Here is a 531,589-nt window from a genome sequence, read left to right as displayed (position 1 = left end):
CACGCTATACCCAGACACTCAATGGCAAGGCTGAAAGATAAGAAAAGGAAATGAAGTATAAATAGAAGGAGTCAAAACTACTCTTACTGCAGGTCCTGTAATTATTAATTCAGACTATTCAGGATAGTTAACATCATAGCTCTTAGAATGATAATGGAGCTCAGGGGCATTTGAAGAGGCTCACCCACTTCCTGTTCCTTGCTAAGCCAGAGCCTGCTTCTCCCTCTGCCACTCCACCTGCTTGTGCTCTCCCGCTCTCTCTCTGACAAATACATAAATAAAATCTTAAAAATATATATGTACTGTTTCTTTGACACCTTAATAAACTTTTTATTTTTAATAATTTTAGATGTACAAAAAATTTCCCATATTCTCTTCACCTAATTTTCCCTAATGTGAACATTTTATATAAACATAGTATATTTGTCAAAACTGAGAAACTAATATTGGCACATCACTATTACCTGAACGCCAGGCTTTATTTGGATTTCACTAGTTTTTTTTTTTTGTCACTAGCGTCCTCTTTCTGTCCCAGGATCTAATCTAAAATACCACATCACATTTAGATGTCATGTCTCCTAGTTTCTTCTAATTTATAATAGCTTCTCAGTCTTGCTTTGATTTTCAGGACCTTGATAGTTTGAAAGAGTGCATCAGGTGTTCTGTGGACTACTCAATTGTTTGATGTTTTTCTCATGGTTAGACTGGGATTTGGTCTTGGGGGGAGAATACTACAGAGGTGAAGTGCCTTCCTCATCATATCATATCATATCATATAACTCAACACAGATGACATTAATCTTGCCACGTGGTTAAGGAAATGCCTGCCAGACTTCTACCCAGTAAAGTCACTATTTTTCTGTTTCCACCTTCATTCTTTGGAGACATGTCACTAAATCTAGCTCATGCTCAGGGAGAAGGAATTAAGCTCCTAATCCTAGTGTATTAAGAACACATCTGACGTTGCCCGGCTAGCTCAGTCGGTAGAGCATGAGACTCTTAAGAACACATCTGAGAGGGGCACCTGGGTGGCTCAGTGGGTTAAAGCCTCTGCCTTCAGCTCAGGTCATGATCTCAGGGTCCTGGGATCAAGCCCTACATCGGGCTCTCTGCTCATCAGGGAGCCTGCTTCCCCCACTCTCTCTGCCTGCTTCTCTGCTTACTTGTAATCTCTGTCAAATAAATAAATAAAGTCTTTTAAAAAAAGAAGAAGAAGACATCTGAGAGCAGTGTTGCTGCCCTATTCAATTTTAAAAATTGCTACAATAGTCATTGATTTCTTCTATAAATATTTATTGAGCCCCTGCTATGTGGACTGCTAGCCCCTGATGTAGACACTGGATACAGCAAATTCCTACCCTTCTGGAGCACACATTCTAGACAAATAACTGAATGTACAGTGGGTTAAAAAAACAAATAACAGACAAAAGCCTCCAGGATCCAAGGAACTAAGATATGGAACCAAAAGTGGAGGTGGGGGGCGCCTGGGTGGCTCAGTGGGTTAAGCCTCTGCCCTCGGCTCAGGTCATGATCCCAGAGTCCTGGGATCGAGCCCCACATCGGGCTCTCTGTTCAGCCGGGAGCCTGCTTCCTCCTTTCTCTCTCTGCCTGCCTCTCTGCCTACTTGTGATCTCTGCCTGTCAAATAAATAAATAATCTTAAAAAAAAAAAAAAAAGTGGAGGTGGGACATGGGCAAGACACAGTCTCCAAAGGAGGAAGGGGAAGTAGGAGAAAGGGAGAAAGAGGAACAAGCCTGGAGATGTGGCCAATGTACATGGCGGCGCACAGTAGCATGTGGGGAAGCCTGTCATAAACTGGAACAGGCAAGCTGGACTTAGTGGAAGGGGCTAAGCCAGCTGGAAGGAGTATGAGGGGCTATTATAAGCAATTCTGGACACATAATAGGCACTCTATAGATATTTACTAAATAAATAATTGAAGGAATAACAACATTAAGTAGGCACATTCACCCTTGCTTGCTTCATCATTAAAAACTCCTGTAAGGGGGCGCCTGGGTGGCTCAGTGGGTTAAGCCTCTGCCTTTGGCTCAGGTCATGGTCTTAGGGTCCTGGGATTGAGCCCCACATCGGGCTCTCTGCTCAGCGGAGAGCCTGCTTCCCTTCCTCTCTCTCTCTGCCTGCCTCTCTGCCTACTTGTGATTTCTGTCTGTCAAATAACTAAATAAAATCTTTAAAAAAAAAAAAAAAAAACTCCTGTAAAGGGCGGCTGGGTGGTTCAGTGGGTTAAGCCTCTGCCTTTGGCTCAGGTCATGATCTCAGGGTCCTGGGATCGAGGCCCACATCTGGCTCTCTGCTCAGCAGAGAGTCTGCTTTCCCTCTCTGTGTCTGCCTGCCTCTCTGCCTACTTGTGACCTCTCTATCAAGTAAATAAATAAAATCTTTAAAAAAAAAAAAAAAACCACTCCAGTAAGACTTCCCAAGGGAATCAGGGGAGGGAGAATCCAACATTCTGGAGTGCAGCTGCTTCCCACAGCCCCAGTTCCTGCCCAGGGTTCCTTTCTTAGGTATGCCCAAGTCTACTCCCCTTTACTCTTTACCTTTCCACCCAGGCAGGAGTACAGACTTCTGCCCTAATTCCACTGGGGGCCAAGTGGGCAGAGTTGTTCTGAAACCAGTTCCAATGTTTACAGAGGCAGAGAACAAAGTGAAAGGAACTTCCCCCATGAGATATCAGGCAACCTGATTCCTGAGGTGATAGCAATGTACTCAGCCGAGTAACGCTGTGATAACAGCTAATATGGAGAAGTCTGGGACAGTAACTCACATCTGTGCCCATATTTACTTCATCTTCCAAGGTCTTTCTAGTGTTTCTGCTTCCTGAGTTTGGTGGAAAAAAACACAAGTTTTTTTGCTTTTATTTACCACTTCCCCTTTGTCCTGAGGGGAGAGCGCCAAAGGGAAGCCTTGAAAAATGGTGCCCGCTCCTGTTCTGGTTTTACCCATTCTTAAAGTGCTACGAGAGACAGCATTTTCAACAGTGGCCTGCGTTAAAATGACAAAGCTGCGAAGAACTCTTCTTCTAGAGTCTAATTGTAAATTAGCTGTTGAGCAGATCTGAACACCTCAACAGCCAAAACCAGCATTCAGTTTCTGCCACTATCTTGCCACGTGACCTGAAAACCTCTTCTACCTGGAAATAAGATAAGGATGTTCACCTCACCACTTTTATTCAACATAGTACTGGAAGTCCTAGCCACAGCAATCAGATAAGGAAAAGGAATAAAAGCATTGGAATTGTTAAGGAAGTAAAACTTTCACTACTTACAGTGATCTGATGCCATATACAGAAAATCCTAAAGACTCCACACACAAAAAACTACTAGAATTGGGGTGCCTGGGTGGCTCAATCAGTTAAGCATCTGCCTTCAGCTTAGGTAATGATCTCGGGGTCTGGGATCGAGCCCCACATTAGGCTCCCTGCTCAGCAGAAAGTCTGCTTCTCCCTCTCCCGCTGCTCCTCTCCCTGCTCTTGTTCTCTCTTTCAAATAAATAAATAAAATCTTCTAAAAAAATTATAGAACTGATAAATGAATTTGGTAAGGTTGTGGGATATAAAATCAATGTGCAGAAACCCCACTGCACTTTTATACACTAATCAGAAAGCATCAGAAAGATATTAATAGGGGTGCCTGGGTGGCTCAGAGGGTTAAACCTCTGCCTTCGGCTCAGGTCATGATCTCAGGGTCCTGGGATGGAGCCCCACATCGGGCTCTCTGCTTGGCAGGGAGCCTGCTTCCCTTTCTCTCTCTGCCTGCCTCTCTGCCTACTTGTGATCTCTCTCTGTGTCAAATAAATAAATAAAATCTTAAAAAAAGAAGAAAGAAATTAATAAAGTGATCCCATTTATAATTACACAAAAAAATAATAAAATACCTAAGAATAACTTAACCAAGGAGGTAAAAGACCTTTACTATGAAAACTATAAAACCCTGATGAAAGAAGTTGAAGACAGCATGAACCAATAGAAAGATATTCCATGCTCACAGATTGGAAGAACAAACACTATTAAAATAGCCATACTTCCCAAAGCAATCTACAGATTTAATACAATCTCTATCAAAATACCAACAGCATTTTTCACAGAACTAGAACAAATAATCCTAAATTTTATATGCAACCCCAAATAGCCAAGGCAACCTTGAAAAAGAAAAACAGAACTGGAGGTATCAAAATTACAGATTTTAAGTTATATTACAAAGTTGTAGTAATCAAAACAGTATGGTGATGACAAACAGACACATAGATCTGCAAATACAGACCCACAATTATATGGTTAATTAATCTTTGACAAAAGAGGCAAAAATATGCAGTGGGAAAGATAGTCTACTCAATAAATGGTGTTGAGAAAACTGGACAGCTACTTGCAAAAGAATGAAACTGGACCACTTTCTTTCACCATCCACATCATACACCATACACAAAAATAAACTCAAAATGGATTAAAGGGGCGCTTGGGTGACTCAGTCAGTTAAGCACCTGACTTTTGATCTCAGCTCAGGTCGTGATCTCAGGGTCCCGAGATGGCCTGTGCTGGGCTCAGCGTTCAGCATGGAGTCTGCTTATCTCTCTGGCTCTGCTCCTCCTACTCACATTCTCCCTCCCTCCCCACCTCTCTCAAATAAATAAATAAATAAATAAATAAATAAATAAATAAATAAGATCTTTTTTTAAAAAAATGGATTAAAGACCTAAATGTGAGACCTGAAACCATAAAAATCCTAGAAGAGAGCATAATCAGTAATTTCTCTGATACCGGTAGTAGCAACATTTGTTCTAGTTGTGTCTCCTGAGGCAAAGGAAACAAAAATAAAAATAAACTACAGGACTACATCAACATAAAAATCTCTGCATAGCAAAAGAAACAATAAAAAAAACTAAAAGGCAACCTACAGAATGGGAGAAGATATTTACAAATGACATATCTGATAAAGAATTAGTATCCAAGGGGCGCCTGGGTGGTTCAGTGGTTTAAGTCTCTACCTTTGGCTCAGGTCATGATCTCAGGGTCCTGAGATCGAGCCCCACATCGGGCTCTCTGGTCAGTAGGGAGCCTGTTTCCCCCTCTCTCTCTCTGCCTGCCTCTCTGCCTACTTGTGATCCCTCTCTGTCCAAGAAATAAATCTTAAAAAAAAAAAGAATTAGTATCCAAAATGTATAAAGAACCGATACAACTCAACACCCAAAAACCAAATAATCCAATTTTAAAAAACGGACAGAAGACATGAACAGACATTTCTCCAAAGAAGACATCCGGATGGCCAACAGACACATGAAAAGATGCTCAACATCACTCGCCATCAGGGAAATGTAAATCAAAACCACAGTGAGGGGCGCCTGAGTGGCTCAGTGGGTTAAGCCGCTGCCTTTGGCTCAGGTCATGATCTCAGGGTCCTGGGATCAAGTCCCACATCGGGCTCTCTGCTCAGCAGGGAGCCTGCTTCCCTCTCTCTTTCTCTCTGCCTGCCTCTCCACCTACTTATGATCTCTCTCTGTCAAATAAATAAATAAAATCTTTAAAAAAAAAAAAAACCACAGTGAGATACCACTTTGCACCTGTCAAAATGGCTAAAATCAAAAACTCAAGAAACAGCAAGTGTTGTTAAGGATGTGGAGGAAAAAGAACCTTCACACACTGTTGGAGGGAATGCAAACTGGTGCAGCCACTGTGGAAAACAGTATGGAGCTTCCTCGAAACGTTAAAAATAGAACTACCATAGGATCCAGTAATTTCATTACTGGGTACCTACCCAAAAAAATACAAAACACTAATTCAGAGAGATACATGCTCTTCTATGTTTATTGCAGCACTATTTATAAGGGCCAAATCATGGAAGCAGCCCAAGTGTCCATCAATGGATGAATGGATAAAGAAGATGTGGGATAGATAGATAGATAGATAGATAGATAGTTGGATATATATAATGGAATATTCTCAGCCATAAAAACAATGAAATCTTGCCATTTGCAATGAGATGGATGGAGGTAGAAGGCATAATGCTAAGTAAAATAAGTCAGAGAAAGACAAATACCATTATGATTTCACTCATATGTGGAATTTAAGAAACAAAAACAAATGAACAAAGGGGGGAAATAAAGAGAGGAAAAAACAAGAAACAGACTCTTAACTACAGGGAACGAACTAATGGTTACCAGAGGGGAGGTGGGTGGGGAATGGGTAAAACAGGTGATGGGGATTAAAGAGTACACTTATCATGACGAGCACGGAGTAATGTATAGAATTGTTGAATCACTATATTGTACATCTGAAACTAATATAACATTGGATGTTAACTATACCCAAATTAAAATATAAACCTTAAGGAAAAAAAAAAAAAAACTCGCCTGGGGCGCCTGGGTGGCTCAGTCCCTTAAGCTTCTGTCTTCAGCTCAGGTCATGATCCAAGTGGCAGCCTGCTCAGCAGGAGTCTGCTTCTCCCTCTCCCTCTGATCCTCCCCCCTGCATGTGCATCAAGCTCGAGCATGCGCGCTGTCTCTCCCTCTTCTCTCTGTCAAACAAACAACAATAACAACAACGGGGAAAAAAAAAAAAAAAAACAGACCACTCCTGCCTGAATGTCCATCCCTGTGTACATAGAACGACAAGGTAGGCTTGGGTAACACAGGATTGCTTCGAGTTCTGAGGTTCCATTATTTTTATCCCGTGTGATGTCCTCCTGACGCCCCATAAACTTCTCTGTCCTTTCAAGTTCAGAGCTGTGATCCAGGGTATTCAAGCAGGAGACAAGGTAGAGAGCCAGAAAAGAGCCCAGCACCCCTCCCCAGCATGGGTTCCAGTACTTGGGAGAAACCCCAATTGGCCAGAGGTGGAGCTCTCCATTTAGTAGAGAAAGAATTCGGTTGTATGTTGACTTAATGGTCTAATTAAATATTATCATTCAACAGTGTATTACTGGCTGTGTTAGGTAAATAACAGTCCTTCAAATATCAAGAGCTTTTACTAGTGATGAGTGACTCGCCATGTGTACAATCATAATTGCCTGCTTCTCCTCTAAGAGAAATTAATCTGAGTGTGACAACTTAATTTAGGCCAGAAACACTCAGAAATTCAATGTAATGGGCTTAAAATAATTAAAATAAGCCTTTGGAAGATGCCTCTCAAATCTGGGGTTGAGCAAATTTTTTCACAACCATGAAGTTACAGCATAGTCCCTTAATAAAACTAGCATTTAAAAAATGCATCATTTTGGTCCCCAATGCTCAGTGGCATTGAAAGCAGCAGCAACCTCAACCCTTACAGGGTGTTTAGAAACTTGCTCTCCTGACTATTGCTCTATCTCTCAAGTCCTTTGGATACTTCCAGCTGGATACAGGGCTTTGAGACAGCCCTGGAAAGGCAGTGACACTGTCAAAGCTCAGTCAGCTGATAATAGGTCCTTGGTGGCAGGCACAACTGGCAGGAGATTTAGACCTTAGGAGCTCCATCTGCAAGGTGCACCTGTGCTTCCTGCCACCACTAGCACCCCCCACCCGGCCCCTGAACCATACAGCTCATACCACTCACTGCTGAGCCTGGAGAACTCTTGTATATTCATGGTGTCTGTCCAGAGCCCTGAATCTTGATCCATCTCCAAGTCTACTCTGACCTGTTCTAGACTTCCCTGCTGTGGCTTATTTCCCTGGCTTTGGACTAATCTTACCTACCCTTTCAATCCAGTGCTCTTATCTTTGCTTCCATTCTACCTCCCCTCTTTCTAGGCATTTGGTGGTCCCCTAGGGCTAGCAAGTGTCCTAGAACATTACTGGGGAACACGGGTTTCTTATCATGGAAGAAGTCTCTGAAGCAGATGGGACTTTAGGGACACTGCTCAGAAGCAAAGCATCCTTCCACAGGGAGGTACCTTAGAAATGAAGGTGCAGAAATGGGCCCTCACACCTGCTCCTGCTTCTGGTCATCTGCCCCATAGAGGACATCCATATTCTATTGGTTCCGTACTTCCAGACCAAACCCCTGCATGGGAGTGTTGTTGTCACAAGGATGTAGGCTTTGGGCTCCTGGTGAACACAGAGCCACCTGTCTTCTCTGTTCCTCCTACCTCTCTCCTCCTCCCAGGGTCCTGCTGCCTTTATTTTGGAGTCTAGAAAGACAAATTATCTTATTCCATTCCCTCACTCCAAAAGTAGACATTCCTCCATTCAACAAAAATTTATTGAGTACTTACTATTTGCTTTAGGTGCTAGGGATATACTTAGAAACAAAACAGGATATTAAAATCCCCACACTTGTGGAGCTAAAATCTAGCGAGGGACAGAGAAAATAAGATAAATATTAGTATTGTCAATGGTGATGCATGCTTCAAATATATATAAAGTAGGAAAAGAGGATAGGAAGTTGCCAGAAATAAAAGGATAGTGGTACAATTAAAATGGTTTTATGCTGGGGTGCCTGGGTGGCTCAATTGGTTAAACATCTGCCTTCAGCTCAGGTCATGATCTCGGGGACCTGGAATGGAGCCCCACCTCAGGCTCCCTGATCAGCAGGGAGTCCCCTTGTCCCTCTGCCTCTCTCCCTGCTCCTGCTCTCTCTCTCTGTCAAATAAATAAATAAAATAAAATAGTTTCATGCCAAAGGTGATATTTTTTAAAAAGGTTTTTATTTTATTTATTTAAGATTTTATTTATTTATTTGACAGACAGAGATTACAAGTAGGCAGAGAAGCAGGCAGAGAGAGGGGGGGCGGTAAGCAGGCTCCATGCTGAGCAGAGAACCCAATGCAGGGCTTGATCCCAGGTCCCTGAGATCATGACCTGAGCCGATGGCAGAGGCTTTAACCCACTGAGCCACCCAGGCGCCCTAAAAAGGGTTTTTATTTTTTTTTATTTTTTTTTTTAGATTTTTTATTTATTTATTTGACAGACAGAGATCACAAGTAGGCAGAGAAGCAGGCAGAGAGAGAGAGGGAGAAGCAGGCTTCCGGCTGAGCAGAGAGCCCGATGCGGGGCTCGATCCCAGGACCTGGGATCACGACCTGAGCCGAAGGCAGAGGCTTTAACCCACTGAGCCACCCAGGCGCCCCGGGTTTTTATTTTTTAAGCAAGCTCTGGGCCCAAGGTGAAGCTTGAACTTACTAACCCAGGATCAAGAGTCCCATGTTCTACCGACACAGCCGGCCAGGCATATCTGAAGGTAATATTTGAACAAAGACATGAAGGAGGTGGAGTAGCGCACCATGCAGATATCTGGAGAACAGGAGTAGATCTAAGATTTGTGGGATCAGATCTTTAAACAATTTTCTTAAAGACCCTCTTTAAGAAAAGGAATATAAAATTAGGTGCAAGAGCTTAAAGAGGTGCATGCAAATGACGGGCCTGGAGCTTATGCCCCATTAGCATGGGAATAACTTCGCCTTCCTCAGGGACCAGCATCCATGCACCCACCCACCTGGAATGGCAGGTGTGAAAGGAGGCATGAGCATGCGCAGTGAGTTAGGAACGCATAAAGAGGCCAGGGTAGCTGGAACAGAGCCAAGGAGAGGAAAGGCAGTGTGGTCTGAGGGAGCCAGAGCCAGATTACTGGGATTTGGACTTTATTGGTTGTAATGGGACCCAGTAGAGGGTTTTGAGAAGAGGAGTGAGAGCACTGGACTTCGATTTTGAAACAATTTCTCGGGAGTGCTATTTTGAGAATAGACAATATTTGAAGTAGGTCAAAAATGGAAGCAGGGATCAAATTAGGAGCCAGTTAGAATAATTTAGGAGAGAGACTATGGTGCCTCAGACTGGCTACCTCTAACAGCAGAGGTGTGATAAGTGGCTGATCTTAAGCATGCTTTGAAGATAAAGTCCCCAGGACTTGCTACCAGACTTAGACGGAAGGGTGACAGAGAGAGAGGGACTGTCACGTAGCTCCATTAACTGAGACCGGGGTGGGGGGGGGCAGTGTTTTGAGAGCAGATTTGAGGTGCAAGGTTAGAGTTTGATTTCAAACATGTTAATTTTGAGATGCTTACACACCCAGAGGGAGAGATAGAATCTGGAATCCAATCTGGAAGACATCTGGGCTGGACCTAACAACTTCTTGAACCTGGATTACACATGAAAGGAGGTGATAGGTATAGACAAAAGAAGTGGCCCTAGATTTCAACCCTGAGGCCCTCTGATACTTCGGAGTCAGAGAGGAAAGGAGGAACTGGCAAATGAGACAGAGAAGGGACAGGCAGGGGGCAGGAGAAGAGCCTAGAAAGAGCTATTCCCTGGAAGCCACGTAAACAAAGTAAGTCAAAGATGTTGAAGTGATCAGGCACTTCAAAGGCTGCTGATAGGTCGAAACTGAGGACTGAGAATTGATCGCTGATTGTATTTTTTTTTAAGAATTTTTATTTATTTATTTGACAGAGAGAGAGAGAGAAAGCACAAGCAGGCAGAGGGAGAAGCAGGCTCTCCACTGAGCAGGGAGCCAGATGTGGGGCTTGATCCCAGGACCCCGGGAACATGACCTGAGCCAAAGGCAGACGCTTAACCTACTGAGCCACCCATGCACCCCTGATCACTGATTTTAACAACCTGTGGAAATCACTGGTGATCTCAACAAGAGCAGGAGGCATAGCCGTGTGGATTGAGACCTCAGCAGAGTGAAAAATCCACCACGGTGAAACCTTCAGCCTGGTGTGTCTGGCTACAGTGGGCAGTTCATCTGGTCCAGCCTCCAGGACCGTCCTCCCTCACCCAGCCCTTGTGGGCTGTACTTGGCTCCAGGTTCTTTCCAACTCTAGACCAACACTTCACCTACTGGCAGCGCTGGGATTCTGGAATCCCCTGTGTGGGAGAAGGGGACAGACAAAACAAGAGAGATAAAGAAAGAAAAAGAAGGAAAGGCGCTAATGGAAACTTTGGGGTGGGAGGATGCCTAGGAGCCGGTGCTTGGCCCTGTGGGTGGGCACTAAGGCACCTCCAGCCCTCCCCACTGTGGTTTCCATGGTGACAGGACAGGCCCCATAATAGTCAGCGGGTGTCCTTTGTAAATAAAGTGGTTTGTGCCCCCACCAAATTGTTTAAGAGTGAGAGAGTGAGAGAGCTTTTAGAAAAACATGTAAATCACATGTAAACAACAGCCATGAAAAAGAGAGAGAAAAGAAAATTTTAAAAAGTAGAAAAATGATAGATAAATATGAAAGAAGAAAATGTTTAAACACTGGCAAAAAAATAAACAAAATCAAAAAATGAATGACAAAAAGGGAGAAAACATATGCAGCACATACAGCAAGGGGCTAATTAGCTTACTACACAAGAGAACATTTACAAATAATAAAATTAAGAAAGACAAGAAGAAAGAAGTAAAGAAAGAAGCCAAGAAACAAAGGATATAAAAAAAGTAGTACACAGAATAAATAAATAAATAAATGGTTAAGAAACTTGTAAATGTGTTCAGATAATTTTAAAGACATGCCCATCACAGTCACATGTAGCATTTTTTTACCAGCAGATTGGCAGAGATTAAAAACTTGATAATGACCCACCATTAATGTTTGCAGGATTAAGGGCACAATACAAATTTACACCCATATATCAGATAAATACTTAAGATTATAAACCAAGCAAACTCTTAAATATATTCCTTTCTCTCCCCTTAATAAATACATCTCAATCACAATCTGAAAAGCCAGGTTCAAGTTTAGAGTTGTCATACTCCTCAGACTTAGACTTCTGCCCCAGATACAGCTCTCAGCCCCTAGTCTATCGCTTGCCCCTCCTTTTCCCATCCCTGGCTCCATCCTCCACATGTGGCCTTAGACCTATGTGTGTGCCCCTGCCCACACATCTAAGCCCCTCTACACTCCATATATGGTTACCCCTTGGCCACCTTAGGGTCTGGGATGAGTGGACCAAGAGTATATACTCTGAAAGATCGATCTGGAAAGAGCCTATGCAGACCCTAGAAGGGCTTAGGACTCTTCAAGAAAGAAATTATGGGGTCTCAGATACACAGAGCATGGTTAATATGGGGAGGGTTACAGGCTCTAGGTGGCATATCCCCTTGACTCCATAGGACACATGCCCTATAGGAAGGACACAGCCAGAAGAGAGCCAGAATGGAACTTCCTACAGCTTAGACCCATGGCAGAAACCCCCAGGCCCTCATCCCAGGGAGGTATTAGATGAAGGGAAATAGGCAGGTTCATACACTAGTTGGGTTTTTTTTTATATAAAAATTTTTTTAAATGATTTTATTTATTTATTTGACAGGCAGAGATCACAAGCAGGCAGAGAGACAGGAGGAAGCAGGCTCCCCGCTGAGCAGAGAGCCCAATGCGGGGCTCCATCCCAGGACCCTGGGATCATGACCTGGGCCGAAGGCAGAGGCTTTAACCCATTGAGCCACCCAGGCGCCCCCACTAGTTGTTTCAAATAAATCTGGGGCAAGGGGAGAGCAATTTGGTAGTATCTTCCAGAATACAACCTGGCAGTTCCACTTCTAGAAATATGTCATCTAGATTTACGTGTAGAAGTGCCCAGTGGTGTATGCATTAGTATGTTCACTGTAACACTATAAAATCAAAAAACTGCAAACAATATATCAACCACATAGTAAATGGGTAACTAAATATGGTACACTTGTGCACTGAAATACATTTTGCAGCCATTTAATAGGATAGGCTGGTGTGAAAAGAGCTTCAATGCATATTTTTAAGTGAGAAAAGCAAATTAAGGATCCGATGGGTAGTATGACCCACTGTGTGTGCATGCACATTATGCTTATATTTGATAAAAATTATTCTAGAAGGAATTACAAGAAACTATGAAGTTACTACTCTGGTTAGTAAAAGCATGGATGGATGGGAGCAGTTTTTACTTTACACCACTGTCCGAATTTATGGTTGTAGTCATTACTTTCATAATTAAAACAATAACCAAAAAAGCATTGAGTAGAACTTTCCAGGTGCATCCAATAACAACCTAGTCTCAATCAGTGACAGCAGCTGAGATCCTACCAAGTGTGGGCAGGGTGCTAGGCCCAGGATGAGGCAATCATGGGTCTGAGAGTCTCCTTTACAGTCCAGTGGAATTCTGTTCAGCCATTTGCCGCGAGCTAGCTCTCCTCCTTCATCCCCAAGGTGACAGGAAACCCAGGAGAAAGTATATGCCCCACTGAAGTGTTTTCTCAGGGATCTCCCTGGTGGGCTGCCAGTGTGGACAGTGGGTCAGCAGCCCCTGGTCCCCACACAGCTGGCACAGGTCCCCTCATACTCAGGGAGCAACTCTGGCCTTGACCTGGCCTGGGCAGTGCATCAGAGGATTTTTCATTTAGTAGAAAAACAACTCCAAGTCAACCCTTCCCAGCAGTGTGTAGATATCAACATCTCCAATTCTGAGAGAGGCCCAAGGAGATGATCTCTACCCAGTCATGAGGTGCTCCATAGCTAGTTCTTGATTATTGGTCTGGGAGCTTCTGGATCTCAGGAACCAGACTGGATTCATCTTTGTATCCCATACCGCCATGTCTGGCACAGTGCCTAACACACAGGGGATGCTGCCCGGATCATTCCTGAATTAGCTGCAGGGCCTGTCCCCTCCCCTCTGCTCCTCACCCAGCCATATCACACCTCCTCTGCAAAGAGCTGACTGTCCCTGGCCCTCACTCCTTTGGATTTGGAACACTCACCTCCCTGAAGCTAGTCTACCCTCTGGCAGAATCAGCAATACGCCTCCATGAAAACTCAGCAAATGAGAACTCTTGATGACTTGTTTGCTTCACTACTGAGAGCTTCTAGAAAATTTAGAAAATATAGTATACTAGGCAAGTAAGATCAAAATTCTATTTCTCTCCACCTTCTTGCCCCAATGGAACCCCCTGGGGAAGCTACCCCCCCCCCTCGCCCAGTGGATCTTCCCGCATCTCATTAGAGATTGGTTCCCACGTGCCCCACTTTCTCAGCCTTCTTATCCCTTTGCAACCATCTGCCAGGGCAACCCAGGCCTTTCCACTTCAGCACTCGGCACTGGCTGTCGCTTTCTCTGGGCTTCTAGAGTTTGCCTCCACCCCTGGGGTCCTTGCCAGGGTCTGACATCCATCATCCTGAGAGGGTGCCCATGTCAGTTCTTACTCAGTCTTACCCAGACTTCTTTCCCAGCCCCAGGACCAACTCCCGGTTGCCTGAGCAACCAGCTCTGCTGAAGATGCTATGGCCACTGTGGTCAGGAGCTGCCTTGTATTCCCTTTACCTCCTCACTTGCTTTCCCCCCTCACTCTTACTTTCCCAAAACCCATCTCTCCCCACAGTAAACATTTAGCATGCAGGCTTTGCCTGAGCTCCATTCTCAGGGGAAACTGGGCTAAGGCAGGGATCTTGATTTACCCTGCCCTGAGAAGAGGAGAGACTTTCTTCCCAGCCTTTGAACTGGGGAGTGCCCAGAATAAGTCTTTCTAGCCTATGGCTGGAAAGGGAAAGCCCAGCTTTCATGGAAAGTGGTAAAAGGGTAGGAAGCATAAAGCCCAAATAGACATTTAACAGGCTCTAAATATAGTCCCTTCCTGAAATGACACAGCATGTTTTTGTTTTGTTTTGTTTTGTTTTTTCATTGACAACAAGTTGGGGATAGTGCTTAGCTGAGGCACCCCCAGGACACAGAGGGGGGTGAAGGAGAAGGGCCAGAGTGTGTCCCGTATTCTACGTTGGTTCACAGCCTATAGTGTATTTCTGCTGTTGTCATGGTCCGTGATGCCCTAGTTCCTGCCAAGAGTATGGTGAACTGGGGAGAGAGGAGGGAGTAGGGGAACCTGTTTCAGAATCTTTAAAAGGCTGTAGTGCTTGGAAGGGCTGCATGGGAAGGAAGCAGGAGGGGAGTGCTCGTTAGGCTTGTGACCATCACACCGAAGTTCCTCGAGACTTCAAAATCACAGCCTTGCTTGTACATCTGTTCAACTCAAGCCCTCTTCCAAGAAGGGCTTTGTAGTCAGTAGGAGAGGAAGAGCCTTGCTCAGGAGACAAGAACTCAGCATGCCCTGTAACAGAGAAAAAGATCCTGGGGTCTTAAGTTGGCAAACTTTAAAATGACTGTTTGGAAGAGGCCCTGATGATATACTTTTGACAGGGGTCACCACAGTTGTCCAGTAAAACATTGAGTCTATCCTATTTCTGAGACTCTACTTTTCTTTGACCACTATCAGGAGGCAGTCGCATTATGGAGAGGCTCATTTGTTCATCATCCTCAACCAGAAGTGACTAAGAAGTTCAAAGTCAAATGATAGGTCTGACTTTATATCTCCTTATTGAATAATAAACCCAGTTACTTCTTCTGGGACTCCAACTCAATGTTTGATAAAGATACTAGATCCCAAGGGAAATCAAGGATCAGGAGCTAAACAAGTTCAGATAGTGTAAGATGCCCCTGATTCTAGGTCATGGTCATCAAAGGCCAGAAGAACAAAGAAAATATAAGCTAAGACAAATGAGAAGGGGCCATGCCCTGAGACATGGCGCTTCTGAAAGAAGGCAGGAGAATGACAGTTGCTGGAGGAAGTGAATGTTGGAAAGATGGTTCTCAATCCTGGCTGCACACTGGAAAGGCCCAGGGAGCTTTAAAATAAACAAAAATGCGGGGCGCCTGGGTGGCTCAGTGGGTTAAAGCCTCTGCCTTCAGTTCAAGTCATGATCCCAGGGGCCTGGGATCGAGCCCCCCCCCCCCATTGGGCTCTCTGCTCAGTGGGAAGCCTGCTTCCTCCTCTCTCTCTGCCTGCCTCTCTACCTACTTGTGATCTCTGTCTGTCAATAAAGAAATAAAATCTTAAAAAAAAAAACGTTTAAAAAAATAATAAAATAAAATAAACAAAAATGCTGATGCTGGGTACCACTCCCAGAGATTCCGACTTAATTGGTCTAGTGGACGTCCTGGTCATTAGACATTTTAAAACCTCCCCAGGTGAGGGACGCCTGCGTGGCTCTGTTGGTTGACCTCCAGCTCAGGTCTTGAACTCAGGGTTATGAGTTCAAACCCCGTGTTGGGCTCCATGCTCTATGTGGTGCGTGCTTAAAACAAAACAAAAAAATCTAAAACAACAACAACTAGATGCTCCCCAGGTGATTCAAATGCGCAGCTCAAGGCTAAGAACCCTATGCTATGGGAAAGACACTTTTTTTTAAATATTTTTTTTTTTTTTTTAAGATTTTATTTATTTATTTGACAGAGAGAAATCACAAGTAAGCAGAGAGGCAGGCAGAGAGAGAGGAGGAAGCAGGCTCCCTGCTGAGCAGAAAGCCCGATGTGGGGCTTGAACCCAGGACCCGGGATCATGACCTGAGCCAAAGGCAGCGGCTTAACCCACTGAGCCACCCAGGTGCCCCTTTTTTAAATATTTTATTTATTTATTTAAGATAGAAAGAGAGAGAGAGCACGAGCAGGTGGCAGAGGGAGAGAGAGAAGCGGACTCCGAAGAGCAGGAAGCCAAGGTGGGACTCCATCCCAGGACCCTGAGATCATGACCTGAGCCAAAGGCAGAGGCTTAACTGACTGAGCGACCCAAGTGCCCCCAGAAAGACACTTCTGTTCTTGATTCTCCTTGTCTCCAGCTGTTACTTTTCTCCTCATTTTTAAACCTTTCCCCCTTTGCTTTTAGCCAAGGCAGCTTGCTTCAGAGCTCGCGGGTCGTGCTGGGGGGCGGTCACATCCGGGAGTGGAAGCCAGCTCTCGGCGTGTTTTCCTACTCACCGGTATAGGAATTCAGCCATGGCCTCCCAAGTCCCAGATTCTGCTTTGCCATGCTGAGTAGAATAAATTTCCACTCTTCTACCAGCGCGTTGCATACAAAACAATGCTTGGAGAAGAGTGCCTTGCGAAGTCCAGAAAGTTCCACTGGGAAGAAAGACAGAAAAGGGCAAGTTGAGGTCCATGCAGCCAGAATTCTCATTTCCTGTTTAGTTTACATCTCGGTCAAGAAATCCCCCAGCAGGGAGGGTTGAGGGCTCCTTCCCCATTGATAAGCCTGCGCCCACAACACTGGTCTGTGGCAAGGCCAGGCTGAGGAGCTGAAGCCATTAGGCCTATTGTGCTTTGAAGAGCAAATCAGTATTCTTTTAGGCACAGATAAACTATTTCAAAGGAGACCCACTCGGAAAGGTGAAAACTCCTTATAGAAAGGCATAGCAGTTTCTACAGAGTTCTATATTCTGGATTGCTATGGCTTTTACTTCCTGGAGAACCGATCACCTTTAAAAAAAATTGATGGGATCCTTTTTAGTTTATTCCAACTGAAAATGAGGCACAGACCTCAGAGGCTGAAGACATAAGTGTTTTTTTCTTTAAAACAAAACTCATTTGGGCCATTGGATTGCAGGGCTCTTGAATCTGGTGTACATGAAATGCAGGTGAAGGTAGTTTTTACTCTCCAGGGTGGTACTGGTGGGTAAACCATCATACAAAGGCCATGTTACCTCTTCCTTTTTGAGCAAGTCCCCCATGATGGTGACACCTAAAAAGGCCATGGTTATTGGGAGTTCGGAAAGGACAACCCACCTAGCAGGTGGAGGGATTGCCAAGGGGGAGGACAGCTGTGGGTCTGCTTCTCTTCTTTCTTTGAACCCTCACAGGCCTTAAGAACAGCCTAGAGCGGTGGTTCTCACACCTTCCTTCTCATGCACTGGAATCAGCCCTTTTCTGATTCTGCGGGTCTGAGATGTGGCCCGAGATATGGAGATCTGTATACCTAACACATTTCTGGGTGACGCTAGGCTGCTGGTCCCAGACCACATTTTGAGACCCTGTGGAATGGAGAAGTGAAGCTGCAAAGAAGATTTTACTCTAATGCTGGAAAACCCCACTGCTGGCACCAGCTCCTCCTCCCCCAAGGGCTGTGTCACCGGAGGAGGCCAGAAGGAGAACAGGCTCTTCTTAACTGACAAAAACCAGATGCCTTGTTCTTTTTAGGCAAAAGTAATTCAGACAAACAACACCAGATACTTTTGATTTTGTTGTAAGAAAATCATGTTAGTAACATCTTCTTATGGTGATGACTTAAAACACCATTTCTAGCTTCTGGTTTTGGGTCACTACACCCACCATGGTCCAAGACCTCCAAATGCCTTTCTGGTTCTCCCCCACACCCTGCCCCACAGCACCTCCCGCTGGTGGCCTGACAGAATCACAGTAACATCCTGGCAAACAGCAATATGTTTTAGTAACATTTAAAGAGGAGGCTTAACCCCAGTTTTGCCACTAACTAGCTACATGTCTTCCTCCCCCTGTGGTCCTTGGCTTCCCCATAAATAAAAGGAGAATTTTGGACAAGATAATAAGAGTGAAAATGATAAAAGTTTTTATTTGTCTAGTTTCCATGGCACTTGCACATATATTATTTTGTTAATACCTGTGAAATAATTTTTATTCCCTCCCCCTTTTTCACGGAGAAAAAGATTTGGAAAACCACATTCATTCTGAGGACCCATATAAAACATAGCCACATAGAAACTTTGTGAAAACTACCATGGAAGACACAGTCTCTTATGTTACTCAGTGTCCCTTATATAATAATTTATGTTGAAAATTCCTCCTAAAGTTTAGTGCTTAATAAACATGACCCTTCAGAAGACATAATATGCATTGTTTTACAAGACAGAATCAACTTCCTAGCCCTTTATGTTTTTCTTTTTTTTTTTTAAGATTTTATTTATTTATTTGACAGAGTGAGATCACAAGTAGACGGAGAGGCAGGCAGAGAGAGAGAGAGGGAAGCAGGCTCCCTGCTGAGCAGAAAGCCCGATGCGGGACTCGATCCCAGGACCCTGAGATCATGACCTGAGCCGAAGGCAGCGGCTTAACCCACTGAGCCACCCAGGCGCCCCCCTTTATGTTTTTCTTTGGTCCAGCTGCCAAGAAGCGGAAAGCTAATTATGCCAAGACTGTAATAACCAATTTAAATCTCAAATTCGGAGTAACCTTATCTCTCACATCCTCTATATCCTCATGCCTTAATGTTTTCTTACAGGGATGACCTGTGATTAGGGTGACAGTGTAATTTACCATCTCAATGAGGGGTTTTTCAGAGTGAAAAGGCACAATGTTAATAATTATGCCAGGGAGACAGATATAAACCAGGACAATCCCATGCAAGGTGGAAGAAGTGGTCACCCTACTTATGATTCAAAATAGAATGGGCAAAAATTATACACAAAGACCACTCAATTTGACCTTGTAGGTGCAGGAGTTTTGGGTCTCATCAAACTCAGTGAAGTCACACAGTGAAGATAGATTATCGTTCATAGGAAACAATGGCAAGAAAAAAAGGCTCTGAATGTATTTCAGATGAAGGAGGGAAAGGGTGTAGAACTGAAAGCTTTCTCCCTTCAAGCATGCATACACCACTTCATTTCCAGAAGCCCCTGCCTCCTAGGCACAGGGAACCCATGTCCTGGGCAGGTGGTAGCTTTCAAAAACTCCTTAGAGGAGGGGGTTAGGCAAGACAATCTGTTTAGAAGGAGGGGGAGGCTTTAATCTGAACTGTGGAGCTCTTCACTGAAGATTGGAAAAAATGTGGATTGTCCCTCTAAAAGAATGGAGTGAGGATGGAAAAGTCACCAGGCAATCCTGCCCTGTCGCAGAGCTTGCCACCCAACACTGGCCCGCGTGCGCACATTGATAAGCTCCCTCTACCCACTCACCCCTGCTGAAGACAGGACTGACTGACTGATTGGTCCTTGTGGGTCCATGGAGGCCTAGATGGAGACCACTTGAGGGTTGGTGCTTTCGACAGACAACCAGGAGCCCTCTTTCATACCGACACACTGCCTGATGCCTTTCCCACCCTCCCCTTCTTCAGTCACTGAGGCTGGGAAGCTTTTTGCCTCCAGGGCAGTCAGGGGTGAGGGGTGGGCTGCTCCAACACCCGAGTCTTGGGTGTTACAAGAGAATCAGAGATAGATGAGCTCCTGTCCAAGAGTAGGCCGGACAAACCGGCTGCGCAAAGTCCAGCTTCCTGGAGTTCAGGGGTCCACACGGGCCGCCCTCTCCACCTCGCTCAGCCGCACCCACTCAGGCTCCGCCCTCTCACGCCCCTGCCCACAAAAGGTGGTGGGAGGGGCCTTACTCAGGCTGGAGGAAGCGGCGGCGTCGCTTCCCAAAACTACCACTAGAAGCCACTCTTCTCCAACGTCGGACAAGGGAAGGGACCAGCTCCCGCTCCGGCTTAAATCGCTCTGGGAGGCGGGCCAACTAGCCCTGATGCGAGAGGGGCAGCCCCTGGCTGGCCCTCGTCCCACGTGGGAAGGCCCTGCTCGGAGACCAAGGAAGCTCTAAGGCTGGCCTAGGGCTGCTGAGGAGAGGCAGCACTGTGCTGAATGCAGGGGTGACCTGTGGGTGGATGAAGGGGAACGGCCCATCTCCACAGCCTTTCCCCTTGTCCAGTCCAGTTCCCAATGGAGAGAATGCTGTGATTTGTGGGGATCTGCGGCACTGCCCGGTGGCAGGGCCGGGACTCACCAGATCCAGGTAGAAAGACTTTCTGCAAGAGACGGAACTTACGGGAGCAAGAAAAGCCCGTGCTGTCCGCAGAGCACGCGGGCTGATGTGTGTCTAGTGCGTGGTGCCGGGCACGCAGGGGTACCCACGCCCATTTGTAATGGGCCTGTTATTCTGTGCAGATCCGCGCACTGTGAAAGGGAGGCGCCGGCATCCCGTATCCTGTAAGAGCCTCGTTGGGCCAGGGCTCCCAGGAAGGCCCCTCACCTGGCTTGCTTGTGGTTTCCTCTCCCTGTGCTCCTCTTTTCCAAGGGTTTTTCTCAGAGGCCCGGTTTTCTGTGTGATAGCGGTGGCTTCCAAAAGGCCATTCGACCATGGTTCGTTTTCTGGTCACAACCCATTTTCAGGGGAAGCCAGAAGGGCTTACCCTGCGTACAGATGGAAACACTGAGGTTTGAGGAGATGACATACCTTGCTGAAGTTACGGGAAGAGATGAAGCTAGACCCCAGGCCACAGGCCCACACTGTGCCTGGCTGCTCCTTCTCATAGGAAAGCTACTTACCTTTCTCAGCAAAAGACACAGTGCTGATGAGAAAACTGCCAGGGCTGGAAAGTTTCAAACTTGGCAGGGACCTCAAAACAAAAAACAAACAGAAGCAAGCATTACCTCCAAGCCCCATAAGCAGTCCCTGAGTCGCTAGGCAGAGCCAAACTAACCACCATCCCTGAGCCCCCTGACTTAGTCTTCAGAGGGTGAACAGCTCAAGGGCTTGCCTCTATCAACCCCAGCTCCTTCTTTCAACACATGGATTGTTTTATTTTCAGGATTTATTTTTCTAACTCAACATTGCCCTTTGACTTGATTTTAGACTTCAATTTCATGGTCCAAGTACACAACCTGAAGGCATAGTTAACTTGTCTTTACTTAAAATAAGGACAACAGTATTATAGCTGATTCTTGTATTTTTTTTAAAATTTTATTTATTTATTTATTTGACAGAGAGAGAGATCACAAGCAGGCGGAGAGGCAGGCAGAGAGAGAGAGAGAGAGGAAGAAGCAGGCTCCCCGCTGAGCAGAGAGCCCGACACGGGGCTCGATCCCAGGACCCTGGGATCACAACCCGAGCCGAAGGCAGAGGCTTTAACCCACTGAGCCACCCAGGCGCCCCTGATTCTTGTATTTTTAAAAGCATATTAAAAATGTATCCCCAAAGCCAAGATGCATATCACCTTCAGAAAAATGTGTATCCATCATGGATATTGCTTAATACTGGATAATATCGAACAGTATCTGTGATGGATACACATCTGTGTGTCAATATTAGTAAATGTTGTCCATTCTGGAATGTCTGGTTTTTTGTTTTTTGGTTTTTTTTAATTTAAAAAGTAACCTGGGTGGCTCAGTCAGTTGAGCCACTGTCTTAGGCTCAGGTCATGATCCCAGAGTCCTGGGATTGAGCCCCACATCAGGCTCCCTGCTCAGCGGAAAGCCTGCTTCTCCCTCTCCCTCTGCCTGCTGCTCCCCTGTTTGTGCTCTCTATCTCTCTGTCAAATAAATAAATAAAATCTTTAAATAAATAAATAAATAAATAAAATTAAAAGTGACCTAAATTTAGCTTAATTAAATCTACATGTAACACCCAGATATGAACCTGGGTTGTTATTTGTATAGAACATTTTTCAAATATTTACATCTATATGTAAATATAGATTTAAAGAATGTGATTCAATTTTACCTTCTATTTTTTAAATCTATTTTTATTATTTTTAAAGTTCTTTTTCTTTTTGACCCCCCTTTACCCATTTTCCCACCCCTCTAACCTCCCACCTCTGACAACCACCAAACTGTTCTCTGTATCTGTAGCTTGGTTTATTTTTTCAGATTCCACATTTAAGACAGATCATTCAGTATTTGTCTTTCTCTGCCGGACTTATTTCACTTAGCATAATGCTCTTGAGACCCATCTATGTTGTCTCAAATGGCAAGATTTCATTCTTTTTTATGGCTGAATTATATATATATATATATATATATATATATATATATATATATATATCTCACAATTTCTTTATCCATTTATCCATCAATGGAAACTTAGGTTGTTTCCATATCTTGGTTATTCTAAATAATGCTACAAAGGACAAGGGGTACATATATCTTCCACGGTTTACTGTTTTTGTTTTCTTTGAATAAATACCCAGAACTGGGCTCACTGGATCATAGGGTAGTTCTATTTGTAATTTTTTGAGGAAACTCCATACTGTTTCCACAGTGGCTACACCAGTTTGCATTCCCACCAACAGTACACGAGGGTTCCCTTTTCTCCACATACTCCCCAACACTTGTTATCTCCTGTCTTTTCGATGCTAGCCTTTCTGACAGGTGAGAAGTGTTATCTCACTGTGGTTTTAGATTTGATTTCCCTGCTGATTCATGATGTTGAGAATTTTTCATGTGCCTGTTGGCCATCTGGATGTCTTCTTTGAGAAATGTCTCTTCAGGTGTTAGAATCAGCTGCAGAGTGATTTTGAAAATCCCGAAGCCCCGGCTGCACCCAGACCCAGAAGGTCAGCCCCTCTGGCCCCAGGATTTGGAGGGTGGTGGAAAGCTCCCAGATTCATTCCAACATTTACAACATGAAAGTGGTGGGCCACAGGAAGTCTTCCTAGTTTTCGGTGAAAATGATAACTGAAGATGTGGAGGAAAAACAGCAAACAACACCAGCATCGCCCAGTCAAAGGCAAGCGTAGGGTGGTTCCGAATGGGAGCCTCCACTGAGAGGGTAAAAGTTTCACAGGTGTCCTGCTGGGAGAAGCACACCAGGAGCGACCCCCTGTGGAAAGGGACACCAACCTCACAAGCCTCTTTCAAGGATAAAAACCCTTCATCATCTTACAGAGGGACAGTGAAACAACTCCTCGCCTCTTCTCAACAGGGCAAATTATGAACAGCTCCTTGGAAGAAGTTTACCTTCAGCTTATTTGGTAACCACTGCTAATAACGAGAATACTCTAACTTGAAGGGCACCTGGGTGGCTCAGTCATTAAGCATCTGCCTTTGGCTTTAAAAAAAAAAATCTTTAAAAAGTAAAATAATATCGGGCGCCTGGGTGGCTCAGTGGGTTAAGCCGCTGCCTTCGGCTCAGGTCATGATCTCAGGGTCCTGGGATCGAGTCCCACATCGGGTTCTCTGCTCAGCAAGAAGCCTGCTTCCCTCTCTCTCTCTCTCTGCCTGCCTCTCCGTCTACTTGTGATCTCTCTCTCTGTCAAATAAATAAATAAAAAATCTTTAAAAAAAAAAAAAGTAAAATAATATAAAATACTCTAACTTGGGTGGGGGGATGGAAAATGTCTCTTCAGATCCTCTGCCCAGTTTTTTTGTTTTAAGATTTTATTTATTTATTTCACAGAGAGACACAGCAAGAGAGGGAACACAAGCAAGGGGAGTGGGAGAAGGAGAAGCAGCTCCCCACTGAGCAAAGAGCCGGAAGCCGATGCCGGATCTTGATCTCAGGAGTCAGGGATCATGACCTGAGCCGAGGGCAGATGCTTAACTGACTGAGCCACCTAGGCAGCCTGAGTTTGTTATATATTTGGACATTAGGCCTTTATTAGATTTATGATTCGCAAAAATTTCCACCGCTCAGTAAGTTGCCTCTTCATTTTGTTCATGGTTCCCTGGGTTTTGCAGAAGCTCTTTAGTTTCATATAGTCCCACCGTTTAACATTGCTTTGGGTGCTTTTGCTTTTGGTGTCAGATTTTTAAAAAATCATCACCAACTCCATGTCAAAGAGATGATTGTCTGTGTTTTCTATTGGGAGTTTTATGGCTTTGGGTCCTATGTTCAAGGCTCTCATTCATTTTGAGTTAATTTTGTGTACAGTGGTCCAGTTTCATTCTTTTGTACGTAGCAGTCCAATTTTCCCAATATCATTTATTGATAAGACTGTCCTTGCCAAACTGTATATTCTTAGCTCCTTGGTCATAAATTAATTGACTATATATATACACATGGGTTTATTTCTGGGCTCCCAATTCTGTTACACTGTTTTATGTGTCTGTTTTTATGCCAGTACTGCACTATATTATAGTGACTTTGTAAAAGAGCTTGAAATCCGGGAGGGTGATGTCTCCAGCTTTGTTTTTCTTTCTCAAGATTATGATGGCTGTTCAGGTCTTTTGGTTCTATAAAAATTTTAGGATTGTTTGTCCTATTTCTGTGAAAAAATGCAATTGGAATTCAATAGGGATTGCACTAAATCTGTAGATTGCTTTGGGTAGTATGGTCGTTTTGCCAATATTAATTCTTTCAATCCACAAACCTGGAATATCTTTTGTGTCTTCTTCAATTTCTTTCCTTAGTGTCTTATAGTTTTCAGAGTATAGGTCTTTTACCTCTTTGGTTAAATTTATTCTTGGTACTTTACTCTTTTTTTTTTTTTTGATAGACAGGGATCACAAGCAGGCAGAGAGGCAGGCAGAGAGAGGAAGGGAAGCAGGCTCCTCGCTGAGCAGAGAGCCAGATGTGGGGCTTGATCCCAGGACCCTGGGATCATGACCTGAGCCGAAGGCAGAGGCTTTAACCCACTGAGCCACCCAGGTGCCCCAAGTACTTTACTCTTTTTGATGCAATTATAAGTGGAGTTGTTTTCTTTCTGATAGTTCATTGTTAATATATAGAAATGCAACAGATTTTTACATATTGATTTTATATCCTGCAACATTACTGAATTAATTTATTCTAAGTTTTTTTTTGTCAAAGCTTTAGGGTCTTCTGTACATAATATCATGTCATCTGCAAATAATGAGAATTTTACTTCTTCCTTCCCAATTTAGATGCCTTTTAATTAATTAATTAATTAATTAATTTTTCAACATAGGACTTTCAGTAGTGCGTTGAATAAAAGTGGCAAGAGCAGGCATTCTGTCTTGTTCCTGATCTTAGAAGAAAGGCTTTTAGCTTTTCACTGTTGAGTATGGTGTTAGCTGTGGGCTTGTCATATATGGCCTTTGTTATTTTGAGATACATTCCCTCTATACCCATTCTGTTGAGTTTTTTTATCCTAAAGAGATGAGTTTTGTAAAATGCTTTCTCTGCATTTATTGAGATGATCATATGGTTTTTGTCCTTCATTTTGTTAATGTGGTATATCACATTGATTGATTTGATTTGAACCTGCCTTCCATTTGTGTAATAAATCCCACTTGATCATGGTATGTGATCCTTTTAATATATTGTTGAATTTGGTTTGCTAATATTTTGAGGATTTTTTTTAAGATTTTTTATTTATTTATTTGACAGAGAGAGATCACAAGTAGACAGAGAGGCAAGCAGAGAGAGAGAGGAGGAAGCAGGCTCCCTGCTGAGCAGAGAGCCCGATGCGGGACTCGATCCTAGGACCCTGAGATCATGACCTGAGCCGAAGGCAGCGGCTTAACCCACTGAGCCACCCAGGCGCCCTATTTTGAGGATTTTTGCATAAACGTTCATCAGGAATATTGACATCCTTGTCCAGTCCCCTGGCCTCATAAAATGAATTTGGAAGAGTTCCCTCCTCTTACGTTTTCTAGAAGAAATGAAGAGGTTGGTATTGATTCTTTAAATGTTTGATAGACTTCACCAGTGAAGTTGTCTGATCCTGGGCTTTTGTTTGTTGGAAGATTTCTTTTTTTAATCACTGATTCAATTTCATTGCTACTAATCAGTCAGTTCAGACCAACTTACGTAAACCAGTTCATGTAGGAGATGAATCTTGTAGTTAATTAAACCTGCCCTCACTCTTGGTTGCCTCTCAAGCCTGTGTGCTCATCTCAGCACCCTATTACGTTTTTAATAGCTCCCAGTAGTTAGGTATCTCCCAAGACTGGTCAGTGTCCCAAAGGGGAGGATCTCAGCACTTCGCTTCAAGCTGATCAAGCTGATCAAAACTAGACCCTCAGGCAGCAGTTCTTAAAAGTGTGCAAATACACAGAGTCCTGGGGAGACCACAAGCAGAAGCCCTGCTGCTACCAGAGCCAGGTAATCGGAAGCATCCACCAGAAGGCAGTCACAAAAATCAGGGCACCAGATAAGTGTTCGAGCTCTTGTCTAGGAGAAAACAGTGACTGGAGCAAGGCAGAAGGAGAGTGCCAAGATGGCGTCTATAGCCTGTATTCCTTGAGAGCAGCTCTGTAGGCCACTAAATATGTATCAGACCTGAAGCCTATCCCTCAGGCCCAAGCTCCAGGTCAGGCAAAGAGCCTCCTTCACAGAAAGAATGGGTGTGTACCCCAGGCTGCTGTCTGGGCAGTGTCGCGCAGGCGGTAGCCTGCCAACTGTCTCTCTGATTGCCACAGTACTATGTAACCCAGGAATGTAAGTCCCCTGGCCACCAGAGCCAGGAAACCAAGGGCCATCCCCTGGACAGCATCCATAAAAATGGAGGAAGCAAGCCTAAAAACCAAGGAAATATAAAAACCAGCTTTTAAAACTATGTAAATATATAGAATCCTATAGGATCCATTAGCATAAGCTTCACCGGCCATCAGACCCAGACAATGTAGAGGTGTCTCCTGCCAGCAGCTACAAAAATGAGAGTACAAGGCAAGTGTACAAGCTCCCTTTTGGGTGACTCTGATTATTATAGTCTTATAAGACCAGGGATGCAAGCTCCTTTAGCTTCCAGGGCCAGACATCCCCCTGGTCAGCAGCTGCAAAAATTGAAACACCAGAAACATGTTTCTAAAAAGTCCCTTCCAGGTGATGCTGGTTCTCTGGTGTGTGGTGGAGGGAAAACTCAAAGATGGCTGTCGTACATGGCGCAGACCCAGGGAATGGCAGAACCAAAGTGTCTAAGGTAAACGTTCCATTTCCTCCCCCAGCTGAGCCCTAGCTCTCTCTGCAGCTTGACTATGAGCTTCCTGAGAGCAGGGACCATGGCGAGTCATCTAGATCTATCCCCCCCAGCCCAAAACCAGATGCTACACCTACAATGGGGGTTTCTGAACCAACCAGCTTCTTAACCTCACCACTGACTTGGATTAAACCTCAGCTACTTCTCTTGGGAGACATTGTTTTTCTGGAACACAGGGAGGACCCTCAGATATAACAAGTCAACATTTTGAAACACAATTTTTTTTTTTTAGTTAACTCCCAAAGAAAACACTTTGCACAAGCCCTGCGCAGTGTCTACCAAAAGCATATGTCGTGATCCTATTTCCTCTCTGTTTCTCTCTCAAGAACCAACATTTCTTCCCCCAGAGAGTGCATTCCTCAACGTCTTTCACTACCCTTGGGAAGCTGGCTTGTGCCAGAAAGGAAGGTAAGCCCTGAGAACAGGCTCCTATAACACTCCTCTTGACCTTGAAGATCTTCTTTAAAATATGAGGGACTAAGACAAATATTCCTGAAGTTTTGATATATTTTTCTTGCTAGTGGATAAGAAGGAAGATTCCAGGCATCTGAGTGGCTCAGTTAGTTAAGCAGCTGCCTTCAGCTCAGATCATGATCCTGGAATCCCGGGATCAAGTCCCACATCAGGCTCCCTGCTTGATGGGGAGTCTGTTTCTCCCTCTGATCTCTCCCCTCTCATACTTTTTCTCTCTCTGTCTCTCAAATAAATAAATAAAGTCTTTTTTTTTTTTTTAAGGAAGATTCCATCTATTGGCAAGGTGCCCAAACCCCAACCTGTGGCAACGACAACAACAACAAAAAAAGAATGTAGCTGTACATTTTTATTTTCCATCACTCCATAGCCACCTGACTCAGGACCTCAGCCCACTGCACCCAGAGTTTCCCTCCACCCAGCGGGCTTGGACATGCTCAGCATCCTCACCCTCAGACTTTTCTCCAGTCACCATTCACGCACCTGCCAGCCAAACCTTGTGCAAAGCCCCATCAGCCAGCATCCTCCCTATACACCCAAAGTGGCGACCCTGTGGGGTGCCCGTGTGTTTGGGGTTCCCTCCCAGCTGCCAGCACATTGGGGGTTCAGACTCTGAAGCCAGACCAGGCTGGGCCTGACCACACTGCTCTTCCTGTCTTTCTCTCTCCTCCATATCCCCCCACCCCAAGGCCCCGCAAACCTACTTCCTCGGGCTTCTTTTAGCATTCATTCATTCATTCATGTGTTCAGCACACCCCACCAGGGAATTCTGGAGAAGTACTCAGCAGTTCTACAACAGAATCAGCAAAACCCCTCAATGGCCCCTTGCCCTGGACTACACCTGGAAGAAAGGTGTTAAAAAGTTGACCTTGGCGACCCCAGCTTTTTATGGGCAAGGGCAAAAGGACTTTGAAAGTAATTGCTGTATGCACTTTAATTCCTGAAGTGTTCTGCTTTTACATTACTAAATTTAAACGTTACTCAATATCACACCTCCCAATAGAGAATGTTAATCAGTGCTAAGTAAGCAAAAGCTAAAAAATATATCTATATGCTAAAAGCTGAATTGAGTAAGATTATATTTGGGAAACCCAGAGAAGGAGTTGAATTTGGAAAGGACAGAGTCTAGGGTGAATTTTTTTCTTCTTTACTTCTGCTTTCCATTAAAGTTGATTGAATTTTTCATTTTTTTTCTGTTAAGATCTGTTAAGATGAGAGGAATATTGATGGTTAAGTGGTTAACCCAGATAAGTGACCACATAGATCATATCGGCATGATAGCCAAGCCCTATTTCCTTACAACTGTCTTCCCTGAGAAGAGGATCCTTTTCTCGGGCCACCCTAGGGCTCCTTGAACCATTTGACATAGACTTACAACCTGCTAAGTGCTACTTTTCAAAACTCTCATTCTGGCCACAGTTATTATTTTTAAAACACATTGATCAAGTTGAAGGTTAGATGGCAATTAAGCCTGGAAAGGATATTTAGACTTGGTGCAGTTGCTGGGAGAAAAATGTACATCTCTCTCCTGATTCTTCCCCCTTTTGTGCTCAAAATAGGACTTGGATGTCTCTGTGGGTAGCTTGTGGCAAGTACTAATCTAATAATTTCTTCCCCTTCTCAGAAATATTTATCTTTTGCCATGTACGTTTTTTAAAAACAGATTTTATTTATTTGAATGAGAGAAAGAACACAAAGAGGGGGAACAGCAGGCAGAGGGAGAAGCAGGCTCCCACTGAGCAGGGATTCCCCACTCAGTCCCAGGACCCTGGGTTCATGACCTGAGCTGAAGGTAGGTGCTTACCTGACTTAGCCACCCAGGTGCCCCTTGCCATGTACCTTTCAAAGACAATGTTGTCACTGGCAGTGAGTTTCTTTTCCCCATCAGCAGGAAAGACATGAGTGGTATCTCACCTGCCAGTTTCAGAGTTCCCCCTGTGTGTCTCTCTTCTCTTCCTTAGTTCTCAGATTGACCAAGCCACTCGACCGGAGGAGTGCAGAGAGCTTTTGGGGGCAGTGACAGGTGTGCCACTGGATTGGAGACATTGGCCTGGGGGGAACACAAAGACCCCTCTCTTATTAGGTATACTTCTCCCAACCTTTCTTTATACCACCAAAGGGAACAATCTGGACCAGCCATTTCTGAGTATAATGTAATAATCTTCCCCCCATTCCAGATCTAGTCCCATGCCCCAATAATAGAAGTATTAATCTCTGTTAGTCACTTGCTACATACCAGGTGCTGTGCTAAATATTGTACATATATTATTTCATTGAATCCTCCCAGTGGCCCCATGAGGTGGGTACTCAATCCTGCCCCTCTCTAGAATGGTGACCCCAGTACCCTCCATCCCCAACAGTTCTCGAGGTTTCCTATAACCCACAGCCCCCCACACACACTTGGCAGCCAGTCAGCTTTGTAACATCTGTCAATCTAAGAGGTGTAAAGTGATATCTCTTTGTTATTGTAATTTGTATTGCTCTGATGACTGGTTAAAGTAAGTGTGCCTTTTATCGACAGGACTCTCAGTTGATCCCCGCCCCCCCATCCTCAACTGAAAGTGTTTCCCAGGCCCTTTTCAGAGCTTCCCACAAGTATCATGTGGTCTTTCTGCCTTGTTTATTGTCATCACTGATGACAATCAGATGTAATCAGAGGCTAACTAATTATTTCCTCCAGTCATGGGCTTACACAGCTAGTGGTATTAAAACATGCAGGTGCCTGAATTTCAGACCAAAGTTCTTATCAGCAAGACTTCTGCTACATTGTGTTTTATGTTTAATTGCAAGAAGTAATTCAACAGCAAGACTTTTAATCACCAGAGTTGGGGCTCTGCACTCAAGGATGGAAACCTATTCCTTTCTCCTGGTGTTTGCTGCTTACTAGCAATGCTTAAAAGTCATCATTCTGTCTTTCCCCTCCTGGGGAAAGGAGGGGAAAAAATTCATGCAACTGCATGAATTTTCTATTTTAGAGTCCCAGGCTGAGTCTTGAACATGTGAGCAGTTCTATGAGCGGGGTCTGGCCTATGCCATGGAAACAGTTGGCTCACCAGAAAACAAATATTCTCTGAGTAACAAACCAAGTACAAAATGATAGAAAATCCCTCTAACTATGTTACCATTTCTGAGCATTTTGAGTTTCATACGAAGATGCCAGTCTCCCAGCGCTCTAGGCTGAATGGCCCAGTTCAGCAGGAGCGGGATCAAGCTACATGAACCCTCTAGGGGTGGATTCTTCTAAGGTCAGATGTGTAGTCAGATTTCCCTTTGCCAGTCCCCAGACTCCGGTCACACAAGTGCCGGAAACTGTTGTTGTAAGAGTGGGTCGTTCGTTTCTCTGGGTCATCTGTATTTCCATCCCGGGTATGTTCTGAGTTCTAACTGGATCTTCCTGATAGAATCTCCTTCTCCTTTTAGTCTAGCCTGATCTGCATGGGTAGCCAGATTTTGCTACTAGATGAGTGACATTTAGCAAGAGGCAGTCTGATGATTCAAGAAGCAAAACATGTTCCTCTCCACACCTCACCCCTGCTGATGCTCATTACCTCAGCTGTGGCTGTATTAGAGAAGAATAGAGCTGTCATGGTTTTAGAAGAGGAATTCATTGGCAGAAGCCCCTGTGTTTGGTAGCAGAAGGGAAGAAGGGTTGTGCCTGGAGCCGCAGTTATACAGTTGTGCTGTTTGTACACATGAAGGCCCAGTAGAGCTGGTGAATGAGGTCTAAAATCCAAGCTGTGTGTCCAAACTTAGAGCTGGGACTTCTAGAAGAGGTAGCACAAAGGTGCCCCGCAAGCTACCAGAGGCCCACAGGGTCCATGTTAGACCCAATAAGACCAGATCCAAGACTCAGGGAAGGTTGAGGACAGGCTGCGGTTGTCATAAACCCAGCCACTGTATTCTTTGTTGCACCCTCTAGAAATCATATCCTTGGGAGGCTGCCTGAAAAACTGCAGATGAGTACCTTCAGATCCTGGGAGAAAAAGGTTGTATCAGCAGGTCTCAGTGGAGGCAGTGGGAATTTTTCCCCCGAGGGACATTTGGCAATGTCTAGAGATTTTTTGATTATCACGACTGGAGCTGCTATTGGTTGTTAGAGGTTAGAGATGCTACTAAACCCCCTATAATACACAGGACATTCTCCCACAATAGAGTTATCTGATCCAAAGTATCAGTAATGCCCCCATTGAGAAACCCTGGGCTACATGACGTAAGAGGAGTGAGTGTCCTTCATTGATGTGCGGTATAATGCAGTTATTATAATCTAATATTTAAGAAGAGCCAGCTGTACACTTTAGATTTGTCCTTTAAAGTTTTCTCCCCTACCCCAAGCCTACCTCACCCCTCATTTCCTTGAACCCGTCCCCCTCCTGTCTCAGAAGACAAAAGGCTCAAAAGAAAATACTATATGTGAGTCTGTGCCCATGTGTCTGTGTGTATGAGAAACAGAAACAGACTATGAAAGAGAAAAAAGTGCCTAGAGATGTAGAGAGAGAGAGATGTGCAGAGAAAAACAGATAGTAAGGGAGTCAGCTAAGGAGTAGATGGAATGAGAGAGAAAATACACACACACACACACACACACACACACACATAGAGGAGTGACACCTAATTAAATCTCTCTTCAACAGATACCATCTAGAACATGCCAGTCTGGAAATTCCATGACAACAGGGGAAGGAGCCTGCATTCTATAAGCCCACAATCTCCAAAAGACAGAGGCAGCCAGTGGCAATACCTGTGGAGAGTGGAAAGCTCACCATAAAACCATGAAGCTGGAGGGAAGGCAGAGGAGAGACTGACATTCTGCGGGGTGGGGGGAGTGTGTCTAGGGGTGACTATTGAGGGAAACCAAGAAGAAGCATTTTGTCAGGTGAACAGAATGAGAAGTGAGGATTCTTTGGAAATGGGTTTAGGGAAGGAACAGTAGAGGGTCAGCGCAGACTCCAACAGTGGAGGGTAGAAGTGGGGAATGAGGTTGCAAAGAGCAGCTATGACCCACCCCCCCAATCATCCTCCAGAACAGGGCCAGACCTTGATTTCATGCTTGAAGCGGTCTGCATGGGGGATGCTCAGAGCTTCTTGTACAGTATTTCCTCACCTCTTTCAACTTTTACTGAGGTATTACTTTATCAGAGAGGTCTACCCTGAAACATTTCACCCACCTTCCTAGTATTCACAGCCCCCTCATCTATCTTTTTCTATAGTTCTCATTATTGAAGAACATACTATATAATTAGCTTAGAAATTTCATGTCTGTATTCCTTGATTAGACTGTGAGCTTCGTGAGAGCAGGGGTTTTCTTTTGTTTACTAATGTTTCTAGAACAGTGCCATGTGACTACTAAGCACTTGATAAATATTTGTTGCATGAATGAGTGAGCCTGGGGGTTGGAGGCATGCGGCTCTTTCCCAGAACTTTACATTTCTGACGGCTGCTCCTCGGGGGCGTGTAATTGTCCTCTAATGTTGTATAACAAATTACCGCAAACTTAGGGGTTTGAAACAACACACCTGTTTTATGTCACAGTTTCTGAGGGTCAGGTGTCCAGGCACAGCCTAACTGGGTCCCCTGTTTAGGAGCTCACAACGCTGCAATCTGAGTGGTTCAAAGTGGCTTTCCTGGGGAAAGGCTGCTTCCAAGCTCCCTGATGGTTGGCAGAACTCCGTTCCTATGGCTGTGTGACTGAGGGCTTTGGTGTCCTGCTGGCTGTTGGCTGGGGGCTTCCCTCAGCACCTGGAGCCCATGTGTTCCTCGCCGCATGTGGTTCCCCAGCATGGCCGCTTGCTTCCTCAGAGCCAGCAAGGGAGTGTAGACTCTAGCAAGATGGGCACTATAATTTTATGTAACATAGTAATGTAATCACACGGAATTACCCACATCCTATCTCCTTTGCCATTTTCTACAGATTAGAAGCAAGTCACAGATCCCACCCATGCTCAGGAGGGGGTCACACAAGGATGTGAACACCAGGAGGTGGGATCATAGGGGGCATTTTTTTTTTATTTTTTTTTAAAGATTTTATTTATTCATTTAACAGAGAGAGATCACAAGCAGGCAGAGAGGCAGGTAGAGAGAGAGGAGGAAGCAGGCTCCCCGCTGAGCAGAGAGCCCGATGCGGGGCTCGATCCCAGGACCCTGAGATCATGACCTGAGCCGAAGGCAGCGGCTCAACCCACTGAACCACCCAGGCGCCCCCATAGGGGTCATTTAAAGAGAAAGTCCACCACAGGAAGTGACAGCTGGAGGGGATGCTTCTCCTTTGAACACAGTCCCTTGGTGTTTTGTTTTGTTTTTTAAAGATTTTATTTATTTATTTGACAGACAGAGATCACAAGTAGGCAGAGAGGCAGGTAGAGAGAGAGAGAGGGGAAAGCAGGCTCCCTGTTGAGCAGAGAGCCAGACGTGGGGCTCGATCCCAGGACCCTGGGATCATGACCTGAGTCGAATGCAGAGGCTTTAAACCACTGAGCCACCCAGGCGCCCCCACAGTCCCTTGATTTTATGCACAACTCAAATTCTGCACCGTCTTAGAGTTATTTATATATGTGTCGGCCTCTTCCACAGGGTTGGGGACAGGAACTGTTCTTGCTCATCTTTACAGTCAGTTTCTAAGACAGAGTGTAGCATATAAGTCATCAGTTTTGGATGAATGGGTGGAAGGAAGGATGGATGGATGGATGGATGGGTGGATGGATGGGTGGATGGTGGATGGATGGATAGATGAGTGGGTGGGTAGGTGGATGGATGGATAGATAGATGGATAGATGGATGGTGAATGGATTTATGGATGGGTAAATGGAAAGAAGGCAGAAAAGAAGGAGATGTAACAAAACAAGGGTGAAAGCAAAGCACCTGGACAGAAGGAGTGTGCCCCTCACCAGACAGAGGGGCCACCCACTGTGCAGTAAGATGTAAGCACTAAGCTATGGACCTGCTCACAGTCCCAGCCTTGTTCCTGCAGCTGTCCCCTGGAGACTCTCTGTCAGGGCTGCCAAGAGATCAGAGGCAAGCAGTTCCCCTCTCCCAAATCTCCTGTTTTCTCCTCAGGAAATAGGAGTGCAAGAAGTCATGAGGGAATGTCCAAATGTTCCGCGTTTGAAGGCACCAATGGCATCCTGCCGCTCTTTGTGACTTTGGCAGGTCCGGAGGTAATTTCCTAAGAAATAAGCAGAGCAAAGAAACATTCCTTTGTAATCCTCTCCAAGGCTCTGGGCAAAGGCTTTGGATAACAAAGTGCTTTGTGCAATAAACACTGAGTTTTGACCTGAGCTTCTCGGAGCCCTTGCTACAGCGTGGAATAGTGGATGCAGGCTGTTCCAGGCCTTGGACTCTGAGGCCAAGATGGAAGCCAGGGCATGGGCGCTCCTGGTGTGGGATGAAGGATCTCAGGGTATCCTTTCTCCGTGGGCACTGTGGGAGGGAAACAGCTGGGCAGACTTGACTGATGAGGCCTAGTGTGTGATCCACCCAGTAATGCCTCATGGGCAGAAAGATTCTGACATTTTTTTCGGGCTCAGTGCTTTAGATGGGGTGACCTTGGGTTAAACCCTCCCTTGGGCATCATTTCCACCCCCCACCCCTTTTGCTTGAATTTTTATGATCTATTTTGCTCACCTGTTCTATGACAGGTAATTTGCTTTCCGGCAGATGAAAGCCATTAGTAGTCAAGGTGAGTGAATAGTGACAAGGTCACAATGCAGACCATGATATTTATGTCTTCGCTAATTAGGGCCAGACTCTAAGCCCAAGGAACTCTCTTGTTCTTAACAGTGACAACTGAGCTTCTGCATGGGTCCATGTTTGGAAAAACCTTTGTCTTTTGTGAATCTGTAAGATGTTTAGTACTTAGTCTCCTGAGGGGTAGCTGAGCTAAAAAAATAAATTTTTTAAAAAATTTTTATTTACAACTTCCTTTCAAATAAAAATTTTACTTTGGATTGCTCTTCCTGAATTTTCTTTATAATTTATCAGCATGCCAGCACCAAGCTAAAGCAGTTTAAAACAAACCTGGAGGGCACCTGGGTGGCTCAGTGGGTTAAAGCCTCTGCCTTCAGCTCAGGTCATGATCCCAAGGTCCTGGGATCAAGGCCCGTATTGGGCTCTCTGCTCAGCGGGGAGCCTGCTTCCCCCTCTCTCTCTGCCTGCCTCTCTGCCTACTTGTGATCTCTGTCTGTCAGATAAAAAAAAAAAAAAAAAAAAAAAAACTGGAGAAGCCGATGAATAACAATGGAATTTTAGCTACTGAAATTGCCCACTCACCCCCCGTACAGAGAGTAAAACAGTAAGAAGAACTTGGAATGTCCAAAACACAGAATTCATCCTTGTTTTGACAGCAATATCCTTGTTTGACAAGAAAGAGGCTTTACTCCGCTCCTTACCATAGTGACTTGTCTCCTAGGTTTTTGCTGGAGCTCTTCCTCTAATCTGTAGAATTCCAAACAGAAGGAACATGGTTGCTCTGGATCCCAAGCCAGTGACTAGACCTGGAACCAACCTGAGAAACATGAAAAGAATACCCACTAGTTCCCTGCTGGGGCTTCTGTGTCCTGAGTCCACACGTCAGGCTCCAAGCTTTAAAAGCTGCCTTTGCTCAGGGGGAAAGCTTTTGCAAAAAGGGCATCCGTGAGTCTCGGACATCCTTCTGGGCACGCAGCACGTCACTTGGCGCCATGAGGGAAAACAGAAGGAGTAAAGTCCTCATCCTTACACTCTGGTGACAGATAGCAATTGTTCCAGGGCCACCAGGATCCCTTGACCAGGGAGCTGACTCTTGCTGGGAGCAGTTCCAACTTAGGTAGTATAGTGCTCACGGCCCATCTGAGCCATCATCTCAGGTTCCCAGGCAATATCAGAGAAAACGCAGTCATTGCCTTGCTCATTGCCCCCGCACAGGCTGGCCTAGCGGGTTTTCTTTTCTTTTTTTAAGATTTTATTTATTTATTAGAGAGAGAGAGAGAACACAAGCAGGGGAGGGACCGAGGGAGAGGGAGGAGCAGGCTCCTTGCTCAGCAAGGCTTGATCCCAGGACCCTGGGATCATGACCTGAGCCGGAGGCAGCTGTTTAACAGCATGACTCACCCAGGCGCCCCTCTAGCAGGTGTTCTGTGCAGGGGGAGGGTGTGTGCATGTGTGTGCATGTGTGTGCGCGTGTGCGCGTGCACACACACACCCCCACCCCAGGGGTTGGTCCTGAGCATGTCCTGCATGTTCTCAGGGTTCACCTTTATCCCAACACTTCACCCGACTCGTATCTTAAGTAAGGTTTGATGGCTCACTCTCAATAAATCATTCTCAATAGTGTCTGTTAGTCTAAAAGACTTGCCTTCCATGTATTTTCCCCTTTCAACATCAGAACAAAAGGAAAGAAAAAGATAAACTAAACATCTCCCATGCTCCCATGGAATCTTTTTATGATTGTCTCTTTCCTCTCGAACAGGGGTCTCTCAGGCTGCAAGCTTTCCATCTCTATTCATATTTCCTCTTAAGAAATTTCACCTCTCGGGCACCTGGGTGGCTCAGTGGGTTGGGCCGCTGCCTTCGGCTCAGGTCATGATCTCAGGGTCCTGGAATCGAGTCCCGCATCGGGCTCTCTGCTCCGGAGGGAGCCTGCTTCCCTCTCTCTCTCTCTCTGCCTGCCTCTCTGTCTACTTGTGATCTCTCTCTGTCAAATAAATAAATAAAATCTTAAAAAAAAAAAAAAAGAAATTTCGCCTCTACGGAGTATTTTTCAAATGCATGAAAACATCTAACAAAAACTGCTTTCTCAATGGGTCCATATCCTTTTGACTTTCTAATATTTAAGAATGCATTTGGATACAAAGGCTTTTCCATCTGTCTTGTCTGGAATAGGTCCTACTCTCCTGTCCACTCTGGCCCATTCTTCTCTGCTTACAGAGTCCACTCCACCCCACCCCACCCCCAGCTTCATTTATTTATTTGACTTATTGGTTTGTCTTCCCCTGTAGGGCTGTAAAGCTCTCTGTAAGCAGGGATCGCCTTTGTTCTGCTCTTCCCTGTAGCACCAGTGACTAGCAGAGCACCTGCCACTTAGGAGAATCTCATTAAAATATTTGCTGGATGGAGGAAGGAAGAAAGAAAAGAAAGGAGGAAGGGAAGAAAGGAGGAAGGGAGGAAGGGAGGAGGAGAAGGAGAAGGGAAGGAAGGAAGGAAGGAAGGAGAAAGGAAAGGAAAGGGGAAGGAAAGAAAGGAAGGTGAGAGGAAGGGAGGGAGGGAGGAAGGAAGGAAAGGAAAGGAAAGAAAAGGAAAGGAAAGGAAAGGAAAGGAAAGGAAAGGAAAGGAAAGGAAAGGAAAGGTGGAAGGGAGGAAGGAAAGGAAAGGAAAGGAAAGGAAAAAGAGGACGAGAAAGAAGGAAGGAGGTAAAAAGAAAGTTCACAGAAAGTGATGCAGCACGGTTTCCTTAGCTAATTAAAAGTGAAAGGGCGCAGCAGAGCAGGGTAAGCAAGAGCAGCTCTCAGAATGGGATCTTTGGAGAGCGGAGAGAGTGCAAAGGAAGGAGGACCCAGGGGAGGGTGCCGGCTTCATGCCAACGAGGTGGGCCACTGCATAAACGCTTGAGGTGTGTGAGTTACAAAATGGCCGCTGCTTCATTTTCACCCTCCAGACCTCACGCAAGAATCCCTCTTGTGTTCTCCCCTAACCAACAACGTCCCGGGAAAGGAAACTGATTCAGCCCAGCCACGCGGAGACGGCGCGGAGGCGCTCTCGCCGGCGCCCAGCGTGTGTCGCCCGAGCGAACTACTCGCGCGGCAGCCGCCGGCCTCGCGGGAATGAGAGCCCCGTGAGGGAGGGGATTTGTGTGTTCCCTTCGCTTCGGGATTCCCGACAGCGGCAGTGGCACCTGGCCTGGGTACACGCTTGTTCCATCTGCGCGACGAATATCGAATGGATCTGGCCCAGAGTCGAAGGGACCTGGGTGGAGTCTTTAGAACACGACAAATGCGAGCTTTTCTGTCCTGCGGGGTGTAGGGAGGGCTCGAGGAGCCCCTCGATGCATTCAAGCATAAAGGAGCGTAACGCGAAGCAGAGGAGGCAAGCGTATTCGTAGTAAGTTCACCGCAGAGGAGCCTGGCTCCCGAGTGCTCCCGATCCTGGCTAAGGGGGAAAGAAGAGAGGGGAGACGTTAAACGCTTCTCCTTCACAGCCTTGTTCAAGGTCCCTGTGGGGTGCGACCCGCAGTACGTCCTCCGGGGGCCTCGCCCGGGCCGGGCGCAGGTACCCCAGGAGCAGCGCCCTCAGTTCCAGCCAGAGACACCCTGGGGTGATGCGGAAGGCCGGCCCGGGGGAGGACTTCGTGAGCGCAAACATTCCGCTCCTCTCCAGAAGCTCTTGCGTGAATTCTGATGTTGTCTCCCCGCGCCTGCAGAGCTCTCGGCTGTGTTTCAGGAGAGGTGTGCCTGTCTACCTGTGCGCTCTGCCCCTGTGGGTCGGAGATCCTGGGCGCCAGCCAGGCTCCTGTCTCACTGCGGGGATTCCTGGCTCCCGTGTGGGCTTCTCTTCTCGGGGCTCGCCTGTTTTCCACATGTTTTGCACCGAACGTGAATGACCCCTGTAATCACACACACGAAAAATACTTACAAGAGTGCTTTAAAGTCCTCTAACTAAGGGTGGGCGGGGCAATGAAAAAGAGAACTATTTTTGCTATGTTTTTAAAACAAATATTAACAGCATCTTGGGGCGCCTGGGTGGCTCAGTTGGTTAAGGGCCCAACCCTTGATCTCACCTCAGGTGTTGAGTTCAGGGTCATGAATTCAAGCCCCGTGTTGGGCTCTATGATGAGCAGGGAATATATATATATATATATATGGAGCCTACGTATGTATATGTATATATGTGTGTACGTACATACATATACATAGGTAGGCTCCACGTTATGCTAATATATATTAGCATAATTAGCATATGTGTATATGTGCAGCATCTTACAACTCAACATGAGCAACTTGAGGTAGATGTTCCTTTAAGCCACGATATCATGGGTGAGATACCTACGCTATATCCACAATACGGTACTTGTACTTCCTCTAGGCATAGCATCCTGGGGAAGTTAATCATCTGCCAAATGTTGTTGGTTATCAACTTGAATTGGACTTTCTTTGATCTTTACGCCTTATATAAACTAAAAGACTATATACTCTGTGTGCAAAAATTCAACAAGAAATTAAAAGGGGTTAACTTTCCATTTATTATGTATGGTATCTGTAGAATTGCATGGCCAGGAATTAAAGATGTCAAGACATGAGGATGTGAAAAATGCAATTATCACTGTGTCCTGGATCTAATAAGCAGTACAAAGTAAAAGAATAAAAACAGAACCGAATATTGGGGGCATATTTGAGGACAAAGCTTTATAATTCGACCATGTTTTCATGACTGTGATAAAAGGGATCCAAGTTTCTTCACGCAAATTTCCCTAAACAAAGTACTAGAGGTGGCCTCAGTAGAGTGGATACAGAAGATTAAGGTCATTCTAGACCTGGGAGAGCTAGGTTTTATAAGTTTCCTTCTATCCGAATTTTTGGTAGGGATGAGTCAACAAGAGGCGCTACTGTCCCCAAGTCACAGTCCTGGTCTTCCTCTGCTTCTCTCTCATGTTTCCTCCTGATTTTATCATCGAGTTCAGCTGGTTTGGTTGAACAAGGTCCAAGGTCCTCCTGAGGAGTAAAGGCTAGTGCGGGGATGAGCTCCCTGCCCTCTTCCATCATTTGTCTCCAGGCAGAAGTGGATAAAATGAGCACCTTGAGAAGGGCACGAGGAGCAGAGATAAGGAGAGAATCAGAAAAGGGACCCTTGCTGCCAGAGAAGCGTGTGGACAGGGAAGGTCCAGACCGTGTATAAGGGGAAAATCATGAAAGCATTGTATGTATGTGTCTGAATTCCAGGTTTGGTTTGTAGTAGATGAGAGAATGACCCTCCCCCCCCACCACCCAATAACAAGCCTGGCTAAAATCATCCTGGCACTTCTCTCTACCTTCTCCAGATTGGCTCAGGGCTTTCACTGAAATTCCCAGGCTGCTTGTGATCTGACCACTAGAGGCTTACCATTAAAAAGCTGCCTTTCTTCTGGAGTCCAAGGGCCCAAACTCTTAGCCACAATGCTTACTTGTATGTGTCTAATAAATCCTTCCTCTCAAATAATCAGTTCTGCAGTTTGGGAGAAGAACCAACCAGACAATTTGGATCCTGTAAATAAACTAACCTATGGCATCATGGAATGTTCCCATCCATTCTTGACCATTTATTTTGCACTGGAGAAACAGACCTTTGTATTCACCAGGTGTCTACTAGATTGAATGCTAAACAAGCTCATGGGGGTGAGACCCTGAGAATGACACAGAAACGAAATTCTCCTGGTGCCATACAAACTCTGTGCGGACAAGATGCACTTGGAGTTTGACTCCATCTTCTGCCTTGTGGTGGGTTACTACAGTTCACTGGGGAAACTGTTTGGAATTTGCAAAATCTCCAAATCCTGCCTGGGGGAATCTGTGCCTCTTGGCTTCCTTACAGAGTTCCTTTGTGCCCATAAGATAGGTTTAATAATCACACTCTGCATTGCACAACTGGTATTGCTCCCATCAGAGTAACACAGAGCAGAAAAACAGAACCACTGTTTTGCATTTCCTTTTCAGATAAACAGTTTCATCTGAAGAGAAGAGCAGATGCTATTTAGCCATGACTCTAGTCCTGTCCTGGTGTTGGGGCTGAAATTGCAGCAAAAGATTTCAAAATAGAAGCATCGTCCCCTACTGTTCTCTCCAAATGCCCTCCTTCCTCACTCTCTAGCCTATCTCTCTGGCTTTCCTCCCCCATGGTGACTGCATATAGAAAAGAAACAGCTTCTTTTCTTGGAAGCTCGGTGCTTCCAAGGGGGCCCACGGGCCCTGGTTGGGGGGTCAAAAGCAGCCAGTGGATTTTAAACATTTAAAGACGCAGGCAGGTTATGCAGGGATCTAAGGATTTTTAATGGTTCTCAAGCTAATATGACCTTCTTCTAACTTCACTTTCTGATTTCCCTAACGTGCTAGGAGTCCTGTCTTCTTCCCATGAACAAATCACAGTCATAGAATGTTAAAATAGCAAGAAAGAGGATGAAACCTTGATCTAGGCAGAAAAGGTGCCTTACCGAGGTCAGCTGCAACTTCGTGACAAAGCTGGGTTTAGAACCCTCTCGTCTTTTTTTTTTTAAGATTTTATTTATTTATTTGACAGAGCGAGATCACAAGTAGGCAGAGAGGCAGGCAGAGAGAGAGGAGGAAGCAGGCTCCCTGCTAAGCAGAGAGCCCGATGCGGGACTCGATCCCAGGACCCCAAGATCATGACCTGAGCCGAAGGCAGAGGCTTAACCCACTGAGCCACCCAGGCGCCCCTAGAACCCTCCCGTCTTGATTCACAGACCTATGCTCTTTCCAGAAGCACTTACATGAAAAGGGTTCTTTACACAAGAAACAACAGGTGTTGGCAAGGATGTGGAGAAGAAGGAAACTTGCACTACTATTGGTGGGAATGCAGACTGGTGCAGGCTCTGTGGAAAACAGTGTGGGATTTCCTCAAGAAATTAAAACTAGGGGCGCCTGGGTGGCTCAGTGGGTTAAGCCGCTGCCTTCAGCTCAGGTCATGATCCCAGGTCCTGGGTTCGAGCCCCACATCGGGCTTTCTGCTCAGCAGGGAGCCTGCTTCCTCCTTTCTCTCTGCCTGCCTCTCTGCTTACTTGTGATTTCTCTCTGTCAAATAAATAAATAAAAATCTTTAAAAAAAAAATTAAAACTAGAACTACTCTGTGATCCAACAATCACACTACTGGACATTTACCCCAAAATACAAAAACACTAATTCAAAGGGATACATGAACCCCTATGTTTATAGCAGCATTAGTAGCCAAGACACAGAATAAGCCCAAGTATCCATCAACTGATGAATAGATAAAGAAGATGTGGTATACATACAATGGAATATTATTCAGCCATAAAAAAGAATGAAATCTTGCCATTTGCAACAACATGGATGGAGCTAAGGAATATAATGCTAAGCCAAATAAGTCAGTCAGAGAAAGACAAATACTGTGATTTTACTCCTATGTGGAATTTAAGAAACAAAACCTGGGTGCCTGGGTGGCACCATTGGTTAAGTGACTGACTTTTGGTTTCAGCTCTGGTTATGATCTCAGGGTCATGAGATTGAGCCCCATGTGGGGCTCTGCACTCGGTGCAGAGTCTGCTTGAGATTCTTTCCTCCTGCATCTGCCCTTCCCACTCGTGCTCTCTTTCTCTCTCTAATAAATAAGTAAAAGTCTTAAAAAAAAAAAAAAAGGGTGAGGGGACTCCTGGATGGCTCAGTTGGTTAAACATCTGACTTCGGTTCAGGTAATGATCTTGGGGTCTTGGGATCGAGCCCTCATCATGCTCCATACTCAGTGGGGAGTCTGCTTGTCCCTTTTCCTCTCCCTCTGCCCCTCCTCCTGCTCATGCTCTCTCTCTCAAATAAATAAAATATTTTTTAAAAATAAAAGAAAAGTAACAAAACAAACAAGCAAAGGGGAAAAAAAGAGAGGGGAAAACCAAAAAACCAACACTTAACTACAGAGAATAAACTGATTTGGGTCATCAGCGGGGAGTGGTTGGGGGGATGGGTGAAATAGGTGAGGGGGATTATGGAGGACACTTGTGATGGGCACAGGGTGATGTATGGAATTGTAGAATCACTATATTGTACACCTGAAACTAATATAACACTGTATGTTAACTAATTAGAATTAAAATTAAAACTTAAAAGAAAGAGGATTCTGAGATTCTCACAGATTCAATCCCTAGGTATAAATATTAACGGCCTGTCAAGATACCAAAATTGAAGTAAAACAAACTAGAATAAACTTAGTTGTATATAGCATCATAGAAAGAAGACTACAAACTCTTTCAAGCCTAAGAGTCTCAGGGGTTCCAAGTAGGGTCTAGGAACACAGTGGCCATGTTCAGTCACACAAATTCTTCCTTCCCTCTTCTGTCCACCCAGGGACCACCTGGATTCATCCTTAACCCCATTTAGCTCCAGGTCTCTGGGGGAAAGAAGGGGACTGACTTGTAGAGCGTGCAGATTAACCCACAGTCTAGGTGCATAGGAGGTCACAGGCATGAGAAGCTGCCGCAGGTCCAAAGGCAGCCTCGTGGTATCCAAACCAAGCTTTTGTCCATAGATACTGCTGAAGTCTGAAGATTTGGCAGTGATCTGGTTATCTGTTTAGTTAATCACAATGGGTGGCAGGGAAGCTGCATATTTCAAGTTGGAATGTTCACTTTGCTTCTCGAGTTATTCTATTTGGCAGTCTACACTGCAGGATTCCTAATGTAGAAGTGAAAAGTCCCCTCCACTTGCCATTTGTATGTGATTTTCAAGTCCAAAGTCTTGTGTGTATCCCTCTGGTGTGCAAGACATCTTAATGTAGCCGTTTATCTCCTGGACCAGAGCTGTGCTTCCTCCCAGCCCAACACGGATGTCGTGGGAGGCCTGGCACAGCGACCTGGGCTGGGCTGACCCCACCACTCCATCTGCTCATGGGGACAGTGCTCTCTTTGTACCATTGTTTGATTTTTTTTGTTTTTTGTGTTTTTTTGACTCTTCCTTCTCCCCTGTTTCAAACCACGTCCCTCAGGACCTCTGTCGAAGCCAGTCCTACCCAAGTACATCCTTGCTCCAGAACTCATAATTATTCCCTAAAGCAGGCCATGACATCTTTTCAAATGATCTTCCTGAAGTGGGCGGGTCCCAGGAAATTCAGTCGCTTCCCCTCACATGGAGGCATCAGCCTCTGGAAAATTCCACAGCCCGGGGCCCTGGTTAGCAGGGGTAAAGGGGTGAGTTAGGGTGGTGCCTAAATCTTTAGGCCATCAGTGGGGTTCTTTTGAGTGTTAGGGTGGGTCTCTGGAAAGTGAAATTCTCGACCTGGAATAGTTACTATGACAACAGGCTAAATTATAGAGAAAAAGGCAAAGTGTATGTGTTCATCACTTAGGGTTGTGAAGTGGGACCCTCCTTCAGGCCCCAGAGTCTGTCTTTAGATGGGGCCCTTGAGTCTCAGGATCACAGTCAACAGAGAAATCCCTTCAATCAAGACTCAGGTCCGAACGCAGCTCTCACTAAGGTTTGGACATAAAGTGTGAGCTCGGTGACACTTGAGCCTTCTCATGGCAATTTAGATGGTGATCCGCGCTAAGGCATTGCCACTGGGGAGAGAAGGGGTGAGAGAGAAGTATAGGAGGCTGGCTGGAGAGAATGAGGGGCCTGAAGATATGGGTGAGAAGAGTGGCTCAAAGGTGAGAATATCAAGACAATATCTACTTCACGGGTTGCCCAAGGAGTAGAATTAATGCACAGTCCCCACAGTGGTGTCCAAGTACCATCGGGTAGGTTCCTAGGAGAAGCCACTTCCCTCCTCCTCGTCATCCCTCTCTGTTTTCACTAACAGTAGGACTCTCCCACCTGGAAACCTCAGAGTGCCCACCCCGAGGAGACTTTGCCACTGCTCTATGAATCTGAATCTCACCACAGGCGGCCACGGACATACCCCTGCCTCTTCTGGTCCCCACAGAACAGATAGAAATAAAAGTGTCTTCTCTCCAGAGCTGCACCAGGAAAACCCTGAAAGCCATTCTCTCACAGCCAGAATGTTCCCTTTGTTTCTCTGAGACAGAACCAACATCTCGGGGAGGGACAAAGGGGCAGTCTGACTCATGAGCCGAGTGAAGGGGGCACGTGGTAGCTCACTATGGGATTGCAATGGTCACTGTGGTCTACATTAGGACAACCTACAGGACACTTTCTTCAAAACAACACAATTATTTCTGAATGTCAGGTGCATATTTGGCCTCAGACCTCCCTAAACATATTCATACTGAGCTCCCCTGGGATGTCTTCCGGGCCCTTGGGGGACTAGACCCGAGCCTAACCACATTTCTGATTCTTTTCCCCCACAAACGTGTACATCCCCTCATCTATGCAACAAGCATGTGCCAAATTCCCCCCTTTTGGCAGCCGCTGTGATGGAAGCTGGGCCTTCAAAGACATGAGGCCACGTCTCTTCCACGTACAGCCTTGTAGGAAAGGGAGACAAACCAAAGACTGGGATGCCATGAGATATGTGACGGTGACAGTGAGCAGTCGGGGAGCACAGAGGAAGGCCACAGAGCCCTGCCAGATTTCGAAGATTTCCTGGAGGACAAGCAAGAGTTGGCCAGGCTGTTTAGGTAAGGGAGCACCAGCAAGAAGGCTCAAGGCGAGTAAGACTATGGCTCAGGGGTTCTTACCTTGGCTGTACACTGAAGTCATTGGTAGAGCCGTTAACACTGATACCCAGATGCTCACACAGATTTAAGTGTGACTCTTGGGCGGGAGGAGGGGGCCACCCAGGAATCAGCCTTGTCGAAAGCATCCCAGGTGTATGCCAGAGTTAAGGACCAGTGGGTTAAGGAAGAGTCATTAACACAACACCTCTGGAAAAGAAAAGCACAGAGTGTACCATAATATAATAGCTCACTCTGGCCAAGACTTCGAAAACACTGGCTCTTAGACCCAATGCAAAGCACACAAGGCCAAGGGACGGATTGATATATTCCTGGGTCTATAACAGATCTGCTATGCACCACCCTCCAGGAGATACAGCCCATGAAAAACTGTTTGCCGTGCTTTTTTTTTTTTTTTTAAGATTTTATTTATTTATTTGACAGGCAGAGATCACAAGCTGGCAGAGAGGCAGGCAGAGAGAAAGGCGGGGAAGCAGGCTCCCTGCTGAGCAGAGAGCCGGATGCCTGGGCTTGATCCCAGAACCCTGGGATCATGACCTGAGCCAAAGGCAGAGGCTTTAACCCACTGAATCACCCAGGCGTCCCTGTGCTATGGATCTCAAATCCAATAATATTCTTCTCATAGCTCTCATAAGGACCTACTTGTAAATAACAGTTGCAGAAAACTCAAAAGAAGGCTTTCCATCAAACACAGATTCTAGACACAGTACAACACTGCTTTTGACAAAGTAAAGAGTAAGTCAATAAATCAAGCTTGGCCATCTTCTTAGAGGCTTGGATAAGACACTGAAGTCCTGTTCTTCTAACTGGGGCGTGTGCCAGTCTGAGGTGGAGAGGGACTATCTTGAGCCAAGAGACTGGCCAATAGCTCCCATTCACGGGAAGGCGAACGTGGAAAATGGGTATGAATCCCAGTCCAGCCACTTGCTGCACCATATTGGGCACATTTAATTTCTGGGAGGCTGTTCTCTTCTCCATGACATGGCTATAATTATATGTACCTTACATGGTTGCTCTTGGCTTAAAGGAGCTAATGGACATAGAGCACCAGCATAATAAATGTCCAACATCTAATAGGTGGCTTATGGGTCAGTGATGACTCTTTTACCCAGGATCGTGTCTAGCATCATACTTTATTATCAGAAATGGTATTACAGGAGTGGAAATAGCATGGGAGGTAGAAGGCCGGGCCAGGGCCTGGTTCTTCTCCTGCTGCCATTCTTTACCCTCTCCTTCCTCTCTCAAGGCAGCACCTGGTTCCCAAGACACCTCAGTCTGCAGGCTGCTCCAGCCTCTCAGGGGGGTCCCCAAATGCACATGTGGGTGTGTGGCTGGTGCCGCCCCTCTACTCAGACGATGACAGCGTGTGAGAGCCAAGAACCTGGGTTTGTCTGCCTGCTAGCAGGGGTCCCAGCCTAGATATAATCCTCCACTCATTTCCTGTTTATTGACCCCTCTGCCCAGTGTTGGGAAACTATCCACACTCTTCCACGCTCAGCTGGACTTTGTTAAAAGAAATTAGTTCCCAGAAGGTACGCCAATGAAACTTAATGTCAAACTAAACAGGAACCACAGAGATCCGCCGGCTGGTTCCTACCCTTTTTGTGCGTAGATCCCTTTGGCAGTTTGACAGAAATGCCCATGAACGATGCAGTGAAAGACACAAGACCACAAAGGAATTCAATTTTACTGAAATACAATTATACCAATTTCCCATGGGGTTCCACCCATTCTATACTGATAGCCAGAGCCCTCACCGACAGCTTGGGAAACTCTCCAAGGTTACCCAGCTGGGAAGTGAGACAGGTGATAAGGGGCCCGTCTCCCTACTCCCAGACCTGGGCTCTTTCCACCAATTCACTTATTATTTTAGAAAATTAGGAAAAGGAAAACGGAGATCATACTGCTCTGCATGGAAAAATCCTGAATTTTCTGCAAGTTGGAAGGTATGGATGAGGCCCCACTGCCCGGTTTATTTTCCTAAGAACTGATCTTATTTTATAGAAGATTGCAAAACCGGGCAAAGACGGTTTCCCGGCAAACATCTGGAAAAACCTAGGGCCAGAATCATTTGAAGATTTACCTAATGCGCTGGTAACTGGCAACAGATGTCCCAGCCGCACAGATGACAGTGTTGGATTATGGATTTAAATGGGTGTGTTCAATCCCTCTGCCTTCACATGGCCTTTGTCAAGGAGTCTGGAACATTAATCCCCAAGCCTGCTCCAGAAAACTCAGCTCACCTGCCTCCCTCAGCACTTCGTAGGAATAAGCGAGAAATTACTGTCATCTCTCTTGGAGGAGAAGGCCGGAACATATTTAAGCTGAAGAACCCCCAACCCTCCTAGCTGAGCCCTTTCACCCCTTTCTATGCAGGGGCAATAGAACACACTGGTCAAAAGTAGGGATACAGAGTCACACATCAGGGTTTAAATTCTCCCTGCATCATTTTAGAAAAGTTTGCTTGACCAACCCTTCCTACCTACCTCAGTTTCCTTTTCTCTTTTTTTAAAGATCTTATTTATTTATTTATTTGTCAGAGAGAGATAGAGCACAAGCAGAGGAACGGCAGGCAGAGGAAGAACCAGACTCCCCACCTAGCAGGGAGCCTGACCCAGGACTCGATCCCAGGACCCAGAGACCATGACCTGAGCTAAAGGCAGACGCTTAACTGCCTGAGCCACCCAGGCAACCCCAGCTTTGGTTTCTTTTTCTTTTTTAAAAGATTTTATTTATTTATTTATTTGACAGAGAGAGAGACAGTGAGAGAGGGAATACAAGCCGGGGGAGTGGGAGAGGGAGATCCAGGCTTCCCGCCAAGTAGGGAGCCCGAAGCTGGGCTAAATTCCAGGACCCTGGGATCATAACCTGAGCCAAAGGCAGACTCTTAACAACTAAGCCACCCATTACTCTCATGGTAATAGTACTAAAGCCTGCCTTGCAGGGTGTGGGGACAATGAGAGTGAATTTATGGAAAGCCTCCCTTTGGGACCTGATGAATAGTGTTCAATAGTTAGGAGCTATTATTATAATTAGTTCTGGGTTGAACCTTGCACCTTCCCCACTAAGCCCCTCACTGAATGAAGCAGATGTTAAGGCAGGTGTCATTAGTGGAGTGTCTGTGTTTGAAGATGCACGTTCATCATGGCTGGAGCAGGCCTGTTTAGTTTCTCCAACACATCTCAGCAAGATAAGTGACTCAACCACAGTCACACAAAGGGGAAACCCTGCATCTTCTTTCCACCAAATCTATGTGCCTCCTTGTGTGTGTCTGCCTACCTGCTGCCTTCCTTCTGGTTTCTGTAAACCCAGAACCCTTGCCCCTCTCAAAACCAGCTTCTCTACCTGGGCTCTGGGTTCCGTCCCCTCTCTCCTCAGCGGTGCTCCTGCACTCTCCACTCCCACCCCCCCCAGTGTCAAGACTTCTCCTCTCCTGAATCATCCCCATGTGCATGCTCTTAGTATCTTCCTTAATCCCTATGTCTCCTTTCAGCTACTAACTAATTTCTCCATTTTCCTTCCAAGAAAGCTGCTTTCTCCATGTCCCCTCATCAATGCACTAAAATTGGGCTTCTGTTCCCACTATCCAAAGAGACTGTTATTGTCAAGGTGACCAATGACTTCCATGTTGCTAAATCCAGAGGCTACTTCTTTGCTCCCACCTTCTTCGACCTTTCAGCAGAAGTTGATTATTTCCTTCTTCTTAAAATGTTTTCTCTCTTGGCTCTGTGATCCCCTGCTTCCTCTTTTCCTTCTGTCTCCTGTTCCTTCTGTCTTCTTTTTTGGCTCCTTCTCCTCTTCTCTCCTCTACTACTATCTCTGGTATCCCCATCCAGTCCTAGGGCTTAAGAGACATCTATGTGCTTATGATCCCCAAATATCTACATCCAGCCCTGACTTTTCCCCAAAGTTTGACTTGGATATCCAACTGCCTTCTCAACATTTCCACACACGTCTAATATCCAACTCAGACATAATTTATCCATGAAGAACTCGAGTTTTCTTACTCAACTTGCTCCTCCCTCAGTATTCCTACTTTTAACCATTAGCACGAACATCTACCCTGTTGTTCAACCTATAAATCTAGGATTCCGTCTTGACTCCTCTCTTTCCTCATCTTCCATATTTAATCTGTCAGTAAGTCTTGTCCACTTTATCTACAAAGCATATCCAAATTCATCCACTTCTCTCCATTTTCATTTCAATCGCCTTATCTCAAGTCCACACCGCCTGAATCACTGCAACGCTCTCAGCTGATCCCTCTGTAACCATCCTGTAATCTATTCTTGGAAGGAGAGCCTGAATGATCTTCTCACACCCTCCACTAGCTTCCCATTGTACTTGAAATAAAATACAAATTCCTCAAAGCAGGGTATTATATGGCTTCCGCCCACTTCTTCAAACTCATTTTCAGTCATGTTCCTCCTAGCTCTCTCTGCTCCAGCCACACTGTCCTTTCTGCCCCTTGACAACACAAAGTCTGTTTCCACCTTAGGACCTTTGCACTGGCTCTCATTCCTGGAATGCTCACCCCCATGGTCCTTGAGTGACTGGCTTCTTTTCCTCCTTCACATCTCAGCTGAAGTGTCCATTCTCAGAGAGGTCCTTCCTGATCACAAAACTGAAGCGGCCACCAGACACTCCCCATCACATCACCTTTTACTGTCTGTGTTCAGGACTCTCCTCTGGAAGACAAGAGTTAGGACCTTGTCTTTCTTCTTCACCACTACATCTGCAGGACTTAGAACTGAGTGCCAGACATATATTGCTGAAAGAGTGAGTGAATGGGTAAATGAATTAGTATCCGAGGTGGGACGAGAACCCAGGTCTCCTGCCTCCCAGTTCAGTGTTCTTCCCCAGGGTCATGGCAAGCTGCAGCTTTACCAGTTGTTTTTTGTTTTGTTTTAAATAAGCTCTAGGCCCAGTATGGGGCTTGAACTCATGAGCCCAAGATCAAGAGTTGCATGCTCTCCTGACTGAGCCAGCCAGGGGCCCTGCCACTTTAACAGTTTGATTATTTTCTTGCTGTTCACCAGATGCTTGGCACCATTCAGCTCTCAACTGGTTCCAGCTCCTAGTGATAAAGGAAATGGCTCTAAGGGAACAGGAAGGAGAGGAAAGAGAGCATCTGAATAAATCATGAAGTACACAATCATCCCCACAAATAATGAGGATGGAACGTTCTAGTATTCATTCAACCATCTAATAATATTTAGTAAACATTTATTATGTACCTGGTGTTACACAACTGGACAGGAATAGAAACACAACCCTACTCTGAGGGACGTGATGGTCTCCAGAAGGAGCCAGCGGGCCTGCAGCGATGCCCACCTAAGGCGCTGAGGTTCTCCTGAGAACACGCACGGTGTGCAGAGAGCAAGGATGGCTGAACAGAGAGGGCAAGAGTGAGGAAGTTTTCCCTGAGAGTGAAACTCATGAGCTGAGTCTCAGAGCTTGTAGAATGTGTTAATGGAAACCTTTAGTCTGGGTTTTCATATGAAAAATCCAGTTGTAGTTTCCATTTAACAGACAAAAGAAAACTCACTTCAGCAGGGCAGGCAGGGGCGTCTGGGTGGCTCAGTTGTCAAGCATCTGCCTTCTGCTCAGGTCATGATCACAGGGTCCTGGGATTGAGCCCCGCATCAGGCTCCCTGCTCAGAGGGGAGCCTGCTCCTCCTTCTCCCACTCTCCCTGCTTGTGTTCCCTCTCTCACTGTCAAATAAATAAATAAAATCTTAAAATAAATAAAACCTTAAAAAAAAACTTTTAAAAATTCTAAAAAAAAAAGAAAAAAAGAACAGCAGGCAGGATGACTCTGGTATTTGAGAGAACCACTGATTGATGAAGATATTTTCACCAGGGAAACTTTAAAAAAAAAAAAAAGGAATCGTTTTTCTATTTCTTGCACAAAAAGTCCACCTAAACAAATTCATCTTCCCTGAGGGTCTTAGAGCGAAACCCCTGAAGCAGGCCCCTGTATGAGGAAAGATCACCCACCCAAGAAGTTACTTCCCTGTGAAATCACAGGTTGGGTCCTTGAAGAAATACACCTTTAGGTAAAAGCAATGTTTGGCAGCAGGTGAAAGAAGGACAGAGATCTATGTATACAGATAGACAAAGAAAGACGTTATTACATGACAACAAATGAGTTTCAGGACACTGAATAGCGTGGCTACTGTTGTTACTGTGTTAGGATCTGTGTAAGAATTTCCAGAAGAATAAATGCAAACATAACAATGGTCATCTCTGATCCGTGAGATGAGGCACTTAGAGTTTCTGAGTCCTACATTTTGGTACTATTTTAATTGTGTACAATAAATGTGTACTATTTTGGAATTTAAAAATAAAATTAAAAAATGAACATAAAGATTTATTTAGAATATAGGTCTGATTTGTTGTATGAAGCATAAAACCTCGTGCTTGGCTCTACATTCCAGAGACATGCAAAGAGAGGATTTCCCTAAATTTTCTCATTTGCCAACATTTATAGGAAAAAATAAACTGAGGTTCAGAAATATAACGTGATTTTTCTCATGCTGTGACCCCTAGACCAGAGTGGTCCGCTGAGTCAAGCTGAGGAATAAAAGATAAAATATATCGGGGTGCCTGGCTCAGTCAGTTACAGGACCAACTCTTGGTTTTGGCTCCGGTTCGGATGACAGGGTTGTGAGACTGAGCCCCACCTTGGGTTCTGCACTCTATGCAGAGTCGGCTTGGGACTCTATTTCCCGCTCCCTCTACTCCTCCCCCTTGCACTCTCTCTCCCTCAAATAAATAAATAAAATCTTTGATTTTTTAAAAGATTGTATTTATTTGAGAGAGAGAGAGAGAGAGAGAGAGAGCTCAAGCACAAGCAAGGGGAGCAGCAGAGGGAGAAGCACACTCCCCGCTGAGCAGGGAGCCCATGTGGGGCTTCACCGCAGGAATCTGTGATCATGACCTGAGTGGGAGGCAGACGTTTAACCAACTGAGCCACCCTGGAGTCACATAAATAAATCTTTAAAAAAAGGAAAGATAAAAGATATCAATCTCCAACTCAAAAATTTGGCAGCTTTACCAACATTGCTTTGTGGAGAACTGTGTGGCTATTTAGAGTAAAGGAAATGTTCTTTTTATGAGGTCAACGAGAGATTAACTGTGTATTTCTTCAGTGACAAGCAATTCCTGGTAACAAATGGGATGCAAGTAAAGAAGACACAGGAATTTACAAGTTAATAGTTTCCCAGAAAAACAATTTAAATAAAAGTCTCTTAAATAATTACCTCCTGTTCCTTTTGCAGATCTTAGAATACTCAGTAAATTCTTTTTTATTTATTTACTTTTAAGTAAGCTCCTTGCCCAAGTGGGGCTTAAACTAACAAACCAGAGATTAAGAGTCACAGGCTTTACAGACCGAGCCAGCCAGCAGCCAGGCACACCCCAGCCCCAATTTTTTTTAAAGTAATCTCTACATCCAACATAGGGCTGGAATTCACAACCCCCAGATCAAGAGTTGCACACTCGAGGCGCCTGGGTGGCTCAGTGGGTTAAGCATCTGTCTTTGGCTGGGGTCATGATCTCAGGGTCATGGGGTCGAGCCCCACATCGGGCTCTCTGCTCAGCAGGAAGCCTGCTTCCCCCTCTCTCTGCCTCTCTGCCTACTTGTGATCTGTCAAATAAAAAAATAAATGAAATCTTAAAAAAAAAAAAAAAAGAGTTGCACGCTCTACCGACCTAGCCAGCAAGGCGCCCCTCAGTAAATTCTTTGACTAGGTAGATCCCTTCCATTCAGTTTATTTAATGAGGGCTTACAAGGTCCTTGCACTGGGGGGGTACGGCAGGGAGTCAATGAGACAAATTCTCTGCACTTGTATTGCTCATATACGAGTGGGGAAACATAAGAAGCAAAAAATACATCAAATCAGGGCTATAATTTCAGGTAAAGCTCTAACAAGGATACGATAAAGCAGGCAAAGTGGTAGTGGGAAGAGTACTGTTTTTCAAAGGTCAGGAAGGCCTTTTAAAGGAAGTGACATTTGAGCAAGGGCACGGGAAGAGAGAGGGCAAGAGACAGCGTGAATGGAAATCAGCACTTCTGATCCTGAAAAGGTAAAGAACGTCCTGAAGAACATGCCATCAGGGTCTGGTATGTCAAGGATTCGCTTTTGTTGTTCTTGTGTTATTTTCATGTTTATACGGCCTAGTGCTATAAATTTCTCTCTCTTGCTTAGAAATTGGAGAATGCATTTCATCTGGGAATTGACGTCTCCTACAAAGATATTGTGTTATCTATGTGCCCCTAAAAATACCTCCTGCCTTATCACAGAGGCATAGAATCCAAGTCCTAAGATTCAAAGTTGCTAATTCCACTGAGAGAGGAGGCTCAGCCCCATCTCTGTGCAATGAGTGTCTGAAATCCACTTCCACCCCAGGCAGTAAGAGGCCACGGAGAACATGCAGCTGGGAGGGGCAGGAATGGTCCAGAGTGAGCAGCTGTGCAAGAAACCTTTGGCATTCTCAGCTCTCAGCCCCAGCTCTTTCCCAGCTGGGAACTCCCCTGCACCCCCAGCTCTGGCAGACACAGAAATGACGGTCTCTCCTTCACAGTGGGGAGACTGAGACTCAGAGAAGTGGGTGGCTTCCCCAGGATCACACAAAAAACCATCTCTAATTCTTAACCTTCGTCCCGTTGCCCCAACCACAGTCCAGACCGCGGACCTCATGGGGTGGAATTCATGCTCTGTGTGGGGAAATGAGATTGTTGATTTTTCATTTACACAAAAATGAAAAATAAATACCAATGCTCATCTGTTGCAACTCATCTTCCTGGAACTTAAAAGTGCATTTCTGACTGAGAAAATTAAATTAGAAAATCCACACAGCAAAAAAGATGTTTTGAATGAAATGCACTTTGTCTTTCCCTCGCTCTCACATACATGCACACACACAGTATCTCATTGTTTCTTTTGCAGAGAGCAGCTGTGAAGGAAACTGGGGGAGGGAGATGGACAAAACATCCCATTTTTGTGTTTGGTACAGAGCTAAGCTTTTAGGCCAGCCTTCCAGAACTGGGCGGGGTGTGGCATGCATTAAAATGAAACATCAATGACCCTGTGAAGCTTATAAAACAGCTTGAGAGAAGCCTGTCAACAAGAGAAGGCATCCTAAACTGGGTGAGTTTGCATGTGGAAACTGCCTTCATCTTGACCAAAAAGGTATGTATTGTGGTTTTAATTTTCATTTATGATGAATGATGCTTACCCTAGAGACAGTCTTGGCTTTCTATGGCCCCTTTTCAGCTAACAATAGTAACTAACACGATGGAGGGTTTGTGCCTGCTGCTTTGCAAATTTGGTCTCATTTTTCCTCAAGCTCCCTTCCAAGGTAGATACTAACTATCCCATTTTCAGACGATGAAACAGAGGTTCAGCTATCCCAAACAACAAGTTAAGAAAAGACTTTGACAACAGATGCCAAACTGGGCTGCCAAACCCATGTTGACTCCTCTCCGAGTCTTCTGCTTGCACTGGGCACCCTCTTCTATGCTAGATAGACAATAGGAAAATTTTCCCTACACCAGTACTGCCCTGGATGGGTTCTCGGGGACTTGTCATCCACTGGTGTGCTACAGTAAAATTAACTGAAAAGTGAACTGGAATTCATCCTGTGAATAGAAAATGCGGTACAGAACTATTTTCCTGAGAAGACATGGTTTCTTGTTGAATTCAGCAGCTAAATGGGTTTTTTAGACCCATTGACTTGGGGAAATGTATTTTGTTTTATCACGTGAAATCTCAGAAGCCAGTCCTCTTTGGATCTGCAGATCTTTAAAATCAGGGACCAGGTCCTCGGTAATACGCAGGCATCAAGAAAACAGGCTCCTAGGAGACCTGGTCTAAGGAAGTTCTGGCTTCAGAGCTTAGCAGGAACAAACCTGGGCTCATTAACACCATTGGGTACAAAGAGAATGTCAGTGCAGGACCCTAACAGGTAGGGTATTGTGGCTGTACGAGGTGGGGCCCATTCAACATACTGAGGCCCGGGCTTCTCCATGGGGAAGTTCAATGACTGTGAGTTTCAGTTCACAGAGTCAGTGCTGGCAAAGGGTGGGGGCACCATAACCTTAGTAGAATTCTTACTAAATAATTGAATATTCAGTTAAAAGAGCATTTAAGTTTTATTTATTTATTTATTTGGGGCGCCTGGGTGGCTCAGTGGGTTAGGCCGCTGCCTTCGGCTCAGGTCATGATCCCAGGTCCTGGGTTCAAGCCCCACATCGGGCTTTCTGCTCAGCAGGGAGCCTGCTTCCTCCTCTCTTTCTGCCTGCCTCTCTGCCTACTTGTGATTTCTCTCTGTCAAATAAATAAATAAATAAATCTTTAAAAAAAAAAAAAAAAAACCTTCGGGCACCTGGGTGGCTCAGTGGATTAAAGCCTCTGCCTTCGGCTCAGGTCATGGTCCCAGGGTCCTGGGATCGAGCCCCACATCAGGCTCTCTGCTCGATGGGGAGCCTGCTTCCTCCTCTCTCTCTGCCTATCTCCTCTGCCTACTTGTAATCTCTGTCTGTCAAATAAATAAATAAAAATCTTTAAAAAAAAAAAACCTTTATTTATTTATTTAAATATTTTATTTATTTATTTGACAGAGAGAGAGAGAGATCACAAGTAGGCAAAGAGGCAGGCAGAGGTGGGGGGAGGCAGGCTCCCTACTGAACAGAGAGCCCAATGCAGGGCTCCATCCCAGGACCCTGAGACCATGACCTGAGCCGAAGGCAGAGGCTTAAACCACTTAGCCACCCAGGCGCCCCTAAATTATATTTATTTTTAAAATATGCAAACTCCCCTCATTAAGACATCTTCCCATTAGTATTTAGAAGATGATGCAAAAATATAGGTCACACATACCCAGGTTCACAGGTCTATGTTAATAATGCGATTTACCTTTGATCCAGAGGGAGGGCCTCAGGCCCATCGCTGAGAGGGTTCTTGGCCTTGCAAGGGCAAGAATTTGAGAGTAGGCTGTGTAGAGAAAGGGACAAAGATGTATTAAGTATAGAAGAAAGGAGCTACCTCACAAAATAGTAGTTCCCCCTTCCAGCTGACAAAAAGGACACCCCTTTGCCTCTAATAAAGGGTCTTATAAGTTTTTTTAATTAACTAACCATATAGGGAGGGGCTCACTCTTTAACTTTGGGTTTTTCATTCACATTGGGTGGTGAGTTTTTCCTTTGTTTTAGGATTGTGAAATTACCTGCAGGGAGCAATTTTAAGAATGTCTGACCTTTACCGCTTTTATTACCTGAAGGAATGGGGTCTTGCGGCTTCTGTGAGTCAGATCTTGTAACCCTTTTTGTGACCTGCCGACTCTTGGTTAAGCATTAGCCTAAAACCAAAATGGCTTCACTTTGTTCACCTTGTCTCACAAGTCCTCTCCTCACTGCCTCCCCTTCAGAAGGTGCTGAAGAAGTGTGGAGTGAGTTAGAATGGGAGGGGCCTGGAAAAGAAATTATGGATGCCATCAACCCTTACTCTCACAAAAAGTTTTAACCAGAGGAGTAAAAAGGAAGAGGCATCTTTGGAAGAGATGTGAGCAACGCTAAGAATTAGCCTTGCTCTGAAATCCTCCTACAGAGCTAAAACACATGCTTCAGCCCACAAGAGTACATTTTGTAATAAGAGATTTGTCAGAGTAAGACAGGGAACTGACTTTTGTTGTAGTTGTCAAATGGTGAAATGAGGCTCATCAAGGTTACAGAGGTAGGTGTTTACTGAAAGTCACCAAAGCTGGCGTGAAGAAGGAAGCCTGTCTGAGGGTCGCTGCAGGATGGACAGCTGGCGATGGCCCCTGAGTCCCAGCTCTCTGCCCCTTCTGGCATTCAGCTTCCATCTGTACACCCAGGGGTTTGGGGAATGGGTAAAGGACCTCTCAAGTCCCGCCAGTTTGGGGGGCCCTGTAGAATGTGCGTAATGTATGACCAGCCTTTGAGTTTGGATCTTCTGGCCAAGGCACAGAGAACTTGGAGCCTACTGAGGGCCAAGAGTAGAGCTCCACAGTTCTAAGAAATTCTCAGAGATGGATGCAAATTTTTGTAAGTTCAGGCGATTTCCATCATCTCCCCAAAGGTTAAAATACAGATGTTGTTTACATGGTGGAAGGAGCCAATGGGAGGTGGATTCTCAGAGAAGGTGGGGTCCTACCCCAGACTTGGCTTGCTCAAGGGAGACTCAGCCACCACCCCGCCACCACCATCCCTGGCTGGCAGCTTTACTCATTATGTAACTGTTCCTTTGGAAATGGAGCAGTGAAACCTCCAGAAGAAAAGCTATTGATTATTAAAGGTTATTTAGAGGTTTAACCATAATAAAGTGGTTATAATTATTCCTGTTATGACACATCTTTTTAAATCCTCAGATCTGAGAACTTTTGGCTTGCATGGATTCAGTCCTCTTCATTGCAGGGAGAAAGGCAAAGAGCTAGAAATAGCTCTTGTGCAGCCACAGGCAAGGAGTCACATGGAAGAGGTCAGGGCAAGAAGCAGAGAAGGGAGCTTGGGCTGAAATGCCTGTTGCTAGCTACTGGTCCACCTCTAGTTAAATGCACATCGGTTTCCCTGTCTATGCAACTAAAAGAATAAATAAAAATAAAAATAAATGCACATCTATGAAAAATATCCCCATGAGGCATCTGGGTGGCTCAGTTGTTAAGCATCTGCTTTTAGCTCAGGTCATGATCCCAGAGTCCTGAGATCAAATCCCTCATCGGGCTCCCTGCTCTGCAGGGAGACTGCTTCTCCCTCTCCCACCCCTTTGCTTGTGTTCCCTCTCTCGCTGTCTCTCTGTCAAATAAATAAAATTTTTAAAAAAGAAAGAAAGAAAGAAAAATATTCCCAACAGAAGTCCAAAGAGAAATTCAGGAAACATTGTGTTTGCTTTTCATGGTAACAATAACTAGTGTTTATGAAGCATTTTCTCTATATCAGACACCACCCGAAATGCTCTCTCTATACATCTCATTTAATTCTTGCAAAACTTCCTGGAGTTGGTATGATTATTATTTCCACGTAATAGCCCGGGAAGCTCAATTGTGAACTGGACACAGTTATACTTAGTATGTGGCAAAGCCTGCATTCGAACCCAGCTGGGGTGCCTTGGGGTCCCCAATACGCAGCTGCCTGTCAGGTCTCAGGCATACTTCTGGTTGGTGAACAGCCCAGCAAGGCGGGGGTGGGGGGGCGGGAGGTGGGCTGTGGATCAGGGAGGCATCTCTCTTATGAGTCTCCTAAGACACCAAATGTCGTGCTCTGTTTATGTTCATCTTTTTTCTCTCGCGCGGTTCCCTCGACAACTTCAACCTTTTCCTACCCCCACCCCACATCGTTTCTCTTCATTAACAAGTCTGGACTGTGCCTGACACTGCCGGGTCCTGGGGGTGCCTGTCCTTGAAAAATGCATAATTAGGAGGGAGCAGTTGCAAAATAAATCCAAGGAGCTCCAACACCAGGCAGAGTGTGCTCTCCCAGGGGGTACAAAGTGTCTGGAGAGGCTCCTGGAGGTGGAATGCCTCCCAGGGCCATTGAAGATGATGACCCAGGTGGCCTGCAGGGCAATTGCCAAAGGGTTCAGAGGGAGGTCTCCAGAGAGGTCCCCAGAAATCCCCCCCCGACCCTGTGTGACTGCATGTCCTCGGAAGCCCAGAACGACTCAAGCAGCTTTGTTTCTCCTAACTCCGGGTTCCCTCCACAGCCCCAAGATGGTGACCGCGCTGCTGCTGCTCTCCGCGCTGGCCGGCCTCTTCAGTGCGGCATCCGGACAAGCCTTCCATCTTGGGAAATGCCCGACTCCTCCAGTGCAAGAGAACTTTGATGTGAATAAGGTGTGGTAAAAGGCTAACCTCCTATCTGTTTTGCCTCCTGTTTGAATAAACATCTACCAGGCTTCAGTGTTAGTATTCTGCTTTGAGTCCCACAGCTAGCCTTGGGGTGTAGGTACTTATCCTCTTGGGGGATCCCCCAAAAGCAGACTCAGGCAAGAACTGGGGAGCAGAGAGTTTGGGGAGGATGATCCCAGGAAGCAATGTGGGCCTGTGGGGAAGCAGACAGAGAAGCAGAAGAGCAACTAAGGGTGCGTTCCTCAACAGTAACACTGTTAACAATAGGGTTCCGTCCTGCTGGGGATCCTCTCAGGAAATGTGTAGAATGCTCCTCAGATTGTCCCATGGAGGGGTATGAGCCTCCATGCTGTGGGCACTCCGGGGTGCTGGCAAGGCCTTCCGGCCAAGGAGGAGACATGGGTTCAAGGTGGACAGCTGGCAGCGTGTGCGTGGGAATTGTCCACGGTGGCAGAGGTGAACCCAGCTAGGCTGAGAGGACATGGGGCAGTTGACGGACAGGCAGCAGCTCCAGGGCTATTCTCCGCATTCTACGGATGAAGAAGCTCAGTGTCAGACAGCTCATCACCCACCCAGGTCACCCTGCTAATCCATGCAGAGGGGGATTCAAGACCAGCCTTCGCCAAGTGCTGGGCACCCAGGAGTTCCTCCTGCAGGGCCTAGAAGAGGACAGAACTCCCCCAAGAGGCTTTCTTGTTACTGCACTAAAAAGATTCCAATATAACCGGGTCTCCATATGTCGTTTTTCTTCCTAGGATCAGGCTCAGCCTTCCTGTGTATATGTGTGCATATCTACACGGAGGGAATAGGGGAAAGAGGCAGCTAGTAGAAACAGGAAAGTTTTCCATTGCTATGAACTCATGCCTAGAATCTTGCTCTTAAGACATTTTCTCCTTAACAGAAAGTTTGGATCTTTTTTAAGAGACAGTACTCATGATGGGTAATATTAAAATTGTTATCAGTCACTCACTCCTCAGTATGAATAAGTGTTGGGACCTCTTGGGGGTGGTTAGGTAGAGGAGTGAGGGACGAGAGCTCAGAGCCTGCAGGCTGTGGGGAAGGAGCACCGTCTACAGAGTCACACAGGGGAGGTAGGAAAGACACATACAGTACAGTTTACACCGCTCACTCTGTAACTGTTACAGGCTGGTCCCTTTATCCAGGCACCCTGCTAAGCTACGGGAGACTTTCCAGAAAAAAATCCAGGGAATTTGAATTATATTTCTATTTGGGGGTAAAAATCCAAAGACACTTTGAAAATTATAATTGAACCATATTTATAAAAGTCCCTTGGGGTGTGAAACAGGATGTTTAAGAAAGTTTTGCTGAAATATAATTCATATAACACATAAATTACATGTTTAAAGTTCACTTTCTATTTTTTTGTATAATCAGAGTTATGAAACCATCACCACAATCAATTTTAGAATATTTTCATCATTCCTACCCATAAATAGTCACTCTCCATTTCCACCCCACCCAGCCCCAGGCAATCAACTCTCCCTATGAATTTGCCTACTCTGGACATTTCATAGGGACAGAATCATACAGTATGTGGTTTTTTTAGACTGATTCCTTTCACACAGCATAATATTTTCAAAGTTCATCCATATTGTACTATGTATCTATACTTCAGCCCTTTTCCTTGGCAAATAATATTCTCCTGCATGAATAATACCACATGTTGTTTACCTGTTCATTATTTGGGTTGTTTACACTTTTAAACTATTAGGAATAATGCTGCTACAAGCATTCATGTGTAAGATTTTTGTGTGTTTGTCTTTATGGGAGTTTTTTTGGTGGACATACATTTTCAGTTCTCCTGGGCGTATAGCTGGGAAGAGAATTGCTAGGTCATATGGTAACTTCCACGTTAATCTTTTGAGAAACTGCCAGACTGTTTCCCAAAAGAGCTGCATCACCATTTTACATTCCCACCAGCAGTGTCTCACACCGATTTCTCCGTATCTTCGCTCACACTTGTTGTTGTCATCTTTTGGATTATAGTCCTTAAAATTTTAGAGGGCACAAAGTGGTATCTCACTGGGGTTTTGATTTGCATTTCTCTGATGGTTAATGATGACGAGCATTTTTTCATGTGTTTATTGTCCATTTGTATTTCTTCTTTGGAGAAATGTCTCAGTCCTTTGCCCGTCTTTTACTTGGGTTATTTATCTTTTAATTATTGAGCTCTGAGAATTCTTTATACGTTTTAGATACAAGTCTCTTATCAGATATAGGATTTGCAAATATTTACCCCATCTGTGGATTCTCTTTTCACTTTATCAATGTGTCCTTTGAAGCACAAAAGATTTTAATATTAAGGAGGTCCAATTTATCTATTCTCTTCTTTTGTGGCTTGTGCTTTTGATCTCTAAAAAACTCATTGCCTGGGGCGCCTGGGTGGCTCAGTGGGTTAAGCCTCTGCCTTCAGCTCGGGTCATGATCCCAGGGTCCTGGGATCGAGCCCCGCATCGGGCTCTCTGCTCAGCAGGGAGCCTGCCTCCTCCTCTCTCTCTGCCTGCCTCTCTGCCTACTTGTGATCTTTGTCTGTCAAATAAATAAAATCTTAAAAAAAAAAAAACCTCATTGCCTAATGCAAGGTAAAAAACTCATTGCCTAATGCAAGGTTATGAAAATTAATTTCTATATTTTCTTAAAAGAGTTTTTTTAGTTTTAATCATTACATTGAAGTTTGCGGTCCCTTATAAGTTAAACTTTGTATATAGGATGATATAGAAGTCCAACTTTATTATTTTGGATATTCAGTTGTCACAGAACTTTTTGTTGACAAGACTATTCTTTCATTGAATAATCTTGGCATCCTTGTTGAAAATCAATTGGCCATATGTGTAAGAGTTTATTTTTTGGACTCTCAATTCTATTGTATTGTTATATATATCTATCCTTATGCTAGTGCTATATAGTACTGATTACTATAGCTTTGTAGTAAGTTTTGAAATTAGAATATATGAGGCCTCCAACTTTGTTCTTCTGGCTAGTCTGAGTCCTTTGCATTTCCATATGAATTTCAGGATCTGGTTGTCAATTTCTGAAAAAAGCAGAGTTGTTGTTTTTTGTTTTGTTTTGTTTTTATGGGCCCAACATGTTTCCACTGTGCTTCTCTGCTTGTTTTGTTTCTATAAAGACTGCACTGAATCTAAATCAATCTGGAGAACATTGTCATCTTAACAATTTTAAGCCTTCCAGTCCCTGAACATAGATTATCTTTCCATTTACTTAGGTCTTCTTTCATTTCTTTCAACAACGTTTTATATTTTTCAGAGTATAAGTTTTGTGTTTCTTTGGTTAAATTTATTCCTAAGTATTTTATTTGTTTGATACTATTGTAAGTGGAATTTTCATAACTTACAGAGGGTTCATTGTAAGTGTAGAAACCCATTTGCTTTCTATATATTGATCTCGTATCCTTTAACCTTGCTGATTTCATTTATCAGTTTCTATAGTTCTTGTGTGTGTGGATTCCTTGGGATTTTCTATTACAAAATCATGCTATCTGCAAATACAGATAGTTTTACTTCTATCTTTTCCAGGATTCTTTTTTCTTTTCTTTCCTTTTTTTTTTTTTTTTTTTTGAAAGTGAGAGTGAGAGAGAGAGAGAGCAGGGGGTGGAGGGGCAGTGGGGCTGCGCAGGAGCAGGGAGGGGCAGAGGGACAGGGAGAGAGAGGATCCCAAGCAGGCTCCCCAATCAGTGTGGAGCCCAATGCAGGGCTCAATCTCTCAACCCCAAGATCATGATCTGAGCCAAAATCAAGAGCTGGAAGCGGAACGGACTGAGCCTCGCAGGATCCCCTCCAGGATTCTTTTTAAACATTGCTCTATCCTTATGTGGTTAGAGAAGCAGACCCAAAACCATGAAACGGCTTTCACAAAAATACTATGAAATTATAAAGGAGCATGACATGAAAAGCAATCTTCAACCTCCGAGTTGGTTTTAATTGTGGAGCCCTGAACTCACCTTAACAATAATAGAACTCTTTTAAATGCTCTGTATAAAATGGAGCATTTTTTGAGGATGCCGAGGAAACCAAATGATCTTTCACCTTATTTTTCGGTGCTTTAAGTGAATGTTGATTTCAGTGGTTTAATGGAAAGATGTGCTTTCATAAATGAGTGGAACATTTAGGTCATAAACAGGAGTATAGATTTGAGCAAAGAGCCATGTGACTGGCGTAATACTGCCCCCTGTTGGCAGGACGCTCTCAGTTCAAAACCTGACTCTATTGAAGGTGAGTGCATCTCCAATTTTTCCCTTGTTGGGTAATAAATTTCTAAAATCTTTTGAATTAGTATTTTGACTAAGTAAATATATTCATATGGTTCAAAATTCTAAATGTACCAAAGAACATTCAATGAAAAGCTTTATTCCTTCCCGTTTCCTTCCTACCTCAGTTTCCCTCTCTAGTAGCAACCAGTAAAAACAGTTCACTGTGTATCTTTTGGGAGATAATGTTTACGTCCACAAATACATACATAACTGCAGTAGGCAGAACAATGTCCACACCCCGATCACTGGAACCTGTGGATATGCTACTTTCCATGGAAGGGGGAATTGTGCTGATGTGATTAAAGTTCTAGACTTGGGGGCACTTGGGTGGCTCAGTTGGTTGAGTGACTGCCTTCAGCTCAGGTCATGACTCTGGAGTCCCAGGATCAAGTGCCACATCAGGCTCCCTGCTCGGCAGGGAGTCTGCTTCTCCCTCTGACCTCTCCCCTCTCATGGTCTCTCTCTCTCTCTCTCAAATAAATAAATAAAATCTTTTTTAAAAATAAATAAATAAAGTTCTAGACTTGGAGATGGCAAGAGTGGCCTGGATTATCCAGTGGGCCCAGTCTAATCACTGAAAGCAGAGAACCTTCCCCAGCTGTGGTCAGAAAGATGCAGTGTGATAAGAATCTCCCCTGCTTTTGCTGGCCCTGAAGACGGAGGAAGGGGTTCATCAACCAAGGAATGTGGGTGGCCTCTAGAACTTGGACAAGGCAAGAAGACAACAGTTCTCTAGAGCCTCTAGAAAGGAACACAGCCTTGCCAACACCTTGATATTAACCAAGCTCACTTGATGTACAAAACTGTGATGTACAGAACTGTGAGACCACAAATTCATGTTGTGAGCTTGTGGTAATTTGTTTGTTATAGCGGGGACAGAAAAGGAATTTAATTGGGACCCGGGGGGGCTCAGTTGGTTGAGATCTGCTTCGGCTCAGGTCCTGATCCCAGGGTCCTGGGATGGAGCCCCACATCAGGATCCCTGCTCAGCGGGGAGTCTGCTTCTCCCTCTCCCTCTGCCCCCCATTCATGCTTGCTCTCTGTCTCTCTCTCTCTAGTGCTCTATCTCTCTAAAAATAAATAAACAAAATCTTTTAAAAAATGAATATAATAACCTTTCCCCCCATTTTTCCATGTGCTCTATTTTCACCCAGCTCTTTTTCCATTGAATGTATCTGGGAGGTAATTACATAGGACTCCTTCAAGAAAAGGAGTATAACATTCCATTGTATGGATGTGCCATCATTTATGGACCCCATCCCCTACTAATGCTCACTTAGACTCTAGTTTCCTGTGTTTCGTTCTTAAAAACAGTACTGCAGCAAATAACCTCATATATGCACCGTATGTATTTTCAGCTTTGCTAGATAATTCCACATTGCCCCCCATGAAGGTTGTAAATTGGAGCAGTCTCCATGCAAGACGGTGCATGGACACACGAAAACACCTGTCTCCCTTCACCCACAGTCACACACTTCCTTTAATGCTGACTCTGTACGTGAAGTTATAAACTGAGACCAAGCCTCCACGGGAAGAATGGTATCAGTCTCCTAAATCCTGATCACCTGCCAAAAGCCTTTGTGACCAGTTCCCTCTCCAGGGTCAAATGAGGAGAATTCTACCAACCCTGGAGTCCCAGTTCCCCACAGTGAACATATCTGACTTTGCACACAATTCAGAGATGCCTCGTAGAATCACAAAATATTTGAGATGGCACCTTACATCATCTGGACTGCTTCCTCTTTTTTTTTTTTTAAAGATTTTATTTATTTATTTGACAGAGAGAAATCACAAGTAGGCAGAGAGGCAGGCAGAGAGAGAGGAGGAAGCAGGTTCCCCGCTGAGCAGAAAGCCCGATGTGGGGCTTGAACCCAGGACCTGGGATCATGACCTGAGCCGAAGGCAGCGGCCCAACCCACTGAGCCACCCAGGCGCCCCTGCTTCCTCTCTTTTACAGAGTCTAGAATTTCACATAGATTTTGGCTGGAGGGGCCACTGACAGCATATCTAAATAAAGAGCACTTGAGGAATAAAATGTGGCATTCGACAAATGCCTGCACATCTGATTCACTTACTCTCCTTTGAATCAGTATCTTGCTCAGTTGCTGTTGGGAACAATGCAGCCCATTTTGCTTGGTTTCCCAGGAAAGGGCTCTGCTCTAAAGGACAACAATAGGGAAGAGTTTGCAGGTCCCCAGAGAACTGCAGAGTTTTCTCTGTTTGTTGTTATCTCTGCAGTATCTTGGACGATGGTATGAAATTGAGAAGATCCCGGTGAGCTTTGAGAAGGGAAGTTGCATCCAGGCCAACTATTCGTTAATGGAAAACGGAAACATCAAAGTGATAAACCAGGAGTTGAGGTGAGTGGCTGTGGTTTCAAAAGCAGCACAGTCCTGGAGCAGCCACAAGAGAGCTGTCCTGGGGTGACTGGGTGTCCTTGAAGTCTAGTTCAAGGGGGATGCCAATGCGGCTGGGTATCCACTGCCTGTTCACAGCAGGTCCTGAGATGATGACTCTTGGCAAGCGGAATGGTGGGGTGTGGTGGTGGGGAGCGAGGAACTACTCATTTATTTGTAAGACCACTGGCCTAGCATCTTACTGTATTGTGTACTTAACTCTATTGTGTACTCCCTGTATTATGTACCTGTTGTATATGTACTTCCCGGGAAAGGCACTCGGGACTCAACGGGAACCTAAACTGTAGGGTTCCCACTTTCATTGTGAAATAGATACTCAGGTAGCAGAGGACAAGGAGAGGAACCTTCTCATCTGATCTCCCAAACCAAGGGAGAAGCCCTTGTACATTATCTACTGACAGAGGACATTCAGCTCTGCTTGAATCCTTCCAGGAATGGGTAGCTCATTGCTTTCCATGACAGTTTATTCCATCTCCAGACAACTTTGACTATTAGATACAGACATAGTCGCCCTCTGGGTTATGTGACAGGAAAGCTTAGAAAAGTATACTTTTTTTTTTATTACTGGGAGCTTCTAACGGATTTCTATTTGATACAGAAATTCATACTTTAGAAAGCAAATGTAAACTTTAAAAGAGCCCCAGAAAAAGTTCCTACCTACCTTCCACAACAAAAGTAAGAGCAACAATAAACAATAGTGACAGATATTAAGCACTTCCTCTGTTCAAGGCACTATTTTGTACACACCTATACACATGTGGACCTATATGTGTGTATATGTAAATGAGTGTGCATATTCATTTCATCCCCATAGCGACCCTGAGGTAGGTGCTGTTATTAACCTCATTTTTCTAGAAGAGGAAACTGAGGTACAGAGAGGTCAAGTCATTTCCCAAGGGCCACACAGCTTGGAGTAACAACACGGAAATTTAAGAAGTGAAATGAGGAAGAGGACAGACGACACGTGAAAGGAAGGCTGGAGATGAAGGGTTGAACTTCCTGTTCCCTACAGGATCTGAGAATAGTGTCAACTCCCAGAAAACAACCACAACCCAGCCTGGAAGTTACTAGGGCTTCGTGTGGCCATCCTACTATCCACTAAGCTTCCTGTGAGCCAAGATACCGGGGGGTGACTCTTGGCCCTGCGTACATACAAGAGTGAGAGTCTTACTCTTACGGGCCTAAAAGAGAAAGCCAGCTTATTTCAGAGAAAGGCTCCAGGAATTGGGAGGCGGGCAGCCATCTAAAGTTGCAGTGATTTCATTTCAAATATTTTGTCCCATTCTGTGACCAAGAGTCAGGCAATGACACAGATCCCAAACCTCTTTCACCTCTCCTTTGGAGCTGGCGGGGAGTCGTCTGGAACCGTATCCTGAGTATTAGGTTGCTCAGCCTGCAGGGTCATGTCTGTTTAAGATTCAAAGGCACACGGAGAAGGGTTTGTTAGTTCAGGAGAGGGGAACGGCTTTCCTCTCAGGAGTACTGTCGAATGGGCAGAGAGGCACAGCATGGAGTCTGAGCAAAGTACTCTTAGCCAGGGTCGGAGAATCTGAGGGCCAGAGCAGCTGGCACAGGGCTGGGAGCTGAAGGGTTCAGGCTGGGGAGTTAGGCTGCCCAGTTTCAAATCCTGGTCCTGCCAGATACTGACGATGGGATCTTCAGTGATGTATGCTCATTCTCTAAGCCTCCGTTTCCTCTCTGTAAAATGGCGATAATCATAGAACCTCCCTCCATAGGGCTTTGTGAGCTTTGGGTGAGATAACATGTGCAAATCACTTAGAACAGTGTTTGGTGTGGTCTAATCATTTAATAAATACTGCTGCCTCCCTTGAAAAATACATGTGTGTTTTTCCCATGAACAAACTGTGAGCTTATGATCAGAGACTGTTTTTTGGAAACTGTTCTGGACAAAGCATTAATGATGAAGGAAAGGGGAGGAGTCTGTTGAGAAGAGGCTGGTTTGTTGCTAAGCAACCGTATGCAGATGGAAATGGACCTTCTTTTTGTCTTCCCAGTGGAGTTCCAGGTGATAGCTCAGGGTCTGGTCTCCAGCCCTACTTGAGGACAGACAGACATCCAGCAGCATATCCAACAGCATCAGAGTACCTCTGCCATCTTTCCTTACCTGTTTCTTGTCTGGTTTCTGGACATCAACACTAAACATAGCCTACTGCCTTTCTTTCTTTATTTGACAGAGAGGGAGAGAGATCACAAGTAGGCAGAACAGCACACAGAGAGAGGGTGGGGGAGGGGGGTAAGCAGGCTCCCTGCTGAGCAGAGAGCCCGACGCAGGGCTCGATCCCAGGACCCTGAGATCATGACCTGAGCCAAAGGCAGAGTCTTAAACCACTGAGCCACCCAGGTGCCTCTCCTACTGACTTTCTAACACACGCTACTCCTCTAGTTTGTTTGCCCCTTGAGGAGTGACAAATGGGCTGCTCATCCTTCAGTGTCCTCGAAGAGCCCTGTGATATGTGAGACCTTCAGTCTATCCCCAGGCCTTTTCCCGTTCCCCCAGGTCCCCGAGGTCATGGCCAGTTACCCAGAAATGGAGCCAGCTCCCTTAAAAAGAGTGAAAGTACTTCATCCAATCTGAGACCATCACTTCAGACACACCACCATTTTATAAACCACTAAGAAAGAAATGACACCGCCAATTTTAAGTGGAAGGTGGCACTCGTTGTGAGATGGGCATTTCTTCTCATTCAACATCTCTGAGAATCACAAATGTTTTCTCTTTGCCTGCTGTACCTGGCCGGGGTCAAAATCTCCCACACTCAGTCAGAAGCCTGCTGGGCTGGATAGGGGTCCTGGAGCTCAAGGCGAATGAATGCCTTTATGGGACAGATGTCACTGAGACCCCAAGAGCAGGGAAAGCTTGCAGATCTCCAGACTTCCAGCAGTCCTCGTTTTTTTTGTTTGTTTGTTTGTTTGTTTTTTCCTTTGGCTCTTTATTGTTTTTAAAGAAGCCAATCTTCTTAGTGTATTGGGTTGTTTCATTTGTTTGTTTTTCCCTTCTCTTTTACTCCCTCCCTCTGGAGCCTGAGAATGGGAAATGGCCTTGCAAGACCCAAAAAATAGCCCTAAAGGGCAAAGGCCTAACATGTTATCCAGTCCTGGAGCATTTCAGTTCTTGCTTCTTATCACTCCAAGGCCATTTGCTTCCGCCTGGTGTGAGACAGTGACAAAGGAGAGGAGACAGAGCCTTCCTAACTAGCCGCCCTGGTCCTTAGTGTCACACATCTTGCCTTTCACTGATTTTTGGCCTCCCATGAATTAATGCTTTTCATTGTTTTTGTTTTTTTGTTTTAACTCATTGCAGATCTGATGGAACTGTGAATCAAATCGAAGGTGAAGCCACCCAGGGCAACCTTACAGAGCCTGCCAAGCTGGGAGTTAAGTTTTTCTGGTGTAAGTACTCACTTCCCTTGGAGGTTTCAGGGATAAGAGATACACAAACTGAAAGCTAGAGCCTTTTCTACCTCAAATGAGAAGTCAGAGCCCTGGGTGGGAACACTCCTGTCACATCTGGGTGTCACCTGTCATGACTTAATACATAATTATTTGTTGAGCACCGGCTACATGCAGCTCAGGGCTAGGCACCAAAGATACAATGATGAGCCAGGCAGAGCTGGGTTTGTCCCCGAGGGACTTAAACCCCAGTGTGGATACTGACAAGTACATAGGCGATTTACTATTAAAAACTACCACGTTTCCATAGAGGAAGCACAGATAGCAGCACACAGGGCCTGAGCAGTAGGATAACCAATCCCGCCTTTCCCACCCCCCAGGAAACGGAGGCTGGAAACATTAGTGGTTAGTAATAGTTAATAGTGGTGTTCTTAGCAGAACAATTGATATGCACAGAAGCTTGACAGCAAGAGATAACGAGTGAAGGTAAATCTGAGCCCCAGCTCTGTCTGCCACTTTCTCGCCACACTGTGGGTTTCTCTGAAGGATATTTTTTTTTTTTAAGATTTTATTTATTTGACAGAGAGAGAGAGACATCACAAGTAGGCAGAGAGGCAGGCAGAGAAAGAGGGGGGAGGAAGCAGGCTTCCTGCAGAGCAGAGAGCCCGACGCGGGGCTCGATCCCAGGACCCTGGGATCACGACCTGAGCCGAAGGCAGAGGCTTTAACCCACTGAGCTACCCAGGCGCCCCTCTCTGAAGGATATTTGATCATGGGCATGTGCCCGCTGAGCTCTGGGCTCATGGAGGAATGGACACGGGCAACAGAGAAAACACCAAATATTAGTTTTACTGTTGATAGAGACACACGGGAGAAGGCAAGTCAGAAATGTGAGATTTCTTAATTCCCAGTGTGCTCGAGGGTCCCTCTCCCCACCCAAGTGGCGGATACTGAAGTCACAGCTGCAAGAGAAATCACTACCTCCCACCGCCCATCAAGCCCCTAGAGGGGGGCAGAGAGGACACTCTTATTTCATACACCAAGATAGGAATGCTGGGAGATGAAAACAGTTCTTCCTGCACATGTGACCATGGGCAAATATCTTCACCTCTGTGCCCAGTGTCATAAAGGTAAATGAGATGGCACATGCTCCGTAAACTGGAAGGGGCTTTGTACATGTCAGTTTCTCTTGTTTATATCACAAATAAGAAAGTCCAAGTGCAGAAAAGCTAGATGACGGAGGCAAGGTCACTGGACTAATTAGAGGCCCACTTGGGACCAAAACATAGGACCCCAAACTCTCAGCTGAGGGGTGGGGATAGGAGGCAAGGCCAAATATTATGGGCACGACCTTCCAAAAGAAGTCTGGAACAGGAGCTGGAAGAGGCAGGATCTCCTGGCCGGGCAAGCAGAGGAGAAGGAGATTTATTCTGGTGGAGGATCAGACGTTTGCACTGGGTCTTCCAGGGTGTGGGGGGGATTATGGGAAAGGCTGTCCCAAGTGCAAGAATGGCAAGAGGAAAGGCCTGCAGAGAGAAGCCCAGAGGATGGGCAGGTACGTGGAGCACAAGACAACTGGGTAGAGCCTCAAAATCCATGTTCCTGTGTTGAAGTGCCTCCCAGAAGCAGTAGGAGGCTGTTAGAGTTTTCTAATACAGAAATATGGAAATTTTCTTTGCTGAGAAGAAACATCTGGGTAAATGGGTCTTGAGATCTAGACCCTGTGGAGGAAGACAGCATGTGAACTCCTGGCTATGTGCAGGTGGGGCATGAGGCCATCACCAAAAGAGGTTGGAAGAATTTTCCTCCAGACAACTCAGGGCTGCAGAGTTCTCGGTCCAGCTGGGAACACGCAAAGCAGTGGAAAGTCACAGATAGCAGATATATGATGAATACGAGCTCTCATGGTGAGCCCAGCAGGCAGGCACCAACAGGGCTAGAAAGGTAAGTCAGAAACAGCACTCAGTGTGGGCCCCGTAGCCTTGTACAGGCTTCTGTCCATCAGGCATCCTCCAAGTGTCCTTCCTTTTTCATATTTATAAACAGGTAGAAAGTCAGAGAGAGGAGGGACCTGGTTGGGTTGTCATCTGGACTGGCCCTCTTGTATTATACTGATGACCAGCTGGGTCTTTGACGCCCAGCTGAGCTCTAACCTCTCACACACTCCCGCCTCTGTCCAGCTTCTCATGGTCATTCACAAGTGTTGAGATATGGTTTGGCTTGGCAAACAGGGATTATTTTGGAGTGGAGGAGGTGGGATGCTTGAAACCCAGGAAAGCAAACCACCCATGACGGGATATGTGTCAAAATCTTTTGTTCTTATGGGGTCAGCTCACAGCTTTCTGCCATTTGGGTTCATGTTCCGCTTAACTTTAACAAGGTAGGCTATGACTTTTCCTTGCCTTGGACTGCGGTGTGGAGGTAGGTTAATAGAGGAAGTTTCTGGATTCAGATGGAGAAGGTAAATCTTCCCTCTTTTTCCATAAGGACCCTTTAATGCTGAAATTTTGATACTAGGCAGATGTCATTCAATGAATCTTTATAGGCCCTTTGTGAGGAAGAGTTTTTAACCTGTTACCACCTGATTTACCATATTCTTTTTTTTTTTAAAGATTTTGTTTATTTATTTATTTGACACAGAGAGAGAGAGAGAGTGATCACAAGTAGGCAGAGAGGCAGGCAAAGGGAGAGGGGGAAGCAGGCTCCCAGCGGAGCAGAGAGCCCAATGTGGGGCTCGATCCCAGGACCCTGAGATCATGATCTGAGCCAAAGGCAGAGGCTCAACCCACTGAGCCACCCAGACGCCCCTGATTTACCATATTCTTTTTTTTTTTAAATAATTGGAAAGGTTTTTTTGTTTGTATTTATTTATTTATTTGACACACAGAGAGAGAGATCACAAGTAGGCAGAGAGGCAGGGGGAAACAGGCTCTCTGCTGAGCAGAGAGCCCGATGCGGGGCTTGATCCCAGGACCCTGAGATCATGACCTGAGCCGAAGGCAGAGGCCCAACCCACTGAGCCACCCAGGCGCCCCTGATTTACCATATTCTTAAGAACAGAGGAACTTTTGAAGATCACACAAAAAGAAAAACAAACAAATCAACATTAGTCCTTAATTCCTTCCCCAGGCAGTTTCTAAAGGAAGCAGGGAAGTACAGACCTGGAAAGCCTGGGGCCCCTGACTTCACATTCTCTTTTCTTCTAAAGATTTTTAAAATTTATTTGTCAGAGAGAGGGGGTGGGGGAGAGAGCACACATAAGCAGAGGGAGCTGCAGAGGGACAAGCAGACTCCCCGCTGAGCAGGGAGCCTGATGTAGGACTCGATCCCAGGACCCGGAAATTGTGAACTGAGCCACCCGGGCGTCCCGACTTCACATTCTTGACTCCACTTATCTAAGTGGTGCCTCCATTTGTACTAGTGCTAAGTGCAGCCTATTAGTCTAGGGGGTCCAACAAAATTCCCTGTTAACCGTCACCTTCTGTAGACCAATCTACTGCCAGGGAGGGAGGATCCAGAATGATGGCTCTGAGCTCGGGCTGCAGACTGGAATCACTGGGGGAGACTTCAGGAGTTCCAGTCACCTCCACATCAGGATCTGGGCAGGCCTGGAGGGTGGTGGCCTAGGATTTTTTAAAGCTCCCATAAGATTCCCACATGAATTCAGAGTTAAGAAGCACTCATGTAGAAGAACTAGGACCCTGGCTTCCTGGGTCCTGGAGATGAAGGTTCCTCTTGCCCTGTTCCCTCTGTTAACACTGCCCTCCTCTGGTTCTCAGTGATGCCGTCAGCTCCATACTGGGTTCTGGCCACGGACTACGAGAACTACGCCCTCGTGTACTCCTGCACCACAATCGTCTGGCTTTTTCACATGGATCATGTTTGGATCTTGGGAAGAAACCCTTATCTCCCTCCAGAAACCGTGACCTATCTAAAAGATATCCTGATCTCTAATGACATTGACATTGAGAAAATGACTATCACAGATCAGGTGAATTGCCCCGAGTCACTGTGAGAGGCTCTAGAGGGAACCTGCATTACTTCTCTGTTACTTCTTTTGCTTTGCTCCCATAAAGACAAACCCACCACCGCAAACCATTGCAAACACCAGAAGGGAAATTTGACAGCAGAAACCCATGCAGAGAAAGTCAAGGAGAGTTGGCCCAAACACTTAGCCATCCACCAGTCTGTGACCTTGCCAGTCTAATAATAAACTTGTTGCTGACCTGCTGTGCTCACAGTAGATTCTGAATTGGTTATTGTGGGGTTTTCATTATAAGCTTATGTTTGGAGATCCCTGAACAGTTCTGCTGAAAGAAACGAAGCAGTGCACAGTTTAAAGGTAACAATCCTGTTTCTGGAAGGGGACAGCTGATGGCAAAGGCCGGTGGTGGGTGGCCTGAATCCAGGTGTCCCCATCTTGCAGTGGGCATTCCCTTAGGGGGGAATCACTTCTGTTTTTTGAGTCTCTGACAGGCAGTCTCTTTGAAGTATTTATTTTCTCATCAGGAAGTCCTCAGAGTCAGGCTAAATCAAGGGGCCATCTTGGAGTCCATGCAGGGGAGAATCAATAAGGGAGAAGACTATGGGGATTTTTTTTTTTTTAAGAAAATACTTTTTGGGTGTCTTTCATTCAACTGATATTTATTGAGGCCCAACTGTATTCCAGGCATTGAACCCTTGTCATCCCATAGAAACTCCCAAACTAGCGAGGGAGACTGACAAGTATAGATGCATGTATAGTCCAAGCTGGGGTGTGCAAAGGTAGCAGCACATGGAGGGAACCGTGGGAAGCTCCGGGAGAGTCTCAGTCCCTGCAAGACATAGGCACCCATGGGGTCTCACAGTCACAGCTCTGGGTGTCCCAACTTCAGAGAATTGGGAACCACCTTGAGGTTTTGTTTTTTGGGTTTTTGTTTCTTTGTTTGTTTTTATATCATGACTTTTAAAATCAGAAAGATCTCAGAATTCTCCCCCTGCAATTTCACTTAGTTCACATAGCATTTGTAATCTACTAATGCTTTGGGAAATGAAGACAAAATTAAGCCATCTGATGAGAGTTTTGCTTTTTCAGCATGAACATAAGGTACGGATTGCCTTGAGCACTGGAAACTCTTAATGCTTTCTATTTCTTTTTTTTAAGATTTTATTTATTTATTTGACAGAGGTCACAAGTAGGCAGAGAGGCAGGCAGAGAGAGAGGAAGGGAAGCAGGCTCCCTGCTGAGCAGAGAGCCCGATGCGGGGCTCCATCCCAGGACTCTGGGATCATGACCCGAGCCGAAGGCAGAGGCTTTAACCCACTGAGCCACCCAGGCGCCCTTAATGCTTTCTATTAAATGTCACAAGAATCCCAAGCATCTTAAAGGTACAATTTTTTCTCTTTCTAAATAAATAGGACCTCAGATTGCAGGTTCCAGTTTGACATTCCTAAGGTCTGAAAACTACCAGGCAAGAAGGTGGTAAGCGGGAGGAGGTACTGAAGGAGAAGACCCTCTCCCCAACTCTGCCTGCCATTGTGCCCTGCGCTTTATCCTGGCGACCAGAGAGCTCTTGGCTCCTCTTCTCAAATACTATTATCCCTGAGAGTGTTACCGACCTATTAACTCACGGCACAAGATAAGGTGTGACTGCATTCCTCTTTACACCTATTTGTCAACATCAAAGACCATGAAGGTGACTAAAGTTAGTATCTTTTACAGTGTCTGGCCTGATACAGAACCTCAAAGTGCGTTGGGAATGAGTACTGGCTGCGTGTGTAGATGGATGGACTGGGACTGCAGTTTCCTAGTAAAGGAAAGGGGACCTGTGAAGCAGATATCAGGGGTGATGAAGCCACAGAAAAACTTTCTCGGGAAATCCAGAGGGAGGCATGTGGCCATCAAGTAGCAAAAGGATACATGGGGAAAAGAACAGAAAAATCCAGAAGGGAGAGGAAAAGAAGGGAAGTGGGGAAAAGAGCAAAATAGAGACAGTAGTAGAGAATAAATCCCCACGAACTATGATGGGCTCTAACAGTCATCAACATCTCACCAGTCTGGTTTCGGCTACCTCCCCAGGACCCTCAATATTTTTCCTAGAGGATTTGAAGCAAATCCCAGATATCACATCCTCTTATTTTGGCCTATAACTGCCAATGTACAAATCTCTAGCAAATATAGGTACTTCTTAAACAAAAAAATATAAGGTTATGTCTTATATCCTGAGGGTACTCAGAGAAAGCCATTTCAATGGGATTGGAAGATTATATAATCCAGATGAAAAGGAAGAAGGATGCACAAAAATGTCCATCGGTTTTAGTGGTAGCAGCCCCCAAATCAAAAGGAGCTAACCCTACCAGCAGCGGTATGGGATCGTAAATGGTAGACCCTGACTTCACATGCATTCATGAAAGTTCCTAGTTACGAAGACAAGGCAGCCACCAGAGAGCCGGGGCCTGCCCTAACACACAGTGCTTGGGGTGGGGGTCGGCGTCCCTGCATGTGGCCTTGCTCCCTGCAGAGCTGGTGTCTGGAACCGAGATGTATCCGCCTGGGCTAGTGATGGCCAGGCCACAGGCTGAGGAGAAACCTCTGAGCCTTGTGGTCTAACTGGACAGAAAAGATAAATGAGGTCCATCACATCAGGATTTGGCTTTAAGAGATCTGGAGAGAGGATGATTGAAAACTCTAGAACCGTGAGGTCACATTGTTGGTGTTGCACAACTGAAGTTTACGAGGAACGGAAACGCGGGGATGAGCCGAGACCCTACTCAAGACAGAGATGAGCAGAGACCCCACCCAAACAAAGCAGCTCCCTAGCTGATGGCTTACCGTGTCCTGGCTCCAATTCCCATGGAGCTTAACTGTCTTAGTTTCCCATCCTAGAATTTGTGCAAGGTTAGCCACACACACACACACACACACACGCCTTCCTTTTTTTTTTTTTTTTGAGGTAATTTAACTTAACTGAGTGTTCCTTGCAACCAAAATAGCACTAAGACAAAAGTGTTCACATTATAATGTTGAGTGAAAAAAAGAAGGTACCATTGTATCTATGCTATACTTATAGTTACATGGAATGAAGGCATAAAATCAAGGACTAAAAGTGAACAGAGAAACTGAAAGCAATTAATGTGTTAGAGTGCTGGCATTACAAGGTGATCTTCCCCTTTGCTAATTTTTGCTATAGATATTTGTAGTGTAGGCCCTAAAACTTTAGACCCTAAGACTTCCTTCTAGTTCAACCCGACCCTCTGGAAAGTTGAGCACCAAGTAAGAAATAAGCTTTTTCTTCTAGTAACTACCTCAGAATTGCAGGCCTTTATGGATTGTTCTCCCATCCCACCATAATCCCAATATGTTTGAGATGATGATTTATTGTGTGAATATAGAATGTGTTATTAAAGCAATCTTTATTTACTACCAACAAGGTCCTCTGCATGCTTCTAGGAGACACGAAGGAGGCTCTCAAGTAATTTAGAAAGTTTTTATTTGATTGTTGTCTAAATATTATGTAAATTTATAAAGATTTCCCCCAAAAAACAATCACTTTCACCTTGATAATTATGACAAACTTTTAAAATTTTTAAATATTTGAGGGGTTTTGTTTAAGATTTATTTTATCTTCGAGAGAGAGAGAGAGTGTTGTGGTGGGTGGGGGGCAGCAGAGGGAGAGGGAGAGAGAGAATCCCAAAGCAGACTCCCCACTGAGTGCAGAACCTCTCAGTCTCACAACTCTGGGGCTCAGTCTCACGACTCTGAGATTATGACCTGAGCCAAAATCAAGAGTCAGATGCTTAAGTGACTGAGCCACCCAGGTGCCCCATGTTTTGTTTTGTTTTGTTTTTTTAAGCAGGCTCCACACCCAGCATGGAGCCCAACACAGGGCTTGAACTCATGACCCTGAGATTAAGACCTGAGCCAAAATCAAGAGTCAGACAACCAACTGAGCTAACCAGGCACCCCTAAATATTTGTTAAATATGATCAACTTCTAAAAAATGTTTATTTAAATTCAATTAATTAACATATAGTATTAGTTTCAGATGTAGAGTTTATGATTCATCAGTTGCATGTAACACCCAGTACTCATTACATCACGTGCCCTCCTTAATGCCCATCACCCACTTACCCCATCCCCCCACCCACTTCCCCTCCAGCAATCCTCAGTTTGTTTCCTATGATTACGAGCCTCCGGAAACAATAGATGTTGGCGAGGATGCGGAGAAAGGGGAACCCTCCTACACTGTTGGTGGGAACACAAGCTGGTGCAGTCACTCTGGAAAACAGCATGGAGGTTCCTCAAAAGGTTGAAAATAGAGCTACCCTACGACCCAGCAATTGCACTACTGGGTATTTACACCAAAGATAAAATGTAGAAATTTGAAGTGGCTTCTTGACCCCACTGTTTTTCACAGCAATGTCCACAAGAGCCAAACTATGGAAAGAGCCCAGATGTCCATTAACTAATTAATGGATAAAGAAGATGTGGTGTATATATACAATGGAATGTTACTCAGCCACCAAAAAAAAAAAAAAAATCTTGCCATTTGCAATGACATGGATGGAACTAGAGGGCCTTATGCTAAGTGAAATAAGTCAATCAGAGAAAGACAATTATCGTATGATCTCTCTGATATGAAGAATTTGAGAGGCAGGGCAGGGGGTCGTGGAAGGTAGGGAGGGGAAAAATGAAAGAAGATATGACCGAGGAGGGAGACAAACCATGAGACTCTTAATCTCACAAAACAAACTGAGGGGGGGGAGGGGGCTTAGGGAGAGGGTGGTTGGGTTATGGATCTGGGGAGGGTATGTGCTATGGTGAGTGCTGTGAAATGTGTAAGCCTGATGATTCACAGACCTGTACCCCTGAAACCAATAATATATTATATGCTGATTTTTTAAAAATAGTGTCTTTTGGTTTGTCTTCCTTCTGATTTTTGTCTTATTTTTATTTTTCCCTCCCTTCTCCTATGATCTTCTGTTTTGTTTCTTAAATTCCACATATGAGTAAAATCGTATGATAATTGTCTCTCTCTGATTGACTTATTTCACTTAGCATAATACCTTCTAGTTCCATCCACGTCATTGTAGATGGTAAGATTTCTCTTTTGTGATGGCTGCATAACATTCTGTTGTCTACATATATCACACCTTTTTTATCTATTCATCTGTTAACGGACATCTGGGCTCTTTCCACAGTTAAGCTGTTGTGGACACTGATGCTACAAACACTGGAGTGCAGGTGCCTCTTTGAATCACTATGTTTGTATCCTTTGGGTAAATAAAATATGGTCAACTCATATGCTAAAATTACTACCTTGAATAAATACCAAATATGAAATTTAAAATGGACTCATAAAGAGTTATCTAACATTTCTCAGCAATGCTGAACGAGCTGGAAATGCTGAGGTGCCTTGGTGGAAAGTGCTCTGGGATGGGATCTAGCACTACTCTCAGCCCCAGGCAAGTCAGCAGCTCACCCCAGCAGCCCCCTCCCCTGGCAGCCTAGCCTCCTCCCCTGCACATCACTCCAATGACCCTTCCAGATCAGACATTTATCGTTCTATAGTTTTGTACGAGATGAATGAAGTGCTGCTTTTCCTAAAAAGGAGAAAGTACCTGTACCTTTACAGGGAAAATGAATCATAAACTTTAAAGACCAACTTTTTGCATTGTTTTGTGTCCCCTTCTAATCCTTATCAATGTACACACATGCATACACTTACACACTTCATTTTTTTAATCAATATACATGGCTTTTTCAAACTATACATTATTTGGATGTATACATTTTTTCAGAGGGATACTCACATTTTATTCATATAACTTGTTACATTCTGCAAAGGCATGGGATGGATTACATTGTTCCTGGACTGCCAGTTATAATTAAAATACAGTATGCCAATCTTCACTCAACATGTTCAGTGCATCCAGATGTGGGGGGAAGCAACATCAAGCTGAATTATTAAGTCACTCTCGGTGAGCATGGTGCAAAGGGGACTTGAGAGAAAAAAGGGTTTTTAGAGGCCAAATGCCAACCTTTATTCCAAATCTCTTACCCTAACGTGCCAGAGCCTTCCTGATGCCTCCAGATACCTGCAGAGGGGCCAGTGCCCGCTTCTGCTGGAGACTTTCGGTGCCACCTGCTTGCGTCCTCCTGGGTGACATCTCAGCTCTCCCGGTGGCCCTCCCAGCCCAGTTTACCTGCCCCCTCTCCCTTTGCTCCTTCTCAGGCACCCAGTCCACTGGTCTCAACCAAGGCATGCCACAATTACTTGAGAGAATGTATCTGTTTCTTGAGAAGATGTCCCAGAATGGGGAGACGGTGGGTAAAAGAGAGCAAAGATTGCAAAAAGACACCCCCCTCCCCGCCGGCCCGCCCCGCCGCAATGCAGATTTGCTTTCAGGCTTCAAATGGGAACTGCTGCTTTGTGAAACAGAACTGACTACTTACCGCCGCCTGTGTTTCCCATGCCTGCACCTTTGGTACACATCATTCCCCTTCCTGAAATCTACTGATGTCAGAATCCAGCCCACCAAGCGTACATTGGTATTTTATCAGAGCCATTTGGCAGCGTCTAGCCAAATTGAGGATGACATAAGCTTTGATCTAGTAACTGCATCCTCTGGTAAATACTTTACAAACACTCCACACGTGGGCACAAGAAGACATGTGCAAAAATCTTCGTTGCGTTGCTGTCTGAAAGACTGAAAAACTCTAAACAACCTAAATAAATATCCATCGGCAGAAAAACTGATTTTAAAATTGGAGTATGCGCGCGTGCACACACACACACACACACACACACACACACACACACACTGGAATACTATGCAACAGTAAAAGTGAACTAGAGTGACATGTTTCACCATATATAATATGGTCATCTATCTATGTTATATATAAATATATATATGACATGTATATATTTATATATATAAACAAAAATATGCAGAAGCATAAAAGGAAAAACGAAAATGTGGAACGATACAGTAGAATACATAAAATGACATTATTTTGGAATACACACAGGTCATCAAAGTAGAATGAAACTCAGAATTATTAATGCCAAATTCAAGGTCTTAGTTACCTCCTGAGGTAGAAGGAGTGGGTTGCAGTTGGGTAGGGAAACAGCAGTGGCTTTCACTGCATTGGTAATTGTATTAATTTCCTACGCCTGCTGTAAGAAATTATCACAAATTTGGTGGCTTCAAACAACCAACATTTATTTTCTCATAGTTCTGTAGGCCTAAAGTCCCAAAGTCAAGGTCACTAAGTCAGAATGAGAGTACAGGCAAGGCCATGCTCCTTCTGGAGCCCCTAGGGGAAAGTCTCTTCTTTACCTTTTCCAGCTTCTGGTGGTTGCTGGCATTCCTCAGTTTGTGGTCCCACCTCTCCCACCTTCAAATCTCTTCCTGCTCTGTCTTCACAGGGCCTTCGTGTGTGTGTGTGTGTGTGTGTGTGTGTGTGTGTGTGTGTGTGTGTGAAATCTCCTTCTACCACCTCCCTTATAAGGATACTTGTGATGATATTTAGAACCCATCTGGACAGTCCAGGATAATCTCATCTCAAGGCCCTTAATTTAATCACATCAGCAAAGACCCTTTTTCCAAATTTAACATTTACATGTTTTAGAGATTAAGGCCTGATATCTTTGGGAGGGAGGGAATTTTTAGTCTACCATAGTAATGTTTGATTTCTTTTTTATTTTTTTAATATTTATTTGACACACACACACACACACACACACACACACACACAGAGGACAAGCAGGGGAAGTTTCAGGCCAGGGAGAGAGGGAGCAGCAAGCTCCTCGCTAAGCAAGGAGCCCAACGCAGGGCTTGGTCCCAGGACCCCAGGATCATGACCTGAGCTGAAGGCAGATGCTTAACAGACTGAGCCACCCAGGTGCCCCATAATGTCTTGTTTCTTAGGTTGAATGGTGGGAAATAGTAGACATAAACTCACAGAAGTCTACCTTGAGTTGCAGCTGTGTGTGTCTTATGTCAGACACACTGTGAACCAGTCATGGCAAGAGAGGTCTCCAGGAGTCTGAAGAGCAAGGTAAATGAGAGTAACCCAGGGGGCAGGTCAGAGAACTCGGAGTTATGTTCCAAGAGTAGAGTGTATGAAATTGTCATTTCAGAAATGGGGTAATTCTGGGTAAGTCACTTATAAACAGACTCTTGTCATTTTTAGAATTTTTTGCGAGTCCCTTTTAAGATGTTTAATTATCATATTTAAAGAGTGGCCCCTCCTCCAAAACTTGAGAGAACTGAAGACCAAAAACAAACAAAACCTTCCAAAACTGAATGGTGGATTGGATGCTAACTTCTGGCAGTCAAATTTCAAGCACTGAGGACAGGTCAGGGGAGAAAAATTCAAGCCATATTACATAGGCAGCCACCAGCTCCACCTGCTTCTCATCCAAGCTGTTGGCTGCCAACCGCTCCCAGGTCAAACAGGAAGCCAATGCACTGAGTCAGCTCTATTCCCAGGAGATGATAAACGGGCTCAGGAGCTCCTTGGCCAGCAAGAGCAGAGCTGGAAGCAGCAGCAGGTGGGCACTCTTTCCTCAGCACGGTTCAGTTATGACTAAGCAGGTGTTTGTTTTTTGCCTGCAGCCTGGCGGGAGCAGAACTGATGAAGCCAAGTACCCCAGAGTCAGAGGACTCCCTGCATCCCGTCCCCAGATGAGGGAGCAGCGGATGTGAAAATTAGTACCAGGAAACCTCATTTAGAGTGGAGCTGAAGGTCAGCAGGTGGAGCTCTGCGGACCCTACCAGTCCGAGGCAGACCCAACAGGAAGAGCCAGACCTTGCACATGGATACTACCTTACTATGCCAGTAAAAAGAAGGAAGTTTTTACTCCTCCCCTGGCAACAGCCCAGCCAATGAAAGACCGGCACAACTCAGCCAATGAAAAGCCACTCTACTGCGAATTCCCAGTTTATTCCAGTGGACTTTTGATTTATAACAGCCCCACCCCAACTTCCTCCTTTCCTCTATAAAAGAGTATTCCTCTCCTTTGTTCACAGGACTTGTCTATAGTTTTGCAGTAGATGGCTTGTTCTGGATTGTGATTCTCTGTCATTTAATAATAAATCCAGTTTTGTTGGTAAAATAAATGGCAGTTTTATTTTTAAGGTTCACATTGGTCATGGCCAGAACCAACCCTATTGGAGGATGTCAAGGAAATCTAAAACATTGAGGCTGACATCTGTGTTATTCTACCTGAGGGCATTCTGTTCATTTTGTACAGTGTTACTGTGCACGGGAAACAGTCTAGATGGGTCATTTTTGCACTTACGGATTACTAATGTGAATAACCTCTCTACTTTTTCAGGCTGAGAGGTTCAAGTTCGACATGTCATTTGTCAAGTCTCAGCTCAGATGGCATTTCTAGAATCATCTACATGCAAGTGATTGGCTCCATGATCTTAATCCTAGAACCCCTTTTCTTTCTTAACCTCTTTTTTACTCTCTGCGATTATCTTATATACTTACTTGCTTATGTAGTTATTGTCCACCTTTCCCACTAGAATGTAGGATTTCTGAAGTCAGGATCCTCGCTTTTCTACTTATATCTTGTATCCTCAGAGATTAGCATAGTCCCTGACATTTAGACAATAAATGTTTACTGAATGAATGAATGAGTGAATGAACAAATGAATGGATGAATGCAGAGGCTGAATCAATGCCCCAGAACTCAAAAAGAATCAGTCATGGAAGTGAGAACAGAACCTAAATTAATGTAAATATCCTATATTCATGTGCTTCAACATATTCAGCACAGATTGTGTCCCAATTTACTATTTCTGCTTTGTTCCCACATATACCTCTGTGTGCATATTCATAGATACACATCTGCACATTTGTTTCCCAGATGGAGAAACCGAAACACAGCAAAGTGAAATGATTTGAATAAAAGTATGGGTCTAGTTATGGTTGACTTGGACCCTATTTCCTATCAGAGAAGTCATTTACTCATAATATGATTTGGGATTTTTGCCTCATTTTGCTCCTTCCCCCACAAATAAAACAACAAAACACCTCCTATGAGAAAAGGGTACCACAAAGACATGGTCTAAAGTCAGGGTTACATTCGGTAAATCAATAACCACTACACAGGAGGTTATATACAAGGCATGGTTATCAAGAAAGCAACTTTGGTGGGACACCTGAGTGGTTCCGTCAATTAAATGTCTGCCTTTGGCTCAGGTTGTGATCCCAGGGTTCTGGGATTGAGTCCCACATTGGGCTCCTTGCTCAACAGGGAGCCTGATTCTCCCTCTGCCTGCTGCTCCACCTGCTTTTGTTCTTTCTCTTTCTCTCCAATAAATAAATAAAATATTTTAAAAAAGGAAAGCAACTTTGGCTAGGCTTGCTGATACTCGATGTCATTAGAGATTAGTGAGAAGAGGACTCCCCAGGGCCACTAGGTACACAAGATGACCATCATGGAAGTCTTGGACTCAGATGCTGGTTATTTTTAGCCTTAGGGATATTGTTTCACATAGTTAAGAGGCAATTCTACTAGGAAGCAAGGCAATGATTTTGTGAGAGCCTCCCAACATCTGGGTCTGTCTAGTCAAGGACAGAACAGGAACCATGAAAATAGGAGCTTCTAATACCCACTTCCCCTCTTCCCATGAGACTAGGCTGCCTCCTTTTGACTTGAGGGACAAAAACTGATTGCATGTACTTGATACATTGACTGAGAAACATTGGTAATTTTTAAATAAGCTTGAATATTTTATTTGTGTCCAGTTCTCATTTTCCATTTGTATGTTATTGAAAATGCACCCCAATTCATTCATTCATCCATTCTTCTTGCTCCTTGAAAACGTTGGCCATTCCTAAATCTGTTTTGAATTATAATAGAAAAGTATACCTGTCATTGAAAGGAGAAGGCATTTCAAATAATTTCAATTCTAATAACTTCCAACAAACAAAACCCTGAGGTGCCATATCTTCCCATAAGTAAGTTTACCGCTAACCAACAGCAAAAGTATTACCACAGTAAGGGGAGACTGCGAAGATGAGAGATTTACCAAAGAATAGCCTATGTCTGAGAATCTTTCTTAGGTCCCAAAGAAACCTCATAATTAACTGATAATATTCATTGTAGTTAATAATATTGTAGCAACCACTTCTATCACCATCTTAAAGAAAGGCATTACTTTTAAAGCCCAAGAGTAACCAATAGGTGGTTTCCTAAGAGATTATTTTTAATACAGCATGATGGTACCCTAAGTGTTAAACACAAATCTCAAAAAAAAAAAAATCACAAAGCAAAGCGATTTAAAACTAAGCATAATTCTTATTTCAGAATAACAAAATAAACTATTTAGGTGGTAGAACAAATTTCTAAAAACAGAATCCACAGAACATGTCAGAAAACATCACCTGAAGCCACCAGATTCAATACTGGACAAGAAATAGTACGGTAGTTTTCCACCCAAGGGACAAAGATTGGTAACCTGGGCAATGTTTTCAGTTACCTGCTCTGAGGACTGGTTTGATTCATTATTTGAATCATCCATAAGAACTCCAATGGCTCACATATTAGCTGTGGCGGGAAGGCAGTTATTCTTCTTCTTAGAATTACCTCTTCCAAAGATAAATCCAATGTGTCCACACTAAATAATAAACCTAAATTATCTCCTTGACTCTTTGCTGTTGGTGGGCTGGCATACCTCTCCTACTAGATGTGAGGACCTGCAGGGCAAGAACTCTGTCATTCACATTTGTATCCCTCACTTCTAGCACAGAGAAACGAAGTTAACACACATGACGGAGTGTGGAGCCTGGTTCGAAAGTCAACCCTCTTTTGAGTACCTTTTTCTTTTATCTGTTCTATTCTTTGTTCCTTTATTTTTGGCACTTTAAAGCCTTTTTTAAAAACTTGGATCAAAAGCAACTCAAACTTTGTATTTCAAATTAGCTCATGACAGATTTGCAACATCTTATGATTGATGGTATTGCTACTTCCCTTATAACTGTTATTTTTCTTTTATTTACTATGAATCAAGATCTCAAAACCACCATAAAATATACTGAATTCTGAAATATTAGTTGTAAGTGCTATTTTTACCAAATATTGTGGGAGACAGAAAGCAAGTTCTCTCACGCCTTTATACTTGGGATCCACCCACAAACAACAGTCTTCAGAGTCTCCATAGCTCAATGTCTCATCCACAACAATGCTTCCAGATGCCTGCTAATTGCTCCATTTCAGGCTTTGCAGTTCAACCTCCACCACAGGTAACCACAAACACTACCTCTTTGAAGAGGAGTGCCCTAGAGCCACATTTAATGTCTGTGGGAAGCCAGCAATTCCATCCAGAAAAAGCAAACTGAATTGCAAAAATAAAATTTCATTTAAAAAAATAATAAAATAAAATAAAATTTCAACACGAGAAAACAAAATAAAAATGCCAAAAATTGGGGGGGGGGGAGGAAAGGCTACCCCCACAAATACTAAAAAGGGGCAGTATGTTAGGCACACTGCCTTTAGGAGAATTGACCTGAGTGTACTTGAGTTGCCCAGAGTCTAGAGGGAGAGATAAACAAAAAAAATCAATCATCGCATCGCAACGTAGGATTCAGAGACCACATAGAATAAGGAGGCTCTAATCGAGGTTAGAATGGGGCATTATGGGACAGAGGAGGGTTCACTTAACCCTGGCCTGAAAGAGTCAAAGAAGGTTTCACTCAGGAGCAAATCCTGAGTTTCATTCAGGACAAACCAGCGCAAGCCCAAACTAGAAGAAGGAAGAGATGGCATCCCAGGCAGAGGAAAGACTCTCACACAAGAGAACTCACTTCATTCAGTATCATCTAGGGACTAGTGGCTGTGGAGGAGCCATGGTCAAGGGTCCGCTCCCCATGAAAACCATGACAAAGAGTATGGGTCACAATGCTACTGTTGAGGGGAGTGATCTAGGAAGTAATTTAACTTGCATTTTAAAAATAAAATCAGAATAGCAACTTGTTAATTTGCAGTGAAAATGAGGGAAAATGAACCAAAGTTCTTGATGAAACGTGAAGATTGCCAAGAGCTTATGAGATGGCCCCGACTGAGAGGAGCAGACAGGGATGCGAAGTAGCTCAGGAGGGAGTTTTTACCTGCAGAGGGGACTGGGGTAGAGGAGCGATGAGGAAGGAAGCAGCTTGGAGAGTCAAGGGAAAGCCCCACTCCTTCTGGGCCCTGGGCTCCATGGCACGCAGTGAACATCTAGCTGTGATTTGTAAGAGCTGTATGGGAGAGAAAAACCAGAATTCTGTCATGGCGAGGAAGGTAGGCAACTTTCTGGGAAGTCATTTGGGGTCCCAGGAGGGCTGATACTCAGTGGGTATGTTCCAGCACAACGGGACCAGGATAAGCCACTCTTCTGAGTTTCCAGAGTGTTCCCCATAACCTGACCACCCCGGTACAAACCACAACCCCCTCAGTGAGCCCACAAACTAAAGGGGTAGGTAGGACTTGGTACAGCAGAAGCCTTGAATTATATGAACCCACACCTGCATGGTGGCCACTTTCCTTTCTGCATGATTGGGGCCAGCCTGCACCATTTTGGTTATCAAATACTCTGATTATTACCCAGAGTATAAGCAATTTGTTTGTGAAGAATGGAGGCTGGGTTGTCCAGAAGACAGAGTTGAGGAGAAGCAACACTGAGATGCTTGAAGATGACAGTGGGGAAAGAGGCTGCATATCCAGGGTGACAGGAGTGGGAGACCTGGTGAGCGGAGCTGGCCTTGGGTGTGAGAGAGCAAGCCACTATGCCCTTTGAACTCTCTGAGAGCTGGCTGAGCTGGGAGAGAAGCACTGCTAGCCTAATTGGCTCCTAGTTGACTTCTCAAGAAGGAAGAGCCTGCCCAGGTCCCAGAGCCTGGCAAAACTGAAAGCAGAGTTCAATGCCTGGGGAGCGGGAAGGGGTAATATTTATGCTAAATTCTGCTTAGGGTTATTTTAGCATTGACCTAATTTCATTATATCCTAATCCTTCAAATGTATTTTCACACTTAGTAAGTATGTTAACTTGCTTAACCAGAGGATTTTATTCCTACTCATTCCATACAAATTTTCTTTGTTTCTATTTCCCCTCACGCAGAGAGACAAAAGATGAAACAAAAGCAGTTAACATTTTTGTGCATTTGCTTCAACTCTAAAAAAGTTGTAGGGGCAGGGGCACCTGGGTGGCTCAGTGGGTTAAAGCCTCTGCCTTCAGCTCAGGTCATGATCCCAGGGTCCTGAGATCGGGCTCTCTGCTCGGCAGGGAGTCTGCTTCCCCCTCCCCCTCTGCCTGCCTCTCTACTTGTGATCTCTCTCTCTCTGTGAAATAAATAAATAAAATCTTAAAAAAAAAAAAAAAAGGAATACCAGAATACTAGGGGTAGGGTAGATCTTCATAAAACTAAGACAAAATTAATGTGAACTTATTATTTTGGACAGAGTTGGGTTTCCAAGTAGGTAAACTATTAATGGCAGGCAGTTAGAAATAACATTCTAGTTAGTTACCTACAATACAACAATATAGGTGCCACAGTTAAAAAAAAAAAAAATCCTGGGGCGCCTGGGTGGCTCAGTGGGTTAAAGCCTCTGCCTTTGGCTCAGGTCATGTTCCCGGGGTCCTGGAATCGAGCCCCACATCAGGCTCTCTGCTTAGCAGGGAGCCTGCTTCCTCCTCTCTTTCTCTCTGCCTGCCTCTCTGCCTACTTGTGATCTCTGTCTGGCAAAAAAATAATAAAATCTTAAAAAAAAAAAAAAACCCTAGGGACAAAACTAGTTTTCACTTTGGCTTCCTTTTTCATTCAGTTTCATTCAAGATGCTGGCTAGAAAACCCCATATGAGAAATGGTGAGAAGCAAATTCTTTTGCACCCTAGCATGTTATGGATAAGATATATTTAAAAAGGTTACTGGAAACCTTCATCATTTCCTGCTTTATGTTTCATAGATGAGAACGTCTGCACAAAAACCACCAGCCCACGTGGCTCCTGCTGCTGGTTTCCCCAATGTGAGCTTCTCCCCACAGCGTCCCTTGTTTTGCTTTCTCCTGACTTTCCTATCTATGGGGGAGAAAGCTAGACACCAGGTGCTCTTGTGAGAGCTCTGTGTGTCCTTACTGAGGGTTTTTCCCCACCTGCATTGGCCCCAGGAGAGCACAGAGGGTCTGGAATCCTATGCAGAGCACATGCCCACGTGGTACAATACCTGAAGAACACATTATAGGAAGATACACCCTCACAAACACAGAAACTTTATTCTTATGGAACATAAGACCAAAGCTTGGAGAGACCTAATTAAAGGTAGATGTGCAAAAAAACCCAAGTAGGTGCGCGGTGTGCATGTGGGCATGCACACACATGTGCAAGTGTGTTTCTCATTGCTTTAATTTCCTTTCCTGCATTACAGCTCTTCATACCACAACTGGCCCATAGAACAAGATATATAATCAGCTTGTCTTCCATCTTTTTTTTTTTAAGATTTTTATTTATTTGACAGACAGATCACAAGTAGGCAGAGAGGCAGGCAGAGAGAGAGAGGAGGAGGAGGCAGGCTCCCTGCTGAGCAGAGAGCCCGATGTGAGGCTCGATCCCAGGACCCTGGGATCATGACCTGAGCCGAAGGCAGAGGCTTTAACCACTGAGCCACCCAGGCGCCCCGTCTTCCATGTTTTTAAGGGCACCATCATTTGGATGGGAGACTTTCAGAGCGGTTTGTTCACTGCTTTGATCAACATTTGTCGAGGGCTTCTTATGGACAGACACCAAATTCATTGAGCTGTGCTGTTGGCAAGTGAAGGGAGAAACCTACCTGCCCCCAAGAGGCCACCATGCGACAGACAGACACTTAGAAATTTATGACCCTATGAGATAGAGGAATGCAAACTGTTCCCAGGGATCTTGGTGGAGGCAAATACTAACTCTACCTAAGTGGAGTGGGAAAGGAGATGGCCTTTGAGCTGGGGTAATCCCAGGGCAAGAAAGGAGGGTGGCATTTTGCAGATTGGGAAAGGCATGAAAAAGTGAAGGCACATGGGGCGCTCTGGCATCCTGAGAAAGGTTGTATGACTGGTGTGAAGAACACAGGGAGAAAGGAAGGGGATGTGAAAAGAGAAACAGATGGGGCCAGATTGTGAAGGCCCAAGGAATTTGAACTTTATCTTATGCAAAGAGCAGTCACTGAAGACTGAGCTGCTTGAGCAAAGGACGGAAGCAGAGAAAGGTCTACTGGCTCTGTGCTCCATGCCACAGCTGGCAAAGCAGAATTTAATTTATAAATTCAGACTCACGATGTAACCCAATTTTTGTTTTAGCAGGAGAGCAGAGTGAAGATGAGCAGACATCAAGGAAAACGGAGACTGGCCCCTAGACCAATCTGGAGACAGTAACAACAGTCAGATACAAATAAGAAGATTACATTGTTGAGCAATTTCAAAGTAGAACAAGTGTAAGTGAGCATAAGCATAGTTATTAAAGGAAAAAGCCTTCCTAGTGTAAACAATAACTATCCAGTCTTCAAAATACATTTCAGGTTTTCCAGGAAGTGTTTGTACAAACACCGCATGTACTCTGAATCAAAATCTGTACTCCTGATTCCATTATGAGTCCACAGAATATTAAAATGCAATAGAGTCTGGCAACATTAGCATAATGAAATTACAGTGTATGGCAATGTTGCTTACTTCTTGCAATAATTTACAAACCAGACCAGTTGACATGTATGAAAAATTTATAGTCACAAAAAACTGAGTGATTTCTGGCAGGCACAAGATAAACTGGTGGCTTAGCCGAGAAAATAATTCATATTTCCTACTTACTGATCCAAGCCCTTCATACTAAAGATTTTGAAAAAAGGAAGTGCTTCCTGAGATTCCCTCAATTTAACTAGTTCTTAAAGGGTCAGGAAACATTTGGAAACTAACTAACGAAATCTTTGTATACCTGACAGGTCTGTCTATGTTCTGTGAGTCTTTTCGGAAAAGTATTTTGGCACACTGGGAGCTTTTGTGGTAAGGTTAAGAAAACTTTTGGGAGATATCTTTGAAGGGAACAGTGTTGCAAATCAAAGTCATTTTTTTTTAAAGCAGAAAATGATTCATCTTTGTCCTTGGCTTTCTCTCTTTTTGAATATTTTTTGTATTTGGTTTAAATAACCTTGCCCCTGCTACCATGAATTTCTACCACGTGTACTGCAAAGTCTGTGATTTTCTTGTCTTGTAGGGCAATTACTTGAAACTGGAACTAACGATGTGCTATTCCTGGCAGGGAAAGAACTACTGCTGACTAGTGGTCATTAAGTCACAACCTTTGGGTACTGTTCCAGAGGTTGGAAGGCAGGTACTGTCATTTCTCTGCTCAGGGAACCCTGGTTGATGACTTAGGCAGGCTTGGTAGAGCCAGCTACTGAAGCCCTTGCTAGGTCTGAAATCCTCTTCTTGGGGAGAAACCAAGTGGCATTGGCCTCGTTAGCCAATTTCAATGAGCAGAGAGCCGAGTGGCTCAGCCCCATAAGGCGGTACCTTAAAAGGATCTTCTGTCCTCCTCTCTATACGTGGCATTGAATTAGCAACCATATGCAGTCTTCAAAAAGAAAGCAGGAATAATTGTGAGAAAATCCTTAAATATGAATATATTTTGAAATATATGATTTGCCTTGAGCTTAATAGCTACCTCCAGAAACCTGGATCCACAATGGAAGATTCCATCTACAATCCATCTCTTGGCGGCCAAACCCTCAACACTCAGGAAATAATACCAATACAGCCAAATGTAGTGTTTGGGCTGTTTTGTCCAGATGACTTCCTATAAGAGTGGATCTTAGCAAGGTGTAGAAGGAGAGCTCTATTTAGAAGCATTTGGAAAACTTCTTTGGGCCATGCTGAGGAATCAAGTGGTTCAATTATTCTAAAATATAAGGAAAATCTACACTGGCACTCACACTCTTACAAACTAGCATTTTATTATTTTTTTGAATATTAAGAAAGTCCTCTTTGCACTCACTTTTAGTGGGGTTGGGGGTGAAAGAAATAATACACGAGGCAGAGTTTGAATTTGGATAAGGGAAACATTTTTTCAAGGTTCTTCAGAGAACTCTTCATTACTTCCTGTTCCAACGTATTTTATTTTATTAATTATAATAAAACACATTAGGTCATACTCTGGAAGGCCTTTTTATTAAAGGGTCTCAAAGCATGACAGTGCTTAATTAGGGGCCCAGTCACAGGTTCAGGGAGGTGACTGTGGGCCCAAGCAGGAACAAAGCAAATCTGCCCAATAATTTAGAATATGATGGGAAGTTTTTTGTATTCCCTTGAAACAGGATTAGCACTGCTGATCTGGGCTCTTGCTGACAGGGCAAGAGTGGCAACGCAGGTGTGAGAAAATGTGGTGGCAGGGACTCAGGAAGGGAGGTGGCCATCCTGCTTCCCCTTTAATGAGAACCTTCTCTCTGCCCCAGGGGCTGGGCAGCGCTGTCTGGGTGTGAGGTCAGATCTAATGGTGGTGAAGGAGGAGGGCAGCTGGGAACCTGTGGCTTGGAACAGAAGTGGGGCCTGGAGAGGAAGATGCCAAGAGTGACTGTGGAGCTCACACCTGGGGAAATCCCTGAGGAACACAGGGGACCCTGACAGGCAAAGCTGTTGCCTTTCTGCCCTTCCTGCTCACTTCCCCTCTGTTATCTTCATTCAGCAGTCATTCCTTTACTGTTCCATGCTAGAACCTCATGAGGTTACATGCAGGGATGGGGGGTAGGGGGAGGCAGACAATAGAAGCAGAATAATTTTCAGGAACCCTGAAGTCATTTCTGAGGAGCATACTTCTAAGGACATGAACTGTGTTGCTCCTTAAAGCGCAGAGCCTGTGTTAAGGGAGATGAGATGTTGGGCCCAGAGATAGATGAGAGAGCCGGCTGCCATTGGGTTAAGGTAGAGTACAGCCCTTATTCCCTGACACATTCTCTCACCTCACTTCCTATCCCAGGGGACTCATATCAGCTCAACCGGAGGAAGAACTTTCTGAGTCAAAACTGTCCAAAGATAAACTGAGCTGCGTTGGGTGGTGGCAAGCTCCTGGCCACTGGGGTTATTGGAGGAGAGGCTGGCTAGCTACTGATGGGACTGACAAGATTCCTTCCAGATCTGTGGTCTATGAATCCCCCAAGGGCTGATCTCCTGGAGATGGCAGTTCTAGGTGAACTAGTCTGCTCTGCTCTAGCTGATCATGAGGATGATGAGGCCTGATCTGGAAAGGGTGCTAGGATAAAGCCTGGTGAGGAGGGAGTTGGGAACTGGGGGAAGGAGTAGGCAGGAGAGGGGTGTACAGGGCTGCCATAACAAAGTACCACAAAGTGGGTACCTTTGAACTATTTAGAAATTTAAATTCTCACAGTTCTGAAGCTTGAAGTCCAAAATCAAGGTGTCAGCAGGGCTGGTTCCTTCTGAAAGCCCAAAAAGAGAATCTGTTCCATCTTTCTCCCAGCTTTGGATAACCCCTGCTTTTCCCTGGCTTATGGATGCATCACTCCAATCTTGTGTCATCACATGGTGCCCTCCTTAACACGACCAGCTTCTTACAGAGACAAGAGTCATACTGGAGTCACACCACCCCCAACTCCAGGTTGGCCTTGTGTTAACTAATTAGATCTGCACTTACCCTATTTCCAAATAAGTTTACACTTGGAGGTACTTAAACTTATCTTATTTTTAGGGGGGATACAATTCAATCCATAAGAGGGAGAACTTGCTTAATTTCTGAGACCTCATCTTTTCCCATCTGTACAAACTCCTGGCAGTGGGCCTTCATGGAGAGAGGCTGGATGGCTGGAAGAGACGCCATGCCCTCTGCTAGCTTGACTTTATATACAGCATGATTCTGAGATTGTTCCTAGGGCTTCAAATTTCTGCCCTTCCCTGTACTTCACAACATCCACTGCACCCCACAACATGGACACCCACTTTTTCTGATACCCTAGAGGCTCAAGCTCTCTCCTCTCATCAAAGTTCTTTCTGGGATCTCTCCCTCACACCCAGGCACAGAACAACACGGACTTGGGGAAGGGGTGTGTGTGTGTGTGTGTGTGTGTGTGTGTGTATGGTTTTTGGTTTTTGTTTTTCTCCTTTGGGATTCATCTTACAACTACCTAAACAGCAGCATCCCAGGTTTTTGGCCTATTTCATCCAGTGTTGGACAACTTAAGTGAATTTCCTGGATTTTTTAGGGAAACAGATTATAAATCACAATTCTAGAAATTTATGCCAGCAATTCCTTTCATAGGATTACAAACGCATAGGGAGAGCGTGGTAAAATGGGGAAAGACAAGACTCAGAGACACCAGAGGTCAGAAGTCCCAAGTTCTATGACCACACACTATGGAAATGTGATAGTGGTGGTCTGGTCTCCCTTCTCTGTACTTTAGCTACTCCCGTGGTTAAATAAGTTAGACTATTTCAGTTAGACTATTTCTATGATTTCATAAAAGTATTCTGTGATTTCATAATAGGTCTCTAAGGGCCATTGTAATGCTGATATTCCATGAATTTATAAAAGCTAAAACTTTTTATACGGTTAAATGGAAGGCAAGAGGTGACACATATATCATTTCTCTGAAAATCAGCTAACATCTTTGTGGAATGATGTCACCGTAAGCCTCAGTTTTCTGATCTATAAAACACAAAAATAACAATATAGACCTTATGAGGTGGTGGGAGGGTGGGTGGGTGCCTGGAGCAATCTGTAACTTTATACGGAGGCAAACCAGGAACCTTCCCGGACGTTCCCTGAAACAGCTCCCGGACTCGGCGTCTGAGCCTGGGTAGGGGCCTGATGACTGAAGAGCCGGAAGGGGGCGGGGCGAGGAGGTTGGCTTTGTTCTCGCCCCGCCCCGGCCCCTCCCTAGATATCGCGAGAGGGCGGGTCCGCTTGGCTTCGGCGTCGGCGTCGCTCCCGCGCTGGGGAGCTAGGCCGGCTTTTCTCCGCAGGCCGCGGTTAAGCGTCGGTGGCGAAGGGCGCGCGAAGGGCCGTCAGCCACGCGGCGTTAGCCGTGGCGTCGGGGTCGTTGTGTCGTGACAACGACTCCGGTAGCCGTGTCCGCGACAGCTGGTGCGGCCGCTTTAGCCCCAGGCGGGCTCAGCGGCTGCCTGGCGAGTCTGTGCTCGCGCCCAGCCCTTTCCTTCCTGGACCCAGCGCCAAGCAGCGACGCTGAGCCGACCGCCGGAGCGGCGGGCAATGGCGGCCTCGACGGCCTCGCATCGGCCCATCAAGGGGATCCTGAAGAACAAGAGTTCTACGACTTCCTCTGTGGTGGCCTCGGCCGAGCAGCCCGGCAGGAGTGTCGACGAAGAGCTGAGGTGAGAGCCGGGAGCGACGACCGCGGGTGGGCCTAGGAAGCTCTTCCTGCCCGGGCGGCCTCGCCTTCCCCCGCGCCGCCGTTACCGGCCCCGAACCCTGTCCCGAACCCTATTCCGACCCCAGTTTAGACCCCGAGCGCTGACCGGCAGCTCGGGCGGCTGCGTGGATGCGGCTCCCGCGCCGCTCGGGTCTCCCTCCTCCAGCCAGGCTGCCGATTCTAGTGATTCTAAAGAAGGCAGGAGCTATGACGTTAATCGTTTTTTTCCCTTCTTTAAAAAGTACACGCGCATATGTAATATTTTTTAAGCAAACATCTGTTCTTTGAACTTTGGGAAATTGGGAACATGAAAGAATCATATAGAAGTTTCAGAGATTCACCTGTTCGTTATTTCTTAACCTCGTATCTGAAGTATCTAAAATTCCTCAATAATAAAAATCTTTTCTTGGCTTAGGAACCCTTTAAGATCCAGTCTCAAGCCAATACGAGACGTTTTCCACATTTTTCTAATCGAGTTTCCACAGTCGTTCCTTTTTAGGTGAATATTATCAGAGACCTCATGCCACCCTCACTCTTAGATCCTGATCTGTCATTATCTCTACACTAAGAGAAACCAAAATTTTCCGAGTCTTGGTCTATATTTAATGAAAATCTAGTACTAATTATTTATGCATCTGCAACAAGAATTTGAAGTGCTTTGTAGTCTTTGTGGCTCTTGAAAGACCTAAGCTCGGAACAGTTCAGAGAGTAGCAACTAAAACTAAAATGATCCAGTGATATTTTAGTTGTTTATACTCATAGGTACACGTGTAAGAAGATGTTTCCCGTAGCATTGTGTGTAATAGTAAATAATTGGAAACAAGCCAGGGTTTATTAGTAAGGACTGGTGAAATACCAATTATGGTACATTTGTGTAATGAAACAACATACCACCCCTTTTAAAAGAACGAGAAAGATGTTTATGCACAGAGGAAGCTATCCAAGGTGCAGTGCTCAACTAAAAGAAAATAATACCATACACATAGTGTAAAATATACCACTGGATTAGAAGTGCTAGGGGTCTTGGGTGTTACAAGATACTAAAAATATAAAGACTTTATATTCCAGAAATAAGGCTTAAGTTATCATTGAAATCGGTAAAGTCAAAAAACTAAAATGGGGACATTTGTAAAAACTTAGAATATTACAACTAGAGCACACCTGTTTAAATACCAGTTTAGGACTATAAAAGGAACTACTACTTAGTAGTGGTAAATTTATAGAAATTTGTGTTACCTTGAAGAAAACATTGAAGTAGAATGACAGCTTAGAATCATGGCCTTTTGGGATTGGAAAGGACCTTAATTTGTCTCATAACTCCTACACTCCCACTCTTTTTGGATGCTTGACTTACATTCTCTAACAGGAAATTTTCCAACCTCTATTTTGGGTAAGCTGCTTCAAATGGGAATTGGTGGGGAATGATGGTTGTAGGTTACTGAATTAAGAAAACAGTCTCACTGGAACATAGCTATAGCAGGAAGACTAAGGACAGAACAAACTGTAGAGAGCTCTTATGCAGTTTCAGGGTATTTAACAGCAAGAGTATCTTTCTCACTGGCATTTATGTTATTTAGTTATTCTTAGTGTGAGCTTCTCTTTGTTTGGCTACCAAGTGGCTTATTGTTCTCCCCTATCTTTCTCTGCTTCCTTATCTTCTTCTTATTCTCAGCTTGGATCTGCCATAATTTCCTGTGGTCTTAGTCTTTCAGCCTCTTTCTGTAATTGGCTGGGGTTTACTTCCAGGTATCTGTCTTGAAAGCTACTATTCTAGGCTGCTAGCAGGACAGATTCACTTAAAAGGGGCCGTTTACAAGGTTCCAAGATGGATGATTTTGATTGACTTGTCTAGAGGGTTAGACAGCACTTAAGTCTTTAAAGGGAACTACCAAGCTCTAATTCATTGAGGTTCATGATGTTTATAGTAAACAAATAAACAAGTAGTAAAAGGAGATGGACTTTTTCATTATTAGTGTTATAGGACTATAAAGCAAAGCAAATTCTGTTGGTAATACAATATACATTATTTATGTAACAGCTTATGCAAACATTAGCAACTTTATAAGAGCCTCTTTGAACAGAAACAATAAAAGTGTAGTTGATCTCTCTTTGTAATGTTTAATTGTCATTTAATTACAACCAGTATTCCCCTTTTGCTATAAAAAGGACTGAAAATAATTGTTTTATTTTATTTATTTATTTTTAAAGATTTTATTTATTTATTTGACAGAGATCACAAGCAGGCAGAGAGGCAGGCAGAGAGACAGGAGGAAGCAGGCTCCCTGCTGAGCAGAGAGCCCGATGCGGGACTCGATCCCAGGACTCCGAGATCACGACCTGAGCCGAAGGCAGCGGCTTAACCCACTGAGCCACCCAGGCGCCCCAATTGTTTTATTTAATACCCTTTATTAATACACTTAAAATTCAGAAACTAGTAAGTGTAGTGTAATGGTTTAACTTTAAATGTTGGAACAGAATATAAGGCAACAGAATTTCATATTAATATGAAAATGACCCGGGATCTAAGTCGATTCTTGTTATTTTAGGTAGTTCTGTTCTTTATAATCATCACAGATTCTCAATTAGTGAATAGTGAACCATTGCTTCTAGGGGAAATACAGAGTTAGGTTCCTGCAAGTTTCTCTCTTGTGTTTCAAAAACTCAGCAGCACTTGAGCACTACACTTGGGAGCCATTTAAAACAATGGATTCAACAAAAGTACAAAAAAGTAAAAAACTCTGTTACTCAATGGACACAAAAGAGACACTTATTTACAGTTTGAGAGCTGAAACAACAAGGTAAAGTATCAATCACCTTGTTTAACAGCTGGGAAGATGTGCATGGAGCATCTCAGAATTGTCCCTGTTCTGTGCATGTCTGGGAGAGACAGAATGCACCTCTCTCATGTAAGATTTTAGAGTTACAAATAAATCTTATCAAGTGGGCAAGGTCGTAAATATAGAATCTGCAAATTACTTACCTTTTATTGGTGCCTTTATCAAGTTAAATGCAGTGGTAGTTTCCTTTTTCTGTACACCACTTCACCCCCTCCTCATAAGTTGTGTGGATATCTTAACATAATATTTTATTTAACATGAAGAGATGTTACCAAGGGATTTTTTTTCTTTTAAGACCAGAAGTTGAGTTGTCTTACTTCAAGTGTCTATCTTTTTAGTAGGTAAAAATTCAAATATGCTTCAGATATCTTTGTGATTTATCTCATATATTACTATCATTAGATAATATTTCAAGGCTCAGTATACACTTAAAGTGAGATTCATATAATGCCAAATTTCACATAGTCTTAGAATTTTTTGTACACAATTCTTGTGAGACTTTTCTTTTTATCTCAGTACTGTTACTTTCTTACTTTATGCTTTGCATTGATACTGTTATCTTCAATGAATTGTTTCTTCAGTTACCACTTGTCAGATACCAATTTTTTGAGGGTTCGTTTTCAACTGGATAAAATCTGTAGATCCACACTATCAGGCAAAAATAAATCTCAGTATATGGTATTACACTATTCAACTAGTTAGAACATCACTGTTGTCTCCTATGATTTTGAAGTTCTCATTCTGTCAGGATACCTTGAATATAGTGTACATCTTGTAAAGGTCTGAACAGATCTAGTGAGTAGCTAATGTGCATTTCATCAAAAACAAGAAACCATTGATTCTAAGAAGTATCATGATTTTATGTACCACCAAAAAAGAAGAAAATTATGCAGCCGTCAATTATAAGATCCATTTTAAGATACACTGTTTTCAGAGAGATTAAAATGAGAATGCATTTTGAATTGGTGAAAATAAATGTTACTAAAACTTATGAGAAGTGTTACAGGTTAGTGATTAATCTGGGGCTAGATTGCCTGGGTTTGGGTCCTGTCTACCACTTATTAGCTCTGTGACTTCCTGTGACTTATTCATTATATCCATGTGTAGTTTAATTATATTAAATGAGTTAATAAGGGGCGTCTGGGTGGCTCAGTCTGTTAAGTGTCTGCCTTGGGCTCAGGTCGTGATCCATGGGTCCTGAGATGGAGCTGTTTGTCCCTCTCCCTCTACCCCCCACCCCTGGTTTTACAAAAATTAAATAAATAAAATAAATCAGTTAATAAATGTAAAGTTAGTTTAGCTCAGTATCTCATCCTCAAATACTAGTCTTACTCAAATAGAAATGAACTATAGGAATCTAATTTTTCCACATCTTAGTAGATCGTTCTATACAATATGCTTTGAAGTCGCCATGTTCCATTCAATAGTACTCTTAGATAGTGTAGGAAAATTCTGCTTAAAAACATTGTGCTTGAATTAATTTCCTTTAATATAATTTTATATAAACATGCTTCAGCTTCATCTTTTTCTGCCTGTAAAGGGATACGGACTGTAAAGCCTCACTGAGTCAAGTTTTATGAAAGTGACTTTTTGATTACTGATTGCTTTTACTGTCAGCTCTTACTTTAATTGTTCGATAATTGTGTCTAGCGTCATAGTCTTGTACGTTGTCAACCTATATACGTTGAATCTTTATTTAAAGAAAGAACCATTTCTTGTAGTGTGCAATTAAAATTTAATACATTGAGGCAAAATTCCGCTTCTTACTCCAAACCTGGCTAAAACTTACCAAATGAGCAAATCACAAGCAACGAGATGTACGGGTAGGTCTTTGAGGCAGTATCAAATGAGCTATCAAAGTGAAAGTGAGAAGGGGTGACTTTTTCTGGACCAGATTTAGGCTGCATGAAAACCAATCTTCCAAGAGGGGAGGGGTAAAATGAAACCAGCGGGTGCTTTCATCCTCCCAGCAGATTGCAATGTAAGTGGTGATGCCCATATTTTTTTTAGGTAGAGATAATGAACTATTAGAAGGTAATACAGACAGCTTGGAATTAAACTCACTTTTGCTTTTTGGATTTTATTACTCCGTAACGAATGTTAATTCTGCCAAAACTTTGGAGATCCTAATTTCCATATTTAGTGTCTTTGCTGACAGTTCCTTCTACTTCACTACTTTCCACCTAAGAATTCCTGGTATGCTTTGTAACCTATTTTTTTATGCCCTTATTTAAATTGATGTTTTTGCAAGATATTGTTCTCTTCTTTGGAGCCAAAAAATTCTAAGAATTTCTTTTGTTTTGTTTTGTTTTTTTTAAAAGATTTTATTTATTTATTTGACAGAGAGATCACAAGCAGGCAGAGAGGCAGGCAGAGAGAGAGGAGGAAGCAGGCTCCCCGCCAAGCAGAGAGCCCGATGCAGGGCTCGATCCCAGGACTCTGAGATCATGACCCGAGCCGAAGGCAGCGGCTTAACCCACTGAGCCACCCAGGCGCCCCTCTTTTGTTCTTAATATTGTGTTGAGGAAGTGGAGTAAAGCTTTGAATATATAAAATTTTAGTTCTTTTGATAGTGGAAAGTAAACTAAAAGACAGACAAACCAGGAAGAATTTGGGTTACATATAATGTGGTTATATATATGTGGTTTATACCTTGTGTGTATCTTTTGTTTATATATACATAACATGGTTTAAATCTTTACATTTAAATTTGAGTTATGTTTTTCTACATCATTGTAAGTCTATATATATAGATGTACAAGAACTTGCTCATATTTAAATGTAAAGAACTTAGACTTAGAAGGTTTCCAATAGAAAGCCAAAGGATATAAACATAATTCATAAAAGGAAAGTAAAATGTAGCATTTATAAGGTAATGAGCAAAGAAACATAAAATAGCTTTTAAGTAATGATTCCTACTGCTCAGGTGGAGAGAACACATACATAAATAACCAATCTTGGCAAAGTTTTGGTAATTACTGGGGACATTACATATTGATCTCTCTCTTTTTTTTTTAAGATTTTTATTTATTTGACAGAGATCACAAGTAGGCAGAGAGGCATGCAGAGAGAGAGAGAGGGGGGAAGCAGGCTCCTGCCGAGCAGAGAGCCTGATGCGGGGCTCGATCCCAGCACCCCAGGACCATGACCTGAGCCGAAGGCAGAGGCTTTAACCCACTGAGACACCCAGGCGCCCCTTGATCTCTTTTTTGAAACTGTATGGCAACATGGAGTGAACTATAAAGCCCTTGATGCATTTTAACCCAGATAAGCCTATCTTAGCAAGTTATCCTTAAAAATATCATTGAACAGAATATGCACAAGTGTTTCTGCTTTATTCTAAATAGGAAAAACTTGGATTCAATATAAATATCTAACCTTGGGTGAATAGTTATTATTGAGTATTGAGACTAGGAGTACCTGGGTGGCTCAGTGGGCTAAGCCTCTGCCTTCAGCTCAGGTCATGATCTCAGGGTCCTGGGATCAAGCCCCACATCGGGCTCTCTGCTCAGCAGGGAGCCTGCTTTCCTGCCCCCCACCCCATCCCCGCCGCCTGCCTCTCTGCCTTCTTGTGATCTCTGTCTTCCAAATAAATAAATATTTAATAAATATTTAAAAAAAAACTAAAGACTAGAAAATACAAGTGGCTTATTATAATAAAATATATATACTAATAACTTCCATATCAGTAGATATATTTTTTGTATACGGTATCTACTGCTTTATAAATAAAATATATATACTAAGGCTTCCATATCAGTATATGTATTTTTATGTACTGTATCTACTGTTTTATATATGTATGTACACAGTATATGTATTCTTGTATATACTGATCGTTTATATACTTTTCTGTAATATATTATTTTATATGGTAATGGAGTTTGCAGAAATCAAAACTGTTAGTGGGTTAGGGTGCTGGTATTATCATTATTAAATTTTACCCTTCATTTTAAGTAAACATTATTTCTGCTTTATCCCACAGTTCTCTCTCTCCACCCCCCCACCCCGTTATCTCACCAAATAGATATATAGGGTGTTTGGGATTCCACCCATTGGAGAAGCCTTTTAAACTCCTCTAAGGGTCTGTCATTCTTCTAAGCAGTAAAGATGATAAGTTATCATTTTTAATTTGATACTGTTAACATCATTTAAGAAGTAACTTGTTTTACTTTGAAGTTAGGAAGTACCTAACATGGTCATTAATATGTATTTATTTTAAAGTATTTTATTGTAATACAAATATGGAAAGTTGTGTTGAATGTAATTTTAAAGTTTAAGAAATCACAAAATTATAAATTGTTATATTTATATTATAAAATTATTATATGTATTATAAAACACCTCTTAACCACCATCCTGGTCAAGAAAAAGAATGTTTCCATCACCTCAGGAATGTCCCCTGTCCTTTCCAGTCACACTCTTTCTTCCCCTGGCTCCCAATGTAACCACTTTTCAGACTTCTGTGGTAATCATGTAAATATACATTCCAACACAGTTCAGTTTGCCAGCTTTCGAACTTTATGTAGAGATGTGCTAGCTTTCTTTCACAATATCTTTAACAGGAAATCTTAATAGGACTACCTGTTAATACAGGTTTTATGAAATTTCACCTGTGATTTTGTTTCTGCCTGGCACTTAACCTCAGCTGTAACTTCAGAGGCATTTGTTCTCTCAGCAGGGAACATTAGTTATGGTATCCTGAGACTCCCTTTGCTTATTAATTGGATTGCTTTCTTCACAAACTTTATCTAATTCCCTTAAAGCTTGTGTACGTTTCTTTCATGATTCTTCTAATCAGAGCTGCTTGATCATGTTTGCTATCTAAAATCTTTAGAAATACATCTCTTCACTGTGATTATTTTCTTTATATATTATGAGTAAACCTAGGCATTTGCTTTCTAAATTCAGAGTAATTTGTAGATAGGAACTATTTAACAAAATATCTGAAACTGTGGACTTAGTCGAATACAAAACTGATTGCTTTTTAGAAAAATTCATTCTGGGACACAAAGAAGTTTTTCAAAATCATGTAAATGTTGAGTCTTGCAAGGCAAGGTGGAAGGGATCCAGTTCAAAAGCAGTTTTAAACATTTCTTCAGAATAACCTCCTCAACCCATTTTCTACAGCTCTAAGTGAGATATGGCGCCTGGATTTTTAACCCCCAATGGTAGTGGTTTGTTTTTTTTTTAAGATTTTATTTATTTATTAGATGGAGAGAGACCATAAGTAGGCATAGCACCAGGCAGAGGGAGAAGCAGGCTGTCTGCTGAGCAGGGAGCCCGAGCTGGGCCTCGATCCCAGGACCCTGGGATCATGACCTGAGCCAAAGGCAACCACTTAACCGACTGAGCCACCCAGGGGCCCCCAAACTGTAGATTTTAAAGTCATAAAAACCCTTTATGTTTGTCTGGTACTTTTATAATTTGATTTCACAGATATTATTTCAGTTGATTCTCTCAACAACTTATATTAAAAGAAAGACTGTTAATAAAACTCCCATTTTGTTACAATTTCCATATAGAGTAAATGTAGCCCAAAAGAGGGTGTTTGTTGGACTTGCCTGTAGTTAGAGGACTAGTTGAAAGGTAACTGGAACTTGAACCTTAAACATTGGTGCTAGTGGGGTTTGTTTGTTCGTTTGTTTTTCTGCCATAAGACCAATTATGTACTAATCAGCAGCTAGACATATGAAGAAATCAATATTATAAAGCAGGTTCTATTTTTCTAGTTTAGTTCACTCAAGTGTTTTTAATATTAGTGAGATTTAAGTTTGGTTAGTTTCAAAGTTCAGATACATTCCATGCTGAATTTAAAAAAGAAAAGTGCAGTATGTCTGGACCAACCTTTGCCTCTTGATAAAACAAAGGATAAGCAACTTGAAGTTGTAGTGGAAGTACTTAGTCTGTAGTGGAACATTAATCAGCTTTAAAAAGGGAGAAAAATTTTTTTTTATTTTTTATTAACATATAATGTATTATTAGCCCCAGGTCTGTGAATCGCCAGGTTTATACACTTCACAGCACTCACCATAGCACATACCCTCCCCGATGTCCATAACCTAATCTCCCTCTCCCTAGCCCCCTCCCCGCCTGCCCCCCCCCCCCCCCCCGCAACCCTCAGTTTGGTTTGTGAGATTAAGAGTCTCTTATACTTTGTCTCCTTCCTGATCCTATCTTGTTTAATTTTTTTCCTTCCCTACCCGCCAAACTCCCCACGTTACCTCTCAAATTCTTCATATCGGGGAGATCATAAGATAATTATCTTTCTCTGATTGACTTATTTCACTCAGCATAATACCCTCTAGTTCCATCCACGTTGTTGCAAAAGGCAAGATTTCATTTCTTTTGATGGCTACATAGTATTCCATTGTTTATGTATACCACATCTTCTTTATCCATCTGTTGATGGACGTCTAGGTTCTTTCCAGAGTTTGGCTATTGTGGGCATTGCTGCTATAAACATTCAGGTGCATGTGCCAAAAAAGGGAGAAAATTTTGACACATGCCACCACACAGATGAGCTTTGAAGACATTAAGTGAAATAAGCCAGTCACAAAAGAACAAATACTGTATGAGTCTATTTATATGAGGTGCCCAGAGTAGTTAAATTCATAGAGACAAAATGGAATGGTGGTTGCCTGGGGCTGGGAGAGGAGAGGATGGGGAGTTAGTGTTCACCGGGTAGAGTTTCAACTGGGGAAGATAAAAAAGTCCTGAAGATGGTTGTTGGTGGTGGTTTCACAACAATGTTATTATACATAATGCTGTACAACTACTGTACACTTAAAAATGTTTAAATGGTGAATTTTATGTTATACACATTTTACTACATTAAAATATGAAGAAGAAAAAAGTGCTTCGTCTGAAATAGGGACACTGGGTGCTTTGGAGAAGAAAGCAAGAGAACATAAAAGTCAGGCTCACCTGCCGAGCCGGTATGTATAATTTTAAGGTGACTCAGGGCATGGTAAAGGGAATATGATATTAAAGTTTGAGTATATCATTTTTCAAGAACATTTCAGAATCTGGGTGTTGGTAGATTTAGGAAAATTAAAAATACTTACGCTAAAACCTTACCAACGTGTGCAAGTACAGAAAAGATTTGAATCTGTGTAAAATCTACATTTAATTTTATAGTAGTTTTATTTTCCAGTATGTAACCAAGGCACAAATTGTATATGTAACAAATAATGTTGGGTGGCAGAGAGGTCTTTGATGTCCTTTATATAATGAGTAGATCCAAAGAGTTTGTAATTAAGGCAACTAATTATTTAGCACCTTAAATATTTTGTTGACTAGATATTAATACAGATGTTCATAAAACAGTTATTCTTATCTCTTAAGTAGATTTATCTCAGGTATCCTGAATATACCATTTCTTAGCAAACTCTTATTTTTCTAGATAAAAAAAGAGCTTAACTGTTATTTTTTTGCAACCTAAATATTAATGGTATTTAAGTTTAGTGAGGTATTCCCTGTAGTTTTTATGTTCTAATTCTTGTGATTGTTTTGGATATCTCTGAAAAAATTAGGCCAAGGAGGTATTCATTTTTTTTAAATTTTAATTTTAATTTATTTTTTTGTATGTCCCAGGCTGCTTTATTTAAGAATAAATGATGAGTAATGGGATTAAAAACAAGAGTAAACTTGAACTTCTCCTTCCCTCCAACTAATTCCCCCCAAATTCCCTGCCCCACGCATACCCTTTGTATTCCCAAATTCTTTCTTAATGAAGAACTTAATCCCAAAACCCTGGAACAAACCCCAGGTTCTCTTTCCCTAGCTCTCCCTCTGGCCCCCATTCCTGGGAAGGGCTGGCATCTCAGTTTGAGTGCAAGGGAGAGCCCAGAGTGGTGATAGACAGTGGAAGTCTTCACCCTCTGAGGGACTGAGAGTACAACGTAGTGAAGTGAGGGCCCACGTAGCCTGGGGTACCAAATTGGGGTCCTGGTGCCAGAGGAAAGGATACTCGTGCCCTGAGAAAGGGGACCCAACAGTCTCAGAATCCTCTCATTTTAATAGTCAGTGCCCCAAGCCAGGGGTCTGGAAATTTTCATTGTTTTTTATTAAACTGTTAACGACATATAATAGGTGAAAAATCCTCAACTACTGAGATTATGCAATGTGTATATTTCAGTTTTTTGCTATTATTACTTCTATAGGCTAGATGAAGACTAAGCATGTCATAATATAGTGTCTTGACTATCTGATGAAGATTCTGAATAGTGTGTTTTTAATATGTGGGCACTAAGTATACTATAAAATATTTATTTAATTTTAATTACTTATGGTTTTTACCCTACATTAGTTTCTATTCCAAGAAAGTATATGTAAAAATAGAAGCTGGCAGTCAGATAGAAGTTGAAACGTGGGATTTGGATGTTTATCAATTTTAGATGTGTAACTTTTTTATCTTTTACTTCACTGAGGAAATTTTTTTTCTTTTTAATTTTAGTAAAAAATCCCAGAAGTGGGATGAAATGAACATCCTGGCAACATATCATCCAGCAGACAAAGACTATGGTTTGATGAAAATAGATGAACCTAGCACTCCTTACCATAGGTAATGTTTTGTTGATTCATTCCTTTTTTACTTCCTTTTTGCATTCTATACGAGCTTCTGGATAACAGCTGATTTAAGTTTCTGTTTGATTTTAGAGTTGTTACTAGAGCACGAGTCAATAACCCAACTGCATATTTGTGTATAATAGTATAAGTAATATATCACTTTATTTTATTTTTTTAAAGATTTTATTTATTTGTGAGAGAGAGATCGAGCATGCATACACACAGGCAGGGGGAGCAGCAGGCAGAGGGAGAAGCAGGCTCCTCGCTGAGCCAGGAGCCTGATGCAGAACTCGATCTCCTATCCCTGGGATCATGATCTGTGCCAAAGGCAAATCCTTAACTACTGAGCCACCCAGGCGTCCCAGTAACAAGTAACTTTTAAAACTTGGGGATCTAGGGGTACCTGGGTAGCTCTGTTGGTTAAGCGTCTCTTGATTTAGGCTCAGGTCGTGATCTCAGGGTCGTGAGATCAGTCTCCACACTGGGCATGGAACCTGCTTAAGAGTCTCTCTTCCTCACTCTGCCCCTCCCCACCGGCACCTTAAGGAAAAATTGAGAATCCATTTTTTTTTCTTTTTAAGATTTTATTTATTTATTTTTGGACAGATAGAGATCACAAGTAGAGAGGCAGGCAGAGAGAGAGAGGAAGGGAAGCAGGCTCCCCGCTGAGCAGAGAGCCCGATGCGGGGCTCCATCCTAGGACCCCGAGATCATGACCTGAGCCGAAGGCAGAGGCTTAACCCACTGAGCCACCCAGGTGCCCCGAGAATCCATTTTGTACATTATAATTTTAGTAACTTTATTTGCTGTAACTCAGTGGTCCCTAGCCACTAATGATACACACAGATTAATGACTTTTGCCTTCCTTAAAATAATCTATTTATAAAAGGAAGATGAGGGTTGGGCTTATTTCCTTTCTAAGTAGAAACTGGGAGCTTATTCAATCTCTGCAGAAAGGGATAACTTCAGCTTTTTTAAACCCATTCAAAGACAAGTGGTCATTATTATTGTTACATGTCCTTATTTTTAAACTTATGTAATATTATAGTTAAGATAATTACATTGTGAATATTGGCAGTTTTTGCCTTCCAGAATTTTTTTAATGAATTATAAAATTATAGTGTGTGGCAGTAATTAGTATGAAGACAAAAATGATGTACCAGGAAGCATTATGAGAAGATAGAGATTCTATGTAATAGAAATACCTAATTCAGACTGTGCCTTAATTTGTTTTTGTTTTTGTTTTTTTTAAAGATTTTTTATTTGTTTATTTGACAGAGAGAGATCACAAGTAGACAGGCAGGCGCAGAGAGAGAGAGAGAGAGAGAGGGAAGCAGGCTCCCTGCTGAGCAGAGAGCCTGATGCGGGACTCGATCCCAGGACCTGAGCTGAAGGCAGCGGCTTAACCCACTGAGCCACCCAGGCGCCCCAAGACTGTGCCTTAATTTGTATTGAAAAAGATTTCCAGGGGCGCCTGGGTGGCTCAGTGGGTTAAGCCGCTGCCTTCGGCTCAGGTCATGATCCCAGAGTCCTGGGATCGAGTCCCGCATTGGGCTCGCTGCTCAGCGGGAAGCCTGCTTCCCTTCCTCTCTCTCTGCCTGCCTCTCTGCCTACTTGTGATCTCTCTCTGTCAAATAAATAAATAAAATCTTTAAAAAAAAAAAAAAGAAAGAAAAAGAAAAAGATTTCCAGGAATGAAATATTTTTTCTATGAAGGAAGGTAACATAAATCCAGGAGTTACTGTTAGAGTTAAGGAAGTCTGTATTTTGAATTAGTGGATGAAAACTTTGGAAGGTAAGTTGAGATAACTTATACCTTGTTGATAGCAAAAACAGTAAAAACAAGGATAAGTATGAAGATTTTGACAAAGGTAGAAATAATGAAATAGGTACAGGTGCCAAAACTCAGAACACTAATAAGGCTTGAGGGAAGAAATGGACATAACATTTATGAAAAGCGTATACCCTTATTTTTCTCCTAATTACAAGAATGGTTTTTTTAATTGTTTTTTTTTTTTAATTTATTTATTTGTCAGACAGGCACAGCGAGAGAGGGAACACAAGCAGTGGTAGGGAGAGAGGGAGAAGCAGGCTTCCTGCAGAGCAAGCAGCCCAGTGTGGGGCTCGATCCCAGGACGCCAGGACCATGACCTGACTAAAGGCAGACGCTTACCAGGCCCCCCAAGGATATATTTTAAAACATACCTTAAACCTTTTATTGTGCCAGAAGCCACAGTCAGGGCTTTTTCCCTTTTCAGTAATGGTGGTAGATAGACATTCCTTCCTTATCTGTTGGTTGGAAATATCTATCTGACAAGAACTAAAATTGAACATAACTCAAAAAGTTGTAGGCATTATTTTTAGATTGTTTTAAGAGTTTTGTTTAGTAGAAGAGGGTGCTTTTTATAGAAAGATCGTGTTATACTATCTAAGAATTTCACACTGTTAATGTATAGAAGTTATTAATGCTTTTATATATATATATGTATGTATATACACACACATAAATATAATTTGCCTATAAATTTTATATATAGAGTTGTCTATAAGAGTTCTACAAATTGATAACCTCCCATGGAAGAAAATGCATCATCAAAACTATAGCACTTTTTTAACTTGTCTCTTCAACTAACCAGGAAAGATATAAATCAGTATTTTTTTTAATATAGGTGACTTCTGCTTTTATATACCTTTCAGTGGCCTGAGAATTAAATATGCTCATGTTTGCAATTAAGTGGGGAGAAAAATTTATATTAGAGGATAGATTGGGAAAGCTAATAGCTTTTAAATGCCCTGAATTAGATCTTTAGGATCTAATTATGGTATTTTACCTAGCCTTATGTCTGCATGGATCATTCGTTTCTGTCTTCTTCTAAAACCAGACAGTGGTTTTGGTTTTGTTTTTGTTTTCCTACATATTTGTTCCCTCTCACTGGATGGAATAATTGAAGTTTTTAAATTTTTTACAAATGATTCAAGTTCTTAATATTTATTTTCATGGTCACAGTAGTGGTTTTTTTAAATCATTTGGAGGTTTTTCTTGATTGGTGCTGTATTTTCAAATACTTGCATGGAATAGAAACAATTTGAAATTAAGCTTCTGGGCACTTGGATGGCTCAGTTGGTTAAGCGTCTGCCTTTGGCTCAGGTCAGGATCCTGGGGTCCTGGGATCAAGCCCTGTATCAGGCTTTCTGCTCAGAAGGAAGCCTGCTTCTCCCTTTCCCTCTGCTTCTCCCCCTGCTTGTGCTCTCTGTGTCAAATAAATAAAATCTTTTAAAAAATAAAATTAAATTAAACCTCAGATAGAACAAGAGAGCTATAAATATGTTGATACTATAACTTAATCAATAGAATTATGGTTCTCTACTTTATTTTTCTACTTGAAAAATTATGGTTTAGGTATTAATTATAATGTGCTTTTCGTTCTAGTATGGTAGGTGATGATGAAGATGCACTGAGTGATTCAGAAACCAATGAAGCCCTGACCCCAGATATCTTAGCTAAGAAGTAAGTACTGATGACTATGAAGTATTTTCACTTACACATTTTCACTTGTTTTTAATTGTGCAGAGTTAAAGGCATTCTGCTGTACTTGTACAAATGTAAAAAAGCATGAGCTAAGTTTATTTGGATTTCTCATAGCAACTTTTGTAGTCTTGTTTCTAGATTAAAATCAAAGTGTACTGGTAGCAGAAAGAGTACTAGAGCCTGGTACACAGATTCCTTGTGTCAATCCCCTATGCTTTTGTATTTTTGTTGTTGGTGTTGTTTTTAATTAGTATCCTATGTTTTAAAGTAAGATGGTACATCTGGCTGGCTCAGTCAGAAAAGCATGCGACTCTTGGTGTTGTGAGTTTGAGCCCCCACATTGGGTCTACACCTAGAGATTACACAAAAATAACTGGGTTCATAAACAAAAACTCTATTTCTTTGCTATTCATTGATTTCTTTCACCTTCCACTGTTCTTACTGCTTACTGGTTTCTATGCTCATTCCCACTTTTTTGCTTTTTATTTTCCTCATCAGGTTATAGCTGGCATAGTAATGACCTTTAAATGTTTTTATAAGACTCAAGAGTTGAATGAATGAGACACTCAATAAAAGAATATCACAGTGTTGATTTCTTTGTAAATGATTGTTGTATAGATTAGCTGCTGCTGAAGGCTCAGAGCCGAAGTATCGGGTTCATGAACAAGCAAGCAGTGAAGATGAGGATAGTGACCTCTCACCTGAAGAACAAGGTAGTTGATTTCCTTTACTGCTTTCAGCACTGTGCTAATAATTTTTGCTTAAATAAATTCATTATTCGAAGGTTTTCAAGTGGTTTTCCTTTTGGGGAAATGGATGGTGGGAGGTTAGGTAGCAACATATTTATAATTCAGCTTCTACTTACATGGGATTAGTGGATAACAGTTTCCTTCTCCCTGCAAACACATACCACTTTCCTTGATTTCAAGAATTTGGGAAAGTATTACCATCTTTTAAGTAATTATAGTTTCTTTCTTTGTACTTTTTTCTTCTTTTTTACTGTTTGATACAGGGTAGATGCTCAGTAAATAGTAATGCTTTTGGTGTCAGTGAGTGGATGACCTTAAAATGGGTAGCAGTAAGAGCTAATTTACCAATTGCTTGTGCTTTTTCTGTTTTAAAACAGTAGTGAAACTTACTGGATGAACCAAGATGGTCAGATGTAGAGTGATCTTTTTTAGGTCCCACTGAATAAAAAAAGAACAGTAACGTCATATGCAAGAAGATAAAAGAGCCTTCTCAGCAGGGTTGGAAGAGGCTCTTGTAGTCCATACAGTACACACAGTTAAGGCATTGCTACTTACTCATGGTTTTTGTTATTTCAAGTAACAGTGGTTATCTGTGGAGGTAAGAGGAAAAGGAAGATATATTATCTTGTCGCTTTTTACACTCTTTGAACCATGTGAATGTACAGTCTTTTCAAGAATTAAAATTGTTGGGGCGCCTGGGTGGCTCATTGGGTTAGGGCCTCTGCCTTCGGCTCAGGTTGTGATCCCAGGGTCCTGGGATAGGGCCCCGCATCGGGCTCTCTGCTCCACGGGGAGCCTGCTTCCTCCCGTCTCTCTCTCTGCCTGCCTCTCTGCCTACCTGTGATCTCTGTCTGTTAAATAGATAAAGTCTTTAAAAAAAAAAAAAAAGAATTAAAATTGTTTATATAGTTTTTTTTTTAACTAGTTTTAAAAGGAAAAACCAAGCGTATGTATAGGAAAAAAGATGCAAGAGAAACAAACACACCTTCACAAAAAAGAAGTGTTAGTGGTGTACTTGAAGCCTTGAAATCTGGATGTTCTTTTTTTTTTGTTTTTTGGTTTGTTTTTTTTTTTTTAATTTTATTTATTTATTTGACAGAAGGAGATCACAAGTAGGCAGAGAAGCAGGCAGAGAGAGGGGGGAAGCAGGCTCCCTGCTGAGCAGAGAGTCCGATGTGGGGCTCTATCCCAGGACCCTGAGATCATGACCTGAGCCGAAGGCAGAGGCTTAAACCACTGAGCCACCCAGGTACCCCTGAAATGTGGATGTTAAGAAGTTCAGAAACTTCGGAACTGCGATTCTGAATATTTGCTAGTTAATGGTCAGAATCTTCGTCAGGTGTAGCTCCTGAGGTATAATTTGCTACTCCTGTCATCTTCAGAATATAGCTTATTCAACAAATTGTGATAGTCTGAGCCTAATTGTTGTATAAAAGACAAAAAAAATGTACATGTAGCCTAATCCCAAGTTATATTGTAGGTCTTGTCTCCACAGTGACTTCCTAACTTATCCAAAAATAAATTCCAAAGACCCTTGAAAACTGTTTCAAATATAAGTTGTTTCTGGAGCTGGTTTCCTCATTATTCTCTTAAAAACATGATCTATTGAGAACAGGAATTTGTTATTAGCCTATATATAGTCAGTTTTCATTAAAGGATTCCCCCCCCCCCTCAGATTGTAGTTCCAGGAATTAGCCAGCAGGGGGAACAATTTGGTTACAAGTTCAAAAGTTTAAGTCCTAGTAGAGTTACTGACTCTTATGGGTGTTTATTGCTTTTATTTATTTTATTTTTAAATATTTTTATTTATTTATTTGATAGACAAAGATCACAAGTAGGCAGAGAGGCAGGCAGAGAGAGAAGGGGAAGCAGGCTCCCTGCTGAGCAGAGAGTCCCATGTGGGACTCGATCCCAGGACCTTGGGATCATGACCTGAGCTGAAGGCAGAGGCTTTAACCCACTGAGCCACCCAGCCGTCCCTGTTTATTGCTTTTAAACAAAAAAAAAAAAAACACATCTGAAAGTCCTTGTTTAGTGATAGAAATTCTTGGAAAAAATTATATCTTGTAACTTACAGTATAACAATTAAGATATTGGCTGTGAAGTCAGGCAAATCAGTTTGTACTCCACGTATGTCAGGTGTCTAATTTGTAATTTCTCTGACCCTCAGTTTTTTCATTTCAAATTGGGATCTATAAAAATACTCAGAGGTATTGTGAGTACTAAATGATATAAAGAATTTAAAGCACTCTGATTCTATCATATTGTATGTGTTCAGTAAATAATAACTTTTAATGACTTAAATAATTGGTGTATTCTCCATTATTTTATAGAATAGTTTTTAAAAAAAGTGTAAAAAAGGGAATTCGCTTGTGAAGTTCACATGGAGAGTTCATTATTGTTAGAACCAGGCCTAAAATCTTAACATCCTTGTGCTCTTTGTAGTATGTTGCTCTACCATACAAGGATTACAGGTAAAATGAACATAAATAGTTAAAGAAGATTGAGAACACTTGTATTAGCCTCTTTCTACAAAATGAAATATTGATATATTGTATATTTTAAACTTAAAGCATTTTGAGTATTCTAAAATTAGAAAGTATCTATAACAAAACCAAGTTCAGCATCTCTTAGGATTAAAAAGAAATAATTTTCTTAGACTCTAAATATTATTCACCAGAGAGAAATACTATAATGTCAACTTCTAGGAATAAAAAACTAAAATAAGGGCGCCTGGGTGGCTCAGTGGGTTAAGCCGCTGCCTTCGGCTCGGGTCGTGGTCTTGGGGTCCTGGGATCGAGTCCCGCGTCGGGCTCTCTGCTCAGCAGGGAGCCTGCTTCCCTTCCTCTCTCTCTGCCTGCCTCTCTGCCTACTTGTGATCTCTGTCTGTCAAATAAATAAATAAAATCTTAAAAAAAAAAAAAAAAACTAAATTAAAACAGCATGATGGGGGCACCTTGGTGATTCAGTTGGTTTAGCAGCTGACTCTTGATCTCAGCTCAGGTCTTGATCTTAGGGTTGTGAGTTCAACCCCTGCCTTGGGCTCCAGACTCAGGGTGGAGCCTACATACATACATACATACATAGTACCTACATAGTACATAAATAAACACATAGCATCATGGTCTCTTTCCTTTCAGATCAACAAAGGTCAAAAAGAATGAGTTTCTTTGGGTGTGAATGTGGAGAAATAAGTTATGTACTATTGGTGGGCATAAAAATGGTTTGGCTTTTCTGGAGGGCAGTATGGCAAAATATGAGCCAGAAGTTTTAAAAGAAAATGATACCCTTTGATCTAGCAATTCAGTTTCCCAGAGTGTATTCCAATGTTTTGTAAACATTATTGACTAAGTCCTACATGTTATATATGTATGCATAAATTATAAAAACAAAAATTTCACAAAACAGTACTCACCTTTATTATGTGTAATGCATTCCAGTTTATTCTGTTTTATTTCATTTTTTAAAAAATACCCATTAAAGGGGGCACCTGGGTGGCTCAGTGGGTTAAAGCCTCTGCCTTCGACTCAGGTCATGGTCCTGGGGTCCTGGGATGGAGCCTTGCATCAAGCTCTCTGCTCAGTGGGGAGCCTGCCTCCCCCTCTTTACCTGCTTGTGATCTCTCTCTCTCTGTCAAATAAATAAATAAAATATTTTTTAAAAATACCCATTAAAGGGACGCCTGGGTGGCTCAGTTGGTTAAGCGGCTGCCTTCGGCTCAGGTCATGATCCCAGGGTCCTGGGATCGAGTCCCACATCAGTCTCCTTGCGCAGCAGGGAGCCTGCTTCTCCCTCTGCCTCTGCCTGCCTCTCTGCCTGTGCTCGCTCGCTCTCTCTCCCTCTGTCCCTGACAAATAAATAAATAAAATCTTTAAAAAAAAAATACCCATTAAAGAATCCTGATACACAGTTTGAAAAAACACTGATTTATATTAAGAAAATAATAGAAACAAAGCACAGAATGTGTGTGTGTAAAAACATGAAAATACATAGAGGGAGATTAGAAATTTTTCCCCAAGAATAGAGGATTAAATAGTCACTCAATACCTTATAACCATTTAAAAATTATAGAAATCTGCTATGTACATGGCGAAATTTTTTACTATATCTTCATATACCTAATTGTCTAAACTCTGAATCATTTTAACATGAAAGAAAGCGTCATACTGTATTTCCTCAGATGGTGGGCATAAACTGAACCTTGCCTGGGTGAACAGGGACATAGTAATTGTAACTATATAGTAAGTGAAAAAACATCCTATAGAAAAATATAGGAGTTATTTTTAGAAAAATTTCTAGAAAAAATTATAAAATCATAAAATATTAATGGTTAATTTCTGAGTAAGTATTGCCATACTGGAGGCAATCAGAACCATTTTTAAAAATTCATTATTGAGGGGCGCCTGGGTGGCTCAGTGGGTTAAAGCCTCTGCCTTCTGCTCAGGTCATGATCCCAGGGTCCTGGGATCGAGCCCCGCGTCGGGCTCTCTGCTCGGCAGGGAGCCTGCTTCCTCCTCTCTCTCTGCTTGTCTCTCTGCCTACTTGTGATCTCTCTCTGTCAAATGAATAAAAAAAAAAAAAAAAAAAAAAAAATCTTTAAAATTCATTATTGAAATGTGATTGATGTTACATTGGTTTTCAGATGTACAATGTATTGATCAAACAATTTTGTACATTATTCAGTGTTTATCATATGTATAGTCACCATCTGTCACCATGTAATAAACAGTGTTATTACAATATTATTGACTATCCTCCCTAAGTTGTACTTTACATCTCCATGACATTTATTTGGTCACTGGAAGTTTGTAAAACCATTTTTTTGTTTGTTTTTTAACATTGGTTTTTACATCATTTGAATACTTGAAAGGCATCACTAAAAATTAAATCATGAGGATTTGGTCTTTTTATTGGCCTCTTTTTTCAGTTTTACTTCCCTCTACCATATGGTATTCTCAAACAGTAAGACAAATCACAAAAGTAATTCATAAGTAGAGAAGAAAAAAGATGCCTGGCAAGACTTGGTCATCTGAAACAAATGTTTATGGAATACTGAGTTGGTGGTCTCAGAACTTTCCTTTTCCCAACCCAAATAGAGGCTGAAAAGAACGATAAATGCCTGCTTTTGAAACAAATTTAAGTGTAAGTCATCTGTGAGTATAGATGGTTATAAAAACTGAGAGGGAATTAAAGGAGAATGAGGAAGTACTTTGAATAGCCTTATGCAGAGATTTCTCTATGCTTTTTGGCATTAAAATACTTTCATGAATATAATAAAACTATGATAAATGAATTTTAATGCTCTTGTTTGACAAAATAAACAGGTGGCAATTTTATGTCATCCCCCCTTTTATTTACCAGTCTAAGAAATTTTAAAATCTTAGAACTATTTCTACAGAAATAGTCAGTCTTTAAATGCTGTTAATAAAATGATCAGTTATGTTGATTTGCTGCTAACCTATGTTTCTGTGGTGAACACTATAAATGAAAGAATAGTCTAGGATTACTTCACTGTGCCTTATAACAGCTTTTTCTTTTTTTCTTTTTTAAAAGATTTTATTTATTTATTTGACAGAGAGAGATCACAAGTAGGCAGAGAGGCAGGCAGAGAGAGAGGGAAATGCAGGCTCCCTGACGAGCAGAGAGCCCGATGTGGGGCTCGATCCCAGGACCCTGAGACCATGACCTGAGCTGAAGGCAGAGGCCCAACCCACTGAGCCACCCAGGCATCCCTATAACAGCTTTTTCTTAAAATTACTCTGGGAATGATGTTATGTTTTAACTAGCAGTGTTTTAAATCACTGCAGTTTCTTCATGGATAATGAGAATTTTTATTTATTTACTTATTTATTTGCTAATAAGAATTCTTTTTTTGAAGACTTTATTATTTATTTGAGAGAGAGAGTACGAGTAGTGGGGAGAGGTAGGGGGAGTGCAGGCTCCTGGCTGAGCATGGAGCCCCGTGAGGGACTTAATCCCAAGATCCTGGGATCATGACCTGGGCCAAAGACAGAGATATTCAAGTGCCTGAGCCACCCAGGCACCCTGCTAAAAAGAATTTTTCAGGGAATTTGTAATTAATTATAAAACTGGAAGACTTGAAAATACTAAGGTTACCCCACAGTTCCTTGAACCGAAGTTAAGCATTCTAATTGTTGAGTCTTATTTTCTGTGCGTATGTATACACGTGCATGCAGACTTTTTAAATGACATATACATGGTGTATGTAGCTTGTTTTTCTCCCTTGTTTTAAAAAAAAAAAAAAAAGCTTTTTTACACTTTTTAACCAAGTGTAGCTCGTTTTTCTTTCTGGAGATTTTTCTTATGTCTTTAAATTTTCTTCACAAATTTAACTACCGGTGGTTTTTAGTCCTATTTTCCTAGTAAGATGTACTTGAACCATCTAAAAGCAGAGGTGTGCAGACTTTCTGTAAAGGGCCAGATTTAGGTTTTTCTGTAAAAAAAAAAAAAATTAAATATTTTAGGTTTTAAGAACCATGTGGTCTTGATTGTACCTACTCAACTCTGCTATAAGCATTATAGAACCAAATGAGCACAATCATGTTCCAATAAGGTGTTTTTTTTTTTTTCTTTCTTTCTTTTTTTTTTAATTTATTTGGCAGACAGAGATCACAAGTAGAGAGGCAGGCAGAGAGGGGGGGGGGGAAGCAGACTCCCTGCCGAGCAGAGAGCCTGATCTGGGTTTGATCCCAGGACCCTGAGATCATGACCTGAGCCGAAGGCAGAGGCTTAACCCACTGAGCCACCCAGATCCCCCAAAGTTTTTTTTTTTTAAGATTTTATTTATTTAAGAGCTTGCACACGAGGAGAGGGGAGGGGCAGAGGGAAAGGGAGAAGCAAACTTCCCACTGAGCAGAGAGCCCTACCCTGGATCCCAGGACCTGAGCTGAAGCAGATGCTTAACCGCTTAACTGATTGAGCCCCCCAGGACACCCCCAATAATAGTTTATTTACCAAACAGAGCAGGCTGTGTTTCCCTAATCTTTGAGTTAAAGGCTTACTAAGCCTACTTCTTGTATCTTACAGAAAAAAAGCGACAGTTTGAAATGAAAAGGAAGCTTCACTACAATGAAGGACTGAATATTAAATTAGCTAGACAATTAATTTCAAAAGACCTACATGATGATGAGGAAGATGAAGAAATGTCAGAGACTGCAGCTGAAGAGAGCATGAACACAGAAGAGTTAAATCAAGGTTAGATGTTTCTGAAATTTTCATGGAGACTCTTGTAGTTCTTGTGCCTAAATAACATAATTTATTTTGCTTTACATGTTTGGAGAAGCTCAGAAAATTTTTTTGAAATTCACTTAAATTTATTATGCCAAACTTTCTAAAATCTCAGCCCCTGTGGCCAATATCAAAATAAAGTTTTTATGCCCAGAGTTGTTTTGATTTAAGACCATATGTATATGGGGGCTTTGTTTACTTAGCTTAAGCAGTGATGTTTGTCTTCACATTAAGCTGTATTTTGTTTTTGATGTTTCAGATTATATTCTGTCATACCAATCTAAATTAAGGTTTAAACTTTCTAAAAGAAGCACGCTTTTAATTTGGAAGATTTGTTCTTAGCATCCTTTCAAGTAGAGTATGTCATATCTTTCCGATGTTGACTCTTTTGACTACTGGATTGACAAAAATATTTGTCTGATTTTTGTTTTTAAGTCTTGGACAGTCAGCTCTTGCAACCTGCCAACTGTTAATCCATCATAGTTAATAGAGTTTATTTTTTTAATTAAATTCTGGTATTTAATGAAGATGAATCTTCTGTACTGCTAATGCAAATTTTGTGCCCATTTACCTACTCTTTGTACTTGAAAACTAATGCTTTGTACTTGAAAACTGGAGATGTAACTTTATTTGTTGTGCCTCAGATGGTTAAGTCTTAAGAAAGTAAATCACTATATATATATTATTGTTTTGGTGCGCATATATGAAGTATGAATGATTCTGTGATAGAACCTAATGACTATCTCATTTAATACCCTAATTATAATATTTTTTATTCACCATGGTTTTTTTTTTTTTAGCTTATATTTAACTGAACAAACTTCATTTTAAGTAATTAGTGTTACATGTCTCCCTCTTCCTCTTTTAAAGTTTATTATCCATTTTTAGGTGACATACCCTAATCAGTCTCTGTTTCCCATTTACCTATATCTTGGTGATTTATTTTAATGTATTCAAAGTGAATGTTTCTTTGGTTATAACTTTTCATCAGTTTCTCCTCAGACTTTTTTTTTTTAAGGTTTTATTCACTTGACAGAGACACCACGAGAGAGGGAACACAAGCAGGGGGAGTGGGAGAAGAAGAAGCAGGCTTCCCACTGAGCAGGGAGCCTGATGCAGGGCTTGATCCCAGGACCCTGGAATCACAACCTGAGCCGGAGGCAGACGCTTAACAACTGAGCCACCCTGGCGCTCCTGCTCAGACTTTTAATATCAGTTCTTGGTGACTCTGGCAGAGCACAAGGAATGTCCTTCATTTGCGGGAAATTTGCATCAGTAACACTGTGTCAGAGATTAAAAGGATTTTTTTTTAAGATTTATTTGTTTACTGAGGGGATGGGGAGAGGCAGAGGAGGAGAGTCTTTTTTTTTTTTTTCCCCAGTGTTCCAAGATTCATTATTTATGCACCACACCCAGTGCTCCATGCAATACATGCCCTCCTTAGTACCCACCACCAGGCTCACCTAACCCCTATCCCCCTCCCCTCCAAAACCCTATTTGTTTCTCAGAGTCCACAGTCTCTCACAGTTTGTCTCCCCCTCCGATTTCCCCCAATTCACTTTTCCTTTTCTTTTCTGTGTTATTCGTTAGGCTCCACAAGTAAGCGAAACCATATGATAATTGACTCTCTCTGCTTGACTTATTTCACTCAGTATAATCTCCTCCACTCCCATTCATGTTGATACAAAAGTTGGGTATTCATCCTTTCTCATGGAGGCATAATATTCCATTGTATATGTAGACCATATCTTCTTTATCCATTCATCTGTTGAAGGGCATCATGGCTCTTTCCACAGTTTGTCAATTGTGGCCATTGCTGCTTTGAAGATTGGGGTACAGATGGCCCTTCTTCTCACTACCTCTGTATCTTTGGGGTAAATACCCAGTAGTGCAATTGCAGGGTCATAGGGTAGCTCTAATTTTAATCTCTTAAGGAATCTCCACACTGTTTTCCAAAGTGGTTGCACCAACTTGCATTCCCACCAACAGTGTAAGAGGGTTTGATGGGGAGAGAGTCTTAAGCAGACTCTGCTCTGAGGGTGGACTCAATGTGGGACTTGATCTCATGACCCTAAGGTCATGGCCTGAGCTAAAACCAAGAGTTGGACACCTAACTAATTGTACCACCCAGGTGCCATGGAGTTCTTTTTCTTTAAGTCATGGCTTTTGAAAAATAATTCTGGCCTTTTGTCTGTAATTGCTGGTAAGATATTAGATTTCACACATTTAGTACATAAATAAATTTTTCCTTTTAAATATAATAAATGAGGGGCGCCTAGGTGGCTCAGTGGGTTAAAACCTCTGCCTTCGGCTCAGGTCATGATCTCAGGGTCCTGGGATCATCAAGCCCCGCATCGGGCTCTCTGCTTGGTGGAGAGTCTGCTTCCCCCTACCCCTGTTTCTCTGCCTACTTATGATCTCTGTCAAATAAATAAATAAAATATTTTAAAATAAATAAATAAATATAATAAATGATTAAAATTTGTGTTAGCTCAGTGCCTATTGGAGAGTACTTTTTACGCAGGAGTATATCTTATTTATCATCAATTCCACAAGGATAGAAAAAACTCTGTAATCAGGCTTAGGGAAGTCAGTTCCTTATTTGTACTCTACTCTTTTTGAGCCCTGAAAAAAAAAAAAGGGGCACCTGGGTGGCTCAGTGGGTTAAGCCTCTGCCTTCAGCTCAGGTCATGATCTCAGGATCCTGGGATCGAGCCCCGTATTGGGCTCTCTGCTCAGCAGGGAGTCTGCTTCCTCCTCTCTCTCTGCCTGCCTCTCTGCCTACTTGTGATCTCTCTCTGTCAAATAAATAAATAAAATCTTAAAAAAAAAAAAAAAAAAACTTACCAGCTTTTAAAATTTCCAGGTTCTCTGTAGCCCATTACTTCATGAACATTGTCATTCTCCTCCTCTCCCCAACCTCTGCTGATCCTCATCTGTTTTATTGCTGTTTTTGTAAAAAGAAAAGTAGCGTGTTTAGACACTAAGGAAATATTTTCTTGTTTTGAGATCTTTTAATAACTTTGGATATTTGAGTTGTCTTAACTGCTACTTGTGATTTATTCACAGAAATGTTTAATCTGAAACATTTGTCCCAATACCAAGTAGATACTCTTGTTTTGGTCTTTAGAATATTTAGGAGGTATACTAATTCTTTAATGTCGGACTAATCAGCCTACATCATATATACCTTATTTGTTTTTTAGGTTTTTATATTTATTATCCATGGCAGTAAAAGGGGAATTTAGCTCAGGTAGTTCCAAGGTTGGCAATACACAATAAATTATATTGACTTGTTTTCCTTTTATTTTTGCAGGATCTACTACAAGTGACCAACTGCAAAACAAATCACAGAGTTCATAGAAAAGATTTGTTCAGCACTGTAATTGTCAGATACAGACCCTGTTCCTATAATACTCTGCTTCTTGTTCTCAATAATTCATGACTTAAGTACCAAAATGCGTACCAGTTATTATATATTGCCAAGAATTAAATGACTTTTAAGACTAATTAGACTGCAAATGCCTAATTGATACATATATTCTTGTGCCTAGTACTTCACCACAAATATAATGTCATCAGTCCAAAACTACATTACTTTTGTAAGAACACTGGTTAATTTGTATATTATATAGCTTTTTATGCTTTAGAGGTTAAAATAATATCTTTTGGGGGGATCTAATTTATTTTCTTCACTTCTAGATGTGATAGCTCTTATAAAAAGTGGGGTTTTTTAAAAATCATAATCCAGTTGGAATAGCAGATTATATAAACTGGTAATAGTCAGTCTGAGCAGTATTTTAACATGTGTCTTCAACTTGATTTGTCTGTTTAATTGAAAAGGATCATAAGAGTAACTTGGCATTTTCTGGCCTACTATCTCTAAAATTCCCCTTGAGTTTCTTTATGTTTACAAGGACAGGATTGACTTTTTCCTCATCAAAACTAGCTTTTTTCACAAATAAATTACCGGGTTAAACTCGCAGTAACATCTGCTCTGTTTTTTGTACACTCGATGGGCAGACTTTCAGATCAGTTTTTTAAATAAATACAGTTCTGATACAGTCTCAACATTCCCTTTATATACCTGTCTTAACCTCCTGCCTTTGTTTACTTCTTTCCACATATACACACACAGCTCTTTACCTTTATAAAGGGTAATAAAGATGGTCATGGAATTAGGAACTCTTCTTTCTCTCACATATTCTATCATTTGCTGCTACAATGAAATGTTTCTTTGACTATCAATGCCTATTAGTTCTTCTAATGTATGGGGAAAGTTGAACAGCAGCCATACTATAGACAGAAAATACAATTCAGCTGTAGAATTTCTACACCTCTCTGATTTACAGCTTGCTAATTAAATCGCTATAATTAGTTTATTGTTTGACTTGATTAGACCTTAGAAAACAGCTAGCAGGTTTTTTGCATGATGAGAGAATTGTGTGTAACCGGTGATATGATAGTTCCTGAATGTACAGACAGAATAATCTTGAACACTTCTTAATTTAAAAACTTTAAATAGTTCCTGCTTTAAGGGAATATGATAATGTATACTACAAATGTGCTTTATTCTTCTAACACAGAAAGATCTGGATTTTTTCCCTGAAATAAAGTACAGTTCCTGTGTTAGTTTAGTGATAGTTTCATTTCTAGTCAATTATTTGTATCTTAATTTTTTTGTCAGTACCAAAAGAATTCATTATATGAACAGACTTTTAAAATAATTTCTGTATATTGTATATATGAAATGGCTTTTAATGAACAGGTTATCTTCCACTTGCAAGTTTATGAAAATACCAATATGTCAAAATAAATAAAAAGTGGGAGAATTCTTTGCTGTTAGAAGAATGTGCTTTTTATTTTGAATGACTTTTTTTTTTTTATGGGATCCAGTCAGAGTACTTCTAAACTGTATAGTATTCTGACTGAAACTTACTAGCTCAATATGCCTCTGATTTATAAACAAAATAGTGTTTGTGTCTGCTTTTTGCTTTCTGAATTTAGAATGTTGAAGTATTCTTGCTGGTTTAAATCCACTTTGGGGAATTTAAGTTGATACATATGTGTATACATATGTTCATGCACATTAACTTCTGTTCTTGGTGTTCTCATTTTGAGCTCTAAGAAAGTATGCATGTACTCTGTAGAAATAGCTGCTATATTGAAGAAAAGGTAAGACCTTTAACAACTGATTTGTTTTGCTGTTTTCTACAAACTCAAAGGCAAACACTCATTTCTGGTTTCAGGAAGTACATAATTATATCAGAGGAGTAAGATGTAAAAAATGACATGCTCAGTAGAATTTTAGGTAGTCTTATGTAATTGAGTAAAACCATTTTCGTGTCATGAGTTCCTCACTGACATGTTATTGGACTATATAAAAAAATGAATATAATTCAAGTTAGATCTTCCTTTGGAGAAAGTTGTCTGTCAGTGTTCAGTTCTAGCCAAGGCGGGTTTTTAGTTAGCATCACTTCTGCTTCGTTTTTTTAGTATCTTCTTTTTGTTTGTTCATTTTTCAGTCTGAAATCGAGCAATGATGCTCTTTAAAATCTGAGACACATAATGGTATGAAAGATTGTTAAAATATTAATAACTTTAAATTGAATATTGAAGGAAAGTGCCATTTTCTCCAAATGTTCATAATTTTTTCCCCTCTAGGTTAGTAAACACATTATAAAAAACTATAGCAGTATGACAGTTTTCTTCCTGTGGGTTTTATTTTCTTGTTACCCACCTGTCTTAGGCCCATGTTCTGTTTACCACGTGTTCTGGATACCATGAGAGGTTCTTGGACTATATTGTGGCAAACTAATTGTTTTGTTATAGAAATAGTAACAAGAACCACCATTTCTTGAAAACTATTATTTGTTCTTGCCCATCATTGTGCTCAGTCTTTATTATCTGATCCTCAGAACAATCACACAAAGCAAATATTCTTAATAATACTTTGCAGGGAGGAAAAAGCTCTTGGCCAAGTTATTCAGTCTCTCATAAATATTCAGTCTCTCATAAAGGCTAAATGACAGGATTCAAATCCAGACCAACTAACTATGTTTTTTATCCATGCTTTTTTAGATACATAAAATTCCTTAGAAGTTGCACCTTACAAATAAACTTTATTTGGATTTTTGATAAACATTGTGTGCTTGTAGGAATATTTTTCATGTGTTTGAGTTTTTATTTCTTGTTTTAAACTGAAAACTTGGTGGGACACCTGGGTGGCTCAGTCGGTTAAGCATCTGCCTTCGATTTGGCTCAGGTCATGATCCTAGGGTTCTGGGATCCAGCCCCACATCTGGCTTGCTGCTCTGCAGGGTGCCTGCTTCTCCCTCTCCTACTCCCTCTGCTGTGTTCCTTCTCTTGCTCTCTATCAAATAAATAAATAAAAATCTTAAAAAAAAAAAAAAAGAAAGAAAGAAAAAGGGAGGCTTGGGGCACCTGGGTGGCCCAGTGGGTTAAGCCTCTGCCTTCGGTTCAGGTCATGATCCCCGAGTCCTGGGATTCAGCCCTGCATCAGGCTCCCTGCTGAGCGGGAAGCATGGTTCTCCCTTTGCCCCCTCACTCTGCTCATGTTCTCTCTCTCTCTCAAATAAATAAAATCTTTTAAGAAACAATAATTGTTGGGGCGCCTGGGTGGCTCAGTGGGTTAAAGCCTCTGCCTTCCGCTCGGTCCGAAGGATCTCAGGGTCCTGGGATCGAGCCCCACATGGGCTCTCTGCTCAGCGGGGAGCCTGTTTCCCCCCTCTATCTGCCTGCTGCTCTGCCTACTTGTGATCTCTCTCTCAAATAAATAAAATCTTTAAAAAAAAAAAAAAAGAGGTAAGGCTTGGTAGCTGTAAGTGCACAGTATCTGTAGGTGGTATATAATTTGTTAAAATAAGACTTCAATTTTTTGCTGACTTATGGGATGCCTGGATGGCCCAGTGGTTAAGCATCTGTCTTTGGCTCAGGTCATGATCTCAGGGTCTTGGGATTGAGTCCTGCATCAGGCTTCTTGTTCAACAGGAAGCCTACTTCTCCCTCTGCCCACCACTCACCCTGCTTGTGTGCTCCCCCTCCCTCAACAAATAAGTAAATAAATAATTTTTTGGCTAACTTAACAAGAAATGGTAAATCACATATCTGGGACAGGTAAAGATGTGGTTGATGTGGTTGCTGTATTTTAATATTTTATATATTTATATTATATATATACTTTAATATTTTTAAAATTGAAATATAGTTGACATACGGTATTCTATTAGTTTTAGCTATACAACATAGTGATTTGTTATGTGTACATTACAAAGTGATCACTGCCATAAGTCTAGTTACAGTCTGTCACCATACGTTGTTATTACAATATTATTGTCTGTATTCCCTGTTGCTATACTTTACATCCCTGTGATTTACTATTTTATAACTGGAAATTTGTATCTCTTAATCCACTTCATCTCTTTTGCCCATCCATCTGTTCTCCCTGCTGGCAACCACCAATTCTCCATATTTATGAGTCTGTTTTTGTTTTGTTTGTTCATTTGTTTTGTTTTTCAGATTCTACATATGAAATCACATTTGTCGTTGGCTTATTTCACTTAGCACAATACCCTCTAGGTCCATTCATGTCTCAGATGGCATGATTTCTTTTTTTTTTTTTATGGCTGATTAATACTCCATTGTGTATATATACTGTATCTTTATCAGTTTATCTATTGATGGACACATAGGTTGTTTCCCATATGTTGGCTATTGTAAGTAATGCTGAAGTAAACATAGGAATACATATATATTTTTGAATTCATGTTTCCATTTTCTTAGGTAAGTACCCAGAAGTGAAACATCTGGTGGTAACGTTTTTAACATTTTGAGGAACCTCCATACTATCCATAGTTATTCATAGTGGCAGTACCAGTTTGCCTTCCCACCAACAGTGCATAAGGGTTCCATTTTTCTACATCCTCATCAATGCTTGTTCTTCTCTTTTTTTTTTTCCCATTTCATTTTTTTAAGTTTTTATTTTAATTCCCATTAGTTATCATACAGTGTTATATTAGTTTCAGGTGTAAAATACAGTTACTCAACAGTTCGATATATCACCCTGTACTCAACAGAACAAGTTGTTCTTGTCTTTTTGATCCTAGCCATTCTGACTTGTGTGAGTTGATTTCTTACTGTGTTTCTGATTTATATTTTCCTGATAATTATTGATACTGAGGATCCCTTCTTGTGACTGTTGGCCATATGTATGTCTTCTTTGGATAAATGCTTATTTAGGTTCTCTACTTATTTTTTCTTTGGCTTGATTTGTTTTTTTGGTGTTGATTTGTATGAGTTCTTTGTATATTTTGGATATTAAACCCTTATCAGATACATGATTTATAAATATCTTCTTTAATTCCATAGGTTACCTTTACATTTTGGTGATGGTTTCTTTCACTATATAAAAAATTGTTTATCTTTGCTTTTGTTGCCCTTGCCTGAGGAGATAAATAAAATATATATTATCTGTCGCTAAGACCAATGTCCAGGAGTTTACTGCCTTTGTTTTTTTTTTTCAGGAGTCTTACAGTTTCAAGTCTTACATTTAGTTCCCTAGTCCATTTTGAGTTTTTTTTTTTAAACACAGTATAAATAGTGATATAGTTTCATTGAATATTCCCCACTGTATATTTTTGCCTCCTTTTTCATAGATTAATTAACTCTGTAAGTGTGGGTTTATTTCTGGGTTCTCTATTCTGTTCTTTTGAACTGTGTGGATTTTTCTTTTTTGTGTGTGCCACTATTTGTAAGTGTGTTGACATCCTACTGTTCTGGTTACTAAAGCTTTATAATATAATTAGAAATCTGGAAGTGTGATTTGGTTGCATTGTTCTTCTAGCCTCCAGCTTTGTTCTTTTTTTTTTTTTTTTTTTTTTTTTCCCCCAGCATTGCTTTGGCTATTTGGGGTGTCTTGTGGTTCCACACAAATGTTAGAATTCTTCATTTTAGTTCTGTGAAAAATGCTACTGATATTTTGATAGGGATTGCACTGAATCTATAGATTGTTTTGGGTAATATGGACATTTTAGTAGTATGCCAATTCATGAGTGTGGTGTACCTATTTATTTATGTCATCTTCAGTTTCTTTTATCAGCATCTCACAGTTTTCAGAGTGTAGGGCTTCCACCTCCTGATTAAATTTATTTCTGTGGGGACGCCTGGGTGGCTCAGTTGGTTAAGCAGCTGCCTTCGGCTCAGGTCGTGATCCCGGCGTCCTGGGATCGAGTCCCACATCGGGCTCCTTGCTCAGCAGGGAGCCTGCTTCTCCCTCTGCCTCTGCCTGCCACTCTGTCTGCCTGTGCTCGCTCTCTCTCCCTCTCTCTCTCTGACAAATAAATAAATAAAATCTTAAAAAAAAAATAAAAATTTATTTCTGTGTATTATATTCTTCATGCAATTGTCAATGGAATTGTTTCTTAATTCCTCTTTTTTTTTTTAAAGATTTTATTTATTTATTTGACAGATGGAGATCACAAGTAGGCAGAGAGGCAGGCAGAGAGAGAGAGGAGGAAGTAGGCTCCCTGAGGAGCAGAGCCCCCCCCCCCCGATGTGGGGCTCGATCCCAGGACCCTGGGATCATGACCTGAGCCGAAGGCAGAGGCTTTAACCCACTGAGCCACCCAGGCGCCCCTTAATTCCTCTTTCTGATAGTTAATAGTGTATTTATTTTTTTTATTTATTTTTTTTTAAGATTTTATTTATTTATTTGACAGAGAGAGATCACAAGTAGACGGAGAGGCAGGCAGAGAGAGAGAGAGAGGGAAGCAGGCTTCTCGCCGAGCAGAGAGCCCGATGCGGGACTCGATCCCAGGACCCCGGGATCACGACCTGAGCCGAAGGCAGCGGCTTAACCAACTGAGCCAGCCAGGCGTCCCTTAATAGTGTATTTAAATGCAGCATTTTTGTGTATATTTTGTATTTTGAAACTTTACTGAATTCATTTATTCTCATATTTTTGTTGTGTGGAATCTTTAGGGTTTTCCATACATAGTATCATGGCATCTACAAATTGTGGCAGTTCTACTTTTTCCTTACCAATGTGGATGCTTTTATATCTTTACTTGTCTAATTGCTTTGGCTAGCACTGCTAGTATTATGTTGAATAAAAGTGGTAGGAGTGGACATTCTTGTTTTGTTCTTTATTTTAGAGGAAAAGCTTTCAACTTTTTACTGTTGAGTGTGATGTTAACTTTGGGTTTGTTATAAATGACTATTATTATGTTGAGGTATGTTTCCTCTATATCTACTTTTTTGAGAATTTTTATCATAAATATTGAATTTTGTCTGATGCTTTTTCTGCATCTGTTGAAATGATCATGATATTCATCCTTCATTTTGTTAATGTTTTACATCACATTGATTTGCAGATATTAAACCATCTTTGCATCCCTGAAATAAATGATCATGCTATATGAATCTTTGAATGTATTGTTGAATTTTCTTTGCTAATATTTTGTTGAAGATTTTTGCATCAGTATTCATCATGGACATTGGCATCATAGACATCATGGACAGTATTCATCATGAACATTTCACTTTTATAGTATCTTTCTAGTTTTGGTATTAGGGCAATGTTAGCCTCATAGAACAAATCTGAAAGCATTCCTTCCTCTTGAGTTTTTTAAAATAGTTTGAGTAGGATAGGTATTACTAATTATTTTTGAAATGTTTGGTAGAATTCACCTATGAAACCATCTGGTTCAGGACTTTTGTTTGTGGGGAGTTTTTTTGTTGTTACTGACTTAGTTTCATGGTTAGCGATCAGTTTAGATTTTCTATTTCTTCCTGATTCATTCTTGGAAGAATTGTATGTTGGAATTCTTGGAAGATTGTATGTTTCTAGGAATTTATCCATTTCTTTTGTTAAATTTGTTGACATCTAATTGTAGTAGTCTCTTATAATCTTTTGTATTTCTGTGGTGTTGGTTATAACTTCATTTTTTACTTTGAGCTGTTTTTTTTTTTTTTTTTTTTTTTTCCCTTGATGAGTCTGGCTAAAGTTTATCAGTTTTGTTTGTTGTTTCAAAGAACTGGCGCTTATTTTCACTGATCTTTTATAATGCTTTTTCAGTTTTTCTTTCACTTATGTCCACCCTGATCTTTATTATTTCCTTCCTTCTACTAACTTTGGGCTTTGTTCTTTTTCTAGTTCCTTTAGGTGTTAAGGTTAGATTGTTTATTTTTCTTGTTTCTTGAGGTAGGTCTGTAAGCTATGAACTTCCCTGGTAGAACTGCTTTTGCTACATCCCACAGATTTTAGAATGCTATGTTTCTATTTTTACTTGCCTCTGGTATTTTTTTATTTCCTCCTTGATTTCTTTATTGACCCATTGGTTGTTTATTAGCATGTTGTTTAGCCTCCATGTGTTTCGTTTTTTCCATTTTTTATTCTTGCAATTGATTTCTAGTTTCATACTGTTGTGGTTAGAAAAGATGCTTGATATGATTTAGATCTTAAAGTTATTGAGATTTATTTTGTAGCCTAGTACGATCTATCATGGAGAATGTTCCATGTGTACTTGAATGTGTATTCAGCTGTTTGGGATGGACTGCTCTGTATATTATCTGTTAAGTCCTCATCTGGTCTAATGTGCCATTCAAGACCACTATATCCTTACTGATTTTTTTTTGTCTTTTTAAGAAGAGTTTATTATTTATTTATTTATTAGAATGAGCATGAGCAGGAAGCGGGGTAGAGGGAAAGGCAGGGAGCCCCAACATGGGACTCAATCTCAAGAACCTGGGATCATGACCTGAGCCGAAGGCAGACACTTAATTGACTGAGCCATCCAGGCATCCCTCCTTACTGATTTTCTGTCTGCATGATCTAACCACTGATTAAGTGGAGTGTTAAAGTCCCCTGCTATTACAGTTTACCCTGTATGTCTGTTAATATTTGCTTTCTACATTTAGGCGCTCCTTTTTGGGTGCATAGATACTGAAAATTGTTCTTTTTAGATCGATATCTTTATCATCATGTAATGCCCTTCTTTGTCTCTTGTTACAATCTTTGTTTTAAAGTCTGTTTTGGGGGTGCCTAGGTGGCTCAGTGGGTTAAGCCTCTGCCTTCGGCTCAGGTCATGATCTCAGGGTCCTGGGATCAAGCCCCACTTCGGGCTCTCTGCTCAGCAGGGAGCCTGCTTCTCTCTCTCTGCTTGCCTCTCTGTCTACTTGTGATCTCTGTCAAATAAATAAATAAAATCTTAAAAAAATAAAGTCTATTTTGTCTGATAAAAGTATTGCTGTCCCAGCTTTATTTTTATTTCCATTTGTATGTAATATACATCTTTTTTTATCCCTTCACATTCAGTTTGTATGTGTCTTTAGGTCTGAAGTGAGTCTCTTGTAGGCAACATATAGATAGGTCTTGGTTTTTTTTGTTCAGTCAATTATCCTATGTTTGGGTTTTTTTTTTTTCTTTTTTTAATTGATTTTATAGCTACTGATTTAATGAACTGGCTGGGGTTAGGTTCTCTAACTTTCTGCCAAGAATGCTAACAGCTCCAACAAGTGTTGGGAAATGGGCCAGTGAGTAGAGAGTCCATTTTTTAGGCATAGCACACTGTATCACTGACAATCACTTGTTGATTTTTCCTCAGGGGTGCTGACATGTTGCACAAAGTTCTTGAACATCTAGTTATACACCAGAGACATACATCAGATTGGGTGTGTTTTGCCTATGGAGGAGCTGACATCTCAAGTCCACTTATGTTTAAAGTAATTATTGATAGGTGTGTGCTTTTTTAAAATAATTTATATATATATTTATATATTTAGGTGTGTGCTTTTGTTGCCATTTTATTAATTGTGTTTTGGTTGTTTTTGTAATTCTCTGTTCCTCTCTTCTTGCTGTCTTCCCTTCTGACTTGGTGACTTTCTTTCAGTGTTATATTTGGATTCCTTTCTTTTTATTTTTTGTATATATATTACAGGTTTTTGGTTTGTGGTTACTGAAGTTCATATATTACACCCTGTGTATATAGCAGTCTATTTTAAGTTGGCGGTCACTCAAGTTCAAACGCATTCTAAAAGCACTACATTTTTACTCCTCCCCAGTCAGGTCTTATGTAATTGATGTCAAATTGTCCATAGTTTATCTTATGTATCCTGTAACTAATTATTGTAGATATAGTTGGTCTTACTACTTTTGTCTTTTAATCTTTATACCAGCTTTATAAGTGGTTGATCCACTTACCTTTACTGTATGTTTGCTTTAACCAGTGAGATTTTTTTCTCATTTTCTTCTAGCTTTGACCTTTTCTTTTCCGCTTAAACAGGTCCCTTCAACATTTCTTGTAAGGGCAGTTTAGGAGTGATGAACTCCTTGAACTTTTGTTTGTTGGGGAATCTCTATCTCTCCTCCTTCAATTAATTGCCATTGATAACCTTGCCAGCTGGAGTACTGTTGGTTGTAGTACATATCAAGCCACTCCCTACTGGCCTGCAAACTTCCCGGGGACAAGTCAGCTGATAATCTTATAGGACTTCCCTTATACATAACTAGTTGCTTTTCTCTTGCGGTTTTTAAGATTCTCTATTTTTAGTTTTTGGCATTGTAATTAGTATGTGTCTTTGTATGGACCTCTTTGGATTCATCTTGTTTGGGCTCTCTGCGTTTCCTGGACCTTGATGTCTGTTTCCCTCTCCAGGTTAGGAGAGCTTTCACATACTGTTTTTTCAAATAAGTTTTCTGCTCCTTTCTCTTCTAGGATTCCTATAATGGGAATGTTAGTGTGATTGATGTTAGCCCAGAGGTCTATCCTCATTTTTTTTTTAATTCTTTTTTTCTCTTTATTGTTCAGCTTGGGTGATTGCCAGTACACGGTCTTCCAGATCACTGATCCATTCTTCTGGAGCTTCTAAGCTGCTGTTGATACCCTCTATCATATTTTTCGTTTTAGTTATTATTCAGCTCTGATTAGTTCTTTATATTTTCTATCCCTTTTTTGAAGTTTTGTTTTCATGTGTGTTCTTCTCAGTGCAGTATCATTATGACTTTTACTTTTGATTCCTTATCAGACAGATTGCTTATCTCTGTTGTATTTAGTTCTTTTTCTGAGGTTTTGTTTTGTTCTTTTATTAGGAACATATTCCTCTGTCTTCTCATTTTGCCCACCTCTCTGCATTTGTTTCTATGTATTAGGTAAATCAGCGGGGTGCCTGGGTGGCTCAGTGGGTTAAAGCCTCTGCCTTCGGCTCAGGTCATGTTTCCAGGGTCCTGGAATCGAGCCCTACATCGGGCTCTCTGCTCAGCAGGGAGCCTGCTTCCTTCCTCCTCTCTCTCTGCCTGCCTGCCTCTCTGCCTACTTGTGATCTGTGTCAAATAAATAAAATCTTTAAAAAAAATGTAAATCAGCTATGTTTCCTAGTTTTGAAGGATTGACCTTCTGTAGGAGTCCTGTGGAGCCCAGAAGCACAGTCAGCCCTGGTGACCAGAATCAAGAGCTCCCCTTTGTGGGCTGCATGTGCCCTCCTGTTGTGACTGGCTCACTACCACAGTGGGTGCACTGTTGGTCGGGGCTGGTCCCCGTGCTCCCTGGGCAGGAAGCATTTTAGATGAGCCGTGGTCCCAACCAAGCCTGCCTAGCACATGTGACAGGGAAGGAACTGTTTTGTGCTGTGGCTTACTATTGATACAACAGTTGCTCAAAGACTTGCTGCTCTAAGCAATTTTCCAAAATGCCTTCTCCTCCCCATCAGCTCATCTGCTACACATTAGGAAAATAAAAGAGCCTACAGCAAGTGTCTCTGGTCTGTGGCTTACACCCCCAAGCCTTGGTTAGCTGCCCCAGCAAAGTGTTTGGGGGGTTCTGGTTGGGGGGTTGACTCATCTAGTTTTTTATTTGAGGAATTATTTGGGGGAGGTAATGCTGAAAGTAGGTAGGTGAGGGTGGATTTGGCAAGTGTTTTAGTCATGATTTTATCTCAACTGCCCAACCTGAAGTTTTTTTCAGTAAGTCTGCCAAGTGAGTGTTCAGCATTTCAGTTCTATTACCAATAGGATTATTGGAATGGAAGAGGACTTCTATAAATTTTTGTTCTCATCTGTTTAGTTCTTTTTGAATTGATAACAGCGTGTTTGACTAGAAATAGAAGAAGATTGTGCAGGCTGATCTTTTTTATCTTAATATCATATGACCTCACTTTTTAAGCAAAAAGGAATTATAAGCAGTATGCTTTGCAGTATGAATTGTTCTAAGAAAATGGTTCAACCTGAAAAAGTCTTACCAGTAATAGAACTAACAAAACACAGGAAGAAGACAGTTTAGTTATACTCTTGGTTAGTTATACTCTCTGCTACCTGAAGTATCTCTTACATGAGCAGCTACTTAAAAGAAGGTATAACTGACCCTTGAATAATGGAATGGTTAGGGGTGTCTACTCCCCACACAGTTGAAAATCCACGTGTAACTTTTGACTCTCCCAAAACTTAACAGTTTTCTGTTGACCTGAAGCCTACCAATAATATAAACAAATTGCTTAACACATATTTTATATGTTATATGCATGATATACTATATTTTTACAATAAAGTAAGCAGAGAAAATGTTTTAAAGGAAATCTTAAGAGAAACTACATTTATAGTACTCTGATGGATCTATCCAAAAAAATATTTGCATGTAAGTGGGCCCATGCAGTTCAAACTGTTGTTCGAGGGTCAGCTCTATTTCCTTTTATCTTCCTATGTAAAAGAGAGACCTAACTGAAAATTAAGCACTTAATTGTAGGTCACCATGTCAAGCTAATTGGGAGCTATGGACATAAAGGAATTTCCCTGCCTTTATAGAGATTTTTAATTTATGTGTGCAAATGGAGCAGAAACCATTGCTTTGGGGAAAAAGGAAGGAGTAAGCAGTACACTCACCCTCTAGCCATTCTAAGGAGGCCTTTCTGGTAGGAAAGGCTGGGCTAATCAGCAAGACTTTGCTGCTAACCAGATTTGTATGCAGTGCTCCTGAAAACCAAAGTACAATCTCTTTAGTCACCTACCACAAAACTGTTATCAAGCAAGTTAGATCCCACAGAAATCAGAAATTTCAATTTTTTTTTTGAAAGTCTATTCCAGAATGTTGGATTTCAGAAATTGAACTTGAAACAGATTACGGCTTGTTGGGGCGCCTGGGTGGCTCAGTGGGTTAAAGCCTCTGCCTTCAGCTCAGGTCATGATCCTGGAATAGAGCCCTGCATTGGGCTCTCTGCTCAGTGGGGAGCCTGCTTCCTCCTCTATCTCTGCCTGCCTCTCTGCCTACTTGTGATCTCTGTCTGTCAAATGAATAAAAAAAGAAAAAAAATTATGGTTTGTTGCAATTAAACCCTATTAGTAATCCCTGAGTCAGTTTATTGGGAGTAAGGGGGGATGGGTAAGAAGGTCTGAGTCAAGACCATAAGTTATGGGAGTCCCACTCTAGCTTGAGACTATCAGGAAGTGTGCCCTGATCCAGTGCTAACTTTGGGAAGCAAATTATTCTCCATTAACCTACTGGGAGCATTATGAATTTTTCATGTTAAATCACAAAATATAGAATCTAATCTAGGAGTCTTGAAGGCAGTCCTAGGGGGAGAAATGGACCAGATTGCAAAATGAATTGGACCCAGAATACTATGCTATGTTGTTCTAAGCCCAAGCATTGTTCTGTAGACCTAGACTAGAGTTACCCAGAATTTTGTGGTTTGAATGAGAACACATTGATGAATATAGAGTTGATTGAAGATGTTTATTTTTGAGAACATTAGTAAACATTTATTAGGCACTACCTATATGCCTAGGAATTTACTGAGCAATGTGCATAAAAAAGTAAAAGATGGTTTTAGAAAAAAGATACGCAATTGCTGTGACCAAAATCAAAACATAAGATGTAAGAAGTAGAACAGAGGGTTCAGAATGTCTGTTGCTTACATAAGATGTCTCCCACACCAAACAGCATGTCCAAAACTGAGCTTTTTATTTGTCCTCCAGACTATTCTTAATTACTGTTCCCCATACTAAGCATTCTTCCACTGTCATTTCTCAGTGTTGATTTTGTTCATTCTCTCAAGTATATAAAGCCAGTCCTTTTAGTAAACATTTTTGACTACTCCATGATGTATCTTATATCCCTTGCCTTCTCCAATCCTTACTGCAGTATCCTAGTCAAGCTCCATCATAATTTGCCTTTACTCCCGTCACAACTTCCTGATTTCCCTGCTTTCATTCTATCCCTTTCCAATGCATTTCCTATAACAGCAAGTGTTGCTGCCCTACTTAAAGCCCTTCGTTGATTTCTCTACCACCCTCTCTGCGTGTACTGGTCTCCACCTACCTCTTCAAATCTTGTACCACTCTCCTGCACTGTGGTTGCAAACTAGTGACCCCAGACATCATCTTTACTTATTGACCACAGTTTGTTTTATGAGCATTGATCATTGTGTTGTCTGGAAGTCTTGCCCTCAAGAGCCCATTGAAGGGATTTTTCCAAAGTCTAACAAGCTGGTCTTTTTCTTTTTTTTTTTTTTTTTTATATATTTTTTAGATGTTCATTATTTAAAATAAATGAAAAGCCATCATATTTATACTCGCTTGTATTTTTAGAACTAAACCAGAAAAATAAAAGAATAAGGTAAAGTAAGCTCTTCCAGTTTAAATCTTCACAAGAATCTCATGAACATATAATCTTCCAGAATCTGGGCAAAAGAGAAAGTTAAATGCTTAAAGTATTTAAACTGCGGTTCTCAAAATTTGTAGAACTTTTTGAACTCACGTTCTAGTTGGACTACAGAGCTTGGCAACTGGTATTTTTTCAAAAGTGTAAACACCTTACTGAGACAGGTAAGGCTGGGCACAGTTCAAGGAGTATTACATTACAGTAATTCACCCTGGCATGAAATTTTGGCAGTTGTAGCCAGAAACAAAGACAATAAACCAGAAATGAAATGCCTCTTGGCATCAAGGAAAACAGTCACAAAGCCCCATACCCAGAAGCTGGTAGCTACCCTCACATATTTTGCTTTTGATAAAGACCAGCAAAGGAGTGTCTGGGTGGCTAAGTTGGTTGAGTATCTGCCTTTGGCTTGGGTTATGAGATGGAACCCTGCATCAGGCTCCTTGCTCAGCATGGAGTCTGTTTTTCCCTCTGCTCCTCCCCTATCCTTCCCCCACCCTCGCTCATGCTCTCTCTCCCTCGCTCTCTCAAATAGAATCTTTAAAAATAATGAAGATCCACTTGCTGGAATACCTATAGAAGGTATGGATAGACCAATGAAAGATACATTTGAAACATATTTTTAACATTTCAGACACTTAGTACTAAATATAGAATTAACTTACTCAGTCCCCAAAGCAAGAGGGCTAACCCCACAAAGTCTTCATTAGATTAAGCATCACCTAGATCCTGCTGATCTTGGGGAGAACTGACTTCATTGGGTTTGTGAAGGTGGAAGGGGCTGTTGCAGGGGGCTGAGGAGTGAGTGGAAGGTGTGGACACAGAGACTAGTATGTGGGTAGCTTGTTCCAAGAATTTAGTTGTGAACGGGAAGATGGAGATAGTAGACAGGGTAGAACAGATTTGTATGTTTATATTTTACAAATTAGTATAGACTTAGAAGATAGAAAGAGAAGGGTCACCTTTTGTATATAGGTATGAATGTACACACTACTAGATAAAGTTTACAAATTAATCACCAGCAATAACAGTGTGAACAGAGACCTATGGAAATACCTAATTAGTAACTGTGACTTAACAGTTCTTTGAAGTAGCTCCCTCTTTATCTGTGTACATTACAATGTACACATACTCTTTATTAAGCATCTCATTGTGACATCGTCTCATCCTGTTCTCTTAAAGCAACGCCCAAAACACACCATTGTTTTCTGTAGTGTAGGTTTATGAGAGCTATATTAATATTTTCTATTATTTTCATGTCATTTGCCTTCAAAAGATCATCTATTTTTAAACCATTAGTTTCTAAACAGATGGCACAACAGCTAAAAGATACGTTCTAGAGTCAGAGGCTTTGGTATAAGGTTAGAACCCCAAACTTTATGGTTCTTTGTTCACCCATCTTACTAACAAAATATATTGCATCCGGAATTTTATTATAGTAAAAATTAAGATACCTACTGATGGCAGAGAGGGGAAAGACTATTGAGAAAAACATTTAAAATTACCATGTCCTCTTTTTTTTTTTTTAAATGAAATTTTTGGACAGTAAAAGTGGCAGGTCTTAGAGAAAGGGGATATTCTAACGCCCCTCCAAAAAGCATTTGAGTATGGAGCTGGACAGCTCAGAGCTAATTTTGGAACTCAGCAGTCAAAGCAAAATTTTTCAAAATAGCTGAAAAATTTAAGTTTGAATCCTTTTGTTTCAACTCAATGTGTACAAAACTAAACTCATAAAATTTCCCTACCAAAAAATGCCGTAATTGTGAAGCAGTGTCTCCTGTTACCCATGCCATGCACGGTCATCTTTGATGCCCTTCTTGCCCTCATCCTTACATCTTCTAAATTACTGAACTGTGACTATTACCTTCAAAGTACCGCTTTCATCTGTCCTTTACTAGCTTCTCTGTAACTGTTCTCACTCTGACCTATTATTACCCACCTTCCAGTTAGTCTACTGCCTTCAGTACCTCTTCTGTCACCCTCAGTAATCTACATTCGATTCCTGGAAGTTAATTTCCTTTTAAAATGGATGTAATCAGGGGCACCTGGGTGGCTCAGTGGGTTAAAGCCTCTGCTTTCGGCTCAGGCCATGATCCCAGGGTCCTGGGATCGAGCCCCGCATCGGGCTTGCTGCTCGGAGGAGAGCCTGCTTCCTCCTCTCTCTCTCTCTCTGCCTGCCTCTCTGCCTACTTGTGATCTCTATTTGTCAAATAAATAAATAAAATCTAAAAATAAAATAAAATGGATGTAATCATACATTAAAATATTCCCAGTTTGGAGACCCCAGGCTCCCTCTAGACTGCAGAATAAAATTGAAACTGAGTATCCTCAGGTCCTTTGTGCTCTGACCCTCATCTACCTTCCCAGGCATATTTCTCTCTACTCGCTGTATCTCCCCTGGCTTTGGGGCAGGCTGACAGCTCTTTTTTCTCTAACATAACTCTTGCTTTCTTTTCTTCTTTTTCTTTTCTCTGTCAACACTCTATCATTCTGATCATTTCTGTTATTTAGGTTGTTTATTAACCTTTTTTCCATATGATTTCCCCCCTTTGAATCCCTATTACATTATGCTTATTTCTCCCTAATCGTGTTCTCTTCTGTGTTACAATTATTTGCGTACCTATCTTCTCTTTTCTTGGACCAATCACTTATGTTCTAACAGGTAGGAAAATGCATGACAAATGTTTAATGATTCTTGAGTCTTGAGACATATTAACTAGTAAAGCATTAGTCTGTGTGATTTTTAAAAAATTTTTTTAAAAGATTTCTTATTTATTTCACAGAGAGAGAGAGATCACAAGTAGGCAGAGAGGCAGGCAGAGAGAGAGAGGGGGAAGCAGGCTCCCCGCTGAGCAGAGAGCCCGATGCGGGGTTCGATCTCAGGACCCTGGGATCATGACCTGAGCCAAAGGCAGTGAGCCACCCAGGCGCCCCAGTCTGTGTGATTCTAATCTCTAATGATGGAGCCCATGATAAAATGATTTGTAATAAATGTAGATGTGGTCATTCAGATGACCAAAATATTATTTCTCAGACATATTTGGTTTTCATCCACTGTTCCTGAAAATGCTTCAGAGACAAAAAGGTGAAACGGGTGTCTTGTTATTAATGAAGGTGACTTTTAGGTCCTACCCCCCAAGAGTGAGCCTGGTTGCCAGGAGAACCAACCATGTAATTAGAGGGTTGGTACTTTCAGTCCTGACCCCCACCCACCTCCGGAGGTCAGAGCTGGAAGTTGAATCGGCCAATGGCTAATGACTTGGTCTATCATGCCTATGCAATGAAGCCTCCATAAAAACCTGAAAGGGCTGGGTTTGGAGCGTTTCTGGGTTGGTGAACACATGGCACACATGGAGAGGATATGGAAGCTTCCATGTCTTTTCCCCATGCCTTGTCCCGATAGCTCTTCCTCTGGTTGTTGGTTCCTATCCTTTATCCTATCTTTTAACAAATTGGTAAACATGTTTCCCAGACTTCTGTGAGCTGTGCTAACATTAATCCAACCCAATAGGAGGCTGGAGACTCCACAACCTGTAGCTGTTGGTCAGCAGTACGGGTAACAGCATGAGGATTGTGGCTGGTGTCTGAAATGGTGGGGTGCAGAGCAGTCTTCTAGGACTGAACCCTTAACCAATGGAATCTAACGTCCTGAGTAGATAGTGCCAGAATTTTTTTTTTTTAAGATTTTATTTATTTATTTGACAGAGAGAGATCACAAGTAGAGAGGCAGGCAGAGAGAGAGAGAGAGAGAGAGAGAGAAGCAGGCTCCCCGCTGAGCAGAGAGCCCGACGTGGGACTCGATCCCAGGACCCTGAGATCATGACCCGAGCCGAAGGCAGCGGCTCAACCCACTGAGCCACCCAGGCACCCCGATAGTGCCAGAATTTAGTTGAGTTGTAGGACACTGAGCTGATACCCAGTGCATTGATTGGATGTGTGGGGAAGCCCTCCACTTCCACACATTGGAAGTTGGGTCCAGGAGCCCAAGAGAGCCCTAGTGGCAATGTATAGCTGGATAGTGGTGAAGGGACCAAGAAGAAAGATTCCAGCGCCTTGGGTTTCCTTACTGGATGTAAGAAAAACATTACAGCTGTGTTGCTCTTCCTTCTTCTTTAGCTCTAGGCACCAAACAAACTTGCTGGATTGCCAACGCATTATCTATATGCAGATTCCAACAGATGGGATTTGGGCTGCCACAGACACATCTATCTAGTTTAGTTAGTTTGAGATGAGTTTACCCACCCTGTTCAAGGCCTTACAGTATTCACAGGGGATAGGAAATTCATGATAACGTAGTCCCTCTCTCTGGGGACTGGAGTAGGTTTGGCTTAACAGCTGCTTCTAAATGCTGGTTAGCACAAAACATGGTATTTTGTATTTTTCAGAAACATGTGGATCCATGGAGATAAAAATGTTAATTTCAGCAGCTGTGTCAATTTTACTTAGAGGAAAGGTGTCAGAACGCTGTACCATCACCAGAAATAGCTTCTTAAAGGCACTGGGTGCTTGGACTTAGAGAAGTTAAAAATAAAAACAAAAACATGTTTACTTTTCAAATGGTGGTAAAATATGCTATGCTTTACACCAAGACTTTTTCAGTGTGCTCATTTATCAGGGTAGTTTCCTGCATGACCCAAATGATAGACATCTCTGCCAAGTTTTTATAAATTCCTAGTGATTTTTCACCTGCCTCTTTCAAGCTATTTACTGGTATCAGAAGCCTTGTTTCACAGCATTTTGTTATGCACATGCATCTTAAACAAGTTTTGAAGAGAATTTGTTTTTGGCTGCTCTTCGATTCCAAGAGAGCAAATGAAGTAAGGTGGGTGATTGAGTAGCTGGTTGGCAACTGGGTTTCAGAATAGCTATGTTCTCGGGCACCTGGGTGGCTCAGTGGGTTCAAGCCTCTGCCTTCAGCTCAGGTCATGATCCCGGGGTCCTGGGATTGAGCCCCGCATCGGGCTCTCTCTCAGCATCGGGCTCTCTCAGTGAGGAGCCTGCTTCCTCCTCTCTCTGCCTGCCTCTCTGCCTACTTGTGATCTCTGTCTGTCAAATAAATAAAATCTTAAAAAAAAAAAAGAATAGCTTTGTTCTTAATCTGGTTTGCTTCCGTTACACATCACTCTAATTTCCTTCTTACATTCAGACAGCAAAACCAAGGTTTTTCTAAATATTGTGAAAGTAAGGGGAAAGTTATAAAAATACAAAATAGGGTGAATTTGTGGATATGGAATCATATTCCACTATTGAAAACAGATATTGCCTTTTTTATTATTACACAAAGATGCAAAAATGGCATCACCATGGTACACGTATTAGCTTTTACTGAGACTGAAATCACTTTCTCTGAAAAGTAGTAAATACAATGAAAGCTTGATATGACACAGGTCATTCCTAAGGTGCCTCTACTAGCATGAGGTCCTCTGTAGATCTGAAAACAGGGTTACCAACAATATTGACAAAGTCTGTGCTTGGGTTTATCAGTTAAGCGGACATTGATTTCTAACCTTCATCCTTATCCATTCTGTAACATTCGTACTGAATTTTTAAATGTAGTGGATTCTTGAAGCATTGTATAAAGAATGTTATACAGACACAAGCTATTACAGATTTTGGCAAATCAGAGTGTCTTTCATGGAAGGTATGTATATCGAGAATCTTCTGGTATGAGTGACAAACGAAATCCTTAAGCAGAACAGGAATTTATGGTTCACATAACTGTCAAGTGCAGAGGTAGATCTGACTTTAGACATGAATGAATTCCCAGCAGGGCTCTGATTCCATTTTTTTTTTTTAAGATTTTATTTATTTGACAGACAGAGATCACAAGTAGGCAGAGAGGCAGGCAGAGAGAGAGGAAGAAGCAGACTCCCCGCTGAGCAGAGAGCCCGATGCGGGGCTCGATCCCAGGACTCTGGGATCATGACCTGAGCCGAAAGCAGAGGCTTTAACCCACTGAGCCACCCAGGTGCCCCCTGATTCCACTTTTTGATGCTTCTGTGTTGGTTTCCTTCTGTCCACCTGGTGGTAGGTAGTGTTGGCTGCTGGAGGCTTGAGATGTCAGAGAGAGAGCATCTTTCTCCTATGGTTTGGCAAAAACCTCAAGGAGGACTCTGATTTGTCTCAGTTTGGGTCTTGTCCTGTTCATTCTTAGAACAATCACTATGGATATACAGTGCAGAGAGTGGATGGGGATGGTGATGGCAGAGTGCAGATGGAGGACTCCGGGCAGACCTGGATCTTATTTCCCTCCTCACCATTATTACATGGATCAAGAAAAATCATGGGAAGAGGGAGGGCTGGTCCCTTGAAGAAGAGAACAATGGGCAATAAAGCCCTTCGGTGTGTTTAACACCCTTTATATTTAAAAGAACTTTGATATTATCCAGAATTGGGGCTCAGTCAGTTAAGCTTCTGCCTTTGGCTCAGGTCATGTGTTCAGGGCCATGGGATTGAGTTCTGTCTTGGTCTTCCTGCTCAGCAGGGCGTCTGCTTCTCCCTCTCCTCTTCCCTTTGCCCCTCCCCCATTTGTGCACACTCACTCGCTCTCTCTGTCACTCTCTCTCCAAATAAATACATAAAATCTTTTAAAAAAAATATTATCCAGTACTTTGTAGGAGGTTAATTTCATTTATTGCCTGAATTCTTAACACTTTATATATTTAAAAATATGCAATTAATTTTTCTGTCTAAAAGGTTTTTTCTTTATGTGTAAATTTTTTGTTTAAAAAATAAATTGTAGGAGCACCTGGGTGGCTCAGTTGGTTCCACGTCTGCCTTTGGCTTGGGTCATGATCCCGGGGTCTCAGGATTGAGTCCCACGTCCAGATCCTTGCTCAGCGGGGAGTCTGCTTCTCCTGCTGCTGCTGCTCCCCTTGCTGGTGCTCTCTCTTGCTATCTCTCTCTCTCTTTCAAATAAAATCTTTTAAAAAATAAATGGTAGATTCTTAATTAGAGAACTCTGTATTAGTGAACTCAGGCTGTCACAGACTTTGGTAGTTAATAGTAATAACAGTTAACATTTACTGAGCAGTTGTGTTATAGAAATTATTCTAAGGGTTATATATGTAATATCTCATTTAATTGTCAACACCACTCTAACATGGTAGGTACTATTACTCCTGTTTTACAAGTGGGAAAATTGAGGTGCTGAGAAATTAACGTATCCAAGGCTACACAGAGCGGTGCATCCAAGATTCCAACTCGGGCATATCAGAGCCCATGCGCTCCACCTCCTTTGCCTATTGTCTCTGTTGCTCGACACGTGTTTTTGCATCCAACTTTTTCCTCTCCTGAGCATGATAACATGCATCCTTTCTGCCCCACCTGCAAGGCTGCATGCGCCGGCCTCTGCCTACCTCCAGCATCATCCACCGTTGTCCCTGCTTATTCCTTGCTGTGCCTCAGATATGAACCCCAAGTTCATTCTGACTTCAGGAACTTCACAAATTCTGTTCCTTCTCTCTCCAGACCGCCCTTTCCTCACATCATTGTCTAGCTTGATCTCTCTTTATTCAATCTCTGTCCAATGTTATTTCCTCCCTGGAGCACTCTCTTAAGCCCTGTCCTGTGTTGTTTTCTTTATAGCACTTGTCACTTTATAGCATTTATCTACTATTGTCTATTCTGGTTTTTATCAGTCTCCCTTCCACCTAGAATGCAAACTCCACGAGGGTGTGGATTTTGTCTGTTTCACTCATGACACATCGCTGGTTGTCTACAGCAGGGCCAGGCACACGCAGGGCTCTGTGTTTATTAAATGAATAAGCTTAGTTTCTCCCAAGAGGCTATGAAGTAGATAAGGTAGAAAATATTTCCTTTTTATAGTCGAGATGGTCTCAGAAAGATGACATCAAGTACCTCAAAATATATTGGCTAATAAGTGGTTGGGACTAAAGTGAGAATACTCTTAGGTCTGGGCATTTTTCGTTGTACCGCCCTGGTCTGCCTGATGTCATCTGTTTTTCTCCTCTTTGCCTTCAGAGTACTACAAAACATTTCTGGAATTACCATCTGCGTCACTCATCGCCATAACCAAACCACAGCTAAACTGACTAGGCTTGAGAATTCCTATGTTAGTCGAGCTAACTTTTGCTGTTTCTTGACATGATTGGTCTATGGTTGTAACCAAAATAGAAACCTGATTTTTTTTCTCCCATCTCCCATTCCACGTGTGGTCAGACTATTTAGCTAATCCCCAAATTTGATTAATTTGAATTCATGTATTAACTCAGTGCGGATTTAAATCCTGGCTCTTCTGTTGACTTATATAAGTTATTTAATCTCCCTGGCCTTCAGTTTCCTCATTTAGTAAATAATGCTAGTCATAGAGGCCATTCCCATGATTCAGTGAGATAAAGCACCTGACGCCTGGAAATAGTTCAATAAGCAGTAATTACGAACTGCATTGCTATGTTCTATACACTCAGCGATATGAGTGAACAAGCCAGTTTGAGCCCCTTTCTCTTAGAACTCTCAGTCTAGGGGCGCCTGGGTGGCTCAGTGGGTTGGGCCGCTGCCTTCGGCTCAGGTCATGATCCCAGGTCCTGGGATCGAGCCCCGCATCGGGCTCTCTGCTCAGCAGGGAGCCTACTTCCTCCTCTCTCTCTGCCTGCCTCTCTGCCTACTTGTGATTTCTCTCTGTCAAATAAATAAATAAAATCTTAAAAAAAAAAAAAAGAACTCTCAGTCTAAAAGGGAAGTAGTTAAACAACTAAACAGGGGAGATAGTTTAACCAATAACAACATAGGTTCATTACCTAGGTTAAATATTGTTCATAAATATTGTTCATTACCTAAGTTAAATAAGCAGGGGAGAGAGAATCAACCTTGGAAATATCTTTGACTTCTCTCTCCTCACATCCCACATCCAGTCCATTAGCAAATCATGTCACCTCTACCTTCACAGAACATCCAGAATTTGACCCCATCTCCTCACTTGCACTGTTGGCACTCTGGCCCAGGCCTCCATCCATCTCACCTGTATTACTAATGGCTTCCTACCAGGTCTCCTTGCATCCACCCCAGAATGATCGATCATGTTAAAACTGAAGCAAGGTCATGTTATTTGTTGTAGGCAGAATGATGCCCCCTTCAAAGGATGTTCATGTCCTAATCCCTGGAACCTAGACATATGCTACCAAAGGACTTTGCAGATGTGATTAAGGACCTTGGGATGCGGAGACTCTACTGGATTATTCAGGCGGGCCCAACCTACATCACACAAATCCTTAAAAGTGGCTGTGATCAGAGGCAGATGTGACCACAGAAAAATGGTCACCGAAATGCACATTGCTGGCTTTGAAGATGAAGAGTCTCTGGGAGCTAGAAAATGAAACGAACAGATTCTTCCCTAGAACCCCCAGAAGACACAAGGCCCTGCCAACACCTTGATTTTACCCCAGAGAAACCTGTGTCCAACTTTTGACCTCCAGAACTGCAAGATAATAAATTTGTGCTGTTTTAAGCCACTAAATTTGTGGTGATTTGTTATAGCAGGAATAGAACACTCACATATTACTCAGCTCAGAGCCTTCTAGTGGCTCACACAGGGAAACAGACAAAGTGACCTGCAAGGCCCTGAGCCATCTGGCCCCCTACCTCTCTGACCCACTTTCTTCTAGTCTCACTCTGTTCCAGCCACACTGGCCTCCTTACTCTTCTTGAACCCTCCACGCACTCTCTCCATTCCAGGCGCCCACTTGCACTACTGGTTCTCTCTTTATGGACTCTTCGTCCCCCGGAAAGCCCCATGGTTGTCTCTTTCTTTCTTTCATCTCTGCTGAAAGGTCACCTCTTCAGTGAGCCCCTCCTTACCGTCCCAACATAAAATAAGCACCTGCCGCTTGCCCTGCGCACGCCCTATCCGTTCTACTCTGCTTTATTTGTCCCATTAACACTGTCATCACCTGACAATCTATTTAATCATGTATTATAGCCTCCCCTTGCCCCCTTTTGGGAACTACGAGCTCATGAGGGCAAGGACTGGGTCAATTTTGCTACTGTATCTCCTTGCATGGAGTAAGTGCTAAGTATCAGAATCCGGGGGGGGGGGGGTACTGAGTACTGCGGGAACACACAGGGTACATGGAAGGCAGTGTAAAGGAATGAGGAAGATCCAAAGGGAAGCTCAAATCCAGAAAGTGACCCGTGGGAGACATAGGGAATAGCATGTGGGAGGTCACGGCCCTGGTCAGGAGGCAGAAGCACACAGGGTAGCATGATGAGGCTTGGAAAGAATTTTAAGCCATTGGATGTACTGCTGTCTGCCAAGGGGAGCAAGGCCCAATGGCCAAGAATGTGAACTCCAGAGCTGGACAGCTGCTCGGGTCCAAATCCTAGTTTGCCTCGGACTCACTGTGGGTCTGTCTTTGTGTGGGTTACTCATCATCGTCGTTAAGATGGGTCTGATGCTAACCTGAACTTTTAGAGCTACTGTGAGAAGCAAATGAGTGAAAGGTGTAAAATGTTTAGAAGAGGGCCTGGCATGTGGTAAGCATATTTGAATGTTAGCTATTATTATTACTGGCAACCAGGGGCCCACTGAAGAGTTTCCTGCAAAGACTGACATGATAGAACTTACATTGTAACAGCTTCGCAGTAGCTATGTATACAGAAGTAGAGAGTGAGGGGCCGGGAAGGAGGGTGAGGGGGTGGGGGGTGGGGGGGTAATTGTTTTCTTGAAAAGGGCTTTACATGAAATCTGAGACCTTTTGAACTAAGAGTGGTGATTACACTTATTTTCAGAAAATTGTACTACATAATTAAAAGTGAGTTAGATGGTTCAGTATGAGAGAGCACAAGGAGTTTTTGCTTATGTGTATGGCACTTTTCAAATTACAGGTTGAGTCTTTAGTGGGTCATAGACCAATTTAGTGGGTCTAAAACAGCTTTAACAAAACAACAGAAAGGAAAACACAGCATTTGGAAAGGGTAACATTGCATCATGACAGTCCCGTTTCAATGACGCGTGTATTTATTAACCTTGTGTATGTTATGCTCACACTCACGGGTCACCAGGTAAAATGTATGAACATTTGAGAAACACTGTTCAGGGGGCCCGTTTTAATCTTGTTCTGTAAGCTAGCTGTGACATCCTGGGGGAGTTCTTTCCGGGATCTTCATGGTTCTAATGGCTTTGTAAACTTAGGACTCTGAAGGCAGGAAATCCTCTCTGTCTGGGTGTGTGGCCAAATGTCTTGCTGTGACCTATAGTGAGATCGAAGGCAAAACCCAACCACTCCTTGAGGACAGTCCCAAGGAAGCAGTTGGCAAAGCATAAGCTGTAGCAGAACAGCTGCGGGAGGCTGATTCCAGATCCCAAAGTACCTTGTGTTTCCAAGTTAGGGAGTGGGAGGAAGCCCGGGGAGGTGTGAATTGCCTATCTCCATAGTGCCACCCACCTCTGCGGCCTTCCAGAGTCACTTCCACAAGCTGCCGACAGCTCAGTGACAATGCCCCTGCCCACCCTTGGCCCCTGTCCGCTGCCAATTATGGAATCCGCTGAGAACAGAGAAGGTTGGTCCGCTCCTCGGTCCCCACATGCCGATGGTCCCCTCTGTGGAACTTTGCCAGAAGCTGCCTGGCAGGTTGGCGGCTCCATGGGTGGAGGGGAGGGCTGAGCTAGCTAATTACCCAATGCCAGGGGTGCTCCATACTCTCTCACCAGCGACAGCATGGCACCGGCAGTAGCCCACCTATTAGTTTTGCTCTAACGAATCTGCTAATTGAGAGGTAAGAAAGCTGGGAGTCAGGACTGTGAGGGCTTGGGAAGTGGTGGCTGGGACCCGGGGAGTGGACAGTTTCTGCTCTTTGAACATAACTATGCTGTGACCAACTATGTAGAAATCACAGTACACTGAACAACATCACACTTTGAGGCACCGAGGCCCCTCCGTTGGGAGTGGGGAGTGTTTAACTCCTTGTACTCCTTATTCGTTGTTCTGGCTCTTTTTTACTAAATTGAAACATCATCTTTCCCCTTGTCTTCACAGAGCACACAAATCTGGTGTTTTGAATGTGTAGTTTGGGATTTTTAACACTTTGGCGAGTGTTTGTTTTGGTGCAAAGGCTATTAGTAATGCCAACATTACAACATTTTAGAAACGACTACTTCAACTATATTCCAATAAAAATAAAATATAAAAATGTATACTTCCCTCTGGTGGAACTAAGCCTCTTAATTTTTAGAAGACTTTTTTGAAGTCACCATTGTAATGTAGATCTGTACCTTGCGGTAGGATAGTATGTTCAAATGAACTAACAAATACGTAAAATTCGTCCTCTCCTTTCCCAGCCCTGCTTTTTTTTTTTTTTTTTTTTTTTAAAGAAGAAGAAACCACTTTGTCATTAGGAGAGATGCAGTTGCCTGGGTCAGTTGCTTAAGTTACTGCCTTCGGCTCAGGTCATGATCCCAGAGTCCTTGGATCTAGCGCTGTGCTTGGCTCCCTGCCCAGAGTTTGGGCTCCCGGGACTTTGCTTCTCACTTTGCCCCTTCTTCTCCCCCTGCTTGTACTCTCTCAAATAAATAAAATCTTTAAAAAAAAAAAAAAAGGAGAGATGCAGGAAGGATGTATCTATAAACCATGTTTGGCAGATAGTGTGGTATAGGTAGCTTTTTTTTTTTTTTTATATTTTATTTATTTACTTGACAGACAGAGATCACAAGGAGGCAGAGAGGCAGGCAGAGAGAGAGGAGGAAGCCGGCTCCCCGCTAATGCAGGGCTCTATCCCAGGACCCTGGGATCATGACCTAGGCCGAAGGCAGAGGCTTTACCCCACTGAGCCACCCAAGCGCCCCTGTAGGTAGCTTCTTAGCTTTCCTATTAAGGGACATATTTAGTTCTATTTGTATGTTGATAAAAACTGAAGAACTGTTTTAAATTTCAACCACAGAAGTCATTAGTTCGGTTTACCTATCAATACCAATTTTATCACATGAAAGTAGAAGATAAATTTTTTTCTATTGGCTAATACTTCCCCCAGCACCTTCACCTAGAATCTAGAGGCAGTTAAAAGGAAAAGAAAGACATTCAGAAGAAAAGCAGTTAAGGGTTCATGCCGAAGGTTGTGAGTGGTTTGGCATTTAAGGAAAGAAACGGTGAAGTCCAAGACCTGAGTGCCCCCAACTTCTTCAGCAGCAGGGGAGAGAGACCTACTCCTTACTCCTGCGCAAATGTTTAAAGTATTCAAATCATAAGCAATAGCAACAAAACTGAAGTCCCTGAATATTTGAATCCAACGTTCATTTCCATGTTTGGCAACACCAAGTTTTCTTAAAAATAATAAAAGCAAAAAACATAGGGTACGTGTTTTTTTTTTTTTTTTAAGATTTTATTTATTTATTTGACAGACAGAGACCACAAGTATGCAGAGAGGCAGGCAGAGAGAGAGAGGAGGAAGCAGGCTCCCTGCTGAGCAGAGAGCCCGATGTGGGGCTTGATCCCAGGACCCTGAGATCACGACCTGAGCCGAAGGCAGAGGCTTAACCCACTGAGCCACCCAGGCGCCCCCAGGGTACGTGTTTTGATGCCCGCCAAATGAAAGTACCAGAATATCCTGTGATAATACCACATCCTCACGTATAAGCCCTTCCAAAGCTGCGGATTCAGCATTTGAGGTTTCAGTGGAAGTGCATGTTAGCTGGCTAACAGGTAATAGGAACAGAAATTAAGCTTGTACAAATTCCTCTCGGAATTCTGGATAATGTCTTTCTTAATGTGCTGGTTTGAATTCCTTCTTTCTTTTCTTATTTATTTATTTATTTATTTAAGATTTTATTTATTTATTTGACAGACAGAGATCACAGTAGCCAGGGGGTGGGGTGGGGGGGGAAGCAGGCTCCCTGCTGAGCAGAGATTTCCCCGGTGCAGGCTTGATCCCAGGACCCTGGGATCATGACCTGAGCCGAAGGCAGAGGTTTTAACCGACTGAGCCACCCAGGCGCTCCCCCGCCCCTTTTTTAAAAGATTTTATTTATTTATTTGTCAGAGAGAGGGAGCGTGCACAAGCAGGCAGAGTGGCAGGCAGAGGCAGAGAGAGAAGCAGGCTCCCCACTGAGCAAGGAGCCCGATGATGGATGCCGGACTCAATCCCAGGACCCTAGGATCATGACCTGAGCTGAAGGCAGCGGCTCAACCCACTGAGTCATTCAGGCGTCCCATCTTTCTTTAGTTAACTAGAACAACATTAACGGTGTATTTCATTTTTACCCTTGTCAAAAAAAAAAAGAAAAAGAAAAAGCTAGGTTTTTAGCATAACTTTTTACTCTTTTCCCTATAAGGTGTTAGTTTTTTTCAACTTTCATTTTTAACTAATAATTAATAACTTTACTTAATAATTATTATTTAATATCTTTTAATTCAAGAAATATGCATGATATAATTAAAGTAAGTAGATAAAATTTGAAATTCTTCAGGATCCACTGTTCTTGGGAAAATGGATCTGAAAAAAATTTTTCTGATTGTAATAGTAATATAAGGGACGCCTGGCTGGCTCAGTCAGAAGAACATGGGACCCATGATCTCTGGGTTGTGAGTTTGAGCCCAACATGGTATGTAGAGATTACTTAAAAATAAAATCTTTAAGGGGCCCCTGGGTGCCTCAGTCGGTTGAGCGAATGACTCTTGGTTTTGGCTCAGGTCCTGATCTCAGTGCTTGAGATCAAGCCTGCCACGGCTCCATGCTCAGTGCAAAGTCTGCTTAGGGTTTCTCTCTCCCTCTTCCTCTGCCCTCCTCCCTGCCCCCACCAAACATAATTAATAAATCTTAAAAAAAAAAAAAACAAAATATTAAAAAATATATATATAACTGTCTACAACAAAAAAAGATACTGCATAAAGGAATGAAGCAAAACATATACTCATTGGTAGCACTGAATTTATTTCCTCCCCCCACCCCCAAACGAGTAACTTAGAACGAATAACTTACATGGTATTCTATTGTATGGATATATAGTGATTTATTCAACCAATGTACTAGTGAAAAACTTAGATTATATCCTTTCTTCCTCTAGGAACAGCACTGCAGCAAACATGCATATTTGTATGTGTCCTGTCTTTTTCAGATAAATTGAAAAGATACACCTATTTAGCATTTTGATACGTATTGCCAAAATGTCCAGAAAAGTTCTATGCTCCTACTAACAGCTTGCGTAAACCTCTGTCTGCACAGTCTCACCAATATTTACTTAATTTTCCCTTTATACATGTTTCCTGTTTCCGTTTTGAAAGTAGATTATCTTCTCATGAGCCAGAGCTCTCAGAACCTGAAGCACAGCCAGCCACGCTTCTTTTGAAGAAAGAGCATTTGATCCTGTGTTGTGTGTGGCAGAGGGAAGGCTGTGGGACTGGGATCTGCTTGCCAGCCTCCTCCTGCAATAATGAAAGCCCCGGGGCGCCTGGATGGCTCAGTGGTTAAAGCCTCTGCCTTCAGCTCAGGTCATGATCTCAGGGTCCTGGGATCGAGTCCCGCATCAGGCTCTCTGCTCAGCAGGGAGCCTGCCTCCTCCTCTTGTCTCTCTCTGCCTGCCTCTCTGCCTACTTGTGATCTGTCAAATAAATTAAAAAAATCTTAAAAAAAAAATAAGGAAAGCCCCTATCTTGTAAGTGCACACAAGTGTTAGTCATTTATATAATATTAAATAGTGGAGTGCCTGGGTGGCATCTGCCTTTGGGTCAGGTCATGGGTCCTGGGGTAGGGCCCCGCATCAGGCTCCCTGCTCCATGGGAAGCCTGCTTCTCCCTCTCCCACTTCCCCTGCTTGTGTTCCCTCTCTCACTGTTTCTCTCTTTCTGTCAAATAAATAAATAAATAAAATATTTTTAAAAAATTAAAAAATAATATTAAATAGTAATTGAGCTCCAACTATCTGCCAGGCCCTGTGCCACATGATAGGAATATAGTGGTGAGCAAAACAGACAGCCCCTGCTCTCAGGAAGTTTATAATCCTAATGGACCATTTCCTAAGGCGTTCTTTTCGCTCTTTACCCGCTGAGAGGGGAGGAAATGTATGCCTTTCTACCTTGTGTGTGTTCGATTTCTGAATTCAGTAATTTTTTACCCATTTGTATTTCTTCCACTTTTTATTATGACCATTCTTGGTCTTTTCTTTTTCTTTCTGATTTGTCAGGATTAATTACATTAATCCTTGTCCATGGTGGTAGACACCAGTGCCCCTCTTTGTCCTTGCCAGCTGGCCCCTTAGTTCAGGTGCTGGATGGCCACCGTAAGTGGAACTGGACTTGATGCCTGGGCTTTTAGGAGAAACAGGAAACAGTGTGCAGAGCCCTGGCTCGGGCACTGGAACCCATGTGATCTCCTAAGTACACAGATCACTCACTCACTGGGCCTCCATTTCCTCACCTGTAAAATAAAGGGGCAGGACAGGACAATGTTTTTAGGTTCCTCCTAGCTCAGACAATCTATAATGTTATGGATTTAAGAGTACATTTGCAAACTCAATAATATGTATTGAACGTTAATGCAAGGAACTATGCTAGACAGTGAATATACACAGAAAAGGATAAAGGATCCATGGGCTAGTAAGGGGACATAGATGTGTAACCAAACAAGGAGTAATCTATTAGGATGGAGTTTTCCTCCACAGCATAGCATATGCACAGCACTGAGACAGGAGCTATCTATCTATCTAAAAAAAAAAAAATATATATATATATAAAGATTTTATTTATTTATTTGACAGAGATCACAAGTAGGCAGAGAGACAGGCAGAGAGAAGGGAGGAAGCAGGCTCCCCTCTGAGCAGGGAGCCTGATGCAGGGCTCAATCCCAGGACCCTGAGATCATGACCTGAGCTGAAGGCAGAGGCTTTAACCCACTGAGCCACCCAGGCGTCTCTCTCTCTCTCTCTCTCTATATATATATATATTTATATATATATTTAATATATATATATTTTTTAAGGTAGCTATCTTGCACTACTCATAAATATTAAGTCTACATGTTAATTTTTTTCTAAGATTTTATTTATTTATTTGACAGAGAGAGCTCACAAGTAGACAGAGAGGCAGGCAGAGAGAGATAGGAGGAAAGCAGGCTCCCTGCTGAGCAGAGAGCCCGATGTGGGGCTTGATCCCAAGACCCTGGGATCATGACCCGAGCCGAAAGCAGAGGCTTAACCCACTGAGCCACCCAGGCGCCACTAAGTCTACATGTTATTAAAGATTTACATGAGAGGAACAAAATTTTTGAAGATCATATGAAGAATGTATTCATAATCCCAGGGTATGGAAGAATTCCTTCAAACACAAGAAGCACAAATCATAAACAAAAAGATAGATTTGGCTACACTAAAAATAATTACTTCTATTAATTAAAAGTCACCATACAACAAAATAGAGCATCCACAACTGAGAGAAGATAGTTGCAATACAAAATTGACCAGAGATATAAAGATGTTCTGCAAGTAAAGGAAAAATACCTCTCGGGGCTGGGTGGTGGGTACAAGGCATGTCTTGGAAGTTATTTCTTATGTGAAGGAAGCAGCATGAAGTAGCTGGGGCCCAGGAATCTGGGACAGCACAGTACACCTGGGGAACTATAAACACAGTTTGTCATTACTTGAGCTTAAAGTGTGAGAAGAGCATTAGAGACAAACAGCTTCAACACACATTTGTAGTGCATCTACTAAGAGCTGGGCACCGTACTGTATACCAGGACACAGAAATAACAGGGTCCGTTCCTGCCTGTGAGCTATGGAAGGACAGTATGGTAAGTGTTTTGATGGGAAGTACACACTGGGTGTATTGGGAGTACAAATAAGAGGCCCAAATCTGGAAGGAAGGCTTTCTGGAGAATCTGACATCTGAAATGGATTTTGAAGGATGAGTATGAGTAGCAATAATCCTGCCTTAGACCTGAGGAAGGCTGGTCTAACACAGGGAATGCTGTGTGTTAGTAAGCAAGAGATACTGAAGGCTTGAGCCAAAGCAGTGGCACTGAGGTCTGGAAGGTGGGCACAGTGTGGTGGTTATGAGAGAGGAAGACTTTCAGGACAGCCCTCAGAGGCAGGCCACAGCCAAATCAGAAGATTACAAAACTGCTTAGAAACATTAGGTTTTTGGGATCCCCGGGGATGACAGTTGGACAGAGAATGAGTCTTCCAACTAATTAAAAATGGCAGGAAGGTGGGAAGGGGTGGAATGTGGGAAGAGCAGGAGAGAGCTCACTGTATACAAACCCAGCAATAAGAGACTGAGAAGTTGTCATCTGAGCCCCTTTAACCTAAATCTACCTTTTGCCTTAAACCCGTGGCTTGTTAGATATAAAAAATGTAACATTCTACACGTTGAAAACATTATATATTTGAATTCAATCTACTATATTTAGTGAGCTCCTACTACATGGCTCGTCTCTGTGCCAGATTCTGGAGTTACAAAATGAACATCAGCATTTATTGAGTTCCAGTGAAGGCTGTGCCTCAGAATCATCTGCGTGACAGCTGCCCAGCACCCCCTCTGGAAAATATGATTTAGTAAGTATGGCCTATGAATCAATATTAAAACAAACACAGAAAAACTCTATAGGGGATTCTATTATATAGCCAGGAGGAAAAACTACAGGCTTTGTTAGGCACTGTTCTGTGTATCTTAAACACAGTATAAGTATCATTCTCTGAGCTCCTAATCTGTTGGAGAAATACATACATGTGCAAAGTAATCATGGGGATTTGAATAAGGAAGAGATCCCTGTGGATAAGAAATATATCCATTTACTCAACCCTTATCAGACACTAAGTGCCCATCACTGGGCTAGGTTCTAGAGCTACAAAGACGAAAATAATGTCACTACTCAGAAGCTCCAGGTCCGAAGAGAAGATGGGTATAAAAATCTCAAATTGTAATACTGAACTCTATTCTAATAGTTACATACAGTAACAAAAGGACCACAGCACAAAAGAGAAGTCAGGTCACTGGGAGGGAGGAGATCCTGAGATGCCCGTGAAGCCAAGTTTTCAATAATGAACAGGAGCTCCGCAGGCACACAGGGAAGAGGCCCATTCGGGCAGAGGAGACATGGTGCATGAGACGGGACTGAGAAAGCAGCACACAGAAGCAGCTGAGAATTACTTTGTGGATGGATGAACCCATTTGGAGTAGACAGATTGGCAGCAACGAAGATAGGAAAGGTTGGTGGGTGCTGGATACTAAAGGAACCTTACATTTAAAAATTAAGAAATTGGGAATTTATCCGACAGATCTGTGGTTTCCAAATTATGTATTTCTCAGTGGAGCTCTAACACCCCTTGAAGCCTACCAGTGAGTCATCTGGGGTGGGGAGTGGAGCAAAGTGGGCAGGGCTCTGCCTCTCCCATCCATTTCAACCCTATCAGCTTCACTATTATCCATTTAATGGTGAGCAAGGGTGAAAGACTTTTTCTTTTCAACAAAGGATTCCGTGATTAAGGAAAGTTTAAAAACCATAGCTGTAGGCAATGATAAACCAGATAAGAATTATAAGCATGAGTTTTCAAGATGAAAAGGCTGCAAACAGTGTCAGGTGCTAAAGTGATATCAGGAAAAACAAGTACTGAAAAGCATCCTTTTGTTTGTCAAATGGAGAGTGGCCTTACTGAAAACAGTTGGTGGGGGTGGGTAGGGAATGAAGAAGAGAATGCGGTGCATAGTGGAATGAATAGAAGGAGAAAACGGGGAGGCTGTGCTCCTAAGTGTCTTAGAAAGCAGTGGAAGGAGATTTGGCATTAGCCAAAGGGGGATTTGTTCATTTCATATGTCTCCCTTCTTTGCTAACTGATCCCCTAACACAGGTTATAGGGGTGGGCTTCTGGAAGCCATGTATGTACGTACTGCCCACTTGCTGTAGTTGATTGACCCTTGATGGGGTACATCACCCCAGCTAGGCTATTACTTACCTAAGAAATTGATAATTTGGGCCAAGAGAGAAGATACTTTCTCTCTAATTTTTTGGTTAATCTTGAGAGCCGGACCTAGAGAATCAGGTGAAAATGTCAGAAGGGCGAAGTATGTGTGGAAAGGATGGAAAGGAAGCAGCGTCCAGGTTTTACAGGTCCTGGTTCCAAATCCTTCCCGAGGTCCATAGAGAGCCTATCATGGGCTTAGGGTAAAACCATCCTATCTAATAATGAACTCTTTATTTTTGCCTCACTCAAATAGTGTCTCTTATACACACACACACACACACACACAAGTACATGTGCACACACAGATCCTTTCTGATACAGAGGGTGTATGCTGTTCTTTCTCTTGTCTTCAAAGAGAAAAGAAAGGTCATTTGAGAGAAAGGCTGAGCATGCAGAGAAAGAGGATAATTGATAGAGCCATTCTCAGAGGATAATGGAAGATAGGAGATCTGGAGCACAAGGAAGAGGGGCACTTTCCTTTGAGATAGATGGATAAGAAGTAAAGAAGATGGGAATGTGCTTGAGAATGTGGGTCAAGGCTAGGAGACTGTTCCCACCCAATGATTCCTATTTTCTTTGTGAAGAGTCAAAATTATCTACAGTTTATGAGAGAGGTGGGCAACAGCTTGGATAGCAAGTTTCAGAATAGCCATTGCACCAGCAGGCCAGGGATCAGACCACAGATAAATAATACAAAGACAGTTGAAAACCCTAAGTATGTTGTGTCCAGGACTTGCGTTAAAAGCTTTCACCTTTTGCCTACCCAGCTCCCTTTAAAATACAAATCAGATCACATCACACTCCCTGGCTTAAAATTTTTCCAATGGCTTCCACTGCTTTGAGATATAAATTGTGACTAGTATTGCTCAGAAACTAGGAGGGGGAAACACAAAGGAAATGCTTGTTTTGATCTAGGGCTGGGTATGTGACATGGTCATGGCAGGACCTGAGAAGAGGTTTGGGGGCATTGCAATGGAGTTGTTGAGGTGGTGGAGGAAGGCAAGACCCGTGTGATACCAACAGCCTAGGAGATAAAGAGAGTCCTGGGGCAGGGTTGGGGTGTCTGAAATGAATGTATTTGAGTGAGACGGCAGGAGACATTTGAGACTGAGCTTGTGAATGGAATGGGTGAGATGAGGTTTAAGGTGGGAATATTTAAGGATTGTCCAAAGTGACATATTTTGAGACAAAGAGACAAATTTTCTCCTCTCTATAGATGACAGCACCATGTCCTACCAATCATTCTCTAACTTGAAACCTGGAGTCACCCTGGGAGTTTAGTCTTTTTTTCCTCCCTCACATTTAGTTTATCATCAGATCCTTTTGATTTTGTTGCCCAAACATCTTCTGATTGCAATGGCCTTGGTTGAAAACCTCTTGACTGCTATGTGTTTGGTCTCAGTCCTGATAGCCCCAGCCGCTTGAGGTACTCTCCTTGAATAGTCAAACTGTTTTGTGTCACTGCAGGCTTAAATTCTTCCAATGGCTTCCCATTGCCTTAAAATACGAATTCTTTAGGGTGGCAAAATCCTTTGAATCTGGTCACTGTTTACTTCTACTAGCCACACAGTTCCCTGTGACTAAAGGTCCTTGGAAAAACCTTCCTCACCTTTCCTTTCCTCTTACTTTTTCAAGATTCCGTATGGCTGCAAGATATAAGAACACTTATTTCCTTCTCCAGGAGAAATGGCTGTCTTGAGTATGAGCAGCTCTCAGAGCTCTAGAGGGGAAACACTGTTTTATCTCACGTGTAAACCTGCCATGGTGTCTGGCCAGCATACCTGCTTAATCGATACTACTGAATGAAGAAAGGATGAGTGAATGTTGAAATCACCTTAGCTGGTGGCAGGAGTTGGGGTGGAGGACTGTGAGTCAGAGGCCAAACATGAGAGTTTACCAGCTGTGTTTTATGGGACTAGTACTCTCTTTTGGGGAAATTGTCTTGTCCATTAGGCAACTGTTCTGTGGCCTCCATCCTGACCCACCTTCCTGTAGGAATGATTAAATTGGGTAATCCGACCCTCCTATTTGCTGGCCAGGGACCTGTGTGACCTCTGATGAAAAGATGAGCTGGGTTAATCTGTTTTCTCCTGGGATCTGGGAATTAGGAAACAGATTAAAGCGATAAGCTCCAGGAGCAAAGGTTGAAAGGATACATCAAGAATTGAAAAAAAAAAAAATACATAGCAGTTGCAGAGTGGCCCTGAAATTTATTTTTGTGACCTGCGCAATGTTTTCTAATATTCTGAAAGTGTTGCCAACATTTGAAAATTGGGGAGGTTCCACACTGAAATCTGGCTATTTGGCTTCTCTTCTAGAATCTGAAGGTCTGATATGGCAAAAACATCCTGGAGCTGAGCAGTTACACAGGACACATGCTTCCCTATTCACCTGAGCCACTGCCCCTCTAGGCTGCTTACACCTGGCCAGCTTCATTCACTTACATCATCTGCTTGGGCCCCCATAGCCATCCGACACCCAGCTTGTTGAAGGAACCAGTAGCAATGAGGGATTATATGCCAGCTAGTCTCTCAGGGGACTAGAACCCACACAGAGCAGAGAGGCCACCTGCTGAGAGTTGGGCAGTAGGTGAGAAAGATTGAGGATACAGCCACCAGGAGAAGGGAACCAGTTCCCACAGGTGTCTGGGTTCTTCAGTTACCCAGTTCCAGTAGCTGCCCATAGTTACCTTCATCATAACTCCAGGCTCTTGACGTAATTTGCAAGGCAGTGAGCCAGGCTAAGGCAGGAAGTGAGTGAGAAGTAGAGAACAGCAACGAGGTCAATAAGACAGTGGTGTAGCTAGATGACATTAGGCCCCCAAAAGAAATTCTTGTATGAAGGTGGAGTGTTAAGTTGTAAGTTGTCAAGAGTTAGATTCTTGCTGTCTATGTATCCTGGCCAAGGGGATCAGGGAAAGGGTAATGAAAAACTTCTACTCAAGAGGATATACAGTTAAAAGTATCTTCAGAGTGCGGGTGGCTGGGTGGCTCAGTCATTTGAGTGTGTCACTCCTTTTTTTTTTTTTAAAGATTTTATTTATTTGACAGACAGAGATCACAAGTAGGCAGAGAGACAGGCAGAGACAGAGGAGGAAGCAGGCTCCCCGCTGAGCAGAAAGCCCGATGCGGGGCCTGAACCCAGGACCTGGGATCATGACCTGAGCCGAAGGCAGCGGCTTAACCCACTGAGCCACCCAGGCGCCCCTAAAGGCCAAATTCTAAAGGGGACAGCAGGTGGTTTGCCTTTGAGAGTCTGGTGACATGGGGGCGCCTGGGTGGCTCAGTGGGTTAAAGCCTCTCCCTTTGGCTCAGGTTGTGATCCCAGGGTCCTGGGATCGAGCCCCGCATTGGGCTCTCTGCTCAGCGGGGAGCCTGCTTCCTCCTCTCTCTCTCTCTGCTTGCCTCTCTGCCTACTTGTGATCTCTGTCTGTCAAATAAATAAATAAAAAATCTTTAAAAAAAAGAGTCTGGTGACATGGGACCTGTATTTAGCTTGTCACCCAGCCAGTTATTTCTATACCTTGGGGCCTTGGTTTTCATTACTCTAAGAATAATGGTATTATACTTCTAGGACTCACTATTCCCACCCTAACCCACTTCTAGTATTTTCAAATTTAGGACATACCCTACGGTTGACAACCCCAAATGCTTGCTTTACCACAGGGCAGAAAAAATTTTTTTCTAAAAATTTTTTATTTTATTATTTATTTGACAGAGTTCATAAGTAGGCAGAGAGGCAGGCAGAGAGAAAGAGGAGGAAGCAGGATCCCTGCCGAGCAGAGAGCCCAATGCGGCGCTCCATCCCAGGACTCTGGGGGCCTGATCCCAAGACTCTGGGATCATGACCTGAGCTGAAGGCAGAGGCTTTAACCCACTGAGCCACCCAGGCGCCGCAGAAAAAAATTTTTTTGATAGCATTATCACTAACTGGATGTACGTAAATTTAGCTGTCTGCAGAAAGAAAATGTTCATTATTAACGATTAGCTTAGTTGAGTTATTTTCATTGATGGTGTCAGGCAGCTGAATTTTAATTTTGAATCCCAAAGTGTCAAGTTAGGCCTCTTCCAAAAGGTTACACTATGTTGAAACATTGAAACAAGTTATTGTATATACAGGTTAGCTGTCATGCATCAGGAATACAATTAAATGTAGAAATGGCCAACTCTCCAAGTCTGACACAGAAGCTATAAATCTAGAAGAGGTTGGCTTGACCAACTGAACTGTCTGAGGACACTTAAGTCTTAACTGCCAATAGTTTCCAGTTATCAAAAGAAGGTGGGTAGATTCCAGGGATATGCAATTCAATTTAAAAAAGAAACCAATTACCGGGGCGCCTGGGTGGCTCAGTGGGTTAAGCCTCTGCCTTTGGCTCAGGTCATGATCCCAGAGTCCTAAGATCGAGCCCTGCATTGGGCTCTCTGCTCAGCAGGGAGCCTGTTTCCCCCTCTCTCTCTCACCGCCTGCCTCTCTGCCTACTTGTGATCTCTGTCAAATTAATAAATAAAAATATCTTAAAAAAAAAAGAAACCAACTACCATATGAGTTCACTCATAAGTGGAATTTAAGAAACAAAAAGAAATAAGCAAAGGGAAAAAAATGAGAGAGAGAGAGAGAGAGAGATCAGGAAACAGCTTCTTAATTATAGAGAACAAACTGATCATTTTTTTGGGGGGATGGGTGAAATAGGTGATGGGGATTAAGGAGGGCACTTGTCCCGATGAGCACAGTGACATATGGAAGTGCTGAATCACCATTTTGTACACCTGAAACCGATATAAGACCTGTATGTTAACTAATTAAAATTAAAAAAAAAAAAACTTAAAAAAAAAATAAAAGAAACCAAGTTTATAACAAAGAAGAAACCTATATAATGCTTGTATATTCTTTGAAATGTCTCAAAATTATATTGTTAACTTCTAAAAGGTGCTAAAGAGATCAAGATACAACCATTGGTTATGTAAAACATCCCACCATCAAGCTACACTTAGCCAGATGGTCAAAATGCTTATATAAGACTTTAGGCAGTAGAAGTGAGAAGGCTTACATTTAAACTTTGATTAAAGCACTGAAGAATAAAGTGGTACAATTATGATAATAGCCAGCATTTACTGAATGGTTACTATGTGGCACTGTGTTGTGTTCAACAGAGTTCTTACTTCAGCTTCAGGGCAACTCTATCAGCTTCATTTTACAGTAAGAAAAGATAGGAGGCAAAACCAGAAAGTTTGCCTTCAGGCTCTCGCTCAGAGCCACTATACTGTTACAACATTTCCTTCCATTTTATGGATATTCTTATGCTTTTTAGGTTGGGTTCCATTTAAATAAAATGGATCTATTGTTGTTGTTGTTGTTTTACAGTCGATGTTATATTAAAATCAGAAGTATGGTAAATACCTGCCTTGTTGGATCAGGTGATGCATATCTTGGAGCGCTCCTAGAACAACGTGGACCAGGGGGCTGGTGTTGCAAATAAGGAAGTGAGGCTGATTTTTCACAACCCTATCCTCTTTGAACCGGTGAAAGCTACTGAGAGAAAAGTTATCAGTAAGGAGGACTGTCTTCTGCGGGTTTGAAAGCGTTTCCTCCGCACCAAACGCCCTACTTCGGAACCTGCCTGTCGGAATCCTGATCTTTCCATGCTCGCCCCAAATACCAGCTCCTTCAGGAAGTAGTCTCTTAGTTATATGAGAAGATAAACGTGGGAGAGATTTCCAAGTTATTAAGAGATGAAGTCAGTAAGTGAAGGAAGGGATTTTATCATTAAGGCTACCCTCACTTCTCTCCCGACCTCATTTTCTTTAAACGGAAAGGAAGCGGTGGATCAGTTTATCTCCTCCTTTGATAATTTCTACTCCTCAGATTTCTGCCAAAGCTGTAGGAGTCTTCAGACCTGCAGGCGGCGGCTCCTCCGCGTTGGCAGCTCGGCAGGGCGGGGCTGAGAAGAGGCGGGGGCTCCGAGGGAAGCGCGGCGCTCAGCCACGTGACTTCCTTCCCAAGGAGCCTCAGCTGCCGGCCTCCCAGCAACGGGCGCGTCCCGCCTAACGACTCCTGCGCATTCCGGTTGGCCTTCGGGGACGGCGGCGGCAAGGCGGCACCCACGGTCGCGCTGCTCATTGGCTTGAACTACCGTCGCTCAGGTGCGTTGCCGGAGCGGTGCTGCCGGAAGCCCCTCCCACCGGCCGCCGGGTTCGTGGCTGGCTGGCGGAGGCTGTCACTCCCCAGCGGTTTCCCTGTGGCCGGCGCTCGGCTGGGGGCGGGAGGAAGAGGGGCCGGACTGGGGCCTGACGAGCCGCCGCTGCTGCCACCGTCTTCGCGGCTGCTATGACCAGCGGGCAAGGCGCCCTCCACAGCTCCGCGCAGCGCTAGTCGCGGCCGTGCGCCCGCCGTCGCTGTCTGGGTCCACAGCGTAGCCGCTCCCGCGGCTCTTTCGGCTCTTCCAGCACCGCCTTCGAGGCGAGGCGGAGGCAGGATGAAGATGACGGTGGATTTCGAAGAGTGTCTGAAGGACTCGCCCCGCTTCAGGTAACCGGCGAGGCCGCCGGGCGCCGGGCTGCCGTCACCCCGGAGCGGCCCCCCCCGGGGGTGGGGGCGTGAAAGCCGGCCCTCTGAGCGCGCGGAGGGCCCCCAGGTCCGCGTCTTCCGACGAGGCCGGCGGCCGTTGTCGCATCTTCGGACCGGCCAGGCACTGCAGCCCTGACCGACCCTTGCTGAGGGCTGAGGCTGGGCCGAGGAGGTCCTCTTATTGCTTCCTCGCCCTCTGCCCGGGGAGGAGCGCTCGGGAGGCCGGGAGCACCCGTCCACTTCGAGGAACCAGGGTGCATTCCCGTCCCCGGAGAGTCGTGCCCTTTGCGGGCGCGCGCTCTCGTCCCCTTCCTCTGGCTGCTCCTTGCCCCTTCCTTCCGCTCCTTCCCATTTCCACTCGCACCCCACCCCCTCCTTGAGGAGCTTGCAGGGCACCCTCTTGCAGTTCACTTAGTTCCTCTTTGCGCTTTTCCGCTCCCCTTACCCCGGGGAGGAAGGAGTGGGGCGACCTGGGGCTGCTGCTGCCTGCGTGTCCCCTGCCCCCGGGAGGCGCTGGCGGTTGGTTTGCCCCCGGAGTCGCGGGGGGGGAGTGCTTTGACCAAGCGCGTTCTATCCACCCTGGTCAGAGACTGTCTGCTTTTCTTTCCACTTGAGCTCTCCCCGCTGAGAGGCACGGGGCTGAGCGGTGAGGACTAGGAGAAACTGTGCATTTCTGTTTTGAGAACGGAAGTAGGAGGGCCCTGAAGATTGCATGTCTGTTCCTCTTGCTGCAGCGTCCGCCCGAGAGGGCGCCGATCACGGTCGGATGCTCCCAGTGGATCTGTCACCGAAACTGACGTGGTGGCCCTCGGATTCGCAGGAGTTGGCCTCCCTCCCCTCTGAGAGGAGGCGGTCCTGCGGGTGTCTAGAGGACTTGCTCTTTACGTTTGGGGCATCTTGGGAAACTCCTGAATTGTTTTTGGAGAATAGTTTTGATAGGTTGTGTTGTACGGTGCACGTATAGGGCTGTCCTTAGGCCTTAAAAAAATAAGGCCTTATGACTGGCGTTAGATAATGACATTTCTCGAAAGCTTTTCCCTGAGCATTGGTGTGTATTTTGCCTGCTGATCTCCAGGCCAAGCCTGAGTTGTAAATTCTTGCATCCTTCTCTTGGGGACTAACTGTTCTCATTCTTATCACTGATTTCCCATTCTCTTTCCAATGACAAGAAAAAAATTGTAGAACCGAGGAACTCCTACTTCTAAGAGAAAGTTTAAGAACTTTTTTTTTGGTTTTATTTTGACTTTTTCTTTTTCTTTTTCTTTTTTTTTTTTTTTTGAGGAGAGTGTTAATTTTATTTGGAGCTTAGGACTGTTGGTTGTAAAAGGCTGCGTCTGGTTTAATTGCTGTTGTTGGTATTAGTTTTTGAAAGTTTTGTGTTGGGTGTGAATTAAAAGGACCCCGAGGGGACACACATGACTTGCTTAGGACAGCTTTGCACGTTAGAATCCAGACTATGTGGCAAATGAAGTAATTTTTAAAGTGTACCTCAGAAAATTCTGCTTTTTGTGAATTTTTATTTATATGACTTAGCTGGTTTTTTTTTTTTTTTTTTTATTCATTTATTTGACAGAGAGAGATCACAAGCAGGCAGAGAGGCAGGCAGAGAGAGAGGAGGAAGCAGGCTCCCTGCTGAGCAGAGAGCCGGATGCGGGGCTCGATCCTAGGACCCTGAGATCATGACCTGAGCCGATCCTAGGACCCTGAGATCATGACCTGAGCCGAAGGCAGAGGCTTAACCCACTGAGCCACCCAGGCGCCCCTGTTTGTTTTTTTTTTAATGAAGTAACACAGCATTTTCCCCTCTAGAGAATGTGGCTTCTGTTAATTTGCTTCATTTTAAGTTTGATTAAAAAAAAAATCAAGTTGAGGGAAGTGATAAGGAAATACTTGTAACACTGGTGTTGTTCATAAACCATGTGATGTCTTTGTTTTTGAAAGAAAGGAATCATTGAATGTAAAATAAGAGGGAAAGATACTGATTAAGTTGTATGGAATATTATAGTGAACTTTGTTAAACTTGAATATAATATCTATTCTATTTTAATTCAATATTAGAGATTTTTTTTTAAAGAGTTGCTTCCAGTTATTCCAGTTGCTTCCAATTATTGTTGGCTGCAAGTTGGGAGGAGAAATCAAGATTCAAAGAACTCCCAATATCTGGTATACATTTTTGGAGTTAGATAAGATTTGTAATAGATGGAAGTATGCCAAGAAATAAAAGTCTCATCGCTCACATTCCTAATTTTTCTAGTCTTTCTATAACCCCATTACTGTGTAAGTTTGTATAGCATTTGAAAAGAATATTTTAGAATTCTTTTATCCATATGCTTTATGTATAAGAGAAACTTGGCTTTTAAAAGAGTATCTGCATTTTGTGAGTGATATATTGAAACTTTCATATTAGAAGAGAAAATTTGTGAGGGGTGAGCTTGTTTTTGGTTTTGCTTTTTTAAAAATCTTTTAAAAAAAGATTTTACTTATTTGAGAGAGAGAAAATGAGTGGGGGGTGAGGGAGAAGCTCCCTGCTGAGCAGGGGGAACTTCCCCCACCCCCAAGCCTGCTGCAGACACTTAACTGACTGAGACACCCAGGTTCCCTGTTTTTGCTTTTTGATAGCAAGGCAGCTGCACTATTTTTGTAGTGTTCTGATCTGTTGTGCTGTTTTAATACTAATTCTTACTTTTATTTTCCTCTATAAATGATTCTTAAGGCATTTTAAGTCTGGCATGGGGGTATAACTGCCTTGGGTGCTGTAGAATTGATGCAGAAAGGTAGATCTTGCTGAAGAAAAATTTCAGCAATGTTCAAGTTCTAAACATTAATTTGCCTGCTAAGTTGATAAGGAATATAGGAGAGGGATTGGTTGAAATAGGGAGAGAAGGATGTTGCTTATTGCAACATTGTCTTTAGTAATTTGAATAAAACCAATGGTTACTCTTACATTCCAATGAACATTTTTTTGTTTGTTTTGTCTTTAGATTGGAAGGCACATTTCATTGTGTAATTTTGTGTAACCAAAAATTCCCTTTATAGTTTTTTAAAAACCAGTCTAAAGGTCAAAATCTTATTCATCTAAAAATCTACAAGAAAGTACATGTGTCTAAGCATACTTTATTTTTAAGTGGGAATTTTCCGTTTTGACCAACATATTTTGGAGAACTTTGAATTTGTTTGAACTCTGTAAATTAATTATGTAGTTGGTCTTCAGAATTTTATAAAAATTTTTTAAAAATTGTGCTTTTCCTTTATTTAATCATACCATGGTTCATGCAGGAAGTGAATATTTTGTTTGAAACAAAAAGTTGAATTAATTTGCACTTTCTGAATTGTGAAACAGTTTTGCTCTAAGCAGTTTTCAAAAATAAAAATTTTGGCATTAACAAGTCTTGAAAACTTCAGTCTTTACCTGATATACATTTATGTTTTATCCTTAACAGTGTTTACTGTGTACCATTCTGAAGGTTTTTCATTTGTAGATTCTGTTTCAGTTATGATACTTATTGGAGAACTTAGGAAAAAAATCTTAGATATTTTGGGGAGAAAGGTTTTATTTTTTATTTTTATTTTTTTTAAAGATTTTATTTATTTATTTGACAGAGAGATAGATCACAAGTAGGCAGAGAGGCAGGCAGAGAGAGAGGAGGAAGCAGGCTCCCCACCGAGCAGAGAGCCCGATGCGGGCCTCGATCCCAGGACCCTGAGATCATGACCTGAGCCGAAGGCAGAGGCCTTAACCCACTGAGCCACCCAGGCGCCCTGGGGAGAAAGGTTTTAATGGATGAAAGACATGACATAAGATGTAGCTATCTAACTATATCTGTATTGATTATGTTTTGCTCTTAAACGGGTGCCGGTCCTGGCTGTATTGCCACTTTATCTTCCGTTTTTACATGGCAAACATAGTGGGCGAGGGATGTGGGGAAATGTGTTTTCACTTATTATGAAGTAGTTTTTATAATTATAAAAGTATTATTATAATTATATAGTAGTTTTATCATGAACCAAAATACAGGAATCCTGCTATTCCTGATTGTAACTTGTAATTCCTCATTTAATGTAATAATGTAATGTAGTACCAACTTAAGTTGAAATAAGAACAAGCTTCTATAATGTGGCAAACAGATTTCATACTAGATGCTTTTATAGCTATCCTCATTTAACATTAAAAATATATTATGAGGTAGGAATTATCTTCATTTTTAAAATTAAAATCTCAAGCCTGATATTTTGAGAAGTCAAGTTCACTTAAAAAAATTTTTTGTTTATTTATTTGAGGAGAGAGTGACTGAGAGAGCTAGCACAGGCAGGGGGTGGGGGATGGGAGGTGGGAGGTGGGAGGACACAGAGGGAGAAGCGGACTCCTTGCTGAGCAGGGAACCCTGTTATGACCTGATCCAAAGGCAGACCCGTTAAGCCACCCAGGTGCCCCTAAATTTCACTTTTTAAATGGGGGACTTTCAAATGGTGGACCTGGAAGTGAATTCACTTTTTAATGCTATCTCTCAAGCCACAGGCTTTAGTTGCAGTAATTAAATTTGCATTAAATCTGTTTATGGTGCTTTTTTTTTTTTTTTTTTGATCCTACAGAAATTTAAAAATGGGTTTTTGTGTATTACCTAGAAAAGTTCCTCTATCCCATTATTACTTATAGGATATTTTTCTATCATTTCATAGTAATTTTTAGTTTCATGTAGTGTGACTAGATTTTAGTTTTGAGAATCTAATTTTGTTTTCTTCCTAATGGAAGTCACTTATCCTAACACCTTTTATTGAATAATTAATCTTCTCCCCATTGATTTAATATACATCTATACATATGTGGATATTTTTCTGTATTATACTCTTTTTCACTAATGTATTTATCTTTTTGTCAAATGCCATTAATATTAATTATAATAATTTTCATAATGAGTCTGTCTTGGTATCTGGTGGGATAAGTTTTCCCTTATTTTTTTTTCCAAAATTTAATGTCTATTCTTATATATTTTGTCTTTGTAATACTTTCTTCAATTTCAGAAAAGGGTATGCCTTTTTGATGTATTTTCCCCTTATTTCTTGAAAACTTTTCTTACAAAATTTCAGTGATGATCCAGCTATACACTGTTTACAAGAAACATACTTTACTTTTATTTTTTTAAATGACCATTTATTTTTATTTATTTTTAAATAATCTCCACACCAAGTATGGGGTTTGAACTCCTGCAGGAAACATACTTTAGATTCAAAGACACAAATAGGTTGAAAGTAAAAGGATAAAAAGGATAAATCATGTGAACAGTACCTAGAAGAGTGCTGCAATGACTGTACTAATAGCAGCTGAAATAGACCTTAAGACAAAAATTACTAGAGACAAAGGACATTTTATAATGATAAATAGGTCAATCCATCAGGAAGATATAATACCTACAAATACGCAGTTAGGAGAGGCACAAAATACATATGGCAAAACTGACAGAATTGAAGGAAGAGATAGGCAGTTCAGTAATAAGAATCGAAGACATAAATACTTTCAGTAATGGGTAGAACAACTAGGCAGAAGCTCAGCAAGGAAATAGATATGAACAACACTATAAACCACAGAATAGGGCACCTGAGTGGCTCAGTCAGTTAAGCATCTGCCTTTGGCTCAGATCAGGAGCCCAGGGTCCTGAGGTAGAGCCCCATATTGGGATCCCTCCTTAGTGGGGAGCCTGCTTCTCCCTCTCCCTGTTTGTGCTCTCTCTTCTCTCTTTCTCAAAAAACAAAACAAGGAAAAAAATCAGACAAAACAAACATTACAAACCCAACAAGATAATGATAGATACATAATAAATAATAGGTAATAGGTATAATCATAACAGATATAATCTATAGAACATGTCACACAACAAAAGTGAATTCACATTCTTCTCAAGTGCATGTGAAACATATAGGGTAGACTATATGTTAGGCTACTAAAAAAGTTTCAGTAAATTTGGAAGGCTTTAAACCATGCAACTTATCTTCTTTGACCACCATGAAATGAAATTAGAAATGAGTAACAGAAGAAAAACCTAAAAAATTCACAAATATGTGGAAATTAAGTAACATACATACTGTAAAATAACCAGTGGATCCAAGAAGAAATCATAAAGGAAATTAGGAAATACTTTCAGACCAATGAAAACAAAATCACATACCAAAATTTATGGGATGCAGCTAAAGCAGTGCCTAGAGGGACATTTATATCGGCAAAGACCTATGTTAAAATCATCTCAAATCATGATCAAACCCATCTATCTTAAACTAGGAAAAGGAACTAGCAAACTGATTGTAAAACAGGAAGAGGGGGGAAATAAAAAAGACTGGAGCAGAAATAAAATAGAGAATGATACAGTAGGAAAAGTCATGAAGCCAAAAGTTAGTTTTTCAAAAAGATCCATAAAATTGGCAAGGCTTTAGGTAGTCTGACCAAGAAAAAAAGAAAACTCAAGAATGAAAGGGAGAACACTGCTATTGTCCTACAGAAATACAAAGGGTTATAAGAGAATACTGTGAATAATTCTATGACAATAAGCTAGATGAAATGGATATATTCCTAGAAAGATACAATCTATTTATTGAAACCAACTGAAGAAGAAATAGAAAATTTGAATAGACCTTAAAAAAAAAAAAGACGAAATCAGAGAATGAACAAACCATAGAAAACCCTTAATCATAGGAAACAAACTGAGGGTTGCAGGAGGGGAGGAGAGTGGGAGGATGGGGTAGTGGGATGATGGACATTGAGGAGGGAATGTGATGTAATGAGCACTGGCTATTGTATGAGACTTGATGAATCACTGAATTCTACCCTGCAACTAATAATACACTATATGTTAATTGAGTTTAAATTAAAAAAATGTTTTTTAAATGGAAAAAGAAAAAAAAAAGGAATGTTGTCAGGGGCCAGCCTCACATTGGCCTACCAGATAAAAGATAGTTTTGATCTCTTCCAGACTCCAGATTTCTACTTCAATTGCAGTCAGCCACAGGTGACAAAAGTAAAAGGACAAATTGACACAAACCTAGTAATGCTACAGGGGAAAAAATGTGTGCTGGTTATAGTGGGTAATCAGCATATATAATGTTTCTATAGAGTGATCAAAATGCCATCATCACTGTTTGGGGATTATGAGATATATTGAGTAACAAAATGGGTTTCATACACTGAGGAGGAGTATGAATTCTGCTTACAGAAGAAAATATCAATTTCCACAATTATAACCCATTATTCTTGATAGCCTATTCTCTAGTTAGAGGGGAGTCTCTCTGATTGTGATAATTCATTGCGAAATCAGTAGTCTCTTTATATTTTGAAGGAAAAGTAGTAAAAGATTGCATTAAATAGCATTAAGGACCTATTTAGTCTTGAAAAAATATGACCTCATATAAAAGTGGATACTTGGCTAATATGGAAACAAATACTGAATTAATAATCAAAAAACTTCCTCTGGGGTGCCTGGGTGGCTCATTCCATTCAGTGTCTGACTCTTGGTGTTAGCTCAGGTCTTGATCTTGGGGGTGTGGGTTCAGGTCTCACGTTAGATTCACAGTGGGTGTGGAGCCTACTTAAAAAAAAAAAAAAAGTTTCCCCAAAGGGAAAACCCAGGGCAAGATGGCTTTATCAGTGAATTCTTCCAGGTGTTTAAAGATGAATAACAATAATCCTTTACAAATTTTTCCATGAATAGAAGAGGTATCACTGAGTCATTCTGTGAGGCTAGTATTATCCTTCTACCAAAGCCAAAGATATCACAAGGAAACAACAGACTGATATCCCTTATAAATACATGAAAATCCTTAACAAAATATTAGCAAACCAAATATAGCAACATATAAAAAGGATTGTACGTCATGACCAAGTGGGATTTATCCAGGAATGCAAAAGTCAATGGATATAGAATAAAGGACAAAAATTACATACTCATCTTAATAGATACAGAAAAAAAACATTTAGCAATACACCACACTTTTGTGGTGAAAATACTCAATAAAGTAGGAATATGGTACTTAATGTGGTAAAGAGCATCTATGAAACATTCCTAGCTAACATCATCCTTAAAGGTGAAAGACTAAAAGTTTTCCCTTATGACCATGAATAAAAGTTCACTCTCTCCACTTCTATTCCATGATGTAGAGGGGGTATAGCCAGAGTATTTGGCAGGAAAGAAAAATAAAAGGCATCCATATAAAAAAAAGTGGTAGTATAACTATCTCTGCTTTCAGATTATATTATCTTGTATATAGAAAATCTTAAGGAATCCACCAAAATCAGCTGGAACTAAGTTAAGCAAGCCAGCAGGATGTAAGGTCAGTATACAACAATCACTTTTATTTCTATGTACTGGCAATGAAAATCATTCCATTGAACAGTGGCATTAAGAAAGAATAAAATACATGGGCATAAATTTAGCCACAGAAGTACAAGACTGTAGGGACGCCTGGGTGGCTCAGTTGGTTGGACGACTGCCTTCGGCTCAGGTCATGATCCTGGAGTCCTCGGATCGAGTCCCGCATCGGGCTCCCGGCTCCGCGGGGAGTCCGCTTCTCTCTCTGACCTCCTCGCTCATGTTCTCTCTCACTGTGTCTCTCTCAAATAAATAAAAAATCTTAAAAAAAAAAAAAGAAGTACAAGACTGTACACTGAAAACTATGTAACATTACTTGAAAGAAATTAAATACCTAAATTAATGGAAAGATATTCCATGTTCATGGTTCAGAAGACTTAAGGTTACAATATTCCCCAAATCCTGTTCTCTTATAGACCAAAGACAACTCGTATCAAAATTTCCACCTAATTTCTTTGAGGACTCCAAGCCAATCCTAAAATTCATACGAAAATACAAGTGACCCAGAATAGCCAAAACAATCTGGAAAAAGAAGAACAAATTTGGAGGGTACACTTTTCCAATTTAAAAATATTACAAAGTTGGGGCGCCTGGGTGGCTCAGTGGATTAAGCCGCTGCCTTCGGCTCAGGTCATGATCTCGGGGTCCTGGGATCGAGTCCCGCATTGGGCTCTCTGCTCAGCAGGGTGCCTGCTTCCCTCTCTCTCTCTCTCTCTCTCTCTGCCTGCCTCTCCGTCTACTTGTGATCTCTCTCTGTCAAATAAATAAATAAAATCTTTAAAAAAAAATATTACAAAGCTATGTAATCAAGACAGTGTGGTATTGGCACTAAAGCAGGATGTATAGATCAATGGAATAGAGAATCCAGAAACCCTTACATTTATGATAGATGAGGTTTTGACGAGGGTTCCAGTACAATCAATGTAGAAGGAATAGCCTTTTTTTTTTTTAAAGATTTTTAATTTTATTTTATTTGACAGATAAAGATCACAAGTAGGCAGAGAGGCAGGCAGAGAGAGAGAGAGAGGAGGAAGCAGGCTCCCTGCCGAGCAGAGAGCCCGATGCGGGGCTCGATCCCAGGACCCTGGGATCATGACCTGAGCCGAAGGCAGAGGCTTTAATCCACTGAGCCACCCAGGCGCCCCAAGGAATAGCCTTTTAACAAATGGTGCTGAAACAACAGGACATCCACATGTAAAAGAATGAAGATATAGACTCCTGTATCACATCCTTTGCAAACATTAGGTCAAAATGGGTCATAGACCTAAATATAAGAGCGAAAACTGTACAGTTCTTAGGAGAAAACATAAATCTCTGTACTCAAAGGATTTACCTTGTATCCAAAAGATTTACCTTGAATTAGGCAGTGATTTTTAATTTTATTTATTTATTTTTAAAAGACTTTATTTATTTATTTGTTTGTCAATGAGAGAGAGCGAGACAGAGGGAGAACACAAGCAGGTAGAGCCTACTTGTGATCTGTCTCTCTTGTGTCAAATAAATCAATAAAATCTTAAAAAAAAAGACTTAGGTTTTAGCTTTTTCTGGTCTAAGTGAGTTCCTGTTCTTTTACCTTTCAGTTTCCAGAGTTGTGTTGCTACTCTTACCTCTTCTCTTCTTTGTCTTTGTGGATTAGTGCTTTAAAAAATTTTTTTTCTGTCATTTTAATTGGGTTTTTGGAGAAAATGGAGGTAAAGGGGTACAGCTAACTGTACTGTGGCAGTGTTTAACTGGAATTTCTGGTGATGTTGGTAGGCAAAGCATAATTTATACTGGAGAACATTCTTTTAGGGTAGTGAATGTGGACCAAGTATCCAACCTCTGGAGGCAGATGACCTGTTTGACTTCTCTCTTTTTCACTTATTGGTAGTCAAACCTTTGGGCAGATTTCTGAATTTTTCCCAGGCTCAGTGAATGAGAACAATACTACCTTTCATGGAAGTAGATAGGGAGCAACTCAGTCAGTTAAGCGGCTGCCTTCAGCTCAGGTCATGATCCCCGGGGTCCTGGGATTGAGGCGTGCATCGGGCTCCCTGCTCAGCGGGGAGTCTGCTTCTCCTTCTCCCTCTGCCTGCTGCTCTGCCTACTTGTTGTCTCTATCTGTTAAATAAATAAATTTAAAAAAATAATGCTAATTCCCTTTCCTCTTTCTCTTGTATCCTTGAAGAGAAGTTTGGATGATTTAGTTAAAGAAGCTGGCTTTCCCATGTGGAAGTAAACCAATAGTTTAGAATGCATGAAGGAGGGGCGCCTGGGTGGCTCAGTGGGTTAGGCCTCTGCCTTCTGCTCAGGTCATGATCCCGGGGTGCTGGGATTGAGCCCCACATCGGGCTCTCTGCTCAGCAGGGAGCCTGCTTCCCTTCCTCTCTCTCTGCCTGCCTCTCTGCCTACTTGTGATCTCTCTGTCCAATAAATAAATAAAATCTTAATAAAAAAAAAAAGAATGCATGAAGGATTAGGCATGTTACTTGTATATATGAAAATCTTCTATGTTGTGGTTAAAGAATATAAACAGATGGGTAAACTTCACTTAACTTTATAGAAGGAGAGCAGTAAAGATCTTGAAAAAGAGCCAATTACAGGTTTTATGTTTAGAGTATTTAAGAAGGTAGAGTGAGCAAAAGAAGAGGAGGAAAAAAAACAAAATGGAGGACACAATGCCTTAAAGATTTATATCTGAAGTGATGTCAGAGCAAAGGATAAGTAAACTGAGAGGCCATGGAAGAAAACTTGTGTGAGGAAATATATATGTTTATTTGGGATTACATGAAGTCTCTTTCCTTTGAATTATATCTCTAGAAGGATCTGGAAGTTAGATGAGAAGAAATGTGAGTTAAATGAGTATATCGTTATGTCTGTTCCAGAGATGAAGAAATTCTCTTAGAAAGAGTTGACTTGATTGTAGTCTTGTAGTAATTTGTATCTTAAGTAAGTCAAGGGGGTGCCTGGCTGGCTCAGTCCCTGGAGCGTGTGACTTGTGATCTCAGGGTTGTAAGTTCCAACCCCACACTGGGTGTAGAGATTACTTAAAAAAACTTTAGGGGCACCTGAGTGGCTTGGTTGAGTGTGCCTTCTGCTTAGGTCATGATCTTGGGTCCTGGGATTGAGTCCTGCATTGGGGTCCCTGCTCAGCAGAGAGCCTGCTTCACCCTCTCCCTCTGCCTGGTGTTCCCCTTGCTTGTGTTCCCTCTTTTTCTAATAAATAAGTCTTAAAAAAATTTTAAATCAGAATTCTTTAATGAAATGTAGTCAATTTTCCTTTTACAATTTTTATATTTTCTGTGATGCCCTGACATACTCAAATTTAAATATTAAAATTTTCACTGCTAAAAAGTACAGTGCAGTACTGAAGTATAAAACATGTTTAATGTTTTAATTAAACATGTTTAATCCAAGGCAAGCAGTGGAAAGGGTCACTCAGATGATTAATATCAAGGATTTAGCTTTGTATGTATTTAAAGTCACTTTTAGATAAGATGTGTGCAAAGCATGTATACTTTTTAAATTGACTTATGCAAAATTAAAGTTGATGGAACTAACCATTTTTTGGAGGGAGTGGGGACTGTTTTAATTAGTCCCCACCTGGTTCTAGCCAGAAATATATTCATTTTTGGATGTCTGGGTGGCTTAGTCAGTTGAGCATCTGCCTTTGGTTCAGGTCATGATTCTAGGACCCTGGAATTGAGTCCCATGTCAGGCTCCTTGCTCACTGGGGAGCCTGCTTCTCCTCTGCCTGCCACTCCCCCTGCTTGTGCTCTTTATCTCTGACAAATAAATAAATAAAATATTTAAAAAGAAATCTTAAAGAAATATGGGGGCGCCTGGGTGGCTCAGTGGGTTAAAGCCTCTGCCTTTGGCTCAGATCATGATCTCAGGGTCCTGGGATTGAGCCCCGCATGGGGCTGTCTGCTCAGCAGGGAGCCTGCTCCCCGCTCTCTCTCTGCCTGCCTCTCTGCCTACTTGTGATCTCTGTCTGTCAAATAAATAAATAAAATCTTAAAAAAAAAGAAAGAAATATGTTCATTTTTAAATAAACAAAACTTAACCTATTGATCTTTAAAAAAAAAAAGATTCTTGTTACTGTGTTGTTTTATTTGATTCCCCATTTTTTGCTCATTGAGAAGCTTTATAGTAAGTTAAAAATCCATCTCTTTGGACTTTTCCCCTCCTTTGGATTTGGTGTATTACACTAATATAATAATAAAGAGACTAGGTTTTATTGGTTATTGTCAGGTAATTGTTTTATATGGATAAAAAGATACTTCCTAATACATTTATCATTTAATCTGAAGATGTCCTTTGGTATTTCTTTTCGGGTTTATCTGCTGCCTAAGAGGCATCTCAGTTTTTGTCCGAAAATACCTTTGTTTTCTTTGATGTTGGAAGGCTCTTTTCCCAAAGCATGGCATAGTAGGTTATCTTTTTTTTCTTTTTTTTAAAGCACAATGTCATTTCATTGTCTTTTGTTTGCTTTTTATGTCTTTATCATTTGTTACAGTTTTATTAGTCTTATTGTTGCTTTTTTGAGGATAATGTATCTTCTTTCTCTGCTTTTTTTTTTTTTTAATTGGTGAGGGAGAGAGGGAGGAAGCGTTGGGCAAAAGGAAAGGGAGAAAGAGAATCTCAAGCAGGCTCCACTCCCAGTGCAGAGCCCAATGTGGGGCTTGATCCATGACCCTGAGATCATGACTGGGGCTGAAATCAAGAGTCAGATGGTTAACCAACTGAGCCACCCAGGCACACTTCCTCTGCTTTTTTTTTTAAAGATTTTTTTTTTTTTGGACTGTTTTTTAGCAGTTTTACTATTCTATGTGTAAGTGTGATTTCTGTTTTATTCATCCTGCCTGGGGACTGCAGAGTTTCTTCGGTACGTGGGGTTTGTAGGGCATGTCTTTCATCCATTTGTAAAATTCCTGGCTGTTATCTCTTTGAATATTGCCTGCCTCTGCTTTGCTTTTTTATCTCCTTCTGGCACTCATTACACATATATTAGAATCTTTTGTTGTGTCCTATATGTCTCTCATTCTTTTTTGAAATGATAAACTTCACAGAAAAGTAGAATATTATCTATTGATCTGTATTCCCACTTATTAAGCTCATTTTCTACTGTGTATAATCTCCTGTGAAACCTATCCATGGAGTTCCTCAATTGTGTTTTTCTCTTTGGAACTTTTATTTATTTATTTATTTTTTAAAAAAGATTTTATTTATTTATTTGAGAGAGACACAGAGAGAGAATGCACACAAGCAGGAGGGAGGGCAGAGGGAGAGGCAGGCTCCCTATTGAGCAGGGAGCCCGATGTGGGATTCGATCCCCGAGCCCTGAGATCATGACCTGAGCTGAAGGCAGACGCTTAATGACTGAGCCACCCAGGTGTCCCTTTGGTTTTGTTTTTTATAGATTCTATTTATTTGATGAAAATTGCTGCCTTTGTATTTGTTTCTTCCATATTTTTCTCTAGTTTCATGAACATGTTATTACCACTTTTAAGTCTGTATTTAATGAAACCAATATTTAGATCATCTGTGTGTCTATTTGTCTTTTATTCATTCATTCTCCTCTGTTCCTTCCCTTCTTCACTTCTTTTAGTGGGCAAGAACTTTTTATTTAATGCTATACACTGTGTATGAAAAATTATAGATGCTCCAGATGATGTTATCTTTCTCTCAAGAGGATTCACTCTTTCCTTTGTTAAGTAGATAGAGTTGCAGATGATCATTTTAGTCCAATCATAGAATAAGCTTTATTGGTTTTCTATTGCTGCTATAACAAATTATTCCAAACTTAGTGGCCTAGAACAACACAAATTCATAATCTTACAGTTTGTTTCAACACAGGTCTCACTTGGCTGAAATCAAGTTGTTGGCAGGACTGCATGCCTTTCTAGAAGATCTAGAAGAGAATATTATTTTTACCTCTTTCAGTATCAAGAGGCTGCCCACATTACATGGCTCATGACACCCTTCTGGCTTCAGAGTCAGCAGTTACTGGGGCACTTTCTGTTCTGCCTCCCTCTTTCACTTATAAAGACCCTTGTGGTAATACTGGCCTACTTAGATATTTCCGGCATAATCTCCCCATCCTAAGTTAGATGATGATCAACCCTAATTCTATGTGCTGCCTGAATTCACCTTTGTAGTGTAACCTAACATATTTGTAGGTTCGGGGATTAGGATATTGACATCCTTAGGGGACCATTATTCCATCTCTCACAGTTCCTCCCTCTGGCTCCCAAAGATTCACTTCTGTCCTACATGCAAAATATATTCACCCCATCCCAGCATTCCCGAAAGTCTCAACCCATGTTGCAATTTATATCATCTTCTTATAATCATATTGCAAATTTTTGTCAGTTTTGGTAGTTTTTTATTTAGTGGTATGTTGTAAATTTTCTGTATTATAGGAAGATTTTATGATTAAAAAATGGTTGTATCATGTTTAATCAAGATATTATAGCATAATACTTATTGCTTATACCTGTTTTGAATGTTGGTCCCCTCCTTTTCTGGGTTATAGATAATATGATAGCTAATAATCTCATGTTACTTTCTTTTTTGATGAGTGTAGGCAGATTATCTTATAGAATATCCCACATTCTGAGTTTGTCTAATTGTTTACTCTGAGAAGATTCCATTTAAACAGTTTTGGCAAGAATACTCACAGGTGATGTATTATTTTCATCAGGAGGCCAGTGATATTCACTTGTCTTCTTGTTGGCTTTGCTAATTTGGGTCACTGGTGCCAGGGGTGGGGGACCAAAGGGAGCAGGAGGATTATAGATCAAAGAGCTTGAGGTGGGAAAGAACTTGGTCTCCAAGGAGCAAAAAGGCCAGTGTGGGTTGGAGCCAAGTGAGCAGGGGGAATAATGGTAGGAGCTAAGTTTAGAGAGATAGCAGGGACCAGATCAGTTAGGCCTTGTAAGTCATCCATGGAAAGAAGTTTGGATTTTATGATTAGTGCAATAGGAAGTTATTAGAAAGCTTTTAGCAATGGTGAGCAATTATAAGGCTTAAAATTTAAAAAACATTTTGTCTACTATTTAGAAAATGAGTTGTAGAGGGGCAAAAGTGAATACAAAGAGACCAGTTAAGGAAGCCTTGAAGGAAACTAGTTAACAGGCTAGGCCAGGCAAGAGATGCTTTGGTAGAGAATGGACAATTTTTGTGATAGAATCAGTAAGAATTGCTGTTGAGGGCATCTGGGTGGCTCAGTTGGTCAAACGACTGCCTTTGGCTCAGGTCATGATCCTGGGTTCCTGTGATGGAGTCCCACATCATGCTTTCCCTGCTCTGCAGGAAGCTTGCTTCTCCCTTTCTGTCTGCCTGCCAGTCCCCCTGCTTGTGTGTGTGTGCTCTCTCTCTGTGTCAAGTAAATAAATAAAAATCTTAAAAAAAAAAATTGCTATTGAATTGTTTGTAGGCAATGCGAAGAATAAAAATAACATTTTTGGCTTTAGTGATTAGGTGGGTTGAGGTATTGCTTACTGATAAGGGGAAGGCAAGGGAAGAGCAGGTTTTGTGTAAAAAAAAAAAAAATCAAGAATTTAATTTTTGTACTTGATGAGTTTGAGATAGACACCCAAGTGGAGCTGTTAAGTAGAAATGGCACTTCTGCATAGCCTTTTGTGATTTTACTTTACAAACTGATATGGTCACATCTCACAGTCCTTTATAGGCTGCACGTAAACTCTCTGGTGATAGAGCCTACTAGTGTCATTGTATATCCTCTCGCTCAGCATAATTCCTTGCACACAATAGTTAGGCTACAGACTTTTATTGTCAAAAATTAGTTTCATAAAATAATCATAGAGTCTTCATTTTTACATAACATACTCCAGTTTTTATTTTAGGACTTTTTCTGTTATTGTACTATTGATGAATTGCAAAACTATGAGTAATATATGAATTATTGAAAATTTTTTTTCCAGTGTTGTAATTAAGTCAAACCAAAATCTTTAGGTTCTCTTGGGTAGTTGTCATAGTACTTGAGAGACTCTGACTAGTAGTCTCTTTCTAGGCTACTGACATATTTATATGTGGGATTTCTAGGGAGATATTATATTTAATTTAACGAACTGAACTTTTCAGAGAATTAAGGCTTGTTGCACTTGTATACAAGATTTAGTAAGTGTCTTATCCTGTCACATTGATAAACTCTTAATTTTTCAGTTGACTGTCTACTTATAGAATCTGTCTTTTTGAAACTGTTGTCCCTGGATCACATGAATCAGAATGAGATACTTGAAAAAAAAAATGTAACTAAAGCTCCTTAAAAGTTGTAAAAGACTATAAAAAAGTTATTATTAAGCTTATAGCAATTGAGAAATCACTGGAGTAAGTGTATCCTTCTAAGGTAGCTTTTGAAGTGCATGCTTATTTGGAGATAAATGATCTTAACATTTTTATCAGTGGTTACTTTATTTTCACAAAATTTTCATGAGGAAAGAACCTGTTCAGATGCCATCACACTCTGCAGCATCCTGGGGAGGCACGTATGACAAGCAGGGTGGTGTGGGAGAGTGCCTCAATCTGTCTCAAATATTTAAAATTTAGCCATTAATCATAACAGCTGCATTCCTGCTTCAAGTGATCAGCTACTAGTTTTGACATTCTGAGTTTTAAAAATTCCTATTAATTGTCCTTAAAAAAGGGCAAGAATGAATAATCTTGATTTCATTTTATGTTTTTTAAAAATTTATTTCAAAAAACATTTACTTTAGAGAGTTGAGGGGGCAGAGAGAGAGGCGGGGAGAGAGAATTTCAAGCAGACCTCCCACTGAGTGAGGAGACTGGTGAGGGGCTTGATCCCACAACTAGGAGATCATGACATGACCTGAAACTTAGAGTTGGATGCTCAACCGACTGAGCTATCCAGGCTTCCCTTAGAAGTTACTTTAAATTGTGTTTATCTGTTGTTCTGTAACGAATCAACCTAAAACTTAGTTGCTTGAAACAACAATAAAAAAAAATAAAACGGGTGCCTGGGTGGCTCAGTGGGTTAAAGCCTCTGTCTTCGTCTCAGGTCATGATCCCAGGGTCCTGGGATTGAGCCCTGCATTGGGCTTTCTGCTCAGCAGGGAGCCTGCTCCCTGCCCCCACCTCCAGCCTGCCTCTCTGCCTGCTTGTGATCTCTGTCTGTCAAATAAGTAAAAATAAAATCTTTAAGAAAAAAAATAAAACAACCATTTTATTTTGCTCTAGGTTTGTAGGTCAGTAGTTTGCAATGGATTTTGCTGGATGGTTCATCTGTGATCCATGTTCTGATAGCTGTGTGGCTGAGGCTGCAAGATCCACTTTCACATCTGATGCCCTGGCTCTTCTTGGTCTGTCTTCTTTTCACATGGCATTTCATCCTTCAGAGCTTTTCCTTCTGGTCAGGCTTTTCACAGCATGTTAGTATTAGGGTAATTGCACTTACATGATGGCTTATTTAATTTATTTATGTACGTATGTCTGTATGTGTGTAATCTGTACACCCAATGTGGGGCTGGAACTCATCACCTCGCAAGAGTAACATGCTCTTCCTACCGAACCAGGCAGGTACCCCTTCGCAGCTTATTTTTAAAAGATAAGAAGTTGAAGCTAGGAGGCCAATTTAAGGTTAAGTTTGGAAGAGACACATCATTTCTACCATATTCTTTTAGAGCAGTCACAGGGGCTACTCGGATTTAAGAGAGTAGGTAAATAGACTCCATATCTTGCTGGGGGAATGGCAACGTCCTGTTGCAGATGATCCAGTGTGGCCATCTTTGGAAAATATAGTCTACTGTACATTGTGTCCAAAGGTGTCTTTGGAAATCATTATGAGGAAAATTAAGATGCAGTAAGATTTTGTATGTAAAGCAAAAGCAAACAGGTTTTTCTCTAGGGCTTCAGTTTTAAAAGTTCCCACCACTGGGAAAGTTTTCCAACAGTCCTCATGCTGTTGGAAAGAGTATAGTTTGGTAGAGCTTTTTTTTTTTTTTAAAGATTTTATTTATTTATTTGACAGAGATCACAAGTAGGCAGAGAGGCAGGCAGAGAGAGAGAGAGAGAGAGAGGAAGAGAAGCAGGCCTCCTGCTGAGCAGAGAGCCCGATGCGGGGCTCGATCCCAGGACCCTGGGATCATGACCCAAGCAGAAAGCAGTGGCTTTAACCTACTGAGCCATCCAGGCGCCCCTGGTAGAGCTTTTTCAAAGGACAAAGTAAAATATCGTAGAACTTAAAAATACATACTTTGCTTCAGAGGTTTTATATCTAGGAATTTCTACTAAGGAATGGTAGGTAAAATGTGTGCAATTATATGAACAAAGATACATTTATATATAGAGATATAAAAATACATATATAAACTATATATAGTTTATATATAGAAAAAATTGTGCAAGTAGAATGTTTGCATCCCCATTAACAGTACACAAAGGTTCCTTTCTCTTCCACATCCTCACCAACACTTCTTGTGTTTTTTGATTTTAGCCATTCTGACAGGGGTGAGGTGATTTCTCACTGTGGTGTTGATCTGCATTTCCATGATGATGAGTGATACTGAGCATCTTTTCAGGTGTCTGTTGGCCATCTGTATGTCCTCTTTGGAGAAAAGTCTGTTCGTGTCTTCTACCCATTTTTAATTGGATTATTTGGGTTTTCCGACGTTGAGTTGTATAAGTTCTTTATATATTTGCAATACTAACCCTTTATCAGATATGTCATTTGCAAAAATCTTCTCCCATTCTGTAGGTTTTGTGGGTTGTTTCCTTTGCTGCGCAGAAGCTTTTTACATTGATGTAGTCCCAATAGTTTATTTTGGCTTTTGTTTCCCTTGCTTCAGGAGACATGTCTAGAAGAATGCTGTTATGGCCAATATCAGAGAAATTACTGCCTGTGCTCTCTAGGATTTTTATGGTTTCAGGGTCAACATTTAGGTCCTTAATCCACTCTGAGCTTATTTTTGTTTGTGGGATAAGAAAGTGGTCCAGTTTCATTCTTTTGCGTGTAGCTGTCCCGTTTTCCCAGCACCATTTGTTGAGGAGACTGTCTTTTTCCCATTGCATCTTTTTGCCTCCTTTGTCAAGATTAATTGACCATATGCTTGTGGGTTTACTTCTGGGCTTTCTATTCTGTTCCACTGATCTCTAGGTTTATTTTTGTGTCAGTACCATGCTGTTTTGATTACTACTGCTTTGTAATATAACTTGAAATCTGGGACTGTGATACCTTCAGTTTTGTTTTTCTTTTTCAAGATTTTTTTGGTTATTTGAGGTCTTCTTTGGTTCCATAAAAATTTTAAGATTGTTGTTTTAGTTGTGTGAAAATGCTCTTGGTACTTTGATAGAGATGCCATGGAATCTGTAGATTGTTTTGGGTCGTATGGATATTTTAACAATATTTGTTCTTTTTTAATCCATGAGCATGGGATATCTTTCTGTTTTTTGGTTTTTTTTTGTGTGATCTTTAATTTCTTTCATCAATGTCTATTACAGTTTTCAGAGTACAAGTCTTTCACCTCGTTGGTTAAGTTTATTCCTAGGTATTTTATTACTTTTGGTGCAATTGTACGTGGGATTATTTTCTTAATTTCTGTTTCTCCTGCTTCATTATTAAGTGTATAGAAATTGGACTGATTTCTGTACATTGATTTTTGTATCCTGCAACCTTACTGAATACATTTATTCTTGTAATTTTTTTGGTGGTGTTCAGGCTTTTCTATATACACTATCATGTCCCTTGCACATAGTGAAAATTTTACTTCTTCCTTACAATTTGGATGCCTTTATTTATTTATTAATTAATTTATCTATGAGAGAACAAAGAGCAAGTGTTGGGGGGCAGAAGGAGAAGGAGAGAGAGAATCTTAAGCATGCTCCATCCCCTAGTTTGGAGCCTTGTGCAGGATTTAGTCTCATGCTCTGAGATCATTACTTGAGCCAAAATCAAGAATTGGACAGTTAACCAACTGAGCCACCCACGTGCTCTTATTTCTTGTCTGATTGCTGTGGCCAGGACTTCCAGTACCATGTTGAAAAAAGTGGTGAGAGTGGACATTCTTGTCTTTTTCCTGATCTTGGGGAAAATCAGTTTTTCCCCATTGAGTATGATGTTAGCTATGGGTTTGTTATATATGGGCTTTATTATATTGAGATATGTTCCTTCTAAATCTGCTTTGTTGAGGGTTTTTATCATGAGTGGATATTGTATTTTGTCAATTGCTTTTTCTGCATCTATTGAAATGATCATATAGTTTTTATCATTTCTCTTGTTGATGTGATATATCATGTTGATCGATTTATGAATATCAAACACCCCCACAGCTTTTTACTTAAAAATTATTCAAACTTAAGAGTTGAAGATACCATACAATGAACACCTATCTAACCTTCATCTAAATTCATCAGTTGTTAATATTTTGGCATATTTGTTTGCTCTGTGTGTCTTACACACGCACATGCATGTGTATATATATATATATAGCATGTACATTTTTAAAAATCATTTCAAAGTTTGGCATGCATCTCCTAAAAATAAGGACATTCTTTCTCATAGCCACATTTATAACACTAATAGTAATTATATATTCAGATTTTTGCAAGTGTGCCAGTAATGCCTTGTATAAGTAACTTTTTTTCCCCTAGCATCTAATCAAATTTTATGCAGTGGCTTGGTTTTCATAACCTGTAGCTCACTATACATTTTTGATTCTTTTAATCCATCATCTCTCACTGGGATGAATAAACCATTAAGAAAATACTGGATTATTTTGGAGCTAGGAGAGGTCTTAGTCATCTCTGAGGCCTTGATTTAGGTGAGGGCCAAATCATGCGAGATTTTCTATCATGTTAAATACTTTGGTGGATCATCATAGGAACACATCTCTTAAAGGAGATGTGACATGTTCAGATTTGGATAGTATATGTAACATTAACTTTTGAAGCAAAGCATTTTAGTTTTATCACAATTTGGTACAAAATGAGAAAGCCTTGAACAAAACTGTAAAAAATACATTTTTGAGACGATCTGGGAAAGTCAAGCATGAAATTGGTATGAGATATTTGAAGGAATTATTGTTATGTGTAATAATGGTGAAGAGATCCCATTAAAAATTCCTTATCTGTTAAAGATCAATAAAATACAGCATTTGGGATTTGCTTTAAAGTACTTCAACAGGAAAGGGATAGGACCATATGAAAAAAGAATAGACTGTTGCCAGTTGTTGAAACTAGGTGATGGGAATGTGTGTTTTGTTTCATAAGAGGTTAAAAAGTCATAACCACCAGCACTTCATTTTTTGACTTGAAAAATTAACTAGAAGGGTTAATTTGCATGTAAAAGTTGTCTGCTATTGAAAACTTCTTTTACTTTACAGAGGAGTTCTTTATATATAGTGTCAAAATCTATATCAAAGAAACTTCTTTTTTTCTTAAGAAACGTATTTCTAAATATTTGCCTAGAAAAAGAATTAGCAAAAATCATGTTTCTGAATCTCTTGAGAAGAATCCAACATTTTAGGATATTAGATAATATCCTAAACAAGAAATAATCTTGTTCTTTACAGTATTTATTTTAAAACTGCCATCTTTTAAGTATGGCAGAAAGCTAGCTATGACAATAGAAAAATTCTGTACAAATTACAAAACTTTAATTCAAACCACCACTTGCAGTTGTAGAATGCTTTTGTGGAGATTTCTTGCTTATCAATCAGCTATTGTGTAAATTATGTGTAATCTTCCCTATGAATACAGCATTAATGCATTACTAGTACTGCTTTACTATGATTCCAAGAGATGTAAACAATGGCATCTCTTTTGATTTGAATCCAGCAGCTGCATTCTGGTCACAGGTGCTGGTAGTAGTCATTGAAGTAAAAAGATGACAATGTTAGAAGGTAGCGTTTGATTCTAAGAAAGTAAGTTAACATATGACTTAGTGTCAAGGCCTTTGACCTCTGTATTAAGAATGTTTTCTTTTTATTTTAATGTTCCATTGATAATTTGGGAAGCCATCCATGTAGTCAGATAAGCAATTTTTAACCAGAGGTGCACATCAGAATGACCTGGGAAGGTTTTTCCACAATACCTTTGCTTGGGCTCACATCCAGACCCACTGAATCAGAGCTTTGGGGGCAGAGATAGTTTGAAAAGCCTTTTTAGGTGATTGTGATCTGAACCTTTACTTAAGGATTACTGCTCTAACTGTCAGAATTCTTCTTTAATGTATGTAAATAGATAAAGATAAAGCATAGTGATTGTTAGTCTTCTCCTTATTTTTTATTTTATTTATTTAAGATTTTATTTTTAATTAGTTTCTATACCCACCATGGTGCTCTATCTTACAACTTGAAGGTCAGGATTTCCATGCTCTGCTGACAGCCTCTCCTTGGTTTTTTAAACCTAATGCTTTTAGGCAAGGCAGTTTTCCACTGACTATCTCTAACAGAATTCCTCCTTATTCTGTTTCTCTGGAACAAGTAAATCATGTACAGTTGCAATGGATAGCCACTAAAGTGTTTTTTACCAGGCAAGTGATGTTATAACATTTGTATCCCCCTTATTAGTAACAAAAGTATTATGTCATACTTCAGATCCATATCAATTACTCCCATCTAGGCAGCCTCATTATTGGACTTTGCTAGATAACCTGTTTCTGTTAGATAAACTGTTCCTGCCCACTCCTGCCCAAGTACTACCAGGTATTGTTATTATAGTGTATTAATACAATTTCCTAAGATACCCATTTTATCAGTTTTACTTTTATACACAAAAATTGAATGTCTTTACATTGCTTTTGAGGTATACTTTGCTAAGGCCTTTTTATTTCCTCCTTTGTCTTCTTTCTAATTTTGTTTTTTGTGTGTGTCAACCTAAACATTGCCATAGTGTTTTAAACTTTTGCATGTAATGCTCTTTTCATTCTTCTGTCTTAAAACAAATTAGGAAGCTTTATTTTTTTGTACAAGTTTAGTTTTTTGTACAGTTTATATATATATATATGTATGTATATATTTATTTTATTTATGTATATATGTATATTGTTTGTGTATATATATGCATATATATGCATATATATGTGTGTGTATATATATATATGTGTGTGTGTGTGTGTGTGTGTGTGTGATTTTATTTATTTATTTGACAGAGAGAGACACAGTGAGAGAGGGACCACAGGCAAGGGAAGTGGGAGTGGGATAAGTGGGCTTCCCACCAAGTAGGGAGCCTGATGCGGGGCTCAATCCCAGGACCCTGGGATCATGACCTGAGACGAAGGCAGACGCTTATCCAACTGAGCCACCCAGGTACCCCTATGCATTTTATATTAGAAAAATAATACAAATATTTAAAACAAACTCATACTGCTAGCAGCTTAGTGTTTGTTTTCAGACATTTTGCTTTGTTTATGCTAACATATATATTTTTTTTGCATGAGTGACCTCAGATCCTATTCAGCCCACTGCACCTTGCCTTTTTTCACTTAGCAATGATATCCTTATTTCTTTGTCAGAACATAGAGATCTGCCTTACTCTTTAAGTGGCTACATAATCTTTAAATGATAGTATACTAATTATTGAATAATAATTTTTTTTTTAAAGATTTTTATTTATTTATTTGACAGGCAGAGATCACAAGCAGGCAGAGAGGCAGACAGAGAGAGAGAGGAGGAAGCAGGCTCCCCGCTTGAGCAGAGAGCCCGATGCGGGGCTTGATCCCAGGACCCTGAGATCATGACCCAAGCCGAAGGCAGAGGCTTTAACCCACTGAGCCACCGAGGCGCCCCTAATTATTGAATAATAATTTGAATAACTAGTTGCCGGATGGGTTTTTCATTTTTTAAGTTGTTTTTATTTATTTTTTAACAGCTTCCCTGTGCACTTCTGGTATATATGCCTTGTTGTATCTGTAGCATAAATATCTACAAAGTATCATAATTGGGTCAAAGAGAATATACACCTAAAATTTTAGAAAATTTTAGAAATTTTAGAAATTTTACTCCCTAAAATTTTAGAAAATTTTAGAAAATTTTAGAAAATTTTGTTTTCTAAAATTTTAGAAAATATTGTTAAATTTTGTTTTAATAAGAGAAGAAAAAGGAGGGAGGACTAGTCCCACCTAATAGTGCTTTCTTGCTTTTCTGTATGTTTATGTGTATCATCTTAAAAAAGTAACTTTTTATTTTTAAATAAATAGGGTTTTAGATCAGGAATGGATGTTTAATTTTGTCTAATGCCTTTTTTATAATTTAAGACTGGCTTAGTCAGTTTGGGCTGCCATATCAGAATATCATAGACTGAGTACCTTAAACAGCAAATATTTATTTCTCAAAGTTCTGGAGACTGCAAGTCCAAGATCAGAGTATCAGCATGGTTGGGTTCTTGATGAGGGCTTTCATCCCAGTGTACAGAGAGAACTGTGGTCCCTTCATCTCCTTATAAGGGAACTAACTCTGTCATGGGAGCTGCATTCTTGTGACATACTATAACTCTTAATTACCTCCCAAAGGTCCTACTTCCAAATATGATCACTTTGGAGATTAGAGTTTGAGCATATGAATTTTGGGGGAATACAAATGTTCAGTCTACAGTAGTATCGTTTTGCTTTTCTTTGACTTATTACCATAGTAAATTAAATTAATGGATTTCTTAATACTTAAATATTATTACAGTCACAAATAATCTTTATTTGGTTATAATTTTTAAAAACATAGGATCTTATTTGTTAATATTTTATTTATAATTTTGCATTAATATTCATAAGTTATAATGAGCAATTGTTCTGTTTTAGGTTTTGGTAATAATGTTATACTGATACTGACTTTTAAGATTTTGTTTATTGATTTAAATTTTTTTTTTTAAATATTTTTTTTTTTAATTTTTATTTATTTGACAGAGATCACAAGTAGGCAGAGAGAGGCAGAGAGAGAGGCAGAGAGAGAGGAAGGGAAGCAGGCTCCCTGCCGAGCAGAGAGCCCGATGCGGGGCTCGATCCCAGGACCCCGGGACCATGACCCGAGCCGAAGGCAGAGGCTTTAACCCACTGAGCCACCCAGGCGCCCCTAAATTTTTTTTTTTAAAAGGATTTTATCTATTTGTTTGACACAGAGAGTACAAGAAGGGGGAGTGGCAGGGAGAGGGAGTAGATTCCCTGCTGAGCAAGGAGCCTGATGCACACTCAAACCCAAGACCATGGGATCATGACCTGAGGCAAAGGCAGATGCTGAACCGACTGAACTATCCCTGTGTCTATTTATTTACTTTAGAGGGAGAGAGAGAGCGAGGAGGGGAGGGGCAGAGGGAGAGGGCTAGAGAGATCCCAAGCAGACTCTGTGCTGATCATGGAGCCCAACACAGGGCTCAATCCCATGACTCCCAAGATCACGACCTGAGCTGAAACCAAGAGTGAGCCACTAACCTAGTGAGCCACCAGATGCCCCTTTGCTGGCCTTTTAAAATGGACAGACCTGAAAAACCAAATGCCTGCTTCTTTCTTCATGCTGTGGTGTAATTTGATTTTGAAATTATTTGTTCTTGAAGTTGCTACATAATTCACCTATTTAAGACCTTTCTGACTGCCACTTTTTGGTAATTTGTCTAAACAAAAAGTATCTATGATGGGTTGAATTGTGGTCTCCTAAAAGATACGTTGAAGTACTAATCTCCAGTATCTCAGAATGTGACCTTATTTGGAATCAAAACCAGGATTAGCTGTATCACCCCACACCTCTCAGAATGGCTAAAATAAAAAAACACAAGAAACTACTGTTGGTGAAGATGTGGAAGGAAAAGGAACCTTTGTGTACTCTTAGTGGGGATGCGAACATTCTACTTGCACAATTTTTCTATATATAAACACTGATAAATGTCCTTGTTCATATAACAAGATAGAAGATAATGCGAATATAGACACATAGGGAGAAGACAGCCATGTGATGACTGAGGCAGAGGTTAGTGTGATGTAGCTACAAACCAAGAACCAAGCTAGAAAGAGGCAAGGAAGGATCCTCCCCTACAAGTTTCAGAGGGAGCATGGCCCTACCAACACCTTTTTTCAGACTCTAGAACTGTAAGAAAATAAATTGGTTGTTTTAAGCCACATAGTTCATGGTAATTTGTTTTGGGAACCCTAGGGAAACTAAAACAGTATGTGTTTCATGCTTTCAAATTTGTATAGTATAGGGTCATGTAAAATATTGTGGATATTTGGTCTTCTTCACTATTTTTTCTTTTTTAAAGATTTTATTTAGGGGTGCCTGGGTGGCTCAGTGGGTTAAGCCGCTGCCTTCGGCTCAGGTCATGATCCCAGGTCCTGGGTTCGAGCCCCGAGTCGGGCTTTCTGCTCAGCAGGGAGCCTGCTTCCTCCTCTCTCTCTGCCTGCCTCTCTGCCTACTTGTGATTTCTCTCTGTCAAATAAATAAATAAAATCTTAAAAAAAAAAAAAGATTTTATTTATTTATTTGACAGAGAGAGAGAGATCACAAGTAGGCAGCAGGCAGAGAGAGAAGGGGGGAGGCAGGCTCCCTGCTGAGCAGAGAGCCCGATGCGGGGCTCAATCTCAGGACCCTGAGATCATGACCTAAGCCGAAGGTAGAGGCTTAACCCACTGAGCCACCCAGGTGCCTCTCACTCTTTATTTTTTAACTGATGCTTTTTTTTTTTTTATCTTGTTAAGGTCGTGTCCCATGATATTTATTTTTTTATCTGTCTCCCCAAATTAGTTCATGAGTTGTTCAGTTTCATTTTTATTGATATCTGCCTTAGTCTTCATAATTCTACTTTTCTTGGAAACAAAATAAATCTAACTTTGTCTAATATTTAGTATAACTTCTTCAAGAGTGTACATTTTTCCTTGAGTTTAGCTTTTGTTGGATTTCACCATTTTGATGTGAAATATTTTTATATTACTGTATTACTCTTTACCATATTACTGTGTTTACTGCATTACTGTGTTTCTGTGTAATTTTGATTTTCTCTTTAACTCATTACTATTTGAGAGAAAATTTTAAAATTCCTAAGTGATTGGGATTTTTAAATTTACTTATGCTATTTTTCTTTACATTGTGGTCAGTGTGGTTCATTGTATTTCTATTTTATGAAAGTTATGCATTATTTTTGTGGGTTAACAATACAGTTTTCTAAAGTGGTCCGTGAAATGTTTAAATAGAATCTGTATACTCTGTTTGCAGAGTACAAATCTTAGTTGATGGCTATATGTTTATTGGATCAACTGTATTGATAATCTTGTTTTGTTGCAGAGGATACAGACTGGTTAGCATGGTCTTATTTGGTCCATAGACATATTTTGTTTGCCATGTACTGTGTCGGCTTTTGTAATGTAGAAGTTAACATTGATTAAAAAAGTTGCTAACGTTTAAAAATTTGAAGATTTTATACACACGTGGGTTTTTAGTTCCTTGGAAGACATTATTTCAGCTTCTCAAGCAGTTCATACTTGGGAACAGGAGAGTCTTTCTGAGCATGATAACAAAGACAAAACCTTAAAATACATTTGACAATATAAGAATATTACCCCTCCCCCCATAAAGACATATGGGAAAATATTTGGAATATGTGAAAGAAATTAAAAATCCTATGTGTTTAGAGACCTCTTAAAAATGTCTTGCAGGAACTCCTGGGTTGGTGAACATGTATGTGGGGATTAGCGGAGAGTAGCAATCTCAGAGCATGGACTTCTGTGTCCCTTCCCACTTACCTTGCCCTGAGTATCTCTTCTCTCTGGCTGTCCTGAGTTACATATACTACTAGATCATGGGTATGCCCCTGCTGATCTTTATTCTTTCTAGATAAGACCTGATAAAATTGTGTATAACTGGATTCAAGAATATGTTTGGTTAAGAAGTCTCCATCTAAAATAAAAGTCAGAGGCTTAACCCCTAGTTCAGGTATCTGAAAATATCTATATCAACTTCTGTATTATATCTCTATATCTATAGAGATATAGGTATATCTCTATAGAAAATATATCTATAGAGATATACCTATATCTCTATATCTATAGAGATATAGGTATATCTCTATAGAAAATATATCTATAGAGATATATCTATATCTCTATAGAAAATGTCTATATCAACTTCTGAGCTGCAAAAATACACTCTGATATAAGAATTCTTCCCCATCCTCTCATCAAAAGAGCATACTCTTTGGCTATTTAAATAAATTCAGAATAATGTACTGGAAAAAAAAAAGTCTTGCAGTTCCATTTGTATGAAATGTCCAGAACTGTCCAGTCTACTAAGACTGAAAGTAGATTAGTGGTTACCTAGCCCTGAGAATAGGCGGATGGGGAATGGGAAGTGACTTCTCATGGGTATGGAGGTTCTTTTTGGGGTGATATGAATATTCTTTTTTTTTTTTTAGATTTTTTTTTAAAAATTTATTTATTTGCAGACAGAAATCACAAGTAGGCAGAGAGGCAGGCAGAGAGAGAGGAGGAAGCAGTCTCCCCGCTGAGCAGAGAGTCCGATGCGGGGCTCGATCCCAGGACCCTGGGATCATGACCTGAGCCGAAGGCAGAAACTTTAACCCACTGAGCCACCCAGGTGCCCCATGGGGTGATATGAATATTCTAAAAGTAGATTGTGATGGTGGTTGCAGAACTCTGAATATACTAAAAACTCTCAAATTTTGTACTTTATATGAGTATTGTATTTGAATTCTATCTCAGTAAAGCTGTTAAAAAATTTTTTTAATTGCAAACCTATCTTAGAAAATAGGCTAATATCATAAATAGGCATTTGAAAAAGAAACATGGATGGCCTATATATCTAATTTTTTTCATATTTACTTTTTAAAAATTTTTGTTGTTTATTTATTTGAGAGGGAACAGGAGCAGGGGGAGGGGCAAGAGGAGAGGGACAAGCAGTCTCCTGAGAGGTACAAACTCAGACTGAGTGGGAAGCCTGACCAGGGACTTGATCCTAGGACTCTGAGATCATGGCCTGAGCCAAAGTCAGATGTTTAACCAACTGAGCCACCCAGGCATTCCTTTCATATTTTCTGTTAATTAAGTGGGAACATAAATGAACATGGAGATGCCATTAATTTAAATCATTCAGTTGATAAAGATTAAGATGGTTAATCCCCAGAATATAAAGAGATGGGTACTCATATGTAGCTGGTGGGAGTGTAATTTGATACAGCCTTGGTGGGGGTCTAGGAGAGTAGATAATATGACATTGTATAACAACAACAAAAAAACCCTTAAAATATTTATACTTATAAAATATTTGTTTCAGCAATTCCATTTTTAGAAATTTACCCAACGCTTTTTTCACTTAATAATCTATTTGCAAGTATCTCTGTTATATAATGTCTCGTTAATTTGAATAGTTCCATACTTGTGCATATTTAGGGGTAATATTCTCTACAAAACACTTTTATAATAATTAATGCTTTTATATGGATTTCTTATTTATCCCTTTGATCAGATTATTATTAAAAAAAAAAACAATTTTCAGGATGGGTTTTAGGCAGACTGAGAAACCACTGAAGAACAAGTTAATTGCAAATTGGAAGATATTGTAACTTCTCACTTTTTGAAGACAGTTCAACCTGTTAATCCTTTAAGCTATGTTTTGGAGTTTGTTGGTGAGCAAGACCCAGTCTCTGCTTCATGGAGCAAATGGACACTTAAATTGCAGTTTACTAAGTGATACAATTGAAGTTAATCTTGGGAGCATATAAAAAAGTTCTCTGTCTTGCCTGTGCAAGTAAGGCTTCCCAAAGGGAGTGATGTTTAAGCTGACAGGTTAAGGACAACTTGCGAATTACCAAGGTGAAGAGGAGTTTTAAGAAAAGGGCTCTGGCACGGAGCTGCATGTGCAAAGGCCCAAATGTAGGTGAGAATGTAGAATGAGCAGGGATCCTGACATGGGGCTCGATCCCAGGACCCCGGTATCATGACCTGAGCCAAAGGTAGACGTTTAACTGACTGAGCCACCAAGGTGCTCCCACATAAAGGATTTTTAAACTGAGGATAGTAGAAAGCCATCAAAAGATGTTAATCAGGGGGCGCCTGGGTGGCTCAGTGGGTTAAGCCGCTGCCTTTGGCTCAGGTCATGATCCCAGGTCCTGGGTTCGAGCCCAGCATCGGGCTTTCTGCTCAGCAGGGAGCCTGCTTCCTCCTCTCTCTCTGCCTGCCTCTCTGCTTACTTGTGATTTCTCTCTGTCAAATAAATAAATAAAATCTTTAAAAAAAAAAAGATGTTAATCAGGAAGTTAGTGTAACTTGATCATATTTTTGCTTATTAAAAAACATTTATTGCACTGTGTTAATGCAATTAACTTCATTGGCGCAGGATAGTCTTTTAGAAGGTGGTTACTGCAACTCAGGTGAGAGGAAATGGTCAGAAGAAGGATAGCATCAAGGTATTTAAGTGGTAGAATGTTAGGACATTGTGTTTGCTTAGATATGAGGGATAAGGAAGGAGTACAAGATGTCTAGATTTATGTCTTGATCAGGTGTGGAAATATTGTTGCTACTCACTGAGATAGAGAAGGGCAGATTTGATGGGGAAGATAATGCCCAATTTTTTAAGTTACTCATGGTCCATTCAGGCAGAGGTGTTCAGTAGGTAGTCTGAATCTTTGAGAGATATGGGTTGGAGATGAAGATTTGAAATCTTGGTATTTATTTCTTTAAGGGTAAGTTGATTTTATAAGTTGGGATAAGTTCCTTTTATATTTTATGACAGATATATACTCAGCTTGTGCTGAAAGAGCTGCTTGCCAAATAACAGGCATTCTGAAAGTGTTTTTGTTGAATATGTTTATACTTCCAGCTTTATAATTGTGAGATTCAGCCTAATGGATACTTGTTCTTTTAGTTTCTTTTCCGATTTTTCATAGCATTTGGGAATCCATTTTAAGAAAATTCTTTACTCAATTTGTCCCTTCTGTGGATAGACTTTCAAATTGTTTCCTTTTTTTCCTCAGTGCTACTATGTTCGTATTGTCATTCTGAAATTTCCTGTGCGTGTCTGCACAAGTATGAGGGTTAGGGAGTGGAACTACCAGGTGGAAGGGATACGCATCTTCAGTGTTATCAGATATTGCCAAATTGATTTATATAAAGGGGTTATATATATATTTTTTTCTATGTGCAAACTTTATTTATTTATTCATTCATTCATTCATTCATTCATTCATTCCCCAGTAGAGCCCTCCTAAGAGGCTCCTGTCTCCCATCCCCTATCAGGACTGGTGGCTCTCCAGGACTGCTACGTGTTTAAAGGGGTTATATTGATGTATACTCCCACTAGCTGTGTGTGAGACTGTATGTATTATGTCTTCTCTTATGTTTGGTATTGTCAGACTTTAATATTTTTCCAATTTGATGGGTATGAAATGGTATATTGTGATTTTTAAATCTGTTTCTTAATTGTTAATGAAGTTGGGCATCTTTTCATGTTGATTGTTCACTGATGTTTCTATAAGTTACCTATTTATGTTCCCCACTTCACTTTCTGTTGATGCATTTGCTCTTTTCTTTTTGATTTGCAGAATTTTTGTACAAATGAACTGATCTTTGTCAGTGAAAATCTCACTGCTCAACATGTATTTTGTCTTCACTTTTTTTTCATCTTGAAACTTGGCCTTCTGTGACTTGAATTTTAAAATTTACTACTTCATAAAATACACTTATTTTGCATATATATATGTAGGTCTTTAAAAAAAAGATTTTATTTATTTGAGAGAGAGAGAGAGTGAGCGAGCAGGAACAGGAGGAGTGGGAGAAGGAGAAGCAGACTCCCTGCTGAGCAGGGAGCCCCATTCGGGGCTTGATCCCAGGACCCTGGGATCATGACCTGAGCTGAAGGCAGATGCTTAACCTACCGAAGCCACTCAGGCGCCCCATGTATGTCTTTTTTATTTTTATTTATTTATTTATTTATTTATTTATTTATTTTTTTAAGATTTTATTTATTATTTATTTGACAGAGAGAAATCACAAGTAGGCAGAGAGGCAGGCAGAGAGAGAGGAGGAAGCAGGCTCCCTGCTGAGCAGAAAGCCCGATGTGGGGCTCGAACCCAGGACCTGGGATCATGACCTGAGCCGAAGGCAGCGGCTTAACCCACTGAGCCACCCAGGCGCCCATGTATGTCTTTTTTAAAAGATTTTTTTTATTTTTAAGTAATCTCTGCACCCAAAATGGAGCTTAAAGCTCACAACCCCAAGATCAAGAGTCTTATGCTCTATTGCCTGAGCCAGCCAGGTGCCCCACATCTATCTATCTATCTTAATTTTAAAAAAGTTACTTTTGTCTTTCATACGTGGAAAAAATCTGATCAGTCAATGGTATTGAATGATCATACAGTCGAAAACATTTAACAGTTATAAATGATGATAAAAACATCAGCAAATGTGTGTGTGTTCTTGTTAGTAGGCTGTATTTTTTAGAGCAGTTTTAGGTTTACAGCCAACCTGAGTGGAAAGTACATAGAATTCCCATGTTATCCCTACCCTGTATCCTTACACTCTCCTTTTATGTCTGTATCAGGCTTCCAAGTATGGTATTTTCGTTGCAGTTGAAGAACCTGCATTGACACATCATTATCACCAAAAGTCTATGGCTTTCATTAGGGTTCACTCTTGGTATTGTACATTCTATGGGTTTGGACTATTGTATGACATGCACCCACCATCGTAGTAACCTGCAGAATAGTTTAACTGCCCTCAAAATAGTTTGTGCTCTGATTCATCCCTCTCTTCCCCTTAATCCCTGATCATCTCAATGTCTCCATAGTTTTGCCTTTTCCAGAATGTCCTATAGTTGAAATCATGCAATGTGTAACCTTTTCAGATTGGCTTCTTTCACTTAGTATGCATTTAAGTTTCTTCCATATCCTTTCATGACTTCATAGCTCATTCCTTTTTACCTTTTTGAATATCCCAATGTCTAGATGTTCCACAGTAAGTAAGTAAGTAAATCAATCAGTCAATCAATCCATTCACCTACTGAAGGACATCTTGAATGCTTCAAAGTTTTGGCAATTAAGAATAAAGCTGCTATACCATTCCTGTGTAAATATTTGTGTAGACATAAGTTTTTTTTTCTTTCCCTTTTTTTTTTTTTAAAGATTTTATTTATTTATTTGACAGAGATCACAAGTAGGCCGAGAAGCAGGCAGAGAGAGAGAGAGGGGAAGCAGGCTCCTCGCTGAGCAGAGAGCCTGATGCGGGACTCCATCCCAGGACCCTGAGATCATGACCTGAGCTGAAGGCAGAGGCTTAACCCACTGAGCCACCCAGGCGCCCCTAGACATAAGTTTTTAACTCATTTGGGTAAATTCCAAAGAGCACAGTTGCTGTATTATATGTCAAGAGTATGTTTAGTTTGGTAAGAAACCCCCAAATTGTCTTCCAAAGTGGCCATTTTGTATTCCTACTGGCAATGAATGAGAGTTCCTATTGATCCACATTCTTACCAGCACTTGTTAGTATTTTGGATTTTGGCCATTCTAATAGGTATATAGTGGTGTCTCATTGTTTTAATTTGCAATTCCATGATGATCTGATGATATTCATTAATGATGTGATGTGGAGCATCTTTTCATGTGGTTTTTGCCATCTGTATGTCTAATTTGGTGTAGCATTCAGATTTTAGGTCCCATTTCTTTTTTTTTTTTTTTTTAAGATTTTATTTATTTATTTGACAGAGAGAGACAGCGAGAGAGGGAACGCAAGCAGGGGGAGTGGGAGAGGGAGAAGCAGGCTTCCCATCAAGCAAGGAGCCTGATATGGGGCTCGATCCCAGGACTCTGGGATCATGACCCCAGCTAAAGGCAGACGCTTAATGATTGAGCCACCCAGGTCAATCTAGGTCCCATTTTTTAAATTGGATTTTTTCTTTTTTATTGTTGAGGTTCCCCCCACCCGAAGATATTATTTGTTTACTTATTTATTTGAGAGAGAGATAGAGAGTGAATGGGGGAGGAGCAGAAGGAGAGAGGGACAAGCACACCCCACATTGAGCACAGAGCTGTATGGGGGCTTAATCCCACGACCCTTATTGTTGAGTTTTAGGAATTCTTTGTATATTTTGATAACAGTCCTTTATCAGATACGTTTTGCAAATATTTCCTCCCAGTCTGTGGCTTGTCTTTTCATTCTCTTAAACAACATTTAGTTCTTTATTTTACTTATTTATTTTTTAATTTAACTTATTTATTTGAGAGAGAGAGTGTGTGTGCGAGCAGAGGGAAGGGCAGAGGGAGAGAATCTTTAAGCCGGCCTTCTGCTGAGCATGGAGCCCAGCTTGGGGCTGGATCTCACCATCCATGAGATGTTGATCTGAGCAGAAAGCAGGAGTCTGATGCTTAATCAACTGAGCCACCCAGATGCCCCAAGCAACATTTACTTTTAAATAAATGTCAGGCATTTTTGTTTGTGGATTGTAATTATCTAATTAACTGGTTAGTGTCTAACATAAGAAATCAAGATTGTGCTATATCCCACCAAATAAAATAAGACAGAATCAATAAAATTTTAAACAACAAACACTTCCAACCAAAAATAGTTATAAGAACAAATTTTAAATGCTTTAAGGTCTAAATTTAAAAAAATGTATGTGTGTGTATGAAACTTCCCTCTCTGGAACATTTATCAATTATTTTCTTCATGATTTACATTGTTCAAGGAATTTCTTTCCATTCCTTAGTATATTTCAGTGATAAATATTTTTTCTTAAATATGAATATTTGAATCCCCTTTCATCAGTTTGTATCCTTATATCCTACTTTTAAAAAAGGGCTTAGACCACCTAATACAACATGTATATATATTTTATATCAGCTTATTAATTGTTTTAACCCCATACAGATTCATGATACTATACATGATAGTAGAAACTTATTTATGTTGTTTGCTACTATATCCTAAGTCTCTTATACAGTGCCTGGCATTCAATAAATGTTAAATATTTATTGAATGAATAGAAAACATTACTTATATCTTAGTAAATAGGCTGGTCTTAAAAAAAAAAATTGCTGATTTCAGTGGAACACAATAGAGAGCCCAGAAGTAAACCCACAAGCATATGGTCAATTAATCTTGACAAAGGAGGCAAAAAGATGCAATGGGAAAAAGACAGTCTCCTCAACAAATGGTGCTGGGAAAACGGGACAGCTACACGCAAAAGAATGAAACTGGACCACTTTCTTATCCCACAAACAAAAATAAGCTCAGAGTGGATTAAGGACCTAAATGTTGACCCTGAAACCATAAAAATCCTAGAGAGCACAGGCAGTAATTTCTCTGATATTGGCCATAGCAGCATTCTTCTAGACATGTCTCCTGAAGCAAGGGAAACAAAAGCCAAAATAAACTATTGGGACTACATCAATGTAAAAAGCTTCTGCGCAGCAAAGGAAACAACCCACAAAACCTACAGAATGGGAGAAGATTTTTGCAAATGACATATCTGATAAAGGGTTAGTATTGCAAATATATAAAGAACTTATACAACTCAACATCGGAAAACCCAAATAATCCAATAAAAATGGGTAGAAGACACGAACAGACTTTTCTCCAAAGAGGACATACAGATGGCCAACAGACACCTGAAAAGATGCTCAGTACCACTCATCATCATGGAAATGCAGATCAACACCACAGTGAGAAATCACCTCACCCCTGTCAGAATGGCTAAAATCAAAAAACACAAGAAGTAAGTGTTTTGAGGATGTGGAAGAGAAAGGAACCATTGTGTGCTTTTGGTGGGGATGCAAACAGGTTCAGTCACTCTGGGAAACAGTATGGAGTTTCCTCAAAAATTAAAAAATAAATCTGCCATCTGACCCTGTAATACCACTAGTGGGTATTTACCCAAAGAATACAAAAACACTAAATTGAAAAGATATATGCACCCTTATGTTTATTGCAGTATTATTTACAATGGCCAAATTATGGACGTAGCCCAAGTTTCTATTGCTAGATGAATGGAAAAAAAAGATGAGGTATATATTTATGCAATAGAATATTATTCAGCCGTAAAAAAGAATGAAATCTTGCCATTTGCAACACCATGGGTGGATCTAGAGGGTATAATGCTAAGTGAAATAGGCCAGTCACAGAAAGACAAATACCATATGATTTTACTCATATGTGGAATTTAAGAAACAAAACAAAGAGGGAAAAAAGAGACAAACCAAAAAACAGTCTCTCAGCTGTAGAGGATGAACTGATGGTTATCACAGTCCATGGGTGTGGAGATGGATGAAATTGGTGAAGAAAATTAAAGAGTACACTTATCTTCATGAGCACTGAGTAGTGTATAGAATTGCTGAATCACTATATTGTACACCTGAAACTAATAAAACATTATATGCTAAGTATACTGGAATTAAGAACACAGTATTTGTGACATGAAAATTATATGAAATTCAAATTGTTTCCATAAGTAAAATTTATTGGAACATAAAAAAAAATGTGATTTCAAAAGCAGTTGTTACAGTCTTATTTTTGTTATTATCTCTGAGATTGATTTTACAATTACCACTGATTTCAGACAATTATTATGGTCTTAATTTGTTGTTCTTGTCAAGATTAATTTTACAAAAACTTTGTACATCTGAGAAGGGCTTAACTTTCTGCTCATTACTGTTCAGACTTTCAAATTTTATATTCTGAGCAGAAAGTTACACTACCTTACTTAATAGAGTATGCTGATTTTTATTTTTAAGTTAAAGCATAGATTTTTAAGTAGTTGACCCACAGGTTTATGTAGTGTAAGATGTAATCCTTTACCATCAGGACCTAGCTTTAAAACAAATTTTGACATGCACTGTGAGTTTTAATGCCGCATAATTATTATGTTAATTATCTGTAAATCCCTCAGCAGTTTGACTTAGAAAATTCTATGAAATTGGGCTGTACTAAGAATATGGCTGTCACAGGCAAAAGACTGAAGATTAGAGATTATTAAGGAAATAGCTAAATGTGTATGCTTCTTTTAATGTGTAGATATTCATACTTTTATTTTCCATTTTTTATGGTGGTTAAAGTATGTATAACATAAAATGTACTGTCTTAACTATTTTTGAGTGCATACTTTAGTGGTATTAAAATACACTTGTTATATACCTATTAGGAGTATCCATCTTCAGAACCTTTTTCTATCTTGCAAAAGTGAAACTCTGTACCAATTAACAATAACTCCCCATTCCCACCTTATGTGTTTGCTTTTCTTTTTGGGGGGAGGGGCGGGGCAGAGGGAGTGGGAGAGAAAGAATCTTAAGCAGTCTCCATGCCTAGCAGGGAGCCCAACATGGGGCACAGACTCAGGACTCCAAGATTGTCACTTGAGCAGAAATCCAAGAGTTGCTTAGATGCTTAATCGGCTGAGCCACCCAGGCTTGGCGTTTGTTTTTCAGTGGACACTGCTGTTTTTGTTACTGGTTTTGTCCTAATGATGGAGGCTACCTTAACACTTGCCACTGAGAATGACTTTACCCTTCAGGAATGTGGATTTATTCCTGTGGTTTTAAATAATATAGCCTCATCAAAACCTACACAACTCAATATTCATAAAGTAAATACATCTATTTAGTGTTGGGCTGTTTCTTTAAGAAACATGCTTTTTACTTTTCTTTAGCATTGTTGGACATAGTAATAATAGTTTAAGATAGAATTTTAAAAACTAGGTAATTTCTGCTTCCAACTTACTAACATATGTATGATATCATCTTGTTTAAAATGCTATGTGTTTAGGGTGCCTGGGTGGCTCAGATTGTTAAGCATCTGTCTTCAGCTCAGGTTATGATCCCGGGGTCATTGGGCTCCTGGCTCAGCATGGAGTCTGCTTTTCCCTCTCCCTCTGCCTCTCCCCCTGCTTGTGCTCTATCTCTCTCTGTGTCTCAAATGAATAAATAAAATATTTTTTAAAAAATAAAATGCTATATGTTTTATAAGAAAAAGTTGATGTGTTTCAGTGTATTTTCATTTTTGACCTTGAGGGTAGTGACGTTCCCTGTGTCTGACTGCCTTCTAGATTTATGTTGGAGCTTAGTGAAGATTAAAGTATGTCAGAGTGAGTGGGATAGGGATCTAGGAGTCTGTATTTTGACATGCTCATTATTTGGTCAGGGATAGGTGTGGTTACCACTTAACCAGGAGACTTTCTTATTATTGGCATCTTGATATAGTCTAGATTTTAGTGTGCATCACATACATGTGTATTTCCATTCCTATGGCATTAAACTCAAAATAGATGTGTCAGCAGGTATTTTGAGACTCCAGTAGAAATCCTTTTTTTTTTTTTTTAAAGATTTTATTTATTTATTTGATAGACAGAGATCACAAGTAGGCAGAGAGGCAGAGGGAGGAGGAAACAGGCTCCCCGCTGAGCAGAGAGCCAATGCTGAGCAGAGAGCCAGAGCCCGATTCAGAACTTGATCCCAGGACCCTGGGATCATGACCTGAGCCAAAGGCAGAGGCTTTAATCCACTGAGCCACCCACGTGCCCCCAGTAGAAATCCTTTTATGAGATGGTTGTTAGACACAGATTTAGATATGCTGTATGTCATCACAAAGGACAACTGAGATTTAAGCCAGTTTCTAAGTTTGTGAAGTTTAAGTAGTAGTTTGTGTTTCTTTCCCCTTGAATGGTGTTAAACACAAAATATTTTGAACTTTTAGGGTGTCTCAGTTTATGCCACCTTGGAAGTGTCACATTAGCAGTTCTCTGAAGGTAAATACATCATCATTGTACATAATTGGCTTATTTAGTTCTCTTAGTTAAGTCATCTGATGTCTTTGAATATTTTTCTGTTATTTAGTTGGTAACAGTAGGTATCACCAAGAATGTGCAGCTAAGATGCTATAGGTCCACAGGTGTTTAATGGGCATCCATTGTATCTGTAATCCTTTCTTAGACATTGTAAATGAGTGGATTCTAGATCTCTTGATGAACTATGGAATATGAATAAATGCTCAGCTTAAACATACATATTATTGAAGTTGTACAATCTCTTACGTAAGTTGTACAATCTCCTTTAGAATATAAGGATAGTTAAACACAAGGATGATGACTTGCTGATAGAAAATAAATTTGAGGGGCGCCTGGGTGGCTCAGTGGGTTGGGCCGCTGCCTTCGGCTCGGGTCATGATCTCAGGGTCCTGGGATCGAGCCCCGCGTCGGGCTCTCTGCTCGGCGGGGAGCCTGCTTCCTCCTCTCTCTCTGCCTGCCTCTCTGCCTGCTTGTGATCTCTGTCTGTCAAATAAATAAATAAATAAAATCTTTAAAAAAAAAATAAATTTGAAGCACAAAGATTCTTGATTTTTTAGCAATATAGGTAATATGATTGTATTGATGTTACCGTAGCTAGATTATTTACCCGATGGTAACCCAGACTTCTAGTTTTGTTTACGGCTGAATTTGTGGGACGGAATTATAACTTATGTCTAAAGAGGTAATGAAATTAGTGTGAAGTGATTGGTCTTATATATATGTGTTTTTAATTTTGAAACTTTCTATCAGCAAAGGATAACAAAGCTGTAGCTATACAAAATGAGTCATAGAGTTAGAATGAAATCAATCCCAATTTTATAGAAAGACAAGCACAGATTTTGATATGTGTATCGTCTCATGAGGAGTTAAAGGTGGATTAGCTGTCCTTGTATTTGAGGAGTTAGATTGTGTTTAATATTATGAGTGGCAGTAGAAGTTTTGCCCTAGACTTCCTAAGAAAGAATGTGAAGATTTCTTTTTTGTCTAATTAATTACCTTTATTTTCCAGGGAGGGCTTGAGAATGAAAAGGGGAAGAGAGGATCTTATCTACTTGTCGTCCTTGTTGATTGTTAAAATGCATTTTCAGTTTCTATTTGGGATTTTGTTTTTTCATTTTAGTTTCATGTGCCTTATATTCCTAGAAAATTTTCCAAACTTCTATTTAAAGTATTAAATTAACTTTTCCATAGGAGCACACTCTTGGTTCAGGCCAGAAGTGTTTTTCAACATTTAAAAATTGTTTTCCTAACCATTTTGACTTGACTTAAAATTAATGTTTATTTTCAGCCCTTATTTGATCTGTCAGCAGCTTTTGACGTAGTTGATCACTTCTTTCTCCTTGTTATATTTTTTTCACTTCCCTTCTATACCATACTCTCTTAGTTTTCCTCTTATCTTCTGTTCCTTTTTCTATTTCTCCTTGTTTTGCCTGACCTTTAATACTGGACTTTCCCAAGACCTCAGTCCTTAAATTATTTATCTTTACTTTTTTCAACAATATCCAGTCTCACAGCTGTAAATACTGTATGTTCATGATTCCTAAACTTACATCCCCAGCTCAGACTCCTAAACTCTAGACTTACATTTATCCACCTACTTGATGTCACCACTTGTATATCTAATAAATATTTCAGATCAAGTCCAAACCTGAACTACAGTTCTTTTCTCCCCAGACCTGTTCTACTCATGGTCTTCTCCATCTTAGTTGGTTGCAATGCTATCTTTTTGATTGTTGCTGCTCAAAACTTGGAATTCATCCTTAATTTCACACTTACCTGCTCACTGGCATATGTGTGCATGTGCTCACATACCACATCCAGTTCATGAGGAAATCCTCTTAGCTCTACCTTCAAAATATATCCAGATTAGCTTTTTTTTTTCTTCTTTTACTTTTATCAGTGACTAGTGTTTAGTTGAAGCTACCTTCACCACTTACTTGGATGATCTGTAGCTTCCTAATTGATCTCTCTGCCATTTTTTTTTTTTTGTTTGTTTCCTTACCATCTTCTCCATACAGTAGCCAGAGTGATTCTTACAAAAATAAGTCATATTGTGTCTCTTCCCTGCTTTAGACCCTTCGGTGGTTCCCATTTCACTTAGAATCTTTATCATTGGCTTACTATGCCATAGACTCTTTTTTTTTTTTTAAGGTTTTATTGATTTATTTGACAGAGATCACAAATAGGCAGAGAATCAGGCAGAGAAAGAGGGGGAAGCGGGCTCCCTGCTGAACAGAGAGCTTGATGCAGGGCTAGATCCCAGGACCCTGAGATCATGACTTGAGCTGACGGCAGAGGCTTAGCCCATTGAGCCACCCAGGCGCCCTGAACCTTTTTTTTTTTTTTTTAAATAACATTTAACACCTTTTAGAGTACTATCTAAATGACTTATTTATTATGTTTGTTGTTTATGGACTGTCCTCCTCTTCCAGTGTAAGATCTAGGAGGGCAAGGTTCTTTATTTATTTCATCTGTGTATCCCAAGCAATAGATATTTGCTCCTATTTGTTGGTAGAGAAAAGGAAGGGAAATCTCATTTCTTCATTTGTCTAAATTTTTCTAGTAGTGTTTTTTAAAAAGTTGCTTAAAAAAATTTCCTCCCACTTTATTGTAACTATTCTGATTCTTCTCTTGGAAGGTCCAAGGATTCTATTTGATTTATAAATTGAATGTAGTTATGGAATCACAGTAGTGTTATTTTGTGATGGTGTTACATGAATTCTTCCTTAGATCCTTTGAGGTTTCTTTCAAAGCCTGTTTTAGAAATCCAGATCTTATTAGTGTATATTCTATCTAGAGTGTTATAAGAATTTCCTGTTTCTGTCTCTAAAAGAAATTATAGGTATTATAATAATGGCTAGGTAAAGGTATATAGGCTCATCCTTGTATGTGGAAAGACCTGACTTTTTCTTCTTTCATTGTAAATCTAATTTTGACATTTTTGCAATTATTTGTGTATTCTTTTTTATTTTCTTTAAAGGGTTTTATGGTAACATCTATATGAGGCTGTAGAGGCAGATTAGAATAACTAAAACCTGAAGCAAGAGGGAACTGGAAAGTTACATATAAATACATGTGCACTGAGATGCAGGCGTAACTATCATGAGCGGTCTTGGGCCCCCAAAATTATGTAATTTTTCTTAATGCTGCATCTGTCCGTCTAGTAAACAAATATTTACTTGGTAACTCAATAAACTAGGGATAGATAGCTAACTAGATCATAGTCTCTGATCACGTTTCTCAGTTTAGGCAACAGGACCAAAAGCTGAATTGTCATATTGAGTGCCACGTGGTCTATTTGATGTGAACATAGGGTGCTTTGTGGAGGTGGTGATGGGAAGGTGCTCATTCCACTGAGAAGAAGGCACTTCAGTGTCACAAATTTATTGTGTGAACAGTGTCTTTAAAACCCTGAGCCTCTTTATTAGGCTCTTAAATTTGTATTCTTCTGCATCCTGTTTACAGATCTTATAAAATTGCAAGGTTTTAATGGACATGAAATACTACATGAAATACTTTCTAAACACAGCTGCTCTACTTTCATTAAACAGTTCTGACATTCAGCAGTTTGCTAAGGTTTCTGGGGTTATAGCTCATTTCCTGTTAATGGTTTTTCTCTTTATTAGTTCATATTACTACTCTGTGTTCTTAATATAACAACTGCTGTATCATACATTCAGGTGCCCCAGGCAGATTGTAAAATACAGTGAACATACGTGGCAAAATTACTTTCATTATGTACTAAGATTCTTTTGTTAATGGGGAAGCCTGGAAAAGTTACAGATGGGATTTGTTCAGCAGATATGTCATAGACAGAACGCTGAAAGACCCAATATGCAGTTATTTACCTGCTGTGATTTGCAGGGAATCCCGTTGCTTAAGTACCATTTCCAGTTCTGAAAAGGATGAAGGTGAATACCCATGAAAGGGGGAATATGGTCTCTGATGATAATTTTTGGCAATTTTGTCTGGGCTTGGACCTAGATGTCCCTACCATCTTGCTCCTTTCTTCCATTATGAGTCTGCTGACAGTCCCATCTTATTTGAAATACTTGGTCATCCTGACAGAATTATCAGTCACAGTATTCTTTCCTCATAGATATCTACTCTCTCCCTGTTATAAACCATGAAATTTACAGTGCTCTCTTCTCCATAAAGGTGTGGACCATGACATACCACTGATTCAATAAGCACTGCAGTTTAACGGCTTTGGTTCAACATTTTAATTCTTTAAACAGTGATGGTAACTGTTTTATTTTCCTAGCATGTCTAAATCTACTGCAGTGATAAGATTCTTGGGAATGGACAGACTTTGTAGAAAGTCAATGTAAAAATTTTTTTTGAGGGGGGATAGCTTCCTAAGTTTATTGTGATTTCAAGACAGAAATACCTTTTTTTTTTTTAAAGATTTTATTTATTTATTTGACAGAGATCACAAATAGGCAGAGAGAGAGGGAGGAAGCAGGCTCCCCACTGAGAAGAGAGCCCAATGTGGGGCTTAATCCCAGGACCCTGGGATCATGACTTGAGCCGAAGGCAGAGGCTTAACCCACTGAGCCACCCAGGCGCCCCAAGACAGAAATACCTTTTCTTCAGCTTTTATTTTTATTGGGCCTGGTTGACGGCAACATTATGTAGTGATCTCTAAGTTCGTAGTTTTTTTCCTTAGCCCTCTTTTTTTCCACATTAAAGTGACCTGATGCCTCTTTAGATGACTAGTATCTTCATTTTAGCTTTACACCTCCTACTGTGAAAACTGAGACTGTCACCCAGTCACCCATCAGTGTTGGCTTACTGATTCCCAGAACAATAGATAGGCCATCTCTTCTTCCACCACCTTCTTTTATGGCACAGTAGGATGATATTAATTGCTGCTGCGGTTATAGTGGCATTTCACCTGCTTGACTATGCTAACTGCCTGGTCAAGAAGTTAGGCTGTTGGAGGAGGAGGGTGAAATGGAAACATAGCTTTCTAACATAGTACTGATTTTTTTCTGAGGAAAAAAATATAATTTCCTATCTGAATAAAATAAAACATTATTAGTATTTCTTTACATAAATTTTCTGTAAATAGTGAATATTTGCTACTGCACATGATTAAAAAAAAAAACACTTTGTATATAGATCCACGTGACCCCTGTTAAGGAAGAAAATCTGGAGCCCAAGGAACAGATGCTTCTGTATGTCCCCCTTCTTCCATCCACACTTCTCTACACAATATGACCTCGCTAATATTTTAAGAGTGTTACTTTTTTTTTTATGAGCTTGGACTCATAGGGTAATTGACACCTGAGTTATAACTTGAGTGTGTGCTATTCATTCACTGGAACCATACTGCTTGCATCTCTACCTTAGGCTGTAGTTTGGTTTTTTTTCAATTACATGCTGGCTTGAATGGTTTTATTTTGGATGCTGTATTGGCAGGTGAGAACATGAGGGGAGAAGAGTACATTTTTTTAACTACTTTAAAAAAAAATTTCTTTTCTTGGCAGGAAAATGGCAGAATAATGTTTACAATCTTTAGAAAAGAAATATGGAGCTCACTCAGAAAGATAATGTGTGGGGGCGCCTGGGTGGCTCAGTCTGGTAAGCGTCTGCCTCTTGATCTCAGGTCAAGTCCTGAACTTGGGATCATGAGTTCAAGCCCTGCCCTGGGCTCCATGCTGGGTGTGGAGGGTACTTTAAAAAAATTGAGAAAGATGGGGCGCCTGGGTGGCTCAGTGGGTTAAGCCGCTGCCTTCGGCTCAGGTCATGATCTCAGAGTCCTGGGATCGAGCCCCCGCATCGGGCTCTCTGCTCAGCGGGGAGCCTGCTTCCTCCTCTCTCTCTGCCTGCCTCTCTGCCTGCTTGTGATCTCTCTGTCAAATAAATAAATAAAATCTTTAAAAAAATAAAATAAAAAAATTGAGGAAGATACATGTGTGGACAGAAGATAAAATCTTTTTTTCCCCTAAAATGTTAAGCTGAATGAGAAATTTTACAAAAAACCCCCACCGTTTTCCCTGATATTTATTATCTTTTAAGAAGTACCTAAAGGAGGCTTTTGAAAAGGATGAATGAAACTTAACAATATAAATTTTGGTGAGGGTTTTTCATGGTTTATAAGTTTCATTTTTTTCTAACTCTTTTGAAAGCACGAATGGGGACGAGGAGGAATTCTTGCTTGGGAGAAGATAATCAAATCCAGGTTCTCATTTTCCTTTGAATGCTTATTCTTTTTTTTTTTTTTAAGATTTTATTTATTCATTTGACAGACAGATCACAAGTAGACAGAGAAGCAGGCAGAGAGAGAGAGAGGAGGAAGCAGGCTCCCTGCTGAGCAGAGAGCCCAATGTGGGGCTCAATCCCAGGACCCTGGGATCATGACCTGAGCCGAAGGCAGAGGCTTTAACCCACTGAGCCACCCAGGCTCCCCTTGGCTTACTCTGGGATAATTGATAAAATTTTAAGATCTGGAGTTGATATTAAAGATGATCCAGTCCATTCCTTACTTTTTATGGAGGAGAAAACTGAGGTTTGGAGAGATTAAATTATGTTCTCAGGAACTCATGTTAGTTGGAAGAGAGACTAAACTTTTGGTTTCCATTTCTAGTCTGGAGAGATTAAATTATGTTCTCAGGAACTCATGTTAGTTGGAAGAGAGACTAAACTTTTGGTTTCCATTTCTAGTTCTCTTACCCATCAAAGGATAGAATTTCTCATGGATCTTGCCAGTGTCGCTTAGTAAACCATTCTGAGTACATAGGAGCAGTTAAAACATTTCTAACACAGTATTTGAGCAAGAAAGACCTTTTAATTTCATTGAGACTAATCTCAAAAATAAAAGTCAGTCTTTTAAAAAAGGTTGACTTAATATTTTTATGTAATAAGCATACATTCAGAGCCTTGATACTTTTTTTTTTTAATATTTATTCATTGGACAGACAGAGATCACAAGTAGGCAGAGAGGCAGGCAGAGAGAGAGGATGAAGCAGGCTCCCCGCTGAGCAGAGAGCCAGATGTGGGGCTCGATCCCAGGACCCTGGGATCATGACCTGAGCCAAGGCAGAGGCTTTAACCCACTGAGCCACCCAGGTGCCCCAGAGCCTTGATACTTTTTTGTATTGATTGCATAGTTGGCTCTCTTTGTTCTTAGAAGAGTGAGAACTGACCTTGACGACCTTTAAAACAAAGTGGATTTTCAAAAATATCCTACCCTATTGTGTAGTACTGAGGCTCAGACTGAAGTAATGAAGAAGTTAGGAAAAGTGTATTTGACATAAAAGTTTTGGAAAAGGGCAAGAGTATTGAAGTGCTAGAATTTGGATTTGCTGTTTTACTTTTATTTGTTGATCATAGGCCTGTTTTAACTTTTTTTGCTCCTTTTTCAAGCCATTTCAAATTCATGTTTGAGATATGTGATAACTTAATCTCATTACTGTTTCCTTCCCTTTTGTTCCCATAAAATGAAAATGAAAAGAGATTGTGTATTTTCTTTAACATTATAGATTATTATAGATGGCATTTATTGGTTACTTACTGAGTGTCAGTCATTGTGCTAAAATTTTTATATGTACTTTGAAATTTGTCATATAGCTTTTTAAAATAATTATTTTTATTAACATACAATGTATTATTTGCCCAAGGGGTACAGGTCTGTGAATCATCAGGCTTACAAATATCACGGCACTCACTATAGCACTTGCCCCTCCCCAGTGTTCATAACCTTGTCATATAGCTTTATGGGAGAATTGTTATTATCTGTATTTTGTAAGTGAAATTGAAATACAAAAGAACTTCTTTGATGTTACATAGCTAGTGTAAGTAGTAAAATATAGAATTAAAATATGGCAGTTAAAAAAATCTCATTCCATTGCCTCTTAGCACATGACAGAGACCCAATTCTTTTTTTTTTTTTTTTAAAGATTTTATTTATTTATTTGAGAGAGAGACAGTGAGAGAGAGCATGAGCTAGGAGAAGGTCAGAGAGAGAAGCAGACTCCCCGCGGAGCTGGGAGCCCGATGCGGGACTCGATCCCGGGACTCCAGGATCATGACCCGAGCCGAAGGCAGTCGTCCAACCAACTGAGCCACCCAGGCGTCCCCAGAGCCCCAATTCTAAAGGACACAGAACTTACTAACAAAGTAAGGGGTGACCATTCACATTACAAAATGATTTTTAAAAATTATTTATTTATTTGACAGAGGGAAAAAATCACAAGTATGCAGAGAGGCAGGCAGAGATAGAGGGGGAAGCAGGCTCCCTGCTGAGCAGAGAGCCCAATGCAGGGCTTGATCCTGGGACCCTGAGATCATGACCTGAGCTGAAGACAGAGGCTTAACTCACTGAGCCACCCAGGTCCCCTACAAAATGATTTAATGAGAGATTTATTTTAAAAATCTTTTCAAGATTTTTTATTTATTTATCAGAGAGGGGGGGAGAGAGAGAGAGAGAAGAGAGCACAAGCAGGGGGAGGGCAGAGGGAGAGGGAGAAGCAGACTCCCCACTAAACAGGGAGTCGGACATGGGGCTTGATCCAAAAACCCCCACAATCATGACCTAAGCTGAAGGCGGATGCTTAACTGACTAAGCTGCCCAGGCACCCTGAGAGATTTATTTAAAATATTTTATTTATTTATTTGTCAGAGAGAGAGAGAGAATGCAAGCAGGGAGAGGGGCAGAGGCAGAGGGAGAAATAGGCTCCCTGCCGAGCAAGGAACCTTGATGTGGAACTTGATCCCAGGACCCTGGAATTAGGACCTGAGCAGAAGGCAGACACTTAACAGACTGATCAACCCAGCATCCCAGCCCGAGAGATTTATTTTAAAAAGTAGTTTTCCAGGGTATGTACTCTGTTTTCTGGTCAAAAATGCAGAGGGAGCCATCTCATCTTAGACCCACCTCTAGAAGTTCTGGTTACCTAGTTTTGTCATTTATTGAGTTACAGGACTGCCCTTCAGTCAGCGGGCTACTCCTGATCCAGGCTTTGTACTTTGCACAGAATAGCCAAGTGTTGCCCACAGTGGTTAAAGCTGTTGATCTGGAAGAGAAAGTTGCCTGGGGATGGTAGGTGCCATGATGGACATATAGGCAACCCCTCCTGTTATCTAAGTGGTTATTTAATCTATATGCAAACTTTAGAAAAACATCTTTTATATAAAACAAGGAATATAGATGTTAGTTTCAAAATCTCTATATTATAGTTTATCTTTGTTAATTATTTAGAAGGTATAAATGATTTAGAGCCTCAAATCATTTTCAATTGCTTAAATATTTAATCTTTAATATTTCTGTGCTTATTAGTGATCTGAAATATCCTGTTGTTACATTTTATTTTATTTTATTTATTTACTTATTTTTTTCTAAAAGATTTTATTTATTTATTTGACAGAGACAGACACAGTGAGAGAGGGAACACAAGCAGGGGGAGAATACAAGTGGGAGAGGGAGAAGCAGGCTTCCCACCTAGCAGGGAGCCAGATGTGGGACTCCATCCCAGGACCCTGAGCTGAAGACAGCCATTTAATGACTGAGCCATGTAGGCACCCACTACTGTTACATTTTAGATTGTATTGTCATGTGACCTAGTCTTACTATTAATTCCATTTTTAAGGAAATTGCTGAGGTTTGAGTGGAGGTTAGCTTTTCTTTTCTTTTCTTTTTTTTTTTTTTTAAGATTTTGTTTATTTATTTGACAGACAGAGATCACAAGTAGGCAGAGAGGCAGGCAGAGAGAGAGAGGGGGAAACAGGCTCCTTGTTGAGCAGAGAGCCCGATGTGGGGCTCGAATCCAGGACCCTGAGATCACGACCTGAGCCGAAGGCAGAGGCTTAACCCACCGGGCCACCCAGGTGCTCCAGCTTTTTTTTTTTTTTAAAGATCTCCAATGGATGGCTACAACAGTTCTTCATCACACTTCCTGTTTCAAATAATTTGCTTTTATAAAGAAAATACAGTGCTCATATTATTCATATTATTTAGTTATTTTTATAGATCATTTTATAAAAACAGTGGCTTAATGGCACCTGGGTGGCTCAGTTGGTTCAGCATCTGCCTTCAGCTCTGGTCATGATCCCAGGGTTCTGGGATCAAGTCCCACATTGGGCTCCCTGCTCAGCAGAGAGTTTTCTTCTCCCTCTCCCTCTGCCCCTCCTCTCTGCTTGTGCTCTCTCACTCATTCACTCTCTCTCTCTCAAATAAATAAAATCTTAAAAAAAAAAAAACTCTGACTTTAAAAACAAAACAGTGGTTTAAAAAAGATTTTTCTACATCAGGGGTATGCAATTATCTGGGTAGGGAGAATTCTATTTTTATGCTTCTCATAGAGCTTCATTTAATTCACAGCTGAAAGTGATCACCATGTGATTAGAAATGTCTCAGTGTTGGGGTGCTTCGGTGGCTCAGTCAGTTGAGCGTCCAACTCTTGATCTTGGCTTAGGTCTTGATCTCGTGGTCATGATTTCCATTCCCTCACTGGACTCCATGCTAGGTGTGGAGCCTACTTAAAAAAAAAAAAAAAAAAAAGTAGGGGCGCCTGGGTGGCTCAGTGGGTTGAGCTGCTGCCTTCAGCTCAGGTCATGATCCCAGGGTTCGAGCCCCACATCGGGCTTTCTGCTCAGCAGGGAGCCTGCTTCCTCCTCTCTCTCTGCCTGCCTCTCTGCTTACTTGTGATTTCTCTCTGTCAAATAAATAAATAAAATCTTTAAAAAAAAAAGTCTCAGTGTTTATAATTGTTGCTAGAATTTTTTCTATTCTAGTTTTATGTTTTTTTGTTAACTTTCTGAGTTGATCATAAACTGTGATAGACTAAAGAATGAAGATGTTATTAAAAGTAAGGTGACATTTTTCTGAATTATAGGCTTATTCAGCTTCTTAGAAGGTACAGTGAACCAGAACTAAGTTTTAAAAATTATTTCCCTGGGACGCCTGGGTGGCTCAGTTGGTTAAGCAGCTGCCTTCGGCTGAGGTCATGATCCCGGCGTCCTGGGATCGAGTCCCACATCGGGCTCTTTGCTTGGCAGGGAGCCTGCTTCTCCCTCTGCCTCTGCCTGCCACTCTGTCTGCCTGTGCTCACTCTCGCTTCTCTCTCTATGACAAATAAATAAATAAAATCTTTAAAAAAAAATAAATAAAAATTATTTCCCTGAATGTATCTTGTATTTGAGAAAGGATTTTTATTTATGTTTTTGTATTTAATATTCATTACAAGGAGTCAGTAAACCTTTCCTGTAAAGTGCCAGATAATAGTAAATATTTTAGGCTTTATAGGTTATACGGTCTCTCTTTTTAAACTATTCAGCTCTTTCATGCCATTATTGCATGGAAGCTGCTATAGAAAATATTTAAATGAATGAACTTGGCTGTGATTCCACAAAACTTTATTTATGGCTGCTGAATTTGGATTTAATAGCAGTTTTCTTGTGTCATTAAATATGTGGCTGCTTTTGTTTTTTTCCAACCATTAAATAATGTAAAAACCATTTTTAGCTCACGGGCTGTATAAAAAGAGGTTGCGGTCCCGACTTGCCTGACAGGCTGTAGTTTGCTGAACTCTGTTCAAAATAATCCTGTGAGACTTTGTTGACTGTTTTCTGTTTTTCCCCCCTTTGTTAGAACATTATTTTATGTTTTACTACTTAATCATATGTTTTCGGACATTTTTAATGTGTATGTAACTTTTAAATTTTAATAATTCAAAAAAATTTAATGATTTTTATTGTTTTAAGCTATGGAGGATAGGGTTTCTATAATATTGGCCTCTAATACCTTGCAAATTTATAAACGTTATACATACTCAATTGTTATTTGGGAGAGTTGAAAAGGAATAGTATCTTTCTTGCAATATTTGAAGGACCCTTGTGTAGATTGTTTCATTTCGCTTACTCATTTATTAAACATGTTCCAGGATGGTTCTCTTGCATTGCTGAACAGAAGTAATAGGGAGGCAAAACTCACCTCAGGATGTAGGGATAAGAGAAAGGAGAGAAAGAGACTCTTATTGATAGTATTCTTTGTGGTGTGGTATGTACTGTGGTCAGTGCTACGGAACAGCCCCTGATTTAACCTTTACAGCTTATTTAAGTAGGCATTTCTTCACTCATTTTACAGATGAAGAAACTTAGATAAAATACTAAATAAGTGAGTGGTGGAGGAGAGTTTGAACTGAGATCAAAATCTTTCCATATACTCTTCTTTTTATACTAAGGAATATTCAGTTAACTAGTTTACCTTATACATTAGCTACTTAGCTATTACTGCAAGTTGTGTGTGTGTGTGTATGTATGTGTTTTGCTATTGCTAGGAGTTTTCACACACATCTTAGATGACCAACAGATTTTTTTTAGAAAAGGTGAAATGTTGAAGAACATCTAAGATAAAGTTTCAGATTCTTTGAATATAAGATTACAGAGGGCTTTACTTTTAAATGCAGGTGAAACACATTTTTCCTTTTGTGTTTGTACCTCTCTTTTAAAATGTTGTTTGGGCACCTGGGTGGCTCAGTAGATTTAAGCAACTGCCTTCAGCTCAGGTCATGATCCCAGAGTCCTGGGATTGAGCCCCACATTGGACTCCTTGCTCAGCGAGGATCCTGTTTCTCCCTCTACCTGCTACTCCGTCTTCTTGTACTCTCTCTGTCAAATAAATAAATAAAATCTTTTTAAAAAAATTGTTTTACGGGACACCTGGCTGATTCAGTTGGTGGAACATGTGGCTCTTGATCTCAGGGTTGTGAGATCGAGCCCCACATTGGGTGTAGAGATTACTTAAAAAAAAAAAAAAAAACTTTATAAAAAAATGTTGTTTTACAAAAGTAAATTAGGACAATTGCACAATAAAATAATAGAGGAATCTGGGGCACCTGGGTGGCTCAGTGGATTAAGCCGCTGCCTTCGGCTCAGGTCATGATCTCAGGGTCCTGGGATTGAGTCCCGCATCGGGCTCCCTGCTCAGCAGGGTGCCTGCTTCCCTCTCTCTCTCTCTCTCTCTCTCTCTGCCTGCCTCTCTGTCTACTTGTGATCTCTCTCTGTCAAATAAATAAATAAAATCTTTAAAAAAAATAATAGAGGAATCTACATAAAGTTTCTATCAAATTGTATGCTTAGTAGAAATCAATGGTTAAATCAAATCTTAAGCTGGTCATTTCAACTAATATGCTTGAAAGTAATTGAAGATTGGGTAAAGCTAGGTTAAATAAATGTTACAAGTAAATGAAGAATGTTTCTGACAGAGTAAAAAATTGTGGAGTTTATTTCTTGACCCAACAAACATTTTGAGTGTCTGTACTGTTATGGGGAGCTTCGATAAGTGAGAGAAATGGACAGTGGTAGAGACATGCATGAGGTATTGTGGGGGCACAGGATGGATGTGTAATTAAGTTGGTGTGGGTGGAGGAAGAGGTTCCTAGACCCTATCTCCTGGGAAGATGATGTCTGAACTTTTTTCTTTTCCCCTTTATTGGCTTTAAAATTATTTAAAAATTTGTAGTTCTTGCAAATACTAAATAAGTCAGAAGTATAAGTAGTAAACAGTATAAAATCTTATTTACACTTTCTGTTCTCCAGTCCTCATTTTATGGGTAATATACTGGTAAATATGCTTCCAGATTTTTCCCTGGGCATTTACCAACAGTTTCTTTTCCCCCTCCATGAAATTGGGTTCACACTATATATAATTTTGTAACTTGCTTTTCCCCCTCCCGCATGTAATAGTTTATCACATGTATGCTTCTATTCCAGTAGATGTAGATCAGTTGTATTTAAAAACCTGCTGCCTCAAATATTGGGATGGATGTACTTTCATTTATTTACATTATTTCCTATTGTTGGACATGTAGGTTTTCAACCTGTTACAAAGAGTGAATATTCTTATGCAGATATATTTGTTTTCTTTTATGAATTAAGTTTAAAATGACAAGTAGTATATATAGTCAGGTGAACAGGAGTTAAGATTAATGTGAAGGGAAAATGTTTTCTAGGTTAAGGGAACAAATGTAATTCAAAAAACTGCTAAAGAAAATGATACTTTTAGTTAGGGGAGAAGCATTTCTGTTTCTGTGCTTTGGAAGTATATCACCTCTTGTTTTCTTGAACTTTGAACTGTATGCTATAGTATCTTGTTTTATGGAATAGGCATCTCTTTGCTGAATAATTTGTAGTTTATAATTTTCTTGTTTGGGAGATTAAAAACTTTTTTCAGTAATTGTGACCAGATAGAGAAATAGAATTACAAGCTGATAAAAATGATTATTTGGACATTATTACATAGAGGTTAAGTGGGTAGTTCTGGGAATAGAGGCTATATTTTAGCCATGTTTTTCTTAGTTTTGTTATCTAATTGAGAATTTCTTACTCAGGTTTCAAAATAAATGTTTGGGTGGTTAGTCCCCTACTGTTGTCCATTTGAAACAAATTTGGTTAATTCGTAAAATAACTACTGGGAAGTTGCTAGTTTATCAAGTAGGTATCTGAAAATGGGATAGATGACTTAAAGTAATTGAATTGTGTTTTGTTCTATCTTAACTCTTAAGTGTAAAATCTTATTATTCTTAAAAAGTTTTAGTTGCTGCTGTTTTGTTCCAAATTTCCAATTTTGGAATGTTACCTGTAGTGTGATATCAAGTACTAATAAATATTATAATTTTATAATTCTCCTGACAATTAAGAGTATCTAGTGATTTCTTAAAAATACATGGGAAACAGGGACGCCTGGGTGGCTCAGTTGGTTGGGTGGCTGCCTTCGGCTCGGGTCATGGTCCCGTCGTCCTGGGATCGAGTCCCGCATCGGGCTCCTTGTTCAGTGGGGAGCCTGCTTCTCCCTCTGCCTCTGCTGCTCCTCTGCCTGCCTGTGCGCTCGCGCTTTCTCTCTCTCTCTCTGACAAACAAATAAATAAATAAATAAAATCTTAAAAAAAAAATGGGAAACAAAATGGTTCATTAAACAAGGCTGACATTTTTCTGAACTATTTATAAAAAGTAAAACCCTTTCCTTTTTGATTCCCAAGGATGCTCTGTTATTGGGTTAGATTTGTTGTACTGAATAGAAATCCAAGTCTTTGTTAAGGCTCAACTTCAAAAAATTTTCCTCATTAAAAAAAAAACAAAACCATGCTAAATACTTCTTATTAGTGTTATTAATTTGAATAACATGAATGCTTTGAATCAGTCAGCCTAATCTCTCATTACCTTAAATAATAATTGTATTATCTGTTACATTTCATGTTTATGAAGTACTTATACTTCATCCTAAGGTAATTATTACATAACGTGAAGTGTAATTTTTAAGCATTCATATCTTTTTTCATTTAGAGTTATTTTCCAAGAGTAAAGTAACATTTAAACATATCTGATAACTTAGGGGGCAAAGGGGAGGCTGGAGGGTGGATGTGGGGAGGGACTGGGGGGAGGTGGGCATTTAAAAAAATAATAAACACATGATAACTTATTTTATATATGATTTTTCTAGGGCTGCTTTGGAAGAAGTAGAAGGAGATGTGGCAGAATTGGAACTAAAACTTGATAAGGTGAATTTTACTTTAAAAGTTTTTTAAACATTAATTCTTATTTTCCATTAACAATGATTTAGGCCTTTCATACCTGGTGGTTCATGTTACTTTTTTTTTTTTTTTTAATCTCTATGATGGTAAATGTTACTATTATCCCAATTTTACATGTGAGGAAATTGAGGCCATAGACATGAAATAGCTTATTGAAAATCTAAGCGCCAGAGCAAGAATTTGAACAGCATTTGACTTCAGAGCTAACTAGATATCCTTTATATTGTTGGAACTGTGTTTTCTTCTTTTCCATCAAAAAGATTGCATGTATCTTTTCACTGCTTAGTGGTTTTCATACATAACCTGACCATTCTTGTTTATAAATGTAGGTGTGGACACATTAAATATAAATAAAATTTAAAATACTGATTGCATTTTTTTTTAAAGCTGATGCCAGAAATGCTTAGTATATAGTTAATAATTGATATTAAGTGGCCATATTGTATTTGAGGGTAAATGGGCATTAATTCCTATCATCTATATTAATTATTGATCATCTTTTTTTTTCCTCTACCCAAGAAATACTGTATAAAGCAGGAAGAAATATGAGAATGAGTAAGACATGGCTTCTGGTTTCACGTAATCAGTAACTGTTTAGTGAAATATCTTTTCTTAAAATTTATGGAGATAAATCAGATGCACATATTTGAAATACCTTTTCTGAAAATAACTTCCTACTCACTTAATTATTTTTTTAAATGATATTGCTACATAAAGCAGTGCTTCTCAAACTGTACTGTGCGTAGGAATCACCTAGGGATCTTGTAAAAATACAGATTCTGATTCAGTAAGTCTGGGGTACCTGAGATTCTGTGTTTCTTTTTCTTTCTTTGTTTTATTAACATACAATGTATTATTTGCTTCAGGGGTACAGGTGTGTGAATCATCAGGCTTACACATTTCACAGCACTCACCATAGCACATACCCTCCCCAATGTCCTTAACCCAGCCACCCCCCAGCAACCCTCAGTTTATTTCATGAGATTAAGAGTCTCCCATGGTTTGTCTCCCTCCCAATCCCATCTTGTTTCATTTTTTCCTTCCCTACCCCCCACAACCTCCTACCCTGCCTCTCAAATTCCTCATATCAGAGAGATCATATGATAATTGTGTTTCTCTGATTGACTTATTTTGCTCAGCATAATACCCTCTAGTTCCATCCACATCATTGCAAATGGCAAGATTTCATTTCTTTTGATGGCTGCATAGTGTTCCAGTGTGTGTGTGTGTGTGTGTGTGTGTGTGTATCACATCTTCTTTATCCATTCATCTGTTGATGGACATCTAGGTTCCTTCCATAGTTTGACTGTTGTGGACATTGCTGCTATAAACATTCGGGTGCACATGCCCCTTCAGATCAGTACTACATTTGTATCTTTAGGGTAAAAACCCAGTAGTGCGATTTCTGGGCCATAGGGTAGCTCTATTTTCAACTTTTTGAGGAACCTCCATACTGTTTTCCAGAGTGGCCATACCAGCTTGCATTCCCATCAACAGTGTAGGAGGGTTCCCCTTTCTCCTCATCCTTGCCAACATATGTTGTTTCCTGACTTGTTAATTTTAGCCGTTCTGACTGGTGTGAGGTGGTATCTCATTGTGGTTTTGATTTCTATTTCCCTGATGCTGAGTGATGCGGAGCACTTTTTTGTGTGTTTGTTGGCCATTTGCATGTTTTCTGTGACGAAATGTCTGTTCATGTCTTCTGCCCATTTCTTGATTGTATTATTCTTTGGGTGTTCAGTTTGATAAGTTCTTTATGGATTTTGTATACTAGTCCTTTATGAGATTCCATGTTTCTAATCAGATTCCAGGTGACACCAATGCTGTTGTTCCATGGACCACACTTTGAATAGCCAGGATATAAAATAAGCTGAAGGTTTTCAAATGTTTTGAAATCATGAAACATATGTATGTATATGATGTAAATGGTATAAATATAAAGTAGTAGTAATTATGTATGTAAAACCAATATTTTATGAGACTGACGTGCTACCTACTGTGCTAACGAGGCACAAATTTCTAAAACCAAAATTTTAGAAAATATTTAGTAATAAGTTATTTTTGTGTTGTACTCTATGGTTTCCAAAACACTTTGATATATAGTATGCTTTTTGATTTTTATAATAATTCTGTGAGGTAGGTAAGACAAGTGCTATTATTCCCATTTTATAGTTGAGGATACCAAAGCCCAGAAAGTGAAGGGAACTGGCTTCAAGTCAGAGGTAGAAGAGGCAAACCAGGGTCAAGACTCATGTTTTTATTCTTAGTTCAGTTCTCTTTTTGTGCACCACTGTGCTTCTGCATCCATACTAGGGGAGCACTTTGCTGCTTGGAAATTTTTTGAGGAAAGCTAAGAAGCTTCTAGGCAAATGTTTTTTAAATTAATGTTGTAATTTTTTTAAAAATTAGTGTTGTAATTTTTGTAAGGATATTTTCAAAAGGATTTTCAAATATTTTCTCTTTAAAATTACACATATAGGTTTATTATTATTATTATTTTACCCAGAGGTAGTATTTTAAACACTCTGAAACAAAGTTTTTAAATCTTAAGGTAGGCAACAGAACTGTAGTCTTGATTTTCTGGTAGATTTATGAGAGAGTATGTAGAAAGACAAGGATTTTTTTGTTTGTTTTATTTATTTATTTGAGAGAGAGCAAGAGATAGAGTATGCATGAGCTGGGAAGAGAGGGAGAAGCAGGGGAGCCTGATGTGGGGCTCCATCCCAAGGCCCTGGGATCATTACCTGAGGCAAAGGCAGATGCTTAACTGACTGAGCCACCTGGGCACCCCTGAAAGACAAGGCTTTTTAAAGAATCATTGAGTAGTCTAATCAGATTATCTCTTCTTCATGGGGAGAACTGCATGTAAATCATATGAAACATTTTTTGGGTTCGTTGGGGAGGTCCTCAAAATTTGAAGTATCTCATCTGATAGAATCCACTAACAGCATTTTTGTTACTGATTTTGCTTTAATGAGCATCCCCCTCCCCCTGCCCCCGTGTCATATTTGGTTGGAATTGGGAGACTGGTAGAATCTTAAAACTAAATATTCAAGTTTAAAACAAGTTATTAAAATGTTGGCAATCAGTACTAAGATCTCTAAGCTTTTTCTAGAGTGTTTATTACCCAAAGGACTAAAAAGGGCATCATGGAAATTTTGACATTTAAAAAAAATATTATCTTCCACCTGAATAGAAGGTCTATAGTTTTACATTTCTCCAGTTTAAGATCTTGATTTCTTATAAAATGTACCTCTCTCAAATTCTTAAATTAGTATCTATCATTCCACTTGAGAATTTTGAGGAGTTAGCGCAGAGAGGAGAACCAGAGAGGAGGAAGAAATGGTTGTTATTGAAGGTGGTGACACTGAAGGACTAGTGGAGGGGAGGGGTTGCCCAGGATTAGTTTAGTGATTTCATAACTTTGTGCAAGGCCTGTAATATCATTGTAAGTCATGCCACCAACAGGTTAAACTAGCTTGATGACCTAGCTATTATTTATTTTGCTTATAATATGTTACCAATAGTTACACTCCTTGTGGAGAATAATGCTTCATGAGTGGCATTGTTTTGCTGGGTCCAAAGATTTATCCATTCTGCCAGGTATTCTGGCACTGACAGCACCGTAGAGCAATGTAGTGGCCATCTAGATGTAATTTTTGTATCTGTTGCATCCTCTCACTGGAATGCTTGTTCTCTCTCTGTTAAGCAGATACTCTTTAAATCACAGCTCAAGTACTACCAAACTTAGGTTCTTTTTCTGGTATTGCATTCTTTCTTGCACACACTTCCATTTAAATTATTATAATATTATTGTAGTCTTTGGCTTGTAGCATGGTGTAATAGTTAAGAACACAAAGCCTGGGAGTAAGGCTGCGTGCATTTGAATCTGGCTCTACCACTTACTAAGCTATTTGGCGTTGGGCAAGTTTCTCAACCTTCCTATGCCTCAGTTTCTTCATCTTCAAAAACAGTAAAGGTTGAGTACCTATCTCATAGGGTTATTAATGAGAATAAGGTGTTTTAGTGTATGTTAGTGCTTAGGGTGGTTCTTAGCACATGTTACATTCTAAATAAATGCTAATGATGATGTCTCTTCAACAAATTATTAGCTCCTTGAAGACAGTCTTTGAAGGAAGAAAAACAACCTTCATTTAATGCACACTTACTGTGCATCAGATGCTAAGTTTTACTTATATTATCTCCAACTGTCACAAAAGTGTTGCAAAGTTGGCATTACACCCAATTTGCCCGTGAGAAAAATGAGACTTGGAGAGGTTGTTACTTACTAAAGGACAGTCAATGGATAAGTTGTTTATATTCTCATCACCTGGAAAAGTGCCTATGACACACACATCTCTTAGTAAAAAGAACTTTTGAATGAATTGGGGCTACCAGCTTGATAATTTTGACTAACTTGACATATACTCTTAGGTTCTCTCTTGTAGGCTTATACTATTCAGTTATGCCTGTCATCAGTGTCATTTACTAAGGATTTTGCTAGCTGGCAAAGTTTCTTTCACCAAGTCAGTTCTTCTTCCTGCATAGCTGCAGTGTATGTGTGGCTCAGCTGTATGACAATTCCATTATCTCTCCAACTTCCGTGTTAGTGACCTCTATTCTAATTCTGATACCTGTTTTCATGGTCATAGCTATGCCTTACCATTCAAAGTTCTCCTCTCAGAAATATGGAATGCTGATCTCTTACTTTCTTACCTGAGACTCTAGTCTTTCCAGTTCTCATTTCTTTCACTCCTGCCTCTGTTCTTCAAGCTTAGCTAGCCCTCTAGTCTTCAGTCTATAAACTTCTGATATTTTAAACCCCCTTTAAAATCCCCTTTCAGTGCATTTTGGGGAGGGGTAATTTTTGGAGATAAAATTCACCTGACATAAAATTCATCATTTTAAATCGTACAATTCAGTGTTTCCAGTGTATTCATAGTATTGTGCAACCCTCACCACTATCTAATTCCAGAGCATTTCCATTACTTGAAAGAGAAATCTTGTACCTATTAGCAGTCACACCCAATTATCTTCTCCCTACATCCTCTGGTGACCACTAATTTTCTTTCTGTCTGTATGGATTTGCCTCTTTTGAATATTTCATATAAATGGAGCCATAATTTGGCTTTTTGTGACTAGCTTCTTTCACTTAGCATAATGTTTTTAAGGTTCATCTGTACAAGTTGTAACATTTTCCAGTATTTACTTTTTATGGCTGAGTAATACCCCTTTATGAATATACCACATTTTGTTTATCCCTTTATCACTTGATGGACATTTGGGTTATTTCCACTTTTTGGCTAGTATGAATAATACTGCTATTATCCCTTTCAGTCTACTCTTAATTTTATTCCATCATATTTTTCTCCTGGAGGCCTTCATTTCCCTTCCATAATACCTACTCTGTAGAATTCTCACTATATTTGTCTAATCATCTGTATTCTCTGTGTCATATCTATAAAGCCCTGTAGGAGAAGTTACACAATTGTTTGGTGAAATCAACTGGTGGAGTTAACACATTCCTGCAAATTTTGATGTAAAACAAATTTCCCAAGATTTATTCAGGTTATCTAGTTATCTTTAACAGCTTTACTTCTATTTTCTCATGATTTATCATTTTGTTCTTCTTCCTTAATAGAGGACTTTGACTCTGTCTTCCTTTTGGTGGGAACACTTTTATTCCTTGTTCCTAATCTAGAAATTTAGAATATGTCCTTTTCTTTTTCCACTTTTCCTCCCATTTGAGTGATAAAAGTATCCCTTTTCCTATGTAATTCCAACCTCTAACTTCTCAGAACTTTGCTTTAGTCATCTTTCTCCTTTTCTTTCTCTGCCACCTCTTCATTTTAAGTAGAAAGTGTTCAAGTTTCTTTGGAACAAAAACAAAATAAGAGAGAAAACCAAAAGCAAATAACAAAACTCTGATAAGGAAACATACATCTTTAGTAATTACCGTGTGCCAGTAATGGTTTGTGCTAAGATCTTTATGTGCATTACCTTAACTCTTTTATAGTAACCGTGTATGGTTTGGTACCGTTGTGATCATTTCAGACAGAAAAAAACTTAAGGTTACTGAGGTTAAGGTCACTCAGGATCATTTAGGTGGTTAAGTAGGGCAGCACAATTTGAATCTAAGCTGACTAAACCCATAACTCTGTGTTTTTAACCATAATGTTATACTACCAACCTCTCTCTCTCCTTTAGTTACTATGGGACCTTTTAATTATTTTTAAATTATTTAATTTGTTGAATAAGTAATACCTCCTACATGATATAAACTTTAAAGATACGAAAGTGTGTATCCAGTGAAAAATTAGTCATCCTCTAGTCTCTTTCCTAAAGGAGTACACTTGAGTCCTTCCAGAAATTATCTAGGCATGTAAAAGATTATAAATATTTGTCTTCTCTCCCACTACAACAAAAATATTAAAACTGTTCTACATTTTTCTTTTTTTAAGATTGTATGTATTTATTTGACACAGAGAGAGAGATCACTGGTAGGCGGAGAGAGAAGGGGAAGCAGGCTCCCCACTGAGCAGATAGCCCCATGTGGGGCTCGATCCCAGGACCCTGAGATCATGACCTGAGCTGAAGGCAGAGGCTTTAACCCACTGAGCCACCCAGGCGCCCCTGTATTTTGTTTTTTGAAAAAATACATCTTGGATTTTGTTTTTTGTTATTAATTATTGAGCTGCCATATTGTTTTTGACGGCTGAATTGTATTTCATTGTATGGATATATCATAATTTATTTATTCAGTTGCCTACTGATGGACTCAGATTGCTACCTATATTTTACTGTGACTGCAGTGTATGATTTCACATGTGTGTCATGTGGTTTATGTGAAAAAATAACTTCATAATACTTTCCTAAATGTGAAATTGTTAGGTTAGAGGGTATGTATTTAAAATATTGATAGCTTTTGCTAAATTGCCCTACACAGAAATTGTACCAGTTTACATTTCCCATAAATGTATGAGTGTCTGGTTCTTCATATCCTCTCTAAAATAGCAAGTTAACAAACTTTTCGATCTTTGCTATTCTGTAAAAAAAAAAACACAGTAATTTACTCTTTGTAAAATACTCTTTTACTATGAGTGAGATTGAATTTTTTTTCATAGGTGTAGGATGTATTTGAATTTTCTTTACTGGGAATTATCTGTACATAATCGGTTGGCCATTATTTTTCTAGTGGCTGGTTTGATTTTCAAAAATGATTTATATCCTCTTCTTAGAGCAGGGAAATTAGTCCCTTATGATTTGTCCCTAATACTGTTTTTCCATATTGTTGTCTTTTGACTAAATTTATTGTTTTTTATCCCCCTGATAAAAATGTTTCATATATATACGTGTGTGTGTGTGTGTGTGTGTGTATAAATATACACATATATACATACATAGCCAGGGTGGAGCCTAGTGTGGGGCTTGAACTCATTGTCCTGAGATCAAGACCTGAGCTGAGGTCAAGAGTTGGACACTCAACCAACAGCCATCAGGCGCCATAATATTTTTATTTTTTTGTAGTTGAATTGATTTGTTTTTTCTGTGACTTGAGTTTTGCAACTTTCTCAAAAAGACTTTTCTTACTTTGAGATTATAAAAAATATTACTTCCTGTTTTAATTTTCTGATTTAGTATTTCATGTTTAAATCTTTATTCCATCTGAAATTAATTGGAGGGTTTGGAATTGAATTTGGTTTCTTTTTTTCTTTTTCTCCCATTAGATTCTAGTGTCCCTATGTCATTTATTGGATCACTTTTTCCCCCACTGGCTGGAAAGTACTGCATATTTGTATTGGTTTCTTGACTCTGTATTCTTTCCATTTGTCTGTTCACGGCCATTACCAGAATTGTAATTACTATACTTGTACCTTTTTTTTTTTTTTTTTTGGGTATAATACATTTTAATAATATATAAAGCTATGGGCACCTGGGAGGCTCAGTGGGTTAAGCTGCTGCCTTCGGCTCAGGTCATGATCTCAGGGTCCCGGAATCGAGTCCTGCATCAGGCTCTCTGCTCAGCAGGGAGCCTGCTTCCTGCCTCTCTGCCTACTTGTGATCTCTCTCTCAAATAAATAAATAAAATCTTAAAAAAAAAAAAAAAATATATATATATATATAAAGCTAATGTTCCCATCTCATCACTCATTTTCAATTTTTTTCCCTCTTCTTGTATGTTGGTTACTCCTATGAATTTTATAATTAGTTTTTCTGGTTTTTAAGACATTATTTCTTGTAATTTTCTATTTATTTGTAATTTTCAAACTAAAAGACTGATCTCTACCTGCAGTTCTCATAGTGAGTTTTTTGGAATTTTGTTTCTATGAACATGGTTCCTCTGAGAAAGAATTCCATGTCAAATATTTTTGAGAACTGCTACATATTTTATACTCTTCTAGGATTCACAACACATATGAATATATCAAAAGCTCTTTAAAATTCAGCAATAAAGAAATCTGTTTAGTTCTTCAAATGCAGAGTTTGCCAGATTTATTTTGTCACAAGATCCTTATTTTGGTGTAGGATATTCCTGTAGGATATTTTGTAGAGTACATATTGGGAAATACTGATCTATCATCATGTCTTCTACATCTGCAGTTCATAACTCACTGTAATCTGGCTAACAGCTCCCCAGTCAGTTTCTCTTACAATTATTCTTGCCAGGGATACTGGGTGACAACCTCAACAGACATTTATTTATTTATTTATTTTAAAGATTTTATTTATTTATTTCACACAGAGAGATCACAAATAGGCAGAGAGGCAGGCAGAGAGAGAGAGAGAGAGAGGAGGAAGCAGGTTCTCCGCTGAGCAGAGAGCCCGATGCGGGACTCGATCCCAGGACCCTGAGATCATGACCCGAGCCGAAGGCAGCGGCCCAACCCACTGAGCCACCCAGGCGCCCCTCAACAGACATTTAAAAAATCTTTTTAAAATTGGACTTTTATGGATTTTCAACCTGTTCATCTATTTTTTGATCCTTAGTTCTTTTTTTACCTTTGTGAAATTATTCTCTTGCTTTTCCTCCTACTTTTCCTCTTCCTCTTTTGTTTTCTTCGTGAGGTTTTCACTCTGCAAGCTCTGTCCTCTGTCTCCTGTGTGGGATATAGCATTGTAGCACTGTAACTGTATATATGCTGGTGATTCCTCTGTATCTACAGCATGCACCTCTTTTTTGAATTTCATATGTCTGTTTTCACGTGTTTGGTCCAGCTTTCCACTTGACTTATATCACAGGCCCATCTAATTCAGGGCCATGTCACAGGCCTAATACAATGAAAACAGGAGTCTTTTGCTGTCCAGTTTAATGTGTCTTTGTGTGAATTAGCAGATGTAGCCCGTGGCAAGCAGAGCTGAGGCTGGATTTCAGCTCCAATTTTTTTCCCCTTGGTGGAACACAGTCTCTATAACTGTATTACAGAAGGGTACTTGACTATAATTCTCGAGTTTTTCTCCTCATTTCTCTCCTGCTTACTGCCTTAATTCAGTCTGTCATGGTTTTTGGTCTAATCCCCTTATCTTTAGTCTTTCTTTTCCCTGTCTTTGCTTTTTCTCCATTTAGGTCATCATTCTGAAATGGAACTCTGGTGAACTCACCAATTAGTGTATTCACTTGTTCTCTGTTTCCTTTCATACAAAATGTGAACATCTTAGAATTGCACACAAAAGCTTGTCCTGATCTGGCCCTTGCATACATTTTCAACATCACACTTTTAATGTCCCACATTTTCACACCACACTAAGCTACTAAGTGTCTCTGGTTTTCTCTGCCCATGTCGCTTCTGGGCCTTACCTTAAAACATGCTCTTCCTAGAGTAGTATCTTCCCATTACTCTTGTCTGATTGGCTAATTTTTGTTGGTCTTCAGGGCTTTTCTTAATTGTTATCTTTTCCAGCAATCCTTCCCTGATGCCCTTAGTCCTGGCTAGATGTTCTTCCTTTGTTCGATCATGTATGGTTTAGTCATGCGTAGCCGTTGTGTTTGTGCTGTACAGAATTTATCTGCTTGTCTACTGGTTCAATTTAAAGCTTCTGAGAGCAGACAGTGTATTTTTAATTTCTGTTCTTCTGGGCACTAGGGTAACAGTTTTAAATTCTACTCCTGAGATCCTTTAGATGTTTTCTAAAGGTTTGTTGTTGTTGTTTTGGCTCTTTACCCTCTTCTTGGTGCTCCCACCATTACCCCCTCAGTATCCTTCCCTTCTCTACCTTTTTAAAAAATATATGTATTCGCCCAGGATTTTATTTGTTTAAAGGAAATGTTATGCATTTGAGTGAAAGGAGAAAAATAAGGAACAGAAAAAAGAAAAGGGGAAGGAGAAGAATTTTAGAGAAAGAAAGGTGAAAGAAAGTCTAAATTTTAAGGCTAGCTCAAAGCCTAAAATAGTAGGCATTGAAGAAATAATGGTTGATTAATCAATTCAGATGTTTGTGTTGATAGGTTGACACTGAAATGCCTAGCATGACTAATCCAACGTACCAGTTTACTCCCTTTTCCTCCAACATAGCACAGGTTTTTTTTTTTTTAAATTTAATTTTTTTTTTTTTAAGCAGACTGCTTGTTCTGCCTGAAATTCCCTATTCTTCCTTCTAAGTGGTGTTTAATAAATTTTTATGAGGTTATGGGATTGAATATGACTTGGTAAAAGTATTTATTGTTGTTACCATTACAGCCTCTGGGTCCTAAGGGTCGACTTTTTTGGGTACAGTTCTACCATGAATTTACTTTGTAAGTCAGAGTTAAAAAGAACAATTTCAGTTAGTCTATTTTGGCTTTACTGATGAACCATAATTTATCTTAGCTAGGCTAACTCATGTAGCTGTTGCTAACACTTGTTTAACTAGGTAATTTGTGTAATTATCTTCAACCTGATGTAATGTTTTTCTTTTTCAGCTTGTGAAACTTTGTATTGTGATGATTGATACCGGAAAGGCCTTTTGTGTTGCAAATAAACAGTTCATGAATGGGATTCGAGACCTGGCACAGTATTCTAGTAATGATGCTGTAGTTGAGGTTAGTATTATTAAAATTAGTTAATATGATAAATTCAACAAAATATTAAAGAACTATGTATCCATTTACCTTATTAGAAGTTATAGTGGTCCTTAAAATTAGGAATAGAAAAGCTGTCACCTACTGGTGTTGTATAATTCTGTTTTCTAATATTGTTAGAAGTTGATGGTTGATTTGCATTGTGAATATAAGTTTACTTCTGCTAGGTGAGCTGGATCATCTACAAGAGGACCCGAGCAGGGAGAGGAGGACTACGCTTACTAGTAGGAGCTTTTAGGGCAAGCAGAGAGCATTTAAATCTTAAGAATAGTATCTAACTATGTATGGGTTTGCATAGCAAAGCTCTTGTCAGCTAGCTATGCTGGGTTAACTTAGGCCCCTTGCTATACTGTGTGGTGTTATGATAGTTCTTCCATGAGGAATAATACCTGGTTAGGTAATGGGCATGCTTTGATGATTGTTTGATTCATGGATGTCTAAATGGGCACAGTCTTGATACACTCAATTTTACCTTTAGGCTTATATGTGCCATTATTATTTGTTCGCCTACTCCTGTTGATATGGCAGTGCTAATTCTTTGACTGTTCTTGGGTTTTATGTTACCTACCATATGTACATTTGTCCTCTTTGCAGAGCATGCCCATGAGGCAATACCATGAAATCATCCTCAGAAGTAAATGTTACTGTTCACAGTGTAACTAGATCTTTCTGTCAGAAATGCAGAAGTAACATTTTTGTGACCTATTTTCGTGGCTCTTAAATGACTTAGTTTTTCTTTTGGTTTCTTTCTCCATAGACAAGCTTGACCAAGTTTTCTGACAGTCTTCAAGAAATGATAAATTTTCACACAGTAAGTGTCAGTAAGTAGGTGTTACTATGACCATGTAAATATTTAGTACTTTCTTTGAATGGCGGTATTTTATAAAATTACTTGTTATAATTCAGTAACTTTGATTAACCAGCTTCTTAGTTCATGGATCTAAAATGTATGTATGTACGTGAGTGTGTGTGTGTGTGTGTGTGTATGTGTATGAGAGAGAGACATTTATTTCTTTTTTAAAGGATTTTATTCATTTATTTGACAGAGACACATCGAAGAGAGGGAACATAAGCAGGGGGAGTGGGAGAGGGAGAAGCAGGCTTCCTGCTGAGCAGGGAGCCCAATGTGGGACTCAGTCCCAGGACCCTGGGATCATGACCCGAGTCAAAGGCAGATGCTTAACAACTGAGCCACCCAGGCGCTCCTATTTCTCATTCTAATATAGTGAACTTAATATGAGTGACATATATACGCATAAAAGTTATCTTTTTTGTTTCAATTGTGCCTTTGTGAGTTTTTAAGGAATTATTTTAAGAATGAAGAAGTAAAAGCCATTTTTCTAAATTTAGTTGTTTCTTTTAAGATGCTTCAAGTATATCCCCTTTGTCTAGTCAGTTGCCAGTATTAAAGACCGCTGTATTCTTTGAGCTATTTATATGTGCATTTAAGATTTGAGGACTTTTATTCTAGTTATTCATGAGGGCAAAAGATTTTTTTTTCCTGTTTAACTTTGTTAAGAACATTATTTATTTATTTTAAAAATTATGTCACCATACAGTACATCATTAGTTTTTGATGTAGTGTTCCATGATTCATTGTTTGCATATAACATCCAGTGCTCCATGCAGTACGTGCCCTCCTTCATGCCCATGAGTGAGCTCACTCATCCCCCCCACCCCCCTCCCCTCTAAAACCCTCAGCTGGATTCCCGGAGTCCATAGTCTCTCATGGTTCGTCTCCCACTCTGATCCTCCCCCTTCATTTTTCCCTTCCTTCTCCTAATGTCCTCCATGCTATTCCTTATGTTCCACAAATAAGTGAAACCATATGATAATTGTTTTTCTCTGTTTGACTTATTTCACTTAGCATAATCTTCTCCAGTTCCATCCATGTTAATGCAAATGTTGGGTATGCATCCTTTCTGATGGCTGAAGAATATTCCATTATATATATGGACCACATCTTCTTTATCCATTCGTCTGTTGAAGTGCGTCTCAGCTCCTTCAATAGAATAGAACATTTATTTTTATGATTATCACCAGTGCAATAAAACCTAAAGTCAAAATTAAAAAAACTGAAAGATTTAAGGGCTTTTATCCCTCAAGAATGAGGGATATATACTATTTTTAGAATGTCAGGCAATTCCTTTATAAATTTTGGAAAAGTTTACTGAAAATGTAGTAGCTTGTAAGTTATGTACTTCTTTTAAAAACAATTTTTATTGAGGCATAATTGACATTATGTTGATTTCATATGTACAAAGATTCCATGTAACAATTCTATATTTGCATATATTGCAAAATGATTACCATAGTAAACTCCAATTAACGTTTCACCACATATAGTTAAAATTTTTTTTTCTTGTGATGAGAACTTTCAAGACTTACTCTCTTACCTAATTTCAAATATGCAGTATAGTATTATTATTATTTTTTAAAAGATTTTATTCATTTATTTGAGGGCAGGGGGAGCAGAGGGAGAGGGACAGGAAAACTCTGCACTGAGCTCAGAGCCAGATGTGAGATCACCACCTGAGCTGTAATCAAGAGTCGGCTGCTTAACTGACTAAGCCACCCAGGCACCTGTGCAGTATGGTATTATTAACTATAGTCATCATGCTGTTTGTTACATTCCAACAACATACTCCTTTTATAACTAGAAATGATCCCCATTACCCTCTACCCAATGCCTCAGGCAGCCACCAGACCCGTCTGTTCTCCATAGCCTTAAACTTGTTTTTTGTTGTTATTTAAAAAATTTTACATCTGAGTGCAATCATACAGTATTTATCTTTTTCTCTCTGACTTATTTCACTTAGCATAATGACTGAAAGTTCCATCCATTTTGTTGCAAATGGCAGAGGTTCATTATTTTTTATGGCTAAGTAGTATTGCATTGTATGTGTATCTATCTATCTATCTATCTATCTATCTATACACACATATTTATCTATATATCTATATCTTCTTTATCTGTTCATCCATTGATGGACATTTAGGTTGTTTTCATATCGTGGTTATTGTAAATAGTTCGTGTTTTCACTTTCTTCTCCTAATACCCAGAAATAGAATTGCTGGATCATATAGTAGTTCTAATTTTAATTTTTTGAGGAGCCTCAGTACTGTTTTCTGTAGTGGCTGTACCAATTTGCATTGCCACCAACAGTGCATAAGGGTTCCCTTTTCTCTGTAACCTCATCAACATTTGTTACTTCTTGTCTTTTTTTTTTTTTCTTGTCGTTTTGATAATGGCCATTCTAACAGGGATGAAGTGGTGTCTCATTGAAATTTGATTTACATTTCCTTGATGATTAGTGATGTAGAACATCTTTTCATGTATCAGCCATCTGCATGTTTGTTTTTGGAAACATGTCTATTCAGACCCTCTGCCCATTTTTTTTAATCAGATTTTTTTTTGCTATTGTATGAGTTTTTAATATTAATCCCTTATCAGATATATGGTTTGCAAATATCTTCTGCCATTAAGTAAGTTGCTTTTTCACTTTGTTGTTGGTTTCCTTTGTAGTGCAGAAGCTTTTCAGTTTGATGTAGTACCATTTGTTTATTTTTGTTTTTGTTGCCTTTGCTTTGGTGTCAAATCAAAAAAAAATTATTGCCAAGACTTACGTCAAGGAGCTTTACTGCCTGTGTTTTCTTCTAGGAGTTTTATGGGTTCTGGTCTTCCATTCAAGTTTTTAATCTATTTTGAGTTAATTTTGTTTTATATGCTTCTTACAGTTTTTTAAAGAGCATAAAGTGTATGGCTGTTAGATAATTATTTGGTGCTTCAAAGTTTATTAGCAGCTGTTTATAACAAGAATATCAACACTTAACATTCTTTAAATTCTGCTAAGGTTTGGTTCTTAATTTGATTTGCCTTTTTGGTCAACAAATTAAGGATAAAGTTATCTGATAATATTTTAATTGTACTTCAAATTTTATCTGTATAAAAATTATCATGTACAAGTATTTGCTTCATTTTCTGATTTTAGGTCTTTTGGGTATATATCCAAGTATGGAATTACTGGTTCATATGGTTCTTCTATACTACTTCCTTCTTGAGGAACCACTAAATTGTTTTTCACAGAACCTGTACCATTCACATTCCCACCAGCAATGTATGAATATTCCAGTTTTTCACATCCTTGTCAACATTTACTATTTTCCATTCTTTTGATCATAGCTGTCCTAGTAGGTATGACGTATTATCTCACTGAGTTTTGATTTGCATTCCTCTAATGCTTAATATAGTTGAGCATGTTTTCATGTGCTTATTGGCCATTTGTAGATATTCTGTCATCCTTACCATTGAGCCCATTCAACTTTGACCATTTTAAAATTGGAATTTTTAAGATCGAATTTTTTGTATATTTTGGATATTAAACTCTTATCAGATAAGTGATATATCAATATTTTCTCCCATTCTGTAAGTTGTCTTTTCACTTTCTTGATAATGTCCTTTGCACAAAAGTTAATTTTGATGAAATTCAATTTATCTATTTTTTCTTATGTTGTTTTGCTTTTGGGGTCATATCCAAAAATCCATAACAAATCCCAGATGATGAAGATTTATTCCTTCAGTTTCTTCTAAGAGGTTTATGGTTTTAGCTCTAATATTTTGACCAATTTGTTTCTTTTCTTTTTTCTTTTTTTTTAAGATTTTATTTATTTATTTGACAGAGATCACAAGTAGGCAGAGAGGCAGGCAGGGGTGGGGGGAAGCAGGCTCCCTGCTGATCAGAGAGCCGGATACAGGGCTCTATCCCAGGACCCTGGGATCAAGACCTGAGCTGAAGGGAAGGCAGAGGCTTTAACCCACTGAGCCACCCAGGCGCCCCTGACCAATTTGTTCCTTTTGATGACCTCTTATTAGTTCTTTTTTTGCTTTCTGTTGGATTTAGATGTCAAAATATAGTATGTTTGATTTCTTTTTAAATCAAGTGATCGTTTGTGTTTAAACTTCAAACTATTACATTAAACTTTACATTTACATTAAACTTCAAACTATAGTGAGAATTAATTTTGGGGGGGATAAAAGCTATTGATTTGAAATTAACATGAAAGGTTAAATGTTGGGGCGCCTGGGTGGCTCAGTGGGTTAAAGCCTCTGCCTTCGGCTCAGGTCATGATCCCAGGGTCCTGGGATCGAGTCCTGCATCGGGCTCTCTGCTCAGCAGGGAGCCTGCTTCCCTTCCCCCCGCCCCTCTGCCTGCTTCTCTGCCTACTTGTGTTCTCTGTCAAATAAATAAAAAATCTTTTTTTTTTTTTTTAAAGATTTTATTTATTTATTTGACAGAGAGAAATCACAAGTAGGCAGAGAGGCAGGCAGAGAGAGAGGAGGAAGCAGGCTCCCTGCTGAGCAGAAAGCCCGATGTGGGGCTCGAACCCAGGACCTGGGATCATGACCTGAGCCGAAGGCAGCGGCCCAACCCACTGAGCCACCCAGGAGCCCCAAATAAATAAAAAATCTTAAAAAAAAAAAAAAAAAGAAGTTAAGATGATTCCACCTAGAGATTAGTAAATATGGGAAGCAGCTGTTGCCCCTGAAGCTGGAGAAATAAAAAGGGAAAATGATGTTTCCCAGAGCCCCTCAGTACTGCACTGTTGAGAATACGGCCATTGCTACCTGGCCAGGAAGCCAGGAGCTTGCTTTCTTGGGACTTCTTCCAGAGTCAAGGAGCCTGTAGTCCCCTTGAAACTTACCTGATTGGTCAGCAGTACTGCTGGCAGTTGGTGTGGCTCACAGTTGCTCACTGGTGGCGGTGTCAAACAGAAGCAGAAAAAAACTGGCCTCCTCTATGTCTTGCCTCTTAATCTAACATTGGCTTCCATTGGCAGAACCTAACCTCTTTGTATGCAAGGAGGCCTAGGAAATATACTTTGCAGACTTCTAGTACCTGGCAGTATAGAGGAGGAGCCCATGGAAGGGTGATATAATGGTGAAGACCAACAATTAACCGGCATACCAAACATAAAGGCTATAATTTGAAAATAGTTTTGGCGGGGATGAGCATTTCTGAGTCTTTTCCAGACAAATCTAGTTTTCACCTTCACAGGACATAACAGGATGAATCTGGAGGTTGGTGGGAGGGTCGTAGCAAGGTGGGGAATAGCCATTTTCCAGTCTTTTCTTTAATAATAAAAACCAATTGCACTGAGGAAAAAAATTATTTTTGGCAGGCAAATTATTATGCAGCTTAATGATTTTTATCCTTAAAACCTCTTATATGATTTTTCTTTTTTCCGTATTCTCCATATCTAGTGTATTAGCAAAATATACCCCAAATTCATCTAGCAGTAGCACCTCCAAGTCCAAACTACTACCACCTCTTGTTTAGGATTATAGCTCCCAACTTGTGTTTCTGCTTCTTTTCTTGTCTTTCTACAATGGGTTCTTCTTTTTTTTTTTTTTAAGATTTTATTTATTCATTTGATAGGAAGAGAGAGATCACAAGTAGGCAGAGAGGCAAGCAGAGAGAGAGGCGGAAGCAAGCTCCCCATTGAGCAGAGAGCCCAAAGCCTGGGGCTTGATCCCAGGACCCTGAGATCATGACCTGAGCCAAAGGCAGAGGCTTAACCCACTGAGCCACTCAGGTGCCCTTCTACAATGAGTTCTGTACACAGCAGCCAGGAAGAGATTTTTAAAAATTTTATATTCATTATATATTATATTTTTGCTTTTATTTTCTATTTTTATTTTATTATATTTATTTTTGAGAGAGCGAGAGTGAGTGCGGTGGGGGACAGAGGGAGAGAGAGCTCTTAAGCAGGCTCCACATTCAGCATGGAGCCCAATGTGAGGGTCGACCCTGAGATCATGACCCAGCCAAAACCAAGAGTTGGATGCTTAACCGACTGAGCCACCCAGGCATCCTGTCAGGAAGAACTATAAAAATATAAATTAACAGGGGCGCCTGGGTGGCTCGGTGGGTTAAAGCCTCTGCCTTCCGCTCGGGTTGTGATCTCAGGGTGCTGAGATCGAGCCCCGCATCGGGCTCTCTGCTTGGTGGAGAGCCTGCTTCCCCCCCGCCCTCTGCCTGCCTCTCTGCCTGCTTGTGATTTCTCTCTCTGTGTGTCAGATAAATAAAGGGAATCTTTAAAAAAAAAAAATATATATATATATATATATACACACACACATATATATATATAAAAATTAACAGCATTCCACTGTTCTAGATTCCCATCACACTCAAAGTAAAATCCATTATAACCATGGTCTACCAAGCCCTATGACCAGCCTTTTGCTGATAACTCCCTGATCTCTTCTCAACTCTGTGCTTGGCTGAAGCTGCTTGGACTCTGTTCTTTAACATCAAAGTAGCTCTCACCTTAGGCCCTTTGCATTTGCTATCTATTCTGTGCGGAATGTTCCTTCTTCATATCTATCTGTGGCTGTTTTCCTTATAATATTCCTTCTCTTCCTATGGATCTTCTTCACCTTTTTTAGGTCACAACCTCTCAGAGAAACCTTCCTTGACCACGTTATGGTCACTTTTATGTCATTTTACTCTGTTTTTTATACACATACGCACATACCTGAGTGTGCACACCACACACACAGAGATGATGTACAGATATGTGGTCTGGTTCTTAAGTATATGTATGTGCCTAATTTATTGTCTGTTCTAAGTTCCATGACTGCAGACACTTTGTTATATTAATCTCTGCTACTACCACCTTGAAGATTCATAGTAGAAAGTAGTTACTCACGACAGAGTTAAGGAGACCGAGGTTATGAAGTTATTAAAACTCTTAAGTGTTTTTTTAATAGTCATTAAATGAGTAAAAATTTTTTAAATCAGTGACAGCACACACTAGGTAGATAATTAAAAGTGATGTTTAAAAATTTTTCTTTTATTATTTCTGGCACTTGAAAAACTTCAGGACCTCTGTTTTGACTGTAAAATTTATGTTGCTTTAAAAATAATTAGCAAAATGGGACACCTGAGTGGCTGGTTAAATTTCTGCCTTTAGCTCAGGTCCTGATCTCACAGTCCTGGGATCAAGCTCTGCAGGGAGTCTGCTTCTCCCTCTCCCTCTGCCCCTACCCACTGTTTGTGCTCTCTCTCTCTCTCCCCCTTTCTCAAATAAATAAAATCTTTAAAAAAATAATTTGTAAACCAACAGATTACTTTCTGTCTGCCTATCTGCTCAGAGGTCTTAAGGCTGTAGTTTGGTGAGCTTGTGTGTGTTTGTGTATGTACTGTATAAGTATATATAGAAAACTTGGAAAGTACACTGAGGTGTCCAATGCTTTTCTAATTTTATCTGCATATTTTTTATAACATCTCAGAAATTTTCCTATTGATAGATAAAAGTATGAAATTGTAAAACCTTAGTTTAATTTAATATCCTTTCCTTTTATAGTTGCCATGCTGTCTGCTTTACCTGGCCTTTTTGTTTCTTGTTACAAGTACTTCTAATTTTTCCCAGGAGAAGTGACTTGTGTGTACTTGAATCAGAGTTCTTATATATGAGGCAAAGATTCTTCCTCGATCATAATATTGCATACTTCACTTTAACTAGAATATAGACAGGGATAACTTATCTCTTGTTTACTATAATATCCCTAGTACTTGCATAATTCTTTTTTTTTTTTAAGATTTTATTTATTTGACAGAGAGAGAGAGAGAGAGAGAGAGATCACAAGTAGGCAGAGAGGCAGGCAGAGAGAGAGGGGGAAGCAGGCTCCACCCTGAGTGGAGAACCTGATGCGGGGCTCGATCCCAGGACCCTGGGACCATAACCTGAGTCAAAGGCAGAGGCTTAACCCACTGAGCCACTCAGGTGGCCTATATGCATAATTCTTATCCTGGGGAGGTCATTTAATTTTTCTGAGCTTTATGCTCTTCCTCTGTAAAATGAATGGGCTTTACTAGATGACTTTTAGTTATAAATATTACAAAGATTACAAAGCATTATTAATTATAAGATTTAAATATGATCTCAGAGCCATTTGTTAAAATGTGGGAAAAGCGGGCGCCTGGGTGGCTCAGTGGGTTAAGCCGCTGCCTTCGGCTCAGGTCATGATCTCAGGGTCCTGGGATCGAGGCCCGCATCGGGCTCTCTGCTCAGCAGGGAGCCTGCTTCCCTCTCTCTCTCTCTCTCTCTCTGCCTGCCTCTCTGTCTACTTGTGATCTCTCTCTGTCAAATAAATAAATAAAATCTTTAAAAAAAAAAAAAAAAAAAAAAAAAAAAATGTGGGAAAAGCCTAGCTACATAAAATGCTTTATTTTAGTAGCATTCTCTACAATGAATTTTAATTACATAGCATTACAGGGTGAAGGAGGCTTTATAGGATATGACAAAACTGCTTTCTAAAATGTAATAAACGTTGGAATCTGCTCACAGTCTATAGCAGACTTTTAACACTTAGGTTTTGGTGTATCAATTTGTGTCAGGATAAAAAGCTGGATATTTTACAGATGTCATTTATGAATAACTTTATGTGTTTAAATAAATGTTTGAAATAATAGAGCCATTTGGGTTTTTAGCCAAGTAAGATTAAATATAGATTGGGATTAGATCATTTGGTTGTTTAAAAAATTTATTTGGATTTTTTTGTGGTTTCTGTAAAAGTGGATGTTATTGTTCCTTTTTCCTTACAGAATGAAAATTCCCTAGGGTTGCTCTTTAACTCATGTCTTTATAAGATGCAACTCATGACTTTTCCAGAGCAGGTCATGTGTGCTACATTCTATTATGTATTGGAGTTGACTTGAATTTTGACTTGTTTTTCTGGAAATTAGAGATTTCTGTAACTTTACTGATGACTCTCTTGGATTCTAATTTGCTATTGGTGTAAGGAATTTGAATATTTATTTGATTATTACCTTTGCTGAATGAAGCTTTAAGGTTGAATTGCTACATAAATTCTATAAAATGTGTAACCCTTTGCTTAGTTTTTTGGTAAGTTTGAGTTTCCATATTATAGCTCTCTACTCATTCACTCAATAGATGGTTTCATGAAAGTGTCATGTCCTATCTGGGAGTTGGTGAAAAATGTTTAGATTTTTAAAATGGAATTATGTTAAAGTAATTAGTAAATATTTAATAAATAAAAATTTCTTTTTAATAGAATTATGTTAAAATAAAACACATAGTATTAGGGACAATATTACATATTGAATGTATATAACACTTATAAATATTTAATATATATATTTTTAAAGATTTTATTCATTAGAGAGAGAGAGAGCGAGTACACCCTTGCACAAGGTGGGGGGGTGGTGGGAGGAGAGGAAGAGGAAGAGGGAGAAGTGGACTCCTGGCTAAGTAGAGAGCCTGGTGTTGGATTTGATCCCAGGACCCTGGGATCATGACCTGAGCGGAGGGCAGACGCTTAACTGCTTAACTGATTGAGTACCCTAAGTGGCCCCCAATAATAGTTTGTTTTCCACCCAGGCACCTTAAAAAATATTTTAATGAGAATCTTGAGCTAGCTTCCATGAGCATAACTTTTTAACAAAAATAAGTCTTGTGCATGAAATAGTTTCAGGCAATTCCTGATTAAGATTTTGAAATTGATGATCTTTTCAAATTCTTGGTCATTGTCACTGATGAGAATGTTGTCTGCATAAGTAGGAATATTTGTGAAAGGCAGGTGAGTGTTCATTTCCCTTTGCTCCTGATTGACAGGAGTTTATTTATTGCCCCTTCCTCCTGATTGATAGGACCTTCTTTATCCCATGTAATTAGAATTTAAGTAATTCTTTCTCTCTAAGTTGTCCTTTAAAGGAGTAATCATTCATTAAGTTGAAGTGCTCTTTTTTTTTTTTTTTTTCCTTTCATTGACATATGTAATGCTCGAATTTTCCTGGCTAAACTGAATAGATTTTGAATAAAGTAATGATGAACCTTTTTCGGAGGTATATACAGAAGTTGGTTTACCTACTTTTTTCTTCCTTTAATCCTTAATTAACTTTGAATAATTCTCTTTGTGGATGTAGATTATAGCACTGACTCCCCAGTGATTCATTCTCAGCCCCTTCCTTCCAACATACTGAATCCATACAGTTTGTTTTAGTGTATGTTAATTGTCAAAAATATCAAGGATTGCTTGAAAGAAGTTAATCAGATTGCAGAATTCTACTTAAGCCATATTTTAAAGTCAATAATTAGCATTAGTCAAATCTGTAAGTTGAGATTTATTCTTACTAAACTTTTTGAATTCTACTTTTAACTTATAAACTGAGGTACAGTTCCTCCTTTGGACAGCCAATATGTTTTGTTTGAAACAGCAGAGAGTGATATTCTCATATCCTTTCTTTCTTTTTTTTTTTTTAAGATTTTATTTATTTATTTGACAGAGATCACAAGTAGGCAGAGAGGCAGGCAGAGAGACAGGAGGAAGCAGGCTCCCTGCTGAGCAGAGAGTCCAATCCAGGGCTGGATCCCAGGATCCTGGGATCACGACCTGAGCCGAAGGCAGAGGCTTAACCCACTGAGCTACCCAGGCGCCCCTCTCATATCCTTTCTTTCTTTCTTTTTTTTTTTTAAAGATTTTATTTATTTATTTGACAGAGATCACAAGTAGGCAGAGAGGCAGGCAGAGAGACAGGAGGAAGCAGGCTCCCTGCTGAGCAGAGAGTCCAATCCCGGGCTGGATCCCAGGATCCTGGGATCATGACCTGAGCCGAAGGCAGAGGCTTAATCAACACTGAGCCACCCAGGTGCCCCTCTCATATCCTTTCTTTACCAAAAAGCTAAAAATGGATAAACCAAAGGTTTTTAGTATTTTGTTTAGATTCATACATTATTTTGATAACATTTAGCTTAGAATTTATATCTGCATACAAACTTTTACTTTATGAAAGGATGTTTTGTGAAATAATGTCTTACTAGATCTTCAGAGTTTTCCAAATGAATTTTTAGCAGAAATTTACCTCTTGTTGTCATTGTGACAGCAGTATCAGTATGGAATATTAGAATGTCTCCATAATATAATCTTTTTTGTTTTAGAGTTTTCTTCTAGCATTTTGAGTATTTCATCCCTAGGAGTTTGTTTTGGTACTTTGCAAAAACAATCAATGGCTTTGCAAGAAAATCTTCTATGCAGACATTTCAACCATTGCTGTTAATTTCAGCACAGTTCTTAACATGTAGAATCCTCACTCAGCAATAAACACTTCTGAAAAAGTTTTCTTCTGGATTAGTGATTGTTGTTGTGTTTATTTAGCATGCTGTCAAGTGCATCTGTTCTGTTACTCAAATGTGGTACCTTTTTTATTTCCTTTGCCTATTTGGAAATTGTAAAGTTTTGACATTGTCATTGCAAGCTAATATATTGTGCAATTTTGCAATTGTATGAGGCACTCTGGCTCTAGCTCTTATTTGGGTAGTCTTGTAACTAACTGCTTTTTTTTTTCTTTGTAACTGGTTTCTTAATCTGATATTGTTGTGACTGATCTCATAAAAGAACTTTGTCTCTTATTTTGTGTTTGCAGAACTTTAGAGTACAAATCTTTCTGTATGAAATGGATATTTTGTGTTGAAATCCTGTATGGTTTGCTTCTACCATGATTCATTTAATGACTTTGATATATGACTTTGATAAATGACTTTATCAAAGAAGATAATTTGGACCATTGTGTTTGTATTCTGAATGTGATCACTTTCCAGCACTATTTATTGAAAAGTTTTTCCATCATGGTGGGAAAACAACAATGAGTAAAAAATCTACTTAAGTATGAAAATGAAACAATATATGTCTTAAGGTTCAGAAATTGATATGTATATATGTATTTTTCTGCATTCTTAAAATGCTTTAAAATTATGTTGAAAGATAAAATGAACATTTAATAAATAAAATAGAAAATAATAATTCATTTTAGTTAATGCAATAAATGTTACTCTTATGTAAGATCAGAAAATCAGATTTTCAAAGTGTTTTAGATCTGCAAATGCCTACAATCCCATTTAAATGTTTATGTGCATTTGTTTATTTCAAGTTTTTATTTAAATTCTAGTTAACATATAGTGTAATATTAGTTTCAGGGGTGGAATTTAGTGATTCATCATTTATGTGTAACCCTCAGTGCTCATCACAACAGATTATGTGCATTTAATTTCACTTCAGAAATAAATGTTTTTTAATAATTAAAAGTAAAGCAATGAAATTTCATCAAGAGTCAGAGTTTGGCTAATTAATATCAAAAGCCAATAATAAATATCAAGAAGTAATAGTCAAAAAAATAATCGATTGTATTCTAATAGAAATACCTCATATAAATGATGATAAGGAAATAGCCATACATACCTTATAAGTAGGAGAAATATGAAAAATAAGAGCACATTAATAGCAAAAATTTATGATGAGGCAAAGAAAGATGAAATATTTTAACAGTGAGCACAAAGCCAAGAAGTGATGACAAACAAATTGTGACTAAAATAGTTTTGGGTGATTCAAATGGTAACACCAGGGGGAAGGTTACATAATTTTGTTTAAGTAATAATTACTGCACTTAAATACTTCACAGAGCAAGTCAGACAAATAAAATATAATTTTAGCAAAAATGTAATTTTAGCAGTTGGTAATTTTTGAATGGTTGTACCAAATAGAACAACTTCTTAAATCACCATGAGAATTTATAAACACGGGGGTGCCTGTGTGGCTCCGTTGGTTAAGTGTCTGACTCTTGATTTCAGTTCAGGTCATGATCTCACAGTTGTGAAATTAGGCCTGGCATTGGGTTCTATGCTGAGCATGGAGCCTGTTTTTAAGATTCTGTCTCCCTCTCCCTCTCCCTCTCTTAAAAAAACAAGAACAAAACCCAAAACCCTTATAAACACTAATATCTTAGGTAAGACTATTGACATCTTACTTATTTCTGGCTGTTTAAACACCCCAACATTTGGTGACTTAAAACAACTATTGTCATGTGTTTGGTAGGGGTTGGAGGGGACAACTTGTCTGTACATCTGTTGGTTTTGGTTGAGTGGCTTGTGTGTGGCTGGAGGATCGAGCACGTCTGGTGCCTCACCTGGGGTGGCTAGAATGGCTGGCACTGGCCTGGCTTCTCCTGCCCTTTGGAGTCTTTCATTCTTTAGGGCTTTTCTCTTACAATGTGGGTCTCTCTCCAGCAGGGTAGTCAGACTTCTTAATGTGATAACTGGTTTTTCTTAAGGCCTAGGCCTGGAAATGACACAAAATCATTTCTGCTACATTCTTTTGGTCAAAGCAAGACACAAGGGTACCCCAGATTCATTGTAAAGGGAAATTAACTCTACCTTTTGGTGGGAGAGTACCATGCACATGGAGGGATGAGAGGACTTCTTGGTGTTCATCTATATATACAGTCCATTGTATCTTTCAATACACCAGTAGGGTGTGCCATGACCCAAGTGTTTGGAACCTTTAGAAAAAATTTGTCCCCATCCCTAAAACTCAAACAGGGAATCTGCTTGAGACTCTCCCTCTCCCTCTGCCCTTCCCCTCTGCTCGCTTACGATCTTTCTCTCAAATAAATAAATAAAATCTGAAAAACAAAAAAAGATTCAGTGAGTCCACAGCCATACTCCTATACTCTTCTATAGATTTTGGAAAGGACAGGATGATTATGTCCTGTAGAATTATAGAAGAAAGTGCTGTGGTAGTTGAGTAATATTTAAATGGAAGACAACCACTATGAACAAAAGACTGTAAGTTTATAAAATTTATAAATTTACAAAATTTATACTTCGAACCAATGGGACCTAAATGGTAAGAACTGGGAACTTTTCAGTGCCAACTATGAATGTGTAACATGTCTTCAGCTAACCTTCCTAGAGTACTGTTTGCCATGTGTGAAGTGCATCTCAGCTTTCATCCTTTCCTGAAAGCAGATGAGCTAGTGTTGCTTTAACCAGGTCCAAGCATGAATGGGGAGTAAACCTGAGTGTAAGCCGTTAGTTTTAAAGACTGATTGATTGATTTTAGAGAGGGCGAGTGGTGGGAAGCTAAGGGAGAGAGAGAGAGAGATTCCTTAAGCAGACTCTCCACGTGGAGCCCAACATGGGGCTCGATCCCACAATATTGAGATCATGATCTGAGCTTGAAAATCGAGAGTCTGCCACTTAACCAACTGAGCCACCCAGGCACCCAAAGCCATTGGCGTTAAACAGCCATATGTTATCTTTGCACTCAAGTCAGATCCTTTTATAATTAGCAGCTAGGTCAAATGATTCATTGTTGATTATTTGCTACATATATATGTCACTAGAAATAATACTGTTAATGTCCAGAAATAGAATTGAACCTTAGCTTTCGTGTTGGTAGCTACCCTCACCCACCAAATGTCTCACTGTGGCTTTATTATACCCTTCCAGGTTTTGTGGTATAGAAACAGAAGACAAGACCTGAGATGTACTCAATTCTGTGGATAAAACCATTTTTTGGGTCTAAAACCTAGGTATAGTTTTTGGGTGGTCACCAAGCACGTTGGATAAGATCTGGATCAGAATCCGCAACTAGTGAAGATAGTAGAACACAACACAAGGAAAATGGGGAAATCAGATAAAGGGAGAAAACTTAGGAGTTTTACAAACTTCATTTGGTACCTGGCTTCCAGGAACATTGACAAGGCTGCTTTTATTTCAGCCTCTGATTCTTTCAAGTTGTTGTTTTTTTTTTTTTTTAGATTTTATTTATTTATTTGACAGAGAGAAATCACAAGCAGGCAGAGAGGCAGGCAGAGAGAGAGGAGGAAGCAGGCTCCCCGCTGAGCAGAAAGCCCGATGTGGGGCTTGAACCCAGGACCCGGGATCATGACCTGAGCCGAAGGCAGCGGCTCAACCCACTGAGCCACCCAGGCGCCCCTGATTCTTTCAAGTTTTGACGAGCTTCTTATTTTTAGCATATGAAAAGGAACGCTGTGAGTTCTGCCTCAGGCAGAGTGTAGATTAGTGATTTAGGAAGTGGAACTAACTGGAGGCAACTCTGTGGAGCAGTTCCGCACAGGAAGAGCAGTAGTTAGCTGGTAGGTTGGCCCAGTGGCATGCAGTTGGCAAGTATGAGACAACTCTTTACTCAGTTGCTTTTGCATTAACAACATACTTGTCACTGTAGTGAGGTGTTGAAGATATGTTGCCTAGATAATTGTCAGTTTCCTAAAATACTTCTTACTCCTCTTCAAGCATATATAAAATTTAGTTCAGGTAATGCTCTATCTTGGAGAATGTAGATAGTAATGTTTTTATAGTTTTGAAACAATGACAGTGCTACACAGGAAAACGTTGTGTTTTTTTTCTCCCTGGAATATATGGATTTTTTAAAACAGCACTACTGAGGAATTATATAACCAGCATATGAAAGCATATAATTTCATGTTGACATATATAAATCTCCGTGTAAACTGTCACCTGAGTGAGCATAATAACAGTTACACCCCAAAAGTTTTCCTATGCCACTTTAGAATTCTGTTTGTGGTCTCCTTATTTCTAGACATTCACTGATCTGCTTTCTATCATTATTGGTTAGTTTGGATTTTCTAAATGAAATTAGTGTAATTATTTTGAAACACAGTAGTTTTATGGTTATCAATAATCCTTTTTTTATTGCTTAGTACTATTACACTGTATGGATATATCATAATTTATTTATCCATTAACCTGTTGATGGATGTATTAGTTACCTATTACTATACAGTGGATTACCCCAAAATTTAGTGGCTTAAAACAATAAACACTTACTATCATGGTTTCTGGGCCAGGAATTTTTAAAGAGCTGGGTTGCTCTGGCTCAGAGTCTTCTGTGAGATTGCTGTTAAGGTGTTGGTTGGGCCACAGTCAGTTGAAAACTTTACTGGGGCTGGAGGATCTACTTCCAAGACAGGGCCATGTACATGGCTGTTGGATCCAGGCCTCAGTTCCTCCCAAGGATCCTCCTCCCTGGGCAGGAATTCTTCAATGTCCTTACTACATGGAATGCAGTTACTACCTAAACAAGTGATCCAAGAGCAAGAGCAAAGAGAAAGCTGCATTACTTTTCATGACTTAGTCTTAGAAGTCATACATTGTCACTTCCTCCAAATTACCATTTGTTAGAAGTAAGGTACTATAACCAGCCTTTTCTCAAGGAGAGAAGCATCAGACTCCACTTTTGAAGGGAGGAGTGTTAAAGAATTTGTGGACACCACAATGAACATTTGAGTTGTTTCTGGGTTTTGGATATTACAAATAAAGCTGCCTATAAAAATTTATGTAAAAGTTTACATAGGTATATGCATTTATTTCTTTTGTGTAAATAGGAGTAGAATGGCTAATTCATAAGGTAGGATTATGTTTAACTTTTTACAAAACTATTTGTGAAGACTACAAAACATTGCTAAGAAAAATTAAGGGAAGAGAAAAGAACTTATTTTATTATTGTTTATAATAATGTTAATATTCTTTCCTATGTTAAATTTAAAAAAATTTTTAACTTCTTCAAAGAAATTAAAGAAAACCTCACAAAATTTGGAAATTGTTTTCCAAAGTTGACTATATATTTTACAGCAGCCATGTCTGAGAGTTCTGGTTGTTTCACACAATCAAAACACTTGGTATGGTCATTCTTTTTAAATGAATCATGGTTTTAATTTGCATATTCTTAATAACTAATGATGCTGAGCATCTTTTTTTTGTGTGTTTATTTTCCATAAGTGTATCTTCTTTGGTAAAATGTCAGATCTTTTGCCCATTAAAAATTTCTGGAGTTTTAAAATCTTACTATTATTTAGTTGAAAGAATTCTTTCTGTATTCCAGATATGTTTTTTGTCAGATAAATGTTTTGCAGATATTTCCTCTCAGGCTTTTACTTGTCTTTTTCACTTTTATAACCATATCTTTTGAAGAGCAGTACTTTTTAATTTTGATTGTCAATTTATTGATTGTCTTTTTTTTTTATAGTTTTCTTTTTGTGTCCTACCAAGAAATGTTTACCGATTTATTCTGTGTTTAGATTTGTGATCCATTCTGAGTTAAATTTTCTATATGTTTGCATGGTAAGGGTCAAGGTTTATTTTTTTCAGCATATGACTCTTCAGTTGTTTGTTCTAACACCATTTGCTCAAAAAATTATCTTTCCCATATTGGCACCTTTTGGAAGGCAGCTGTTCTCACCAGTGTACCACCAGTGCCACATTGTTGGCACCTTTTGTCTAAAAAAATGTGTGTATCATTTTGGGGCTCTCTTTAGTTTCACTGATCTTTTTGCTTATCTTTATTCTAATAGCATAATAGCCTAATTACTGTAGCTTTCATAGTAAGCCTTGAAGTCAGGTAGTGTAGCTATTCCAGCTTTGTTCCTTTTTTTCGAAATTGGCTTGCTATTCTAGTTCTTTTACGTTCTCACATAAATTTTAGAATCAGAGTTTCAGAAAATCTTAAGAAAATCTTACTGGGATTTTGAGTGGTGTTGCATTGAATGTATAGATCAGTTTGGTGAGAATTGACATCATACTAGTATTGAGTCTTCCAATCCATGAACACAATTTATCTCTCCGTTTATTTAAGTTTTCTTTAATTTCTCTTAGTAATGTTTTGTAGTCTTCACTGTACAAGTCTTACATATCTTTTGTCAGATATATCCCCAAGTATTTCCTATTTTTTGATGCTACTGTAAATATTTTTTTTTAAAGATTTTATTTATTTGACAGAGATCACAGGTAGGCAGAGAGAGGGGAAGGGAAGCAGGCTCCCTGCTGAGCAGAGAGCCCGGTGCTGGGCTCCATCCCAGGACCCTGGGATCCTGACCTGAGCCGATGGCAGAGGCTTTAACCCACTGGGCCACCCAGGCGCCCTTACTATAAATATTTTTTAAAGTTTGGTTTCTAATTAGTTGTTGCTGGTATATAGAAGTTGGTTTATGTATATTGACTTTGTTCCTGTAGCCCTGCTAAATACACTTACTGGTTCTAGTAGACTTTTCTGTAAATTCCATATTATCTGTATTGCCAATCATATCACCTGTGGATAGTTTTATATTCTTCCTTTCTAATATTTTCCCCCTTTTTTCATTTTTCTTGCTTACTTGCATTGCTAGGATTTCTAGTACGATGTTGAATAGAGGTGATGAGAGCAGACATTCTTTCCTTGTTCTTGATCATTGCCATTAAGAAGCCTTTCACCACTAAATATGTTAGCTGTAGGTTTTTCATATGTGCCTTTTATTAATTTGAGGAAGTCCCCTTCTCTTCCTGGATTCTTGAGAAATTTTGTCCGGAATGGATGTCGTATTTGGTTAAATGCTTTTTTGTATCTGTTGAGATAGTCATATAGTTTCTGTTTTAGTTTGTTAACATGGTAATTTATAGTCATTGTCTTTAAGTGTTAAATCAATCTTGCAATTCCAAAATAAATCCCAATTAGTTATGATATGTTGTCCTTTTTATATGTTGTTATTATATATCAGTTACATACTAAGAATTTTTGCATCTGTATTCATGATGGATATTGAGGGTTCCCTTATTTCCATATGCTTACCAACACTTGTTCTTATCTTTTTGATATTAGCCATTCTGACTTGTGTCAGGTGATAGCTCATTATGATTTTGATTTGCATTTCCCTGATGATGAGTGATGTTGAGCATCTTTCTATGTGCTTGTTGGCCATCTGTGTATTATCTTTGGAAAAATGTCAACCCAGGTTGTCTGCCAATTTTAAACCAGATTGTTTATTTTATGTATGAATTCTTTTTTTTTTTTTTAAGTTTTTTTTTTTTTTTAATTTATTTGAGAGAGAATGAGAGCGAGAGCAAGAGACATCACAAAGGGAGAGAGAAAGGGAGACGCAGACTTCCCACTGAGTGGGGAGCCTGATGTGGGGCTTGATCCCAGAACCCTGAGATCGTCACTTGAGTGGAAGGCAGATGCTTAACCAACTAAACCGTCTAGGTGCCCTGTGTATGATATCTTTATGTATTTTGGGTATTAACCCCTTATCAGATATATCATTTGCAAATATCTTCTTCTAGTCAGTATGTTGCCTTTTCATTTTATTGATGGTTTCCTTCACCATGCAAAAGCTTTTTAATTTCATGTAGTCACAATTGTTTATTTTTCTTTTATTTCCCTTGCCTGGGGAGGTAGACTCAGAAAAACACTAAGGCCAATGTCCAAGAGTTTATTGTCTGTGTATTCTTTTAGGATATTTATGGTTTCAGGTGTCACATTTAGGTCTTTAATCTATTTTGAATTTGTTTTTGTGTATGGTGTAGGAAAGTGGTCCCATTTAATTCTTTGCATGTAGCTAGCCAGTTTCCCCAACAGTATGTATTGAAGAGACTGTGTTTTTCTCTGCTGTATATTCTTATAGATTAATGGAACATGAGTTTGTTTCTGGGTTCTTTATTCTGTTCCATTGATCTGTGTGTATGTTTTTCTGCTAGCACCATAATATTTGATTATTATAGCTTGGTAGTATAGTTTGAAATCTGGGATTGTGATGCCTCCAATTTTGTTCTTTTGCAAGATTGCTTTGGATCTTTGGGGACTTTTGTAGTTCCACACAAATTTTAGGATTGTTTGTCCTAATTCTGTGATAAATGCTATTAATTAGTTTTATGAATTTTTACAAACACATACAGTTGGATCTTATACCACAGTCTATACTCATGACAGTTCTAGTAACCCTAAGAATACCCTTATTTTACTCCTTTGTTATTACCCTTCCATCTATCCCTGACCACTAGAAATTTCTGATTTATTTTTTTATCCCTTTAGTTTTATCTTTCTTGATATAAATGGAATCATATAGCTTGTAGCCTTTTGAATATGATTTATTTTACTTAGGTAAATCTATTGAGATTCATCTATGTTGTTGTATGTATTAATTGTTGTTCCTTTTTATTATTGAGTAGTATTCAATTGCGTGGATGTACAATAGTTTATTTCTTCAAGGATGTTTGGATTGTTTCCAGGTTTTGGCAGTTAATAATGGAGTTGCTATAAATGTTTGGATACAGAGTTTGGCGTAAATCTAAGTTTTTTTTTTTTTCTTGGGCAAGTGCCTAGGAATGGGATTGCTAAGTTTTATGTAAGTATAGCTTTAACTTTTTAGTATATGGGAGGTTTTTAACTGTAGATTCTATTTCTTTTATTCTGTTTAGGTTATTGATTTCTTACTGAGTGAGTTTTGGTAGTTTTTGTGTTTCAAAGAATTAACCCATCTTGCTTGTTGAATGTATAGGCATAAAATTATTCCTCAGTTCCCCTGATTATTCTTTTTAATATTTGTAGAATCTGTGGTTTTGTCATCTCTCTCCTTCTTGGTAATTAAAGGTTTTTTGTTTGTTTGTTTGTTTGTTTTTGTTTTTTTTTTAGAGTTGGGAGGAGGGACAGAGGGAGAGAGAGAGAAAGAGAGAGAGAGAGAACCTCAGGTAGGCCCCACACCCAGCATGGAACCCAATGTGATACTTGATTTCACAACCCTGAGCCAAAATCAAGAGTCAGACACTTAACTGATTGAGCCACCCAGGTGCCCCTGAAGTTTGTGTTTTAAAATTTTTTCTTGATCATTTTGGCAGGAGGTTTATCAACTTTATTGATCTTCTGAAAGAACTGGCTTATGGTTTCGTTGAGTTTTGGTTACTGATTTTCTGTTTTCTGTTTAGCTGACTTCCGAGCATCTTTATTATTTCCTCTCTTATGCTTAATTTGAATTTAATACTTTGGATTTAACATATTACAGAAAATGATTTTTTTCTCTCGAAGTAAATTGTCATATTTTTAAATCCTGTAGTACTCAACTCAGGTGTGGTGTGTGTGTGTGTGTGTAGGTGTGTGTGGTGTTGGTGTTTAGTATTTAGTAGCAAGATTTCAGAGAAAATGAAACTGATACTGTTTTTAATGAGAAGGATACAGGATTTTTTTTGTTTTGTTTTGAATATTGAGATATATATATATATATATATATATATATATATTTAAGGATTTCACTTATTTATTTGACAGAGAGAAATAGTAAGAGCAGGAACACAAGCAGGGGGAGTGGGAGAAGGAGAAGCAGGCTTCCTGAAGTGCAGGGAGCCCGACACGGGGCTCAATCCCAGGACACTGGGATCATGACCTGAGCCGCGGCAGTTAACAACTGAGCTACCCAGGTGCCCCTAAATACTGATTTTTGTGCCTGTTCATCTGACATCTGTTTCAAAGTTTAAATGTAGAGTATCTATAAATTATCGCAGTACTCAGAATTTCCCTGACAAGCCCAGTGAAATTTCCCACACATAGAACTAATAAAGTTTAATATGTGGCATTATTTAAGTGGGGCAAAATATTGTCATAAGGAATAAAATTTTGTTCTTTTCTCCAGTCTTAATGGTCATTGAACCTAAAGGACTATATAATGTTTACTCGAATTAATAATATAAAACATTTAAATCCCTATGTCTTCCCAAATGAGAAACCTCTAACTAAGATATAAGGCAGTTCTGGAGTTGTTTTTACTTGAGGTGTTTTGATACATTAAAGTAAGAAATTCCTGTAGTAAATGAAGTAGAATTTGTGTTACTCTTTCAGGTTGTTTTTCAAAGCTTGAATTAAAATCAAGGAAATAAATTGCTCTATTGTTTGAGCACTCTATTTAAATGGTAATGCAGATTTGATTTTTCTCTGTAATTAGAAATAATTTTAATTTTTAGACAGATGAAATTAACTTGAAAGTTTCAGTTTCTTTTTAAATGCTTATTTTTTATGTAGTCTTCAGTAAGAAGTATAGGTGTTTTTAGAATTGAGTACTGGTAGAAGGATGTGTTACTTATCAACCTATATATAATTTTTTGTTTACTTTTCTAGTTGTTTAATGTTACATTTTATCTTTCAGATCCTATTTGACCAAACTCAGAGATCAATTAAAGCACAGCTTCAGAACTTTGTTAAAGAGTAAGTCAATAGCAGTAAAGAGAAAGAAAAGCAACCCATTAATGATCACATCTGGGAGTTGGTGGTATCTTTTGGGAGGAATTTTATGGACTGTGATTTACTGAAAATACTAGAGTTTTTGGTTTTTTGCTTTGTAAAATGTATATTGCTTTTCCTCATGAATACTCCATAAGGGAATCAGACTTCATGCCTTTCAGTGAATCATTTATACTGTGAAATTTGTATTCAGGATACATACCTAGGATTGTTATAGATTAAAAAATAAAATAAATAATGACCATTCAAAATCAAAGCAGGCCTCAAAAGTGGTTGAAATACTATTAGTTAGTATAGTTGAGGCTAAATTTTCCATTGTCTCAATATGGTATTTTCTTTGAAAAGAAGATAATGGAATATATGAGAATGAATCATGAAAGTGCATGTTTTTTGCTACATGTGAGTCTTTTGTGTCACATTCATCCCATTTTATATGCGAAATAAAATTAAACTAGAAATAAAAATGTGAACTTTCCAGATTGGAACAGTTTCTTTCCCACATGAATAATTCAGTTTTTCTCTTTTAATTATTGACAGAATATAGAAAATTACAGATAAAGTTGTTTATGCTACAGTATTCAGGATAAATTATAGATGTTAAAAGCTATAAAAAAGTGGCACGTCTCATGAATATAATGCACTGCCATTTAGTGGTTTAGAATTCATTGTCCTGTTAGTGATGTCTCACAGATTCTTTTCAAATAATAGACTAATGTTCAGAATGTCCTTATAGAATGTATGCATGAAAATTTATGGCTTCTTACAAAGACTTTAAATAAAGTCTTTCTCGGGTCTACTTTGTTATTATTTTAAAATCAGTTGTCTTCAAATCATTTTGCCTAGTTCTCTGATATAATAAAGTGCTTATCTAAGCTCATTAATGGAGTCAAGTGTTTCAGATTTTCAAACTACTGAAATGGAAACCATTACCCTTTATGGGTATACAGTTCTTTTTACCAAAGATTGTATATGTGTGTGTTAGAAGGATATATTCATGTCCTTTGGCATAGTAATTTCCCTCAACAAGAAACGAGTGATATTTCTTTCTTTTTTTTTTTTTTTTTAAGATTTTATTTATTTATTTGACAGAGATCACAGGTAGGCAGAGAGGCAGGCGGAGAGAGGAGGAAGCAGACTCCCTGCTGAGCAGAGAGCCCGATGTGGGGCTCGATCCCAGGACCCTGAGATCATGACCTGAGCCAAAGGCAGAGGCTTTAACCCACTGAGCCACCCAGGCGCCCCATGAGTGATATTTCTTAAAAGTGTGGTTTGTATTTCACCCATAGTAGGATTTATGGAAGTTTTACTCTTTTTATTTTTTAGAGATCTTAGAAAATTTAAAGATGCCAAGAAGCAATTTGAAAAAGTCAGTGAAGAAAAAGAAAATGCACTAGTAAAAAATGCTCAAGTACAAAGAAACAAACAGCATGAAGTTGAAGAAGCCACGAACATTCTGACAGCAACGAGAAAATGTTTTCGACACATAGCCCTCGACTACGTACTTCAGGTATATTTGTTATATGTTTTCAGAAAATGCTAACTAAACATGTCATTACTTTTGAATGATTGCACTGTAAAGAACTAATACTGTTTTCTTGAATCTAAAATTAAACAATGTTGTTGTGAAGACTTTTCACTTGAGTGTGTATCTGTGTATGCACATAAATATACGTGTATACCTTTGGTTTTGATTCCTTCCCCTTTTCACTTAACGTGATACTTTCCCCCATTTTTAAATGTTGTAAAAAACATTTTTAATTGCTTTATTTTATTCTGTGGAGTTGCTGTGTTAATTAATACTACTTAACAGACAGTGTTGCTATTTTTTACTGGCAATAGTGAAAATACAGTATTCAGTAATGCTAAATGATAACAACATCTTTGTATATAAATCTTTTGCCATATTTCTGATTATTTCTTTAGAGTAGATTCTTAGCTGTATTAAGGCATACCATGTTACCAAATGAAGAATATTTCTAGAAGCGGTGTTCTTATATTTGCATTACATTCTCTTTTTTAAAATAGAGATCAGTATTTGGTAAGTTGCCTGGTGATCTTCTGGTTCTATGTGTAATTGAAATCAGTTTGAATGTGCTATGTCTCCAGAGGGACTCGAGAGACATGAAAAGTGAAGGCAAAGCTACTTGATGTATTCCTACATATCATTAGTTGAAAGCTTTAAAGCTTAAGAAATTAGTTTGCCTGAATCTCCTTTTATAAAACAGCAGTGAAGTCCCCAGAGATTGCTGACTAGCAATCACAGATCATTTCTTCAGAAAAATGCACAAGTAACCGTGTACAAGTTAGTGATTAAAAACTACTTAGATAACTTTGCACAACAGTAGGAAGTGACTTTTTTTTTAAAAGTTTCTATTCACTAAGTGGGAAGTTAGAAAATGAAGTGCATTCCACTTATTAGTGAGAATCTTCTAGAATGGAATTGTCTGTAGTTCCTATCTTCTATTAGCTATCTCCCATTTACTGTACTTCCTGTGGTGGTACGAGTATTATCTTCCTATCCCATTCCACTGAAATGGCTCATGCTAAGGCTTACTCATTAGATACAGTTTAATTCTTAACCAACTTGACTATTGTCTTTCATTGAGACGGTGGACCACAACTGTCTTTTTTTGAAATATACTTTTGTCTTGATTTATCTTAAACCACTTTTACATTGCATTAACTTCTATTTAGCTTCTATTTATTAACTCTATTACTTTGTATTTCTTTTCACTTTTCACCTTGGGCTTCTTTCCTTTATCCAAAATCTTTTCAACCTCTTTTTCAGGGTTACCTCTTTGGTCCTATTCTTTTCCAACCTTTTGATTTCCCTGACAGTCTAATGCCTCTTGCTTGAATAACCATAATGTATAGATGACAAAATCTGTTTTTCTCAGATATCCCTCTTTCTTTTTGATCTACAATTGAGAACTGTCTTCTTCCAAATGGCTTTTTTCTTTCTTTTTTTTTTTTTTTTTTGCTCTTACCTAACTGAATGCCGACATCCTCTTACCCAATCCTAGAGATTCATATAGACAGTTACATCAGATATTCTCATTCTCAGCTGCTGTAGCTAAAAACCAAATTAAAAAATTCTGTGTGTTGGGGTACCTGGTGGCAGTTGATTGAGCATCTGTCTCTTGATTTTGGCTCAGGTCATGATCTCAGGGTCATGAGATCAAGCCCTGTCAGGCCCCATGCTGGGTGTGGTGCTTGCTTGGGATTCTCCCTCTCCCTTTCCCTCTGTGACCCACTTCCCTATCCCCTGCTGGTGCATACTCTCTCACTCTTAGAGAAAAAAAGTTCTCTGTACCTCTTAAGTCTGCTTTTCTTACCTTTGATGCAGCCCTAACACCAGTCTTAATTGTTTCTTGTTTTGAATTTTAAGATTTTCTCACAAAATTGGTCTTCTCAATTTTACCTGCCCTGTTACCACTTTGTTCTCTGTTCTGTGGTCAGTTATACAAGTTTTTCCAGGCAAAGTGAATCATTCTTGCCCCTGCCTTTGCTGTGCTGTCATAATAGTATCATACACATTGCTGTTAGAGCACTTAATCTCATTTATTATAATTATTTGTATCTCTTTTCTACTTCTAGGTTATATTCTCTCTAGTGGTTGGAAAATAAATTATCCATTTCCTTTAGTGTTCATCGAATAGTTTTAAGTTAGGCCCTCATGTCCCCCATAAGTATTACCTTATTTAATAAATTTTTCTGATGAGAACTCTTGTGTCATTTCATTATATGGCTAAAATGGCTATTTTAGGGCATAGTAAGTAATAAATACCCAAATTTATAAAATTTGTCATGTTTTAGCTTCTGTACATATTTGAATTTACTTTTTTATTCAAGTAAATGCTATTTTTCATTACCAAACATAAAACAATAGATAAAACAGAAACACTTTTGGCATTTTCCAAAGTCTGAATAATAGGTTATCTATCGCCTCTGCTTTACTTAGAGCATTTGAAAGTTAATATTTTAGTTCTCAAAACTGAAGAGGCCTTGAAACAGACATACAATACAAAGGAAATTAGTGCTTGTTTGAGCATAGTTATTTGGATTTTTCGTGGTGTGTTTTTAGTATTCTGATCAGTGCTTTAAAATTATAAAACAACAGGCAGAATATTTAGTGGGAAGAACATATCAAAAAGAGATATTCTGTAATCTTTTGACGATATTAGCAAAAAGTGAATGATTCTTTTTTTGTATAAACATTTAATTTCATTAAGCTGATATATAGTAGACAAAATACTTGTTAAGAATTTCTAGAGTTGGGACAGATACCATAAAAGCAACTTTCATAATTTACTGATCTTTCGGTAAGTTTAGTCTAATTAAAATATTGTTTAAAGTCTGTTAATTTAGTTAACAAATATTTATTGAGTCCTCACTATGTACCACTTGGAGAATGCAGCTGGGAATAAGGAAGACCTTGATCTTATGGAGCTCACACTTTAACTGGGGAAAAGACATAAGTAAATAAGAAAATATGAGGTGGTTATGAATGCTATGAGGGAAATAAATAGAGTTGTACTAGAGAGTACATAGGGCCTACATAGACCTTTCAGAGGAGCTAGTATTTCAGCTGGGACATGATTGGTAACAGGTAGCGTTATGCCTGTCTGGGCAGACAATTATGACATGAAGACAGAACAACTAGTTTGAAAGTGTTGAGATGGGAGTAGTTTGGGATTGGGGTTGGAGCACAGAAAGGGAAAGTAGAAGAAAACTGGGTTAGAGAGGTGAACATCACAAAGGGCCATGAAGGCTACACAAGGAAGTTGGAAGGTTTTAAGTTGGGCATAGCATAATCTTATTTATATTTTGAAAAGATCACTCTGTTGACTGTGTGGAGAATGGATTGCAGAGAGTCATGAGTATAGAGGCTAGTTCATAGGCTATTGCAACAGTCTAGAAAAGATACGGTGGTTGGTAGTAGTGGTAAAAGTGATGAGAGTTTGCATTAAGGATCTGTGTTGAAGGGTCTAGATGAACAGTTAGATAAGGAGGATGGGGAAAAGATGAAATTCTGAGAAATTAAAATGTCTATCAAGGTTATAGTTTTATCACTCAGTATTTATGACTTATGCATGGCCAGTTTTTCTTTGAGTTGAAAATAGATGAGAATTTCATTGGCATGTTTGTCTTAACTGTTTTTGCAAAACATGTGTCAAAGGGTGAAAAACTTGAGATTTGATTTTATTTACTTTTCTGGAAAAGTATCAAACTATCAGAATAAGCAAATTTTATAATATTGCATTGTAGATTAGTTTTTAAAATAAATGTTTGGGTGATTAACCAAGTGTATTTTCCCTCAGATTAATGTCCTTCAATCAAAAAGGAGATCAGAAATCCTAAAATCAGTAAGATATTTATTGAAATGATGTTTTCAACATTCTAATATGATCTAAGTGTACATATATAAGTGTTTAAAGCAGCATCATATGTGTGTATATGTATGTTTGTATATACATGTAAATATATTTATTCCAGGTTCAGAATTAATCTTAGAGATCTTTTCATACTTCTCCTATGTCACTTAACCAGTTTTTTTGTCTCCTTCATGTTATAGTTACTTATGTCTTTCTCCTCTATTAACATGCATTTAAATACTTGAGATTGAGGGCATGTATAAATCGTATCATTAAAAATAAAACAACCTTGAAAAAAAAAATAAATCGTATCATTTAGAGAATTTTTCCTTGGCATTATTGATGATTTTATTAGCCTGTTGGTTTGTTCTTTAGAGTGCTGTTTGAAAATAAAAGGTGATGAAATTTGAGGATAATGTTTTTCCCTGAGCCTCTATGCCCATTTTTTTTTGGATCTCCTTTAAAAAAAAAAAAAAAAAACAAAGCTAACGAGGAAGCAGACAGGGGATGATAGTTGTATGGCATTGCATTCTTTCATATTTTGAGAACCTTAGAAATAATTTTTGCTCTCTGTTAACTGAAGTGTTTTGTTTTTCATCCTGAAAGGGTGTACATAAATTGCTTTTGTATCTTGTACTCACCTAGCTTTTTCCTAAATTCTATATTTATGTTATTTCTTATCAGGTAAGTACCTTGTACTTGCTCTTTACTGCCATTTCCCTTTCTAGATTGAGATTAATGTATGTTAATTATAGAAAATTGAAAAGTAAAATGTATGAAGAAAGAAGTTAAAATACTTACAAATCTTACTACCAAGGGAGAACTACTCTTAATATCTTGGCATATATCCACCTTTTCCCCTCTCTTTCTGTGAGCATGTATGTATGTGAATGTGTATATGTGTGTTTTAAAATTGCACATAATTTTTAAAAAATGAAATAGGAATCATTGCTACATATGTTTTATAACTTTGTTCTTTTGATAGTAACTACAAAATCATCACGTCTTTAAATATTTTTTATTTTTAAAAATTTTTAATTAGTTTATTTTAAAAAGATTTTATTTATTTGAGAGAGAGAGAGAGTGAGAGAGAGCATGAGAGGGGAGAAGGTCGGAGAGAGAAGCAGACTCCTGGTGGAGCTGGGAGCCTGATGCGGGACTCTATCTTGGGACTCCAGGATCATGACTTGAGCCAAAGGCAGTCACTTAACCAACTCAACCACCCAGGAGCCCTAAATATTTTTTATTTAACGATGGGTTTCCTGCTCATATAGAATTCTACCATGTGAATATACTAGGTGTAGGCAACATTTTTTTGTGAAGGGCCAGGTAGTGAATATGTTAGGTTTTGTGGACCATGTAGTTTCTGTTGTAATTATTTAACTGTGATGTTGTAATGAGAAAGCAGCCATAGACAATATATAAATGAATAGCATTACTACGTGTTAATAAGAATTTTTCTTATGGATGTGGAAATTTGAATTTCATACAGTCTTCACATGTCATGAGTTTCATGTTTTTTCATTGTCTTTCAACCATTTAAAAAATGTAAAAACCACTTTAGCTCATAGGCCATCCAAAAATAGGTGATATGGCTGGATATAGTTTGCAGGTCAATTAAATATGCCATAAATTAGGTTTATCCATTAATGGATTTCTAAGTAATTTCCATGTTTTTGATATTAAAGAATACCACTATAGTGATCATTCTAATAAATAATATGATTATTTCCTTAGGATAGATTAAGATAAGAGATTATGTAGTCAGAGGGTTTAATTTTAAGAGTTATACAACATTTCCACTAGTAGTATGTGAAAGTGAACCATATTATGAACCCTGGGTACCAATTTCTCCCACTCTACCTATAATTTGGTAGATAGAAAATGTCATGTCATGTCATTGTTCAATTTTGCATATCTTTAATACAATGAGTTTGTATTAAATATGTGTGAGTTTGGATTTTTTTTCCTGTATATTTTGGCCTCTGTGTTTCCTGTATTTTTGTTAGTCCTCTTTTTCATACTGATTTGTAACATCTTTTTATATTTTAAGACCATTAACCCTTTGTCATGTGTGTTTTCCTAGTTTATCATTCATCTTTTAATATGTTTATTATGTGTTTTGATGTACAGCATGTTTTACATTTTTATGTAGTTGTAGCTATTAAACTTTCACCCTCTTTTTTATATCTGTTTTTTATTATATTCATGAAGTTGCACAACTACTGTTAATCTAATTCCAGAATAATCTTTTATTGAGCTTTGTCCTTTTGTGTTTGTGTTTTATTTAATTGGTTTTCTCTTCAAAAAATTTTCTTTTGAAGCATTCTTGAATATTAAATTTTAAACTTCAGAATTTTAAACAGATGCCTCATCTTGCTAAAAATAAACATGGGTGTTTGGAGGATTCTTTTTACTAATATTGAATTAAATTCCTAACCATGTAAAAACAAATAAAAATAAGGGTGATTTTTTTCTCATGAACAGGTAAAATATAGGAAAACTTAGAAAAAAATCTTAACCTGTTAGCAGCATTTTTGGATACTGGGAATGAATATGAATATGCATAAACCTCCATATTGGCAAAGTCTGTTGACTCATTTTATTTCAGTGACTTGAGAAGGAAAATAATCACTCCCCTACTTTGGGCTGTGCTTAGTGATCCTAGTCAGTTGTAAGGTGTAATTTTTAATTTATATATATATATTTTTTATATTTTTAATTTATATTTCCCCTTCTAATTTTCTTTTCTTTTCTTTTCTTTTTTTTTTTTTTTTTGCAATTTAAAATTTTGCCAGGGAGTTTGGTTGAAAGGCATATAGATATTTTATAATGTACGTGGGAAGATGGTGAAAGTATTGAAAACATGATTTTTTCTTTCAATTATTACCATATGAAGTTTGATTGTCTGGATATAGTCTAAACAACTAAAATTTGTTTTTTTTTTAATGTTAAACCACTTGGAGATTTCTTTAAATATAACTTATTCTTGCTTCACAAATATTTCTGAAATACTCTTAAGAAAAATGACTTAATTTTAATTTTAAATAGGTTTGATATTTTGGGTTCTAATGGAAAAATTTTTAAACATTAGATAAGATTAAGATTTTTAAAAATTTTGGAATATTTAAGAATTGATTTTAAAATGCTAAACTTTTTTTTTTCTCTTATCAGATGTTATCTTTTATGTATGCCCATTTGGCCTTCTTCCATCAAGGGTATGATCTATTTAGTGAACTTGGGCCCTACATGAAGGATCTTGGTGCACAGGTAATATTGTCCTGTATTGCTTGATTCTGTGTTATACATTGATATCTGTATCTTTTTTTCATTGAGATATAATACTGCATTAATTTAGGTGTATAAAATAATTTGAGATATATGTGTGTGTTTTTTTTAAGATTTTATTTATTTATTTGTCAGAGAGAGATAGCATAAGCAGGCAGAATGGCAGGCAGACGCAGAGGGAGAAGCAGGAACCCCGTGAACAAGGAGCCCGATGTGGGCCCTGGGATCATGACCTACGCCAAAGGCAGCTGCTTAACCAACTGAGCCACTCAGGCATCCCGAGATATATGTAAATGTATATGTGGCTGTCCAATTTTCCCAACACCATTTATTGAAGAGGCTGTCTTTTTTCCATTGGACATTCTTTCCTGCTTTGTCGAAGATGAGTTGACCATAGAGTTGAGGGTCTATTTCTGGGCTCTCTATTCTGTTCCATTGATCTATGTGTCTGTTTTTGTGCCAGTACCATGCTGTCTTGATGATGACAGCTTTGTAATAGAGCTTGAAGTCCGGAATTGTGATGCCACCGACTTTGGCTTTCTTTTTCAATATTCCTTTGGCTATTCGAGGTCTTTTCTGGTTCCATATAAATTTTAGGATTATTTGTTCCATTTCTTTGAAAAAAATGGATGGTACTTTGATAGGAATTGCATTAAATGTGTAGATTGCTTTAGGTAGCATAGACATTTTCACAATATTTATTCTTCCAATCCAGGAGCATGGAACATTTTTCCATTTCTTTGTGTCTTCCTCAATTTCTTTCATGAGTACTTTATAGTTTTCTGTGTATAGATTCTTAGCCTCTTTGGTTAGGTTTATTCCTAGGTATCTTATAGTTTTGGGTGCAATTGTAAATGGGATGGACTCCTTAATTTCTCTTTCTTCTGTCTTGTTGTTGGTGTAGAGAAATGCAACTGATTTCTGTGCATTGATTTTATATCCTGACACTTTACTGAATTCCTGTACAAGTTCTAGCAGTTTTGGAGTGGAGTCTTTTGGGTTTTCCACATATAGTATCATATCATCTGCGAAGAGTGATAATTTGACTTCTTTGCCGATTTGGATGCCTTTAATTTCCTTTTGTTGTCTGATTTGCTGAGGCTAGGACTTCTAGTACTATGTTGAATAGCAGTGGTGATAACGGACATCCCTGCCGTGTTCCTGACCTTAGCGGAAAAGCTTTCAGTTTTTCTCCATTGAGAATGATATTTGCGGTGGGTTTTTCATAGATGGCTTTGATAATATTGAGGTATGTGCCCTCTATCCCTACACTTTGAAGAGTTTTGATCAGGAAGGGATGCTGTACTTTGTCAAATGCTTTTTCAGCATCTATGGAGAGTATCATATGATTCTTGTTCTTTCTTTTATTAATGTGTTGTATCACATTGATTGATTTGCGGATGTTGAACCAACCTTGCAGCCCTGGAATAAATCCCATTTGCGGGGGCGCTTGGGTGGCTCAGTGGGTTGAGGCCTCTGCCTTCGGCTCGGGTCGTGGTCTCGGGGTCCTGGGATCGGGCCCCGCGTCAGGCTCTCTGCTTGGCGGGGAGCCTGCTTCCCCCTCTGTCTCTCTGCCTGTCTCTCTACTTACTTGTGATCTTTCTCTCTGTCAAATAAATAAATAAAATCTTTAAAAAAAATGTCCCACTTGGTCGTGGTGAATAATCCTTTTAATGTACTGTTGAATCCTATTGGCTAGTATTTTGGTGAGAATTTTTGCATCTGTGTTCATCAAGGATATTGGTCTGTAGTTCTCTTTTTTTTTTTTTAATTTATTTATTTGACAGATCACAAGCAGGCAGAGAGGCAGGCAGAGAGAGAGGAGGAAGCAGGCTCCCTGCTGAGCAGAGAGCCCGATGCGGGGCTCGATCCCAGGACTCTGAGATCATGACCCGAGCGAAGGCAGCGGCTTAACCCACTGAGCCACCCAGGTGCCCCTGTAGTTCTCTTTTTTGATGGGATCCTTATCTGGTTTTGGGATCAAGGTGATGCTGGCCTCATAAAATGAGCTTGGAAGTTTCCCTTCCATTTCTTTTTTTTGGAACAGTTTCAGGAGAATAGGAATTAGTTCTTCTTTAAATGTTTGGTAGAATTCCCCCGGGAAGCCATCTGGCCTCCCAGGAGTTATTTATTTTATAACTGGAAATTTGACCTTGTGATGACCCCCTTTACCCATTTTGTCTCACTCATCCCCCACCTCTGGCAAATTCTAGTCTGTTCTCTATATCTATGAATTTGATTTTTCATTTTTTTTTTTTTTTTTTAGATTCCACATGTGAGTGAAATCATGTGGTATTTGTCCTTCTCTGCTTGACTTATTTCACTTAGCATAATGCCTTCAGGGTCCATCTGTGTTGTTGCAAATGGCAAGATTTCCTTTGCTTTTTTTTTTTTTTTTAAGATTTTATTTTTATTTATTTGACAGACAGAGATCACAAGTAGGCAGAGAGGCAGGCGGAAACAGGCTTCCTGTGGAGCAGAGAGCCTGATGTGGGGCTTGATCTCAGGACCCTGAATTCATGACCTGAGCTGAAGGCAGAGGCTTAATCCACTGAGCCACCCAGGCGCCCTCCTTTGCTTTTTAAATGGCTGAATAATAGTTCCTTATGTATATATACACCATATTTTCTTATCTGTTCATTTATTGACGCTTAGGTTGTTTCTGTATCTTGGCTATTATAAATAATGCAGTTAACATGGGGATGTGGATATCTTTTCAAATTAGTGTCCTTGTTTATGTTGAACATATGTAGAAGGGGCATTGCTGGAACATATGGTAGTTCTGTTTTTAGTTTTTTGAGGAATCTCCATATTGTTTTCCATTGTGGCTGCACCAATTTATATTCCCACCACTCGTGCACTTTTCTCCACATCCTCGCCAACACTTGTGATTTCTTATCTTTTTGATGACAGGCATTCTGACAGGTAATATCTTGTTGTGGGTTTTAATTTGCATTTTCTTGAGGATTAGTGATGTTGAGCACCTTTTCATGTACCTTTTTGCTACCCGTTTTTCACATTTGGAGAAATGTCTCTTCAGATCCTCTGCCCATTTTTAAAACAGAATGTTTGGGTGTTTTGTTTTGTTTTGTTTTGTTTTAAGATTTTATTTATTTATTTGACAGACAGAGATCACAAGTAGGCAGAGAGGCAGGCAGAGGCGGAGCAGGGGGAAGCAGCCTCCCCGCTAAGCAGAAAGCCCAATGAGGGGCTTGATCCCAGGACTCCGAGATCATGACCTGAGCCGAAGGCAGAGGCTTTAACCCACTGAGCCACCCAGGCACCCCCTAAAGTTGTATGAGTTCTTTATATGGTATCTGATACATGATTTGCAAATATTTTCTGCCATTTGGTGGGTTGCCTTTTCATTTTGTTGATTGTTTCCATTGCAGAAGTTTTTTGGTCCCACTTGTTTATTTTTGGTTTTGTTGCCTTTGTTCTGATATCTGTACTTTTTTTTTTTAATAAAGATTTTATTTATTTATTTGACAGAGAGAGATCACAAGCAGGCAGAGAGGCAGGTAGAGAGAGAGGAGGAAGCAGGCTCCCTGCTGAGCAGAGAGCCCGATGCGGGGCTTGAGCCCAGGACCCTGAGATCATGACCTGAGCCGAAGGCAGCGGCTTAACCCACTGAGCCACCCAGGCGCCCCTGATATCTGTACTTTTAAAGAAGTTTAGCATGTTGGGAAAAAGAAAGAGATTTAGCATATTGGGGAATTTGAGATTTCATTTATTTAATGAAGAAGTTTGATGCTGTGGAATATTTATGTGTAGGTTAAATGTGTAACCAAAAAGAAGATTGAAGTTAAAAATATGTTATAGACAGTATATGAGGGTGTTGAAAGGAAAAATTAAAAACAAAGGGTCTGTTTTGTAGTACACATAGCTGGATTTATTTTTTCATTTCTTACATTTGGATAAAGGAAAGTCTATTGATTTTTCATTTGAGTTATACTCTTTTTTTATTTTCTAAAAACTGTATATTTTGCTATTTTGAATAATAAAACTTTAGAATCTTAAGCTTATGGAACTCTTGGTATCTTTTTTATTTTTTATATATATGCACATACGTGAATTATACATATATCACAGTCTTATATAGAAAGTTCATTATATTCAAATTATTTTTGATAACTAAGCAGAACTATATATTTGATTTATTCTGGGACATTCTTTTTTGTTGATTGGTGAGCTTTCTGGATTTAATAATACCAATTTTTAAGTGATTTTTTCCCCCCCCTGTATAGGTTCATATTACCTTTTGAGGACAGAGGATTAAGGTTGAAAAATAGAGTTTAGGGAAATGAGGAAAAGGGTAAGACTGTAAGAGAAGTGCATTCGTTGACCAAAAGTAAATATGGTGCATACACATGTGTGTACATGTGTGTGTTTGTTGGGATGGTTTGCAGGGCATATGCCATGAGTTACAGAGATACTGTTCCCTGACTCTGGAGAACCTAATCTATTAGAGGAGACCAACAAGTCACCAGACTAATACTCTGTGTGACCAGTGTTCTGTCTGGGTATATAAAATGAGAACTTTCTTGTTGGTGTGCGATACAAGGAAACCTTGAAATATTAGTAGCTTCAACAAGATGGAATTTTATTTCTCTACATAAAGTCAAAGGCATGGTATTATGGTCACTTGGTTTGCAGGGATGCAGGCTTACATTTTTTTTATTCTACTTCATGGTTCAAAGTGGCTGATCAAGCTTTAGTCACCATACCCACATTCTAGCTGACAGGAAAGAGGAAAGGGAGAAAGGTGCATTCTCTTTATGGGCGTATCCTGGAATTTATAGAGTCCACTTCTGTGTACATCCCAGTGTCATACTGGCTGCAAGGAAAGCTGGGAATTAAAAACTTAATGCCAGATAAGCATGTGACCTACTAGAATTTGAGTACCGTCTTGTTAAGAAAGAAAGAGAGAATGTTTATTGGGGGATAGCTGGCTGTCTTTACCATATAGCAGAGTTTCAAAGAGTTATAGGAACATACAGCTAGGACCTATAACCCAGACTTGGGAGGAAGGCAAGATCTTCCTAGGCTCTAGGCACTCCACACATTCTGTGAAGCATTATGTTGCACCCTCATCCTACATTAAATGTAATTTATAAACAAATGAATTGGATTGTAGTTGAGTAGTTTAAATAATTTCATACTTTAGACATTTATTAATTTTGGTTTTACAGTTTTCCCCTCTCAATTCTCACATAATTTTTCAGGTCCTTGAAAAGCATCTAAGCTCTGGTGCCTTTTGGAAAATATAGCCTGATTGGAGGTGGCCAGTTCAGACATCCTTTCAATAATTCAGTTATGAGATAACTGGATCTGGAACTAGGAACATGGCAATAGAGATAGAAACAAATAGACTTGAGGGATATTTAAGGAATAGCCAATTTGAAGGTAGAGGGACATGATGAGTTGAAGTTTAAATATGTTAAATTTTGATGATAGGACATCTAAATGGGTGTATCTGGAGCCTCCCCCCCCCAAAATGAGGTTAAAGGAGTCAATAGCATATAATTATTTATTGTAACCACAAGAATGGGTGAATTGACTCAGGAGAGTTAATAGGTATCCAAAATCATTTTAGTGTTTCCAAAGCTATTTTTGAAAAATGTGAGTGCTGGAATGGTATGCTTAAAGATTTTGATTTTGTAAGTTAATATCAAAGGCCACTAGTATAGAGTAAAAAGAGAGTCTGGCTTCAAACAGGGCCCTAAGAATGACATAGTTTTAAGAGGTGGTTAGGTAAGAGGATCTTCATTAAAACACAGATGAGAGAGGAGGTGGAAAACTGGGAAATGGTGTTCCCATGGGCCAAGGAGAGTGTTTCAAAAAGGAGAGGATAATTATCAATACAAATATTGGAAAGAGGGTCCAGTAAACCTAGGACTGAGAACTATGCATTGGGTTTAGCAGCAAGGAGATTATTTACCTTTGTGAGAGCAGAGGGTCTGAGTGGCAGAAGCTAAACTATAATGGGTAGATAAATACGAAATAGACCAGTGAAGAACAGGGAAGATTTATCCAGAAGTTGTGTTACAAAGGAAAGAGAGGGCTAGAAAGGAGTATGAGTTGGAGGAAGGTTTTATTTAAGGTAGTAGGATTTGCACAAATATATAAGCAGATGGAAATGGGAGAAATTAAAAAGTGGAGAGAGAAGTGATGATGTCTGATATGGTAGGAGTAGAGAGGATTCCAAACACAGGGGACTAGGGCACCTGGCTGGTTATAGGTGACTGTGAAACTCCTAATGTCCAGCACTAATAGAAGCATGGGCCATATTGTGCTATGCTCCATATTCTTCCTGATACAGTCCCAGTATGTAGGAGACAAGACTGTCAGTCTTCACATCTCCTCGGTTTGTACCTTCTCCAACCCTCCACCATCTTGAGACATTTTTTTCTTTATACTTCTGCCCCAACAGAGAGAAGTGAATTTTCACTCTTTTCTGCTGTAATAGTAGTGAGGTGGGATGTAGCAGAGGAATTTACTACCAGTCCAGCAGGCAGAAAACCATCACTTGCATTGCAGTACTAGTGTAGAAGGTACCTGCACACAAGTTTATAAATATTAGTTGAATCTTGGGGTCTGCCTGTACCTTACTTCAATCTGAATGGATAAAAAATACTTATATGCCATTCAATTAAAGGATATAAACTCATGGTATAATGGTTATTGACTCATTCAGTATAAGAAAATATTGAGGGCATTTTCCTAGTGCAGCATGTATGAGCATTACCCATTAAGTCAATGTTACATGTCACTAAGGCATGTATGCTTTGGATCTTCAAGGGTAGTAGTATAGTTGCCATCTAAATCAAATATTTATAATAGTGCTACATTTGTTTCAGGCTGTTTTCTTTTGGTTCTTTATTAATATTCAATGATAACTAAGATTCTGTGGCCAATTGTATACCTGCAACTAATATTATACTACGTGCTAACTATCTAGGATTTAAATAAAACCTTAAAAAAAATTTTTTTTTAAATTTATTTACTTGGGGGAGAGAGAGAGAGCACAAGCAGGGGGAGAGGAGAGAGAGAAGCAGATTCCCTGCTGAGCAGGGAGCCTGATGTGGGATTTGATCCCAGGACCCTGGGATCATGACCTGAGCCTTAACCAACTGAGCCACACAGGTGCCCCTAAAAAATTTTTTTTAATTAAGAAAAAAAAAAAAATTCTGTGGCCCAAATTATTCTCTGGTAGGGGAAAAAAAAACCCATCATTTGTAATAGAGAGTAAATAAAGGACCAAATGTTTTTTTTACAAAGGCTTTTTAAAATTTTGTTTTGTAAAGAATAGCAATGAAAACATTTATTCATTTAATACTTTATCTTTCTCCTTATTCCTATTGATATTTACATTTAAAATTTTTTTTTCATTTATCCCACATTAATCAGATAAAATGACATGCATCATAGTCTAGAAGAGTAGACTCATATAATTTATAACTAATTGTTTGTTATTCCAGCAAAGAGTAGTTCAAGGAGCCAGGGCATTTGTCATAGTATTGGGAAATCATCTTTTCTGTTAGAAAGGAACAAGAAAGAAATGAGAGTTACGATTTCATAAGTTTTTTGAGCTTTTAAAACAGAAGCTTAAACAATGGCAATTTTATACCCTGGCCTTACAAATGATTACTATTATTACTTTTAAAAATTTTTTATTTTATTTTTTAAAGATTTTGTTTATTTATTTGACAGACAGAGATCACAAGTAGGCAGAGAGGCAGGCAGAGAGGGGGCAGCAGGCTCCCTGCTGAGCAGAGAGCCCGATGTGGGGCTCCATCCCAGGACCCTGGGATCATGACCTGAGCCGAAGGCAGAGGCTTTAACCCACTGAGCCACCCAGGCGCCCCTAGAAAATTTTATTATTTAGCTCTCTCTTATCTGGTGAGTTGTTGTTTTTGTTTTTTGCCTTTTAGATTTGATTATAACATTAAGAAGCCAACTTGAAAACATGAAGCATTTTGAGTGATTGATTGGAAGTGTCTGTTCTGTTGAACTTAGGAGAGCTGGCCCCACACTACTGTAGCTGCTACTTTTTGCTAGTTGGGGAAAAAGTCACCAGGGTATATTCTTTCTGCCTTTGATTCTGACTACTGAAATTGCAGGAGTCAGCAGGCAACTTACGCTAGAGTTCTCTTCCTTATTCTAGGAGTTCATTTTATTACTGTTGTGCCCTTGACAAGGCCTCCTGTCATGTTTGTTTGGCACCACAACTGTTCTTAGAAATGTTTTTCCTGGAGGAGTTACAGACCTTCTTAAAAAGGATTTCATAGCAGAGGAAAAAGAGCTTCCATTTTAAAGTTGTAGTCAAAATGCCTTTTTAAGTAAACTTACATTGGCTGACTTACTGAGAGTATGTTTTAAAAAATGATCATACCTTTAATTTTTAAGTTGGCTAATTTTCTCCCTTATTGCCTTTATAGCTGGATCGACTGGTTGTGGATGCAGCAAAGGAGAAAAGAGAGATGGAGCAAAAACATTCTACCATTCAGCAAAAGGTACTTGACAAGAAAAGTTAAAGGAGAGTAATTCCCATTTTATAGAATTGTTCAATTACTGGTTTTAGCAAGATACTATTGTGTTGGAACAAATCCTTTAAGTTGCTATAGTAATTGAACTTGGTAGATAAATTCCTCCTTTTTTTGTGAAAAGTAAAGTATTTTTTAGATGATCAGGCAGTATTTGAAAGCCATTTTTTTTTTAAAGATTTTATTTATTTATTTGATAGAGATCACAAGTAGATAGAGAGGCAGGCAGAGAGAGGGGGGCGGGAGGCAGGCTCCATGCTGAGCACAGAGGCCGATGCGGGACTCAATCCCAGGACCCTGAGATCAGGACCTGAGCTGAAGGCAGAGGCTTTAACCCACTGAGCCACCCAGGTGCCTGAAAGCCATGTTTTTGAACCACTTTGCAAAAACATTAATCTCAAAAGATATTCTTTTAAAAGATTATTTATTATTTTTTTGAGAGAGAGAGGGAGAGAAAGGACATGAGCAGAGGGGAGGAACAAAGAGAGATGGAGAAGCAGACTCCCTACTGAGCAGGGCTCCATCCCAGGACTATAAGATTATGACTTGAGCCAAAGGCAGATGCTTAACCAACTGAGCCACACAGGCACCCCAATCTCATAGGATCTTAGCTAATTAAAAAATGACCCTTATACCCTAAACTGTTACTTAGAGTTTCAGTTAGGATATCACCAAACCCTGTAAAGCATGTGAGTAAGAGGGGGTAGGGTTTGGGTTGGGGGGGGCAAGCAGAGGGGGTGGTGGAGAACATCTTTGCATCAATGTGGTTGTGTAGTATAGTGGACTTAACAGCTATAGTTACTCTAAGGCAGCCCTTGCCCTCTCTCATGTGATAATGGCATTTCACATGCATTTCTTGTTAATATGCCCAAGCTTAGCTAAACAATTTGAAAAATGTATTTTTATTTTTTATTTTTTTTTATTTTTTATTTTTTTTTAAAGATTTTATTTATTTATTTGACAGAGAGAAATCACAAGTAGGCAGAGAGGTAGGCAGAGAGAGGAGGAAGCAGGCTCCCTGCTGAGCAGAAAGCCCGATGTGGGGCTTGAACCCAGGACCTGGGATCATGACCTGAGCCGAAGGCAGCGGCTTAACCTACTGAGCCACCCAGGCGCCCGAAAAATGTATTTTTAAAATAAAAATTTAATCTGACACATTTTTATTTTTGTGTGTGAAGAGCTTTGAATACAACTAACGTGGAACTCAACCTAATAATATATTGTTTTACATAGTGATATTTTTGGGTGGTAATCTGAAAATAAAAGGAGAGAATTGGAGGTTGAATCTAATAAAAGTATGTGACAAGATGTCTTCTGTACTTACCTGTCAGGGGAGGAGATATCATGATCACAAAAGTGGTTTTCCCAGGGTGAGGCTTATCCATTGACTCCAAATGTGCTGACTCTTAGAATTTCCCCAAATGTGGGAAACGTGACTGCATAATTTGTAATAGTGGGGCACCTTATTCATGTGTTCCCCTAAAAAAAAAAATGCCTTCTAGCATTGCATTAAGAAATCTGTTCCTGTGGTACTAACCAGTCAGATCAACTTTCATTATGGTTTTGTTAGAATTTAAAATACCTGTGAACTAGCCTGGCATAAAAGATGTCAGTAGAAAAAAAATTCAAGTGAAGTCAGTAATACAAGTAAGGAAAATTTTATTGATGGTGGGCTATTAATATCCAAAGAGAAACATTATTTATTAAGGGAAAGATTTTCTACTGGATCATCTTTAATTTAGTTATTTCCAGTTATAGTTAGGTAAGACTAACTCCCTGTTTTGTTTAAAGTTAAAGTTAGACTCATTTTTGGTTGGGTAACTCATGTTAATGACATTACCATGGAAAGACTTAAAAATTGGGACCAGTCATTTCTAATTAAAATGAGAGATTGTGTTATTTTTAGAAACTTGTGACTGTTTGCTTAAACTGAATTAATGAATATTAGGTATCTTTTAATATCTTTCCCTGTTGTATATACAGCTCAGTGTTTTACTGAAGATCCAAAAGTAGTAGATTATTAAATCTAAGATTAACTTACTTGATTTTAAATAAGTCAGTTACTGCTGTATAGAAAGTAATGCTATTTTTTGCTTTTTTTTTTTGCCCTTAAATGCTGACATAAGGCTGCATTACAGGTAAAAAAAAAAATAAATAAATAAATAAATAAGAAAAAAAAAGAAAAGAAAATGTTTTGGTCACATAAAAATTAAGGGAAAGTATGTCTAATGTGCCTAATGTAATTATTTACATTTTTCATGAATTGAAATTGATCAACTAAAGAAACAATGATGCTATGCACACTCATGTACATGCCTTTTGGATATGTGTATATATTTTTGGGTAGATTTATATCTAGGAGTAAAACTGCTGGTTCAGAGGGTATATATATGTTCAGTATTAGTAGATAATGCTATATTACGTTTCAGAATGATACTACCATTCCTGATAGACAGCACTGTGTGTGAGTTCTCAGTGTTCCTTGCCACCTGAGGGTATTGTGAGAGTTTTTAATTTTTGCTAATTTTGGTGGGTAGGTACTGATATCTCTTTGTGGTTTTAATTTATGCTTTAGTTACTAATTAGCTCTAGTACCTTTTCTTCTGCCTTTTGGTCATTTGGATATTCTGTTTGTCAAATGTCTGCTAGTTTTTCTTCCATTTTTCCATCAGGTTGCCTAACTGTTGATAAGATTCTTCATATCATCTGCGTATAAGCCTTTTTGGGGGGATATATGTGTTTTTAATTTTCACATAGTTTTTTATTTATTTATTTATTTACTTATTTATTTGACAGAGAGAAATCACAAGTAGGCAGAGAGGCAGGCAGAGAGAGAGGAGGAAGCAGGCTCCCTGCCAAGCAGAAAGCCCGATGTGGGGCTCGAACCCAGGACCTGGGATCATGACCTGAGCCGAAGGCAGCGGCCCAACCCACTGAGCCACCCAGGCGCCCCCCCCCTTTTTTTTTTTAAAGATTTTATTTACTTATTTGATAGATAGAGATCACAAGTAGGCAAAGAGGAGAGAGGAGGAAGCAGGCTCCCTGCTGATCAGAGAGCCCGATGTGGGGAGAGATCCAGGACCCTGAGATCAGGACCTGAGCTGAAGGCAGAGGCTTTAACCCACTGAGCCACCCAGGCGCCCCATTTTTTTCTTTTTTTAAATGTCTTATGTGTTTGGTACTTTTTGTGTCTTATTTAGTAAGTCCTTCTTATCCCAAGATCATGAAGATGTATCTCTTGTATAATCTTCTGAGTATTTATAGATTTACCTTTTTATGTTTAGACCTTAAATCCATCTGTAATTGGGTGATTGTGTATGGTGTGAGGTAGAGATTCAGTTTCCTTGTACTCTTTTTTTTTTGTTGGATAAGATCATTTTTTTTTAATTTAAATTTTATTTTTTATAAACATATATTTTTATCCCCAGGGGTACAGGTCTGCGAATCGCCAGGTTTACACACTTCACAGCACTCACCATAGCACATACCCTCCCCAATATCCATAACCCCACCCCCCCTCTCCCAACCCCCTCCCCCCATCAACCCTCAGTTTGTTTTGTGAGATTAAGAGTCACTTATGGTTTGTCTCCCTCCCAATCCCATCTTGTTACATTTATTCTTCTCCTACCCCCTTAACCCCCCATGTTGCATCTCCTCTCCCTCATATCAGGGAGATCATATGATAGTTGTCTTTCTCCGATTGACTTATTTCGCTAAGCATGATACCCTCTAGTTCCATCCACGTCGTCGCAAATGGCAAGATTTCATTTCTTTTGATGGCTGCATAGTATTCCATTGTGTATATATACCACATCTTCTTTATCCATTCGTCTGATGATGGACATCTAGGTTCTTTCCATAGTTTGGCTATTGTAGACATTGCTGCTATAAACATTCGGGTGCACGTGCCCCTTCGGATCACTACGTTTGTATCTTTAGGGTAAATACCCAGCAGTGCAATTGCTGGGTCATAGGGTAGTTCTATTTTCAACATTTTGAGGAACCTCCATGCTGTTTTCCAGAGTGGTTGCACCAACTTGCATTCCCACCAACAGTGTAGGAGGGTTCCCCTTTCTCCGCATCCTCGCCAGCATCTGTCATTTCCTGACTTGTTAATTTTAGCCATTCTGACTGGTGTGAGGTGATATCTCATTGTGGTTTTGATTTGTATTTCCCTGATGCCGAGTGATATGGAGCACTTTTTCATGTGTCTGTTGGCCATCTGGATGTCTTCTTTGCAGAAATGTCTGTTCGTGTCCTCTGCCCATTTCTTGATTGGATTATTTGTTCTTTGGGTGTTGAGTTTGCTAAGTTCTTTATAGATTTTGGACACTAGCCCTTTATCTGATATGTCATTTGCAAATATCTTCTCCCATTCTGTCAGTTGTCTTTTGGTTTTGTTAACTGTTTCCTTTGCTGTGCAAAAGCTTTTGATCTTGATAAAATCCCAATAGTTCATTTTTGCCCTTGCTTCCCTTGCCTTTGGTGATGTTCCTAGGAAGATGTTGCTGCGGCTGAGGTCGAAGAGGTTGCTGCCTGTGTTCTCCTCAAGGATTTTGATGGATTCCTTTCTCACATTGAGATCCTTCATCCATTTTGAGTCTATTTTCGTGTGTGGTGTAAGGAAATGATCCAATTTCATTTTTCTGCATGTGGCTGTCCAATTTTCCCAACACCATTTATTGAAGAGGCTGTCTTTTTTCCATTGGACATTCTTTCCTGCTTTGTCAAAGATGAGTTGACCATAGAGTTGAGGGTCTATTTCTGGGCTCTCTATTCTGTTCCATTGATCTATGTGTCTGTTTTTGTGCCAGTACCATGCTGTCTTGATGATGACAGCTTTGTAATAGAGCTTGAAGTCCGGAATTGTGATGCCACCGACTTTGGCTTTCTTTTTCAATATTCCTTTGGCTATTCGAGGTCTTTTCTGGTTCCATATAAATTTTAGGATTATTTGTTCCATTTCTTTGAAAAAAATGGATGGTACTTTGATAGGAATTGCATTAAATGTGTAGATTGCTTTAGGTAGCATAGACATTTTCACAATATTTATTCTTCCAATCCAGGAGCATGGAACATTTTTCCATTTCTTTGTGTCTTCCTCAATTTCTTTCATGAGTACTTTATAGTTTTCTGTGTATAGATTCTTAGCCTCTTTGGTTAGGTTTATTCCTAGGTATCTTATAGTTTGGGTGCAATTGTAAATGGGATGGACTCCTTAATTTCTCTTTCTTCTGTCTTGTTGTTGGTGTAGAGAAATGCAACTGATTTCTGTGCATTGATTTTATATCCTGACACTTTACTGAATTCCTGTACAAGTTCTAGCAGTTTTGGAGTGGAGCCTTTTGGGTTTTCCACATATAGTATCATATAATCTGCGAAGAGTGATAGTTTGACTTCTTCTTTGCTGATTTGGATGCCTTTAATTTCCTTTTGTTGTCTGATTGCTGAGGCTAGGACTTCTAGTACTATGTTGAATAGCAGTGGTGATAACGGACATCCCTGCTGTGTTCCTGACCTTAGCGGAAAAGCTTTCAGTTTTTCTCCATTGAGAATGATATTTGCGGTGGGTTTTTCATAGATGGCTTTGATAATATTGAGGTATGTGCCCTCTATCCCTACACTTTGAAGAGTTTTGATCAGGAAGGGATGCTGTACTTTGTCAAATGCTTTTTCAGCATCTATGGAGAGTATCATATGATTCTTGTTCTTTCTTTTATATTAATGTGTTGTATCACATTGATTGATTTGCGGATGTTGAACCAACCTTGCAGCCCTGGAATAAATTCCACTTGGTCGTGGTGAATAATCCTTTTAATGTACTGTTGAATCCTATTGGCTAGTATTTTGGCGAGAATTTTTGCATCTGTGTTCATCAAGGATATTGGTCTGTAGTTCTCTTTTTTGATGGGATCCTTGTCTGGTTTTGGGATCAAGGTGATGCTGGCCTCATAAAATGAGTTTGGAAGTTTTCCTTCTATTTCTATTTTTTGGAACAGTTTCAGGAGAATAGGAATTAGTTCTTCTTTAAATGTTTGGTAGAATTCCCCCGGGAAGCCATCTGGCCCTGGGCTTTTGTTTGTTTGGAGATTTTTGATGACTGTTTCAATCTCCTTACTGGTTATGGGTCTGTTCAGGCTTTCCATTTCTTCCTGGTTCAGTTCTGGTAGTTTATATGTCTCTAGGAATGCATCCATTTCTTCCAGATTGTCAAATTTGTTGGCGTAGAGTTGCTCTAGTATGTTCTTATAATTGTCTGTATTTCTTTGGTGTTCGTTGTGATCTCTCTTCTTTCATTCATGATTTTATTTATTTGGGTCCTCTCTCTTTTCTTTTTGATAAGTCTGGCCAGGGGTTTATCAATCTTATTAATTCTTTCAAAGAACCAGCTCCTAGTTTCGTTGATTTGTTCTATTGTTTTTTTGGTTTCTATTTCATTGATTTCTGCTCTGATCTTTATGATTTCTCTTCTCCTGCTGTGTTTAGGGTTTCTTTCTTGTTCTTTCTCCAGCTCCTTTAGGTGTAGGGTTAGGTTGTGTACCTGAGACCTTTCTTGTTTCTTGAGAAAGGCTTGTACCGCTATATATTTTCCTCTCAGGACTGCCTTTGTTGTGTCCCACAGATTCTGAACCGTTGTGTTTTCATTATCATTTATTTCCATAAATTTTTTCAATTCTTCTTTAATTTCCTGGTTGACCCATTCATTCTTTAGAAGGATGCTGTTTAGTCTCCATGTATTTGGGTTCTTTCCAAATTTCCTCTTGTGATTGAGTTCTAGCTTTAGAGCCTTGTGGTCTGAAAATATGCAGGGAATGATCCCAATCTTTTGATACCGGTTGAAGTTAAAAAAATTTAGCAGAAGAAGAGAAAAAAAATTGAAAAAGAAAAAAAAATTAAATTAACTGCAAGGCTAAAGAATCATGGGGAGAAAGCCATGAGTTCCGTGCTTTGCTTTCTTCTCCTCTGGAATTCCACCGCTCTCCTTGGTATTGAAACTGCACTCCTTGGTAGGTGAACTTGTTCCTGGCTGGGTTTCTCGTTGATCTTCTGGGGGAGGGGCCTGTTGTAGTGATTCTCAATTGTGTTTGCCCCAGGCGGAGTTGCACCGCCCTTACCCGGGGCCGGGCTGAGTAATCTGCTCGGGTTTGCTGGGTTTGCTTTCTGGAGCTTTTGTTCCCTGAGCGCTTTCCGTAGAGTTCTGGAAGACGGGAATGAAGATGGCGGCCTCCCGGTGTCCGGCCGGGAGGAGCCAAGAGCCCGGGGCCCCACTCCTCAGTGCGCCCTCAGAGAACGGCGCCCAATTACTCCCGTCACCCTGTCCTCTGGCCACGCTCCGAGCTGACCGAGCCTGCGACCGGTTCAAGGTAACCCCGAGTTTAGAGCTTACTCCTCGGCTCTGTCTCTGTAGCCGGCTTCCCTGTTCTAATACCGGTAAGCTCTGCGACACTCAGACACCCCCCATCCTTCTGTGACCCTGTGGGACCTGAGGCCACGCTGACCCCGCCTGGGCTTCACCCCAGTTAAGCCTCTGGAGCGATGTCCCTCAGCGGAACAGACTTTTAAAAGTCCTGATTTTGTGCTCCGTTGCTCCGCTGCTCGCCGGGAGCCGGCCCCTCCCCCCGCGGTCTATCTTCCCTTCGCTTTGGATTCACTTCTCCGCCAGTCCTACCTTTCAGATAGTGGTTGATTTTCTGTTTCTAGAATTGCTGTTGTTCTCTTCAATCTCCCCTTGGATTTGGAGGTGTTTGCAATCTTTAGATAAGCTATTTAGCTGATCTCCCGCTACCTGAAGTAGTCTCAGCCTGCTACTTCTCCGCCATCTTGACTCCTCCCCCGCTCCTTGTATTCTTATACTGGTATCTAGATGACTCAGAATCAGTTACTAAAAATGTGTTCTTTCCTACTACTCTGTTATACCTTCTGATTTACATCATGTTTGCATAAATGTGAAGTCTGTTTCAGACTTTCAGTTCTTTTCATTGGCCTTTTGTCTTAATTGTGCCAATACTATGCTGCTTTAATTATTTTAGCTTTATAGTGTATCTTGATATATGACAAAGCAAAGCCTCTTAGGTTCTCTGCTTCAAAAGTGAATTGCCTAAATTTTCCATTCTGATATAAATTTCAGGAGCAGACTTTCAGGTTGCATACAAATAGCTTTTGGGATTTTGATTGATTTCATTGGATCTGCGAATCAATATGGGGAATAATTCTTATCTTTATTTTACAATGTCTTCTAATCTAAGAGCTTGAAATATTTATTTCTTTAAATTTTCTTTAAGGTACTTTATAAGCTTGATATTTTCTTCTACATATTTTGTTAAACTTATTCCTAGATAGCTATATTGCAAATGCTATTGTAAATGTTGTCTTTTAAAATTTTCTTCTCTCGGGGCGCCTGGGTGGCTCAGTGGGTTAAGCCGCTGCCTTTGGCTCAGGTCATGATCTCAGAGTACTGGGATCGAGCCCCGCATCGGGCTCTCTGCTCAGCAGGGATCCTGCTTCCTCCTCTCTCTCTGCCTGCCTCTGCCTGCTTGTGATCTCTGTTTGTCAAATAAATAAATAAAATCTTTAAAAAAAAATAAAATTTTCTTCTCTCACTGTTTACTTTTATTTTTTTAAGATTTTATTTATTTATTTGACAGAGAGAGACAGGAAGAGAGGAACACAAGCAGGGGGAGTGGGAGAGGGAGAAGCAGGCTTCCTGTTGAGCAGGGAGCCTATGCAGGGCTCGATCTCAGGACCCTGGGATCATGACCTGAGCCGAAGGCAGATGCTTAACCAACTGTGCCACCCAGACCCCCTTCACTGTTTACTTTTATTACATATTAGAGTAAAATTGATTTTTCTGTATTAACTTTGAAACCAGTTTTCTTGTTGTGCTCTCTTTAATGCTAATTTATCTCTGGGTTCTTTTGGATTTTTTTTTTTTAAGATTTTATTTATTTATTTGACAGACAGAAATCACAAGTAGGCAGAGAGGCAGGCAGAGAAAGAGGAGGAAGCAGGCTTCCTGCCAAGCAGAGATCCCTATGTGGGGCTTGATCCCAGGACCTTGGGATCATGACCTGAGCTGAAGGCAGAGGCTTTAACCCGCTGAGCCACCCAGGCGCCCCTTTTTGGATGTTTTTTGTACAAACTCATAACATCTGCAAATAATAGTTTCTTCCTTTCTGATCCCAATTCTTTCCTTCTTGTTTATTTTGTTGGCTAGGACTTCTTCTTCTTCTTCTTCTTCTTTTTTTTAAAAGATTTTATTTATTTATTTGACGGAGAGATAGCATAAGTAGGCAGAGCAGCAGGGAGAGGGAGAAGCAGGCTCTCTGCTGAGTAGGGCTTGGAACATGACCTGAGCCAAAGGCAGCTGCTTAACTGACTGAGCCACTCAGGTGCCCCTAGAACTTCTAACATAATCTTGAAGTGATAATGGTCGTTCTTGTCTTGGTTACAATTTCAGAAGGGAAAGCTTCTGTTAAATTCTCTTTATTGGCTATCTTAGTCTTGCTTTCTCTTCCCTGGGCCTCCCACCAAAAAGCTTCAAATTCTGATGAGGGAAATGCCCTTAAGGTGAAATCTGGCTTCCTTATCTGCTTACCTGTTCAAGCCTCCTCCTTTCACTTAACCTTTGGCCTTTGGCCTTTGAGTATTCCTTCCTGATTTGTCAGGTATCAATATATTTAAATTATAATATTATATATTTTAGGCATTGTTACTACTTTCATTATAAAATCATATAATCTGTCACATTTTAAATACTATATTAATTGATACTAACAATAAATTAAAGACTTAACCTATCTCAGGAAATGTAGTTGAAAATTAGAAAAATACTTATAAATGCACTGTATTTCAAGGAGGTTATATTTTAATGTTTTAAGTAGCATCAGAATAATTAAAAAACTTCCAGTGTTATAAATGAAACCTTTAGAATTTTGCAAATTCAGTTAAATCAATTGGTTACATAATCCTGTGTGCATAATTAAATAAATTACAGCTTCAAATAAATTTTAATTGAGGGAATTAAAGTTTTCATGATTTTTTTTTTTTAAAGAAAAAGCAGGATAAAGTGTAGCAATTCATTTCTGTTTCATTTGATTATTTTGGATTAGCATGTTTTTTATGGTTGAATTTTGAGAGCTGTCGGCAGAGTTTTTGTTTTTAATAAATTTTGTTTTTGTGAATTTAGTCTGTTTCCATATTCCATCTTTGTAGACTCTTAGATTTGGAAGGCCCCTAGGTGGATTCTCACTCTGCCTCCCCTCTAGGGGAGGACCCTCACATCCCAGCATTCTTGGCAGATGGTCATGTAGCTTCTGCCAAAATCTTTCTCAAGACAGAGTTTGCTATTCTCTAAAAGGATAATATTCTAACGTTGATTATTGGCCCAGAAGTAATTTTGAAAGTTCTAAGACTGATTTTTAGAGTTTTAAAATTGGTAATAGCCGCAGTCTTTCAGTTTGTATAAATTATTTTGTAAGTTCATCAAGAAATATTTTATTTTTTATTTTTTTAATTTATTTATTTGAGAGAGAGACAGCATGAGAGAGAGTATGAGTTGTCGGGGAGGCCCAGAGGGAGGGGGAGAAGCAGAAGCAGACTCCCTGTTGAGCTGGGAGCCCAATGTGGGCTCCATCCCAGGACCCTAGGATCATGACCTGAGCTGAAGGCAGAAGCTTAACCAACTGAGTTATCCAGGTGCCCCAAGATTTTTTATTTTTTATTTTTTATTTTTAAAATTATTTTGTTATTTTTTTAAAGATTTTATTTATTTATTTGACAGATAGAAAGAGAGACCCCAAGTAGGCAGAGAAGCAAGCAGAAGAGGAGGGGGAAGCAGGCTCCCTGCTGAGCAGAGAGCCCAATGCGGGGCTCGATCCCACGATCCTGGGATCATGACCTGAGCTGAAGGCAGAGGCTTAACCCACTGAACCACCCAGGCACCCCAGATTTTTATTTTTAAATGCTCTCTCCACCCAACATGGGGTTCTAACTCACTACCTTGAGATCAAGAGTTGCATGCTCTACCAACTTAAAAAACTACCACAATAGTAATATACTCAGAGAATAGTAGTAGATTTAAGTAATCCCAATTTAAATATATCTATATTCCTTGTTTTTGTTAGCACACACATCATAATATAATATTAGGGTGAAATGGAAACATTTTAGACATAACATGCATAGTATTTATTTGCTCCTTTTGTCTATTTGTATACATAATATTTTGTGCCTTTAATCACTGGGCATATAACATTGTTTTCTCTTTCAGAATATATTCTGTGTAATCATCTGTGCTTTAATATTGTCATTATAATAATTATTGCATAACAAGCCATTGAATTGAAATACCTTAATATGTTGAAGCATTCTTCTATTATCTAACATTTAGGTCTCCTCTTTTCTTATGATACTGTTAATACAGCTGTTTTAATACAAAGCTTTTCTGTTTAATACAAAGCTTCTTCTGGCTTGAGCTGTTTCTCTACAATAAATTATTTGTGTAGGAGACTTAATCAAATCATATGAACTTTTTTATTTCGTTTAGGATTTCTCCAGTGATGATTCTAAGTTAGAATATAATGTAGATGCTGCAAATGGCATTGTTATGGAAGGATATCTGTTCAAACGAGCCAGCAATGCCTTCAAAACTTGGAACAGGTAATATATTTCAAATACTAGTCTTGATCTTGCCATGTTGTTTCTGACCTTCGCTGTGATTTGACAGCTCTTTCATAATTCTTTAAATTCACAGTCCATAATAACTTTCTTGAACCCAGTCCATTGAAGATAAGTTGCCCTTTAGGAAAGGGGATCCTAAGAAGCCAGTAAAAAGTGATAGCACTAATTCTAAAGGGTAAAATTAAGCAAAATATAAACCAGGAGGCAAGATTTTTTTTCCCCCCCTTGGGGTTCCTTCTCTGTGTGATGTTTATGTACATTTAATTTAGCGTTTGCTTATGAACTTTTAAGCTAGGTGATCCTGATCTTTGATCTTTGCAATAACTTTAACCAGGACTTTTAGGAAGTGAGATTGTTTTTATATATGAAGTATCTGTAGCAGTTGGTGCTCCTTTATTCTAAACTTGATGGCTACCAAAAATGTTGCTTTTTGTTGTTGTTAAACTGATTTTTATAAAGTATTAATCATATAAACGTCTTTTTATATAAATATAAAAAGTATTTTATTATGCTTTTCTGTGTATTAATACAATAAAGTAAAATAATTTCAGACATTACAGCATAAAAAAAGATTGTGTTGGCTCAGGATCATCTTTCCAAATAGTAGTGATTAGTCTTTTATTTAAGGATGCCTCTGTTTTTGCAAAAAAAAAAAAAAAAGTAGAATAATTTTGTAATAATTGAGAGTGACATTGGGTTCTGGTGAATTGATTTACAGTTTTGGTTGAATGTGTATGTTTCATTTGCTTCTTGAACAAGACATGAATTCACTTAATGATAGAGAAGATTGGTTTTTTTTTTTAATGGACATTAGCAAAATAAATAGAATTTTCTTGGTAAATTTAATTTAGTATACGTTTTTGTTAATTTAAATGGAAACTGTATGCTTGAATATTTAATGTATTAAAATGGATTTCTAGTGCACTTATTTTGATTTCTTGGTGATGAGATTATATGGAGCAAACATTCACTAGTATTTTCAAATGTCAGTGATTTATGAGCATTTCCCTAGCATTTGATATTGCCAGATACTTAAGTCTATGAGGTGTTTTTTATTTGAAATAATTTTTCTTTACATGAGGATGAATATAAATCGAAAGTGATTATATTTGATATTAAGCCTCTTTGAATTATGTAGAACTTATAAAATAATGAAGGAATACAGAAGGACCAATTAATGTGGTCTGGGTAGAATAGTGTTTTTTACCATTGTAAAATGAAAATGAAAAATGAAAATTCTATTTTCTAAGCTGTTTAAGACAGTTTTAACTTTTTCCTGGCAAATTTCCACGGCCAGAATAGGAAATTAAAAGAAAACAATAGTGTGTCACTTTTTATAATAAATAAAGATTTGTCAACCAGTACAGTTTCATGAGGTAATGTTAGAATTGAATTTTAACCTTCAGATTTCAAAACAACCTACTTAAAGTTTAACACAGTGAAAATACAGTAAATCCATAGAAACTATACCATTATGTTAAGAAGAAATGAATCATCTTCCCTGGACTACTCCAATGAGAAATGATCTCAGACTTCAAAATGAAGCACAGTAAGTGTTAGTGGAAAATTGCATTGCCACTTAGGGCAATAGGAGAAAATTAATTCTGATTTAAGCGTGGACCTTTTGTTTTTTATTACTTGTTTCATGAATTCTATTAATTGGCATAGATAATAAAATGTAACTAAAAGCACGTAGGGAACAACTATTAAATTCTCATTTGTAGATATGTTACCTTCCCTTTTTTTTTTTTAAAGATTTTATTTATTTGTTAGAAAGAGCACGCACAAGCGGGGGGGGGGGCGGGGAGCAGCAAAAGGAGGGAGAGAAGCAGACTCCCCGCTGAGCAGGGAGCTCTATGTGGGGCTCCATCCCAGGACCCTGGGATCATGACTTGAGCTGAAGGCAGATGCTTAACAACTGAGCCACCCAGGCGCCTCTCTTACCTTCCATTTGTAAAGTAGAAAGACAATGTCTTTGGAAATGTGGCTGCTTTTTAAAGGAGATGCCATCTAATTGTAGTGGATGACAGTTACTCATTAGAATCTTGGATCATATTTCAACACCCTAATTTTTAGTAAAGAAATGAAGGTGCAGAGAGATGGTTGCTCTTTGAAGGTCACACAGCTGGTCTGTGACAATACCGAGGCCTAGAATCTGTTATCTTTTTTTTTTTTTTAACTTGCTATGGAAATTCCATATAAAGTAGAATATGTCAAATATTTTTTAAAAACTTAAGAACTATTAAAAAAATAGTTCTCCTAGACTGTTTACATTATTAGGAAAATTATGAACAGATTATTTCATTTTCATATGCCTTTAAAAAGAATGTTTTCATGAAAATACCAGTAAAAAGCAGACTTCTAAGGAATATAGTATATAAACATTGTATAGAAGTCTTTTCACAGAAAACAAAAGTCAAAAGCTTATAACAAAAGTTTTAGATATTTTCTAGGTTATAGGTCTGTAATGGTGAAAGGGAGAAGAAAAATCTGTTAAATGTTATTTAGAATTTTTTTCTGCTTTTCAACTTCAGAATGTATCTTAAAATTCTTATATGAAGTTTATAAAAAATCTAATCTCAGGAAATACTTGCAAATACCTTCCCTTTACCTATATATGACTGTAGAATCTGCCCTTCTTCTCTAATTAGTTTTCTATCCAGCTTGAGTTCATATGTTTAATTAGACTTCAAATAAAAGATATATTTGTAATATTTGTACCTCAGCTTTAAAAATATAGGATCCCAACTCTGCAAGCATAAAGATTTTTCTGCCTACTGTTTAAGTATCTTCTTTAGATTGTCCGTAGATTAGTTTTAGGGTACACTTTTTCTTGTCACTATAAGGTACCAATCCTATGATGACAAATTTTGCCATTATCTATAGTTGATGGAATGGTGGCATGTAATATTTTCAAAGCCATTTATTTATTTGTTTGTTTTATGTTCATTTCCAATTAACATAGAGTGTAATACTAGTTCAGGTGTAGAATTTAGTGATCCAGCACTTAAAAATGCTGGGCTCACCACAAGTGCCCTCCTTAATCCCCATCACCTGTTTAAACCAACTTTTAGAAAAGACTTACTTCCTGAGAGAAATGTGATTTTTTTTTTTTTAAAGATTTTATTTATTTATTTGACAGAGATCACAAGTAGGCAGAGAAGAGCCAGGCAGAGAGAGAGGAGGAAGCAGGCTCCCTGCTGAGCAGAGAGCCTGATGCAATGTGGGACTCCATCCCAGGACCTTGAGATCATGACCTGAGCCGAAGGCAGAGGCTTTAACCCACTGAGCCACCCAAGTGCCCCAGAAATGTGAATTTGATTAGGAATTCCCAGGTAGTTTAAAAACCTGTCCCTGTGCTTCATAAAATTTAAGCATCATTCTCTAATTTGAATTTTAATAGAAGAGATCATATTTTGTGTGATGTGATTGAAAGAATGTAAGGAGTGAGACACTTTATGTCTTATGTGAATTGTTGAATTTGTCTCTTGGTTTCAGATTTCTAGTTTGTAGTGTCTCAGGATTTTTATATGTCTGTAATACATGTTTTTCTGAAAACACGTGAGATCTACCAGAATTATCTTTCCATATCAGGCCATTTTCTCAATGTGGCAACTTCACCTCAGGCTCAAATCAAGGCCAGATGGATTATTCATACCTATATATATATATATTTGTACCTATATACATATATATGAATGAATAAGGAAAATAATTAAGTGCTTAGATTATTTAGTAGTAAACTGGTTAAATGAATAAACAATTATTACATGCTATAGTCAGATTGTGTTGAAGTAGAAAATATAAAAGCCTAAAATGTATTGTACAGTTTCTTAAAGTATTATATGCTGCTAGCTCAGATATAAATTTTGTTTTTATTGGCTTTTTGTTTTAAAATAAGTGTATGATAGATTAAAGATACTCTGCTTATGTGTGGCCTTTGTCTGCTGTCATGATGAAAAAGGGGGAGAGCAGGTGGGAGGTAGGTTTATTTGCCTAATAATATTTTATAAATCTTTGAAATTCTTAATTAGTGATCCTACTTTTCTTATGAAGAGTTTCATTTGTTTCAGGTTTATGACGATATATCTATAGTGTTATTTCCCTTAATTTTTTAGGAGCAACTTATTAAAATGAGGAGAAGTACTTTATTTTATAGCTATCACTATAGAGGGAGAAAATAATAGTAGAGGTATACCCAAGTGTGCCAAGTCCTACCAGAACTTTTTATAGCATAATAATTGAAGAACATTTTTGAATATTTCTAAAATATTAGCATTTCAGATTCCTAAGAGTTAGAGTTGTGTAAATGCATACATGTATATATTTGAGAGCAAAATACAACAGATATTTTGACTCTTTTGTTAGGTTTGAGCTTAAGCTTGTTTCTTTAATTCTTGCTTTATTTTCATATCATGCTAGTCCTTTGCTTATTTTGCACATTTGCGTTTTCATTCTTTTACCACCTTTCCTTTATGTTTTAATCCTGCCCCATTTTTTCACATGACAGGAAAAAGCCCGATCATATCAGGTACCAAATGGCTTCCTTCCCCCTCATTTCTGCCTACTCCAGTTTCCTCTTTGGCACGAGAAAGCTCATAATTAACCTGCATTTCATTTGGATTACTTGCAATGGATATAATGTCTCATGTTTTAAATTGGAAAGAAAATATACATATTTCATTTGAAGAATGGAATTATCTTTTCATTGCCAATTGCCTCAATATGTTTTAATTGATATATTTTAATATATCAATTTTTTTAAAAAGATTTTTTATTTATTTATTTGACAGAGAGAGATCACAAGTAGACGGAGAGGCAGGCAGAGAGAGAGAGAGAGAGAGAGAGGGGGAAGCAGGCTCCCCGCTGAGCAGAGAGCCCGATGCGGGACTCGATCCCAGGACCCCGAGATCATGACCCGAGCCGAAGGTAGCGGCCTAACCCACTGAGCCACCCAGGCGCCCCCTTTAATATATCAATTTAATTGATATATTTAATTTGATACATTTATAGTAACTCAAAGATGTAGATGAGTAAGTAATATGAATGCCTTTGTATCTTTTTTTTTTTTTTTTGAGGAAAATAAGCCAGTAAACACTTTTCAAAAATTTAAACAGTAACTAGGAATTAGTGCCTTGCTAATAATCATGTTAGTTTTATTGAAATAAAAATTGTCAATTCCTAGAGGTGTTTTTTTTTTAATATTTTGGTCTTTTTTCTTGGGACAAATTTAATTGAATTTGAAAGATAGTAGTGTACATGCTGAAGCTTTTAATTTTATTAAATGTTCACCTACTTGGCACATATATGAATTTCATTTTTATAGTCTTAGTGCGAAATCTAAGATTTAGAAGTTTGACTTTTACATTTTATTTTTGGTTTCAAGTGCAGTTCTAGGACTAATGATTATAAAATGGAAAAAGACACTTGATTTATTTTTTTAATACATTTTTTTCCTTTACTCCCGCCATGTTTTGTTATCCTGAAGCTCTCATAGGTATTTAAATATCAATAATATCTAACTGTTTATGAATTTAGTATTTTGGCCTAAAATCTTTATTGAGTTATTTCACTTTGGGATAGATCTAAAGTGGTGTATTATTTTTCTTAATGAACCAAGAAATTTTGCTGTTTAAAAAACAGTCTTATATTTTGGCTTTGTGGTCAGTTTCTGAATTTTGTAGGATATAGTGTAGTAATCAGCTCAGTGCTTTCTAAAGTTGGTCTTTTTGATTATTTAATTATCTTAAAAAATGTTTTTTAAAGTTCATTTAAGTAATCTCTACACCTTACGTGGGACTTGAATTCATGACCCCAAGATGGATAGCTGCACACTCCTCCTCTGGCTCCCCTGAGCCAGCCAGGTGCCCTTATTGTTTGTTAAAGTAGCTCCAAAATACAGGTAGCATGAGCGTGAAATAAGTAACTTATCCTATACATCATAGGCTATGAACTGTCTTATTTTTTCCTTTTATTAGAAACGTTAATAATACCTAGTATTATCCCATAGGAGCAGTTTAAAAATTACTTTCCATCTTACCCAGTTAAAGTTTTGATCAATGTAAATGAGTGTAGTTGACTCTTTTTTCTTTTCTTTTTTTTTTTAATGGCAGAGGAGGGGAGACAGTGTCATACAATATATAGATTCTAGTAATCGAAAAATTTTTTTCTGTATAGGATTTATTATGATTTTCTTCCTTAGGAAATGTTGTCAAAATTAAGATGAATTTATAGTGTCTTCCCTGAGTGTACAAAAAAGTGATGATGTGAGAGAGTCACCCAGAAGCAGATAGATGGTAGGGAAACTGGGTTTCAGAAACGTATATGATCTATAAAGTTAATAATCAGAGGAAATGCTCTCTGACCAAAAAAAAAAAAAAAAATTTTTTTTTAATGTGGTGTTTTGTTATTTTTCGAGGTTATTATCCTAAGATGCAGCAATTCAATAGAAATTTATTTTTTAAAGATCTTGGAAGCACAAATTTTACATGGTTATGTGGGTGTTTTCTATTGTGCAATAAAACTATAGTTTTTCATAGAATTATGTATGATTACTATACTGTAAAACATAAGAGTTGTTATTCGTATAGTTCACTCTACTTCAGATGATTTTAAAAAAACCATTTCGATCAATAGCAGAGATTATTTCCATTGCATGTCATCCCATGTGGCAGGGCTGCACCATTTTGTTTGTTCATAGGTATTTCCTTTAACATTTCTAACCAACTATGTATCCCAAAGCAAAGAAACCCGGAAGTTCTTCCTTTTCTAGCCTTCCTCTTGATGATTTGTATTAGAGGCAAGTCACTTGGTTTTATCTAGATGCTTATTTAACAGATCTTCATTTTAATGGTAAAGGTGATACCTTTTGAAGTAGCAAGAAAACCTAACAGTCTGTCTAGCTTAAAACAGAAAAGCATCTAATCATTTTCGCAGCTTTGGAGAATTAACTTAATTTTTTAAAATAGAAATATAAGTATGTCTAAATACATTTTCTAGTGCTTTTTATCAGTATCAATGAAAAGGTAGAATCTCTATCTGCTAATAGATTAATAACTAATGTTTACAATAGAATCATCTCACATGAAACTAATTTTAAAATAACGACTGAAATAGTTTTACCTTTCATGCTTGATGAGATTTTTGCTTCTTTTTATGAATGGCTTGTTGGCTGTTAATTTTTTTTGTAAGTCTTTAGCTTCTTTTACTGTTTTAATAAATAAGAATTAGTAAATAGCCATACATAGGTTAGCTTTTCTTCTAAAACAGATTGCAAGTAAAATTGTTTGCCTAATAATTTACAAGAACAAGCAGAACAATATAGTTAGGTGAATCATTTTTAGTAATAACTTTTATTCTGCTTAGAAGTATTTTATATTAAAGTGAAGTCAAGTGAATTGGCGATTATCTCTTATTTGATATCAGTTCTAAAATGATTTAATTTCCTGTTTTGCTTAACAAATCAAACACTTGCTGAATTAGCTGTGGAAAGGTTGTAGACAAAGCACCATTTAGTTCAGTGTTTTGCTGTATACAAATGGATCGTCTTTTAAAACATAAGTTTATTTCTACTTTATAATAGAAGCAATTATTTTGGGGGAAAGATTTTTAGTTATTTTTGAATAACCTCAAAAAACTAATTTTTACTTTTTTATAATTATTTGGTGATAGTGTAAAGGATAACAGCTGTTGTTAGGATATAAATTTCTGACTGAAAATGAATCAAAATACAATAACTTTATTTTCCTAGTCTGTGGTTTTAAAACTGTTTAAAATTATTGTTTACTTTCAGTAGTTATCTCATTGACATTAGTCCATATAAAATGAAACAAAACAGTGCACTTCTCAAAACATAATTATTATGAACTGAGTTTCTAGTGCTTTCCCCAAATATTTCATTTCTAACAACTGACCTAAATTATGTCTATGAAAACTTAATCTGTTTTTATTTATTTAGACGCTGGTTTTCAATACAGAACAATCAGTTGGTTTACCAGAAAAAGTTTAAGGTAGGTATTTTGTTAATTAAGTGAAAACCCAGTGAGTCCCCCATTTCAGTTCTCTGTTCATACTTGATAAAGCACTGAAGTCTTTAAATGCTCATGTATGCAAAATTATTTTATTAATTTATGTTTAGGCATGTATAAGAGGACTCAAAAGTGGAAAGTATTAACTTTTGATTCTTAAAATAAGCAGAGTGATTTGAATCCTGAATTCTTAACTCCTGGTTTTAAGACCGTGTTTCTGTGTCCCAGGATTATTACTTTCATTTCTTTATTTTCTTTGACCAGTGTGTGACAGGAACAATACTACCATTCCACAGTAGTTTTTTTTGTTTTTTTTTTCCACAGTATATTTTGAGACTGAAGGAAAGGGTGCCTTTTGAGAAACATCATGTAGGGCAAAGGTGATAATATGGAAATGTGAAATAAGACAGTAAGATTTAAGCTTGAAGTAATTTAAATAGAAACCTCTAAATTTGTTAATGCTGTTTTTATACATCTCTTCTCCTCAACCTTATTTTAAGGTTGAGGAATTTTTATTTATCGGAAAGACGTACCATGATTACATGGCACCTGAGAATGTTAAAAATAATTAGGGAAAAAAACCCTTAGTCAATAGATGATTTTTACTTAGTTAGTCTTTGTGAATGACGTAGTCAACTGTACATTTATTATTTATTTATTTTTAAAAGATTTTATTTATTTGAGGGAGAGACAAAGATAGTGACAGAGATAGTAAGAGAGAGCAGGAGGTAGGAGGTAGAGGGAGAAGCAGGGGCTTCGCTGAGCCTGATCAGACCCTCAGTCAATCTGAAAACAGATGCTTAACCCACTGAGCCACCCATGTGCCCCTCAGCTGTTCATTTCAAATGCTTACTTGCTCTTGAGATAAATCTGAAGTTTTATTTGCTTGTTTCTGTGCTAACAGGCTTATTCCACACAAATCCTTTGATCTAACTCAGTTCATCGTTTCTTCTGCTCTGATAAACTTGGTTTTGAGTTTATATTTTTATTAATTACTAGAAAAATGATAGAAGCTTCCTCATTTTTTAGGTATTTTAAGAAGAATAGATAAGCTTTTTGTTGTTGTTGTTGTTGTTATTTAAAACTTGACTATTAAAGGTTTCTTTTTTAGAGGAAAGTAGCTTTTATTATATATGTGTATGTGTGTGTGGGGTAACCAGGAGAATAATGGATGTGAAAGAAATGGAAGAAAATTAAAGTTAGTAGGAAGCTAATGTTTATTGAGCACCTATAATTAATTGCCAAGTGTTAGACTAAGCTCTTTACATATACTTCCATTTAATCCTTGTACAGCCATTTTATGAGACAGATAAAATTATGAACAGGACACAGTTACCTTTATTATATCTATATAAGAGTTGATAACTCCTATCTCTAATCCTAAATAAGATAAATATCAATCTTTAAAATTAGACCATTTATTCCAAGTGATATTTTAAAGTATGTTATTCTTGGTATTGGCAGTAGTATTTAAAAACTAAGTTGATAAACATGAGAGTTTTGTTTCCTTATTGTAGGATAACCCCACTGTGGTAGTAGAAGATCTCAGGCTCTGCACAGTGAAACACTGTGAAGATATAGAACGACGCTTCTGCTTTGAAGTAGTCTCTCCAACAAAGTAAGTGGTTTTAAAGAATGAGAGTTGCTTTTAAGTTTCTATCATTTATTTTAAAGAACTTTTCAGGATATCGAAACATTTGTGTTTTACTTGTGATTATGGTAGAGAGGGAAAAAAGTGCTTTAAAAGTAAATTTAATAATTAATGATTGTAAGTATTACAGTGAGATATTTATGTAACTTCTACCCAGTATCCTTTTCTTTAAATTCTATAAAGATTATTGATGTGGCCATATGAAAACTTTTTAGCTGTCTTGATTATGAACTGATGTCATATATCAGATCAATTTCTCTGATAACTATCATTTTGTATTTCTACCCAATAGAAAAAATTAGTGTTATATTTGGTAAATTAAAAAAAAATTTTAATGGTCAGGGACTTGTGATTTTTTTCCTAATAGGCAATTTATTTCATTTCTATTGACTTCTTCATGAACATACTATGTCCTAAAGATAGTTGAAATAAAACATTTCAAAAGAAATTGCTTTTTATTAGAAAATTATTAAATAGCAAAGTAAACCTTGTTATTATTTGGAGGGGGGTTAACTTAGTGTCTGAGAAAACAATGTTATTTCCTTTTAGAAGTTGTATGCTTCAGGCAGATTCTGAAAAGCTGCGCCAGGCATGGATTAAGGCTGTTCAGACCAGTATTGCTACTGCTTATAGAGAGAAGGGTGATGAATCAGAGGTTAGTAAACAATATTGCAATACAAAATGATACATTGCCGAAAGTTCTTAATTTTAATTTCAACATTATGTGATCATACCATTTTTTAATGAATGATGAATTTTGAAATGAAAGAGGTTTTACTATGAAAATCTAGATTCAATTTATTTCTCTTTATTATTTTAATATATGTTTAATTCAGTATTTGAATATATATCCTAGACTATCATTAGGTATTCTAATGTAAGTATTTTTCCCAAAATATGTTATGTATTCTCATTAATAAAAATCAGTAAAAAAAAATAAAAGACTAGTAATTAGTAAAAATCAAAAAAAGGAAAGCTCAAATTGTGTCTGGTTGAAATCTCCCTGGATAGGATAAGATGAATTGAATGTGGACTCTTGCGTCATAGCCTGGGTTCAGCTTCCCAGTGATTTTACAGACTTTTGAGCAAGGCCATTAGTAAGCTTTGAGAAATGGAACTTAATAATTCCTCTAGTAACTTCCGGAAAATGAGGCATTTGTGAGTCTGTGCATGTTTGAAAATGTCTTTATCCTCACATTTGTTTGGTAGTTTGGTTGGGTTGGAGTTTTCTAGATTGGAAATAATAATTCTTAAGAATTTAACAGCATTGTTTGGTTTCATCATTGCTGTTGGAGTCTTTCTTATTACTGACCTTTTTTGTATTGCTCCTCTCCAATTTCCTGTTTTCTTTTTCTGGAATTTCTGGACTGATTTTATGATTTTTAAATTTTTATGTGTTTTTGCTCTGCTTTCTCTGAGATTTTCTCAGTTAATCTCCCAAACCTTCTATTGAGTACTTAGTTTTGTTAACATATATTAAATTTCCAGGAGTTTCTTTTTTTGCTGAATGTTTATACATGTAAACCTGTTCTTTCTTCATGGATACAGCGTTAGATCTATGGTTTTTAAACTTGGCTGCCTGTGACGATAACACAGGGATTAAAAAAAAAATCCTAATACATAGGTCCTACCCTAGGTAATTAATGCAGTTGGGATCCAGGAATATATATATATATATAATATATATATATATATATATTTTTTTTTTTTTTTAAGATTTTATTTATTTATCTGACAGAGATCACAAGTAGGCAGAGAGGCAGAGAGAGAGGGGAAGCAGGCTCCCTGCTGAGCAGAGAGTCCAATGTGGGGCTCGATCCCAGGACTCTGAGATCATGACCCAAGCCGAAGGCAGAGGCTTAACCCATTGAGCCACCTAGGCATCCAAATAGGAATCAATATTTGAAAAGCTTCCTGGGTGATTTCCATTTACAGGCAATGTTGAGAACTGTTTGAGTCAAGAGGTTTTTCCTTGGCTATCTGGTAATCTGTTCTGATTACAAGTTAAGGACTAAAAAGCCTGTTTGGACACTCTCAAGAACATAGTTAGGACTTTGTTGACTATGTGCCTCTCTGAAGTCTGGATGATTTGTTGAGGAACAACCAGAGAGTTAGGTTCTTTGGAATCTTTTTAGCTGGTATGATTTCCAGAGAAGTCTCGACATCAGTCTCCTGCAGAGGGGTAAGGGTCTGCTGGGAACTAGTTGCCAGGGATCTCAGTATTCATTGTGTATATGTTCATTTAATCTTCTGCCTTCTACTTTCAGGTAAATCCTATCCACAGACCCTGTTTTACTTCCTCAGAGTATAAAATAAAATTCTAGTTATTTGTGTTTATGTGTGGAAGCAGTCCCAAAATGGCATGGAATTGGGGAAGGCACTTTGGGATCTACCTGTTCTTTCCACAGTCATTTCTCCCACTTTGGTTCCCACTTCTACGGCTAACTGGTATAAATCCTTGAGACCTTTGAGTATCATGTAATGTAAATTCATGAACTCAGATTTTTACTTACTTCCATAGTAAGATTTGGCCTTGGTATACTTACTTACTATTCATCGAACCATCTTCCAGCTTTCAAAATTTTGTTGCTGTTATTTGCTTTTCTGTTTTCCCTATTTTTGTGGGTAAATGCCTTAAAAAAAAAAAAAAAAAACTAAAAATCCCCACAAGAGCTTTCTAAGTAGACTATAGTCATCATCTCATTTCATGCTAATATTAATTTTTTAATATCATCTATTACCCCGTCTATATTCAGGAGTCCAGTTGTCCTAAAATGTCTTCTGCCACCTATTTATAAAGTAGCATCTTGTGTATGACTGGGCATTGCATCTGCTTGTTATGTCTCTCAGGTTCTTTCAGTCTAGAGCAAGGCCTTCTTTTAATGACAATGACTTACTGAAGAGATAAAGTTAGTTATCCTATAGAATTTCAACTGATACAATTCCATCATAGGTGGTATGTATACTTCACGTTGCAACAGGAGACACCAAGTACTTGTTATCCAGTCATTCATTGCTAATGCTGTAAGGCTTCTGTGTGAAGATGAGGTAGCCACATTGGATTAGAAAGATGACAATATGATTCCTCCACTGTAAAGTTACATTTTCCTCCCATTTTCCCAGTCTACTTTGTTACTTTGTATAGTGACTCTATTTTGTGTTATTTTGATCCCGTAAGATCTAATCCCCCTCCAACCATTCATCTAATGGTTTTACAGATGAATTTGTGATTTCATTAGGAATTGCGAAATGCTGGTTCTCTAATTCTGTCATCCCATCTATATTGATTAACTTGAATCTTACATTAATATAGCTTTTGTTTATCAGCTGGAGCTAGTTACTGTAATAAAGTGCTTGATTTTTTTCTTTTAATTACCACATTTGGTTACCTTATTAGCTACCTCAAGGAGGACAGATATCTAATTTTTTGGTTATTGTTATAAACTCATGGATTTTTGTAGGTACAATAGGTCCCAATTAATTACAGTAATTACTCATTTTTACAAAATTATTTGAGTATGGTTGACACACAGTGTTGTATTAGTTTAGATATAGAACATAGTGATTCAACAACTCTATCCATTACCCTGTGCTCACCATATTCACCATACAGTGTTACTACAATACCATTAACTGTATTATCTGTGCTATACCTTTTATCTCTGTGACTTACTCATTCCATAACTGGAAGCCTTTATCTACCACTCCCTTTCCCATTTTGCCTATTTCCCCCTCTCACTCCTCTCTGGCAACCATTAGTTTGTTCTCTATAGGTCTATTTCTGCTTTTTGTTTGTATTTTTATTCATTTATTTTGTTCTTAGATTCTACATATATGTGAAATCATACAGTATTTGTCTTTCTTCATCTGATTGATTTCACCCTAGTATAATACCTTTTGGGTTCATGCATGCTGTTACAAATGGTACGATCTCATCCCTTTTTGTGGCCTCATAATATTCCTCTGTGTGTGTGTGTGTGTGTGTGTGTGTGTACACATACATATCTTCTTTATCCATTCATCTATTGATAGATCCTTGGATTGCTTCCATATCTTGGCTGTTGTAAATAATACTGCAGTAAACAGGGCTGCATATATCTTCTTGAATTAACATTTTTATTTCTTTGGGGTAAATAGCCAGTAGTGGAATTATTAGGTCATGTAGTATTTCTATTTTTAATTTTTTGAGGAACCTCCATACTGTTTTTCTGAGTGGCTACACCAGTTTACATTCCCACCAACCATATACAAGCAGTCTTTTTTCTCCACGTCCTTACCAACACTTGTTATTTCTTGTCTTTTTTATTTTAGCCATTCTCACAGGTGTAAGGTGATACCTCATTGTGGTTTTGATTTTCATTTCCCTGATGAGGCATCCGTATTGGTAAGGAAAAAGTTAAACTGTTACTCTTTGCAGATGATGTGATACTATACATAGAAAGCCCTAAATATGTCACCAAAAAACTACTAGAAGTAATAGATGAATTTAGTAAAATTGGAGGATAAAAAGTACCCAGAAATTAGTTGTATTTCTATACACTAACAATGAAGTAGCAGAAAGAAATTGAGAAAACAATTCCATTTACAATTATACCAAAAAAAATAAAATACTCAGGAATAAACTTAATCAAGAAGGCCCTATACTCTGAAAGCTATAAAATACTGATGAAAGAAATTGAAGAGAAGTTAGATAAATGGAAAGCTATTTCATGCTCATGGATTAGAAGAATTAATATTGATAAAATGTTCATAATACCCAAAGCAATCTACAAATTTAGTACAATCCTTGTCAAAATGCCAACAGCATTTTCATGGAACTAGAACAAATAGTGCTAAAATTGTATGGAACCATAAAAGATCCTGAATAGCCAAAGCAATCTTGTGAAAGAAGAACAACGCTGCGGGTATCACAATTCCACATTTGAAGATACACTACAAAGTTGAATGGTACTGGCACAAAAATAGACACATCAATGGAACGGAATATAGAGCCCCAGAGATAAACCTACACTTCTGTGGTCAGTTAATCTATGACAAAGGAGGCAAACATATACAATGGGGAAAAGGCAGTCTCTTCAATAAATGGTATTGGGAAAACTGGACAGCACATGCAAAAAGAAACTGGACCACTTTCTAACACCACACACATAAACAAACTCAAAATGGATTAAAGATCTAAATGTAATACCTGAAATCATTAAACTCCTAAGAGAACATAAGCAACAATATCTTTGACATTGGCCACAATAACATTTTTCTAGATATATCTCCTAAGGCAAGGAGAAGAAAAGCAGTAACTACTGGGAATACATCAAAATGAAAAGCTTTTGCACAGTGAAGGAAATCATCAATAAAATGGAAAAGCAACCTGCTGAATGAGAGAAGCTATTTGTAAAAGATATGTCCAATAAGGGGTGAAGATCTAAAAGATACAAAGAACTTATACAACCCAACACTAAAACCCCCACAAATAATCTGATTAAAAATGGGCAGAGGACCTGAATAGACATTTTTCCAAAGAAGACATACAGATGGCCAACATATACATGAAAAGACGTTCAATATCAGTATTTTTTTTTTTAATGTTCAGATTATTTATCACAGCTTTGTCCAATCAAAGCTCAGGATAATGCCTTCTAATAATTTTTTTCTGGTTTTTAACAAGGTTTTGTGAGGCAACAAAATTACGTTTGCATCCAGATCATCTTGATGAAGAAGCTGGTAGCATTGCTGAAATACCGGTTATGAAAAATCATACACTAGAAATAATAGGGATTACAGAAAAAATAGGGATAGGGCTGTCCTGAAAAACCGTGTGAGTTTGTAACTAGAATACTTGCAGGAATTTTAGAGTCTCAGTAAAAATACTAGAAGAGTTAAATTAGTAATAAATGAATACTATAGCATAATAGGACTTAACTTTAAAAATTGATGAAGATAGGGCACCTGGGTGGCTCAGTGGGTTAAGCCTCTGCCTTCGGCTCAGGTCATGATCTCAGGGTCCTGGGATCGAGTCCCGCGTCGGGCTCTCTGCTCAGCGGAGAACCTGCTTCCTCCTCTCTCTCTCTCTGCCTGCCTCTCTGCCTACTTGTGATCTCTCTCTGTGAAATAAATAATAAAATCTTTAAAAAAATAAAAAAAATTGATGAAGATAGCATAATGGAAGGGTATGGAAGGGTTGAGCCTACTCAGTTATGGTGACAAAGGCAAAACACGTAAAGATCAGAGAGAATGAATGCAGCACACACTTTTGAGTCCAAGCACATAGCCAAAATGAACCAAAAAGAATGGAAGGAATGAGTGTCATATTTATTCCTTCGTTCCTGGAGGCAGCTAGCCCAGGTTCTGCTGTGTAGTAGTATACTTTGCTTTCAGCTTCTTTAATTTGGTGCAAAAACATTAGTTTCTATAAACTGGGAATGACCCAACAAGATTTCTGTATTATATTGACATCTTTTTCCTATCTGATAATTGCTTATGGGGTAATTCACATTATTGAACATATTCTAGTAAAACAGTTTTAAAAAATTTTGAATCGTATTAAATTTACAGACAAGTTCCAAGTATTGTACAAATAACTGCCCCCGCCACCACAAACTGTTTCAGGGTAAGTTTCTAGCATAATGCCCAACTTGTTTAAGTGTTAACTTACCACACTCTAGGACATTTCTCTCATAAAACCACAGTGCTGCCATCATAATCAGGAAATGAGCATTGATACATGGCTACAGTTTAGTTCCCAAACATCTTTAAGTTTCACAGTTGTCCCAGTAATATGCTTTAGAGCTGTAAGATCCAGTCCAGAAGCACAGGTAACATTAGATGCCACGGCTCCTTAGTTTCCTTCCCTCAGGAATAGTCCCTCAGTCTTACTTTGACCTTCTTGACCTTGATAGTTTTGAAGCTAATGAGTTATTTTATGAAATGTCCTTCATTGTGAGTTTGATCTTTACTCTCAAGGTTATGCATCTTTGGCAGGTATGTTGTATAAATGATGTTGTGTTCTTCTAAGTGCATACTCAGGCGGCACATAACTTTGATTTGTCTCATTATTGGTGATGTTAACTTTGATTGCTTGATGAAGGTGGTGTTTGCTAGACTTTTGTACTATAATAGTTCCTTTGTAGATAATAAGTATTTTGTAAGAGAGGTACTTTGAGACTATGTGAATATTCTGTTCCTCATCAGGCTTTAAGTGTTATTTAATTATGTCAATATAGACCACTGTTTTATTCAATATGTTATAATCCATTACTATCATTGTTTGTTTTGCTGTTCAAATTGACCCAGGTTTGGGCGCCTGGGTGGCTTAGTCAATTAAGCATCTGCCTCTAGCTCAGGTCATGATCCCTGGATCCCAGGGTCCTGGGATCGAGTGCCACATTGGGCTTCTCCCTCTCCCTCTGCCTCCCCCCAACCCCCGCCATGCTTGTGTGCTCCCTCTCTCTCAAATAAATAAATTCTTTAAAAAATTGACCCAAATGTGTCCAGTGGAACCCTGGCTTCTGTATCCTTTTGACATGTTCCCATCAATCTGAGTTCCTCCTTACTTTCTAGCATGATGAGATATTCTGGGTTCATCTTGCACTTTCTCTGCCTCAGTGCTAAGATCAGCAGTTTTTCCAAAGAGCCCTAGTTCCTTTTGCTGGTGAATGGCTTTTAGAAACCAATGAAGGAATATATGTATGCATTTACACATAGACATGTTTACATATGTTTATCTTTATGTTTATATTGAAAACCATTAGTGTGTCTCTTGTATCTCTAGTTATAAGCACACACAACAGGGTTTTAATTCTCTCCCTTCCCATATAAATAAATGGCTCCCTTTCATTATTAACATGTTTACTTATATGATCAGTCCCCCTGTATGTAACGAACATCCTTTTTTCCTACCTACTGCCCCTCCTCGGGCTCTGGCACCTCACACTAGTGCTTTCTTCTCCTTTCTTAGTCTCTCACTTGTCTTGCTGGGAATATAATTGTAATTACGTAATTGATTTATTCTTTAGTAAAGCCATACCATTTCTAGTTATTCACTGCAGTAATCAAAACAATTTGCTTGCAGTTCATTGAATACTTCGGAAAAACTTGGTATCAAATAATAATATTAATTTGATTCTTGAGTCTTAATAGTTTAAATGTCTTAATAGTTTAAATGTCTTAATAAACATTTATGAAATGTTTATTTCATCTGTCTTGATATTGCTTGTTAAATAAGTGTTTCCCTTTCTCTCCACCCTCATATCTTATACATGTATTCATTATGCATTTATTATATGTATACATATTTGTATTAAATATAAATTAAATGTAAATATATATTTATTTACATAAATATAGATATCATTTCCAACATTTATGTTTCTTCTGACAAGACTAAATGCCATTTGATGGAGGAATCTATACCTTTTTATCCTTATTTGTAATGCCTACAACAGTGCCTGGCTTAGACCCATCATAAGCCTTCAGTTTATTGATTGGAAGTTTTTGTTTGGAGCAGGTAATGTGTAGCATAGTATTGCAGTCTTTTTTTTTTTTTTCTTTTAAACAAATAATTCTTTATTCTTTTAGAAGCTGGATAAGAAATCATCTCCATCCACAGGAAGCCTAGATTCTGGAAATGAGTCAAAAGATAAATTATTGAAAGGAGAAAGTGCACTGCAGCGAGTCCAGTGTATTCCTGGCAATGCCAGCTGTTGTGACTGTGGTCTGGCAGATCCACGGTGGGCCAGCATCAACCTGGGCATCACCCTGTGTATCGAGTGTTCTGGAATTCACCGGTAGGTAGGCCTGTATAGGGTGACAGACTTCTTTGGGATAAATACACATAGTAAATTATCATGTCCCATTGGTTACAGGAACTTTTCCACTTGTCTTAATGTGACTGCCATTTGTATCTTCGTAACTTTTGTACAGTGAATAAAATTCTGCTTTGTGGAATGCCTGAGAGGACTTTGTTTTACTATTTATTATTAGTCAGAAGAGCCCTCCTTATTTCCATACACGTTGAGGGCTGTGTTAGCAACTATGTTCCATTAAAAGAGAAATAATTTGAATAATATGCAAATGGAGACTTGATAGCTTTATATATTAATACAGTCTTTTTTCCCTTCTAGGAGTCTTGGAGTTCATTTTTCAAAAGTACGATCTTTAACTTTAGACACATGGGAGCCTGAGCTTTTAAAGGTAAAATACATATTTGTTTAAAAATAGTTCAGATTTCCACATAAACGATCAGGATTTTAGAATCTTGATTTATAAAATGTATGAGTGTCTCAATGCTAACAATAAACTAAATTTATTGGAACACATCTGAGGCTATTTGGTAAATCTGGTGTTTTCATTATTGGGTTTTTAAATTGCTAAGTTTATGTAGCACTTTTAATTGCAAGTCACTTCACCTTTTAAGGAAAACTGTTTTCCTACATTTTTATGTTTTCTCAAAAAAACCTTCAATTCTGTGTCTTAATTTTAATCTTTTATTTGTTAAAAGTATAACAGAGATATGAGTGTGCTCCAGAGTGGATTGGTATAGCATGTTGTTATCATTGGGCCCTTTTAGCATAGGACCATTTGCAGATTTAGATTTCTGAAGGTAGTAGGCATCAAACTAAGACATCCTTTCATCTTGTGTAAGGATGAAGCCTTGTGCACAAATTCATATCTATGAAAATGTCATAAATCATTTAGACCACAATTAGGTTTCTGATAAATAAAACTCATATTGTTTAATAATATATTCTTTTTAATTCCCACCATTTAGTTTACCATATTGTAAAAAAAAATATATATATATATAGAAGTTTAAATATTATAATATACTCTGCATTTATTTCTGTGTGAAATTGTGTTCTTAATGTACTTATATTTTTATTTCAATCCATAGATAAACTGGTAATCCTCTCAATTATGTAAAGTAAAACATTTGCTTTGTGGAATTACTGTGTAAACATCTGGATGAAAATGATAAATTGGCTCCTATGGTAGAGCCCTATTAAGATAGTTTCTATGAACTGTTATGAATTCAAAAGAAGAAAGTGGGGGATGAGAGGTAGAAACCTAATTTTTTGGCATCAGTTTTATAGCTATAAACTTAATAGATTCAATTTTAAAAATTTGGTTGAAACGCAGTCTGGTACATTATATATAACCACAAGTTTTAAACAAAATATTTTGAAATTCTTATATGTAAGGAGAAAATAGTTTATTTGTATTTTAACACTTAACCTGTTTGGCCTTTTTTCATTTGATTTACCAAGCATTGTGAATAATATGCAGCATTGTACTAGCCATAGTTGAGGGAAGGTGAGTCAGGAGAAACCCTTTCTTGTAAGAGTGGTGGTCTTCCAGGGGGAGAAATTCTGTTAATGGCAAAATGAGGATATTGCTCTTAGTCCTTGTCTTAATTTGTTTTAACTTTAAATGTCTTTGTGGGATGAACATTGGCGGGATATGCAAAAGGAATGAGTTAATTGTACTTGTTTTAAGGACTTTTATAGTATTTTTAGGAATTTGTAGCTTATTTTTCTATTTTCCTGCCAAAACAGCTTATGTGTGAGTTGGGAAATGATGTTATAAATCGAGTTTATGAAGCTAAGGTGGAAAAAATGGGAATAAAGAAACCACAACCGGGGCAAAGGTACTATTTCAGTTGTCTCCATGCTTTTTTTTCATAAGCAGGAATATAGCTATGATTTTATTTCACTATAATCGATATGTAATATTGAGACAGACTGTTTAGAAGAGACTGTTAAAATATGGCTTTCTCTTTCTTGGGTACATCTTAGATAATTATTTTTTATTGATTAGATAATCAACTGTGGGCTTCAGATGAGAATCTTAAATATTGAAAGTCTCTACATAGAATATAAAAGCCCTTAGCAGTTAAAGTATATCAATTCTGTTATTGGCCTTTATAAAGAGAAATCTGTTTATTTTTTTTTTAATTTTTTTTTTAAAGATTTTATTTATTTATTTGACAGAGAGAAATCACAAGTAGGCAGAGAGGCAGGCAGAGAGAGAGGAGGAAGCAGGCTCCCCGCTGAACAGAAAGCCCGATGTGGGGCTCGAACCCAGGACCTGGGATCATGACCTGAGCCGAAGGCAGCGGCTTAACCCACTGAGCCACCCAGGCGCCCCAAGAGAAATCTGTTTATTAATGTTTCTCAGGATCAACTTTCTATTATCAACAATGAATGAATAGTTTCACATTGTTTGACTTTGTTCAATAAATATCTGTTAAGGGGTGCCTGGGTGGCTTAGTCGGTTGAGTGTCCAGCTCTTGATTTCAGCTCAGGTCGTGGTCTCGGGGGTCAGGGATCTAGCCCTGCTTATGGCTCTGCACTGGTCATGGAGTTTGCTTGAGATTCTCTTCCTCTTACTTGGCGCCCCTCCCCACCAAGGTCATGCTCTCTCTCTCTCATTAAAAAAAAATAATATATGTATCTATATCTATATATGTATACATATCTATTAATCATATACTCGGTACATGGCATTATGATGTTAAAGAATTAAAGGTGAAAGGGTAACTTCAGGTAGGGGAGAATACTTAATTGTGTGTTTGAAATTAATACTTCCAATTCTATATATTGAGGCTCATAGAATGAAGCGGCTAGGAGTGCCCTCAAGGTACATAACTTGTTTTTATTGTTGATGTTGCTTTTAGTCTTTATGATTCTTTATTTTTAACATTAAATTTTTTTTTGCCATAATCCTATGTGCCATAATCCTATTTAAAGATTTATTCATTTGAGAGAGAGCGCATGCAGAAGCAGGGAAGAAGGGCAGAGGGAGAGGGAAATGCAGGCTCCCTGCTGAACAGGAAGCCTGACAGTGGCCTGAATCTCAGAACCCCAGGATCATGACCTGAGCCAAAGGCAGATGTTTAACTGACTGAGCCACCCAGGTGCCCCTATGTATAATCAATATTATTTTAAAGTTATTGCTGTCTGAACTGTTATCACTTGAGATTTGCTAACGCATGGCCAAATTATTTCAGACCTTGAAATATTTTTCGATTTTAACCAAAGATTTAACTATTTTGAAAGGATATAAATAGGAAAAAGTATAGAATAGACTTGGCATTTTCTGATTGTATCAGAAAAGTTTAAAATGTGAAATTTTTTCTTTCCCTTTAATTAGAACTGCTATGTTGCTTTAAAGTAGTTGTCTTAGGGAAAATTATGACTGACAATAGTGATAGTAGATCTGTTGATGTTGTCTATTGAAGTAAAATGAAATTAAAGTTAATTTCTATAAATTTTTATAGTTTTCTTGGTAATGTTTTCCATTTTGTAATAAACACAAGGGAATATGTGTGGAAATGAATGAGCCCAGAAATTAAGAGAGTAAGAGAGTGCCATGTTAATACTTGTGATTTTTCAATTAGTTTATTACTTGTATTTTATTTGAGCATGAGATCCTAGTTTATTAAATATTTAGAAGGGAAATATGTTGCATAATATCACAAATTTAGTTTTAACCAGTAATACATTTAGTGACTTTTTGGGAAATATTTGGTATGTAATGGCTTCTTTTCAGTATTAGCCATACTAAGAGATGAAGCAGAACATCATGACATTTTTATATATACCAGACAGGAGAAAGAGGCATATATCAAAGCAAAATACGTGGAGAGGAAATTTGTGGATAAATATTCTATGTCATCATCACCTCCTGAGCAGGAAAAAAAGACTGTCTCCAAAAGTTCTGAAGAGAAGAGGCTGAGCATTTCTAAACTTGGGCCCAGTGACCAAGTCAGAGTACCTCCCCAAAGTTCAGGTATTATAGTTTACCTGTTATGAGTAGAAATATTTTCTTAAACTGAAGTCACTTTCTTAATTTCTGAATTAGTAGCCATTGTAGATTATTTGAATGCCAAAAACTTGTTTCCTTCTACATAGTCTACGGAAAAATTGGATTTCTATCGCTTTAAAACAGTTAAAATTAAATAACATCTGGTAGTTCACATTTTTAGGTAATGTGTATATTCTAAGGAGTAAAACTGCTTAAAAGGCAAGGGGAGATGGGAATTATAAATCTATCCTGGCAACAAGCCCTAAATACCTGATTAACCACCTAATCTCCTTCCTATTTTTTCCTCCTAAATCTTTCCCAGTAACGTTTTTTCCTGCCCTTTCCCCTTCTTATGGCCTGCTTTGTGCTTTGCTAACTTGCATGTCCCCAGTGGTTGCTGTAAATAGCGACGAGGCCAGGCGGGAGTCTCTGTTCTGTCCTGATGAGCTAGATTCACTCTTCTCCTACTTTGATACTTCTTCAAAACTACGTAGTAGTAAGTACTACTCTTGTGGGGCATTCCAAGTCTGTGCCAGTGGTCATTGTGCGGTGTGGCCATTTCTCTAGATGTTACCCATTGTCTCAGAATTACACATTACTTGCATCATATAATAAATTAAGTTCTTCACCATGCCTGTCATATTATGGGGTAATGCGATGTGTTGTGACCTGAAGAGTTTATTTTCAGGCTTTGTGATTGATTCATATTTTGATAAGCTAAATGTTCAAAAGGATTAAAATTGTGTTAAATGTATTGTGATGGTGGTTAAGTTCATGTTGACGTATCAGAGCTCATTTTAAAACCTTGTTGTTTGTGGTAGATTGTTTTCTGAATGGCTTGAAGTTTAATCACTAGCTGATTTTTCTTTAAAACAGTCAAAAGTAATGATAGTGGAATCCAGCAGAGCTCTGATGATGGAAGAGAATCTTTACCCTCCACAGTGTCTGCCAATAGTTTATATGAGACTGGTGAGTTTTGGTGAAATTCAATGTCAGTTGGTATTGCTTGCTGAAAAATGCATGTGTTTTGTGTTTAGTCTTGATTAAATAATTTCTAAAGAAAGTGGTTAGCCTTTTAGAAGGTGCTGTTAAATGAGAAAGCAGCTATTTCTTTTCATATTTGGAAGTTCTCTTCTAGGTATATATTCTTCTAAGCCTCATTATACATCCTAAAAATGCTTAGTCAGTCACTAAGGATACTTTTTAATCCACATGAACTATGTCTTATTACTGTTTATCTTTTTTATGGCTGCTTTATTGGGAGAAAGAGATTAGCAACTCTCTCTGCATTATATTTTTCTCTGACCTGTGCTTTCTTCCTATATTCTCTCCTTCTTGATTTCCATGATTTTGATCTTGCAGAATACCCAGGGTAGTAAGCATTTTTTTGAATTACTTGAATTGCTTGTACTGTAAATTGTGGTGGTGCTGGATCATCCTAGGAATAAAGTAAGGCTTGGTCTAGTAGTAAAATTCTTTAGGAATTTTTTTACCAGCTCTTGTGAGTGCATAAATCCAGTCATATAGGAATATACCTAATTTTAATCTAGTACAGAGTAATTAACCTCCCATTGAATCCTGGCAGGACCACAAATGTCTAGCATACCTATTGACATCTTTTTTGTTTTTTTTTAAAGATTTTATTTATTTACTTGAGAGAGAGAGATCACAAGTAGGCAGAGAGGCAGGCAGAGAGAGAGGAAGGGAAGCAGGCTCCCTGCCGAGCAGAGAGCCCGACGCGGGACTCGATCCCAATACCCTGAGATCATGACCTGAGCCGAAGGCAGTGGCCCAACCCACTGAGCCACTCAGGCACCCCTTATCGACATCTTTATAAGAGAAGATGTTTGACTGTTTGAGGAGTGATCAGTCTGTTGGAAATAACATAGTTTTGTGAAACTCTCCCATTCACTCATTTTGTTGAATTAGTGGTTTCTTTTTCTTTTTTTAAGATTTTATTTATTTATTTGACAGATCACAAGTAGGCAGAGAGGCAGGCAGAGAGAGAGGAGGAAGCAGGCTCCCTGGCAAGCGGAGAGCCCAATGCGGGGCTCGATCCCAGGACTCTGGGATCACGACCTGAGCTGAAGGCAGAGGCTTTAACCCACTGAGCCACCCAGGCGCCCTAAATTAGTGGTTTCTTTTACATCTTTTACATTGTGGCACGTTGTAAGAGTTCATTTTTATTTTTTAAATTGTGATAAGATATACATAACATAAAATTTACCATCTTTTTTTTTTTTTAAAGATTTTATTTATTTATTTGACAGAGATCACAAGTAGGCAGAGAGGCAGGCAGAGAGAGGAGGAAGCAGGCTCCCTGCTGAGCAGAGAGCCAGATGCGGGGTCGATGCGGGGCTTGATGTGGGGCTTGATGCGGGGCTCAATCCCAGGACCCTGAGATCATGACCTGAGCCGAAGGCAGAGGCTTAACCCACTGAGCCACCCAGGCGCCCCAGAATTTACCATCTTCAAATGGAGAGTTGTGTGCCATTGACTCTCGTGCTGCTGTCACCACCATCCAGCCACAGAGCTCTCTTCCTCTTACACAACTGAAACCCTGTACTTCAGAAATGAGAAATCATTCTCGCCCGCCCTGCCCATTTTTATTGATGTATTTGTGTTTGCTTTTCAGAGGGTGAAAGGCAAGATTCTTCTGTGTTTCTCGACTCTAAACATTTTAACCCCGGACTCCAGCTTTATAGGGCTTCATATGAAAAAAATCTTCCTAAAATGGCTGAGGCTCTGGCTCATGGTGCAGATGTGAACTGGGCTAATTCAGAGGAAAATAAAGCAACACCACTTATTCAGGCCGTATTAGGGGTATGAATTAATGCATTGTAAAAACATAAAAAATTATAATTCATTGTGAACATAGCTTTAACATTATTCTTTGCTTTAAGAGATGGGTTGGAAAGTAGAAGGAAAAGCTGGTAGTGATTTCTGAGCATCACTTTGGTTATGTAAATTCATTTTTTTCTCAATGGAAGAGAATTCTGGTGATGAACGTAGCATCTTTTGCTAGATCACAAACTGCAAGTTGAATTCCTGTTGAAGTCCTTCTTGGGAAGAAAATAATATAATTGATCATTTTTCTGCTTTTCCTGGGGAGTATTTTTTCTTTGGGGGAAAAGAACAGAAAGGCTATCAGAGTAAATACCTGTTTTTAATAGAAACATACAATTATTTGCTTTTTGTACATTGTTATCTTCTGTTTTCCTTCAAGGGTTCTTTGGTGACCTGCGAGTTTCTCCTACAGAATGGTGCTAATGTGAACCAGAGAGATGTGCAGGGGCGGGGCCCACTGCACCATGCCACTGTCTTGGGACACACAGGGTAAACTGTCGTGCTTACATATTTAAGTAGATTTTACTTGAAAAATTATTTTGAATAATATATTGCTTGTTATATATGATATATGTATATATTCATATATAAATATATTTTATAAATAAATATATATAAAATATATTTTGTTTGTTCTCAGGGGAAGCCCATTGGATAGAATTTATAAAATGATACTTTCCTATGACTTCTGTTGTCATGATGGAATTTCAGATTTTAAAAATCTCATGCAGAAAAAAGCTACGGTTACTTTTCAGATAAGACAGTTGCAAAGCCTTTTTTGAACTTTACTTGCCATTTATATAGATCAGTTTTAGTATTTAGAACTGTTACTAAACTTATGGTGCTTTTGTCAGCAGCTAACTCTGTATTTGTATAAATGCATGTTCACATACATTTTGTGCAAAGACATGCATTTGGGGAGAGTTTTGTAATTTTGTACATTTGAGTTTTCCCACAGGGTAGCTAAAGTCTAATTTTAAAGTAAATTCTTAGTCTGTGCTATTGCTATTGAGGTGTCTGAAGCAATATTTAGACTCATAGAACAATAAAGGCATGAAAATGGATTTTCTAATAGAAGGTACAAATGAAGTAGAAATGTTGACCTTAAATGAAAAGTTTGTGTCATACGTGATTGTTTTTAAATAAAATATCTTGGGGCACCTGGGTGGCTCAGGCAGTTGAGTGTCTGCCTTCAGCTTGGGTCATGATCTCGGGTTCCTGGGATTGAGTCCCACATCAGGCTCCCTGCTCAGCGGGAAATCTGCTTCTCCCTCTCCCTGTGTGATCTCTCTCGCTCTCACTCTGTCTCTAATAAATAAAAATAAATAAATTTAAAAAATAAAATAAAATATCTCAGATATCCTATTCTTGGTACCCAAAAATCAAGATGCTGTTCTTTTTTGACTTTATTTAAAACATCTATTTTTTAAAAAATTTTATTTATTTATTTGAGAGAGAGAGAGAGAAAGATCACAGTAGGCAGGGAGGCAGGCAGAGAGAGAGGGGGAAGCAGGCTCCCTGCTGAGCAGAGAGTCTGATGCGGGGCTCGATCCCAGGACCCTGAGATCATGACCTGGGCCGAAGGCAGAGGCTTAACCCACTGAGCCACCCAGGCACCCCAAAACATCTATTTTTTTAAAGCATTTTGTATTTTTATCATAACTTAGCCAGCAGAGACTGAGTTCAATAACTTAATCATAAAAACTTTTGTATACTTAAAAATGTTCGTATTTATTTTTGTATTTTTTTTTTAAAGATTTTATTTATCTATTTGTCAGAGAGAGAGAGAGAGAGTACACACAAGCAGGCAGAGTGTCAGGCAGAGTGTCAGGCAGAGGCAACGAGAGAAGCAGGCTCCCCACTGAGCAAGGAGCCTGATGTGGGACTCCATCCCAGGACCCTGGGATCATGATCTGAGCCAAAGGCAGATGCTTAACCAACTGAGCCACCCAGGTGTCCCTATTTTTGTATTTTTTTTTTCAAGATTTTATTTATTCATTAGAGAGAGAGAAAATGAGAGAGAGAATACAAGCAGGGGGAGTGGGAGAGGGAGAAGCAGGCTTCCCCACTGAGCAGGGAGCCCAATGCGGGACTTGATCCCGGGACCTTGGGATCATGACTCGAGCTGAAGGCAGACATGTAACGACTGAGCCACCCAAGCGCCCCATATTTTTATATTTTTTTCTGAAACAGCCACTCTTCCCATTTTACTTAATAGACTCATTTACTCATCCTATCATATTTTTTTTCATTTTTGTTAATTTCTTCAAGTTATGAATATTTGTGGAGTCCAGTGGGAGGATTACCTTCCACTCTTTGCTGTTGAATTATCATTGGTATGATGTTAACATTGCCTTGACTGATTTGACCTTGAATGATTTCTGTTTTAAGTTTATGGATATATGTGTACATCTTTTTCTGATATTATTTGAGGGTAGGGACCATAATTTATACATCCCATTGTGCTACAAGTTAAATGTAAAAACATCTAGAGATTTGTAAAATGCTGATGATGGTAAATTTATATTATTAGAGCCAGTGTTCAATTAATAGGTGTAGAATAAGAATTTCCTAATGAAAATGTTATTTCTTTAGGTAGTGTTTTTTATTAAGGTGAATACTATTTTTTTTTCTTATTGGCAATGTCTCAAAAATGCTCTTTCCTTAAACAGGCAGGTATGTTTATTTCTAAAACGAGGTGCCAATCAGCATGCCACCGATGAAGAAGGGAAAGACCCTTTAACTATTGCTGTGGAAGCAGCCAATGCTGATATAGTGACTTTGTAAGTGTTTTCTTTCTACTTGATTATTTCCCATACAATGTGTTACTTGTACAGGGTTTTAACATAGTTTCATGCATAGGTGTGAACTATAAACTTGATTGTTTACTGTGTGCCATGAACTTCTCTAGACACATATAAACATATTAAGCACTTTACACACATGAACTTATTTGGTTCTCACAACGACCCTATGAGGAAGATACTATTGTTATTAGCCTCATTTTATAAGGAAGCCATGCCACAGATGATTTAAGAAACTGATGACAGGTGGAGTGGGGATTTGGAATTAAGAATTTTGGCTCCAAAACCCATGTTCTTAACCACTTCTTTTATACTGCCTGACCAGTAAGAACACAAAACCAGTGGCTTCTCTAAAATGGATCTTTAATTCTCACTACAAGTACTAGGATGGGGGTTGGATTGGTAGTAACAGGCAGTTACTCTACTCAGGAATCTACATTTATTCTACCTCAGAAGTTCGAGGATTGTAAGTATGGGGGACAGCTGTGTTGATGTCAGTCACTTTTGCAGCTGCATTGCCTTTGGGCAGTGATACTTAGGATCTGTTTGTGCTTATTTTTTCAAGGAACTATTCACACGAATATTCTATTTTAAGATAAAAATACTTGTTTTTTTTTAAATCATTTTTTTTAAATTTACTTTCATCACAACAGTATTCATTGTTTTTGTACCACACCCAGTGCTCCATGCATTCCGTGCCCTCTCTAATACCCACCACCTTGTTCCCCCAACCTCCCACCCCCCCACCTCTTCAAACCCTTCAGATTGTTTTTCAGAGTCCATAGTCTCTCATGGTTCACCTCCCCTTCCAATTTCCCCCAACTCCCTTCTCCTAACTCCCCATGTCCTCCATGCTATTTGTTATGCTCCACAAATAAGTGAAACCATATGATAATTGACTCTCTCTGCTTGACTTATTTCATTCAGCATAATCTCTTCCAGTCCCATCCATGTTGCTACAAAAGTTGGGTATTCATCCTTTCTGATGGAGGCATAATACTCCATAGTGTATATGGACCACATCTTCCTTATCCATTCGTCCATTGTAGGGCATCTTGGTTCTTTCCACAGTTTGGCAACCGTGGCCATTGCTGCTATAAACGTTGGGGTACAGATGGCCCTTCTTTTCACTACATCTGTATCTTTGGGGTAAATACCCAGTAGTGCAATTGCACGGTCATAGGGAAGTTCTGTTTTTAATTTCTTGAGGAATCTCCACACTGTTCTCCAAAGAGGCTGCACCAACTTGCATTCCCACCAACAGTGTAAGAGGGTTCCCCTTTCTCTACATCCTCTCCAACACATGTTGTTTCCTGTCTTGCTAATTTTGGCCATTCTAACTGGTGTAAGGTGATACCTCAATGTGGTTTTAATTTGAATCTCCCTGATGGCTAGTGATGATGAACATTTTTTCATGTGTCTGATAGCCATTTGTATGTCTTCATTGGAGAAGTGTCTGTTCATATCTTCTGCCCATTTTTTGATATGATTATCTGTTTTGTGTGTGTTGAGTTTGAGGAGTTCTTTATAGATCCTGGATATCAATCTTTTGTACTGTCATTTGCAAATATCTTCTCCCATTCCATGGGTTGCCTCTTTGTTTTCTTGACTGTTTCCTTTGCTGTGCAGAAGCTTTTGATTTTGATGAAGTCCCAAAAGTTTGTTTTGGCTTTTGTTTCCTTTGCCTTTGGAGACATATTTTGAAAGAAGTTGCTGTGGCTGATATCGAAGAGATTACTGCCTATGTTCTCCTCTAGGATTCTGATGGATTCCTGTCTCACGTTGAGGTCTTTTATCCATTTTGAGATTATCTTTGTGTACGGTGTAAGAGAATGGTTGACTTTCATTCTTCTACATATAGCAGTCCAGTTTTCCCAGCACCATTTATTGAAGAGACTGTCTTTTTTCCACTGTATATTTTTTCCTGTTTTGTTGAAGATTATTTGACTGTAGAGTAGAGGGTCCATATCTGGGCTCTCTACTCTGTTCCACAGGTCTATGTGTCTGTTTTTATGCCAGTACCATGCTGTCTTGGTGATCACAGCTTTGTAGTAAAGCTTGAAATCAGGTAACGTGATGCCCCCAGTTTTATTTTTGTTTTTCAACATTTCCTTAGTGATTCGGGGTCTCTTCTGGTTCCATACAAAGTTTTGGATTATTTGCTCATTAAAAAGATTATCCACCATGACCAGGTGGGATTCATTCCTGGGCTACAAGATGGTTCAACATTCGCAAATCAATCAATGTGATAGAACAAATTAATAAGAAAAGAGAGAAGAACCACATGGTCCTCCAGTTGATGCAGAAAAAGCATTTGACAAAATTCAGCATCCATTCCTGATTAAAACGCTTCAAAGTATAGGGATAGAGGGAACATTCCTGAACTTCATCAAATCTATCTATGAAAAACCCACAGCAAATATCATCCTCAATGGGAAAAAGCTTGCAGCCTTCCCGTTGAGATCAGGAACACGACAAGGATGCCCACTCTCACCACTCTTGTTCAACATAGTATTAGAAGTCCTAGCAACAGCAATCAGGCAACAAAGAGAAATAAAAGGTATCCAGATTGGCAATGAAGAAGTCAATCTCTCTCTTCGCAGATAACATGATTCTTTTTATGGAAAACCCAAAAGACTCCACCCCCAAACTACTAGAACTCATACAGCAATTCAGTAATGTGGCAGGATACAAAGTCAATGTACAGAAATCAGTGGCTTTCTTATACACTAACAATGAAAATACAGAAAGGGAAATTAGAGAATTGATTCCATTTACTATAGCACCAAGAACCATAAGATACCTAGGAATAAACCTAACCAAAGAGGTAAAGGATCTGTACTCGAGGAACTACAGAACACTCATGAAAGAAATTAAAGAAGACACAAAAAGATGGAAGACCATTCCATGCTCTTGGATTGGAATAATAAACATTGTTAAAATGTCTATACTGCCTAGAGCAATCTATACTTCTAATGCCATTCCCATCAAAATTCCACTGGTATTCTTCAAAGAGCTGGAGTAAATAAGCCAAAAATACTTGTTTTTAATGTTTGAATATGATCGAATATGATCTGTTAAAGAGTTTTGAGACCTTAATTTGATTTGCATTCTTAGATCAAAGTTGTTTGTTTACACTGAACCTAGAAATGTGGTTGTCACCTGCACTTTATTATTAATGTAGGAAATATGTTGTATGAAGTCACTTACTCATTCTGTTCTGAGTTGAGTGAATTGTTGATCCCGTTATATGGGTAGAGGTAGTTTCATTCACATTACGGAATCTCAGTCACTTATAAAGAGAGACTCCCCCGACTGCCTTAAACAACTGAGCTGCCACTGAGAATTCTTGAGTTATCATATATCGCTCCTCCTGGCCCCCGCCAAATTAAGACACACAGTAAAACAGTAAAACATGCTTTCTCTGCACTCTTTCCTCACTGGAGAGGTTATTGTAATTTTGGAGGCTATTGTAGGAAAATTTAGAACTTTTAAAACATTATAGATTCTGGGGCACCTGGGTGGCTCAGTGGATTCAAGCCTCTCTGCCTTCAGCTCAGGTCATGATCTCAGGGTCCTGGGATCTAGCCCCACATCAGGCTCTCTGCTCAGGGGGTGCCTGCTTCCTCCTCTCTCTGCCTGCCTCACTGCCTACTTGTGATCTCTGTCAGATAAATAAAATTTAAAAAATTATAGATTCGCCATTAGATAAAGATAAGTTATTATATAAAGAAAAGATAGAGGGGCGCCTGGGTGGCTCAGTGGGTTAAAGCCTCTGCTTTCAGCTCGGGTCATGGTCTCAGGGTCCTGGGATCGAGCCCCGCATCGGGCTCTCTGCTCAGCGGGGAGCCTGCTTCCTCCTCTCTCTCTCTCTCTGCCTGCCTCTCTGCCTACTTGTGATCTCTGTCAAATAAATAAAATATTAAAAAAAAATAAAGAAAAGATAGAGATAGTATAGAGAAAGAAATTCTTTTAATAATAGCCCCTTTTGGGGCCCCTAGGTGGCTCAGTTGGTTAAGCATCTGACCCTTGTTTTTGGCCCAGGTCATGATCTCAGGGTCATGAGATCAAGCCCCACACTTGCTCTCTTTCTCCAATAAATAAATTTAAAAAAAAAAAAAAAGTCCCTTTTCAAAAATCTCTCTTCCCAAATTGTCTAAATTTTCTCATTTTACTTTGTGTGAGAACTTCAGTTTCACTTAATTTTTGAAAATAAGAGTCCTCTCTGAAAAGTCCAAATATCAAAGAGGACTTGCAGCGCTATTAACTCACACAATGGTTGTGAAGCGATGGAAGAGAATGGAATGGTAGTATTCTGAAGAGAGGGAAAGCTCACGGCAGATGCCGCAGATGCCAGAGAGTGCATGTCAGTAGACAGTGATAGAGCTTTCATTGGGCAGTGAGTATTTTGTGGTCCAAAGCACAGACAAATAGTATAAATAGTACAAAGGGGGAGAGGTACACCAAAGGCAACATTTGCCTCTCTCAAAATGTTGCTTGAAGTTAGTAAGAAAATGGGAGGAAATTCGTGTCTTCTTAATCCAATGCTGTATGTCTTCCTGCTGCCAGGATGAATAACCCAAAAAAGAATGTATAACCAAATAGAAACCTTGGGAAAATCTTGGCAGTATTTCACTATTTTTTTTTTTTAAAGATTTTATTTATTTATTTGTTAGAGAGAGAGAGAGCATGAGCACAGGCAGACAGAGTGGTAGGCAGAGGCAGAGGGAGAAGCAGGCTCCCCGCTGAGCAAGGAGCCCAATGTGGGACTCGATCCCAGGATGCTGGGATCATGACCTGAGCCGAAGGCAGCCGCTTAACCAACTGAGCCACCCAGGTGTCCCGTATTTCCACTATTTAGACATAACACATGCTATTTATATGTCTTGAACTACCTCAGCTCAGGATGAACCAGAATGAACTTATATGGTATAATATAACATTCCATACCATAGAAGCAACACTTCCAGCAGTTGGCAATGTAAGTGTGGCAGGTTGCTGTGGAAGCCAGGGAGTCTCCGGAGTCTGGAGGAAGTAAGCTACTGGCGGAGCTGCAAGAATCCGCTTAAACAGAGCTGAAATGTACTAGTTAGGAAGCTGTTATTGTCAGGGCGCCTAGCTAACTCAGTCAGTAGAGCATGCAACTCTTGATCTTGGGGTTGTGAAAAATCTTTTCTTGTCTTCTATCATGAGAATTGTATGAAGAAAGCTAAAACTAAAACTCCATCTATTTTAGTGGCAAATACTGGGGAATGGAAGAAAAAATGATATCAGTATATGTTTTTATCTGCTTATATAATTTACTAGTTTATGAATATCTATATTATGTAACTTCATCTAAAAATCCTTTCCTTTAATTTTAGGTTACGTTTAGCAAGAATGAATGAAGAGATGCGGGAATCAGAAGGACTTTATGGACAGCCAGGTCAATATTCTACTAATAACCATACTGAAATGCAGTATAAGAAATGCATTCAGGAATTTATTAGTTTACAATTGGAAGATTCGTAGTTCTTTAGCAAACTGACTTAATACCCTAGAGTATTTTGTATAACTTACTTGTAAATTGTGAGTTGTTATGTATTGTACCTACTGAATTCTTGGGAGTGGCTAACTCCTGAGCCTTTAAAACTCCGTAACTATTCCTACTACAGTACACATTTACTTGCCGTGTTCAACTTTGGCTGCTGACTTCTTTACTGCTGTACAGATGTCTTCCATATACATTCCAGTGACGTGAATGGAATGATAACCTTTCTTTGTACCTTTACAGCAGCACAATAGTCCTTTTCATTTTGGAATTCTCTTTAGCTGTCAAATGAATATAACAGAGTTGTTTTCTTTTTGTTATTCAGGGAATTTCTATAAATTGTGTTCAGGGAAAAAACCAAATCACCATGTGTTTGGCATATAAAAAGGCAGTATGGCAAATACCTAGAAAAAGTTTACTGAATGAGGAGTTCCGTAATCTGATCTAAAAATAAGTTGTAGGTTTAAAAATAAAATTTAGGAGTGGTTTAATAAGTCCATAAAGAGAATGGAGTTAGTTTAAAAGGTATAAAGAAAAGGTTTCACTTTATCGTAGCTTTGCCCCCAGCCATCATACAGTATCTTTTGGATAAATGTAAGTATTTAGAACAGTATTTCATGAACCTGACGGCAGAGTAGCTTGTTAGAGAAACCTCAACTCAGGATCAACTCACGTCTCATTTTGAGTAATTTTCACCTTTGCGTCAAGAAGTCAGGAAAAGGACAAGTGTTGCTAATCAGATTCCTTTTTTTGATGAACACATCCTAATTAGACATTCTTCACAAAGAAAAGATTAATAATTGGATCTCCAGTCTCATGAATTTGAGTATATGAATTACTAATTTGTTTGTTTGAAATTCATATACATATTAGTAAAAATTCCAGGAATTCATGACCAAAATAATTGAGAATATTAGTTTCAATAAGTATATTTGATTTTTAAAAAATGAATATTAATATATTATTTTTAAAGGGGCTTAGTAATGTCATCTATTCTTCCTGTTTAAATATGTTTTGAAATTTCAGTATTTTATGCTAGCTTTAGCCATTAACTTTTACTTTAACTGGATTAATATACAATTAATATAAATACGGGGCCATTCTTTTCTCAGAGGACTATATCTACTGCTTATTGTTGGTCTAGTTTAAGAGGAAACAAGTAAGAACTTTGAGACTAGAGGCACTTCAGCTAGTAGCTTCTAATCTAGGGTGTCTCATTTTAATCCTATGGATCAAACAATACTACTGACTCACGGTATACCAAGATGTAAGAGTGCTGATTAAGGGTGAAGTGTCAGCGTTAATTCTGAATTTCACCCATTTGTTTTAAACTTGAATGTTAGATTTTAAATAAGTTATAATTTTCTAACAGAATATACTTAAGTGAGAGTATTACTAGGCCATTTTTGAGGCCTTTGTGTTTAAGCACTTTAAAAATAAAAATTATTCAAAGAATATGACCTGATATTTGTGAGGTTAAGAGTGAACTTCAGGATTTTAAGTTAAATAATTCTTATTCCTGAACTTTTAAACTTAAATGTTTGGTCAGCTGTTCTTTCCTTAAGCTATTTGCTAATGAAGTTACACCCAACTGATTAGTCTTAAGGTCAGTGGTCGATTTTCCTTTGGAGTTGGGAAGCTTGAAAGGACAGGGCCTCCATATTCTTGTGACTTCTAGTTCCACCCAGATTGCTTCTGCTGCCACCGTTTAGGAGTGCTCAAATGTCTCTCTCACTGTCATTTTATGTATAAGTTTATGAGTAAACACTTTCCTTTCCTCAGTAGAAAAATGAATTTTTAGCAATTTATTTGACTGAAAATTTGAACAAAAAAGCCTCACTTAAAAAAAAAATTTTTTTTTTCTGTCACTCTCAAATTTTAGTTTAGAGGTTAAAAACAGATCAGAATTCTGGAGATGGTGTATCAGCAGAATAAAATGAGAGGATAATCTTGATAATAGATTTTTAATGCATTTATGGGGTCTCATGTAAAGCAGATCAATTTTATATAGTTATACAGATGTTGTGGTGAAATGGCACAGCAGTTGCTCTTTGGCTACTTTTCTTTTTCTTCATGAGTCTTTGGAGAGCAGAAAAATTTGCTCAGGCAGTAGGTCTTTCTTCCCCTCTACTTGTCACTGCTCTTTTTCTCTCATTAATTTTGGTTGATTGTTTTATCTAGATCCTTTTTTTTGTTGTTGTTCCCTAGCAATACCTCAGAATTGTGGGTAATTTTAAAATGCAGGTATTTTCAATCTTTGATAATGAAGAGCCCTATCACTTAAAAGTCTCAGATACAATCTTTGGAAATCATGGACTTATTTCTGAGAAACCCCACTTCTGAACCTTTTATCTACAACCCTGAAACTCCCTGCCTTTTTGCCAGGCGCTAGAGTAGCACACATTTCCTGAAGGGAGGATGTATCCCTCTTTATCAGTTCCTACAACTCTAAAGAGGACTGGGTGAGCGAGTGAAATACCACGCCCTGCTCTCAGTTGTTGGAAACCACTTTGGCGGTTCCCACAGTGTCCAGCTCTATGACTCCTCTTGATTGTTGGCAGAGTTTCTCAGCCAGCTGAAAGTTCTTGCTTTACAGAACCACTACTGGTTATGTGACTAGGTTGCTGGCAATGGTTGATCACTGATCAGTTTCCAAAGGAAGCTGTAATCAACCCAGAAAGGGTGGGATCATATACTTGATCACCTGAAGGTGGGGTGTGTCACATGCTGCCATCTCTTTGAGGGGAGTGCATTTTAAGGGCAAAATTAACAAAACCTTGGATCATCATAATTGCTGTTGCAATGGATATTCTGAATACCAAAAATCAAAAACTATTTTAAACTATCAGTGGACATATAGCAGTGCACATTTTAAAAACCCAGAACTGTCTGGGCATATAGAAAAGTTAACTATTGGAAGAGAAATACAATGTGATTAAGTAAAGGATATAATGTAGCGTTACAAATACTGGGTGATTAGTTGCTTACCATTTATAATAAACTGTTAAATGTACTTCTGTGAACTTTCCAGGGCAGCATATTCTGGGTTATTGTTTATGTATTGTAGTGTAGACAAGTTATATTTGCCTTGGGAAAAATTCTTAATGATTAAAATTATACTTAAATTTTAAAGAATCACATTGAAGTTCAATTTATGTTAATGATATTAAATATCTTAGTCACTATTGTTATTGTAATGTTTGCTTTTTGATAATACATTTTGAGACCTAAGAAAGGTATTTTATTGATAGTCCATTAATTAATGTTTTGTTAGAAACTGAACGTTAACAGGAAGTTTTGTGTGTGTGTGAAGGTGAGACTTCCTTTTGTATTGTATTAACTCTTAAAATGTATTCGTGAAACCAATGATTAGTGTAGCACCAACACTTTCCTTCAAGGAAGCATTTAATTCAGTGAATAAAAGATCTTATAATTTGTTTTGCATGGTACAATGGTTCTACTAAAACGTACTTGTATAATAGGTACTAGGTGATTTAAGAACAAAAGCTGGAAAACCACAAAAAGAAAAAAAAACCCTACAGTTTGTTATACAGAATATGCATTGCTAATAGTAGAAGCCATATATTGCCATTGTACTGTTGTAATACTTAAGAATGCTCATCTGGTGCTATCTGTAAACTATTTGGCATTAGCGTCTGCTAGATTTCTTCTATTTCTTCTTGAATGTATAATGTGTGCCTTTTAAGTTACTTCTGGTGTTGAACGGTAAAATCAGTGTGTTATTTTTGTATTATAATCTGCACTTTACACTTCCTTGGAAAGTAAAATTCCAGACTCTCAAGTTTAAATAGTATTTTAAAAATATTTCTAATGTTTACAATAAATATTTTAAATATTTTAATTCAACATCTAAGATAAGAATTTTTAAATATTTTGTATGGTTTGTTAATTGATTTTTAATGTTGGTCTCTTCTCAGTTTATTTTATATCTTTTAGAATGGCTAAAAATGGGAATAGATTTGTAGTTTGTCTTTTAATGTGAGAGTTTAACTTTTAAGAAATCATGGGTGTAGTTGGATTGTCCTAACAGTTGTTCTAGTATATCAAATTTTATTTTTATTGTTTTAATAATATAACATGAGTTAGATGCTACTCTTAGCCAACCTATTAAGATTTTCTTCTTACTGTATTTTTTCTTTTTAAAGTAGACTGACTGATTCAGGTCATGAGAACATTTCCAGGACTAAATGGAAACTATATAGAGATTTTAATAACTTGCTTTTTACATAGACCAAATAATAAATGTGACTAAATATTAAAAGTATTAAAAATTTTTTATTGAAAATTTTTGGGTTATGCTGTTAGACCTTTTTACTAGATCTTTATTCCCCCCCCCCAACTTTTTTCCGATTCTCTAGCTTTTGGTATGACACCTATTACCTCAAAAATCTCGCTTATTAAAAGCTGACAAAACTTACTGCACTATTAACAGCTGTAGCAATGAGTTTGTACTAAGATGGATGCAAGATATCTTAGGGGAAATAATTATAAAACCCTGTTGCAGCAGTAATCATTTAAAGCAGTATTTGATGGTTTAAATTTTGAAAACAGAACTATGCTAAGCTCTGTAAAGCTAATGTTTGACAGGAAGTATTCATGATGAAAGATTCATCTTTAAAATAAGATTTTACTTTATACATATGCTTTATCTGAGGAATTAATCTTTACGTATTCATATATTTAGTTTCTTATGAGGGCAAGAAAAACAGTATTCAGTCTGATCTAGTATCAGTATCTATAATCTTCTCTACAAGCATATTTGTATGTATATACATATGTGCATTTCTCTAATTTAACAGACTTCTTTTGTATCTGTTCCTATTTTGTCATAGCATTTTTGCTCATATGACCTACAGTAAACAAAAAACGTCTGACTAAATGTGAAACTGACTTTATATAGTAATTTTCTAGGCTTTATTATTTTATAAGCTCAGTAAGCAGTGGATTAGGTGCATTAATTTTAGTTCAGCATTCAAGTTTGAGTAAAGAATTTCTTTTTCACATGCTATTTAAATTAAAATGCCTTTTAACTAAAAGATAATATTAAAATAGACTTTTTCCTCACCTGATTATCAGTTTGTCTTATTAGTAACTTGCATCCATCAGAAGCATTAGTATTTGTTATTGATCTTTTCTTTTGGCCTTGATCAAGGGAAATACTTATTTAAAGAATGCCTTGTTTACTATACCTCATTTAGAATGACTTTAATTTCTGTGTAAATAAATGTATTTCTTTACATTGCTTTAAAATACTTGCATCTTTGCTCTTTTCTAACTCTGAGCTTTCCTCTGTGGCTGCATCTGAGGTGCTTTTTTCAGGTATAGCTTTTTTTTCTTTCACTATATGCTTTTTCAGCATTTATATATGTTAGTCTTTTTTCTTCCAAAAGTGTTCATCTGAGCAAAATTTGAATATGACTAATTATAATTGCTAGCCATAAAAGTGAATGTTTATTAATACTTTCATTATATACAATTTAAAAGTGTCCTTATTTTACTTTCATGCAGGTGATGAAACCTACCAGGATATTTTTCGTGATTTTTCCCAAATGGCATCCAATAATCCAGAGAAATTAAATCGTTTCCAGCAAGATTCGCAGAAATTCTGAGTTTTTTTAAGGGGAAAATATTAAATTGAATGATCCCCTAATGTGTACATCTGAAATCTTACAAGTTTTTACTGCTTTAACTCTACTTAATTTTAGTAGGTATTGAGTGGTTTGGAAAAAAGGTACCCCATTCATTGATTTTTTTTAATAAATTAAAACGTAGGTCTCTAGTAGTTGGGAGAGGAACCTACTTTAGGACTTTTATTAAAAAAAAAAAAGTCTGTTAAAAGGGCTATTTTTAGACAAAATCTAGACTTAGGCCATCTCTAGGTTACAAGATGCTAATAGTTTGGATGAAATCTCTGTTTTTGCCAATGGGTGGTAGCATTGATTTTTTTTCTATGCATCATGCCGAGGACCATTCAGTCAAGCATGTCTGCATCAAAATGAGAGCCAACTGTCCTGCCTGCCTGAAGAATATGTCTTTTCTTTAGCTTACGTAATGAATTTTGGTGGTTCAAAAATACTTTTTTTGTTGTTTTGTTTTGTTCTCTGGTATCCTATCTGTTATACACACAATATGTAATGTAATTCTCAGAAGTAGAGAATATGTTTCCTCCATTTGCTCATAAATGTAGTGATATTCCTTAGATGCCTGGTTATTGTGTAAGTTAACATACGTGTAATGGCTGTACAAGTAGATGTAACTCAGTCTTTCAGATTTATCCCATTTTATGAAGCATAAAGAAGCCCTTAACAATTTTTTTTTTAAAATAACCAAAAGAACCTTACTTACAGAAGTTGTAGTCCTTCATTGTTGGGTTGGTTTCCTAAAACCTTGACAAATTTATTGATGTAATAAAACTATGTTTCAAAGGTTACTTGAATGTTGAAAATTATACTTTTATCAGATTGTAACTTTCAACTGATTAAGTTATAATGTAGAGCATTTTTGTATTCAAAATTTCTCCTTTTCAAGATAACTTTGCTATTGCACTGAGTGAGAGAAAAATTTCTGGAAAAGAAAAATCTCAAGGTTTTCTCAGTTTATACTAAAATATGTAATGATAAATTGCTTTTTAATTTTTTCAACATCTATCCTTTGTACACAGTATTTAAAATTATACCATCTATGTATCTTTAGTAGTTGGTTACATGAAACACCCTTGAATTCCAGAACATGGATCTACTAATTTACACGTAAATGCTATAAATTTGTCTGATTCCATCTTTGATTGACATATCTTGTCAGTAGTACAAAATAATTAAGTAATTTGCCTTATAGTTTCTAATGTTGGCAAGAATTAAGTTTAATCTTCTTTTACATGACGTCATATTATTGATACTCGGTTTCTAAACAAGAGTTTTTAAAATTTTGCGTTACCAAATAAGTAGAAAAATTATATTTAATTTGGTGATAAAATAAATTTTAAACATAAAATTTCCTAACATCCCTCCCTCCAGTGACTAGAGTTTTTTAAGTTGATTGCATGTCAAATCAGGATTTGTCTAAATAGGAATTAGACTGAAGTAAATTCATGTCACAGAAAAGTTTCCATATTTGGCCAAATAGTGTGCATACAATGCTTATTTAGTAATAATCACTGTATATTAGATAAGGATAAAATATATTTGTGTTATTTCTAAGAAAATGTTAACTTCCAAAGCCTGTATTTTAATTACGACAGTAACAAAAACATTAAATCTTCCCTGTTTCTCACCTCAGAGTCACAGATCATCTGGCTTTGCACAGATCTGGTCTGTAACATTTTTATTAGAGTGTACTTTGAAGTTGTCCAAAAAGTTCAAGGATAAGTTATGTTAAAAATATGTTAAAAATGAACAGAAAGAAAAAGAGAAGCTCACTTTTCCTTTGTAGTGCCTATTCCAGTTAATCACAGGGCTTCACTTCTAAAGCTCCTAAGCTTTATCTGAGGAAACCTGAACAGTTTTGCTTTTGGATCCAGCCATTGGTGCTCCAGATCATCTCTGGGGCCTCTGGTTGTGAAGGCAGTTCCTTATGACACTCTTACCAATGTGGCTGGAGTCGTGAGTTTTATTAATGTTAGTATAATAAAAGTTTTATTAAACTTAGTTTCTACTTAAATTTAATGGTTAGAGATGTATTTGAAGATGATCATGGTTCTGAATATCTTCAGAGAAACTAAATCTTTATCAGTATAGGGAGCCTGACAATACAAAAATACATTCCAGGGGCTTGATTTCTTGAATATGCCATGACCCAATTTGGATGAAATTTGGCAGAAACGATGCAGTAAATATAGCAAGGCTCTAAAGTAAATTAATAGTTATAAGTAGTTACAAAGTAGATTGGCTCTTACCAAGGTGAATTTAGCTGCGTCAACTAATAGCTTTTATATAGTATGTAACAAATCTGAGTTTTATGCTGTGAATTTTTCTCAATGCATTATGAGAAAGTACAGTGTGAACAATGTTAATCATACTTTTGGGATTCATAAGTCAATGTGATAGCTCTTTGTTTTCTTTCCTTAACTGATCCGCTTATATTAGTTTCTGGTTCCTTGTCAGTGCTCTACTAGCTTATTGTTCCTAGCACATTAACTTAAAAGCTAGATTAACATCAAAATAAAATAGCAGTACTATGAAGAGCTCATAAATGCAGTCTCACACCAGAACTAGACTAAAGGTAATTGAGTAGTTATTTGCAGTTTATGTTTAAGATTTCTGAGGTTTTTAAATTTTACCTTTGGTACAGTTCTTAGAAATTCAGAAATTTCTAGGGATTCAGTACATTTCCAGGGATTCAGAACCTAATTTTTACTGGTCTTCACTGTAGATTTTAGTGAGCTTTGATGTTTACTTTCCAAAACATAGAATTTAATTTGGAATATGTACTTAGGTTCTTCATGAGTGCATGTTGAAAGAAAAATTATATCTTCACAGTCTGGACAACTTAAGTTTGTGATGTGTTAGGCAGTATTTTAAAAAATATGATTTTACACATGTAAGGTATGGTGACAATAAACCAAATTGTACTTAAGACTAAACTTAGTACTCATTTTGAATAAGAAGACATTTCCATAGCACTCGCATATTGTCGTATTAACTTTCCTGTTTGATAGCACTTTTGATCATGGACAGGAGCAGGAAAAATGATGTATTTTTATAGAATTATTATGTCCAGAATGACTTCCACCTGCATGATATATGGAAAGAGCACTGACTAGTAGTTACTACCCTTTTTGGATTCAGAGCTTCTCACAAATAAAAGGAGTGGATAAAACGTGGTGAAACTATAACACCATCCTTTTGTGTGCTGTTCTGTTCACAGTGTATGTTGACATTGCTTTATCTCACCTGATTCTGACAGTAGGATTTCTGCGATATTAATCTAAGAATGCCAACATTTCTCATCTTTGATCCTGGACTGCCCCTCTTGGTTTACAGAGGGGAGTCATTGATTTGCTGGTTGGTGGCGTAACTGACCCCAGAACCCCTGTCTGACTGACTACTAGTCGGAGGCACTTTACTTGTATCAGGAGATGTTTTGAAATCATTGTAAAGTAGCAAAATCTGATAATGACTGCCAGCTTTCCTTGTGTTTTCATAACAAAGACTCCAAATATTTGGGAGAACCTGGTTATAAAATTACCTTGAAGGAATAGATACAGATTTGAAGACATTGAATGGTAGGAAACATTACATTTTTGTAATAACAAACATTAATGAAAGCAAAACATGGTAAGGTGATTTTAATTTACCATATACTTATCAAATTCTTGATGCTTCCAAATGAAAGGTAACTAAAAGGGCCTTGGATTCAGTTTGGCTGAATAATGACATCGATAAACATGGTTTTGTAGACATCCTTTCCCAATTACATAGATTTATCCACTTAAAATAATGAAATAATAAGGGGAGGGAAATAAGGTTTCATTAATCTTTTCTCTGCATTGGTCTTTTCACTATATTATGTTTTAGATTTTCTTATTTTTCAACAACCTCCTGCATTGGGTGTTCATTTTAAACAGGGAAAGCTTGCTACATTATGAAGATTGCTGGCACCGTTTATTGTACACAAAGGCTAAAGGTTAACTTTTGGAAATGATGGGCTACTTTTCTATATGTGTGTATTTGTGCTTTGTGGTATTTCTGGATCATTCCAGTCATAAAGATTTATTACATGTAATATTTCTTGCTACCTGTGAAAAGGCATATTTTATAGAATGTATAACCAACACTCCATTTACTTTATTAGTATGTAGAGGATTTGTACCTAATTCATGAATGTAGTTTTACTGTAGTTTGTCATTGTAAATGGAGCAAAGTACATATCTTTATAGTTATTCTAAAATGTACATTATGTAAGAATTGTAAATATTATACTTGATTAAATACTTTGTATGCTGAAAAATTATGATAATAAGTCAATAAAAATCTCACTTCTGGCATAGTTCTTTTATGCTCAGACTTCCACTTTATTGTGAACTATAACTGCGGACATATGTGTTAAGAGCTGTCATGTTTAGGGCGCCTGGGTGGCTCAGTCAATTAAGTGTCTGTCTTCAGCTCAGGTCATGATCCCAGGGTCCACCAGGGAGCCTGCTTCTCCCTGTGCCTCTGTCTCTCTCTCTCTGTCTCTCATGAATAAATAAGTAAAATATTAAACATGTCTGTTCTTTTTTTTTTTTTTTTGAAGTCCTATTCCTTTCAACTCTGTCACATTGATCCAGTTGATCCTATCTGCTGACTGCTTCAATCAGGAAATCCATTTTTCATCTTTTAAATATTTTCTTCCTGATCACAGAGCTGTATGCATTTATTAGCTAAAAATGACAAAGGCTTTTTTTCCTTTTTTCAGGGATGGGGGCTAGCTCTAATTATTTTCCACTGTGATTGACATCTGTTGAAGTTCCCCATCTAGGCAACACAGTCACACTCAATCCTTTTAATAAACAAAGACATGTTTTTATATTAATTGAGATAGAAGAAATGGAGGTTTGAAAGAACAGACCTGGAAGTGAATCACCAGTTTTTGCCTTTTAAGTTAATTAAAAGCAGATACATAAAACTTTTCTGTGTGACTTGCTTTATTCCATTTCATTTCATTTTCAGAATGGTTCTGTGAAGAGAACCCACACCAATAGTGAGTAAATGTTTTAAATGAAAAGAAATGACCTACTTTTTTCTATTGCAAAACAATGCTTTTTCATTGTAGAAAAATGTTTAACAATAAGTAAAAAAGATAATCATCCATAATTCCATCATCTTCCTATGCTCCTGATATGGTCTCTACTAGCCACATGTGGCTATTGAAATTAACTAAAATTAGAGAAAATTAAGAGTTGAATTCTTCTCTCACACTGCTACATTTTAAGAACTCAGCCACATGTGCCTAGTGACTACTGTTTTGAACAGGACAGTTTGTAGAACATGTCCATCATTGTAGGAAATTCTGTTGAATAGCGTTGAGGGGGAAGCTTAATTTCTTGGTATTTATCTTTCTAGAACTTTGGGTGTGTGTATTTTTGCTAATATACAATGGGACCATACTGTTACCTGCGTCACTTAATAAATGGGGAACAGATCTTTAAGTCCCTAAGTCTTCTACATCACTTTGGGGAGGGTTTTCAGTAGTCTTTATTATGGAAAATTTCAAGCATAAACAAAGTAAAATAATTTCAATAGCTCGTAGCTCATGGCTAACATCGTTTTATCAATACTACCACCCATTTTTTTCTCTTTCCCAGATTTTGAATAAAATCTCAGACATTTCACTGACAAATCATTCAGTATGTATCTCTAAAAGAGTCAATCACAATATCTCATTTCCTTAAACTATAAAATTATGTAGTCAGTATTCAAATTGCCCCGATTATATCAAATGTGCTTTTTAAAAATAGATTCTTCAAATTAGAATTCATAGAAGTTCCATTCATTACAGTTGGCTAATAGGTCTCCTGAGTCTCCTATAAGTTCTTCATTAATTTTGAAAAGTTTCCACTTGCAGTTTGTCGAACACATCACTTTTAATAACAGCATCATTATTTTTGTTTAACCACTTTATTGATGAATATTTGATTCTAATTTCTTGCCACCCTATATCTAGCTCTGTTTTGGCTAAATGTTTGCATGCATTCTTAATTATTTCCTCAGGATGAATTCCCAGAAGTAAAAATGCTGATTCACAATGGGCAGATATATTTTTGAGGCTCATTCAATGAGTCAAGTATTGGGGATGTTACAGTCAAAAAAATAAAAGATAGATGTACTTCTATTTTCTTGACATCTTGCTTCTTGGAATGGAGAAGGATGGGACTGAATAGTTTATAGGTGGCCCTCGTGAGATTGTTGGAGGATAGCGCCTCACAGTGTTTAGAGACCACTCATCAAGGCAGTGACATCTAAGTCAAGGTTTGACGCAGAAGGAGAGTTTGGCAGTGTGAAGATCTAAGGCAGCACTTTACAAACTTTGATCTGTAAAAGATGCACTATTGAGGCCCAGGCTCACTGATGATGCATAGGGCCTGATTCTCTGTGTTTTTACCTAGCTCCCCAGGTGCTTCCAAAGCCAACCAAAATCTGGGAACCTCCATCTTGGAGAGAAACATTTCATCACAATAGGAGAGAATTGAGAGTGCTCTTAGGGCCCAGAAAGATTTTAGTTATTGCCAGAGCGCCTTCCAGAAAAGTACCCACCCTTCATCTGCTGTAGAGGAAAGTGTTTCTTTCTCTGTATCCTTGACAGTATTGGGTACTAGTCAATATGAAAAAAATCCGATCATCTACCCAATATTACAGATGGAGAAACCAATTATCTCTAATTTCTGGTCAGAAGTCTTGACCAAAGTGAGAACTGAAAGAGTTATTGTGCTTAAAAAGTTCTTTGTTTAGCTGGGTCTATACCCAGCCAGTTTTATCTGTTTTGAGTTGAGGAAACAGCACATGTCACCACGTGACACACTACATACCTTTCCTTATTCTATTTTCTCCTGCTAGAATACAAGCTCTATGACGGCACAGATTTCTGTTTTCTTTCACTGGTGTAATCCTCAGGCACTACGTGCTTGATATTCAGGGGTCACTTGTTACCTGTTGAATAAATGGCCACCTTCATTCAACTCCTGTTTTAGTTTCCAGCCAGCAATATATTTTAGGAAGTTGCAACATTAATTTTTCTTTATGGTCAAAGAATTGGGAATAAAAAATTAACATGGAGTTAAGACTAGTCTCGAGTATTTTCCTTTCTATGTAAAATCTAAATTATCTTGTCACTCCTCTATTATCCATAAATACCAGGAGTAGTGATCTTGTAAAGGTCTGAAAAGTAAAATAATTGAGTAAGTTCTAGAATAAGTGGCATAAGGAAAAACCACATTATTGATGTGAAGGTGAGGGGCACAACTCCAGATTTTTTACTAGTGAACAATTAGAATATAATATAGCTGTAGCACACTGCTTTGGAGATAATACGGAACATATAATAAAGTCTTAAAGGAGATTTGTAGTTTGGTATTTGTAATTCCCCTAGAAAAGCTATGGTCACTATATTTGGGTACTTGTTGGCTATTTAGCCCTTTTGTAGAGTTTGGTGTTTTTAGCATATTCTAGCATATATTCTAGCATATATATTCTAGATAGGTATTCTAGCATATATATATACATATATATATAATATATATTGTTTGCTAAGTATTAGGCACAGTTCTAACTGCTTTTCATGTATTGTCTTATAATCCTATGAGGTTTAGGTACTAGTATTTACCCTGTTTTCCAAATGGATCTTATTGAAGCTCAGATTAAGGATCCTGTCTGAAGTCTAATAATTAGTCATGCTTGATACGTGGAGAACTTATCTTGTTCTTGGATAACTTGGAGAACTTGCTCTTGTAACCAATATCTGCTGAAGGTTGTGGTAAAATACACACAACTCAGGGCTTGAATTACTTTCAGTGTGAGTCTTGTTTAAAAGCTTGGGCATTGGCAGAAGTAAGATTTGGGTTGAGATCTGGCTCTATTACTAGCCAGCAATTCACGCAATATATGCTGTAAACCTCAATTTCCTCAATTGTAAAGTGCAAATAATACCTCTGCTTCTTAAGGTTGTGAGGATTAAAGGAATTAAAGTAAGAGCCCAGGGGCGCCTGGGTGGCTCAGTGGGTTAAAGCCTCTGCCTTCAGCTCAGGTCATGATCCCAGGGTTCTGGGATCGAGCCCCATATGGGGCTCTCTGCTCCGCGGAGAGCCTGCTTCCTCCTCTCTTTCTGCCTGCCTCTCTGCCTACTTGTGATTTCTATCTGTCGGATAAATAAATAAAATCTTAAAAAAAAAAAAAAAGTAAGAGCCCATCACTTGAGTGAGTTACTTTAGCTACTGGGTTACCTTTCTACCTCCACAAGGTAATTAGTATGTATTGATCTTTTCACTCAGCCCACTTCAGAGTTCCAATTTTTTTTTTCAGAAAACTGTTACTCCGATTGAAAAAAAACAAGAGCTAAAAATGAGATGCATTGTGGGGCGACTGGGTGGCTCAGTCAGTTGAGTGGCTGCCTTTGGCTCAGGTCATGATCCCAGGGTCCTGGAATCGAGCCCGGCATTGGGCTCCCTGCTCGGTGGGGAGCCTGCTTCTACCTCTCCTTCGGCCTGCCACTCTGTCTACTTGTACTCTTTCTCTGTCAAATAAATTAAAAAATCTTAAAAAAAAAAAAAAAGATGCGTTGTGGTTCTGGGTACCAGTCACTTTCACCAATAAGAGCATGGCACAGTAAACTGCTGAGTGATAATTCGTATGTGCATTTGCCCATGCATTTTCACCTCTGTGACCTTCAAGCATGCAGATCATTTGTACATGTTTAAATGCTGTAGTATTATCATCAGTCCTTAGAAGACTGAAGTTAATGAGTTTTTATGTAGTTGTTAAGTGTCCCAGCTGTCTAAGGTCAAAGCCGTTAACTGTGTGACCTTGGGCAAGTTACCTCAGTGTGCCTCAGTTAAAATTTTGAAAAACGGGGCGCCTGAGTGGCTCAGTGGGTTGAGCCGCTTCCTTCAGCTCAGGTCATGATCTCAGGGTCATGGGATCGAGTCCCGCATCAGGTTCTCTGCTCAGCAGGGAGCCTGCTTCCCTCTCTCTCTGCCTGCCTTTCTGCCTACTTGTGATCTCTGTCTGTCAAAAAAAAAAAAAATAAATCTTTAAAAAAAATTTGAAAAACGACTTGGCACGTCTTGAGATTCTCTTAAGGTATTATTATATTAGTCTCTTAAAAAAAAAAGTCTCCGATGTTACTTCCTGGTACTTTGGAAACTATCTCCAAGTCGTGGGCAGCAGGGTCCCCCTGCTGGCCACATCCTTTACATGGCCTCAGGTGCCAGTGGGCTGGGCAGGCCATTTGCACCTTAGGTGGCATTTCTCATTTACCGTGAATGAGGAAGGAGCGTGTTAGTTTAAACTCCCTAGCCCCAGCTAGTCTCCCAGGTGTGAAGGGAGTCGGCGGGGAGAGGACTTCAAGCTTCCAAACATTTCGGGGAGAAAGGTTCAGAAATAAAATTTTTCCCTTTTTGTGCGTCCAGTTTAGTATTTTTGCTAACGAACGTCCTGCGTTGGGGCGCCTCTATACCTTTCAAGGCACAGCTTCGATTTCTACCGTCTGGGTCTGGGCATTTAGGACGCCCAGTTTCAACAGACCTTCCTTGCAGCCCCGCTGGCTTTCTCGAAGTCTCAGTCCTTACCCATCGCCCAATCCTTCCCGTCTTGAATCCCACTAAATCTAGGACCCAGCGGCTGCCGAGCAACCCTGGCCCCGCCTCTCCGCGCATCAGCGCCCGCGGATTGGCTCCGGGCAGCGCGGCCCCGCCCCCGCCATGGCCGCTGCCCGCCGCCTGGGTCACTAAGTGGCTGCCAGGGTGCTGGTGTCCGCTGCAGCTCCCCTGCTGCTCTGTCTGCGGGTGGGTGGTGCATGGGTCGGCGAGGCGGGCCCTCATGCTCTCGGGCCATGGCGCGCCTGGCCGCTGTGCGCTCCCACTACTGCGCGCTGCTGCTGGCCGCGGCGCTGGCGGTCTGTGCTTTCTACTACCTCGGCTCGGGCCGGGAAACCTTCTCCAGCGCCACCAAGAGGCTGAAGGAGGCCCGCGCCGGGGCTCCCGCCGTGCCCTCGCCGCCCGCGCTGGAGCTGGCGCGGGGCTCCGTGGCGCCGGCCCTGGGCGCCAAGGCCAAGAGCCTGGAGGGCGGCGGGCCGGGGCCGGTGGACTATCACCTGCTGATGATGTTCACCAAGGCGGAACACAACGCCGCGCTGCAGGCCAAGGCCCGCGTCGCGCTCCGCTCCCTGCTGCGCCTCGCTAAGTTCGAGGCGCACGAGGTGCTTAACCTGCACTTCGTGAGCGAGGAGGCCAGCCGCGAGGTGGCCAAGGCCCTGCTGCGGGAACTGTTGCCGCCAGCCGCCGGCTTCAAGTGCAAGGTGAGCGGGGCTGCGGCTGGGGGCTCCCGGTGGAAGGCCCACCCTATACATTCATCTGTCCCCCCCCCCCCACCCCCCATTGCCCCAGCTTTGCCGGAAACGTGGAAACGTGTTTCTCGGTGTGCTGGAGGCAGCGTTCGGGAGGCGTGCCCAGGAGCCAGAAGTGCTCAGCCGGTGCGGGAGTGCTGCGGGCATGGATTCACTACCCTGACCCGTGTCCCACCCATTAAGTCCCTCTTTTCCCGAGATTTGGCTCGCCCCCTCTCTGCTGGCGTTGTAGGATTCTGCACTACCTTCGCAGTCTGCACTTTTTATTCTCAATCTTTGACTTTTGAGGTTGGAACGGGTCGTTTGAAGGCAGTAGTCATCTGATGCGGAGAGTCTGTGGCCAGGGTCTTATTGAGGTCGCGTGAATTGAAGTTGCAGTGATATTTCTCGTATTAAAGTCAGAACTGCCTAAGCCCAAACCCAGACATTGTGAACCACCTCATCCCCTCTCTGTACCTTCTTCTTCCCTAGTCTCAAGGGTCACGAACCCATTTAGAGAATCCACCAGTTTCTCTGAGGGAGGAAGCAGAAGCTCTAAGAGGTACAGATACGATCTGGGGAGAGCACAGCAGAGCTAGCCACCCTGTCCCAGGCTGGACCAACCTGCTTCGTTGGCAGCTCTCCTCCCACCTCTCTCCCTCATCTCCCATGATCTCCCAGCGCTGCTTGTCAGAGATTAGCTTCCTGGCTTAGTGTTAATTGCTTCAGTCAAGTTGCTAGCCTCATTTTGACCTCATAGTTGCACAGAAGGCATCCAAGTTCTGATTTTTGGATAAGACTAGGAGGTGATCTTAAAGGATGGAGACTGATAGTGGGGGAAGGGGTAGTGAGGTAAGAGTAATGTTTCATGTGTTTGTGTCCAGTGAGTGATGGGGGAGCTGCTGCCCGGATCCTGCAGGGTTCAGGGGTCTCTGGCAGCTCAAGTCCCAACTTCCAGGAGGGCTGCATTGTGGGCCTGGCCCCCCTCCTCTCCAGCCTTGCTTTTTGTCCTCCTGTGTGCACCTTAGATCTTGAGTGTGCTGAATTTGTCTTTACATAAGATGTATTCTCTGCCCAGGATGTCCTTCCTTTCCTCCTGGGCCCTTGGCCACTCTTTACTTAGCTTTCACCGTCCCTGGAATGTCCCTAGACTTGGGGACCGTCTGTGCCCAGCCTTCCACAGCTTTCCATTCCTGCTTCTCCTCATAGCCCACAAAGTCTGTCTCTTGCCCAGAACAAGTAAGCCTGTCTGGAGCATCCACCATAGTCAGGGAAGGGCACCCGGGCCTGGACTTCATGCTGTAGGAGACCCAGAATCCAGGTTCTTTTTTTTTTTTTAAAGATTTTATTTATTCATTCAACAGAGATCAGAAGTAGGCAGAGAGGTAGGCAGAGAGAGGGGGAAGCAGGCTCCCCGCAGAGCAGAGAGCCCGATGCGGGGCTCGATCCCAGGACCCTGAGATCACGACCTGAGCCGAAGGCAGAGGCTTAATCCACTGAGCCACCCAGGTGCCCCCAGAATCCAGGTTCTTGACTCACTCTCTGACCTGGGGTTTTTCAGCATGGGACCCATCACAGTTTACCTAATTGGAATCTCAAGGTGAGATCTGGCAGCCTGTCCCAGGTGATCCCTAGTACCTTAATGCTTGAGAAACGCTGTGCTGGTCTGAGGGAGAAAACCAAGGGCCCTGGATCAAAGGGCCAGTATGGGCAAAGTTGGGATTTGACAGGGTCTCCAAACACCACCCTGAAGATCAGCATTGTCATTTTATCACTTTATGGAGTCAGAGGTAGCAACTTGGGCCAGATCTCTACCCAGCCCTTTCTCTCCAGCTCGACACAGCTTCTTGTGCACTTGGGGCTGTCTAGCTGCCAGGCCTTTGCTGTGTCGTGCTGCCGTCGGGACCCTCTTTCTCTTTCCATCTCCAGGTCTTGGTCATCTGTCTTTGCCATTGCCTCTTTGGAGCCTTTCAGGGAAACCCCATCAGAAAGACAAGTCTTCCTCTTTCTCCTCCTTCCTGGTGTGCACTGGTGCTATGAACGTGTTGGGTCTTATCTCCAGTCCCATGATGCCTAGCACAGAGTCCGGACCAGAAATACTGTCCTTGGGGCCAGGTTCCCATCATGGTGCCTGTGTTTCCTGCTCTCTCCCTCTGCCATACTCTCTTCAGACAACCATAGGTCACTAGGCCCTGGAAACAGCTGTGGGGGACATGAATTGAGGCATGGCTGATGAGGGTCTGGAGGCTTTGTAGCTAGATGGCTGTGGTCAGAGAACAGGAAACTGTAGACCTTCTCACCCTGGTTGCATCAGGGCTGGGAGGGGTCTTCAAGAGCATAGTACGGTGGGTGAAGAGACTTACCCAAGGGCACTTGGGGAGTTACTGACCTGGCTAGGACCAGACCCATGTCCTAGGTCAGTGTTTTCCCCTTTCTACCATGTTTCGTCTTTGTTTCTCTTCTGAGGTTTTATTTAAATTCAACTTAGTTAACATATAGTATAGTATTGGTTTCCGGAGTAGAATTTAGGGGTTCATTATTTACATATAACACTCAGTGTTCATTCCATCAAGTGCCCTCCTTAATGCCCATCACCCAAGTACCCCATCCTCCCCACCTCCCCTCCAGTAACCCTCTGTTCTCTATGTTGCGTCTTCTATGATTTGCCTCCCCCTCTGTTTTTATCTTATTTTATTGTTCTTTCCCTTCCCCTATGTTCATCTGTTTTGTTTCTTAAATTCCACCTATGAATGAAATCATCATAGACCATGTTTCTTCTTTAAGAAACACTTCTGTCTTATAAGGTAAGGCAATAAGGATAGTTTAGTCATAGGAGAAGAGTTGTCTTGACATGTGTGAGGACACCTTGGGGAGAGGAAGGCAGCTCCCTGCCCACCCACCTGTCTGGAGACCGCCTGCTCCCTCAGCATGGGCTCTTAGGAGGTCACCACCATGTCTGTAAGTTGCAGACCAGAGCTCTGGTGAGCCGGCGTGGAAATTGTGCCCACATCCAGAGGTCTCTTCTAAGGCCCTTTTCAAGGGAAATTGAAATACCTTTTAGCTGAAATGCTTGCAGAAGGAGACCACAGAACATTATTAGTGACCTCAGATTATATTTTGGTTAATTAAATATTAGCCAAGGAACCATTCACTTAACCAGAAAAATCTTGTGTCCATTATTATGGAAGATCTTTTGAAATCTACTGGTTTGTCTCCTAACAGTGTGGAAGTCTATTATGTCTTCACTTATTTAATAAGCATCCAAACCTGCTGTGTTCCAAGCACCAGGTTAAGAGCTACTAGGCCTGTATAAATAGGACTGACGGCATCAGAATCATGGCATGGGGCACCTGGGTGGCTCAGTTGTTAAGTGTCTGCCCTTGGCTCAGGTCATGATCCTGGGGTCCTGGGATCCAGCCCCACATCAGGCTCCCTGCTCCAGGGGAAGCCTACTTCTCCCTCTCCCACTCCCCCTGCTGGTGTTCCCTTTCTCGCTGTGTCTCTCTCTATCAAATAAATAAAGAAAATCTTAAAAAAAAAAAAAAAAGGAATCACATGGGCATGCTTATTAAAAATTCAGAATCCTGGGCTCTGCCCCAGCCTGTGGGTCAGAAGCTGCTGGGTGGGCTCTGAGAATCTGAATTTGGATGGAGCTGCAGAGCCTGGTGTGGGAGTTCACTGCCCTAAGGGGATACAGGAGCACCTGGGGCTCTCCTCCAGACCTTTAAGACCCAGTTCGACCCACTTCGGCCCTCCTCTCTGTGCAGCCTTCCCTGGGAGCACAGTGCCTGGCTCATGGTAGGCATTCAGGAAACATTTGGCTGGACTGCTCTCTGTCCTCCAGGCGCTCCTGGTTCAGCTGGCCTTGGCAAGGCTGCTGCATTCGTTCATCTTGCATAAATGCTGCCTTTATGAAATGCCTTCCACTCAGAACCTCCTGACCCCTGGCTCACTTTCATCCCGGATTAGTCCTATGGTGTGTGGCTTCAGTTTCTTGGTCCCACCATTCCTCCCCAGGCTGTGGAAGAAGCTGTCCCTTCTCATGGGGTTTTGCTCACTCTGCTTCTGAGCCATCTGTTGCCTCATTCTGTTTGTCAAGAGGAACTCTACCCTTGTAACACTTATATCCAGACGTGTCTTTTTCATCAGCCTTCCTTGCTCTATCAGGTTTGATAGAATATGCTGTGGAAATCCCAAATTGTGGTGGTTTTATGCAAGATTGAGGTTTATTTCTCATGTAAGTGGAAGGTCAGAGGTGGGCATTCCTGGTGGTCTGGGGGCTTCCTGAAGTCGTGAGGGTCCTAGGCTCCTTGCAGCTGCCTGTGTTACTCTCCCTAAGGAGTGACTAACCCTTGTCCTCATGGGCCAGGCTGGCTGCTACAGCTTTAGCCATCACATCTGTGTTTTGGTGGCAGGATGGAGGAAGAAGCAAAAATTCATTCAAAATAGGGGTTCAGTTAATCAGGAAGTGGAGGAGAGCAGGTTTGGGGTAGATGACCAGCCATCCCTGCCCCATCCCTGAAGAGCCCTCCCGGGCCTGACCAAGCACCTGATGTATGTGGGACCCTGATTCGCAGCTATGGGGGACACTGACGTGGGTCAGGCACAGCCATCCAGGAACCCACACTGCTGAGTGTCACCGACCCGTTCATCCTGTCTTGCTGCAAAATGCAGTGGGTTGGGCATGAGAAGGCCCTGAGGGGGTGAGACAGCTCTGAATTGCAACCCCAGTTGGCCATTTACTAGCTGGGGTTACCATGGGTCAGCCACCTCGCCACTCTGGGCCTCCGAGGCCTTGTCTGTAAACGAGGGTCAAACCCCTCCCCCTACCACCTCCCGCATAGCAGCGAAGATTCAATGCAGCCCTTCTGCAGTGTGTCCAGCCCAGTGCTGCTGCCATGGCATGGCCCCCGCTCTGCTGACCTGTGGGGAAAAATCAGCACAGCGAGCAGGCCCTGGAGCACCCGGCATCCCTTAGCACTGACACGACTTGTGGTCCACCCCTTTCCTCTATTTGGGGTGGGCAGCCCCCCCACCCCTGGCCCCTTTCCTGGCGCAGAGGCCCGGTGGGGCTCCCCCGCCTCACCAGTGCTCCGTACTACTTCTTCATGGTGTTTCTCTTATGCTCTTGTTGCGTGATCACTCAGATGTTAGCCACTCTGAAAGGCCTTCCCTGAACCCCTTGTCTGAAGTGGCCCCCACCCGGACCCTCATCTTCTTTCCCATCACCCTGTTTGTAACACATTCTTGTTTGTTTCTTCCTTCATTTGTTCAGCAGAGGAGCGCTTACCCTGTGCCGTGAACAGTGGGAACAGAACCGAGTTTCTGCTCTCGTGGAGCTTGTGTGTGTGTGTGGAAGAGGAGAGAGACTTCAAACAGATAAACAAGTATAGATAGGGCAAATCAGATTGTGAGAAGTTTAGAGCAGGTAAAGCAGGGTAAGGATATAAGAAGCGTATGGTTCGGGGAGGGGGCAGTTGGCTGGCTGTGGTGGTCAGGGAAGATCCCACTGATGAGATGACACTTGAACAGAGACCGAGGGGAGTGAGAGTATGCACTTTCGGCCCTCTAGGAGGGAGAGAGCTCTGGCCAGAGCTGCATGTGGGAAGGCTGCAGGTGGGAGTGTGCTCTGCATGTTTGAGGAAATAACCATCCTTTTATTTATTTGCAGTCTTCTCTCCCTACTAGAATATAATCTCCGTGAGGGCAGGACGTCACTTCCCTTCTTCATCTCCCGAGGTCCACAGGAACCCCTTAAACGCCATTCCTATTTCTGGCCTAAGTTGGAAGTGGTAGAGAGACTCGGGACAGACAGCCTGCTAACCTGGAACACAAGAATCAGACAGACTTCTGGAAGGACAGGCAGCCCTGGACAGCCACTGGCCTCCCTGCAGGGGTAGGCAGGCTCTCCACAGGTAATTCCATCCAGAAGAGGGAGAAGGAAAGGAGAGGAGAGGAAGGGAGTGGGGAGGAGAGGAGAGGATGAAGGGCCAAGTAGAAGCAGAGGAAGGGGCCAGGGCGGGCATGCCTTCCAAACTCACCCATCAGACCAGTTTCTCCTCCTACCTGAAGGAAGGTGCTCATGTGCATGGTGGGGAGCAAGAGGCCAGGAGAGCCAGTTTAGTGGAGACCCGCCCCCTCCCCTGTGTAGAAGGCACAAAACAGTGGAAACAGAGGTGCTCCTCTTTCCCCTACCACCGTCATATTAGCACAGTTCCTGGCACTTTCAAGGCTCTCAATCAACATTCACAGTTGACCGACTAATGGCTGTATTAGCTAAACCCAGGAAATCCTCTGAGAGTTCTCAAGAGTGATCGGCAGATCATCTCTTCTGACGAACCCGTCTTCCTCAGAGCATGAGGCGGGGTTGCCCAGTCTCTATATAACAAGTTAGGATTGAGAAGGAAGCCATGTGCTTTCCACACATAAAGCGGTTGCTGGATTTCGGGAGGAGCGTGTGCTGAGGACTGGGGTGGCTGACGGATGGGGAAGCTCTGTGCACCCTGGGGCCCTTCCAGAGTTTCTGCAGGAGCACAACTGAGTGGTTTTGAAGAGATGAGACCTTCAGCTCACAGTGGGGGCTTGGAGGAAGCGTAAAGCCCGTCATGCTGGATGTCGCATTGATGAAGCTAATGACAAACAGGTGACACTGAAAGGCAGCTTCTCCAGCTGGTCAGAGCAGCAGGCCCCTTGCATATGGATGAGACTTGAATAAGTTATGACCGTCTGGGAAAGAGGCGACCTGAGAAATGCCTCCTGTGATGAGAGGCTCTTTGGAAAGACAGGCCGACATTTTTTTACTACAGAATTTAGAGAACAGCGCCACGTCACCAAACCCGTTTGCCAGTGGAGCACTTTTAAATTATAATATGTTCCCGAAACAACTGGAGTAGTTTGTGTACCGGTGCATATTTCTCAGGAAGAACTTCAATCATTGATCTGAGGGAATGACTTTATATGGTATTATTATGTCCTGTATGATGCACTGTGGATAATTCCACAGACAGTACCACAGATCATGTATTAACGTTATAAGGCAAAGCCCGTACCATAGGTCAGGGACCATCCTAGAGCTGAATCACACTGACACATGGGTGGTTGGCCTCAGGGTACAGATGCAGTGTTCTAGCTGGACTCCAGGAATTCCTCACAATTTTCTGTTTTCTCTTCCCATAGATCATTTAGAAAAAGGTGGTCACATTTTTCTTTTTTGCCATTAAAAAAACTGAGGTAGAATTTACATGCCATAAAATGCAACCCCTTTGAAAGAAACAGTTCAGTGGTTTTTTAATATCACGAGATTGTTCAGCCATGACCACTAGTTCCAAAACATTTTCATCATCCCCAAAAGAAACCTCATACCCATTAGCAGTCACTCCCCATTCCACTCTGTCCCCAGCGCTGGCAATCTCAAACTGCTTTCTAGCTCCATAAATTTGCCTGTTCTGAACATTTCATAAAAATGGATTCCTTCACTACGTGACCTTTTGTATCTGGCTTTCTTTGCTTGGCACGGATAATACCCCATCCTTTTTAATGACTGAATGATATTCTGTTGTATGGACATGCCGCATTTATCCATTCATTATTTGGTGGACATTTGGGTGGTTTCTCCTTATTGGCTATTGTGAACAATTCTGCTGTGAACATTTGTTTAGGAGTTTCTGTGTGGTTATATGCGTTCACATCTCTTGGGTATATATACCCAGGCATGGAATGGCTTGGTCACATGTTACCCTTTCAGGAAATGCTAGACTGTTTTCCAAAGTGGCTGTGCCATTCTGCCTTCTCACCAGCAGCATATGAAAGTTCCAGAGTCTCCACATCTCAGCCCACACTTGCTGTGGTCTTTTTGATCATAGCTGTTCTCGTGGGTGTGAAGTAGCATCTCATTGATCTGGTTTTGATTTGCATTTCCCCAATGACTAATGGAGAGATGATTACCTATTGATAAGGACAACTGCATATATGTATTTGCTGTTTTTCTATGTGTTTGCCAAAATGCATTTTACAAGAAAACCCAGGTGCCTGGACACTCCCTGCACCACCAGAAAGATGTTAGATAGCATCTCTGGAAAGGCTTGTCTTCTGAAGAACACAGTTTAGAAATTTCGGATGTATACAGACAGTAATGTTATTTCTAAAATCAACGAGGCCATGTTACTCGTATGAAGACTCGATTAGGAGAATAATAGTAACATTTGTTCAGCACTCTAGAGTGTATAAAAGGGCTTTTACAAACATCTCATTTGAACGTCATGGTGACCGGTGAAGGAGACCCCATGCCTGACAGATCAGGTGACTTATTTGAGTCACAGCTGGGCTGTGTCGTGCTTTAGGGAGGAGGGGACACCCTCCAGAGTGGGAGCCAGTGAGGGCTGGGCTGTAGCCCACCTCACACCGCTGCCCGATGGCCCCAAATAATTAATTATACCAGTCCGAACAAAGCCTGTGCTTGCTGCAAGGGTGGCATCTGTCTCCCTCGCTTTCCCAGAACACTGCAGAATCACCAAGCTTTGGAGCTGTAAGGACGTTCTGAACCTATGGGTGCAGTGTCCTTCCCAGTGAGCTGATGGACCTGGGTGGACGGGGTCAGTGATTAGTGCCACACAGTGCTGGGGTCAGAATCAGTCCAGGCCCTTCTGTTTGGGCGTCAGTGTTAGCAGCAGCCTCTACTCCCCCTTGGGAGAGTGGATTGAGAGCCAGCTCACCCTACCCGCCCTTGCAGAGGTGGCCAGGTGCTGGGCCTGTGTTCAGCCACCCCAGTTGGGCCTCGCTACACTGTGTCTCCACGGATCTTTCTGGCTGGGGAGGGGAGGCCAAAGCCCTGCTGGTTGTTGGGGGCTAGCTTGGTGCCCGAGCCCAACCAGGGGGTCAGTACTGGAGGGAACCGATGTAGTGTGTCCACAGCTCAGGGTTTGTGCTGGAGGGTGCCCCAGGGCTAGGATCAGTGCTCCGGTCTCCACGCCAGGAGGTCCGCAGGTGGAGTAGCTGTAGGAGTGCAGCCCACAGTGGGCCACCAGGCTCTCCTGCCTGGCACTGCCTTGTCGCTGAAACCTGCTCTCCTGCTCCCTGTGCGGGGTTCCCTTGAGGGCCCCAGGAGCCGTGTGCGGCACTCCGTGCGGCCACTAGAAGGCGCTGCCGCCCCGCGTTTGCTCCGCTGGAGTTGGGCGCCAGAGCCTGCCCCCCTCTGCCACCGCGGGAGCCCGCTGCTCAAGCCCAGCTGTTTTTGTTCTTTCTCCACGAGGGGCCCCCGCCCCTCTCCCCGGGTTTTAGAGAGGAAGATTGAAATGAAAGGGAGTCTGCGTGGCGATTGTGGGGGGTCATTTCCTTCCTCCGCCTGGTGTAAACTGGCTTTGATGAGGTCCTTTGAAAAAAGGTGGATGAAACAGAAGCTGGATGGTTGCATCCGGATGGAGAAGACATCAGGGCTTCCTGGCCGCGTCGTCTGAGGGACCCGTGGGGGTGTGTCTGCGCATCCCGCAGCCCCAGCCTCTGGCCTGCCCTTGTTCCTGCCAAGGGGCCCCCAGCGGGGCCCTGCCCACAGCCTCCCACCTTCCCAGGGTGCATCCACCCAGCACGTGTGGGTCCTCCAGGAGAAGGGAGGCGGCCTGCCGCTTAAATAGGGGGGATCTGTGGCTAGAGCTGCGTGAAGGCAGAGCCGCCCCTGACGCCCACCAGACACTCCTGCAGAGACAGAGTTGCAGGTCCCCTGGCATGAGGTGGGAAGCTGGGGCAGTGGCCAAGAGGCAAGCTTGGTGGGTAGAGGTGCGGTGCCCCCCTCCTGGTGGGCAGTCACTGTGGCCGTGTTGCTTGATGCCAGGTGCGGGGCTTCTTACCGTTGGCAGCGCAGTGCACCCAACCCTGTTGTAGGTGCCTGTTTGGACACAAAGCCAGCTGTTCACTTAACGTGCTTTAATTAAAGCCATTTGTTTTATTTCTTGGGGTGATTACTCTTAAGCAGCTCCAAGAAAGTGATCCTCCTGCTCTGGAAGGGCCAGCCTGGGAGCACACTTCTCCTCTCTGGCCTCCTTCCTCTCCTCCCTGGAGCTCACTACCCCTTCTGCCCCCGCAGAGTCTGTACTGTGCCAGCCAGGGCAGGAGCACAGGGCTTGGAACCCCAGGCCTGGGACTCAAGTGCTGTCTGGAGTCTTTGGGAGCAGTGGGGCCCTGGGTATAATCCCTGGACCTCTTTCCTCTTCCCCGCGATCTCAAGGGTGGCTAGGAGATAAAATGGGGCAGCTTGGGGTCTGACCTGCGGCAGCTGATGGGCTGATAAATAGCGGCTTTCCCTCCTGGTACCTGAGTAGGTGTGTTGGGAGGAGGGACTCATTGCTCATCATCTGAGAAAGCACAGTGCTTACTGATTCAGTTGGACGGCAGGAGAGCTGGCTTGCAGAGCTGTGTTCTGCCCAGGTTGGCTTCATGATGTCTTCGTCTTTTGGGGCTGCTCTGACAAACTACCACAGACTGGGTGGCTTGTGAACAACAGGTATTTCTCCCAGCTGTGGAGGCTGGAAGTCCAAGACCAGGGTGCCAGCAAAGGCCCTTTCCTGGGTTGTGGACTGCTAGTTTCCTGCTGTGCGCTCACTTGGGGTCTTCTAGAAGGGCTCTAATCCCATTCATAAGGGCTCCACCCTCGTGACCTATTCACTTCCCGTAGGCCTAACTCCAAATACCCTTACATCGGGCATTAGGCTTTCAGCATCTGGATTTGGGTGGGGTGGCGGGGGTGGGGAGGAGATAAACATTTGACTATAACACAGGGAGTCCTCATGTTCTTTTGAATCTTCCTGAGTTCCCCAGAGTACAGTGTTCTCTCCTCTGAGCCTCCCCTCCAACTCCCCAACCCCTCTTAGCAATGCAGTGTGTACCCCTTGGAAAGCTCTGGATACTGGCCTCATTTGGTACTTAGCTATGCCCATGCTTTCTCTTTTCTGTGAGGAGGATGAAGCCCCAGTCTTCATCTCTCCCTTCCCCAGGGTGCCGAGCACATGTCTGCTTTGGGCAGAGGCTCAGCAAATGCCTGCTTGATTTGGCCTGCCTTTTGGAGTGTGTGCTATTGTTTCCATTAGGATGGTGAAGCTGGGGTCTGTGCTTTATAGTCTTTGTGTAGGCAAAATGGATGATCCTGCTGCGCCTTCTGGGGAGTGGAGCCCTCTCTCTGAAACATCCTTTCTAGAAGGTCCAATTCTAGAAATTTCTAGAAGATTCCAATTCAAACTTGTTGATAGTAAACTGTGAGCATTTTTTAGGTTTGTTTGTCTCTTCTTAATGGTGTTCGATTTGTTTTCTTGGTCTGATCGCACACAGTAATTATTCATAAAGTTTCTCAGAATTCTGTCAGGTATAAACTGTATATGATTTTAAAAAGCCAGGCTACTGGGGAGACCCACATATCCCTAGGGCTTGCTCATATCCCTCGTTCCCACCCATCCCTCTTTGCAGGGTCCTGGGCCTTACCCACTGTGGCTTGTACATCACTGAGTGTTGTGAGGGGCCTTGCTCTTGCCAGATCATCATGGCCGCCTTGGATGCAGGTTCTGGGAAACCTGCCCCTGATGGTCAGGTTCCTTGAGTCCTGGTCAGTGTGGGAGTCTGAGGGGCTTCATGGGCTTTGGCAGACGCACAAGTGGATTGTTGCACAAGTGTGCAGGCTTTTCAAAAGCCTGCACAAGGTGAGGCATAATGCAGGCTCTGCTCAGGGTGTCCCAGGCCACCTGCTGTGGGGAAGGGGGCAGGAAGACCCAGGGCAGGGGATTCTAGGTGTGCCTGAGCCCAGCTTTGTGAGGGTGGTGGTTCTGTCTGCGGCAGTCAGGGAGCTTTGGGGAGGTGCATGCATTGTAAATTGGTAGGGTGGGACCCTCCCAATCTTTCGGAGTGGGGAACTGAGGCAGCTGGGGCAACAGACTGGCCTTGCCTCCTATACCTGGAGGGAGAGTCGTGACCAGAAGGAGAGGGCGCCATCTGGCTGAGTGAGTGCTTGGCTCTCTGGCTGGTTGGCAGCGGTCAGATAGAGCCTGGGCAGTCAGGACTCCAGAAGAGTTGGAGGGAGCCCCAGATCCCATGCTGGCTGGGCTGTGTCAGGGAGGGGCCGCTTCTCCCAGCACTCTGCCTTACTGTGCTGCTTGGACTTTGGGTATGCTGCCGGCCATTCATGCCCCTGGGACTTTGCTCATTACTTCCTATCCTGGAGCACCCATCCCTCCCTTCTTTATGGGCTTCACATTTTACTCTTCAAGATTACGTTCCAGTAGGGGCGCCTGAGTGGCTCAGTGGGTTAAAGCCTCTGCCTTCGGCTCAGGTCATGATCCCAGGGTCCTGGGATTGAGCCCCACATTGGGCTCTCTGCTCAGCGGAGAGCCTGCTTCCTCCTCTCTCTCCTGCCTGCCTCTCTGACTACTTGTGATCTCTATCAAATTAAAAAACAAAAACAACAAAAAAACCCCCCCAAAACACAAAAGATTACGTTCCAGTAGATTCCGACTGTGGGGGAAGGGAGGAAGCCATCCCTGACCGTATCCGTGCCCATCTCTTGGTTCGCCCTTCTCCTCTGAGCTCTGGCTGTACTGAAATTGGGCCCTCTGTCAGCTCCTGGAAGGCCAGGCTGTGTCGTCTTCCATTCTGTGTTTCCAGGATGTAGTATAGCCCAGGGCCCTGGGTAGAATAAGACTGTACCAGTTTGTTGAGCTGGAGAAGGTGTTTGCCAGCTCAAGCCAGCGTAAGTGGGCCGTACGGTGTACTTGCCCCCTCGGGATGCTTCTCCTGGGGCCTTTGGGAAGTGAGCAGGCCTCCAGGCATCCGTTTTCCTCACCCGACATCCCATGAGCATGCTCTGACACGTGTGGGATGTGGCTGGCCAACACGGTGAGTCCTTGGCCACCGATGGAGGTCTCTTGATTTAAAGAAGACTTCCTTGTGCCTCTGCCCTGGGCTTGGAGTGTGGAGTCACGCAAGCCCTCTCAGACGCTTACATTGACCTTGCTGTTGGTGATAGTAGCTGTTGCCACCATGTGAGTGACAGGCACCATGCTCCATTCTACCCTCACTCTCTGATTGAATCCTCAGAGCCACCAGCCCTGTGAGGGGGCATGTATTCTCTCCTGGGAAGAGGCTTCATGGATGAGGCCCCTGAGCCCAGACCACAGTAGCTTGCTCTAAAAGTGGCTGAGCAGTCTTCCGACTCCTAAGCACTCTGCCTTCATGCCTGTGAGATCTGGCTCATTCTAGCCTCTCCACACGGGGAGTACTCTGTGAGCGCTGGGACCGTAGAGGGCATGGTACCCCTGGGCCTGCTGCTCACTGGGCCCTCACAAGCATGTCCTCTTCTCCTTGTCAGCAGCTCAAGGGCCGGATAGGTGGCCTGTGAAGAGCGGGGGAACCTCAAAGCCTGTGTGGGGCAGATCCCACTCCTCCTCCAGGTTGTGCCCCATAGAACCAGCTAAGAGCCTCTATTAGTGTGTGGGTATCTCAGGACCCTGCTGTTTGGAACCCCACCTCCTGGGCTTGGCAGTGAGGCAGAGGAGGTCAGCCTCAGAGAGAAATGGAAAGGTTGTGTAGTCCTGTCCCTTTCTCTTACCTGTGAGGAGACTGCAGCCCAGAGAGGCCAAGCAACTTGCTCAAGGCCCCTCTGCTAGGCTGGCGGATGAAGGGTCTGGGAGCCAGGTCTCCTGCCTCTCTGCCGTCTCCCTGCCTACTTTTCCTTTGCCGGGGTTTCTGCAATGGGTTCTGGATTGTGCTGGTCTCTGTGTGCTTGTTTGAATTCGGTTTTTGTTCTACTCCTCCCCCACATGGGACTACCCTGTACACGCCTGTGTTTTGTTTACCCTGAATGGCTGTGCTTCACGCCCCGCGGAGGGGAGCCCCAGTGGAGCCCCCCCATCCCCCCACCGTTGAGGGCAGCCGGCCTCCTCCAGTGCAGGCCCCAGGGCCCAGGGCCCAGGGCCCAGGGCCCAGGGCAGAGGCAGGAGGAATCCCACTGCTGTCTCCTGCCTGGGTCTGCGCCCCATCGGCTGCCCTCTGGCGGTGTTGATCAAGAGGATCTCTGGGTGTCGGGGAGTGGGCTCTCTGTCATGTGAGCTGAGCTACACACACCCCCAACAATGTATGCACACACAGCAGGTCCTCAGGATACTGCATTTTCTGCTGCTTTGCGGCCCAGCTTACTTTTAAGGGGCTGCTCACGTGCGCCCTATCTGGAGGGCCCACTCTCTCTGAAGACCTGTTGCCTTTATGGGTTTTCTGATGCCCCTGCGATCCCCAGCTCTGTGTGCAGTGGTGGCGAAGCTGCCAGATGTGGGGGGACCCTCAAGGGTACAGTCTGTGTCTGACCGCCCCCCGCACTGCAGCCTAGTGTGGGGCTGGCATGTGTCTCCAGAGGGAGTATGGTGCTGACTCCTGATGGGTCTGGGTCGGGCTGCAGCTCTGCCTAATCCTGCCTGGAGTCGGTGGGTAGTTGTTGGCCTTCTCTGAACTCCTTCCTTATCTGCTGAAGAGACAGAGGAGTATCACCCCCCTTGAAACCTTGTCGTGGGGATGAAATTAAATGGATTAATGTTTCTAAAAGTCCCGTTTGTGCCCAGCACATGCTAGACGTCTGCTCTGGACCTTGGCCATGGCTGCCCTGTTCCCCATAAATACTGTCCAGATCCAGCAGCTAGACCCTGCCCGGTTCCCCCGTGCCGTCTCAGCGGCCTGCCCTGCTGGTCTGCACCCGCTCCTCAGGTGTCACAGGCCAGATCCTGCTACAGGCAGCCATGCTCGGGTTCGCTGTTTGGATGCTGAGGCTTGTCTTATAAAAGGGCGAGTTTGGCTCAGAGATCCCCTGGCCTCCGTAGTTTATTATATCATGTGTACATGCCAGGTGAGAGCGAGATGGTGACTGAGCCTGGTGGGGTTAGGCCCTGTTGTCCTCAGTTTCCTCCTAGTGGAAAAGGAACAAAATTCCAGCTCAAGAGAATGAGTCCTGGAGAGGAGGGAATGACTTGGAAATAACAGCATTCGGGAAGCGGATCTGTGCCCTCTGGTCGTTCTTTTGGCTGCTGACTGCCTGCTTTAAGGTAAATGTAGCCTGTGGTCAGAGGAGTGGAGTTTAACCCAGATAAGCTCAGAGTAACCTTTGGTCCTGAGTCCCTGGGGAGGGGGTCAGGGCCCTGGCAAACTGGCTTGCCTCAGTCAGCCACTGCTGACTGAGTCTGCGTCATAGCTGGCATCTCAGATCCCTGATTGCCCACTCAGGGTCTGGCTGTGCCTGCAGAGGGGCTGATGGCCGGGGCCGGTGACTGCCCTCTGGGAACAGAGCCACAGAGTGCCCAGCCTCAGGGTCCTCAGGGTCCCCTGGTCACCCTGCAGTCTCTCCCATGGAGTCTGCACGCTGTGAGCTGATGGCAGGCGCCACTGGGACTTGGCTGACATCATCATTTCTAAGTGTCCCAGTTTAAAACTCAACTTAGCTGGAGACTCCCTTCCTCAGTGCAGAGCAAACAGCTGAAGAGTTAACTGAGGTTAGTGAGTGTATTTGCTGAGGACGTTCAGATGTTTATGGAGGTTGATTCCATTCGCTTGTCTGCTCCTCAGACTCACAGAGTGGCTTTTGCTTTGATCAGAAATGTGCACAACTTGTGATGTATGAATCCGGCTTGCTCTGGGGGCTGCTGGCCTGGGAGAGCGAAGGCGACGTGAGAACATTCCTCTTTCCTTAAAGCAGACATGCAGAAGCCCTGTCTTGGGCAGCTGGCCCTGGGGAATGACATAAGTCCCCGCTGCTTAACCTCTTGGTTTCTGGAGCCACTGACCCCTGAGCCCTTTCCTGTGACACGTGCAGCATCTGGAATGGACTTAAAGAAATCTCTGAGGTGTTGGTTCTAGCGTGGAAGTATGGGAGGGGATTCTCACTGCCCCAGGAGAGCCTCCCGTGGGAGCAGGGAGTGGAGCGCTGGAGAGCCTGCCCACACCTGCTTCTGGGAGAGCCGGAAACTGGGCGTCCAAGGCTAAGTAGCGTGTTCCTTGGAGCCTCGCCCACTGCGGACATACCTGGGGTGCACCCAGGGCATTTGGTCATGTGTCTTGTGTGAGACCCACCCGTGGGGTTGCAGCGTGAGGACGTTTTCCCGTCTTTCTGCCTCGATTCGTGCATATGGCTTGTATGGTTGTGTTGTCGATTATTGTCTGATTTCTTTGTAAGCTGTCCTGGGAGTTTCTGATTTTTTCACACTCTAAATAAGCCACAGAGAACATCTGTGTGTGTGTGTGTGTGTGTGTTTTCCTTCTTTTTCATCTTTCCCTGAACTCTTCCTTGAGTCTTCGCAAGGAACATGTCACAGTTGCAAGTGGTCTGATGCCCATAAATTAGATCTGAAAATCAGGACCTAGCAGTAGCACTCCTTGGGTGTCCACTCTCTTGGCTTTCTATTATACAGAGTTTTTCAGCTAATTTACATTGCACAACCCAGCTTTGTCTCCTCTTAGTATTCTATTTTATTTTTTTAGTATTTTATTTTATTTATTTATTTTTAAGGGGTTTATTTATTTATTTGAAAGAGAGAGAGAACATGAGCATGGGGTAGAGACAGAGGGAGAGGGAAAAGCAGATTCCCCACTGAGCAGGGAGCCCACCATGGGGCTCGATCCCATGGCCCTGAGATCATGACCTGAGCTGAAACCAAGAGTCAGACACTTAACTGACTGAGCCACTGGGGGGTCCTTTAAACAGTAATTAAAATACTCTAATTTTATATGTGTGTGTGTGTGTGTGTATATATATATATATATATATGTATATATATAATTTTGATACTTCTTTTCACTCAACCTATGGTTTTGGGGTATATCCAAGTTGATACATGGGGGTCTTGTTTGCTCACTTTGACTGCTGTGCAGGATTTCATGATGGGCAGAACTGTTTATCCATTTTTCCACTAAAGCTGGCTGTGTGGTTCCCTTTTTGTCTCCCAAACATCGCTGCCATGAGCATTAGGCGTGCATCTGCGTGCACACGTGTGCTGAGTTCCTCCCAAACGCACACCCAGACAGGCATTTCCTGGCTCAGGAGTCTGTGTGTCTCCCTGAGGTGCTGGAAGTCTTGTCCGTGCGGTGCTCCTGCCGCCCGCTCCCTGTCCTCCCAAGCACTTGGTATGCAGGCTCCCTTTTCTTGAGGCGGGTCCTCCTGCCTTGGCATCAGGAGGTAGAAACCTGAGGGCCACCTGGAGAATAGGATAGGAGGGAAACTTCCAGGGCAGACCTGAGTGTTCCTTTGTGCCCCCCAAGCTTTCTGGCCGTGTGGAGACTTGGATCAGTCTCCCCGGTGTTTCCGAACCTCAGTAGTTGAAAGCAGAGAGGAGGGTGCCTCCAGCTAGAGGTGGACTGGTCTTTCCCTGAGTTCTGCCTCCACTGCCGCAAAGCTGTCTGAGAGGGCACATGGCCTGGCTTTGGGGTGGTGACTTGCCCTGTAACCTGGGGAGAGCCTTTTCCCCTCACTAAGCCTCATGTTCCCTGTCTGAAAGGGGAGGGTTGGCTCAGGGACCATGTGAGTTCTTGGCTCCACATGTATCGTCTGTCCACTTGTACTTTTACAATTAGCAAACCCCATGTTCTTAGCCATGGGCCACTAGGCCTGAACCTTGAGCCGCTAATGGGTCTGGGTGGGGGCCGGTGGGCTGCCTATCAGGGTGCTCCCTGATGACCGTTCTCTTCCCTGTGGTATGAATCGTTCTCCTCAGTGAACTGGTCTGTGTTCTCATATAGTTTGAGGGAAGATCCTAGGATCCCAGGGGCTTAGGGGCAAAGTTGAGTAATGCTGACAGAGGGGAAGCAAAAGACTGCGGCTGGTCCTGTGGGACACTTAAGAAAGCCAGAACAAAGGATCACTGCTTTCTTTGCGGTGAGCATGTTTAAAGTCAATGTAGACTGAGCTACACTTACCGGTGTGTTTAACAGGTGCCAGCACTGCCCCAGGACATTCATATGTGCTGGGTGTATTGATGAACAAAAGAGGCAGAACAGATCAAGTATCCTGCCTTTTTGGAGCTTATGTTGTGGCAGGAAGTGGATTAAATGAGCTAATAACATTTGTTTGCTTTGTTGCCTGGGACACCATGAAGTAGGGGCTCAAAAAGGCTTGGTTTCATTTCATCTCTTTGTTGTTCCATGATAAGCAAATGAGGAAGTAGTACAGTGTCCTAGGAGGTGAGTAAGTTACCCAGTACATTAGCAGGGTAAGAGGCCTCAGGAGTATGGGAAAGTCATGATAGCTAGTTGAGAGATAGGGACATTGTCACTAAGGATGTGGATTTTGAGCAGAGGCCCAAGGAGTGGAGTTGGCTGTGCAGGCCAGGGTGGGAGGTCGCCTGGTGTGTGCAGGGAGCAGCAAGGCCTTGCAGGTGGTGGTGGGGGAAATGGCTGGGGAGGCCCTGTGGAAGGACCGCAGACCCAGGCATGGCCCAGTGCCCACTGGTGATGGGAGGGGCTGCAGCTGTGTTTTGAGGGGAGAAGAACCACTCTGGCTGCTGTGTGGAGGACAGAATGAAGGTGAGGCCCGTTCAGAGGCCAGTTTCCTGGCCCAGGAGAGAGGAAACTGTGGGGTAAGGAGGAAAGCTTTGGGACCGTCCAGGAGAAGGGTGCTTATTGGGTCAGGAGCCCAATGAGGGCTTTCTACACTAGACTTCATTCACACCCAGACTTGTGGCCTCTGGAGGGCTGGAAACATGTCACCCCCTTCCTCCCCGCCGGTAGTAGGGACTCTGCCCTCAGTGAGGGAATAACAGAAGAAGATAGGTGGAGTGCAATAGTCCCCAGTGACTGGCAGGTTGCTCGCATTCTAGAATCAAAAAGGCCTGGGCTCAGATCTGGGCCTTGGCTATCCAGCAGGTTACCTTGGACAGGTCACATCCCCTTTATGAAGGGCACAGTCATGATGAGGGTTGGATGAGCTCATGTTTGTCCACATGGCTTTCCCTGTGGTGCCATGATGCCCAGGTGCTGGTGGCCGGCTGGGGGGGTTGGGCAGTGTGGTGTCCTGACGTGCCGGGGGGACTTGTGGCTTGAGGTTATGGGAGGGTCTGCTGGAGATGGCGCCCTGATGCCTGCCGGGGTGACCTTGGCGGGGGGGGCAGCCCTCATGCTGCAGACACCTCCTGGCTGTTGGGGCTGTGCTTGGCTTTTTTTTTTTTTTTAAAGATTTTATTTATTTATTTGACAAAGAGACAGTGAGAGGGAACACAAGCAGGGGGAGTGGGAGAGGGAGAAGCAGGGAGCCTGACACGGGGCTCGATCCCAGGACCCCGAGATCATGACCTGAGCCAAAGGCAGATGCTTAACGACTGAGCCACCCAGGCAGCCCTGTGACTGGCATTTTAAACACATCATATCACCCCCAAAAGAGGTGATGGACATGAACAGTGTCTCCCAAGTGAGGTCATTTGACTGTTTCCTTCACGGTTTTTGCCCAAATCCCATAACTGCCTGCAGCATTACCTACTTAATGGGTATTTTATACTGACTCTTCCTCTTCTTTAAATCATTTCCTTAGCCTCTCCTTAGGTACGCTCTGCAAAATCATAGTGCTGAAGTATTTTTGCTAATTTTCTCGTATTTTACATATCAGAATCAGTCCATAAGTATTAGAGTGGTTGGTCTGTGTGCCTCTTAGAATTTTCTTTTGTACCCTGACCTCTTTACCTCCCCTACCCACCCCCCTCCACCCTGCCATGGGTGTGTGCAACATCTTGGGGAGCACTGGACAAGGGGTTTTATGGAACCTAGGAGACCCGAGAAATGGTGGAGGCTGTCTTGTGTCCTGGAGTCTGACTGATCTGAGCTCAGAGGGTCCCATGGGTCCCTGCTTGGGCTCTAGCCATGTCCCAGTCCCAGTCCCAGTCCCAAAGAGCCCACAGGGGAGTGGGCCTCTCTGTGAGGAGAGGGAGTAGGGAGCAGAGGGGGTAGAGAGCTTGGGGCAGGCCCCCCCACCGGAGGCCACTTCCTGTCTGCCAGGTTGAAGCCAGAACTGGTTAAGTGCGTCCCTCTGGGTGTCACTCCTGGTAAAACTGCAGTGTTTTTTGGGAGGTCATAGGTCGTGGGAGATTATAACAGATCAGGGAACCTGGTTAAGAAGGACCCGACTGATCTACAGTCAGCGGACTTCTGGGAGAGGAGAGAGACCAGACCATTGCTCCTGAGGTTTCCAGGACAGTCCTGCTGCTGCTGTTCTCTCTTGGGCTTTTCTCCCATCCTTCCGCCACTTTCCTATTGTCTCATGCCTTCTCTTTATCTTCTGAGGTGGAAAACATTATGTTGTAGACAATGGGCTTGTCCTGTCAAGAAATTTAACATTACATGTAAAAAGCCCAATCTCATCATTTGTAAAAGAGGCGTTAAGGAATGATAGTGACCGCTATGTAAGGGGTGTCTCAAAGAGTTCACTCAGTGTGTTCTTCAGTGAGTGCCCAACAAGGTGGGGAGAAGGTGGGGAGTGGCTGAGGCATTTGCTTTTAAGAATGAGCACTCAGGGTTGAGAAGAGGGAGCTGGGACCCAGAGAACAGGGGTGAGTGGCATGGGAAATGGGCCATGGGGCCATGAGGTTGGCTGCACCGTGCGCTGTAGAAATTATGGCTTTCTGCTTGTGGAGCCCCTCAGCTATGGCAAGCATATGTGGAAGGCCAGGAAGCCTGATGTTACCATTAGCTGGTCATGAACACATCCAGAGTCCAGAAAAAAGCACTGATCTTTTTTTCTCCCCTTCCATTTTTCTTTTGGAGTCACCTTATGGATCATTTCCAGTCAGCCTTGGAGGAGCATCTGGGCCACTCCCTCCGTCTCTCTCCACTCCTCTCCATGTGTTCCTCTTTTCTCAGACCCTTCCTTGCCTTCCAAGGACATAGCTCTCATAGCCTTTTTGTTACTTTTGTCATGTACACAGCCTCTCCACGTTGCCGTGCTAGTCAGGTCTTCATCTTTGCACCTGCTGGAGGTGGGGAGGACAACACGGGGTGAAGGGTGAGAAATGTTGGTGCCGTCACACCGGGCACACAGGCCTCTGTGTCCAGTTCCTCAGCCTGGGTTCTGCTCTCCTCCCGTCTTGGTGGCCTGTTCTAACTTGGGGCCTGTGCTCGATTCCTCTGTCGGGGGCTGCTAGTCAACAGAGAATCGAGGTTTGAAAGGAGTTAGGGTATACCTTTGCCATTTATTCTCTCTCCATTATAGGCAAGAAAATAAAACGTGGGGAGAACATGAGTGGGGAGAGAGGGTGGAGCTGGAGAGAATGATCTGGGTCACGTGTGAGAGTGTATGCTCCTCTACCCTCCATCCCCACCGGGGCACATCCCCACAGACCCTCCAGCTGCTCCTCAGGTGAAGGGGTTCTGGACCTTTTGCCACCGTGGTCTTCTCCTTTGGCCGTGCTGTGGAAGTTTGCCCACAGCCTTCCTGCAGTGATGTCCAGAGCTGAGCCCAGCCAGGACCCTGAGGCCATCTGACTGGTCCTGAGTCCAGCAGGACACTTCTTTGTATGTCTGAAGACCAGTAGAATCACTTGGGGGTGGTTTCTGAAAGAAGATTTCTGGACCCGCCTGCAAACTGACTCATGATGTCTAGAGCAAGGACCTAGGAGTCTGCATTTTTGTAGGACTCCCCAGCGACAGCCTTTGTGCTCTGGAGTTGGAGCGCAACTCCCCTCCTGACAGTGTGGCTGCAGCTTGCTGGTCCACGTGGTTCGGCCCTCAGTTACCTTCTGTGCGGGGGGCCTTTTCCAGAGCTGCTGGGCCTGTTTGACATGTCCTCCCTACCCTGGGCACATCGAGGTGTGGGAGAAATGGAATCTGCTGAAATGTTGGGCATCTTGTAGGAGTCCCAGAACATTAACTGCAGACCTGGTTTTCTGGAAACTTCTGATAGTACAGTAAGTGTGAGGTAGAGAGGAGGGTGGGGAGGGAACCAGACAAGATGTTTTGTAGCAGCTGGATTCCTTGTAGTATAGTGTAGTAAAGAACGGCTTTAGCTCTTGAGCTGTTAGTAAAGTGGGACATGAGCATGGATGTTGGGAAATCCTTTGGGAATTAGATGGACAAGCCTCCTTTTTCCTCTTCAGCTGTTTGTGCTTTTGCTTGGCAAGATTAAATTACACCTAGGACATCTTGTAGAAGTGATGAAAGTCACATTAGGGAGGGATGGAAACAGGGCACCTGCAGCCCTGGGGGGTGAGTTTACCTGCCTCCTGGTGGACACTGGTGCTGGTGGCGGCTTGAGTCTGGATGTGGCTGAGAAGCCTTCCCACCCAGTGCTCCAGGCAGTCCCTTGGGGCAGGCGGACACCAGCCCCTGTCACCTCTTTCTTGGCTGCCAAGTCACCGTGTGACCTGCTTCCCCACAGGGCATGCCAAGTGATCAAGGAGTTTTCTCCACCAGGTTGAGCTAAGGCTTGGCATTGCTTTATGTCCTCAGTGAATGCTGAGGGGAGCTGGGGCCTGGCTCTTCAGGCCTGTCTGTGCCGGTGAGCCCAGGGCCAGGCTGGCAAAGACATCTACCCCTGCCCGGCCCCAGACTCTGCCGTTCTGATTGGTGTGGTCTCCTCATATTGGAAGTGTCTAGAATGTGCTGTGCCTGGTGGATGTGGGGCAAGCTTCCCCTCTCCCCGCATCCCCACTTTGTCCTTTTCAAAAGAGGTGGGGCTTTCCAGAGTCTCTTGTACACACTGCTCTCTCAATTACATGTTTTATTTGAAACGCAAGGTACGGCTTGAGAACACCTTCGCCTGGAACAACCTCAGTCATTACTGAAGTGCTTCTAGAAGTCACTTGGCAGAATTAATTAAAAATAAAAGGAGGTGAAGAAATTTAACCCAGATTTAGTCATTATTCCTGGAGTTTTGATTTCATAATTACAAGTGTAGAATATTGATATAAGTGAGGCTTTAAAGATCACTAATGAGGGGCGCCTGGGTGGCTCAGTGGGTTAAAGCCTCTGCCTTCGGCTCAGGTCATGATCCCAGGGTCCTGGGATCGAGCCCTGCATCGGGCTCTCTGCTCTGCAGGGAGCCTGCTTCCTCCTCTCTCTCTCTCTGCCTGCCTCTGCCTACTTGTGATCTCTCTCTGTCAAATAAATAAATAAAATCTTTAAAAAAAAAAGATCACTAATGAAAGGAAGATAGTAAGTGGCCACAAATATGTAATTAGAGGCTGATGAGAAACAACGGCTTGATGATATGAATGTGGATTCTCCTCGATGGTTGGGATACTATTTCCAATGACACCGTCTGACATAAATTCACAAGGAGCTGTATGGAGCATCTGAAACGGAGGACAAGGATGATGTGTTCCGGAAACTGGCTCTGGATGTCTCAGCTCGGGTTGATAAAGGCACTAATGGGGCACATGCACGTGCAATGTTCCAAAAGATACCATTTTGTAAGCTGGATGTGGGACAAATAGTCCTTTAATAGGATTTTAATATTAAGTATTTATATATAAATACATTTATGAAAGTTACAGATGGTGATTTGATTTTTTTTTTTTTTTTTGGTGATTTGATTTTTTAATCTAAGTCCCCCCAAATTGTATAGTCAAGTTGGTGCAAACCCAACCATTGTCTTAGATCTTCTCATTGGCCAGTTGCCTTCCACAGGAGAGTTACTTTATATCCCTCCTGGTTTTCCAGGTTATGTGGTTATTCTTCCTGCAGCCCCTGAGGGTGGGATTTGAGAGTAGGCCGGGTGGGGTGGGAGGGGTCACCTCTTCTCTGCCTTCCCCCTACCCTTTTTACCTTCCATCTCTCTTGCCCCGCTGCCCCCTGGTGGGGACCAGACCCCAGGCTGGGGGCTTTCCAGTGTGCCCGACTCTGACCCTGCCCTTGGAAGGTCACGGTTTGCAAACTGGTTTTAGACATTGGGAGGCCTGGGTGTTTTGATTCATACTTGCAGTGTCTGTGGTTTGTTTCTTGCTATCGGTCCATGGAACATATTAATTTATCTTTAAGTAGATTTATTAAATGAAATATTCATGGGAGCGGGTGCTTCAGTGGGCAGCATTTGGAACAGTGTGCTGAGTACAGTTTGTCCTCCTAAATCTATTAATGCTGATAGGATGTCATTGTCTCCTGTGAAGCTGCGGGGTGAGCTGGGGGCCTAGGCAGGGGACTGAGCTGGCCGCTGGAAGCTGTCTCGCTCGGCTCGGCTCTGGCAGGCTCTGTTCTGAGCAGTCCGTGTGTGTGTGTGTGTGTGTGTGTGTGTGTGTGTGTGTGTGTTTGTACGTATCCATTCTCTGTCTTCCTTTTTAATGAATACAGCAGCTTCCATTTCTGAGAGAGCCCTCTTGTCAGCTTCCAGCTTCTTGTCTAATTCCCGCTTGCAGCCACGGCTTGGAGGAGTAATGGGGCTCAGAGGGAAAAGCTGGCTTATGAGTGAAGACTGATCTGGGAGGAGAAGCGATTCGGGGGACTGAGGATGGGGACAGGGGGCAGAATGCTAATACTCAGGAATAAGCGCAGCATGACAGTCCCTGAACTGGGCACTTTCTCTCCTGCTCCCGGGTGGTCCTAAGAGCCACCATTGGAGGTGGATGTTACCATTTCTGTATTTGAGGCTCAGGTTGGTTTAGTAACTTCATTACTAATTTAGTAAGTTCATTTAGTTCCACAGACCTCTGTGGAGGCCTGTCCCAGGGCCAGGGGCTGGGCAAGGGGCACAGAGCCGCCATCGCATCGGGCCTTGGTGAAGGCCCCGTCTAGCAGATACAGAAACAGGCTTGTGGAGAAGCCGGACGGGGAAGCAGAACCTTCCTCTGTGTGCTGGAGGGTGCCGAGGAGGGTGTGACGAATTGTGGGAGGCTGAGTCCAGGGCCATCCAAGCCAGGCTGGGAGACTGGATAGGAGTTTACCAGACACATGGGGGCTGGCAGGGGTTCCCCATAGTGCAAAGAGCAGGTCCAAACATACAAGGATCTAGGACAGGGTGGGGACGATGGCCTGGTTCAGTTCTGCTCAATCGCCAGAGGAGGGAGGGTGCCGGGTGCCTGAAGACTTGCTGGGGAGTTCGGACTGTGACTGATGGCAGTGAGCCATTGGAGGTTTTGAAGCCAAGGAGAGGGAGAAGGGAAGCTGGGTATTTGGACAGTTATTCGAGAGACACTGCAGAGGCTGGTTTGGAGGGGATGGGGAGGAGGTGGGAAACCTAGGGCTTGGGGTGCTCAGGCAGCCAGGAAGTCACCGGGGTGAGGTGAGGGGAGCATGGCGGGTGTAGGAGGTAAAAGGCATAATTTGGCATCTGTATTGAGGAATACCAGAACTGGTTAAGAAGTCATGAAAAAGAAAACAACAAAGAAAGGAGTCAGGAAAAGGATAAAGGGAAATAGCTCATTAGAGAAACGTGAATACATTTGAAAAGGACAAAGAGTTATAAGAACGAGGACCCTAACACAATAGAAAAGTTTCTCCAAGTGTAGTGGTGTTTCTGAAATCTAAGCAGATGGAAAGAGAAAAGCAAACACTTAAGTGAGGGAAGACAAAAATAGGTTTGCTGCCAAAAGCAGAACCTAAAGTCGGGAGAAGCGGACGGGGCAGTGGGCCCCCACTGCGGGACCGGGAGAGGTGGTTCTTCTGGGGACCTGATGGCTGAAGGCTTTGGGGGCGCAGTCTGAGCGGGAGATGTGCTGAGACTGACGAGGAAAGGACAGAGGTAGATGGGAGGCTGGCTCCTACCTGCTTGAGGACCTCGGGGCACTGCCCACACGGGGCTTTCCTCCAGCCGGCAGAGCCCCTGTGACCAGGTGAGCAAGCCAGTCAGGGGAGCCGCAGGGCCTCTCCCTTCACTCTTGCTGTCCTGGAGTCCCCATGGTGAGGGCTGAGCAGCACATAGCCTCCTTGCAGGCTTGTCCTGTCCTGTGAGCTGCCAGGGAAGAAGGGAAGTCGAGGGGGTCATCAGCAGATCTCTTGTGAGGGCTGAGGTTGGAGGAGGATGAGCATCTAGCCTTCGGGCCTGGGCTGTATATACTGAGTGCCTCTGGTGTGCAGTGAAGTGTTTTAGGTGTCGGGGGTGGGGCGCACGGAGCAACAGAGAGAACTCGCAAGACCTACGGGAGCACAGTGCATGGAAATTTGGTAGCTGCACAGGGGATGAATTCAAAACTGGGGATAACGTCAGACCAGGAAAACCAGCTCTCTATATAGAGTCCTGTTAGTTGTCTTACCCATTCTGTTTGCTGCTTATGCTGCTTGGGGTTGCTGTTAAGAAAGAGGATGCGTTTATACCTGAAAGAGTGCGGACTTGGAATTGAGAGACCAGGGTTCAAGTTCTGGCCCTGCTGCTCAGTAGCTTTGTGACCTTGGAAAAGCATAACCTCTTTGAGCATCTGCTTTCTCACTTGTAATTGTGATAACTGATAATCATAATAGAGCTCTGCGAGGGACGGCTGGCTCACTGAAGTCCCAGGTTGTCGTGGGTATCCATGTGTGGGAAAGCGTTTCATACCGTGCAGTGCTCTGTTCAGTAGCTGCTGACCTTTCTAGATCCTAAGTGCTTTGCAGGAAGTGGTGCCTGGTTAGTCGTCTAGCTCTCACAGCATCTCCAGAGTGTCTGGGGCCCTCAGGACATGCTGGCGGAATTGATGCATGAGTCCGCTGTGACACTCTGTGTTCCATGGCCATCTTCCGGGGGTCCTCTCCCTGTCCACACTGGTGGACGGGAAGGTGGGGCATTGGACACATGGAGTGGCCCCTGGGAGTGGCGATGCCTGGCCAGCACCAGCCGCCTGGCCTGAATCTCAGTGCCAGACATTGGCATGTGGCTTCGGTTTCCAGGTGGCCTGGTTTGGAGATCAGAAGCAGAAAGCAGACTGGGGAGGGCTCCCACACCTCTTCCACTGTGTGCACCCCTGACATGCATGGGGACACAGCTCTCACCCGTGGGGCCCTGTCCTTACAGGCAAGCCTTAGCTAACTCCCTGTGGTTCTTCGTTTCCATAGCTCCGGCCTGGGCCATGCTACCCGTGGCCCTGGAGGGGTGTGTGCTGGGGGTCTTGCGTGGGTCTGCTCACTCCTGCGGTTTCCTCGTGTCCTGCTGCAGGTTGTCTTCCACGACGTGGGTGTGCTGACGGACAAGCTCTTCCCAGTGGTGGAGGCCATGCAGAAGCACTTCAGTGCTGGCTCGGGGACCTACTACAGCGACTCCATCTTCTTCCTCTCGGTCGCCATGCACCAGATTATGCCCAAAGGTAACCTGGACGCAGGCCCCTAGCCCTGGTTTCGGACTTCCGTGTCTCTTCCCCTGGCTCCAAAGCGGCCGGTGCCCTGAATCAGGGAGAAGAACTCCACTGAGACACAAGGGAGAGGGCCAGCCACAGCCTTTGTGTCACAGCTCTCTGCCCAAAGACTCAAGGACGTGGCCCTGGGGGGCACAGCTGCTGTGCCCCACTCACGAGGACAGTGGGACTTGTGCAGTGTGCTGTCCCCAGACTCAAGCAGGGCATCTGGGCTCCAGGCTTGACCTAGCTCCTGCACACACCCCAACCCCCAGGACTCAGTTTGCTCATCTATCTGTAGAGTGGCAGGTTAGGCTAGGGGTGTTTCCATTCAGATCTGTGATCCCATTCTCTAGTTTGTACCTGGACTTATCTGACTTTAAGATATCCAATCTACATGTGAGAGGTGCAAATTAGAACTCAAGAGTTGTTTTTTTTTTTTTTTTAAGATTTTTAAAATTTATTTGACACAGAGAGAGAGAGAGAGAGAGAGAGAGAGTGCGTGAGAGAGAGGGAATATAAGCAGGGAGAGTGGGAGAGGGAGAAGCAGGCTTCCCGCTGAGCAGAGAGCCCCATGCGGGAGGGAGCTCAATCCCAGAACCCTGATTATGACCTGAGCTGAAGGCAGACGCTTAATGACTGAGCTACCCAGGTGTGCCATAACTCAGAATTTTCTGAAACTTTGATGCACAACCAGAGGATTTTCTGGGCTTTGGTCCTTCTGGGGCAGAAGAGATTGATTGTCTGGTCCATGATAGGTGGGACTTGTGTGGAAATGCTGGCAAGTCTGGTCATCCTTGAATTAGAACCCTTGGAGGTTTCTTGTTAGTGGGGTGTCCCAAGCTGCTGGGTTCTCTTCCTCCTAGCCGTCCTTGATTAATTCTGGAGGGCTGGATATTCCTCCCAGTTTCAGGCCATGGTGAACCATGACCTGAGCCTTTTAGGGGTGTGGAGGGGAGTTTGGGGGTCTTGGGGTAGCTGGGACCTGAACTGTGACTGTTGGGGTTTCCAATAGTCAGACCAGGAAGAACCTGATCCCCCAGGGGACAGCTAGGCCATTTGGAGGAGACCTGCTGCTCCAGCCCAGCAGACCAGAAGTGAAAGAGAGGTCAGGAGCCCCGGTGTTGGAAGGGGCCTGTAAGCTGGGAATTCAGGTTGAACTGGGTTCCCCTTGGCAGCATGGTGTCCCTGGACGCCACAGGGAATGCTAGCCTGTGCACTGTGGCTGCGACTCTGTCTCTGCGAGGCAAGTCCCCGAACCACGGAGGCCTCTGAATATTCTCTTGCTGGAAGGCCAGGGCTCAGGGAAATTTGCTGAGCAGGGAGGGGTCTGAAGGAGAGAGGGCGGCGCGGGGGAAGAGCTAGCATTTGTGCAGCTCTGTGAGTTCACCAATTCTGCCCCCAGCGCTGTGCCATCATAGCTGGGAGACTGAGGGGTGGGCTTGGCCAGGGTCAGACAACCCTTTAAGCGGCAGGGCTGGGATTTGGGCCCCAGTCAGACTGAGTTGGAGGCCCACTTCTCTAAACAGCAGCTGCTCTGTCCCCTCAGAGTGCTGCGAGTGGTCCCTCTGGGTAGGAGCCGTGCTGGCACCATGGGGAATGCAGATGGAAGGAGGGTATTCCCACTGTCCTGGGTTCTAGGGGGAGACAGACACAGTGCTAGTCCCAGCCCTGCTACCAACCACTTGTGTGCCTTTGCTGAGCCACTTAGCCTCTCTAGGCCTCAGTTTCCCCACCTACCAAATGAGAAGATGAAGGGTGCTGATCTAGTGAGCTATTTGGCTTGTATTTGGAAGAGTCCCGGACTACAGGAATCCCCCTGTGGGTTTTGGCGGTCCTGGGGAGCTGAGGGAAGAGGGGTTCTACCTTTATCCTACCCCTTGCTCCTACCCCTCCCCACATCCAGCAGTCCTTCCTGATTACTGCATGGATAAAGCTTTGAAATAGGATTCTATGTGGTCAGAGGACTCCATGATTAAACTCATTTGAAGCATCTTGATGAGAGGGGCCTTCAGGATCCAGCCAGTCTTGTCCTGCATGCATGATTAGTTCAGCGAAATGCTGTGAGGGAAGGACCCACAAGGGACAGCAGGAGATCTGGGAGGAGCTGTGCCCAACTTCCCCTCACTGCCTCCCTTCCCCCCCTCCTCCCTCATCAGCTGGTAGGTCACTTCCCAGCATGGGCTAAACTCCAGCCCAGGTCATGCTTTGGGGCCCCCAGAGGGAGGGGAAACACAGCTCCCTGGGGCTGGTGAAGGCAGAGAAGCTGGCTGTGCCTCGCAGCGCCAGGGGGAACCAGGCAGATGATGAGAGTTAGGGAGCCCCCAGACTGCCGTCCCTCTACTCTCTGCCCTGCCTTGAAGCCTGGTCTTGTCCCCGGGAGGGGTGGGCAGTGCCTGCCGGGATGAGGCTGTGGCCAGAGCTTTGCTGTCTTTGCAGTAGATCAGATGCTGGTGTCCCTCCAAGTGCGGTTCATGCCCCTGAGGGGCCTGTGTCCTGTGGGGAAGGAGGGGAGGTGCACAAACACTGAATCCTCTCTTGGGTTCTTCAGGCAAATGACAGTGTGTTGTGCCCAAAGTCCACTTCCTATGAAGAGAGTTCCTGAGAGTTACTAAAATCTGACGGCCATAACACGAAGCCAGCAGTCCCGGAGTTCCTGCAGGGCTGGGTGTCTCTGCTGAGGGGTCTGGCCGCCACACAGCACTTAGCAGCCTGAGAAACTCCTACCGGCCAGGTCCTTTGGCACATCCTGTGAGGTTTGGAAGGATGCTTTGTTTTCATGCACCCTTCATGCTGCCTTGAGTCTGTCCTGGCTCTTTACTTTTTGGTATTCTTTTTTTTTTTTTTTTTAATCTTAGAAATCAGTGTTTTGTGCTTTGTTGACGGTTTTGTTCTTGTACAATTGGTGTGTTTTTGCTATTTTAGTTATTTTGTTTCTTTCACAGAGTTCTTCTTTCTGTAGGAAAGTGAGAAGGGAGTGGGGTGGGTCACAAGTCCTTGGTCCCACCCAGGAAGGCTGGGTCAGAACAGCTTACAGTCTGCCGAGTTATATCTCAGGATGTCCTGTCTGATGCTTGCCCCAGACATCCCAGTTAGTTCTCTGTGTGCAAGCCTGTCCTCTCCATCCCCTCTTGGAGCAGTGGGCTCACCCTTCTGCACCTGAACCACCCTGAAGATATGTTTACTTATTCTATCTTATTTTATTTTAAGACTTTATTTATTCGAGAGTGACAGAGCAAGTGTGAGCATGAGTGAGAGAAAGCACAGGCAGGCACAGAGGGGGAGGGAGAAGCAGGCTCCCCACTGAGCAGAGAGCCTGATGTGGGGCTCAATCCCAGGACCCTAGGATCATGACATGAGCTGAAGGCAGATGCTTAACTGACTGAGCAACCCAGGCCCCCTACTTACTTATTCTATTTTAAATGTAACCTTCATAAAAGAATATCTGAAAACTACATAAGAATAGAAAAATTTATCCTTCTACTACTACATAAACACGAACTCCTTCATTACCTCCTAATATGTTCCCAGCATATAGCTTTTTAAAAACTTAGATGAAGTAAGAGTTTTGCCATATATTAAAACATTCTCCGTCTTTCTGTGCATATCACAATATGAACTTGGACATTAAGCTCAAAGGATGAAAGAAATGGTGCAAGGAAAGCCATGTCATGACATTCTCAATTAGTGTGACTTATCACCATTTTCTGTGTGGTCACAGTCTTGGAAAAATTTCTGAATGCTTCCATCAAGTAGATGAACCCCAGTTCACTTTATCATTTCCCTGTTCTCAGTTACCTGACACTTTGTGGGTTTTTTTGTTTTTTGTTTTGTTTTGTTTTGTTTTACAATCATAAATTATACTGTGATTAATATCCAAATATATAAAGATAATTTTCTCTAATTAGGATTATTTCCTTATGGTAACTCCCCATGGCTGGGGTCACTGGGCCAGAGGTGATCCTTACAAAGCCATCCTGTGTCAGTTGCCCCCTATCCCTGGGTCACCAGCCTACACATGAGAGGGTCTGCAGGATTTTCTCTGCTCACTGCTGTTGGCCTCTCAGGGGGACCTCCGGCAGCCACATACAAGTGTCAGCACAGTTCCTGTCCCCTCACCAAGACAGGAAGCAAGGAGCTGAAATCGGGGCACTGCTCTGAGTCAGAAGGCATGCTGGGCCTCCTGGCCTGGTTCTGGTGATCTGTCCCATGCTCATTCTGACAGCCAGACCTGTGGGACTACCCTCCCACACCCATGTAGCCCCGCAAAGCTTACAAAACCTGGTTTCCTCTCTCCTCATCTTGGCTCCTTGCTTCAGCCCTGTGGAGAGGGCCTGGCTGGGCTTGGTGGGGGTTGGTTAACCCCAAGTGTTTTGCTCTGATTGTCTCTCTTGAAGCAGCACTGCCTAGACTGTGTCTGTAGAGTGAGGACCAACGGGTCCTGCCTGCCAAACGTGCTGGCTCTGATTTTGGTCAGAGCTCATTTTCCTTCCGGTTGCCTTTTGGCAGGGTCACATGTGGCTGGCTGGCCCGTCCTGCCACCGACAGGCAGCCACTCTGCTCCTCGCTCACACCCACGGGGCTTTTCTCTCCTCATCTTAGTGCTGTTAGGTTTGCCACCGTTGGAAGCATCTTTATGCAATGGAAAAGAAAACATTTTTTGCCCAACTGGAACTGGAGGGAGTGAAAAACAGCCCCTCAGGGCCCTCCGGCTTCCCTCTCCTGTGTCATGCGGCTCCAAGGAGCTGTTGGCTTCAGCTGAGCAATAGGGGCCATAAAAATAGGCGTCACCGAGCCTTAGCCACGACGCCTGGCCTGTGGTTGTGGTGTTCTCCCTGGGCAGGGAGGGCAGATGCCCAGATAGTCAGCAGTCGTTAAGGCTGCCCCAATGCCCTAGAAGTCTCTCTCGGAAGGTTCTTCTGTCCTGGGGTCAACCCTTTGCCAATAGACCTGCTTTGCCGAGGGTCTAGTGTGTGCGTGGTGTGGTGCTGGCCACTGTGGTGTCTCGGAGATGCTCTCCGGGCTCCTGCTTCGTGGGCTCATGGCAGTGGGATGGCTTGCATGGTCTGGCCATTAGAGTGGGACATCAAGAAAGCCACAAGGGAGAGGGGTGCCCAGGGGGCTCATTGATAAGGTATCTGCCTTCAGCACTAATGATGATCCTGTGGTCCTAGGATGCAGCCCTGCATCAGGCTCCCTGCTTGGCAGGGAGTCTGCTTCTCTCTCCCTCTGCTCCTCCCCACTGCTCGTATTCTCTTTCCCTCAAATAAATAAAATCTTTTAAAAAAGAAAGGAAACCACAAGAGAAAGCCACACACAGTGCTGAAGTTTCACAAGGGGATGACTTCCAGGCATCTGGTATGAAGGACGAGGGCTTCATGGAGGAGGTGGTACTTGAGGTGGGCTTTGAAGGGTGGGTGAAGGGTCATTGTTTGAAATGGGTAGTGAGCAGGTGAGGCAGTTGGGAAGTTACGGTGTGCCTTTGGGAAATGGCACACTGCCTGTTTTGATGACTGTATCAAAGCCCGTGTTTGGAAAGTAGTGGCAAAGAAGTTGGGTGAAAGAGGCTGGCATGTGCCATGGAAGCTTGGATGCCAGGCTGAGGGGCTGGCCCTTGTCCATGGGAGACTTTTGTGGGCATTCTTGACATGGAGGAACCTGACCAGACTTGTGCTTTTGGAAGGCTGATGTGTCTGAGATGGGGAGTGGATCACTGTGGGAGGTAGTGGGGTCCAGCTTCCTCCCCTTACTGAGTGTGGGCTGGGCTGTGAGAGACCCACATGTGGACTCCCTGGCCTTAAGCAGCAGCTAGGCTTGAGTGTCCCCATGTGTATGTGTGTGTGAACGTGTAACTGTGTGTACCAAGCATATTGTACACGTGGAAGGTAAACCCTGGCAGGCATCCCCAGCCTTTGCATGAGAGTCCGGGGGCCACGGAAGTTATGACACTGACATTGTCCTGGCCGCTCTAAGGCCAGTGAGGACCTAAGTGGCAGCTTTTAACAGGTTCATGGGTCCAGAACAAGAGGACGTAGAATTATGAGAGTAGGCAGAGCAGATAGTCTTCCATTTGGAGCTCAGTTAGGAGGTTGTAAACTGCAAAACCATGCAGATAGTCCTGTCACAGTACCGCTTGCCTGGCAGTCCTTCACACTTTAGTGTAAATTAGCCCCATCTGATTGCTCTACTCTGAACACTGAATTGAGAAAGATGCCCCCAGCCCTATGCCTGGGGATTTGGGGTGAGCAGAGAATACTCAGTTCTGCTTCAAGTGAGGCAAAACTCAGTCAAGGTGAGAAGGCAGACAACTCTGGAGAGACAGCAGAGCTTTTGGCTCCATTGTAAGGAGGGACTTGGGCGTGGGGGAGGCATTCAAGCTCAGGTGCCCCACATCATAGCCCTCTCCAGCCTGGCTTTCCTCATCTGTGCGCTGGGGGTAACTTGACTCTTTCTTCCTTGCTTCCAGGCTATTGTGAGGGGAGGTCAGTGTGGAAAAATATTGAACAGTGATATGTTGATGACGATGATGGTGATGATTATGACTGTACACCTGAAAAACACCAGGTCAGATACCCCTCTGGCTGTCCAGATCGCCAACACCTGTCCCCCACACTTGCCAGCAGGAGAAACCTAGTGCCAAGTTAGGTGGAGAGGACTGTGCAGGATAGAGGTGGTCTGGTTGGTTGTCCTGTCAGAGGTGGAGCAGGGCGTTCTGTTGTCCCGGTGGTGTGTGACTGTGCATCCCTCAGGGACGATGATACTGAGTTGCGGGGAGCAGGGATTGTCATCCCTTCGTCTAACCCCCTCACAGTTCTGTGCTGAAACAGTAATTGAATAGGCCCATTTTACAGATGGATAGCATGAAGCCCAGAAAAGGGAGGGCATTTCAGCAAAGTCACCCAGTGACTAAGAGATTAGGACCTAGGTTGTCCAACGCCACTTCTCTCCCAGCCTCGGTTTCCCCAGCCTCGGTTTCCCAGCCTCGGTTTCCCCAACACCTTTCCGAGCAGGTGTTGGGCTCTCTCAGCTGCTCTGTCCCCTGCACCCCAGTGTCCTCTGAGTGTCCTTGGGGCACATACTCTTCTGGACACAAGTCAGGAACGTGCTGGCCATGTCGGCAGTGTGGGTGTCTGCTTTCTGTGTGTTCCACAGTTTTCTGTTCGGTGTCCAGCCCTCCAGATATTTGCACGAGTGTGTGTGCGTGCTTGTGCGTGTCTTCACTCTAGGTTCACAGAGTCCCCTTGGGCGTTTGGCACTTTGGGCCTTTGTAGCTTCTCTATGTCTGTTTCCCTATATGTTTTTATCCAAGTGTCGGATTTTTTTACAAGTTTGAGATTTATAGAAAAATGATGAAGCTAGTACAGAGAGTTGGTATGTACTCCATACCCAGCTTTCCCCATCATTAGCATATAACCTTAGTATGGTATGTTGGTTACAATTAATAAACCAATATCGATACATTATTATTAATTAAAGCCCACACTTTTTTCAGTGTGCCTTAGTTTTAACCTAATGTCCTTTCCTGTTCCACGATCCCATGTTACATTCAGTTGTCATGTCTCCTTAGACTTCTCTTGGCCAGGGAATTTTCTACAACTTGCCTTATTGTTTTTGATGACCGTGACAGTTTTGAGGAGTACCGGTCAGATATTTAATAGAGTGTCCCGCTGTTGGGATTTGTCGGGTGTTTTTCTCATCACTAGACGGGAGTTATGACTTTTTGGGAAGAAGAACACAGTGGTAAAGTGCCATTTTCATCCTGTTGTATCAATAACATGTTGCAGCGTATCTAGAGTATGTGATTTATTACTGTTGATGTTGGCCTTGATCTCCTTTGCTGAGCTAGTACTTGTTTGATTTCTCGACTGTGAAGTTCCTCTCATTTGCCTCAGCCTGTGCTTTAAGACTATGGATGGCCACTTTTCAGAGGGTATGTGTCCATCGCTTGGGCTCCATCCCACGTCCTGCTGGTGACATCTGCCTCCTCATAGTGCCAGCCATGGTCCATGGGAGCCCAGAGACTCGGAAAGACTGCTTCCCCATTCCAGAGGGTAGGCCCCACTCTACTGTGCTGGTCAAGAGATGATCATGTCCGAGCTTTCCTCGACTTCCAAGCCCAGTGTGTGCAGGGAACACTTTGCCAGGCAGGTCTGAAGCAGGCCGAAAGGGATGTCAGAAGAAAAGGAGTTCGGGCTCGGGGTCAGACTGAGCTGGGTGCAGGTTGCTGCTCTCTGACTCACTAGATTTGCTAACAAAGGAAGTTACTTGAAAGAAGCCATGTGGGACAGTGGTTGGAAACATGGGCCAGGGGCCACTGTTCCTGTGTCCCCAGCAACACCGTCACTGGCCTGTTATGTGACTCTGAACTGTCTATGTCTGTGGTTTTCTCCTCTATAAAATGAGATAACAGTTCATATCTCACGGGGTGGTTATGAGAGTTCAGCGGGTTAGTATATGCAGTGGGTTTTGAACACTTAGCTTGCCACCTTGGTGGAATTCAGCTTCCCTGGCTGTAAAATGGGGATGATACAGGACTTGCCTCAGAGGATTGCCAAGACAGTACCTATAACAGTGCTCAGCCCTGTGCCTGGCCCATGGCGAGTGCCCAGGAGCTATCGGCTGTTTGGGTGGCAATGAGGAGGCATGCCTGCAAACAGCACCAGTGGCGTGGGGCTGGAGGGACTCTCAGGCTCTTAGACCACACACTTTTTGCCTTTTGGGAAGAGCTTCTGATAGGGGATACGGACATTTTCTGCGTGATCCTGGACAAGGCATGTCTCCTCTTGTCTCCAAGGGCCATGTCTGACTGGCCTTCCTCTCAGGGTTACTGTGAGCTAGAAATGGAGTGATGCCACTGAAAACGTTTCCTATCCCTTACCTGCCAGAAGAACTTTTCCATTAGCTCCCAGAATCGGGGCTGAAATCTGCACAGTCCTAGCATGTTGTCATGACCACTGTAGCCCCATCCTGCTCGTGTTTCCTGAGGAGACTAGTGTGTGCAGGAAGACCAGGCAAGGGCACGGTGTTTCAAATTCCTGGAAAATGTGAGACTTGGGGCCCAGCCTCCTCTGCCCCAGTGTCACCTCCTTGAAGCCAGCAATGTTTTCTGTCATAGGAAATCAGGACAAAGCTGGCTGGTTTGGAATCAGGGGTGGACCCAGGCCTCCCAGCCCCCCTTCTTCTGGCATAATGGGTGCCATCACCCTGGGGGCCCTTGTTTCAGCAGTCTGTCGCTGGGGCCTCATGGTCCGGAGGCTGGAGGCAGATGACTGGACTCTTTGGAGGACAGTCTTGGGTTTGCTTTGGACCAGTGTGGCACTGGACAGGAAAGGCTGGGGCAGAACTTGGGTAATTTGTGTTCAAGTGCTGCTCAGTACAGGTTCACAGGTCCGTGTGAGAAGGAATGGAAGCAGGGCTGGAAAGCCTATAGCCTGGGACAAACCAGAGTGGGGACCTGCAGGCTGGCAGCTCTCCTTTCATTCATCGATCATTCATTCACACTTTGAAATGCTGGGGTCGGTGTACAACCTTCAGAGGAAAGCCTTTAAAATTGCATTGTTGGGGCACCTGGGTGGCTCAGTGGGTTAAGCCTCTGCCTTCGGCTCAGGTCATGATCCCAGGGTCCTGGGATCGAGCCCCGCATCGGGCTCTCTGCTCAGCGGGGAGCCTGCTTCCTCCTCTCTCTCTCTCTCTCTGCCTACTTGTGGTCTCTATCTGTTAAATAAATAAAATCTTTAAAAAAAATTGCATTGTTTTTTTCTTAAGTGAAATTTGGCAAATGTAGTAAAAGCCATATTCAGTTTGGATTGTTCTGTGCTTTTGTATCTTTACTTATTACCATGGAAGGTCTTTAATACTCTCTACTCTTTGTACACGGCAGTTTTCTAAGGTAGAGAAGGTTTTCAAAGGCTGGATTGTGGAATTTCATAATTTCGAAATCAAATTGGAAATCATTAGTCAATGTCTAATTATCCGTCAGCAAGGCAGACATGCATCTAGTGGGAAGGGTTCTGTAGGGAGATGTTCATGCATTCTGGAACCTGGGGTTTGGAGGAGAAGGAGTGCGAATTTTGGCCTCTTCTCTACCCCTCCCCCCATCTACCTCAATATCAGGAGGAAACAGAAATAAGGGGCTCCTAAACTCATTGATACTGTTTTAAATGGTTTTCCAGTCTCTAAAATCCTTAATGTGAAAAGTGCTGGCCAGCATGTGCCTGTATCCACAGTTAGTTCTCTGGGCTCTGTTTACTTTGGGGTAGAGTGGCCTGAGGACAGATGGAGGTGATTTAGTGTGGATACAGGTCTGCCACCCTGGCAGTGAGTTCTCACCCTACCCCCTGCCATCTTAGCTATCAGATATCGGGGAGAGGGAGAGCTGCCCCCTTCCCTGATTGCTCCCCAGAGGAAGGCAAAACAGAATCTGATTCCAGGACCCTGTTTACCAGTGGACATGGTCCTTGTGTAAAAGGTCACATATATGAGTGTGGCTTTCCTTTCCTGTGGAGTTTTATTCCCATTCTTGAGGCAGGAGAGGTGAGCTGGGACAGGGCTGCCTCAGCAGGATGGGGCAGGGAAGGCCCCTCATGCTTCCTTCAGCAGGAGGAGAGCGGGTCCTACCGAGACTTTGGGCTTCAGCTGTATTCTCCAGCCTGGCTTGCCACAGAATTCTCCATCACACCCAGCTAATAATAAATTGGTCCTTCACTTCTTGACCTGCTGTTCCTCTGTCTCTGTGTCTCAGACACCTCCTCAGGAGTGGGGGTCACTGGGCTGTCTCTGAGTTCTCTGGCCAGAACAACACCAAGTACAGGCAGTGATCTGTTGGAGGTGCTGAGGCTTTGCATGGAGAGTGGGGGTGATGGTTGTGCACATGTGGTGGAGTTGTGACAAAGGCAGGCGGAGATGTGCGTGAAGTGTCCTAGTGCCTCAGCACACGTGGTGTCCATGCTTTTCCTCTTGGAGGCCCAGGTACATACCAGCAAACTCCGAAGCTCTGAGTCCTGAAGTAAAAAAAAAAAAAATGTAGCTTGCTTCAACCTAGCATTCTTTTTCAAGTACAGCTTATTACCGAAGACATTTGGAGGAATACCCCTTCACTGTCTGAGACAGGGCTGTTGCATGACCTCACTTTAAGAAGTGCTGCCCTCAAATAAGGGTAATAACTATACATCTGTGTGAGGCTCTCTCTGCGGGGGTGGAGGCCATCCTGTCAGTGTTTCTTCCTCTCCCTGCAGCATGGCCAGTAGGCCGTGTCATTGGGTATGGCATTTTAATTAGTCACTACTTTATTGGTTGGACGTTGGACTGTGACTCCCTCCTTGAGTGTCTTACTCAATGTTTACCTCAGACCCAGAAGGATTAAGGAATCGTGAATCATGGCGGAGACCCCGGGGACAGAGCTGTTGGGAAGGAGGGAGATTCATGTCTTGTGCCCCTCTGCAAGCAGGGCACCCTCACGGCAATGACAAATGGGAGTGTTTCAGAGGGGGTGACCCTGAAGGTGGCCGAGGGATCTCAAAATCAACTGTTGAAGGAACTGGGCCTCCATACCAGAGAAGACATGCCGTTTTGTGAAGGGCTATCCTGGAGAGAGGGAAGCAGGTGTGTTCTGAGTGGCCCCATGAGGCAACACCAGTTATAGCTGACTAGAAGTTCTAACGGAGTCACCATCTCTCCGTCAGCCCTCGGGCGAGGCTCTTTCCCGCCCAGATGGTAGCTCCTTACCTAAAGACTGAGGGATTGGATAAGGATCCAGCATGCAGACTGGCCAGCTCGGGCCATGGACTGCAGTCTGGCAGTTTTATCATTGTTCAGGAGCTTTCGGTGGGAGTGTTACCTGGGGACTGCCTGTCCCAGGCTCGTAGCCCATGGCACCCTGTCTTTTTGTTGTTTGTGATGCCCGCTGGGCCTGAAGGCCTCATGAGCCCTGAGGTCAGCTCAGCAGACAGCGAGCTCTGCTCTGTTCACTTGCCGGCATCTGTGCCAGCTTCTGCCCGAACCGCCCTCCCCGTGGAAACCCCCAGGGCCTGCTCCCTCGCCTTCTTCAGATCTTTGTCTGCATGTCACCTCCTCAATGAGGCATCCCTGACCCTCCCGTGTAAAATTATTCTCCTGTCCTCTAAAGCGCCCATGTCCTACTTTATTTTTCTTTATTTTTCTTCATAGTCCTTATCGCCATCTGCTAGACAATGTAGTTTACTTTCTTTATTGTTTTTTGATGGTCTCTTTCCTCCACCCAAATGTAGGCTCCATGAGGGCAGGACATTTTTGTTCACTGTCGTGTTCCCATAGCCAGAAGATGTCAAGCACACATGTATTCCATAAATATTTGTCTTGTGAATTAAATGAGTGAATTTTTCTCAGGCTTGGATCTTGAACGAGTGTGTTTTGTGGATGGCCTCAGTATGCCGGAGCCTTACCAATTTTACTGAAGCCCCTTTCAGACCACCCCGGGGGGTGAAATCCAGCGGCCTCCAGTAAAATGTTTAGAAACTGGATGTTTCTTGTGGGTCAGTCACCACTAAGAGCTTGAATTTTCTGGACAACTGTTTCTTGATGGGTCCCCAAGGCCTTGAGGAGATCCAGTGGATGCTGATTTCCTGGGGTATCCGATGTGCCCCGAATGCCAGGGCTCGGTGTGGCGTGACCTGCAGGAGTTCTTGTGTGGAAGAAGCAAAAGGAGAAACAGATACGGGGAACTTGCCTGAGTGAAAACATCTGAGCAAATACTGAACCAAGGTTATAAACATGTGTCCAGTGATTCTAGCAAAAACTATTTTCTGGCAGCTCCCATGGAGCAATCTTGAGGCATTCGAGTCCCCTTACTCTGAAGAGGGACAGCAGAGCAGATCTGTCTTAAAGTGCTAAAAATAGTCATGTGATCTAGACCACTTTCTACTGATGCCAGAAGCTCTTTGTAAGCTGATGAAAATAGTTGCCAAGCTGATTTGGAACAGGAATATCTTCCATTTTCGTCCCCTCTATTAGATTCTGTCTTTTTTAAAGCTTTTCAAGATCCTCTTGGAAATTGTTGGCGACCAGGCAAAGGCACGAGGCAGTTGCCTGGTGTTTGTTGTCAGGAGGTCAAGCGGCCCTTTCTTTAGGCATCTTGTCCCCTGTGGAGGGTTGGCTGCCCCCCACCACAGGCAGGGCACTGGGGTGGGTGCTGCTGCCTTGCCCTTGCAGAGCTCACCTTCTGGTTTGGGGGAGAGACCACGCGGGTGGACGCTCATAGACTAAGGGTCGGGGTCTGCAGCTCTGGGCCTGGGCTGAAGGGAGATCGTGTGGGGTGGTTTGCCTGGAGAGCAGACCAGATACTGCCAGTCCTATCAGAATTCAGAGGGCAGGCTTCACTGAGGAAGATGAGGCAGGTTTGTGCCAGCCTTGAAGGCTGAGGAGTTGAGGGCTGAGGAGGAGAAGGGCATCATCTGCCACAGAAGGAAATCCGTGTTCTGGGTGGGGGCTGTGCTGGGCAACCCGGGTCTCAGCCTGGGCAGAGGCCTCTTCAGGGGTGTGAGGTCCCAAGTCCCTTAGTCCAGTGTACTGGACGAGCCCCTTCGGGGCTGGCATGAGGTGTGCCTCTCCTCTCTGGCCTACCTTTGTGTGGGGACCCCCTGGCAGGATTGCACTCCCATCTCTCAACTCAAGCAGTGTGTGTGCTTGCTGGTGACCAGGGCCTGTTGGTTAACCATCTTGGATATTTTTTTTTAAATAAAATCTAACTTTTTATAAAATCTGAAAGGCAGGGTGCCTGGGTGGCTCAGTGGGTTAAGCCTCTGCCTTCGGCTCAGGTCATGATCTCAGGGTCCTGGGATCAAGCCCTGCATCGGGCTCTCTGCTCAGCAGGGAGCCTTCTTCCCCTCTCTCACTCTGCCTGCCTCTACCTACTTGTGACCTCTGTCTGTCAAATCAATAAACAAAATATTAAGAAAAAATCTGAAAGGCTTTGGGGGTGGTAGGTGAGGATGATTCCCATAAGGTGTGGATAGGAACTCTCAGCAGCCAAGGGATTGCACTAAGTGAATAGACTCAGGCTGGGGGGAGGGTGTGGTGTTCTGAGGACAGGATGCTCTTTCAGGCAGCTACCACAGGCCTCCCCATAACTTCAGCCTCTGCTTTTCCACTACTCTCCCTCGTACCAGCTTCCTGCCTTGGTTCAGGGCTGACTCCTTAAATAGGCTTGCCCGGTTCCTGCCCTCGTCTCACTCACATCTGAGGCTCTGGGACATAACTGCTCCTTGAGAGGTGTATGGGCCTGTGGGAAGAAGTGGGTCATGGTTTCCTGTCTGCGTTGAGCTGGGGTAGTGAGATACAATATATATATATTTTTTTAAAGCATCATCTATCACATAATAAAGTTTGTCCATTGGAGTCATTAGTCACAGAACTGTGAAGTTCAGGGAGCTCTCAGTGCCTGGGGCAGCAGGGAGCTTCTGACTGGGGTCGTTCACCTCAAGTGACCTCCCTCTTGCAAGCCTTCTGGTCCTGACTGGATGTGACCTCTAGATGCCCTCCTTCCTTACTTCCTCCTCCCCATTCTCTTCTTTCCCTTCTCCTTCCCTTAGGAGAAAGTGAGGCTCTTTTGAGTCAACACAAGAAAAGGGGTTATTATGGGATGGCTGGGAGTGAGAGGCACGAAATTTGGGGCAGTCCTGGGGACCTGTCAGTTTTAGTGACTCTTTCTCTTTCCCTCTCTCTCATGGTATCTTTGTTTCTGTCTGCACTTCTACATTTTATCCTCTCTATAGCTGCTTTTAAAAAATGTGCTCTTTTCTGTTCCCACAGAACTGAAGCTTGCATGGGGCTTTGGTTTGTCCCGACTTCCCCATATCAGGCAGCATGTCTTGGTATTTTCCATTTTAGATCCTGCAAGAGACTCTTTGGGACAGTCTAGAGGCCATAAATTGTTGATTTTTTTTGTTGTTGCTGTTCATCCATTCAGCTGGGACCACAGCAGGTGGGACCACATGGCACCTCTCCGGCAGGGCTGTGGGAAGTGGGCCAGCCCATGATTGTGCCCCCACATACATAGCAGTCATTGACCCCTCTCATTGGAGAGGAGGGCAGAAGAGGGAGATCTGATGGGGGTTTTGCTCTCAGGACTTCATTTTCTAGTGGGAGAATGAGAAATTCCTGTTCTACCATGATCATCCATCCTGGAGTGTGTTGTAGGCAGCCTCTCAGGTGGCTCTCAGGGAGCCCCATCTCCTAGTGTTCGTGCCCTTCGTTGAGCATGGGCCGGGCTCATTGATGTCCCTCTCGAGAATGGAAGATGGCAAAGCGGTGGCAGAACTACTTTGAGATGATGTCATAAGACACTATGGCTTCCATCTTGGATACCTTTCTTCTCTCTCTGAGCCCAGGCTCTGGAGGAAGCCAGCTGCCAGGTTAGGAGCTGCCCAGTGGAGCGGCTTGCATGGGAAGGAATTGACATCTCTGGCCAATAGTCAAGAGGACCTGAGGCCCACCAGCAGCCTCACGAATGAACTGGGAGACAGTGGCAGCCTACGACCCAGTAGCATCTGGCTAAGCCATGTCTCCGGGACTGGGAAATAAGAAATCTTTGTTGTATTCAGCTGCTAAATTTGAGGTTAACTTTGTCGTGCAATAGGAGATAACTGATACAGGGGCATATGAGCCCAGAGCTGTGGGAGTGCAAAGGAGGGGCACCTTTGGCTGAGGAACTTGGGGAAGGCTTTGAGAAGTTTGTAGTATTTGAGCAAGGCCTATCTTTTTTCCATAGAGTGGAATATGGAATGGCTCTGGCACTCTTCACTTTGTATGGCTTCTGAGAACCTCCATATCTTCAGTTGAAGAAGGGCAGGATTGGCTGTTTCCTTAAGCCTCCTGCTCAGCTTGACATGTGGCATCTCTAATGAAGGCTGAGTCTCCTAGGCCCTGGTGGCCTCCATCACAGCCCTGGTCACCTGTGTGCAAGGCTGCTTAGCATTTCATATACTGGTTAGAGAGGGACAACTTGGGGCTCACAGGCCTGGCCCTCCAGGTGTTCCTGAGACCTGTGCTCTCTGAAAGTCTGCTGGGGCAGCTTCTTACTGGCTCAATTGTGGGCCTTGCCCTCGATGGGCCTTCCAGAAATAGGCTGGCTCAGCCTCTGCTAAATGAGTCTGAAGACCTGGGTTAAAGTCCCATTTCTCCTACTGGTGTTGTGGCCTTAAGGTACTGAGCGTCCCCTCTGGGACTTTTTTTTAAAAAAAAGAGTTATTTATTTATTTTAGAGAAAGAGAGAGAGCATGAGCGGGATGGGCAGAGGGAAAGTGAGAGAATCTCAATCAGACGGAGGAGCCTGTTTTAGGGCTTGATCTCACTATCCTGAGATTATGACCTGATTCAAAATCAAGGGTCAGATGTTTAACCAACCACACCAACTAGGCACCCTGGGACTTTTTAAAAATTACTCTTCTACCTTTTATTATTTTTAAATATATATACAAGTAGAGAGACTGGCGTAATGAATTCCTGTGTATCCATCACTCAGCTTCAACAGTTATCAACTCAGGGCCTGTCTTATTTTCTCTTTCCTCCCACCCACTGTCTTTCTCCCTCAGCCCAGTGTTTTTCAAACATGATATTATTATGATATTTTATTCTCAAATACTTTGATAAGTATCTCAGACAGGTAAGTACTCTTACCATAAACATAGTATCTTTACCATATTGGGCAAAATTAGTCGTAATTCCTTACTCTCATCTCGTATCCAAGCAGCATTCACATTCTTCTGTGCTCACATTTCATGTGAGGAAATGCCTTAGAAATGTGTTTTTATTGGTGTGTTCAAACTAGGATCCAGGCAAGGGCTGTATGTCTCTTAAGTCTTTCTTTCTCTCTTGCTCTCTCTTTTTGTAAATTAAACTTTAATTTTTTAAAAATTTTATTTATTTGAGAGAGAGGGAGAGGTAGAAGCAGGGTCTGCGCTGAGCAGGGAGACTGATGCGGGATTCGGTCCCAGAACCCCAGGATCATGACTTGAGCGAAGGCTTACTGAGCCACCCAGGCACTGCTGAACTTTAATTTTGAAATGGATTAACATGCAGTTGTGGGAAATAGTATAGAGATCTTTTCCCCACTTTTCCCCAAAGGTGCCATCTTGCAAGACTAATACAATGTAGCAACCAGTATATCAACATTGATCAGTGAAGATACAGAACATTTCCATCACAAGGATCTCTCATGTGACCCATGTGTAGCCACACCCCCACCAACCTTTGGCAACCACTGATCTGTTTTCCATGGCTATCTGCATCTATATTTTTGCTGTTTCAAGAATGTTATATAAATAGAATCATAAAGTATGTGACCTTTTTGGACTAGCCTTTTTTCACTCTACACAATTCTCTGGAGATTCATTCAGTTATTGCCTATATCGATAATCCATTCCTTTTTATTGCTGATTAGTACTTCATGGTCTGGATATACCACGGTTTAATCATTTGCTTATTTAAGGACATCTGGGTTGTTTCTAGTTTTTGGTTATTGTGATTAAAGCGGCCGTGACATTTGGGTACCAGTATCTATGTGACCATAAATTTTTATTTTTCTGGAGTAAATGCCTGAAAGTACAGTAGCTGGGTTTTAGAGTTCCATATTCCATTTTATAAGAAATTGCCCAACTTTTCCAGAGTGGCTGTACCATTTTATATGCCCACCCATGACGTGTGAGTGTTTCCTGAGTCTCTTTTAATCCATGGGTCTTCTCTCCCTTTGCCTCTCTTTCCTGACCAACTGGGGACAAAAACTGGTGCTGAGGTGAGCCGCATGATTGAGGTGATTCATGGCAAGCTGCTTTAGAAACTGTCCCTAGTTGGGACTCTGAGTGCTTCTCTCTCATGACAGTACATGAAAGTGGCCTCAGTACCTTCGGGAAGCCTTGTAGATGTTGAATCACTGTCTGCCCCTGAGTTTCCAACCTGGCTGGATGACACAGGGCCGCTGGGTCACCAGAGTAGCCACAAGTCAGGCTAGTTCAGCTGGCTTGTAAAAGATGCTGAGGGTAGGAAGGAGATTGTCAGGTAGCCTAAGCAACCAGGGAGACCCTAGTTCCTGCTCGCCATCAGCCAGGTTCTGGCATGACCACCCTGACTATCAGGACCTGCTCATTCTTCCTTGTCCTGGCCAGCCAGCAGTCCTCCTAAGCAGAATGGAGCAGAATGGAGAGATGCCAGGGTGTGTGATCGGGGAACGTATGTGTGTGTGCTGGCCGTTTAGCCACAGGTCCATACCACATTTGCTGAAGGTGATGACAGTTTTCTAGAACATTCACTGTGTGCAGCAAATTCCAAGTTCTATAGAAATAAAAATGTGGGGTGCCTGGGTGGCTCAGTGGGTTAAGCCTCTGCTTTCAGCTCAGGTCATGATCCCAGGGTCTTGGGATTGAATCCCGCATCCTGCTCTCTGCTCAGTGGGGAGCCTGTTTCCCCCTCTCTCTCTGCCTATTCGTGATCTCTCTGTCAAATAAATAAATAAAATCTTTAAAAAAAAAAAAAGAAATAAAAATGTGAGACTTTTAGGGGTGTCTGACTGGCTTAGTCAGTTAAGCATCTGCCTTTGGCTTAGGTCATGATCCTGGGGTCTTGGGATCGAGCCCCTCGGTGGGTACCCTGCTCATGGGGAGCCTGCTTCTCTCTGCCACTCTGCCTGCTAATGCTCCCCACCCCCCTCTCTCAAATAAATAAATAAGTAAAATCTTAAAAAAAAAAAAGAAAGATGTGAGGCTTTTAAAAAGCACTTTCCTTGTCCCTTCCCTGGAGCTGTGTCTAACACGACACTAATTCCCTCAGCTATCGTCATCCTTCCCTCATCCGCCCTTTCCCTGGCTGAGCTGTTGACTGATGTCCCCGATATTGGTGGCAGCCTCTGTTCCAGAGACCGACCTGACTAGATGTCCCCAGGTCTGCTGCTGACCTCAGACAAGAAGCCCAGCGGTTACCTGGCCTCCCGGCCTTATCAGCATCAAGAACGACAGTCCTGGTGTACTGCAGCAGAGGGCTGGGAAGAATAAGTAATAGACTTAAAGGGAAAAAAACCCAAACTATGTGCAGGGGAATCATGTTGGGGAGACACTAACCCAGCAGAGAGAATGGATGTTAGGCTGTTTGCCCCTGACTTAAATGTCGATCAGTTGCTGGATCACTGTTCTTTGTGTTTTAGAAAATGACATTTTTATTTTGTGAGATTTACCTCTGTGTTTTCTCTACTGTCTGCACACTCCTTTTGCATTGCCATTAATCACAGGCCTGGGGTTGGGATTATGTCTGCTGCTCTTGTGAAGGTTACGAGGACCCCAAAAGGGTGTTCATTGGGGCACAGGGGTGGGTACAAGCCACTCGGTGAGCAAATAATGGATCGGTGAAGGTCCAGGAGTGCTGGGAGCCTGGCATGAGCATTCATGTTAATGCAAGACACAAACATGAGCAAGAATTGTAGCCAGAAGGCGATTAGAGGTGTCGTTCTGGCTGTTCTGCAAGGACCCAGCTAGCTGTTTCTGCCTCATTGTCCCCTATATGTCTCCACTCTTTGGGGGTGGGGCGCCAGTGAATTCCAGGGAGCCAGGCTCTTTCTCTGGTAGCAAATTTGGGCCCCTGTGGCTGAGTAGTAGCCTCTCTGTGGGCAGTCACCATCAGGGCAGTAAGCCTGGAGCCCCTGAGAGCCTGGGGGGCACATTCTTTATCACGCAGTCCCTTTAACTTATTTCTTATGTTCTATAACACTTTTATTAATACCCACCACAGACTAAGTCACCTGTGAGAAGTGCTCTGGTCCCCACAGAGCTTATAGGCTACTTAGGGAGAGACCCCATTCCTGGTTATTCTCTCTTATCCACCCTCCCTCTTCCTGTATTCTCGCTGCCATCTCCTTGGGTCACATCCTTATTCTAAAATGTTATTGTTATAGTAATTTCCACGATTTCAAGAAGTTTCACCTTTGACGGGCATGTGCTGAGTGCCTTACTGTATGTACTATCTTATCTCCTACAAGCCCAGAAGGAGGTGCAATTCCATACCTTACAGGTGAGGACAGTGGGGCCTAAGGCACAGCCCTGACTGGGGAGCTGGACCCGAACTTGGACTGCCTGACTCAGGGGCCACACTCTTTACCAGGATTAGGGCATCTGGGGGATCCACAAACCTCGTGGGAACTTAGTTGAATGTTCTCACAAGTAACTTTCAAGGACAATGAACAGTGCACAAACAAAAATAACTAAGCACAAAGAAAACCAGGTGCAGTGAGTGAGAACGAGCAAAAACAAGAGACAGCAAAAGTAGGCTCTCAAAGACTTCAGGTGTTGGACTTACCAGACACTAGCATAAAAAATGTGTGCTAACCATGTTGCAAGAAACAAAAGACAGGCCTGAAAATACCTGCAGGAAACTGTAAAAAGTGACCTTGCATATTTGAAAAACGACATACAACTTTTAGAGTTAAGGAACACAGTATTCAAAAAGTTATGGGCAGTCAATTAGAAAAATCTTAAAAATGCAGATTTTTAATGGTAATCAGTGCACAAATTCCTTCATTCCTTCTTTCCTACCCCAATTCTACTCCCCTCTTCAGGGGTGAGCACAGTAAATAGATTGGTGTTTCATTTTAGGCCCTTTTCTGTGCATTAATGAATAGACATACCCCAACACGCAACAAAAATTATTTTAGTATAAATGGGATTAAACTCTACTTTTGCTTTTTCTCCCCACTTAACTTTGTGATAGACATTTAGCTGTCAATGTGTATAGATTTACCACAACGATGAAACTCATTAAGACTTATTTTTTTGGCTTTTCTTGTCTTATTTGTCTCCACATGGTACAAAATTCAGAAAATATAATAGACAGAGAAGATAAGTCTTCTTACCCTCATCCCCTATTACCAAGTGCTCAGCTCCATGGGAAAGTTCTGCATCTTGTTTATTTTTTGCTTCACTTAATAATATGTCTGCTGGTAATTTCAAATCAGTGTGTTTAGGGATGGCTAATTTTTTTTTTAAAGCTGTAGAGTACTTCATTGTACAGTATTTAATTTATTTAACTAGTCCCTGTTGATGTACTTTTAGATTATTTTTAAATTTTATAATTAGAAACAATACTACAGTTACTTCCTTGTTTTTTTTTTTTTAATTTTTAAAGATTTTATTTATTTATTTGACAGAGAGAGACACAGTGAGAGAGGGAACACAAGCAGGGGGAGTAGAAAAGAGAGAAGCAGAATCCCTGCTGAGCAGGGAGCCCAACCTGGGGCTCGATCCCAGGACCCCAGGATCATGACCTGAGCCGAAGGCAGATGCTTAATGACTGAGCCACCCAGGCGCCCCTACTTTCTTGTTTATAAGCAATTTTGTACATACATAGGATTTTGTTGGACAAATGCCTAAAGATTAGTTGGAAATGATTACTTCTGTCTGTAGGTATACAGAGTTCCAGAGGGGTCACGGGAACCCTGAGCAGGTGAATAAGAGAACAGACTGTGCCCCTTTGATCTGGATTCCTCTTCTGGTCCTGCTGACTAGGCCTCTTCTGTGGGCCTTGCTTGTTCCTATCCCACATTACTCCCTGTCTAGGAGCAGCCGCATATCCCAGCTCTTCCTTCACTTTGGAGATTAATTTCAGTCCCTGGTAATGTAGTTGATCAAAATTTGTTTACAAGCAGCAGCAAACCTTTTTCAGTTGATTTTTTTATAGAGATTTGTTTTTTTCCAGTGTGCCTTGCAAAATGCCTACCAGTATTTATTCACTAACTTGGTAATTGGTTTTTGTACTTCCATCTGAGGACCCTGCAGCTTTTGTCTGAATTTCTGTAGTGATCCATGTGCCCAGTGGAGACGGAAGGGGATATTGTGTTTCCAGTAATGGAAGAGTCACTTCCTGAACTGGCTATCCATGCTGTGGCCTTGCGAACACTGTGTAACTTTTCTCTGATGAATGGGGAGTTGGTGTTTAAAGATCTTGTTAGGTATTGCATAAGGATTGAGAGCCCTGGAACAACACTGTCTCGGTTTGAAAGTAGCTCTGCTGCTTAGTAACCGAAACCAATAGTATCTGCTTGTGAAAGTTAATTGAGTTAATATATGTAATGTGTTGGATGATATGAGGCACGTAATAAGTATTACTTAAGTGCTTGCTGTTACTGTGCTTTTTAATGTGGCTTCAGTTGGGATAACCCTACAACCCAGCTCTCTGGACATCTAGGCCCTTGGTTCCATACTTGATAACCCTTTCTTACTGTGGAGTCAGTGTGGCCTAGAACTCCTTCATCAGGCACTTGGCTTTCCCAGGATGAAACACCTGGGTGGCTTGCTACTAATTGACTCGTTTCTAAAACTCAGGGGGAGTGGGAACAGAAGTTTCACATCGCATGACTCTTCTCTTTGAGCCTACTTCCTCCTCTAGTTACTCATCCTCGTTGTGAATCACCTGTGCCAAATACTGCCTCCTTCGTTTGCATCCTTCCCTTCCCAGGCCTACTTCTGGGATGTTTTCCTCAATTGCTCCATGGTGAGGAAATGCAACTAGTTTTCATAATCCAGGTCAGACACAGTTGGGTGAAACTGACATACACATATTTAATTCTCGAAGCCCCCGCTGAATATTTATTGGATTTCTGGCCATTATTAATTAGTTACATGTGTCTAGTCTGATTTTATGGATGGGGAAAGCTGAGGGTGAGCCTGTGTTAGGCACCGGAGCCCAGTCCGGCTCGGGTTGGCTTCTGTCTCCAACTTGAGCAGCAGGTAATGGGTGGGTAGAACTAGTATAAGCTGCCTCTGAGCCTTGTGCCTGCAGGGCGCTTGGGGGGAAGCCTCAGAGTTTGCTTTTCTATGGGCTCTTGGTTACATGAGGGGAGCTAAGTGAGGCCAAGTGCATAAAACGTTTCTCAAGAGGGAGAGTGATCATCTGTGTTAAGTGCTGATGAGGGGTAAGTACAATGAGGGCTGACTGTAGCACCATGGAAGTCATCGGTGACCTTGACGAGCAGCTTCTCCAGAGCAATGACAAGTGTAGAACCTGAACAGAGTGGATATATAATCGCTTCCTTCTTTGTAGAACGTTTAATTTGTGTCAGTTGTTTAAATTTTTGCCATTTTAGATTATGATGCTTGCAAACATCTTGAGGTAGAGAGTTTTTTCTTTAGAATCATACTGCCCCAAAATGATCATGGTGAGATTACCGGACCAAAGAATTAAAACATTTTAATATTATGCCATTTATATTTGACTCTTAGTCTGTTTTTTTGCAGATTCTCTAAAACAATTTGAAATAGCATTGCACTTTATTATAAATAAATATCCCAATTAAAAATAGAGGCTGCCTACTATTTTAAGTTGAGAGCTAAATGAGCCGTGAAAACTCGCCGCCAGTTCAGTAGCATGAGGTGCAGAAAGTGATTGCCTGGATGCATACTGATTTTTTTCAATCCAAGGTGGTGGTTATGTTGTAAGATAATTGACCAACCGTGGCTTTTTAAAAGGACATACCTGCCCCAAAACAAAGGATTTTCCTTCTGCTAGCTACTCTGCCTATCTTCACATGGGTTACTTCTTTTAAAAAGTTTTTTTTTCCATGAAATGACAATTAATGCCTTGATATTATAGCCCCGTGAATTTTATCTCATTAGATAGTCCTCATTGCTTTGCTGTTTTAGTTTCTGTAAAGCATTTTATCATTATCCTCCTTTTCCTGTCTCCTGTGACTCTTAAATTTTGTTTTACATGATTTGGGCCCTCTTACTCTAGTGGTGAAATTAGGACCAAATTCCATCCAAGCAAGTTATTTATTCAGATTTCAAAGGAGAAAGCAGGGCCCTCTTCCATCCTTCCTGTTTGTGTAGTTGTTTGCAGGCTCACAGGCCCGGCTTAACTCTGTGGTCTCTCCCTCTGTGTTTTTTTCCCCTGAGATGTGTTGCTAGACTTCTGGGAGTGCACCTGTTGCCCCCCGGGATGTGGGCGGGTGTACTGGAACAGTCAGGGCTGTTGGTTTGGTGGTCATGCTGGTGGGGATGGAGAAGAAGCCAGAGCCCTTGTGTGCAGTGGGAGAATGGGACTGGATGAGGGACAGGAGGTTAGGGAGCTCCCACCCCAGCCGCCAGCAGATTCCTGAGCTCTGTTGTCTGATCTCATACCCAGTGGTCACATATGGCCATTTAAATTTAAATTAATTAAAAGTAAATAAAGTTAAAAATTCAATTCCTTGCTCACAGTAAGCATATTTCAAGTGCTCAATAGCCAAATGTGATGAGTAGCAACTGCCTTGAATGGTGCAGATACGGAACATTTCTGTCACTATAGAAAGTTCTGTCAGCGCTGCTCTAGAGTCCGTGGCAGCCTGCTGGGTGGTTGGAGAAGCCAGCATTTAGGGTACTTACTGGCTAAGCCCCATGTACAGGAATGGGGTTCCGCTTCCTGAAGAGGGGAGAACAAGTTGTGGCCTCAGGCTGGAGGGAATAGTAATGCCAGGTAAAGAAATTGAAGCTCACCCCAGCCACACCCTGGTCAGCTCAGTGAGGAGGAAAGGGGACTAACTCAGAGGTGGTGACAAGACCCTGGCCTGCTGAGGTAGCCTAGACATCCTTGAAGACCAAGCTGAAGCTGGGGTTGTGGAAATCCTGCCTGCCAGAGGGGTCGAGCCTGCTAGGAGGGGTGCCATCTGCAGTGCAGGGGAGAGAGGGTTCCCAATCCAGCACTCCCCTGACGCTCAGAGCTGTTCTGGAGAGTGGCGTGAGTGTAGATGGTGGGGTGGGCGAGGGGGTTACTTCAAGAGACCAGAGACCAAGACACACAAAAGGCTAGTCTTTCTTGAATCTCTTTCTTTCTTTCTTTTTTAAAGATTTTATTTATTTATTTGAGAGAGAGCGAGAGAGAGCATGAGAGGGGAGAAGTTCAGAGGGAGAAGCAGACATCCCACAGAGCTGGGGGCCCAATGTGGGACTCAATCCTGGACTCCAGGATCATGACCTGAGCCAAAGGCAGTTGCTTAACCAATTGAGCCACCCAGGTGTCCTTGAATCTCTCTCATCTATAATATACTAGGAGTGGCCTTTCCCCCAGGCATCTGAATGGTTCCAAGAACAAAGGAACAAAGAACACAAAGGTGGTCTTTTTCTTTTTTTTAACTGAAAGAGGGTCTGTCCAATGTAAGACCCACAGGACCCCTTACAGAAACAATTCTGGCCTCCAGGGCCCAGGACTACCTTCTCAGAACACTTTGGGGCATGGCTGTCACATTAATAATAATGACAATAGTTAATATTTACATAATATTTACTAAGACATAGGCACTATTCTTTTTTTTTTTTTTAATATTTTATTTATTTATTTGACAGAGAGAGATCACAAGCAGATGGAGAGGCAGGCAGAGAAAGAGAGAGAGGGAAGCAGGCTCCCTGCTGAGCAGAGAGCCCGATGCGGGCCTCGATCCCAGGACCCTGAGATCATGACCTGAGCCGAAGGCAGCGGCTTAACCCACTGAGCCACCCAGGCGCCCCATAGGCACTATTCTAAGTGATTTATGGGAATTTACTTAAGAGAACTATTATGAGAATAAGCAAAGTTTATCAATGGAGGGTTCCCAGTGGGAAAGGCCCAGGACCATAGCATTTAGCAACATCAGCAACCAATGTACTAGCAGCTGCTATATTTTATGATTTAAAAAGAATTTTTACACACATTGTCTTTTTGTCCCCAACAACTTTGTTAAGATACAATTTACATATCATAAAATTCACCTGTTCTAAATGCATAATTTAATGATTTTGGTAAATTTATAGGATTATGCAGCTATCACCACAGTCCAGTTCTAGAAACTTTCCATCACTCCAGGAAGTGATCTTGTGCTTGTTAGTAGTTAATCCCTGCTCCTACCCTTAGCCATAGGCAATCACTGACTTGCTTTCTTTCTCTATTGACTGTTTTGAAGATTTCATATGGATTGAATCATATAATATGTAATCTTTTGCATTTGGATTTTTTCACTTTGCATAATCTTTTTGAGGTTTATTCATATCGTAACATGTTCATGCCTTTTAATTATTAAGTACTATTCCATTGTATGGAATACAATCCATTGTTCATGTATTTATAAGTTGACGAACATTTTGATTCCAGTTTGGGGTTATTATGAATAATGCTGTTATGAACATTCATGTGTATGTTTTTGTGTGAACATATTTTCATATTTCTTGGGTAGATTCTTAGGTGTGATGAACCAAATATTTGTGTATGTCCAAAATTCTTATGTTGAAATTCTAATCTCCAAATGTATTTAGAGGTGGCTGGAGGGGATCAGTCATAATAGTTTTTCTGTGTGGATTCCTTGGGATTTTTAACATACAGGTTCATGTAATCTGTGAATAAAGACAGTTTTCATTCTTTCTTTCCAATCTGGATGCTTTTCATTAGATGATGATGATGACGATTAATATTTTTGCCTTATTACACTAGGTCTAAGTTCAGTGTTCACTAGCTGTGAGTACAATATAGTGTCTAATAGAGATGGTCATACCTGTTCCCAGTGCTGGGAGGAAGAAGCAGTCTCTCATCATTTATGTAATGATGGTTGACTACAGGTTTTAAGAAAACTGATTGATGCCCTTTATCCGGTTGAAGAAATTTCCCTATTTTCCTAGTTTATTGAGGGTTTTTATCTTGTCTACTGAGATTATCAGTGTTCTTTTTTTAACTTTATTAATATGGTATATTACATTAATTAATTTTGGATGGTATACCAATACCCTGCATTCCTGGAATAAATCCCCACTTGGCTATCTTATATAATCTTTTTATATGTTGGTAGATTACTTTGTTAAAAATTAAATTTTCTTTTCTTGTGGTATTTTCGGTCTCATACTATGAATTGTGTTGTGTTCCATCCTATTTTCTGGAAGATTTGTGAAAGATTGGTATTATTTCTCCTTTATTTATTTATTTATTTATTTTTAAAGATTTTATTTATTTGAGAGAGAGGAGTGTGTGTGTGTTCGAGAAGAGGGATGGGCAGAGTGAGAGGGAGAAAGAGAATCTCAAATAGACTCCATGCTGAGCTCAGAGCCTAAGGGGTGTGTGTGTGTGTGTGTGTCTCTCTCTCTCTCTCTCTCTCTCTCTCTCACAACCCTGACATTACAACCTGAGCTGAAATCAAGAGTTGGGTGCTGGGGCACCTGGGTGGCTCAGTGGGTTAAGCCTCCGCCTTTGGCTCAGGTCATGGTCTTAGGGTCCTGTGATCAAAGCCCTGCATTAGGCTCTCTGCTCAGCGGGGAGCCTGCCCCTACCCCCCCCCCCCCCCCGCCCCCGCTTGCCTCTCTGCCTACATGTGATCTCTCTCTGTCAAATAAATGAATAAAATCTTTAAAAAAAATTAAAAGGAGTTGGGCACTTAACTGATTAAGCCATCCAGGTGCCCTATATTATTTCTCCTTTAAATATTCGATAGGATTCACTTTTGAAATCATCTGGGCCTCTGCTTTTCTTTGTGGAACATTTTAAATTATGAATTCAGTTTCTTGTTATAGATCTGTTCAGATAATCTGTTTCTTCTTGGGTCAGTTTGGATAATTTATGTTATTTTACACATTCATTTCTATTTTATCTAAGTTGTATAATTTAGTGGCATGAAGTCGTTCTGTGGGTTTGTTAATGGTGTCCCTTCTTTCATTCATTTTGTAATTTGTGTCTCCTTTCTCTCATCAGTCTAGCTAAAGATTTGTTCATTTGGTCCATCTTTTCAAATGATCAACTTTTGTTTTTTTGTTTTCTCAAGTGTTTTTCTGTTTTCTCTAATTTCTGTTCTAGTCTTTATTTCCTTTCTTCTGATTGCTGTGGGTTCTGTTTTTCTGTTTCTAGTTTCTTAAGATGAAGATTAGATTATTTGTTTGAGAGCCTTCCTTTCTGATATAGGCATTTAAAGCCATATATTCTCCTCTAAGTATTGCTTGAGCTGTAGCTCACTTATTTTGATATACTATGTTTTCATTTTCATTGCATTCAAAATATTTTCTAATTACCCTTGTCATTTCTTTTTAACCAGTGGGTTATTTAAAACTATTCAGTTTAATTTCTAAATGTTTGGAGATTTCCTAAGTTTCTTTTTTTTTTTTTTTAAAGATTTTATTTATTTATTTGACAGAGAGAAATCACAAGTAGGCAGAGAGGCAGGCAGAGAGAGAGGAGGAAGCAGGCTCCCTGCTGAGCAGAAAGCCCGATGCGGGGCTCGAACCCAGGACCTGGGATCATGACCTGAGCCGAAGGCAGCGGCTTAACCCACTGAGCCACCCAGGCGCCCCCTTAAGTTTCTTTATGCGGCTTGAACTCACAGCCCTGAGATCAAGACCTGTGCTGAAGTCCAGAGTCAGATGCTTAACCGACTGAAACACCCAGGTGCCCCTGATTTCTGCTTTTAAACACAGAATATACTTGATATGATTTCAGACCTTCTAAATTTATTGTTTTTTTTTTTTTAGATTTTTTTTAAAGGGAGAGAGAGAATTGTTTTTTTAAAGATTTTTTTTATTTGACAGAGAGCGATCACAAGTAGGCACAGAGAGAAAGAGAGAGAGAGGAGGAAGCAGGCTCCCTGCATAGCAGAGAGCCCGATGTGGGACTCATTCCCAGGATCCTGAGATCCTCACCTGAGCCGAAGGCGGAGGCTTAACCCACTGAGCCACCCAGGTGCCCCTTTAGATTTGTTTTGTGAACTAGCATATTGAGGCTCTGTTGTATGTGATGAATTGTTTTTCTCTGGTTGCCTTCAAGATTTTCTTTGTCTTTCAGGAGTTCAATTATACTTTCTCTAGGTGTAGACCTCTTTTTATTTACCCTACCTAGAGTTTTTGAGCTTCTTGAATGTGTAGTTTTTTTGTGTGGGTTTGTTTTTTTTTTAAATCAAGTTCAGGAAATTTTCAGTCATTATTTCTACAAATACTTTTTTCTTTATTTCCTTGCCCAGTTCTTCTGGGACTCTCATTGCACATATATGGTATGTTTGATATTGTCTTATAGGTTTCTGAGACTCTTCATTTTTACGCATTTTTTTCCATCTGTTTTTCATATTGGATACTTTATATTTTTCTATATACAAGTTCACAGAATTTTTCTTTACCCTCTTGAATATTCCATTAGCCCCTCTAGTAGCTTTTCATTTCAGTTATTGAACTCTTTAACTCCAGAATTTTCATTTGGTTCTTAAGAAAAGAATTTAGCCATATTGAAAATATTTGTTGATTCATTGTTATCATATTTTTAAGTTCTTTTTACGTGTTTTTTCCCCCTAGCTCTTTGGACTTTTTTTTATAATATCTGCTTTGAAGTTTTTGCTTGCCAAATCCATCATCTGGGTACATTCAAAAATAGTTTCTATTAATTGCTATATTCCTTGAGTATGGGTCATCCTTTCTCATTTCTTCACATGTCTCATAATTTTTTGTTGGAAACTGAACATGTTGATTAATATATTACAGCAATTCTAGTTTCTCATGTTTTTCTTCTTATGGTTGCTGTTTCTATTTTGCTTATTTCTTTGTTTAGTAAGTTGCCTGGGATAAATCTGTGAAATGTCTCACCTCTTGTGTGTGGCGATTAATGTATTTGTTTAGTATTTTTTTTTTTTAAGACTGGATTCCTAGGGGTTGCCCCTCTGTCTGTGTAGCTTAGTGGGCATGTCACGTACGTTCTAGATCTTGGTTTTCTTATATAAAATGAGAATAACATGGTATTCAACTCCTAAAGTTTTTGGGGCTTGAATTACCAAATCAGTGTAAAGTGCTCAGCATAGTGACTGGTATGTAGTAAGTGCTCAATGCATGGGAGCATCGTTATTGTTTACTATTACTGTGAGGAGAGTGAGACTCAGGGAGAAGACGTGACTCAAGATCTCACATCTGAAAGCTAGAGCAGAGCTTGAACTCAGGCTGGTCTGATGTAGCGTGGTAGAATAGCGCCTTCTGGTTCTGACATGTTTCTATCAAGTGAAATCACAAAATGTTTGAGTCATCTTTGATGTTTATACAAGCTTGTTTGTAGAGGAAGTTCAACCACTGGAGTGAGGATTAAAAGAAATTTTGCTCTTTCAACCCCAAGGTCTTATGATTTCTGAGATAGGGCTCGGTGGACTGAAATGGGAGCAAGGAGTTTCAGCTACTGAACCTTGAGCTGGATGGGCCCCTAGTGCTGGTGATCAGCATTTGAGATTCCCGAGGATCTAGAGTGGGGGGAGACCATGTGCACCCAGGAGACGCCTTCAGCCCTTGGTCTGGAAAGTACCCAGAACAGCTCACCTCACCAGGGCCTTTACAGGAGTCTAGGTTTCTAGAGAGCTCCCTGGGGCCAGCATACCTTACATCACCATCTGCCTGGCTCAGGAAGTGAGAGGAAACTGAGGAAGACTGTTTGCTGATGAGCTAGAGCTGTTGCTGGAGCACACAATCCCACAGTTGCCGCTGCCCACAGTCTTCTCCAGCCAGCACGGGGGACTGTTCCAGCCTTGCTTCCTGGCTTTCCTTCCCGAGGAGTAAAGGTCAAGTCCTCCATGTGTGGTTTGCTGGCTAGAGACGATGCCAACTGACCATACCTTTGGGAGGTAAATGAATTCATTTTGGTCCCTTAGATTTTCTTCCTATCTAGAAATGGTTATCTCTGGGATCAGACCTTTCCTAGATTCAGGTATTTACTCTCACATTTAAATTTAGAGCTAAGGAAACAAGGCATTAGTCGAACTCCTGTCCTCGGGGTACATTTCCTATCACAGGGACTTTCTTTAGTAGAGCCTTTCTCAGAGAGAAAGGTTTTGTTTTTGTTTTTGTTTCAAGTTGGGGGCAAAAGGTTGACAATAAACAAGGGCATGTTTTTGAAGTGTTTAGTGAGAAAGGAAAGTTTTAAATATTTCCTGGCATTCATCTAATTTGCAAGTGCACAGCTTTGTTAATCATGTCTGGACATGTCCTTAGCCCCAAGTCTTGCTATAATATTAAGAGTATGTTCACTGGAACGCAGCCTGCATCGTTCACTCTGGCTGCAAATGAAAAAAAGCTCCAATCAACTGGGACTCTACTTCCATTTGCACGCAGAGCAATTAAAATCAAAGGAGCTTAGAGGAATGGTTTCCAGAGGCGAAATCCCATTTCTTTTTCCTTCTGTGTGTTGCAGTTCTTGGTTAAGTCATTCCAATAAATGTTAGAACAAGATATTAGGGGGAGATTGCCTCTCTGATTGATTGGCTGTATTCTTATGGTTCCTCATAGTGCTACATGGAGAGTTTGAAATTTCCTGAAAACCTTGAAGCAGGCTAATGGCTATGGAGGCAGAGATCTAAGGAAGGAACACAGCAGAGAAAGTTGGGGGGATCAGGAGCAAAGCATCAGCCTATATTGCCAGTAAGAGGACTCAGGTGGACAGAGAAACTGTCACCAGCACTTCATTCCCTCATTCATTCAGCAAAGATTTATTGAATTCCAACTGTGCCTCAAACCCTGCCCCCAAGTGCGAGGAACATAGGGTTAGGAAAACAGATGTGGTTTCAGCCTTCATGGGATGTATAGTGAAGATAGACATTAATCAGATAATTGAACAAGTGGTTAATTAATTACAGTCATGATAAGGGCAGTGAAGGGGAACCACAGGTGCTGTGTTGCTGGGGATCTGGGGTAGGCGGGGCCAGGCCAGGCTAGATGGAGAGCTGTGCTGAGGACTGGGGATTTTCTCCTGGGGATAGTGGGATTTGCAACCGCTGATGGAGTTTGAAGCAAGGGAGTAATGTGGTTTGCATTTTCATCTAGTGGTTTAAGTGCTTCTTGGTGCATTCTTTTGTGGGATGGACCCAAGAATGTGGCCTGGACTTGAAGATCCCCATGGAGCACATCAAAGCCCAGTGAGAAGTTCTGTTTGTAGGGTTGGTGGTGGGGGAGCCAGCTTTGGAAGGTTTTGAAGAGGAGATTGACAGAGTCTGGGGAGCAGCTCTGCGGTGGCTTTCAAGTACCAGGGAAACCTACTCTGTACCAGAAAGCAGCCTGAGGACTCTAGGAGAGAAGTGGTTTGGAGTCTTTAAGTGAGAGGGAGGGTTTAACCACTGTGGCAGGTGTGGACGGTGGGGTGGGGAAGCTGTAGTCAAGAGTCTTCAGAGTTGGAATGCTAAAGGAAGAGAAAGACTTCATTGGGAAGTCAGGAGATTATAAACCTGAATGAAAGCGGTTGGGGAGAGGTATGGGGAGGGGAGGGCGGGTGTCAGGGCTTGCTGTGGAAGGAGAGGTGGGTTTACAGGCGTACAGATGGGTGTGTGAACCTCCTTTCAGAGGAATAAGGGCTCATTTTCGACATTCAGGAAGGACCTGAAAGAAGAAAGTGAAGCCTTAACCCTACTGGGTCCCTCAGCACCTAGAGGGTGAGCCAACTTGCTGCCCTCAGCCAGGTCAGTCCAGTTCCGGAAACCACAGGACCTTAGGGTAGGGGCTAACATAACTTGGGCCATAGCTCTGAAGTCAGAAAGCTGACTTTATAAATCAGCACAATTTGACATCTTTACCCATGGTCATTCAGTGACTTCAGAGATCGGATTGAAAAAACAAACATGGATCAAAAACCTGTCCAGACCACAGCTTTGCTCCAGAAGCAGGACCAGAAGATACCAGTAACTTGTTTTCTGCGCTAGTCTTTCTGTCCTCGTGCTGTTGGTTCTGGGGAGTGTCCCTTTGGCATCCTTATTCCTTCCCTGTTCCACTGCAGATGTGCTCAGTGTTTCGTGTTCCGCTAATCAGATTATCATGATGGATCGCTCCCCAACGGAGCTGCTTTTTCCATTCTTTATTCGAAGTTCAAAGACACTGAGCATTCCAAAACCCTGATTGTTCTGTCTCACAGAACAGACCCTTCTTCCCAATGCTCCAGTGCACCTCCTCCCTTCTTTTCTTTTTACCTTATTTTTCTTTTCTTTCCTTCTTGCCCACCTTTCTGGTTTAACTGGAGTGAAGTCATTTGTGGTGCTGTCACTACTCTGCAGGAGACTAGACATCAAGGATATCCTCCTTGCTATGACTTCTGATTTGTCCAGTCCAGAAAGCGACCACATAAAATGCCAGCATGGGGGAAAATGAAACTGAAAGGATGAAGACACAGGGATAAACTATAAGACTCTTCTTTCTTAATGTAGTCCATTTTATTGACAGAGATAAGAAGGATTTGACATGAAGGAGGAACTTCAGAATTTTTCCTTAACTAAAGTGCAGGTACTTCCTATAGGATTAATGATTTCCTAGAATATTTTCTCAACCCACGTGTTGATGCTAATTTGAATGCTGGAAGTTTTGCTGGCTGCATGGGACGAGGGAGGGAGTTGTGTTGATCGTCCCGTCCAGTGGTACCTGAAGACAGTGATCTATCTTACTTCTGGTTAAGCAGACTTGGATCAGACGGACTTATCAGGTTCCCTGGGGGTGGAGGGTTGGGGTTCTTCTGAATCACTTTGGGGATTTTCCTAACCTCCAGAATTAGGAGGCCATTTTTTAAAGGTTTATTTATTTATTTGAAGTTGGGGGGAGGCAGAGGGAGAGACTCTTTAAGCAGACTCCTTGCTGAGCATTGAGCCGCACGCAGGGCTCCATCTCACAACCCTGAGATCATGACCTGAACTGAAACTGAGAGTGGGGTGCTCAACCGACTCAGCCACCCAGGTGCCCCTAGGAAGCCATTTCTGAAGGTGGTCTGAGGGTATGGTGCTAGTCAGGGAGGGGAGTTGGGATTTTAATCATGTTTCAGTTTAAAGGCGAAGGCAGGGAAGATGGATACCATTCTGTGAGTCCCCTTGCTATGATCCAGTGGTGTTTGGCAGTCTGAAATCCAGAAGGAAATCAGTAGCCATATGGAGGGCTCCACACATTGTGCCAAGGACCATTCTTCGTTCTATACCTATCTTGTTTTGGAAGGGTTCTTCTGAAAACCTGTATAGTCTGTCATTGTAAAAATGAAACAGTGACCATGCTTGTCCATTGTTCCTGGCGTTGGACTAATGCACTGTGAAACGAGGAACATAGGCAGGAGTCTACACAGGTGGCTTTGTTCAGGGCTCATCTGTATGGCTTGGTTTGACTATTGTTGGTAGACCTCATAGGGCAATTATGGAGATGAAATGAATTAATATATGTTAGGAAGTGTTGCACAAATTAGGCCATTCATCTCTATCTTTGATTTTCTCTTTCTCCCCTCTCTAGAAGATAACTCAGCCTGTCTTCCAACAGCTTTTCATTCCAAAATTTAGGACAGTGCTCCTTTCCCAAAAATAGGTGCCTTACAGAGAGCTCTTTGACTCTGGGAAGTCACAGGCTTTCAAGATTTTTCTGGCCATTCAACCCTAGGTTCCCTTCAAACCTGGCCTGTTGAGAGGTGTGGTCTGAGTCAGTTCCAAATCACCCCTTTCCTGGGGACCAGGGTGAGTAGCAGCTGGGTTCTGGGCCCCGTGGTAATCTTACTTCCATCTTGTTCGCAACCACAGCAGAGCCTTGACCCCAGTCTGGAGGGACTTGAGTCCCCTGGATTCCTGGAAATGACTTAACCTTCTTCCAGTGGCTATAGCAGATGGAAGCCAATTTCTCCAAGAGCCCAAGAGCAGACCAGTCCTAGCCTGAGTCCCAAGAGTTCAGTGAGAACAGTGAAGAAGTTAGAATTCTCAAGCCCGAACATCTTATCCCAGGCTCATCATGAACTGGTGGTGTGAGCTGAATTGATTTGTCATGCTTGAACCTCAGTTTCTTGATTTGTAAAATGAGGAGAATAATGTGTACCTCACAGGGTTTTATAGAAAATAAAGGAGAGGGGTGCCCGGGTGGCTCAGTGGGTTAAAGCCGCTGCCTTCGGCTCAGGTCATGATCCCAGGGTCCTGGGATCGAGCCCCACATCGGGCTCTCTGCTCAGCAGGGAGCCTGCTTCCCTTCCTCTCTCTCTGCCTGCCTCTCTGCCTACTTGTGATCTCTGTCTGTCAAATAAATAAATATAATCTTTAAAAAAAAAAGAAAGGAAAAGGAGATGAAGTACATGAAAACATGACACACACTTTAGAAACATAGTTCATTTTTCCTGTTCTTTCTCTAGATTTTGAAATTCTTTTGTCCTTGGTACATACTTGAGCACCAGGCACATTAGAAGATTCTCAGTAAATCTTTTTGGGTTTAGGGAGTTGTTTTGGCAGCCCCAAACTAACAGTTTAAATTCTGACCTTTTACGGGGAGGGAGTTGATATTGTTGGGAGGAAAAAATAAATTTCACATAAAGGGATGAATAATGTAAGGTGTGTGTGTGTGTGTGTGTGTGTGTTTCATTTCCTTCCTTCCACCAGTGATTCTTTGTGTTAAGATCTTCACCTCTTGATGGTGAAAGCAGACCTTGGCTCATTGCTTAGGCTTCCAGGAGGCGGAAGGAGAATGCAAACCCAGCAGGATGTTTTCTCTGCGGAACTGTTTACAAGCTTTGGGCAGTGGGAGTAACACTCCCTGCTTATCCAGGGAACGTCATTCCGTGGCAGGAGGCCGCCCCACATGAGTGCAGGGCTCACGGGGTCGTCTGGAGAGTCATTTGAGCCCCCAAACCTTTAGAACGGAGATGCTATGTGCAGCCCTATGTATGGCGGAAGCTGCTGGTTCTGCTCACCGAACAGGCTGCCTTGCTGTCCCTGTCCGGTGGTGGCATTGACAGCTTGGCCGATCTTGACTGAACGCTTGCTTGATGCCAGCCACAAGTCTAAGTGCTTTGTGAGTCCTGACCTTTAACCGCATGGCCACCGCGTGAACTGAGAAGGTGGCTACCAGAGTTCACCCACCTTAAATATGAAAAATTCCGGCCAAAGAGGTTCGGTGACTCGCGCGTGAGCATGCCCTGGGTGGGGTGGCTGGCACCGTATCTGGGAAGCTGGCAACTAGGAGTCCGAGGATTTGGGCCACTGGGTCAATGTGCCCTTCACGGCGTCTGGCACAAGGCAGGAGATTTGCCGGTGGCAGTTTTTAGACCTACTGGTCAGGAATTGGTCTGGAGAAGTGGGGTGCCTCTTGACATAGGAAGTGTGGTTGGAATGGCATGTTTCACTGGAGATCTTGGAGGACCAGGGCTGTCAAGAAATCTACTATGGCTCCTTTGGAGCTAACCTTGGAATTTAGCCAGAGAACTTAGTCTGTGAGTTAACTGGGTCATTCATCAGCTTCCCCTCCTAGTAAGGGTATAGCCTATGGAGAAGAACCCATCAGCTCAGACCCCAGCTCTGCCAGATACCACATATGTGCCCTTAACTACTCTGGGCTTCCAGCACCCCGCTTTGTGAAGTGAATGCAATAAAATCCCTGTGCCCAGGGCTGTGGTGACAGCCAAATGAGTTCATGAACGGGTGTAGTGTACAGCGATAGCTGGCACATGGTAAGCAAGCCAACAGTGCTCTTGTACTAGTCTCGTTAATATTTGTAACTATTTTTCTACCCAATCCCTTATTCCTCAAAGAATGTGAGGTGTTCCAGTAAGATGACACAAAGTTAAAAAAATAAAAACAAGTGGAGACGTAGGACCATGGCTGAATAGATAGCAAATGAAAGCACAGACTTCGGCAAAAGACCTAGCCACGTACTGAGCTGCAGAAGGAGCACCTCAGCACTTGGCCAGTGCAGGAGGGCAAGCACGGCCCCTTCCGTAGCCCTTGTCATCGGAGACGAGGAAGCCACGCTTTCTCAAGCATTGCCTTCTGAATTATGCTAATGCCTTGATTTCTCTTTTCATGGAGGGAAATGGGCTCCGAGTTCTAATCACCTGGCCCATCGCTGGGCTCTGTTCACTGCCCGTGACCCGCTGGGGAGGCCTCTCCCCCAGCTTACCAACGTCTTTCACTCCCCGCTATGCTCTCCACCTGCTTGTCTTTTTGTCCAAACTGAATTCTTTGGAATCAGTGGAGCATTTTATACATTGGTTTGTGGTCAACTCTCCTTAGCCAAGCAGGGCTGAACCATGTCACTGGCTAAGGTTCTTCCACCATCTCATGTTTGGAACCCTCTTATGACCAAAGTCCTGGGTGTTTGTAGTTGCTCCTAAGGAGAAATGCTGTTCTGTTCTGCCGTTGCCCCTGGCGAGCAGCTGTGCGTAGGCTGAGGGGGCCGTGGATGCTTTTCCAGTCTGCCCGCCCTGTATGTGGCGCTGTGGGCATGTGGGTCCGATCACCTTGGCCATGGCGCTGGCTGCTCCCACCGCCGGTCACTGCTGCTGCCTGGTTCCCCTTGGCCAGACGGGGCCACGTCGTGCACTGGGGCCAGGAGGGGCTGAGGAGGCTGGTCCCAGAGGCTGGCTCTCATCTGTTTGTTTGCTTATTTCTAAGTGCTACAGAGCCAGGAAGAGGAGCAGCCCCCCTAGAAAGAAAAAGGAACAGGAAACTGTTCAAAAGGGCATAATGAGATGAGAAAAGCAGCCGGAAACAGCTTGGGAATCAGGGGAGGCGGCAGCCGAAGGAAATCAGTCTTGGGGATCAGGGAGCCCAGAGGGATAAATCATAGGCAGACTTAGAGACTCCGTCCTTCTTGGCCCTGACCAGCCAGGTCTTCGGGGTGGAAGAGTCCTCTACGGTTACTGAGGGACTTTCTGGGCCACTCCCACCCCCTGGCTTCAGTTACGGATCTGGGGATCTGGACTTAGAAATGAATGTATGGTCTGGGTCACCTGGGTGGCTCAGTTGGTTAAGCGTCTGCCTTCGACCTACGTCATGATCTGAGGGTCCTGGCATCGAGTCCCACATTGGGCTCCCAGCTCTGTGGGGAGTCTGCTTCTGCCTCTCCCTCTCCCCCTGCTTGCGCTCTCTCTGTCTCTCTCTCAAATGAATAAATAAAAGCTTAAAAAAAAAAAGGAAAGAAATGAATGTGTGACCTTCAAGGCCAGTGCCTCCCAGGTGCTGCGTGGTCACCTGTCCTCTCTGCACCTTTTCTTCTGCTCCTCCCGCCCCGCCCCTGCGGAGGTCAAGAGCGCCCTTCCAGGAAGCTCCGGAGCCCCGGTCACTCTGTGATGGAGCTCAGGGATTCCTGTCCCTCACCAGTGGCTTTGTCACTCCACCTCACCCAGTCCTGCTCTGTCCGCAGCATGGAGTCCTGGTCCGTGGGTGAGGCAGACAGACAGGAGAGAGTGGGGAGATGAGGTACAACGTGGGCAGGAGGGATGTTCGCAGAGGAGCACAGACCAGTGACACAGCATGGAAGTACAGACACAGGGCTTCCTGGCCAGAGGCCCCACGCAGGCTACCAGTGGTAACTTTGTGCCAGATCTTTACTACTCTCAGTAAAATTTGGGAAATCACCATTAAATGTTTCCCTCGCAGGAAGGAGGAAATTGAGTCCCCTGTTAGCAACAGCTTCCCTCTGGGTGAGTCCAACTAGTTTGTTTCTGTTTCTTGGGATTGATTATGAATGTGAAACCTAGCAGTGCCCCTTCTGGGGTTTCTGTCTCATCACTGCCCCCCACACACCCCCAGCTCTTCACACGTGCCCGTGCACACGTGCACACACACAGATCTCTCCAGCTCCCTGATTTTTTGGCTGGGATTCAGGTTCAGCTTAAATAGGACGTGACTGCAAACCCGTCCTTGAACCTTCCATATCCTTTTCTGGTCAGACTATGGAACATCGCAGTTTTTAGTGGAAATAAGGGAGTTGTTGAATTGGGTCAGAGAATTGCAGGGTTGGAAAAAGCTCGAAGGCACGGTCCCTCTATCTGTTCTCGAGTCTCCTCTGTGGCATCCCCGGGGCGTGAGACAGTGTGGTGCATACCACTTGGATTCCCTCTGCCAGGGAGCCACTGCTGCCAGAAGCAGATTCTTTCATCCTTGGACATATTTGGGTTTCAGCAACTTCTTTCTTACATTGTCCAGAACCTGCTTTTATCTGTTGACGCTTGTTACTAGCTCAGCCTCAGTGAAGAAGCCTAGTTCCTTTCTTTTAGGAATTCAAAGGCAGCCTTCAATCAGGGGAAACAGCCCCAGCTTCCTCATGCGTTCCCCACAGGGAATGCTTCCGGATGACCCACAATCCCTTTGCCTGCTTTTTGGCATGCTACTGTTGGTCTCTGCTCCTCTTCAAGTGTGGGGCTCAGATTTGAATAGGAGAGTACTCAGAGGCGGACTTGTGAGAGGGACAGGTACAAACTGGAGGGCAGAGTAAGGTGATAGTCTCACCTCGGTGTGTGAGGCACTATACCTCTGTTGATGTAACCACACATCCATTCGTGGTTGATGGCTGCATCTGGCTGGAGATGCAGTGCTTGTGGTTATAGCAAATTCCTGCCTGCCCCCTTCCAGCCCCTACCATGTGGTATTAGACCACATAATGAGACTTCTTGGGGTGAGCAGGGCAGCTTCCTAAACTGGTCTGGAAATGAGCAGCAAGAGTAGGAAAGGGAGACTGGCCTGGGGTTCCTGTGGTGGCTGGGAGTGGGGTTGGGGTAAGGGTTTTGTGTAGGCCAGGGTTCGGTCACTTGGACTTCCTGCCGGCATGACCTCGGCAAGCGGGTAGCTGAGTCTCTGTATCTTCTAACACATCCTCAGTGGACAGAGTTAACAGAACAAGTCTGAATCAAGAGTCCTACATTCATTCATTCATTCGAGCTCACCTTGCAGCTAAGGCCCTTCTTTGGATCCTGTTCTCAGGAATATAAGGAGGGCAAGGCTGCCTGGTGAGTGTCACAGATGCAGAAACAACTAATGGGACTCCACGTGCATGTGGTAGGATTATGTAATAAATAGTGTAAGGGAGGGAGCCAGTCTGCATGGATCACCAGGAAAGTGTCTGAAGATGAGTTCCACAGGAAGACACCCCCCCAACCCCTGAAGCCTGAGGAAGGGGCAGAGCTTTCACAAGGGGAGCCCAGAGCTGGATGTGTTGATGTGAGTGTCCCGAGAGAGGAGTGGCAGGTGGCCCCAGACATGCTGCAGAGGGGACGTCGGGCCTGGGGAATCAGTTCCTGGGCAGGGGTTTTGGGCATTCCTTTCCATTGGTTCTGAGTGGCTGTGTCCTTCATCTAACATCACATTTTCTGCAGGCACTGTGGGCATGCATTCTTTGATGTAAGGAGTGTTTTCATGGGAACAGTGACTTTGGCGTCTTTTTCCTGACTTATTCACATTGTCAACTCCAGTGGCAAACTTCTGTCTTTTGCCTGTTCGGAGTCACTAGGTGAGCATAAGGGAGTCTGTGCACGCAGGCTGTGGTATGATACAGACTGATGTCGTGCCCTCCTCGACTTCCCCAGTCTCTCTGACTTCGGTATATGTCCAAATGGGGGGAAATGGAGAAGTGGAGGGAGCTTGATAGACATGATAAACTAATCGAATAATCCCAGAGTATCAGAGGTAGTACACACTGATGGTTCGTGAGTGTGGATTGCTGTGTTTGGGACTGAGTGACAGAAGCCACTGGAGTAGGAGCCTGAGGATATCAGAGTGACCTGGGGAGGATTCTGAGTAGACCTCCTCTCGCTGAGGTTGTGATATGTACCCCAGGGTGGGGCAAGAGTTCCTTCATCCTTACAAGACATTACTGGAGTGTGATCCCATTGTTAAAATCATGTCCTATCTTTTAGGTATGGGGGTGGGCAGATAAAAGATTCTGCAAGCCCACCTTATCTGTGCCTTGATGGAGCTACTATGTGCTGACATCATCTGCATGAGTAAGGCTGTGCTAGACTGGGCTGCGGTAAGGAACATGCCTGAAATGTCAGCACTTTCATACCTTTTTTCTCCCCTGCAAACAAATTGCTCTCTGGCTGTGTGGCCCTGGAGGACAGCTTCCTTTAAATGATAACGCGGGGGGTCAGGCTTTTCCATCCTGCAGCCCCACCACCTGGAACTCACAGCTCGTAGGGGAAGAGGGGCGGGGCTGTACAGTGGCCTCTCACTCTTCCAGTCTAGACGTTACCCCATCACTCCTGGTCCTTGTCCATAACCCGGGAACTAGTTAGACGGCCCTGTGACTGCAAGGAGCCAGGAGGACAGGGTGCGGGAGTGCACTAGCAGCGTCCTTACCTCTGAATCTGCCTGACACCCACTTTTAGAAAGTTTCCATTAGGACTGGTCCCAGAGGTCTCCATCTGAATGTCCCACAGGTACGTCAGAGTCAACATGCATCACAGAACTGATTGTCGTCTTCTCCTAAGTTTGCCTTTTCCTTATCTTGGCAGATCATAGGTTGCCTGAGCAGAAACAAAGAACTCATCTTAGACTTCCCTCCCTCCCTCATTCCCACTGGGATTGTCAGGTGGTCTCACCCATTCTCACACGTATCTCTTTTTTTTTTTAATTTATTTTTTATTTTTTTATTTAAAAAAAAATTTTTTTAAAGATTTTATTTATTTATTTGAGAGAGAGACAGTGAGAGAGAGCATGAGTAAGGAGAAGGTCAGAGGGAGAAGCAGACTCCCCATGGAGCTGGGAGCCCGATGTGGGACTTGATCCCGGGACCCCGGGATCATGACCCAAGCCGAAGGCAGTCGTCCAACCAACTGAGCCACCCAGGCGTCCCCTCACACATATCTCTTGATGGCTCTGGTCTCTATTCCTGTCTCCAGGGCTGGTGCTCAGTCCGTGCAGACTGCATTGCTACTTGGGTCATTAAAAACCTGAAATACTGACAGTCTGGTTGGTAAGTTGCCACAGCCCTGTTCTCTGTTGACCTGTGGGCCCTCTTTTTACTTGTAAGGTCCTGCCACTTGTCTTCTAAGGACCTAGGTTGAGGATCACCTCCTGGGTGTCCTCACCTGACCCCCTCTCCCCAACAAGAGTTTTCTGTTTGCCTCTGTGGGCCTGAGAACACAACCCTGATTGCTCTCTGGAATAGCTGTTTTTCTAGTCGCCCCTGTGAGACACTCTGCTCCTTAGAAGATATAGCTTCCTCACAGTGACTCTGGTTCCGGGGGAGTCTTGTACTTCCTCCTTTAAAAAAGCAGTAGTTGTGAGATGTGCCAAGCACGGTCCTAGGTGCTGACAGTATAAGCCTTTGTGGAGCCTGCAGTCTCATGGGCGAGGCCGACCATAAGTAAATAAATAAATATGTAATTATGAATTGTGACAAGTCCTAAGAAGAAAAATAATGGGGTTCCTAGAGCAAGAGAGTATAAGCAAATCCTTGGGCTTGGTCTGTAGTGTCCTGATCCTAGGACCACTCTCCTTGGGCCCTGGGGAGGGAAGTGAAAGATACATCTTTTTTTTTTTTTTTAAGATATATTTATTTTAGAGAGAGAGAGCATGAGGGAGATGGGCAGAAGGAGAGGGAGAGAGAGAATCTCAAGCAGACTCCATGCTGAGCAGGGCTTAAGAGCTAACACACAGCTCGATCTGTGACCCTGAGACCATGACCTGAGCTGAACTCAAGAGTCGGACCCTCAGCCAACTGAGCCATCCAGGCGCCCCCAAAGGTGCATCTTTTGAGGGTCTGGTGACTCAGGACAGCATGGGGTGGGGAGTGTGGGGTTTTCTTGACATCTGATGGTGAGGCTGCATTTCCTGGCTACTGTGAGACTTGGTTTATAGGACACTGACATTTAGTGACCTGTAGGCTTCATTAAGACAAGGCAGTCACCAGAGAAGTGGCTCACGGCCTCATGTCCTTTTTGTGCTGTGGGCTTCCCATCCTGCCCCTGGCTCATGACTGTACCCCCTGCAAAGTGAGGGAGCCAGAAGCCGCGCCTGGTAGTGTTCCTACTGACACGGCTGCTGTGCCATCATCCCCTGTGGGGGGCATCCTCTGAATGACTGCTGGTGGCTGTTCTGCAAGGAAAGGGGCTGGTGGTCTCTGACAGGCACTGGAGGGACTCTTGGCAGAAGCAGGTGCTTGATAGGGAGCAGAGCAGTGCCTGCTTTGTAAAGGGAAGCTCACTTCCTCCAGAGATTCCTTTAAATATGATTCCCTGGAGGCCATTTTTTTTTTTTTACCCCAAGCTGCTTGCCTGGTGCGATGAGGATAGTGGGAGGAAGGAACTTTGGGGAATTGGGAAGCTCACTGGCTGTTTGAAAATTAGAAAGGAAAATGAAAGAGCTTTGAAATGATGCTTTTAATCACTGAGAAAATAGGATTCAGTTAATAAAAATGTAGTGTCATGCCAGTTTTTTTTGGCATATATTGAGTGTGCCCTGGGAAGTATTTTTTTTTTTTTTTTTCTTTTGGCCAAGTCTCAGAAAATTCCATGTCATTTGTCATCAGGCACTGCCAAGGTCAGCTCTCCCAGGTGTAGGTACTGAGTCAGTGGTTGTAGGGCTAGAACTGGAAGGGGACTGAGGGACCCCCAGGCCTAACCCCTTGTTCTGCAGATGAGGACATGGACCCAGGGGCCACAGGGAGGCTGACCACTGTGACAGGGACCCTGTGAGCCACACTGGCTTCTTGGCCTCACCAGAACCACTGATGAGGGATCAGGAATGCTGCCTGTGGGGTCACTGGCATGTGTCCAGTTCCAGAACATCCGGAAGCTCCTCCTGCTTTCCCATCTAAGAGCTGCCCTCTTTTAGGGCCTTGTGGGGGGGGGTGGGGGTGGGCAGTGGGTGCTTGGTAAGCATTGGTTCCATTCTTTGTTCAGTTTCTCCGTCCCAGGGGGCGAGAGGGGAGCAAAGTAGCCCTCAGGGAAGCTGGTCAAATGAGGAGCCACTGGAGAGAGGCGGCCCCCCCCCCGTTATATCTGTAAATCCTCTCTTCGAGGCCCCCGCCCTTTGTGGCCCCGCTCCTAGGAGGACAGGGCCATGGCTGCTCTGGGCCAGGGCCTCCTCACTGGGCGGTGGGAGAACACGGGAGGGTTTGTGTCCCTGGACTTCGGCAGATTCTTGGTGCCCAGAGAGGGGCATGGGCCACGCAGTCCCGGGCAAGGGGACCTCAGTTTTGTTTCCCACCTCCCCCACCCAAGTCGGGGCTCCAGTCAGCCAGTCCCGGAAGAACTTGAGCTCCTTTGTCTGCAGCCTCTCAGCAGTCTGAACCATGGCTTTAATTCAGAGCCTCTCCCTCTCTTGTTGCGACGATCGCAGCTGCCCATTAACTGTCCCCCTCCTCTGTCCGGTCCTTCATGCAGCTTGGGAGGGTTTTGCAATACATAGGCCGGAGCCTGTCCGTCTTCTCCTCAGCAGGCCCCTGGTTCCCTGCCATCCCTTGCTCCCAGACTGCCTTTCCAGCAGTCTTACCTCCCTTGTGCTTCTTACAACTTCACTCAAGCCGGACTGGCTGGCTTTCTGCTCTTCCAGTAGGGCCTCCAGGCCTGCGTGGCCCTGCCTTTGCTGACGCCAGGCTCTCCTGTAATTCCGTTTCCCACAGAGAAGCCTCTGGTGCCTACCAGTGTTTCAAAGCCTGTTGTGGACTGAGTTGCATACCCCCAAATTCAGATGTGGAAGCCCAGTTCCCAATGAGATGGTATTTGGAGATGGGCCTCTGGGAGAATATTAGGGTTACATGAGGTCATAAGGGTGGGACCCTGTCAGATAGGATTGGTATCCTGTTGAAGCAGGCAAAGTGGCCAGAGTGTGGCTCTGAGCGAGCACAGAGGAAAGGCCAGTGACAACGCAGGGGGATGGTGGCAGTTTACAAGGCAGGGAAAGACCCCTCAGTGGAAGTGGACTTGTCAGCACCGGGGCTGTGGACTTCCGGCCTCTTGGACCATGAGCGAAGCGGTCTCTTATGTAAGTCACTCAGGGTTTGGTATTTTGTTAGGGCAGCCTGAGCTGGCTAGGACAAGGCCCAAGTGCATTCCAAGTCTTCTCCAGCGTGCCCGCTCGGGGCACCCCAGCATTGCCCCCCGCCCCCCCCCCGGCACCCCAGACCCTGAGCATGGGTGTCCTTGGGTGCTGGTTGGTGCTTTTACTTCATCTCTATCACTAGTCTGGGAGCAGGTCCAGGGTGGACACCCTGTTTGGCTTTGCCTAATCAGTCAGATAGCATATGTTTATTCAACTAATAACCGAATGAGAATTGAATGACTTCACCCCCACAGCCACCCCACACTGGCCTTCATTATAGGTGGCTGCCTGGACGTGTGGAGTGCTTGTATGGCCACTTGTCTGGTCTCCCTGCTCTTGACGACCCTTTAACCTAAGTCCTCCTGTATACTGATATGTGGGGGAAGGGTGGAGGAGGGGACCGTCCCGGGCTTTTCTGGCGTAGTCGGTGAGAGGAAAGGAACTGTTTTGGCGATTGCACAAAGGAGAGCTGAGGCCAGGACCAGAACCTGTCCGTATACCCCAGCCTCCTAGAAACTAGGTGACAGAAGCAGTTCCCTAGATGGGGAAGCTCTGTTACAGTTCTCAAATCGAGCACCCTCACTGCGGAGAGCACAGCCCCAAGAGCCGGGGTGCCCTAGGGGCACGTCCCATCTGAGGCCAGGACCCCTGGCTGGGGACAGAGGCACACTGAAGTGCCAGCTCTGCAGTGGGGGGAAGGTTCCCCGGTCAGGCCACCCTCCTACCGTGCTCGAGTCCCCTGTGGGTCCCGTGCCTGCCTACCTCATGCTCTGGCCACAACTTTCACACCCGCCCCTCCTCTTGCACGCGGATGTTCACCAGTGGCTCCCTCTGCTCTCTTTTCCCCTTGGCTTTTCTCCTTCCCCATTGTTTAGGCCTCACTTCTCTCTTGTCCCATCTTCACTTGCCCCTCACCGTAGCATGTTGCATCTCCTTCCTCAGCATCTCCCCACAGCATTTACTGCCGTGTGCTGTCCTCTCATCTAGACCGGAAGGGACATGAAAGCAGGGCCCTGGGCTGGCTTCCCTGCTCCAGCTGCAGTGGCTGGAATGCCAGGCGCAGAGCGGGGGCTTGTTGGATAATCAAAAGAGTGCGGGGTTGTCCATCACAGACAGGAACGGTGGCCCGAGTCTCAGAACTGCCGTGTGTCACTGGCTTGTGCGTGTTTGGTGGGCTGAACGCTGAGGTGAGGGCCTGGCTCGGTGCTGCCCCTGGACCAGGAGGGAAAGCAGAGTGTGCTCGTGCTCTCAGCCTCTGGGGGGTGTGTCTGCTCCCCAGCGGTGTACTTCTAGCTACACTGACTTTTTGTTTTTTCTATAGCCTGTCAAGCCTCTCATGAGATATAGAAGGAAAATTTGGTGCAGTTCTAGACTTTGCTTTTGAAAAGGGGGCTCCATCCTTGAACAACAAATCATAGCTCTGCCTGACCTAGAAGTGTTTTGGGCCATTAGGAAGACCTTGAAGTTTTAGAGCCCGTTTATATCAAAGGAATTAAAGTTAACCAGGCATCATCATTGTACTTAAGAGGGGAGGCAAATGTGTTTTGAAAAGAAAACAGGACTCATCCTGGTTTCCACAGAAAAGGAACATTCCTTCTTTTCTTGGTGTGTGTTTGCTGTTCCTGTGACCGCAGAGTCATGCGCAGCTTTGTAATCGAAATCATTTGGGACTCGTTTTCAAGCTTGTTTGACTCTGCTGTCACAGATGGTCACCAAACTCTGTACCTGGGTGTTGCTCACTAATGACTGAGCATGTCACAACTAACTGTTAAATGAATTGAACAGAAGCAGCATCAGCTCTTAATAATGGACTGGAAGATTCATAACAAATCTGCCCCGACCTAGTCTGCCAATAGCCAGGCCATAAACACTGCCATGGGGGAAACTCTGTCTGCCTCAGTAGAGGGGAGAATGGGGCAGGTCCAGGCCTCCCTGCTGAATCAGTTGTAGGTTTGGACAGCGGTCGAGACACCAAAAATCTGGACGCCATCCTGCCAAGGAAAGGTTAAAATGTCATGTTTCCATCGGAATTCTCAAGTTTTTCCTTCATACAGGCATGCAGGAAATTAAACCACACGAAAGGCCAAGTTGAATTTCTTAATCCACCCCAAACAATGAAATTTTGAAATGTGGGTTTATGGTTGGAAAGTGACTGGGTAAAAATAGTGCCGAATGACTCAACGAATCAGCCTCTTAGTCTCCTAGAGCTGCTTCTGCTGGTGGGCTTGGTAGTGGGACCCCAGGGCAGGGCGGGGCTCAGCCCACCTGCCTTTGGGAGGGCGGGGCTGCCAGGAGAACTCAGTCCCACTCCTGACACCTCCTGCCCCGATTCCCTGCTTTCTCCAAACTCAATGCCAGACATGTCCACTCCAGGTTCACCACTGTCCTTTGGTGCCATGACTCAGAGGGAGGCTCTTGTTTGGGGACAGCGGCAACTCTATTACCTGCAGCCCTCATTTTCCATGGGGACATTTTCACAGTCATTTACCTGACCAGAGGAGCTCACTCTGCCTCAGGCTAACCCCCTTCACTGCAGAGGGTTGACCAAACTTTCCAGGTTGTGATCGAATGTCCTCATGTATCTTCACGGCTGCTCACTCTTTTTTGGATTCCTCCAGGCCTGGAGCTCTGAGAATGCAAATTGACCTCTGAAAGAAAGATTCACTTACCATAGACTTGAGGGCTTTTCTAAACTGCTGAGATATCCAGAGTACCTGCCATTGGCCTTGGATTTTTAAGCTATAGTTGGCAAGAGGAGATGTGGAAAATATAGCACAAATATACTTACATAAATGACAGGAAAAAAAAAATCAGATAAAAGTAACTCCCAGGTTGTTGTTTACCTTTTCTTAAAAAAACAAAACAAAACAAAAAAACCTTTGGAAATCCAGAAAGCTACCTTGTGCTGAAGTATAGGAGGAAGGCAGAAATCTGTAGACGGACTTCATCCTAGGAAAAAGATTATAAAAATGGATAACTTGAGAAGGAATCCTAAAAGAATCTTGAGGTCATGGCAGATATCTTAAATCTGATATATGTTGCCAGAAAGTGGATATTTTCTATGAGGTAGTTAATCGCTTCTTGGTCTTTTGGCTAAGATCAAGTGTAAAAATGTTTTTAATTTAAAAGCAATACATGTCCATTTTGAGAAAATGAGAAGTATTTTTTTTAAATGCACATTTTCTTCCTGTCTCTTATGTATATATACATACATTAAGTACCTGAAAATATATGTATTAGACATAGTGATGATCATATGTATTATAACATTATGTTTCAAAATATTAATTTGCTTCAGGGATTATGAAAGAATACATACGGATGGTAGAAAGTAGACATCCATAAAGAAGAAATGTCGGTAATCTGTAACACCACTGTGGGGCGTGGGTCTGTGTAGCTGGGTGCCAAGATGACCTCCTCACCAGCCGTGGCTCCCAGTGCTCACAGCTTCATGTGGTCCCCCTGTTGGAACGTGGGCTGGCCCTGTGACTCATTATAGACAAACAAGATACTGTGAAGTGATGCAGCAGGACTTCCAAGGCTGTCACCAGGAGTCGCATACTCTCCGCCTGGGTCTTTCGAAACGCTTGTTCTTGGCAAGCTCCCTCCTGGAATCCAGCTGCCATGCTGGGCAAAGCCAGACCCCTGGGGAGTGCCCCTGTGAAAGTGCTCCGGTGGACAGCCCGGCGGAGTGCTCTTTGCCGTGTGAGTAATAGAGAACGTCCAGTCTGGCCCATCCTTTTGGCCCACAGCAGCCTCCACTGCTGTTTTTACCATCCGCACAAGAGGGACCCCCTGGGAGAACTGCCCAGTAAGCGTAGTTGACCCACAGAACCACAGAGTTAAGCATACACTGAAGATGCTGACTTTTGGGGTGGTTTGTTATCAGCAACAGATAAACTGGCATGGGTATGGGCAGACTTTGAAGTAAACCTGTTTAAAGGGACTCAGACTCTAGAACCTCTTATACTTGCTGTGTGCATTCCTGCTCCAGCACTCATGAGCTATATGACCTTGGGCGGGTTCTTTGGCCACTATAAACTGTCATTCTCTACATTCGTTAAATGGAAACTGGGAGATTTAAAAGTATTCTAGTGTGGGGCACATAGTAGGTACTAAATCAGTGTGAGTTTCATATGTGCTATTTACCACCACGGAAAATGATCATAAGGAATGTTGGAAACAGCAGTGGCTGTGGCAGCCGCGGAGAATGTATCATGAAAATGCTACTATATTTGCAATTTTTGAGGCTAGGAACAAGGTCCTGCATTTCCAAACCTCTCCCACACTGTCCTCATACTTGGCACACGGTAGGGGGCTTGCTTGGCTTGACACGGCTGAGGTCAACACAGTGAGGTCTGTCTTCGTGCCTGATCTATGTATCTTATGCTCTTCTGAGAACAAGCTGCTGGGTTATGAGTGAGGGAAAAGGGCCACCTCCATTCAGAATCATCAGTGGCAGAGCCAGGAAGGGTCTTAGAGGGCATCTGTCATAAGCCTCCTGTCTCTACAGTCTGGGAGAACTGATGCCCAGATGGGAAGTGGCTTGCTCAAGGCTGGATGTAGAGGCAAAGTCAGACCCATGAACCAGCCCCCACCCCAGGGCCCCACCCATGCACACTTGCCTAAAGTTCCCTAAGTCACATTTCATTAAGTAAGGTAGAGCCCATGTGTTCCTGTTTTACAAAACGGAGGAAAGCCAGGGTGGGTGGTGTTGCCCTCTGAAACTGTCTGTGATACTTGTTTTTCTCTTCAGTTATTTATTTTTGTGAGAATGCACCAGGGCGCTCTAGCCTGGTGTTGCTAGAAGTTTTTCAAGAGGGTCATTGTTCCGCAGCACCTCCAGCCATCAGGTGCTTGGAGGAGGATGGACCGAAAGTCCCAATCACAGCAATCCTGATGCTCCCTCCTTGTCTAGGGCCCCTGTGGCAGGTAGCACCAGAACCTTCCAGTCATGAAAGGTTGGCATGACCTGCTGTAAGTGGGGATGCCAGAAAGTTGTTGTTCTTTTTTTTTTTTAAGATTCTATTTGAGAGCAAGTGAGAGAATGAGAGAGAGAGAGTGAGAGAGAGCATGAGATGGGAGAGGTCAGAGGGAGAAGCAGACTCCCCGCTGAGCAGGGAGCCCTAGGCCGGACTCTGTCCTGGGACTCCAGGATCATGACCTGAGCTGAAGGCAGTTGCTTAACCAACTGAGCCACCCAGGCGCCCTAGAAACTTCTTCTTTACAGTGGAATGCCAGTTCATAAACACAGAGAGAATGAAGGCATCGGAAAGTCCCCATTTGGTGATAACCATTATAGTAATCCTTTATTCAGATGAGAAGAGTCAAACTTGTTCAGGAAGAGGACCTTTTCATAGTCTTGAAATGTTTCCCTCCATGATGCTGTTGTTCTAGATAGAGAACAAGTGGTAACTTCACAATGATCAAAATTAACATCATCAATAATGGGACAGATTGACATACTGTGTGTCCTGATGGGATTGAGAAAGAAGAACATAGTATCACTTCTGTGTTGTTCTTGACAAAGATGCATAACCTGAATCTCATCGTAAGGAAACATTAGACAAATGCGCCTCAACGGAGATTTTACAAAGCCATTGGCCTGTACTCCTCAAATTGTCCCAGGCCATGGCAGATGAGGAAACACTGCGGAATGACTTTAGGCGGAAGAGACTGGACCACTCTGTGTCATCCTGAACCACAAATTTTGTTTTTGCACAACTGGCAAATTTTGTACGGGGCTCTAGATTAAATGGCAGTGATGTATTAATGTTAATTTCCTGGATCTGGTGGTAGTACCACCATTAGGAGAGTGGCCTTGTTTCCTAGGAAATACATACTGAAATATCTTAGAGCCCAAATTCTCTCTCTCCTTTTTTTTGCTATTATCTACAGTTATGTCAGTTTGGTATTATATTTTATGTCTTTAATTAAAAATGAAAACAAATAACTTAAATTCTACTTAATTAAAAAATAGAAACTAGTTAATTAAATGAAATTAAAATTTAATTAAAACAGAGAAATGAATTAATTAGTGTTTAGGTACAGTTCAGTAGACAGAATCTTTTCTATTGTAGAGTCTGGGATGGGAATAAGTTAGAAGAAGGTTTCTTGAGTGCCCTGCTCCAAAGAAAGGCAAAGTTGTATTTTAAATGGAAGTAAGAGTGGAGTCTTATGACTTCTCCCTGTTCTTGGGTAATTCTTACGACCCAGCAGACTCGGGCTCCTGTGGGGTTCCCCTTAACCTTCGGAAACAGGGATGAAAGCCTTGAAATGCAGACTGTCTTGGTGGGAGAACCCATAAAATGAGGACAGTAAACCCTACATGTAAGGATTAAGTGAGGTAAAACACATAAAAATACCGAGCTCAGGATCTGGCCTTTGGAACCTCATTTTGTAGGCGATGATAGATCGTTTGCTTTTTTTTTTTTTTTTTTTAATTGTAGCATAAGAATCAATAAAATAACATGACATTTTGGCAAGAAGCCTGGCTCAAGAGACAGGGAGCCTGAAGAGCTATTTGACCACTGGCCAAGTCAGTCTGCAAACTGTCACGGGGCCACAGGTTGCTGCTCCCGAAATGATTAAAGCCCTATTTTTTTTTCTCCTGCTGCAGAAGGTAAGGGAATGGGTAGGTCTTCACATATAAATCTCAGAAAGGTATTTCTGGGTTCCCCATATGGAGAGACTGGTTTTTCTCTGTGAAAGTTGCTGTGCTGTGGATTTCTGGGCACAAGGAATGATGGTGGGCCACTCTCCCCTCGGCTGCCCCACTGTCCCGGGAGAACCTGCTGTTTCTCCTTGGGGGAGAGTTGGCTGTTCTCTGCCTGATTGCACCTGTCCTCCTCGTGCATACTTCTCAGTAGCACGCCCCGGTCATGGTGGCAGGTCCTTCTGCCATGTGCCACTGGAGAGGGTGCAGAAGGTGACCTGGGCCTCTGAGGGCAGTGGTGGGCTGCAGAACTCTACCAAGGGAAGGATGAGTCTGTGGGGTGAAAAGGCCCCAGGAAGTTGAGCCCCAGGAAAGAGTAAAGGATTCACCATTCCTACCAGGAAGAATTGCCAAAATACAGTTTTTATTAGTGACATGAGAGAGAGACGGCCAAGGTTGTCAGCCAGACTGTCTGTGTTTGGGTGGCTGTTGTCATCCAGGACTGCTGGGCAGTGTCCTGGCCTAGGATGTGACTAGGCAGTGTGCATGGAGTGTGCCTTCAGCGCCAGGATGGAACAACGTGCCACCCATGCCAGAGGCCTGTCACCAGAAACAGAGTTCAGAGGCAGCAGCTGTCCTTGCACGGGCACCCCTGAGGGAGGGTTGGTGCTCCAGAACCCCACGGCAGGACAGAGACTGTTTGGGGATTACGACCCTGCCTGGAGGGTCTGCCTGGCTCGCTGCATGGTTCCACTTACTAGTGACCATGTCTGGATTCTAAGAGACACGTTGGGACACTAGGTGGAGAGCTGGGTCGGAAGGGAAGCATGAGGCCGGGGGTGGGGGACTGGAGTCCTTGAGGGTGGCAGCCCAGGGCCACTGGGCCTGTCCGCCAGCAAGGAGCAGGTGAGGGCTGAGCGGAGGGCTGGAAGGTGAGTGGACAGGCGTGCTGGCAGGAGCATACCAGCAGCTCTGCTGCGGCGAAGGAGGGGACTTTGTGGATGAGGATATGGGTCAGATGACATGCACCTGGTTCCTGTTTGCCATCATTGACAGTGGAACCTTAGCAGCATTTAATCCTTTGGACCTCTATTTCTCCATCTGTAGAGTGGGTGGAATTACCATGTGCTGGCAGTGGAAGGACTGCTGGTTGCTGCCCTCTGTCTGTTCTGTCCTTTTTCTTTTGTAAGCCAATCCCATTTATTGGGAGCAGCATTATGCCTGGTAAGAGCATTGATTTCATAGCTTCCCTGGCAGCTAGGTGTGGCCAAGTGACTAAATTTGGGACTTCCAGGAAGGTTGTTGAAAGGGTCTGCCTTATGGCAGGGGGCTAGGGGCAGGCGGGCACCTGTCCCTGTCTTCCTCCTTGTTGTCTGGAAAGCAGCCAAGCTGACTGGAGCCCCAGTAGGTATCATATACCATGCAGTGACCTTGAGAATGGAAACCAGACCCAGGATAACAGAATGGAAAGGTAGAAGGGGCCAGGACCTCTGAGAGCTTTACAAGCAGTCCTGTAATACCTGGGTAACTTAGCTTGGTCCTCGTACATTATTTGAGCCATTGTTGCTTGACGTCTTCTGTTATAGCAGCTGGACCCAACCCATACAGATGCACCTGCCCCTGAGGGTTGTGGGAAGGTTTAAGTGAGCTCAAGTATAACAAAGAGTTTCGTGAGTTGGGAATGCACTTTGAACACTGCTGGGTACTCTAAAAATGTAAGCAGTCAGCCCTGTTGTGGCCATTGTTGTTTGAGGAGGCCTGCAGGACAGGGCTGTGGTGGATAGGCCCTGAACAGGCTGGCTGGGCTAGGGGCATGAGTGTGTGCCAGAGCTAAAGCATAGGGATGAGGAGCTGCATGGTTAGTTTTCCTAATTTTACAGGGAATCCACAAATGCCAGGAAAGAGGGAAAAAGTGGCCAGGGGAGGTAAAAGAGAGGACCCAGGAGATTAGAAACAGGAGCCCCCATAATTCCCATAAACAACCTCAGAGTGAGCCATTTGGAAAGGTGATCTGTGACCATTCAGGCAGACCCATGGTAACCAGATCGCTATTTTCAGAAAACACCTGTTAATTCTGCCCAAAGAGTACTGCTTGCTACAGCTGCCGTCCCCAGGGGTCTATGAAAAAAAGCTTGCTGGTGAAGAGCGGAGACCAGGCATCCATCTCAGGCTGGTGAACAAACTGAGAATGTGATCGTGCCCCAAACAGGAAGCAGGGCTTGAGCTCTTGCAGATAAAAAATAAAATCTCTAGCAGACCCCAGGGAGCTCTAAGCTGTGGAGAGGTCAGCGGGGGCCACGGACAGCTGTGCCGTAGAAATGAAAGGAAGGGGGACATTCTGCTTTCCAGATCTAGAATCCAGTTTCCTCTGCAGACTGAAATTCATACAAAAATGCCTGAGCTATAATTTCGTACTGGCAATAGCAGTGAGAGGAAAATGGGGACCAGGTGTTGTATGGTTGTCATATATTATAAACGTCCCTAAAGTTTTTCAGCCAAGTTGGAAATAAATTCTGTCCTCGCTTAAAGGATGTGATTTATATACCTAGTCACTGAAGGCACGAGGGGTGAGGGAGGGGACACATGTCATACCGGTGCTGGAGTAAACACTGTGTCTTTTCATAATAATTTGTTTTGTTTTGTCCACAAAACAGGAGGTGATGGTTGTAAAAAATGTGAGAGCGGGCCCATAGCTCACAGTCAATTTTCCATGCTTAATTTTGAGAGGGGGCGAGGAGGGCTGGAAGAAAGAATTTGTTGTATAGCTAATACATAAAACTGACTGTGGTCATTAATTTCAACCTCTTGGCCCCCAAACCTTTTACCAGTGCTGCTAACAGGTTGTATAAATCACTCTTAGGAACTCCATTTCCTCCCTTCCCTCCACACTCAGAGGCAGGGGCCGGCTGCTGATGTGGAAAATGGAGAGGAACCCCAGGAGAGTAGGGGGCTCCGCAGCAGGGCAGCGCCAGCAGAACCGAGCCGGCTGCGTCCCTGGCCATCTGGGGGCCAGAGGGTAGGGTCGTGTGGGGGTGAAGAGCAGGTCTGGGCTTTAGAGCCTGGCAGATTCGATGTGAGTCCCAGTTCCACTACTTCCCAGCCATGTGATCTCAATTACCAAGGTTCTTCACCTCATTTGTCAAGTAGAAATAATCATGCCCATCTCGGAGTATTTGGATGCTTACATGAATATAATAACACATCTTACACAGGTTGGCTATCGTCACTGAAAACTTCCTTTCAACTTCTGTGGTGTGGGACCCCTTTTTTTCCTGAAGTTTCTCTGTTGATCTCTGCTCAGTGAAAGGGAACCCCAGGAATTCTCCAGCTCACCGTGTTGAGGGTCTTGAGGGGGATGGTTGTGGGAAGTGGGAGCCCCTTCTCTGCCTACAGAAGTCCCAGTTACCACGCCAGGGGGGCCTGGAGCTGTCTGATGTTTTTGCCCTTGATGTGGCAGCATTTCTTGTGTTTAAAAGTAGGGGGACTTTAAAAGGGACTTGGGGATGTCTAAAGGCTTTTCTCCAAAACCTGTGTGTGATGGATTAAACACACTATTGAGTGAGGAAGTCTGTGATCTCAACTCCAATGCTTCCTCGAGTCAAGGGTTGCCTTCGTCAAGCTGCCCAGACTCTCTGAGCCTCAGGTCTCTCCTCCGAACACAGGAGCTACTGATGCCCACCCAGCAGAAAATGTAGTACAAGTTCCTGAGCTGCGCCAGCAAGTGGAAAGCCCCCATCCTGGGCCTGGCACACAGACACCCTCTCTCTGCTCCCAGGGAGAGACCGTTCGTCTGACCAGGCTGGAGGAGCCCCAGAAGTCGGGACCCTTGGCGTGTTCCACCGTGTTGCTTGGTGGCAGCTTCCCCCCCTAGTTAGCCCGCTGTCCTGCAGCTGGGCCTTACAGGGTGAAGGGAGTGGGGAAGGGGGCTTTGGGGGCACTGGGAAAAGCCCAGCTGGAAAGCGACCCAAGTTCTCAGTTGGATAAGAGAGCCACTACAGCCCATTCCAAGTGCAGACGCCCTTGGGGACACAGCTGGGGTCAGTGCATTGTTGGGGGGGGGTGGGAGTCTGCCATGATGGCCCGAGACCCTGCAGCGGGAGAGGCCAGTCCAGGGGGTGGGGGGGAGGGGGTTGGCGTGGTGCATTGGGACTGGGCCTGTCCCTCAGGCCTCAGCACAGCTTCTCCTGGGCTGTGGGCCTCCTCCTGTTAGAGGAGGTGTCTACCCCTTTCAGTGGCCCTTCGGCCCCTGGCAGCCAGAAGTCCTGCCCAATGGCAATGAAGAAGCCCCGGAGGCTGATGAAGCAGGTGGTCGATGGCTGCCATATTTCTAGGCAGACGGTGAGAAGTCAAGCTTCCTGTCTGAGCCTCTGCTTCCAGAGTCTCAGCCTCATGACACCTCACAGAGCCTGGGTTGTCACAGTGTCCGCTTCTCCCTGAACCCTCTCCTGGTTAGTGGAAAGCTAGGCCTGGTGTTCTGAGCCGAAAGCCCTCTGGTGCATTGTAAATATTTATCTCTGGGAAGCTCTGACGCTCTTTCCAGACAGAGGGAAAGGAGGCGCTTGCACGGTTGTTCTGCCCCTCAGAGAAGGCCTGTTTGTTGTCCAGGATGGTAGGCTTACCCAAGCATGTCTGTCTTTTCCTAATTTCCCAGGCTCTTTTGTTGTATGTTGTTTTGTGCATGTGAAGATGCGTCTACCAGGAATGGTTTCTGGGGATAGGAGAAGGGAGGGGAGACGAAAGGAAGCTTCTTTCCCCCCTTTTGTTTATTTTTGGCGATCATTAATTACTCACTCTGGGTTGTAATTCCATCCATGGTCAGATGACACGCCTTGTGGCTGGTTTAATTGGAGGCTGATGATGAGCTGTCTCAAGCCTTTCCACAGGGGAATGTTGACTTGGGAAGTTCCCAGCCGGTTCTGAGGCCATGCATGTTGCCTTCTGTGGTGAATGGCCCCCGGGGCCCTGCCAGGCTGGGCCTCCCAAACCCCGAGAACACCTCTGCACAGTTAGGAACTTCCTCAGTGCTGCCCAGATCTGGGGTCTCCAGGTCCTGAAAGCTGCCTCTTTAGCCAGAACTTGTAGTCTCGTCTTTCCTTTTCCCACTTGCTAGGAAGGAGTGGACCATTTTGTTAGTGAGGCCGCAGCATGAGAGGCTGAGGTGAGCAGATGGGGCCTCTCACGAAGACAGTACCACCTTCTTTACTTCCCCCTGGAGTTGAAGTTCAACAGGAAATAGGTCCAGACCTAGATCCTTAGCATCTTTTCCCATATTGGGTTGACATACCTCCGTGGCTCCCGTCTTATGGTCAGACACTTGTCAGTCCTGTGTTTGGGGGTTTCAGCCAGGACCCCTGGACCACCTTCTGTACCTAGGAGGCAACAATTCCTCTCCTTCCTGAAGTGGCCTGGCTCGGCTTGCCCGATCTCTTACCAAGTGACCATCCCACAGGGGAAGCCATGTTCTGAGAGCTGCCCCGAGAGGTGACACTGCTGGCAGCGCCTCTGCATCCTGTCATCCCCCTGAGGGGCCTGGTCCGCCAGCGTAAGTGCTGGCGCTCACCTGAGGACGGTGCCCGTGCAGGACTCTTCCTAATACACAGGCAAGCTTCCTCCTACCTGAGAAAATGACACCCTTCACTCCTCGTTTTTGAGATTAAACACAGAAACAGCAAGATTCGAAGGTTTAAGGAGCTGGTGGGAAGGCCCCTCATCCAGCTGTTTCTGGGAGTGAACGGGTTCAGCCAGAACAGAAGATGGCCAGGCTGGGGGCGGGCAGAGGCTGAAGTGCAGGGACAGTGTTTTACTACTGGTGGTTGTTGTTCTCACACCAGGAGATGGTGTGGCCCTTGGCTGTAAAGTCTGGCTCCTGCCTCCCTTTGAATGTAGTGCAGCTCAAGGTGGGTTCCCAAAAAACCCAAAGATTTATTGTTTTTGTTTGTTCTCTAAGATCCCTGCCTGATGGTAGTGTGGGAATATGGAGAGCAATTTCCTGGAAGCTGGCTATCCAGTATGTGGATGATGGAGATCTTTCTTTAGCTACTACTGTTCATCCTCAAGTTTCGTTGTCATGGTGTGAGAGGCAGACCCTCCGTGAGCTCCTTGCACTGGGGGCCTGGCTAGTCTTGTGCACAGCCCTTTGGGCCATACTAGTCTGGCCATGATGTTCCCTGCTTTGAGGAGTTTATGATCCATAATGGGAGTGGGTAGTGGAAGGGGAACACCGACTGACATGAGAGCATTAGCTAAGCCATCAGAGACCTGAGTTCTGGGATCAGCGTTGCCACTTAGCTCAACAGTGTGACCCCTGACAAGGCCCACTTCTTCTTTGGTCCTCAGATTGTAATCTACCCATTACACAGATTGCCCCATCTGTGTAATGGGTAGATTGGCTCTTCCTTCAGACCTATTATCCTAGATTGTTCTGTCCTCTTTGTTTTTTTTATCATATTCTCATGGGATTCTGACATGGTAGACATGGTAGGCCTGGATGCTGGCCATTGGTTTGAGTTTTAAAGATGTCTAGTCCTTTTTCTGGGACATTCTTCCCCATGCTTTATAGATTTCATCCCTTTGGAGTCAATTCTCTCACCTATTTATTCCTTAAATCTCAGTGGTCCTAAGTGCTGTCATTACAGCTGTCCTCCACCCAACCAGTATCCTCTCTGGGCCATCACTGTGGCTGTCACTGCCATGTACCAATCTCATTGTGCCCTCAGAAGGGCCTATCAGCACCTCCATGTAATTCCCACAGAGAGAGGATGACAGCAGGGACCAGAGGCCAGAGGAACAGGGCCCTTTAAGAGAATCTCACCCTAATCACTTCCAGCCTTCCTGGTAAGCATCTTCCTCTTTCTAGCAGTGACATTTACAACTTGGCATCTTATTTCATAATTAAATAAAAGCATAACCACCTAGACAGATGCCTGCACAACAACACAGGTTGCATGAGGGCTGTCAGCTCTCAGGATAGAAGGGGGCATCTCCCAGCCTCAGCCGGAAAGGTAGGAATGGGCCAGTCCTTTCACATCAGTGGGAAGCAGTGAGTTTGCTCCTAGCCAGTTCACCTCATCTGGGAAGGTCCCTGTTGATAGAAGTATCAGCACCTTTTAGCAAACTAAGGTACTCGACAAACAAGGAGTTCTAAAGCTATAAAAGCATATTGAATTCGTGTCTTAGGGCTACACATGACCTTTTCTGGATTCACTCCCAGCTGGTCCTAGAGGGCAGGGAAGGTGCTCAGATTTATGGATGGGCTTTTAAGACAAGGCCAGGGCTCTGCCCTCCCAGGCCATTCCTGCCCTCGAGGAGCACTCTGTCTGGCCAAGGTGGTGAGGTCAGGACACAGGTGTCAGTGCCCACGACCTTGACCAGGGCCTGTCCAGGTGGGGCAGGGAAGGAGGCATTGGGCCTGCTCCTCGGAGAATAGGTTGGATGTACATGACCTTGAAAGCCCAGGGAGTACACACAGCACATAGTAGGCTTTCAAGGAAGGCGACCAGCTGGCTGACTGGCCTCTCGGCCACTGGGAGTTTCTTCAGCTTTAGCGAAAATGCTTGCCTATAGAAGACCTCACTTAAATTTCACATCTGGCCAGCTTGTTGCTCTGCTTTTTGTCTGTCAACACCCTTGGCACTTCTGTGTGCCCCTGTGCGGGTAGCAGGGGTGCTGGGCCTGCCTCCCAGGAGCTTCTCTCTGGTGAGAGGGGAGTCGGGCTCCACTGGAGAGGGTCACTGAGCTCTCCCGTGAAGCTGACTGAGGTTCAGATCCCAGCCCTAGCACTCATTAGTTGCGGGACTGTGGGCTGTCGTTTTGTGAACTTTTCGAAGCCTGTTTCTTCATGAGAACGTAGGAATAACTCAACCTGTTGGGTGGTTAGGAGAAATAAGCTCGTGCCTATGCAATGCTGGGTGCTTAAGAACCACTCACAGAAAGGATGCCTCCATGTGGCTGTCATTGGTGGCATTGAAAGTACCCCTGGGGCCATGAGGATGACATGAACCCCTTTCTCCATAGCCCTGTCAGTGCCTCAGAAGTCCCACCATACGTTCCCCAGGCCTCCCCATCATCTGGCTAAACGCCATTGTCTCCCTTCATTGACAGAAACTGTGATGACGTCCTTTCTCTCCTTGGGATGATGACGGTGCCCTCCCGTCCCTGTCTCATTAGTGCTCCACTCTACTATGCGTACTGTGGATGTGGGAGTTTGGGGCACAGGAGTCAGGCAGGAAGAAAAGGAAAGTGGCTAGAGGGGGCGTGTGTGCTATGAGGCCTCCCCAACGTGACTTCTTGGTGACTATGACTCTCATTCCTAGACATCCTCTCCAGGGACACGGTGTTCTTCTCTAAGATCACCATCAGGCTCCTTCTCTCTGTTCCCCAAGACTGCCTCTGAGAGCAGCAGATGCCCTGAGGCTCTGCCCTGTGGCCTGTCCCTATTCTCCACTCCTGGTGGAGGGCAGCTTTCTGGGAGAGAGTGAAGTCACCACAGCGGCTTCCCAACCTCCGGACCCCTGAGTCATCACCGTTCCTGATCACCCACCCATTTTCTTGCACCCCTTTCCTTCAGGGCCAGAGAAGTCTGGCTCTGGTACCCCCCTCACTTTCCTCTGGCCTGGGCTGCCGGGTTCTCACCTAGTGTAGCTTATTTTTTTCAAAACACTCACGTCGGATGTCAATTAATGTTCTTTTTCTGTGCCACAGAGGAAAAGAGAACAAGAACAAATGAATCAGTTTTTCTGGAATCATAAGCTATGATTTCTTCATTAGAATTTAGAGAATTTAGAGAATGCCTATTGAATTCCACAAACATTCCTGAGTGTTTACTGACCACCAAGGTCTGCAGTATGATTGAGTGGAGGCTGAGATGCCAAAGATGGGGTCCCTGACTTCAGACGGCCTCCCCGGACAGCCTGTCCTCAGACGGTAGTCATGCCCTGGGGAGAGCCTGATGGTGGGTGTTAGTGGGCGTCGCTGAGCCTCAGCTGTCCACCCCTGCTCAGGTGTCAAGGCCCAGCCCACGCCTCCCTCCTCCATGAAGTCTCCCTTGACTGCCTCAGGCATCAGTGAATTCCCTGCTCTCCAGACTCTGGATTCCTGCTGTGCTCTGCAGCCTGAATACAAGACGTTTCCCATCTGTTGTCTCATCTTCCCGACATCACAGGCTCAGGGGGCCCATCGGATCTCCCCCACTTGAACAAATGGGACAGCTAAGGTTTTGAGAAGTCATTTTCCCAGGGTCCCGGAAGGAAGCAGCAGCAAAGCTGGAACTTGCACTTGCGTGTCCTGATTCCCACCTCAGGCCCCCTCCTCAGTGTGGAGCGCTTTCTCTCCTGCATTGGTTGACCCCAAGCACCCCCTCCTTGGAGCCCCTGCAGCCCTGCCCATGACATGCACCAAGTTCCTCCCTTCTTGGTTCCAGCCACCTGTGTGCCACTCCTGGTGGGGGGCAGGATAGGGGTCCTGGGCAGCCGGGTCCAGTCCCCTGACGTAACTGCCACACAGGAGCTGAGTCAGGCTTGGTGAGGGGTGGGGGGGGGGGAAGGAGGAGGAGAGACCAGAGCCGTTGCCTCCCTCCACCCTCCTCGCTCTGAGTCATCTAGAGGTGACGGAAGCAAATAGCACTTATGTGCCGGGTAATTGTAAGACTCAGTTTGTCTAATTATAGCTCACTTTGTCTCTCAGACAGTGGAATAAAAATATAACCATGTCCGAGGTCTTTCAGCGGTGCTGTCGGCCTCTGAACTTGGCGCATATCTGGGTTTGAGAAAGTACTAGTCAGGGCGGGTTTCCAGCCCTCTCTCTCATGGGTCATTTACCACCTGTGCCCCACAGAGAAACACCTGTAAGCTTTGAGTTTTCGGTAGGGTATCCATCATCCAAGCATCCAGGCTGGTTCGTTTTGAGAATGGAGCAGCATGCTATTGAAAGTTACACCAGGACAGTGGGCCCGAGGCAGAGCATATGGTCTCCTTGTTCTAGAAAAAATGATTTTGTGTGCAAGAGGCGGGGTGGGGGGCGGGCAGTTCATGAAGACTCTGATGCAGAGTGGGTCGCTGGGGCACGCAGGGCCTCTGTTTCCAGCAACAGCTCTGCATCACTCCGGGACCTCCGGAGTGCTCGGATACCTGCTTCTGCCCCTCCCCTCATTTTCTGCCCGTGGCTGAGCCTCCCAGGATGTGTGTCTGCGTCTTATTGTTTTCTTTCTCTTTCCCCCAGAGATCCTGCAGATAATTCAGCTGGATCTGGACCTGAAGTACAAGACCAACATCCGGGAATTGTTCGAGGAGTTTGACAACTTCCTGCCAGGCGCCGTCATCGGCATAGCAAGAGAGATGCAGCCGGTGTACAGGTAGGTTTGTGGCAGCTGTGGGGGCAGTGGCGTCCAGGATCCTCTCAGGCCCCTCATCTCCTTCCCCTGCCCTGCTTCCCACGGCAGACTGAGATTTATTTGTAGACAGTCTTTAATCTCTTAATCTGCACTAAATCTCCTAGAGACACCTTTGTCCTTATTGCATATATGGTGACTAGTGTGGCAGGTGGGACTGCCCCAAGTCTGTAGCTGCTGCCTCCTTCTTTTTGGGGAGTGTGGAGCCTTTTTCTCGTAGAAAGCTGAGCTGCTTGGGTTGTTGGTTCTGGCTAAGCTCAGAATTTTACAACCTCAGGCTTTGTATAGCTTTAATTGCCTCGTCTGGTGACAACCAAGATTTTCTTGGCCTCTGAGTCACCAGGGACCCCTCCTCTGTCTGAGCAGAACCCGTGTATCAGTGTCTCGTGAGGAGGGGAAGGCCTTACGGCTTTGGAGCCTCAGCTGGGGTCACCTCGTCACTGTGAAGAAAGCCTCCAGCGCGATGCTGTGCGCTTCATCGTCAAGTGTGGGTTGTAGAGAAGCCCCGGCACCTGAGAACCAGGAGACATGCTCAGGGAGGATGTTCACTGCAGCATTGTGGGCAGAAACTGGGCATGACTTAACTGTCCATAGATGGCAGAATGGATAAAGAAAATCTTCATCCAACTGAGTACCACACAGAACCACAGAGAGCCAGTGGACACATGCCCTGCCGCGCAAAGTTAACTGTAATCTGTAGGGGTGCATGCCATGTGGCAAAAATTATAAGGAAAACCAAGGCAGCAATGATCCCCCAAGCCGGCCTGGTGTTCCCTACGGAGGGGTGGGGGACCTGGTGGGGAGGAGGACCTGAGTGCAGGGTGCCGCTGGAGTACCTCAGTCTCCTGTCCCGTGTGTGTACTGTATGCCTTACAGTGGAAATGAAGGAAAGGAAAAGACACCTAGAAGTGTTTGTTAAAACTAGAACCATGGTTCTGGGTCCGGAGAGTTCTATATTGCTGACTAATCCTCCTCCCGGTAGTGCCAGAGCTCACCCAGAACCGAGCTGCTAGAGCTGGAATTTCACCATCCCCCTGGGCTGGCCCGCCCTTTGTTGTCTGAGCAGACCCTCCCTCCGGCTCCCTGTGGGCATTCTTGGAGCCAGGCCGTCTTTGGAGAGCTGCGGGGCACAGGCTGCTAGTGACCCCAGAGCCCGTGTTTCCCCTAAACAAGTGGAGAAGAGTGACAGCTTGCTTGCTTGTGACTATGTGCAAGACACAGATCCCATAACAGGAAATTCCTGCGAGGCCTCTGAATGGGCTGATAACTCTCGGACCTTGTGGGCTGTTCGCCCTGACGTCATCCTCTCCCAGGCTGTCCCCCAGTCACACAGCAGAGCCTCACAGTCTGCGGGGAACTGGAGGGGAGGGTTTAGGTAAACACTTGCCACTTCAACTCAGAGCAGCCTTAGCGCCTTGTTCCCTCCCCTTTGTACAAGGTGGACCTTATATCAGGGGTTCTTGAGGGTTCTTGATTTAACACCCAGAAGCAGTGGAAGGAGCACTGAACTCAGAGTCCAGAGTCCTACATGCTAATTCTCTATGCTTGGGGCTGGGGTTCCTCCAGCTAAGGATGGGAGCTGGTGTGTTGTAGACCTCTCTCCCCCCGCTCAGCACTGTGATCCTACTCTCCCAACCCTCACCGTCTCCTCTTGGTCTTTCCTCTGTCCTGAGGCTGCTAGTCTGCTTCTGGGCTCCTCACTGCTTCCTAAGGGCCAGGGTCCCCAGGATGCTCTCACCAGGCTCCTGATTAAATCCAGTCAGAGCCGTGAGGCCTTTAAGCCCTGGTTTGGAATCTTCTTGCGCAATAGAAATGGAAACGTGATCCCATTTAAACAGTATTGGCCAGAATTTATGTTTTTGTAGATCCAGGATTTCATTAATGGTGAAACTTAAATCAATTTAATTATCTGGACTTCTCAGAAGAAATCTCTGAAAGATTTTAGATCCAAAATGAAATTGAATTTTTCTCACCTTTGGAGTCTTTAATTATCATGTGCAATGAGAAATATGAGGCCTCTGTCGCTGCCAGCAAACCCCCACCCTGGCCCGTTGTAGGGCTTGTGCACTCACGATCAGCAGAAACGAAAACTCCTCCCTTATGTGCTCCCCTTTTCCCCTTACTTACCCACCCCCCAGCAGCTGAAATGTTTATAAAGCCTCTAATAATTAAGTCTGCAAATGACGGCCCTGCTCGAATATACCCCCTACTGGCTCTGGGCATATTGAATATTTGAATATTTCAAATTTGAATGTTTGCAGCCTCGTGCTGGGGCTGGGAATGGTTTGGTTCTGGCTGGGCCGGGGGCGGAATGGAGTGTGGGGTGTTTCTTCCACTGGAAAACTGGAAACACCAGTGGCCCAAAAGTAAATGTTGGTTGTCTGCACCTTTGGAGCCTGTGCTTGGTTGTGTGGGGCGGCGGTGGGGGTTGGGGGGTAGGAGGGTGTGGGAGAAGAAGCGGGGGAGGGGAAGGGTATCGAGAGTAAGCAGCGAGACGAGGAAAGACAGAGCCTGGCCCTTTGCAGGAGCAGGCAGCCCCAGCCCCATGGCTTTGAACCTGGCCACCACCGCTGGTGGGGCATCCCCAGGCCGGCATCTGCCCACTCGTGTGCCACTTCCTGCGCCCTCCTTGAGGAACAAGGAACCAGTGGGGGTTCCCACAACTACTTAGTCTCACTCCCTAAGTGGTGGAGTGTGAGGTGGGCAAACATTTTATCATAAGCAATATCTGCTAGCATCTACGAAAAGGAAAATTTAGAAAGAGAACAACAGTACAAAAGCAAAACTTGACTGTTTAACTGAGCGCATTTTGATCTGGAAACTCACTAAGCAGAAATAAATTTGGATCTCCTCAACTGTGTTATTTTTATAGTCTCTTGCCTGACAGTTACTGTACTTCAAAAGGGCACATATTAAGTCATTTTTATGGTTGTTTTCCCTCTATTGTGCGCTGCGAAGAACTTTAGGAGCTTGGAGGAGGGTGGAGGGAAAAGTCTATAACGTTTTTTGTTTTTCTGTTTTTTACAATTCTCCCACCAAAGTTCCAACCCCTCCTACCCCAAATGTACACTAAACCCACTGTGCTTTCTGGGAAATGATGGATTGTGGGATGCTAGGATAGTGATAGAGGTACCTTTTCTCTTGGGTCCCTGTCAGGATTCTGTTGAGTCAAATGTCCCGTGACCTTTCTCATCTGAAAATTGGGGAGCCATGGTCATTTCGGGGGAAATAGTCTTGAGCTTTTGACTGCTTCTTTGTCGAGGAGCTAGACCACTGGACAGGTGGTCCTCATAGGTGATGTGTTTAGTTGGGTGGGGCACATGACTGAAAGGAGAGAAGGATCTAGTGCTTTCTCTATAAGCAGAATGGTTCCTGTAAAGAGGTAACTGTATTTTTACACATGCATGTTAGTCCAGGATACCATTTTGAATTTGCTTCCTCATGAAGGTATTGGAAAAGCAAAGAAATCTGTCGAGTCCTCTTTATGTAGTGTATAATCTTATAAATGTGTATCAGCAGGCAAAGTAGCTTGATGCAGAAGAAATTGCATTTGGGTTGTACCTGAAGCTCTGCATTATAGTCCCACTTTTCCTGAATTACCCGCCAGTGCTTTGTAAGTTGCTTGATTATTTGACCCTCTGTTTTGTTTTTTAATCTATAAGTGGGGATAAATATAACTGAAGCATAGAATTGCTGGAAAATTCGAACGAACAACATGCATGAAAGCTTCAGGTATGAAAGGGATGCTCAGCAGAGGGCACCTGCTCACTTTCCTCCCCTAATCCTCACAACTTTTCCTTGTGTTTTCTTTTTAAGATTATTTGTTCTACTGGATACCTCTACTCTACCCCACCCCAACCATGCGGGGTTACCAGTTAAAATACACAACACTCACCAAAGTTGGATTTCAAAAGAACAACAAATAATAGTTTTATGTAGGTATGCCCCAAATATTGCGTGGGGACATACATACACAAAACAATTATGTGCTGTTTATATATGTGGTGCCTTGTTTTTTGTTTGTTTTGCTAAATCGAATAGCTCTACCCCTACCCAAAAATTAAAACCTCTTTTTCACAGAAGGGAATGATCTGTGTGTGTGAGGAAGACAGAATGTGTGTGTGTGTGAGAGAGACAGAATGCATGTGTGAGAATGTGTGTGTTTGTGAAACAGAATGCGTGTATGAGAATGTATATGTCAGAATATGTGTGTGTGAGAGACAGTGTGGTGTGTGTATGTGTATGAGATAGAGAGAATGTGTATGATAAAGAATGTGTTTGTGTGAGAGAGACAGAGAACATAGGGTGTGAGAGAGAGTGTGTGTGTGATAGAGAATGTATGTGTGTGTGAGACAGAATGTGTGTGTGAGAATGTATATGACAGAGAATGTGTGTGTGTCTGTGTGAGAGAATGTATGTGAGTGAGTGTGTGTGTGTGTGTGTGTGTGTAGAGGAGCCGGGATCACTGCCTTTGGTTATGGTCTTTCTGTCTTGGAGCTGGCCACCTGAGGAGCTGCTGAATGGGAGCTTTGTTGGTGGGGGCCCCAGGCTTCCGGTTCATTCTCTGTTGGCTCCACAGGCCAGCTGTGTACTGGTCTGAGCCCAGACCCACCATGAGGTGGAAGCAGCAGGCTAATCCTGTCAGCTGCTGATAACACACCACAAGGCAGGAATTTGGTTTTGTGTTAAGTATTTTAATAGTGTCTACTCTTTCACCTTTCTAGGTCACGTGCTTTTTATTGCTAGCACTGTGTCAGCCTAGCCTCTTTCCAGATGCTTGGAATGGAAATGTCCAATTTATCTGCAGGCTGCCTTATCCCGTTCCCAGGACTGGTGAAGGGCTCTCAGGCGAGCTGGGGAGGAAGTGAGGATTTAGCAGGGAGGTAAGAGAGGAGGCTGTGAAATGACCCCACTCATGCCACTCATAGCTGTGTGACCTTGGGCAAGCCTCTTGACCTCTCTGAGCTTGAGCTGCTTTAGCTGAGAGATGGAGATTATAGCACTGTGTAGTAGGAAATACGGTGGAGTTGGCTGGAGGATGAAATCAGTGTGTGCATAGTGTCTGGCATACAGTAGCAGTCCTTAGTGGTCCTGGCAGTTTTCTCCTGTCCCAGCTCCACCGCTTACTAGTTCTGTGACCCAAGGGAAGTCCCTTAACTTCTGAGCTTGGGTTTCCTTCTATGTAAAATTGGAACAACTGATAACTTAACATAATTAGTGCTAATAGTTTGGCTTCTCAGCATCTGAACTCCCTGCCTGTGTTTGAGGAATTCCCTGCCGGGTATGCCAGCCTTCCTTCAAGAAGACAGAAAGCCTGATACTGTATTTCCTGCACTTGCAGCTTCGGTGTTGGTGCTGTGGGCCCCTCCTTCCCTCCCTCCCTTGAGGAAATCAGTACCACGAATTTCATATCTGTGCAGGCGGGTTTTTATACGTTTACTTTATACCCTAAGCAATATAGGCTATTTGCAAAATAGACAATGTTACAAGGAGAAATTAACTAGTCCCCAATAAAGGAGGGTACTTTCAGTATACCTCTGCGGGAAACCAGGAGCTCAGAGTGGGGGAGCTGTGCACATAGAAGATGGCAGTGTGGTTGCAGCAGAGCAGGGAAGAAGGGGGGCAGGCACCCCAGTCCCTGTTCCCACTGTGATCCTGGAGGCTTCCCCCCAGCCCTCCGCCCCACTGCGGGGGTATTTCAGTGCCCTGCAGAGGGTGGACACCTGCCTGCTTCTAGACTCCAGCCTGTGGCTCTAGCCCTGATCACCAGTGAGGTTTGTGTTCTGGTTCTGCCCCACCGGGATGTTCATCTCATTTTTTAACCCTCCTGTGTCCTTTTCCCCTGCTGCACTCCTTGAATTAAAAAAAAAAAAAATCATTATTTAAAAGTAAGGTATTTTCATTAAAGATCTGAGAAGTATATGAGGATTATTATTTTTCCAGAAATTTTCTACAAATTTACCAGTAGTTAGGTGTGTTTCAGTGGACTCATACTTTATATATTGTGCATCTTTGTTGGTGGTGGTGTTCACTGCCTCAGTGTGTCTTGGCCATCCTTACACCTAACTCAGTATTTCTGTATTAAGCATTGCTAGTCTCCCAAAAGGAAAACTTCTAACATACACAGAAACCCACAGAGTCACGTAGTCCGCCGAGTGCTTCGGTATTACCATGTTCATGGAGCTTCAACGGTGAGCGGCCCTCAGCTGCTCTGGTTTCCTCTGTGCCCCCAGCCTCTCCTCTTCCCCCTTTTCTGCCACCTCTGTTATTTTGAAGCTAATCCCAGGCAGCATACCCTTGCATCTGTAAATGTCATTTTTAATCTGTTATTATTATTTTTTTTAAAGCATCCTCTCTGCTGTTGCCGGGTCTGGACCGAGGAGGGTTGTGTGAACTCATGGTGTCATTTTGTCTTCAAGTTCCTCGGTCTGAAATCAATTTGTATGAGGGAGGAAAATGGACAGGCATGGCTCTAACAGCTAGCCAACCAGCGTTTTCCGTCTCTCTCCAGATTGTTTCATGTCAGGCTGTTATTTCAACAGTCATGTCTGGAAAGGTTGACACTGATATAAATTCAGGTCCACTGTTCACTGGGCATGAATCTGCTTTAGCAGGGAGCCCTACCACCACCATCATTTCAGGTAGTAGCTTCTCTTTTTTCCCTCTGACACCCGAAAATGAATTTCTTGGCTCTTGTTCTCATGGTGTTTTTTTTTTTTAAATTAACCAAGATTGAACCTGTCAGTTTCTATTAGAGTTAAATCTGAGTAACAGAGAAAAAAGGCTGCCACCTTTTACAGTAGGACTGAGAAAGAAGCTGAGTATTTCTTCACTCCTGGGGACGGCAGAAGGCCGGCCTGCTTGGCAGAGCCTGTGGGATCTGGAGGCTGTGACCGAGGCCCTACAGAATTCCTAATAAAAGAGGAGGTAGACCTAAAAAATTACTCCTGTGAGGTGGTGGTTCTTTAATCACACCATTGGGAAAACGTGTTTTAAAAAGGAAAAGATGGGGACGCCTGGGTGGCTCAGTTGGTTAAGCAGCTGCCTTCAGCTCAGGTCATGATCCCAGCGTTCTGGGATCGAGTCCCACATCGGGCTCCTTGCTCTTCAGGGAGCCTGCTTCTCCCTCTGCCTCTGCCTGCCATTCTGTCTGCCTGTGCTTGCTCTCTCTCCCTCTCTCTCTCTGACAAATAAATAAATAAAATCTTTAAAAAAAAAAAAAAAAAAAAGGAAAAGATGTACACAGAAGCCCCGCAGTGGAATTATGGTCCCTAATGTAAGGTGATTATGAATGGACTCGTGACCCATCAGCTGGCTGTGTCCTCTGGGCGAGCTGTGGCCTCCCCAGCACCTGCTGAAGGCCATGGGTTCCGGGGAGGCTGCCAAACACTGGGTGCTCCGGAGCAGGTGGGGGTCCTGGTCCAACATGGATGGGCTTCCCTGCTCTGCAGACACAGCTCAGTTCAGGTGTTTTGGCTTCCCACCCGTTAGCGGTACCAGGGCCTGGGGTGGGGGGCACCGAATCGACGAGAAACCTGTCATGTGGAACCTGACGCAGATGCCCCATGAAGGAACGAATGAGGAAGCAAGGGAGCATCAGGGTGCGACCAGGTGGCACTTTCTCTTCAGGCTGTGTGGACCGAGCTCCAGGCACACAGTAGATGCCTGCTGAATACACGAGGGGGCACCAGTTTAGTCTGAGGAGCCCGCCTCCTCAGCGGCACGTGGGCCGGCTATTAGGGAGGGGTCCACAGTCCCACTGTGGCTGTTCCTGCACAAAGTGCTTCCACGTTTGTTTTTTCAAAGACAGTCCGTGGGAGACATTGTTATTCTCGATTTTCACTGGGCTCATCAGGCACGTGAATGACACGATTAGGTCCTTAGAGTTTATGAGGTTCAGAAGACATGTCCCTGCTTTCAAAGCCATTGCCACGTGAAGGAGGTGGGGCAGGTAAGATTTGGGGAGGTCCCAAGGGCAAGCCAGTCCTGTTACTTAGAGGTCTTCCTCAGACGAGCCACAGAGATGTCTTGCTGCAGGAACTGTGAATGTCACCATGTGGCATATACGTCATTCTGGCTTAATATGCTGCTTTCAGAATCCCAAGGTAGGTGTGTGTGTGTGTGTGTGTGTGTGTGTGTGTGAGAGAGAGAGAGAGAGAGAGAGAGAGAGAGAGAGAAGTGAGATGTTTCTTTCTTCTGAAAGGCTTTTTGGAAGGGTGGTGGGATCGCTGTGTGGGCAGAGCCTCCAGGAGGCCCCTAGGACGGACCAGGCTGTGTGCACTAGAAGTCTCCCTCAGTAGGCTTTTGCTGAGGCTCTGGCTGAGCAGTAGAGAGAAACTAGACCCTGTCTCTCAGAGGTTGCTGCCTAGTTGGTGGGACCACCTCTCCACATTGTTCTACTGGGAGGTGGGCCCCGGGCAGGTGCTCCCAACTGAGGCCCAGCAAAGGATAATGGGCCAGGAGGACTGTCCCTGTTTGCATTACTAGAACGTGTTTCTTTTGCCAATGAAACCTCTCATTGAGAGATCCTCATTTACAGTCCAGGCAGGAAAAAAGACTCATCTATAAGTGTCTTCTTTGGGGTGGGTGTAGAGCAAAAGAACTTAGTTGAATCACAGTGGCACATGTAGAAGAGGGATGTTCTGTGACAGACAGTGTGTGGAAAGGACAGTTGAGCATGGCTGGCTGCAGGTGGGGGGGAATTAGAGGGTGCCTCTGCAGCCACCGCAGGTGCATATTTCAGCTGCGTTTCTGACCTAAGGGAACTGGATAGTCAGCCTCCAGGCCCTCTGCCTCCAGGTTGGCTGCAGAATTAGCCACTGCAGAAATAGCAAGCTTTCAAACTGGGCTTGAGTTTGAAGTGAACACCTTACCTCCTCTACCTGCCTGGGTGCCTTCTTTAAAGGAGCCGTTTACTGTTGGTGATAGAGCGCCCCTATAATCTGCTTACAGTTGGCAGAACTGACCCCTCACTATTAAGGAGCTGCCCACAGGAACACTTTGCTCCAGGGACTCAGCCTTCCCAAGTGTCTCCATCCTCGAGAAATTTTTCTCATTACTCGTAAAAGAGGAAGCTTTTTAGGAACTAGAATTGCTTTCTGTAGAACAGTTTGCCTGAATATTTGGTATGTCCTCGCTACTGCCGATGAGCACTCATTATGAGGCCACTGGTCCTCGTGGGCTTCCAGAAATGGGAAGTCCCAGAGATGCTCATGGGGCCTCGTTACTGTCAGTCAGTGTGGTGCGAGGCACTGGTGCACTTGACTGCTTCTCTGTCTCCACTCGATTCCCTGTAAGGAAACACTGCCACCCTTCATAAAATGAAGCCTCCTACCTGCGCAGAGTCGAAGCAAGGGAAACCCTTTCCCTGATGCGGGGACCATTTTATCTTCTTTGACCCAAGACTCCTGAACTGGGGACTGTAAAGAAGACAATACAATTGTAGCATTCTACTGGGCTTGGCAGGAAATGTGTGTTCTTCATGGGACTGTAGTTCATTGGTATTCAGCTTCCAGGGAGTCTGGGAACTAGGGTCTAAGGAAGGTAAGGACGTAACGATGAATCATTTTTTAGAAGAAAGAACCAGAGCAGAGGAGAAGCTTCTCCATTTTTTCTGCTCGTTCCTTCTGCCAAGATGTCATCAGGGTTTGGGAAGATGGTGGTGTGACCTTGGTCATTCAGGTCACCACTCTGCTCACCCCTCACATTCTTTCAGGTGCTGTCAAAAGTCAAAGGCATCCTACAGTTGAGCAAGCAGTACACTTGTGTATAAACAGAGTAGAGACTGCCTTTGAGACCTCTGAGTCCCCTGGAGATTGGGATTGCCAGCCAGAACCAGGACGGGATTCATGGGCCAAATGCAATGTCTGGGTCACCTATGATTAGCTGCACATGTGGGTGCCCACTGGTCACCTGCAAAGACCAGACTGGAGGAGCCCCACTCTCTGGTCCTCGCACCGTGTCATACTCAAGACCATATGGAGGTGAGCGGTGGTTTTATGCAAACTTGTAAAATGAGGGGGATTGGGTATGCTCTCAAACAGGGATCATTTGGTGAATATAGCTTATTGTAACAGGCACAAAAAGAGACTGTCTGTGATTCAGAAAGTCAGGATACAGGCTATTGCAGTTGAGTTTCAGGTAAATGCCTCCAGGAAGTAATACAAGTTTTTGAAGATTTAGAAATGGATTGTGAAAGAGAAGAAGGGAAAAAAATGACTGAAACCTCATCTGTGTCCTGGACCTTGACTGGTGTTTCTGATGTTTTCATTTGTTTTGCATGAATATGGACCCCATGCTGCCAGATCTTCTGATTTCCACCCCACTCCCCCAGGGAAGCCAGAAATCTCTGTTGTTAATGTGAAAGCTTCTGATCTTTAAATATTGACAATTAAGCAAACAGTCTGCTAGCTAAGCCAAACTGTGGTGTACCGGGATGGAGCCCAGGAACTGCCCGGTGGAGACTTTGAGTTTAAACGTTCACTGAGGCAAAAATGGATGAAATGCTTCTACCAGTTTGGCCTAGACCTTCTGAAGACTTTGGTTGTCTGGTCCTTGGTGCTGATGGCCACAGTTTGGGGTGCTTAAACTTTCTTTTTCTCAGATGTCTTCTTCTATCACTTGAAGTAGTTGGTTTTGATTGGTAATTTAAAATTCCATCAGATGAGGGCGCCTGGGTGGCTCAGTCAGTTGAGCATCTGCCTTCAGCTCAGATCATGATCTCATGAGTCCTGGGATCAAGCCTCATGTCGGGCTCCCTGCTCAGTAGGGAGTCTGCTGCTCCCTCTCCCTCTGCCCCTTCCCACCATTCATGCTCTCTTTCATTCTCTTTCTCAAATAAATAAAATTTTTAGAAAAAAATTCCATCAAAAGTTTTTCTAACTAGCCTCAGACTCACTTAATAATAAAGTGTCAAGGCCAAGCACAATTCTTGTGCAGAAATATAATTTTGAAAGAAAATAATAAGATCCCCAGACTTAACCATTTACCAGAACTGGCAACTACATTAACCATACCGTGTATTAGAACACCTTTAAACTCCTCTTGTGTCTGCAGATGCTTTTGGGAGATTGGAGGGGGGGAGAAGGGAGGGAGAGAAACCAAAGGGAAGAGGGAAGGGGACAGGAGAGGTCTGGGAGCCATGTGGCTGCTGCCTGCTCACTGCCTCATCTCATCTCCTGTCTGTTCAGTGCTGCCTCATGAATAAGCTAGGGTGGCACCAGACCCATGGAGACCCCAGTCCCAAAGCTTGCTGCCTGCTTTGGTGTGGTAGTGAGACATCATTAACAACACCCAGAGTGGCCTCTTGGACAACCCATCTGGAGAGTCTTCTCCCTGCTCTTCGAGCCACAGATACTTGTATTTCTCATGGACAATTAATTGGGGTCTCCTTCTGTACAACTAATTAGATGTCCTTTTCTTCAGTTGCCTAATAGAAAATATAGAGCCACACATATGGGATGCCTGTATCAAGCTCTCTACGGGATGCATTTTGGCATCTTTGCTAGCTAAGAGAAATTCCTCCTGGAACAAAATTGGGGATAACATTCAAAGGAGAGGAAAGAAAGAGGGTAGGAAGGAAGATGTGTGCCGTCTTCACTAGACTCTCCCACTAATGATCCCGTTTTCTAGATCTGCCTGATTACAGTAAGTAATGGTAAACATCATGAGAGGAAGTACAGCATGGGTGAGGTGAATGTTTAATTTCCCCGTGAAATTATTGTTTAAGCTACAACCCTTCGTGTGTGGAAAGGGGACGCTATTGATAATTACACTAGGACAAGTGTGAGCCAGCCCTGTCCTGGTCCGCCCCAGGACGTGTCCTCATCTTGCACTCAAACTGGCTGAGGAGGGAAGGACAGAGGGAAAAGGACGGGGGTGGGGGGGTTGGTGAGGGGCTGGTGCAGGGCAGGGCAGCCGGGAGGGCTGAGGTTCCTGGAGTCAGAGATGACGCTGACGCGAGCAGCGATCTGGACCCATCACCTGCTGGAACTAGGGAGGGGGTGTTGCATCATTCTTGGGCTGGCATTTGGCCTTTGACTGGCCTTTCCAGGTGATGAGGAAAAGCGCCCCGTGTCTATAAATGCGTCTCACCACGCCTGCCCCCTGCATCTCCGAGTAGCCCACATGAGCCCCCGAGCTGCAGTCTGGCCCTGTGTTGAATGGGCAGATTGGACTTTCCATGCGGGCTGGTGCTCATGCCTTGTGGAGGCTGATTTGCTACTTTGGAGAGCCCACCCCTGGGATCTGGCCATAATTCCGTGCAGAAGGAGTCAAGGGAAAGAAGCATAGGCGAGGCGACGGCCTCTCAAAAGTGTAAATGCTTTGTGTTCACCATTGATTTTTGGCAGGTCTCAACATTCCCAAGAGCCCTCAGTGCGCATTAGCTGCCTGTCAGAGCCTCACCCGGGCTGGGCCCCTGGAGCCTGTGATGGGAAGGCTGATCCTGTGCTTCCGGGCACGCTGGAGGGCCTAAACACACTCATAGCAGGGGGTGCTCTCCTCCCCAGACGAGGGTGGAGGGCTCAGAAAATGGCCCCAGTGCCTCCTGGGTGGGCTTGTCCATAGGTCTGGAGCAGAATCTCCGGAAGCTGCCAGGGCCCCCATCTGGGAGAGATCAGCGGGGGCAGTAGGGGAAGGCAGCACAGCCTATCTCTGGGAGGGGAATGGAAACTCAGGCCCCCGCTGCTGATTTGCTCCTGTGGCCCGGCCTTGAAATTAGCAAGATGGAGAAGACCACGGGCCATGCATGTGAGCTGGGCCTCAGTCCAGGGTCCCTTGGGGGAGATGGCTCTTGTCCCCTCATCTGGATTTCTCCAAGCTAATGTGGGGACTAGCAGCTCAGTCATGAAGAATTCCACAGGCATTCGTTGAGGGTCTGCTCAAGGCCGGTCTTGGTGGACGAGTCCCAGACCCTGCCGTCAGGGGTGTACAGCCTGGAGAGTTGGCCCCACCAGCAGGCTGAGGGTCGGAGCAGCCTAGAAAACCCCCTGTAACAGTGTCTGTGACCACAGTTCCTTAACTTAGAGCTACCTCCAGACCTGGCTTCCTCCTTGCTCATTCTGACTCTGGGGGACTGGCTTCCCTCTCCATGCGTCACACTGTTTCTGCCTCTCAGAAGCTCGTCGGCCAGACTGTCCACTTGGCTTTCAGTTTCATTTATGATGAACCGACTCTTGGATGACTCTCAGTGATGTGTTCTGCAGCCAAGGGACAGCCTACCCCATCCCTGTCCCCAAATTAACTTCACAGGCTCTCAAACTCTTTTGAGCACCTACCCTATGCTAGTAGGCATTGTGCTAATTCTAAAGCCACTTTGGCCACCAACTCAGGGACCTCTTCAGTCTGCCCCCACCTTTCGCCTTCTCCCAGCAGCTCTCCTGTGCCTTTTGTCTCAGCTGTACAGAACCCCAGCTGCCTCCCAGACAGGTACCTTGCTCACACGTGGGACCTTTGGGTATGCTGTCCCTCCATCCTGCCTGTTTACCCTCCTCATCCTTCAGGCCACCATTGTTGAAAAGCCTCCCTGGGGGCCTCCGTGGTCCTAGCCGTACCCACAGCTCCTCAGCTCTGACTGCTCTGAGATCATGCAGCAGGTCATGACTTAGAGGACAGGTATTTCCTATGTACACCGGGGACAGGGCTTTTGACTACTAAACCATTGTCTTTTCCTCCAGCCTCACAAGTCCAGCCTGGGGGGCCTTGGACTGGAGCCCTTCCTCCAGCCATTATCCAGCTCTGGTCCTCTAAGAACATCTTGGGTTATTTTTAAATAATGGCATGAAGAATCAGGGGGAAGTAGGGGGAACTGACCTGTAGCCATAGGGATGAAGCCAAATCATTAGTTTTTCTGGAAATACATATGCTCTTATTGTACTCTGGAGATAGACTAGAATGTTGGGAAATTGTCCGAGCTTGAAGTCAGAGGTGGGTGGACTCCTTGTTCCACTGCTTCCTAACCATATTACTTTGTATAATGTACTTAAAGCTTCAGTTTCTCATCTGTGGAATGGGGGTGCCTCCAACATATTGGTTATAAAGTGATTTCTGCCCCCCCAACCTCCTGGCCTATTTGAGATACATAACTCACATGTCCCTCTACAGGCAGAAAAGATGTGTTTGGAAAAGCTTGTCTGGTGATTCTGAAGCTGGAGTTTGTGCCTCCTTTCTTTGCCTATTTGAGAAGCACTGGCCTAAATCCTTGTGGGTGCTCAATAAATAGGAATGAAATCCTGTCCTGGACACATTGCACAGCGCCAGGCCCTGGGGGGGCTCTGTGAGCGTTATCTGCCCTGTCCTTCTTCTTCCTGTCCTGCACAACCCAGACCTTCCCTGGTGCCGGTCAGTAGTGGAAAATGTTCCCATAACACAGAGAGGTTGCTATGGAGTGTGTGTGTGTGTGTGTGTGTGTGTGTGTGTGTGTGTGTGTGTGTGTGTTTGGGGAAGGGCAGCTTCAGAAGCCAGAAGGAATTGGTCCTGACTTAGAAAGGGAGTGTGCTGTGCAGGAAGAGGGCCACATCCTGCCTTATACGAAGCTGCCACTGTCCCTTTCCTCTTCACAGTTTATGGGCCAGTGTGTGCCCTTGGTCTTGATGAAAAACATGACTTGGCTTTTCTGTCCCGTGGTGCGGAAGACCCATGCAGAGAGCCCAACAGCAAAGGGGTAGAAAGTGTCCCAGTTGTGCCAATGGTGAAGAGCCACTTGGCTTCGTAGATTACAAACTGCAAGCCGTGTACGCCAACCCGGGGTTGAGGATTTTTAGAAGCACCAGTGCTGAGGCGTGTCAGGCTTCCCCTTGTAATGTGCCTGTCCCTCCACTTTCCCTCCGTGGCGTGTCCCAGAAGAGTCACACCCCACTTTCTCTCTCTCTGCTTCCTCTTGTCACTTGAGGGCCCCTCGTGTGCCCCAGCTTCTCCAGGCCAGCCGATGGGACCACTTCCTCTGCAGCCTGGCAGCCTGCAGTCATTGTGTGGGATGACCCAGGGCTGCCTGCCTCTCCATTTACGGACAGCCTCACGTGACTTGATCAAGTTGAAGTCTAAGCACCTCCTTCTAGACACTTGCTCCCTAGGGGCCTTTCTCTTCTGGAGAACCTGTCTTCTGGATCCAGACTCTTATGATTAAGATCTTATCATCCCATGCCACTTCCATTCCAGAGGCAAAGAATAAGGTATTTGCTTTCTTGGGCCTCCCTTTGGTCCTTTCTTGTTCACACGTGAAGTCCCCACACCTGTTGACAGACATGCTAATGGCTGACACCTGAGCAACTGAGGAGGGCCCTGCAGGCCACGGGCCATGAGCTCCCCACTGCGGCATCTTTGTTCCTGCCTGTGGGTATGACAGTGCTGCATTCCCTCAGGGTTGAACCACACTCAGTTGTTGTAAGTTGGTTTTATATCTGCTCCTTGTGTGAACTCAGCAAAGGAGGAAGGCAGGTAGTGTTTTCCCATTTTGCAGAAGAGACTGCACTTGGGTAGGTTAAATTTGCCCAGGTCACCTGGTTATTTCTAAGCCTCGGGTCCCTGGCTCATGTGCCCTGCCTGTCTTCTAAGCACCTGAGATCCTCGGGGGATGGCTTCTGGCCCCTGCCTTTATAGTTCCTGAGCTATGAAACGACCAAGATAGAGAGGTTGTGCAGCCTCATACTTGGCCACCTCACAGCCTGGGTCACCGAGTTCCCCCTTTTGGGGGGATTCATAGAATAGACTTCCATGTTAAAGACAATGCCAATCTTTCCATGAAAACATTTCCGATGACTCAAGTTCCTGCTTTGGTGTCTGAACTCCATATAGACTGTCACAGTCACATTTGGGCAAAGGCTGGATTTCTGCTCCAATGTGTGCAGGTCCCTCCAGCAAAATGGTTTTATCACTTTTTCTCGCAGTACAGTGACCTCCCTGGTGATGCTGTGATGAGTGTATCATGAACGAGTCTTTTCTTAGGGTTTTTGATCTTTGGGGAAGCTCAGTTGTGTAGGTTTTAGTGTGAATTGTGTCCAGGCAGACTCCTCAGGGCTTTGACACCAGAGAAGGAATGGTTTTAGTTATTAGAGGACATGGCCTACCTTTTTTTTTTTTTTTTTGATAGGTCTGCAGCCTGACTTGGGTTAGAATTTCTCTCGTGGTTTTGGAAGTGTTAGAGTACTATCTTCTGCCTGCCTGCCTTCCATCCATCCATCCACCCATCATCTCTCTAAGATGACAGGAAAGATATACTGTGGGTTTGTTTCTTTGAGTCTGATGAGTTTCAGTACCTACCCCTTAACTTACAGAAATCCCATCCTGCTGTTTATTACAACAGCAGCCTGTTTCTACTGGAGTGTCTTTCCCATGAGTCTTGGCCTCCTGGTGCTGAGCCTGTGGCCTGGGTCTGGAGCCAGTCCGGGGTCCTCAGGGAGATGTGGAGGTGCTAAGTGTGTCATCAGCTCTTGGAAATTGGAACCATCTGCTCTTTGCCTCTGTCCTCTCCCTGAAAGGCTGGACCAGCGTTCATCCTGCTGAAGGTTTTGTTTAATGCAGAGATGGAGAGGCAGACCTGGCTGGCTTTAGTCGGCCTTGGTTTCCTCCTTTATAAAACGAGAAGGATGGATTGGAATGTCTTTCCTAACTTTAACAGATTCTATTTAAATAACTGCAGAATTTCAGGGATAGGAGAGACATCTGGGGGCATCTTTTCTACTGTCTGACCCCACCCCCAACCTCTCTGACTTACCAGGTTTTAGCTTGATTACCTCCAGCAGTGGGGAACTTGCTATCTCCAAAGCAGTCCATTATTTTATTTTTGGACAAATTCATTGGAATGTTTTCCTATATATCAGATTTAAACAATCTGCTTCCCTGTGGTTCCTACTTATTTTCCCCACATTTGTACTCTGGGGCCACACAAAACGTGCATATGTAACTCTTCCCCACAAAGGTCCTTCTGATACTCAGATTTCCAGAGAGGCTCTCATTTCCCTTGAGTCCTCTTTTGTGTGGGCTCATAGCCCTTCCGTCACACACACCCCTTCTCCTTCCCCTAGGGATGGGATTTTACTTCTGAACGTTAGCAAGTAGGAACTGTGAGTGGAAGGCCTTCCCTCTTGGCACAGGCACCAAGAGGCAGGAAGAAGTCCTCTCTGGAGCAAGGCAGGGTGGACACACATTTCTTACCTGGGAAGACAGGGCCCCATTCATAGCTTTTGCTGTCTTCCCCACCCCCCCAGCCTCCCGAGGGCTGACTTTGTTCAGTGCAGGAACACACCATGCAGACTCCATGGGGCCTAGTCTCCGGCCTTGCTCTGTACACAGCTCAGAAATGTAACATGATAATCAGCGAGGGTCGTGTTCTTGTTCAGGGTACCGGGGCCAGCATGATTCTCAGGGTGTCTGGGGCTATGAGAAGAAGACAGAGACAGAAGAGGAAAGCTTTGAGATAGCCAGTATCTGGAAGAAATGTTTGAGTTTGTTGGGAGTCACCTGGCAGGTCCTTGACAGCAGCGACCGCCAGAGTGTGGCCGCACAGACCGCGTGCTCAGGCGTGCCCTCCTCCCTTGTCTTCTCCCCATCTCCATTTGAAGGAAAAATAGGATATTTTCCATGGCTGTGTCACTGCTCCTGGCTGGTGGGCCGGCTTGGCCATCTCACACTACAGAACTAGCCTGAGATGGGTGTTAGCAGCTCCCACCGGGGAGGCAGAAGTTCCGTCTGTCTTTTCCAAAACTGGGTGCGCCAGAGAGCTGCCTCTGCTTCTTCCCGCCAGTCTGGGGGCAGGAGGGTGCCCGTACCTTCCGGGTCTCCTGCCCAGGGTGGGCAGTGCGTTTTTACGTCTGCTAGCTCTAAGGGCCTCTGCTGCCTGGAGCTTCCTGACCACTGGAATTCATGGCCATGGGGCCTTTATCATAGAGGCTCCTAGTGCTGGCCAAGAGGAGGGGCCGAGCCTCTGCTGGGGGAAGCTGGGTCACTTCCTTCCTGTCTCTCAGAATGGGGCTGAGGGTGATGCAGCCCTCATGGGCGCGCCGCGCTCCCAGGCTGGGGTCCCTGTGCCTGGGGTTGAATGCTGGCTCTGCCCGTCACTGAATGCGTGATCTTGAGCAAGTGGTCTAGTCTGATGGGGTCCTGGCATGATCTGGAAAACAGAAACTTCCTTGTGGAGGTGGGGCTCGGGAGGACTGAATAAGTTTGTATTTGTCAAGTGCGTGGAATGACAGCCTGCACAAATGGTGTGTGTGAGTACTGGGAAAGTAAGGAACGCAGTTGTGTCAAAATGTACAGTGCCTTCTGGTCACCGTCCACCAAGAACATGCACCCGAGAGCCTTTGAAATACCAGCTCAGCTGCCCATGGGTGATTCAAATATGGAGCATTCCCACGTGAGGCTGAAAATCGCATTTGCCTGACGTAGGCACACTCCTTTGGAGTGTGGTACTGAGCCATTGCTCCTGGGGTGCTTTCTCCAGAAAGCCTTTAGTCCCCCATGTGCCTATACCTCCTGCCTAACTCTCGGACACCTGTTGGATGCACCGGCTTTTTGTCTTCTTTCTGCTTCAGGAGAAAGGTCCTACCCTTCTTTTCCTTTCCGAGAGCTGACAAAGCTGTCCATCTGCAGATGGGGCTGCCAGGACTCCGGTGTCATTCAGGAAACGTTCATTTCCCATCCTCCTCAGAGCCTCCCAGCCTGGCAGCCACCTGTCTGCTCAGCGGGACATTTAGCTGCCTCTTCCTTCCCATTGCATGCTCCTCCATCCAGCCGGTTCCTCATCTGCACGTCCTTATTCCATCAGGCTCCTGGACCACGCTGGTCTACACAGCAGCCCACCTCCTCCACTCCAAGCATATCTCTTTGGGTATAGTGCTGTCAGTTTCAGTTTCTCTAGAACCCAGGTGGAAGATGTGGTCTATGGAAAGGGGCTGTTTCTTGTACTAATTTAACTAGAAAATCCTGTCCGTCAGAATAAATGAGTCTCTAGAAAGAGAATTTCTCATGGAATCTAGCAAACCGAATTACAGTCTTCCTGCGGTTTCCTCGGGGCTGAGCTGCGAATCATACTGTGTGTCTCACAGAGCTGTTTCAGGATCTGAGGAAACCTTACAGGGCCACGTACGGTTCTGGAAGATGATTTTTATTACTAGACTCGACACATGCGACTCCCAGATGGTGGGGACCAGCTGCAAACCTCCAGGTCAGCAAGTAGTGGCAGAGTGCGGAGTCACCCCTCAGCCCTGTGGTTCTGACGCGGTACCTCAGGAAGGCTGGGTGTCTCACTCTTCTGGCTCCATTAGGCTAATTCTGTTCCTGTGCACGTTTTATGGGTGAGGAAGCAGACATAGAAAGGCAAACTTGCATGCCCAGGGTGTCCTACCCTGTGATTGTGGAGCCTGAGTTCAAATCTATGGACTGCTCTCGATCACTGTGCTGCCCTGGCCTGTGTCCACTTGACAGAATTGGCCCCAAGTCACAAAACTAGAAAACGGAGGCTCCAGGCCTCTAGCGTAATCCAGCATTCTCTCTACCGTTCTGCAGAGCTGTATCGTTAGCGGTGAAAATCGCCTGCATGTCAGGGCTACCTGTCAGCACTTACCACAGAGTTTTGCTGTCTCCCTCCTGCTCTGCCGCTCCAGCCTTCCCCACCCTGTGCTCCGAGAACGGTCTTCTTGAAGGGAGGTTCTCATCTTAGTTGGAACTGTTGCTGTACTGCGGGCCTGTGGCCACAGCGGGGGAGTGTGGGGGAAAGTGTCTTCTTGCAAACAGAGTGGAGCTTTCTGAAGATGCATTGTCTTGCCGCAGCATATTCGAAGCCCTTCCCTGTGACTGCTGATTTGTACATTTTGCCGGAGTTGGCAAACACAGCCATGCCGTCGTTAGCTGAGGGCCGTCCATCGGAGTTTGCTCTGGGACAGCTTGTCGAGAAGCCAAGGCCTGCCCTTGCCTGCAGGGTGCTGATGAAATGCGGGCCTGGGACTAAGAAATTGACCTGCCTTACAGACATCGAGGCAGAGCCCATGCCCTGAGGGCAGTGGCCTGTGTTTTCCTTTTGTGGGGAAGACAGCATGTTTGGAAATGGGTGGGCATGGGGAAGAAGGGGTGAAAGAGACCTCGTCCAGCTGGTCGGGATTCTGATGCTAGGCTGATGGAGCAGCGTGAGGGCTGGATCTTTGGTAATTAGGTTGCCTGGGAAAGAGAGAAGCTGCCTCTCCCCACTGTGGAGGAGGACGGGCTGATGGGACAAGCCCGCATAAGGGAGAACACACACTGTGTCCATTTCAGAGGGTGGGCTGCAGGGTGGGGGCCGGCTGGCATACCTGAAGTGTGGCACCCAAGTTGCTACTTGCAAACTTGCGGGCCTGGGCTGTGCTCTTGTATTTGCGGGTCCCAATTCATGCAGACCCTCGGGGATCCTGCAGTTCTGGGACCCCGCCCTCCTTCCTTCCCTGTAGCTTGAGGGACCAAGCAATACTTAGTTTGGTGTGAAGGCCCCCTTTGATCTAGCTTCAACCTGATCTTTCAGATACACTACCCTCCACTCCCTGAAACTGTATGTACAGTGAGCCATGTGTGGGCATTGGTGCTTTTGTTCAGATTCGCAGAGGCACTGGCCTTGGGTTCCGTGCCCCAGATTGCCTTTTGCCTCCGTTCCCCTCTTCCTGTCTCCAAAGCTTGGCGGATGCTGATTCCTTAGCTGGGCATGCCCCTCCCCAACTCCCGCTGTTGAAATCCTCCTTGTTCTGTAAGCTGAGCTCAAGCTAGCTACTTCTACCATGAGCCCTCCCCTGAGCCACACTCCAGCCCTCAGCTGGAATCTCATCTCCCTTTCCCTTTGTTCATGAAGCTCTTCGCTTAGGCTCTGTTGTCTCCACGGCTTGTCAGCCAAGTCCAAGGTCCATTGTCACCCATCTCTATACCTTTCACTCCCAGCCCCTCTCTACCTAGCAGTTGCTTAATGACAACAGGCTGCACCGTCCCTGTCTGTTGAGCAGAATCACGTCGCTTCAAAGTCAGCCATAGAGTCCTCTCTAAAGGTGCTCGTGGGTAAGCCCTCCCTGTTAGCGGGAATGTCGGTGCTGTACCCGGCCATCCTCAGAGTGGGACCCCGAGATCCACCCAGAGTTCCCAGGAGTTGAGTGCATCAGACTATTTGCTGAGGTTGGCAAAAAGGCAGGAGAGAGATACAAATGGCCAAAAAGCACATGAAAAGATGCTCAGCCTCCTTAGTCATCAGGGAAATGCCACTCGCTGCCACAGTACAACATTCACAGCAGCATTCATCCTGACAGCCGAAAGTTAGAAGCAGCCCACGTGTCTATCAACTGACGAAGGGATAGTCAAAATGTGGTATATTCATATACTGGAATATTTTTTGGCCATTTTAAAAAGAAGCAAAATTCTGACAAGCTACAATGTGGAGGAAGCTGAAAACATGATTCTAAGTGGAAGAAGCTGGTCACAAAAGACCACATAGTCTCTGGTTCCATTTACATGAAATGTCTGGAATAGGACCAAATGGTTGCTTTGGAATGGTTTGGATGTTTGGAATGTGGGAGCTGATGGCTGAAGGACACAGAGTTTCCTTTTGAAGTGATGAAAACATTCTAAAATTGATGGTGGTGATCGTTGCATGACTCTGTGAATATAGTAAAAACCATCGAATGGGTGAACTGTATAGCAGGTGAATGATATGCTGATAAAACTGTTAACAGCAACAACAAAAAATAAGGTGGGAGAAGTTATCTTGCTGTAAGGGAAGTAGAGACTTAAGTGTATGTGCTAAAGCCTTTTTTTTTTTTTCTGGAAGGAGACATCTTTTAAGGCCACCAGCCGACAGGGCTGGCATATCCCCCTTGCCCCCACACAGTATTTTTCTCCCGAACGGAGGAAGCAGAAGTACTGATAGATCTGTATAAAGCCATTTTTTTTTTAAGGATGAAGAGTTTCATTTCATTTTTATGATTTAGCTGCCCTTTTACTTTCCAAGAGAATTAAAATGACTCAGCTCGCATTTGGATTTCCTTGGCCCCTGGGACAGACAGCTCTGCTCATCTTTTAGTGTTGGTGCTGGTTTTCATTCATTTAGTCAGTCATTCATTCTTTCACAGCAAACATACGTTGCCTACCAGTGTTTTAGATTCCGAAGAGACAGAATTGAAAGTCTCCGCTTCGGGTGCAGTGGGGAAAACATTCAAGGGAGCAAGTAATGGACCTGTGTTGTGATGGGGGGCTCGGCCAACATGTGGGAGAGGCCCCGAACTCAACTGGGGGTCCCCAGGGAGGGCTTCAGGATGAGGTCACTTATCAGAAGAGAAGTAGGCATTGGTTGACTGGGAAGAAAGGACATTTTAGGTCATGAGAGCTGCAGGGACAGCATCCAGGGTGCTTTGGGGGGGCATTGTGAGAGCTCAGTGCAGGATGCCAAGGGGGGCAGGGTAAGAATCAGACATGGAACCCCTCGTAAACCACACAGAGCATCTGGGCTTTATCTGGTAGTGGGTGGGTAGGCCTGGTTTCCCCTTCCCTTTCAGAAGATCAAGCTGACTGCATGGTGGAGATCAGATTGCAGAGGATTAAAGACGTGAACGCCCGGGGTGGGGATGAGATTCAAGGAGGGGAAGGTAGTAGGAGGGGGAGGATGCTACAGGTCAGGGATGCCATGCGGGGTTCTGTCTGGGAAATCCCGGTGGGTGGTGATGCCTGTATGTGAGCTACGATGTGCTGGTTGGCCCTTTGCCTCCTGGGGGAGCCATACAGAGTGATCAGTCCTGGACCACATGCTAGAAAGTGACACGGATTCCTGGATCCACCACCGGCCAGTGGTGTGGCCACACGCTTCCCAACTTCACTGGTCCTGTTCTGGCTTCCAGGTCCTTGCAGGCCTTGGGATCCTGCACTCCTGTCATTTCTAGGTTCCCTGGCTGTCTGTGCATGGGGGTGCGTTTGCTGGTCTTCAAGCTCCCTTCCAGCTCTGATTCTCTCTCGTTCTTTGTGGTGGGAGATGACATATTCGCACAGTCCCCCACATTGATGGTTTACATAATCACTCCAGAGATGCTTCAGAGTTCATTTCTCATCATCTCTTCACTGTTTGAGAATTCCAGGAGCTTAGGTGTGGGTTTTGCTGTCGTGCTTGCCTTCCCAAACCCTCTCTTTCAAGCACTAATCTCTGAACATTTGGATTTACTGGGGAGCTGTGTCAGAGAAGGTTTTCCAAAAGCAAAGGCTCTTCTAGAAGGCGACGCCCATCCGGGCTACTTCACATTTTCCCCCATGTTTACGTCTGAGGCCCTCTTCATTTAATTTCTCAGCCTTGTTCAGAAAATCCACACGGAGAACTTTCTGTGACATGGACCGCGGTGTTGGTTGCTGACCTGAGCTGGAGAGCAGAAGCTATGAAGCTAAAGAGACTCTTTCTGCTTCTTGGTGAGGGTTTTTTTGGCCTCTCTGCTTTATGGCATTGTAACTGCATCACAACCCAACAGGGAAATCAAATCACCTGCCCCCAGATTGACAGTGTTTTTCCACGGGGTGACCAGGGCAGGGTGAGGGCTTCCAAGAGGCCGGGCCCTCCCCACGGCAGGGAGCAGCATGGTGTTGACATTGGACAGTGTTTCTCCAGGGAAGACAGTGTAGGCATCAGATCGAGCAAAGAGGGAAGGATGCCATAGGGTGGCCTGTTTCCCTGTCTCACCTCTTTCTCAAGAATAGATGTTCTGTTCCTGTCTGCTTCCTTCCCTGAAGTTGCTCAGTCCCGTGGGGTCTTTGCCCAGACTGTCACAAAACTGAGGATGGTCAGAGTTGGAAGGCCCAGTCCAGATTCACAAGCTCCTAGAGAGTGGGGACTATCTTCTTCACCCTTATGCCTCCAGCCCTTGACACAACACTTGACACAAAGTCTCTGCGAATGTTTCCTGAGTGAGCAAATGAAGGGCCAATTGGCTGATCTTGTTTCCCAATGAGGAGATGACCTCTGACCTGTCTTTATCTGGGGGTAGGGATGGTTGGTGAGGGGGTTGGTGCTCAGCTCTCTTTGTGTCCTCTGGACCACACGTGCTTTTCGAGGCACAGGTATGTCTGCGGCCACAGGCTAGCCCTGTGCCGTGGGGTCCCTTCGCCACGTTGCTGATGGGGCTTTTGTGGGCCTGGCTCTGGCAGCCTTTCCCATGGGCCTCACCCTGCCTCAGGCTGCACAATGGTGAGTAGGTTTCCCACCCTCACTTCCATGAAGTAGGTGTAGAACACAACTCATTTGAAAAAGAGCATCGGCTTGCTCCGGGAAGGTCTATGACAAAGCAAAATTTAAAAATAACTTTAGGGAATGTGTGTGTGTGTGTGTGTGTGTGTGTGTGTGTGTGTGTGAGATGTGGCTGTTGGTCACCATTGGTATGTTTAATTTGCTGACTGTAGAGCTATAATTCCTAGATGTGGTTTTGTGGTACTCCCTGCAATGTTTCTCAGTGGTCTCAAGGGTGGTCATGAACTTGGTAAAGGTTGCTTGAGTCAGAATTTGAATTCACATACTTTTGTACCTTAGATCCCATCTAGTTACAAAGATTTTTTCTTTTTTCTTTTTTTTTTTTTTTTTTTTTTGAGAGCAAGCAGGGGAGGGCCAGAGGGAAAGAATCCCAAGCAGACCCTGTGCTGAGTGTGGAACCTTACCCGGGCCCCATCTCATGACCCTGAGATCAGGGCCTGAGCTGAAACCGAGATCGGACGCTTACCTGACTGAGTCATCCAGGCACCCCAATTTGCAAACATTTTTAAGGTGGCATCTAATAAAGGAGAGCTAAGCAATGTTAAAAAAAAGAGATTTAGCAGTTGTAGGAAGAGCAAGTAAAAAATCACATATTTTAATTGCTTTGGTTGAAGATTCATCTGAGCAGTTAGCTTCCTTGAGTCCTAGAAAGAAAATACATATGGCAAAACAAGCGCGTAGTACATTTTGGAGCAGAAGTGGATGGCGCCCGAGTCGGAGGCCCTGGCCAGCTCCCGATCCAGGTGCAGCTGTGGTGAAGTCCTGGGAGAGCTGCCCCGCCCTGGGGACACCCCCTCCCCCAACTGCAGATGTCCTTGTGACCAGCCCAGAGGTGGGAGAGGGTGAGAGCGCCCCACACAGCCCTCACCAGTGGGGCCTGGGACCCGGGGCTGAGGGCTCCATTTGGAGGGCAGTTCCAGCGGCTTCTACCCATGTGTCTGGGTCCTGGCTGGAGCGAGAACCAGCTGCCATCTTGATGACGCACTGTCATGTCAGCCTCTGCTTCTCTGTCTCTCCCTTCTCCTGCATTTTAGGATCACCTCACAAATTGCACCCAAGCTCATGTCTCGGGCTCTGCTCTGAACCATCCCGCCGCCCTACATCCTAGGACACAGGCAGAAACCAAACCACAGAGAACGCTGCTTCTGACCCTCCCACCATCCCAGGGCTGTTGGGGACCATGGGCGTGCCCCCGGTTTGGGAGTACTCTGTTTTAGAAAGGCCCTTCTCTTTGTCCAGCCTAGGATCCAACTTGGCCAAAAAAGTGTCCTCGGCTCTTGAAAACTAGTGTCACAGTGTCCCTTGTGCACCTGTCCCATTAGGCCTGTTTCCCCGGGTCTCTCACATTCAGGGGTGCTCAGTGTATGTGTACATCATCAAAGCCACACTTGGTTTAGCCGAAGGGGCCCCGGTGATTGTAGTAAACCCTCCAGGAGCAGTAGCCCCCATATTCCTATTTTCATCTCCAGGCATCCTTCCAAGCAGAAGCAAGCAGCTCTCCTATTTCACCATCACTTCTGAGACGATACTCTTGTGGCGGGGACTGAAGGGAGAAACTCACATTCTAGGCTCTCTCTTTGTCTGTCTTGCCCACAGCTACCCTCTGTTTCCCAGTTTTCCCAGTTAGTAGGGGCTCTGTGGTCTGACCTGTGTTTGTGGACAGAAGCTGCTGCAACTCCTGGAGCTTTCCTCACATGGCAGCTTGGCCCCCACACCAGATGGACACCATCAGGGGCTTTTGGTGTGACCACTCCTGGCCACAGATTCTGATGTGGACACCTCAGGTTATTCCCACAAGATTTCAGTTGCAAAGCAATGTGGTTTCTTTGCTTGGTTGGAATGCTTTTCATTTGGAAGCCAGGGGCCTGTCTGGCACTACCTGGGGGTAGAAGGCGCTGGGATCCTGGCTGGGGATCTTGCCCACCCCAAGAGGTTTGCATCCAGTGGCCAAGAGGATGGCGGTCCCAGCCCTCTGCTGCTCACATTGGTCTCTGCCCCTCACCCCTGTTCCACCCCAGCTGGAGTACTCCCCTCCCACCTGCCCTCCTGCGGACAGTCTTGCTGAAGACCTGGTCCTCTGTTCCATGGGTGGTTTCCCGACTCCCTCCTGAGCCCTGGGGGAAGGAGATGGGAATGAAGGGAGCCCCAGCTTTCCTCCCCTTCACCTCATCCCTCACTTTTTTGGGACTGTTCTGCTCAATATTTTGGGAGGAGAGGAAGCCAAAAGCATCATTTTTCAACACCCTGATTCACTACCACTGCAACTTTCCATCAGAATCAAGCTTCTTGTCTTAGTCTTGGGACACAGTTTATCTGTGTATTTCTGATAACCACCTTCTTCCTTGTTAACGTGGTTACTTCCACACCCATCTCTTCTCTCATTCTAGGCTGTTAGCTTCTTGCGGGCTTTTTCCTCTACTAAGTAACGACTCAGTGCGTAAGAAGTGAATGGGTCCTGGGTTGGCCTAAAAGAAGCTGGGATGCCATTTATTCCCAGAGCAGCTGTTTTCTGCTGTGTACTTCAGATAACCCAGGGCTGCCTCGCTCCCCCGGCATCATTGATAGGAAATGCAGATGTGGCTTACATCCAGAAAACATGGTTCCAGTGCTGGCTCGGACTCCAATCTTTGTGGAGCCGGCCCCTTCCATGCTTTAGTCAACTCCAGGGGCCCCGGCTGGACCACATCTCCAAGCAGCAGGGGCAGCCCCGCAGCACTGAGGAATGGGTTTGTGTCTGAGTCTCCGTGGGGCTCTTGCATCTGGAAACGAGGCCTCATCTGGAAGGTGTCTTGGATTCTTGGACATAGACATTAAGGCGTGTGCTCATTAGTCTGTCAGTCGGCAAATAGTTGCCAAGTGCTGTCTGTTTGCCAGGCCCCGTGCCAGGGGCTGGGGACGCATTCATGAATAAATCAGATGTGGTCCCCACTCCCTGGAGTTCACAGTGTAGCAGGGGAGACATAGAAGCATTAAGCAAGGGTGCCTGGGGGGGGCTCTCGGTTAAGAGTCTACCTTCAGCTCAGGTCATGATCCCATGATCAGACTTCCTGCTCAGCGGGGAGTTTGCTTCTCCCTCTCCCTCTGCCTGCCCCTCCGCCTGCTTTTGTGCTCTCTCTCTTCCTGTGCCAAATAAATAAATAAAGTCTTTAAAAAAAGAAAGAAAGAAAAAAAGAAAGAAACATTAAACAGATTATTATCAGGAAAAAAGTGTTATTCTGTGCCAAGCAAGAAGGTCTTGGGGCTCTCTCCTGCTGGTAATCCAAACCATTTCTCTCCAGGTGGGTCCTAGGGTCTGGATTCCTACTCACTGCTTTCCCAGAAGCATTTCAGTCCTCAGCTCTCTTGTCAATTCCTGGAGAAAGCCTTGGCATTTGCCCTAAAGCACCTGGAACATTACCAATTAGCATGAGGGATTCTGCCTGGGCTCTGGCTCACTGTGTGACCGCTCTGGTCCTCTGTCTCTTCATATGTAAAACAAGGGCTGTGGTCTAGAGCCACACTTCTTCTTCTTTTTTTTTTTAATTCAATTAATTAACATATAGTGTATTATTGGTTTCAGAGGTACAGGTCAGTGATTCATCAGTCTTCAATAACACCCAGTGCTCATGACATCACGTGCCCTCCCCAATGCCCATCACCCACTTCTTCAGGTGAGTTCCATAGAATACCAATCTCAGGACTTGTAATGGAGAAGACGATTTCATGATGGAATACGTTTGGGAAAAGGAACATTTTATATAAATACATAAATTGTACTTTCCTCTTCTAGATTCCCAGAGTGCATTAAAGACCCTCACAAGTCCTCCAGGACTCAATCTGGCCTCGCTTTGTTGAATGTACTAGATCCCTTTTCTCACGTGGCACCTGTTTTCCCGAGGCTCAGAGACCCCACAGAGCCAGTGGGGCAGAGACCCCAGCAGTCCCCTTCTGCTCTGGGCTGGGGGACAGAAGCCAGTGTGGGGCAGCGGCCCCCGACCCTGCGACACCCAGCTCTCCTTCCCCCCTTGTGATTATGACGCCAGCGTCCAGGGAGACAGCTGACTGAACTTCCTGCCGTGGGTTCCGGAGACATTTTAAGACACTTACTAGTGGTGTCACTGCCTCAGAATCCACAACGATTCCTAATTGGCCTCAGAACTATCAGCTCACAAAACCATCTGTCATGGGAAACTTGAGCAGTATTCAGAGTCCCATTAATAATTCAGCCAACGCGCTTCTTCAGACCCCTGCCTTCTAGCTCTTGGGGCTCACTTGTCTTTTGCCTCCGGAGATGTTCTGGGGAGAGTGTTTGGATCCATTACAGATGTTAATGACTCAGGCCGTGGTACCTCCAGTGCTTCCCCAGAATCCCCAAAGCCTTGTCAGGTGGAAGAAGGAAGATTGATACAGGTTAATTCCACTCGAATTCTGTCAGCTCAGAGGTGGCGGGCTTGCCAAAAGCGAGGCGGGGGACTGGCTACAACAGCAGGTTACAGACAGGCCCCTTGTGATGGGATGAACTCATGCTCCTCTTTTGTGAGGGGTGGGTGGGCCCCCTCCACTCGTTCCTCTCCAGGGTCGCTCTGTAGCATCCCCGGCCATTCCAAAAAAATCTAGGATTTTTTTTTTTTCCCCTGCAAGTTAGAGGTACCTAAAAATATTGGTTGAATTAGTTCTAGCTGATTAGATCTGATTCTCATTCCCATTTAGTAGAATTATAGAATGTCACAGCTGCCTGGGAACACAGAAATCATCTCCTCCAACTCCATCATTTTTCAGTGTAGGAAAATGAGACCAGAGAAAAGTGACTCTTTCAAGGTCACCCAGCTGGTTCAAGGCAGAGCCGGGCCAGCACCCAGGCCTCCTGGCTCACTGCTCCATGTCCTTTCCAGCCCGTCACGGTGCACTCTGAGCCCAGAGAGCACAGTGTCTTTCTGGGAGGGCTGCAGACCATCCTAGGCACCATGACGCTGGGACAGCAGATGTTCTTTTCCCTCTGTGGCTCTGTAATGCCAAGGGTGGCACGTCTGTCCTGACTGGCACACCTCTGGGGCTGTGGGGTGCATATGTTGTGAGCTATCAGTAAGGTGAAAGTGAAAGAATGTTCCCCCTCCCCCGCTGGCTCATGGCCATTAGGGCTGACTGTCCCCTCTTCAGTCCCCTCTCCCTTTGGACAGATTAGAATCTGCTGGAACCAAGCCAGGCTGCTCCAGGGGATGGGACCTTCATGCCCTGTTGTAGGCTCTGCTGGGTTCGGCTGTGGGGTGGTTGGGCATAGGCACTTTCTGGCTAGATACTGAGCTGGTTTTTCCGCCTTTCCCTGGAGCCTGGAGGAAGGTAGAGGTGGGTGTCAGAGCTACCTACATCTGCATGGAGTGGGAGCATGCCACTCTGATGCCCTGGAGGTTGGGCTATCCTGTGGAGTCTCAGTGCTAGAAGTGCTTTCAGAGACGACTGGGTCCGGCAACCACTATTTATAGTTGAGGACATCAAGGTCAAGAGAGGGCCAGGTCAAGATCACAGGGCCAGGTGATGGCAGAGCTAGGATGAAGCCCAGGCTACCCTACCGATACCCCTTCCATGTTTTCCCTGCAGAACCATCAGCCTTTCTGGTTTGGGATCCATTCTCCTGCGTGTCTCATAGCTCCAAACTCCAGTGGTTAGAAAGTGCGGAGTAGGTTTAAGGCACAGAGAATATTCTAGTGTGGCCAATGGGTGCAGGGACGGGTAAGATGGATAAGTCAGGGGGTGCTGTGCTGCCAAGGAACCTTCAGGGGCCCTTCAGCAGAGGACTGGATGCCTAGAGCAGCTGTATTCTGCGGGATCTTGGTGGGTAGGGGGTGCATGAGGGCCCAGAGTTGGTAAAGGAGCAGAGATGGGACAGGGCAGGGGTCCCAAATGTTGCTCCATCTGTTCTGGACACAGAGACCCAGGTTTTCTGTGCCTCCTTCCCATACCAGAGGGAACCTCTTTTCTCCTAACCTTTCTTTTTTTAATTTCAAGCTGGGGTAGGGCTTGGCCATGTTTCTGCCCAAAGGCAGGTCTTGGGACCCTGACTTTGGCAGACGGGCTAGAGAAGAGACATGGTGTGAGGAACTGTGCGAGCCCGGGGCTTCGGTCTCAGTACTGTGAGAACTCTTAGAGCTGGCCCAGGTCTCACTTTGTCTTCCCCTCCAGAACCCAGCATAGTAGGTGCTCAGTAACTGAACCACGGAGAATGGAAATCCTGAATGAAATTAGAATGATGAAAGCAGGGGCTCGCTTTGGCTTTAGCAATGACTAAAAGCTTTTCCTGGATCCTGATTCCTGTGGGAGAACCCTGAAGGGATATAATAGTGATGCTAATGGTACTAATAACAACACAGAGATGCGTGGGCTTATACTGGTCCTGCTGGTGATAATGCCTGTTGGGGTGCACCCTGTGCCAGGCACTGTGCTGAGGACTCTACGTGGAACGCTATTTAACGGTCACTGTGATGCCAGAAAGTCATTATTAGTAATCACCCCCATTTTCCAGATGAGAACACTGAGGCACAGATTGGTTGCCTGCTCGCTCGAGGCCGGCTGCAGAGCCGGGAAGTGGGGGAGCTAGGATTCCACACACAGTCTCAAGCTCTCTACCAGACTTACCCTCACTGTGGCCCTCACAGGCACACCTGAGCAGCAGTGGCGTTTGGAGGCAAGACACCCTGGGATGATAGGACAGCTACAGCATCAGAGTGGGAGGGGTGAGGCCCTTCTTCGAACAGATCATCCCCTTCCTGAGGCCTTGGTGCAGGCCTTAGCCAGAAGACCGGGTGGAAATCTAAGCTCTTCATTTTTGGAGAGAAAAGAGAGACGCTGTGAGCTTGGACTGGAATCTGATCCTGGAGAAACGCAGCAAGTGCCCCAGTCATCCCGCAGGAATCCTGCGGATGCAGCGGGAACTTCCCGTCCCTGGGGAGCCTGGGGACCGAGCCCCGGCCCTTCGCCCAGCCTTCCCGCCTTCAGCCTTGTTGTTTCAACTGCACAGAGCAGGCTTACCAGATATTGTACTTGGAAGCCTTTCTGTGATCTTAGGACCTTTGAAAAAAGAACGAAACAGCTAGAAAAACACAGGGTAGTTAAATGTTTGTGATTTTTGTGCCGTATGGAACAAAGAGGCATTCAGGAGACTCAGCATTGTTCCGGGGAGCCAGGATGAAACAGTGCTGGCCCCTCTGAGGCCTCCTCTCCTTTGGGAGTCTGCAGCTGATTGTTCTGGAATGTGAATGTCCCTGGAGCCCTCTCCCCGGCCTCAGGCGCCCCTCCTCTGTGCCAGGCGTATTTACACTGGTAATAGCCGTTAGTTCTGACTTGGTTTCTAGTCTGTTCTTTCCATCTGGTCGGGAAAAGTGGCTCAGGGGTGTCACCCAGTGATCGTGAGTAATTTCATCCTCGTTCCTAGCTATGCAGCTGTTTCCAGATCCACCTTCAACTGCCTACCCTCGGCAGGAATAGTAAAGTCACATTCATGCGGCAGTCCGTCGTCTACATAGTAACTAACATCCCTTATCACACCTTTATTTCTGTTTCATGATATAGATGTTATCTCCGTGTCCTCAGAGACCAAACTGAGGTTTGAAGCAGGGAGCTGACCTGCCCAATGTTGGTCAGCTCACAACTGGATGGAGCCTCCGGGAATGTAGCCCCCTTCAATCCCTACTAGGATTCTTCCTTCGAGGCACTACATCTGAAAGTATACGGCCTCAGTTTTGGAAATTCTAAAACGTTGTGGGCCCACTGTTGACTTTGTCCCTGAAAGGTATTTCCTGAACTGGGGAATTCTCTAATTCTCTAATTCTGACCCGATTCATTCTGAATGGTTCCCCTGGGGGCCCAGTGCCCCCACCACAGCCCACTGCCCTTCAGTGACCATAGCATGGGGAGCCAGCGTGTTAATTTGCCATTTGCCTCCTCGAGGGCATGTGACTCAGTTGCCTTTCCCCATCCCTTCTGCCACATCTTTAATCTCTGGAGCCCTCCCTGTGTTACGTCATGGCCCGACAAGCATCTGGAACTGGGCCACAGTCCTCTGTGTCAGAACACTGGTGGTGGGCTGCTTTCACGTTTGTCACAGCGGCGCTTTTGAGGCAACAGGGAAGGACTTTGGAACTGCCTTCCTCCTCATCCTGCCCATGTCTCTTTCAGGTTTCTTCTGACAGAGATGGTGCAGTCTTGTTCCTTTGGGGGCTTTGCCCATACCCTGTCAAAATCCTCCTGTTGCCCTGGAGGAGTAATGACTTGACCTGCCTTCAGGAAATTCCTGAGATGTATTCTCAGCACCAGTCAAAGGAAATGGGGATGTTTAGTCAAGATAAGAGAAAACACATGGGGGGGGGGGGGCATTATCACTGTCCTCATGTGAGAGAGGAAATACACTTGTGCCTTGTGGCTCCAGGGGGTAGGACTTCCCCCCAGACATTAGACATTTTTAAGAGGCTGAAATTCAGCATAGTGTAAAAAAGGAACACACAAGTGTAGTTTTCAGAAAATAGAATATGTTGTGGGAGCGGAGTGAGTTTTCTCTGGAAAGTCACGTTCCTGTGATGGGCAGGCTGTGACGTGAGGTCCCAGGGATGGCATCTTCAGTCCTGAGTGGGGGAATGAGATGGCTTTCTCCCTTTACCTTGTTGGCCTGTGGTTGTGCCCTCCACAGGGTCCTGGAGAGACAGCTGCCCACAAGGACTGAATCAGTCCGGAATGGGGCATTGAGGAGACACCCCAAAGGATGGAGAGGATCAGGGAAAGATCCTTCCGGACATAGGACCCATGCGTTTGGTCTTAGCCTTAGTTTCTCGGGGCAGCGATAATGATGGTAGTCAAACAGGCCCATCTGTGATTTTTCTAGAGAAGAGCAGAATTTGAGTGTACCTTAGCTGTCGTGACTGGGGACAGTTCAGGTGGGTTCTTGATAGAGGAGGAAACCTATGACATTAGACTTCCAGATTCATGCCTTGCAGGCCATGGGAGACATTTGCTGAAAACAGCAGCATGGCCGAGTGGTAGGCTTCCCTTCCAGCGGCGATGTCAGTGGGAAGTGTGGACTGGAGGATAGATGGACTCCCCAGATTGTGACCTTCTCCTCAGTCATCGTTTATCAATGGAGGGCTGTGTGCATGCGTGCGTGCGTGGGCACGTTCCCGGATGTGCGTGGGGTTTGTCTTTACTTCCCTTCCTTCCCTGTCTGAGCCCCGCACTAAATAACTCATTGTAATGGCTTGGAATCTTTCTGTACTTTTGTTTATGCTTGTAGAAATTATATAGTTATACAATACACATAAACATAAATATGTGTACAAGCTTTTAAAAAAAAGTCATGGTTTTATAAAAAAGGGGATATTGGTCACATTTACTGCATACTCTTTTCTTGTTCATCCATACTTCAAAGAAACATCCCTCCAAGTCAACTGGTTTGCCTCCTATTCATCCTTTTTATTCCATGGAAGGGTCATCCATATTTTTTTCTCCCATTCTTACACTGATGGGCATTCATTTTGTCTTTTTTTTTTTTTTTTTTTTTTTTTTGTAAATAACTACCTCCATAAACCTCCGTAAACCTCCTGGTGAACTACCACTTTTATTTCCTAGGGACAGATTCCCAAGGGTAAGTGTGCTGTGCTGAAGGGTATGGTATTTGCATTTTTTGATTGATGCCTCCAGATTGTTTTCCCCCAAAAGTACACATTTCTCGTTTCCATGAGTAGCTGGTGGGACTACCGTCCCCTACGCCCATAGCATTAACTGTTACTCCCTTGTTAATGCTGGTCGATCTGATAGGTAGACAGGAATAGCTCATCATTGCTTTGGCTTTCATTTCTCTGACTCCTGTTGAGTCTAAGTACCCTCTTCTATGATTTTCGGGCCTTTGCGTTGCTTTTCCATGAAATACCTGTTTATATCCTTTGCCTGTTTTTCTTCTAGCCACCCCCTCCCCCACCCCACATTGGGGGATGAGACCTATAGGACTCTTGTCTTTGTCTGGGTCAGCCGGCAAGCAAGGGTGTGTTCCAGAGCCGACCTCACCTGGTCTGGTGACCATTGGTTTTCTGTTCCCTTTCTCTCCCTCTCTTTTCCTTCCCTCCCCTCCCTTGCCCTGGCACTGTTTCTGGGAGTCCTTAGAAATGAGCTATTAAGCCCTATGCCCCCAGGGGTCCCAGAGTAGGCGTGAGGGGAAAGCCGGAAGCCAGTGAAAACTGACAGGCTGGCCTGTGGGTTAGCTGGTCCTTCTCCCTTTTTTGGCCCCAGGCAAGTGACTTCACTTCTTGCTTCTGCATCTGCACAACGGGAGCAGCCCCTTGGCAGAGAGGAGCTTAGTAAGGAATCTGGAAGTAGTTCAGATTGTGAGTGACGTCTCAGCAGCTGAAGATCTGGGGACTCATAGCGTGGTCTTCCCAACCTTCGACCCCACCACAGACCTACTAAACCAGAACCTGCCTTTTAAGGAGACCCCCAGATGATTCCTTTGCACACAAAAGTGTGAGAAGCACTGGCCTTAAGCACTCTGATTAGAACCAGGGGGGAAAATTCCTAGTAGCACTTGCCCAGAAATTGTGCTGCTCTTCTGAGTTTTTCAGGTGCCTCCGTAGATACAGTCCAGTGTAGATCAGACAGCTCATAGTAGCAAGTTGGTTTTTTTTTTTTTTTTAGAGTTTACTTATTTATTTGTCAGAGAGTGCGTGTGCGAGTGCTCGCACAAGTAGGGGGAGGGGCAGAGGAAGAAGCAGACTCCCCGCTGAGCAAGGAGCCCATTGCAGATCTTGATCCCAGGACCTTGAGATTAGGACCTGAGCCAGAGGCAGAGGCTTCACCGCCTGAGCCACAGTGGCGAGTTCTTGTCTCTTGATCTCAATCCCGAGGTTTCTTCATGGAGGTCACCTCACAGAACACTGTACCTCCTCCCTTGGTGACAGGGACACCCCAGTCTAAGAACAGTCGGTAACCCCGGATCCAGCTGGTTTTCCCAGAACCTTCCAGTCCCCCCAAGCTCTGAGCAGTGAGCCACTTCTTCCAGATCCACCCCCCGCCCCACTGAGATCCATTCGTGGCTTCGCACGGATGGTTCAGTTGCTGAGATGCTCTGCTCCCTGTCACCTCCTATGTGGTGGCTCCTTGTCCCTTCGCACCGTCACCCGGTTTCATCCTTTCCCTCCTGAGGCTGGCCGCCACCTTGGCTTCTCCAGTTTTCCACCAGACTAACCCCATGCAACCCTCTCGCCCTCCGAGGAAGCACTCCCAGTCGCCCTGGTCCTGGCACTCACCTGCTGGGACCCACCAACCCCCCCTTGACCTCCCTGCTGCTCACACATGCCCCCCCACACCCCTGCGCCTCAGCTTTATGAGGACAATGTAGGGCCTTCCTCCAGAGCTGCCCAGGGGACTCACTGGCCCCCACCTAACACAGTGAATCATGTGGTGCTCCTTTAAAGAGCACTCCGACTATGGTTCCTGGGACATTAGAGCTTGTTGCTTTGTCAGATAGTTCATCAACGAGGGGCCAGTGCAGAAAACAAAAACCACTCCAGGTCTTTAAAGCAGAAAGGCGTGAATGTCTGGACTCAGTGCTTACAGCATTGTCGGAGAGGCCGAAGGGCCAGGGTCAAGGCTGGGCCTTTTGGGTGACTCCTAGATCCTACAGGAGCAGTGCCTGTCAGCCCACAGCAGCTTCTAGAATCTCTAGGAGGCTGAAAGGCAGACACCCTAAGTGCAGGTCTGGGGCTTATGGAGCTGGACTGGTAGCCGCTGGCCCCGCCGTGCCCTGCTGAGACCCAGGAAGCTGCAGTACGACAGCTGGGTGTAGGGTGACTGCGGCTTCTGAACCAGCAGTGACAGAGGCCGCATTCCCTCTCTCTGCCCCAGATCCATCTGACTGGCAACATTCAACTTCCGCCCAGCCCAAGGGAATGCCTGCACAGAGGCCAGCCCTTGTTGGCTTCCTAGACAGGGCTCTGGCGCCTTCAGCAGGGGGCAGCCCCCTCCCTGGAACAGGTTCTTCTTCCCAACAGATACAGCTGCCCCCAGGCCAGCAAGGAGCCCACCGTGTTCCTTCCCATCTCTCTGCGTCTACTAAGTGCAGCAGACACTGCTACCTTCCTGAATGGTCCGAAAGCGTGACATTTTAATGTTTGCTTAGTTGTCCCCAATTCCAGAGTGGCAAGCTTGATAGGGTGCAGGGACTCTGAGTGTGCCAAGTCATGCCAGCCTCAACCTTGGATGGTGTTTGTTTTGGGTCATTAGGACTCCAGGGCTAGTCCTGGTCACTGTGGTTCGACATGAAGGGGAACTTCTGGGAATAATCCCAGCACTATCGTTAGCAAGAGCTTCTCCTTGCTCATGACACGGTTGTGTAAGAAGACGGCCTGTGGGCTTTGGTGGGGGGGCTGTGTTTCAAGTGTTAGGGAAATGATGGTGATTTGGTTCTCAGGAGGCCTGTGGGAGGCCTCTGAGTTGTGAGAGTGTGGAAGACCGTTGGGCAGGATGGTGGGATTGGCTCGTGGCTGTTGACCTGGCCAGGTGTTTGGTGCCAATGGGCCACGCATTGATTGGTGACAGGGGTGAAATGGAACCACAGGCTAGTCACAGGCCCTGGGCCTGCACCTCTTCTGGGCGCCCTGGAGAGAGTCAGCCTGGCTCAGTACCTTTCGGAGAGGAGGGGCTCAGGACCGTTTACATACTACCTGGAGTATAAGAAGAAGAGACAAAATGTGGGCAGGAGTACGGACACTCGTGAGGCTCAGCATCTCCCAGGGCTCCAGGCTGCTGTCAGCTCTTGGGCCCTCAGTTTTGGGGCAACAACTGGAGCAACTATATTCAGGGCCCCGTGCGGAGAAGAGAGAAGGTGGCTGTCCCCTGTAGCTTTCCTGGAGAGCATTCAGAGGGGGGCACCATTTGTGCGGGATGGTGAATCATCACCGTTATAGGGCAGAAACAGAGACAGTTCTCCCACAGATCATCATCCTGATTACTTAATTGAATCTTGGACCATATTCTGAATTTTAATCCCTGGGGCCTGGCATTCAGGGGCCCTGAGGCTGTGCCAAGCTTTCACTTCCTTATCTTTGCCGGTGCTTTACCTGCCACCTGGGGGGACTTCTCTGCACCCATCTCCACCTTGAGAAATCCTCTCTGTCTGTCAAGGCCAAGTCAGTCATGCCTTCTTCCTAGCATGCCTTGCCCACCAGCTGCAGGAGCTCTTTCTCGCCCTATCTGCTTCCCAGAGCACTTTTCTTTCTCTTTCTTCTGGCCTTTTCTGGTTTCTGCCCATTGGTCCTGTGATGCTGTGAAGGTCTCCCTCCTAGCCGAGGTCTCTGTCCCCCAGGATTATCTTCTGGGTCAGAAGTGGTCTTGTCTGTTTTAAGAATAATTATAACCATCTTTTATTCACTTGGCGCTAATGTAGTGTGCCCATGAGTGATTGATATTAACACCCACATCATTTGCATAACAGCAAATTTATTTATGCAGCGACAGTAATGCCAAGTAAACTGTTGAAGAAATGAGTTCCTGAGGCCTTTACAGCCCATCTTCATGTACATTTTGCATATATAGCATGCATGCTCTATTTGAGGCAAGCTTCTGCCACTGGGGGAAGCAAATGATGCCTTATATTTACATATTTTCCCCTGGGAAGCATGGAATAAGGACACCTTACCTCTTAAGTCTTTAAGCTGAGTTTACATTTTCAAAAATTCTACTATATTGTAACAGGTAACAGCCCTGGGGCTCTCTGAGGACGCACATATTAGAAACCCATCTGACAGCCTTGCGAGCCTGAAGACAGCAGAATTCTGTTGTATGAATCTGTAGGATTCCAGCGTCACTCCCAGTGGTGGTGGGCGGGCCGGAGATGCACAGTGGTACTTATTGGTCACCACGAGCATGTCCCTTACCTACTGCTTATAGATGTTCACAGTGACAGGTGCTCCTTCATAAGACTCACTGGGCACCACCCACACCTGCTCCTGGAGAACTGTCCTGCTCGGAAGGAGTACATACCATCCACCCATAAGCAGCCCAGCCTGCCTTCTTCCTCTCCCCAACTCTTCCTCCCTAACCCCTCCCTTTCTCCATCCCCTTCATCCTCTCCCCTCCCCACGGCCCCTCTTTTCTCTCTCTGTCACTATTATGGGTTGAATTATGTCCCCTGCAAATTCCTATATTGAAGTCCTAACCACCAGTGTCTGAGAACCTGACCTGACCTAGAAACGGGGTCATGACAGATGTAATTAGTTAAGTGAGGGCATTAGGGTGCACCCTGATCCAATATGACAGGTGTCATTAGAAAAAGGGGGAATTGGACACAGACACAGACACACACAGGAAGAAGGCCATATGAACATGAAGGCAGAGATGAGGCCTTGCTTCCACGGGCTAAGGGACACCAGAGATGGCTAGCAAACTACCAGAAGCTAGGCAACAGATCCTCCTTCACAGCCCCCAGATGAATCAACCCACAGGCACCTGGATCTCAGACTCCCAGCCCCCAGGCCTGTGGGACAAGCCAGACACTCACCCCCACCCACCCACACCTGGGGCTCAGGAGAGCCCGGCCTGCTTCTTAGCAGCTTCTCACAGCATGTGTCTTGAGGCGGTCAGGTGAACAGGATGGCTTTAGCTGTAATGAAGGGGACTGCTGAAGTGTTGGGGACCTCTTGTGTGGAAGGACCATGCACAGGCCTTCCTTTTAAAAATTACACTCCTGTTGAAGAATGGAGAGCTGCAAGAAAATGAGAAGGATCTCTTCTAAAGCAGAGAGCATGAGTTTTAGGCACAGATGGACGAGGGTAATTTAAAATCTGGACTCTGCCATTTCTTAGTTACTTTACTTCCTTGAGACTTCACTGCCTTACTGATGGATTAGAGATAATAATAGTACCTTTGGGGTGGTTGTGCGAACTAAAGAAAATAGAGGGAAAGCTCTGAGCATGGTACTTAGCTCCCAAGATGAGAGCTGCCTTAACTATTATCATCAATAAACACTGGGAAGTGACTTGAACAGTAGCATGTTGTAGAGGACAGTCCTCTAGCTGGCTTTCTTGGCTGACATACTGGAGTTCCAGCTGTGTGTGTGTGTGTGTGTGTGTGTGAGAGAGAGAGAGAGAGAGAGAGAGACTGAGTTATAGTAAAGTGTTATTTTTTTTCTTTATGGTTTGTAAAATTTTTCAGCCTTTTTACTTTGAACATGTATTTTACAAACAAGAAATTGATTTTTTTTTCAAAAAGGAGAAGTATTGTACCAAGTCTTAATTAAGTAAAGCAAGAGAGCCAATGGTTTGAGAACGGTTGAAGGTTCTTGGGAAAGATTCCAATATACCTGGCTCTTAGGATTCTTTTTATATCTTGCTCACTGTGTATGTTTTTGTAAAGGTACTGGTTTGCATTTCTTATTAATGTTTATGTTTGGGTGGTTTTAATAGGCAGTTGTAGTTAATGAAGAGAAACAAGAATGGATAGAAGAGTCAAATAATGTGGTTGGCCCCGCCCAGAACTGGGACCAGGCAGCCCCTCCATGTCTCCTTCTAGGGGGCTGGACCCCCACGTGGGGAGTGGTGTGAGGAGGGCAGCTGAAACCAGATGTGAGCCTGGTAGGGGCGTTTCCACCGCACCTCCAGTGTCACGTGGCTGGGCTGTGTGAGAGGTGAGTGTGGGTGTGACACACGAAAGATTGTCAGCAGGCAGCTGGCCGGGGAAGCATGGTCCCTCCCTGCCAGCCCCTGTGTCTGGCTGGGAAGTGCTTTCTCTTTGCTCACCTTTCCTTTCTTCTGCTTCCCAAGACAGAGAGGGTTAAATGCTAATAAATCATGATCATTTGTTTGAGGCAGGAGACACTGAGAAGGGGTTAATGGTTGAGGAGAATACCGATTGCTGTGGTTAATTTTGCCCTCTGGCACTTTGTGGACCCCCTTTTTTGAAAGGAGTTTGGAGGCAGCTTTTAGTCCTGTTGAACTGAAGTTGTAAATGCAAGGTTGTTCTAGGCAAAACAAAACAAATGCTCTCTCTGCTCAAGGCAAAGGGGGGTGCCTCTGTGTGTTTGGGATTTATTTTTATTTTCTAATCTTGTTAGCAATAGAAAAAGACTCCAAGGAGCCTCTGATTTTATTAGCGCCAGGAGCAGTTTATCTGTCGTCTGTGGGATCCCTGGCCAGATGTCCAGGGCTCCAAGTGTCTTCTTCCTCTCTCTCTCTCTCTCTCTCTCTCCCCCTACCCCCCCATCCCCTCCCTCTAGGGAATGTTTTGGAGAATTGAGCTGTGGCCTGTGGGGTGGGGGCAGGAGCACTGATGGTGTGTCTCCTGTCTCAGGATGGGGGCTGCCCAGTCTGTCTGTTGCTGGGGACTAGTAATACCTTATACCCTGCACGTCGCTGGAGGTGGCAGTGGGAGGACGGCGGTGGAAAAATAGAAAGAGGGCTTGGCACCTGTTGACTCTCTTGGGTGGCCACCCTCTGACGGTCTCTGCTGAGAAGAGTCTAGACCCTTCCTGCGCTCGCCTGCCCGCCCCTTCTCCTGCGTGGGTGCAGTTTCACACCTCACCAGCAGGGGTCTCACCTGGGTCACATCCAGGGCTGCATGCAGGTGGGAGAACCTTATCAGGGCTCCTCCCCCTCAACAGTTTAGAATCACTGAGCTCTGGAACGCTCCACCTAATGAGACTTAGACCCCATTTTGAGGATCTGAGAGAGGAAGAGGCTAATCCCTTGAGAGAGGGTGTGTTTGGAGCCACCCCAGAACCTTCTTGGGGGGTGGGGTGGGTGCTGAGTAAAGCAAGAGCATTTCTCTACTGTTAACATTAGTGGATGATGGGATGAATGTATTATTTGGCTTCTACAAGGAGATTTTATTATTTTTCTCACAGTGATAATTTTATTGATTATCACTTTATTAATGACAACAAGTTGGACACTTGACATAAGGAGCCCACATTTAATCTAAGCTTCCTTTTCTATAGGAATCCGCACCAATGGCTTCAAATAAATATTTAAATGCTACACATCTGTGAAACGCTGCCTGAAATTAATCAGGCAGTCTCACACTTAACTAAATGTAATTACTCCAGGAAAAGGTAAGGCTTTCGGCTTATTAAGAAGTAATGGTATTAGGGTAAGAGAAGTGTTTTGATTTTAAATGCTGGTGACAGTTGTGGACATCACAAAGAAAGGAAAAGCTAAGCCCAGCGAAGCTGCAGTATCTTGGTTTCCTCACAACGTCACTGACGATGGCGGAAAGGCCTACAGGGCTGGGCTGCAGCTCTGCACTCAGGGGCTCTGATCAGAGGGCACATGGCACTCGTAGTACTCCCTGATACCCACCAGGCCCCCATGTGCTGGTCTCCGGGTCATTGCTCAGAGGACTAGGTGTGGACTTTGCCGGAACTCCCAGGGACGGATTGCGGTTTCCAGGGGTGTCTGAGCTATTCCTACTGCCAAGCATCACAGTGAGCAAACCCTTCAGACGTGGCCCTCACTGTCTAGGGGAGCAGGGCCTTTACAGCAATTTAAGTGCTTCATATCCTTTGACTACTTTTTATGAAAAATGTAAACAAAGCTCTCTCAAGCCGTGAACTTTTTAAAGGGATGTGCTAAAGGATGGTTTCTTTTGATTCTGTCCTATTTCTCTCCCCCATCTATTACATTTCTGACACACATGCAATGCCTTTTTTTTTTTTTAAAGAACAGAAATTTAAATAGAAGTATGTAAGTCCACTATATAGGTTTGCATATGAGCCTGCCTTTTATGGACTTCATAAAGTTCATAAAGCCATTGGGTTTACATCAAATGAAATAATATGGCATCCAAATGTAAACCTGCACTTCCCAAGCTTTGGTAAATATCCTGGGGACACTTGTACTTGGGTAGTCCTTGGGGTACTCCAAATCACAAGAATAATGTACTGCATCTTCCTGAAGAGTCATCCACCCCAAGATTTAGCCATGGAGAACCTGGTATATTAAAGCATGTATGGCTATTTACAGAGTAGAATCTTAAAGTTTTATAAGCCTTTTAGATAAGACACAGTTTTAGACACTTGGCCCCAGCTGTGTCCTATGTCTCTCAACACTGGCCTCTGCCCTTTCTTTGGGGTGGGGGGGGGCAGTTTTAGAAACCCTGGTTAATATGTTTTTATGGTCTCATTATTATAATCTTATTTCATCATTAGGACCTAGAGGCGTGAGATAGAAGTGAGTATGGTTATACTTGTGAATACAAGGAGAGCAGAAATATGGACTAGCCTGTGGTTCCTAGCTAACAGGATAGCCCTCGTGATTACCCAGGGAGCCTCTCCAAATGCACGTCTTCTCCCACGGGGATTCTGACTCAGTGGCTGTAAGTTGGGGCCTCTGGATGTACATTTTGAGCATGCATCCAAAGTGATTCTGGCCTATAGCTAGATTTAGAGGTCAAAGAACCAAACAGTTCTGATTCTGACTATAGGACTCCAGGAAGAGGGCTGCAAACGGGAGCCCAGCAGAGCAGGTGGAAGAATGGTTTGTTTTCCCTGCAGCATTTTTTGGTTTAATGTGTATTCATTGCCAGCATTTAAAACCCTGATACTGCATAGCTTTTCTTTACAATGCAGAAGTCAGGACAGTGTTAGGCTGCTTTCTCTACAAGGCCTGTGGTCCCCGCTGAGCAGGGGTGGCAGCAGCCTGTTTGATGGCCTGTGCTCTCCGGGTCTGCATGACCTGGGCCTCCCCCTGCCGCCAGCTTCACGTGTTCCCGTTGCCTCCTGGCCACCTGGCCACTTGAGGCTTTGATCCTGCTCAGCGAACATGTGGTCATGCATAATGTGCTTCAGTCATAACTTGAGCAGCTGAGTCACAAATGTCCTTTTGCAGCCAGTGGGCTGGAGGCTGCTGCTGGCTCCCTTCCCCCTCTCCTGGCCTCAAGGCAACAGCTTGCCTTTGTTCCCACCTGAGAAGTGACTCATTTCTAGAGAGAGGACTCATCTGGTGAGAAGAGGGGACTTCAGAGGAGGAGCTGTTGGGACAGAACCATCGTCTGGGCCTAGTACTTCCCTTGTCTTTCAGTTGCGTCCCTGTGCTTTTGTGTCCAGTATCCTCTCATGGACCTGTCCTCCCAGGAAATACCCGTGCACACGCACATGCGGGCACACGCGCACACCGGCACACGAAAGAATGCTGAGCAACCTTGCTCAAGCCACGGAGCATGAGCACCCCTCATCGTCTTACTCTGGGTCCCCTTCTAAACCCTAGGTCCATTTCATGTTGAATGTATGAAAAGGAGCCTGACGGCATTAGGAGATAGTTTTTAGAATAGAATGTGCTCAGAATTGCAAGCAACAGACTTGGAGCGGGGAGCTGCTCAAACATCGAACGTCTGCATCCTGTCGGGAGGCCAGTGAGGGCACTCAGTTTAGCAGGAACATGAGATGCTCTCAGCCTCTGTGGCCCTGCTCGGCAAGAAGAAGCAAGACCCCTCCTATTTTCTTCTGAGGTAGAACAGGGGCTCTCCTTTATTTCCCCACCACCACCCCCAGGTCAAAGGATGCCATTGGGATTGGTCACTTGATAGGATTTCGATGTTTGTTTAATTCTTTTCCCTAGTTGCCCAAGGCCTGAATCACAGCTCCCTGGCCTAGCAGCTTCCCCTTGGTGGATTCCAAAGGTTCCAAAACATCTCCGCTCACCCCTCATTTATCAGAGTCTAGGTAAAGGCACAGAGACGGTGAATGTCAACAGCCTTTAAAAGGCAAAGAACACTTTCCCTTTTATTTTTTTTTTAAGATTGTATTTATTTATTTGACAGAGATCACAAGTAGGCAGAAAGGCAGGCAGAGAGAGAGGAAGGGAAGCAGGCTCCCTGCTGAGCAGAGAGCCTGATGTGATGCTTGATCCCAGGGATCATGACCTGAGCCAAAGGCAGAGGCTTAACCCACTGAGCCACCCAGGCACCCCACATTTTCCCTTTTAAATTTAACTCCTTTCTTGCCTCACCTGGATTGGTTCTTTCTAGGCCCTGAGTATGACTTTGGCCCACACAGCCTCTAACAATTCCAGAAATGATGAACACAGCTGCTGGGTGGGGTCGCGTGGCTGCACTCTTCTTTTTCTTGGTGACCAGACCCCTGGGTGGCCAGAATTGAGAAACTAGGCCCAGCCTTGTGGCCCTGAATCTCAGGCTCTGTCTATGAAGACCCCGATTCCATGCAGGATTCAAGCTACACCTTCGGCCCATGACACTGCCCACGACACTGACGGCCACCAGTGTTAGCCTGTCCTCCTCACCAGGTACTGGCTGTGAATGGAGCCATGCCTTTTTCATTCTTGTGAGAGCTAAAACTTCAGCAAAATCAGCAAAACATTCCTTCTAACCTCATTTTGGAAAATTACAGAGTCAGAACTGCTAGACGTATTTTCTGACATATCTCAGTTTCATACATTTCGTCTTAACAAAGGGCCAGGTGTTCTCATTTTTATTCAGAAAATATGCTAATCAGAGATATGTATATAACCCCCACATTTTACCCAAATCTCTCTGAAATGTATAGCATACAAAAGGAATATCCCTGGGGCTAATTAATGTTTTAAAATATTTACTTAAAGCAGATTGAAGTTGCATACATTTCTAGAAAAATTAGTAACTGGGAAGGGAGTGGTTTTGCAGACTTTTTTTTTTTAACCACTTTTCCCATGGCAATGGCCAGAGAATATAAGGGCTAACCTGCAGGGGCACCTGGGGGGCTCAGTCAGTTAAGCATCCGACTCTTGATACCAGCTCAGGTCATGATCTCGGGGTGGAGAGATGGAGCCCTGTGTTGGGCTCCTCTCTGGGTGTGGGGGATGCTTAAGACTCTCTCCCTCTGCCACTCTCCCCTCCCGAAGTGGGGGGAAAAGAAAGTACTAACGTGCCAGGGAGATCCGGTCTTTTCCTAGTGTGGTTCGAGTGGTTTTAGTGAAGGCAGTAGTGGAGGTACAGTGTTTCTGTCTGTGCTGTAAATTAATTAAGTAGATTATGTTCAGTTGGGTGGAGCACAAAGGTCCCAGCTCTAAAAGGGTAGCCTGGTGCTGGCAAATGGCCTGGCAGGCTTGGAAAACAGTGTGTTAATGAGTGATGGTGGCCTCATTGCCATGTGCTGTGAGCTGCTTTGGGCTCCCCCATGGAGCTGGGCATGGCTGGGGCTGCTCCCAGCAGCCTGCACAATGCTGGCAGGCACCTAGGGGGTCTTAGCTATTTGGCCAAATGTGGAACCTCACTATTGTGGAAAAGGCACATTTTATCCTCACTGCTTGGTGTGAAGGTCTACCTATTTAGACTTGACTTCGGTTCATATGGACTGAGTCCCTGCTTGGTGCCAGCACTAGGCTAAGCAGCAGGGATTCAGATAATGAAAGACGTGGTCCCCATCCTCTAAGAGCTCAGGGCTTAAGAGGACCGAAAGGCACACAAGAGGACTATACAGCACACCTGCTTCCAAGGCCTGGAGGAGGGCACTTCACCCAGCATGTGAATTATAATGAAGGGGAGTCTGATGGATGTGGAGGGAGAGGGCACAGCATAGAGGAGCACAGCACAGAGGCCTCCATGTCCTGTGTAGGCACTCCAGCTACTTTGGTCTGGTTGGAGGACCAGGGTGCTTGGGAGGAGAAGAGGATTCGGTTGATTGGGGGCAGGGGCCAAGTCCTGGGCAGGGGGTGGGTCTCATGTGTTAGGCTGAGGAGTTGCAGTTAATTCAGTAGGCAGTGAGGAGCGTGGTGTCACCCCAATGTCAGGATGGAAAACCCTGGACACCTGCCTGTCCTAGCTAAGTCAAACTGTCTTGTTGTCTTGGCAGCCAGAATGCCAAGCTGTAACTGACTTCCATCCCATAGAGGTCACACTCCCTGAGACAAAACTCCAGGCCAGCATGAAGGCAGGAGAGTCGGAGATGACGAGGAAGCCAGCTCTGTCCACCTGTCCCACAGCAGTCTGCAGGCTGGTGGGAGACAGAAGCAGACAGACGCGGCTGGACCCCTTCTTGCAAGGAGCGATAGCCCGCTGTAGGAAACAGCAAGAACAGGGGCAGTGGGGAGATTTCTTCCAAGTGCAAGATCTCAGAAGTTTTTTTGCAGGAGGTAGAAATGCCACATTCCCCCAAAATTACTTAGTGTACTTGATTTAGTCTATTGTTGTCTTTTTTTTTTTTTTTTTTTTTTTTTGAGTATAGCTAGGAAGACTTTCTCTCTCCCCTCTTCTATTTCTATTTGGTGAGAAACAGACTCCCAATATTACTGAACTCCACCTTAAAAATAGATAATTTTTTAATTACCTACACCGAACAAGATTTCAACTATAGTTGCTGCATTTAATTCTTCATCAGATGGGTCTGTCTCTTCTAAATCGTGCAGGGAAGGGGGCTTAGGAACCAGTTTATTATAATGGATTATAATGCACCTCAACTGCATCCAGACTGACAGCACAGGCTCGCTGCAGCCTTGCTGGGCTGGACAGGCTGATGCTTCAGTGGCAGAGGCTAAATGTGTTTCTCTGTGGTCCTGAAGCCTGGCTGGTGATGGAGGCTGAGCACAGCCTGTCCAGGTCCCCCCGCCCCCACAGGAATCCGCGTACCCACGCCAGGGTCCGCTTTGTATGTGTGAGGCTGAACAGGTTTCTTTCTCTCTCAAGTTTTCTTATTTCAGTCTCTTGTGAAGGGATAAAGAGAGGTGAAAACAGTCCCTCTTGCACAGAAAATGGTGTTGCTTGAGAACCTGACCTCTGTCCCACTTGTCTTCGGCTCCCTCGGAACATTCTATGTTAATTATACAGTATGCCGCTGCCTCGGTTTTTCCTGTGGCATCGCGGTTTGGGAAAACAGATGGCAATTGCAGCATGGTCTGTGCTCGAAGCAGTGAGGAAGGGAAAGCCACCGCCCTGTGGGGACTGAGGGCCTTGAGGTGGCTTGGAGCCCACTGATCCAAGAGCTGAGGGACCGAGATGGGTCCCCAGAGCAGGTAGCGTTGAAAATGCAGGCAGAGCCCCAGACTCCATCAGCTCCCGTCGTGAAGAAGTGGCTCACCTCTGTTGTAACCTTGCCATGGTCGGGGCCTGGTGGCTTCTCCTCCACCAATTTTGTGTGTGTGTGTGGTAGAATATATATATAACATAAAATTTGCCATTTGAACTGTTTTTACCCTGTGTGCTCACTGCTGTTTAATTCCATTCACCATGTGCAACCATCACCATAGTCTATTCCCCAGGTATTTTTATGACTCCTAAAGATACTCTGTACCCCTTAAGTACTAGCTTCCCAACCTCCCGCCTGCCTAAGCCTCTGCTACCGTCTAGTGTTTTTTCAGTCCCTCTGCCTTTGCCCATCCTGTAGGCGTGTAAGTGCCCCCTGCCTCGCCACTCTCTGCCACCTCTGGGTCCTGGAGCTCGCTGTCGTCTCCTAGTGTCCCCCACCCGCTGGGCCTCTGGGACTCCCCTGCATTCATCTGGAGGTCATACTCTCCAGGATTCCCCTCAGTAGCCTGCTCTTCTGTCTGGAGCATTTGGGAAGAAGCACTCCTTCTGCCCACCTGACTGCCCCGAGTGAGGTTCTTTGGGTGAGGCTCTCTTCTCCATCTGGGAGCAGCGGGACGGAGCGGCAGATGCTCAGGAATGAGTTTGTCCTAGCGGATGGTCACGTGGGGTGCTCCCCGTGCCCCAAGGGGCCATGGAGGACGGTGTGGTAGTGGATATACAGTGTATGTATGCGTGTTGGCATATGTGTGTGGAGTATGTGTATATGTGTGTACCTGTGAGGACATGTATGTGTTTATACGTGTATGTATTTATTTTTTACCTCGAAACTGGCTTGGCAATGAGACCTGTTCCAGGGACTGTCTCCAATTTGCAGTGTCTACGGTCGTGATGACACAGGGGCCTGGCCCTCAGGCAGATGAAACCGTGCCTGCCCTTCCTGTGCTTCTGAAGACAAGTGTAGAGAAACAGGAAGACAGGCCTTCTCCGGAGCTGGCCAGGTGGAGATCAGGGCGGCCTGCACACAGAGATGCCCTGTGTTTGCGAACCGGAGCGTTCACAGCTCCGTCCTAGCATTTCTACCTGCTTTTTCTTCATAAGTTCAGAAATGAATCCTGCAAATTTGAATTCTTTTTAACCTCAGTCAGAAGAGCCTGACATGCCGTCTCCATTCAGAACGCTGAGTGGGCCTTCGTGTTTGTGTGGGTGCCCACGGTTTCAATCAAGAGTCTCATTTTTTTTCTGTCTCTAATCCAGAGAAGTTATTCTCTGTGAAAGCCAAGCTTTACAAAACTTGTCTCTGTGCTCTGATTTTAATTACCAGTTAAAAGAAACCTCAGCCCAGCTTGCTAAATAGCTGTGTGAAATGTTACCGGGGCATGGAGAAGCTCTGGGGCTGAAGAAGGAATGGTGTTCGTATTTCTGCAGGAGGGAGGGGTCAGGACTAGCTGGGAAGCTGAGCTTCAGCTTCCCCAGTGCGGAGGGGATGTGTGTGTGTGTGTGTGTGTGTGTGTGTGTGTGTGTATACGTATGTGTACGTGTGTGTGTGTTGGGGTGCACGCTGGGAACAGAGCAAGGGTTCTGGGGATTATGTGGCCTTTCTCCTACTCAGAGCCCCGTGAGCTCCGTGTTTGTGCCATCATCACTTACGGTGCTCCCTGTTTGGCCACCTCTGTCCCTCCATGCTGGATGTGGCCTGGGGCCATGCCAGGGGAGTCCCCCAGTCTCCCCTAGGTGGTCCTGGGCTTAGCAGGTACCCCTTACAGTGTGTTGAAACACCATTATTTTCTGAGTAACATCAACAGGGCTTGTCTCTGTGTAAGGAGGAGGCAGGATGCATACTTGCTTGCTGAAGATGGATTGGCCATTGGTCTAATTTTTTCTCTTGCCTTTGCTTTAGACCCTAGAAGCAACACTGCTATATATCACATATTGGGCTAAGTTCCCTGAGTCCCTGGCCATTCCCTGGAAACAACCAAGACCCTCTCTGAAGCTGCTGGAGGGATGAGAGAGGAAGGGTTTTGATAAATGGTCCTTTTCCAGCTGGACTGGTTAAGGCAGCTTCTGAAAGCACCTAGCTTTCTCCCGCTGAGCCTCTGGCCTGTGGTAGGCATCAGATGCATGAAGAGGGGTGCACAGGGGTCCAGGCTGGCTGTTCCTGGCAGGCTTCCGCTTCATCGTGGTTCCCCTCCTGGGTTAGCTTCACCCTCACCCAAGCACGGATATCCAGATACCAGAGTCCCTTGAGGAACTGCCCTTCAGCCCAGCCCGAACAACCCCTCTCCCCAGCATCGTGCACACAAACACTCAGAGCCAGACATACTGACCCTTGCGGCCTTCAGGCCTTTGGACCCTCTCTTCCCCCGTCATGCCGGGCCCAGGTTATGCGCCAGACCCAGGACTGGACACACAAGGAGGGGAAGGAGACCTCTCACCTTCCCTCACCTCTGGGCACCAGAGTGTTCGTCTGTTACTTCACTGACTTCTCTGGCAAGTCCTCTCTCCTGAGGTTCCCTGTTCCCTGCCGCTCCAGGGGGGGAGCTGAAGCAGAAGGAAGAGGGCTTGCGTTGCTTGGTGCCTGCTGCTCAGGGGACTGCCAGCATCACTGGCACCATGTGGTCCTCACGGCAGTCTCTGGAGCTGTGTTGGCTGGCTCTGGGGGAGCGCGTGCCAGGACGCGGTCTGACCGACTCAGACGCCCTTGCTCTTTCCTCTGCCTTCTCACTACTTGAACTGGGGCAGGTGGAGCACAGCCTCAGCTTGGCCTGGGAGCTTGACAGAAGAGCAAAATGCCACCGCCTCACCTGCTGAATTCCACACAGAGGTTCGGTGTGCACAAGAAAGTTCGAGAAACACGGCCACCCATTGCCCAGCCCCTGTGTGAGAGAAACCCGATGGGGGAGTGGAAAAGAGGCGGGTGGCCGAGAAGACCTCCTTAGAGGCAGGTATGAGCCGACCTACCCTGGGGGTCGTGGAAGAGCGGTTGCCACCTGTGTGGGAGGGCAAACCACGTGAGGATGGGAGAATTGACAACTGCACAGGCCTCAAGTCCCCCAACACATCCAGAGACAGGTGCGGGAGAGGCAGTCAGCTCCGAGTGCGCTCAGTGAACTGCCTTTTGGGGTGCCTTCTGAGGAGGATGACCTGAAGCTCGAAGAGCTTGGTGTGGGGAGTTTCCCGCGGTCCCACAAGGACTTTGGCTGTGAACAAGGTGTAGGGGTCGAGCCAGGCAGCCGTATCCTGGGTCAGCAGCCCTCTGTGTTTGTGCCTGGACAGAGCGAGTGGCAAGGAGGTGTGGTTGGGCCACCCTGGCCCGTGTATGTGTGGGCAGGTGTCTCTTGGTCTCAGGCAGGTGGCAGGAGGGACGAGACTTCGATGGGATGGGAGTGCGGATGATGCCAGCCTGCCCAGGGGTGTGGATGTAGTTTTGTGCTGAGTGCTGACAGGCTGGCAGAGCCGGCTGGTGGTGCTCGGCTGTCACGGGGCCTGGCCTGGCTCTCCTTGGGCAGGGTCATTTCTTTTCTCTTTTGCCTCCTTCCCAGGGTGTGTCCACAGCGGAGGTTTCTTCTTTTCCTCAGGCTGAGACCAAGTCGGAAACTTGGGGCCTCTCCAGTAAGCCAGCCCTGCAGGTTCCACATGGAGCAGAGAGCAGAGCGGCTCATCCCTCCTTGGGTGGTACGAAGATTTGTGGGATGGGTGACTTCTTGGGGTGTGGGCAGGTGAAGATAAGCACCTAAGTAGTCTGGATGTGGGTCAGGTCAGGATCGTCTTCCTCAGTCGGCAGTCCGGCAGCCTGAACTGCTGTGGGAACAAAGGCAGAGAGAAGGTGGCCAGGAACACCCGAGGGAAAAAGGTTGCCCCCTGACCAGCCCGAGAATATTCCAGAAGAAGTATGGCTCCAGGAGTAGTGTCTAGCAGAACTTCTGTTATTTTCAGAAGATCCTAATTACTTTCTTCAGGTAGTAGCTTGGACTAGCATCTAATTTTAATGCCACCTTTGATCTGGTTCTTAAAAATTCCACTCTTCACCTTCCCGCAAATCCTAGTTGGCTGTTCTGGCTAAGCCCCGGCCCCAGGACTCCACTCCTTAGAGAGCTGAGAAGTCACAGAAGTTTAGGCAGCCCCAGGCATGCCTGCATGGACACCAGAGAGAGCGCTAGGTGTGTAGGGGGGTAATTCCGATTCTTTAACCCTTTATAAGGAGGACCACAGGCTCTGTAGAGATTCTGGGGAACTCTCTGGAAGGCATGGAGAAGAGACTTAAGCAGAAGGGGCCCAAGGAGGGGTAAGGGGATCACTTTCAGTTTGAAGCAGGGAAAAAAATCTCTCTAGGAAATCACAAGGTGTCAGGGAGGTGGAGAAGAGCTCACCTGCCCTGGGTGAGGATGAGGTTGGCTACCATCTGGAAGGAGCCAGTGAAAGAGACATTTGCTCCAGGTCATCTGGAAAGACAGGGGTTTGTGAATGGGCCATGACAGCCAGCATCTCTCAGCTGTCCCCTTCCCCATCTTCCCAGCCTGGTCCTGTGTTTGGAGAAAGGCACAAAGGCAAGAGTGAGCCCCGTGGTGCTGGTGCTGAGGCCATTATGGCTGACATGATGTCAAGAACCAGAGCCACAGTGTATCTGAGCCAGGAAGGTCTGTCTGTTGTACTGGTGGGAGACAGGGGAGTGACCCAGCTGGTGTCACTGTGCAAAAGTCAGTGATAATGATGAAAGTAGGCCTTGTCATTCATGCTGCACCCAGAGTGCTCAGGACAGAAATCTAGGCACAGGGCTCCTTATCTTCCTGCATCCCCTGTTTCTGTTCATCCTCAGGTGCAGTCGCATGCCTGCCGCTGACAAATAGCTCCCTTTGTCATTAGCACCACCACCACTGTGCTCCCCTGGGGCCCTGCAGCAGCTCCTCCCTCTCCTCCAGGCCACCCCACCCCACCCAGCCACCATCCTCATACACAGGCTGCCTTGCTTCAGCCCCTCTGTTCCCCTCAGCATCAAGGTCAGCCTCCCTGACCTTCCTCACAGAAACCTCCTGGTCTGGCCCATGTGCCCTCACTACTACCTTGTCTTCACCTGTCTCCACTTCACGTCAAGTCTGCATTCAGATGCCTCTTTCTCCAGAGAACCTTCCTCCATCCCCACACAGACTGGGTAAGGAGGCCCTTTTGCAGGGTCCCCACTGTGGTCCCATCCCTTCTCCTGCCACTTGGGGTCGTAACCGCCTGTTGGCAGGTCTGCCTCCCAATGCATCAGCCCTTCCCCACACCAAGCTGACAAGGGAAGGAGTCATAGTTTCTTTCTTGTTTAGTGTTGTCTCTCAGGGCCCAGAACCATGTCTAGCACACAGTAGGTTTTCAGTACGTAGTTCTTGAATTCATAAATGTGCAGGGCTTGCCCCTGGCACTTTGCATACGTTAACTTGCTAAAGCCTCAATGAGCCCTTAAAAAAAAAATCTCATTGTCTTAGTTTTCTGGATGGCCACAGTCAGAGAGTTAAGGAATTTGTTGTAGGTCCTACCTCTGGGAAGGGGCAGTCCTGGGACTGGAGCCCGGGCCTGACTCCCCTGCCCTTCCCACCAGCCGTGCTTGTTGCCTGGAACTGTGGAGAATTTTCCCCTGCAGGCCTGTGATCTTGGCTGAGACCGCTGGCATGCTGAGAGACCAGAAGGGCCCTCAGTGCCGGCGGCTGAGACTCCAGGCCACCTCTGAGGAATTGCTTGTCTTCTGAATCAGACAGTGCCGCTCAACCCCTCGTGATGGTGCTCCTTGATCCAGCGCTCCTTGATCCAGCCCTTCACGTTTGTGATCTAAGGACAAATTGTTTTGTGGATTTCCTCCCTTTTTTCCTTTTTTTAAAAAGAAAAGGGAAGACAGTGCATTGGAGGGCCACGTGGTGAGGCTTCTGGGTACGATGAGCTGCTGGTTCTGTGGGGCAGGCCAGGGACAAGTTGGACGTTTGGGTGGGCCAGAGGCCAGCCATGTTTGGTTTGCTCAGGTGGACTCTATTTATACAGATGACCTCTCGTGCACTGCCCTTGGGTGAGAAGAGGCTTACAAAGTCAAGAACAGTCGTTTTGCATCTTGGGGCATCATGGAGAGTAAGGGTCCCAGTGGGGCAGAAGGTGGAGGAGGACGGGGCAGCCCCTCAGGGTTTGCAGGGGCTGGAGGAGATGATGGCGAACACAGCCAGCTCTCCGTGTGCCTGTTCCCTGGAGCTCAGTGCTCGCAGTGCTGTGTGATTGCCACGGCCCAAGGGGAGGCTGAGTGGGAACTTTGCACTGAGCCTGCTGCAGAGTGGTCTCCCTTGCATGTCAGGCCTGGACTTTGCCAGCTTGTCAGCAGACACAAATCATGGGGCTTTGTGGATACATGGAAACGGGGTTGAGAAACAAAAGCAAGTAACAAGAAAGAAAAACCACCTTATACTCACCAACCGGTGCTACATTTAAAGAAAGATTAATTATTGGAGATTGGTGGTCATTCTGGGCATGAAACCACAGGCCTGCTTAATCCACTTAACAGACGCAGGAACTGAGGTCTCCGGAGGGGTCGTGACTTGCTCAGGGTCACCCCACAGGTGGTTGCAGAGCTCTGCGAACAGGCTCAGGCCCCCTCCCTGTGACAGACAAGGTGGGGGAAGCAGACATTTGTTCGCCGTAGAGAACCCACATTGCTTCTGACCCAGTGTGATGTGTGTCCACGGCGTCCATCATCTCATAACGTTCCTGAAAAACCCTTCCAACCACCCTAACTCCAGGAATCCTGGAGTACAGAGAGCTCAAGTACCTTCTCTGGGCTAGGAAGCAGAGGACCAGGATTTGAGTTTGGACTGTCTGCTCCCAGAACCTGCATTCTTAACCCCATGATGTACCAGTACTTTTTTCCAAGGCAGTAGAAAACCAATGTACATGAATTGCCCTGCCACTCCCCCCACCCCCACTCCAGACTAATGGCTAATCCCTGGGATAGAAGGCGGCAGAGCTGGGCCCTCCCTCCCAGTGCCATAAGCACGCTGCTTCCAGGAACCATTTCCCTGATGGTCTCCCGCCCACCCTGCTCCCCCTTCCCAGAGCTGTGATAAAGTGAGAAGGTACAGAAAAGCATTAGCATAAAATTTGTATGAAATTTGTAAGCGACTCTATCTGTACCTACTTTATGGCCATTTGCAAGATAAAATGACATCATTGCAGCTCTCGTGGTTTTCATCTCTTTATACAAATACCAGTTTTTTTCTTCTGAGTGCATCAGCGTTACCTGAGAGCTTGCCAGAAATGCAGCCTCTGAAAGAGAATCTGCATTTTAATGAGATCCCAGGCGAGTCCCTCATACAGTGAAGTCTGAGAAGTACCACTGCCCAGAACGAGCTCCTGTGGGGCCGTGCCTGTGTCTTTGCTTGCGATTGACAAGTGGGAGATCCTCAGCATTTGTCAGTTGCCAATGTGCCAATCACTGTTTTACCCTTGACTGAGACCCTGCCACAAATGTGGTAGAAGACAGTGAGCAGGGACAAGCAAAGGTCGAGGTTGGTTTAAATGAAATGGGAAGGCTCATAGATTTTTTTTTTTTCTGGGATTGAGAAATAACACATTTTGCGGCAGCTCGATTGCCTTTGTGCCTGGGTCAGCCAAGCCCACAGTCTCCCCAACACCCAGCTTCTGGGTTGGGACACCCCCTTCTGTGAGGGTGAAGGGTGCTAGGCTGGATTGATTGAGCTTAATTCTGGACACAGGGTTAAATCCTACACCTGCTCTTCCCCATCACCCTTACTGCACTCGACTGCATTTTGCTCACTCTCCCAGAAAGCACTCCGGCATGTGTCCTGGGCACTTCTTTTCTGTGTCCACTAGTGGTGTGGGCTTTTTGAGGACAGTGAGCTAATTCTGCAGGTAACTCTGCCTGGCTTTGTCTTCGCCCTAATGAAAGTTCCTCACTCAACCTCAGTTCACGGAAAGGGCAGGATTATGGAGCTAAGCTGGGGCCTGGCCGCACATGCCAGGCCAGCGCCATGTGGATATTCAGTAGCCCAGCCTGCTGGCTGCACACCCTACAGTCTCTTGGTTAGCTCTTAGGGCTTCTACCAGATTTGAGCTTCTCCCTAGCAGTGATGCACAAGCCTTGTATTTGGAGTCCTGGCGTCTTCTAGGGCCACTGCCAGGAAGGGCATTGTCCAGAGAGCTGTGGGCACCCCTGGGCCAGGTTACCATCTGGGTCCCTTCATTGATAATCTTCATCACAGTGGCACCTCATCACAGATATGCATTCCTCGGCTCAGGGGGCTGACGTTTCTACGTCACTTTCTCTGTCCTCACCCTGAGAGAAACGCAAGGTTCAAAACAAGTCTCCTCCAAATGTGTCACTTTGATATGTGGGCTATTTTGGGCTGAAGGCAGCGGAGACCTGCAGGTTCAAGAGAAACTTTTGCTCCTCTCTTAACTATCTAGAAGAATCTAAATTGGGAGTCTTTCCCAGAGTAGGGGTTATTACCAGAGATAAATTTATCTAAATGATCTATCTCTATGGCCAGGCAGACATCTAATTACCAAACATCTGCTCTTCCTTATATTGCCCTGTGAATTGCCCTCCTCCTCTTTGATGCCCCAACCCTATTCCATTCCTTAGCTCAGGATGGCGTATCTACCTCACTTTACCTTTCCGTCTTTGAACCTTTCATGTGCGTAGGGTTCCTGTTTGTACAAAATTAATTTTTCTTTTCTCTTGGTCATCTGTTTCATGTCACTTTAATTCTTAGACCAGGTGGAAGAACCTCTGAAGGATAGAGGAAAATTGTTCCTCCCCAACAGAGACCTGGCCACCCTCAGTTAAGACACCTCTGATGCTCTAGCTCATGGGGCCCAGGGCACATTCTCCCCCCAACTCCCTTTCTAAACTATTGTTCCACCACCTTCATTCACCATTCTCCTCTTTTCAATTCTATCCTCTGATTTTATAGTATCTTGTCCCTTTTTTCATTCATTCTTTAATCCATCCATCCATTTATCCATTTATCCATTTTGAAGAGTTCTCTGATTTTATAGTATCTTGTCCCTTTTTTCATTCATTCTTTAATCCATCCATCCATTTATCCTTTTGAAGAGTTCTCAGGGCCTCCTGTGAACCAAATGCCACACTAGGCCCTCAAGTCATAAAGGTGAATAACACATTCTAGTTGCCAATGCCAGGCCTGGTTCTGGACTCCACTCAGACCTTTCATACTCAGGCAAATGCTTTATCCATCTTTTATGGATTCCTCACTGCCCTTGTAAACCATTTCTTTTTCTCAAACCCTTATTGGTACCCAAGCCCCTCTGTCTCCATAAATGACTTTACCTCTTAACCTTCCCAAGATTTAGAGTTCACCCTAAATGCCCTTTCTCAGTATCCCTAATTCCCACTACAGAACTTGTATCTTCTTATTTATGTCCTTTCTCTAGTCTCAGGTTTGTCCTGGGATTTCTCACTTTTTGGTAAGCTCTTCTGCCTGACTCCTATGACCATGAGCAAATGGTTCATATCTCCCAACCATACTTTGCTCCCTGTAACAGGGAAAGAATACTACTTACCTCATTTGTTTGTTACAGACATTAAATGAGGACTTAAAACAGGGTCTGACACAAGTATTAGCCATCATCATGATTATCGTTCCTCAAAGTACCCACCCTGCCACTCACCCTGTATTTCTTACCTCATTAGTCTGGCATACGCATTCCTTTCCCTGGGCATATAGATGTCCCACCTCACCACATCTTACCCCATGCTGAGTGCCCAGCTCCTTAGTCTCTGTCGTTTACCTCTGTCAGAGACCTATCATCTCCTATAGCATTTCCAAGTTCCCATTCTCTGCCGCTTTCAATGCAGTCCATATTCTCATATGCATTGAGGTAATGGGGGCAGTTTAGAGTGGGTGGGGAGCCAGAAGGATCCAGGGGAGACTATGTAGAGAATAGGGAGAGGTGGACCCCCAGTGGCTCACATGGGGCTGGAAAGCTGGTTCTGTGGGAGGACATGCAGGACGATGCAGTCAGAGGGGACGATCCCAGTTCCCTGTCACTGGAGCAGAGTGCCTTCTGATGGCAAGTTTCATGGAGGGAGAGCCAAGTGGGTAGCTCAGGTGGGGCTGATGATGATGAGGCCATCATTGTGGCCGTTGACATTATTGCAAGTGAATTTCCCGGCTCCTCTTCTTCCATCCCCTAAATATTGGAACTCCCCAGAATTCTGTCATGCTTGCTTTGTGCTCCATGCCTGTGATCCATCCCCAGCCACCTGCAGGACTCTCCCACATCACTATTCTTGCTGATACCTGTTCAAGACTGAATGGGTCCTCTCCGTTTTTATCCTTCCAGCTTCGCCCTAGTTAGTGTTCACCATCCTTATTGTAACCTGGGCATGAAGCCCTCAGAGCTCCACCTACCTGCTTGAAGCCTCCAATGCCTCTTCCTCCCATCATCTGTCCCTTGGTGCTCCCCAGTTTCTCCCCATGCTGCCCTCTAGGCCCTAGCCCAGTTAGGCACAGCACACTTAGGAGCTGTCAGATTGAGTGACCACAAGCTCCCTAGCCCACCCACCTGTGTTCATAGCTCTGGGGCAGCAGGTTTGGGAGGAAGCCTGTGTGGCCGAGATGTCCCAGCAGGCTGAGCATGGGCAGTGCTGGGCGGGCCAGGAGGTGTGAGAAGAGGACTGGCAACTCAGAGAAGGCCATCCCACCCTCCTGTGTGCACAGGGAATGGGAAGCCTTGGGGCCTGGCTGTGACACGCTATGGGAGGCGTCACACTGAGCAGCTCCCCTTCCAGAGGTCTCTAGGCGGAAAGGAGGGCTGTGGGCATTTGGAGGGTCTCCAGGCTCAGAACCGGTCAGGCCATCTTGTGGCGGGTCAGAGGCCTTCCTGGCGGGGATGTCCACCCTCCCTGATTCCACTGTTGTGCCAGGTGTTACAGAGATCGGTTACAGCTGGTACAGCTTTGGGAATGAGCCAGACAGTGCTGGTCACCTTTATTCTAGACTTCATGAGGCAGGAAGCCATGATGAGACAGAAGCCTCCAGATGGTTTCTGGCTGGCTAGGTGGATGAGGGCTGCCCCTGAGATACTACACCATGAGAGGAGCCTGGGCACGGTGGAGCTCTGCCCTTCTCCGCCAGTCAGGGCCTCCCCTCATTGGCATGTCTCACCCCCATCCGCGTGTTAGCACTGAGGAAACCAAGTGCTGAGGAAAGCTTGTACAGCGGGCCCTCACCCCTGGCCTCCTGAGTCCAGCTGTAGACCACTTCATCTTACACTAGATGCTGTTGGTGTGCTCACTTCAGGATCTTGCTAGAGCACCAATTTCTTGAGGGCAGGAATGTTCTACTTCCCATTTGTTGTAGGCTCCGATAGATGCTCCATTCGGTATTTGGGTGACCACTGACTGATTTATTCTCTCAATCCGCGTGCTGTCTGGTGCTCCCACATATCTCCCTCAGAGCCAGGAGACACTGCAGTGTGGACTTCTGGACATCTCTCTGCTGGCTGACCAGTGTCGTGTTACCTCTCACCCTCCCCCCCACCACACCCACATTTCTGAATCCCTCTGCTTTTCTCTGGAGCCTGTGTGTCCTGCTATAGACACCTCCCCCTCCTTCTTTGAGCCTCCTGGACAGATGCAACCCAACCTGTCATGACTGTCTGGCTCAGCCCACCGGGGGTTGCAGGGGTCAGGGAGTTTCCTGAGGGCAGCTCTAGGTGCCACCAGTGCCCTCCTAGTGTGGACAGTGAGAACACAGGTGAAGGTAAGCTGTGTACCATTTTCCTTTGTCTTCATTGTTGGAGAGTGTTCTGGGCGAATTGTGTGCCCCTTCCCCCAGTTCAGAGGCTGAAGTCCTAATTCCCAGTACCCCAGACTGTGAACTTATTTGGAAATAGGGTTGTCACGGATATAATGAGTTAAGATGAGACCACACTGGAGTGGATAGGCCCCCTTGCCCAATATGACTGGTATCTTTAAAAGGGGAGATTTGAGTGTGCCTGGGTGGCTCAGTTGGTTAAGCATCTGCCTTGGGTTCAGGTCATGATTCCAAATCGTGGGATCGAGGCCCACATTGAGCTCCCTGCTCAGCAGGGAGTCGACTTCTCCCTCTACCCCTCCCATCTGCTTGTGATCTCTCTCTCTCTCGTTCTCACTCTTTCTCAAAGAAATAAATAAAATATTTTCCAAAAGTGGGGGGCTGGGAGATTTGGACACAGACACACAAACAGAACGCTCTGTGAAGATGAGGACAGATACTGGGGTGATCCTTCTAAAAGGAAGCCAGAGGTTGCTAACCAACTACCAGAGGCTGGAGAGAGACATGGAACAGCTTCTCCCTCAGCCCTCAGAAGGAACCATCCCTGCCAACACCTTGATCTCAGACTTGCAGCCTGGAACAGGGGAGGGTAAATCTGTGTCGCTCAGGCCCCCCAGTCTGTGATGCTGTGTTCGGCAGCCCCAGCAGACAGCCGTACAGAGCTGTGTGGTCTTGTAGGTAAGAATGAAGAGCCCAGTGTCCAGATCAGCTCTCTAGAAAATTTGGTTCCTATAATAATAGCTACCCCAGTGCCCCGTTGGGACCCCCCCCGCCCCTCCCCCAATGAAAGCCTCCGTCATGGCTTTCAGAAAACACAGACTCAGCAGATGATAACCCCTTTTTCCCTCCCCTTCTTCCCCAGACCTCCCTCAGCTCCTCTTACTTCCATGAACCCTCCTCTCAGACTGGGGCAGGCAGTGCAGAGATGCCAGTGCCAAGAAGGAACCTTGGCAGTCTCGGGTGTGGGGAGGAGTGAACAAGGGGCCCTGATGCTTCTGGTTCCTTCTGGAAGAGGGCCCTAAGGAAGTCCCTACAGTGTGCCTCCCTTATCCCCTCATCCCTGTGGAGTCTTTTTTGGACTTCAGCACCCCCAGAAGTCCTCTGCTCTCCTGCCAAGCCGCCTGGTTCCAGCACCCCCAGCTCCACCCACGTGCCCCCTGCCTCAACCCCTGACCTATTGTCCTCTCTTGGTTCAGGGCATATTGTGGTTGGAAACTCAGTTGCTGGCTTGCAAACAGGGCTGGTGTTTGAAAGTAGGCACACATTTCTTTTGAGGTCCTGCAAACAAGGACAAGCGCACGCCTTCTACCTGCTGCCCCAAGCAAGCCCCGTCAGCCATTTGGGGGCCCAGCTCCCCTTCCAGGTGTAGGCGTGATGGGCTTGGAGGAGCTAGTCCCTGCCAGATGGGAAAGCGTGAACTCTGTGCCTCCCGAAAGCTTGGCACTAAGTGGCACAGTCTCACCTGTCACATGGCTTATTGCGTGGCGGGAGGGAGCAGTTGCTTTCTCTGGGCAGGGCGTTTTTGGGAAAGCAAAATCATCAGCCTGGGATTGGGGTGGGGTGGGGGTTACCTTTTCAGTGGTATGACTACGGGCAGGGCCATTTCTGAGCCTCGGTGTCGTCATGGGTAAGCTTGGCAGGTGAGCTAAGAATCTTCACGTGTCTTTAGGTTCTGGTAGCCTGTGGTCCCGGGAGAGAACCCTCTTGTCCTGGTCCTGCCATTACTAGCCTGTGGGACTTGAAGAACGTTTCTGTCTGGCAGAGCTGGAGACCTGAGTTGCTAGCAAGAGATCCTGATAAGGGTCGGCTGTGACTCCTGGCGGTGAGGAGTGCCCTTGGGAAGTGGCCGTCTAAAGCCTCACTGTGTCACCAGTCCGTGTCGTCTCCAGTTTGAGACCCACAGGGCAGTGTTTCCACTAAAGAACTGAAGAATCTGTGTCCGTCCCCCAGAACGTCAGCTCAAGGCAGGACAGAGGAACACTGTCCTTGCTCCAAAATCAGCCCCTCATCACCCACAACTGTCCCCTGGTCACCTAACAGGACGTGCTGCTCTTCACTCCCAGTCTTTCCTTGCAAAAGACTGGAAAACAGGGTCCCTTCCAAGTCAAACAAGAGCTCATTGGTCCTGGGACACAAGCATGGGCATAAAGGGAGTAATGTTTCCTGATTCCAGTCTTCACTGATTAGACAGCATCCAGACGGCATGCTTCCTCCAGGAAGAGCCCCAGCCTCGCTTGCTCAGTAGATTTTGCACTTGACTCTGAACACTCAACGGGTAAACCACAGGGAGAAGTGCCACATGTGACACTGTCCTTCGGGGCCTCAGAAAACAGAGCCCTCTTTGCCTGAAAACCAACAGCTGGAACTCAACCTGAGTCAGCATGGGCTTCTAGAACCTTCTTAGGGAGCCTGATGCAGACTGCCCAGGCTCATTGCATGCTCCCATCCTTGCTTCTCAACCCTCTCAGTAGTGAAAATGGAAGACCCTGAGCCTTAGGAGCCAAGAAAGACCAACCCAGGAGAAAAGCATGGATAGGGAGGCAGGAAGGTCTGTGATTGGGGTGGTGGGAGGAGAAAGACTTATTCATAATAACATGTGTTCTTTCCCAGGTTTTCTGGCCAGGTTCTCTAGTTGAGAGACTTGTTGGAGTGACCTTGGTAATGATCATCAGGGAAAGACTTGAAGGGAGAAAATGACTGCTTTTCAAAATGATTTCAGATACCTCTTTTCATAAGATGGGTTTTCTTCATGAAAACCAGTGTACTGGTTTTTAATAATTTAATAGTCTTTTGTATGAGTATTACTTAGGGCATACTCAATAGAACAAATTTAGGAAATGCATTGCCCATACTTGGAAGAATGTACTTAAAGGTTCTTAATTTGTATTTTCCTGTCAAGCCTGGTTGATTCCAGGAAAGACTCAGTATTTACAATGGACTGCCTGTGCGAGGGCTTGTTTCGCATTTTGTCTCCTCTCCTGTGTATCTCCATAGGACATTTGAGGATGGAGACAAGCCTCTGCAGAGGCCCAAGTCCAGATGATGCATCAGGGCAACATGGCAGACTGTGGGCTCGGAGCTTAATCAGGGAAACTTCTAGAAGCTCCAGGACTTGGAGCCAGATCCCTGCATTCATACAGAGGCTCCTGCGGCCTCAGCACACACCACTGGCAGTGCCCTTTGCATACATATCAGTTCAGCCCCAGGCCCTGTGAGGAAGGTGAGGGTCTAGGGCCCTCTTTGACCTCCCTGAGAAAGGCTCTTGGGCCTGACCTCCTCTCAGTGAAGTACCAGCAGCTTCCGCCTCACCTGCCAGCCAGGTCCCCAGAGCCCGTGGCCTTGGGGGTATCAGCCAACTTCAGAAATGAGATTGAAATCCAAGTGCCCCTCCTGGGAACCCTAGCCCATGGAATCCGAGCGAAGATAAAAGGGACTTTGGAGCTCAGAGCCCTTGCATTTGAGTCAGGCTTGCCCCTGATGCACAGGGGCACTGTTAGAATGCGGCCAGTGACGTCCCCGCGCCGCCCAGGAGCCGAGGCAGGGAACGGAAAGGGCTCTGCCATCCTCGCTGTGCTGTGGCAGGGGGAACTGGCCGGACTGCCCCGTTTGGCCCATTCACGTGGGATCAGGGCTCATGAGCTCGGGTCCCTCCACGGCCTTGTGTCCTTCTCCATCCCAAGGCCAGTGTGGTTCCTCCACACAAACCAGCTGACACAGAGGCCAGAGAAACCCAGCAGTCCTGCAGGCGGCGGCTCTGTCTGTCTGGGTTCATTTTGGAGTGGTGGGCCTGCTTTAAACAGGGGCACCCTGGAAATAATTTTGTACTTAGAGAAGCACTGGTTCATTTACAGGGTGTTTTCCTGCCTTAGGACACATCCCAGGCAGCTTGCATTTCCAATTTCCTGTCTTTCCTTCGCTTCTCCTTACCAGTCATAACGCGCTGATGCCCTGGGCCTGGTTCTCTCTGGCTTTGTTATAAAATGCCTCTTTGTAGCGCTGGTGGTACTAGGCATGAGGTTCCCAAAGAGCCACCTGGCTTCTGGTCCCCACCTGGAAGGATGCTCGTTGTTCTGTCTGCGTCTGGCCCCACTGTCCTGGGCCCAGCGAGTTCCGTAGCAGGTTAGTCTGCTAGAGACAGGGGAGCTCCGGGGGGGTACTGCAGGGCAGCAGATGGCCTCTGCACCCCCCAGCTGGCTCACGAATAGAGACCATACCGAACCCTTTGAAACCCCTGAGCACCCTCTCGTGGTCCCCCGCCCCTCACCATGCCAGAGAGATGGGGCCCTGGAACACGGCATCCACAGCTGCAGCTTTGTGTCCTGACATTTCCCTGCCCCGGTTCCAGATGACACCGAAGGCGACATAGCTTGAGCCCCACTGACCTTCCCACCCTTCCTCATCAAGTACTTTCATGTTCTGAAGGCTCGCCGTGTGGGCGCTGTGTGAGGTGCTGAGAATGCAGAGGTGGCGGCGGTCTTGGGAAGGGTGGACTTGACCGCTAGCCTGCACCCTGCTCACTCTCCCATGGTCCTCCGGGAAGGGGAGAGACGAGACCTGGGGGACAAACAGGAGGCTGATGGCCTCGCAATGTCTAGGACCTCCACAGGCCCGGCCCTGCCGGTCTTCTACACACGTCTCCCTTCCCGGGCCTCCCCTCCCTGGTGAGTGCTTCTCTTCTCTCCTGGAAGGCTGAGTCCTGCCTCCCCGGTAAAGCCCCCCTGCTCCTGGTTGGAGGAGCCCTCCTCTCCCATGCTGTGGTGGCCCAGATTCATCTGGGAGAATCTTAGTGGCTTACAGCCTGGACCTGCGGGAACCATTTGGAAGAAATATGGTAAAACCGACCAGGTCGCCAGGCAGCATTCCAGCGCCCCTGTGATCCCATCACTAGAAGGGCTCCCACATCTCCTTTTGCTCTGGAAGCTTATTTTTGCCAAGGTTGTTATCACCAAGCAGGCGCCAGAGCTCTGTTCCACTCACTGTCCAATTATGGCAAAATTCAAACAATAGACCTGTTATTCCGCTTGTAAGAATGTCCAGAGGGAACGCTTTTCCCCTCCCCAGGATCGAACTCTCGGTGCCCTTTGTGATATGCGAGACCTCAGGGAAGGCCTCTCCGATTCCCAGACACAGAGCAGTGTGTGGTAGCTACGAAATGGATCTCTGTGGCTGCCGTGGGCTGGGTCTCTTGTGTTCTTTCCCCTGCACTGGTCACTTCCCCGCACAGATCCTGCCCTGTGACTGGTTGAGGGAGCGACCTCTGGGAGCCTCGGGGTGGCATTTCCAGGTGCCCCGATGCATCCCCCATCCTGAGGCCTTGAGAGAAGATTGAGGTGACATTCCCTCTAAAATAGCCCTAAATCCACCTGGCTGTCCCAGCTGCTTTTCAGCCTAACCCATGCATGTGGGCCCTGAGCTCTGTTGCAGGCCTCCACCCCCTGCCCAGCCACTCAGAAGTGCTAAGCTTGAGCCTTCATGAAGCTTGTTCTAAAGAAGAAACTGACTTTATTTCAGCCTGCAGGTAGCTTTCTACCTCTTTCCAGATCGCTTCTCAAAATCACTTCCCCCACTTCTTTCCTTTCCAAGATCACAAAGGCAGGAGCACTTGGGTGGCTTGTTCGGTTTAGCGTCTTCCTTCGGCTCAGGTCATGATCCCAGGTCCCGGGATTGAGTCCCGCATCGGGCTCCCCACTGAGGAGCCTTCTTCTCCCTCTCCCATTGCTTGCTTGTGCTTTCTCTCTCTGTGCGCCTGCTGCTTGCTAAGTCCTAGACAAATGTTAGCAACGATGTCATCCTGAAGGAGCAGAGGATGGTGGGAAGACCCTAAGGCTTGGAATCAGGAGGCCACGGGGTCTGAGTCAAGCTGTGCCACTTGCTGGTGGCATGATGCCAATTCCCAGCCCAAGAACCTCCCTGTCCCCAGAGCTATAAGCCTGGAGTGAAGACAGCGTCTCTCTCCAGGCTGGTTGTGGCCACCCGGGAAGATAGGGCCGGCAGACTGTTTCATCCACACAAACCAGGTTAAATCTGCTCTCTTTCCCCTTCCCAGGCACACATTCTGGCAGTTCCGCCATGAGAACCCCAAGACACGGGTTGGGGGCCCCCCGCCCGAGGGGCTCCCCGGCTTCAACAGTGGAGTGATGCTGCTGAACCTGGAGGCCATGCGCCAGTCCCCCCTCTACAGCCGCCTGCTGGAGCCCGCACAGGTACAGCAGCTGGCCGACAAGTACCACTTCCGTGGCCACCTCGGGGACCAGGACTTCTTCACCATGATCGGCATGGAGCACCCCGAGCTCTTCCACGTGCTGGACTGCACCTGGAACCGGCAGCTTTGCACCTGGTGGAGGGACCACGGCTACAGCGACGTCTTCGAGGCTTACTTCCGGTGTGAGGGCCACGTCAAGATCTACCATGGGAACTGCAACACCCCCATCCCGGACGTCTAGGTCCGGCCCCATCTGCCGTGCTCTCAGGTCTCTGGGTCTGGGGGAGGCCAGAAGGGTGCCCCTGTTAATCGGCCCCCGGCTGGTGTCCAAATCCCTGTGGGGATGTGCTCTGGGGCGAGGGGCTGCAGCTGTCCCACCTGGTTGGGTCCTTCTCCTGAGGCTACCCAGTGAGGATGGGCCTGCGAGTTGCTGGTGCTTGGGGCCTTTTCGCTCCGGGGGGCCAGGTATTGTGGAGGGCAAACACGAAGACAATCTCCAGTGGGCTCGGAAGCAAGCATGTAAAGGGAAGAAAGGAAGGACAATGGCGCTCTGTGCCCTCGGCCCCCCAAAAATGGAAATCCTTTTGGGCACTGGCCTTTCTTAGACCAAATATAAATTTACTTTAAACTGACAAGCTTCCCTCTTGCCAGAAAGAACAAACTGTCTTGCTAGGGCTCCTAGGGAGCCAAACAAGAGAGGGGTGTTCTCGCAGCCGGCCTGGAGCTGAAGCATCAGTGAGTGCCCAGGTTCCACACACGCGCACCCTAAGAGGCTGCGTGCTTATGCCCGCCATGCCCCCCTTGCCCAGTTGTTGGGGGTGAAGATCCCCGCCGGCTCGGGGAGGGCCTGCAGGGCCAGCGGCGGCCCACCTGAGAAACCCGGCCTCATCGCTGGAGCTTCCCCAGCTTCTTGCTCCCAGCCGCGTCCCAGAGCCTCCTTATCCCTCCTTTTTCCCAGCCGGCTTCAGGTGACCAGACTGTGCTCGGAAATCAGATCCACCATCAAAGAGTAGAGCTCGGCCACGGCCAGGGACAGGCGACAGAGTCATCTGCATGGGGAAGACACCTTCCAAAGAGGAGCCCAACATTTTCTGCGGATAACCGTGTAGCTTGGAAGGGGTGTCCCTCGTAGACGGATAAGTGTTCAGTCTCTGTTGAAAAAATCATCCTGTGATTTTCTCATCGCATCATATTAGACCCTGTACCTTCGAAGAAATTAGGCTCTTCTCTGGATGCATTCCCTTGCTAGATGCAGACGCGAAGCCCCTGGCGGTCCATGTTGTCAAGTTGGGGGAGGGCCTCGGGGAGGAACTGTTGTTGGATTTTCATCTCCTCTGATCTCAATTTCATCCACTTTTTTATTTCTCTTCACCATGAGTGAGAATAGCTAAAAACCATCTTTGAGAACACGATGATTACATTGTTTCTTCTCCGACCCCAGTTTACTGCTACCTGAAGGTTGAGTCAAGAGTGCAGTCAGGGTCATTCAGGGCTGCCTCTGCCATCCACATGACGGAGCTTAGTGGGCCCCCTGGCCTTTGTGGGGGCTGTGGCTGAGACAGGCACAGGGAGGGCAGCAGGGCCACACTGGGGTCACTGGAGAATCATCTGGAAGCAAGAATGGCCCCATCCCTTCTCACCTGCCTTACCCAGACTGTCTGGTTACATCATTCCCCAGCCAAACGGAGCACATCTCTCGCCTGACTCAGCTTGGACAGAACTGGTCTGTTCTCCTAGGAACTTGATTTCCTATTTACAGCTACTAGTAGCTGAAAGCCTGCTGTGCGCCGAGCATTGTTTTGCGGGATTTATATACTGTTGATAATGCTCGCAAAAACCTCATGAAGGTGATTCCAATTCTCAAGTTTATTGTAAGAAAATAACAAGAGATGTAGACAGAGAGTCTTTATCACACCAGTTTTTTTTAAAAATAGAAAACAGCTAGGAGTAACTTAAAATGTTGACTAAGGGAGTGGATAAATTATGTTACATTCATAAGATAAAATAGTTTAGGTATTAAAATCATATTTTTCAAGAATACTTAATGCCTTGGGAAATGCTTACAATGTGCTGTTAAGTAAAGAAGGCAAATATAAGATTATATGTACAGTATGATCCTCATTTTATTTTTAAAATTATATATGTATATATGTGTATATGTATAAAGAGAGCCTGTTCCGCTCTGTTTAATTAGTTCAAATCCTAAAATACCATGTGTTTCAAATACCACATTAGAAACAATTATTTCAATGGGGAAAAAATGGGGGTAAAATGCTAGAGAATTTTAGACTCGATAACTAAGATATTTTCCCCATGTTAATTTCAGTAATTCAAGGGTTTCTGGAGCTATGAGAGTCCTTTGTTATTGCAAAGAAAAAACAATGAACTCTTTGATCAAAATGGGCACAAGCCAAACCAAATCTCCTCCTCTACTTTTGAGATCACCTACTCAGGAGCTGCCCCTTCCTCTGTCGCTGGTGGATTTGGTGAAGAGCAAAGTAACACTCAGCAGGAAGTCCAGCTGGCCCATCAAAGCCAGTGGATGCGACTTCTGGATGGCTCTTAGACAGCTGTTTTCTCACTGGAATCCTGTTGTAACTGATGAGGTTCAAACATGACTCATTGTGCTGTTCTGCCTTTGCCTGATGAAAACTTCCACTGCAGTGCATAAGCCTAGAGGAGTGAGTAGAACAGAAGCCTGGAAAGAACATTTCTGGGTATGAGGAAGGATCAAGGTGCTTTCTATCTTCATCTATATTTACTTCTATATTTCTGAATGTGAATTACTTTTGTAATAAACAATAAATGCTTTAAAATTGTAGCCACTGCCATCCCCCCAGTTACAGGTAAGTCCAGTCCTGGCTACTCTACACTTCACGTTGGCCATGGTTGCCATCATCCGTAAGAAAACATAATCTTGGCTAAGTAGGCTCTGGGTCTTCAACTTTGCCTCTGGATGCCCCAGTTCTCTAACTGAAAGTGACCTAAGAATAGCATCTCCAGCCGCTGCTTTCATTTCTGATTCTATCATCTTGTGTGTGTACACAAATGATAATGGCTTTTGGAAAGCTTGCGGGCTTGTCGAAGAGATTTATTCTTGTATGTGTGTCAGAATCTAACTACGCATGCCAGTCTCGCCATCATTTCTAACCTCGGGCACGGAGGGTGAGTTCATGATGCCCCCCACTACATGACCCATTGCCAACGTTGCTCCCTGGGAGGCCTCTCATTCCCATATCCCACCCTCATCCCCCAACAGTCATTTTAAGGTGCAACCGGAGTGTCTTCCATGTTCATGCAAAATGGTGTTATTGTTTTGTGGACATGTATTTTAATTTGAATAACTCAATATATTCTCTTGCTTTTTCTTTTTCATTCAGCACTAAGTTTCTTTTATTATTATGATGATGATGATGTTGATGTTATGTTAGTCACCATACAGTACATCATTAGTTTCTGATGTAGTGTTCCACGATTGTTTGTATAACATCCAGTACTCCATGCAATCCATGCCCTCCTTAATACCCATTGCTGGGGTCACACATCTCCCTACCCCCCCCCCAAAACCCTCAGTTTGTTTCCTGGAATCCATATTCTCTCATGGTTCATCTTCCCCTCTGATTTCCCCCATTCATTCTTCACTTCCTTCTCCTAATGTCCTCCATGCTATTCCTTATGTTCCACAAGTCACTGAAATCATATGATAATTGATTTTCTCTGCTTGACTTACTTCACTCAGCCTAATCTCCTCCAGTCCCGTCCATGTTGATGTAAATGGTGGGTATTCATCCTTTCTGATGGTTGAGTAATATTCTGTTGTATACATGGATCACATCTTCTTTATCCATTTGTCTGTTGAAGGGCATCTCAGCTCCTGCCACAGTTTGGCTATTGTGGACATTGCTGCTAGGAACATTGGGGTGCCTGTGCCCTTCTTTTCACTATGTCTGTATCTTTGGGGTAAATACCCAGTAGTGCAATTGCTGGGTCCTAGGGGAGCTCTATTTTGAACTTCTGAGGAACTTCCACACAGCACTGAGTTTCTCAATTCTACCCTCCACCTTTATTGCACGCACCCCCATTAGTTGGCAGTGTGCTCTCCCAGCTTATCCACCCTCGCCTGCATTGCTGGACCCCCACATTACCTCCCGCCCACCTCTACCCTCCACCCCACCCCCAGACTAATAAGCCTGTTGCAGGCAGCTTTGTCCTCTTCCTTGTGGACCAGGTAAGAGCTGCCTTGTGTGGCACAGCCAGGAAGAGTGCCGCTGGATCCCACAGTTGGGCCTAAATGGTGCCCAGAGCTCCCTCCCCGTTCTCACCAGTATGAGCCCTTGCTTTCTCTGCGTGACTGTGTTCCTGTTCACGTCTCCATGCGTGGACACTCGTGTGGACCCGTGATTACACTGGAGTCCTCCAAAACGTGTAGCCTGAGTTGGGGTGCTCTCCGTGAGTGGTATAACATTGACCTTGGCCATCGGTATACATGTCTGTGAACTGGGAAGAGTTCAGCCCGCTCCTGGCCTTGCCGCCCTCCCAGGACGGCTGTGAGTGGTAGATGAGATAAGACACCCTCCTTCCCTTGCACCTCTACCTGTCCCCAGTGCCGCATGGTACTGCTAGAAGCTTTGTGGTGCTACCAGAAGCTTCGAGGTCAGCCTGAGTCCTGCTTGGGGGCATGTGTGTGATCAAGTACCACACCCAAGCCACCCATGGGTAGAAGCCTGTGCTCCTCCATTCGGGTTAACTTCTGGGGCCTCTGACTCGGAGTAGCCCCGAGGGAGGCCGAGGGCCCCTTGGCCAGGGGCTGTGGGGCTGGAAGCCAGGGGGAGAGGAAAGAGAAGTGGTTGCCTGTGTGGAGAAGGGTTGTGGGGCAGGGTTTGTGAGGGCAATGGGCTGTGGTGCTCAGGAGTGAGGGGACTTTGCGGCGACCATAATGAGGCGGGGGTCACGAATGCAGCCACCTTTGCTCTCTCTCAAGTAACCAAATACGGATTGACCTTGCTCTCTTATTTAGTCCTGATGATGGGTTTGGTTTACTGGAAGCCACAAAAGGCTAAAATTGGGTCCCGCAGGGCCCAGGGCTTTGCTGCATAGACGCCACCGTAATCCTACTACCGCCTCAGTCATCCGGCTCTGCGTACAGCCTCTGCACTCTTGGACAGTGGGTCTCGGGCCTCCTTGTGGTCCCGGCACCTGACACAGTGCCTGACACACCATGGGTGCTCACTGAATCTGTTGTTTGATCGTGTGACTGCGTGAAAACCGTGCCACACCTCCCCAGAGAAGAAAAATGGCACCTGTGGGTTGGGGAGCAAGATGGAAGGGTGGAGACAGGCCCAGGGTTGCCCACCTTACAGAGTGTCAGTAAGGGCCAAAGGGAGGAGGGATGGGAGAGCACTGGGAAGCTGGGAGGACTTAGCATCAGGGCCTGTTTGGGGGAAATGGGTGGAGGCCCAGAACTAAACACTCATGGAAGGAAAGCTCCCTCTGTGTCCCCAGTTAATAAATATCTGGTGTTCACATTCCTCCTCTCATTGAGTTTAATGAATTGCAGGGACTTGAGAGTCCCTGTGACAGTTGGTAACTCCCAGTATCTGGTTGGGGGATGCCCTCAAATGTTCTAGTGGCCCTGCTTAGTGGGACCTGGGTGCATGACCCTGAGGCACAGAAGGAGTGAGAAAGGGCTGCATAGAAAGGTAGTAAGTTGCCCATCGTAGGAGGTATGCAAACAGAGACTGCACAGCCTCTTGTGAGAGGACACAAGATGGAAGCCTAAAGTCAGATAGGAGCTGAGATGGCTGACCTATGAGTCCTTGACAACCCTGAGTTTCTGGATTCCCAAGCCCATCTCCCTCCCCTTTCTCCACAAGTAACCCCACAGGGAACCATTTACTCTCTAGACCTGAGCACCTTCAGGGGCAGATTCTAGAGGATCTGCCTACTTCCAGGAAGGAGGCTCCTCTATGAATACCTGAGGGACCAGGATCTCCCGAGCACCCTTCCACACCCATCCCTCTCCTCTCTTCCCCTTCCCAGTGTTCATTTCCGAGTCCTGTCGGATGTGCTGCTGTTGGATGTCCTGTCTGCTGCCGGAGACCACACTGGACATCCCACAGGCAAGCGGTGTCGCCAGGGAAGGAAAGTGCCTGGGAGGGGGCCCCAGAGGGGGCATAAGGTGACTTAGGGGAAACACACACTGTGGTAGGGACTCGTGTGGTTTGCTCCGTGAGCTGGTCAGTTCCCAGATGGAGCCACACGTGTGGCTGGGAGAGGGAGAGGGAGAGGGACTAGGAAAGGCAGCATATTTCTTTTGGATGGACAGATGGATGGACGGGTGGCTGGCTGGCTGGCTGGTGGAGTCATTGTCTGTGTGGTTGGAAGTGCCTTCCCTTTCTGACGGTCCCTGGGGCCCCAAGACTTGTGTTCCTGGTGGTGGAACCACCGAGCAGTTCCATGGGGAAGGTTGGACTCAGGCCTCTGCCACATGTCTGTTCTGAGCGGGACAGGATTGTCTATCTGCTCCGTCTTGCCCAAGATGGAGAACGAATAGCTTGCTTTGAGTTGCGGGACATGTCCCTGTGATTATTGCTAACCCAAGTAAAACATTCCAAGCAGAGGGAGGAGGGTACCTTCTATTCCCTTCACACCTGTAAGTGGCCTTGGTGTCCAGCTGTCCCCTGGCCATTTCTCAGCCACCCCAGACCCCCAGCATCACAGGCTGATAATGCTGTTCCCCCAAGGACACACTTTTCCTTCTTCTCATGGAACCTTTGCTGGCAGCTGGGCTGAGGGAGGAACTAGGGAGACAGCTGAGCTCATGCAGAAGTTGCTGGTGAGAAACTCGGGCAAACACTGGTGCAACAGGTTATGAATGGACCCGACCCACCATGAGCTCTGTAACGAAAGAGGTGTGAGTTGTGGGTGCAGTGGGATGTGGTGTGAGTAGGGGCCACGGGAGAAGCCACGGTGGGGCCCCTTTCACTCACTAATATCCACCCTCTTCTTGCTTAAGCAGCTGTCAGGAAACACCTCCCTCCATTTCTGGACTCCTTGAAACGGCGGAGACCCCAGCTCTGTTTCTGAGTGACCCTGCGTATGTTAATTTGTCACTCTGGGCCTTAGCTGGCCATCTGTGAAGTGATAGAACGAAGATAGATCAGCATCTCTCAGAACATGAGAGAGTTAATGACTATTGAAAAAGAAGAAAAAGGATTTTGTGGTCGGAAATCAAAAGGTTTCTTGGGTAAACGTTTGCAAACCCTGTTCCCACACTTGGTCCCACACGCTCCTCGTGTTAGGCTCCTCTGAGTGGTCCTGTAGGAAGAAACTGGGTCTTCTTTTTATCCCAGGACAGCCCAAGTTTATTTCACTACAGAATCCTTTTTTAAACAATGGCTGTTCTGGAGCACCTTCGAGGATGGATGGATAAGAAGGTTTTGCATTGAGGGTCCGTTCCATTCCAGGGGTCACTGTAGACCTTTTGTGTTCATTTCTAAGCCACTGGCCATGGGGTACACTGGAACAGGAGGACAGACCTCGTGGGCCTACTCTGTTCCAGGAGCTTTTTAAAAATATCATGGTATTTAAACCTAACACAAAACCCCGAAAGGAGGGTCTATTGCACCCATTTAATAGGTAAGGAACATGAGGTTTAGAGATGTGAAATTACTCACTCAAAGCCACTTAGCCAGCAAGTGGCAGAGGGGAGATGTGGCCCCCAGCGTCTGATGGCGCACGGCCTCTGCCCTTTCCTCCCCACCACATGCCTCCCAGCAGGGTAGGGAAGCCTGGGCTTGGTGTGTATTCCTTTGCCCTTTGGGGCAAGAGCTGCACCTGTTCCTGCTGCCTTCTGGGCCTGGGCAAGCCCTCCCTGCCTGCGGAGCGCCCCCACTTGGCCACTTGGCACAGCTGCCCCTGGAAGGCTCTGGGGGCTCTGGCCCATCTCTGAGCTGTGGCCACTCTGTGGCCTGGCTGTGGCCTGCCTCCTCTGCCAGCCCACACTTCCGGCTCACCAGGAGTTTGGGCTTCCTTGGTGTCAGTCTGCTGTCCTCCAGGACGTCCCCCATCCCCCTCAAGTTCTCCGTGCTCCTCCCCTTCCTCGTTCTGGTGCTGCTCACAGTCGCCTCGTGTGAGACATGTATGTGTTTCCTTTCCCTCGGGCTGTTTGTCCTTGGAGGCTGGGCTGTGTGGCTCGGAAGGTGGGGGGAGCCTGGCTGCTGGCTCCGGGTCACTGTGAAGCCTGGGGTCAGCCCAGACTTCCTTGAGTGTCTCAAGGAGTTTCTGGGGCCCTGCTCCTTATCCCCCTTTCTCTACACCTCAGCTCCTTCCTGCTGCTTGTCATGCATATGGGCCCCCCTGGGAGACAGGAGGTGGGGAAGATGGAAGCTCCGTGGGTGGGAGAGCGATTCAGCACCTGTCCAGCCCTGACCCTCACCTTCACCTCTCTGAGCCTCCCTGGAAGGCGGATCCCGGGGTGGTCTGGGAACTGAGCAGCACGAGGCGCTCAGGGTTTCCGCGCCGGGCACTGCACAGTGAGGGCCTGGCATGCTGTCATGGTGACGAAGATGCTGCTGCTGGAGGTGACTCAGTGTCAGAGCTCTTTGGGGCTATTGCTGCTTGGGTTCTCTGGGAAGCGGACCCTGAGACGATGGTCAGAAAACAGGACACATGCGTACCGGGGAGCTCTTGGGGCCAACACTCTTGCGAGGGAAGGGGAGGACGCAGGTTTGCCTAAAGGGAGAAGTAGAGGCCTCAGGTGACTCCAGGGGCCATCTGGAGCAGGGAGCCCTGTGGCATTGTCCCATGCTCGGGGGAGGGGCCGGATACTGATACTTTTAAGCTGATTGCCCACCTACGGTGGGATGCCCCTGGAAGGAGGCAAGACCTTCCCCCATGCAGTTTTCTTCAGCCTAGGCCACCCCCGCGAGGGCTGAGAGTGCAGGGCAGTCTTGTGGGGGTGCTCCCTGCAGCGGGGAGGTGGTGAGCCACTCCTCATGGTGCCCACCGCAGAGGTCCATCAGTGCAGCCATTTGCAAACACAGATCACCTGGAGGGTGTGTAAAGCAGATTGCTGGAAGCCCAACCTCTGGCGTTTCTGAGTCAGTGGCTCCAGGGAGGGGCCTGAGAAGCTGCATTTCTAACAAGCTGGCAGGTGCTGCTTAAGCTGCTCCTGCGACCACATCCTGAGAATGGCCTATCTGGCCTCACGCCCTCACATTCCGCGGGTGGGAAGAATGCAGCCTCCGGCAAAGGCCCTTTCGGGGTCACACAGTAAGTTAGACGCCAGGACAGTGCAGAACCCGGGCCTGCCTCCCGCTAGCTCCAGCAGTCAGGGCTGAAATGATGGAGCCTGGATAACCCTGAGCTCCCTCCTCCCTTTGGAAGGGGCTCGGCGCAGGAGGGGCGGGGCAGAGCAGGTGCACGCTGTCCCAGACTGCCCCTTGCTGGTTCGAGCACATGTGAACGGGCACAAGCACCGCAGTCCCCTCAACTTCCTCTTTCCCTACTTTCTAGGGGCATCGGAAACCCAGGGACACGCCTTCCGTAAGAAAGATGGGCAGCCACCTGGCTACATAAAGGTCTAGCAGCTAGCTGGGCGGAGAGAGCAAGTACTGGGGAGGGGGGTTGGTGGGAGGGGCTCTCGGGACTGCGGGAGGTGGGGGACAGACTGGGATGCACTGCCCCGGCCCCTTGGGAGGCTTGGGGAATTAGGTGGGTGAGAAGGGCCTTGAGGCAGTTTTCTGGGTCATGTGCAGTCCTCTTCTGAGGACCCAGAAAGGAAAGCCCTGCATGATCTGTCTCGGCTTTCAGACTGTGTCTCCCTCACAGGTGGCCAGCCTCCCTGGTGAGAGCAAGATGACCAGCGAGGTTTCATGGGGTGGGGGTGGGGGGCCTCCCTGCTTGAGCTGTTCCCTAAGATCACAAGCCCAGCCAGGGCCAAGGAGGTCGGAGGAAACTGACCTAGAATAAAAAACACAGATTTTAAAGCCAGAGAGTACCATATAATATCATATCTCATGTAATAATGTATATTACATATACTATATACAATCATATAATAAATATTATATATGATATAAATTATGAATAAGATGTGATGTAAACAAAATGCATTCATATAATATAGTATATAATAAAATAAAATATGTAATAAAATATATAATTAAAATAATCAGTGAGGGGCACCTGGGTGGCTTAGTGGGTTAAAGCCTCTGCCTTCGGCTCAGGTCGTGATCTCGGGGTCCTGGGATTGAGCCCCGCATCGGGCTCTCCGCTCAGTGGGGAACCTGCTTCCTCCTCTCTCTCTGCCTGCCTCTCTGCCTACCTGTGATCTCTGTCTGTCAAATAAATAAATAAAATCTTTAAAAAAAATAAAATAAATAAAATAAAATAATAGTGAAATATAAGTATTCTATTCTATTCTGTATATTATGTTGCTGGCCCTCACCAACAGAGAAAACAGAAGACAGAAATTATTCCTTTAGGGTCTGAAAGCCAGAAGCTGAGACAGGACTGGACCCCAAGGCTCCTGACTTCAACTCTGGTGCTCTCTCTACAGAGCAGACTTGCTGGGCTGGTGTCAGCTCTATCACTGGTGGCAAATGGGGACCAACCTCTTCTCTAATTCCTTCTGGATTTCTTAGCTGGCCTTCAACTGTGAAGAGGAGCTTTTCCTCTCCTTTACCCTGAGACTTGAAGCTCTAGACCCAGGCTGCATGTTTGAATTACCAGGGGCTTTAAAAAGAGGACAAGGGTCCTTCCCCCCAATTCTGATTGATTTGGTCTGGTGGGCGGAGGGAGCTTGAACAAGGATGTTAGAAGTTCCCAGCTCGTCGTGGTGTGTAATGGGGGCAGAGTGTCTGCTATAGGGTCTAGGAGAGCCATGGGAGGGTCTGGTGAGGAGTGAAGGCCCCACTAGAATTTCAGAATTTTCTCTCTGGTGGCAGGGGAGGCACTTCTGGGGGCAGGGGGCAGGGCTGGGGTGGGCCGAGTGGTAAGGACGCTGTTGCAGAACTCCAGCTGAAACACCATAGAGGGGAAATCTAAGGAGTAAAGTTCATGTTCAAAGGCATTTAGATGCTCTGGTCCTGGCAGCCACCTTTGAGGAAGTTGTGGGCTGAAAATAATATAAAATTGAATCAATAACCTCTTTAATCTAGGTGGCCTGGCCCAGCGTTTCAAGCATGTTCACAGCCCTCAGAACTCGTGTTTGGAACCATCTGGGAGGGCAGAGAAGGGCTGGGGGTGGGGGCGGGGGGCACGTCAGGTTGGTTTTCTAGTTCCCAGACTGCTGAGAGGCCAGCCCTCTGGCCGTCACCTGGACGGTGACTGCTTTAAGACACAAGAGGGAAAATGCTCCTTTTGACTTATGGCCCTCACTGGTTTTAACATTACTCATTGGGGTTGGCTTTATTGTACTCTGTAGTTCAATTACACACAGATATCTATCAAGAGTAGTGGGCAGGTGGGACCCCAAAGGGGCCATGGGTTTGGGGGGTGGGTACATTCCTCTGCTCAGTGCCTGGACACTGCTCAGTGTGACCAGATAAGGTGGTGGCCACTGGGGCCAAGCCCATCACCCTGGGACAGATGGCAGGGCCGCAGAGGAAGGCCCATGTGGGGGTAGTGGGGTCTGGCTGGCACCTCTCCTTGGAAGAATGGGGTGGAAGGGCCTTTCCTGGGGCATCTGAAGGCTTCCCCCCTTGGGCTGCAGCTGAGGCATGTAGGGGGCTCTGTCGGCTGAGTGTCTGCCTTTGGCTCAGGTCATGATCCTCGGACCTTGGGATCGAGTCCCATATTGAGCACCACATCAAGCCCTGTGTCAGGCTCCCTGCTCAGCCAGGAGTCTACTTCTCCCTCATCCCTGCTGCTCCCCCCATTATGTTCACATGCTCTCTCTTCCTCTCTCAAAATAAATGAAATTTTTAAAAGGGTGGGTTGCATCGATAGTCACTGGGATGCTGACCCTGAGGTTGCTTCATGGACCCTTCCCCTGGGCTCTACAAACACCTCAGGGAATCACCTGGCCTAGAGCACTGCTGGGAGGCTGGCCCGTCCTCCCCATTCCTCTAGCCTTCAAGACTGCCCTCTGAGGGACTGCTGCCCCAGGCCCAGAGCCCATGACCATGGACACTGAGCAGAATCTGGCCCAGTATCCCACAGCCCTGGCTTACCTTATTCCGCCGGGGAGCCGCTGTGACTTCCCTCGCTCCACCCAAGGAACCTGGGGGACCAGGTGTGGTGGTCATGCCCTGGGGAGCACCAAACAGCCGGAGGGCTAAGACCTGGGTCAGTGATTCTATGTGACACAAACGAGGACCATGCAAGGTACAGACAGGGTATCCCAAGTAGTGGGGGAGCATGGGGGATGGAGGCTAGACGGCAGCCCCTTGGAGGAAGGGGCATCTGCATAGGATCTTGAGGAGATAGTTAGGACTTTCTGGGGGACAGTGGGGGAGTAGCTGAGCACAGGACCACAGGGCTGTCTCCCCAGGGAAGCCGGTCTGCTAAGTGACTCCTTTTCAACAGGAGTATGCCCGAAGAGGGGCCCAAATTCCCAGGTTACATCTGTGCCTGGAGAGGGGTGCCGCTCTGTACTCTGGGTTTTCCCACTGCCCTCGCTGTGTGACCTCGAGCAAGTCCCTTCAGTGGGCCTCAGTATCCTCACTTTCTACTAGACTCTCTGGGCTGTAGCACTTCATGGGCCCGGTGTGATCTGTGGGGCCCAGGCTCCCGTTCACAGGGGCAGAGCTGGCTTGGACTCAGTCCAGCACCACCCTCTCATCTCCCCTGTGGCCGGCATTTTGGGTCCAGCAGGAGCTAGCGCCAGGGTTTGCAAGCTGTGGAGCAGAGAAAGTCGACAGCTCTGTCCAGATCCATGTGCAAGGTCCCCTGAAGGAGCTGCAGACAGTGGGAGGGACGCCTGGCCTCTAGCTTTGGTGCTGTGGGACCCTGGGCAAGTCACATTCCCGCTGGGTTTCCAGTTCCACTGGCTGAAAGGGGCAAGGCCTGCCTCGGTCCTCAAAGTATTGTTGGATGGGCTGGACTGGGTGGCCTTTGAACCCAGTGTAGAGCGGTTGGTTAGATGTGGGGAATGAGGACAGCTATTTCCATCACGAAGTAGAATCCTGGGTCCCTCCCCAGGCAGGGTCGTTGCAAATCTGGGGCAGTGGTTTTTCCTTGTAGCAAGCAGCAAGATCTCATTTTCTTTCTCCTTTCTCAGCTTTTTATCCCCATCGAAAGATGAAATCACCTGCTGCCCAGCCCTGGGGGAGTGCTGGGAGGTTCATGAAGTCGTACTTGCAAAAAGAGTCTGGTTCTGGAAAGGCTCCTTTCTTTACCTTCCTGGGGCTCCTCATGTCCCCCACCCCAGGCAGGGAGCTGGGTAGGATCCTCACCAAGCCCGTGGCTTCAGAGGTCCCTCCTCTGACACTTTGATCTCCCAGCCGCAGCTCTGTTGAAGAGGTTCCGTGGTTCCCTCGGTGGTGGTAGGGGGCAGGGGGGCAGGGAAGGGGCATGGGGTGGGGGGTGGGGGGTGGGGGCAGGCCCCTCCAGGAGCTGCCAAGCCCAGGCCACCTGGCCTCTGTAGGCACCCGAAAGGACCAAGCTCTTTGCTTTCCTTGTAGTTTTCCTCCTTTCCTTGTAGTTTTCTTGGAGAATGTCAAACCGAGAATTACTGTTTAGAAGAAATCAATATTTTTGGATGGAAGAGAACTTGCTGCATTTACAGCAAATCGATTTGGTACAAATTTTCTGAGTGCCTGCTGTGGGTGGGGCCTCCTGCCCTGGAGGAAATCAGAATGGAATCAGCCCCTGCTGGGCCACAGAGGAGCTCAAGGACAGGAGGGGAGGGGGACGCAGGCACTAATAATTCCTATTTCCACTGAAGAGTGTTGCCCAACCAGAAAATCATTTACCCCTCTGAGACCCCTGTAGCCTGCTGACGATAATACCAACCTGGGGTTGGTGCTTGCAGAACACAGGGAAGGAATAAATTCATACATGTGGAAGGATGGTGTCTGGGCTTCACTGCTCATAATGACCAATGTTGGGACAGTGGTACATTAGAAGGAGAGGCTGGTTCTGACCGTGGAGTTCTGGACATGTTTCTTGGAGGAGGTTGGATTTGCACCTTGAAAAATGGTGAATATTTAGTATTAAGTTTGACTGTTAGTACCAGAGAGATTCAATACAGCAAATGGCTTAAACAAAATACAAGGTGACTTCTTTTCACAGAAATATCCAGAGCTAGGTAGCCTCGGGCCAGCAGAACAGCTTCATGGGGTCAAGGAGCCATGGTACTCTTCTGTCTTGTTGCTTTTCTATACAGCTTCAATCCCAAGAGTACCTCAAGGTCCAACATGGCTGCTCCAGTTCCAGCCATTATGTCCGAATTCCAGCCACCAGGCAGGAGGAAAAAGGAAAGGAGGAAGGCACATCCATTCCCTTTAAGAAAATGTCTTTGAAGTGGCACTCACCTATCAACTAGATGGTAGTCACAAGACCATATCTGCTACATGAAATGCTCTGAAATGTAGTTTCTATTCTGAGTGGCCCATGGAACAGAGGGAGCCAGATACCAGGCCCAACAGGTCATGGCTGCCACAGCTGAGTGGTCTCCAGCTCTCATTCCTTTTTGCTTTAAGGAGATCTCTTTCTGCCCCTCTTCTGGTATCCAGAGGAATGAGCCTGTGGGGGATTGACTGGCTGCTCTGAATTCTGGAAAGCACATCCAGAGCTGGACCAGTTCAGCTCCGCTGGAAGTGCAGTTGCCTGCTGCTGTCTGCACAGCCCTGGTGGGGTGAAGCCGTCACTCTGAAGATGATTTTGCCCAGGACAGGAGGAATCCTCTCTCTCCAAGGCTTCTCTGAGGCCCCAGGCAGGAGGGCAGTGGGAGGTGCTCCTGTGGACTCAGTCCTCCTCTTGCTGGGGGTTGGGAAGGAGTCTGTCTGTCTCCCGGACCCACTTCCCCTGCCCCCAAGGGGACAGGGTTGGCCTGGCCAGGCCCTGGGCGCCTCCCTTGGCGAGAAGGAAGACTGGGGAGGAGCTGCAAGGACAAGTGTGTCTGGAGGGATTCCACCTGTTGCCATCCTTGGGCTGTCCATGCTTCAGGAACATGGAGTGTCCCGTCCTCGGCCTGAAAGACCCTCCAAGCCCAGCCCATCCTCCAAGTCCCCCTGCGCCGTCTTTATTCAGTGCCCTTCTTCTGCCCCACATGTCCCGGCCAGTCCCTACCTTGGAATCCCCTTTGACTCAGCCCACTCTCATCTAATGGGACCACTTTGGATCTTGGGTGTAGGTATTTGGCACCTGTCCCGAGTGCTGCCCCCAACTGAGACCCTAGAGGTAGAGGGTCTCCAAGTGAGGACCCTGCCCAGAGCAGTGGCTCTGCAGGTATAGGCTGAAGGAACACTGGCTGACACAGGCCAGCTCACACCACGCCTCCCTCACCCCGCCCCTCCCCAACCCTCTGAATGAGAAGCAGAGATCCAAAGTGTTTGCAGCTGGCGACATGGTGCTATGTCCCTAGAGCTGTTAGGACCTCCAGGGTGTACAGAAGGATTTAACAGATTCGGTGGGCCTGCTAGACACGCTCAGCGCTGTGTAGGGCGTTGTCTGCGTGGGACACACACACCGAGGTGCAGATAAGCTCACAGGAACCAGCTGTCTTTGGTGAACGCGGGGACTCCCTGCGTTGCTGCACACCAGCCCGGGAGCCCTGGCTGAAGCCTGGCCAAGATGGGAAGAACACAAACATTCTGAAGGGGAGAAGCAGAGGTGAAACAGAAAGTCCGCCGGGCCCTCGTCCTTGTCCTTGTAAACTAAAACGCCTGGAAACCGGCTCCCCACGCCGCCCGCCCTGCCCTGGTGAAACACTAGAAATTCCACTGTGGCGAGGATCGCAGCTGTCCGCCTCGCTGTGGCCTAAACACACGTCTCTGAACCTTCAAGGTCAGTATCATAGCACTTCCTGGATCAGAAGGAAAACATCAGTGGTTAGATCCGATTAGCCAAGGCCTGCCTCTGAGAGTGCGCTGAGGACCTCCCACTCTCCCCTTCCCTCTGAGGCCGGCATCGATCTCTATGTAGCCGACCCTGTCTGACTCGATGTCTGCTTGGCCTGCTGTGTCTGCCCGCTGCCTAGGGAACGGCTCCCCTGGCTCCTCTCCTTATCATTGTCCCTCCCATCCTCATAGGCTGCGTCTCCCCAGCTCTGCTGTTGCTGAGACATCCTCATTAGACACTTGCTTCAGGGAGAAAAGTCCACCCAGGACTGGTTCTATACGCTTACGACTCACATGCTGAAAGAAGAAACGCCGAGTTGGAATTCCCTCTCTGAGGAGCTTTCTCTAGGATTAAAATCTTAGATTTAGCTCAGCCATGTTTTTTGGACACCTCCACTATTTTCCTCTGTGCCTTTGGCGGTTGAGTTTTTTACCGACATACACTTTACGGACAGAAGAGCATGTGTAAGTGTATAACTTGGCATGTCTTCACGCACGGAACATACTTGTGTATCGACTTGATCCTTTCCCAAGTCCTGATGTGTCAGAGTCAGATTCCACTAGGAGGGGATGCCAGGTGTGGGTACTCGGTCAGACTCTGTGTTAGACTCTCCCGTCCTCACAAGAAGTCGGAAAGCAGGTTCTAACTCTCCCTTGCACAGAAGAGGGAACACAGGCTCTGTAAGGTGGGGCCCCCTGGAGAGTCAGTTTTAGGGCAGGGACTCAGCTGTACCCCCCACCCCCACCCCAGCACCAAGTCTGTCCTCTTTGTCCTCTCCCTTCCCCTGCCCATCCTCCAGCATGGCTCCTTGTACTGAGGGAGCTCTCTGGCCTTACGGGAGCTGATGTCCCAGAGTGTGGTACCCGAACAGAGACTGCATGGACAGATGGATGGATGGACTGGGATGGGGGCAACAAGGACAGCAAGTCTGTATTTTCCTTCCCCTGGTGGCATAGAGGCCTGTCCAGCGGGGGATCCCATACCCGTGTCTTCTCAAGGCCAGACAGCAGACACTGCCCACTTCGGGCTGCGAGCTCCCTCTGTCTGGTGTGGGACCAGAGCCCATGTACAGCAACTCTCCAGTACGAGCACGTACGTACCAGACACCTGCTGTGTCCCCACCATCCGCATCAGACTTGCCCATCATTCGGAGACGTAATGAGCAGTCGGAAGGCTGGAGCTGGGGCAGAGTCCTGGAGGCCCTGCCAGGCCAGGCATCATCCTTTAGCAGCCGGATGGTGGGGAGGAGGCCCTGGAGGAGATGCTGGGAATCTGGGGGAAGGGGGCTCCCCGAGGTCCCAGGCAGCAACTGCACAGAAGTATTCGAACACCTTAACAACTGGCCCATGCGTACCAGTGCCTCCTGACTGACCATCTGCCCTGCTTGGAGATCCCACGAAGACAAGATCTCTAGCTCACTCCCAGGGAACTTGCATCCCAGCTGCGGGGACAGAGGAGAGGTTCACAGCTGAAGGGAGTTGGGTCTCAAGGGCTCAGGCCACTGCGTGTCCACCCTCGTGGGACCACAGGCAGGCTCCCTGCCAGACCATGGAACATGCATCCAAGACAGTCCCTGCCCCTCGGAGTGTACTTGCTCTAACGAGAGGAAGGCAGCTAAACAGACATGCACAGCGCAGTCTGTTCAGTTGCTGGGCTGAGCTGCAGATCACTGTGGAGCATTTCATGTGGCGTTACAAAGACTTACAGCCTTGCAGCAATGTCTTTTTTTCCCTGTGTTTCCGATGAGGAGCTAGGTGTGCGTGGGAGAGAAGTTACCTGCACCAGGGTGGGGGACAAGGGGTAGAACCATAGCCCTTACCTTCTTCCCGGTGGTGCCCTCAGCCGCTCACCCGTGTCCCACATTCCCGCTTCTCTCCTGGAAGTGGTGGAGAAATGGCTGTGGGGTGACAGGGTGACGGGCTTACAAAGGCACAGGTCGCAAAACCATAAAAAGCTACTGGCAGCAAGAACTGGAAAGCACAGCCCTTGGAGGCTGGAAGCATAGGAAAATCTGACCCACCGTCCCTAGCAGGCCTGAAGGTGACTGTCCCAGCCCCTCTCTGGTGGTCTCTGGGGTATCAAGTGGTGTGCAATTTATTTGCTTCTTATAAGCTGAGTGCAGTGTTTTTGGGAAGTTTTACAATGAAATTGGTAAAATAAATAATTTTGTGAGTTTGGATTTTGGAATGGGCTTTCATTGCCCAGTGCGTGCATTTCTGTGGAAGCCCCTGTGTCCTGGCAGCCTCTGATAAGGGCTCTTGTCAGGAACTTTGTAGAATGTCTGTGAGAAGTCACATAAGAGACCTGTAGTCAGTTCTAAAGGCCCAGCTGCAGCAAAGATAAAGCCCTCAGTGACCCAGCATAGGATGGCCTTTCCTTACTCCAGCCCGGGCCCGGTTTTGAAGGGAAATTGATTTGGGTTGTAAGTGTCTCTAGAATTGATTCCTGTTCTGGGGACGTAAGACCCTCTGGCTTCTTGAAAACAGAGACTCAGGAACTGATGGTTAGGTTCTCAAAGTGGCTGGAGGCCCCTGCCTACCTTGAGAGGTACTCCACTTGCCAAGGGGTCCTGGGGTGCTGGCAGCCCCTTGTCCAGTCTCCCAGGGCATCCTGCCTCTTTTCTGCCACGCCGTGTCTGCAGGGAAATTCCAGACTTCTCCAGAGACCATCTTGGCTGCTTGGAATCCTGCTCTTTGACCTGTCTGGGCTGGCTCAAGCTTGGGAGGAAAGGAAAGTAAATAAATATAAATCTGTTTGATCACAAGCAGAGCATTTATCTTCCAACAGGAAGCTTCCTGAGGAAGAACAGCGAAGGGGTTTGGAATGAGAACATCTGATGTAAGCGGCAGCCTGGCCCTGCCTTTGCCTGTCATGGTTAGTGCCTGGTGTGCTCAAGATGGAGCCTTGCTGGGAATGGCATCTCAGCCATGCTGGGCCCCAGCACTGCCCTTCTCACCCTCCGGTTTGGCGGGGGGGGCTTCTTCCGGACCCGCAAGAGCCGCTGATGGGCCTAGCCCAAGCAGAGGAGGAAATGGGCCAGCAAGCCAGCCCTCCAGGGGTCCAGTTTCCCTCAGGACTGAAGAGGCAGTGGTCGGGGGGAAACCAAACTCAGCATCCCCTGTGGGAATGTCTTTTGACCCTTCAGAATTTTGAGAGGGAGAGGGTGCTTGTCTCCTGCTGGCTTTGGCTTGGGGAATCCCTTGCCTGGGACATCTGTCACTTCCCTTTTACATCTCTGTCCCTTGTCTGGCTCTGGCCAGAAACAATCGTGTGGCCTTTAGATTGCAAAGAACAGTTGAGGTCCCAGAATGTTCTGCGGAAGCTCAGGGAAATCCTGTGGCCTGTGGTCAGAAGCCCACTTGCTCAGGAGATGGTCAACAGTCATAGGTCTCTCCCTCAAACTCTGCCTGGTGCCTCATGTCTCCTCTGCATGGGCCAAGGGCTCCTTACACTCAGCACACAGAAGACTAACTCCACGTTCACCCCTCCCTCCATCCCATCCTTCATTCTGTCAGATGGCTGAGGATGCAAAGGTACTCCACACCCCCAATCCTTTTATGGCTCAAATCAGAATCCCGGCAATTGGTTAATGGCCTTGGTGATGACCCTCATTTCACTTGATTTGGTTCAACTGATCTCTCTTCATTCATTCATTCATTCATGCATGCATTTATTCATGCATTCCAGACACTTCTAAAGTGCCGGGCCCTGTGCTGGCACTAGAGTCACAGAGGTGAGGGGGACCCAGCCTGTGCCTGCTGGAACAATGGCATGTACATCGAACCCACACAAGGGGCAGAAAGAGCAGCTGTGCACAGGCTAGAGGGACAGCCCTCGGCGGCTCCATCCAGACCTCATGTCCACAAATTGCCCTGCTTGTCAAAAATCTGGACCGTTTGCAACTGTAAGCACAGGTCCCAAAATAATGGTCACTCTCAACAGCGGAGCATCAGGAGGTAGGAGACGGGATACGGTGGGCTCTACAGGCACTGTGTATTTTTAGAAAATGGAGTTCATTCATTCAGAAAGTTTGATGGGCTGCTGAAGTGGGTCAGCCAGGAAGAACACAGAGAACAGGAACCCCATTTACGGAATGGGCCAGAGCCTGGGCTAGCCCATTACATATGCCACCTTGTGTGGGCCTCAGAACTACCTGTCCTGTAGGTACTCTGCACGTTCCCATTTTACAGATGAAGACACAGGGTCAGAGGAATTATGTGGCTCACCCCCGGTCACAGAGCTAGTTCCAGGGTCCGTCTGACTCCATGTTTCTGCTAATTATGGAATGGAAATGATTCCTTGTTTCCACTAGCTTCTTTTTAACTAAGGCCGGCTAGGGATTTACACAATGGCTAATCTAGCCTCTGAGCTCAGTGATGTACATTTAGCAATTATAAAGCAAGATGAGCCGTTACATGTTTTGTTGGTATTCTGGGAACTGGCTGTTGGCAGTTACCAGCCCGGTTTTATCTCAGGTTACCAGTTGAAATCTCAGCCCATGTTTACCTGGCCCACAGAACAGCTCTGGACAAGGAATGGACTAGAAGTCAGGTGACTGAAGTTGTAATCTGAAGCTTGCAGGTGATTCGCTTTGTGACCTTGGAGAAGTCACTTTTCTCTGGTTTTGATGTCCCCTTTCAAAAATGAAGGAATTGTAGCAATTCTCCTTCCAGGGCTAGGAGAGAAGTGCATGGGCATCAGACAGCATACCCGAGGGTGGGCGTCAGGCAGCATACCCGAGGGCTTGAACCTGACAGCAAGACTGCATGAGATTGTGAGACATGAGGACCACCCGTGGTCACCATGTGACTGTCAGCCTCTAAGGTGGCCTGCAGTGAATCCCACCCACACCCTGGCATTCCGCAAGAGTCGCCCTTTCCCGAAGTGAACCAGGGTTGGTGTGTGTGACCAATAGATCATAACACATGACAGAAGGATTGCCATACCCTTCTTAAGCTCAGGTTGTTAAAAAACCAGCAGCTTCCTTCTTGGGTTCTCTCTCTCTTGCTCATCACTGGGGAGGCTCCCTTGTCATGAGTAGCCTTACCGAGAGCCCCTTGCAGAGAAGACCTGAGTCTCATGCCAACAGTCTTGTAAAGGCACCACCTTCGATGCCCGTCTTCTAACCCCAGTCAGCTCTTCCGTCCATTACAGCCCCAGCCTCAGGCTCAGCCACAACCTCCTGAGAGCCTCAGATCCAGAACCACGAGGATGAGCTATTTACACATTCTTGATCTCAGAAACCATGTGAGACGATAAGTGTTTGTTGCTAAATTTCGAGGCTAACTTGTTACCCGGCAAGAAATAACAACTACATCCCATGCTAGAGAATATTATGCAGCTGTTAAAAATGGGGTTGTTCTCTGTATGATATGGAAGGGTTTTTCAGACATGTTGTTAAAAGAAACTTGCAGTTTTGCAAAAATACAGAGAGCTGTACCCCTTGTACATAAAATGCTGTCACCACCCATTTTATTTTATAGGCATTTACATACGCATGTATTTATGCAATAAATGAGCCATCACGAAATACCCACCATTACCATCAGTTTACCTCTCAGTAAGGGAGTCAGAGAGGACACAAAAGAGGACTTTTGTTTTTTTATTCAACATATTAGAATTTATTTTCAAGTTTTACCACAATAGTGTGTCCACGTATCATTTGTATGCAATAAAAAGATTCTTTAAACACAGTGGTGGGGATGTATGATCGCTGAGGTCTCTTCCAACTCTGGTGTTTCACTGCACCAGTTCTATTTGGTATTTTTAAAATATTTATATTTATTTATGAAAAGTTTTTAAAAAATAGTTACTCGAATGCCAACTAAGCGAAGGATACAACATTTATTATCTCTTTGTTGGCAAACATTAAGAAGTTTAATAAATCTAGTGTTGGCAAAGACGCAGGGAAAATCGGTGCTCTTGTACACTGCTTCTGGCAGAAGAGACAGAATCAACCGGGAAAGCAGGTTAGGTTGAGAATAAGATAATATCACAACAACAGAAAGCACACAACCTCACACCCTTCGAGGTCGTGCACTTCCACTCCTAGATCCTTATTTTCTTCCTCTCATACAGGCACGTGCCGGAGACCAAATGGCGCTACGTTCATTTACACAGATGCTAGACTGTACCCAGCGCTCTACCACCTCCGTGCCCGTGGCAGTGGAGCTGGCAAGAGCCAAAACTTAGAAATAAATAAAAGCAAGTGAAAACACACATTGCAGAATGTTACATATATGATCACATCAGGAATAGAAACACACAACACCATTAAGTCCCAGAAACGAATCTGTAATATACAAGCCAGTGTGGTAAGGGTGAGTGTCTGTGTCTCTAGAGAAGGGAAGAGAATATAATGGAGGGTAATTAAAAGGGACTTAACCTTTATCTGTAATGATCTGATTTGATTAAATAGTTATAAAGCACTAGTAAGCACTATATAAGAAATGTATTTAAATATTCATATGTCATTAAAAATTAATTTAGAAGGAGTCATTTGCTCATACCAGGAAGAACTTTGACTGGACGAGGAGGAACTCTGATATTTTAAGAGCAGTCTATCTCAACTCTGGCCGGCTGGATATCAGAATGACCCAGAGATTTAGAAAAAAATGATGCTAATTCTGTCTGCGCCCAGCAGTTCTGATGTCGTTGGTGCATAGTTCTGGCCTTGGTGCCCTCCAAAGCCTTCCCAGGTGACTCTAGTGGACAGTCGGGGCTGAGGAGACCTGATCCAGATTAGCAGGCACTGAAAAGCTGTTCCAGAGGGTAGGATACCGACGAGCCATAGTGAAGTGTTCTCCTAGACTGGGTGCTGGCGTAGAAAAAGGACATTAGTGAAATCCAAATAAAGCCTATAAATTAGTCAATAGTGCGTGCCAACATTAAGCTCTCTTAGTGTGTGCCAACATTAAGGGAGTTCTGTTGAATGTATCCTAGTTACGGGCGATGTGAACTCGCGGGAAGCTGGGGTGAGGGGTGTAGGGGAACTCCGTGCCATCTCTACAGCTCTTCAGAAATCTAAAACTATCGCAAAACAAAAAGGCGCTAGGTATTTTGGATAATTACGCTGATTATATTTCAATTCTCAATTCTCTGCTCAATTAAAAAAGAATCTGTCTAGTGTCGTGTTTTTGAGGGTTATATGTTAAAATGGTGGGGGTGGGGGTTGCCACAACTGTGCTCACAAGGTTTCTGGGTAAGAATGGTGTTTGAGCAAGAATCCCAGAAACTTCCCTTCCAGCTGGGGCCCAGAACTCATCACACTGGAGAAGACCCCTGGGGGAGCCACACCCTTGCCTTCAGGGTCATGCGTCTGGCAATGGAAGACAGGAAACAGATCTCATACTCTCCAGAGAACATTTCTCTCAATATTTGCAGGGTACGTTTCTCAAGAGTCAGAACTGCCCACGAAGCTTGCTGGTTGTTCCAGAATGAGTGCGTAGGAGAGGAAAGTCTTTCCCACCGGAAGGCAGAAATCTCAGCACTTTTGAGCTGGGGGAGTCTCAGGGCTCAAGGGCCTGATTTGCTCATTATAGAGATTGGGAGAGCAAGGCCAACAAGAGGGGAGGCCCAGCCACGGCTGCCGGGAACAAGGGTAGGGCAGCACCGGCCTGCCCATCCCATTCTCTTGGTCTGCAGGCCTAGGACACTTCCTGTTACTTCACCTCTGTCCTTGCCCTTGACAAGCGGCTGTCTATGCCAAGGGAACTTGTCTCTGGGCCGCAGAGAGCCCAGAACGGAAATCATGGTTCCTTGTAACCCCCACTGTTTCTGTGGAGAAAAATTTCTCATTTTCCATTACTTAGAAGAGATGAGCTCTGTGAGAGGGCTCCAATCTGCCAGCTATTAACAGTGCCCGGAACAAAATGATAAATTCTGGACCTGCTTCCACCCGAGTGCTGGGCCCATCCCTGCCTGAAGCACTTGACAGATGAGCTCTAGTTCTTCCGCAGGGCCGCAGGCCTCCCTCAGCTGACGTGGGTGTGCAGGAGACAAATGGGCCAGATGGCCGGGAACGTTCCCCAGAGTTTGTGTCACACCTGCCCCTCAGCCCGCCAGACCACTCAGGGGCCCGAGGATTTGCCTGCCCACCTCTGAACATCCCAGCTAGGGTTGGTCTGGGGGAACATGGCCTGGGGAAGAGCAAGGGCTTCTGAAATCATTCATGGCAAAATACTCTGATTTCCCATGCTTGAGGAGAGAAAGAAATGATCTTGGCTTACAGCTCTGAGTGGGAATGTAATGGGGAGACTGGGGCTGTGCTTCTCAGCCAGGCTGTGCATGAGAATCACCCAACGCCCCACCCCCATTCCGATTTCACTGATTTGAGGGCCCAGATAGGTATTTTTAAAAAAATATTTTATTTATTTATTTGAGCGGTAGAGAGAGACAATGAAAGAGAGAGAGCATGAGAGTAGAGAGGTCAGTGGGAGAAGCAGACTTCCTGCTGAGCAGGGAGCCCGATGTGGGACTCTATCCCAGGACCCTGGGATCATGACCTGAGCCGAAGGCAGTTGCTTAACCAACTGAGCCACCCAGGCGCCCCCAGATAGGTATTTTTAAGAGTTCCTCCAATGGCTTTAATAAACAGCCAGGGCTGAGAACATCTGGAGTGGAGGGGGAGGGAGAAAGGACCCTGAGCCATGAAGCCTATGTTGTGTTATGCTTGCTAAGTCAAGACATTTTCTAGAGAGAAGGGTGACTTAGCCCGGGTTTTGCATACTGTTGGCCAATTAAAGTCAAGTTTCAGGTGAATGATCTGTGGGCACCTAGTCTGTGCTGGGTGTGGAAGGAAAGCAGGAGGTAAGGGACAGTCTCTCGCAGCCACTCACCAAACTGTCACTGGAAGCAGATGAGGAGAAGGGCCAAGTACCACCCCATGGCTCCTGTGACAGAAGCTGAGGGGGGTAGAGCCAGGCTCCCACCTCGCTCTCCTGCCCACCATTATCCTATCCTGCCTATGGCTGCTGAGCTGCAGGGGAGTGACTGTCTCCTTCAAACAGCTTGTCCTTTGGGAAGGAGGATAGTCTGGGTCATTGACAGCATGGGCTCTGGGAAGGAAACTGCTGGATTTAACTCCAGCTCCGTCGCTTCCTCCCTGTGTGATCTCGGGCATATTATACAACCTCTCTGTGCTTCAGCAACCCTATCTGTCAAATGGGACCATGAGAGAATAGACACCACGGAGTTGGGAGGGTTCAACGAGTTAGTGTGTGCATACAAATTGCCTTACCTGGTGCCCAGCACCTAGAATGCCCTCTTAAATGTTCTCTGCTGTCCATAGGTCTGTGAGCTCAACACTCGTGCCTCCTGGTTGGAAGGGAGGAGAAATTTCTCTGAAGAGTGACTAGGTCCTACCGAAGCCTGGACAGTCTTTAATGTCAGGGCAGAACACCTCCCACCTTTATAACTGCCTACTTTCTGTATCCCCAACCACCTGCTCTCAGATGTACCCAGCCCAGCCCCGTCTATACCTGCACCCACCACCATCTGTGCTCGGCTCTCTCCTGCACCTGGGTTCTGTCTGTGCCTGGCTCGTGTCGGAGCCCTGGTCCTGCTGCCATCACCTTGAGTTTGTATTCCAGAAGCGTGCTCTTCTCAAGAGTCAAGGGCAGGTATGTGTGGAGGGAACAGACTCTAGCAGGAAAGAGCGGAGTTCTCGCAGATTCCTTGTGCCAGAAGAGGGAGGACACCAGTGAGCCCGGAGGTGATGTGTTCACCCAGTGACAGGAACTGCAGCGAGCACTCCGCAGTGATGGGTGGGGATCGCCTCTGAGCAGCGCAGAAAAGGCCCCCAGAAACAGGTGAGTGAGAACTTTCCCACTCTCCCTGCCTCCTCTTGCCCAGAGCGCCTACCCTGGGGAGGCTGGGAGCCGCAGTTAGCAAGATGGAGAGGAGGAGTAGATGCAGTGAAGAGGGAAAGAGAGAAGCTCACCCTCTCTGTTATGGGCTGAATTGTGTCCCCCAAAATCATATGTTGACGCCCCAATCCCCGGTACCTCAGGTTGTGAGTATATCTGGAGATAGAGCAGTAACTAAGTTCAAATGGGTCATTAGGGTGAATCCTATGCAACGTGGTTGGTGTCCTTATAAGAACAGGGTATTTGGATACACGGAGAGACACCAGAAGTTCATGGGCACAGAGGAGGCCCATGTGATGACACAGCGAGAAGGCGAACCTCGGCAAGCCAGGGAGAGAGGCTTCCGAAGGAACCAAACCTGCAGACACCTTTGAATTCCAGCCTCTAGAATGGAGAGAGTACATTTCTGTTGCTTAAGCTCCCTCTCCCCTGACCCGGTGGCCTAGGGCATTTTGTTAGGGGAGTCCCAGCAACCGAATATACTTCCCCAGCTGGATGCGTCCGAAGGGTTCATATGCTCTGATTTCTTTCCCTGTACCTGTTGGCCATGGGTATGTCTTCTCTGGAAAAATTCCTATTCAGATCCTCTGCCCATTTTTTATTTGCTATTAAGTTGTATGAGTTCTTCCTATATTTTGGATAATAACCCCTTATCAGATACATGATTTACAAATTTTTTCCCCCATTCCACAGGTTGCCTTTTCATTTTGTTGATGGTTTCCTCTGCTGTATGGGAGCTTTTTAGTTTCTTGTGGTCCCACTTGGCGATCTTTGCATTTCTTGGTTGTTCTTTTGGTGTCCTATCCAAAAAACCATGGCCAAAACCAGTATCCAGGAAGCTTCCCCTGCATTTTCTTTGGAGAGTTTTATACCATTTCGGTTCTGGTGCTTGAGTCTTTAATGCATTTGGAGTTCATGTTTGTGAGTGGTGTGAGACAGGGGCCCAGTTTCATTCTTCTGCATGTGGTTATCCACTTTCCCGGCACCATTTATTAAAGAGACTGCCTTTCCCTGTTGAGTATTCATGGCTCCTTTGTCAAATATTAGTTCACTATACATGCAGAGGTTTATTTCTGGCCTCTCTATCCTGTTCCGCTGGTGTTTGGGTCTATTTTCATGCTAGTTCCCTACTGGGCTTTTAAAAATTTTTATTTGTTCGAGAAGGAGGTGGGGATGGGAAGGGGGTGGGAGAGAGATGAAGATAATCTTAAGCAGGCTCCACGCCCAGCATGGAGCTCAACACGGGACTCGTTCTCATGACCCTGAGATCATAACCTGAACTGAAATTAAGAGTCTGCTGCTTAACAGACTTAGCCACCCTGATGCCCCTGGTACCATACTGTGTTATAGTTGTATAGTATAGTTTGGAATCGGGAAGTGTGATGCCTCCAGCTTTATTTTTTCTCTAGATTGCTTTGGCTATTTGGGGTCTTTCATGATTCCGTGCAAATTTTAAGATTGTTCTTTTACTTCTGTGAAAAAATGCCATTGGAATTTTGATAGGGATTGCATTGTATCTATAGATGGCTTTGAGTGATATGGACATTTTAGCAATATTAATTCTTTTGATCCATGAACATGGGAGATCTTTCTGTTTGTGCATGACCTCAATTTCTTTCACCAGGGTCTTGTAGTTTACAGGTACAGATCTTTCTCCTCCTTGGTTAAATTTATGCCTAAGTATTTTATTGTTTTTGATGCTCTTGTGAATGGGGTTGTTTTCTTTCTTCTTCAAATGTTTCATTATTAGTGTACAGAAATGTTCTATATGTTGATTTGGGATCCCGAAATTTTATTGAATTCATTGATTAGTTCTAATAGTTTTTTTTATTAATTTTATTTTTTATAAACATATATTTTTATCCCCAGGGGTACAGGTCTGTGAATCACCAGGTTTACACACTTCACAGCACTCACCATAGCACATACCCTCCCCAGTGTCCATAATCCCACCCCCCTCCCAACCCCCCTACCCCCATCAACCCTCAGTTTGTTTTGTGAGATTAAGAGTCTAATAGTTTTTTTGCTGGAGTCTTTAGGATTTTCTCTACTATAGATCATGTGACCTGCAAACACAGACAGTCTTCGTTCTTCCTGTCCGATCAGGATGTCTTTGTAAGTATTAGTATAAAATGGACCACATGGTTTGGTTCTGAACTTCTTGGCAGCCAGGATAAAAAGCAAAACATGGAACATTTTATAAAAGATATGAATGTATTTTCTCAGGAGCGGTGGTACTTTTGCTGGCAACAAATTTGAAAATTATTTTTCACCTAGGATTTACATAAAGAAAATAAAATTTTATTTTTATAAATAAAAATTTCATAGCGAATGCAAAAAATCCATTCTAGTTTTTTCTTATAGTGACTGTGAACAAAAACCCAGAACAAAACATTAAAGCAGAGCCCAGTGAAGAGGATGCTGCAGGAGTTGTTTCTGTACCCAATTAGGGAAAGCCAAGATTCAAAGGTTTCACCAGTGGTCACCGGGAGAGCAAGCATTTTTTATAGAGAGTGGGACAGAAGCCATTTTCAGGGGTGAAGTTACATGGAAGCAAGGAAGTGGACACAGCAGATGCTGAATCTGTATTCAGTTAAGGTGGTGAAGGTATGGAAAAACCTTCTAGTGACTTTCTATTTCCAGTGATTTTGTGCTTCCTGGCACATAGGAAGAATATTTCCTATTGCCATGTATCTCTTCTCCCGCTATAGCAAGGGGAGGAGGTTGAGAACGGGGAGATACAAGATTAAAGCAGCCTGCTTTGCTGGGTCCCTGCTTGGAACACAGTTGCTCTAGAAAGTCACACTGACCTGCAGTGAACTTGGCCTGGGTGAGGAAAAATAAACCAAATCTTTGTTGCATTAGACTGGGGGCTTCCTGTTACAGCAGCATGACCTAGCCTGTTCTAACTAATACAAGAAGCATGAGACAAGAGAGATGAAAGAGGCAGCAGGGTGAAGAGAAGCTATTTTTAAGTATAGGAAAGAGTTGAACATATTTATAGGCTGAGAATGATCCCGAGGAGGTGCAGAAGTGGGAGCTATGGGAAAGAGAGAACCTGCCTGGTCATTCAGATCTAACACAGGACAGCAGGGCTGTGGTTTCCGGCAAGAGGAGAAGGTTTACTGGTTCTGGGCCAACATGGTGACTTCGAGGCACCTGAGCTCACCTTCTGCATGGACACAACAAATCTATGGCTACGGATGGAGCAATTCCTTCTGAAGATAATCCAGAAACCAGCTGAGCTGCTCTTACACATTGGGTGAACGAGAAAGTATCCACATCCAAATGGGTAGAAAAGACGTGATATCCTCTCACCCTAAACCCCATCCCAGCACACTGAGAGGCAGGGTTGCCTTGGGACAAGAGGAGAGGTACTTCTCCCAGCACAGGGAGAAGGAAAAACATGAACAATGAGAGAGAACTGGAAAGGAGGGAGGCGAATGGCTTTTGTCTGGTGGTTGATTTCCTCAGTAAAGGCAGCAGTGAGGATGTCTGGCAAGAGATGGGAAGAAGTGGAAGGATGGGATTTGAGACAAAGGGGACAGGTTTGGGGACCCAAAAGGTGAATCATAGGGTGGTGAGGGAGTTGAGGAACCTGCTACAATGGCTTAGAATGAATTTGTAGTGTTCCAAGATTCATTGTTTATGCACCACACCCCATGCTCCATGCAACACATGCCCTCCTTAATACCCACCACCAGGTAATTAAAAGAAAGAAAAAAAAAGGGACGCCTGGGTGGCTCAGTTGGTTAAGTGGCTGCCTTCGGCTCAGGTCATGATCCCAGCGTCCTGGGATCGAGTCCCACATCGGGTTCCTTGCTCAGCAGGGAACCTGCTTCTCCCTCTGCCTCCATCTGCCAATGCTTGCTCTCTCTCTCTCTCTCTCTCTCTCTGACAAATAAATAAATTAAAAAAAAAAGAGTAGACAAGTTCACAGCAAGGAGAAAAATGTCAATGTCTGAGCTAGTCTCCTAAGAGCTATTGTTTTCCAATATTTAAAAAAAAAAGAAGTTTTAATCCCTCCGAATTAGAACTGTGAATTTTAAACAAATAAATAAATAGCCAAAAATGGAAAAAAAAAAAAAAGAATGAATTTGTAGAAAACTTGGTTTTTGGAAAATGGTGACATTCCCTGGGAAATCTCTGCCTCCCCATAGTGGGGAAAGGATGGTCCCTTAAACTCCCCCTCACCGAGCTCTTGAAACAGAGCTTGGGTAACTGTTGGTAGGGATATTGTGAATGAGATCCCTAAATTGGAGGGACTAAACAATCTTTATGTTCCCTTCCAACCTTGAGATTTTATGATCCTGTCATCTCATGTATTGAAAGAAACTTAACAAAATCAAATTACTTCCAGCCTATGCAAATTATAGTGGCCTGTCTTTCAGCTTCCCCAAGGGAATGGAATTAAAAACGCTGTGCCTTCAGAATGGCTTATGCGATTCTTGTACTCGCCTTCCAGGTCAGTTCTCCTAAGTGTCGGATAATTATGGTGGAGCAGATGCATCTCGAGCTGACTGATAAGTTAGCACAGCGTTCATCTTTCTTGGGCAGGCATGATGGAACAGTTGGAAATGGCATCTCATTTGAACACATCTTTTTGTTTGTGAGTGACTTTTTGAATTTTCTGCCCCTTCACTCAGCATTTCCCCTGCTGACTCTGGGTTATTAAAGTTCTTGTTCTCTTTAGAGGACTGTATTTAGTTCTTAGAGCTCAGAAGCAAATTTGCAAAAGAGGTAGCGGGTCACACAGGAGAGGGTCTAGTTCCAAGGGTCTGACAAGTCTCGGACCTATGATGGGACCCTTATCTGAGCACTGGTTACTCTCTATGTCCTGGGATAATACAGAAGAAACAAAGACTGGTCCAATGTCAAGATGCTTGCTTCATATTGGGTTGGAGCTTTATGTTCCCTCACTAGATCAAGGCTTTTGAACAAAGCTTGTTATGTAAGTCACAAAACGACTGACCATTTTGCTGTTCTATTCTATTCCCTGACTTCCCCAACCACTTCCATCACCATAAAGACCCGTCCAATGACTCGCAGCAGATACATTTTCAGGAGAACTGGGAAACATCAGCTTGTCAATAGGACCTCCTACCCTGATCCGGACTGTCTCCTAGTCTGTTTGTAGCATCTTGTGACATAAATCATCTGCCCAAAGAACGGAAGTATTTCCATCGTGAGTGAGCCTTTATACCACTCTTCAGCATAAGAAATATTGCTTGCGCCCCCTCTCAAGTCCATTGTCAGTAGATTAGGGGAATATCAGCGATACATAAATCCTACATGTCAGGGAAAGGTAGAGGGAAAATGTTCTAAGATCAAAGAGAGTACAGAATATCATCCTGTTTATAGATAATAAACTGACATTGAAAAACAGCTTCATAGCGCCTAATGATAAAGAACAAAAGGGCAGAAATGTTAATAAAAAACTCCAATCACTCACTGCTTGTGTGGGGAGGCAGAAAAAGCCCGTCACTATTGATCAAAGTTTTCCCACCAATGCAGCCTAAAGTATGTTGGTTAAATTCTCTTAATTTCATGTTCCATCTGAAAATATGGGGATTAAAATGAGACCATCCTTGGCTATTTCAAAAATAGGTATTAGGTGGTTTTGATTAAAAATCCATAATCCATATGATTCTTTAACCGGAATAGGAGGTGAACAATGGCAGCACAATGGAAAGACAAAAGGATATTGCTCGAATCCTAGCCGGAGCAGAGGCATTACAAAACTAGCAGCATTGAGCCCTGGAAGGCTTTAGAATCTGTGTGATTCCCCACTGGCCCCACACACCACAGTTCAGAGAAATAGTTGCTTGTGTTTGCCAGACAGGGACCGTGGTCCGTGGGTGGTATGTAGTGTTGATAGGCATCTCTGTAAGATCCAGGGACAAAATGGACTGTAGGAAAATGATGGATAAACATCACTTCTTCTGCCACAAGCGTCTGGATAAAATACAACAAAAATTATTGTAAATGAGTATCCCCGTGTGCCAGCAAGAAAGGAAAATCACCAGCCTTCCGAAGCGAAGAGGGGACGAGGACCTGTGGCAGGTCGGAGGAACGCCCAGCGCCAGCCCAGGGAACAGAGTCGGGCGCCCTTGTGGGAGCCGCCAAGGTCAAGGCAGGTGCGGTGGGCACCATGCTGCCTGTTTCAGTCACCGAGGGCCGGGCTCTCATGGCCACTTGGGGGCAGGAAATGAGACCTTGGGCCACATGAGGGAAGGAGTTAGAATGAGACACCCCCCCCCCGCCCCCGCTTGCAGCTGGCATTCTCCAAGGGTTATACCCTCAGGGAAAGTAGAGATCAGGAAAGAACCTATCTGCTGGCTCAGCCAGAGAACAAGAAATCATGTCTGTCTCTGCGTGGGCTCGGAGGGAAAAATCCTCCCCTGGGAAATAAAAACTCACGGCCTGTGTCTCCCATAGATTTAAGTTTGAGTTTATACTACCCAGAAGTCTAAAGGAGTCCCATACCAGAAAGCTTAATAAAAAATGGGTCCCAGGCTGCTGATATTTTTGATTTGCCTGGAAAAGTAAATACAGCAATACTCTGGGTGGTCTAGTCCATAATCTAGGCTTTGCGGAACACACAAGACACAGGGAAGATGAGGAAAATACCCTCCGTACTCAAGGGTCCAAAGACATAATAAAGAGAATGAGCAGAGTTCCAGGAAGCCGGGGTGATGGTAAGTCAAACAGAGAATGCGAGTGTGTCTAAAATTAATAAGGAACTGCACACAGTCAAAAGGACATACAGACGGGGTTGTTTGTGGCAATTTATTTGTAATACTGAAACTCTGGTAACAATCCAGATCCTTCTTCAAGGACTGGTTAAGTAGACTGTCGTGTGTCTACCCAAAGGACTGCTAAGCAGCTGCAAAGAACATGAAGAAACTGTCTAGGTGCTGCTCTGAAAAGATAGCCAGGCTCTAGTGTTAACTCAATAAAGATAGACCCGATAAATCCAATAAGATTTAATAACCATTGTTCTCACTCTTGGACCACAATATCATAAAACTAAAAATCAATATATATTATCAGTACACCAATGTTTTTTGGGTATTTAAGAACTGACTTGAAAATAATCCATGGATCAGGGGCGCCTGGGTGGCTCAGTGGGTTAAGTCTCTGCCTTTGGCTCAGGTCATGATCCCAGGGTCTTAGGATCAAGCCCCGTATCGGGCTGTCTGCTCAGCAAGAAGCCTGCTTCTCCCTCTCTCTCTGCCTGCTTCTCTGCCTACTTGTGATCTCTCTCTCTGTCAAATAAATAAATAAAATCTGTAAAAAAAAAAAAAAAATCCATGGATCAAAGAAGAAATAATACTAAATTTTTGAAGATATGAACAATTGGATCATAATTAATACTTTACATATTAAGTAGTGGGATACACGTAAAATGGTACTTAGAGGGAAAGGGATAACTTTATACAATATATTTTCAAAGCAGCTTGTATAGGGGCACCTGAGTGCCTCAGTTGGTTGACTGACCCTTGGTTTCAGCTCAGGTCATGATCTCAGCGTCATCACATCGAGCTCCCCAGCTGGACTCTGAGCTCGATGGGGAGTCTGCTTGAAGATTTGCTCCTCTGCCTTCTCCCCGCTCTTTCTCTCTCAAGTAAAATAAAATCTATCTTAAAAAAATAAAGAAAGTAGGGGGGGTCTGGATGGCTCAGTGGGTTGAAGCCTCTGCCTTCAGCTCAGGTCATGATCTCAGGGTCCTGGGATCGAGCCCCGAATCAGGCTCTCTGCTCAGCAGGAGGTCTGCTTCCTCCTCTCTTTCTCTGCCTGCCTCTCTGCCTACTTGTGATCTGTCTATCAAATAAATAAATAAAATATTAAAAACAAAAAAAAGAAAGTAAAAAGACAAACCACAGAATGAGAGAAACTTTTTGCAAATCTCATATTAGATAAGGGACTTATACACAGGACATATAAAAACTATTACAACTCAATAATAAAAGAAAAAGAACCCAATTTTAAAAAATAAACAAAGGGCTTGAATAGACATTTCTCCAAAGAAGTTGCGCATGTGGCCCGTGAGCACGTTGAAATGGTGTATGGCGATGGGTTCATATCCCTGACCTTCAGGGAAATACAAATCGGAACCACCATGAGACACCAGCGCACGCCCACTAGCCTGGCTATACCATCAAACAGGTAGTACCAATGTTGATGACAACGTTCAGAATTCGAAGCCCTCACACACCACTGGCGGTAACGTAAAATTGTACCATCACTTTAAAAAAACAGTGTGGCTGTCCCTCAAACAGCTTACCACAGAGTTACCGTGTATGATCACAGTGTCACGTATGGGCATGCACACCAAACGCATGAACACATACGGCCACGTGAAAACTTGTCCATGAATGTTCACAGCAGCGTTATCTATAGTAGCCAAAATGTGGAAACCACCTCCGTGTCCCTCAACTGATGAATGGGTAAACACACGGTGTTCCGTCCACACAGTGGAATATTATGGGGTAATGAAAAGCAATGGAGCACAGTCCCTGCCATGACAGGGCTAAACCTCACAGTCTTTATGCTGCATGAGAGGAGCCCATTGCCAAAGCCCCTGTGTTGTCTAATTCCATTTACATAAGATGTGCAGATGAGCTCAGTGCATAGAGACAGAAGGGAGATGTGCGGTTGCCTGGGGTTAAGGGTGGGGGCACAGAAGACATGAGAGGAGAATGGGTATAGGTTTACCTTTGGGTGTGGTAAAATGTTCCATAGTGGACTGTAAAACCATCATCTGGGGGTCCTGGGATCGAGTCCCGAATCGGGCTCCTTGCTCGGCAGGGAGCCTGCTTCCCCTCTCCTTCTACCCCTCCCCTTGCTCGTGCTCTCTCTCCCAAAAATAAATAAATAATCTTTTAAAAATGGGTGGATTAACATGATATGTGAATTACATCCTAATAAAACTGTTAGTTAAAAAAAAAAAAGTAGCCTGAAAATGAAGGAGATGAGCCTCTAACTCAAGAAATCAGCAAAAATACAAGAGTAAACTTAAAGAAAATAGAAGGGGAAAATGATAAGGAGCATCAATTAATGAAATAGAGCGATCTTTGCAAAAATCAATGAAGTAGACCAACCACCCCCAAGACTGCTAGAGAACATGAAAAGGCTCAAATGACCACATCAGAGATGAGGAAAGTGTCATCGCCGTGACTGCTGCAGACCCCGCAAGGCTGACAGGAGGGTGTTAGGAAGAAATCCATGCCAATACATGAGACAATTTATTTTTTTAAAAGATTTTATTTATGTATTTGACAGACGGAGATCACAAGTAGGCAGAGAGGCAGGCAGAGAGAGGAGGAAGCAGGCTTCCTGCCAAGCAGAGAGCCCAATGTGGGGCTCGATCCCAGGACCCTAGGATCATGACTTGAGCCAAAGGCAGAGGCTTTAACCCACTGAGCCACCCAAGCACCCCTACATGAGACAATTTAAAAGAAACAGACAAATTCACCCCAGAATTGTATGTGTTATTTGAGAGATAATGGATGGTTCAGGCTCTTCAAGATAGAGCAGATGAACTTATGGAGAGGAGGATGCTGAGGAGATGGAGACAGAATAAGCCAGCCGAGGGACGAGGCTGGGAGGCCGTGGTCCAACAGCGGCCCGGGCAGAGCACATGGAGCATGGTAGTTGGTCCCGAGGCCCACCAGTGGGGCAGCGGACCCTGAGGGAGCCCCACACGGGACAGCACAGGTCTCCGGCAGCCACATTGCCCGGGCCTCAGTGTGGCTTCAGGAGGGCCTTCCCACCTCTCATTTGGTGAGGACCCCTCCTCCTCCTCTGCCCTGGGTTGTTGTCTGCTCTGCTACCACCTGCTGTGCACTCCCATGGGCTCCTCCTCTTATCCGGGTTTACTATCTCCTTCCTTCCCTGTCCAGTGAGAGAGTCCACCCAGATGATGCCTGTGGCTATGACCAATGCCAGAGCTCTCCCAGTCTGAGCTGTCCTATTTTCTAGTAGCTGCAAGACTTGTGAGTTAGCAGTTGTTTGGCTATTTTGCTGGTTCCACAAATCCAGGTTACAGAGAGAGACGGGAGTGGCGGTTCTCACACTGTGTTCCAAAGAACCCCAGGATACCGAGGAAGCTTCCCAGAAGTCTGGAAGGGGTTAAGTGAAGCCCAGTTGCGGGGCTTAGGCCTCCTGCCGGAGTGTCCTTATGAAGATTGCCGGAGCTGTTTTATATTCTTGTGAAAGTTCATTTACAAAAAAGATTCCACTCTGAGCAATTTTTGAAAATCCCTTACCATCTAAGCTACTGTCAGAAAATAGGCCTCAGGGCCCTGACGGTTGAGGTCTGGGGTTCCCTGCTGAGACTCGGGTCCCAGAGGACATCTGTCATGGGCTCGTTTATGCACTGTGGGTGGCGGAGCCCAGGAGTTGTCTGTGTTCGGTTTGCATTTGCTACGAGGCCTTCATAGCACTTGTTGGATCCTGAAGATTGTTACTGATCCCCTCAAAATCATCCGAAGGGCCTCAGAAGAATGTGAGCCATCCTTGACGTGGCCTCTGGCAGAGGTTTCTGGGTTTGCTGGGCACTGCGTCATCGGCGTGTACTATGTGTTGATCTGGTACGAGATCTATGGAGAGAAGGACATAGGCTTTGGAGGTGGGGTGGGGGAGGCGCTTGGACACAAAGGAAGAACAGGTCAGCTCCTGAAGTCCAGGTGATGGGAACAGATGGCTGAATGATTTGAGAAGAATCAGCGGCATTTTGGGGTCAGAATTATGGAGAAAAAAAGTGTCGAATAGCCAGGGCCCTGGAAGAGCTGTGGGATAGAAGGGTTTGGATTCCCAAGTGGCTGCCAGAGGCAGAGCCCTGAGCCGTGAGGGAGTGGAGAGGAGAGGAGGACAAGTCTTGGCCCCTAATGTTGCAAAGCCAGATTCAACCATAGGCGCTGCCCGGAGGACTGACCGAGTTCCCTCACGAGGCATGAGCCCCCCGAAGCCCCTGCTGCAGCCATTCATATTCTGGATGATTCTTGGCGATACGGAGGAGAGAATGGATGATGGAAGGTGGGGAGGGCAGAGAGCTGTTTGCTGCCTGTGGCCCCTCTAGTCTCTGATTAGGAGCGAGTTTCAGGTGAGAACTCAGGTGCAGGGAAGGTGTGGGGAGAGAAGCCGGCTGGGTCTGGCCTAGTCAGAAGGCACTTCCTCGGGCCTCCGAGGTCAACCTCAGAAACACCGAGGGTGACAGCTGTGCTCAGGCAGCCTCTCCAGGAGCCCTTTACGGTGTGGTGAGGACATGACAGCACATAAGACTGCGGTGAGATCACAATGCCCCTGGGCGTGAGATACCATCAAGAGACGAGTCTCGGCCCCAAGGCCCGGGGTAACCAGTAATTGGGGTCATCCAGGCCTGGTTTCCTGGGCTCTGTACCTTCTAGGCAGCGGTCTGAGTGAAAAGCACTTTTATGAAATGCCCCATTCATTTCCTGCTAGAGATCCTATCTTCATCCCGAGTTTTCGCCTCCTGGAGAATTAGCTGTTTCTTTTGAAACCTCCCCTCACTCTGAAGATGCTAAAGGAACCTTGGAGGGAGGAACGATTTCCATATAGCAAAGCAAGCCTTGTGTTCTCCATATATTTTCTTAAGTACGCTTCTTTGCTGGTTTAAATATCTGATGTCAGATACTGGGCCAATTCAACGCTGAGTCATTTCCTATCACATATTTTGGTTGATCTGAGAGAGGAAACTTAAAAGCTGTGAAAATGATCTGAACCCCCAGGAGAGCTGCATCGCCAGTGGTAGAAAGCAGCCAGATTCAATATCGTGGACATAAAGCTGTCTGAGATGCTTTCGTCTGCTGTGACTGGGTGCTCCCAGGCTAGGTGCTCCAGCCAAGAGCACCCTCTGAGAAGTCTGGGGAGGAGACAGAACTTCTGGTAAGGCAGCCTTGTGTGTAACCACCCGTGCCCCCAGCCCACAAAAATGGTTAATGGTATCCAATGCTGCTTTCAACCATCTCTCCTCTAAAGATGGGAGGATCTGTGAAATCGCCAGCCCTGGAATAGGGTCATTGGCATGGTCCCTGGCCTGGACCCAAGGACATTCTTCCCTGTCAATCACAGCATTTCACTGGCTGGAATGCCGAGTGTCCCGGGAATAGCACCAAGGCTTAAAAAGTAGGAGCTTTGATCCATAATCCCACGTGAGCCCCAAATTTTCGTGTAATGGGTGATGGCTGGCACGACCATGTGTTCACCAGCCTCAGACTGGGCTGAACCCCCGCTGGGGGACAAAGAACCATCCCCCTGCTCTGGCTGCTTTTCTGAGGCCCTTAGAGTGGGATGGAGCCTGGGTTTCAGGGCCAGTACATCCGCCCCTGGGCCTGCTTGGGATGCTGGCCATCAAAGTTGCCTGCGCATGGACAGCAGATGACGTCTCTGAAGTCACAGCACAAATGCTGGGCAGACAGCAGCCTTGATCCAGAACAGTCCCTCACAGAAGCGAGGCCATCTTGACCTCTTGGCGGTCCTCTCTCACTCCCTACCTTGTAGTCAAGGGGAGGATCCAGAGCTCCGGGGCTGCAGGCCGCTGGAGGGCAGAGGCGGGTGTCCCTGAGCTCAGGAGCAGGGCCTGGGTGGCCTCCATCCTTGGCACATAGCAGGGGCTCAGGGAGTGTTTGCTAAATGAAGGCCTGGGGTTCCAGAAGGCGAGAACTAGCTCCTTATTCTCCATCTCTCTGGGCCATCGCAGTACCGGACACACAGTGGAGGCTCTGTGTGGCTGACTCTGTGCTGGCCAGGTTTGCCACTTCCCTCATCTCAGGGGGTCAAGGCAGGCTCCGGTCCCTCTTCTGGCACAGCACCGCTGATCGCCCCCAGGTTCCCCGGCACACCAAGAGGAGCTATCTCTTTCAGCATGTGGAGCGGGTGAGTCGCTTTCCAAAGACTGAGGGGAGGTGGATGGTTCTCTGGTCACACCCCGTGCCAACACTTCTCTCCAAGGCTCACAGCCCAGATGGCTAGCCCTCAGCCCCCTGACGTTTCCCTCCCTCGGAGCAGAAATAGAGCCAGAGCAAGCCAGCCAGCCAGTGTCACAGGGAGGGAAGCTGGGGCCACGAGCCAGGACCAGGACACTGCTCCCCTGTGCCACGTAGGGCCAAGAGAGGCCTCCCTCTGGAAGGTTGGGAGAGGCAAGCTCCGGGCAGCACAGCCCCTACCCAGGAAGGAGTGGGGAAAGCAAGGATCCCCCAATGGGGAGTCCCTTGTCACACTGGTGTTGGGCCCCTCGCTGTGCTCGGTCTTTGGCTGGGGGCAGCCCATGGGAAGGGAGGCCTCCACTTTCCTATCTCCTGCCGCAGGTCTCCTGAGAACCGGGGGCCCTCTCCTTCTCCGCTTGAGCCTGCACTCTGCTTACAAAGGTCTCCCCCGTCCCTGGTGCTCTCCTCTTTATTCTTCACAGATATTTGCCCACTAAATCTCGCACATCTAAATGCGTCTTGGTGTCTGCTTCTTGCGTGTTCCTGTGCCTGCGGCTTCTCTGCATCATCCTCAGGGAGAGCTGCCCGTGTCACGGGGTGGGAAGGTGCTGCTTTGGCTACAGCTCATGTCCTCTTCCACCTGGTGAGAGACCTGACAGCTGCCAGAAACTTCAGGGGTCACGGAGTGCCGCATCTCACCTGGGGTAAGGGCTGGAGACAGGCGGTCATCTGGACCCTGCTTGAACCCCACCAGGGACAGGTCCCTCATAGCCTCCTCTGTGAGTCCACTGGAAGTCAATACAAATTGCTAGAAAATTCTTCCTGATGTTGGTCAGTCCATAAGACGCCTAACTCCCTCCTCCAGTGGTGTGATTAACAAAGATCATTCATTCATTCCTTCTTTCTTAAAAGGAGCATTACCCATGAAACCTCCCCTCACATGTGAGGTGACTGACCCGGCCCAGGCCAGGGCTTTTGCTCTGTGCACAGGTGGCTTGACAGAGGAGAGCCTAGATTTGAGGTTGGCAGGAGGTAATGGGAGAGGAGGAAGAGTATCTCCATCAATGTTTCTGCAGCAAGCTGAGTGCTTCAACTTTCTCTTTGGAAATGAAACAGCCCCCCTTTCACTAAAGAGAGAAAAGAACCTGTCGGCTCCTGCCCCGTGGGCCAGGAGTCAAGCCTGAGCTCTAATACCCGGTTGTGTGATCTTGAGATAACACTCCAATCCTCTTGTTTAAAATAGGATGCTATTACTTACCTCACAGACCTCATTGAGGATTAGATCGCTTGATGTTTGGCGAAATGCGCTTTGTGGAAGACAAGCATGAGCTAAAGCCCCAGTGAGCTTAGGAAGTTCACAGTAAGAGCTGTTGGTCTTGGTTGGGAGTTTGGGGGTGCATGTGAATAGTGGGTTCATGGTAACCCCTAAAAAGATATGTTCATGTCCTAATCCCGAGAGCCTGTGCACATGACCTTATTTGGAAAAAGGGTCTTTACAGCTGTCATTAATTTACAGACCTTGAAATGAGATCATCCCAGATTATCTGGGCGGGCTATGCATCAGGAACCAGGGTCTTGTCAGAGACAACAGCGGTCCCAGCCCAGACCTCAGCCAGGAGCTGCCAAGGGTCTGTGGCCTGACTAAACCTCAGAGCTTAAGCGAAGATGAGCAGATCCTAACAACCCGATTCTTCCCGCCAGAGCCAAGGCACAAAAGCCCTGTTTGCTTTCCACATTCATGTCTTTGTAACTGGAAAAACCACATTTTGAAAGCAAAAAGAGTCATAAAATGAATGAAACATCATGTAACATCTTGTATGTGTGAAGAAAAAAGGATAAGCCACATGGATGTTGACAGAAGCCTGGGTTTGGAGAAAGGTCCCATTCATCCCCGAAAGATTGAGAAAGCCTGCCCGCCAGCCTTCCCCCCTTCCTTCCTTCAAAACAGATTTGTTAAGCTTCGAGTTTGTGCCAGACATTGTATTAAGCGTTGGGGACATAGCTGTGACCTAGCAAGTGGACTTCTTCCTCCCCCGGCCTGCAGCCTGGGAGGGGAGACAGGCATATGACAAAAACTTAGATGTGTCATTTTAAATGACGGCAATGCTAACTGTTTTGGATCACCTTGGCTCCCGTGTCCAAATTCGGTGACCAGGTACATGTGGGTCTATTTCTGGGTTCTCTACCATCTGTCAGCTACAGATCTGAAAGTCCCCCTTTGACCAATTCTGCAGCGTCCATTAACCAAGGAGGTCTTGAAGGCAGGGGCTGCATTTCCTCCAACTTTGCTCCTTTCCAGAAATCACTTTGGCTCTTCTGGTCCCTCTGTTTGCCTAGCCCCATTTTAGACTCAGCTTTGCAGAATCAATGAACCATCTATCAAGAAGTCCGAGGAGCTAAAGATTTTCCATAAACCAGGTGTTAGCAATCCAGCCCTATGTGAGGCCACAGGCGAATGATGGAGGAGGTAAAAACTCATTGCTTTTTTTTTTTCCTTAGGTTTTTGGTTTGTGGGTTTTTTGTTTGTTTTTACAAGGCACTCTGAAATTCTGTGATCCTGTCATGGACATTTGAGGTGGCTGATCTTTGAATGCAGGTTAGAACTATTTAGAGCTGCCCAAACCATCCTTTGTGTATTGGTGCTTCTTTTCACTGGTCCTTAGTGACCAAGTTGTAAGGGAAGCTGGAGACATGACACTGGCCTCCACAGCAGAATCTGGAGGAGAGTGAGAGAGGAAGAAGCCACACGGATGCCTGTGGCCTCCGTCCGTGTGGTATAAACCTACAGGCGCAGAGGGACAGATCCATAGGCCCCACGCCCCTGCTCTGGGAGCCAATAGCCCAGACTGGAGCACTTCTGGTCCATCCTGAGATCTAGGGGACGGCAGGCCAGACGTGTGTGGTCTTTCAGCCTAGTTGGAAATCCAATAAATCATAGATAGAAGAGTGGGTAAATGGACAATCCTTATAGTAGACACTGACACGGGGCTTACTGCATGCCCTGCATGGGTCTAGGTCCCAAAGCATGGAATCAATGCATCCCCCTAACACCTCCAGGGTGGAGATGCTGTTTTTTGTTTTTTTTTTTTTAAGATTTTATTTATTTATTTGACAGACAGAGATCACAAGTAGGCAGAGAAGCAGGCAGAGAGCGGGGTGGGAAGCAGGCTCCCTGCCGAGCAGAGAGCCCAATGCGGGGCTTGATCCCAGGACCCATGGTACCAGGACCTGGTACCATGCTGCTAATGGACCTACTCCAGGACCTGCAGAGTGTTGTAGACATCTAAAAGTTAACGTATTCAGCCAATTTTTCCTCCCACTCTCTTCATCTGTCCTTATCTGGAAACAAGCTGTGTGAGAATAGACCTCTGCCCAGAGTCAGCAGCAGGGGAAGCTGCCGAAGAGGACGTCCCCATGGGCAGTACATTGTCAGCACACCCAGAGGGCCTGGGCAGAGCCTCCTTGGGGACAGGAGAGAGAAGGACACGGACCCTTTACCCTGGAAGGACCCCGTGAACTTCAAGAATGCAGTCTCATTCTAGAACCAACCTCCCAGGGGTCAGAAGCCCTGGTACAGAGTCTGATGAACAAGACGTGGCTCCTTTCGTGGCTTAGGAGGTCAACGGGCAGTGTTATTTGCCTCCCAGAGCTTGTCAGAGCCTCACTCCACATGGGCCCAGGGGCTACCAAATGACAGAGGCTAAGAGGGCCCTCGATCTGGGAATGCACAGGGCTGGGGAGCAAAGGGGGCTGGGTGTGGTGATGGGGAGTGGCAGAGTGACTGGGGTGGCAGGGTGGGAGATGCTTAGGGTTGGAAGCCACTCCAGAGGTCTCTAAGCCTGGCCCTCCCACCTGAGGCTGAGCCTGGGTAATTTGAGAGGGCCTGGAAGGACCGTCACCCTAATTACCTCCTGCACTGACCTGTCTCACAGGCTGAGCTCCCGCTCTCAGGGCTTCTTGACTTCACGTTCAGCGTTGCCCTCTAACAACTTGTTTGAAAATGCAGACTTACCTGGGTCAGTGGAATCACTAAGACCTGAGTGTGATGGGGTTTGGACCCAGTGTAGAACAGGAGGTGGGCACCAGTCTGGGAGAAAATGGAAGGAGGAGCTGTTGGAAGTGGGAAATCAGGAAGAGGGGATTTGGGCAACTTGCTGGTTTTGCCCAGAGCTGAACCTCAGAGAGGCAGCCTCACTGGGGACGCGGGCTTTCCAGGGGCCCACATCTCCAGAGTTATCGGGGAGGGGGGGAGAGCCTTGCTGCTGTAACAGATGACCCCACAGCTTCCAGTGGCTTTAACACAAGACACATGGACTTCTTTTTTTCCCTTCCTTTTCTTATAACTGATTATTTAAAAATATGCTTTAATGTCATGGGCCCTTCTCCACATATCTAGGGACTCTTTACATGTATCTTTTGCCTTGGCATCAAAATTCTAGGAACAATTCTCCATACTCAATTCACAACCCCTTGCAACTCCCCTCCAACTCGGTCTTTTTTATTTTTTAACTTTTTTGAGTGTGGTACAATAAGGTATTTTTTCCCCCAGAGGCAGAGTTCAGTGATTCATCAGTCTTATATAATACACAGTGCTCATTACATCCCGTCCCTCCTTAATGTCCCTCGACCCATTTACTTCTTACTTATAGCTCAATCGAACGCAGGGTGGGAACTCGGCTCCACATATCACTCGGGGTCCCAGTGTCCCTCCTTCATGGGGCTCCTGTCCTGTCCTCACGCTGCTTGGAGACTTCTCCACCCACCGGTGGATTTGACATGAGCGGGGACACTGCCCATGGGACTTGTGAATGTACCAGGCTAGGAAGCAGAGATCATCACTTCCACCAGCATTCCACCTGCCGAACTCAGTCACCAGGCCACACCTTTTGACAGGGGTGGCTGGGAAAGGTCCTCTAGCTGTCTGACGAAGAGGCAGACACAGCAGTTTCTGTCCCCCTGGAAGCCCTCTCCTTCTTTTTAAAAATGGACCAGTGCAATTTGGGATGACTGGCGAGGGTAGTTGACCCCAAAGATCTTGGGCTGCCCAACCCGTCCAAATAACCACAAATCTGATTTCTTCTCACAAGGACAAAAGGTGGTCATTTTTTGAGCTGGGAAGGTGCTTCTATAGCTGATAATTACATATTCATTGAGGAAAGGTAATAAAAATCATTCCTCTCTTCATTTACTTAGATGTAATTTTTCTGCCATCATTATGGAATTCCTGGTAGTTTTCAGTAGCTTTATTAAGAATAAATGGGCCACTGTTTCTCAGCTGCCACATCCAAATGTGCAAAAAACTGCCTCGTTAGGCAGAGAGAGTGGGGAGGAGAGGGGCCCTTTCCTTGAGGACTCTGGCAATGCCCAAGGCACATTTGTCAGGCTGTTTGGAATGAAGCATTTGCAGCTGCCTTCGGTGTTGGGCTCGCGCTCAGCCACTTCCTCCCACCTCTGGTCACCAAGTTCTTGGAGAAGGTGTCCCTGGTGCTGGTCTGAAGGCACACCTGCTTGCGGCCTGAAGCACTAGGAAAGGACCCCCAGAAAGGGACAAGCTGAGCCCTTTTGGGTCTTCCCCCTCCCCCACTCTCCCTTCACCTCCATGGCTGGGGATGGAGATCAATATTCCTTTTCCCAGAGCATCATTTAAAATGGCAGGGACTGTTTCAAAAGAGCAACTCTGTGACCACTTGGCACCCGCTGTGTCCAATTATTCACAAGGAACCCACCACGCATTGCTGAGGAGCTTGGCGACAGGGACACTGTGGACATCTGCTCAAGCTGTTCCAGGGAGGGGCCGCGCACACAGACGACAGCGTGAGCCAACTGCATGGCTCAAGGTGGGTGGCCCCCTGCAGAATCCAGGACACAGTCCTGATTCCGCCAAGAAGCCCCTGGCTGGTGCTGACCGGCTCTCTCTGTTGTCAGCGGCCAACACGCGGCCAGTGGCATTCTGGTGTCAGGACATGGGAGCCATCCACGCATGCTCCTCAGAGAAGCTGCCCTGCGGTCAGAAGAGGTGAGTGGCAGGGATGCTCTTCTCCTCTGGGAAGTGAGGGTTCCTGGGATAAGCAGGAAAACCCTTCTGATGAATACACATCTGGGGGCCCCAGCGTGAGAAGGGTTTTGGGGTGGGCCTTGAGAGCCGATGGGGTATGGGGGAATAGCGCCTTGGTGCCAGAGCCCAGGCCCAGAGCCTGCACATGGAGCTTGAATCCAGGCTCCTGGGTTGGACAGACTGCCGCAAGCCAGTGAGGAGAGTTTCCTCTTCCGCTTACAATCATTTCACATACATTGGGTCCTTTCCTTGAGCCAAGAACTGTGTCCGTGCACTGTATTAGCTCATGAAATCCTCATGGGGCCCCTTGCAGAAGGTAATTCTATGACCTCCATTGTGGAGATGAGGAAACTGACCCCCGGGATCTTGGCCCAGATCCCCAGCCTGAGTGAGGTGGGATGGCGATTTGAACCCAGTCCCTCCGGTCCCAGAACCCCCATCTCAGCCATCATGAGCCTCTGCATTCAGGGTTGACTGAACAACGGGAGAGCAGGGTTGAAGGAGGTGGGTGTGAGATGTCCAGGTGCATCTGTCCAGAACACCCTGATCCAGCCATCTTTGGGCTCCTTGATATCTTTCCCTCCCTGCCTCCTTTCCTTTCCACACTCCTCTCATGCTTTTTCATGCCATGCCCCTCCCTTTCAACCAGGCTAATCCTTAACCCCCACCTCAGAGTGGGGGCACTCTTTCCCAGAACCCCACTGTTTTCTGTCCAACAAGAACGAATCTTGCCTTTCTGCTTGGGTGCCAAGTTCACTGTGCAGACTCATTGCCCTCATGTACTCATTCAACTCTTGTTGAGCCCCTGTGCTGCATTGGGGACTGCTGTGAGCCCTGGGATTCAAAAATGAATCAGCAGTGGTCCCTACCCTTAAAGAGCTCGATGTCTAGTTGGGGAGACAGACCAATGGGTAGAACCAGGTGTTCCTAAAACAGGGCTTTTGAAATCAATGTGCTGATGAGCCACTTGAGGACTTACTGATGATCCAGTTAAAGTGCCTGGGGGGCGGGGGACCTGACATTTTGCCTTTCCAACAAGCTCCCAGGTACTGCTGCTGCCTTGCTGAGGACCACCCTTTCCGTAGCAAGACCCCAAGGCCTTCGTATGCCTTGGTAGGAATGTCAGCCTGGTGCTGAGGGAGGGGACTCAAAGAGGGACGGGAGCCTGTGTAGGAGCTGAGGCCTGAGCTAAATCCTAGCCAAGGCTAATGGGACAAGAGCTCTGTCACCTCTCAGAAATGACATGCATTCAAGACAGCATCAAGGGACCAGGATGGTTCTAATCTAACTTGGGATAGATATTCTGTCCACCCTGCCTTGACTTGTTCTGAACTAGTCGCTGGGGCTTCTGGGAAGTATGGAGATTGAGCTAGTAGGTGAGCTAAGGTCCCCTCCATTTTTTAGTAATCTAAGATTTCCACCACAAACAGCAGAAGAATTCCCTTCTGTGGAGCAGTCCCTGAGCTTGGTAGGCAGAGGAACCTTAGAAATGATACATTCAGCTCCTTCATTTTGCAAAGAAGAAAACAGGTCCCAAGACAAGTGAGTAGTTTTCCAAGATCACATGGTGGGTTGGGCCCAGACCCCAAACCCCAGACTCCGGAGTTCACAACTGCCTGGCCTGGGCTCCTTCCCTTAGGGTCCCTGCCTCCTCATACAGTTCCAGGAGGGGCCTCCAACTTCCTCCACAATTCCAGGGGGCTCCATCCCCTCCTCCTGCAGTTCCTGGGGGATCCATCCCCCTCCCACAGTTCTTGGGGGTTCCATCCCCTCCCATGGTTCCTGGGGGCTCCCTTCCCCCCACCCCCCTCCCACAGTTCTAGGGGTCTCTATCCCCCTTCCACAGTTCCAGGGGGCTCCATTTCCCCCCCTTTTCTATAAACGCCTCCCCCATGGAGTTGTGTCTCAGGGGCACCTGCCCTCCATGGTCCTGAGCTGCCATTCAGAATGAGACAAGTAACTAAATACCAGGTCTGGGAGAAGCTAACAGAGCCCTTCTGTGAGGAGCTGGTGACAGTCAAAATAAAGTATTCCCAGCCTGCCGGCTTGGGTACTCACGAGAGAAATTACAGAGCCTTAGTAATGATCATCACAGAGACTCTGGCGTAAACACAAATGTCTCTCTCTTTGTTAATCTCAAGCAATCCATGGAGCCGCCCAGCTTCCCAGGTGCTTCAAGAACAAGAGCAAATGGAAGCCGTCCGCCCTCCCACTGCCGTCACTGAAGGTGTGCCACCGGCTTCGGGAACCCGTCAGGGGTCCAGACACTGACACGCGTCTGCCCCACAGGAACCGGCACCAGGGCTCGAGTAAACTCTCACGCACGGGTGTCACATGGACACACTCGCAGGCACCTGCCCAAATATCTAAGTGCTGGGGAATGTTGGGGAACCCTGCAGAAGGTCCTGGGCACAGCGGGTTCTCAACAGTCGCCCTGTGGGAACCCTGAAGTTAAACCAGCACCCCCTGCAAGCTGAACCGTATCCTTTTACAAAATGAGCCCCACCTCGTCCCCAGAGGATCCACTGGGCTCACCTCATCTACTGTTTTAATTACCACGGGGCGCAGCTGGTGGATAGAACGCTGAAGCTTGTGTTGCATGAATGCAGAATTTCAAAAACATCAACCAGCTTTGATGGCCATTGTGATCAGAATGCTTTGGCTAGATAAGCAGACATGGCAGTAACATAAATGAGCACCAAGCATGCCAGAAGCAATCACCCCCGCCCTCCCACCTTTGGCTACCATGCAGACCAGCCCTGCTGTGACAGAGAGGGGACAAATCCCTGTCTTCCCCAGCTCCCCCAGCTGTAGGCCCGCTGCCTGCTGGCTTCCTCCCCACCCATCAGGACAGGGCGCCCCTGAGGTCTTTCCTCTCCTGCTAGAGCCCTACTATGCCCCTCTCTCTTGTAGGTGAATTCTGCAGTTACCTCC

General features: G+C 43.6%; 4 protein-coding genes, 1 long non-coding RNA gene and 1 other non-coding gene across 12 annotated transcripts; 5 read left to right on the top strand and 1 right to left on the bottom strand.

The window, feature by feature from the left end:
• The first annotated feature begins 55,145 nt into the window (after nucleotides 1-55,145).
• Nucleotides 55,146-74,338, top strand: APOD (apolipoprotein D). Of its 2 annotated transcripts, none has more exons than XM_047733652.1 (5): nucleotides 55,146-55,298; nucleotides 59,826-59,955; nucleotides 66,497-66,618; nucleotides 69,998-70,086; nucleotides 73,866-74,338. In XM_047733652.1, exons 2-5 carry the CDS (start codon nucleotides 59,833-59,835, stop codon nucleotides 74,099-74,101), a joined length of 570 nt encoding a protein of 189 aa, XP_047589608.1. In that variant the 5' UTR covers nucleotides 55,146-55,298; nucleotides 59,826-59,832; the 3' UTR covers nucleotides 74,102-74,338. The 2 variants fall into 2 exon arrangements, with proteins under 2 accessions (XP_047589608.1, XP_047589618.1); XM_047733662.1 differs by having other exon boundaries at nucleotides 55,155-55,298; nucleotides 59,813-59,955.
• A 7,674-nt stretch (nucleotides 74,339-82,012) lies between these two features.
• Nucleotides 82,013-94,913, bottom strand: LOC125102428 (uncharacterized). The gene is made up of 3 exons (XR_007128122.1): nucleotides 94,770-94,913; nucleotides 87,200-87,328; nucleotides 82,013-82,693 (listed from the first exon to the last, which is right to left on the bottom strand). It is a non-coding gene; the product is annotated as an uncharacterized LOC125102428 (long non-coding RNA).
• Nucleotides 94,914-95,017: 104 nt separating this feature from the next.
• PPP1R2 (protein phosphatase 1 regulatory inhibitor subunit 2) lies at nucleotides 95,018-123,243 on the top strand. Of its 2 annotated transcripts, none has more exons than XM_047733629.1 (6): nucleotides 95,018-95,426; nucleotides 106,760-106,867; nucleotides 110,303-110,380; nucleotides 111,020-111,117; nucleotides 118,198-118,365; nucleotides 121,715-123,243. In XM_047733629.1, the coding sequence occupies exons 1-6, from the start codon at nucleotides 95,305-95,307 to the stop codon at nucleotides 121,759-121,761; spliced, it is 621 nt and encodes a 206-aa protein (XP_047589585.1). In that variant the 5' UTR covers nucleotides 95,018-95,304; the 3' UTR covers nucleotides 121,762-123,243. The 2 variants fall into 2 exon arrangements, with proteins under 2 accessions (XP_047589585.1, XP_047589593.1); XM_047733637.1 differs by having other exon boundaries at nucleotides 95,022-95,426; nucleotides 111,020-111,114.
• Nucleotides 123,244-162,176: 38,933 nt separating this feature from the next.
• On the top strand, nucleotides 162,177-323,618 carry ACAP2 (ArfGAP with coiled-coil, ankyrin repeat and PH domains 2). Of its 3 annotated transcripts, XM_047733568.1 has the most exons (24): nucleotides 162,177-162,485; nucleotides 217,031-217,088; nucleotides 228,019-228,138; nucleotides 228,935-228,988; nucleotides 250,962-251,020; nucleotides 252,380-252,563; nucleotides 256,378-256,422; nucleotides 259,606-259,701; nucleotides 268,161-268,235; nucleotides 279,811-279,923; nucleotides 284,455-284,475; nucleotides 287,902-287,953; nucleotides 289,489-289,589; nucleotides 290,172-290,277; nucleotides 298,197-298,405; nucleotides 298,742-298,811; nucleotides 300,173-300,264; nucleotides 302,224-302,408; nucleotides 303,300-303,392; nucleotides 305,059-305,246; nucleotides 305,650-305,759; nucleotides 307,943-308,053; nucleotides 313,438-313,499; nucleotides 319,134-323,618. In XM_047733568.1, the coding sequence occupies exons 1-24, from the start codon at nucleotides 162,433-162,435 to the stop codon at nucleotides 319,232-319,234; spliced, it is 2,358 nt and encodes a 785-aa protein (XP_047589524.1). In that variant the 5' UTR covers nucleotides 162,177-162,432; the 3' UTR covers nucleotides 319,235-323,618. The 3 variants fall into 3 exon arrangements, with proteins under 3 accessions (XP_047589524.1, XP_047589543.1, XP_047589534.1); XM_047733587.1 differs by lacking the exon at nucleotides 217,031-217,088; XM_047733578.1 differs by lacking the exon at nucleotides 284,455-284,475 and having other exon boundaries at nucleotides 162,178-162,485.
• LOC125090289 (U1 spliceosomal RNA) lies at nucleotides 269,582-269,747 on the top strand. Its single transcript, XR_007124273.1, has one exon. It is a non-coding gene; the product is annotated as a U1 spliceosomal RNA (small nuclear RNA).
• Nucleotides 323,619-329,010: 5,392 nt separating the features above from the next.
• On the top strand, nucleotides 329,011-486,592 carry XXYLT1 (xyloside xylosyltransferase 1). 3 transcript variants are annotated; one of them, XM_047733555.1, is made up of 5 exons: nucleotides 329,011-329,609; nucleotides 356,680-356,827; nucleotides 418,417-418,549; nucleotides 418,952-419,198; nucleotides 425,600-425,638. In XM_047733555.1, exons 1-4 carry the CDS (start codon nucleotides 329,109-329,111, stop codon nucleotides 419,193-419,195), a joined length of 1,026 nt encoding a protein of 341 aa, XP_047589511.1. In that variant the 5' UTR covers nucleotides 329,011-329,108; the 3' UTR covers nucleotides 419,196-419,198; nucleotides 425,600-425,638. The 3 variants fall into 3 exon arrangements, with proteins under 3 accessions (XP_047589511.1, XP_047589493.1, XP_047589502.1); XM_047733537.1 differs by lacking the exons at nucleotides 418,952-419,198; nucleotides 425,600-425,638 and adding an exon at nucleotides 483,621-486,592; XM_047733546.1 differs by lacking the exon at nucleotides 425,600-425,638 and having other exon boundaries at nucleotides 418,952-419,354.
• Nucleotides 486,593-531,589: the final 44,997 nt, after the last annotated feature.

The sequence above is a fragment of the Lutra lutra genome, chromosome 1 (assembly GCF_902655055.1).
Source record: "Lutra lutra chromosome 1, mLutLut1.2, whole genome shotgun sequence".
Lineage (NCBI taxonomy): Eukaryota > Metazoa > Chordata > Mammalia > Carnivora > Mustelidae > Lutra > Lutra lutra.
This window is presented reverse-complemented; position numbering and strand designations above follow the sequence as displayed.

Bases quoted from the DNA above. Each gene is read 5' to 3' on its own strand.
- APOD (XM_047733652.1), top strand. From the start codon at position 59,833: ATGGTGACCGCGCTGCTGCTGCTCTCCGCGCTGGCCGGCCTCTTCAGT. The intron at 59,956-66,496 runs GTGTGGTAAAAG...TTATCTCTGCAG, and splicing joins AGAACTTTGATGTGAATAAG to TATCTTGGACGATGGTATGA. The intron at 66,619-69,997 runs GTGAGTGGCTGT...AACTCATTGCAG, and splicing joins GTGATAAACCAGGAGTTGAG to ATCTGATGGAACTGTGAATC.
- PPP1R2 (XM_047733629.1), top strand. From the start codon at position 95,305: ATGGCGGCCTCGACGGCCTCGCATCGGCCCATCAAGGGGATCCTGAAG. The intron at 110,381-111,019 runs GTAAGTACTGAT...ATTGTTGTATAG, and splicing joins CCAGATATCTTAGCTAAGAA to ATTAGCTGCTGCTGAAGGCT. The intron at 118,366-121,714 runs GTTAGATGTTTC...TTATTTTTGCAG, and splicing joins CACAGAAGAGTTAAATCAAG to GATCTACTACAAGTGACCAA.
- ACAP2 (XM_047733568.1), top strand. From the start codon at position 162,433: ATGAAGATGACGGTGGATTTCGAAGAGTGTCTGAAGGACTCGCCCCGC. The intron at 228,989-250,961 runs GTAAGTGTCAGT...TTTATCTTTCAG, and splicing joins AAATGATAAATTTTCACACA to ATCCTATTTGACCAAACTCA. The intron at 251,021-252,379 runs GTAAGTCAATAG...TTTATTTTTTAG, and splicing joins CTTCAGAACTTTGTTAAAGA to AGATCTTAGAAAATTTAAAG.
- XXYLT1 (XM_047733537.1), top strand. From the start codon at position 329,109: ATGGGTCGGCGAGGCGGGCCCTCATGCTCTCGGGCCATGGCGCGCCTG. The intron at 329,610-356,679 runs GTGAGCGGGGCT...GTCCTGCTGCAG, and splicing joins CCGCCGGCTTCAAGTGCAAG to GTTGTCTTCCACGACGTGGG. The intron at 356,828-418,416 runs GTAACCTGGACG...TCTTTCCCCCAG, and splicing joins GCACCAGATTATGCCCAAAG to AGATCCTGCAGATAATTCAG.